Below are 496,088 nucleotides of genomic sequence, written 5' to 3'. Positions count from 1 at the left end.
ACTAAAAAAACTTAGCTTACTTATAAAGCAAAGGATAAGAGGTAGCATATAACTTTGGTGGGGTTTGTGGCCTTGTAGTATATAAATCCCAAAAGATATGAAAGCAAAGGACTTTTTCCTTAACTTGTTTTTTCTTTTTCTAATGATTCTGTATTCTTTACCTTGTACATGATGTATTGACATACACATTTGTGGGAGGGCAAGGGGAGAACACAGAATCCAAGGAAAAAGGGTGAACAAGTGCAGCAGTGGAGCGCACTGAACATTGATGAAAGTGAACAATGCAGCTGGTGGGTAGAGATGGTAAGGAGAGAATGGGAAAGAATGAGGGAACAAATGACACTGTGTGAAAGGAAGTGTACTTATCACCTGATGTATGTAAATGTAACCCCTCTGTATAGCATCTCTAAAACAACAATAAAGGAAAATTTAAAAAGTAAAAAGAAAAAGCCAGAAGTGTGGCTCAAGTGGTAGAGTGCTAGCCTTGAGAAAAAGAATCTCAGGGACAGTGCCTGGCCCTGAGTTCAAGCTCCAGGACCTGAAAAAAAAGAAGAAATAACATAAAAATTGACAATAAAAGAGAAATGTACTCATTACCTCACTTAGGAAATGGTAACCACTCTGTACATCACCTTTATAGTAATGCATAAAAAAGAATATCTGTCCATCTAAATATTTGGTGATGAGAGCCATGACCACTGTGTGGGTTGCAGACTTAGCTGATGTCCTATTAACTGTACCTAGGCCAGGACACTAGTTTGATCTTAGTCCAGTCTAACCCACTAGAAAGCTTGGACTCTATTTTAGCACATTGGAAATTAATTCCAGCTTGGGCTCCATGTTCAATATTCCTTTCTTCAGTATATGCTTATACAAGTAAATTGCTGCAGTCTCATCTGGGGATGAAACATGGGGAGATAGTACCATGTGAACTCGCCATAATGCTAGAAGAGATTCTTCCATTTGAGGTTTTGGGCTTCTTCAGGCCCTCACATGTCAGGTTATAAGACTGGGCAAAAGACCATGAGGTTTTATTGGAAAGAAATGACCATCCTCTTTATTACCTAGCCTTGATTTCTTGTGGTTTTTTAGTTTGAGTGATGTCCTTCTTGGCTTCCCACTTATCTTTATCCCTAGAGATCCTATTGTCCCTATATTCTATTAATTATGTCTGTTGCCTCCTCCTTCAATGTCCCTCTCACTTTGGTATTTATTATGATAATTGTACTGACAGGTAAGTGTTACCAAGTGGCTTCTTTAGGTTGGGGACAGGATAGTGAGATGGTAGGAAGGAAGGAAGATCCTATATCTTCATCCTCAATGCTATCAATGAGTCTAGTTCTGGAATGGGAACTCTACTATCAGCTCTGGCCTACAGAAGGACTCATCATTGAACTTCTGAGTAATGCTGCTATATGTTATTGCTTTTGTAAATACTATAGTCTCTGGGGACTCCCACATAACATATACCTCTGGTGTATTTTCTGGTTTTGTATGATATATACCTCACCTTCCAGTCTTTTAATATTCTTTTCCATTATCTGCCACAGCAATTTTGTATACCTATTTCACATAATGTGGCTCATTGCCTGGGATTATTGCCAGGGTATTATATCATGGATCCCAGGAGAGCATTCCCAAAGCAATAAACTCTCCATTTTTCAACCTTGTTTTCCCTCCCTGATTCAGTCCCCTTGGAATACAGTCCCATGCATACTCTCTGTACTCCTGCTGCTGTGGACTGGTGAGGGTTTGCAGCTCCTTCCCCAATCAGCCCATAGAGTCAGGCCCTGCTTTTCTTATTTCTCTACAGGCTGCTTGTTTATTCAGTAATTATGTGATCGTTCACTGGGACTTAGGCATCTGGCTTCAGGATTTGTTGAGATTTCAATCTCCTGTATAGTTTCAGTTGGTGTTTTCAATTTTAGCTTCATTAAGATGATGTGATGGTTGGCTAGTAGTGTGTTGACTGGCAGGGTAGGTTTAGTTGATTTTAATGCTCAAAACACTTCATGTGAGGCTCTTCTCCAGGTGGTAAACCACAGCTTGTGTTTGTGGTAAGTTCTAATGAAGCCCAGTCACCACAATTGTTCCAATCTTTTTAGATGGGTATAAGATCTAATGTATATCCACATGTCTAGGAACACCTTCCTGGTGTTTCAGTCCTCGGATTCCCCTCCCCTAACCAGGATTGCTGGGCAGTGGCTCAGGACTCCTTTCCTCTTTCCTCCCCTCCCTTCCCCTTCCCCACCTCCCCTCCCCTCCCCTCCCCTCCCCTCCCCTCCCCTCCCCTCCCCTCCCCTCCCCTCCCCTCCCCTCCCCTCCCCTCCCCTCCCCTCCCCTCCTCTCCTCTCCCCTCCCCTCCCCTCCTTCCTCCCTTTCTCCTCCCTCCCTCCCTTCTTTCTTCTTTCTTTCTTTCTTTTTTAAAATTTTTATTGTCAAACTGAGGTACAGAGAGGTTACAGTTTCATATGTTAGGCAGTGGATACATATCTTGTACTGTTTGTTACTTCCTCCCTCATTCCCCCCTCTCCCCTCCCTCATTCCCTTTCCCCCCCACGAGTTGTTCAGTTCATTTACAACAAACAGTTTTGCAAGTATTGCTTTTGTAGTCGTTTGTCTTTTTTACCCTGTGTCTCTCGATTTTGGTATTCCCTTTCAGTTTCCTAGTTCTAATACCAGTATACACGGTTTCCAATGTACTCAGATAAGATACAGAGAGTGCAGGTACACCACAGTCTTTCCTTCCTTCCTTCCTTCCTTCCTTCCTTCCTTCCTTCCTTCCTTCCTTCCTTCCTTCCTTCCTTCCTTCCTTCCTCCCTCCCTCCCTCCCTCCCTCCCTCCCTCCCTCTCTCTCTCTCTCTCTCTCTCTCTTTCTTTCTTTCTTTCTTTCTTTCTTTCTTTCTTTCTTTCTTTCTTTCTTTCTTTCTTATCTTTCTTTTTTGTCAGTCATGGGGCTTGCACTCAGGGTCTGGGCACTGTCCCTGAATTTGTTTGTTTGTTTGTTTTCTCAAAGTTAGCTCTCTACCACTTCGAGCCACAGCACCACTTCTGGATTTCTGGTGGTTAATTGGAGATAAAGCTACCCAGCTAGCTTTGAACCATGATCCACAGATCTCAGCTTTCTGAGTTAGATAGGATTATAGATGTGAGCCACCGGTTTTGCTTTTCTTCTGCTGTGTTTTCTTTTCTGTAAATTCCTGAGTCTCCCCCAACTTATTATAGTTTCTCCTTTGTTCCAATTATTTTCCTCCTCAGAGTCTGGTCACTTTTGCGTCATCAGATTATTCTCAATTACAGAGCAAAAGTGGCAGTTGCTTTCATTATGCCACCTTGCTCCCAAGTTTCTCCTGTTTATCTCTGGTTGAGCTTTCTTAGACTAGTGGTAACAATCGAAGATTAGTAAAAACTATTCTATGATCTAAATTTCTGAAAGGAGAGGGGAGAAATTGAACTGGGATGAGATTTCAGTGTAGGCTTCACCTAACCCTATGGAGATCTCAGAATATAGAAAGCAGTGATTCATGGGGGTTGTCCCAAGTCGGAGGAAGAGGATTTAACTTTTAAACCTCTAGTAAGAGGCCATTCGCTTGGTAATGCAGTTGTCTCCAGCCAGGAACTGGTGGCTGTAGTAACTTATTTTTGAAGGGGATCAGGAAGGGGTATCACAGAATTCAGTGCAGTCACCAGTTGAAATAGCCTGGTTATCTGCCTTGGTTACTGAAATATATGAAATTGTCTTTTTTAAAAAATGCTGGTGATTAAAGCTACAGTCTTACTTATACATGCCAGACAAGTATTCTACTACGGAGCCACACCTCTCGCCATATGTTTATTGTCTTAAGTAAAGAATAACTAGTGGGGCTGGGGATATAGCCTAGCGGCAAGAGTGCCTGCCTCGGATACACGAGGCCCTAGGTTCGATTCCCCAGCACCACATATACAGAAAACGGCCAGAAGCGGCGCTGTGGCTCAAGTGGCAGAGTGCTAGCCTTGAGCAAAAGGAAGCCAGGGAACAGTGTTCAGGCCCTGAGTCCAAGGCCCAGGACTGGCAAAAAAAAAAAAAAAAAAAAAAAAAAAAAAAAAAAAAAGAATAACTAGTAAACCTGAAGTCTAAATGATCTTTAAGTTTAAGTGTTGAATGACTAAGGAAGTGAGAAAAGCAGGGGCTAAGCCTGTGGTTTTGAGTAAGTCTTCACTTTTGAACTTCTTTCCTTCTTTGTGCAATGGAGTAGCAATACCTGGCCTGCTTGCCTTCTGTCGATTTTGAGGTTCTCAGTTACCACTAAATGATGTATTTGGAAGTGACCTTTGATTATAAAACTTTAGCCAGCCCAACACTGTTTCCTTTGTACATCAGTGTCTGTTAACAAGTGATAGATGGAGGGATTCCATTTTCCACAATGAAGTTCCCCACACTTAAAATTGTTATTTCACTTCAGGTCTTTTCAGTATGCTCAACCCTTCAGAGAGATGGTATATAAAATTGCCATCACTCATTCACATCTTAGGATACATAGAGAAGCCTCACATAGAGATCTGAAAGAGCGGTCCCCAGAAAGAGGTAGACAAGACTGTTAAAAGTAAGCTGCCAGGTTGGTGCTGGTGGCTCACCCCTGTAATCCTAGCTACTCTGGAGGCTGAGATCTGAGGATTACGGTTCAAAGCCAGACCGGGCAGGAATACTCTTATCTCCAATTAATTATCAGAAAACCGGAAGTGGTGCTGTGGCTCAAATGGTATAGCACTAGCCTTGAGCTGAAGATCTCAGGGACAGCACCCAGACCCAGAGTTCAAGCCCCAAAACAAAACAAAAAAAGTAAGCTGCCCAGACCTGGCTTTCCTAGCAAGAGTTGTGCAGTGTTGCTCCCTGGTCTGCTCTGATGGGCACTTTGGTATTCTACAGCAGTAAAGGAGCTTGCTTGTTTTTGTAGTTAGTCCCAAATCAGTAATGTTTTGTGGAAGTTTACTGAAGTCCCTAGAAACCCAAGATTCTTCAGTGGGGTCCAAATCCCAGCATTTTCAGAAGTGTGTGCAAGGAACTGCGCAGGGATTTACACTGTCTCTTTGGTCAAGATTGAGTGGGTAAAGAGAACTGATAAATCAGTTTTGAGATTTCTCATTCATCATTTCTAGTGTTTTAGATGAGAGCTACTGCACACTACTCAGTCACTCCTCAACTCCTGGCAGGAGGTAATAATGACACCTATTTTAGGCAGAGTGGGTAATGATAAAAATTCTCTGTATCCACAAAGTGTCTTGTTCACAAAGATATTCTCCATTCACCAAGCTCAACTTGATGCAGCCTGTGTTATCTGGAATCAAGCAAGAAGAAAAAAGGATGAGACTAGACATGCAACACATTTCTTGGGGAAGACAGTGAGCAAAGGCACAGACCATGATGCCAGTCTGACACGGTGAGAATGAGTAAGGGAAGGAGACAGGAGAAGAGTTCCTTGACTGCAGCACAGTTCCCAGGCATGTTTAGCCATGCTAGTGAGACTCTTCATGTCAGTGTCATAGTGGAGACATCCTTGCCTAAATAACCTGTCATGCTTAATCATTGGCTGGGTTTGTTGCTCATTTTCATACTATGCAGCAGGAGTTCTGAGCTGTCCATTTTCACGGTTGCTCCTCTCTGTCCCTTGCAATGCATAAATCTACCTCTGTACACAGGTTTAGGAAGCCATGTGTTCATAGTTCCCATTGGTCTTTCTTCCAAGGGGGAAAATGACAAGTGGTTAGTGAGGTAAGTGAGAGGGCCCATCACTGCATTTGAGGAAGGGCCAACAGTGGCACTCATCTCCTTCCTCCATTTCTTTCAGCCCCAGCCATCATCTTGGCAGGTTGTGGTAACTTGCTAGTTGGATGACAAACTTTTATTTTGAGGATTCTTAGCCCTTGGCAACCACATTCTTCTCAGACTAGTGTTATTTTACATTTCTGTTAACAATTAAAATGATGATGGAGAACATGAGGAAGCAGTATCCCTCATCCCGTTCCAGGATTCTGACTAAATTGTCAGGCCACTGTCCACAGCTCATTTTCTTGACCCATTCATCCATGAAGGATCACATGGGCTGATTCTATATGTTGGCTATGACAAATAGTGCAGCAATGATATGGTTGCGTAAGTGGGTTTACTGGATCCTGATTTGTAATCTTTTGTATGAATGCCAAAGAGTAGTATTGCTGTATTTATGTTTAGCACTTGGGATGCTGATGTAGAAAGGTTGCAAAAGTGAGGCTACATGCTGAGACTCTGTCTCAAAAAAAATTTTTTTTTTTTTTTTTACAGAACTGGCAAGTCTCAAAAGCTTCATAAGGAAGCCAAGTATATGTTAGTTCCCCTCTGTGCGAATGAATGTCATTGGTCCAATGTGAAGGAAAGTATGATCGCTCTTGCATCCTTTAAGTCTTAATGACGGTGTTAATAACACAGACACACGCATACACATACACATTACATTCAAGTGAACCTTTTTGATTTAGTATCTTAGCTTATAGGACTCCATTCACAGTTCCTACATGGCCTGTTCTACTATGACAGCTCCTACTCTGCATGGAATAAGGAATCATTACATTTTCTAAGTGTAAAAATTTTAATTTCAAGGACTGGTTAGATTCATGGACCCAGAGCCTCTTGTGAGTGAGATTATAGTGAAGGCTCTATTTTCTAGCCTTCACTTAAGGTAATAACATAAGGAACATGATGATGTTTTGGGTTTCAATTTAACTCAGATTCTCTATCCAATATTTCTTTAAAACTCTGGGAATTTCCTATCCCTATAATATAACAAGAGGAGTAAATGGCCTTGATCCTTTAAAGGCCTGGGAAAACTGTAGTATATACCCATTGTGCTGTCCTAGATTTGGCCACCTCATCTTTTGTAGGCAGTGTTTCTAGATCTGTTTTGACTGGTAACTTAACCAGGGTAAGTGATTGTGCCCAATTTTACTTTCCTGCTTCTGTTCCTCTCTCTCCCTTCCTTCCCTCCCTCCCTCCCTTCCTTTCCCTTTCCCTTCTCCCCCCCCACTCTCCCTCCTTCCTTCCTTTCCCTTTCTCTTCCCCTCCCTCCCACTCTCCCTCCTTCTTTCCTTTCTCTTTCCCTTCCCCCTCCCTTCCTTCCCATTTTCCCTTCTTAATGTCCCTTCCTCCCTCCTGTGCCCCCACTTTTTCTTCTTGCTTATGCATGTTAAGCAGCACTCTTTTTTTTTTTGAGAAGTCTTTAAAAGTAGCACTCTTTTAAAAATACACTTTGATACAGTCATGGAATTTAAGAAACATTATGTATTCAACCAGAGACTAATTTGTAGTGTGCTTTTCTTTCATTCCAGCCATGAGAAAAATACTGCAGCAGTCATAATTAAGAGTGTCCACCCATAAATTATTAAGTAGCATTCTTGATGGCTGCCCATCTAATTTTCCTCAGGAATGCTATGCTGTATTAACTATCTGCAAACTGTGTGTCAGGCTTCCTTGTCTGCTCAACTTCTCCAGCTCTTATTCCTTTAGGCTTCACCATCACTGTGAATATTAAAGATACCAGATCAGATTGCCTTTTCTATTGTGAGCTCAGGCCTTCAGAGAAGAGCCACTGCTAAACTTAGTGATTCCAGGTGGATGGGAAGTCCTTGAGCCAATGTTGTCTGAGGACTGTGTCTTGCTAGAATAAGCCTGCCTTAGTGCCCCTGCTGTGCTCAGTCATTGATTGAGAGCAGCCAGCAGAAGCCTGGCACAAATGTGGTGGCAAATCCAGAGGAGTAGCAGCTGGGCCATCAGTCAGTTATTCTCCCTGCAGCAGGGGGCCAGAGAAGTGTGTTTTCTGCCAGGAAAAGGCCAAGGAGTAGAGAGGCCAGCTCATAACATGGTAACAAGAAGGAACAGTTGTAACAGAACTTCGAAGTCTAGTTTCTGGTCTTCCCTTCCCCAAACTATTTCTGAAAATTTCACTTATGAACTTTCATTTATTTGTCTATTTGTTCAATATTTTAAACTACTGAGATATAATTCACAAAATATAATACTTAGAGTATACAACATAGTGGCTTTACTTTATCATTTGTGCCCATCCTGGGGCTTGAACTCAGGCCTGGGCATTGTCTCTGAGTTTCTTTTGCTCAAGGATAGTGCTCTTCCACGTGAGCCACAGCTCCACTTTCAGCTTTTTTTTTTTTTTTTCTGTTGTTGTTGTTATAGTTGATTGGAGATAAGATTCTCACTGATTTTCCTGACGGGGCTGGCTTTGAACTGTAATCCTCAGATCTCAGCTTCCTGAGTAGTCAGGATTACAAGCATAAGGCACTGGCACCTGGCAATCCTTTATTCCTTTTAACAGTTAAACAATATTCTATTCTGTGGATATCCCACATTGGTCTACTCATTCATCAGTTCATGGCATTTGGGTTGTTTCTACTTTTTAGCTATTGAAGTAGTCAGTCACTATATTTGGAGATCACTAGCACACAGATGCCTGAAAATACGGAATACACAAAACCTTATTTATACTATATTTTCCCCACACATGGATGCCTATGGAAAAGTTTAGTTTATAAAATAAGCCTCTAAGAGATTAATTACAGTAGCAAATAATAAAATAGAATAATTATAAATATATACTGTAACAAATGCTATATGAAGATAGTCTCTCTCTGTTTCTCCCTCTCAGCATGCTTTTTAAATTTCTTTATGAAGTTGAGAACAGTCACATTTTCCTTAAAGGAAGCACTTAACAGCTTGTTTTTGGCATCCAAATTGCTACTATCACTTATGCTTTGGGGTGACTATTATATAAAATATGGGTTTCTTGAATTTAAAAAATGGTCAAGTGATCTGAATAGACACTCCTTAAAAGAAGAAATACAAATAGTCAATAAATATATGCAAAATAGTCAATATCACTTAGTTATCGGGGATATGAAAATGAAAACTGCAATGAGTTACCATCATATCTCAGAATGGCCACTATAAAAAAAAATAACAAAGGAGAGGGCTGGGGATATAGCCTAGTGGCAAGAGTGCCTGCCTCGGATACATGAGGCCCTAGGTTCGATTCCCCAGCACCACATATACAGAAAACGGCCAGAAGTGGCGCTGTGGCTCAAGTGGCAGAGTGCTAGCCTTGAGCGGGAAGAAGCCAGGGACAGTGCTCAGGCCCTGAGTCCAAGGCCCAGGACTGGCCAAAAAAAAAAAAAAAAAAAAAAAAAATAACAAAGGAGAGACTGGAGAAAAAGGAACTCCTTCAAGCCCTAGGACCGGCACACATGCAGGCAGAAACACACACACACACACACACACACATACACACACACACACACACACTAAAAAAAGAAAAAGAAAAAGGAACTCTTATACACTGTTGGTGAGTATGTAAATTAGTATAGCAACATAGAGAGGGGTCTGAAGTTTCCTCAAAAACAAAAAACAAAAACCCAAAACTAAAATAGAATTGGCATCTAAGCCAGCTGACTGGGTATATATCTAAAGGAAATGAAATCAGCCCAAGAACTTGATACTTGCATGCCCTTGATTTTTGGGGCAACATTCAAAGTAGTTAAGACTTGGAATCAGCCTAGATGTCCATCTGCAGTTGAATGGATTCAGAAAGTGAATATAGTAGTGTTACTTAGTTATAAAGTAGAATGAATCCTGTCATTTTCAGGAAGTAGATGGAAATGGAGGATATTATATTAATTGACATAAGTCAGACACAGAAAAACAAATGTCATATGTAATTTTTTTTTCATATGGAAACTAAAAAACATGAACCTAAAAGTAGAGTAGTGATCACTGGGGATTAAGAAGCATACAGTGGGATGAGGAAAGGGGGAAAAAGTGGCTGCATATTATCAGTGCACAATGTATGCCTGTATGGAAATTTTATGCTGAATTCTATTGAATTGACACCAAATATATGTTAATAAAATGATAAAACTGTATGGGTTATTTAAACACTTGAAACATTACAATATCACAAACATCTGATAACCAAAAGGCTATTTATTAAGTGGATAAAGGGTATGTAGCATATACTGAGTGGATACACTGGATAAAGGGATGACTCCGACTTAGGACAGAGTAGGTCAGAATGAGATTTCATCAGGCTCCTTAGAGTAGTGAGTGCTTTAAAAGTCATGAACCAGTTTTTTTCTGGAATTTTCCACTTAATATCTTTGGACCATAGTTAATACCCAGTAACTGGTTAGCTCTTTTGTGAGCATTCATATGCAAATTTTGTAATATGCTTTCAGTCCTCTTGGATCCACTCTTTTGAGTGGATTGCTGAATCTCATAGTCAGTCTATGTTGAACTGTTTGGAAGAATTGCCAAACTGTTTTCCAAAACATGTACCCAATAGTTTTATAGGTATTTTAAAAGATAAAAAATTGAAGATAATTCCTCATCCCAACAAATTTTCAAGATACAGTAGATGAGGGATAAGATTAATATACATATTTTAAAATTGCAATATAACTTGTACTAAAGGCTGAACTGCAACAGCTCTAAATCGCAGTGGATCTATACTTCTCTACATTACAGGTGGCTTCCCACTGACCAGAACTGGAAGGAAATACAATAGGGAACAATGAGTGTGCATTTTGTACTTAGGTACCTGCCCCTCAAAACCTCCATTTCCACATTCTTTTCCAATAAAACCAGAATGAGAAATGAGGGAGGGTAAGGGGAGAAACAGAAATGGAGGGACAAAGGGTGAACAAATGCAGCAGTTGTACTCTCACAAGACACTGTGTTGAAAATGAACTATACAACTTGTGGGTGAGGATGGGAGGAAAAAACCAGGATAGAGCAAGGGATATGGGGTGACATTGTCCAAAAAGAAATGTAGTATTGCCTGGGGATATGGCCTAGTGGCAAGAGCACTTGCCTTGTATACATGAAGTCCTGGGTTCAATTCCCCAGCACCACATATATAGAAAACAGACACAAGTGGCACTGTGGCTCAAGTGGCAGAGTGCTAGCCTTGAGCAAAAAGAAGCCAGAGACAGTGCTCAGGCCCTGAGTCCAAGGCCCAGGACTGGCAAAAAAAAAAAAAAAAAAAAAAGAAATGTAGTATTTACCTGACTTATGTAACTGTAACCTCTCTGTAATCACCTTTATAATAACAAAAATTAAAAAAAATCCTGAACAACTAAAGGATTTTTTTTCCCCATTGAGACTTTAAAGACTTAAAGTTATTATGAGTTACACCTCTATGACTTAGAATGATAATTCTGACAGGCAGGCGAGGTAAGCTTGTGATTTTTTTTTTTTTTTTTTTTAGTCAGGCTTCAACTCTGTGCCTGGGCGTTGTCCCTAAGCTCTTCAGCTCAAAGCTAGTACTCTACCACTTGAGCCACAGTGCCACTTCTGTTTTTCTGGTGGTTAATTGGAGATCAGAATATCATGGACTTTCCTGCCCCTGCTGGCTTTGAACTGTGATCCTCAGATGTCAGCCACCTAAGTAGCTAGGATTACAGGCGTGAGCCACCGGCGCCTGGAAGCTTATGATTTTTGATTGGAACAACAATACAAATTTGGGGAATAACTCTTTCTCTATTCCCCCGCCCCCCCAAAAAAAACACCCTCCAGAATGAGACAAGGAAATGATAATTTCTTGAAACTCTAGAAAGCCTGCTAAACATTAGGATATCTTCTGCACAGAATGGTTACTACTTTTTAAAAATACATTTTTAGATAAGAATCTGATATAGTAGAATCTATGTTTTAGATATATTTATTGATTTTTTTCATAGAGTAAACATATATTTAGGTCGGGCTGCTTTTGTTCTTTGATCTGATTTACCTTGTGATATATGATAACTCATTGGAGTTAATGGTTAATTGTAATCAGGAGCAGAGAGAAAGCTGAGGAAATGAACACTGAACTAGGCACTCTGGGCCACAAAAAGAAATATCTTGGTCTTTCCCACCTCGTTTATGCCAAAATGATATTGCAGCATTGGAGTTCTGCCTCTCTTTCTTCAGTGGTATTTTTAAATAGATGGAGTCAAACAGTTTTCATTTTCTACTATTTATCTTTAAGAGACCACAGACATACTAAAAAGGAAGTTATCACTGAATTACTTTGAGATACCTCTTAAGTAAAACTGGCATCACCTTTGGTCTATGTCACTTTGATTTTTCACCCTCTGGATTCTGTATCTCCTCTCTTTTTTTCCTTCTTGAAGAAATCAGCATTTCTAGCAACTCTGAAAGACAGTATACCACACACCCTCACCTGAAATGTTCACCCAATTTGTCCTTCATAAAGAGATTTGTTTTGAGCTTTACATGCACTCCTTTCTGAGCATCCTCATCTCGCAAGGCCAACATGTTGTGAATTTTAAGTAAGAAAATATAGGAAGTGGGAGAGAAGAACCTTTCTGTTTGTGCATTAAGGAATATGTTCTGTTCCCATTTTTGAAGGAGGAGAAACTTGATAATGGACTGACTTCATTCACTTGTTAAATTCTCATCTCTTAGCATATATATATATATATATATATATATATATATATATATATATACACACACACACAAATTGCATGGTGAATCTGTCTTTATTTTCTCCATGACTAAACACTGCATTTTCCAGCACTTAACAAGTCATTGTTCTGAAAAATTGGTTTCAGACCCTGCTTCCTAATGAGGCAATGACTTAGTTGGTAATATTCCCCCCATCCCCATCGGCTTCTAAATAGCAGACATGAAAAAGTCACAAAAGATTGGTAGGAAATAAAATTGTGCCATTGCCCCTTTCCAGTAGTTTCTGTATCTAAGTAATAAAAGGGTGATGGAAAAGCCAGGTTTTTAATTGGAATTTTATCAATCAACAGGTACTGATTTGTTACTGTATGAACAGCTCTGATTATTGTTGAGGACACAGGAAAGGAGGTTGCTGAAATCTGATTTTATGCAAGATGTGGATCTTATTATTTGTATTTTAGGTTCCTGTCATATCCTCTTTTATTGGAGGGTTTTCCAAAATTTGTGATTTACCCTCCCTTACCATTTTATTTCCTGTTTTCTTCCCCTTGCAGCACTCTCTTTAAATCTGTATTTTTATGCCTCACTTTCATTTTCTTTATTGCTTTTGCTCATTTTTGCCCCATCTCCCTCATTCCAAACCTTAAGCTTTTGTCTTGCAGAGCCTGATTCAATTTTCTATTCTTTTGAATGCTTCTCCAATTATTATATCATTTGATCATCACTTTGTTTTATCAAATGATCATTTACTTATCATTATATTGTATTTAAATGACTGTATGTTAAACAATTAGATTCTTATTTACAAGTTATTTTATATTTTTCTTTCTTTGTTTTCTTGTGCCAGTGCTGGGACTTGAACTTAAGGCCTTGCTCTCTCGGCTTTTCTTATTGTTGTTCAAGACTAGTGCTTTTCTACTTTCTTTAGAGTTGAGAAAATATCTTAAATTCTCACAGTAGTGAGCATCTATTTATCTAATCAACAATATTCAATATTCAATATTACTATACTAATACACAGTTCATATAATAAGAGAAAGGTTCTGCCAAATGGATCATACTTTCTAATGTGGAGACAGACAGTGAATAGGCCAAATGATTAAATGATCTAATACCAGATAGTGATAGTGATTAACAAAGTCCTCCTACAAGTAAATTCTTATGAAATCGTTGTGGGGAGAACAAATGTAGACAAATTAGAAAATAATCAGGCACAAGTTACTTGTGCATTTTTACAGTGGATCTATAGTATACTCATGGGTGTTTAAATTTGCCATGCTTCAGCTTCCTCATCTTTAAACTGTCTGTCACATTACTTTTCCCCAGATATCAATGCCACTACTGGAATGTTGCATCAGATAATTATTGGCTTTAGGCAGCACTGATACTTGAAGATAATCATCATAATCATCATTCCCATAGTCCCTTATGTGTAATACATAATCGCATTAAAAACAATACTTTATTCCTTCTACACTCCAGAGATCATATGCACCTACTTATGTAATTCACTGGTCTGTCAACTGTAAAATCAAGCCTCTGATACTTATTTTCAGTTTCTAATTCATATTGGGTACAAAGGACCCTAGAATTAGTATATACACTACCCCATATCACAGGTGGAGAAATCAAGGTCCAAAATTTACCTGTGCCATGTAAAAAATATAACTTATTGGCAGAATTTGGGACAGAATCTAGATTTTTTGATTCTATCCCAAGTACAATTCATTAATTCAACTCATCTACTCTGCAATGACTCTTAGAGGTTGATAAGGACAATTGTTAACACCTGTTTTATTCACTAATACGAAACAATTTCCCCATCACAGAATAAGCTCTGAAAGCCTAGCTTGTTCAAGGCTTTGTCCTTCTTCTATACTGTACCTGCCTCACATGTGAACACACTTACTATTGGCTGATGGAGATATTACTGAATAATCTGTGTCTTACTTTTGTAATATTCCTAGGAACTGATGTGTGAAATGAGTGTCAGTAAACAGAATGTAACTTTATTCTTGATTCCCATTCAGAGAAGATAGATGACAATTTCTAATTTGCTTTAATAGGTAATAGTTCCTGGCATTAGACTTTTTTCCTCCTAGCTCATGGACTTTGTAAAGCACTTTGCAGTACATAAACCAACACTATGGTATACTAAGGGAATTACTATTTAAACTCAGTCTGATAATTAACTTTCTATAATGTTGAAGAATAGTTTGTACCATCACTTTCCTAAACTTTTTATATATCTAATTACCACTCTTGAATTTCACCTGCTGACTTTTCTAAAAGCAGAGCTCATACTTGGTATGTAGATAATCTGAGAAACAAAGTTTCAAGTTTGGGGTAGCCCAAGAGTGAGGAAGAAGGAAAAAACATAAGCCAAATCACAAAAAATCTCTAGTATTGGTATAAAAGGCTAGGAAGTTAGAGCAGTAAACTGAGGCTCACTGCATATCAGTATGAGGACGCTGTATTTAATTTGGTATTCTTGTATGGAAACTCAGTCATGAGAAACAGAGAAACCACCACTTAAGAGGCCAAATTGTGAGTTTTTATTGGAGAACTGGAGGACTGCTGGCAGCCTCTTGTCTTAAAGACCAGCAGCCCTGAATGCAGCTAGCACAAAGCTTATATAGGCCAAGACCACACAAGGTGTGCGGAATTAAACCTAATAAAAATGTTATACATAAGCAAAGCAAGCCAGATGAGGACACTTAAACCTAATAGAAATGTTAAATAAAAGCCAGCCATCTAGGGAAACAGGGGAAATCAAGGGTCTAGGGGAGGCATAGGCCCAGTCTCTTTACTTCAGTATGCCTTGAAAGGATTTTAGCAGAGTTTGAAATTTTCTCCTTGACATGATCCCAACTGGTCTTTCTTGTCTCATTCTTTAGCCCCAGGTGAACTGAAAGGATGAGCTAGTCACAGTGTATTATTCTATTGCCTCTGAGTCTTCACGCCCCTGTATTTATGGTGAACTCTAATTTATTCATTTTTAAAAGTTTTGTTATCACACATTTATTCATCAATGAGCAAACCATTTGAATACCTATCAATGTATAAGATATAGTATTACAATGTGTAGGGTATGGTGTACACAAGTTGAAATGCTAACAGTAAGAAAAAAAACCTTCCCAAACATAATTTTGATCATGGTTAAATATACATATATAATTTGTTATGGCTTGACTATGAAATGTCCATGGCAGGCTCCTATGTTGGAAGGTCTGGTTCCCACCTGGTGGTACTATCCTAGGAGGTGGTGAAAATCTTAGGAGGTGGGCCTAGCTGGAGGAAGTAGGTCTCTGAGGCGTGCCTTTGAAGGTCATATCTCCTCCCTGGCTCTTTCCTTCCTGTGGTTTTCTATCCGCCTCATGTTCTGCCTCACAGAAGGCCCACAGACAATGGAGCAAGGCAGCTGTGAATTTAAACTTCTGAATCATAAACCAAAATAAAACGCTCCCCCCCTTTAAATTGTCCTTTCAGATATTTGTTACAGCGATGAAAAGCTGACTAATACAAAGTGTTGGAACCAAGAAGTTGGATTGTTCTTATGACTACTTGACCATGAGATTCCTCAGCCTTTTGAGCTGGTTTGTGAGAGGGATTCAGGAAAGTCTGGAAAGGCAAGCCAACAAAACCCCAAGCAAGTGGAGAATGATATAAGTGAGTTTAATGGGTATGTTAGTCAGACTGTTTGTTGTGATGACAAAACATCTGACCTGAATGACAAGAGAGGAATGATTTATTGTGGCTTACAGTTAGAGAAGTTTCAGTTCATAGTCTTAACTATTAATTCTAGCCCGTGATGTGGCAGAATTTCATGGCAACAGGAACATGTTTTAGAGGTCACTCACCTCATGGCAGACAGGAAAAAGAGCATGGAAGGGACCAGGGACTAGGAATGACCTTTTAAGTCATGCCCTCAGTTAGCTACTTCCTCCAGCTCCATCTTGCATCCTAAAGTTCTCACCACCTCCCAAAATAGTACTGTCAGCTGGAAACTAAGCATTCTACACATGGTCTAGTGGGGAGGGAGGACTCTACTAGAAGCCATTAATACTACAATATGACAAAGAATTTGTCCATGCCCCGAGACTTTGAATCACACTGAATTTAAATGTCACGATCTAATTAACCTGGGGAAGGAAATCTCAAGGCAGTATACCATCCAGGATGAAGCATGGATATTTCTAGCTCCTTTTCAAATCAAGTTTATATTGAGACCTGTGATACAAAGTAGAAAAGAGGTTTGAGAAACTTCCAGCTTTCCCAGCAAAGAAACACTTTCCTTGGAAAGTGTGCCTATTGGAAAGATTAGGGCCATTAAAAAGAAATCAAGTTTTGTAACCTGCAAGCCATAATTGTGCTTACACTTTGATACTACTCTACCATGGAGGTAGAGCTATGGCATTTAATGGTGGCCTTATTGTGTTTTGATCTTGCTTTTGGTCTGATTCATCCTTGCTAAAGTCTTCCTTCTCTTGGAATTTGCATTGTGCCACTCTGTTTTGAGGTATGTAACTTTCTTTTTGATTTTTACAAGGACTTATAGTTTGCTTTAGTCTCAGAGCAGACTTTGGATGCCGAGTTTGAAACAGTGTTAGAAGTGTTAAGACTTTAAAAGCTCTTGGAGATGTACTGAATGCATTTTGCACTATGAGATTACCATGAATCTTTGGGGGCCAAGGATGGAATGTTATAGATTGAATATGAAATGCCCCTGACAGGCTAATGTGTGGAAGTCTTGATTCTCGGTTGTTAGTGCTCTTATGGGAGGTAGTAGAAACTTTAGGAGGTGGGCCTGGCTGGAGAAACCTTTTTTCTTTCTCTGCATTCTGACCATCATGAAGTGACACTCCTATCTCCATGATGCTCTGACTTACTACAGGCCCACAGGATGGAAGAAGCTGATCATGAACCTGAAACTTCGGAAACTATGATCCATAGTAAAATTCCCCACTAAGTTGTTCTCATGGTTATCCTAGCAATAAAAAGCTGGCTAACATAAAATGATTACTACTTAATGTGTGAAATGTAATTCAGAGGGAATTCTCAATTTCTTTAGTAAATAGTTTGTCTAGATATCTTCTAAGGGATCTGAGTGAATTACATAACAAATCTATAGCATATTTTATATAAAACATTGAGCTCTAGTTCATGCTTGAGGTTACATCTATTATTTTTTTAAATATGTTTATATTATATTTACATACTTGTACAAAGGAGTTGCCAGTCAACAAAACAGTTTATGAGTACAATACATCTTGATCAATGTCACCCCTTTCATAATTCTCCCCCATCCCTCACAACCCTACCCCTTCCCTAATTTTTCTTAGTTTTTTAATATATGCATTGAATTTTATGACTTGTTTTCTCTCCCCTTCCTCTCTTCATTTGTCTATTCCCCTTTCCTTTACTCCACCTCACATTTTGAGTACTCATTTCCTATTGTTTGTTTTGTTGGACTGTGACTTAGCCTTTCTAAGGAATTACACCATTTGAGTTCTTCCCCAAATCTACCATATTTCACTTAATACATTTGTGTTCACTTGCATATCACCCTGAAGTGTTTACTTACATATTTATAAATTAAATCTAGCTTTCACATGTGAGAAAACAAGCATCCTAACATTTGTCTCTCTGGTCCTGGCTTACTTCACTTAACATGATTTCATTGCAAATAATGTGATATCATTCTTTCTACATATATTATTTATACCCAAAATCTTTCTTGATTCTTTTTTATTCAGATAGAGAGAGTTTATTGGTGGGGAGAGCATACTGCCAGACCACACTAGATGGAGGCATGTGGAGAGAGGAAGGGAAGGGAAGGACAAAAAAAGGAAAAAGGAATAATTTCTGGTGGGATTGGAGTTAATGTAGGGAGAGGGCATGGCAGAAGTGTGACCATGGAAGACGCACAAGCAGAGGGAGGGAGGGAAAGAGAGAGAGAGAGAGAGAAAGAGAGAGAGAGAGAGAGAGAGAGAGAGAGAGAGAGAGAGAGAGAGCAGGACAAGTGTGAACATACAGAACTTCTGGCCATTTAGCATTGCATTAGCAGAAAGTGTAAGGTGTTTTTAGTTCTTTAATGAAAAGGACATCTAGAGAGCATAGGAGACTGTCCCAGCTTGGAAGGGAACAAGAAATGCAGGGAGTCTGATGAGCGTAAAGAGATTCCGGAGGAAGGTGCCCCTATCCACCTGTGCCCTTTTTAGAGTCAGGATTGGATTCCTGACTCAGGTGTCCCTGACACAGGAAGAATGGCCAAGGAGGTATATGAACCCTCTTGTGTGGTGCCACATCTAGAGAGCCAGAGCCAGAGAGCTTACAGAGGAAGCCTTCATCAGAGGGAGAGGGTGGTGGGAGACCCATGTGGTGGATGCAAGGCCAGCATGGTAAAGGCAAGAAGTCGGAGGTGGGGTTCCTTCAGCTTTCTGTAGTTTGGTCTGAGGAGGGCGGTCAAGGAGGCATATGGACTGTCAGGAAGAGAAGAGGTGAGGATCCTAACTCTGTCACTCCTGGGTTTTCAGCACCATTGTGGAATGTTTAGCCAAAAGGAAACTGCCACAGGATTCAGGCAGAAAAGAGTTTCTTGGGGGAGAGCATACTCTGGCCCACATGCGAAGGAGGCATGTGGAGAAAGGAAGGGAAGAGAAAAGAAGGTGGGGGGAAGGGAAGAAGGGTTTTCTTTTTTGTCAGTCATGGGGTTTGAACTCTTTGGCTCAATGCCCAGTTGAGCCACAGTGTCACTTCCTGTTTTCTGGTGGTTTATTGGAGACAAGAGTCTCATGGACTTTCCTTCCCGGGGTGGCTTTGAACCACAATCCTCAGATCTCAGCATCCTGAGTAGCTAGGATTACAGACATGAACCACTGGTGCCGGGCATGAAGAGTTTTCTTGACTGTTATAACCAAACTGAACACCTATCCTTCACCTTCATGGTGTTAACCTGTCATACCACCAATTACTAGAAATTCGAACTGCTTGCTGAACTGTTTATACTTGTTTGCAGATAGTAATTCCCTTGAGTTGAACTGTGACATGTTCACCTCTATATCCCCTACCTGGGGACATAATGGAGTGGATATTTGACACATGACTAAAAGAAGGAATGAGAAAATAAATGCACAGATGGAATGATATAATCATTCTGTACTTTCAAAACAGTATCTGAAAATGAATAAAGGAGAGAGACGTATAACATGGTTCCTATGGCAATCCAGGTAGAACAGGATGAGGCTTAAACTAAGTAGTAGAGTATAAATGAGACAAAGAAAAATATCAGAGAAAAATCTAGCAACAGGCTGAATATAGAGTGACAAAGAAATGCAAATCAAGGGGCTGGGGATATTGCCTAGTGGCAAGAGTGCCTGCCTCGGATACACGAGGCCCTAGGTTCGATTCCCCAGCACCATATATACAGAAAACGGCCAGAAGCGGCGCTGTGGCTCAAGTGGCAGAGTGCTAGCCTTGAGCGGGAAGAAGCCAGGGACAGTGCTCAGGCCCTGAGTCCAAGGCCCAGGACTGGCCAAAAAAAAAAAAATCATAAAAAAAAGAAATGCAAATCAAAACAACATAGATTCCAGTGGATCTCAGTGAAGTAAGTAAAACCTGGAGTGAAATAAGCCAAACCCAAAGAAAAGCACGTTGCATGGTTTCCCTCATTTGTAAGAACTAGAATATGTCTATGACATTCTCAACAGGGAATCTCAACAACCAAATTGCTTAATACATATGTCTATGTATAATGAAGTGTCCCAACATGAACTCCAAGATGTGGAAACAAGAGCTTCTTATTATATTCTGCATGTTTCTGAGTTACTTAAGAAAATCAATTTTCTATTTAAATTTTAATCCATATAAGATCTCATAGAACCAAGAAATGAATGGTTCAAGCCTGAGTTCAGGTAGTTGGAGCCATATTCATTTCCATGAGATTGCTCTCATGTCATGGCAGTGGCAACTCCTGCAGGAGGACAGTTGCTGTGACTAGTGATGTCACCTTCCTTCCCTGCATCTTGGGCCAGGCCTGTGTTGAGACTACTAGCTCCATATAACCAGCAAAAAAACCAGAAGTGGAGACATGGCTCAAGTGGTAGAGTGCCAGCCAAGAAAAAGCTGAGTGAGAGCATGAGGCTCTGAGTTCAAGCCCCAGTACCGGTACCACCCCCTACTCCCCACCCCACCCCCCCCAAAAAAAAACCAAAGCTGAGGAAGTTTGTTTTGGCATTGGTTGTCACTGCAGAACTCCTCATCCATCCTTAGCCAGCCTTCCCCACGTTGACACTTCTCCTAGTGTCTGATTTTGGCAGGATAATTCCCTCAATATCTGGGCTACTTGGAAAGAATAAGATAATACTATTCCAATTTAGGTGTTATTGTTGGACTATAGCATAATTTACTTTTTTCCTTTCTGTGTTTTTCCTTATTTTTGGTTTGGCTTATTTGAAACAGGGTCTTACTAAGTAGGCCAGGCTGGCCTGGAATTTGTTATGTAGCTCAGACTGTCTGTGAGCTTGTCTTAGTTTCCTGAAGATTAGGGTTATAGATGTGCATCATCACATGTAGTCATATTCCTGGTTTAATAGGGCTCAACTTCTTTGTAATGTCTGAGAATGTTAGAAAATTGCTTGATCCAGTGGTATTGAGCCTAAAGGCAGGGAGTGGTTTTCTACAATATCAGATTCAGTGTCATCACTTTGATTTGAAACTTCTCTATTACTATCTCAAAATAAAATTCAGAGATAAGTTACTTAGACATATAATTAAGAATCAATATAACTATAACAAAAGGAAATAAAATGATTGTATGTAAAATTGTATTTATTTCAGGCCTACTTACACAATAAGACATATTAGTCAGATATTTGGGGTTATATGTTAGAATCATTATAACTGTGACAGCTCTAATGCTACCACTGTGAACTGGATACATTTATAATTTCTATTGACCATCAAATACAACTAGGGCCGTTTCTGTCAATGATATTTTTCTAAAGGGGTGAATAGTTCTTAGTATAGTTCCAAACAAAATAAAGTACAATCTTCCTTTCTTAGTTTAGTTCCTAAAAAAGACATCAATTTTACCTATACAAAAAAGTAGCACATGTGCATATGCAAAAAGGAGTTTTGTTCTAGGCTTGGGTAATTTGAAACAAGCTTTCCTCTATGTGTTAATAGGCTGGATGCTGGGTAGAGAAAAGGCAAGTGAGATAACTCTATGTGTGTTGGGCTCTTCTCTATGGAAGGGCATTAACTGTCCCTCACTGCCACCCCCTGGATGCTAAGAGGTTCTTTCCAAATTATCTGGAGAATGAAAACTCCCACTATGATTTCTAAAAGGCATTCTACACAGAAGAGGGTGGTTTTGCTTCCTTTGAGCATTACAGAACTAAACATTGTAAGCCTGTTTATCTCTACCAGGAGTTAGAACCCAAACCTTGTTTGACTACGAACCTGCTTTTTAAACAAAGAATCAAAATTGAACATGCAAAATTAAATATACAGATGACATTTGTTTGTAGTGAGAAACAAAATTGTAATAAAATATAAAAAATATTAAAAGTGGATAAATACAGTAAGCATCATAAATACCTGGTATTATTTTTTAAAAATTTTCCAGTCCTAGGGCTTGAACTCAGGTCTTGGGCTCTATCCCTGAGCCTCTCTGTGCTCAAGGGTTGTGCTCTACCACTTGAGCCACAATGCCACTTCCGGCTTTTTCTGAGTAGTTTATTGGGGATAAGAGTCTTACAGACTTTCCTGCCTGGGGTGGCTTTGAACCACTATCCTTCAGATCTCAACCTCCTGAGTAGCTAGGATTATAGATGTGAGTCACAGGTGCCCAGCTTTATTTTTAAATTAACTACCTGATTACCTTTGTAATCTGTATACTGTACACTATCATCTCTTCACATGACAACGAATATTATTTTCTATAGTTAAGAAAAATAAATTAGACCAGCCATACAACAGAAAAGGCCTCATCTATGCAGAACTCAAAAAGTTAAATTCCTCCAAAACAAATATTCAAAGAACCAACAGCCCCCTCAACAAATGGGCTAAAGACCTAAAAAGAGATTTCTCTGAAGAGGAAATGAGAATGGCCAAGAGACACATGAAAAAGCGCTCTTCATCACTGGCCATAAAAGAAATGCAAATCAAAAAAACACTGAGATTCCACCTCACCTCAGTAAAAATGTCCATTATCAGGAAAACTAATAATAACAAATGCTGGAGAGGATGTGGCTGAAAGGGAACCCTACTACATTGTTGGTGCGAATGCAAACTTGTTCAACCACTCTGGAAAGCAGTGTGGAGGTTCCTCAGAAGGCTAAACGTAGAGCTCCCCTATGACTCAGCAGCCCCACTTTTGGGCATCTACCCAAAAGATTACAAGCAACATCATACAAAAGCCACCAGCACAACAATGTTCATTGCAACACAATTTGTCATTGCTAAAAAATGGAACCAACCCAGATGCCCCTCAGCTGATGAGTGGATCCGAAAATGTGATACATATACACAATGGAATTCTATCAGAAAGAATGATACTTCCCCATTCATTAGCAAATGGAAGGACTTGGAAAAAAATCATACTAAGTGAAGTGACCCAGGCCCAAAGAAACATAAACCCTATGGTTTCTCTCATAGGGAATAATTAACACATATCTAGGACAGACTTAGCAGAAGAACACAACAGCTCAATATATATGCCCATATGAACCCATAAGATAATGCTAAGCGAAATGAACTCCATGTTATGGAAATAAGTGGTGTATCATTGCTGTAGTTAATTTCAACATACCATGTGAAACTGTAACTTTTGTTCTCTTGTATTCCCTTCCTGTGTTTTTACTCCAGCTATTACTGTAACTGATCTTAGTACCCCGAATGTATTGAAATTAGGCAAAGGAAATGGAATACCAAAAATGAGAGAAAAAGGATAAAAAGACAAACCAATTGCTATTAACTAACTCTGCAACTCATGGGCGGGGAGGGAAGTGGGGAGGGGGGGAAATGGGGGAAAAATGAGGGAGGAGGTAACAGGTTGGATAAGTAATGTACTTGCCTTACATATGAAACTGTGACCACTCTGTACTTCTGTTTCCTTGTTTTTGTTTTTGTTGCCAGTCCTGGGGCATGGACTCAGGGCCTGAGCACTGTCCCTGGCTTCTTTTTGCTCAAGGCTAGCACTCTACCTCTTGAGCCACAGTGCCACTTCCAGCTTTTTTTTTTCTCTCTATATATGTGGTGCTGAGGAATTGAACCCAGGGCTTCATGTATATGAGGTGAGCACTTTATCACTAGGCCATATTCCCAGGCCTCCCTCTGTACTTCTGTACTTCACTTTGGCAATAAAGAAAAAAAAAGAAGGAAACTGTCCTGGGAAAACTGAAAACTAGACTATTCTCTCACCATCCACACAAATCAATAAAGCAAATTCCTTTAACAGAAAAGAAAAGACAAGAAATTAGCCAGGTGCTGATGGCTCACACCTGTAGTCCTAGCTACTCAGGAGGCTAAGGTCTAAGAACCTCGGTAATGGGATTCTACTTAGTATTATTCCCACATGCTAGTTGTGCTTATGGCTCTGGGCCTTTTCATTTTCGTTCCCTCTACTTGGAACTCTCTTCACACAGATATATCCATATAACTTGCTTACTTCTTTCAGGTCTGTGTTCAAGTGTCATTTTCCATATGGGTCATTCTCTGACTACCTTATTTAGAATTTCTGGCACTCCTTATCTCCCTTCCTGGTTTATTTATTTATTTTTAACAATTTATTTATTAATTAAAATTTTTTTGACAAGGTGTTGTGCAAAAGGGGTACAGTTACATAGTAGGGTAGTGTGTACATTTCTTGTGATATCTTACACCCTGTTTTTCTTTCCCTTCCCTAGGTCAGATAGACATATATACAATACACAATGTACCAAGAACATATACAGTAGCCACATGGCCTATGCCAAAGAAAATTCGCCTAGGGCTTTAAATGTATTGTCAACAATAGACAATATGTCGACAATAGTCTTATATGAACACACATACATAGCTTTTGAGCTATTGTGATACACTGAGAGGTCAATTTTTGACCTTTATATGTTGAGTAGTTGTTTGGTTTTAGTTACATAATGTAAGGTTGCTGACCCAAACCTGTGGGAAATACCATTTGACAAGAAGCTTTTGGTTTCACAGACCTGGTCTCTACTGTCTCCCCCTCCTCCCACCTTAACAGTCATATATCAGGGAGATATGCCCCTTTGTTTTCTGTGTTCTAGGCTTGTCTCGCTCAACATTATTTGCTCAAGTTCTGACCATTTCCCTGCGAATACCAATATTTCACCATTTCTAATTGCTATGTAGTATTCCATTGTGTATAGGTACTATAGTTTTTGGATCCATTCATCTGTGGAAGGGCATCTGGGTTGTTTCCATATTTTGGCTATTGTGAATTGTGCAGCGATAAACATGGAAGTGCTGATGTCTTTTTGATATCTTGGGACCTGTTGTTCAGGATAGATGCCTAGGAGTGGTATGGCTGGGTCATAGGGTAGGTCTATGTTGAGCTTTTTGAGGAACCTCCATACTGTTCTCCAAAGTGGTTGTACTAATTTGCACTCCCACCAACAATGGAGATGGGTTCCTCTTTCCCCGCACCCCCTCCAGCATTTGTTGTTGCCTGAGTTCAGAGTATAGGCCATTCTAACTGGAGTGAGGTGTTTTTATTTGCATTTCCTTTACTGCCAGGGATGTTGAACATTTCCTCAAGTGATTCTTTGCCATTTTTATCTCTTCTCTTGTGAAGTCTCTCTTTAGTTCCTTTGCCCATTTCCTAATTGGTTTACTGGGCTTGGAGGGGCTTAGTTTTTTGAGTTCTCTGCAGATGACAGATATTAGGCCTTTGTCTGTTGCTGTGCTGGTAAAGATCCTTTCCCATATGGTTGGCTGTCTTTCTAGTTTGGTGGCTATGTCCTTAGCTGTACAGAAACCTTTTAATTTGTAGTAGTCCCATTTGTCGAGTCTCTCCCCTATCTGTTGTGCCCCTGGGACTATATTCAGGAAGTTCCTTCCTGTGCCTATAAGTTCTAGCGTCTTTCCTACTCTGTCCTTCAGTAGTTTCAAGGATTCAGGTCTGATGTTGAGGTCCTTGATCCATTTTTTTTTTTTTTTTTGGCCAGTCCTGGGTCTTGGACTCAGGGCCTGAGCACTGTCCCTGGCTTCTTCCCGCTCAAGGCTAGCACTCTGCTACTTGAGCCACAGCGCCGCTTCTGGCCATTTTTCTGTGGTGCTGGGGAATCGAACCTAGGGCCTCGTGTATCCGAGGCAGGCACTCTTGCCACTAGGCTATATCCCCAGCCCCCTTGATCCATTTTGAGTTGATCTTGGTGCATGGTGATAGGCTTGGGTCTACTTTGAGTTTTCTGCATATGGCTGCCCAGTTCTCCCAGCACCAGTAGTTGAAGAGGCTATGTTTTTTCCATTGTATATCTTTAGCTCCTTTCTGGAATATCAGCTGACTGTAAAAGTCCAGTTTTATTTCTGGATCTTTAATTCTAATCCATTGGTCTTCAGGTCTGTTTTTATGCCAATACCATGCTGTTTTTGTTATGATAGCTCTATAGTAGAGCTTGAAGTCTGGTATTGTGATACCTCCTGCACTGCTTTTTTTGCCTAGAATTGCTTTGGCTATTCTAGGTCTTCTGCTGTTCCATATGAACTTATGGATTGCTTTCTCTATTTCAGTGAAGAATGTAGCTGGGATTTTGATGGGGATTGCATTGAATTGAATTTGTATAACATTTTGGGCTGAAAGAGGCTTTACGAGCCCCCTTGAGTAGGAAGTTACCCAAGCCCTTCTCCCTCTGGGACACGAGGACAAACCCCCCATCCTGCCATCTATTGTCATCTGGACTTTGCAGTTATCTGAACTATGCAGCCTGCAAGCAGTCACCCAACCCCACCTTGAGGGGAACAAACAAAAGGCGCCAGCCCGTCCAAAAGGTCACTTGCACATTCCAAGAATCCTCGCACACATACAACTTGTCACGTATCCCTTACCAGCCCAAATTAGGATTCCTTAAAATGATTGGTAAACGCATGTGACTCAGTGTAAAATGATTGGCTGCCTGCGTGCAGACCACGATGTGTTACTTTAAATCTATTGGTTACAAATGCGTGGGCTTTACCCTAACGGATAGTAGAGTCCTATATAAGGTCACCCTCAGAAAAGCTCGGGGCTCTCAGTTGTTGACTGGTTTACGGTCATGCTGTGAGCCCGAGCTTGCTCGAATAAACCCTTTGCTTTTGCATGAAAACGTCTCTTGGTGTCCTCCATTCCGTGGATGCGCTTCTCGACCCTTTCAGGGCAATATGGCCATTTTCACTATATTGATTCTGCCTACCCATGAGCATGGGAGGTCTTTCCATCTCCTTGTGTCTTCTTTGATTTCCCTTATTAGCTTTTTATAGTTCTCATTAAATAGGTCCATCACGTCCTTGGATAAGTTGATCCCTAGGTACTTTATTCTTTTTGTGGCTAATGTAAATGGAATTGTTTCCAGAATTTCCTTTTCTGTTTGTATATTACTGGTGTACAGAAAAGCTGCTGACTTTTGTGGATTGATTTTGTATCCTGCTACTTTGCCAAATTGGTTTATTAGGTGTAGGAGTTTGGGGACTGAGTTTTTTGGGTCCTTCAGATATAAGATCATGTCGTCTGCGAATAGGGATTACTTGATTTCTTCCTTGCCAATGTGGATCCCTTTGATGTCGTCCTCTTGCCTTATTGCTATGGCTAGGGATTCCAGCACTATGTTGAAAAGAATTGGGGAGAGTGGGCATCCTTGTCTTGTTCCTGAGTTTAGGGGCAATGATTTAAGTTTCTCTCCATTTAATATGATATTAGCAGTTGGTCTATTGTATATGGATTTTATTGTTTTGAGGAATGTTCCATCTATTCCTGTTCTCTCCAAAGCTTTTAATAGGTATGGATGTTGTATTTTGTCAAAGGCCTTTGGGGCATTGACTGAGATAACAATGTAATTCTTAATTCTAGATCTGTTTATGTGGTGAATTACGTTGATTGATTTATGGATGTTGAACCATCCTTGTGACTGAGGGATGAAGCCTACTTGGTCATGTTGTACGATTTTCTTGATCAGTTTCTGGATCCTGTTAGCTAATATTTTATTGAGGAGCTTTGCATCTGTGTTAATTAGTGATATTGGTCTGTAGTTCTCTTTTTTTGTTTGGTCTTTGCCTGGTTTGAAAATGAGTATGATATTAGCTTCGTAGAATGAGTTTGGGATTTCTCCCTCTGTTTCTATTTCGCGGAAGAGTTTGAGGAGTATTGGTATTAGCTCATCACTAATGGTTTTGTAGAATTCATTGGTGAATCCATCTGGGCCTGGGCTTTTCTTTGTTGGGAGGTTCTTGATTACCTCCTGTATCTCACTGTAAGTTATTGGTTTATTTAGTTGATTTATTTCTTCTTGGTTCAGTTTGGGGAGTTTGTACTTCTCTAAGAATTGATCCATTTCTGTAAAATTATTGTTTTTTGCTGAGTAGAGGTTTTGGAAATAGCTCCTTATGATTGTTTGAATATCGTGTGTACTTGTTGTAATTTTTCCGGTGGAGTCCTTGATTTTACGTATATGAGTCTCTTCTCTTCTTTTTTTTGTAAGTTTTGTGAGGGGTCTGTCAATTTTGTTTATTTTCTCAAAGAACCAGCTTTTAGTCTTATTTATTTGTTGAATGGTCTTTCTATTTTCAATCAGATTTATCTCTTCTTTAATCTTTGTGATCTCTCCCCTCCTAGTCGTTTTAAATTCTGTCATTTCTTGTTTCTCCAGTTGTTTTAGTTTCATCGTGAGGTCATTCACCTGCTCTGCTTCCATTCTTTTAATGTGAGTGCTGAGGGTAATGATCTTGCCCCTCAGTACTGCCTTAGCTGTGTCCCATAGGTTTCTTTGTGATGTGTTTTCATTGTCATTGTGGCTTATGAATTCGTTGATTTCATCTTTAATTTGGTCTGTGGCCCAAGTGGCGGATAACAGTGTGGGGTTTAGCCTCCAAGAGTGTGTATAGCCTCTGTGGTATCCTTTGTTGTTGAGGGTTACCTTTAATTCACTGTGATCAGATATAATACATGGGATGACGTCAATACTTTTGTATTTGCTGAGGTTCTTTGTGTGGGCTATGATGTGGTCTATTTTGGAATATGATCCATGGGCTGCTGAAAAGAAGGTGTATTGGGTCTCTGTAGGGTGGAAGGTTCTGTATAGGTCTGTCAGATCCATTTGGAAAATGGTGTTACTTAGGTCCTCAGCTCCCTTGCTAATCCTCTGGGTGTTGGATCTGTCTCTTGGAGAGAGTGGGGTATTAAGGTCACCCACTATGATTGTGTTTGGGTCTATCTTGTTCTGTAGTTCTGTGAGAATTTGCTTGACTTATGTAGGGCCTCTTTTGTTCGGTGAGTATACATTTATCACCGTGATTTCTTGATTTTGGATTTTTCCTTGTATTAATATGTAGTGTCCTTCTTTGTCTTTTTGAGTTGATTTTAATGAAAAGTCCAGCTTGTCTGAGATCAGGATGGCTACACCTGCCGTTTTGGTAAGTGCATTTGCTTGGTAGATCTTGCTCCATCCTTTCATTTGGAGCCTGCTTTTGTCCCTTGCTGTAAGGTGGGTCTCTTGTAGACAGCAGATGTCAACTTTTTGTTTGCGAATCCATTCTGCCAGTCTGCTCCTCTTTATCCGAGAGTTTAACCCATTTATATTTAAAGAGATCAAGGATAAGGGTGTTTTTTCTCCTTCCATTTTCTTGTTGGGCTGTTTTTTCCTCTTTTTTTTTTTCTTCTTTTCTTTAGTGAGCTGTTCTTTCTGTTGGACTTTGGCTATTGTATTTTCTTTCTGATTCTGTCTGTGTTTCTTTTACGATCTCTGTTGGGTGGGGCTCCCCTCTTAGAATTCGCTGTAGGGCTGGTTTTTTTATTCACATACTCCTTTAGCTCCTCTTTGGTGTGGAAAGATCTGATTTTCCCTTAGAATGTGAAGTCCAATTTCGCTGGACATTTGATCTGAGGTTGCATATTGTTAGCCTTAAGTACTTGGATGGTGTTCTTCCACTCACTTCATGCTTGGTAAGTTTGTGTGGATAAGTCAGCTGTTATTCGAATCCTCTTCCCATTGTAGAAAATTTCTTTCTTCGCTTTGGCTGAATTCAGAATTTGCTCTTTAATCTTGAGGTCTCAAGTCTTAAATATTATGTGCCTTGGGGTGGCTTTTCTGGAGTCTGGCCTGCCAGGTGTCCTATAGGCTTCGGTTACCTGGATTTGGTCCCCTGTGAGATTGGGGAAGTTTTCTGCAATAACTTTATTGAGAACATGATTAAGCTCTCTGCTCTGGTATTCGGCTCCTTCTTCTATTCCAATTATGCGCAGATTATATCTCTTGTCTTTGTCCATTAGTTCCTGGATTAGTCTGCCCTGAAGTCAAGCTTGTCTGACATCAGGATGGCTGGCTACTCCTGTCGTTTTGGTAGGTGTGTTTGCTTGGAAGATCTTGCTCCATCCTTTTATTCGGAGCCTGTTTTTATCCCTTGCTGTGAGGTGGGTCTCTTGTAGACAACAGATGGCAACTTTTTGTTTGTGGATCCACTCTGCCAGTCTGCTCCTCTTTATCGGAGAGTTTAAACCATTTATATTTAAAGAGATCAAGGATAAGGGTGTTTTTTCCCCTTCCATTTTCCTGTTAGGCTGTTTTTCCTCTCTCTCTTTTTTTTTTTCCCTGTCTTTAATGAGCTGCTCTTTCTGTTGGGCTCTGGCTATTATAGTTTCTTTCTGTTTCTGTCTGTGTGTCCTGTACGATTTCTGTTGGTGGGGTTCCCCTCTTAGAATTCGCTGTAAGGCTGGTTTTTTATTCACATACTCCTTTAGATCCTCTTTGCTATGGAAAGATCTGGTTTTTCCCTCGAATATGAATTGTAGCTTCGCTGGATATCTTATTCTGGGTTGGCAATTGTTGGCCTGTAGGACTTGGATGGTGTTCTTCCACTCTCTTCGTGTGTGGTAGGATTGTGTGGAGAGGTCTGCTGTTATTCGGATCCTTTTCCCGTTGTAATAAATCTCTTTCTTTGCTTTGGCTGCATTCAAAATTTGCTCTTTATTCTTGAGATCTGAAGTCTTGATTATTATGTGCCTGGGTGAGGAATTTCTAGGTTCTGGTCTGCCAGGCTTCCTATAGGCTTTGGTTACCTAGATGGGGTCCCTTGTGAGATTGGGGAAGTTTTCTGCAATCACTTTATTGAGAATATTTTGAAGCCCTCTGCTCTAGTATTCGGCTCCTTCTTCTATTCCAATTATGTGCAGATTATATCTCTTGTCTTTGTCCACTAGCTCCTGGATTAGTCTGGCCTGGAGCTTTACTGTTTCTTGGAGTGTGGTAATTTTCTGGTCCTTATCGGCTGCATCATCATCCAAGAGAGAGATTCTGGCTTCAATATGGTCAATTCTTTGTGCTGTGGATTAAAGTGCGGAGTTTATGTATGTCAGGGAGCTATTTATGGTTGCCAGATCAGCTCTGATCATGGAAATTTCTTCCTTTAAAGAGTTGTATTTTAAATCTATTTTTTCATGCATTTCGCTTCTCAGGATGTTAAGGTCTTCTTTAACAAAGGTTTTCACTGTCTCCATTTTTGCTTCCATTTCTTTCTTGATTTCCTGAAGGTCCTTTGAGACTTCCATTCTGAACTCCTGGGATTGTTCTCTGAATTCGTTCCTGAGGCTTTCCATCATTTCTGCTATCATAGCCTGAGTTGTTTTTTTTATTCTCCATCTCCTCTTCGGTCGTACTGCTTTTTGGAGCTGGTGAGTTGGCTTGCCCTTTGATGTAATTTGTAATATTTCTTTGTGATTTGCACATCTGGAGATCTGTAGGTAGCTTCCTTTGGTTGGCTTTGTGCTGGTTCCCTCTGGTCCATCACTGGGAGACTTGTTTGTGTCCTGACTCTGGGTTTGAGTTTGGCTGTTGAACCTTACTGCCCAATGGGTGAGCGTGACCGTCTTGGTTGTTGCTTAGGTGGTTACCCTCCCTGCACTTGGGGGTCAGTAGGTTCTGTGTCTTTCTCTGCAGGATAGTGGCTTGCTGCTGTGTTGTGCTGACCCTAGCATGCCCCTGGTGGGGTTTTGCGGGTTGCTGATTCAGCGTGGCATGGAGGCTTTTCTTTTCTTTGGTTCTTTTTTCCACTCGGTACCTTGGTCAGAGGAACTCACCTCTCAGATTGAGATTTGCCGCTGAGAGGCGGCTCGCCCCCTGAGCGGGCGCTGTCACTGGGAGACTCTGCCCTCCTGTGTGGTGTGCGCCTATCAGAGCTGTTGCTGCCATTGGGGGGGGCCCTGCCCACCTGTGTGGAGCGCGCCTATCAGAGCAGACGCTGCCGCTGGGGGGCCTTGCGAAGTGCGCCTATCAGAGTGGGTGTTGCAGCTTGGCAGCTTGTGTGTTCCTGCAGAGGTTTGGGCACGAGATCCTCCTGCTAGGGGGCTAGCACGCTGGCCCACACTGGCCCTCCAGGGGGCATGTGCGTGTGCACTCTAGTGCTTCCTTTGGGGATGTGTTGCCCTGAGTTGTTGGAGAGTGCGTTTGCTGTGGGGGGCGGTATGCGTGGGCCCCAGCAGAATCAAGTGTCCGGGCGCGGGTTGGTGCCCACAGACTCTGCACCTCTGCTGTGAGAGGGGCATGTGTTCGGGCCTAGGTGTCCCTGCTGGGCTGGTGTTGCACGCCAGCAAGCCTGTGACTGTTGTTCAAAAAGTATGCGAGGGCCAGGTGCCTCAGGTGGGGCTTCCAATGCCTACCAGTCCCTGGGCCCCTGCTGGGGAGGGGGCGTGGCCAGTGCGGCCAGGTTCTGGCTCCTCTGTTGGGGCTTTGGGGGGGGATGCCTTAGAGCTGCTCCTTTGTTCCCTCGGGGTAGGGAAAGGGAGGGAGAGAGCTCTAGCTTCTTTGTAGGTTTTGGGTCTCTGAGAGCTTGTCTCCCGTTTTGGGGGGGCAATGGGGAACTTACTGGTCCTGGATTTTGTGTGTGTCCCGCGCTGCTGTTGGCCCTTCGGGGATGGGGTGCTGGGGTGTGGCGATCGGTCGTTTGGTGGTGGCGGCCTGGCTCTCCCTTTCTGCACCGCCTGGTTCCCCCGCCGCTCACGTCCGATCCCGGCCCTGAAGTCCTGGGACCTCCGGTCCTTTGCCGCCGTCTGTCTCCTGGTTTATTTTTTACATATAATTTGTAATTTATTGTCTGTTTTGCTCTATTCGAATGGAAGTTCTATGAGGATAGGGATTTTTATGTCTTATTACTGAATCTGTGTACTTAAAATATAGCATACCTCCATAAATGTTTACTGAATGAATGAATATGTATGATTTGTCTAATGGACAAGATTTGTCTAATGGACTTAACAATATGACAATGGAAGAGACAACTGGTTTGGCTTTTTTTGTAGGAGATCCCCATATACCAACTGTCATTCAGTTTCTCTAAGAAAAGGTTATCTAATCTCTTGTCTGAGATGTGTAGGAAGCCTATACATTAGTTTGTAGCTATGCAGTGGGAGAAACTAAGGTTATTATATTTAGTTTTCAGAGTTTCATTTTATCTCCATTTTTAGTCCTATTCCTTAATAACAGCCCTCTACTCTTTAGGCCAGTTGTCTTTTAGAGTTGATCTTTTCTGATTTAATTTCAACAGATTCATTACCTTCTGATTTCCTGGGAAGAGGAACCAATTTAAAATATTCCAGGTATATGTTGGGATCTTGGTACTTATTTGTTGCTTCCAGCTCACCCATGTCTTCTATCTGGCACTTAAGTATTTTTTATTCTTCCAGAGTTTTTGGGGATAATTTAGCATTGATTATACTAGCATCTTCCTTTGTAAGTCTTAAGTTCGACCTTTCTCTCTTCTATTAAGTCATTTATCTTTTCTCCATTCTCTTATTGACTTTATATGAAGTTTCTGTTTCTTTTCTTCATTGTTTTGGAGAGAGTTTTGAAAGGAAAAGAAGGCCATCTGGATACTGAAAATTCTAGAGAACATTTTTGTCCAGATGTTTACTATCTCCTTGGGGATAGTATTAAAATGTACAAATAGGGATGGCAAATGCAAAATGTTATCAGATAAAGCTTTACTCTGTACTAAAGATGACTATTATGAAAATGACTCCTGAACACTCAGATGTTGAGTGGGATTGGAGGAAAAGCTGAGAAGTACTCCTGCACCCCACAGTTAAGGTAATTCCTACATTTTGGATTCATGATTGCCATTCTATGTCTATGTCTTAAAGAATAACCAGGCACATGGGTGAAAATAAAGGCAAAATCATGTTCATCAGGTTACTGTGATCAAAATTAGAGAAACCTTAGCAAAAGAGAATAATATAGCCATGTGCTGGTGGCTCACACTTATAAACCTAGCTACCTAGGAGTCTGAGATCTGAGGATTGCAGTTCAAAACCAGCTTGGGCAGGAAAGTCCGTGAGACTCTTATGTCCAATTAACCACCAGAATACTGAAAGTGGTTCTGTGGCTCAAAGCACTAGCCCTGAGCAAAAGAGCTCAAAGATAATGTCTAGGCCTGAGTCCAAGCCCCTTGACCTACCCTCAAAAAAGAAAGAAAATAATTTGGTACATTGAGATATATTAGATAATTATTAAATTACGTGTGTGTGTGTGTGTGTGTGTGTGTGTGTGTGTGTGTGTGTGTGTGTCAGTATCAGTTCCAGGGCTAAACTCAGGGCCTGGACACTGTCTTAGCATTTTCATTCAAAGGTTGGCACTGCACCACTTGAACCATGATTCTGGATTTTTTTGGTTGTTATTAGAGATAAGAATTTCATGGGCTTTCCTGTCTAGGCTGGCTTCAAACTGTGATCCTCAGATACCAGCCTTCTGAGTAGCTAGGATTACTTACAGGTGTGAGCTACTAGACACCTGGTTCTAAAGGTACTTTTGAAAAGTAAAACTTAGAGATTTTAAAAGATGTTAATGACATGGAAAAATGCTTACAATATGTTAAATAATGAAACAATATCATACATTTTTGTAAGAAAACTATAAAAACACAAAGTTAGGATCACTTTATTTTAAACATTCAAAAGGATTCTTAACGTACACAAAATGAGTATGATATACATAAGAAATCATATTATGGTTTAACTTTCTTCAAAACAAAGCACCTGTTTTAGCCCTTAGATAGCCATTTCTTCTATGGATAAAAGGGGAATAAAGCAGTTACTTCTTTTCAAGGAAACCAATTACCTTTCCTTGCAACTGTTTGGTAAATTTATAAGCCTTTCTCTCCAGCTTTCTAAAATAATCTTTGTATACACTTTAAAAGAACAGCATTTTCAAATACTATGCCAGGTGTTTTTAAAAAAGAATTATTCTCAACCAAGTTTGGAAAACCACCTAAGTATTCACTCTACAAAAAAAAATCAGTATTCATTTCATATGCAGATCCTGTTTGTGGGGCATTTTTAAAACAGGCAAATGGCATGTACTCTAATATTAGCTTATTGGCTTAGCAAAGATTTCAGTTTTTTTTAATAATTAAATTTTGTTGACAATGTGTTGTGCAAAAGAGGTACAGTTATATAATAAGGCAGTGAGTACATTTCTTATGATATCTTACACCATCATTGTTCTTTCCCTTCCCTAGATCAGGTAGACATATATACAATACCCAGAAAGATGTCAGTTTTTATGCCTAAACTATTCTGTAAAATGGACATTGGACCAGGCACTGGTGGCTCATGCCTGTAATCCTAGCTACTTGGGAGACTGAGATCTGAGGATGACAGTTCAAAGCCAATCCAAGCAAGAAAGTCCATGAGACTCTTATCTCCATATTAATCCCCCAAAAGCTGAACTTGGAGCTGTGGCTCAAAATGGTAAGCATCAACTTTAAGTGAAAAAGCTAAGGAACAGTGCCCAGGCCCTAAGTTCAAGCCCTAGCGCCAACCACTCTCCCCCTCCCCAACTCCATTAGATATGGAGAGAATGCTTTTGCTATTCTCGCTCCAGAGAAACTTCTAAAACTTCACAAACTGAAACTTACTACACAATTATGTAATTACTTATTTCCATATTTCATGTCCCAGAGATTTTTTTTTTTTCTTTTTCAGGCAGGAGAGAAAGTTTATTACCGAACTGCTGGCCTGTGGCCAAGATGATCCATGGCCTGAGAGAAGGGAGGGAGGGAGGGAGAAAGGGAGAGAGGGAGAGAGGGAGAGAGAGAGAGAGAGAGAGAGAGAGAGAGAGAGAGAGCGACCCCCATCCACCACTGCCTTATATCTAGGGCAGGGGCAAGGGGTGTGGCCAGATGGATTAGGATGTGACCTCAGGGAAAGGGGAGGTAACTGCCTCCAGGTCTGCAGGTTACCCAGGTAACTGGGTGGAGACTTAATGAGGTGGGGGCATCTACATGGAGCCCTCAGGGAGAGGACCTTACATTCCAGCCTTTTAATAGTTAAGAAAAAGGGGCGAAGACTCTCTCTGGCTGCTTCCTGCTGGCAAGGGGCAGTGGCATTAGGGGTAAAAGGCAGAAATGTGGCCCCTCCTGGAGAAGGCGAGCAGCAGGGTCCCTTGGTGGTAGATGCCAGTCCTTGAATGAAGCCTGGAAGAAGTCTCATGAGGCAGGGGCTGGACAAAAAAAATTTTTAAGGCAAAAGGAAGGGTTTAGGGCACAAAATTAAAAATTGGGTGACTTGGCTAGTTCTTATACTCAGGTATGGACATTAGATGGACAAGCTGCTATCTCCTGATCCCCCGGCTCTTATTAATTTTGATAGGGTGAGACAAAGTGACTCCATTTAGGATGTGACATAATTCTCCTCTTACTCCTTTCCATGATCCTTGTTCCCTGAACTGGCTGAGTCCCAGGGGTATAAGTGCTTGTTGCTGGGATGGCTTGCCCCTATTGGCATTCATGGGGTTTGAACTCAGGGCCTGGGCACTGTCCCTGAACACTTCTGCTTGAGGCTAGTACTCTACCACTTGAGCTCCACTTCCAGCATTTGTCTGGTAAGAGGTAAGTCTCTTCAGCCATGCTTCCAGCCTGGCTCTTCACTGATTAATTGGGAGATGGAGTTTGAGAGAGATTTTCAGCCCTGGCTGGCTTCGAACTGCAATCCAAGGAGTCTTTGCCACAAAAGCCCTTTTTGATTTTCAATTAAAACAACAAGGAGACCAAGGGGACTAGAGCTTACCTGTACCTTGTCAAGAATTGACCAAATACTTGCCAGAATTCTGCAATGACAAAACTCAGTAGATGTGATGAGTTTTAGCACAGATATATAGCTAGATGGACATATAAAGAATGGCATACTGGTTTTACATCGGTGTTTAAGTCACAGCCAACAATTGTACACCAATTTAACAATCTTTGTCTTATATGAATTTAAGACATACCCATACTATCTTCTTCCTACACTGTTTCTTCAATTCCCTTTTCTGAGACTTCACTAACAAATGACATTTACACAGACATACACACATGGAACACACATACACACTGTGCACATAGGTTTTACAGCATGCAAAAATGAATTTCAGCAGTAGACTCTTTTGGAATTCCAATAGTAAATGACTTTTTTTTTTGCCCAATATTTTAGAACCACGTGGTTGGTTAGAAAAACAATTTTTCTAGCAAACAACAATTTTCAGATTATAAAATGGAGAAACCATATTTTGATAAACTCTAGTGGGATGCCATGTTGAGGGGGGTGGCAGGAGGACACAAACACACTAATAGAGAACACGTGGCATGGCATAATGGCGCCTGAGCTGATGCCTGTTAAACCCAATATCCACCATTTGGTCAATGCTAGAGAAAATTTTTAGATATCTTTGCTGACAAAGCACATTGGTGGTCAAGCCTCAGTTTCGGAGTTCTGTGAAAAGAGGCAGCTTTGTGAGCAAGGCACACAACGATGGTACGACTTGGGAATTTTATAAAGTAAGCAAGTAAGCAGGAAGATGAGAGAGTGAGAGAGAAAAAAGAAGAGAAAGAGAGGAAAAGAGAAAGAAAGAGAGCCTGAATATAAGTGACTTCTAACCATTTACCATTGCAGTGGCAAAAACTGTATCTGTGCGAGTATTTCGAGCAGGCCTCATTGCACTGTGAAGAGGCGTGCTAGCAGTTTCCCGGCTCGGGTGTGACTGTGATGCAAAACCCAAAAAGCACAGAAGGGAGGTGCCTGGTGAGTAGACGAGAGCTTACCGGGCAGAAGCGATGGAGCGGCAGAGAACAGGAGTAGCAGCAGTTTCACTCACCAGGGTAGACAAGCGGTGTGGAGGTGGAGGTGGATGTGGAGGCCAGCAATGGTATTAGTGAAAAGTGCCGCGTGGTGACTTGCAGCAGTTTGGTTCGTGGAAAAAGGGCTGTCAGGACTGGGGATACTCAACAGAAGGGAATTCCACCTGTCCTAACTCTTAAGCCCTATCCGAGTCACAGCACCATATATGTTAGGTTTTTAAAGTAGGTAGCTGGTAAAGGAGAACGCCATGTGGTATTCAGGCAGGAGAGAAAGTTTATTACCAAACTGCTGGCCTGTGGCCAAGGTGATCCATGTCCAGAGAGAAGGGAGAGAGAGCCCAGATATTTTTTTTTTAATGCTAGGGATTGAACCAGGGTCTTGCACAGGCTAATAAACACATGCTTTATTGCCAAATGACACCTCCAGCCCTCTCATACATATATAGCAAGCATCTTATAATACAAGTGCATTATGTGAGACATATGATCTTTAGGAGCTTATAATTAAGTAAGCAATTCAAAGTAGTTCAGTATGTACTATGTATGACATGGGCAAATGGAAAGAGATCACTGTGGGCACAGATATCACAGGGGCTAGCTTCTGCTTGGGTAATTTAACTTTTTGGAGCTATTATTTTGTTTTTATAAACTTAAATTTTATTGTTATAGCTATGCTTTATGTGTATGTATGTGTCTGTGTGTGTCCCCGGGCTTGAATTTAGGGCCTGGGAACTGTTCCTGAGCTTTTTGTTTTCATTCAAGGCTAGCACTCTACCACTTGACCCTTAGCTCCATTTCTGGCTTTTTGCTGGTTGATTGGAGATGAGAGTCTCATGACTTTGCCTAGGCTGGCTTTGAACCATGATCCTCAGATCTCAACAACTTGAGTAGGTAGGATTACAGACTTGAGCCACCAGTGCCTGGCAGACCCAGGGAAATTTAGACACATTTTAGAACCCAGTGTGACCCAATGAAAATTTCTGTGTTTGCTTGTTGCTCTCCTTCTGCTTTCAGATCTTACAGCTTTTGTGCATATTTTATTCTCCATTCATTTCTACATCAACTACCTTTAGGTTCTGGAAGGTGCTTCCTACCAGATGCTGTATGGAGGGTGGGGCACTAGGTGAGCCCAGCAGTCCATGACGCTTGACCCCTTGGCTATTATAAAGTAGTGCAACAAACAGACAAATGAGTATCAAGAATAGCTCATTGAGGACTCCCAATTCATTCAGATATACACTTACTACACATTTTTTCCTTCATTTTTTCCTTTTCTTTCAGCCTGGTTCACTCAATTTCCCCTATCTTAGTATATGGTTGGCAGATTCTATCAGTTTTCCATTAATTTGAGTATATTCAATTCAGGCAATCTTAAAGTTTAACCTAATTTCTGATCCAAACCACTTCCATCTCCCATGTTGTATGTGTAGCTGTGCCCTTCCTCTGAAGGGAGATCCTTAAGAATTCTTGTTATCTGTGAGATGGGCTCATTCCTGTTATTCAGGAGGCTGAGATCTGAGAAGTGCAGATAGAAGCCAGCTCAGGCAGAAAAGTCTGTGAGACTCTTATCTCCAATTAGCTAGCAAAAGGCCAGAAATGAAGTTGTTGCTCAAAAGGTAGAGTGCCAGGGTTGAGTGAAAAAAGCTAAGGGACTTGAGTTTAAGCCCCAAATATTTATATTTGTCTATCATCCTCTCTCTCTCTCTCTCTAAGTGAATTGTAAGAATCAGGTGGGAATGGTATCTTTAACTCAATGAATAAAAGTATTTCTAAAGGAAAGAGTGATCGCTTACTTCTTCACATGGTGTTCATGGTTGAGTGAGGTGACGTGAAGAATTGGACCCTGTGTTGGACACAGAATTTGCCTTGGAATAGGATGATAAATGAATGAGAGAAAGCAAAAAAGGATGCATGAGCCAGTTTTTATAGATATTAGAATGTGAAGGTGAACAGAGTAATCAAATAGTATTGGCTTGGGATGTGGCTTCATGGTAATTTTGTTTTTATTTTTGCTAGATGTTTCTTCCTAATTTTAGGATAAGCAATACTAGGGTTTTAAAATATGCCATTGGAATAATCCAATAACAAGTAAAAAAGACTAATGATAGAGAATAAAGGTATAACAATGAAGGTGTAACTTGGAGAAGCAAGAAGGGAAAGCTACAGCATTTAAGGAAATGGATGAGTCAAGTAAGAAAAGATATCTTCTGCACTTTAACAGTAATGAATAAAGAGAATATGTGTTCACAATAATGATCTCTGATTTTGATGCAAGTGGAAATATTCACCTCTTTACAGGATGATAGTCACTTTATATCTTTGCTAGATTTCACCTGGCTTACCAAATTTACACTTCCTCAAATGCATGAGAAAATTCCATGTCCACCTAGTTTTCCTCTGTTGAATTCTTTATTCTTTCAACAATTTATGGCCCATGTGTAAATAAATGAGTCAGCTTATATAGGGTCTACTCAGTCATCAAATTGAAAGTACAAAAATATATGTATATATAGTATAAAACATACATGCATAAAATGTAAAAGTATTATATGTAGAAAACATACTCATATATGTAAATATATACAAACATATGTAAATATGTATCCATATTTACTCTGAAATATATGTACATATATTCTTTATTTTTATTTATCAATATCTATTATGTCTATCATCTGTTCTATCTATCTATCTATCTATCTATCTATCTATCTATCTATCTATCTATCTATCTACCTAAATCAGGTTTTGCTACACTTCCCAGACTATTCTTGAACTCCTTCGGTACACACTACCATGCCTAGCTTACAACAAATAATTATAGGATTATTATTGCTATTGTCGGTCTTGGGGTTTGAACTCAGGGTCTGGGCTCTGTCCCTGAGCTCTTTTGCTTAAGGCTAACGCTCTACCACTTTAAGACACAGCGTCACTTCTGGTTTTTGAGTGATTAATTGGAGATAAGAGTATCATGGGGGCCCTGGTCTGGCTTCGAACAGCAACCCTCAGGTAATAGCCCCCTGAGTAGCTAGGATTACAGGCATGCATCACTGGCGTGCGGCTATTTTTTTTTTTTAAGCTAATGTGAATGGAGGTTCTAAAGATCTGAGTATTAGTCCTATTTCTACTACTAAATAGCCATATGACCTTGGATAAGTTATTTAACTTTTTTGTTTTGTTTTATTTTTTGCCAGTCCTAGGGCCTGAGCACTGTCCCTGGCTTCTTTTTGCTCAAGGCTAGCACTCTAACTCTTAAGCCACAGTTTCACTTCTGGCCATTTTCTATATATGTGGTGCTGAGGAATTGAACCCAGGGCTTCATGAATACAAGGCGAGCACTTTACCACTAGGCCATATTCCCTGTCCCTATTTAACTTTTTTTGAAGAAGCAGTTTCTTGACCAAACATGACAAGTTCTAGATCGATGAAATTAGTGGATGTGAAAGTGCTCACCCACTCTAATATAGTTATATGACTGTTCAGTGTTATTGTTAATGTTGCAGTTTGTGTCTTAGTGAATATCACAACAGCTTTGGGAACTTGGTCAAGATGTTTTGCACATGTTCTAGGTAGTTGAGGACCACATTAAAGTCACTGATAAGCTCTTTTCCTGGCCACACTGTTTTCCTGAGAGCCAATTCCCAGGCTTCAAAGTCATTGCAGTCTGTTCTGACCTTTTCTCTCCTAGAACTGATGCTAATGTTTCTGCCTTTTCATTTCTGCTTTCCCTGGAGGCCTCTTAAGTTGGAGAACTCATTTAATTTCCCCTCTCTTGCTGGGAGTGTTTTCAAGTGCTGTTTTTCCTTTAAGATGTGTGAGAGATGGCTTGCTCATTCCTAGATATTCTTTCTCTTGTCAGAATTTGAACACACTACTTGACAGCCCATCTCTGCAGTTTTCTTTCCTTCTCTTGGTTTGTAACCATTGTTGCTCCTGTCAGGAGCTCTTTGTTAGAGCCAATAAATACTGGATGCTGTAGATCTTCCAAAGTGTACTCTTTATATATGAACCCCTCTGTTTCAGTTCAAATACTCTTCAAGAAATCAAAACTTAGCAGTTCCCAGTTCCCTCTCTTTCCATTTCTAATTGTATACCCTTGGCTGAAACAAAGGGTCTGGGTCCATACACAGAATTATAATAAAAATGTGTTTTGGATATATCAAGTTCATTTGCCAATACTAGAGTCATCAGATAAACTTTCATCCCAATGTTCTGTTTACTTGCAGTGGACTGCTAGAGGATTCACTTAATCTATGAATCTGTTTATCTGTACAATGGGCATAATAATTTTTTAAATCCATATTTGTAATACAATAAAATGAGTTTTGTAATCTGTTAAGGCCTAAATATATGAAAGCTATCTTTGTCATTATAGTTGTGGCATCTTTTCCAGGAAGTTACTATTAATGTTATCAGTAATTGGGCTCTGGGATTAAAAGAGGCTACTGGATCACAGAAAATGGTATTTAGCATATTGGAGAGTTGGCAGAGTAAGAGTTGAGGTAAGATACATGAGGTTCCAAAGAATAGAGGACTGGAACCTATCTCTAGGTTCTATCTTTAATTCCAAGATCAGGAACCCTATCCTCAGCCATCTCTCTTGTCTTTAGCACTGTCAGTCACTTTTTCAGTGCCTTTAGCACTAGCTGATTAGATGAGGGAAAGCTATCCTATTTATCTTTGGAATTTCACTATTTTTCCTTCTTTACCAAATTACAAGTGCTTCAAGGTCTAGGACTCTGTGTACAAATGTTTCTTATCCCATAGACAGACAGTCATTTGCAGCAAGCAGGCACTGGAAATGTGTAGTGTTTATGCACAGGAAATCTGGGCCTGGTTTTCTTCTTAAAGGTTAGGGAGAAAAGAATAGGCTATTATTCTTCAAAAACCACTTCTTAAAAACAAAATCATCAAAGTTAAAGAGTGCTAGAAAGCCTTATAAAAACTGTAATCTTTGCCAACTAGACAATCCAGTCTGCTCTGTAGAGTAAGTTTTAACTGTTTTCCCACCCTCATATGATTATTTGTCTGTTTATAGTGCTATAGACCAAATGTGAATGCCTAAACAAATGTTCTACCACTGAGCTACCCTGAGTTTAACATTTCATATTTTGGTTTTAGGATTAGGGATGCCCAACCTGTATCTCCTGGTTCACTAATTTTTAAATATTATTCATGAACTTCAAAGACTTGTAGATGGAGGGTATTGGCTATCTTTTATTTCTCTCTATCTTCCATAATTTAAATAGAGTGGTTTCTCAAAATTTGTTACATTGATTGTCAGTGTTCCAATTATCTACTGCTACTTAACAGGTTATTACAAAACTCTATTAGTGGCCTAAAGCAACTACAACCCCCTGGTATAAATATTGCAATGATCAAGGAAGAAGTTGAATTATCTCTGCAGATACTGCCTCATGAGTCACAGCATCTCTTGTCTACTGGTTTCTGGTCATAGACTGGCTCAGATTCAAGGAGAGGGAATATAGTCCCTATCTTTACCTGGGAAGAATGTACAAGAATTTAGGGCCATATCTTTACATTACCATATTTAATATTTAGTGCTATGACCAAATAAATATACTCAATCTACTACCTAGCCTAGTAGTATAGTAGTATGAATATATTACTTTTCGTGTGTGTGTGTGTGTGTGTGTATTTGTGTGTATTTCTTGGTTTGTCCTTTGCTTTGTTCCCGTAGACTCTCTGGCTGTGTTTTCCCATCATCACCAATAGCTCTGTAATTTTTCCACATGGTCAAACCTGTTAGGTAATCTGTCAGTAACACTTATTTATTCCCCTGTAAATGTTCCTCCTGGATTCCTCTGCTCTCCAGTAGTTGTTTACTAGGCCCGTCGCACAGCTGTTGTCTTAGGATTTCCCTTTGTCATCATTATGAAAATTTCCTTCATCTCTTCCTGGATTAAATCTCTTGATTCCTGGATTATAGGCCTTCTTTTCTGGTTTATGCTGCATTTGGGTGAAATGCAGCCTCCACTTACTTCTTTCTTGGGAAAAGATACAGTGGAGGTAAGCCACTAGAGATAGGGCATATCAAGACTTTTTTTTTCTACTTACTTGCTTTTGTCTGTGTGAAAAATTTCAGGTTGCAAACAAATATCCCCTCTGGGGGCTGGGAATATGGCCTAGTGGCAAGAGTGCTTGCCTCCTACACATGAAGCCCTGGGTTTGATTCCCCAGCACCACATATATGGAAAACAGCCAGAAGGGGCGCTGTGGCTCAGGTGGCAGAGTGCTAGCCTTGAGTGGGAAGAAGCCAGGGATGATGCTCAGGCCCTCAGTCCAAGGCCCAGGACTGGCCAAAAAAAACCCCCAAAACAACAAATATCCCCTCTGAATTTCAAAGGCACTGTTCCTTTGCCATCTGTCTTGCAATATGCCAACAAGAAGGCAAAGGTCATTTGATTCTGATCCTTTGCATGTACTCTGCTTTTTCTCTCTGGAAATGTTTATGATTTTATCTTTATTCCTGGTGTTTGGGCTTTAGATCTGGATCTTCTTTTCCTTCTTGTTCTAGGCATTAATTATTTGCATAAAGTATTTTTATGTGAATTTAGAGAAATTATAAAAAGAAACTTTCTTAGGCAGAGGGCAGATCAGTGGGAGGAAGATGCTGTTTATGGGTAGATTAGAAAAAACTCCCCTTCTTTGAGGTTGTTGGACCAAAGTACAGGGCAAGGACAGCAGAGCTTGGCCTGATTTCCACTCTCATGTCTCCTTTCCTGGCTGGATGTAGAGAAGTGCACACAGAACAAGGATTTAGCACTGGGCAAGTGGGCCTTGCTGATCGGCAGGCTCTCTGCATTCAACGTCTACAATTTTTCTTTGTTAATCTTTTAGTAATTCCCTTATATTTGTCAGACGTGGCATCTACTAATTGAATTACCTATTTTCTTGTTCCGCCTCCTGTTTTATTTCCTTTTTTAAAATTTTATTTATTTATTTATTTATTTATTTGGCCAGTCCTGGGCCTTGGACTCTGAATGATCCTATGAGCTGGAATGACAGGTACACACTACTGTGTTCACTTTTCATTGGTTGAGATGGGGGAGCGTCCTCATGAACTGTTTTGCCTGAAATGGCCTTATACTTAAGTACTCTCAGTCTTAGCCTCTTAAGTAGTTAGGAAACAGGTAGGAGCCACTATGCCTGGCTTGGTTCTTTTGTTCTTGTACATGTTTTATGTGAATAATGTTATAACTTCTTTTCAATTATTATTATTTTCTTTTTTGTCAGTCCTGGAGCTTGAACTCTGGGCCTAGGCTCCTTTTGCTCAAGTGTAGCATTCCACCACTTTGAGCCACAGTGCCACTTCCAGATTTTTCTGTGATTAATTGGAGATAAGTCTCATGGACTTTCCTGCTTGGGCTGTCTTGGAATCATGACCCTCAGATCCCTGCCTCTTGAGTACCTAGGATTATAAGCACCAGCCACCAGAGCCCGGCTTACTTTTTTTCTTTATGTACCAGTCTGAGGCCTGAACTCAGGGTCTGAGCACTGTCCAGAGCTTTTGTGCTCAGGCTAGTTAGCTCTATCACTTGAGCCACAGTTCCACTCCTACCTTTTTGGTGTTTGATTGGAGATAAGAATCTTATGAACTTTCCTGTCTAAATTGGACTTCAAACCATGAACCTGAGATCTCAGCCTCTTGAGTAGCTAAGATTACAGGCATCAGCTACTGGTGTCTGGCTTAATATTACTTTTACTTGGGGCTGAGAATATGGCCTAGTGGCAAGAGTGCTTGCCTCATATATATGAAGCCCTGGGTTTGATTCCCCAATACCACATATATAGAAATGGTCAGAAGTGGCACTGTAGTTCAAGTGGCAGAGTGCTAGCCTTGAGCAAAAAGAAGCCAGGGACAGTGCTCAGGCCCTGAGTCCAAGCCCAGAACTGGCAAATATATGTGTGCGTGTGTGTGTGTGTGTGTGTGTGTGTGTGTGTGTGTGTGTGTGTGTATGTATATCTATCTTAATGTTTTTGCATAATTCCACTGGCTTGGTTCTCTATTACAATGTTGAGTAAATGTAGTGTAATCAAAAATCATTGCCTTGTTCTTGCTCTTCATGGGAAATCATTAAATCTTATCAGTTATAGATTTTTCAAAGGTTTGATTAGTTCAGGGAATTTCATTTCTATAGCTGGTTTCCTGAGATGCTGAGGGTTTTGTTGTTGTTGTTGTTGATTTGTTTTCCAGTGCTGGGGATTGAATTCAGGCCCTTGCACATGCTAGGCAAACACATTTCCACTAGGCTATGTACTCCATTCTCCTGAGAGTTTTTAACTTTTTATTTCTGTAATTCAGATACACGCACACACATTTAGCTAAGATAATTAATCATCTAAAGTTGATTAAGAAAAAGCAACTGACCAAAGAAGATATTCTGAGATACCTTTCATTTTGATCTAATTTTACTTCAATGGAGTAGGTTTCCTTTTAATAAAATGATATGATATAAAATATTAGGGAGGAGGATAGGATCAGGAGGAAAGGGGAGAAGGCCAAGAAAAGAGAAAGGATGGGTGAATATGATGAAGGTAGGTAACATGCATGTATAAAAATGTTACAGTGGTCAGGTGCTGGTGGCTCATGCCTGGAATCCTAGCTACTTAGGAGGCTGAGATCTGAGGATCACGGTTGGAAACCAGCCTGGGTAGGAAAATCTGTGAGACTCATCTCCAGTTAACCACTAGAAAAGCAGAAGTGGTGTTGCTGTGGCTCAAAGTGGTAGAGCTCTAACCTTGAGCAAAAGAGCTCAGGGACAGTGCCCAGTCCCCCAGTTCAAATCTCACAACAGACAAAAGAAAACAAGAAAATAAGGAAAATATTACAATGAACTCCTTTATTTTGCTATAATTGTTATGCACTAATTTTTAAAAACAGAAGAAAAATAGAAAGTAATATGATTCATACATCAGGACTAGGCATAGATGTGGGAAAAAGTCTGTTGAGTGAAGTGAAGGTCTGAAGGAAAGGAACAACCATCAGGTAGAGGGATGATGAGAAAGGTTATCCTCAGCTTCTGGAGTTCTTTCTAGGCGTATCAATTTTTAAAAAATTATTATTCAGTGCTGGTCCTGGGGCTTGAACTCAGGGACTGGGTCTATCCCTGAGCTTTTGTTCAAGGCTAGCACTCTACCCCTTGAGCCACAGCTCCATTTCTGGCTTTTTTTGTGATTAATTAGATAAGAGACTTATGGATCTATCTATCTATCTATCTATCTATCTATCTATCTATCTATCTATCTATCTATCTATCTATCTATCTATCTATCTATAGATCTATCTATCTATCTATCTATCTATCTATCTATCTATCTATCTATCTATCTATCTATATAGAGAGAGAGTTGTTGCCAGTCCTCGGGTGTGGACTCAGGGCTTGAGTACTGTTCCTGGCTTCTTTTTGCTCAAGGCTAGCACTCTACCTCTTGAACCACAGCACTACTTCTGGCTTTTTTCTACATATGTGGTGCTGAGGAATTGAACCCAGTGCTTCATGTATACAAGGCGAGCACTTTACCACTAGGCCACATTCCCAGCCCCATGTATCAAATTTTGTCAACCCCTTTTCTGCATCATATATATATTTCAAACCAACTAATATGTTAATAAAATGAATTATATTTCTTGGTTAGTTAAATTAAATTGATTTATTTATGGTGCCAGTCCTGGGGCTTGAATTTATGGTTTGAACATGGTCCCTGAGCTTCTTTGCTCAATGTTAGTGCTCCACCACTTGAGCTATAGCTCTACCTCCAGCTCTTTGGAGTTAATTCAAGAAAAGAGTTTTATGTGCTTTCCTGAGATGGCTTCAAACTGAAATCCTTAGATCTCTGTCTCCTGAGTAGCTAGGATTTCAGGTATGAGCCACTGGTGCCTATCTGGTTTAAAAATTTTTTTTTAATTTTTTTTTTTTTTTTTGGCCAGTCCTGGGGCTTGGACTCAGGGCCTGAGCACTGTCCCTGGCTTCTTTTTGCTCAAGGCTAGCACTCTGCCACTTGAGACATAGCGCCACTTCTGGCCATTTTCTGTATATGTGGTGCTGGGGAATCAAACCCAGGGCCTCATGTATATGAGGCAAGTACTCTTGCCACTAGGCCATATCCCCAGCCCTGGTTTAAAATTTTTTATTTTTAATTTTTTAAACAAAATTTATATATTAAAAAATAGCTAAGTGCAGGTGGCTCACACCTGTAATCCTTGCTACACTAAGCGGCTAAGATCTGAGGATTGTGGTTCAAAGCCAGTCTAGGCAGGAAAGTCTATGAGATTATTATTCTCCAGTTAATCATCAAAAAAGCTGGAAGTAGCCAAGCCCTGGTGACTCATATCTGTAATCCTAGTTCCTCAGGAGGCTGAGATCTGGGGATGGCAGTTCAAAGCCAGCCCAGGCAGGAAAGTCCATAAGATGCTTACCTCCAATAAACTGCAAAGATGAAGCTGAAAGTGGTGCTGTGGCTCAAGTGGTAGGACATCAGCCTTGAACAAGAAAGTTCAGGGACAGTGGGCAGGCCCTAGGTTCAAGCCCCAGGATTGGCACACATTCACAAAAATTACCCATGCTATCTATTTTTAATTTTTTTGAGTGTTAAAACTCATCTTGCATTCTAGAGTATACTTTGTTGATCATAATACATTGCTGCTTTATATATTGTTAGATTAAATATTCTAATAACACATTAAGAATTTTTGTGGTGTTTTTGAGGTATGCTTTTCTTGTAATATGTTCATCAGTCAGTTTCAGCATTATGTTGACTTTTTAATTAGGAAGCATTCCTTCCACTTTTTTTTTTGTAAGAGTTTGTACACATTTGATATCAAGCTGCATACTCTTGGCTCATCCCTATAATTCTAGCTACTCAAGAGCTGAAATCTGAAAATCATGGTTTGATGAAAGCTCAGGCAGACAAATCTTCAAGACTCTTACCTTCAGTCCACCAGAAAGAATTCTGAATTGGTAATAGGGCTCAAAAAGTAGAGTGCCAGCTATGAGCAAAAAAGCCTAGTGAATCTGTAAAACCTCAAGTTTAAGTTCTAGTACTACGAGACAAGCACTCTTGCCAGTAGGCCATATTCCCAAGTTCTAGTACTACACACAAATTGACATAAATTCTTAAATATTTGATAGATTCCCCAGCAAAACAATCCCTTCTAATCTACTCAATGACCCATTCATATTCAGCAGTGTGTTGTTCAGTTCCATGAGTTCTGAATATTTTCTGTGGCTTCTTTTGCTCTGTGTGTGTATGCATGTGTATGTGTATGTGTGTGCCAGTATGGAGTGCACTCTCATTTGGCATTTTTTGGTTGCAACTGGCACTTTATCACTTGAGACATGCCTACAGTTCTTTTTATGATCTGTTAGGATACATGGGCAATTTCAGTTTTCATATTTTTGCTGAGATATGATTTATGTCCTAGGTCTGATCTATATGCGGAAAGATCCTTAGACTTCAGAGAAGAATGTATATTGTACAGATGTGGAGGAAATATTCTGTAGATGTATGTTAGGTCCAATTGGTTTATGGTGTCAACTAAACCTGAGGGTTTTTTTTTTGTTGTTGTTGTTGTTGAGTTATTGCCAAGATGACTCTTACTGATGAGAGCTGGACACTGATTCTCTCAACTATCATTGTGTGTATGTGTGTGTGTGTGTGTGTGTGTGTGTGTGTGTGTTGTGTGTTTAAAGTTCAATAGTGTTTAACAAAACTGAGTGTCCCAACATTTGTACATGTTAGGAATTATTATGTCTTCTTGATGGAATGTTCCCTTTATGAATATGAAGCGATCTTGTCTCTTCTTATTTTGACTTGAAAACTACTTTGTCAGATGTGAGTATAGCTACTCATCTCTGCTTTCAGAGTCTGTTTGCTTCAAAGACTCTCCCACTCCCCCCAGTTTTTCATCCTAAATGAGTGTTTGTTTTTTCAGATGGAAGTATTTCTTGTTGACAGCAGATAGATGGGTATTGCCTTTTGATTAAACCTTTGATTATATGTCTTTTGATTAAAGAATTGAGTCCATTGATATTTCAAATTTTAGATTTTCTTTTTTTTTTTGGCCAGTCCTGGGCCTTGGACTCAGGGCCTGAGCACTGTCCCTGGCTTCCTTTTTGCTCAAAACTAGCACTCTGCCACTTGAGCCACAGCGCCACTTCTGGCTGTTTTCTGTATATGTGGTGCTGGGGAATCGAACCCAGGGCCTCATGTATGCGAGGCAAGCTCTCTCGCCACTTGGCCATATCCCCAGCCCCAAATTTTAGATTTTCATTTCTTTCTCTTCCTCCTGTATTTAGAAACTTATCTAGACGAATGTATTTTCTCCACTTTTTAAAATGTTTATATTGGTTTGCTGTGTGTAGGATGTCCGGATATCTTCTATAGTGCTGGTAGAGTGGTAACAAGTTGTTTTAGGTTTTGGTTTCACATGGAATATATATATATATTTTTTTGGCCAGTCCTGGGCCTTGGACTCAGGGCCTGAGCACTGTCCCTGGCTTCCTTTTGCTCAAGGCTAGCACTCTGCCACTTGAGCCACAGCGCCACTTCTGGCCGTTTTCTGTATATGTGGTGCTGGGGAATCGAACCTAGGGCCTCGTGTATCCGAGGCAGGCACTCTTGCCACTAGGCTATATCCCCAGCCCCATCACATGGAATATTTTTTATTTGCTCTTCAGGGATGTATGAAAGCTTTATTGGGTAGGGTGTTCAGTGTTTGGAATATGTAATTCCAAGCCCTCCTTTTTTGTAAGATTTCAGTTGAGAAATCCATTATTAGTCTCATAGATTTATCCTTGTAAATGACCAGTATCTTCTCTCTTGTAGCATTAAGTGTTTTTTGTTTTGTTTTATTTCCTGTACTTATTCTTTGAACTAAAATATGACATGGAGTCATTCTTTTCTGCTTTGGTTTATTGGGTATTCTAAAAGGCTCCTGTACTTAAATGGTTTTCTCTTTTTCTGATTTTGGAACTTTTCTACTGTTATTCTGCTGGATACATTTTATATCTCTTTAACTATCTTCTCTTTGCTTTCACCAATATCTATAAGGTATAATTTTCTTTTAAATCCTTCATATTTTTAAAATTAATTTTCTGAATCTTAACCTACTTTAAAAACTGTATCTTGTCTATCTTCAAGGCCTAAAGTTTTGTTTTCCATATTATGTACTTTACTTTTCAATCTCTGAGATTCCCATTTTGTTTTCTTACAGAATTTCATCTTTTTATTGAGATTCCTTTAATGTCTTCCATTGAGTTTTTACTTCATTATGGGTGTCTTCTTTGATCTCTTTTAGCTGTTTAGCTGACTTCTCATTGAACTCATTTAGCTGTTTCTTTGTATTTGCTTGGAATTCATTTAACTTTTTATTTGTGCTCACATTAAATTTCTTATTTATTTGTTTATGTACTCTGAGTTAATTTCTTGAATATTCTTATCAATATTCATTTGAGCTCAGTATGTGGGGTTTTGTGTAGTTGATTTCTGGAGGTGTGTATTTTCCTGTTTGTTTTTTTTCATATACCTTGAATGTCTATTCTGGGATTAATTCATTTGAAGACTTTTTGTGGTTTGGGCTTTCTGTTTCCTGAAGTCTTTCCCTTGGGTTATTTTCTGTAGTCTCTATTTTCTGGAAATTAGCTGGGTTGGTGAGCCATTTCTTGCCACTGGTGTGGTGGTATATCTCAGTTGTAATACCTTCTCCAATAAAATAAAATAAAATAATATAAAATAAATAAAATATAATAAAATAATCCCAATGAAATATTTACAAGCAATGAGATACTATTTATAGCTTTGTCTACACAATTGGTTATGCTATAGGTACTGGGGGTTTTGCTTTTGTGTAGTAATGTAGGAATAGAACTTGATTCAGAAATCCTAGTCTCAGGTGTTTATCCAAAAGATTCCAAATGAGGATATAGTAAAGCCACCAGTGCAGTCATGTTCATTGCAACATTATTCACCATAGACAAAGTATGAATCTGCTTAGATAACCCTCAATTGACAAATGGATCAAGAATATACACACTCACACACGCACACATACACTCATATGTACATACATACATATAAATTTTACTCATACATTAGAAAGTGGATCAAGAAAAATTTACATATATGTACATATACATATATATGCATATATGTATATATAGTAGTTTTATTCATCTATTAGAAAATAGATCAGGAAAATTTGATATTTCATCTATCTATCTATCTATCTATCTATTTTATCTATCTATTGTGGAATTTTACTCACCCACTAGAAAAAACAAAATCAGATCATTTGCAAAGAAATGGAAGCACCTGAAAAAAAATTATGTTAAGTGAAGTAAGTCAGGCTGAGAGAGACAAAGGTTACACGTTTTCTCTCATATGAAGAAACTAGAATTATTTTATAAACATATAAGTAAATACTTTGCTTAGTTGTATATGCAAGCATACACAACTGTATTAACTGAAATACAGTAGAGTCAAGTGAAAACTCAAACAGTGTAATTCCTTAGAAAGACTAAATCAAAGGTCAAAAATAACCACCAGGAAATGGGTACTTGAGAGGGATGGGATAGGATCAAGGGGAGATGGGTAGATGAATATTGAGAAGGAGAGGAGAATGAAGTAAAAATTTCAGTGAATATCCTATAAAAATTAAGTGAAGGAATGGGTGGGTTGAGAGGGATAGGTGAGAATGTTGAAAGAACGACACTGATCAAGACTCATTTCTTCATAAACTGCTTTGTTGAATGGCAACTCTTTTGTACAACTACTTAAATAAAATAAGAATATTTTAAAAAGAGTAGAGTTCAATTCCAACAGTTTAATGAAGATCTAGGTAAAAATGCTAGGTTCTACCCTAAAAAAAAAAAAAAAGAGTAGAGTGGTGAGGGAAGAGATATGGAGTAAGGAAGGTAGTGAGAAGGGGAACACAATACGAGGGCTTCAGGTGTCTAATAAACTCAGTGTAGATATAGTTCAGTTGTGAAGAGAATTGAAGATGAGTAGAAAGGTAAGAGTAATAGGGTAAGGACATGGGTAGATGGTGTAGATCACTAGTAAGGCAGTGAGAAAAACAAAAAAGGAAAAGGATCAAGCAAAATAAAAGAAAAAAAAACCCCAAACAAAACAACAACAAAAAACTCAAGTCCCTTAACAGTTTTTGGTCCTAGGTGGGAATAAAGATTGTTGTCACAGGGCTTTATCATCCACATGGATCTGTCCTTCCAATATTAGATCCCATTCTGGATCTTGAACAAGTGTAGCTCTTCTAGTAGAAGAGAGAGAGGACACTTTGCCTCTCTTGGAAATCCATTCTTTACCCTTGTAAGGTCCTGTGGTATGTCCTGGCAGGGCCCCCAGGATAAAGTAGAGTAATGGGAACTTGAAAGCTGTGGTTTGGGGGAGGAGAGTAACTTCCTTGCCCCATGTTAGGAACAGGTTGTGAGGGGCCTGCCCACATAGCTACTACCTTTCATGGATGTGGGTAGCTCTCTCTGCCATCATCAAAATTCCCTTCTGATCTGCCCACTTCGATCTGCTGGATCAGTGTGTACAGAGATCCCCGGTGAAAGAGATTATGAAACAATCACCAGAGCTTGTTTTTGCCTGCTCCAGTGGGGGCATGGGAATTCACCCAGCTGCTCGGTGCCTCCTTTCCCCACTGCAGAGTTAGGTGCTAGCCACTTAGCTGTTTTCCTCCGGTGGAGCCACTGTTCCTTGTTCTTTTTGTGATGAGCCCTGAGGCAATGGCTGCCAGGTGTCTGCTGCTTCTCACTGAGCCAAGGGGCACAGCCAGAGTTCTGTGCTGCATTTTTCTCAAGCTGGACTTGCAGATCTCTACGTAGTTGAGTTGTTCTGCTGATGTATGAAGTGTGTGGGCCATACCAGGAAGATAAAAAAGAAAAAAGAATGTAAAAAAACAAATAAAAGGACCCACAGAGGATCTAGAACTTTGGTCTAGCCACAGTAGCGACAACAGCACAGATGGTGTTACCCTCTGTCCAGCTCGGTTTGAGCAAGGATTTAAAAAAAAAGTCTTTCCTCATGTTTTAGAGATTTAGGATTCATCATCATCATCATCATTGTTATTATTATTAGTAGTAGTACTGGGGCTTGAACTCAGGGCCTCAGGTTCTTGCTTAGCTTTTTCATTCAAGGCTGGCTCTCTGACACTTGAGCCACACTTCCACTTGTGGCTTTTTTTTTCTAATTAGTTGGGAATAATAGTCTCAAAGATTTATCTGCTGAGGCTGACTTCAAACCTTAATCCTCAGATCTCAGCTTCCCAAGTAGCTAGGATTACAGTCTTGGCAAGATTCTTTTCTTTCAAGATTATTTTGTATTCCACTTGTCTCTGCCTATATTTCTGGTGTCTTCTCCTAAGCTGGTCTTTCTCTACTTAAACCCTGTACTTTCTGGAGACATTGTGAGGTAGCTGTCAGCAATCTGCCATTTTTCCCAATGTACCTCAGGTATCTCTTTTGTATGTAGATTTATTCTTTTTCAGCTATATACCGCAAAATGGCATGGTGGAGACATAAGGTAGATCTAATTTTAGCGTTTCAGGAATCTTGCATGTTTATTTCCATGGTGGTTGCACTCATTCAGTTTACATTCCCACCAACAATGTATGAGAGTTCCCTTTTCCATCTTCACCAGCATTTGTCATTGTTTATTTTCTTGATGACTGTGATTCTGAATGGAGTAAGACATAGTTTTAGCATAGTTTTGCATTTCGTGGATTTCTAATTTAGTTGCACTATTATCAGGTCTATGGCTTTGATATGCTTTGTTCCCTCAAAGGCTCATGTACTAGAATGGTGTAAATTAGTGTATCTTTCAATTAGGAGGACCTCTACAAGGTGACTAGGTCATGCAATTAGGTCATATAGATCTGGTTAATCCTCATAGAAGCATGTTATAAGGTTAAGGCTATTCTATCTGCTTGGCTCCTTCCTGTATATCTGCTATGTTGTCCTACAGTCACCAGAGGCTGAACAAATGAGACTATTGTGGACTTCTGGCTTCACAAACTGTAGCTGAATAAGCACTTTTATTTATAATGTACCCATCTTTGTGTATTTGGTTATATAGCAAAAGAAAACTGATAGATATGGCAGAAACATGCTTAATAAGATTTCAATTTTTAAAAATTTTGTTTTGATTTGTTTTATAGCTGGCATATGGTTTGTCTTATTGAACATTCAATGTGGATCTGGAAATAATGTGTATCCTACAGTTGTTGTGTTTAATGTTCCATAAATACCAAATAAGTTAGGGTTGTTGATTCTATGATTCAGCTATTCTGAATCATTGGATTTTTAACAATACAGTTTTATTTGTGTTAGTTACCAATATAGAGGTATTAAAATCTCCATGATTATGGATTTATTTATTCTTTTTTCTACTCAATTTTTGCTTCATACATTTTCAAGCTGTTATTAGGTACTTAAACATTCATAATTGTTCTGACTTGGTGGAATTACTCTTTTGGAATGAACTATCATTCTTCAGTTTTAGCAATGCTCTATTTTGGTTGTCAGTAGTTTACCCATTTCAGTTAAAAAAAATAACTAGTGCTTAAATGATATTTCTTTTTCTTTAAAAAAATCATATTTGAAAATGCTAAAATCAAAGGGGTTACAGTTACATAAGTTAGGCAAAGGGTACATGGTATTTATTTTCAATCCTCCTATTTTCTCTGTGTGTGTGTACGTGTACGTGTGTGTGTGTGTGTGGGTGTGTGTGTGTGTGTGTGGGTGTGGGTGTGTGTATCACTGGTTGGCAATTTTCTAGATTTTGGGGTTTCTTTTCCTGTCCCAGTATTTGCCTGAGCCAAGATTCACCTACTTTAGGCTTTTTGTTGATTTGAGGATTGCAAGCACATGTCACAGTATTCCCTTCTGGGCAGATGGCATCTTCTGGATTTTTTTTTTTTTTTTGCCTCTAGTGGCCTAGAACCCAGATCTTCCAAATCTCGCCTTCTATATAACATGGGATGACAGCTGCACACCATTGCATCTGGCTATGGGTTAAAAAGGGGTGTGGTGAACTTTTCTGTCCAGGCTGGCTAGAATTGTAATTCTCCCATTCTCAGCCTCCCAAGTAGATGGGATAAGTCATGAGCTGTTGGAAACAGGCTTATATGTGTTTTTGTAGAAATATGTCTTTTAAAGGCAATATATATTTAGTCTGGTTAAAAATCTATTCCTTTTAATTGTACTGTTTTGCTAATCTTTACCTAAAGTTCTAATTGTGGTTGGACTTATGTCTTTAATTTTTATTTTCTATTTTTCTGAAATATTTTTGTTCCTTGGTCCCTTATCTCCTATCTTTAAAAAGTACATTTGAGTATTCTGTTTAATCATTCTTAGCTCTATCTGTGTATATTTTCCATGGTTGCCTTAAGTATTGTAACATGTGTTTTCAACTTTCTCCTATCAGAATAAATATTGAATTACTTCACATAAAATATGAGAACCACAGGGGGTAGCTCATGTGTCTAATTTTAGCTACTCAGGAAGCTGAGATCTGAGCATCACAGTTTGAAGCCATCCCAGGCAGAAAAGTTCATGAGACTCTTATCTCCAATTAACTACCTGAAAACCAGAAGTGGCAGAGTACTACCCTTGAGTGAAAGAGCTCTGAGACAGCACCAAGGCCCCAAGTTCAAGCCCTGTGACTGACAAAAAAATTATGTGTGTGTGTATATGAGAACTATGCAAGCATTATTTCAATTATCTCCTTTTTTCTATAATTTCATATCTATGCACATTAGAAACATAATATAATTTTGTAATATTTGTTTGAAATAATCATATATCTATTAAAGAAGTTTTGGTTTTTTTTTTTTTTTTTGGAGAGCAATCTGGTTTATTCAGGAAGGGCTTACAGTAATATAGTGATGATGATGAGGATTGAGCAGGAGCTGGCGATAGGCTGGCGAGCTTGTCCATCCAAGAGCAGCTCCCAAGGACCTCCCTCATGGGCTAACGTCACTTCCCATAGTACCGCCCTCTGGGCAAAGCCCGAGAAAAGGGAGCACACGTGCTCGCTGGCGCAAGGTGGGGGATGGTCTCAAAGCTACCCCTTCTGGGTCCGGACCCAGAAAGAGATAGGTGTGGCTTACTTCCACACTGTCCCAGGGCAAGGGGAAGGGACGCTCTCATCGCCCTTTTCCCCTCAAGGCCAAGCTGAATCCCCAACATCTGCCCCCTTTTTTAAAAATATTTTTTCCTTTTGAACAGCAGGAGGCACCTTACTTGAGGGCGCGCCCTGTCTTAGGTTGCCCCCCATCCCATGGGGGGGTCTTACCCGTCTTCGGCTAACACACTAGCACTTCAGGCCAACCTGCCTGCCAGGCCAATCAGCCCGATGAGAGGACTCGAGGAGAGTGGGATTGGCACTTGAAAGAAAGCCCTGTTAATTTTCTCTCATGCCAGCAGACCTCAGTGAGCAGCGGTCCTAATGGGCGTGTGACCAACCTCATGGGGTTCCTAAATGGCTAAAGGCCAAAGGCCACTTGTTGTCTGGACAGCTCTGGCTTTTCGCTTACAATATAAGAGACCAATTTGTCTAGCACAGGGCAATGCAAACATAATGCAAATGGGAGCATTAAGCAGACATGAGTATAAGCAATCGTAACACAAGGCAAATGCAACATGAGCAACTGTAACACATGAGCAATTATAACACAGGCATAATGCAATGGAGGGTCTCTTATCTGGCTCAGTCCATAGGAGACAGAGGAGTCCTGGTCCATTTTGGTGTCACTCAATGCAGTGCAGATGGCTCTCCCTTCCCTCGATGGTGAGGTAGATGCAGGTTCAGGTCCTGGCGATTTGGCAGCCAGGGTGCTGGTAACGTAATGATTGAAGTTAGTAAACACTTTATAGTAAACATTGCAGCAAGGTACCAATCCCTTGCTTATTGTAACCATTTATCATAAACATTAAGGTGTCCAAACCCTTTAGCTCCTATTTCCCTCCAATGGGGGCCCCTAAGATAAGCAGCAAGGGGAGGGCAAAGGAAGGAACAACAATGTGCAAAATTTCCCTTTAGTTCTTGTGCAACGCTGTGGGCCACGCTGCCACAGCAAATATTACTCCAAAAGGCACCAGACAAGGTCCAGGGAAGAAACAGGGCCAACACTGGGTCCACCACTGGTACAGGCAGGCTTTCCCATTTCTCCATGGAAAAATCCACCACGATCTTTGTTTTCCTGAAGAGAAAACAAGGAGAGACATCCCTCAAGGGCAGGTGCCCTTGGGTGGTCCTTCAGATGAACAATATTTTAAGTCTCTAGCTGGTATCCAGATTGGATTCGGTTCCCCAGATGGGAAAATGCATGTGAAGCCCCTTTCTGCACTGATAAGTGGGTCCAGGCCTCGCCATGCTCCTGTAAGGGGGTCCTTCCAATGGACTTCCACCTTTAAGTAAGTTGTTTGGCTTGACCAATGTCTCTGGAAAGCCGACAGAGGTTGGTCCTTATAGAAATTTAAAATATTCAGTGTAAACATCGCTGTCCTCAGCTGGTCATGGGGGCTTTCCCTCCCTTTTTGTTTTAATAGTTGATCCTTTAGGGTCTTATTATGCCTCTCAATTATGGCCTGACCCTTTGGGTTGTATGGTATTTCAGTGGTATGTTTAATATTCCATGTTTGGAAAAAGGCCTGTAAAGGCTTGTTGATGAAAGAAGGTCCATTATCTGTCTTTACCTGTAAGGGGAGCCCTAGGATAGCAAAACATTGTAGGAAGTGGCTCTCAGCAAGCCAGGCCCTTTCACCTGAATGGGCAGTCGCCCAGCACGCGTGTGAGTGAGTGTCTATGGACATAAATATATATTTCAACCTTCCAAAAGGAGCGTAGTGGGTTACATCAGTTTGTCAGATAACATTAGGCTTTAGGCCTCTGGGGTTGACCCCAGGAGATTGCAGAGGATGGACATTGGCAAGACAAGAGGCCTGGTAGACAAAAGTACAGGAGGGGTCCATTGTAGCCTGGAAAATGAGGTCACCCACCTTGAGGTGCCATAATGGCAATCTACCTTTCCCATGAAACCCTCCAGGGCACTGGACACCCGTTCATTATTCCTTATGACCCATTCAAAATCTGACAGCCGGTAGGGAATGGTTAGCACATCGGGATCTCACCCATAATGTCTCAGGGAAGTATCCCTGCCCTTGATTACCAAGTCAGCTAGCTGGTCTAGCTGGGAATAAACCCTGGGAGCTCCTCCCACTGATGCGTGCACCCATTGGAGAGGCTTGCCTGACTGGGTGATAGCGGCTGAGGAAAGCTCAGACCTGGGGAGGATCCAAAGGCAAAGTGGGCACTCAGGCTTGTAGCAGGCCAACCGTGCCATATTTAGCGCCATTTGGATTTTCTGGAAGGCTGTTTGAAGTGATGGAGTTATTGTAATAACATCAGTGGGCGCTTTGCCCTTCAAAGAGTCATGGAGCAGAAGCAGCTCCTCTGTAGGCAAGTGAAGCAAGGGTCTTAACCAGTTAATCTCCCCCAACAGTCTTTGCATCTCCACCAGAGTATAAGATGACTGGAAGGATAACTGGGGTTTAAGGGGGCACACAGAGTCTAGTTTAAGTTCTGCCCCCAAGATCTTTCTGAACCTTGTCACTGGCTATATGCAGTCCTCCTCTTTGTAGGAGTGTTTGTAGCTTGCTATAGGCAGCATCTAGCACTTGGACATCTGCTGCTCCAATAATGATGTCATCCATATAGACATATAAAATAATATCTGACTGGCTTCTAAGAGGTTGAAGAACTTGTGACACACAATGTTGGCAGTAGGCAGGACTATTAGCCATGCCCTGAGGTAAGACCCCAGTCAAACCTCTGGTCTGGCCCCTGGTAGTTAACCGAGGGCATGGAGAAAGCAAACTTTTCACAGTCCTAGGGGTCAAGGGGAATGGAAAAGAAACAGTCCTTGATGTCAATTATAATGAAATTCCGATCCTGAGGAATGGAGGGGATCCATGGCAGCCCTCGTAAAGGGGTGCCGGCGGGGATTATCCACTCATTAATTTTTCTTAGGTCCTGTACCAACCTCCATTTACCTGAGGCCTTTTGTACAACAAATACAGGGCTGTTCCAAGGGCTCAGCGAAGGTCTAATATGCCCTAGGGACAGTTGTTCTAATATTATTTTCTTTAATCTTTCTAGCTTGTTTGAGGGAAGTGGCCACTGTTCCACCCACATCGGGGGACCCTGAAGCCATCGAATGGCAGGGATGGTAGGAACAGTGGCCCTTAGAATTGGGGGTGAGGCCGTGTAGAAGAAACAGGAGCTTACTGCCCCGAGGCCTCGGAAGTAGGCAGTCTCTGATAGTCACTAGGGCCATCTGACAGTCCCTGGCCTGTGATGATCGAGGCCTCAACTTTTCCCAAGATATCCCGTCCTAGCAGGTTATCTGGTAAGCCTGTCATTATCAGGGGATGCACTATTCCCTTACCACCTTTCAAGTCATCCCAGGGAAGCCAGTCCCTGGTTGTCTCACTCTCAGCTATGCCTCCCACTCCTGAGGTCTGGGGTTCAGGGATTAAGTCCCACCATGGAGGCACCCCCTCCTTTTTTAATATAGTCCAATCTGCTCCTGTATCAATTAAGAATCAGAACCTCTTTCCAGATATAATAATTTCTGTCTTTGGCCTCATTTTCGGGACTATTGGGACTGCCCAGAGGGCCTCAGGCTGGTCATTAGGCCCGTCACTGGGCTGATTACTGGACTGATCGCCTCCTTTGGGTGACGGGGCTGGAGGGTGCCCCACTACTAGTGTAAAGCCCTCCCCTTAGCATCAAATCTGGACTTACAATCCTTTCACCAATGAAATCCCTTTTTGCAGCGGGGGCAAGGTTTTGTGGGTAGCTCCTTGGTCCAGCCTGAGGGCTGTCCTCTCGAGGCGTCATATCTTACAAGACCAGAAGGACACTCCCTCTTGAAGTGGCCCTGGCCACCACATTAGTAACAGCGCTCCCTGCTTACCTCACCGGTGGGGGCAGGGCCAGGCTCCTCAGTAAGCAGAGTGGTCAGCTGCTTGGCCTGGCGGGTTCATGCACTGATGCCCCAACAAGCGTAAATCCAGCTGTCCACAGATCCCTCATTTACTCCTGCACAAACCAATCTGCATTCTGATGTCATCCCTTCCCACACCAGGGTCCTTAGAAATTGATTTACCTGGGACCCAGGAAAGTGTCGGTGGGGATTGTCTCTCACTCGGCCAACGAAGGCAGCAAGACTCTCATTGGTCCCTTGGGTAGCTTTTACTGCCGGGGTCTCTAGGGACCCCTCTCCCAAGCCATGCCATTCAGCCAGTCCCACAGCCTGTAACTGCTCCTGGTAGGGGGCAGGGAAAGCAGCCCGTTGGGGGCGGGTGGATCCAAACAGCATGCCAAAGGTTATGGGGGTTGGCGGATCAGTGGCCTGATTTCTCTCCGCCTGAGCATAGCACTCATATCTGAAAAGGGAACACCACTCCTCATACACTGTTCTATCAAGCAGTAACAGGGCCAGGCTTCTCACTCCTAAGTCATAGAAAACTGGTGGGCCACGCCCTCGAGTAGGCTCTCCCCCCAGCGGGTGTTTGGTCCCCCTCCCTCGAGGACTATTCTCCTGAATTCTCTGAAATCTTGTATCTCCTGGGGCCACCACGAGGCTGAGATGGCTACCAGATTGAGATTTGCGGATTTGTCTGCGCTCGGTGAATGTGTGCTGCTGCAGCCACTGGGCTGCTGCTACCGCTTAGCGGGGCTCCTTAGATCTGCATAGAGCCAAGCCGAGCATCCGGTGGGGGAGGGGTAGCAAGACAGCAGGGGCCGCTGTGCACATTGTTCTCCCCCCACGTGTCTCAGGGCCGCAGCACCTAGTCCGGGGTCCTGGAGATCGGGCTCACGCTCGTCCCTGGGCCCCTCGGAGTGGGGCATCACCCTCTCCAGATCAAAATTCCCCCCTGCTGCCCTCTCCTGAGTCCAGGGACTCTCCCCTGGATCCGAGGAAAAGCAGGCTTTAAGGGTCTTAATAGCTTGGAAGGTTGCGAGGGGGAGCTCCTCTCCCAACTCCACTTCCTTACCTTCCAATTCTCGCCCTAATTTATCCCAAGTTTCCCAGGAGAGTGGATTGGCTCCTGCGAACCACGGGACCCTATGGGTCAACTCCTCCCAAATTCGTATAGCACAGGGTTCCGAAATACTCATCCCCGCGTTTTGGAGGGTAAACCTCAGGATTTTAAGGGGCGAATTATTCCACCTACTCTGATTCTGTCCCATCCTCTATGCTGACCTGATGAGAGAACCACGTGTCCCGGAGACTCTACTCCAATTCCCTTAGGGCTGGCTGGTAGCTGCCGGACTCGCTCCCGCGGGCTCTGGGCCCCACATTGGGCACCAATTGCCGGGCTAGATTCACCTCCCCTGGTGTGGGGATGCTAAGCTTACTCCCTTATCAGTGCTCCCCTTTTCACCCTCTCCCCTGGGCGCCCGACCTGTGGACGGCCAAGGTGGAGCGAAGGGACACGGGCAAGCCTAAGGTGCACATGGCCAAATGAGATCCTCTTTTCCTCCCTCCTTACCCCACCAAGGAAGCCAGGCGCACATGGATCTCGGAGACGCTTCGGAGAGCAATCTGGGTTTTTTTGTTTGTTTGTTTGTTTGGTCAGTTGTGGGGCTTGAACTCTGGGCCTGGGCGCTGTCCCTGAGCTCTTCAGCTCAAGGTTAGTGCTCTACCACTTGAGCTACAGTGCCACTTCCTGTTGAAAGAAATTAAGAGAAGGAAATAAATGTAGTATTCTACATTTATGACATAGTTGCCACTTCTGGTCCTTTTTATTCCCATAGATTTTTTTTTTTCTTTTGGGGCAAAGTACTTGGGTTTGAACTTAGGGCCTTGTGCCTGCTTGGCAAGCACTTTACCACTTTAGAGACAGCCTTAGCTTTGTTGCTTTCTTATTAGGTCTCTCTTTTCATGCCTAAGATGTTCTGGATTGTGATCTTCCTACTTTATGCCTCCTGCATTACCTGGGATCACAGGCATGCCTAACTATGCCCAGTTGTTTGCTTGTTTTTGGCTGAGATGGTGTCTAACTTATTTTATTGTTTTTGAACTGCAATCTTTCCATTCTTTACCTTCTGAGAGGTTAGAATTACAGGGTGATCCACTGTACCTAGATTTTTTTTTTTTTTGAGACAAGGTCTTGTTGGAGGCCTTGATTTTATAATCCTCTCAGTTCACAAGTTCTGAGTTTATATGCATGAACTACCATTCCTGCCTATTTCCTAGATCCAGTATTTTTTTTCAGTCTAAATAATTTCACTTTTCATTACTTTGTTTGTTTGTTTTTCCAGTCCTGGGACTTGAACACAGGGCCTGAGTACTATCCCTGACCTTTTTGCTCAAGGTCAGCATTCTACCACTTGAGCCATAGCACCACCTCTGTTTATTTGGTGCTTACGTGGAGATAAGAGTCTCATAGACTTTCTTGCCTGGGGTCACTTTGAACCATGATCATCAGACCTCAGCCTTCTAATCTAGGATTACTGGTGTGAGCCATCTGTGACCAGTTCACTTTGCATTACTTATAATGTGGTTGCAATTTTCTGTTTTCACTCAGATGAAATGTTTTCACTTGCCTTCCTTTTTTAAGCATACAGAAATCTGAGCTGAATGATTTTTATTTTTGCCAGTTTTGGGGCTTAAACTCGGGGCCTGGGCACTGTCCCTGAGCTGCTTTTGCTCAAGTGGCCACAATGCCACTCCTGGATTTTCCTGGCTTTTTCTGTCATGTGGTACTGAGGAATTAAACCCAGGGCTTCATGCATGCTAGGCAAGTACTCTACCACTAAGCCACATCCCCAGCCTGATTTTTATTTTTATTTTAGCTCCAAAGATACTATTTCCTTGACTTCTAGCCTTAAAATTTTCCAATTAGTGGTAGTTATCTTTCATTTATTTTGTTGTTCTTCAGTCTGTATATATTATGCCATTTTTTCTTTGGCACTTTTCTAAATTTTTGTCTGGTGCTCCACAGTTTAGCTATAATGTGCCTCGGTATTTTTTTTTTTTATTGCATTTTCTTTGCTTCCTGGACTTTTTTCAACCAAACTTAGGGAATTTTCAACCACTGTTTGTTCAAATCTTATCCCATCAGTTACCTCTCTGTTTGGGATTTATATTAGACTATTTAATATTGAACCACAGTCATCAAATTTTGGTCTGTTTTTCTCTAGTAGCCCTTCTCTTTTGTGCTGGTAGTAAGGCTTGAACTGAGGTGCTTGTGTTCTTGCTTAGCCTTTTCCCCTCAAGGGTAGGACTTGAGCCAAACGTGGCTGGTTAATTGGAGACAAGAGTCTTATGGATTTGGGCTGGTTTTGAACCACCTTGGTCCTCAGATCTCAGCTTCTTGAGTAGCTTGTATTACAGCGATGAGCCACTGGAGCCTGGCTCTCTAGGCCTTTTTGTCTGTATTTCAGATTGGATAGATTACTACCAGTTAGTTTTCAAGTCCATTAAATATTTGCCATTATGCTTTTTTACTTCTAGGTTTTTATTTTTATACTTTTAATTTCTTTGCTGTGAGTTTATATCACTTCATTTATTATGCTTATTTGCGAATGTATTTAATAGTGAAAATTCATGTTTACTAATTTTGAACAAAGTGTTACCTGGAGATTTATTTCTATCACTCTTCCCTGACTACATTCTGTTCCTTCTGTCTAATAATGTGATTGTATACAGAATATTTTAAGTGATGACTCGTAGACTCTGTATTCAGTTATCTTCATCCAAAAGGAGTTGTTTCTTTTTCTTTAAATCACTTAACTTGGCTGGACTCACACTCCAAACTCTCTCCCCTGAGTTAAGAAAGCCATGAAAATCTCTAAGGCAGTTCTATTTTTTTTCTATTTTTATGATTCTATATATTTTAAATTATCTTTAAGTAGTTGTACAAAGGGGTACCATTCAATAAATTAGTAAATAATTCCAATGCATCTTGGCTGATATCACCCCCTTCAGCATTGGCCCCCATCACTCCCCTTAGTTTTCTTAGTTTCATAGGGTATGCATTGGATATTATGACTATACTTCCCCTTTTCTTTCTTCATATCCCTACCTTCCCCCAGACACCTTTTAAGTAAAAGTAACCATATTCCAGGTTGTATGCCAGTGCACACAAATATATTAAGGTGAAGTATGATATTTGCAGGAGAGAATTCAGATAGTGTAATTCCTTAGAAAAATCAACTCATAGTTCCTATCATTTAAAGGTTAGCTTCCCCCCAGTTTCTAATACGTTTTTAAAATTTAGAAATCTTCTGTCCTGATTTTATAATTTTTATTTGTGGGATGAATATTTTTATCAAAGTATTCCACTGGTATCAGACAGGAACATCAACTATAGCTTTTTATAGTTATAGTGCTCCAATTCCTGTAACATTTTGTTGTTGTATATAGGGAGTGGTACTGAATCAGCTTGCTTCTTGTTGGAATCTCTTAGAATTGTTACAATTTACCTTCCTCTTCTGTGTTGCCTATTACCTTTCTTCCTGTGCTGTCTATTACCTTTCTTCCTGTGCCTTCTCTTGTCATGTATTCAAGGTTTCACCAAACATGGAATCTGTGTTTTTATTTTTTTAACATATTGTTATTCATTAATTCAATTCATTCATTTATTTGTTTATTTACTTATTTTTGTGTGCTGGTTCTGAGGCTTGGACTCAGGGTCTGGGTGCTGTTCTTGGGCTTTTGTTTAAGGCTAAAGCTCTACCACTAGAGGCACAGTTTCACTTCTGGCTTTTTGGTAGGTTATTGGGGATTAGTCTTATAGACCTTCTTGCCTGGTCTGGCTTCAGGTGGGGATCTTAAGATCTCAGCCTACTGAGTTGCTAGGATTAAAGGTATTATCTACCAGTGCCAGGCTTCTTGACTTATTCTTTTTTTTTTTTTGGCCGGTCCTGGGGCTTAGACTCAGGGCCTGAGCACTGTCCCTGACTTCTTTTTGCTCAAGGCTAGTACTCTGCCACTTGAGCCACAGCTCAACTTCTGGCCATTTTCTGCATATGTGGTGCTGGGGAATTGAACCCAGGGCCTCATGTATACGAGACAAGCACTCTTGCCACTGGGCCATATCCCCAGCCCCTTGACTTATTCTTAACTGTGCTAAGTTATAAATTCTTTGTGTAGGATAGTGCCTCTTTCATATTCTTTTTCCACCATGACGTTATAGTGAAGTAGAGTGGGGGTTCGCTACAACAAAACAGGGTCCCCCCCAAGGGAGGGGATTCCTGGTTCCCCCAAGAGTCCACCACACAGTCTCCAGCTACAAGATGACAAAAAGACAGATTTATTGAGGAATTAAAAAGTGAACAAAAAGTGAACCCGACCGGCCTTGGTTGCAGCCCAGACTCGGGAGCCGAAACTGCTGACCACAAGTGCAGGATCAGGGCCCAGACTCGGGAGCTGGGACCACCCGCACGTGTGTAGCCCAGACTCAGGAGCTGGAATCTGGAATCGCGCGTACGTGTGGCCTTCCAACCTGGTTATAAGGCAAACATCCCAGCCAAACTTGCCACACGCAGGTGACCAATGAAGATACAACACTTACAGAGCATGCTAGGCCGCACGAAGGTGGCCAATAGAATTACAGTCTGTCTCATAATATCTATTTGAACTAACCTATCATTCTAGTTAGAATTGACACATGGATTTGGCGGGGTTCACGTGATGCAGGAGGATACACCTACTCACAGGTTCTCTTGAAGCTCCCAGGCCTCAGGTGATCAAGCTACATAACTTATCATAATAAAGGGGAACTTCCCTGACTAGGGTGGGGGAGGGCTTAGTGGAGATGGAGTTGGCTTCTGCTCTAATCTGAGCTGTAGTCAACCTGAAGTTCCTCCACAGCTAATGATGGCACTGGCCAGATCTGACCTCCCTATTACAATAGAGGCTACGTTAACTAAAAGCATTTTAAAATCTGATACTTTTGGAACTCAGGACAGTTTCTGGCTGAATTGGCTCTGTGTTGTTGAAGAATTTAACTTCAATATTACTGTCTTCTTTTTGGCCAGTTTTCTTACAGGACTCTAGTAGCTAGTGTTTATTCTTTCTCAGTGATGTATATAGCACCTACTGGGGAAATATGAAAACTTGTTCAAGGCAAGGACTAAAGGATGGATACTTCTCTTAGTTTCAGGAGAAGTACCATTTCCAAGCCTTTAACAATGGCACTGGGGTCACAGCAGCCATAAGTTCAGCAGGAAGAAAATCCAGAGATGACGGTGGAGGACATGGGAGGCTCCATTTTAATTAGCATTTAAAGCACAGCCTCCTTGCTTCCCTGTTACAACAAAGGGATCTTTTTCCTTCCAGGAGTAGTATTAGGAAGCAGGAATTGGAATCATATATTGGTCATGCTTGAAGCAGCTCTTATCTACTGTTTCATCAGGGATCTTTGACAACAATCCTCAGTTCTAGCTTAACCATTTTCTAGTTGTATAACCTCAGCAAACTCACATTGTAGCATAATAAATGCCACTGTGTCTTTTATAAACGGGAGGTAAGAATGTTTTCCTTGAACTGTCTCAGAGGGTTGAGGCTTAAAAGGGCAGCCTGGAAGTGAAAGGGCATTATGAAAATAAATGATCAATATTAAGGCTTAGAGTAGTTTGTCTTATGAAGTGGGATACGTGAAATGGGGGAATATCTTGACTATAATGTGTATAAAACAGGATTTAGGACAGTGTGGTATTAATTACTGCCTACTTCTCTGTTGACCACTGCCACATTTCCTCTCCTTTCCTCAGCCCTCATTGGCCCACATGTGGAGTCCACAATTTGCCTGCCAGAAACACCCCTCCTCTCTACTGCTCTACCATCTACGCTGTGTAGTCTTGTCACAGGGCTGACAGTCAGCTCCATGCTTCATTCTAATCTTTCTAGACCTAATTAAACATCTCTGGCCACATTGTCTGAGCACTACATAAACTTCACTTGGTGGTGGTGAGCATTAAGAAGTGTGTGTATGTGTGTGTGTGAGAGAGAGAGAGAGAGAATGAGAGAGACAGTACCGATTAACTCCTTTGTCTTAGAAAGATCATGTCCACTATTACTTAAAGAAGGAGACATTTTGAGGTCTAGACCCATGTTCACATTGAACAGTTGCCTATCTCCATTGCGAACTTCAAGATGAAAAAGGGCACATTGCAGATTTAACCATGTCCATATGGGCTCAGGTATCCAGAAACAATCTGGTGGTTTAAGAAGCAGCAATCAAGTGAGAAACTGAGTGGAAAGGTTCACCAGGAAGGGATGTTGAAAGGTGAGGATAAAACCAAATTGTAAAGGAGCTTGAAGCTAGGGGTAAAAAGTTGAACTTTATTAGCAAGACAATAGTCTTCTTGTGGGTTGTAGGACTTCACCTCTGGAGGAAGTTAAGGGGATTCGACTATGATCAAGGTATCCTACCTTGCACATTGCCACCTTGTAACATCTTACCTCATCTTTCCCCAGCTTTGTTCAGTACAGCTAGTCATAATGCATTAGCACATTATTTTTCAATTGCCAGCCTGGACCACAGTGCTTCCCACATAGCTGGGATGACAGGTGTGCACCACTGTACCTATCTTTTTATTGGTTGAGGTAGGGACCCTCTGAACATTTTTTCCAAGTTAACCTCAAACCACAATCTTCCTGATCTGTGCATTCTGTGTAGCTAAAATCTTTTACTTTATATAGCAGTAGCTCCTCTTAAATGTTTAGTAATATACTACATGGTGAAGCATCAAAAACTCAAATGTTGGGTGCCGGTGGCTCACATCTATAAGCCTAGGTACTAAAGAGGTTGAGATCTGAGAATTTCAGTTCAAAGCAAGCCTAGGTAGGAAAGAATGTAAGACTCTTTATCTCCAATTAACCACCCCAAAAGCCAGAAGTAGAACTGTGGCTCAAGTGGTAATATGCTAGTCTTAAGCAAAAAGAAGCTGGGGGATAGTGTTCAGGCCCTAAGTTCAAGCCCCAGGACCAGCACAAAAACAAAACAAAAAAAAATAATTCAGAAAGCTGGACTCTGATCCTGAATCTGCTATGAACCAACTGAGTATATAGAGAAGTGATTTCCCTTCTTGGGACTTAATTTGCTTATCAGTAAAGCAAGTAGGAAAAGGGACAGCTAGTTTCAGTTACCCCTAAAGTTCCTCTTACCTTGTATGTGCTTTGCTTATTACAATTTGCATCATGTGTTCAGAGGATTATTTTGTTGAGCTGTTTCTCTAGGATGTTCTGAAGATGAATGACTTAAAAAAGAAACCCAAGACCATTGACCTAATTTAGTTTCTAATAGGTTGACCTTTGCAATTTGGGGCATTTTAAAAAAAGGAAAATGACTTGTCCAGTAGCTGGAAGGTGCCCAATATCCAGATTTCTCTCTGTCCATTTTTCTTCCTTCTGAAAGGGGGTTCTGTACTTTTATATTGTTGTGAGAGATTAGAGAAAATAAAAGGGATACTAAAACATGGAGTGGTTGGGGAAGACCAAAGGCAGAACCTGAGCTAGGTTCTGGCATTGAGAAGAGATTTAACTAGACAGAAAGAGTCAGTCATAGCAGGTAAAAGAGGATGGTGAGAAAGATCCATGCATCAGAGTCAGAACTGGCTGATGAGAGCAGGAAGCAGAGGAAAGTGAGGCATGGAACTATAAATCAGGCAAAGTGGGAAGTCATACTTGGAGCTTTAGGATTTGGATTCTCAAAGTCTGTCTGGGAACTGGGAGTATAGCATCACCTAGGAACATGATAGAAATGCAGAATCTCAGACCTATCCAGCTCTGCTAAATCAGAATCTATATTTTAATAAGCTCCACAGGTAGTTTGTGTTCACCTAGAAGTCTGACATTGCTGTAGTTTGGGACAATGGTTCTCAGTGATACTGATATATAAGCCCTATCCCAACCTCCTAAGTCAGAATATTGAGTGGTGGACTTGAGCAGTGGAAACCTTAAGCTTGGAGTGATAGTCAGGTTTGGGAACCATTCCTTTCAGAGCTATAAAGTAACAAGGAAAGTGTTAGTGCAAGGAATGAAAGAGAAAGATTAAACAAAGGTCAACCAGTAATATGAAGCATGTACTTGGGAAACAGAAATAAGGGATCAACGAAATACACAAAAGAAAGAAAAAAGAAAACAACTCCGTCGCATCATCTTGATGGTAGGAAAAAAAAATCAGGCCACAAGTTGCTGTGGGGAGTTGGTTGTTAGAGGATAATAGTAAGTTAGAGTGGCACTGGACATTTGTACTTATATCTGTGGAGACAATGCCAGCCAAGCATTAGGTAGTGTCCCACTGTTGGACAAGATAAACACTCATTACCTTACTTATGTAACTGTAACCCCTCTGTACATCACCTTTCCAAGAAAATATTATTTAAGTAACAGAAGGCAGGGCTGGGAGTATGAATTTACAATTCATTATCATAGAGGTGAGAGCTGGAATCATAGAAATGTTACCAGGTAATAGATCAAAGACTTTGTTGTACATAAATTAGAATTGGAAGGATTTTTAGAAAACTTTAGGGCAAGAGTGTTGACCTCAGTGATAGAGCAAGGACTGTCCTTTCAGTTTGGGCTTGAGCAACCTTCCACCTAGAATCAGAGGACTGCCTGGGCTACCTTGCAAAGAGCGCCACGGAGTTCATTACCAGAAGGGCCTGGCCTGTGTGACGTTCCCCTGCCAACCCTGTGACTCATCCACACACTTCCACAGTGATATTTTGGAGTACAATTATGTGTAGCAGAATCTCTTTTCCATGGCTGACAATGTTGCCCATCTGTGAAGTCATTAAGCTCTTGTGCTCTCAAAGCAAGGAGGAGGTAAACAGTGAGAGGAAATTGGGAACCTGCTGGAAAGATGGGAGCCTGGGATTCACACTCTGCCCCAGGGCTTCAGGAGCCCTAGCATCCTTCTCTGAGAGGGAGCGTGGGAGATGAGCATTAACCCGTGGTTCACCTTTGCAGGAGGGTGCAAACCAGAGTGAAAATGCACACAGAGATGAAAGAAGTAGGTTTAGAGTCAGAAAACTCATAGTCAGATCTAAGCTCTGACATGCGCTAGAAATTGCCATGCCCAATTTCTTCATCAATGGGGAATTTTATCTACTGCATAGGACTGTAGTAAGCAAAGGTATGTAGCAGTGTTTTGTAAACTATATAGTACAATATAAATATAATTGTGTGTGTGTATGTGTGTGTGTGTGTGTGTGTGTGTGTATGTGTACGGTACCCTGCTTGTTTAAGGACCTCATACATTTGCTTGGATTTCTTGCTTCTGGCTGATGCTGTACCATTTGAGTAACACCTCCATTCCAGCATTTTGCTAGTTGATTGGAGATGTAGACTCTGTGGACTTTTCTGCCCCGGCTGGTTTCAAATAGATCCTCAGGTCTAGCCTTCTGAGTAGCTATGATTATAGACATGAATTACTGGGGAACTACATAAAATGTTATTTTAAAAAGGGAGACCAGGGCTGGGAATGTGGCTTAGTGGTAGTGTTTGCCTAGCATGCATGAAGTCCTGGGTTCAATTCCTCAGCAACACATAAACAGAAAAATCCAGAAGTGTCACTGTGGCTCAAGTGATAGAGTGCTAGCCATGAATAAAAAGAAGCCAGGGATAGTGCTCAGGCCTTGAGTTCAAGCCCCAGGACTGGCAAAAAAAAAAAAAAAAAAAAAAAAGACACCAGAAGGTCCAATGTGCAGACAGACAAGGAAGAAGAGGGCAGGATGGAATTGGAAGATTTATCCTTATGATAGTTTGGTGGTGGTGGTGGTGGTGTTCTCTTCTTAATACATTAAAAAAATATCTACAACATCAAACAACCTAGAAATGTGTCCATTTTGTCTGTTGTCACAAAGAATTCACTTAAGGTCTCTATTTCTCCCCTTACAGCTAGAGACTCTCTAATCACTCCTAAAGGCTTTTATGCACTTACATGTACACATGTGCATCCCAGTCTTTGGAAAAATTGTGAAGGAAGTAGAGTTGCTTATAGTGGCCCTAGATACGCCCTTTAAAACATTCTTTCAAAACAGGACTGTAGGCATTCCACTTCCTGGAACAAGGTGCTCAGATCCTCTTCTTCAGTTTCCTCTGCCTGAAAAGTAAAGGGCTTGTTGTGAGGTTTCCTGGAATATTTGTGTATCAGGGCAGAACTAAAGCTTTAAGCTGTAATGATAAATTTTTTGGCACCAGGGAACTCCATGGAAAAGTGTAAAATTTTATCTTTCTGGTATCTTTGCAGCCACAATTAACAGGCTCCCATAAGCTTTGGGCTGTGCTTGTATAGACCACATTCCAGCCCTCAAAGATGTATAGAAATGTGAAATTGATCCAATTGCATTACTTTGTAGGAATTTTGTGAGGCTCAAGAACCAAAGAGAATAAGCTACTGTTTGTCACATGGTAGGAATAATTGCAACACAGGGGCATTAACATTCCTTGTGTTCCATTAACATTCCAGAACATGCTGGCCAGAACCATAGAAAGCTATAACAAAAGAAACTGTATAAGAGATTTTGAATTTTTATTGCATTTGTGGAGTGCAAATGTCTTCAAACTTTAGCATTTGTGACAATGCAGGTTGCCAGGCCCTACCTCTAAAAAATTCCAATACATTATGTCTATGTTTAATTGGAGAATTTGCATTTCTGACAAGTTCTGAGCTTTTGCTGTTGTGGTAGTGACACTCTGCCAATCTCTTATGCTTTTCATACGTGTGTGACCTTGTGAGGTGGCAGGTAATATCCCCAATGAAGACACAAACTCAGAAAGTCTGTGACCACTGAGTTCACACAATGAGTGAAGAGCAGTCAGGATTGCCAGCCTCTTACTTTCTTATTTTCTTCAATTCCACTGTATCATTACAGAATTCTAGGATGTCACCTGTGTGGACAAAGTGAGAACCTCAGTCTTCTGCCATTTCTTGAAGGAGTCTTTTTCCTTAAATGGTTATCTTGTCTTTAGTCTGTATTGAACTATATAATTAGAGTATTTTAGTGATTTACGAAGACATAGTTGACAAATAAAAGGGAATGGAGGGGAAGAAACTTCCAAGAAGAAAGATCTGTGATGGAAAGAACCCAGTTAGGCAGAAGGAACTGAAAAAAGAAGCCTAGAAGGGAAGTGTGGGTGTCAGGGGTGAGTGAGGGTGAGGGTAGGGGAGGGGAGAGGGCTTGCAAGCTTTGGGTAGAAAGAAAGTTAAGAATCCTAGAAGATCTTCAAAATCATTCAAGCATTTAGCTTTATGGGTCAACCTTTTATATATTGGTTATTTTGCTATGTCATTAAAAGCCTAGTATGTTGTAAAGTTAGTATGTTTGCAAAATCCTTCCCATTCACTCTGGTATTTTTTGTTATTTGCCCTTAAAGTAGTGCCAGAGTTTGAAAATTTATGGAGCTCTTGAAATGATTCCTTTCAGCTCCATGTGTTTTTTGTATTTATCAAAGTGGAACACTAACAAATATTTATCCGGTTTATAGACATGTTGATGATAAAGACTACCATGTGTATCTCCCTGTCATGGTGATTATTTTGCTCAATACATGATTGACTGAGATATCTTTAGTGTATTATAAACACATATTAAAAATAGAAATCTAAAAAAATGATAAAACTGAAAAATAGAACGTTCTATGTTTCTGCATGCAATACAGTGCCAACCTGGCCATTAGAACATTAAACAGATAATCTGTAATGAGTTATCTAAGCTTGCATAATAGTTCTTTTTTTTTTTTTTTTTTTTTTTTTCTCAAATTTTTATTTTCAAACTGACGTACAGAGAGGTTACAGTATCATACGTTGGGCGTTGGATATATTTCTTGTACTGTTTGTTGCCTTGTCCCTCATGCCCCCCTCCCTCCCCCCCTTCCCTCCCCCCCGCCCAGTTGTTCAGTTCACTTACACCAATCAGTTTTGCAAGTATTGCTTTTGTAGTTATTTCTCTTTTTTTACCCCGTGTCTCTCGAATTTGGTATTCCCTTTGAATTTCCTACTTCCAATACCAGTAAACACGGTTTCCAATATACTCAGATAAGATTACAGAGATAGTGTAGGTACAACCATAGGAAGGTGATACAAAACATCATCAATAATAGAAACTACACATTCACATAGGACGTTGAAAGTAGTTATAACTGTGATATATCACTTGTTTCCATATCATGGAGTTCATTTCACTTAGCATCATCTTATGTGTTCCTAAGGGTATAGCTATTGGGCCTTGTGATGCTCTGCTATGGCTTGCCTAAACCTGTACTAATTATTCCCAATAAGGGAGGCCATAGAGTCCATGTTTCTTTGGGTCTGGCTCACTTCACTTAGTATAACTTTTTCCAAGTCCTTCCATTTCCTTACAAATGGAACAATGTCATTCTTTCTGATAGAGGCATAAAATTCCATTGTGTAAATGTACCACATTTTCCTGATCCATTCATCTATGGAGGGGCATCTGGGTTGGTTCCAGCTTCTCGCTATGACAAATTGTGCTGCGATGAACATTGTTGTGCTGGTGGCATTACTGTGATTTTGTTTGTGGTCTTTTGGATAGATACCCAACAGTGGGGCTGCTGGGTCATAGGGGAGTTCTATATTGAGCCTTCTGAGGAATCTCCATACTGCTTGCCAGAGTGGCTGAACCAGTTTACATTCCCACCAACAATGAAGTAGGGTTCCCTTTTGGCCACATCCCCTCCAACAATTGTTATTATTAGTTTTCTTGATATATGACATTCTTGCTGGGGTGAGATGGAATCTCAATGTTGTTTTGATTTGCATTTCCTTTATGGCCAGTGATGTAGAGCATTTTTTCATATGTCTATTGGCCATTCTCATTTCCTCATCAGAGAAGTTTCTTTGTAAGTCTTTAGCCCACTTGATGAGGGGGCTGTTGGTTCTTTGCAGTTTTGTTTTGGAAGAAGGTAATTTTTTTAGTTCTGCATATATTTTAGAGATGAGGCCTTTGTCTGTTGAATGTCCGGTAAAGATTTTCTCCCAGTCTGTGGGCTTTCTGTTTATCTTGAGAGCTATGTCCTTTGCCGTGCAGAAGCTCTGGAGTTTGATGCAATCCCATTTGTCCAACCTTTCTTTGATTTGTAGCCTTTCAGGGTCTTTGTTAAGGAAGTTCTGTCCTGTGCCAAGGAGCCCAAGTGTTTCTCCTACTCCTTCCTTTAGTGTCTTCAGGGTGCCTGTTTTGATTTCAAGGTCTTTAATCCATTTGGAATTGATTTTGGTGCAGGGTGATATATAAGGATCTAGTTTTAGTTTGTTGCATGTGTTGAGCCAGTTTTGCCAGCACCACTTGTTAAAGAGGCTATCTTTCTTCCATACTATTGTTTTAGCTCCTTTATCAAAGATTAAGTAGGCATAGTTCTGTGGGTTTAATTCTGGGTCTTCAATTCTGTTCCATTGGTCTTCAGGCCTGTTCCGGTGCCAATACCAAGCTGTTTTTATTACTATAGCTTTATAATACAGCTTGAAGTTGGGTATTGTAATTCCTCCAGCACTGTTCTTTCTGCTTAGGAGTGTTTTTGCTATTCTAGGTCTTTTATTGTTCCATATGAATTTCTGGATTGCTTCCTCTATTTCATTAAAGAATGGTGTTGGGATATTAATGGGTATTGCATTGAATTTGTAGATAGCCTTTGGCAATATTGCCATTTTGATTATATTAATCCTCCCAATCCAGGAGCATGGGAGGTTTTTCCATTTTCTTAGTTCTGACTTAATTTCATTTTTCAAGCTTTTAAAGTTCTCTTCAAAGAGGTCTTTCACTTCTTTGGTTAAGGTTATTCCTAGGTATTTTATGTTTTTGGGGGCTATTGCAAAAGGAGTTGCTTTCCTGATTTCAGCCTCGGTCTTCGGGTTGTTAGCATAGAGAAAGGCCGTTGATTTTTGAAGGTTTATTTTATATCCTGCGACTTTGCCAAAGTTTTGTATCAGCTCTAGTAGCTTGGGGGTAGAGTCTATGGGATTCTTTAGGTATAGGATCATGTCATCTGCGAAGAGAGAAAGTTTAACTTCATCTTTTCCTATTTGGATCCCCTTTATATTCTCTTCTTGCCTAATTGCTCTGGCTAGGAATTCTAGTACTATGTTGAAGAGCAGGGGAGAGAGTGGACATCCCTGCCTTGTTCCTGATTTTAAAGGGAATGGCTTTAGTTTTTCACCATTTAGAGTTATGCTTGCTGTTGGTTTGTCATAAACTGCCTTGATTATATTCAGGAATGTTCCCTGGAATCCCAGTTTTTCCAGGGCTTTTAGCATAAATGGGTGCTGGATTTTATCGAACGCTTTTTCCGCATCCAGCGATAAAACCATGTGGTTCTTTACCTTGCTCCGGTTGATGTGGTGGATTACATTAATTGACTTGCGTATATTAAACCAGCTTTGCATCCCTGGGATGAATCCAGTTTGATCGTGGTGTATGATTTTTTTGATGACTTGTTGAAGTCGATTGGCCAGAATTTTGTTGAGAATTTTTGCATCTATGTTCATCAGGGAGATTGGTCTGTAGTCCTCTTTCCGTGATGAGTCCCTGCCTGGTTTTGGGATGAGGGTTATACTGGCTTCATAAAATGAGTCTGGCAGTGAACGTTCTCTTTCAATTTCATTGAAGAGTTTGAGAAATATTGGAGTGAGTTCTGTTTTGAAGGCCTTGTAGAATTCTGCTGTGAATCCATCTGGACCTGGGCTTTTCTTGGATGGGAGATCATTTATTGCTGTTTCTATTTCAATACTGGATATGGGTCTGTTTAGAAGGTTTAAGTCTTCATAGTTGAGTTTGGGGGTATCAATTTTTTCTAGGAAATCATCCATTTCTTCCAAGTTCTCGAATTTGTTGGCATAAAGGTTTGCAAAATAGTCCCTTATTATTTTCTGAATTTCGGTTATTTCTGTGGTGATGCTACCTGTTTCATCTCTTATCTTGTTTATTTGAGTGTGCTGCCTTCGTTCTTTGGTCAGGTTTGCCAGGGGTCTGTCTATCTTGTTGATTTTTTCAAAGAACCAACTCTTTGTTTTGTTGATTCTTTCGATGGTTTTTTTCGTCTCTAATTGATTTAATTCTGATTTGATTTTAATTATTTGCTTCCGTCTATTGACTTGGGGTTTGGCTTGCTGTTCTCTCTCCAGAAAATTAAGGTGCTTCCTTAAATTACTGAGTTGCTGTTTCTCCAGTTTGTTGATGTATGTACTCAGAGATATAAATTTTCCTCTAAGTACTGCCTTTGCTGTGTCCCAAAGGAGCTGGTACTTTGTGCCCTCAACTTGGTTGAAGTCCATAAACATTTGAATTTCTGTTTTAATTTCTTCAATGATCCACTGATTGTTCAGCAGTGTGTTCTTTAGTCTCCATGAATTGTGGGATTTTCTGTGGTGGCTGAATGAGTTGAGCTCTAATTTTATTCCATTGTGGTCTGAAAGAATGCAGGGAATGATTTTGATACTTCTGAATTTGTACAGATTTTCTTTGTGCCCTAAGATGTGATCTATTTTGGAGAATGTTCCGTGTGCTGCCGAAAAGAATGTGTATTCTGTCCTTGCTGGGTGGAATATTCTGTAGATGTCGATTAAGTCTAGTTGGTCTATGCAATTGTTTAGTTCTGTGGTTTCTTTGTTCAGTTTTTGGCGTGTTGATCTGTCCAGAGGTGATAGTGGAGTGTTAAAGTCCCCCACTATCATTGTGTTTGGGTCTATGAATGTTTTTAGAGCCAGTAGTGTTTGTTTGATGAAGTTGGGTGCTCCTGCATTTGGCGTGTAGATATTTAGGATGGTTATTTCTTCCTGTTGGAGAGATCCTTTTACTAGTATGTAGTAACCTTCTTTGTCTCTTCTTACCTTTTTTTAATTTGAAGTCAATTTTGTCTGATACTAGGATTGCAACTCCAGCCTGCTTATGGGGGCCATTTGCTTGATAGATTTGTTTCCAGCCTTTCACTTTTAGAAGATGTTTACTTTTGCTGGATAGATGTGTCTCTTGGAGGCAGCAGAAAGATGTATCTTGATTTTTGATCCAACTTATGAGCCTATGTCGTTTGATTGGAGAATTAAGTCCATTAATGTTGACAGTTAGGATTGAGAGGTGATCGTTTGTTCCTTTCATTATCACTGTCTTGTTTGAAGCTGTGTCTTCCCATTTCTTGATCTAGTGTTTACTAATTAGGGTTCATTTCTCTGTCTGTGTTGGGATCCTGATTATTTTCCCTGTATAGTACATCTTTAAGGATTTTGTGTAAAGCTGGTTTGGTGGAGATATATTGTTTCAGTTTTTCCTTATTGTGGAAGACTTTTATTTGACCTTCGGCTATGAAGGAGAGTTTGGCGGGGTACAGAATTCTTGGTTGGTAGTTATTTTTATTTAGAGTTTGGTATACTTCATTCCAGGCTCTCCTTGCTTTCATGGTCTCTGCTGAGAAGTCTGGGGTAATTCTGATTGCTTTTCCTTTATATGTGATTGTTTTCTTTGCCCTAACAGCTTTGAGTATTTTTTCCTTGCACTCTGCAGAAGCTGTTTTGATCACAATGTGTCGATGGGAAGTCCTATTCTGGTCTGGTCGATTTGGGGTTCTAAATGCTTCTTGTATCTGTATAGGCCTTTCCTTCTGGATATTTGGGAAGTTCTCAGCTAATATTCTGTTAAATAGGTTGCCTATCCCATTAACCTCTTTCTCCAAGTTTTCCTCAATACCTATTATCCTTAAATTGGGCTTCCTGATTGTGTCTTGAATCTCCTGTAGCGATCTGTTTTGTTGCTTGGACTGGATTTGTATTGATTTTTGATCTTTCTCCATAGAATCTAAGGAATCTTCAGCTCCTGAGATTCGATCCTCTGCTTCAGTTAGTCGGGACTGTAGGCTAACTACTTGATTTCGAATCTCTTTTCCTTCTGACTGGTCTTTCCTGATGTTTTCCATGTCATTTCTTAGGTCCTGTATGGACTTCTTTACTTCATTAACTTCATTACTTTGGTTTTGAGTGTTGTCTCTCAAATCTTTAAGTTGGGTAGCTATCTTTTCATTTGACTCTTGAAGCTCACTTATCTTTCTATTTGTGGATGCCATGAAATTCTCCATTAATTTTTGCTTTGCCTCCTCACGCTCTAACATAATTGACTGAAGAGATTCAAACTTTTCATTTATCATGTTTATCAGTAAACTTTGTAGAGCATTTTGGGGGTTTTCTTCTATGTTTTTGATTGACTGCTCTGCTTCCTGCTTGTTTTGGGTGGGGGATAAGACTTCATTATTTGCCATCTTTCTTGTGTTTCTTCTGCCCATTTGAATTGGGAATGCCAACCTACCAGCACCTGTGAGCACTGTTTAAGACCCAAAGCAGCCCTTACCAAGCACTGTTGTGTAAATCTTACAATTTCACAATTATAAACAGATAACTTGTATACCTGTCTATAAAGTTAGATTTGGTGTTCTAAAGAATACAATTTCAATATAACATCTGATCCTGGGCCCTGTATTCAGTAGTTACTTATTTACTGTTACAACCTTATACGCAATTCTTGTTTTTATATTAAGTTCTTTTAGGACTGGCTTTCTCTGTGAACCCCTTTGATTCACTCGTATTAAGCTGTGATATCCTCTATCCAATAACCAGAAGTCAATGGAACCTGGAGGTCCAGGCAGTAAGTCCGGAGGGTAAGTTGGAGGTAGTAAAGAGAATAGAGTAAACTGTATTGGGGGGGTGGTGGTGGTGATTTTGGTTTAGTTTCAGTGACGTGGAAATGTGGAGAAGAGTAGAATCAGTAGAAAGAACATTCATAAAATGACAGACACTGGAGAGTTAGCAGAAAAGGGTGTAGGTGTTATTTATAGGAAAGTAATTTTTATAGGAAGAGGACGCAATGAGAGAAATGAAGTAAAAATACTGGAAGACAGATACACAAAACAGAGAAAAATTATTTAACAAGGAAGTATAAGTAAATAAAAAGGAAAATAACCGAAAAGGAACAAACCTAGCAAATAAACAAACACACAAAAAAACTTGATACAACAAACCAGTAAAAATGGAAAACAAACAAACAAACCAAAAAAAAACAAAAAAAAAAAAACAAAAGAAAAAACAGCCAATGATGTTTCAGGTGTGAAAAAATTAAAAAGAAAATTTAAAAGAAAAGTTAAAAAAAAATGTTTGAAAAGAAAAAGAAACCAGTCTCTCGTTTCCCTGCAATGGACTGCAGTCTATTTTCCTGATTGGCTGATTTGACTTGATTTCATTTGGCAAGGGGTGGTTCTGTTCTGACTTTCTCCCCTGTTGGTGCAATCGTGGGTCTCTGAGGTTCGCACAGCTTGCAGGCAGGCCTTGGGCGTCCTCTGTCGATGGGGACGTGGGCAGTCACAGGAACTGTGGCTCCTCTGTCTGCTGTTGGGCCGCTGCCTTTGATGCCTGGTCTTGACTAGACTGTGAACTCAGCAGAGCATGGCGCCTCTAGCCTGTTTTGCTCCACTAAGAGTTGCTTGCCTGAGGGAGGCGGCCTCCTTGGCATAGGTAGCTATGGAATGCAGCTCCGTTTTGGGCTGGGAATTAGTTTCCTCTGTGACGGGACCGTTTAGCTGTCCCCGGAACTGTTTGTTCCTCCTTCTGTTGTTTCCGTGCCCCTGGTAGCTGCTCCCAGCTTTTGCTTTAAGTTTAGAAGTTCCGGCGGGCAGGGCGGGGCTTCTCTGGCTAGGCCCCGGACTCGCCTCCCACCAGGGCAGGGGGCGTTCTTCTGGGCGGAGCTGGTTCTCACTGATTCCGCCCCTCCTGCCCTTTTCAAAGATGGCTTTTTTGACCTCGCTTTCCCCAGGCCCGCTTCAGTTTCAGTCTGGTCTGACCCTATGCCAGTGGCAAAGATGGCGCTTTGCTCTGGCGGTGGGGACAGGGATGCCTTCCAGAAGCTGGACTGTGGGCACAAGCGAAAATAATTTTTTTTTTTTTTTTTTTTTTTTGCGGGGTACTCACGCGGTCTCTGCGATGTCAGGTCCTCCGTGCTCGGCTGCCGTCTGGAGTATTTCTCGCTTTAGCTGCGCGGAGTGCTGGGGGCTGTGCCCGGCACTGTGCCGGAGCCGGCGCTGGCGCCGCGGCGGGACGCCGCCTGGAGCTCAAAACTGTGTTTTCAGACCAGCAAAGTCGATTTTTCCTTCCTGTAGAGAATCCCTGTACTGTTAGAAGTTACTTTGGCTGTCTTTCTCGGAGAAACAGTTTCTATGCGGTGAGAAAACTACCATATCAGAGGGAGCTCTGCAGGGCACAGCCGCTCCTCCGCCGTCTTCCTACTTATGCATAATAGTTCTTTAGATAAGTGTTTTGACTCCACAGTATTTCTTCTCTAAGAGTTCACAAGTTGGACTTAAAAAATTGCCCCTTTTCTGCGCTTGTTCTAATAATCCAGGAAAGTAAAATCTGGCTATTTTATTAAATTTCAAATTGCAATCCAATTCCAGTTTGTATCATCCAATTTTTTTAACCATAGTCATAAAGCTGAGAGAGGTCACTGCATTTTCATATTGCATTTTTATCAAGTAGAAAGAAAATATTCCTAAATTGGCTAAGCACTCTCTATTTTGCGAATCAAAGGGGATTAAAGGAATATGGCACATTTGATTTGTTTTAGGATTATAGACAATGCACCATTATGCCTGGCTGTACTGTTGCTTATTCGTAAGGGTTCTGTTAGCAAGATTCAGGAAATGCAGAATATTTTTCTTTTTAGAGAAGGGGGCCTCATTATGTTACCAGGCTAGCCTCCCAAGTGGCTGGGATAATAGTTATGTACCACTGTGCCCAGCTTTGAAGATTCCTCATAGTTTAATGACTTCCTATATGACTTCTCCTCATGAATATGGATTTAAAAGTTTATGTTAGTATCAAGGATTTATGACTTAAATTCTTTCTTAAGTAGTAAAAAAAAAAAAAGCAAACAGATCCACATCTATGGTAGGCACCAGGTCTAAGAATTGGTGCCATTTAAATGGCAGTTTTGTGAATTGAATATTTAAACAACTACTCTGAAAAGCAAAAAAGCAAGCAAAATGTTTGAACTATGACATAGCTGACGTTTATTGACTTTCTAACTTCTGGTTCTTGTAAAATCACTCGTATGTTTGATCAGATGCAGATCCATGTTATAATCCCAACACAGTGTGGGACCATAATAGTTTTATTCCTAGTAGCTAGTTTTGCTTTTAAACTGGAAATGGCTTTGCTGTAGTACTGACTAAATCCAATGATATTCATACTGCATGTCTACATCCACATTTAGCTTGTGCCATAGGGCTGCACTTAATGTGAATGTGGGAAATAGCCATTTTACTATTATCTCTGCTATGGCTTTTCTGATTTGGGGTTATCAGTATTAAGTGTGGAACCTTAAATACTAAAGCATGTACTAAAAACGTAAATTAAGCAAAATACAAAGACTAAAAATAACAAACTAGTGTGCTCCATTTTCCTATATTAGATGACACAATGCTATTGACTAAAAGGTGAGCCATTACATTATATGTTATCTTGGGTGTGGAGTTCTAAAATTCTAAAGTAAGGGTATAAAAGTATGAACTAAGATCAAACTAAGGAAGGGCGGACTTCTGTCTGTACCATTTAAATAGTTTTCTTCCCTCTTTCCCTTTTTCCCTTCTTCTTTCCCTCCCTCCTTCCCCTTCTTTAGACTTGAATAAGTTATGTGAATTAATAATTAATCAATTAATGTACTGGGTATTGAATTTAAGGCCTTGAGCTTGAAATGCAGGCATGACACTACTTGAGCCATGCCTCCAGACCTTTTTGAACTTATTTTTAAGGTAGACTCTGATTTTATTCCTGGGCTGCAGTCTTCCTACTGGTGCTTCTCATGTCACTGGGGTTGACAAGTATGCACCATTGTGCCAGATGTTATGCTTCTTGTAGATGGGATACCAAGTGCAGGTCACTGTGTCAAGTCATGGATTGAGATAGAATCTCATGAACTTTTTTCTTTAGGCTATCTTCAAATCCTAATTCTCAGTTCATACCTCCCAAGTTGTTAGGATAACAGACTTCCACCACCATGCTCAGCTGTACAACATTATTTTCATCTTCACAATGAATCAGTAAGGTGGGTAACATTGTCACTGTTTTAAAGGTAGGGAAATAGAGCTAAGAGGGAGAGTGACTTCCCCAAAACAATACAATACAATCCTGGCAAGGCCTGGATTTGGGCCCAAATTAACCCAGCTAGACTCTCCAATATAGCCTATTAGAATTTTAAGAACCCAATTTATTTCATAGATTGAAAACTTAAGACCTGCTTCCTTTGTCCCATCAGCATGGATAATGGGGTGTGCACTATATGTATTAGAGTGTGCCAGGATTTTTCAACCAGGGAAGTGGAGATTTGGTGCAACAGAGAGTGATGAATAAGACTTAAGAAGTGGGTCAAGGGGGATGGGAAGGATCCAGTTAAAGGAATTGGAATTACTCTGCCTGATGTGAAGCACAGATCCTGCTCTTCAAGTGAACAGTTACTTGGGGAAGGAAAAAGACCAGCTGGACTCTACTTGTAATGAGGCCAAAGCAAGAAGAAAGGAGCTTAAATTTTGTTGGCTGAGGTATAAGTGAATTGTAATGGCAAAGTCTGGATGGCGATGGGCTGAGGGAAGTAGATGAGGGAGGGTGACTAGTTAGCACCAGGAGGTAGGAGACCTCATTAGACGGGGGGCTGTTTTCTGCAGTGCTGTTTTCCATGCCCACTCCCACAATAGCATTGCCTTTCATAATAACTATGGTTAATTAGTAACATCTTGACCCATCAGACCTTCCTGTACTCTACAAATATTTCTACCCTTTCATCTCTCTTGTTCACTGGAATTAGAGCTATTTTTATGAAGCACAACTCTGGTATTTCTCTACTCAGAAATACCCCAAAGCAACCCAAACAACTGTTTTCGGTGTAATCTATGGACTTTCAGAGGTAAGATTGTCAATTGTAACAAAAATAGGAGCTCAATTAAGTTTGGACTTCAAATATACAACAGATAATTGTTTTTAATCTATGTTCCATGCAATATTTAAGCATCTGTATTTGATCTGATAACCTGTCAGAGGGCAAGATCCTTTTAAGGGATCTTTGAGGTCTAAATTATCTTCATAGTAACATCCAGACTCATTGGCCTGTTAGGCTGTGTTGCCATCTGCATTGATGGTGCAGTCCATAATGTTTTAAACTGCTAGTTTTTGCATGAATCAAGTCAATGGCACGGTAGAGTACTGCTGGACACGGCAGTATTCCACATCATGCACACACACTAAAACAACAGAAGAGAACCGAAACCATTTTTACTCAGAATCTCCTGGGTGAATGAGTACAGATTGCTAATTTTATTAAATCTCATTTCTTGTGTATCTGTCTTTTTAATATTTTAGTGACACACTGGGACAAATGCATGAGATTTCTGCTCTCATAATGGTTGTTCCACTGTGTGATGGTTTGAGGTAGGAAGCTGATGGGATCATTTTCATGGAATCCAATTTTCCTAACAAACTATGGTTATTCAGAAGGCATTTTCTGTAAAATGAAGTGAGCTAGCTACTTCAAAGAAAAAAACTTGACAATATTTGTGCCAATTATAAAACTTGAGCTTTCAAGTGAAAAAAATTAGAGTTTGAAAAACTTCTACCACCGAATGCTTGACAGCTTTCTAATATTAAAGACTTTCTGATGATATTGGTGATGATAAAAGTATGTTTTTTTTAATGTTGTATGATGATATGTGTTAACATTTAGAAAATCTGAGTGACTTGATGAACCAACATTTTTCAATTGACCAATGTGAGACATTACCAAATCATGCATGGATAAAAGATCCATTCAGCAGGGTGCTGGTAACTCATGCCTGTAATCCTAGCTACTCAGAGGGCTGAGGGCTGAGGATTGTGTTCCAAGTTCGGCAAGAAAGTCCATGAGACTCTTATCTGGAATTAACTACCAAGAAAACCAGAAGTGACACTATGGTTCAAGTGGTAGAGCACTAGCCTTGAGCAAAAATAGCTCAGAGACGGTGCTGAGGCCCTGAGTGCTATGCACCAGGACTGGTACAAAAAAACCAAAACCCTTGCATGCACACACACACACACACACACACACACACAATCATTCAAACAATACAGATTGATAGATATACCATTATAAAAGGTTGCACTGATAGTTTAAAATTTCACATTTAGGGCTGGGGATATAGCCTAGTGGCAAGAGTGCCTGCCTCGGATACATGAGGCCCTAGGTTCGATTCCCCAGCACCACATATACAGAAAACGGCCAGAAGCGGCGCTGTGGCTCAAGTGGCAGAGTGCTAGCCTTGAGCGGGAAGAAGCCAGGGACAGTGCTCAGGCACTGAGTCCAAGGCCCAGGACTGGCCAAAAAAAAATAAAAAAAAAAATTCACATTTAACTGATCTTTAAAAGCTGGGTTTGGTGTTATAACAATGAGTAATATTCACAGTTACCAGAAAAGGCTGTTAGAACGGTCTTCCCTTTGCACCTATCTGTGTGAAGCTAGATATTCATCATATACTTCAATCCAAACAACCTAGTAGTACTGATTGAATGCAGAAGAAGATAGGAGAATCTGTCTTCTTTTCAGCCAGACAGTAAGGAGGTTGCAGAAAATATAAATTTACCATTCTTGCTATTTTGTTCTGAGAATTACTTTTCATAAAATAGACTATGTTAACATGTAATATACTTTTTGCTATTTAAAAGTGAATTATAAAAGCTTTGTTCAATTTTCTCAATTTGAATATGGTAAACACCAATAGACAAATTCTACAGAGTGAAAGCTCTTTGGTGTCTACTACAATTGTTAAAGCAGTCTAAAGGGGTTCTATTTATATATTTTATTTATTGCCAAAGTGATATACAGAGGGGTTACAGTTTCATACATAAGGCAGTGAGTAAGTACATTTCTTATCAAACTTGTTACCTCCTTCCTCATTTTCTCCCCCCTTCCCCTTCCCAATTCCCCCTCCTCCTCCATTAGTTATACAGTTGAATTATGGCATATAGTTTTGCAAGTATTGCTGTTGCATTGATTCACCTTTTACCTTTGTCTCTCCATTTTGATGTACTGAAATCAGTAACAGTGACATCAGGGGTAAAACCCTGGGTAAAAAGACAAAAGAAAGTGGCATAATTTCACATGGTACATTGAAAATAACCATGACAATGGTAAACCACTTATTTCCATAACTTGGAGTTCATTTCACTTAGCATCATCTTATGTGTTCATATGGACATAGCTATTAAGCTACTGTGATCTTCTGCTAGGACTATCCTAGACATGTACTAATTATTACCAATGAGGGAAACCATATAGCCTATGTTTCTTCGGGTCTGGCTCACTTCACTTACTATGATTTTTTTTCCAAGTCCTTCTATTTCCTTACAAATGGCGCAATGTCATTCTTTCTGATTCCATTGCGTATATATACCACATTTTATTGATCCATTCATATACTTAGGGGCATCTGGGTTAGTTCAATATTTTAGCAATGGCAAATTGTGCTGTGATGAACATAGCTATGCTGGTGGATTTAGTGTGGTCCTGCTTGTAATCTTTTGGGTAGATGCCCAAAAGCTGGGCTGCTGGGTCATAGGGTAGCTCAATGTTTAGCCTTTTGAGGACCCTCCATACTGCTTTCCAGAGTGGTTGAACAAGTTTACACTTCCACAAACAGTGTAGTAGGGTTTGCTTTTGGCCACATCCAGGCCAATATCTGTTATTATTAGTTTTCTTGGCCATTCTTACTGGGGTGAGTTGGAATCTCAATTTTTTTTTGATTTGCATTTCTTTTATGGCTAGAGATGTTGAGCACTTCTTAATGCGCCTCTTGGCCATTTTCATTTCCTCTTCAGAAGTCTCTTTTTAGGTCTTTAGCCCATTTATTAAGGGTGTAGTTGTTTTTTGAGGATTTGTTTTGGAGGAACTTAATTTTTGAATTCTATGTATATTTTAGCTATGAGGCCCTTGTCTGTTGTGTGGCCTGTGAAGATCTTCTCCCAATCTGAGGGCTTTCTATTTATCTTACAAGCTATGTCCTTTGCCATGCAGAATCTCTGCAGTTTGATACAATCCCATTAGTCCAACCTTTCTTTGATTTGCTGTGTTTCTGGGCCTTTATTAAGAAAGTTTCAACCTCTGCTTTTATCTCCAGGCCTTTTATCCATTTGGAATTGATTCTGGTGCAGGGTGATATATAAGGATTTAGCTTTGGTTTATTACAGGTGTTTAGCCAGTTTTGCCAGCATCCTTTGTTGAAGAGGCTATCTTTCTTTCACTCTATTTTTTAGCTCCTTTGTCAAAGACTAGGTATCCATAGGTCTGCTGGTTCATTTCTGGATGTTCAGTTCTATTCCATTGGCCTTCAAGCCTATTCTTGTGCCAATACCAAGCTGTTTTTTTTTTTTATTACTATAGCTTTGTAATAGAGTTTAAAGTTTTGTATTGATATTCCTCCAACACTGTTCTTCCTGCTTAGGATTGTTTTTGCTATTTGGGATCTTTTCTTGTCCCATATGTATTTTTGGACTGCTTCCTCTATTTCATTAAGGAATGGTGTTGGGATATTGATGGGTATGGCACTGAATTTGTAGATAGCCTTTGGTAGTGTTGCCATTTTCACGATGCTAATTCTCCCAATCCAGGAGCATAGGAGGTTTTTTCCATATCCTTAGTTCTGCTTTAATTTCCCTTCTCATCTTTTTAAAGTTTTCATCATAGTGGTCTTTCACTTCTTTGGTTAAAATTATTCCTAAGTGTTTTATGTTTTTTTGAGGCTATTGCAAAAGGAGTTGCTTTCCTGATTTCAGCCTCACTCTTTGCATTGTTGGCATACAGAAAAGCTGTTGATTTTTGAGGATTTATTTTATATCCTGCTACTTTGCCAAAGTTTTGGATCAGCTCAAGTAACTTGGGAGTAGAGTCTATGGGGTTCATTAAATACAAGATAAAGTGTTCTGAAAGAAAAAAAATCATAACTCAGATTGTAGGATAATACTCAGACTGGGAAGCCACATATTAGGGACTTTCCCCTCTCCTGCCAAGTCTGCCTTTACAACTGTATTCATCATCACTATCCTATGTCCCAGCCTAGCTGCTTATTTACTGATTTCTGCATGTGCTCAATAGCATTTATATACCATTCCTCTACTTAGAACACATGGCTTCAGCTCCTTCATCTTTTCTGGTGGCTCTTGGGTCAGAGTTATCATCTCAGTCCCAGGGTCAGGGGAGACATTTGTGATTCATTCAGACCAAACTGCTCAGTGTGTTTATGAATATATTCTGCACATAATCTCCAGGATCTGTTTGTTTTTCTTAATTAGAATTCCTGGTGAGAGAAGGACCAAATTATCTGTTTTATATTTTTACCATCCCTGGCTAAGTGTACTGCCATAAACTTTATGGGATTTTGGTAAATATTAGCTGACAACTTCTAGGGATATCTGTGAGCTTTTATGACTCCCTGCAAGTTAATCAGAATAGTTAGTGCCTGCTGTGAGCATAACATGTAGCAGTTGGAGTAGAGAGTAAAGGGGGATGATTCTTGCTTAAGGACCTGAACTGTGGTTGGAGAGACAGGGTTTATAGCCAATAAGCAACCAACCAAGGCACAAGAAACTACATCACTGAAGGAACAACTAAGTGCCTCTAGCACTTGAGGGGAGGGGTGGTGAGAATGGTGGCACATTTGCTTGTTGGTGGATGAAGCAATCACAGAAGGCTTCTTGGAGGAGGTAGGGACATCACAGAGCTCGTTATATAGGGAGGTTTGGCAGAGGTCAGAAGGCAGAGATTTCAGTTCAGGGAATAAACAGGAGCTAAGGCAGCATCAGAAATGAGCACAGCATGTTCACATCCTAATGAGGAGATTGCTGACCACACTGCAGGTGAATGGTGTGAAGGGAAAGGTTGAAAGCTAGTCAGAGGGGTTTAGGTTGGATAAGGAAGGAAAGGACAATTATTTTTTAGTGACATGGTGTTTTCTGCATTCAAGATGGATAATTTGTGAGAGAAAGACTAGAGATGGGACATTAGTTCCTGATTCAGGGGCATGAAGTTGCTGAAGCCCTGGAATGGGAACCAGCTGTTTTTATGAAAAGCACAGATAACCACATATAAAATACCCACTCTTTGCCTTTAAATGAGAGTATTTTGTATTACAAGGGTATGCCCACAATTGGAGTGTTGGCAACGGAATTGGTCTTTGCATATGTGGCCAATTTAGAAGTGAAATGTCTTACTCTAACTTTTCTTCATGTCTCATTGTCTCAACTACTAAGTAATTGTGTGTGGTTTTGGATAAGTTACTTAACTCCTGAGTATAATCATTTTGTCATTTTTAAATTGAGAGTACTCATAGCACTTACCTCATAGACTTATTAAGGGAATAAATGAATTAACACCTGTAAAGTGCCTATGTTAGAATTTGACATAGAAAATATTACCTAAGACTCATTTATGTAGTAATTATCAATATTTTGAATATTACATCCAGATCTGTATAGAATCAAGGCCGCGTTGAACAAACAAAAAAACTAGATGCATTGCAAAGGTGGGATTGTTTATAAAGATGGAAAGTAAAAAACTTTATTTTCATAAGCTTATTGTTTGTTTATAACCCAGATACCCAAAGTCACAATGTATGTCACTTCTCATCTAAAGCACCTCCCACTAACTCCTACTGAAAAGATTTAGTCTTTGATCCATTTATCCATCGTCCATCCATCCCTTTTCCATGTTCATTTTCCTATAGCCCATTCTGATATTGCCTCAAACACACACATCTCTGCTTCTTTCTAAACATATCCCACTATGCTCTCCATTTTCTCTTGCACCTTCATTATTACTTCTGAAGTGCATTTGTCTTTATTGTTGTCTTATTAAAGTAGTGTTGTTTTTTTCTTGGTTGTTTTTGTGTTCCAGTCCTGGGGCTTGAACTCAGAAACTGGTTGCTGTCCCCAAGCTGTTCACTTAAGGCTAGCACTCTACCATTTAAGTCATAGTTCCATTTTGTATTTTGGTGGTCTAGTGAAGAGTCTCAGGGACTTTGCTGCCTGGGCTGGTTTCGAACCACAATCCTTAGATCTCAGCTTCCTGAGTAGCTAGGATTATAGGCATAAGCTACTGGTGCCCATCATGTTTTGTTTTTAATTATGCTTTTTAGAGAAGTTCTACGTTTTTAGAAAAATCGTAGAGTTCCCGTATTTCCCTTCTCCAACAGCTTTATCTGTTATTACACTTTGTATTAGCATGGCAGAATTGCTAGCATTAATGAACTAGTATTGGTTATTAACTGAGGTTTACCTTCATGCTTGTTTTTGTGTTGAATGGCTTTTGGTAAATGCATAGTCATTACATCTGTCATTACAGTGTCAAACAGTACAATTCTAGTGCCCTAAAATATCCTTGTATTCCACTTTTTCCCTTCTGCCTCTGCATTAGTGTGAGCAAGTGTGTGTGACTTGTAGAGTTTGAATTCAGGACCTGGGTCAGTGAGCATTTTGCTCAAGGCTAGCAGCACTCTGCCACTTTGAGCCGTAGTTCTACTTCGAGTTTTCTAGAGGTTAATTGGAATAAGACACCCATGGGCTTTCCTGCCCATACTGTCTTTGAACTGTGATCCTAGGATCTCAGCCTCTTGAGTAGCTAGGATTAAAGATGTGAGCCACCAGCTCTGCATTAGTGCCCCCCCCCCCCTTTTTTTTTCTAATCCTGGGTCTTGGACTCAGGGCCTGAGCACTGTCCCTGGCTTCTTTTTGCTCAAGGCTAGCACGCTGCCACTTGAGCCACAGCACCACTTCTGGCCGTTTTCTATGTATGCTTTACTGAGGAATCGAACCCAGAGCTTCATGTATACGAGGCAAGCACTCTTGCCACTAGGCCATATTCCCAGCCCCTCTGCCTTTAAGAATCAGTTAAAATGCCTTCTCTTCTGTAAAACCTTCCCAGGGTCCGTCAACATTTGCATAATCTCTCGCGCTTGCATAATATGCTCCCCATAGTTGTTCTAGCTCCTGTGTTCTGCATGGTAGAACACTAGGTATAACACTCCGCTAGGTTGTCTGTCCTTGAGTAAGGGATTGACACAGATTTGTCCCGACAACACCTAGCTTAGACAATTGTCTTTAATATGTGTCTTGTGAATGCTGGCTGAGCAGAAGTGACTTCTGAACCAATAATAAGACAAGATTTTTGTGGAAAGGGTAAGGCTGTATGTATACTTGGGATTCGAAAAGTGATGGATTCTTGTGACTTTAGTGTGTACTTCATGGTAAGATAGTTCTTTTGAAGGAAACTAAGAAGTAGCCAGGTACAGGCGAGGTGGCCCAGATCTGCTTTACATTACTAGTAGGCCACTTGGCGATTTTCCAGCTTCTTTGAAAAAGAAAGAAGTGAAAAAAGGTCAAGAGCTTGGTTGTTTGCATCCTTCCAGGCCAGACACCCTTCTCAGGAAGAGCCCTGGAGAGCCTTCTGTCTGGGCCCTGCTCACTCTTCCCAGGTGTTCTCCAACAATTGAGGATCCCCAGGGTGTCTTCCCATAAACACTTATTTTCTCAATTCACGCTGAGCGTTTTCAAACGTCCTAAAAAACGCTGTAGGAGCAAACAGATCTGAACAAAGGCAAATAAATCGAATCCCGTGAAGTAACAAAGCAGGCGCCCTTCTTCAACAGCCAGCACAAAGCTAAATGAAAAATATCAGTCATCCACTAGATACTATATTTCCCCCTCTAGACAGGAGCTGCCCTTTGCAAACCTCCCCCACCCCATTTAGGAGAAGCTAAGGCATAAAATAAACCACTCAGCTCCGGACCCGAGTCCACAGCACGGGCTTTTTCTTTAAGTAATACTATTTGTATGAAGGACTGACCTCCACACATTAGTAGAGGTGGCGATGAGAGCCGAGGGCCGGAGGTGGCCAGCGCTGCCGCCCCCTCGCCGCCCCAGGGCGCCCCCGTGGGTGCCGGACCCCGATGGGTCGGGGGGGGGCACCCCGGAAGCTGTGTTAGAGCCCAGGGTAGTTACCGGGACAGCGAGTGCTCAGTACCTAGTAGGGCTCTTCGGCTTCCCGCTGGCTGCCACAGCTGGAGGGGCCAGGGGAGGATTAAGAAGATGCGGGCCTGGCTCGGGCGCACTGACGGGTCCAGGCAGAGCCGGCCTGGGGTGGCCCGCTAGCACCTGTGCTGCTTGGGGGCGTGGCGTCCTCCAGGTGTGCCCCAAGGAAGGACCCGGTCTGGAGCTTGGGGTGGAGTAGCGGTTAATCCGCACGCCACTGCCGCCCCAGCCCGCACGGAGGCCTCTGGCCTGTCACGGGGAACGCGGGGAGAGCGCGCTGCGGCGCCGAGGGGGTTAAGCAGGCGGCCCGCGGCCGAAGCGCGCTGAGCCCCCGGGAGCCCGCGCGCGGGTCGGTGGAGCCAGGCCGCGGCGGCGGCGCCAGGTCCCGCGCGGCGGCCACAGTGAGCGCGTGGGCCGGGCGGTGCGCGGCCGGCGGCCGACAGCTGGGGTGCGGCGCGGCCCGTGGGAGGCTCGGGCGGGCGGGGGGAGCGCGGGGGACGGCGGCGGCGGGCGCGCAGCGTCGCCAGGGCGAAGCCGGCGTGCGGCGCGGCGCGGCGCGGCGCGGCGGGCGCGGAGCGAGCGAGCAAGCGGGCGGGCAGGCGAGCGCCTCCGTCCCCGGATGTGAGCTCGGGCGGCCCGCGGTCCCGAGCCAGCAACGGCGGCGGCAGCGGGCACCCGGCACCTCGGCGGGCGGGCGGACGGGCGGGCGGCATGGGGGGCGCCCCGAGCGGCCCCGGGGGCCGGGCCGGCATCACCGCCGCGTCCCTCCGCTAGAGGAGGGACCAAGCCAATTCTCTTTTGCAGAAAAAAAAGATTTAAAAAATAAAAATAAATTACATGTATATATTATTAAGATAATATATACATCCGATTTTATTTTTTTAAAAAGTTTATTTTGCTCCATTTTTGAAAAAGAGGGAGCGTGGGTGGCAGGCGGTTTTTATAAATTATGCTTATTTTCTGTTATTTGTCCCTGTCCTTCCCCACCCCCTGCTGAAGCGAAAATAAGGGCAGGGACCTGGGCTCCTACCTATCTGTAAACCCCTTACCCACCCCACCCCGGCCCTCACGCCCGGTACAGTGCCCTGCACACAGTAAGCGCTCAATAAATGTTCCTGGATGATGATGATGATGATGATGAAAAAAATGCAGCATCAACGGCAGCATCAAGCGGACCACGCGAACGGTGAGCAGCCAGAGCCTGGGCAACCCGCTGCAGAATCTCCTCCTGGCCGTGGTCCTCTCCCTCCGGTCCCGCCTCGCCCCTTCCCCCACCCGGGGGCGCTGGGTGGGCTGAGGGGGGCGGGGGGGGGGAGAGAGGATGCTCGGCGCTGGGTGTCATCCGCGCGAAGAGGGGAGGCGCGCGGCAGCCGCTCGCTTCTCCCCTTCAGGCCCTGAATGTCAGAGTTGATTCTGCATTTGTGGGGTGGGGGCGGCCGTGGGGTGCGTGGAGTGCGAGGGGCGGCGTGGTGAGGTGATCCGGGTTCAGCGTCCTCGGGCTCAACTTTCCTCCTTGGCCCCCGGGGGGATGGCAGGGGGAGGGGTGTCGGTCTCCGGCCGAGCCCCTCGTCAGCCTCCTGGCGCCCGTCCCTCCTCCCCGGCTCCTCGGGTGACTGGGAGGAAGGTCCTTGGGGGCGGCCGGGGAAGGCTCGGACTACAGGGCTTCCCCGTGCGCGCCGGTGGGGGAAGCGCACACCCTTCCTCTACCCCTTCTCCCGCGGGGGAGGCCGGGTCCTGGAATCCGGGGGGGAAGAGGATGGAGTAAAGCGTGTATTCCCGCTCCCCGAGCCTCGGGTGCTCACGTCGGTAACCTAGCAATGCCCGGGGAGTTGCTGCCGCTGTGGGGCTCCGCTCCCCTCCTCGGCCCCGGCCGCGGGCACCACGTGCAGTTTCCATGCTGGAGGGGGCTGGGTCGAGGGAGGCTGGTGGAGCTTCTCTGGCCAGGCCCCCTCATGGGAAGGCGTTGGCACCCCCAACCCCAGCAGGCTCGAAGCCTTTCCGGGTGAGCGCTCCCTAAGGGAGCCGAGCGGGGCTCTTCCCTGGCTCTGGTTGTCTGCTGCCCCGCCTGGCTTTGCTCAGTTCCCAGGCTTGCTGGCCAGGAGACCTGGGCTTGCTTTGACTCTTTACTTCTCAATCATTGGCGTCGTGAAAACAAAAACAAAAACCCCATCCCTCTGTCTCTCTGCCACCTCTCTCACTTTGAGTTCTGCTTCAGCTGGAGACCGAGGTCCAATGTGAGCAGGTGCCTGGGCAACTGGCCTGGGGATGGCCTGACTCAAATAAGGGGGCCCTCACACCCAACAGACCGCTTTGAATTTCTGCCTTGCGTGCATGCCCCTGGGTGCCAGCCTATCCTGAGGTGATACTTGCTTAGGCCTTGAGGGCCCTTGTTGTAATGCAGCCTGTCGATTCTAGGTGTAGAGGTGCAGGCTGACTGGATGCTGGCTGTCCTGATACTGCTGCAATTTAAAATGCAAAAAAGCCTTAAAGATGTTTTCTGTTTTCTGGAGCTTGTGGAGGAAATGAGTCCCAAGCATCATGAATTTTCATATGCAGGAAGTGTCAGTGCATAATCTAGATATTTGTTAGGGGGCTTTTGGTATTGCCTGATAGTAGTGGAGGATTTTTTTTTCTATGCTGTAAAATAAATGCATTTGTGGCTGTGGAAAGATGTTGGAGTAACACCCTGAAAATGATTAAGACTATTGAATTATTGGCACTGCCTTTTTGTGTGTGATGATGGTGATTATTTTAGAGAAAAGCTGTTATACATATCTATTAAGTCATAAGCGGTATGTGGGATTTTAAAGTCAGGAAGACATAAAATAAAGGTGGGAATGACCTCAGTTTGTCACAGTACTAAAAGAGTCCTTTCAAAGATCCGGATATGGAAGAGAACTAAATGGGCTGGGTATGGTGCAGCAGTGATCCTGTAAGACTGACACTTGGAGTGGAACTCGGTGGACTTTTCTTGCTGCTTGATTATCTGACCAAACCTTGCTGCTAAAAAGTAGGATATGAGGTCCAAAATGGAAACACAGGAATTGTTTCCTTTGGTGGGAGACACTTTTGCTTTTTTTTTTCTTCTAGATACATTGGGTTCCTGGTTTTGTTTGTTTTAAAATCATTCTTTTTCTCCTTCTCTCCAGAGGTAAACTATGCAAGAGGCACCAGACTCCCTCTTTCTGGTGAAGGACCAACTTCTCAACCGAATAGCTCCAAGCAAACTGTCCTGTCTTGGCAAGCTGCAATCGATGCTGCTAGGCAGGCCAAGGCTGCCCAGACTATGAGCACCTCTGCACCCCCACCTGTAGGATCTCTCTCCCAAAGAAAACGTCAGCAATACGCCAAGAGCAAAAAACAGGGTAACTCGACCAACAGCAGACCTGCCCGCGCCCTTTTCTGTTTATCACTGAATAACCCCATCCGAAGAGCCTGCATTAGTATAGTGGAATGGAAGTATCCTTTTTATCCCAGAAGTCTTTCTCATTTCCTCTTTCACCATCTGTTCTTTTAAAGGATTTGCTTTCTGAAATGACACAAAGCTGTAGCAGTCTGAAATGTGAGCTATAGAAATATGTAAGGAGTTTCATGGTGTATGAAGCTTGTTAGATACTAGATGCCTAGTTTTCAACCTTTTTTTTTTCTGAGAGTGGTATGTATTGAACCTGTTGACAATGAAATATGCTGATATGAAAAGTAAAAAAGACTGAGACTGCTCTAAGACTGTACTGCATGGTAGTGACCTTCAGTGGAATCTTCTCATTCTAATGTTTACATCTACAACTAAGGCTGAGGTTGCTTCTAGCTTTTATATTTGGTGATTCCAGTTGCTCAGGTAGCTGCCCATGTGAACATTTGCTGCATAGGGAGCAATTTTTTTTTTTAGCTGTCCAATAGTATGGCTTCTTGGAATTTCCTTTTGATAAGTTCCAAAAAAACCCTTTGAAACATGAGCATAAGGAAGCCTATTCAGGGAAGGCTTGTGTGTGCCTCTTCGTGAGCCTTAGTGAGTTATAGAGCAGCCCTCTCACTGGAGGAATTTGCAGTTGCTGCTTTATAAAAAAATTCTGCTTATGTCCTTGGACTGAAGTTACATTTCTGGATGTCTCCTTTGTATTTTAAAAACTGAACTAAATGCTCCAGGATGGTTGTCATGTCCCAGGATTTGGAAAACTAGTGTGCTTCTCGGCCTGCTTATTTATCCCTTTCCCCAAAGCTGGAGGCCTCTGGAAAAGGTTGACTGAGGCTAGCTTTTTGAGTAAATGCCTTTCTAATTAATCAGATGATTTCCTTGGTCTGGGTAAAATAAAATGTTTTCTCTCCCTAGAAGGGTGTTTAGGGGCCGACAGGGTCCTTAGAGCCATTGTTACCCACAGACAAGAGTGTGAGAACAGAGCTTCCTCCCTGCATGTATGGAGAGGACTTGCTGTAGGATGTCGACAGCCAGCTAGAACTCTAATAGTGTAAGTACCCAATGAACTACTTCCACACCCTCTGTCTCAGCTGGTTATTTTCTCTGCTCATAGTCAGGAGTTAAACTTAGGCAACTGTCTAGAAAGATTTTTGGAGAGAGCAGCTGCATGGTAGATATGTTTTCCCGTGCCTTTTCTTTTTAGAACAGATGCTATGGTGTCTCTGGCATAGTTGGGGTTTATGTGTACATTTTTCTCCTTAAGTTCTTCTCTAGTCTGAGGACAACAATTGTGCCAGGAAGGAGCTTGCTAAATTAGGGTGTACCTCAGTGGTCTCACTAGAGTCATGGGCAGCGACTGCACTTGCCAGAAAGATGTCCTCCTTCTTTGGTTGGCCTGGTGTGATTCTGAGTAAGCAGAAACTTCTCAGTGGGGTTATTAATTTTATAGGTGGAGTGAGATGGGAGGCCTGATGCTGTTTTTGTTTGTGTACAGTAATTTGTACATAGCAATTTATGCATAAAGAGTACATTTCTAGATCCTGTTTCTAGCTTCCTCTCTTGAGTTGCCAGACACTAGTGTATAGAAATTGGGGTATCTGACTGTCCAGGCAGAAGCCTGCTTATAAGCAGGACAGTTTTGAGAATACATAGATATTAAATGATGCGTGGTCTATTTATTTTTTTTCAATGGCAGTGACCTTCTATTTCAGGGAGTAAGTTATAGAAATCCTTTTCAAACAGCTATGTCTGGCCCAGCGAAGACTGGGAGAGGAGAGTCTCTTGTTTATATAGCCAGGCAGAGCAGTGTCCTAGACACTGGCTAGTGAGAGATGTCCCCCCTTCTCCAAGAGAATTGTTAAAGTTAGACCTGCCAGTTTCTTGTGGCAGTGGGAAGGTGGCCTCTAGTGTCTGGAGATGGAAAGTAGAACAAAATAATAATAAAAATACACTATATATTTACCCTTCTAGAGCAGTGCTAGTATTTTCTCATACTTGCAGGTTTATCATGTATATCATCAGGGAAATTGCAAAGGAAGGATGATGATATGGATGAGGGGAGAGACTAAGTGTATTTTTATAAATTACTTTGGGGCAATTGACTTTTAAATTTTGGTGAGGATCTGCTGAGGTGAGAAATAACAAGAAAATTATGTTGTCTTCTTAAGGGAGACTGTCTGAAAGTTGGATCCTTGGATAAAATATTTTGTTACATTAGGTGAATTAAGAGAATCAAAATAATAAACTCATCAAAGTTAGGAATGAAATAATGTTATTTCTGTCTTTATTTAACAAATTATGAGTTAAAAGGGGCAGAGGCTTTAGGAAGTCTAAAAGTATCTCCAGTGAGGTTTGGGCTCTTTGTTTCTTGTATCAGCTTTGGAGTTCCCAAAGGGTATCAAGATGAATGAAGAACAGTCTGTTCATATCCTTGAATCTTAGTACCTTGAGAGATTTAGTTAAAGCATGGCCTTGCCTCTGTGGGTGAGTGTATAGGAGCACTGTTGTATAATCAAGCCTAAGAACTGCTGATTAGGTTGGTGTTCATAAAATTCTGTGTATGGGAAGGCTGAAAACCAAAAGAAGAAAAGCAGTCGTCTTGGCATATGTCAAATTTTGTATTGCCAGTTTTGACAATGTCACTTATTAACACCAGAATGTTTAAGCAAGTGTCTGTTGAAGGCTGATCTCAAAGTGATTCCTTCAGACCGCCCTCGAGATTTGAAACTCTTAATGTCCACTTTGAAAGTATTCTGGTGCTGATATCTTATGGCTTTTTAATTTAATTTGTTTATAAATTGAATACAGCAACAGCACATTATAAACTAAGCTCCAGTCTAGCTCTAATTTGAAACAGTGATAGCTATTGATTACTCTAGCAAAAGAGGGGGTTGAAGCCTGGCTTGCTTATCACAGTGTCTGAGGTATTGTATCATGCCATGACAGAGTAAAAAAAAAATGAATAAGGTACTAGTAGCTTTGTCTGCTCAAATACAGATGGCAAATTTACACTGACCCAGCCAGGAATAGCTACTGAGAAAACGGCTCTAACACATGGAATCAAGGATCTGCAGAAGAGATTTACCTCATGATGGCCACGTCTCTATAACAGCTGGAAATTTAGTAAGGCTGTAGGTACTTTGTAAATTCAAGAAGTAGAAACCTGGTTCACACACTGCTCTAACTGGTTGTTCAGCACTTTTAGGTTTTAATATACAATGTGCAGAAGAATGAGTGCAATGTGATCCTCTGGTTCTTGGAACAGAAGAAAGGATATGGAAAGGTCATTTGATAGGACAAAGTACTGTGAGATGACCAGCTATGATTACTTCTGCTGAAAATCTAGTAGATGCAATAGTCAGTTAAAACACCATTTGTGAATGTCATTGTCATTTGAAAAGCAACTCAGAGGCGGTATGAGTGAGAGTGTGATTAGAGGCATGGTTTATGTTTATATAATATATGTACCTTAACGGAATTTTTTTCAGACCATTTGACATATTTATATTATTGGCTATTTTTGCCAATTGTGTGGCCTTAGCTATTTACATCCCATTCCCTGAAGATGATTCTAATTCAACAAATCATAACTTGGTAAGTGTCTTAGAGTTCTTGCTTGTCCTGGTGTATGGTGATCACTTGATTCTGTACTTATACTGGCAGCTGTCTTTGAGGGTGGCTGAAGTTTATCGTCATGCAGCTTTATAGCTCTGTTATTTATTTATTTTGACCCACACTTACATTTACACTGAAGGAAAGTGTTTAAAATCATAGATCTTGTATAAATAGATGCGGAATTTTTTTCTGAATAATTATTTATTGTCAAAGTGATGTACAGAGGGGTTACAGTTTCATACATAAGGCAGTGGGGACACTTCTTGTACAATTTGTTACCTCCTCCCTCATGTGGAACTATTTAATGGAAGAGATTTATAGCAGATTTTAAGGTAACTTTTCTTTCTACATAAGCTTTTGTTATTTATTATTCATTTCCTGATAATATTAGCTTGCTTTAAAAAATAGTGCTATTTGGGAGTGCTGAGTACTTTGGTCAATTTTTCTGGTAAGTAAAGAATTATAGGTTTTATACATGAGCTATGAATTTTTATTGCATAGAGCATAACAAAACTAATAAGCTGTACATAATTTGAAGAATCAAACAGTATAGTATTAGAGTTTCTACACCAGGTCCTATGAAATGCCCCAAGATAAGTGAGTCTATAATTAAATATATCAGGATACTTCCGTGTACTTGCTGTCCTCTTAAAGATTTATAGTGAGCATTAGCTAAGTAAAAGCTCTGGGAAGTTTTGCAGTTAAAAAACAGGCTTCATTTTGTCTAACTCAGTTCCTAGAAGCAGTTGGTTATGGATTCTTTAAGGTGTTTTTCCTCCCTGAAGACTTTAATATCATGAAGCCAGTGTTCCATAGAACTTCTTGGGAAAAGTTCATGCAAGTTTTGTTGCTCTTTATTATTATTATTATTATTATTATTATTAAAGGTACTAAAGAGCACTAGACTGAGACTTGTAACTTGTCCCACTCAATTGACAGCTATCTGTATTTGGGGGCCTTTCTCATACACACACATCCTTTCTACATTGTCATTCATCTACATGACAATTAAGGGAGTGGGGTAAGAAGATCACTAGAATTTAAAAATATTTATTTTTACTTCTGACAGTCATAGTATTAATTGGCTGATTCAGAAGCTATTCCAGGATTTTTCTAGGGCTGAAACATCTTACTAGCAAGGGTCATTGTTATTGGAGGCATGCAGAATGGTAAATGAAATGCTGGATAGCTGGAAACTTTCTCTTGTAGTTATTTTCATTTGGTTTTGGTTTCTCATGTTAAAGCTGAGAAGGGCTAGATGTTCTTTATTGAGTAAGTGTTATAAAGGCAAACACGTTAGACTCTTCCCAGATATGGAGAGTTTTTCTGGTTTCTGAAGAGAGTGAAATTATGCTCTTGTGAATTTACCTTTCATTGTTTATGTACAAGATTTCTCATTACATTTTAAATATTGTGCATATTTCAGGAATAATATGATGTCGCTTGTGTTTGTATTTTGTTAGCATGATTTCTAGAGAATTTGTAAAAGCTTTTAGTTTTCGCTGCTGAAAATATGACTGTAAATGTAAGCTAGACACCTACAAACTGTTAATATATATTTATACTATGTTTACAATTGTGGATGTTTAATGGCTTTCAATTTGGTAGTAGACATGTGATGTTAGATGATGGTTGAAAGGAAAGGCAGAAGTAGTGAAAATCCTCCCATCAATGGAGATGGATCATTCTAGTCTAGGCCACAGATGGTGTTAGCCTTGTTACCAAATTTAACCATGAGGATGGTGACCCAGTTTGTTGCTTTTTTGCAGATCAAGAGAACATGATTAAACAAACTTAGAAAATAAATACCTTTCAGAAAGTCAGATTAATTTAGATCAATGGAATAATTAATGTAGATGCATCTGTAAGCCAATTAATATTCTGAATTTTCCCCCAGCATAATTCAAGGTACTGATACTTTTGGAGCATTTGGATCCCTCAGCTAAGAAGTGAGAAAATAAAATACAGGAAATAGTGGATCAATCTCTCTTCTTCCCCTTGCAGCTTCTTGAAGTGGATCCTTTTCTGTTAATTCTTAAACACTGGATTTATTCTGAAGTGAGATAGGCAGTGTGTTAGTTTGGCAGGCGGTTCTAAAAACCAGTGTATATTTTTTTGACCTCTTTACTGAGTATTCCAAAATTCGTGGCATTAAAGTTCCTGTCTTGCTTTTACTTGGATGGTCACATACTAGATGAATTTGTGTACTGCCTGATTCTCTCAATACTTCCTTTTCTAGGGAGGGAAGGGAGGATCTTTGTGGATATGCCCCAGACTCTGAGCGAAGTCCCATGCCATGTCTGTCCTCCCATCAGGGATTCCAGGGTTTTTGTTTGTTTGTTTTGTTTTGTTTTACATTTGACCCAGTTTTTACTAAAGTGATTGCTCTATTTTGGGGATTGGTTTAGAGGCAGCTGAACAAAGCTTATTTTTCTTCTATAGTAAATACCTTTCATTTAATGTGAATGACAAAACAAAGGGCAGGCTGACACGAGTTATACCGTTGTGTGTATCAGGGAGCCCGTGGTTTTCTTTGCCTGATAGCTCACTGGGAAATGTGTCTGACAAGCTCTTAGGGTGGAATTCAGGCCCAGCTCTTTGGCCAGTGTTCCCGGCTGTTTCAGGTCATTTGAAGTGAAATTAAGACTTTTGTTGGATATGGAACGTGGCCTTCCCAAGGGGTTTAATGTGTGTTTGGTCTGGGTAGTGTGTTACTAAGCCATCTTTGGTAATTTGGTGACTACCTTAAGGGCAGCAAGTTTTCCCAGAGTTAGATTGTTTTAAAAATATAAAATCTTAAGTTTCTCTGCAGCATTCATTTGTGGACTTGTGGGGACTAGTGGAGGCTGAAGCCATGGAAACGGCTCGCTCTGTTCCCACAGCAGTAGCCCTCCTCGCTCAGTCAGCCACTGCGTTTCCTCAGTTCTCCTTGCAGAAAGAGCGGATCATTTATTTTGCTGTTGACATCGAGGTGGGAGCTCTTCTGTGTCAGGTGTCAGATGATTATAATTTATGCTTCCCTGTGATGAAAAACACCTCATGCACGGATCTTCATTTTCTCCTAAGCAAACTGTACAGTGGGACAATTTTTAGTCTAGGCAACCTGCCTCCGGTACTCTCCCTCCCTAGCCTGCCTCCCTTTTCTGTGGCACTGAACTGCCTCAAACTAGATATGTCCAAAATGGGGATCTCCATCTGCCAAGTCAGAGCTTGCTTGCTATCTGCTGATAATTGTACCTCCCCCCCTAAGCCTGCAGGCAGCGACTGACGGACAGGGCCTCTCTGTGGCCTAACATCACTACCCCTCATCTAACAAGGGTCTGGTTCATATCAGGTGCTCAGTAAATGCTTGTTAAACTAAACAGAAAGCTTTTTTCCCCCCAACTCTTTGACTCCTTTCCTGCCCTCCCTGCCCCCTTTAAAAAAAAATCTTGTTGAGGCCTGTATGTTTGTATTTTTAGCTTGTTGACTTTGGCCTCTGTAACAATCCTATCCATCTTCCCCTTTCTCTCCATTTACACCAGTGTCAGATGACTTGCTGGAGTGATCTTGAAGGTTTCAGTAGCTCTTCATTGCCCACTGAGGAGTGGGAAGGCCCCACAGTGAGGTTGCAGCTTGGTCTAGTCTGACTATTTTTTGCTTTATCCTTCATGTCTCTTGTTCATAGTTTTCCTTTTCGACCTGGCATCCAAAGTTCCTAAATACCCCTTCTTTTATTTGTCTTCCTCCTGGCTTTTCTTGCACTTCATGTGAATGTCTTATCCCTACTACTCCTTCTCCAGAAGCCATTATCCTGACAGATGCTTAAGAATAATTTCATTATTTTTTCTGTGATGGAACAAACCGGTTTCATTTTTGGTCATACTGGGGTTTGAACTCAGGGCTTTACATTTGCTAAGAGGCCTTGTACCATACCTCCAGCCATTTTCGTTCCCATTATTTTTCAAGTAGGATATTGTGTTGTTTCCCCCTCCCATGGTGATTCTCCTACTTACACTTTCTGAGTAGCTGGGATGACAAGTAAACATCACTATGTCCAGCATTTTGATTAATATGAAATATTACAAACTTTTCCCCAGTGCTGGCCTTGAGTAGTGATTGGCTTGATCCCAGACTCTGAAAGCAGCTAGTTTTACAGGTATGAGTTCTCATACCCAGCTCCAAAGGAACATCTTGTGCAGCACCTTGTGTATAAAATGCTCTCTACCTGTATATAAGTAACACATATGTAAGTAGCTGCACATCTTTATTTTATTACTCATCATTAGAATAAATTCAGAGGGAACCATTTCTGATTCCTTGACCTCTCTGGCACAGTAGTACATGTTTAGTAAGTAAGTATTGATAACTGCCAAAGGAACAAGCCTCTTGAGAGAAGCATATCTCCCTTTCCTTCCTCAAGCCATCATTGAGGATCTTCTTGGGTGATAGGTCCCTGTGGCCCCTTGGAGGTCCATGTACATAGGTTGGTGGAAGTTTTTCATGTTCTTGAAAAGCTTAGTGTCTGTAACTCTGTCCACCTCTTCCTGAAGGGGCCCTTAGAGCTGGGTTCAGCCAAGAGATCTTGTGCATTTTGGGCTCTGGTTCTAGGACTCAGAGTAGCAGAGACAGTGGGCATCTCTAGGAAGCTGTGCTGGGCTGTGCATGCTTGTCGATGAGACTGGGTATGTTGCAGTGGCAGGGAATGCTGTGGGACAGGCTGGTATGATTGCTTTCACTCTGCCGTGGACGAGAGCCTTGGCTACTATGTTATCTGGGCTTACATGGCAATCTTATTGGATCTTCATGGTCATATAGGTTAGATTCTTGTCAATTTTCAGAGTGGAGTGAATTGTAATAGGGCACCTGAAACACAAATTTGTAACCCGGATCATTGGGCTTTGCTGAAAAGAAACTCGTACCTTTCGTACGAGTTCAGCCCTTCATCTTGTGAGAAAAGCCATCTTTTCTATTTAAGTGGGCTGCTTAAACATTTTTGCTTTGGCCTGATGGCTTAGTTTTTGCTGATGTTCCTCCTAAGACAGTATCAGCAAGTAAGGAAAGTAGAAGAGGGTATGCTTAATTAAGACACACCTTAGATTGTTCAAAAAAGTAGCAGAGGGTGTGAGTAATTAAGATATCCTCCCCTTTTCAAACTAGTCAATCATGAGCAGATTGTGAACTTGAGCTCAGCCAATTCCAGCAGAGGGGCAGGGCCTGCTGTGTTAGGGATAAAAAGGGAGCAGCACACCCATTTTGTGTGCTTGCTTGTCAGATTTTTGGCTGATGGCACACACCCTACTGCAGAAGGAAACTTTGCCTTGCCAAATTCCTTTCAAGTTGGAGTCCTTATTTGGAGGTGGCATCCCAGGTCAATTTCTAACCATCTATAGTATATCTTTGTTTTATTGTTTCTATTTGTTGCACTTTTTTTCTTTTTTCTTTCTGGCAGTACTATACTGTGGTTTGAACTCAGGATCTTAACACCTGCTCAACAGGTGCCACTTGAGATACCTCTCCAGCCCTTTTTGCTCTGTTACAGTTGAGACAGGGTCTCACTTCTTACCTGGGCCAACCTGGACTGAGAATCTCCTATTAACATTTCCTCCTGTAGCTGGGATGATAGTATGCACTGCCATAGTCAGTTTTTTTCTGTTGAGATGGAGGCGGGGGTGTCTTTTTTTTCACAGGCTGTCTTTGAACTGTAATCCTCCCCATATAAGCCTAGATAGAGTTGCTATCATGTAGTTTATAAATGTAAACTACCTTGCTCAGCGCAGTTGTACTTTATTCTGTATGTGTAGCTTCTAGTTATGCTTTAAGGAAGCTCACATTCTGCCTCCTTTGTCCAGCTTTCTCAGACCTTTGACTGTCCCCTGCCTTCTACCCCTCTCTGCTTAAGTACATACTTGATTTCTCACTAGCCTCCCATAAACATGGAAACGTCTCTTATTTATAGTTACCATTCTTTTTCACCTTGTTTCTGTCACTCTCATGGGAAGTGGCTTGAGTGGTGGTGGTTGTGCATATGGGCAACTGAGGTCTGAAAACCAGCCATTTTGGCTGATTAGTTGAGTGACTTCGTTTTTTTGTTTTTGTTTTATTTTTTCCAGTCCTGGAGCTTGGACTCAGGGCCTGAGCACTGTCCCTGGCTTCTTTTTGCTCAAGGCTAGCACTCTGCTGCTTGAGCCACAGCACCACTTCTGGCTTTTTCTATGTGGTGCTGAGGAATCAAACCCAGGGCTTCATGTATATGAGACGAGCACTTTACCACTAGGCCATATTCCCAGCCCAGTTGAGTGACTTTGGGTAAAACTATAATGTGAGTTCCTAGAGGCTGAGACTAGAGTCTGATTCAAGTCTCTGTCCTTGTGAACTTAACTCTGCACCTGGCTCACAGTAGGCTCATCAGGAAATGCATGTTGAATAAGTGACTAGGTAAATGAATGATCACACAGAGTCCCATGGTATATCCTTATAGATCATTAGTTAATTTTCAACAATTGGCTAATGATTAATGCTTATCCAGAGAGGCTGACTTATTGTCCTGTATTAATGAGATGGCAGGAGACACCTTCAGAGTTCACTCTTAATTTCAGGATTGTCTCTTTGTTTCTAAGCAAATATAACTCTTTGTACTGACATAGGAGAGAAGAAAGAGAAGCGCTTCATAGTATTTTTTGACTCTCTATTATAAGCTGTTTTTTGTTTAGTAGTGAATATTGGGAGTAATTCTGGATGGAAGTGTCAGTTTCTTTTCTTTACTTTTTCTTTTTGTCAGTCATGGGGCTTGAACTAAGGGTTTTTGGGTCTTATTTCTGAGCTTTTGTGTTCAAGGCTAGTGTTCTACCACTTTGAGACACAGCTTTACTTCTGTGTTTTCTCCTGGTTAATTCTCATGGACTTTCCTGACTGGGCGCTGGCTTTGAACCATGATCCTCAGATGTCAACCTCCTGAGTGGCTAGGATTACAGCCTGACCCACCAGTTCCTGGCTGGAAGAGTCATTTTGGAAGGAGAGCCACAAAGTAACAAAAATGGACTTGTGTCATAAAATTTTACCTGAAATTAGGGTCTAGTAACAATGTGAACCAGTTTATCACTTTTGTTATTTACCTCATTTGGACAAAGACTAGATTATTGAATAGGCATGATGATTCTTCAGAAATACAATTCAACTCTCAAAAATTCAGATTTACTGCTATTAAAGTTCTTTAAAGCAGGGTCTGGGAATATGGCCTAGTGGCAAGAGTGCTTGCCTCCTACACATGAAGCTCTGGGTTCGATTCCCCAGCACCACATATATGGAAAACGGCCAGAAGGGGCTCTGTGGCTCAGGTGGCAGAGTGCTAGCCTTGAGCGGGAAGAAGCCAGGGACAGTGCTCAGGCCCTGAGTCTAAGGCCCAAGACTGGCCAAAAAAAAAAAAAAGTTCTTTAAAGCAGTTCTAGTAGTGTTTTTGCTGTCTCTCCTCCCTCTCCTCCAATAACACTTCCAAGAGGATTGTAGTTCTAGACCACTGTGGGCAAATAAGTTCATGAGATTCAGAAAAAGCTGGTCTGGTGGTCAGATAAACCTTAGCATGTGGTACTTGCCTATCATCCCAGCTGCAGTGGAAAATCCTAAGGATTGAGATTCAGGCTGGACTAGGCAAAAAGCAAGATTCTATTTTAAAAATAACTAGAGAAAAAAGGGCTAGAGATGTGGCAAAGGCGGTAAAGTACCTGCCCAGGGAGTGCAGAGCCCTTAGTTCAAACCTCAGTACAAGCAAAAATACTCCTCAGACCCAACACAACCCTCAAGACAAGTTCCATTGTTGAATAGGCACACATTAATGAGGGAGTTCATTTCCAGCTATACCTTTGACAAATAGGAATTCCTTACCTGGAGCCCTTTGGATTATAAGTTGCAGAAAAGCACTCAGACTGGCTTATCTGAAAGAAAAAAAGGTGTATGCATATATGTGGCAGCAGGGTATACCCTCACCACACCCTGGCCCTGACTTCTTCAGACTCTTAAAGCAGTTATTTCTGTTAAACTTTTGCATGAATGGCAATTTTAGGAATCCCAGGACATCTGTTAAAATGATTGAACGAATGATTATGTGGGTTAAACTAGAGAAAATGGTGGGGCTGACTGAAGGGAATGGAAGGCAGGTGCAGATTGCTCCAGGTGGTATGGTAGGACTCAGGTGAGCTGAGGCTGGCCCTGCATGAACTGAGCTCATAAGGCAGCAGAGAAAGAGGGAACCTGGGATACACAGGGCTGGGTGAGAGGCTCATACTCTTTAGCCTCCCTCTGCCTGCTGCAGTCAGTGCTTCAGGGCCCACTCTGCCTCATGTTCCTGTGTCTGTGGGAAGTATAGCACACCTAGACTTGAAGGTATTTTTGTAGGGCTGTAAGGACACATACTTATATGTAAGAAAATTGAGGCTCTTTACTCAACGAATATTTACTGATACTTTGTGTGCTGAGCTTACCAGTCCCGGCTCCCTGACCTCTGTGCCCTCTGGATGTGGCTCCCTGACCTCTAGTCCTTTTGGATGGGGCTTCTCATGTTTATGATGCCTTTTTATTTTTTTATTTTTATTTTTTTTTATTATTATTTTTTTTGGCCAGTCCTGGGCCTTGGACTCAGGGCCTGAGCACTGTCCCTGGCTTCTTCCCGCTCAAGGCTAGCACTCTGCCACTTGAGCCACAGCGCAGCTTCTGGCCGTTTTCTGTATATGTGGTGCTGGGGAATCGAACCTAGGGCCTCGTGTATCCGAGGCAGGCACTCTTGCCACTAGGCTATATCCCCAGCCCCATGATGCCTTTTTATTAAAAAAAAATGAATGTGGGGTTTGAAAACAATCTTCTTACAGTTTGCATTCTTACTGTAAATAACCATCCAAATTTTATACAGATAGTATATGAATAGATGCTTTTAAATCATTAAACAATAATAAACACCTCCCCCTTTTCTCTACCCAATGCATTCTAGTTAACTGCTAATTGTGAGACTTCAGAATTGTTTCTCTCTCTCTCTCTCTCTCGATACATACATAATTATGCATTTAAGAATACAGTGTATTTTAAGTTTCTAAAATGGATAACTCATTTATTTATTTGCCAGTCTTAGGGCTTGCACTCAGGGCTTGGGTGCTGTCTCTGAGCTTTTGTCCTCAAGGCTACTGCTCTATCACTTCATCTATCCCTCCCTCCATTTCTTCTGTGTGTGTGTGTGTGTCCAATTGTAGATGTCTTACAAACTTTTCTGCTCAAGCTGGCTTTAAGCCACAGTCCTTAGATCTCAGCCTTCTGAGTAGCAAGCAAGGATTATAGGCATGAGCTATCACCACCTGGCTCCACTGGTTTGTGTGTGTGTGTGTGTGTGTGTGTGTGTGTGTGTGTGTGTGTGTGAGAGAGAGAGAGAGAGAGAGAGAGAGAGAGAGAGAGCGTGTCTGTGTCCTGGGGCTTGAACTCAGGGCCTGGGCACTGTCCTTGACCTGTTTTTTTTCTCTCCTTCAAGGCTAGCATTTTACCAATTGAGCCACTGTTCCACTTCTAGTGGAGCTAAGAGACTCGTGGACTTTTCTGCCCAGGCTGGATTAGAACTGTGATCCTCAGATCTCAGCCATCTGACTAGCTAAGATTACAGACATGAGCCAGTGGCACTGGGCTCCATGTTAGTGTGCCCTCTCCCCTCCCCCCCCCCCCGCCAGTTGTAGGGTTTCAAATCAGGGCCTGGGTGCTATCCCTGAGCTCTCTTTTGCTCAAAGCTAGTGTTCTACTACTTTAAGCCACTTCTGGTTTTCTGGTGGTTAATTAGAGATGGGAGTCTCCAGAATTTTCTGCCTGGGCTGGCTTTGAACTGCAATCCTCAGATTTCAGCCTCCTGAGTAGTGAGGATGACGGGCATGAGCCACCAGTGCCGGCTTCCACAGTAGTTTGAGAAAAATTATTCCTTTCTGTCCTTGTTAGAGAAGAAATATATCCAACTTGGTAATTTCTGTAATCCCATGTTCTTTTAATGTTAACAAATTTATTTTTCATACACAGTGATAATTTACCATAAGTATAGTATTTGCATAGGGTTTATGTCCCTTCAATTCACAGAAACTCTGAGGTGGGTTAGGAAATGGAGTTTGAAGAAAAATGGGACAGTGGGAATAGAAACAAAAGTAGTCCTGCCAAAGTACTTGAAGTCAGTAGATTGCTAGCACTTCTGGGCACTTTGTTGGCCTTTAGCATTTCTAGCAGTGGCAACAAAAGAAAGCACATCCTGACTTACATGGCTTTTATCCTCTTCACCAAGGGAGGCATCCACATGTATTCACAAAGCACTTTCTAGGAACCGTGTCTAAGGAAGACTGTACAGCATGCGACTTTGTACAGCAGAAGGTACAATGTCGAGGCACTGTGAGCCATGGCTCTGTTGTACTTTTGTAAGAGTCAGAAATGCTGTGCAAACACATATTCTCTGTATTCACTTTTTGTAGAGCATAGCAACATTAAATAGTACTATGAATGAAAGTATTTCTGTATTCTAAGAAAATGTTGCTTTTTATTATATGAATTAATAAAGGACTAAAGCTGAGGAGACTGAGATAGATATCACTTAGATTCACCAAGTACTTCTTTGGGCATTCATTATGTGTAAAATGTAGTCTCTTAGTGCATTCCTTGTCTGTGTTAGTTTGGTTCACAAGTCTGAATACAAACAGTATGGATCAATGCAAAGAACCTACCCTTTCCCCCCATTTTCTTGGAGGAGATGTAGTTTTATTACTGTAATCTCAGGAAGTGGCCAGTATCGTTAGAAGACATCCTTGAATAGTCTTAAGTAAATAACAATGGAGTATAATAATTTCTTATTTAGATTGTACAGAAACAACCTAAGTTAGGACATTAAATGGTAGGCTTTTATACCAGTAATTAGCCCCTTAGTCTTTTATTCACTCAAAAATGATAACGTACATATTAATTTCTCTCAAGGCTTAACTAACTCTAAATTATTAAATATATATATATATATATATCAGTGGTGTCGCTAAGGCTCTTTTCAGAATTTTCATCTGTTGGAGGTGAAATCAGAATTCAAAGTTGGAATGCCAGAAGTGAAGACAGCTAGCAAGAATTTGTTGAAAGAGAAATGCTGAATAAGTCTTTTTCTAGGAAGCTCCATGGGTTGATTCTAGGATGGTTGGGGTCAGAAAAAGCTTTTTTATTTTTTTAAATTATATTTTTATTATCTTTAAGTAGTTGTACAAAGGAGTTGCTATTTAACAAAGTACTTTATGAACACAATGCATCTTGATTAATGTCACCCCTTACAAAACATTCACCCATCCCTCTCCAAGAGAAAGCTTTGATATATGTGCACTAAGCTAATATTTGTATTAACTATGGGTGGAATGAATAGAAGGCTCCATGTCCTAGTGTTGATTTGCCTGTGATGAACCACAAATGCTATATGGGATTAGGATTTGCAGAGATCTTCTGACTATTCTGAGATCTATTCAAAGATCTTCTGACTATTCTGACCTGGCAGTGTGACTTGCTTAAGGTCTCACAGTGAGAAAGGAATCAAGTGCGATCTTAGGTCGAGGCATTTGTCCCTTCTTCAATCCAGTGACAATCTGAAGCCAGGTATTTCCCATGTGACCAGGTGATAAGATCTGAGAACACCAGGGCCATTCATGTTGAAAGATTGTGTCTTCAAAGCAAAAAAAAGTATTGTTACTTCCTTTCTGCATATCAACCTTCTGAAATCATTTAGTGTTTGGTGAAAATTGTCAGGAACTGGCTTGTGGCTAGAATAGGGTAAGAAAGAGTCAAAAGAGCAAAAGAGCTATGTTAGGGCTGGGAATATGGCCTAGCGTTAGAGTGCATCCTCATATACACACGAAGCCCTGGGTTTGATTCCTCAGCACCACATATACAGTATAGGCCAGAATGGCACTGTGGTTCAAGTGGTAGAGTGCTAGCCTTGAGCAAAAAGAAGCCAGGGACAGTGCTCAGGCCCTGAGTTCAAGACCCAGGACTGGCAAGAAAAAAAAAGAGCTGCTTTACAGATACAATGGGTCTTTCCTTAGTTCTGTCTTCCTGTGGCCTGCTTGTTCTGTATTTTTAACCATAACTGGAGGTACATTGGTAATTGCCTTTGGTACTAGCTCACAGCTGACATTTATTGAGCTAGGTGGACTTTCCATCTAATCTCATTTAATCATTGCATTAAACCCACAAGGGAGATACTGTCAAGGTCTTCATTTTTGCTGGTGAGAAACCAAGGTTTGGAGTGGCTAGTTTCCTTGCACAAGGCAGGGTGAAAACCTGTACAGGGGTTTCTGATTTCATTGCTCACACTCAACCACTTGGCTGAGGAGGAAGTTGATGTTTATACCACTCACTGTTGGTGCCTAAATGCTGAGCAGAGATGAGGCTCATTGGCAGAGTATGGGAGATAGCCAGCAGAGATGACAGCAGAACTTCATGGAGCTGGGTAGGCTTCCCATTTCTGATTTTAGTTGGTGTTTGGAGACATGCATTGACACTTCCATCCCACTTTATTCCCACCACCTAGAGGCATGTCCAGGGTTGATGAAGGAACAGGAGCTTGTGGTTGAAGAGAATCAGGCCAGAAGTTAAAAAAAATTTTTTTGTTGTTGGTCATGGGGCTTGAATTCTGGGCCTGGACGCTGTCCCTGAGCTCTTCATCTCAAGGCTAGTGCTCTACCACTTGAGCCACAGCACCACTTCCAAGCCAGAAGTTTTAAACAACCCTATAACCTTATGGCTAACCTTCACTGTCATAAAATTAAAATAGGAAAGATTAGAGGAGTTGGCACTAAGCAGATTTTATTGGATTTTAATTCCTTGAAGAGTGTTGATTGGTGAGTGACGAGTCCAGGGAACCAGCAATTCCTGTTAGTTTTGCTTAGGAGGTTGTAGCAAGCTGCTAAGGTTTTCGGGTGCTTGAGTGAGGCCTGAGCTCAGTCCCTAGCTTGCCTTTCACAGGCATGTGACAGGTGTAAGCTGCTTTTCCTTTCCTGCTTCTGTCCTTTTTTTTTGTTTGGTGATCCCATTTAATAGAACAAATTGAGAAAAATAAGAATGCCATTTAGCTGAAGAAATTGTGAGTCACTTGCAAATCATTTTGGGATGGAAGAATCTTTGGTTATGTCTTAATATAAAAAAGTATACAGACTTCTCTTTTTGAATCTTTTGTATGTTTGAAGATGCAATTGTACAGTCTCCTACTTTCTACACAGGATAGATTCTTTGTTTCAGCCAACTCTCAGAGGAAGGACAACGAGTATAACACCATCTCCCTGGACAAAGAACATTGGGATACTCTGTTTTGTTGATTTGTATATCTCTTCATATGTTTCCTCATCAATTTCTATGGTAGTCACAGTTTCTTCCACATCTCCCAGTATCATATTTAAATGTTGATCATGAGCATGTAATCTGCCTTGAAGCTCTCTGTTATTCCTCATCTTCACATAAATATGCTCATCCAGGCTGAGCTTGATGAGATCTAGGGGCTCCTCTACAGTATTGGTAGTTTGTTGCTGGTCCACGTCATCCACCATGTTTCAAACCCTGTACCCTTGCTTCTGTCCTTTTCATGTGAAAGAGGAAATGAAGTGGCTGCAGGAATTAGCTCAGGTAGCCTCTGGAAAACAGTGCTGTGAGCCCCACAGCTGGCCTATAGGTACGAGTTGCTAGCCTCCACTTTTCAGATGAAGAAACTGAGGCTGGGGAGGATTGGCACTCTTGCTGTGGGCCATTCATTCAGTGAAGGGGCAATAACTGTATTAGAAACATTTCCTGGGTTAGTGTTTGCTTTCCAAACTCACGCTACAGAAGCTGTCTTCATCAGGTTGATCCAATCCATCTGTCCCAGTAGCCAGGCCTGAAACAATAATGGCCAGAATGGGTGTTGGATGGGTTGGGGGAAAATGGAGGCATATGATAGAAGGGGTGACATTGATCAAGATGCATTGTACTTATAACCTGACTTAGGGAATTGAAACCCTCTTGTACAACTACTTAAAAAAATCCTGGCACTGGAGGCTCCTGCCTGTAATCCTAGCTACTCAGGAGGCTGAAATCTGAGGATCATAATTTGAACTCAGCCTTGACAGGAAAGTCCATGGGAATCTTATCTCTAACCACCAAAAAAGCTGGAAGTAGAGCTGTGGCTCAAGTGGTAGAGCCTTAGACTTGAGCACAAAAGCTCAGGGACAGTGTCCAGGCCTTAAGTACAAGCCCCAGGACTAACATACACACACACACACACACACACACACACACACACACACACAATATGAATGTTGGGTCACCCTGGTGAAGAAGTGAGAGGTAGTACCTGCTGGTCAAAGGTGGGTCCAAACCTGGACCCGTGTCACTTCCCTATTTCCCTAGGGATACAAGGAAAGAAAGCAACTAGCTTAGTGGTTAGTAGAGATAGTAAGAAAAGCTGGTAAGAGTGAAGCCTGTGGCTTTGTAGCGATGCAGGACTACAAAACAAAACTCCAAACCTGCACTCTACTCTAAATTGTGATAGTGCCTGTAAGTACTGTTTCAGTCAACTTGTAATCTACTGGATTATAGTGGTCTCTTGCTGCCAGTGGCCTTGCTGCCAGTAATTGGCCAAGTCTTCACTGAAATATTGCTCAGAAGTGGGAAAAACACAAGAGCCAAGGTATGTATGAAAGAGATGTCAGGGAGTTCTGACCCAACAGCTGTGCGACTCCTAGAATCAGAATAATGTTGATAAATCACTCTCACCCATGGGGCCACTCAAAGTCTACACAGTGCTGGCATCTTATTGGTGGATTTCATTTTCACAATGATCTTGTGAGTATTGCTTGAATTTCATAGGTGAGGCAGTCAAAGCTTGGTGTTGTTAAATGATATGCCTATCATCAAGCAGCAGAGCCAGGATAAGGAGGACATCGTATGTTTTCTGCCACTCTGTTGTCCTGCATCACAAAGTGGCCCCAAATGTCATTTAGCTGGGAAACCTAGGTTTACAGATGAGATGCTTCGGCTAGAGCAGGGGCTTCCCAGAACTCAGGTGATTTGTCTTTACGTGGCACCTAACTGGCCTCACCTGTAAGACATGAGTGATAATACTAACTTTTGCCTTGTGTCGTGGAGAGAATTAAAAGCAATGTTGTACAATGGAATTTTACACAGCCATTAGAATAATATTATGTCATTTTTCAGGGAAATAGATGGACCTAGAACATATCATGTTAAATGAGCTAAGCCAATGTCAGAGAGACAAACGATGCCTGTTTTCTCCCATATGTAGAAACTAGATCTAAAACACCCTGGTACATCATAGATTATACAGGTCTATAGGCATTCACACACAGTGAGACCAAAGGAAGACACTCTTAGGGAAGGAGCAGAAAGGCACAATACCTATGTGCATCTGGTCCTATAAAATAATATTTATCAAAATGAACTCAAATGGAAACAAGAGGTTTTTTTCTTTTTTGTGATTTTTGTTTTCTTTCCTTTTTTGCTTTGTATCTGTGTCTTTGGAGTATAAGAGGAGGCACAGAAAAGGAGGGACAAAGGGTAAACAAATGCAGCAACTGTACTCATTGGACACCATGTTGAAAATGAACGAGACAACTTGTGGGTGGGATGGGAGCAAAGGGAGATAGTGAGGGAAAGGGTGGCATTGTCCAAAAGGAAATGTACTCTGCCTGACTGTAACCCTTCTGTTTAAGATTTTTTAATTAAAAAAATAAGAGCAATATTATATGGGAACATTAGTGACTCTACCTTTAACTTCCTTGTGCATGGAACCTCATTTTCTCAGGCTGTTAGGGCCAACCCCTTCCTTCCTTGAGACAGCAGGGACTTTGGAGGAAGACAGACCTAGGTTCGCATCTACTTTTGCTGCTCTCTAACTTTGTGACTGAACAGATTATCTTTCTTTTCTTGGCCTTGATTTTCTTCTCTTGATAAAGGTAGAAGTCAAGAATCCTTTTCTCACTTTTAGCATGGAGTCTTTGTGAAGAATCAATAGAATAATGTCCCAGTGAGCCTTAGTTTACCAAAAGATGTTAATTTATGGGTCAGGAGTAGTCCCAGGAAGGAGTTTTATTCTTAATTTTCTTCAGAAGTGCAGGGGGCTTGCAGTATCTAAGCATGGGGAAGCTCTTTCTGTTTTCCCTTTGAAGTGTTCTAGGGCTTTTAAAAAAAGTGCATTAGAGGCCACAGGATGTCTTAAATCTTTGTAATCTTCCATGAGTGTTTCCTTTCTTTGGCCCCATAACTTGTTCATTTTTCTTTATTGTATGTAGCTCCTTCCCTTTTCTTCAGCAAGGGGCTATTCTTGTTCCTAGTTCAGTGCTGGTAGGGCAGTGAGTGGCGCTGCTGCCTTATGCTCTTGCTTAGGGGCTAAGTCAGCATCTCAGCAGAGAGGAGTCTAGTGACTGATAGCAGAATGATGCACAGTGGTGGGGCTCAGAGGTTGGTATTCCTGTCCCAATAATGTTTCCACTAGGGTCTTTTCCCCTCTGCCATAAACTAGTCCGGCTTGTGTGTTGTGGCTTCAGTTTGTAGGGACCAGGCTGAACATTCTACATGTATTTTCTTGTTCATCTTAAGAAAAAAAAACATACAGTACTTCATAGCATCCCCAATTTGCAGATGAAATAAATGACACTGAGAGGAGTTACCTGAATGATGTTTTGCTTAGGGAATTAACCAACAAGATCATGAATGTAATCACTCCACTGGTCCAACACTGTGCCAGCATTGGATATGAGGAATGCCCTGGAAAGAACACTGGAACAAACTTGGGAGTCTGGTGACCTGGCTTTGAGTTCTGCTCAGTAACTTCACTCCACATGACCCCTTCTTTCCTCAGTCGTCAGAAAGTAGAGTGTATAAACACCAGTGGGATGTGTGTGGAAGTGGTTTATAATCTGCACAGAAACACACATGGAAGACATTATGCTTCCCATTTTCTGTGGAGAAATGATGTGTATAAGAGGACTCAGGCCTCACTTTTCCTGCCAGGCCCTCTAGAAAGCAGTCAGGCTTCTGAGTGCCAGTTCTGCTCTTGTCTCTCCCCATGATGCCAGGGACACACCTGATCTCCATACAGAATGGCTATATCCTGTGCAGCTACAGCAGTAGTCTGGGGGCAGGGAAGGCTGAGAGTGTGTGTGTGTGGGAGAAGTAGGGCCTTGGAGGAATGGAATGACAATACCCATTAGCTCTAGTAGGAGCGGCTTCAGGGTCTCTTTGAAGTCTTGACAGTTCCTTGTGGAATTCACCATGCTTGCGAAATACAAACCACAAATGATTTTGCCTAGTAATGCATTGGCTCGTGACCCAGGCAGGCCTTTAGGCAAGCCAATGACATTTCTTGGTTTTAAGTGTGAACAGAGCATAGTTCCTCAATCTGTCTTCATTTTGTCTGTGATGAAAAACTGAAGTAATGTATTTGGTGAGGGCTGAAACATGAGCTGGGCTTTGGTGGCTCATGCCTGTAATTCTAGCTACTCAGGAGGCTGAGATCTGAGGATCACAGTTCAAAGCCAGCCTGGGCAGGCAAGTTCCTGAGACTTATCTCTAACCACCAGAAAACTGGAAGTGATGCCGTGGCTCAAAAGTGAGAGTGCTAGCCTTGAGTGAAAAAGATCAGGTATAGTGCCCAGGCCCTAAGTTAAAACCTCACAACTGATAAAACAAAACAAAACACAAGAATCCAAAAGTGAAGGATGGGTGGGGATCCAGTCTTCTTTTTATCTCAGTTCCTCCATAGCTCAGCAAGTGATTGACTAGTCACTGAAGCTTCACAGTGTTTGTTTGAGATACTCTGAGGTTGCTGTAATTGTTTTGATTGTATTCTTGGCTGGTGTGTGTGTGTGCACGCTCGCAAGGGCACGCGTGACAGTCCTGGGGCTTGAACTCAGAGCCTGGGTCCTATCACTGAGCTTCTTTTTGCTCAAGGCTAGAGCTCTACCACTTGAGCAGCAGTCCACTTCTAGCATTTTTTTTTTAGTAGTTTATTGGAGATAAGAGTTTCATGGACTTTCCTGCCTGCATGCCTTTGAACTATGATCCTCAGATCTCAGCCTCCTGAGTAGCTAGGATTATAGGCGTGAGCCACCAGTACCTGGCTTGACTATATTCTTAATAGGATTCTGATAGTCTTTCTTTCCCATTTGAGAACAGAATGCTGGAAGAAAAGACTGGGGTTGCTTGATGAAAACATCCTAATTCCATGACAGAAACTTACTGCTTCTGCAAAGGAGTGATTCCAGGGGCTAGACCCTCATGACAGTGCTCTTGGCTTGAGAATTGCTTTCAGGGCCAATTTCTACTTTCAGTTTTGCTTTACTTCTGGCAAAGCAGATTCAGGGTCATCAGTGACCTTACTTTCTACTCTCTCTTTTTGGGAGGAAGCCTTATCAGAAAATAAAATCTGTCTTGAAAGAACCAAGTCTTCTTGTTTTGAGGCTATTGAGTAGTATGTGTCCTGGGTTTTGAAGAAGGTCTTTATCAGCATTTTGAAAATTTTCTGATTAATGGCAATATTATCAGAATTACCTGTCTGGCTTCCCATGCTTATTACTTGGAAAGAGATACTTACACAACTCTAGCGTGTTTGTTAAATAAACAGTTTTATTGTTTTTGTAGTCGCACTTGTCTAAGTCTTGTCTGCTCTTTTTCCTGTGTCCAGAATCCTTGCATCTAGGCTTCTCTCTTTAAACTTTGGCCCCAGGAAGGTAGAGAGTGTGAGATCGTTTCTTCCTGATCCATACTGGTTTTTAGTGCCTTTCCTCACTGTCATGTTCCTCAAGGTCAGCGGGCTCAGTGCTAGAGCTCTGCAGAGAGGTGGTCCAAGTGGGCCCTTGCCAGGGTTGAGCTTTGGGGGAGCTCCTCACTTGTACCTTTCACAGCTGTGCTTTGGGGCATTTACTGAAATAGAATAACTTCAGTTTCCAGCAGGGCTCCTAGGGCATGACTCAGAAGAATGTGTATGTTTCTGCCTTTCTTTTTTTTCTTGCCCTTTAAAAAATGCACTTTTTGATACCAGAAAAGTTAGACAATTTAATCTTAGTTGTAGCAGAGAAAGCCTTCTCTGCTCTTAAAAGGATCCTTTGTTTATAAATGAGACATCTTTGATCTAAGTTGGTGTTCTGCCACCCTGCACAGACCATCACTCCTGGCACCTGGCATTGGGACCTAGGAGCAAAAGGGACTAGAATGAACTGAGTTATTGATGATGGCATGTCCATACTTTTCTTTTTAGAAGCAGACTTACTGAGATATTCATGTACCATACAAGTTACCAGTTTAAATTATACAAATCAGAGGCTGGTATGCAGCTCAGTAGCAAACATTTTCCTAAAAAGCGTAATGCTCCAATTATTTGATCCCCACTACCAAAAGAGAAGAGATCAAAAGATAAATAATCTTACACAATTCAAGAGTGTTTACCATATTCACGGAACTGAGCAACTGTCACCAAACTGAACTAGCACATGCTTATTACCTCCAAATGAAACGCCAGTGGCCATCACCACTCTCCATGCCACTTCCTTTGCCCCAGCTCTGGGTAATCACGGTTTGTTTTCTGCCTTTTTACCTTTGTCTATTCTGGATATTTTGTGTAAATAGACATACACAATGTGTAATTCTTATGTCTGATTTGGTACACTATTTTCAGTATATCATGCATCAGTACTTTATTTCTTTTTATGTCCAAATAATTTTCTATTGTATCAGTATGTCACATTATTAACTCTTCAATATTTATTTGATGGGCATTTGAGTTGTTTGCTACCCCCTCCCTCCTTCCCTCCTTCCCTCCTTTCCTACTTCCCTCCTTCCTTCCCTCTCTCCCTCCCTCCTTCTCTTCCTCCCTTCCCCCCCCCCCCCACCTCTCTCTGAGATACATGGCTGTGTTGCCCAGGTTAGTCTTAAACTCCTGGCCTCCTGGGTATCTGTAACTACAGATGTGTGTATCCACATGTATCCACTTTTGGCTACTTTGAACAATGTTGTTAACATTTATGCACAAATTTTGTTAAATATACATCTTCAGTTCTTTTGGTATATTCCAAAAGAGTGGTATTGCTAGGTAAGTGGTATTGCTGGGAGTTGAATTGCTAGGTAATATAATAAGTTTAACATTTCAAGATTCTGACAAATTATTTTCAAAGTCTGTCCTGTTCTGTATTCCCATCAGCAGTGTGTGCAGGTTCAAATTATATCCCATCTATGCTAACACTTGTTGCTGTCTTGTTTTTTGATTATAGCCATCCTAGTCACTGAGAAGTGGTACTTGTTTGTGGTTTAGACTTGCAATTCCTTGATGTGTATAGTGAGCATCTTTTCATGTATTTATTATTTGTTTGCCAGGTTTGGAGAAATGTCTGTTTTAGATCTTTCACTTGTTTTTTCTTGTGTTAGGATCAAACCCAAGGCCTCCCTCATGCTAGGCAAGTACACTGTCACTGAGGCACATACACAACATTTTGGTTCATTTAAAAATTGCAGTTGCTTTTTTTTTTTTTTGCCAGTCCTGGGGCTTGGACTTAGGGCCTGAGCACTGTCCCTGGCTTCCTTTTGCTCAAGGCTAGCACTCTACCACTTGCACCATAATGCCACTTATAACTTTTTCTGTTTATGTAGTGCTGAGGAATTGAACCCAGGGCTTCTTGCATGCTAGGCAAGCACTCTACTGCTAAACCACATTCCCAGCCCCCAGCACTGGCTTTTTATCTTGAGTTGTAAGAGTTCTTTATACATTCTGGATACCAGTCCCGTATTGAATTACGATTTGCAAACATGTTCTCTCTCTTCTGTGAGTTATCTCCTCACTTTCTTGATATCTTTCAAACTTAAAAACTTAAGTTTAGATGAAGTGCCATATCCATTCTTACTTTAGAATTGTGCAGGTAGATAGTGTGCCTTCCACATTGCCTCTTTCACTGTCTGAAAAAAGAGGTCTATAGACGAAAGCCCAGAAGGTTCCCAAGTTCAGGAACTTCTGTCCCTGTGGAGTTGGGGTATACCACCCTCCTGGCACATGGACCCTATTTACCAACCTGGAAGCTTCCAGACTCTACAGTTTAGGAAATTTCAGTAGATACTTTATCGTGTAGGACATGATGAATCATCAACTCAATCTCTAGTCCTGCCTCCCTCCCAGAAGTGGGGCAGTGGGGGGTGGGTGGGGTGGCTGGAAGTTCTAAGCTTCTAATCATGCTCAGTGTTTCTGGTGACTACACACATAAAGAGCCCACCAAGAATCACATCATTAAAATGGAAGACATTGATCACTCAGAATCATCCAAGGGTTTTAGTTCTGTGTTAGAAACTGAGAGCAGAGACCAAATACATATTCTTGACTAGGTTACAATGTGCAATGGAGTAGTATTCACTCTAAAAAAGGAAAGGAAATGATGAACCTTGAGGGCATTGTGCTAACTGAAATAAACCATTGGCTGGAAGGTAGATATGATTCCACTGATAGGAGATATATCTGAAGTAGAGAAGTTCATAGAGACAAAGTAGAATAGTGGTTCCCAGAGGCCTTGGAGAGGGGAAAATGGGGAGTTGTTTAATGGGTAAAGAGTTTCAGTTTTGCAAGATGAAAAAATTTTGGAAATTAGACACGCGACTTGTGACTCTCCTGTTTTGCAGTAGGTAAGATGACAAAATTTTATATAATGTATTTGTTGCCATAAATATATTAAAAAAAATCCAGGCACCAGTGGCACATGCCTGTAATCCTAGTGAGTCAGGAGGCTGAGACCTGAGGATGGTGGTTTGAAGCCAGCCTGGGCAGAAAGTCTGTGAGACTCCTATCTCCAGTAAACTACTCAGAAAAAAACTGGAAGTGGTCCTGTGGCTCAAGTGGTAGAGTGTTAACGTTTTGCACAAAGAGGTTCAGGGACCGTGCCCAGATGCTGAGTTTAAGACCCAGGAATGGCAAAAAAAATTTAAAAAAGAAATAAAAGATTGTTTCAACTACCTTGTCAGAGTGACAAGAGGTACTATGACTTAGGGAAGGTCCTTGCTCAAGGTCATAGATTACAATACTCAGGACTGGAATTCCAGCCTCAGTACTTTCATGTTGGGGTATGCTTAGTTCTACTCCACATTCAGAATGCAGGAGGGTTGGGTTATATATTTACGGAAAGAGAATTGGTAGGCTCTGAACTTATGCCTTATTGAAGTACAGGCTGAACCCTGCGTTGCTTATGGATAAGACAGACTGACCCTAAAATATTTCCTTACATTATTTTTCAAGTTTCTTATTTTGGGGGGATAGTTCTTGTTGTATTGCCCAGGCTTATCTAGAAATCCTTCACTTAGGCAATTCTCTTATCTTATTCTTCTGAGTGGTTGGGACTAATTTGCTTTTTAAATAGAGTAGGGTCATTTCAGACATTTGACCCTTTCTTTCTGGGGATGAACCATTTGAGAGAATAGCATCGGGCCACAATGCCCAAAATGATAGTCACTGGTCACATATAGCTAAAACAACTTGAAGTGATTAAAGTAAATGAAATTTATCATTCAGTCCCATAGCCATAAAGCTCTATTTACATGGTCTCCTCTTTACATAGGGCTCCCAAGTTAGTATATATGTGGTATGTTTCCAGTTACTATCATAGCAGTATGTTTTCTTAAGACAGTACTAGTGCTATACCAGTACTGGTATTCTGTTCACCTTTGGCCTGGGTTAGTGTCCCAGACTCAAAGCTGTGATTTTCTATCTGTATGTTCCCTGCCTGCCAGCTGCACAGGTTTTTTGCTTGTGTCTGGGCTTCTTGGCAAGGCCACTACTTACATTAGATGGTTTGTTGGCCTTGCTGGTAGAGATACTTTGTATGTATGCTTTCTGGGCTTGGTTACCAGTACAAGAAGAATGCCTTTTCTTCTTTTCCCAATAGATGTAGCTTGCAGAAACAGAGTGGGAGATGCGTGATTGAGGATGTTCTCCCACCTTAGTGATGCCTATACCAAGCCAGAAAATTATATACCCTAGATGAGCCCTAGGGAATATGTCAGAGAGAAGGGCCACAGCATGTCAGTGAGGATAAGATGTGTGAAAATCTAGTTCTTGTGGCATCTTCTCATGAGCACATGAGAAATGCCATGTTGTGTTCCTTCCTTACACAAAGACCAGTGCTTCTGATTCCCAAAAAGCAAAAACAACATCTAAAAGATGTTGCCTGGACTTAGATATTAATTTATTTAGCCCACATTAGGCAATAGGTCCTACCCTCAAGGTTTTCTTTGCCATTCTCATAATTAGAAAGTATTAAGAAATCTTTCAGTTACAGCAAGATCACCAGAGTTCTCATTTCTCTCACCAGCTTATCTTCAGGATCTCTTTTCTGCAGGGAGGTCTGTCCTTGACTTTAAAAAAAGCTTCTGGAAACAGAGGCGTGTTGTTTTTGAGAAGGTCATTGTCCTTCATTGGTCTCAGCCTTCAGGGCAAGGACATTGTGGCCTCTGTTGCTACTCAGGGACTGGCACTGAGTTTTTCTGATTTTGTTTTGTTTATGGGTGCTAGTGTTGGGGCTCGAACTCAGGGCCTGAGCACTCTCCCTGGCTTCATTTTGCTCAAGGCTAGCCACAGCACCACTTCTGGCCTTTTCTATACATGTGGTGCTGAGGAATTGAACCCAGGGCTTCATGTATACAAGGCAAGCACTTTACTACTAGTCCATATTCCCATTGCGGGCACTGAGTTTTTATTGAATAAATATCAATGAAATTTCCCTTTTCCAGGAATACTCACCTTTTGATAAGTTTCTGAGGTATGGAATCCTTCTATGTGACAATCTGGAATTGATTTAAAAAAAAACCACTGGATTTTTTTTCTGTTTATCACATTTTGCCTTTGAACTTCGTAAGAGCAGCAGAACTTTCACATTTGTGCTGAGAATGTAAGGGTTACTTAAAAAAAAAAAATTGGGCTGTGGTTGATGGAGCCCAACAGGACATCCTGGGAAGGATTCCCAGAGCAAAGAGGGGACAAGCACAGAATTGTGGAAGGAATTCTGTGCCATAAACACAGAATATCTTGCATAATAGTGGAACTTTTCTGCTTTCTCTTCTAGAGGTAGAGAACAGTTCTTTCCAAAGACAAGCTTAAGGACTACTATACCAGCACACAAAACTGCGAGATAAATAAATGTACCAGTTTAGCACTAGAAAATGCAATTTATAAAAGATCTGTGTGACAACCTTAAAACCAGAGTGAAAACATCCCAGGCACAGCTGGTGCACTTTTAGTTATTAGGAAGAGTATTCTGGGGATGAGATTCTGGAGTAGAGATGTGACCTAGGTCAGAGCTCCAGTGCACCTAGACTCTTGAAGTCTTTTTTTTGAGGTTCATTTAAATTAATTCCTTGTTCAACTTTTACTAGGACTGAAGTTTCTGTAGTTGGAACTAACTTTTGAGGCTGATTACTTGGATCATTGCCTTTGTTTGCTTCTTCACATAGCCTGTGGATATCTGGCCTGTTCAGCCAAGGAAAATGGAAATGGTTTTAAATACTTGAGCCATGAATTTCAGTGGTATATTAATTTGCTGCTATTCCTTGATTTTCATATTCTTGGAGAGGCAATGAAATGGCAAGGAGTAGGCCTCCAGGGCCTTTTGAAGGTACTGTATAGCTTAGAGTTGGAGGGAGAGGCTAAAGAGAGCAGAATTGTGCCCTCTGGCTGGTGTTTCCTACCCCTACTTCCTTCTTCCTTCCCTCTCTTCCTCCCCTCCTCCCTCCACATTTCCCTCCACCATCTCCTTCTGTATTTAAGCTTCCAGTTAAGATTGCATTTGGGAAAAATTTCTGACAACTTCTTTTGTTGGCGGCAGAGGATTGGTCTAGGTCTAATCAGCAAAGACTCTGGGCTGAACATTTGGGGCTGAGCTCTTACTCTCTTTCTCCTTAGGAGTAGCCTTCTAGTAGTTTGTCTGCTAAGATCTCACTTTTGCCTGAAATTCATACTTCTTTGAGGCAGCAGAAATAAGAAATTTGGTATTGTAAATGAGCACAATCTTTATAAATAAGTGATTTTGGTATATTATTGATATCTTGACAAATAGTATTATCTTTTTTTAATGAGAGAAGGAGTTAGATATTCTTCCAAAATTGTTTTCCCAAGGAGGAGGAGATGTAGGGATGGAGAGGATCTAGGAGGCAGACCGATGGCTATACAGGATAAGAGGAGCACAGCAAGAATAAGCTAGACCTAGTGATGAAATGAAAAATACAAAGTGTACAGGTTTTTATTATTTTCTTATTTGAATGTATGTCTATCTCTGCAAAGCCCAAAGATGACCTCTGTAATTAGTATGTATTGATAGGTTTTTCTCTGCAAAGACCTAAAGCTGTATGTAATTCTTATATATTTGGAGCTCTGAGAATGTATCAAGGATTGGCCTTGTTCACTAGATCTTAGCTAAGGAGTCAGAAGTCAGTCCCTGACCATAAAGAGCTCATAGTTCAATGGGGACTGAGCTTAGTGAGCTTATATATTAAGATTCCATGGTCACAAATAATGAGTACAAACACAGCACTGACTGGATTAAAGAAAAAGAGGAATTTATTGGCCCACATAACTGACCAGTCCAGTGATAAATCCTGGAGTCAGCTCAGGAGCTCAAATGACGACGTCATCAGGATCTGGTTTCTCTCTCCCCATTCTGGCTCCACTTCCTGGTGCTGACTCCATTTTCAGACATGACCTCCCCCTTGTAATTTCAAGAGGCTGCCAACAGTTTGTAGGCCTTCATCCTTATACCTCCTTTCTACTTGCTTTATCCAGTTGGCTCAGGTTGAGTCACATACACCTACTGAATCAGGCACATGCCTGTGGATGCATGAAGCACTGACTTGAAGGCCAGGTGATGAGCTTCACCCTTGAATCGAGGGTGAAGTCAGCTAGGAGTGAAGGTTACAGTGTCGTGCTGAACTCTGGCCTGACTTACTATTGGAACAGGGGGAACTTACAGCTGTATTTCTACCTCATGTCCTCTTGAGCTAGAGTCTCCCTTAATATGAATGCAACAGCTTGTTACTGTGCAGTTTTGCTTTGTAGTTTTTGCCAGTCCAGGGGCTTGAATTTAGTGCCCAGGCACTGTCCCTGAACTTCTTTTGCTCAAGGCTAGCACTCTACCACCACTTCCTAGCCTAGCACCACTTCCAGCATTTCTGAGGTTTTATATAGCAGAATGGTGAACAATACAGACTTTAAGCACTTGGGAGTATGACCCTCCCCTCATCTTGACTTCATCACTGAGTCTCCTGCACCTTGTCTATGAAGTAGGAACCACCTCACAAAGTTGTGAGCAATAAATGGAGTGGATGAGTAAAACACACCACTTGAAATGTAGTGACAGCCAATAAGCCCAAACTATGGTTAATATTTCCTTGTCATATGAGCAAGGTATATTTCTAGATAATCTCTTTAGAGTCTTGTTTCAGGGTTAACATTTTATAAATGTATGAAAAATTTTCCTCTATTTCTCATCTCATACCGAAAGTTTGAGAGTGGTGCTTTCTTTGATCATGAGAGATGTTAGAAGGTCACGAAATTATATTGACCTCACAAAATTTATAGCACTTTGTACTTCACAGAGGACTTTTGTATTTGTAACATGCTCATTTGTCCTTAGAACAGCTAGTGATGAAACAAAGCAGGAACTATAATTCCCATCTTATAGGCAAGGTAATTTACCCAAGAATACAGAGGCTGGGAAGATCTAGGGCAAGGCTTACTGCTGTGAATTTCCTTGAGTATTCCAGATTCATTGTACATACTCCAGTATGGTTTGTCTTTGTGGTGTAGTTCATTGAATTTGTTAGATGCTCACCGTAGTTTCTGAAGGATTTAAATGGAATGCCATATTATGTAGCTTTTCAAAATAAGCTCTATATTCATATAGTGAAAAATAAGATTTTCTTTTTTACGTCTAGCTTTGTTCATTGGCTTTATTCATCAGGATTTTACTTGTAAACCTCTCCTACCATTAAAGCAAATTACTTCAGTTTGTGTTGTATGAAATAATAGAAGTCAAGTTTACAACATTTCAAAGTTTTATTTGGTGATTTCCTAATTAGAATGTGAAAAGCTTGCCTAGTAGAGTTTCAAGTCATTTTTCCTGGTAAAAGTAAAGATTTCTCAGGGAAACTAGATTGCAGTGAAAAGATAGATAGGTCTTCAATTCTTGGTCTGTTCACACATGGCTCATTTCTTCTTGTCCACTCCCCTCTTTAAAGTATTGCACACTTGAGGTACTTGATAATATGGAATAATAATGCATTTGTTACTTGAGAAAAATGGGGTATTCCTAGCACTCTAATAAATTATGTAGAAATGATTAATATCTCTCTATAGGTCTTTGGATAGGCCTCTATTTCAAGACTTGAAAAATGTAGACCAGATTATTCAAAAGCATGGTGTACAATAAGTGGCTTGCCTTCTTGTTTATGTGCAAATGAAATGATTATTTAGGGTAGATTTATTCATCATTAGGCAGTTTTAGGGTGAGTGACATTTAGTTGATTGAGGATTGAAACTAAAACCAGATTCCTTAGATCGCTGTACACTGTGGGTACTCGGAAAGGCACAGGCTTTGATCTAGACATTCAGCCTACAGATACACAGATCTCTCTGTGAAGACATTTCTTGTAGGAAACCAAATGCAGATGAATTATGAGTAGTTTTGAAGTATGTCATGTACACTATGAGGTCCATGACATACATAAATCTGAGAGTTACTGCTTAATAAAGTTTTACAGGTATGTACATATGTCATCGCCATCTGGATGTGGAAAATCCCTATCACTTTAGGGGCTCCTTCATGTTCTTATCTCTCAGCCTCCCACCCAGAAAATCACTTTTTATTTCTGTCTATGTGGTTTCCTTATTCATGAGCTTCATTATACGTAAAATTGTACTGTTTATATTGTTGTGTATCTGACTTCTTTTGATCAATATAACGGCAAAAACAGTTTTCTGAAGTCATGGTTAACTTATGAACTCAATGGAATTGAAAAGATTTTTGAGAAATCTTGATCAAAAATGATGGGAAGCGTGGCTGGGGATATGGCCTAGTGGCAAGAGAGCTTGCCTCGTATACATGAGGCCCTAGGTTCGATTCCCCAGCACCACATATACAGAAAATGGCCATAAATGGCGCTGTGGCTCAAGTGGCAGAGTGCTAGCCTTGAGCAAAAAGGAAGCCAGGGACAGTGCTCAGGCCCTGAGTCCAAGGCCCAGGACTGGCCAAAAAACAAACAAACAAAAAAAAATGATGGGAAGCATACATTCTGAGATAAGAGATGCCCTGAAAATGAAATGCAACAGTCCTGAAAGAAAGCAAACATCTCCTGAGAAAGGACTTTGGTGGACTTGGAAGTTTTGAGGATCTTTTCTTTACTAGACTGTGGTTTTTGCAGCCACTTCTCCACCTGAATAGTTCTGGCTGCTTGTGTGTAACATCATGTGTGGTGATAACATTTGAATAGGTGTGTAAAGACGTCGATGAGTATTTTCACTACTATTCTGTTATCAACTATTTCTTTCTCAGGACAGTTCCCTTACATGCACTGTGATTGTGAGAAAACACAGGAAGAGACCTTTGTACTTTGTGTTTTTCTTATTTTTAAATTTTGTCTCTTCCCTTGTTATTTGTTCTGTAGGATAGATGTTGTAGATAAATTTTTGAGGTAAGGTATTTTCAGCCTATGATAGGTTGGCTAGGGATACAGCCACATCACAAGTTGAAGAAATCTGTACTCAAGCCTTCTCTTTTCTTTAGGATTGTCTGTGTGTGTGTGTGTGTGTGTGTGTGTGTGTGTGTGTGTGTACTTTAATATACAGCAAACCCTGTGTATCCAGAGCATATGTTTCCAAAGAGACCACCTTTGAGAAACCACCTTTGAGAAAAAACAATCATGCATGTTCAGGATAACTAGAGTTCAATACTGAACTGCAGATGCTTGATTCTTTCTTCCTGTAATGCATAACTTCTGTTACAGACAGCAAATTTCATTTTTTTTTTTACTTTATCACTTCAATCAAACACATTTACTTTGGGAGGCAGATTTTCATAAAATTAAGAGCAAGGATATATCTGTGGATCACAAAATAACTTAAGTACTACTGGTGATAATGCAGGACTGAGAGCTTCCACACATCAGCTGAGCTGTGTACATAGTGCCACATGAGAATTTAAAATGTTTATTTCTGGAAATTTCTTTTGGTTCGAAAATTATTTATTATTATTGACTATGCTTGGTCAATAAATCCATTAAGAAGGTTGAGCTTCTGATACCCTAAAGAATAATGTACTTTGTGTTGTAATTGAGAAGATGAGGTTGATATTACAGATATAATCTAGATCTGATTTTTAAAGAGGGGTATAGAACAGATACTAGAAACAACTTTGTATCTTAGGTAGACTTTAGTTATTTGGAAATAGTAAAAATAGTTTTTAAACTACCTAATGGGAAATGAAGTGTTTGCTGCGACCAGTGCATTTAGGATTCTGAGAAGCATCAGAGCAGATAATTTAGTCTAAAAGAAACACCGTTAAATTATTTGGTCTGACTTGACCTGCTGGTTTAGTCCATTCCTTCCTCTGTTTACACTGTCTGGAATACCTCTTCCACAGAGGTACCTTCTTGTCAGTAATGAATTCTTCCCAATGTATCCACTGGGTTGGATTTTGGGGTTGCTTTTCCATTTGGTTTCTATATCTCACCCACCCCACGTCTTCTTCACCCACCTCTTCTTATTAGGTAGCTCCTCTGTTTTTGTTTTTTAAAGAGTATTCTCAGGACCAGATCCAAGACTATGTAGTCTTGAGCAAGTTAGTATTTTTGAACTTTCTCTTTCTTCTTTTTCATTCCCTAAAAGAAAACTTCTGTTTTGCAAAAATGCTGTGTGGAAATAATATTTGCCTCATTCTGTGGCAGAAGCTGATGGTAGCTAATAACATGGCTCTGTTCTTTACAGCAAGATTCCCCTTGGTCTTTAGTAGTCATAGATAGCATGTGCTCTTCTAAAAGATTATAGCATTACAAAGTAGGGTCCTTCGCTTGTTTGCAGCCAAGAGACAGTGATTGTCATTAGGCCTAAGAGTGTCTACTTGTGCCTATTGAATCGTTGCAAAAGTATGTTTTATATTGTTTATCCTAATACAAGTAGCAGAGACTCTTCCCTTTATAGCAAAACTTGTTAACACATAGAAAGTAGTTAAGGCTGCAAGTGGGGTGGGATATCTTACTCCATTCTAAGTGGAGATCTGGGAATAAAGAGGGAAGTGGGGGGTGGGGAGGATGTGGAGTGACACTTTATCACCACAATCAATGTTTCCATCACGAATGTGATGGCTTTATTCCTGGCACTGTCTTCAACACTTATGGTCCAGTTTTAGTGTCAATATTTTATACTCTCCCACTGAAGAATAAATTGAGGCTCTTAGGAGGCTGTATGTGAGATAGATGTGTTCAATTTTAGAGGAGCATACAGTGGGCATTTCAGAGTTGAGGAAAGAAAAATGTGCTGCTCTGCAGTGGCACTAGAATTTTATTACATATCTTGCCTTTTCTGTTTTTTTTTTTTTCTGTATAAGGGTTTGAGTTCAGGGGTTACTGCTTGCAAGGTGAGCGATCCACCACTTGAGACACATCTTCAGCCTCTTTTTGTTGTGGTTATTTTTGAGATGGAGTTTTGCTTTTTGTTTGCCCTGGCTGACTTGGACTACAATCCTCCTAATTACCCTTGCCATCATAGCCAGCTTACATGGCCATGTCCAGCTTTTTCTGTTGATATAGGATCTTACAAACTTTTTTGTTTTGGAGGGGCCAGGCTGGTCTCAAACTGTAGTCCTCCTGATCTCAGCCTCCCATGTAGCTGGAATGCCAGGCATACGTCTAGGACCAGCTCTTGCTTAAGAAAGAGTCTTGTGAATTTTTTCCTCAGGCTGGCCTTGAACCACAATTTTCCCAGTCTTTGCCTTCTCAGTACCCAGGATCATAGACATGAACCACTGTGCCTGGATATCCTTTGATTTTTAAGTGGCCTGTTGGCTAGAATTAGAATTTTTTGGTTAATATGATAGTTAAAATTAACCTTCTCATCTGTTGTCTTTATTTTCTGTTTTTCAGAACTCTTTAAGTTTGTTGTACTTTATCTTCTTATTAAATTTGAGGTAGATAGTTTTATAGCTAGGTGGAGTAGCGAGGGGTATGCTCAACAGAATCCAGCCACCTTATAGTCCAGTCACTTCTCTGCTGCTGTCCTGCTGTGGGGTAGTTGAATCTATCACAGCATTGCAATGGAAGTGCAGGTTCTTAGCAGGAAGCTTGGGAGTCAGGCCCACTGGCCTTTTGTTCTCTGAGATTCTTGACTGGGCATGTGCAGGGTCATGAGGATGTTTTTGTTCTGGTGTGTTGGCAACCTCTGCCTAGGCTGTTATCAAGAACGATTGAGATTTTAACTGAGACTTTTGCACTGAAACTCAGTCTCTTGACTAGATCAAGCTTCCTTTGATGTTTTAGCCATGCCCCCTCTGAGATATCTCTCTAGAACTGTGGATATCTGTGTTTCCCATCATGTTTCCTTTTTTGTCTGGGCTTCAAAGGAGTTGAGCTGAATTTATGACTTAATTATAGTTGCTGGATTGGTCAAGATATTAGATATGTAGTTTTAACATTTTTATGTGAAGTTTTTCCCCTATTTTTATTTTGATAATCTTTTTTGCTTATCTGACTTTTATAATATATAATCTTAAATCATTTTGAAAAGTAGGTCAGGTCTGCATTTTAAAATGGCTCCTGTGGGAGGAGAGCCATCAGACCAAAGGAAACAGATTTGGTCAAAAAAGTTTGGGATGGGTTTCTGTGTTTGAACTCTTTTTTTTTTTTAACATTATTTCCCATCAGATGGTCTGTACACTCCATTTTTCTGTCTTCTCATGTAAAGTAGGTATCAGGAGGAAATTTTGTCTTTATAAAAAATATTTTCCTGCTGGGCACTGGTAGCTCATGTCTATAATTCTAGATACTCAGGAGGCTGAGATCTGAGGATCACGGTTCAAAGCCAGCCTGGGCAGGAAAGTCTGCTAGACTCTTATCCCCAATTAACCACAAAAAGCTGGAAGTAGAGCTGTGGCTCAAGTAATAGAGTGCTAGCCTTGAGCACAAAAACTTGGGGACTGTGCCCAAGTCAGAGTTCAAGCCCCAGGACTGGTCATTAAAAAAAATATATATATATATATTTTCCTGGTTCGCTAGTTCCAGTGGTGACCTTCAGTTCTGATATGTAGGGAGACCCTATGAAGGCTGGAAGTTGCCCTACACCACAACCTCTGCTCTTCTTTATGTCAGGCCTGAGGCAGCTTCCCTGAGGTCCTAGGTTGCTTCCTTCAGGGCTGTTGAGTGGCTTTTGAGCATGTGCACCTGCTGGGTCAAACTTCTGGAAGACATGAGGATACGATTTGGGACATAGTTAATAAGAGACTATGGCTTCCTTTCAGCCTGGTTTTTTAGAAGTAGCTTTTATATACCTACTAAACAATTATTTAGTGTCTACTGTATGCTGAACACTGATGTGGTTACTCTATTTTTAGGCTCTTAATGATGATATCAGCATAATTAATTACAAATATGGTAGGTTGGTCATATAGACAGTAAATTTCAGGGGAATAGTATTGAGAAGATTCATAGTAGTGGATGCATGCAGCTCCAGCAGAACTAAGGCCATTATCGAAACAGATACCCATTACTCAGGGGCCATAGAGGAGAGCAGAAAGCCCATTTCTAGGAAGTTCTTTGGTTCTTTGCATGTGAGAGCTTCTGGGAAACTTCATACTGATTTCAAGTACTTAGGCTTACAACAAAGGTACCTTGGATCCCTTGGACCCTTGGTGCATCCACAGAGATTGCCTGCATTATTTCTAGAAGTTATTTGGCGGGGGTGGGGGGGTGGGGGGGTGGGGTTGAGGGGGGGAGGGTGCTGTGCAAGTGAGCCTTGCTTACCCTTCTCCTCCCCACTGTGGCTATTGCTTTCTGAAATTCATCTGATTGCTTTTCTTTCTAAATTGCTGGCTTAAGCTTTATCTTATCTAATTTTATCTCTTCCAGCCTTGTATATCCAGAGCATCATTAGGGCTTGTACTCATTCTGTCCCTTGTGCTTCTCCCGTGCTCCTCGCACATCCTCAGGGGATAGGCACTGAATTTACATACCTTCTGCAGTTTATGTTACTGGAAGCATGGCTGGAAATACTTTTCATCCCAGAATCTCACTTTTTGGGGTCATCCTCTTTTCCATTGACACATTTTGCCACTTCTAGGACCTGTTTCTCTTCCTCCTTCCCTACACTCTTCAAGTACTATGGGTCTTTTCCCCCACGGGCTTTCCCACCCCCATTCTGCCCTTTGGTACTTGTTTTTCTTACCTTCTGTCCTATTTACATATTCACTACTTCTTCTACTCCAAGCATCTGTTCATCTAAATCATGAACTACAGTTGATATAGTTAAAAATGTACTATGTTTATCTTAATATCAGTATGTCACATACTGATATGTTAAGTAAGAGGCTTGACTGTCAGAACTGAACCCAGCTGTTGGAAAATGTCCACTCTGTCTAGCTCTGTCTAACTCCCTCCATTATATTTATTATTCACCTTAGTAACACTACTAAGGTCAGTCTATCTGTCTCTTTGTTCTGTGTGTGTGTGTGTGTGTGTGTGTGTGTGTGTCTGTGTCTGTGTGTGGGTGTATCTTTGATTTTCTCTCTGATACAAATTGCTTGAATAGGTTGGTGCCTTTTCCTCTCTCTATTTCCATATTTGTGGGCATACAGAGATGAGTGGGGAGGAACTAAAGTGTCCAGTGAAGCTAGAATTGCATCTCTCCATTGTTACTGTCTTCCCTGCTAGTTCCTCTAATAGGGTGGCTCTTAAATAGTTTGGAACTTGCAACCTGGCACTCTCCCCTGAGTACCTTGCTGATGCAAAAGAGGGAAGGTAAAAGTAATGAGAACTTTGATTGGCTGATGGGTCCCAAGTGGTCCCCTTCCAGTCCACCTCTAAGGCATCTGGAATGGAGTGACAGCAAGTAGAGGATGTACCACTAGAATAGATTACATGGCATTTGCTCGCCACTTCTGCTTTAAGGCTAATAAAAATCTATTTTTGGCTTGAAATTCTAGCTTCTTAGCCTGTGGATGAATATTTACTGAGGAGAAAAGGCTCGCATGCCGCACCATCAGTTAGAGCTCTGAATTGGACCCATCTTCTCAGATGTTTTCTGATGAGTGGACTTAGCACATGGTGTTACTTTAGAGGTTACAAAAGACAAATGAGGATGTTCTTCATCCCAGACTAGTAGGAAGTAAACTAATTACTTGAAATCTTATTTTATCAGCCATAAAAGTTAGATAAAAGCTGAATTATATTAGAAAATCTTAATATATCCTGGACCACAAGTTTCTATTCCTTTTCTGGAAGAGAAAAGCTGCATCTTTGACTTAATTTCATCCAGTATAGGTTTTTTGTTGTTGTTGTTGTTTGTTTTTTTGGCTTGGCTATCAGAGGAATATTAAGTTTCTAAGATCTTGAGTTTTAGCACAATGATAGTTAACCTTCCTAAGCTCTGCTTCCTCAAATATCTATGGGAAATAAAAGTTCCTTGTTAGTAGTGAGGATCATTGAGCATGTGTCAGTGTGTGTAATGTTTGCAATATTAGTGGGACAAACCCTATGCTAAGCCTGCTGTAAAGACCTGGGTGTTTCTTTGATTCTTATTTGTTGCCTTTGTTTTATTTGTTCCGATGTATGAAATAGCACATGCTCCTGGGGCTTCTGCAGATACTGCTGCTTTAGGGACTAAATTAAAGTGTGTGTATATTCATGTACATATGTATATGTTTAGACTATATAGATTTAATGGAAAATTTGAGAAGACTCATGATTCTGGGAAGGACTGAAGTTTTGAATTTCCTCTTTTCTTACTTTGAAAAGGTTTGAAATCTTTAAGTCATGTAATTAATAATGGGAGATTGAGTCGAAGATTTTTCTTGTAGTCTGGTCATTTTCTAATCTGAACTTGGCATGAGTTGAAGCAAATCTATGTTTTCTTGACCATTCACTGTTTTTTTTCAAACTGAGAAGATAAGTTCTATTTCTAATGAAATAATTGCCAACAATCCTATTAACATATGGTACTGATTTTTTCGCAGAAGCATTGTTGAAATGCACTGGAACTACCAGATTAAAAGACATGAAAATGGACAACCTGTGTATTCCTGATGAGACCTCAGAGCAGTGGACCCAGTGCCTGAGACACTGTTTAGAGGGGGTCTGAGATGCTGTTTAGAGGGGGGTCGGTGGACCTTGGCCCTAGGCCAACCCCAGCCTAATGATGATTTTTGTTTGGCCCTAAAACTAAGAATAGAATCTCATATTTTAAAATTTTCAAACAAAAATTAAATAAAAATATAATAACATTTCCCAGATTTGTAAAAATAAAACAAAAACATTCACTGACTTGTAAAAACATCACATTTCTTCATTCGTAGGTAGTTCTAATTGGGACATGGCCATGACCCCTTATTTACATATCATCTGAGACTTGTGTTCCCCAACTCTGGTTGGCTTGAGTAGTTAGTTGCCTAACATATGTACACTCTGGCCCTTTAGAGAGAATTTGCCAGTCGAGAGACTAGAGGCTAAGGAACATTTGTTCTAATAAGTATTATAGATACCTGATTTCTTTTTGATGTTCAGCTTGTAACTTGTTTTTTTTTTGTCCTTTTACTTTTATTTCTCATTAAAAAGAATATCAAACATGATTCATGAATCTCAGTACTTAGACCACCTTCTCTAATATTTTTCAGACTAAAGCTAAAAATAGCTTACACAAATTAAAAAAAAATCCAGTAGGACTAAGATATAAAGTGAAAACTCATGTCCTTTTTTTTTCTTCTGTCCCAATTCCTCTACCCAAGGATAACACTCAGTAATTTCATAGTTAACACTCCAAAAAATGTCTGTAGTTGTATCAAAATATATATGCACATGATTTTTGAAAACTCTTCTCACAATGAGCTGAATTTACTGGTAAAATACTAAACTAAAATTAGTTAATCATAAGAAAAAAATTCAAATGTATACAGCATAAGACTGAAAGGCATAATGAACCCCAACTTGTGCCTCAACTTGTGGCTAATCTTGTGTCTTTTTTGGAGTCCACATTGTGCTGCAGGAAATCCCAGGTAAACATTTCAGGACATAGCTCTAGAAAAGATAACATTTTTCTTTTAAAAAACATAACCACAGCCCACTAACACGTGTGAAAACTAATAATTCCTTAGTGTGAATTCCAACACTGATTATTATTTCACTGTCTTCTTTTTTCTGTCTTTTAAGTAATCTCTTTTGTTCTCTGTTGGAATTAGGATCCATATAAGGTGCCTTATGGGATTGTTACTGGTCACTGACCTTGAGGTCTATTTTAATTCATTAGTTCCATTTACTGCTCTCTTATCTCCTGGCAGCTTACGTTTTGAGGCCATGAGATTATTTGTTAGGTTTGAATTTTCTGTGGCTTGTGAGTTGGATCTTGAGACTCAAACATACTCAGGATTTGTTTTCTTTTAATATTATCATTATTTTTAGCTAGATGATTTCATACACAGTATTAACTCTTCTGGCAGAAGGCACTTACTATGGAACTGTGTTTTTGTGATGGTAACATTCATTTATGTTTAATGTGCAAATTAAGTCATTATAATTTGATACTAATATGGTGCTGTTAATTCAACTACTTCTTTGCCATTTATTGGCTGAAATGTTTGATATTTTTCCCCTGGTTCCAATTTTGAAGAATTTTAAGTTGGCTTAGCATCCTTTAACAGTGACTCATTTTGTTGTTGTAATTTTTTAAGTGTTAAAGATTTACACATATTTAAAAGTATTCCCTTGAAGTTAAGCATATTCAAAATGTCCCCTTTCTGGCTTGGGTAAATTTTCTCAAGCTTTTTCCCATGTCTTTGACATGAATCTGGTAGTTGATAGCTTTCTTTCCGTATTGTGTAATGAGATGTTCTGGATTTATCTTTTACATTTCTTGCCACAAATCTGGATCAGCAATTTCTCCAAGGAGTTAGTCTTTTAATGGGTAAGAGTATTCTAAAACTACATTTTTGAGCCCAGTGTGGTGGTGCACACTTATAATCTAGGCATTTGGGAAGCTGAGGCAGGAGGATTGTGAATTTGAAGCCAAACTGGACTATGTAAATAATTCCAGGCCGGCATAGGCTACTTACTATGTAGGGTCTCATGATTACCCTCAAAAACCAAAGCAAGCCAAGCTAAACCAAACCATAACTAAACAAAACAAGACAAATTCTGCATCCTTGGCTCAGGTACATTTCAATAGAAAAAAAGAGAACATAGAAAAATACATACAAGTATGCCAGAAGCTCAGAAGTATCCTAGTTGGGTCCCTTTCTGACTACCATCCTCTCCCACTTCTTCCCAACAGAATTATTTGAATTTTATGGTAATCACTTTCTTCCTTTTTAAAAAAAGAATTCTGTATATATCAATAAGCAGTCTAGCTTATTTTGTCTGTTTTAAATTTTATACTAATAGATAATGCTTCACACATTCACCATTATAAGATTTATTTATATTTTCATTTTCCTTTCAAGGGATGAATAGACTACATTGTTTCCATCCAGCTGTTGATAAGCAATTTAGTTGTCTTTAGTTTTGAACTATTAAAAATAGCAAGATTAGTCTCTTACCTGTCTTCTGGTGAGGATGTGTTTTTGTTGGGTTAGAAACTGTGCATGTTTTCTTGCAGGGATGTATGAGCCAATATTCACACTCACACTGGCAAAATGGTGACAGTTCCTGATGCTTACATCCTTGTTAGGATGTTAAAGCCTGCAGGTGTCAGGCTTTAATATTTTTGCTCATCTATCAACTCAGAATGATATCTTATTGTATCTGTTGCATTTCCTCATAATTATCACTGAGGTTAAACACATTAAAAATGTATTCAGCTGGCTATTTGATTTCTTCCTTAATGTTTTCTGTTTCATCAATTCTTAACTTGTGTTTTTCTTATTGACTCATAGGCATGTTTATCTGCATTGAATACAGTTTCTCATTGGCTATATGTGTTATATCTTTTACTTGGTAGCTTACTTTTTATTTCCTTAGTTATCTTTGGACTCACACAGACTCTTATGCTTTTAATAACTTATGAAATCTCCTACTTTATTTAGGCCATGGTATATAAAGACATAGACATAGTAATTACATACTATATATTATCAACATTACATATTAAATATTACTTAGGTTCTTATCATTTTACATATAATATTATTGTTTTTGTGTGTGTGTGTGTGTGTGTGTGTGTGTGTGTGTGTGTGTGTGTATGAGTACTGGGGCTTACGCTCAGGATGTAGGTATTGTCCCTTAGCTTTTTTGCTCAAGACTGGCACTCTACTACTTGAGCCACAGCTTCATTGTCTTATTTTTGGAGGTTAATTTAATATAAGAGTCTCATAGACATTCATGCCTGGGTGGGCTTCAAATGGTGGCTCTCAGCTCTGTCTCTTGAGTAGTTAGGCTACAGTTATAAGCCACCAGCACCAGGCTTTCATACTATGTTTTCAGAGCCTTACAGATTTGCTTTTCTATGCCTATCCAGTTAGAAAACTGAGTCCTGAGGGTATTAGAATAAAGAAAGAGCAGAAAACGACCTCAACAGACCAGATCAACTTAACTGGAAGTTTGAAGAGGCATTCCCTGGTGACTTGAGGAGAGTCAGGAGACAGGAAGCATACTGGGGCAAGGGTGAAGGGACTTAAGTAGGGCCCTGGGTGAAGGTGGCTGGAGGGTACAAAAAGTTTCCAGATGGGCTTTGCAAGTCTGTGGTTTCAGCCTGAAGTAATTTATACAGGCCTGGTTCCAAGAGCCTATTGTGCAAACTCACTGAGCAGGTCCTGGGTCAGCCAGATGTGGCCTGCTTTGGGGAATGCAGGTGCCAGTTACCTGAAGGATGGGAGAGTAGACTTCACCTTGTTGAGATTGTAGATTCCCATCACATCCCTTTTGAAAAGTCTACATAGAAGTAATAGTATCCCATTGTTCTACTATACAGCTGACTTTTAAATGTAGTTTTATTTTGGAGGTCTTTTCATATCAACTCATCTACCGATCTGCTTTATTCTTTTGCATGACAGCTTGGTATTTCACTGATAGACTAAGGTTGTCTCTAGTCCTACTAAAATGGTACTGCTAAAACCCTTTGTATATAATTAATAATCTTGGCATGATTTTGTGAGTATATTTATGAAGCAAGTTATAGACAAAAGAGTTTCTGAGTCAGGAAATCTAGTTAATAGATATTACTATTTGTCCTCAGTTTAAATTGTGTAAAATAGCAGTTTATATAGTTTAAATCAGAAGTCCAATTGACCATGTCCAGAAGAATTATCAGGATATGAAGTGAGTTTTAGACTTCCCTGAATTAATGATACTTGGATTGTTTATAAAAGTTTCACACCTGAAATTATTCTCTCTGTTTCAAAGAATACACTTGCTAATTTAGCCCAATACATTTCATGGGAGATTCTGCATTTGCATACAATGAACATAAAGAACAGATAAGCAGTAATTAATCATGTGCTGAAATTTGTAGAGCCTCTTCTAATGATCATGGATGTTCTCTCTCTTTTTCTCTCTCTCACACATATAATTTTTAGTACTGAGGTTTGGACTTGGAACCTTGTGATTGACTAATTGTACTATCTAGGCCTCCTGTAAAACTGGAATTACAAAAATTAACTACTGTACCCAGTTTATTTGTTGGGGTGGGTATCTCATTAACTTTTTACCTTGGCTGGCTAAGTATGGCCATTCTCTCAGTCTCTGCCTTGAGTAGCTGAGGTTACAGGAATGGTCCACTGTGACCAGCCTGGATGTTCTTTGTGACAACTAATTTCGGCATTGGTAGGTTTCTGTGGACTCATCCTCCTGAAGCCTGGACACTGCTAACCTTTGGGATCTTGATTTTGTTTAAAATGAAATACTTGCTCCTCACTTGTTTCAGTAATTTTTTGCATTTATCTGTTTTTATTGAAACATTTCTTCATCTCCTGGCTCTGTTTTAGGGAATAGTAGAGGATATGATAATGGTGATAAATGTGGATGATCAATAGTAGGATTTTCTCCTTGTCTTTGGGTAGATAATTAGGGTATAGAAAATCTGTGTGCCATATTTGTACAGTATAATAGGTTATTTTTGACTGGGTATTGCTCCCTTCAGAACATCACTTAAATCAAAGCAGCTAAACGAGTCACAAAACACCACATATTATATAAAATCCATTAATAGGAAGATCCTGAATGTGGAAATCTCATAGAGGAAGAAAATAGATAAGTACTTGTTTAGGGCTGAAGGATGTGGTGATGAGAGTAATGCCCAAAAGGTACAAAGTTTCTTTTTGAGATGATAAAAATATTCTAAAATTGGCAATTGAACATATCTGTGAATACATTAAAAGCCATTGCTTTGTACATAAATGAATGGAATGTGAATTGTATTTCAGTGTAATGTTAATAAGTCAGAAAACAGACAGGCATTGTAGCACACATACTTGGGAACTGAGATGGGAAGAATCGTGATTCTAGGTGCCTCTGGCAATCCAAGAGACCTCATCTCAATATATAACTGGGCATGGTGACATGCATCCGTCATCCTAGCTATGTGGGAATTCTGAGTAGAAAAATTGTGGTCCAGGATGGCCTGGAAAAAAAAAATCAGGACCTTATCTGAAAAATAATGAAAGTGAAAAGGGTGGAGGCATGGCTCAAGTGGTAGAGTGCCTTCCTAGCAAGTGCCAGGCTTGGAGTTCCAGCCTTAGTCCTGAAAGAAAAAAGATGAGAACAACCACCCAAAACACCAAAAAATACAGTTGTTTTTTTCATCTGGCTCAGTGATGTTTTCTCTGAATTCCTCAGTTATTTTAAAGAGTGAATGATGTATTTTCTCAGGTCCTCAAACATGTCAGATGTCAGTGTGATAGTAGCCAGTTTTCTCACCAGCAGGTAAAGGAATAACCTTCTATGATTCTCTTCTTTCTTTCTTTCTTTCTTTCTTTCTTTCTTTCTTTCTTTCTTTCTTTCTTTCTTTCTTTCTTTCTTCCTTCCTTCCTTCCTTCCTTCCTTCCTTCCTTCCTTCCTTCCTTCCTTCCTTCCTTTCTTTCTTTCTTTCTTTCTTTCTTTCTTTCTTTCTTTCTTTCTTTCTTTCTTTCTTTCTTTCTTTCTCTTTCTTTCTTTCTTTCTTTCTTTCTTTCTTTCTTTCTTTCTTTCTTTCTTTCTTTCTTTCTTTCTTTCTTTTTTTTTTTTTTGTGTGTATGCCTGCACTGGGACTTGAACTTAGAGCCTTGTGCTCCCACTTGGCTTTTCCTCTCATGGTGGGTATTCTATCACTTTAGATAACAGTCTTACAGATGTGTCTGCCTGATCTGGCTCCAAACCTCCATCCTTGATCTTATCCCCCTGAGTAGCTAGGATTAAATCAGGTGTGAGCTACTAGCATCCAGCTGAGATTCTCTTCTTTACTATGTCAGTGCCATTCAGGGGCTTTTAATAACCTCATTTGAGAGCAAAAAAAAATTTGCTCAAACCAAACATACAAAAAAAATCTTGTGAATAAATCATTTCCCTCAACACTTTTAACTTAAAGCTTTATAATTGTACTTTCATCTCCTGACACTCTCAGCATCCCCTATTTCTGTTGGGATGAGGAGAAAGGGCACAAAGAACTCCTGTTTACAGTTGAGACAGTATTTGTTATTCTGAAAATGGGCAGGATTCAGGGCTCTGTGTATGGGTATGTGTAGATTATATGGTACAGATTATTTGAAATTTTCTCCTTTGGGCATACTGGGGTTTGAATTCAGGGCCTTGCGTCTGCTAGGCAAATGCTCTATCACTTGAGCCAAATTTCAAGCCCTTTTTGCTTTTATATGTGCCTGGCCCAAATTTTAGTTCTTAATGTCTAGCAATACTTATATAAGATGCTCTGACAGCACTCAGAAATGTAGGGCCCAACTAAGACAAACATGAATAATAATTCTGTCCTAATAATAGCTAACAATACTTACTTGCTTATTATGTTCCATGGCTGTACTTTTCTTTCTTTCTTTTTGTTTTTTTTTTTGATGGTACTGGTGATTTGACATCTGGACCTAGTATTCTGCTATTTGAGTCACACTTCCAGCCCTGTTTTTTTGCTGATTATTTTGGGGATAGAATCAAGCAACTTTTTCTGCCACAGTTGGCCTTGAACCATAATGTTTGAGATTTCAGCCTCCTCAGTAGTTAGCATTACACATGTGAATACTCGAACCCAGTTTGGCCTGTTCATTAAAAAAATAATTTTATTGTTATTATTAAGTTATTGTACATAGGAGTTTCATAAGTCAGGTAATGAGTACATTTCTTTTTGTATAATGTTACTCTCTTCCCTAGTTCCCCCCTCTTATTCCTGCTTAAGAGTTACATGGTTCATTTTCCATGTAGTGCATACTGAATTGCATGGTTGCATTTATTAACCCTTCTTTTCTCCCTTTCTGTGCATTCCCCCTTGCTGCCACTAAAAGCTCTCCCCAAAGCATAAACAAATACCACCACCACCAACAACAACAATTAAAAAAAAACGTTTCCATTTCCTGAAATTTGTTTGGTATTTTAGTATTTTAGATGTTCAAAGAAGTTATACCTTTGGGTTCTTCCCCTAAAGTTATCCTCCGTTGGTCTGACTGTGGATGACTATCATGTCCAGTTCTTGTCAGTTATGCTTTAGGTCTTGATTCCACATCTGAGAAACAACATGAACCATTTCTCTCTCTGAGCTTAGTTTACCTCACTTAGCTTGATTTGTTCTAGGTCCCTCCATTTCCCTGAAAATGACATAATCTTATTCTTTCTAATGGATGAGCAAAATTCCATTGTGGACACACACACACACACACACACACACACACACAACACACACACACTTCACATTTTATTGATTCACTCATCTATTGTAGGCATTTGGGTTGTTTCTGTAACCTGGCTATTGTGACTAGTACAGCAGTGAAAATGGATTTGCAAGTGTCTTTACCAAATCCTGACTGGTAATGTTCTGGATAGATGCCCTAGGGCGATATGGCTGAGTCAGAGGGAAGTTCTATGCTCACTTTTTTGAGGAACCATCAAACGGCCTTCCAGAGTGGTTATACTAGTTTACACTCACCAACAATACAATAGAGCTCCTTTCCCCCCACATATTCACAACCATTTGTTGTTCAAATTCTTGATGTTGGCCAATCTAACTGGGGTGAGATAAAATATCAAAGTTGTTTTGATTTGCATTTTCTTTATGGCCTGGGAAGTTGAACATTTTCTCATGTTTTTTTGCCTTTTTTTTTTTTTTTTGTCGGTCATGGGGCTTGAACTCTGGACCTGGGCACTGTCCTTGTGCTCTTCAGCTCACCACTTGAGCCACAGTGCTACTTCTGATTTTCTGGTGGTTAATTGGAGATAAGAGTCTCATGGACTTTCCTGCCCTAGCTGGCTTTGAACCATGATCCTCAGATCTTAGTCTCCTGAGTAGCTAGGATTACAGGCATGAGCCACTAGAGCCCAGCTCTTTGCCATTCTTCAACTCTTCTTCTGAGAAGTCTCTCTTAAGCTCCTTTGCCCATTTATTGGTTAGTCAATTAGTTTTGGGGGGGGTGTTAATTTTTGAGCTTCTTGTATATTTTGGATATTAGTAGGCCTGTACATTTTAAAGTTGTTAAAAGAACAGGGAGAAAAACCTGTGGCAGAGGTACTATTGTTCTTGATTAGTTCTCAACTGATGTTGTAGAAGCAGGTGAGAAAACTGACATTCAGAGAGATTAGATACATTTCCCAAGATAACCTGGCTAGTAAGTGATAGATTTATACCCCAGTCTAACCCCAGAGTCTGAACTTCTTGTGTGGGAGAGGTGCTATGAAATTGATATCATTATTAAATAATAAAAATAATAATACAAGCTGGGAATGTGGCTTAGCAGCAGAGTGCTTGCCTCATTATACATGAAGCCCTGGGTTCAATTCCTCAGCACCACATATATAGAAAAAGGCCAGAAATGGTGCTGTGGCTCAAGTGGCAGAGTGCTAGCCTTGAGCAAAAAGAAGCCAGGGACAGTGCTCAGACCCTGAGTTCAAGCTCCAGGACTGGCAAAAAAAAAAAAGTAAATGTAAAAATAATAATACACAAATAATAAAAATTAAAAGACAAGGACAAGAAAATAAAAAAAAAACACTGTTAGTTTTAACACACAGGCACTGTCTTCTTCAATATTTCTATGTATCTCCTCTAGTCCATGTTTTTATGCCTCCTGATTTATTTTTGTATCTGTTCAACTTCTGTCAGCCCATCAGTGAAGGCCGTTACTAATTCATTAAAGGACCTTGGAATGGAGGACACACAGTCATAATCAGAGTGTTTTATGAACTGGGGCCTGGGGGGCTGGGAGACAGGACACAAATGTGACAAGCTCATACCATGGTCTAGCCCAGGAAAGCTCTTCTTGTCCCTAAGTGTCCCTTTCTTTATTCCTCTAACTGCTAGACTATGTATCCTGTGGAACAACTGAAAATAACCTGCTGTCCACATGGTTATAGAAACAATGCAGGATTACTAGTAATTTCTTTGGGACTTTGTTTTTTTTTTTTTTTTGCCAGTCCTGGGCCTTGGACTCAGGGCCTGAGCACTGTCCCTGGCTTCTTTGATTGCTCAAGGCTAGCACTCTGCCACTTGAGCCACAGCGCCACTTCTGGTCATTTTCTATATATGTGGTGCTGGGGAATCGAACCCAGGGCTTCATGTATATGAGGCAAGCACTCTTGCCACTAGGCCATATTCCCAGCTCTTTGGGATTTTGTAGATGGGTGCAGTGGGTGGTAGGGAGTGAGGGGTAGTTGAGGGCAAAATAGCCTTTCTGAGACAGTCCACGGAATTAGGGCTGACTTTCAGCCAGTAAATCTGGCAAAGTTCCATATGCTATGAAAAGGTCACTAGAACTCCCAGTCCTGGAGGTTCTGGGCAGGCCCAATGGGACTTGGCCCAGGGAGTCATTTGTCATTTGCATGATAGTTAGTGGTGTCTCTTGCATATTGTTTCTGGTGTTTGTGATGGGGGGTGGTGGTGGTTAGAATTTTTCTCTGGATTAATATCAGAAGAAGGCATGTGTGTACAAATACATATGCAACTCATGCGTGTATATGGAGATGTTTGTATAATTAATGGGGGCTTGCAGATAGTGAAACATCTAGGTGAAAGGCTCAGACTCTGTGATTCTATAATTTGGGTTCTAATCTAGGTGTGCTTCTTGCTTGCACTTGACCTGGCAAATTGCTTAGTCCTTCATCCATAGGAGGTGGAGCCCATGAGCACCTCCCTCCTAGGCTTACAGAGTGCTGGGATGCCACACATAGAGTATCTAGCACAGTACCTGGTACAGTGCAAGTACTCCTTGGAGATTACTTAATATTTTACACTTCTGGAGGGAGAAAATGCGGAAGATGGCAAATGGTTGATTCTTCCTGTTTTTGTCACAAAGGAAGCCATACAATGAAGCCTTAGGCAAGTCACTTTGACTTTTTGGGAATTAGTTTCCTCCACAGTGAGACAATAAATGGTTTGAAGTGATCTTTTAGATTCTGTCCATGCTTGTAGTTCATGACTGTGTCCTTTTAAAGAGTCTCATTGAATTCTCAGACTATGTCCTCCTTTGATCACCACCACAATGTTGACAGGCAGTGATTATGCCTGCCATTTTCCCAGATAAGGCAGCAGCTAACAGACATTTAATGACTTGCTCTCACAAAGCCTCAGAGCCATGATAGAGCATATTCTAGAGAAGGAAGGCCATAGTCCTTCTCAAGCCAGCATGTATGCTATGGAGGTGCCTTAATTAGTCCCCTCTCCCCATGTAGAAATTGAACCCAAATGACATTCTTTTTTTTTTTTTTTTTGGCCAGTCCTGGGCCTTGGACTCAGGGCCTGAGCACTGTCCCTGGCTTCTTCCCGCTCAAGGCAAGCACTCTGCCACTTGAGCCACAGCGCCGCTTCTGGCCGTTTTCTTTATATGTGGTGCTGGGGAATCGAACCTAGGGCCTCGTGTATCCGAGGCAGGCACTCTTGCCACTAGGCTATATCCCCAGCCCTCAAATGACATTCTTGGAAGAGCTGAGTGAAAGTTTCAGATAAGATGACTCCCAGGAGACCTTTGAGCTAGACCTGCCATAGTAGAATAGTAATTTCCAGGCTTTTGATAGCTTGAAAGGTCATGGTATTCTTCATTATTTGTAAATGAAGACATAAATAACTTGGGGTCCATAGAAAAACATAAAGGCATATGAAGACTGGCCCCCACACTTAAAAATTGTACTTGTTTAATGTAGTCAGTCAGAGGTAGGCATTTTCTTCTAATAGCAAGAAGGATCCAGAGCACAGATGATATAGCTTTGAGCAGGGGCCTTGGAGGGGACTCTGGTAATATGGAAAGCTCAGATTGTTTCTGTTGTCCTAAGGTAACTCCCCTTTTGCGTATCCTCTGTGGTGTACAACTTCCACTTTACACACCTTTCTTCTCAAGCAATCCTCTTGGTTTTACAGGGAAAATAGGCAGCCGTGGTATGAACCAGTGCCCTTGGAATGGAAAAATAGATGCAAACTAGGCTTCTGCATGTGGAGGGCAAAGAGTATGTGAGGATCATGGGTAGGAGAAGGAATGATTCTTTCTCAGAGGGCTAATATGGGTTACAGCGTTGCAGGAATTGGGAATTACATAGTAGACCTCTTTGGCTGGGCCCTCCAGCTTCTGGGTTTCTTCAGAACTGCTCACTGGCTGCATGAAGACTGTGGCTCAGCAGGGCAGCAGCACTCTGCTTAACCATGAAAGGCAGGAGTAGGCAACTCTGTCCTAGTGTTGGAAGGTTTGGGCCCCTGGGGGACTGGCAGCTGGATTTGGAATCTGGATGATTCCTGGAACACAGCAGAGTAGCCCTAGGACTTCCATCTCAGTGAGTCCGAATTTAGAATAGGGTTTCCCAAACAAAACTGTGGCCATACCTTCATGTATAGATACTGAGTAGTCAGATGTTCAGAGACAGGGTTCTGATCACTCTCCACCCTTAGTTTTGTTATTTTTGGGTAGCTTTTGGCTAAGACTTTTGGTGACCAAATGGTCACAATCATAATTTAGGTTTTGAAAAGTCTTTAAAGCAGGGATTGGCTAGCAGGGATGAGATACCACTTCCAGAGAGACCTTGGTACATTTATCATGGGATATTTCTTGTGCATTTATTTTTGTCTCTTCCTGCTCTAGTCCATCTCCATTTCTTTGCTGGCAGTTCTGGCAGTTACTGGACTCCTCTCACCAGCCTGGCTTCTGTAATATGATTATTGCTACTAGCAAGAATAGTCCTCATCCTTCCTTTTACTTTTCACAAATTAGGGAAAATATTGAGTGACTTCTCTGGGTTGCTTTCTAAATAAATGCCAAAATCAATGACAAAAGTAGGCATCCTAAGTCTTAGTCCAAGGTCTTAGTCTGTCATTATTGTATACTGAGTGCAAAGGAGTGAGGTTCCTGGCTCCATGTACTTAACTTTCTCTGCCTATCAATTCATTTCCCCTCGCCACTGATTTACCTAGTAACTACTTACGGAGGGCAGCTATCAGCCAGGCCTTCTTCTGGATGTTACAAATACTGTCAGCAAGACAAACATGGCTATGATTTTCTTGGTACCTCGGTCTGGTAGGAGAGAGGGGAAAAAAACAATGATGGTGTTTCTGGGCACAGTGACTCACACCTGTAATCATAGCTGCTTGGGAGGCTGAGATGGATAAAATCACAGTTTGAGGCCACTTCAGGAAGAATGTTCTCAACCAATAAAAAGCTGGCCACAGTGTTGCATCTCAGCTATGCAGAAAGTGTAAATAGGAGGATTGAAATCCAGGCCAACCAGTGCAAAAAGTCAGACCCTATTAAAAACAAAAACAAAAAAGGGCCAAAGGTGTCGCTTAAAAGGTAGAGTTACGCGGCTGGAAATATGGCCTAGTGGCAAGAGTGCCCTGGGTTCAATTCCCCAGCACCACATGTACAGAAAACGCCCAGAAGTGGCGCTGTGGCTCAAGTGGCAGAGTGCTAGCCTTGAGCAAAAGGATAAAAACAAACAAACAAAAGGTAGAGTTACCTGCCTGGCAAGTGTCAAAGACTGTTCAAATACCAGCACCACACACAAACTGATAGTGTCATTTGGTTCCCTTTCATTTCTGCATCCTGTGAATGTGCAAGGGCCCAGAGGGGAGATGCTCCATGCCCTCATATTGGGCTTAGTGTAAGTCCCCCTTTTTTTGGGGGGGGAAGTTAAACGTCAAGTAGGCACTTCAGTTAGGATTCCTTCTACTTATATGTGATACTATGTAATTGGTAGGTGGCGACCCAAATTTTCATTTTTCTGTCCTGGAGGAGTTTTAGGAAGAGAGAGATAGGAAAGTTTCTCCATGGAGGCATATTTTGAAGCAGCTCTTAAGTATGCGACAGTGGTGCCTTGGTGATAGTGCCTCTCTGGCTTCCCTGACCCACTGATAGAGCCTGGACTTCTCCTTTTTCTGAAATTTGAATGCTGATTTACTTTCATAACGCTGGAAATGACAAGGCAGTGAGGTCTGCATATACCCCCTTTCCAATAGAATTTCTCCAAAGTTGTATAGAATGTGCATTGCTGCTTGGCGTTGCGGGACAGCCTTTCTCAAGCGAGCCAAGAAGGTCAGTTCCATAAGAGAGGAGTATGAGGCCAAGGAGGATCATCCCTGATTCACAGCTGGATGGGTAGAAGGGAGTCTGGATTCATTAAACAATGAAATGTTTCTTTTTCATTACATCAAGGGATAGAGGTGATTTGCAAATTCCTCTGTGGCTTTAATTTCCTCTGTCGCTTGACTTTTTTTTCTGCCCCTTTTTGTCTTTGCTCTCCCTTTTTTGAACCTTTATCTCTTAAATAGTCACTTGGCAGAATGGTTTGAAAGACTTAGTTAAGACTTCCACTAAGTTAAGACTTAGTTAAGACCTTATGGCTGAGTTGATGTACAAAGTAACAGAAGAATAAAACATACCTTGGTTCTGGGTCTTCACTGACTCTATCCTTCTAGAAAGCTGATTTTCCAGATTGCTGAAGCTGACTTTTATTCCTTACAAACAACAAAGTTTTCCTTTATTTTAAAATCTCTTTTAGAAAAAAAAAATCTCTGAAAGGGAGTACACATTTAACTGCTTTTAGATACAGCCAACTTGGACCTAGCCTGACATTGTCTCCGTCATGCAGGTCACTATTACACACATCAAAGGTTCTGCTGTGCTAGATAGGAAATGCCTTTGGTTGTTGACCTGAAATCTTGGATGTTGGCTGACTTTTTGCATGTGATTCTGTGTTATCTGATCTCTGTCCTCTCCCTAGCTACAGACTCATTTTGCTGGTAATTTTTCCTCCTCAAAAACAAGAAAGCAATTTATTTTGAAACCTAAGAACAAATTCTGCTATGGAGTGGGTTCTCATTATAGGTGCTGCAGTAGTGCTTTGCATGAATGTTCCCAGTTAATGCCCACACAGCCCTGTGCAGCGGGCAGCATCCTTCTTGTTAGAGGAAGGAATTGAGCAGCAGAGGTGACCACACACCCCTCTTGCCTAAAATGTTGGAAATAGATTCAACAGGTATCCACTGAGAGTATATAGTGGATTTCTTTGCTATCATTAGTTAAAAATAACTGCTGGTGGAAGATGTTGAGCAGTAAGAGTAGAAGACTGAATAATAAAATATTGTTCCATAGTGTGGTTATTTACATGGTCTCACAAATTGTTGTGTTGTTTCAGAATACTTAGAGGGCTTTAAAAATGATAGAACCACTGTAAATTAAATGAAAATGCAAATGTTGTCTTCTCACTGCTTCTGTGGGAGTTGAGCTGTATAGATCAGAGGACAGCTCAAGCTCAGTACAGTAATTTTTTATTTGTCACATACTGATGTCGCAATACTTTGTGCTCATTTATGTAGTCTAATGGTCTTAAATTTGAATGTGCTTTCATCTAAATCCATTTGCATTGGTCTTATCAGACAGAAATGATACATGCTTTTGAACTGATGTGTAAATATGCCCTTGAGATCATGTGTAGAAACTCAACCCAACTCCAGGCCATTATTCAGAAGACTTGGATTCTGGTTTTGTCTCTATTAGTAGATTTGCTGTAGGAACCAAGCATAATCGGTTACTTTTCTGATCCTCACGCTTCTTGTCTATAAAATGAAGAGATAAGAGAATCTGATAGGATTTTTCATCTATGGAGATTCTGGATTACATCTCAAATGGATTTCTGTCAGAAATACAATGCAGGTCTTTAGTGCTTACTACAAAGAAAGCGGCAGTGTCTGAATGTCAGCTTCTAACCTAAAGGATTCTTTGCAAGTTGCTCCTTTTTTTTTTTTTTGGTGCTGGTCCTAGGGCTGGAAGTCAGGGCCTGGACACTGACCCTGAGTGTTTTTACTCAAGGCTAGCACTGCACCACTTGAGACACAGCTTTACTTCTAGTTTTTTGGTGGTTAATTGAAGATAAGAGTCTTATAGACTTTTCTGCCTGGGCTGGCTTTGAACCACAATCCTCAGAGCTCAGCCTTCTGAGTAACTAACATTATAGGCATGGCTACTATACTTGCCCTATTTTTTAAAAAATTGCCGATTAAAAAAACTCATACATTAAGTTTTTTTTTCAAGCATTCTTCTTGTAAATAAGGGTGAAGGTGATATTTAGATCATTCCTGGTGAATTTATCATAAAATCTAAGTCAGTAGATTTTCTCTAAATGTAATCTTTGTGGTGTGTGTGTGTGTATGTGTGTGTGTGTGTGTGTGTGTGTGTGTATGTGTGGTGATACTGGAGCTTGAACTCAGAGCCTGGGTGCTATCCTTTTAGCTTTTTCACGCAAGGTTGTTGTTCTACAACTTGAGCCATACCTCATATCTGGCTCTTTGCTGATTAATTGGAAATAAGAGTCTTGTGACTTTTCTGCCTGGGCTAGTTTCAAACCACCATCCTCAGATCTCAGTTTCCTGAGTAGTTAGGATTTCAGGTGTGAGCCATTGTTGCTGGCCACTCTACAAATGCATTTTTTCAATATCTATTCACCTTGGCTCTTAAATTTTGTGTAACTTAGCACCATAGGAAAGTCCTTATTCCTTCAAATACTTCAAGATTTTTTTTTTCCTGAGCACTCCTGTATATCTACTGTCAAAAACGGGATAAAGCCTTGAAGGTAGAGGAGATTTTAGTGAGCTTCATGACACCTGACCTCTGTGCTCAGACTTGTACTGGCCTGGGCAGGCAGGAGCAGTGTGGGTGGCTGGGCCTCAAGGTCCCCATTGCCCCTGGGATCTGTGATCCTGGACCAGTGAAATATAGAACCTTGAACAGGCAATGTAGAGGCCAGGTCCAGTTCTCCTCTTTTATATTCATGAAGTTCAAAGGCAGTGGGCAGCAGTGCTGGTTCCTGGGCATGGTTGGCAGGCTTGAGCAGCATCAATTTCCCTCTTCACCCAGCTTTCTGGTTCCTCTGTTTTCCTTAGCCCCACCCAGCACCCCTGGAGACTACAGAATCCTCCCACTGTGCATTTCTGGGCTCCCAATGAGCTACTCTACAGTGAGTCAGGCAGCCATGTAATCTGCTCACTGCCGGTTTCTTCTTTGAATAGATGCTTATTTCATGGATTGTTTTGAAGATTCTCCATGGATATGCATCATGATTTCAGAATGTTAGATCATTTCTTATTTGTTCTTATAAGATTGATTGTTTCTCAGTTTCCTTTACAAGTTGTCATTTTCAATTTTTTAAAGTGTATCCCTCCTGTTGCCTTCATTTTATGGATTCTTGTTTGAGGAAAGCCACATGAAAAGACCCCAGGCCCATAGGAGCCTAGCTTACCTGAGAGGCTCTGAGAAAGAATGCTTGAGAAAGTTATGGAAAATTTAATAAGAAAAAAGAGACCAGGTGTATTTTTTTTTACTTAAATGAGCAATTGCATCGTTAACTTGGGGATGGAAATATGTTCTGCAATTTGTTTAGTCAGCTCCCTCTGAAATAAATAAAATTACAGTGATGATATCATTCCTGTTTAGAATGTTTGAAAAGGTATGAAGGCAAAGTGATTAAGGCCTAATTGTTTGCCAGATTTTCTTTAAGTTACATTTTGGGGGCATTTCTATGCCAAAAAACATCTTAAACTGATGAACATATAGTTCTCCTCACTTACTTTGGCTGGTTTTTAATTAGATGACTGTTTTCATAGTTGAGGAAATACATTTAGGTTGGGCCTACTCCCCATGGTGCCAGATTTTAATCCAAGAAAAAACTGTTCTCCTTCAGTCTAGTGCTGATGTACACTTAAATAGCACAGGTGCTAGTGCTTTTCCTTGGCCAAGGGCGCATGGTAACTTTCCACAATACTGATTGGTTATAGAGTTAGGCAGGTTTAAGGTTAAGTGCCCTGGCTTACCCTCTACATGGAGGGACGTGACTCTTCAGCTTCCTGTAGAAACAGTCTTCACAGGAAGTTGTCCAGGTTCCTGAGCCTGTGTTCTCCAGGTCAGACTGATCTACACAGAGTGGGTTCAGAAGCATAGGCTGTAGCCAGCACAGCCTGACCTTGAGCTTCACCTTGTTAGTAGCTGGCTCACATGTTTTTGTGCTTGCTCCTAGGAGGTGCTTGTAAATGATCTAAGAGGTGTGTACTTTATGGTAGATGCTCAGAAGAATAAGCCATACTTTTTTTTCTTTTGTTTTGTGTGTGTGCTTGAACTCAGGGCCTGGGTGCTGTTCCGTAGCTCTTTTTTGCTCAAAGACTACTGCTGTACTACTTGAGCCACTGCTCAACTTCTGACTTTTTTTGTACTTAATTGGAGATAAGAGTTTCATGGATTTTCCTGCTCAGGCTGGCTTTGAACTACAATCCTCAGAGCTCAGCCTCCTTAGTAGTTAGGATTACAAGAGTGAGCCCTTGGCCATGGGTCCTGAGCTTCATATATATCTTAAAAGCATACTTTGAGGTTTACAGAACGATATAATTCCATGACTGTTGACCACCTGCTTAGGAACTTGCATGGGTTTTCTTTTTACCCACAGTGTAAAGGCTGGACTTCTCTAACATTTCCTTACCAGGAAAGGCTTGCCTTTTCTTCCAGAACCACTTTTGTATGTATGCTGGGCTCTTGGTTCACTGTGCAGTAGCTAATAGGAAGGCTTTTCATAGGCTTCCATGGTGAAGGAAAGAATTTCCCTGGCACCCTTCTGTCTTATCAGAATAATGTGCCTTCGGAGGCTACAGTTTTGAGTTCTGGGTATTGTTTTCAGTCCCCTTTTCCCTGAGGGTACAGAAGTGGAATGTGGGATCCTGGCTGACAAGGACTCTCATCTGAGATGTCCTGGCTTTTGCCTGCTGTGTGGATAAGGTTATCTCAGTACCTGGGTTTACTCTTCCATGTGGGAGTGGATTCACTTGTGTGGTCATCTCAGATAGCAGACCCAAGGGTACTTATGGTCTCTGCCAGTGTCCTTCAGGGTATGTAGAGTTCTGCTCTAAAGGTTTTACTTTATTTTTTTTTTTTAAGTATATGAGCTTACCTTCCTGGTTTTCTTTTCTCTGATGTAGAACTTAGATAAGAATGCCAAGGATTTTGTTGGTGTTCTTTCATTTCTCAGAATTGTCCTAGGAGTAAAGGCTCTGTCAGATTCTCATGTTTACGTCCAGGGCTGGCCTAGACCATGATTCTTCTATTTATGCTTCCTATGTAACTAGGATGACAGGCATATATCACTATGCCAGCTTTTTGTTGATTGAGATGATGTCTCATAATCTTTTTTTTACTCCATTTGGCCTTGAACTGATCTTCCTGATCTCTGCCTCTCAAGCTAGGCATAAGCCACCATACTGAACCTGTTTCTGTTCTTGATATACATAGATAATTTCTTAATTTATCGTTTGTATTTTCTCTGCCTCTCTGTCTCTGTCTCTAGCTTTCTGTTTCTCTCTTTTGCACTTGTGCTAGGACTGCTGTTGCTCCTGACTCCTTCTTTTTCTTAATATGATTATTTTGCTTGGCCTGAATAAAGGTTTTAGCACATTTCTTTCTAGTCTGTACTTGGAACTGCCACAATACAGTTTAAAATGACTTAGTATATTTGTGATTTTTTTTTTCTTGGATGAGAGTGGAAGAAGATTTGAGACACTATCTCTCTATCTGGGTGTAGCCCAGGCTAGCCTTAAACTCTAGGTCCTTCTGCTTTCACTTCCTGACTTCTGGGATTGTATGTATATTTCCTACATTATGCAGTTTTGTAAATCTTATGCTTTCCTCAAACTGCAGACTTTCTTAAATCAGAAACTCCTTTTTATTTGTGTGTGCCCCACTGTACCCAGTAAACCCATGCCAAAAAAGAAACATCTAGCCAACATAACTCCACCCCCTAGGACAGAAGGAATGAGTAACCTTTGTACATAAGCAGCATTGTCATTATGTTAAAAACTCTCAGCCCCACTGAAAATTACCTGCATATAAAAATCAATCAACCTTTATGTACATTAAAGCAGGGCTATTCAGTGCCACCATAAAGCAATGACCTTGATTTAATTTACTAATCATTTTTGTTGGTGAATATTGTTTCATTGTAATATTTTCATACATGCATATGAAGCATTTTGATCAAATCAACCCCTTCTATTGCTTTTTATCTTCCTTCCCCTGTTAAACAATTTAAAGCAGATTTTGTTATTTTAATATATATTTATAAAGTACTTAGACTTTCCTTGCTGTATCATCCTCTTCTTTTCACTCCTTGTCCCCTCTGGTTCCCATTCCCCATGAGACCCCATTTTATACCCCTGTCATTTACCCCTTTTGGTCTAGAGTCCATATAAGAGAAAAAAAAAAAAACCCTGTGATATTTGCCTTTCTCAGACTGGGTCATTTTGGTTAAAAAAATTAAAGTTTAATAATGTTTTACTTGTTTTAGTTGACACACTGATTCATAGTGGCCTTACTTCCAATTAGTGGAGCTATTTCAGTGAAGTTTTTCATAGAATCCTGATTTCTGTGGCAAACTAATTAGACAAAGTTTGTGTTCACACAGTCCAAGTTCTCAGCGATTAAGCTTTATAAAACATCGTTTACACTGTTGCTGTCACAGCCAGTCTTTGGCCTTCACCACCTGGCCACACAGCCTCTAGGGATGTTGCTCTTTCTTCTTCCTCCTGCATTTGAAGAGCATGTGTTGCTGCTACTGCTGCTGCGGCTGCTGAGGCTGCCATAATACAGGCAGCAATGAACATCTTTAGACTTTATTTAGAGCCAAGACCCCAAGGAGTGACCACATTGAAGATGTGTGTGTATGTGTGTGTGTGTGTGTGTGTGTGTGTGTATGTTTCCCACAGTCACACTTCGTAATTAGAAAAAAGAACTATTATAGTAATATAAGTTTGTAATGAGAACCATTTGTTTCCCAAGGCAATTGGAATGGTCTAACATTAGAGTTCTGATCCAACTATATTACTAGTCGCATGTATGTGACTCCCAGATCCTGCAATTTTTAGCTTCCTGTGCAGTCAACGTATTTGATTCTGTATCAATCATTACATTAGAAGAGAGGGTTCAAATGGGACTGGGAGACCAAGTAAAATTTTTTCTGAGGACTATGATGTCTTTGCAGTAGAAGCTTTCCCATACTGCTATGTTTTCTGGAGATGTGGGCTCAAGAGGAAATTTTATGGCACAAAACACAGTTGTGTCAGTACTTTAAAAAACTATGCTAAGTTATATGTGTATTGTAAAACTTGAATTTGGATTACTGCAACCTAGGAAAAAGATATGTCAGCTAAATAAGAAAAATATTTATAAAAATATCATTTACAAAATTGTGATTAAGTAAACTTGCTTTTACAATAACCAGATTCACAGTTAATAACAACCACATGCAATTCCTACAAATCAAGCGGCATCTGTCCTCACACCCCCCAACAGGTGGGGATCTCTTCCTGCTCTCTGTCTTGTCATCAAGCAACTTACCTACCAGCACCCCCTGATGAGTGTAAGAGACTTCCTACATCCTGCCACCTCCTTTCGACCAATGGATCAAATGTGTACTTAGATTTCCTTGCTGTTTTCTAGGTATTTTTCAAATGTACTCACTTGCCTTCTTTGTTTGCTTTTTCTTAGCAAGAGTAAGGATCAGGTTGTTCTTTGTTCCTTCTCCCACCACATAGTGTGTGTGTGTGTGTGTGTGTGTGTGTGTGTGTGTGTGTGTGTGTATGCATGCACACATGCACCTGTGGTGAACAGGTTAAAACACCATAGTGACTGACATTTCATCCCCTTGTAGACACCTGGGAACTGGCATGTGGTCTTGTACCCAGTAAAGCAACCATTAAATATTTTGTTGATTAATGACTTCTAAAGCTGGTTAAGGTTATATGATCCCCTGTTCAGTTGAACTCCACAACTGTTTACATTCCAGTGGAAAAGGGTTCTGTTGTGTGGGGAGACATTAAATCCCCCCGCTTCTCATGCAACCAGCTAATCTTACACAGCAACCCCCTTTTCAAATTTGCTGTGATTATTGGCAAGTATACAGTATTACATGAGATTTACAGGGGATGTACTAAAATGTAGTAAAGATGAAAATGATAATGACTTGAGAGTTAAACTGTGTTTTCCTGAAGCTTGTATGCTACTCTCCTACGTTGTGTATCTGACATTGTTCACTGAGGGCTCTAGGCACAGATGACTGATCTGGAAACTTGAAAAGATTTGATCAAGCAATTATTGTCAGGCTTTCCAGGTGAATCAGTGCTGGGGATTTCCAGCTATGTTTTTCATAGCCTCATGTTTTATAGAACCATAGAAAATACTGATCTAGTGTACAAGCATCTCAGTCACAATGATAGAACAAGATGCAGGACAGAGCTTTGTTAACTGAGCCCAATTGGAAAGCAGCTGTGGAAGGTGGACCCTCTTTCCCTTTTCTCTAACACTTGTGGGTGCTTTTTCAGTGTTTCTGTGACTGATTTCCAATGGAATATAGAAATAAGTTGACAGAAGGCAAGTATAAAAGAAGGATTTAGGATTTTTCTAAACTGAAAGCCAACAGCCCTTTCATTTAATGTTATATTGACTTGTCTGGTTTTTTTCTCCTTCAAATCATTCTCAGTGATGTTCTATGTCTCATTCCTTTTTATTATCAGTTGTTCTTGACCTTCTAGAAAGGAAGGATTTTTAAAGCTGTGTTTGCTTCTCAACAGAGTGTCTCCCTGTTTCTCAGCCAGGTTCTTTTTTGTTCCTATTGAGAGGCCCTTGTTGGGTCTTGGGACTTGAACTCTGGGCCTGCGTGCCATCCCTGAACTTCTTTTGCTCAAGGGGAGTGCTCTACTGTTGGAGCCACAGCACCACTTCCAGATTTTTTTTTTTTTTTGAGTAGCTTACGGGAGATAAGAATCTCATGGACTTTCCTGCCTGGGCTGGCTTTGAACTGTGTTCCTCAGATCTCAGCCTCCTTAGAAGCTAGGATTACAGGTATGAAGCCCTGGTGACTGGCAGGCCCTTTTTATATAATTTTTAAAAATAAAAAATTAACAGAAGATTTTTTGTGAATGTTAACATATTGACAAATTATATATGTGTGTATATATATGTATATGGATATATATGTGTACATATCTGCAGTTAGCATGTAGAACAGTTCTGTCATCTCCTAAAATTCATCCTTCCCCTTTATGATTGTACCTCTCCTTAACTCAGAACCTTTGGCAATAACCGATGCATTCTGACACTATAGTTGTGTCTTTTTTAGAATATCATATAAGTGGAATCATTCAGGGTAATGCCTTTGAGAGTCATTCATGTTCAATAGCATACATCAAAGTAGTTTTTTTTATCATTCAGTAGTATTGCTTTTATGGATATACCACATTTTCTTCATTCACTTATTGAAGGAAATTTAGTTTTTTTCCCCCAATCTTTGGTGATCATGAAGTTCTATAAACACAGACTTCTGTGTAAATACAAAATTTTGTCTAGTATAAATACCTAGGATTAGAATTACTGGATCAAATATTAGATGTATGTTTAATATGATAAGAAACTACCAAACTGTTTTTTGGTATATCATCTTGCATTCCCACCAGAAAGGTATGAGGACTACTATTGCTTTGTGGCATTGTCAATGTCTTTTATTTTGTGTCATTGTCTGTCTTTTATTCTTGCCTTCCTAGTAGGTATGTAGTGGGTATCTCATTTGAGGTTTAAGTTTTAATTTCTCTAATGAGCAATGATTATTTCATGTTTACTGGCCACCTGGTGACTTTTTAGTGTCTGTGTTGTTTTTTTAAAATTGGTTTGTTTGGTTTCTTACTGCAGTGTTTGGAGAGTTCCTCAAATATTCTGTATCCAAATCTTTGATCAAATATGAGATTGGTGAATATTTTCTCGTAGTCTAAGGCTTGTCTTTTTATTCTTTGAATATCTTTTGCAGAGCAAAAGTTTCCAATGTTTTCCTTTGTGGGTATGCTTTTTATGTCATATCTGAAAATACTTTACCCAACTACAGGCCATGAAGATTTTTTCCAATTTTTTTCCTATAGGTTTTATAGTTTTACACTAAGATATATGATTCATTTTGAATTAATTTTTGTGAAGTGTGAGGTTATTGTTTAAGTGTTTTTTTTCTACTTATGAGGTATCCCATGGTTTTAACAGTAGTTGTGTACTTAGATGTAAAGCATGTATCCCTTTCTGCTTGAATTGTTATTGCATATTGTATATGCATGTATGTATAATAGTGTAATTGTATATATATTAATCAACTGACCACACTGGACTCTTACTTCTTGGCTCTTCTTTTCCCTGATCTGTGTGTCTGTACCTTCACTGCTACCATATGGCTTTTGTTTCTGTAGCTTTAGTGTAAATTGTAAAATTGAAAGGTTTGAGTTCTTCAGCTTTATTCTTCTAAAAATTGTTTTGTTCTTTATGAGGCAAAAATCCCTTTGCCTTTTCACAAAACTTAGATTCAGCATGCTGATTTCTTCAAACAACAAAAAGCCTGCTGTAATTTTGACTGGATTTAATTTTGACTGGATCAATTGACATCTGAACTTTATTGACTTTTTAAATTCATGAATATAGTATGCTTCTCTACTTTAATTTCCTTAGATTCATATCATCACATGTGTTTAGATTGTCTACATTTGTTATTGACAAGAGACTTAGTTCTGTCATATTATTTATATTCTCTCTGTTTTCTCTTTTTTATTGCACCATTACCCTTTTCCTGCTGTCTTTTGGATTACATGAAATTTTTAGCATTTTATTTAAATTTATCTATTGTTCCTGAACATTGCAAGAAAGCATTTAATCTTTCATTATTACATATGATGTTAGGTGTGAATTTTTCATAATGAGTTTTATTAGGTTAAGGAAGATGCCTCCTGGCTTGTTGAGTGGTTTTGTCATGAGCAGTTGTTGGATTTTATCAAATGACTTTTCTGCCTCTGTGGAAATGGTCATGTGATAGCCCTTATTCCATTCATGTGATATATTTTTTTCATGTGATATATTAAATCTACTTTTATTCTCCAAATATAACCTTGAATTCTTGGTATGAATCTCACTTGATCATAATAAAAACTTTTATATCTTTGTAATTGAGTTTACTAACTTTTTTTTGTTGATTTTTTTTTTTTTGTGTGTATGCTGGTCCTGGGGCTTGAACTCAGAGTCTGGATGTGATTTCTAAGCTTTGTTGTTCAAAGCTAGTGCTCTACTTCTTGAGCCACAGCTCCATTTCCAACTTTTTGGTGATTAATTGGGGATTAGATCTCATGGACTTTTCTGCCCAGGGTGGCTTTGAATCACAATCCTCAGATCTCAGCTTCTTGAGTATCTAGTATTACAGATGGGAGCTCTGGTGCCAGGCCTTGTTGGTGATTTTTTTTTAAAAAAAAGTCTATATATGTAAGAGATGCTTGAATATAATTTTTTTTTTCCTTGTGATATTGTTGGTTTTGTAATCAGGGTGCTACAATATTCTTTCTGCTTCTGCTTTGTACTCAGGAAAAACTAATGTCAATTATTCTCTAGACATTTGGGAAATTCATCAGTTAAGCCATATGGGCTTAGAATTATCTTTATGAAATTTTTAAAATTAATAAATTAGCCTATTTTAGTTTTTTCTATTACCTACTTATTTCTTTTGTTTTACTAGTATTTTTTAAAAAGAACTCTAGTTCATCTTGATTGTCTCATTTGGTAGCAAGATTTCTTTAACAATACAGTCTTCTAGAAATGAATTGTCTTAGTTTTTGTTACTCCGAGCTTTATATTTAACTTCCATTTAAAAAGGATGTTTATTGCTGAAATTGAATTCTGAATTGGCATTTATCTTTGTTTAGCACTTTATAAAATTATTCTACTTTCTGACTCCATAGTTTCTTCTGGAAAATCCCAAAGCATTTGAATCATTGTTTCCTATAAGTTATTTGTTGTCTTCCTCTGGGTGTTGTCAAGGTTTTTCTTTAATTTTTGGCAATTTTGTTGTAATGCATTGTGTATGGATTTCTTAGAGATTATTTTACTGACAGTTTACTGTGCTCTTTGAAATGGTAAATTTTGGTCTTTTGCCAAATATGAGTTTTCAGCCAGTATTTTTAAAGTATTTTTGCTACACACTACTCTTTCTTCTCTTCTTTCAAGACATAGTGTTAGCATTTTCCTGTTTGTTCATTAGATTCTGTTTCTTTTTGAAAAATATAATCCTTTTTCTCTTCATGCTTTACCTCGCATAATTGCTCTTAATCTTAACTTATTATTTTTTACTTCTATTCTGTTATTAAATTCATTCAATGTCATTTAATATTTCTCTTATAGTTTTCAGTTCAAAATGACCACATGATGATATATTATTTTGGGGGGAGAGGAGCTGAGTGGAGTATGTCACAATAGTTGAAGTTATTTAATAATTATAATACCTATGTCATCATGGGGTTAGTATCTGTTAATTATCTTTTCCTTACAGTTGAGGGCTTTCTCCTCCTGGTTTTTCATATACTGGCATGAAGTCACAAAGGAAAATTCCCAACTGGGTTGCATGTGATAGGTCACAGCCAAAAATACTATCAGATTTACTTCAGACTGTGATAAAGTACTTATGAAACGTAACTAGTTTCATGTTTAGACTTGGGTTCCATTCCAAAAATACTTTATTATGAATATGCAAATACTCTAAAAATTGAAAATTTTGGAAACGCTTCTGTTCCCAAGCATTACAATAAGGGTTATCCAGCTTGTATTATGTTATTATATATCTTGTGCCGACTAGTTTCTTTTTCTGAGTAGGAAATTGAACTGGTTGAAAATTCTGACTAGAATTGTGTGGGCTGTGTTTCCATTATCAATTCAGTTTTCAAAGCCTTTTCTATGTCATTTGGGTCTGTTCTTAATGTGTGGAATGTGTTATCCAGTTTGAGACCTGGGCAAAGAATTATCCCTACATAGGAAATCTTAAAGCTGTCTAACTCACATCTTCAATGAGTAGCCTGAGTGTGGGCCTAAAAGATAACATGCCATTTTGTGGTATAACTATCTTGAGCTTCCCTTTCTCTGCAGACTTTTGGATAACTTTTGATTACCTGAAACTCATTTCTTTCCTTTTTTTTTTGCCATTAAAAAAATTAAAGCCAGGACGTTAATTTCCTGTTCTGCTGTGTTACTTTGACTATGTTTTTGACTATGTTCAGGGTCAAGTAGGAGATGGCCAGAGATAAAAATCAATCCATGTGTTTGGGATCAGAATTCCTTTTGGAGGACAGTTCTTTGCTCTGAATTTTAACGTACCTGCTCAGCTGGTACTGTTACTCTTTGGTACTGTGAGATTGCTTGGGCTCTGGTGGGAAAGATCAGAGAAAAGCAAAAAACACGTAGAGAATCCCTTTGAACATTAGGAGTTTTTGGTTTGTTTTTGCTTTTGTTCCTCAGGTTGGGAAGTGAAGAGAATTTAATTGTTGTTGCTTGTACTTAGTGAACATTTCTGGGTTCTATGCTGCCTATAAATCCACATGGGCAAAAAAAAAAAATCCACATGGGCAATGCTGGGGAAGGGAAGTGGGGGTGTAACTGAGCACTGTTTAGAGGTATTCTGAGTTCTAGTCTCTATTCCTGTCTTCTTGTTACATTTACACTTACAGTCCTTAGATACTTGATATTTTCAGTCCTGTCTTTTGTTGGAAGTTAATGAAAGATATGATATAGGGGTATTCTTACTCTATCTTGCTTGGGACCAGAGTCTCCATATTAGTTTAAAAACCATTGTTTAGAACACAAACCTTGCGTAGGTGGGGTTTACTAAGCCTGTTTTTATGAGTTTCTAGGATGTGATCATAAAACATGTGTGGTGGCATTCTCATTGCCTATGATAAAATCATCTTGCCTTTTATTTAAAGAAGAGGTGTATTGCAAACTTTTTTTCTGTAAAGGGACAAATAGTATTTTAGCTTTTGGCCATGAAGTCTTATTCACAACTTCTTAACTCTGCTGTTACACTGTAAAAGTGGCCAAAACAAATAACAACTATTAAGAATGTCTGTGTCCTAATAAAATCTAGTGGCTGACACTGAAATTTTATTTTTTTAATTTATTTATTTGCTTCTTCTTTGAGAAAAGCAATACTCTGTTACGAGGTCTAATATCCATTACCTCCCACTAGGTCCACCTGTGATCACTTTAGACCAAGTCCCTGCATGAACTTATGTGGAGAAAAGCCATAGTGTTGATCCTGGTTAGGGACCTTGGGAAAAGGAAGTGTTCCTCCTTATTGAAGACTGAGGAGCACGGTGGAGAACAAGCCTGGCCCTGAGACCATCTATGATGTTTGTTGACCTGGAGCTACATGGGAGAGTAAACATTTTTCTTCCTTTTGGTCTTTATTTTTTCTGTAGTATATTGCTAGATTATACTTTTTTTTTTTAGTGCTAGCCATATGAGTTAGTGCTTTTTTTTTTTTTTTAAGCCAGTGATAAATGTTTAGGGAGGTATGGGTCTTCATGAAGTGGTAGCAGACCTTATTTGAAATTTACTTTGTAAATTGTAAACTATTTCTTAATGACTTAATGTTAGTATCAACATTCTCATTTCTTTGATTGTTTAGAATAAAAAAACTCTTTCACATTGCTTGTCTTGATTATGTGGTTAATTTAATGTTCTTTTAAATGTGATTTTTAAAAAAAGGAAAATACAAAGTCATACAAGAGGAATGAAGTCACTGTTTGCTTCTTTATGATACTTTTGTACAAATCCTGTACAAATAATTCCAGTTTACTGCAGTGAGTCATATATGTCTCTCCCTCCAAGGAAACTAGAGTTTGATAACCTTAGATTCTCAACTCATGTTACCTTTCCTCAAGTGTTATGAAATGTGTTGGGCAGTTGAAATGGACGTCAGTGCTGAGGGGTGATTTGGGAATTTAAATTTCATTACCGTAAATTTGCTCACCCCCAATTCTCTTTGAGCCCCTGTTGAGAAATGCAGGGCAGAGTAAATTAATAGTATAACAAACCACTTTTCTATGTGTTCAGACAGTATTATGAATGTTAAGTCCATAGTCTTTGATCTGTAGCTTGAAACCTAGAAATCTCTGAGTTGAAGTTTCTATTAAGCAGTTTGGTGAGAAACCCTTAGCTGAACTGCTATAAGACTACATTTAAATTTTTTATTTATTTATTTATTTTTGTAAGTTGTGGGGCTTTACCTCGCAGTGTGAGCTCTGTCCCTGAACTCTTTTGCTCAAGGCTAGTGCTCTACCACTTGGAGCCATAGCACCACTTCTGGTTTTTGAGTGGAGATACGAATCTCATGGGGACTTTCTAGCCCTCTCTGGCTTTGAACCACAATCCTCAGATCTCAGCTTCCTGAATAGCTAGGATTACAGGTGTGAGCCACTGGTGCCTGGCAAGACTGTTTATTATTTTTTATTTGTTTGTTTGTTTTAAACTTGAAATCTGTTTCCCCTTCCTCCACCCTGAACCAGGACTTGAACTCAGGGTCTCTTGCTCTCATTCTACTTTCTTACAGCTGGTGCTCTACTATTTGAGCTATACCTCCAGGCTGGCATTTTGCTTGTTAGTTGGAGATAGAGTCTCAGATTTTTCTGCCCTGGCTGGCCTTAAACCTGATCTTCTAGGTCTCAGCCTGCTGAGTAGCTAGGACTGCAGAGGTGAGCTGTTGGCATCTAGTGAAAGCTGTATTTTCTTTTTTCTTAATTGTTATATTGAGGTATAATTTATATGCCATGAAATCCACCTGTTTGAAGTATATGCAGTAAAGTTTTTAGTAAATTTGTAGCCATGTATAACTATTACACAACAGTTTTCAACATGTTTGCCACTCCCAAAGTTCCCTCGAGCCTGTATGACTTGTTTAACCACAGAGGAAATCATTCTTTGGTTTTGAGACTGAAGACTCTTCATAAAATAATGTTTAACTCAAGATGCAGTGAAAACTTGTGTTTAGACAAACACTATCCATTTAATTTAGTTACCACACTTTTCATTTATGTGTGTTCTTTCTTAGACTGTGACTTCCCCTGCCCCCAAGTATTCTTGCTAATGATTGTTGTCATTCTTTAAAACTTCTAATCTATTTGACATTGTGGTTTTAATATGCATTTCCCTAGTGACTAATGAAATTGAGTGTCTTTTTTTTTTTTGGCCAGTCGTGGGCCTTGGACTCAGGGCCTGAGCACTGTCCCTGGCTTCTTCCCGCTCAAGGCTAGCACTCTGCCACTTGAGCCACAGCGCCGCTTCTGGCCGTTTTCTGTATATGTGGTGCTGGGGAATCGAACCTAGGGCCTCGTGTATCCGAGGCAGGCACTCTTGCCACTAGGCTATATCCCCAGCCCTGAAATTGAGTGTATTTTTTTTTCTTTTTTTTTTTCTCAAATTTTTATTATCAAACTGACGTACAGAGAGGTTACAGTATCATACGTTGGGCATTGGATACATTTCTTGTACTGTTTGTTGCCTTGTCCCTCATGCCCCCGAGTGTATTTTTATATCACCACTTTATTTCCCTCTTTTGTGAGATGTCTATCTAGTTTCAAGCCCATTTTTCTCCTGTACTGTGTCTTTCATACTCATTTTCTGATATTCTTTCTATCTGTAGGCCAGCCTTTTGTTGAGTATATATGACAGATAAACCTTTTTCTAGTTTGTAGTTTCTCTTTTTGATCTTTGTGCTATCTTTTGATGAACTGAAGTTACTTTAATGTAGCTAATTTATCTTTTCCTTTAGATATTTTTCTTTATTTGACATTATTTTTTAAAGGAAGGGCCATTATATAGCCCACCTAGTCCTTGAACTTGCTCTGTAGCACAGGCTGGACTGTTTCAGCCTCCCAGGTGCTGGGATTATAGGTCTGTGCCACCATGCCTGGATTAATTGAACTATATCCTGTGTGCTAGATACATTCCTAAATATAAATGTTTACTTACTTAATCTCCACCATAACATTAGGCACATCATTTACTTATCCCCATTTTATAGATGAAGAAATTGAAGCACAAAATAGCTGAGTGTCTTGCCAAGATCACCTTTAAATGTCTAGTGTGTGGTTTACTACATGATACTGTCTTGTTTTCCCCTAATTTAAAAAAAGTTACCTTTGAGTAGTTATACAAAGGGATTTGAGTTCAACATGTCAGTTTATGGGTATATTGTGCCCTGACTGGTGCCACCTTTTTATTCATTCTCTCCCACTTCCTCTAGTTCCATTTTCACATTTATGTGTGAAATAGTAGGACTGCATGCTGTTTTAATTGTATTTAGAGAGGTTGATCTAGAATGCCTACATTCTCTATCTGGAGATTCCCTAAACATTATATGAGACTCGACCAAATCAAATGTGTAATATCTCTCTTCTCTGCCCTTTGACCCTCTCTTTGTGAAAGGTATTGTTTGTACTACAGTAGCCAAAGTTCTAATAACACCATTACTCTGTATCATAATCTTTTCCAACCAGGTTGTCCACAGTGAAGCATGTTTAGGCATTGTAAAAGTTTATAAATGCTCTTTCTGAGAATTTCTAGACAATGAAAATTGCCTAGAATTTCCCTAAGGAAAACTTGATCTTTTGAGATTATCAGACTGTGACAAGATTTTACCATGGTCTACAGAAATATAAGATCTGCCAGTGTTTCTCCTTCATCTCTTACTAATAGCTTTTTTTCCCCACTCTGCTCTAACCCTAATAGCTTCTTTGCTCTCCTTTAAAATGCCAAGTATGATTTAACTACTGACTTTCTTCTTTTTCTTCAGCCTAGAATGTGCTTCTTCAAGAGTATGTTTGGTTCACTCCTAATGACCCAGTGTCTGCTCAGATGTTTTCTCAGAGAGATCTTCCCTGACCAGCCTCTGTCCCACATTCCTCCCCTGCCCTCACTCTGCAATTCCATATGATCTCTAACGCTTACTGTCTGCTCCCCAACATTCATTGTCTGTTCCCCATGTCTAACTCCCTACCAGGAGGACAAGGAGTTTTCTTTGTTACTGCTGTCATCAGTGCCTAGGGCAGTGCCTAACCTGTGGGAATCCCTGGGTAGCTGTTTATCAGGTGAATAAAACTATTTGCGGAAAGGAAGTGGACAGAGAGATTGCCTCAGGTGCGTGTTTGTGTCCCATTGTAGCCCACTGCCCCCTTCCTTTTCTCAGAGCTCCTGCAGCATCTGGCCTATCTTTCTGTTGGAGCATACATACCATTTAGGCAGCTCTTTTCATGAGTATTTCCTTCATTACATGCTAAGAATCTTGAGGCAAAAGGTCTGCTTAAATTTTCCCTTCTGTCATCCCCTGCTGTCTTCCTTCAGGTGTTAGAAATGAGCCTTGCACACTGCTTTGCTCATGATAGACTCTCTAGCTATCTGCTAACAAGAGATGTGGTAGCATTGTCTTCCCCAAGGAGGAGAGTAGCAAATTAGACAGTAGCATAATTTCATGTTCAGACTTAGAGCTGAAGTATCATTTCCATGATAAATACTTTGATGTGCTTTTCTTGAATCTTGTGTAATAAAGCTCCAATGGCTATAATCTGAGTGAGAAATGGGACTGCTTTGTTTCCTGTTCACATAATTTCCCTAATGCCTAGTATGGTGGTGGATGTGATACTCACACCCAGTACATTGTTTACACTAATAATTCATTGCTGAAATTGACTTTGGTTTATGTAAAGTGAATTATTGTCCAAAATTTATAGTTTATAATTATAAGACATTTACAGTATCTATACAGGATCTGAAAGAATCTTTGTTACTTGCCTGACTTACTGTGGTACAACAAATGGACAACGGAGAGGCATGAACCTGTCCCCTAGTTGGGGTTTTTAGAAGAGACGTTCTGTTTCTTCTGATTAATTTATTGCTTTTTCTTCTTTTAAAGATGTCCTCGTGACCTTAAAATAACCCACATACCTTCCAAAATAGAGCCATATCCATACTCCTTTATCGCTACAGTTAATCTTCAAGTTTTAGACTACAGAGGGACAAGAACTTCCACTCTAGGATTGATATTATGTGAGACCAGGGACACAATCCCATATTTAAAAAAGATAAGACCACGTGTCCATAGTTCAGAGTGTCCTCACTAATAAACAATTAATTGCAACCAAGAACAGCTTAATGGATGAATCTGTGTAGTTAGAGAGATGTCTGGTTTGCACTTCCTAGGAGGAGATATGGGAAGGGCTTTGGCAGAAAAGAAAGGGCCAGGACTTTGGCTAGTCCTGTATGACAAGTCTGTGCCAGTAGTTTCTAGACAATGAAGAGCTCTGGTTAATGGATTCCTTTCTTGCTGACAGGACCATGGCAGGACAGAGCACTGGGTTAGTAGTCAGCATACTTCACTTTGTGACTAAGTCATCATTAAACTTACTTGAGCTTCACAGCCTTCCTTTTGCAGAGGAGGATCAAATGATGTGATGTGATTTTCTGGGGGTGTAAGTTTTATGGAAGTAAAATGATAAGGTAGCATTGCATACTTGTTTGGGGAGACTCAAGCTTGCTCAGCCTGCGATGTGACTGCATCTGTGCTCAGAAGGTGGTTAGAAGCATCATTTTGCTATGACGATCAGTGGTCTTTAAAAGAATTACTGACCTCCACCAAGAACTTAATGCTTTGGAATCAATATAGTATATATCTCATTTCTAGGCAATGTTTTCCAATATTCACCTCTCTTGAAATCTCCAATACCTTCTTCCCATTCTCACTCTTGGCCTTACTTTCCATTTCCCTGGGAAAATTGAACTCACCAGCAGAGAACAGATTCAGACTCCCATTGCTACATTTCCCACCTGGTTATTACATTTCTGTCCACAGTGCTGCTGCCTCGCTGTTACATTGGATGGGCCACCAATAGCCTTAGCTACAGACAGCCTCTTCACTTGGGTACCAGTGTGGCAGTCTTGTCTGCCAAAGTACTTAGTGATGCAGTTCTCTTGCCTTGTGCTTGCTTTGTCAGTTTATTCTTCTGTGCCAAATCAATTCAGTTAGTACACAAACATGCTATTATTGTAGCTCCCATTTATGCAACAAATCAGTGATCACTTTTCAGCCATTAAATACTACCTCATTTCTTTCCTCTATGACTAAGCTCTTCCAATTATATTTTGTATTCACTATTTCCTTTCTCTTCCCCTTTGAACTTGTTTTCATCAGACTCTTACTCCTACCACTCTTCTAAAACTTCTCTCATTAAGGTTACTATTGCCAGATGAATACCCACAGCTCACACCTGTAATTCTAGCTACTCAGGAGGCTGGGATCAGAGGACTGTGGTTCAAAGCCAGCCCAGGCAGAAAAGCCCATGAGACTCTTACCTCCAATTAATCACAGAAAAAAACTGGAAGTGGAGCTGTGGCTCAAATGGTACAGTGCTAGCCTTAAGCAAAAGGAGCTCAGGGATAGCACCCACGTCCAGAGTTCAAGCTCTAGGGCTGGCAAATGAATGAATGAGTGAGTGAATGAATGAATAAATAAATAAGATTACTAGTGCCAAGTGCTCATGGCTCATACAATCACAATGTTGAAATCTGAGGATTGCAGTTTGAAGCTATCCTAGGCAGGAAAGTCTGTGAGACTCTTTAGTTAACTGGCAAAAAGCAAAAAATGGATCAGTAGCTCAAGTGAAAAATGTGCAGGGATGGCATCCAGGACCTGAGTTCAAGTCCCAGTGCTGGCACACACACAAAAAAAAGATTACTATTGATTTTCCCTTTGCTAACACAGGGGACAGTTTTCATCCCTCACTGTGCTTGTTTTCTTAGCTGTATTAAGCACATATTTGCCTGCCTCAACTTTTCTTACTCCAGTGGTGTTTCAGTCCATTGTCTTTGTCTTAGAAAAAATCTCTTAATCCATTTGATAAAGTGATATGAATTGTTTCTCTATAGCTTTGTTAGATACCAGATATCTTGATTTGTAATAGTAGTAGCAGTAGTAGTAGTAGCAGTAGCAGCAGCAGCAGCAGCAGCAGCAGCAGTAGCAGTGTTTATCTCTGTGTGTTTCTGTTTGTGTGCAAGTCCTAGGTCTTTGAACTCTTAGGGCCTGGGTTCTGAACATGAGCAGTTCTTTTGCTCAAGGCTTGCACTCTACCACTTGAGCCGTACTTCCACTTCCAGCTTTTTTGGTGTTTAATTGAAGATAACAACTTAATGGACTTTGCTGCTCTGGCTGTCTTTGAACCATAATCCTCAGATCTCATCCTCTTGAGTAGCGAGGATTATAGGTCTGAATCTTTGGCTCCCAGCCTAAGTGTATTCTTCAGATTTATTGGGAAGGTTGTCTGGAGAATCAGGAAGATATTTGGCTTTAGAGACAGATACCTCTGAGTTTAACTTCTTGCTCTGTCATTAAATAGCTGCAGAACTTCAGTTAAAACATAGCAATCATAGGCTTCAATTTTCTCATTATAGCATGAAATATTTATTTCACAGGTTGTTTTGGAGAAATTAAATGCAGAATATATGGAATGAATCCAACATATAGTATATAATAGATATTTTATAACAGTTATGACTGTATATAGCTACATACATGATCTTTAGGATCACTTGTATTTTGAAAAAAATTAAAATTCATAGTTATTCCTTTAAAATGTCAGTAATTGGTCTTGGGTCATAGAACATAATTGTCTAATGTAACATTGTTTCTGTGTTGAAAACTAGATTTGATTTATATTTCAACTTACAAATCATTAGAATTTATTCTACTACAAAGTTCAAGGACTGCCTTTCAGTAAAATTAGTCCAACTGGAGTCCTTGGGAATGGAGTCCATGGGAGGAATTGAATCTTCTAATTAATAAGAGCTCATTTTGTATGAAAGGTTCTTTGCGAAATGCCAAAAATGAATACTGAATGTAACTCCAAAGTATAGAATAAGCACTCAGAAAAATTTGTCTTGATCCAGAGACTCTCCTAAACTCATATTGATCACCTCAGGGTGTAGTTATAGGAAATATAGGCAATGCTCCCAAATACAAACTCACAGAAGCTAAATATACCTTAAAAGAGCTTGTTGGCGTTGAACCCCAAATGGCATCAGTAGTCACATTCATAATTGTTTATTGATTGTATCTATTTAGGGGATAAGGATTGCAAATGGCCACAGTTCCAAGAAAGTTGAGCAAAGTTATTGAAACATATATGTATAACATACAAACATATATGTCCATACATGTACATGTACTTACAATACAAAACAAAATAGTTAGAATGAGCTACAATCTAACATAACACTCTTCAATTTGTTGTGAGTACAGAATGAACATAATATTATAATTTCAGAGTAGGAGTGATCAGCAAAATCTGAAACTAGTTAGGGAAGGCTTCCTGGAAAAGGCAATATTAGGGCTGGACATAGGAAGCTGAATCAGATCAGGCTTGTTGTATGGCTCATAAGAATGTCCCAGTCAGGGACAAGTGCATGGCTTTTGGGTCAGTCCATGTTCTCTGAATGACTGGGACAATTCCAGTGATTGCCTCACAGCTTCCTGGTGAATACAACTTATCATCCCCAAGTCATGTCCTTGTCTGCCACTTGTGATTGTGGGTGCTTTATGTACTTCCGGTCAAGGTCAGTTGGGCAGGATGTTCTTAAATTTAGGAGATTAGGACCAAGTGGGTGGTGGGGAAAAGTCTGAACGATTAATTTCCAGACTTTGTGACTATTAGGAGATGAATTGATGAGTCTACTTTGGCTGTGGATTTCTCTGGTGCTTTGAAATGACTTGATAGATGATTGTGGAAGAGCATAAAAAGGAAACCTTACTGTTCAGTCAGAGAGGAACCTGGTACCATTTGCAATTCTTTCCCTCCAGACAGGTGGCAGGGAGAAGAGCAGCAGGGTAGCTGGATGGGAAGGGTTGTTATCTATTCATTCACTTGCTCACTCCCTGCATTACTTACTCAGAAACCAAAGGTCTTCCTTGTTGGTTGAAATAGCCATGCATGTTCAGCCAAGAGCTTACAGACTCACACAGGCTTTTCTTTAGTCATGAAGTCCTCTCTGTTACCAGAGAGGCTGAGATGGAGGATGGGAGAGTTGGAAGGGAAGGGCTATGATTGCCCTGTTCCCAGGGTGACAGCCACACTTCTCCCGAGGAACCACAGCTGCAGATGTGTGTTTAAATTAACCATGAGCCCTAAACAGGAAAATAGCATTATCTTTTTTAGACCTCCCCAATTTGTCTTTCTGAACAAGACAAGGAGCTGTATTGTAAAGGTCTAATTACAAAAAAGTATAGGACCAGTATGAGGATAATCACAACTGCCTCAGGCTTTTCTGCTTTGATAGGACGTGCAAGACCATAACTGGCTTCTAAGTTTGCTTGGCAAATATTCTCTAAAGAAGTAAATGGTGGAGAACTTCTGACCCTGAGTGATTAGAACTCATAAAGTTCATTGAAAGTGCTCTTGACATCACTCTGATTTCACAAATGAGAAAATTAGCTGCCTGCTTACTGGTGACAGCTGAGTTTCTACTACATGAAATGACCTGTTGGTCATTTCAACTGTTGTGTTCAAAGATACCTAAAACTTGCTACATCCAAAGTGGAGTCCAGAGGATAGGTGAAAGAAAGAAAGAACAACAGAGGGGATTAATCTGACCTAAGTATAATGTGCCCATATATGGAAATAACATGGCAAAACTTCCTCAAAACTTCCTCGCACAATTAATATCTACTAATTAAAAAATGTAATCCAGCCAAGTGCTGGTGGCTCAGGCCTGTAATCTTAGCTACTCAAGAGGCTGAGATCTGAGGATCACAGTTCAAAGCCAGACTGGGCAGGAAAGTCCGTGAATCCTTATTTCCAATTAACCACCACAAAACTAGAAGTGGTGCTGTGGCTCAAAGTGGTAGAGCACTAGCCATTGAGCAATAGAACTCAGGGACAGCACCCAGGCCCTGAGTCCAAGCCCCCTGACGGAACAAAAAAAGTGCAATTCAGTTTCTCCCCCAAGTTTTCCTATCCCCAGCTTCCCCATCTCAGTAATGGCAACCTTTTCTCCTAGGTGCTCACACCTAGACATTTGAGTGTCTTAGATTTCCTCTTATCCCTAATCTTATTCATTAACTGCTACTGCCCTCTCCTCTCTACCTGTGGGTTATTTGGAGGATCTCCACTTCTCTTCGTCTCATTCCCACCTTTCTCATCTACATTACCACCTTTTGTGCCTCCAGTTTCCTCTCTGTACAGTGGGTAGAATGACCTTTCTAAAACAAGGCTGAGCATGTCACTTCTAAGCAACTCTTTATGGGGTTTTCCTAGGAAGAAAACTCAGGTTTCAGATGAGCTGGCAGGAGGCTATGTCTGACCTCTGTCTCCCATGCTGCACCTTTCTCCACTCTCTCCTCTGCCCTGACACCATTTTAATTTCTTTAAAATAATTATTTATTGCCACAGAGCTTTCAAACATATTTTGTCCATCTGGAAACTCCTTTTTATCAATTAGTTCTTAGCTTAAATGTGGCCTCTTTCAGGCCTCCACTGGTTTCTGTATCTACAAACATCCTATATTTCTTTGCTTTTTCTTAATAGCATTACTTATAATTATTTACTCATTAATTTGGTTATCTTCTGTACTGATTGCTATCAGAAGAGGGCCTATGTTTATTTTGCTCACCCATGTGAATCACCTTTATCTCCAGCTCCTTGGTTATTACTCTGCTTTCTCCCATTTCAGTGTAGCCACATTTGTCTCACTGTTGTTCCTCAGCTCTGTCAGGCTTTCTCTGCCCCAGGGCCTTTGTCCTTGTGGGGCCTTCTCTCCAGAGTTTATTTCCTAAACCTGTATGACTGGTTTTCTTTCTTTTTACTCTTTACTCAGTTATCTTTAAAATTAAGCCATTTTTGTTTGGCCCCTCTGCCTGAAATTGTCCCTGTTCCCTAACACTTTGTTCTACCCTTTTGTCCTTATACCCCCTTTTTGTCCTTATCTACATTTGACTTCTTAATCTTATTTACTGTCTGTCTTCTCCCCTAGAATAATGCTCTGTGAGGACAGGGAGGCTCTCCTGTCCTTCTACGGCGGTATATCTGGTTTCTTGAATAGTTGTGAGCACCTGGGCATTCTGTTGATGTCCAAGTCAATGACTATGTATACGATGCAGCCCTGGTGACTGATATGTGATGGTTTTGCCTTACACTTTTTATTGTGGAGAAATGTGCATAAAATTTACCATGTTAGCCCTTTTTAAGTGTGCAATTTAGTTGCATTAAGTATGTTTCCATTGCTGTGTAACTGTCACCACCATCTGCTCTGTATAAACTTCCTTGGAAGAGCCAGGGGATAAAAGCAGGTAAACAAGTGAGTGCCTTTTGGCAAAGCAGATTTATATGCTGGGTCTCTTCACCTGGGTGCTCAGTGTTTTTTCCATTGTGTTGTGCTGTGGAGGACTAGGTAAAGAGATCTCAAGCACCATTTCAGGAGGCTTCTAACAGACGGCAGAGATGCCCAGTGTTTACATGCATATTTATGTGGTCTGTGTTCTAAGGGCTGATGCCTCATACCGGCATCATGTACACACACATTGCCTCTACATCTGAGAATGGTTGGTTCTTCATCACACTTCAGCTCTCCAGATGATTTGAGAGGGAACTTTTCATTGTCCTTAGACTTTACTAGATCCACGTCATCTACCTCCCTTGGTGCTCTCTTTAGCCCCTTAGGATGGCATTGGTAGCAAGGAAGTATTTATATTAACTTCTAAAGTAAACCAGATTACACTGAATTCAAATGCTAAGTGCAGTCAGAATCATTAAGTAAGCCAGGGGCTAGTGGCTCATGCCTGTAATCCTAGCTACTCAGGAGGTTGAGATCTGAGGATTGTGGTTCAAAGCCAGTCTGGACAGGAAAGTCCCGGAGACTCTGATCTCCAATTAACCACCAGAGAACTGGAAGTGGCACTCTCAGTGCCCAGGCCCAGAGTTCAAGCCCCATGACTGACCCCACCCCTCAAAAAAATCATTAAGTATGAAATTCTCCCAGATGTATGGCAGGGATGAGGAGGAAGTATCATGCCGGAGATGCACCTTCTTGTGTATTCCACTGTGTTAGGCTTTCCCTCCAGTGACTGTAATACCTCTATTACCCTCAACAACCCAGCAGACCTGAATGTCCTTGTGCTCACTGCCCTTTGTGTGTCCTCACTTGCATGCCATAAGATGCAAAAGCATGCTCAGTCGTAGGTTTGTGATTGGTACACATGGGATGATAAGAAACAAGCCCAGAGAGTTCAAAGCAAAGCTTGAGATCGCGTATGAAGCCATCTATGAAGCCCACAGGGAGAGAGCCCTGCTCCCATGCAGATGCCAGGCTCTTCCTTTACTCTATCACACACCCGGCTTTGGCTTCCTTGGTGACATTGCAGTGGCATCTTCTCATCATGACTCTTTTCATCAAGTCTTGAGACAGAAGCACAGGGCATTTTGGCATTTTTCTCTGTTGAATTGTATAGTATTATATATATTAGATATCTGTGAGATGTGCTTGACATGTTGGTCCTGGGTGTTCAGAGATGATTGAGGGCAAGTAAAGCCCTGAAGGATCTGATGGTATGGTGCTGTTGGCTGAGTTTTCCACACTGAGTCCTATCTCAGATCACACCTGTCATACCTGGCTTTGCTGTGCTCACAAAACAGTGGTGTCTCCAAGGAGACAGAACCTTGCTGTGTAGAGCCAGGAACACAGGCAAAGGTCAGGGGAGAGTTCACAGAAATACCTAGAAGGCTACAAGTGTGGAGAGGCAGCTATACATAGGCACATGGTTTCATTGGGTAGGTGATGGGAGGCAGGATGTAGGACTATGGTTTATAGCAGCTTCTGTTTGTATTATCAGTGGTAGATAGAAACTGGATATCATGAGATTATGTTCATTGTTGTTATCTTGAATCATTTATGGTTTGACTTGCTTTCTGCCTTGACTGGAGGTATGAGAACCTGGCAGGGAAGAATCTCCACACGTGAGGCCATCATGCAGGGCCTACAGACATGGTCATTGCCATTGCTGACAAGGAAGGCATTTGTTCCCACCTAGACTAATAGGATTGCCCAGACCAATGGGCAAATAGCATTATTCACTTAGACATTATTTGTTACTTCATGATAATAAGTCAGCTTTGGAAAAATAATTGTGATACTTGGTTTAATGTATTTTGGTAGATACTTTACTCATCACATCCATTAGAAAAAAAAAAAACACCAAAAACTAACAGTCAGTTCTCTTTCTCCAAAAGGGTGCCTGACACTTGAGACTAGCTCATGTGGTAGGACCTGGCTCTGATTGTTATTAGTAGGATAACTGTAACCCTCACAGCAGAGCTTCTTAAGAAAATATTCAAAATGTCTCTTTGGAAATAGGGAAAACATTCTTTAACTGACCATGTTTTTTTTTTCTTCTGTTCTTAAGCTTAAGCTTATAAGTGATAATAAAAATATTTTTCCAGGCTATCTTTTTCAGGTTGGGAGGAAGATTTTATGATTTGTGAGAATCTTCTCACGAGGAAATGTGACAAATCATCAGTGCTGGTGGTCCTACTGTATTTTGGGTTTATGGTCCTCCTGAATAACAGACCAGACATGTGACCCACATAGGGAGCGTGCCACAGTCTGTCAGTTAGGAAATGCTACTCTCAGTTTCTGTCACAGTCGCCTAGGAGTTGGGAGATGCTGTTGGAAATTTGCTATGTTATGAACATAATAGGACCTCCAAAGTTTGAACAGGTCAGGTTGTTTTCCTAAAATAAAATGATGGCCTATGAAATCTATCTCTTGAAATTTTAAATAGGTTTAAATAAAATTCATTCTATGGATGAGAGGATTCTTAGTGAAATCCTCCGTGTTCAGAATTACTAAAAGCCATCGAGACAGAAAGGCTGTAATGTTTTCCCGTAAGAACATGAGACTTTTCATCTTCCATCAGACTAATGGTTCCTCCAGTCCAGCACTCTGCCATTGAGGATGGCATTAAGGTAGTCACTGGGGGAGGACCTGATGACCCCTCTTGCTAGTCCTGTAAAAACTTAGGAGTGTGCTGCAAATATGTGTAACTTTCCTTAATAAGCAATTATGGAACCATTATTCATACTGTTCTTGAATTAGTTTAAATTGCTTTTGCAGTGCTTCTTATTTTTGGCTTTACATCTGGTAGAATATGGCAGCCTGCCTGAGCAGCAGCCAGTGAGAATTCACCCCGTGTCACCAGCAAAGGGCCACAGTCCTTTTCCATTCAGTTTTCACACTGATTCAGTCTTGACTTGTAGGTAGAACTGATAAATGCTTACATTGTTCTCCTGCATGCCTTTTTTTTCTCTTTCTAAAGGCACATTGCTTTTATTCATGTTGTCAGTACAGTTCCAGAATAAGAATGACAGTTCTCTATCATCTTGTGGGAGGGGTTCTCAGAGCTGTGGGAGCCTCTTATTGGCAGCTCCCACCTTAGCATGGTGAGTCTTGGGGTAGATTGCTGTCCCTACTGCTCCTTTATCATGAGGTCTGGAAGCCTCACTGGATTGCCCAAAGGCTCACGTTTCTTACTAGTTGAGGTAGAGGCAGTAGGTGCCTTTCTGTAGAATTGTACTCACTGAGATGCTGTATGTTCAAGTTGATTGATGTGAATAGAAGCTAGGGTGTAAGTAGATACTGATATCAGTTCTAGGCTCAGACAGTGATGGGGCACACTGCTATGAGCACTGGTTAGTGCCGCTTGGCCTTCTCAGATACAGGGGCAAGGTAGCCACAGACAGATTTACATTCATACTTGACCAACTTGGCAACCCAGCCCCAAAGTGACAGTTTTCTTCCAATTGAAAAAAAATTAGAGGACTCTCATGGAGATGTCTTGAGTGCTTGGCTCAGGACATAGTCTGCTCAGTTATTTTCACAGTGGCTGGAGAATATAATTCTTTGGCCCTGCAATGGCCAGAGAATGGAATCTCTTCTCCCCAAACCATGTAAGAAAATGATTCCTCACAGAGTAGAAAGCCCCTCCTGCCCACATGCACCAGAAGCAGGGCAGAGTGCATGCAGTATGTAGTTACAACAGTGACTGCCAGAAGTGATGCAAAAAATGTCAGCTTTCCAAGTATATCGTATACATGCTTCCTCTTCATTTCCTTTAGTTAAGTAATACAGCTTCTTTTTGGTTCCAAAAGCACTCCTTTAAAACATTAACTTGAGGTGGAGTAATTCATATCTGTAATCCCAGCTATATGGGAGACAGATTGGAAGGTCATGGTATAAGGCCAGCCCTGGCAGAAAATTGTTAGTAAGATGCCATTGCAGCAAAAACAGCTTAGTGTGGTTGTGCATGTCTATCATCCCAGCAGTATAGGATAAGCATAAGTAGCAGTATTATATCCTAGGTGGCCTGGAAAAAAACTGAGACACTATCTCAAAAGTAACTAAAGGTAAAATGTGTTAGTGGTATGTCTCAGTTATTAGAGCACTTACCTAGCAACATGAAACTTTGTGTTCAGACCCCAGGACCATCCCAACAAACAAACAAAACAAAAACTCTATTTAGGTAATTCTGCCTATACTATTCTTTTTAAATAAATAAATACATACATACATACATATATATACATGTATATATGTGTTATAAAGGTGATGAACAGGGTGGTTACACATAAGTACAGTAATGAGTACATTTCTTTTTAAGCAGTTACCCACTCCCTCATTTTCTCCCACTTACCCCTACCTACAAGTTATAAAGTTAATTTCCAATATAGTGTCTAGTGAGTATCATTGTTGCATTAGTTCATCTTTTGTCCTGCTGTTTCTGTGATTCCCATTCCCTTCCACAGATTAGATTAGCTTATATACAAGACAAAGGGTACAGAATACTAAAACAGACAGAAAAATATAAACAACTGCATATAGGACATAATAAGAACCTCTTTTTTCCAATTCTTGAAGTTCATTTTGATACACTTCATTATATATGGTCCTATGCTCTTAGTGATTGGGCAATTGTGGTTCCCTGCTAGGAATATCATAGATGTATTCTAATTATTACAAATGAAGGAAACCATGCAACCTACATTTCTTTGGCCTGGCTTGCTTCGCTTAATATAATTTTTTCCAGGTCTTTCCATTTCCTTATGAATGGGGCAAGTCATTCTTTCTGATAGAAGCATAGAATTCCATTGTGTACATGTACCACATCTTCTTGATCCATTCATCTACTGAGGGGCTTCTAGGTTGGTTCCATATCTTAACTATGGTAAATAATGCTGCAACGAACATGGCTATGCTGGTAGCTTTAGTATGGCCTTGTTTGTGGTCATTTGGGTAAATGCCCAGAAGTGGGGTTGCTGGATTATAGGGCAGCTCTATATTTAGTCTTTTGAGAATCCTCCATACTGCTTTCCAGAGTAGTTGGACAAGTTTACACTCCCACCAACAGTGTAGTAGTGTTCCTTTTTGGCCACATCCCTGCCAGGATCTGTTATTAGTTTTCTTGATAATGGTCATTCTTACTGGGGTAAGGTGGAATCTCAATGTTGTTTTGATTTGCATTTCTTTTATTGCCAGAGATGTTCATCACTTCTTCTTTTCTTTTCTTAAAATTTATTTATGTTATTTATTTATTTATGTTATTTATTTATGTTATTTATTTATTTTTTGCCAGTCCTGGGCCTTGGACTCAGGGCCTGAGCACTGTCCCTGGCTTCTCTTTGCTCAAGGCTAGCACTCTGCCACTTGAGTCACAGCGCCACTTCTGACCATTTTCTGTATATATGGTGCTGGGGAATCGAACCCAGGGCTTCAAGTATACGAGGCAAGCGCTCTTGCCACTAGGCCATATCCCCAGCCCTGTTCAGCACTTCTTGTGTCTATTGGCCATTCTTATTTCCTTTTCAGAGAGGTCTCTAAGTCTTTAGCCCAATTACTGATGGTGCAGTTGTTTCTTTGATGATTTGTTTTGGGGGAACTTAATTTTTTCCTCTGAATTTTTTCATTTGCTTTTGGAGTTTGGTCAGAGACACCTAGGGAGTTTACCTCTGGCAGTGCTGCCATCTTTTAGGAAGTTGGGTCTTCACTATTCTTTAAGCATTTGATTTGACTTATGTATGACCTTTATTTGTTTTGAAAAAAGATCCATTTTCATGTGTTTTTGCTGTCCAATCAGAAATTACTTATAAAGAAGCTTTCCTGTATGTAAAACATCCCATAGTTCTGTGGAGGATGGAAAGGAATTTAAAAAGCCCCTTTCTTAAGTGTATAGATGCTGTGGTCTGAGGTAGACTATGGGATGTGAGACACTCCAGGAAGCCTAGGATGGAGCTGACGCCACCCAAGCAGGCTGATGAAGTGGTGAGAGCTGAGCTAAACCTGATAGAGGAATGCAGTTTTATCATCATGGCCATAGCAAGAAAAATGGGTTGGAAGAAAGGAATGGCCAAACAGAGGTGAGGGAGAGGGAACTGATTCACTCAGTTTCAAAGTTTTGTTTTTGTGTGTCAGAGCTGGAACTCTCACTTGGCTTTGATAGCTGGCACTCTACCACTTGAGGCATACCTCCAATCCAACTCAGTCTTTTTTGATTTTATGAAATGTGTTTTTTTCTTACTGCTTCCTTTTTTATTGTAAAGCTGATATACAGAGGGGTTACAGCTAGAGAACTCTGGTAATGAATACATTTCTTTTTGAACAGTGTCACCCTCTCCTTCATTTCCTCCTAGTCTTTCCCCTCCAATTCAGTCTTGATGCTCACTTTATGCCAGGCTCTGTACTTGACACTGTTACTTGCTCTGGCAGGGGAAGAACATCACTGTTGGGACCTGAAGGATCCTTTTTCCCCTATCTCCTGGGGAAATGCCTGAACCGCAGAAACTATGAAAGAGCACTCGGCCTTGTCTTCCGCCAGCAGAAGGCAAAGGCGTACCCTCATGGGTTACGCTAAGTTGAGGAAAGGTTGCCGATGCCTCCCTCATCCCCTCACGTGTCAGGAGCAGCGGGAAAGACATCAGGGAGATGCCTTGATGGTTGAATGGGCCTCACAGGATTTAATTGGGAGGGGGTTTATATAGCGGTAATGGCGGGAAAGGAGGGTGACTGGCCAAAGGGCCAGTCATAGGCTAAAGACCGTGTCCATCAGGTGATGTCATGAAACTTCCTTTGTGGGCTGGACAACCCCTATCATGGTGGCACACAGGTGTTTGCCTCCCCCAGGGGCGGGGTCTTCTCTTCCAGTTGAGGCCAGAAGGTGGGAGGGGCTAGCTTTTTACACTGTCCCAGGGCTGGGGGAAGGGCAGCTTCTTGGGAGCTCTTGTTGCCCTTCCCCCATTAAGGCCAAAACTTAGTCCCCAACACATCACAAAGAGTCCTAAGTGCCCGTCCAGAAGTCTGCATGAATCTGATAGCACAAAGAAGAAAGCCTTCTATGTTCCATTCTGTTGGTGGAGGTGGGATGGTGAAATGATGATTGTTTTCTGTGTTTCAAGAGTGTGAGGTTCACCAGGAGGAAGTGCAATAGAGCTAGCTCATGGAGAACCTCAAATGGAAGAGTCAAGAGTATTATGCTGTGATTGTTTAGCCATTTCTCCAAGGAAGACACTGTGGGTGTGTGACTCAGGCAGTTTACCCAAGGCCTAATGCTTAGTTTACTATCCTGTTCTCATCCTCTTGAGCTTCCTAGTACTTCTTCAACAAGGGTCTCTGTGGTTTAATTTTGTGCTGGCCTTTCAGATTACCTAGTATGTCCAGGGGATGCTGTACTCCCAGCCTGAGCTGTGCTTAGATTGTATCCAGCTGGAATGAAGGAGAGAGTGAGAGCACAAGTGAGGCATGGTTGAGAACATGTTTGCAGTATAGAAGATGAGCTGCTAAGAGTCTAGTCTAGGATTGGTGTACTGACAGTGTGGAGACACATTGTCTGACTGCCTGAGGCTAGGTCTGACCTACAGGTCAGATGTGCAAGGTTAAGGGAATAGGAGGCAAGGTTAGCTTTTAGCCCTTTACCCTGGGGATGGGTTCATTACTGCTTTCTATGAGCCAAGAATGCAAGTAACCTCCTGTGTATAGGACTGATGTTCCCAACTGCAACAGAGAAGGCTGTCTTAATGTTTTTACTCTTCAACAGTAAGCTAAAGCTGACATTGGCAGGCTCATTCAATAAATGTAAAATAACTAGAAAAGGCATCTTGAGGAATTCTAGAATCAAACAGATGGACTGAGAAATCATGTTAAAAACGAAATCACAACTTGAACTTGAGTTAATCATAGTCTTGTTAATTAGTTTTGAAAAATCTCAAGTACTTTTCTATTTTGGTTTCTTTTACTTAGAAGACCTTGTTATTATAGGGAACCCTTGTAAAAATGCCTTGTAAATGACATATGCACCAAAACATCTTATAATTTAAGAAATTCTTCCCTAGTTTTGGAAGTAGTGTTTTTTTTTTTTACAAAGATTTATTAGAAGATTTATTTCATCTTGTTTTAGTGGCATAGAAATTTAATTAATTAATAAGTGTTAATTAATAACACTTGATTTACCTAGTGCTTTTCAAGAGCACCTTTCTTATAAACCAAGGTTATCCTGAACTTAAGAATCATGTATAGCTACTGAGCAGTCATGTATTTAGCAATCAGGACTGAGTGGGGGTGAGGGGTGGGAAAGACAAGTGCTTAGACTGGTCAAGTCTGTTACCTTAATACTGTTACCTTAATGTACTGTTTGCTCTCTGGAAAAGATTCAGGCAAAGTCTTTGTTGCAGGGACTTGTGTCTCTGCAAGGTTAGGGTTATGCTCCCTAGACCTCAGATACCATGCTGGGGCATCTTGAAACAGACTGGAAAGAATCTGGGTGAAGCTCATAGGAAATTAGTAGAAGGACTTACTCCATTCAAGTGGACAGCTGGTTACTTCTTCAAGTGTTACTTGTAAAAAAACCATCCCCAGGTGGATACAAAGAGCACTGGGCTTATGTTGCCCTCATGGTGCTGCCCTGTAGCAGGTCACCAAAACTCGAGACTGCAAGCCTGGCTCAAGTCGTAGAGCATCTATCTAGCAGGTACAAGGCAAAGTTCGGTTCTCATCACTGAGATAAACAACTCAGCAAGCAAACAACGAAGCCTCCCAAACAACCATGGTTTTTTTTTTATTTTTATGAAAGAGTAATTTGGTATTATTGAGATAACAATGCTCTAAAAATAAAGATGATAACTGAAGTTATTAAGAGGTTGTAGAGGAATACATGATACCATAAACGCAATGCCTATTAAGTTAGCAAAGTGAAAAATCAAGTGTTCCCTTTGTTGATTTGCTGTCAATGATGGACATGCATCTAATATTGTGCAAATACTCTTGTTCCACACATAGCAAGCACTGCTAGGGCGTGACTGCATTGAGTGCTTAGTATCTGATGAGGTGCCTTCAAAAGTCTAACACAGATAAGAGAAAGTGCTTGAAGTCTTCCATGAACCCCTCTCTTGTGTTGCACATAGTAGGAGTAGTAGGAACTTGTTTGGTAGAAGAAGTAAATTTACATATGAATCTTGTTTACTTGACTCGAGAAGATATTCACTGATCCTCATTTGAACTGTGACTTTCTCTTCTGCAAGAACAGCTTTGTGCTAACGCATCCTCCTAACCTCACTGACCTTTTTGGTATTAGGGGCTGTGAAGGTAAAAACCATGTCTGTTTTGCTCAGCATTTATTTCTAGTGTCTAGAGGGAGGGTCCATAGTTCACATTTGCTAAATGAATAAATACACAAGATCTAAGATTCATGTATTCTGTTTTCTTGTTAGAGTAGCAGTTTATTTTAAAGTTTGGCATCATACCTTTATCCTACATATACCTTCATTTTACATATATTCAACTTAGTGACTGGCACAGAGTGGTCATTTGTTCAGGAGATGAGGATTTACAAATAAATGAATGAAAGTGCATTGACTAGAGCCAGTCAACCTAGAGATCCAGACCAGAATTAGGCTTGTGATCGAATGTTGGCCTATCAGGATCCCTCTCTCCAAATGGGATACTAATCACTGCTCTGTTTACTTTGATAATGGCTTATGCAACTCATAAGGAAGATGTGAAATGTTTAGTATGAGTTAAGCCTTATACACATGTGAGTGCTTTTTTTTGCCAGCAAAATATGATGGAATCCTGTTATATTGGACATGTAACTGCACACAAATCTTCCTTGAAGTGTCCATTTGAGAACTGCTCCTTTACTCTACCTAAATAAATACTTGCACAACAATAGTATTAATTAGGATACTCCCTTGTACAGAAAAATTGGCAACCACAGAGACCTGTAAGAGTTTAACATAGGAGGTAGCCCAGGAACAACTACTGCTGCCTTTGTAGACTGTACTTGTTTTACCCCTCCGGGGTTCAGGCACCTGGCATTTATTTTGTGTCTCATTTCCCCAAGTAGATAGCCAGTTCTGGGAGAAGAAAGAATTTTGTCTTAACAGTTCTTCTGTAATTTCTTCAGAGATTTTTCCAGTATGAGACAGAGCAGGTATTTGCTAAATACTTAATGGCTTTCTAGACCTTAAGGGCTGCAAAAATTCTGAATTATGGTTCAACATTTTCATCTTAAATATAAGAAAATTAAGACAACCCCCTTCCAGAACTGCCCCTCCACCCCAAACCGGCTCAAGTTCCCAGGCTGGTCAGAAGCAGAGCTGGAATTCAAAACCTTGCTTGCTGTCTTCTCACCTATTTCTGTTCTCTGCTAGTAAGCTCAGGAGCAGCTGCTAGAAGATTCACTGGTTTGGCACTTCTAGTGGAGAAGCCAGTTGGAGGTTGGTTCGTTTTGCTTGTATGTCTAGGTTTGTGGCCACCACTTGGAATCAGGATTGCATCTGGATATCTTGAAGCAGCTGTCTCCAGTGGAGCTTTCCGACTGCTCTTGTAGCATATGCTAATTTTTGTGTCAGCACACATCTGAGGGCCTCCTGGTGATCATCATCTGTGCTGTGTGCACAGGCTCTGCACCCCTACTTAACATTCTAGTCTTGGTGGGAATGTGCCTTCCTGAGTTTCCCCGTGAATATCCTAATGCTTCTCTTGCTCTGCCTTGCCTTTCAAGCACAGTGGAAAGGGCCTTCCTTTCTATTGAGCATTTTGCCTCACACCCAGGATTGTGTAAATGTCTTCCCTCTCTCCCTCTGTGGCTCTCTTGCCAAGCAGTCTTTTCATGTGCCATCAGGCATTCCATGTTTATGATCTTAGCCTGGCCATTCTGGAAGATTCAGCATATGTGTCACCCTTGCCTTTAGGGATCTGAATGTAGGGAGAAAAGAGCCATAACTACCAACTTACTGGTGACTCAACTGCTGGTGACTCAAGAGAGGGTAAAAAAGAAGCTCTGGAAACTGGGAGAAAGAATGCTTCCTCACTGTGATTGGGAGTGGAAAGGGCTTCTTTCATAGAAGAGACATTTGACCAGGTGGAAAAACTCACACCTGTAATTTCAGCTACTAGGAAGATGAAGATAGGCTAGCCCAGGAAAGAAGTTAGTGAGACCTTTTCTCAACCAACAAGCTGGCATAATGACATATGCTCATAGTCACAGCTATATGAGAGGCAATGATCAGAGGATTGCAATTCAAGGCCAGCCCCCCCCCCAACAAAAACATGGAAGATACTATTGAACAAATAAACAAAACAAAAGTAATCAAACCTGTTCCAGGCAGAATCACAAGTATCTGGGAAGGGTAAAGGCTGGATTCCTAGGTCAGAGTAGCCAAGAAATAATCCTGGGATCAAGGAGCTCAGCAGGGACAAGTGAATTCTCCTTTCCAGCATCATCTCTCCTCTATCTTCTTTCTTCCTTCTTCAAACAGGAAGGTGCAAGCAACTTGGCAAGCTTGACGACCTTTCCTTTGAGAGAGGGCTCTTGAGCCAGGACTGCTTAGGAGTCTTCTAGTGGGTCTGAGGTGATATGGGAATTCTGTAAAATGGTGCATGTTTTGTTACCGTTTGAAAGGTACACACAGTTGAGCCTTGAATGAAGAGGTTGGCATGTGGATCAATTTTAAACTTATTTATAAACCTTCAAATCATACAAAGTTTATTGGGGAAGCTTTCATTCAGTTTACAACCTTTGGCTATTCTCAGGTACAGTTCACTAGTCTCTGTAGTTTGCGTGCCTCCCACGGGCACTGTGGTGTTCATTCCTGCCCAGAACCTGTTCTTGAAAGCTTACTTGTGTTTCTTGTTCAGGGAATAAAATTGCATTGATGTGGATATATAACTATGTGTGCACTGACATACACTAGAGTCGATTTTTATTCGATCCACTTGCCTATGGTAGGATGCTGAAGTTAATTCTGTATAGAACAGACATTTCCAATATCAAGCTCCCTCCCTGGTCACTACCTGACTTCTATTATTTAGTGTAGAGATAACATTTGGTACTTCCTGCGAGAAAGTTGATAGTTGGGGCTGTTTGGCTAACACCTACCAAATGCATCTTAAGCTGTCTTTTCTCCACAGAACTTCCTAACCCCCACAATCCTCAGGTTCTATGTCTGGACCCAAGTACACATGTCCCTCTAGGGGTGTGGGTGAGAGGTTCTTTTTTTTTTTTTTTGCCAGTCCTGGAGCTTGGACTCGGCTTGAAAACTGTTCCTGGCTTCTTTTTGCTCAAGGCCAGCACTCTGCCACTTGAGCCATAGCACCACTTCTGGCAGTTTTCTATATATGTGCTACTGGGTACTTGAACCCAGGGCTTCATGTATACGAGGCAAGCACTCTTGCCACTAGGCCATATTCCCAGCTGGAGAGGTTCTTGAAAGCCCTACCTGGCTCCTCCTGGACTGAAGAATAGATGGTGCTGGATATACCTTGCTCACCTCAGGCAGCCAAAGGACTCCTATAGTTGCAAGGCCACCTCTTGGGACTTTCCTCAGGGCATTCTTCTTGGTGAGTCTGCACCGTTTATTGGATGTGAGTTGTGCAGCAGAAAGCAGGGGTATAAGAAGCTGCCTTAGAATTTTGTTAAGGTGCTGGCCCATCAGAAAGCTGCAGGGTGCTGGTCTGGCTGGGCCATTTGTTTCTTCATCTGCCTTAGTCTGCTTTATAATATAACATAGTGGATGAGATCAAGGAAGAAAAAAAGGTCACCTCATAGTGTCTTAAAGTTCTTTTTAGAAAACTTCAGAAGGTTTCTTCTCTGAGGGAACTCCCTTTTGATTGCTTCTCATGTGCTTCTCATGATTTTAGTTGTGTTGGGGTTTTGCTTTTCAGCTAAACTTGAAGCTCCTTGAAGTTGAAAACACTCTCTTCTTGAGGAAAGGGGGAAGAATTCAGTCATAAGATTCAAAGCAATGCATAGCCTAAAAAAGTAAGAAAATTGAGAGAAAGGGTAATTTTAGGAGGGATGGGGAGAATCATGAAAGAGGCATACAAGATATATTGTATTTACAAACTGTTGAATGATAACTCCTTTGTACAGCTAAAGATGATAAAGGTATTATTAAACAACAACAAAAACATTCTCTTCAATATTCTTGGGAGATTGAGATATTTGTTTGATCAGTGGATTGCTGTGGCTATTGTTTAGGATGTATTTGCTTAATGAAAGGTTTAAAAGAGTGTGTGTGTAAAGCACACTGCCTTTCTGCTTGCCATGTGGCAAAAATGACTCTATTAGAGGCACTCATTTCTGGTTTGGAAATCCAGAGTGGTAGGAGGGTAGGGAGTGATGTTGGGGAAAAATGTCTCAATAGACACATTTCATGTCTTTTTTTCTATGCTTCCAGCTCTTTTTCTGCTTTTTCAAAGAAAGGTATGTGTTAATTTGAGTTGCCTAATTCATTTTTAATGTGGGTCAGAGCTGCCATTTTCACACACCTTTGTCTAATCACACTTAGACTTCTGCTGAGATGCTTGCTTCATAAATTAAGTTTAATTAATAGAAATAGGAAAGTGAAACATGAGACTGATGACTGGTGAGCTAAGACCTTGAACCTGCCCAAGGGAGACCCTGGGCCAACCTCCCTCCAGAGCCTCTGGTCTCAGACAGAGTCCCTCTTAGGGAACAAGAATTCTGGGAGTTAGGCTAGGGCATTCATCAACATTGTATAGCTAAGGTTGGCTTCTTAGGAGGTGTGGTTGGCCCACTTACAGTCCTGATGCCAGAAGAATTGTCATAGTCTTCAAATTTTTTTTGAGGGGGGGAAAAACAGACTCTGGGTTGAGGCCAGGTTTAAATCTTAAAACAAATTGACTTATTTTCATCACAGCATTACCAAAGCCTGATTTGTAACTCTACCTCCCTAACATGCTTTTATTGGTGTCACATGAATTGAGAGCCTCATTCAAGCAGGAGTAGGAGAGTGAAGACCTTGTCCTTATCCAGTGGAACTCTGTTTCTTTCTGGGCTGGCTTAGGCTGAGCCTTCACCTAACACCGCTTTAGAACCAATTGCTAAATGGCTCTGTTCTGCCAAGGAGATGGCCTCCTGGAGGAAGTGACAGCTCTCTAGCCAAGCAGGCTGGGATATACCTTATTCCAGTACTTTTACATCCCCCTGTTTGACCTTGACAACAATGAGGGAGGCACACTAACAGTTTGACCCTTGGTCTGTAGTGGAAACTGAAGCTGGAATAGGTGGATGGTAAGAAGCCTGCATGAGGCTTTGAGCCTGGCACACCACCGGGCCATGTTAGAGCACCCAAGTAGAGTCCCTGCTTCTGGGAATTCTTCTTCCTCTGAGCTTTTGTTCTCTTTTATGTTTGGCCTAAGTAGATGTAGCTATGGTTTAGGAATAAAGTAGACACAAAACTGTGTGTGAGATCTGTGTGTAATGATCTAGAAAGCTCTCTCCCCAGGACAGCATTGCAAAAGGGAACTCTCCTTGTCAATATGAGGGAAAAGGCCTCAGATCTTTGTAGGCTAGGAGTCAGTCTCATGGCATGTATATATGCATGTACTAAATCACACAAAGGAAAGCAGAGAAGACTTTGCCACTGAGTTTTCCCTCTCTAGACTTGGTGTATGTGTGTGTGTGGTTCTCTTTGAAAGACAAACATCTAGGGGCTAGGAATATAGCCTAGTGGCAAGAGTGCGTGACTTGTATACATGAAGCCCTAGGTTCGATTCCCCAGCACCACATATATAGAAAACATCCAGAGGTGGCACTGTGGCTCAAGTGTCAGAGTACTAGCCTTGAGCAAAAAGAAGCCAGGGACAGTGCTCAGGCCCTGAGTCCAAGGCCCAGGACTGGCAAAAACAAACAAAGAAACAAAAGACAAACATCTAGTGGATGCACTCTGTTTCTCAATAGCCTCCTCTATTCTCTGGTTTTCTTCATTCTTCCTGAGGCAAAAAATTCCTCATTTAAGTTTTGTGATATCCTACATTGTCTCCAGAGGTAATAAGGAGTATTATAAAAAATACCAGAGCAAATTAATCTACTTAAGGATTAAAAAAAAATTTGGTACTGGGGTTTGAACTCACAGCTTTAAGGCACACTCTGTACACTTCAGCCACACATCCACATACCCCATCCCTTTTACAATTAAGCTGTTTTTGTTTTGTATAGGGTCCTGTGTTTTTGCCTGGGCTGGTCTTAAACAGTGATCCTTCTGATCTCTGCCTCCTGAGTAGCTGGGATTACAGGTGTGAGCTATCACATCTCTTGTTGTAGTTCACAAAAATATTTACAAAGACTAGAGGTTATCTGATAGTATTATAAAATTTACAGTAATAATAATCTACTTTTTTTTGTAGAGAGCCCTGTAAGTTAGATAAACTGATATTAGATATTACCATCTTACATGTGATGAAATTAAAATCTAGAGAAGATACTTGCCTATAATTGTCAGCTTGTGAGCAACTGAACTAGGTCTTTAATTCAAAATAAGACAGTTGTTGTCTTTAACTTTATAAAGCTTATAATCTAAGAAGAAATTCACTAAATACATTATGCTTGCATTATTTGTGGATTTATCATATGTGGTTTTGACTAAGCACTGTTCAAAAAAATTAAAACATTTTTAAAGATCAAAAGAAAGTAAAACAATTAAATTTCTGAACATACACAGCACAGCTCAGTTGATGTAGAGTAACTTCCAGCCACAGCTGTGTTATCATCACTTGTGTTCAAATCAAGTGAGCTGCTGAGTATTTCCTTGCCCTTAATTGCATGAGAATTTGCCCTCTAAAAAGTTAGTGGTGTCCATAAAGCAAGATAAAAGTGGATGTGCAGAATTGAAGTGATAATGTGAAAATCTGAGATTCATTGAAAGGTGTGATGTGTCAGTCAGAAGCTGGGTGGCATTTTAAGAAAAAAACATAAATAGATATATCTATATCTATTATAGTACCGAACTGTGTGATTCCTGAACATTTGTGTTTTTCCCTTAGCAGAGATCTCCTTTGTACCCTATGCCTATGGATGCCAAAGGTCTATTATACAGGGACAAATATAAAACACTGAAGGGAATATGATGAGGGTACTACCACAGTCTGAGGAGTGAGGGTAAACTTCCCGCTAAATAAAGAGATCTGGAGTTGGGCGCTCGTGGCTCACACCTATAATCCTAGCTACTCAGGAGGCTGAGATCTTAGGATCATGGTTCAAAGCCAGCCCAGGCAGGAAAGTCCATGAGACTTTTATCTCCAAATAGCCACCAGAAAACTGGAAGCGATGCTGTGGCTCAAGTGGTAGAACACTAGCCTTGGGCTGAAGAGCTCAGGGATAGTGCCCAGGCCCAAAGTTCAAGCCCCACAACTGACAAAAACAAACAACCAAAACCAAAACAAAACCATCCAAACAAAGAGATCTGGAAGCTGTGTTGGCTTTCTGTCATAGGAAAGTCGTGAGGACTGCACAGGGCATGACATGTTTGGGGCACTCACTGGAGTGCCATGTAGCAGTATGAGGGAGCAGGCTGAGGACTACTGGCTTCTATCAGTAGGGCCAGAGAAGGTGCTTTGGTTTGGTCCTGAGGGCTGTTGGAAGTCACTAAAATCTTTTAAGCAGAGAAGTGAGCATTATGTTAGAAAGACTGCTTTGATCGTTGTGTGGAAATATGTGGGAGAGGGACAAGCATGAAACAGACATTCTGCATCTTTGTGGGTAGTTTGTGAAGAGATGCTGGTGTGGTAGACTGTCCAGTTGCAATGAGGGGAGAAACACAGAGAAGACACTCTTAGGATTTTGGCCTGGAGAATAGTAGGACCATTTTGTGGATTAGGGAACATAGAGGAAGGGTCATTTTGGCGGAAGGAAGACAGATTGTGAATTTTGTTTAAGAAATACTAATGTGAGATACCTGTAAAATATCCAGGTGGAGACACTGAGCAGCATCTTGGAGAAGTGGAGGTGCAAATCTCAGATCATAGGTACAAAGCGAAAAATTGAAATAGAGGACATGAATGAGGCCACCAGTTCTGTGTTCTTCATTTTAACTATACTTCTTGAAGGATTTTGTTTTTAAAATTAAAGCCCAGGTTAGGCACCAGAGTTTTCAGGGAGGTATAACCACACTAGAGTTAGTTTAATATTAGCTGTTCTTCAGGCCCCAGAGAATGCAAAAGGAATGTAAAAGGAACATGTGGTGGGTACATAGAATAGCAAATAAATTTAATATATCTCAATGTCAGAAACAATAAGTAATGGTTGGTTGAAAGAATGGTAGGATATAATGGTGTAGTGATACGTTAGGCTGTGCATATCCTACTAAGTTATTGTGTACCAATTAGCTAAGAAATGTAATAAATAGTTATGAGGCAAATTCATAATGTTTTCACATTTTGGATTAGTTCTTAGGCTAAATCCCCACAGGCATTTGTTCATTTGCAGGATGCACATTGTGTGTGTGTGTTTAAATGATTTTTTCTGTTAGAAAGGGAACTGATTAGGTTAAGAGACACCCTGGACTTGAGAGATTGGTGGTTTCTCCTACCATTACCCTCCTAGGGTTACTCTCCATGGACTTTTCAAGGTCTTCTCCGTGAGGCACACTGAGGACAAAGGACAAGCCCTTATTCTCTGACTCATTCATCAGTGCTCATTGAGCACCCTCTGTTGCCCTCTTTCTTCCTTGCCACTAGAACAGAAGCATGACTCAGGCCTCTCCCTGACTCTAGCCTGGGGCTGGTGGACTAATAGATGGGTAGATAATTGCACCCAAGGATGCGCTCTGCTTAATTTGAAGTTGGGGGGAATTCAAATAAGTACCTCACTGAGACTGTGGCAAGGAATTGAATTTGAGAAGGTGACTAATGGCTTTGTGCTCCTTATTCCAGTGTTCTATAGAATCTGCAACTCTGGAGAGGTTGACTCCACCTGTGAGCAGCAGAGGCTCAAGTGTGACCAGCTTCTTTGTCAACCTTTCAGTTTTTAAGGCACCACTAGCGAGGAGTCATTCTGAAAGTTGGGATTTATTTGAGTTGAAACATCAATAATTGTAATAGATTCTGATCTCCTTTGTGGTAAAAAAAGGAGCAGATCTCTTCAAGTTAGAAAAATGAGAGAAAGGCTTTTACTTAATATTTTGTCTTGGTCACATGTTTTAGAGGGCATTTTTAGTTTTTTGGTCATGCGTATTTTTACCCAAGCACATTTTTACCCATATACATTTCCATTTTGCATAGTGCCACTGCTATCATTATGAAAACTTATGAATCATAACAGATGTATTCTTTAATTCTTCAGATCTGTAGGGATTTCCCTCATGGCAGAAATCAGTGTCTCTCTCCTTCCAATTTAATTAAAATTTTAATGAATATTTTATCAAATGAAGTTTATGTCTTATGTTTTATTATTAATGTTGTTTATGAGGCCATTTCCTCATTAGCATAATTTATAAGCTAAGATCATGGGAAGGATGATGTTGGAACAGTGGTTGGTGAGCAAACAGCTGTACATCTTTCCAAATGTGTGTATGAAGACAGGTAGCAAGGAGGCTTGCAGGGGAAAGCTGGGATGCTCCAGTGTGTTTTGCCTGGGGTGACAAATCAGGTGTACACATTCTGTGAATGTTAAGTGGTCCCGTGTGCCTTCCTGCAGCATTTGGATGGATGGCAGCTGTGGGAAGGCATAGACAGCCCGGTTGTGGAGGCAGAGCAGAGTAGGAGTCAGCCTTGTTCTAGCTTGTGTGACTATAGCCAGCCCTTTGCTTAGGGTTAAGACAATTTTGATCTTCTTACAGCCCAAATGTCTCTTGGTCTACTGATGACTCTGAGAAATAGCTTGTAATCTTCTCCTCTCTGTGTTTGACTAAATCATGTAGACCTCTCCCATACTTTGGTATCTCCTTCCAAGGGACCTTCTTCCCTCCTACTCACCCACTCCTACTCTCATTATTATCTTATGGCATGGATGGGTAACTTCCTAGCTCCTAAACCTTTAACTTGGCATCCTGCTCCACAGCTTGTGCTTCTCTCTTAGATCCTAAACATTCTTCCCACTTGGTTCTGTTTGGTTCTCTTCATTGCCTCTGTCCAGGAAGTTCCCAGACCTAGATGGATTCATTCAGCTGGTTATTCTGCTTGTCTTGCTGTTCAGCCTTAGCTCAAGCCACTGCCTCCTGGGCCATGGCCATTCTGCCTCGTTGCCTTGTGCTGTTCCTCTAATGAGCAGAGCCCCTTTCTATCTCAGAGACATTTCTCAGACTGTTCCCTCTCTATAAGTTGTTTTTTCTGCAGTTTATCTACCATGATATGAGGTTTACGAGTATAATTTCCTTCCCAGTGTTGCCTTTGCTGTCTGCTGAAATCAAGTCTCACTCCTGCTGAGTGCTCTCTTAGCAACTTGTCCTCTCTCATACTTGGGTCATCACTTATTGTTTATGTGTTTATCTTCCAAGAACTGGCTTAGGTTTTGTAGGGCAGATCTAATTTCGAACCTTCTGCTTCTTCATCCCCATGCAGTGTCCTAGAAATTCTATTACCTTGGCATCTAAATGCTGTCTCTTGACTGCCTCTTATTATCAGAAACAGCTTAAAAATCTTTTGTCAGCAGGAGTGTCCTGATTTTTAGTTCACAAAATAACTGTGGTAATCATGGTCATAATTCTTGTCATTTGGTATACAGTACAGAATATGAGTGAAGGGCATGGGCTTTGGACCAAATGACTTGAGTACACAGTCCTGATCTTACCATTTAGAATTGGGTGGTGTTGGGTCAGGCACTGCTTAGATCATCAGTTTCCTCAACTAGAATGTGATCATTTTACTCACCTCCTGGTATAGATGAGAGGACTGAATGACCTGATGGAGCACATAGAACTATCCATTCAAAGCACATACTGAGCATCTAGGAAATACTGGCTGCTTTTAGTATGGGTTGTTCTCTACTTCCAGAGAGTATGTAGTGTGGTCTATGCAAGCTTTCAGTAAACATTTGTAGATTCGAATATACATTTTGAGGAGATAGAGAACCCAATACCTCAGAACCATTTCTTCCTGTTCAATAGCAACTGACTTCCCACATTATTTAGACCTATGACCTCAGCATCACTCCACCCCACTCTCCTTCCCTCATATAAACCAAGGGGCTCCTGGTGTGTTTTCTCTATTTTGTCTACTTGAATTAATCCAATTATTTCATTGAAGTCAACATCCTGTTCATTCCCACTTTAATACTAACATGGCCAATATCCTTCAGGATATATTTCTCCAACTTTGTTGACCTGTATGTATTTCTCTGGGTTATCCAGTGCTGTGTTGATTTGCCCTAGGATTTTGCTTTGTAAATGTAAGATTATATAAATTATTGAAGCCAGATGTGACATTTCTTTCCTGGGAACCATACAAAGCATAGAGGAACTCAGTACTCCTTAGGCATTCAGGAAAAGATTATTGGTTGAAGGAAATAAAACAACCAGTTGATCTAGTTTTGTTTTCAGTTTAGTAATATTTATATAAGAGGCCATACTTTGAGTGCTAGTTAAATTTTGTGTTGCTCAACATGTTCTGTCACAAGTTTGGGGCAAAACTGGATTGTAGGCCTTCTATATCCTGGTCTTTTCTCTTTTTCCCCTGATTTTCTAGGAATACTTATCAATCTTATATTAGTGGCCATTATTTCATTCACTGTTGAACAAGAGCTCCTGAGCACCTACCTATTTCATGACAGGCACTTCGTCCAAGTACCAAGAAACTTCAGTGAACCAAGCTTGCAGGCTGGTTCTTATGGAACTGCAATCTGCTGTTCTGATGGGAAGAGACAGACAATTGCCAGATATAGACACAGACAGAGACACAGAGACCCACAGACACATATACCATACATGAAGCTTAAATTTTAGTTGGGAAAGAGAGTGAGGGATGAGGAGGGGAAGGTGATGTCGTTGCATGCTGGGTGGCCAGGGAAGGCCTTGGTGACTAGGTGATACAAATAGGAGTTGGAATGAATGAGGGAACAAATGATATGGATGTTGAAGGAATGCGTCTTTGAGACATAAGAAGCTTAAAGAGATGGGAATATATGTATGTTCTCCTTGGAAAAAAATAGCAAGGAGGTATATTTGATTGGAATGGAGTTAGGGCACAGAGAATGGGAAAAGGTAGGGGCCAAGCATGAAGGACTGTAAGTTTTGATTAGAATAAGGTAGAGAGCCATTTGGGATTGTTACCTCAGTTCTATCATGAACGTAAGGAAAGTGAACTAAGAAATTCATTGCAGGATTAAGGAGGTTATTTCTTCCTCTTTCTTCTCCTTCTTCCTTCTTCTTCCTTTTTTTTTTTGCCAGTCCTGGAGCTTGAACTTAGGGCCTGAGCACTGTCCCTTCTTTTTGTTGAAGGTTAGCACTCTACCACTTGAGCCACAGCGCCACTTCTGGCTTTTTCTGTTTATGTGGTGCTGAGGAATCGAACCCAGGGCTTTATGCATGCTAGGCAAGCACTCTGCAGCTAAGCCACTTTTCCAGACCCAATATACTTCTATTTTAACAGAAGAGCATTTGCCTAATTACTTTATGGGTAGCATCAATTCTGTTTGAGTCTCCTGCTCATTCAGCACATATTTATTGAACAGATGCTATGAATATTCTGAACTGTGGTACCCCAGCACCCAGCTCTCTAACTCTTTCACTTCTTAATTCTTGCTCAGTCTGTAAGCAGGATTAGCAGCTTTCTAGTAGCTTTTAGACAAGAATGAATGTGTTTATACCTTCTTTGTAGTCTGAGAGAGCTAAAACAGATACATGATAAATGAAGGAATTGAGCCCAGTGGGATACAAAGTCATCTGAACTACATTTTATAGTTACTATTTTGAATGTTATCTCTACTTGCAGAAGGATTAGGACAAGAGATTTTTAACCTATTGCTAAAAAATCCAAAATTTATAAGACAGATAAAGGGAGATATAAGTGAGATAAAGGGAATGATTGTAGGGTGAGAAACAACACTGTTCATTCTCCAGATTTCAACTAGTATTTCTTGCTTCTGAACAGCTTGGCGACCTTCCCCCATGAATTATTTTAGGCCCAAATGGTAAACAAAAGGAATATATCACAAGTAGAATTGACTTCCTTAGATGCTTCTTGCTTCTCTCTCCTCCCAGAAGTTGGGTGAAGTTGTCAATACTTTGGAAATGTGTATTCCAGGGCCAGCAATATTCGTGTTGCTCCCAGTGGTACTCAAACATTTGATAGTGATGAGAATGTTAGATTGTAGCTCTGATTATAGGTTTATTTTGGTACCAGGAAGATCCTATAGCATTAAAGACTGTGCAAGGATGGGGAAGGAGAGGAAAAGTGGTTACTATTCTTCACCACAGCAGTATTAGAAGAGTGATGCTCAAAGGCCTCTCAGGGAGCTATAATTTTTTTCTTCTAAGTCTGTTCTCTTTCCAGATTCCCAAGCAGCAAGGTGGGCAGAGGAGACCCCTTATTCTGTCTGCAATGGCCAGTCAGTTTTGTGTTCTCTTTCAGCACCGTAATCCAGCCAGCTTTGTGAGAGTTCCCGTCAGAACAGTGGTGGTATATACTTCAGAGAGCTAAGCATTTTTTAGGTGTAAAAAGAGGAAGAGGCAACTGGACACTTACAAGAAAGAAGAACAGAAATTTAGTTGAATGATAGAACCCACCAAGCCTGGAAAAGTCTATCTCATTAGAGGTTTATGGAAAAAACATTTGAGCTTGTGGAGTGTGTGTGTGTGTGTGTGTGTGTGTGTGTGTGTGTGTGTGTGTGTGTGTGAAGGCAAAAACAATGGGAGATCCTCTTGAACAGAGAAGTCCTTACCCATATGTGTGACATACCAGTGACAACTGAGAAACAACTTTAGACACGTAAAGACTGTGAAAGCGCTTGAAGTAACCTCGCTGGTCTTGCAGATGGCAGTCTCAAGCCTTATTTAGGGATGGGAGTAAAGTTGTTTAAACAGTCTGGACTTTCTGAAACTCAAGTCAGGGTGAGAAGTTAGGTCCTATGTTCCTAAGGTTATGCTTTTTCCATTTGTTGACTTCATTCCCAGCATGTTTATTAAGCACTTTTGAGGTAACAGGCATGGAGATATTTAGTGGACAGGCCCCATACAGAGTTTCCACTCTCTTGGGAGGAGACAGGCAAATAAGTAAACAGAATGTAGTTTCAGAGAACCCTTACTTTATGGAGGAAATAAAGTAGATGATGGGACGGCTCCTAGTAATGAGGTCAGGGAAGGCCACAACAGTTTCTGGACAGTGTTTTCTAGACAGAAGCAAAATACAAAAGTTTGTGGAAGAAAGAAGTGTGTTGGCTTTGAGGAAGGCAAGTTCTTTGAATGCAGAAGAGAGTGACAGGCTCCTTGAATCATTTTTGCTTCTGACATTACATTATAGTTTTATAGTTCCTCAGAGCCACTGTGGGACCCTGTTGTCTCCCTCTGGCCAAGGTGCGAAGGTGTTAAAATTTTTTTTATATTTATCAAATTATAAAGCCTAAAGACATGGATGTTGTTTCCCTGTCATTTTCTGCCCTTAGCATCCAAATATGAGAATTAGATCTTCTTGAATTCCTCTATTGATCTGGAATTATATAGAGCAGGAGTCTACTCCCTTGCCCTCTTGTTTTCCTGTTGATATCTTTGGTCAGGTTTCAATTTGTATTTTATTCTGTGTCATCTGGTCATTGTTTGTCTATGTTGGTTTAGCTAATTGTTTAACCATTAAAATGGTGCATTAGTTCAACAGCTATTATAGACAGCTGTTTAATGGGGAGTTTAACCTTTCAGTCTTAGTCCACCTCCAGGTTGGTAGTTAGGTTTGTGACAGCCACCTGAGGCAGCTCATCATGACTGTTGTGTTTCCCTTTGGAGAATGCAAAAGGTGTGGCCAGAAGAAGATCCTATGGGGAGCTATTTGTAGGCTTTTTGCTACTAAGAGTTAAGGAATAGAGGGAATGTGACACCTTCTCTTTTATTCTACCTCTACAGGGTAAGGGTGAGACCCTTGAGCACAGTGAAGCTCCCAAGGAGTAAGAGGAGCTATGTCTTACACTCCCTCTTTAGCTGTCCTCAGGAGCCATTGAACATCTGAGATTGCTTTTGAAATTGACCACTGACTCAAGGCCATACCTGCAGTAGTTGTGGGCTTCTGTCTGCCTGTCTTATTCACTCTCTCCAGTATTAACCTAGCTGCTAGTGATGTTGCCTGAGCTGAGTCAATCTGTTTAGAATACAGTTGCAGTTGAGCAAGGGAGATAGAAGATTGCAAAAAAGAATATTCAAGTGTTTTCATGGCTTCTTTTTTTATGGAGTCTAGTTCTGATGAGGATGTATACTCATTTAGTGAGAAAGGCATTTTGTGACCTTAATCCTAAGGTAATTCAAATGGACAGGCTGGGTAAAAGAGAGTGCTATGGAGTGTATGGTAAAATACCTCAACAAATGGAGGTGTCTGTGGTCAACAACTAAGGCTAACATCAGTGTAGACCTTGTGTACATTTCTTGTGTTTCTATCTATAGAATTCTGTCATCATTCAAGAAACAAGCTATTTGCTGCTTTAAATAGGGGAAAAAGATAGAAAATGAGCTTGATATTCATGAGTATGGAGAGCCTAGTAGCATGTGTACTACTGCTAATTGACATTGAATATCTTGGGGTATGAAGGTCACCATATACATCCATGATTATTTCATGAGAATATGCTTAAGTATGAAGTTATTACAATAAGCAGTATATAGAATTTTATAGGTTTTGATGAGTCACAAAGTATTTGCTTTGTTTTGATTTTTAAAAGAGATAAGAACTTAGAAACATTGATTTAAAAATAACTGAATGGTTAAGAGCCTATAATTAGACTGGGGATGGTAGTTTAAGCCCATACCCCTAGCTACTAGGAAGGTTGAGAATCCCAGGGAAAAAGTTATCAGGACCCCATCTTAACAAATAATCCAGGTATGATGCCAGCTAAGTAAGAGATTGTATATAGGAAGATCATGGTTGAGGCTGGCCCTGGGGAAAACACACTAGCCTCTACTTGAAAAATAACTAAAGGAAAAAGGCTAGGGTACAGCTTATATGGTAGAACACCTGTATAGAAAATGTGATGCCCATTTACCCAAATGATCATAAACCAGGCAACACTAAAGCCACCGCACAACCATGTTCATTTCAGCACTAAGATATCGAACCAACCCAGTTGACCTTCAGTAGATGAATGGATCAAGACAATGTGGTGTATATACACAATGGAATTCTGTGCTTCCATCAGAAAGAATGACATTGCCCCATTCGTTAGGAAATGGAAAGACTTTGAAAAAATTATACTAAGTGAAGTAAGCCAGACCCAAAGAAACATACACTGCATGGTTTCCTTCATTTGTAATAAGTAGAATGTGCCTATAAATCTACAAATAAACACAATGGATGGTAAAAGAGAAATAATTACTCTTGGACATGATAAACAGGACTCTAAACATTCACACAGTGAGAACAAAGGAGGTTAGTCTTAGGAGAAGATCACAAGTGCTCAATAGCCATGTGCATATGACCATATAAAATGATGCTTATCAAAATGAACTCCAAGAAATGGAAGCAAGAGGTATTTTATTGTACTGTTTGGGTTTCTTTTGGTTCAGTCCCTTTTGTCTCTGTATTTGATTTCTATATCCTTTGTCTTGTATATAAGTCTCTCTGATTTGTGAAGGGGAAGGGGAAGCACAGAAATGGTGGGACAAAGGTTGAACCAATTCAGCAGTGATACTCACTAGACACGGTGTTGCAAATGAACTATACAGCTTGGGGCTGGGGAGGGGAGACAGGAGGGGAAAAACTGGAAGAGAATGAGGGAGTGGGTGACACTGTTCAAAAGGAAATGTACCTGACTTATGTAACTGTAACCCCTCTGCATATCCCCTTTACAATACAATTAAAAATGAAAAGAAAAAGTGATGCCCCAAGTTCAATCATCAGTACTGAAAAAAAATAAAAGCCCAGACTTTGAAGTCAGATATCCCTGGTTTGAAGCCTTGCTACAGCAAAATCAGTTGCAGAACACATGCAAGTAACATTGTATTTCCAAATCTCAGTTTTCTAATTTTTTTAAGATGGGAAAATACCCTAAATGAAATGTGAGCATTAATTGAATGGCATAATGTAAGCAAAATATACTTTCTGTTTGGAAGTTCTTATTAGTTTGTACTCACTCTGGTCTGTCTTACCAGAAGAGGATGTGATCTTCACCGATCTCCACCTACTCCTGCTTTACCTACCACTTCTGTAGCAGTCACTGTAGGAATAAGGAAATCCTCTGCCATCTTGGTGCTTATAATCAGGGTTGAGATGTCTGCCTAATTCTGAAAGCCTGCCTCCAGACATTTACATATTCAGACAAACTAATCAGGCTGAAATTTTTCATGCTTATTTGCAGCTAGATGAACCAATCCTTTTAGTTGCTTTAGAATTACTCAGGCATGGAAGAAATAGGCTTTTCAGCCTTGAGAAACTATGTAGATACTGAAGTACAGACAGACACTAGAGCCAGCTTGGTAAAAGCAGAATAAGGGGGCCTAGGTTTGGTCAGGGTTTCTGTCCTGGACAAAACTAGTGATTGCACCTAAGACCCAGGGTAATCTGAAGCTTGGTACATGGCCAGCATTAGTCACAAATTTCTTATTTTATCCTTTGAGGAGTCCTGAATTCCTCATCCTTTCTTTCTCCTTCCAGTTTTCCTTTTGATGGAACATAGCTTCTGTTCATTCTGTTTATATTGTCCCTGAATCAAAAGCCTAGAGGCATTTAGTAGTTGCTTTGCGATAAAATGCTACTGACAACACGATTTGGGTGGTCATTAAGAGCTGTAGGACTCAAGGCCTTGAGCTGAGTTTTGAAAATCAGATTCTTTGATTTCTACTTTAATCACCCTTCACAACCCATGAGATAGAAACACACAGGAAGCTAAAGTACCAAGGCTAATGTGCCCAAAGACATACAAGTAATAAATGGCAGAACTGGGATTTGACTCTTTGCAAAAAATGGCTCAATTTTTGTAATCATTAACAATAATATCATGTATCAACCTGTTTACCAGAATGTTTGGTACCTTTTTATGCCAGGGGATGAGGCATCATTCATTCACCAGTTACATAACACTTATGTGGAGAGATGCAATAAGAAAAAGATGTGATCTCTGTTCTCCAGAGATTTTCATGTATCTGATGTGTGTGTGTATACATATGTGTGTGTAGATAGATCCCATGTCCAAAATTTTCTAAAGCACTTCATTTTGAGTGACCAAAATAGACAATCCTTATGTATAACACACACACACACACACACACACACACACACACACACATTCTGTGTACACCTCTCCCCCATCTCTCACTCCATTTGCCTTTATTGGCAGATCTAACCTGTTGGTTTATCAACTCTGTAGTTTATGGTACTCTCTTTAAGTTTGATGTGAAGGAAGAATCTTCCTCATGCACATATTCTTGTCCCTCCTATTAAGGTTATGATTTCCTCTTGTTATAGAGAAACTCTCATTCTTACTTAGGTCCTGATACTGTGTGCAGGCTTAACCTGCTCCCTGCCCAAGAATCATTACTGTGCAAAAAAGAGGGTTATGTTTCTCCTCTGTGTACTATCAGCAAACATTTGATTAAGCTCTGCTTTCTGTCTTAGGTATTAAGGTTCTTAATTTTGAGATCTGGAATATTTTAATGCTAAATATGCTCCTTTAATCTACATCCATTTCTGTGAGCTCATCCACTTTACCAAAATCTGCTTTCTGAGGTGCACTCCTTGCCTTAGTAGCAAGGGAGAAGGCAGGAGATTCATTAAAAACAAACCCCAGGATTTTCAGAATCCTGGGATTTTAGAAGCTGTGGGATTCTAAAATTAGTTGGAAGATTTTTGAAGAGGGAAAGAGCCCTGCCAACTTGAGTCACCCCTGAGAATACTGTTCTAGTGCAGATTTTCATGAGTCCATAAAGGAAACTTTATCAATTGTGTTGTTAGCAGTGATGGGTGGTGGTAGTGGGAGTATCAGTGGATACTATTTATTATGGGCTAAGTAATGGGACTTTCATATTTATTTAATCCTTACAATGACCTTCCTGCTATAGGTATGTATCTCAGCTCCATAAAAGACAGGAATCTGGGTCATAAAGGAGTCTTTAGTGTCCCATAAATAGGGATTGGAGATTCTAGGATTTCAACCTGTTATCTGAGACCAATGGACTTGTTCTTTTAAACGTTACTCCCTCCTTCAGGTTTTAAAGAACATATTTAAAGTTGTGCAGCCAGGTGCTGGTGCCTTATGCCTGTAAGTGGCTACTCAGGAGGCTGAGATCTGAGGATCACAGTTTCAAGCCATCCCAAGTAGACTTGGGGCAGACTCTTCTCTACAATTAACCATCAGAAAGCTGGAAGTAATGCTATGTATAGCTCAAGTGGTACAGTGCCAGCCTTAAGCAAAAAAGGCTAAGGGATGGTGCTCAAGCACCAAGTTCAAGCCCCAGTAGTGGCACACACACACAAAAATAATAACCGTGTAGCTGCCACCACTAAATCAAAAAGTTTCTGCCTGTGAGTGTTTGCTGTCTTAAACATATTATGTAAAAAAAAATATATATATATATATATAACCTCATATAATGTCATCTACTAGAATATACTTGTTTTTTGTTTTGTTTTGTTTTGTTTTACTAGAGCTGATGACTTTTACCCTGGTATAATCCTGGAGTTTATCTTTGGTGGATTATTTATTAACCCTGGTGCAGGAGCCATGACTCTTGACTTCTGGGTCTTACAGTTTTAAGACCTGTCATTAGGCAGTTTGGTGATTTGGGGAAGTTCCCTTCTCATCCATCACTAATTGTCATGATTTCTGTATTAGCCAATTTTTTTTCTATACCAAAGTTGCCTTTGGCTGGATTATTTTAAACAGAAAGTTTTGTTTAGCTCACAGTTGTGGAGGTTCAAAAGTGTAGAACTGTTGAAACCTCAGTTCTAGTGAGAGCTACAAGCGTAAGAAGATCACAGGGAGAGATGTGAAGGCAGACTGGAAGGGGCTAGTTTTGTTTTCCTTCTATAACAACCCACTTTTACTGGAACTAAATTACTCCACGAGATCAGCATTAATTCATTCAAGGACAGTATCCTCAATGATCTAGTGATTTACCTCTAGACTCTACCTCTTAAAGGTTCCACTGCTTGCTACTACCATTTTGGGAGTTAAGCTTCCAACAAACAAAATTTTGTAGGACATGCTCAAACCATATCCAAACCTGTCTTACTTAGATTCCTTTCTTTTGACAACTGACCAAACTTGGCATGTAAGATAGATAGAAAGAACCTGTTTCCCATCTCTTGATTCCTTCAGTTCCCTGCATTTATAGAAGATCTTATTTTTTTTTTCTTTTGAGAAAGGTTCTGGCTATGGAACTCAGACTAGCCTTGAATTCCTAATTTTCTGCCTCTGCCTTTCAAGCGTTGGATTTACACATGTGTGTCATGACATCTATCTCCACTTCTAGAACCCTTACTTGATGATGTAACTGATGCAATGTTGACAAGCTCTTTTTTTTTTGCCATAGCTTATTTATTATTCTGAACATTAACTGAAGGAGAAAGAAAATACAGCACCTCTGATGTACAGATTGTGTGTCTTACAGAGATACATTGTGGGATCACAACAACACTAAAAATTCAAATTAGTCAATCTACATATAATATCAGGTACCTTGTTTACCTGACAATAATCTCTAGAGTGTTGAGGCCCCTCTATGTCAAATGATCCATAGAGAATTAAACAAATCATGAGTCCATAATTCTAGTTTTTAATGAATACTTATGTGGCTCTTCACATGAACCTTCTGATTTATAATGACAATGAATAAATCTTACAGAGATGTATAGTCAACTAAGAACATTAATCAAATAGGACTAATTTGGGGGCTAGAAATCTAGCTCAGTGGTAGAACACTTGCCTAGAGTGTGTGAGGCTGCAGGTTGAATCTCTAGGATCCCTCTCCCCCTGAAAAAATCATTAATTTCAAATGGAGTCACTTGCTTTTTTTTTTTTTTTTTTTTTTTTTTTTTTTTTTTTTTAGTGCTAGTCCTGGAGCTTGAACTTGGGACTTGGACACTGTCCCTGAGCTTCATTTGGTTGACAAGCTCTTTCTTCCTGCCTGACCATATTGTTCCTCTTCAATATTGGATGTAGCTTAATTATACAATATTGTATTATATGTATGTGCCCCTGGAACTAAAGAGGTTAGGAGTGTTGGTTAGGAAGCATAGATGCATAGGAACCATCTGGAGCCTTCTGAAGGAACAAATACACTTTTCACTTGGAGAATTCTTCTAGATATTCCCATGAAAGTCTCTAGAAATAACATTCATTCTTACCCTGAAAGACAGTAGTACAGAATGGTCAAAAACAAAGGCTTGGAAGCCATATGGCAGGTGTTTGAACTCTAGCTCTGATATTAATGGTGCAATTATGGGAAAGTTCTATGACCTCAGCTTCCTTATCTATAAAACAAAACATAATAAGAAATCTATCGCTTGAGTCTATTTGAAGAATTAGGAGACTTCTTATGTTTAAGGTATTTAGAATAGTTCCTAGAACCTAGTGTTTATAGATGATGATCTACTGTCATATATTTAGAATAGTTCCTAGAACCTAGTGTTTATAGATGATGATCTACTGTCGTATATTTTATAAAGTTCAAATTCCCACTCAAGCAGGCATTGTGGCTTAGGCCTATAATCCTAATTACTCATGAAGCAGAAATTATGAGGATTGCGGTTGAAGTATAAAAAATTAGACCCCATCTCAACCAATAAAAAAGTTGGGTGTGTGCGCTATCACTGTATCTCATCTGAGTACCCTGGATACTGTATATACTGGTATTAGAACTAGGGAAGTGAAAGGGAATATCAAAATCGAGAGACAAAGGATAAAAAGACAGACGACTCCAAAAGCAATACTTCCAAAACCATTTGGTGTAAACCAACTGAACAACTCATGGGGGGAGGAAGAGGGGGGAATGAGGGAGGAGGTAACAAATAGTACAAGAAATGTACTCTTGGCCTAAGGTATGAAACTGTTAAAAAAAAAAAAAAGTTGGGTGCAGTGGCGCATGCCTGCTTTTTATCCCTGGTATATGGGGATTGCAAGTAGAGGAATCCCAGTCCAGATTGATCCAGGCAGAAAGCAAGACCCTAATTGAAAAATAATGTAAAAAAAGGTGGAGGCATGGCTTAAGTGGTATACTACCTGCCTAGTAAATTCAAAGCCCCGAATTCAAAACCCTAGTGCCACCACCACCACCACCACCACCACCACCACCAATATACCACTTTTTTGTGTGGGTCCTGAGGCTTGAACACTGTCCCTGAGCTTTTGTAGGTTACCCCTCTACCACTTGAGCCACAGCTCTAATGCTAGCTTTTTATGGTTAATTAGAGATAAGAGTCCCATGGACCTTCTTGCTTGGGCTTGGCTTTGAACTGTGATCCTCAGACCTTAACCTCCTGAGTAGCTAGGATTACAGGCGTGAGCCACTGGTGCCTGGCCCATTCAATACTCTTAATGACAGAGGGTGAAGAAATTGAGCTTTCTAGATGATGCTGTAGTTGATGATCCCAGTTCAGTCAGCAGCAGTAAAATTGGCAAGTTGACAATAGGAGGGATCCCATGGACATGACAGGCTCCCTGAAACAATGACACCAGTTTACTCTACATTAAAATCCCCATGGCTGGGTACTGGTGGCTCACACCTGTAACACAAGCTACCAAGGAGGCTGAGATCAGAGAATCACAGTTATAACCTAGCCCAAGCTAGCTTCCTGAGACTTCTTATCTCCAAGTTGCCACCTAAAAACCAGTAGTGGAGCTTTGGCTCAAAGTGGTAGAACACTAGTTTTGAGCAAAAAAAGCAGCACCCAGGCTCTGAGTTCAAGCCCCATAACTGACAAGAAAAAGTCTCCAGAAACTCTGTTTTGGGGTTCATTTTCAGACCATTTGAATCAGAATTTTGCAGGGCAGGGAAAGATGACAGATCAAAGAAAATGTTGCTTTTTTTCCTTATCAAAAAAAAAAAACCCTTAAGAATTTCTGATTTATGCATTGGTGTTTGAAAACTTCTAGATTGGATGACTTAGCAGCTAGTTGGTTATATTAAATGGAGTTTGGAAGGACTAAGTTGAGGGTCTGACATTTTATTTAAAGATCTACACTTACATTTTCATTAGGTAATATAGAAGAGGATATATAAGCAGATTACTCTGAAAGCGATTTTTAACATCTACAGGCACCTAAAACCTGGGGCTGTCAGTTTGGCTATATTTCTTATTGAGGCCAGTTTTTATGGCTGACAGGTTCCCTTTCCTTTGGGTACAGTGATGATGGAGACCCTTAACTAGGTGAGGAGTGGGAAGTAAGGCTAGTGGGAAATAGATAACTTCTGCATCTGGCTTTGTATTCAAGGCAATAGATTCCCACACCTGAAGGTCCAAAGAGAAATGGGAGCTGCATATACAGGACAGAAGACAGGAGACTAGTGCACATGCATTTGGATGACTACCCAGCACATGGGCAGACAAGCTCAATAGAGAGACATCCAAGCTCCAGGAGCAAGGAAAATCCAGGGCTGTGGACTAAATGCAAAGAGGGGGCTGACATGTTGAGGAGGAAGAAGATTACAAATGACAGATTTTCTGAATAACTTCTTACCACTATTCTGCACTTCTCCCCGAAGCTAAAATGTCCTTTAAAGTTTCTAGGTGAAAAGATCATGAAAGTGACTGGGTGGGTCACTGGCAGCCCTTAGACAAGCTGGGTTGACATTGCTGTCCTTGATCTAAAATGGGCACAGATAAAACTACATTACTGAGCTTCCATAGAGATGGATTAGCTTGTGGATCAAAGTACCCTGATAACTCTTAAGTGCCATTCACATACCCAGAAGTACTGCTTATGATGTTAACATATCATGTCCCTTGGAACTGGCATGAGAGAACACATTTTGCCCCTTTACCAAGGAGTATATGCCCAAATCTAAAGATAAGAGTTTAGAAAGGATCTCCGAATAGCTGCCACAGAACCCATCATCCTAGGTTCTAAAATCTTTTGCAGGACAAAGCAGTGTGCTAGCTCCTGAGTGTTGCAGTTGCTGATGGTTTGTCTTTAGTGGTTTTTCACTATGCTTATTGCAACATGTTGGTAATGTCTACTTCCCAGAGCTTTCATTGTGATTGATTGCTTTCTTTTCTATAGGAGAAAGCAAGCTATACATATATTCAAGAAGGATTTCATGAATGGCATAACCCTGGATTTAGTGGATTTAATTATATTTACACACACACACACACACACACACACACACACCCAGGCATGATGGTGCATGCCTGTAATCCCAACACTCATGTGGCTGAAGCAGGAGGATCAAGAGTTCCACGCCAGCTGAGACTATATAGCAATTCCAGGCTAGCCAGGGCTGGGCTATATATGGAAACTCTCTCAAAACCACTATCTATAAAAATGTAAAAGAAAGGGCTGGGAATATGGCCTAGTGACAAGAGTGCTTGCCATGTATACATGAAGCCCTGGGTTTGATTGCTCAGCACCACATAAACAGAAAAGGCCAGAAGTGGTGCTGTGGATCAAGTAGCAGAGTAGCCTTGAGCAAAAGGAAGCCAGGGACAGTGCTCAGGCCCTGAGTTCAAGGCCCAGGACTGGCAAAAAAAATGTAAAAGAAACATAATAACCTTATTCACAGGATTTTGAAATTATACTATGAGAAATAAACAGCATCCTATATACCACAAGCAGTAGGGAGAACCATGTCTACAGAATGGGAGATCCTTCCAGACATTTGCAGTTGCCATGTGCCATAAGACCATGTGGAGGGCTTTCTACACTTGATCTTAGCCAAAAGGCCGAGAAGCAATGTGTGGAAGGCTTTCTGATGGGTCCAGTACTCTGCCATGTTCTCAGGGAAACAAATGGAGCCCTATTTTCTAGTCCTATTTTTCTAGCCCTTGTGCCCATCAAAGTACTATTATCTTTACAAGAATAGTCATGTGTCCAAATGAATGACAGACACTGAGATTCTAGCGAGTTATCCAGAGAGAGACTGAATTTAGAGTAGTCTAATTAATACACACTAACTGGCTAGCCAAAATATGAATAATTCTAGTAATGTCCTAGGTAGAGCATTGTACATTTTATGCAGTATTTTATGTATACTCTCTATAGGGGGGTCTGTATATATACAGAAGAGACCATGAATTCTGATGCCTTCAGGAGTCAGATGACTCATAAAAATTAGGAAATCAGTTAAGAATTACCACAACTAGATGGTGGAAATATGGCAAATCAAAATGTTTATGACCCACCTTGAAACAATCCAAAATTTGCAACAGAAGCATAATTCAGTACTTCTGATTTTCAAAAGATTTCTATAGATAAGATACTTTATGAAGCAGCATCCTTATGAAGCAGGTCTATTTCCCCTTTCCAAAGATTAGAAAACTTGTCATGATCAAATAAAGAGAGAGCCTGAGGCCTTGAGACTGCTGTACTGATTTTCAGAGCTTTGAGTTGCTCCCTAGAGGATATGGCTCTCAGGACTAAGCCCTTTGGGAAGAAGGTATTGTGCTTTCCTGAAGTGCCCTCCCCCCCCCCCCCAGCTGCCCAATCATACACTGAGCACAGCTCAGGGGAGATGGGCCTTTGAGCCTGTTTATTTCTACTCTTACCTAGTTTCTTAAATGGACCCAAGAGGCAAAGGCTGGGCAACACCCACAGGTCTGGGGTGGGAGTCGGGGAAAGCTGTCAGCTGTGTCAATAGACAGGTCAATATGAACCCAGTTGATAGGTTAAAAGTACTGAAATCAGCTCTGCAGTCACATTTCATTGGCTGAGATGGGATTTCTCAGCTGTCTCTCCTTTTCATATATATTGCCATCCCAGTCATTTTTCATTTAAAGAAAAAGGAAAGGGAGAAAGATGTAGAGATCTAGATGAGGTTGCTTGAACCCAAAGTGAAGAAAACGCTGCCTTGGGGTTGGTTTTCCTTGGAGGAGGAAGGCAGTGTCAGTTACAATTAATGTGAGCAGCCTCTCCAGCTTTGGAGATGTGACCTCTAGTTACAGCAAATGTGACAGCACGAATTACCTTCAATTATGGTGAACTACTTTCAATTGCATTATTGCCCATTCACCTTCGTGGAAATTGGCTGTTTTGATGGCCTTGGCCATGGAAGAAAAAGATAGGAGGGGATGACTTAGAAATGACAGACGCCCAGATTTTGGGTATGGGGCAGAACAGCAGGCCTTAGATTGTGGCCTTCTTGTGCTATTATAGTTCTGGTTTGGGGTCTGATTCCTATGAGTGCTTGAAAGAGGAATTTGAATTAACTCCCTGCTTTATTGAGATATAATTTATTTATAATTAAATGTATACCTTTAAGTATACAGAATAATGAGTTTTGATAGATATATTCACCTCTATAACCACTAATTAAGATATAGAACATTTCTATCACTTTAAGGTTCCCTTGTGTCCTATTTAGCCAGTCACCCAATTTCTGACCCCAGGCAAACACTGATTTACTTTTCACTTTTATAGATTGGATTTGCCCTCCCCAGAGTCTTGAATAAATGAAATGATACAGAATGTACTCTTGTGTTTGTAACAGAAGTCTGTCCTTATTGCTGGGTGATATTTCATTGTATAGATAAAGCACAAGTTATTTATTTTCTTACCTACTGTTGGATATTTGGGTCCAAGAATAGGAAACATTGTTTTGGCTATGAAAACATAAAATTTCATGTTTTGGTTATTATATATAAAGCTGTATGAACATTTTTATACAAATCTTTGTGTGGACATACACTTTTGTTATTCCTGGGGAAAATAACAAAGTCTGTAACTTTTAAATTATGTGGAGTGGAAGATAGCTCCACCGTGCTCCCTGATTATACACCTATATGTGATACTGTACGGTAAAAGGGACTTGTATATGGAACTAAACTTGTTAATTGACTATGCTGGGCTGAGTTGTCTCAGTGTTATTACGTAGATCCTTGAAATCAGAAAAGGAGAGCATAAGGGCCAATCAGAGATGCAAAGAATGAGAAGTATTAGACCCACCACTGGTGGCTTTGAGGAGAACAGAGCAGGTAAAACAGATAATACTGACAGTCTCTTGAAGATGAGAATAACTCCTCAATTATACAATCATTTGTAATTTAATTCTGCGAGCAATCTGAATGGGCCTACAAGCAGATTTCACTCAATGCTTCTGGATCTGAGCCCAGGCTGTAATTTTAGTCCATATGTGATCCATTTTGAAGTAGATTTATATAAGGTAGATGCGAAGTAAGAGCTGAAGTTCACCTTTTTTCTTAAAACCTGATCAAGTTCTTGTACCATTTTTGAAAGCACTGTTCTTTATTTAAAATCTTTTCCCCTTTGACAAGTAACATTATATATAGATTTATTTATACTCTTTTTATATTGAGCTGTATCTTTCCTTATGCCAATACCACAGTTTTGTTACTGTAGCTTTATAGTATATCTGAAAACTAGGTTGTGTATGCTCTTCAGCTTTATACTAGTTCCTTTGTATTTCCATGTAAATTTAAGAATAATCTCGAGAATCTGTTGTTATTGTTGAGACAGTCTCACTACACAGACCAGGCTATGTAGATTTGGGATTTCATGCTTCAGCCTGCAGAGTGCTAGGATTACAGCCATGTACCACTGCACTAACTAAACTTGTCTATTTTTACAAAAATCCAGTTGGGAAATTGATAGGGATTGTATTGAATGTTTAGATCAATGTAGAGAAAATTGACATCTTAATATTGAATCTTTTGAACTATCAACATGTTTTCTTCTTATCAGCTATTTAGAGATGACTTATTTCTTTTCAAAATGTTATAGATTTTAGTTGTTGGTCCATTAAGTATTTTGCCAAATGCCTTCCTAGTATTTTATGATTATTTAATGCTGGTTGTAAATTCTATTTTAATTTTCAATTGCCACTATAGAAATAAAATAAGTTTTGTGTATTGCTTCTCTAGTCTGTGAACTTTTTATATTTCATTTATTGCTGGTCACTTTTTGGAGTATATTCTTTTGAATTTTACACATACATATCATGTCATCTATGAGTAATGATTGATAACTTTACTTCATTAACAATCTAGTAGGCTTTTTTAAAGTAAATTCCTTTTATCAGCATTTTTTTATTGTGAAGGTAATGTACAGAGGAGATGGCTTTTATTTTTATTATTACTTTTTTTCTTTTGGTGATACTGATATTGGGTTCTCTTAGGTGGTGTTTAGTAAGTATCATGCTAACTTGTCATAGTTGTCCTTTGTTAAACTAAAGAAATTTCTTTCATAAAAGGGTATTGAATTCTGTTTATTTCCCCCCTGCATCTATTGGAATGACCATAGAGTTCTTATTTTTCAGTCCACTAGGAGGGTAAATAACATGAATTTAGTTTTAAACTACAAAACAGATTTTTAAAAAAGATTTAAAAATGATTTTCCTTCTGTATAAAGCTTTGTTTGGCTTACCTTGTTATATACTCTTGCATTCAGTGTGCTAATATTTGTTAAGGATTTTTATGTCTTGTGTATGTTATTGATTTGTAGTCTTTGGTTTACTGGCCTAACTAAATGAGTTGGGAAAATACATCTTTTTCCTCTGGAAAACTTTGTATATAATTGATATTATTGTTTCTTTAAGTCATTGGCAGAATTCACCAATGGAACTGAATCTGAAGTTTTCTTTGTAGAAACATCTTAGTGAAGAATTCAATTTGTTGAATGGATATATTTAACAAACATAGTTAAATATTTGTTTCCAGCTGAACTTTGGTAGCTAGTGTATGTGGAGGAATTTTTTCATGTCATCTAAATTGTCAAAATTACTGACGTGAAAGTATTCATAATATTTCTTAACTGTATTTTTGAAGCCTGTGGGCTCTATAGTAATGTTGTTTCATGCATTTCTGATACTGTTTCTTTTTATGTTGATTAGATTTGAAATTTTACTTGATGTTAAAAAAAATCTACATTTTAGTCTGAATTTTTGTACTATTTTTCTACTTTCAATTTAATTTATTTTCACTCTTCCTCTTATTTCTGTCTTTCTACTCATTTGGGGCTTAATTTGATAAACTTTCTTAGAATAGATACTTAACATAATTGTTTCTTTGCTAATTTTAATATTCTTTTCTAGTACCATAATATCACCGGTAAATTTCCTTTCAAGTATTTTTAGCTGTTCTAGTTTTTTTTTTAATTTGTCATATGTAATTTTCATTAAGTGGAGAATATTTTCTTGTTTGTCTTCTTTGGATTATTTCTTCTGTTAAATGTGCTTTTAAATTTCTACATATAGAGGTTTTCAGATACATTATTAGTTGTTTCTAACTGTAGATGGGCATTTTTATTTTCAGTTCTGTTCATTTTTGTCTTGTGTATTTTGAAGCTTTGCTATGGTATGAGCACAAATTTGGCTTATAAATCCTTAAAAAAAAGACCAACTTATAATCAAATACTCTAGAAGGGGTACCATAAGGTTTATTTAAGATCATGGTTTTGGAAAATGCAAATCCAAAGACTTCATTGCTAATGGCATCACAGTGGTGACAGGAAGAGATCACATGGCAAAACAGGAAGTCATAGTGACTGAGGTCCCTTAAGAACCATGCTAGTTCATTCCTGGGGCACACCTCCAGTGACCTAAATAAGGTGAGGCTCCACTTCTTTGTTGTTATTATTATTGTCATTGTTGTTGTTATTAAGTAGTTGTACAAAGAAGATACAATTCCATAGGTCAGGATTTGAGTACAATGCTTCTTGTTCATTGTCACTCCTTCTATCATTACCCCAATTTTCCCCTCTCCCATTTACACCCTCAAGTTATATAGTTCACTTTGTACATCCTGTACATTGAATATAATTATTGCATTTGCTCTCCCTTTCTCCTTCCATTCATATGCCCCTACCATTGCCTATCCTCAAAAAATCACATTTCTACTTTCAGGCTTTACCTCTTAAAGATCTTGCCACTTCTTAACATTGCTACACTGGGGGCCAAACTTCTCACACGCAAACTCTTTGGAGATATAAACTCAAATCATGGCAATTTACTTTGTCTTTGAGTTGATGACTTTATCATAAAAAACTGTCTTTTTCTCCATTGATGTTCTTTGTTCTGAAATTTATTTTGTTTAGTATTGAGATAGTCCATTCTAAGAATTAGCTTGGGTCTTATTATTCAATTCAGTTTTGTTTTTTTTGTTGTTGGTGGTGGTGGTGGTTGTGGGGCTTGAACTCAGGGTCTGGGTGCTGTCCCTGAGCTTTTTCACTCAAGGCTCGTGCTCTACCTCTTTGAGCAACAGTACTACTTCTGGTTTTCCTGATGGCTAATTGGAGATGAGTCTTAGGGACTTTCCTGCCCAGGCTGGCTTTGAACTGGAACCTTAGATCTCAACCTCTTGAGTATCTAGAATTACAGGTATGAGCCAGCTTCAATTCAGTTTTGTTTCTAATTGAAGTGTTTGAGTTACTTATATTTGTTTTTGATTTTTAGTCTATCATCTTGGTATTTATTTTCTATTTTTCTGTCTTTGGCTTTTAAATTTTTTTTTGCCATTTTTTAACATTTCCTTTTATCTTTATTATATTAGCTTAAGATTTTTTTTTGTCAGTCCTGGAGTTTTGACTCAGGGCCTGAGCGCTGTCCCTGGCTTCTTTTTGCTCAAGGCTAGCACTCTACCACTTGAGCCACGGTACCACTTCTGGCTTTTTTTGTTTATGTGGTGTTGTGGAAAGGAACCCAGGGCTTCATGCATGCTAGGCAAGCACCCTACCGCTAAGCCACATTTCCCAGCCCTAGCTTACCAATTTTATATGAATGTTTTCTGTGTTTCCTGTCTTCTATATTTAACAAATCTTTGCCATTTTAAGGGTTCTTTATGTCTTTGTATAAATCACAGTTTTCACTTCATATAAGGTCTTTATATTTTTTAATAATGGATCTTTTTCCTTTTTAAAAATTATGTTCATATAGTTGTGTAAAGGGGTTTCAGTTTAATAATGTATTTCCGCTGACAATCCTCATAACTTGTAACTTGCTGGTAGTCTTCATTTTCTATCATTTTGAAAAATATTTTCACTAGATAGGAATATTGGATTGACAGTGTCCCTTATAGAAAGATAAAGATAGCATTCCATTGTCTTCTGCCTTGTATATGTAAGATTTTGTTTGATATTATGAATATAATTTCTTCCCTTAATTTTAAGATTCTTCTACTTCTGTCAGTTTTTTTTTGGGGGGGTGGGATATTGTGAGGATTTCTTTATTTATCCCTGTCTGGATTTATTGAGCTTTTTGGATATTTGATTTATAAATTGGTAAAGTTTAAATTTTTTGCTCTTTCTGACACTTTCTACAGTACTTGAGTAACACACACACATGTATTTTTCCTAGGTAAATGTGATTACAAGTTTTATGACAATTATGTTTACTTTAAAATATACCTTTGATTATGTTGGATAATGCTTTTTGCCACATTTACATGTTCACTAATCTCTTCATCTGTAGTGTCTAGTTCAGAAGCTAGCATATTTTTTCTATACAGAGCCAGATAATAATTAGTCTTTGCTTCATCGACCATATGGCCAGTTAAAGATACTCAAGTCTTTCATCAATCACAAAAGCATCCATAGACAATGCATGCAAGACAGGATTGTGCTAATAAAACTATATTTATGAGGCTGTGACCTGGATTAGGACTGTGGGCCAGAGTTGATTGGTTATTTGGTCTAATCGTCTGTTAATCCCATCAAGTTACTATGTTTTCTGGATGCCTTCATTTCTAGAAATTCCATTTGGCTTTTAAAAATATTTTTTTCCTTTTTTGCTGTGTATATGCTTTTCTTTAAATTTTTAAATAAAATTAGAGGAGCTGATTTTAGATCCTTCTTATTATTCCATCATTTCTGAATCTGCTTCTATTTATTATTCTGCTTTTTTAAACTTCATGTGAATCCTATTTCTGTCTTTCATGGATTTTCTAAGAACTTTTGCTTGAGTACTGGGCACTGTAAACTGCGGAAGCCAGGCACTGTTGGCCTATAATCCTAGATACTCGGGAGGCTAAGATCTGAGGATGGTGGTTTAAAGTCAGCCTGGGCAGGAAAGTCTGTGAAACACTTATCTACAATTAACCAGCAAAAATCCAGAAATGGAGCTATCGCTCAAGTGGTAGAGTACTAGCCTTGAGCAAAAAAGATCAAAGACAGCATCCAAGCCCTGAGTTAAAGTGTGCACTTACACACACACACACACACATGCACGCGCACACCTGCATATACTCTTGCACACTCTTACAGTTCAGTGTCTGGATCATCTTCCTTTAAACAGTAGGCTTTGCTGTGGTTGGTAGCTAGGTTACTTGTCATTCTAGTGACCCTTTCAAAAACTGTGGATTTACAGTGGCTTTTTGGAGCCTCTATTGAAAAGCCAAAGGTTCAATAACTTCCTGACTCAGGTTGTTGAGGTATCACAAGATTCCCAGCCCTCTGTGAACCTGGGAACCATTCAGCTCACAGCTAGCTTTCAGTTTGCTTTTTGTTCATTCTCAAGGAGTTTTACCTTTGTAGCTCTGTATTCAGTGACTAAAAGGTTCTCTTCTTCAGATTTCTGAGTTCTTTGCCTTGAAGTGACTAGCTACCTCAAATTCTTGTATCCTGATCTGGATTCATGGAGAGACTGTCCCCCCTGCCTCCCATTCCAGCATAGACCTTCAGGTAGTCATGGAGCTTCCTTGGTTTGAGAGAAGGATTAGATCTCCTCTCTCAGGAATTAGCCTTCACTAACTATCGTTAAGTATCCAAAAATTTGTCTTAAATTTCCCCAGTACTTTAAATGTTTAAAGCAGGAGAATAAATTTGATTCTTTTTAAATTTCTCATGGCCAGAATTAGAAGTCAGTCACCACCTTTCCTAGCAGAGCATAAGCAGGCTGAGAAATGCAGCTCTGTAGGATTAAAAGATAAATTTCAGGTTTGAGTTTTATAAAGCAACTGTTAATAGGTTATTTAGCTAAGGAGATACCTTGCTTATGCCCAAGAATTCTTCTGCCTTCATGATGTTGCTTTATTGCCTTGATGTGTATAATCCTAAATGAGTACATTTAAGCTTGTAAATTAAATTGTCCCATATTCATCAATTAAGGTTTTTTTTCTGTGCTTTGCATTTGGTTCTGACAAGTGAGTTTAATTTATCCTTTGACCTTAGTGAAAATGGTCCTGTTCAAAATTTCTCTCCTCCAAAATACCTTATTTTATTGTCTCTCTTGCATCTTTTCTCCTCCTCCCTGTATTCCTACTTCTCAGTGATAGCCGGCCTTTAGTTGAGTAGAGTGGACCTGCATAAGGAACCAGATATTTACATTCTGGGGTCATATCTCACTCTCTGAGACTTAGGTATGATATCTGAGTCCTCTGCATCGGTTTCATTGTTCTTATTTGTCATTTATGTTCTGTATTGGTCATTTATGTTTGTGTGTATGGATTTAAATAAGACAGCATATGAGAACTCTTTGAGAACCTTTAACACATCTTGTGAATGTTTCTGAGGTCACTGTGAATTCCCTCTTTGAGACTTAATCCCACAGCTGAAGTGTCTTTTGGTTTGACCCCCAAACTCCTGCAAAAAGCCCCCAGCCTCTATGTGGACTTTAAAGATGTCACTTTTAAACAGTGTTCCCTTATACTGTACTATACCTGCCTTTTCTTTCTTTTCTGGCTGGCTTCTGAACCTCAACAGTTAAAATTTAGCATGAGCTATTTCTAACCTTAACAGGATTTGAATAATGAAGTATATTAAGGCTACTAAGAAGTTTAACTCTAGAGAAGACAGAACTGGCAGATAGTGAGGGATGGATAATAGACAGAGGCCAGAGCTAGAACACTTGAGGAAAACATCATCAAGAGTGAGATCTAGATCTTGTAGAGGGCTGTGGTATACTGGTAGAGAGGTAATTTTGGTGACGTGCAGATGGTAGAAAAGTCACTTTGGTTCTGTGCTTGTATAACTTGCTAGAAACCTCTTCTTTGGAATTTGTCAGCAATCCTCTTAAGTACCAAGAAAAACTGCTCATTGGAAGCTGTCTCATGGAAGAACCTCCATTTTGAAACATCCTAAGTAGGGGACAGAGATGCTGGAGAAAGAACTGGTCATTGGGTGCTGCTGTCTACCCTATACTACAAGAGGGAGATACTGGAGAAGCCATGTGCTCTCTAGGATTGCTGAAGGAGCATTGCTTGAGTCAGGAAATCAAACTCTCTACTTCCTGCCATTTCTCTCCAGCATCCTCTATCAGTAAAGCTTAATATTTTGATAACAGAATATTTAAGAGACCCATAGAACATGTGAAAATGGTGCATTTGTAGCTGAGAGGTAATCAATCTGTAAACTGATGCTGTTGACCCATTTGGCTACTCAGGTCCTATGTATATGCTTTTGAACTTCTATACAATAGCGTAACTATTTCTACTCAATAAGATAGAGCTAACTATGTTACAGGTGAAGAAGTTCTCACCATTTTCTCAAATGAGGAGATACACAGTCCCAGAGTCATTGTATTCTTATATTAATTGCCTTTCAAATTCAGATGTGGTCTTAAAATTTTTCTGTTACCTAAATTCTTGTTTTGTTTTCTCAAGGCTAGCACTCTGCCACTTGAGCCACAGTGCCACTTCTGACCTTTTCTATATATGTGGTGCTGAGGAATCGAACCCAGGGCTCATGTATATGAGGCAAGCACTCTTGCCACTAGGCCATATTCCCAGCCCCTGTTACCTAAATTCTAAACTATACTTCAATAAGTTAACTGAGTTAATTTCCAAATTTTGCATATAAGGTCAAAATAAGGAGAAAATAGGAAATGATTAATATACACATAAAATACATATTTAAAAGTTAAAAAAATATGCAAGTTGCTACAGTCTTCATCTTTAAAATTAGTAATGAATTCATAATTGACATCTATGGTTTCTTTTTTCCATTATTTATTTTATGTTTCCTCTGGTCTCAATTCCATCATCAGCTGATTGATTGGGTTACTGGTAGAGTAACCCAAATCATCTTTCCTGAAGGGTTCTAGTACTCACTTTTATTTCCTGGGTATGCATCTCTATCTGTTTTTCTGCTTCTGTCTATCTGTCTGTTTCTTTGTCTTTATCTGTCTCTGTCTGTCTCTCCCTTCCCTTTCTCTCTCAATATGTTGCTCAGACTAACTCTAAACTTCCAGGCTTAAGCAATTCCTTTACTTTAGCCTCCTGGGTAGCTGGTATATGCTACCACCTGGCTCCTACCTGGTTTTCATTGCTATAGTTTTTTTTTTTTAACCTTTACTCTAGGACAGGGAAGTACTTAGAAAATCCCCAGCGAGTCATCTGAGTGCCAGATTGTGCCTCTATTATGTAGAAGCAACCCACTTTTTGTGTACTAATCAGAGCAATCACTATAGCCAGTATATTAACCCCTTCCTTCCTACCTCTGTGTTGGTTCAGTGGTCCATAGGACCAAAATGTCTAGGTGGCAATTTCATATTTAAATGGAACTGTTGCTGTGTGCCCTGGTAGAAACAATTCCTCCTTCCCTTGGAGACAGATTTTCAGACCAGCAGAATAAAGTTGCTGAGGCATGAATAAAATATTCTATGAGTGGGTGATTGGGTATTTAGTGAGAAGGCCCACTTTCATTTCTAGCTTTTGAGTTCTAAACCATGTATTCCAGATGTGGGATACCCTGTGCCTTATTTTGGTTTCCGATTCAAAGCATATGTCGCATCCTATAAAATAATTTCATCCCCTAATTTTTTCCCCCAACCTGTTCTATAACCTCAGTCATAAGGAAACCATTCCACTTTTCAGTTAGGTCACCTGTTCTGATGGCGGAACATTGCCTAGTAGTTCATTTGATTGTTTTGAGATGAAGTTTTGCTATATTGCTTAGGCTGGCCTTAAATTTTAGATCCTTCCACTTCAGCCTCCCAGGTAGATGGGATTACAGGCATGTACTACCATGTTTAGCTGACTTTCTTCCTCCTTCTCGCCCTCCTCCCTCTTCTCCCTCTCCTTTTTCCCCTCCCCCTCCTCTTCCTCTTCCTTTTCTCTTCCTCCTCTTCCTTCTGTTATATATTTAAGTAGTTATACAAAGGGGTTTTGATACAACATGTTATGAGTACAATGCATCTTTAAAAAAGTTTAAGTAGTTATACAAAGAAGTTTCAATTCAAGAAGTCGGATTATGAGTACAATGAATTTTTTTTTTCGGTTCCTGAGGCTTGAACTCTGAATCTGGGTGCTAAGCTTCTTTTTGCTCAAAGTTAGTTCTCAACCACTTGAGACACAACACCACTTCTGGCTTTTTTGACTAGTTTATTGGGGATAAGAGTCTCATGGACTTTCCTGCCTGAATTGGCAGATCTCAGCCTCCTGAGTAGCTAGGATAATAGGCATGAGCCCCCAGCACCCAGTTAGCAATGGATCTTGATTAACGTCACTTCTTCCATAATTCTCCTCCCATTTGTCCCAACCCCACTCATCCCTTCAAATTACCTGGTTTGATTCTACTTTTTAACACTGGAGTAATATCAGGTTTTCTGCAATTTCTATATTTCTATTATAGCTGGCCTGTTGTCTCACACTTATCTAGTCTATTTCCTTCTGTGGTGTGAATGTAATGTTTGGTAACTGCTTTACTCTTTCTGGACCACTGAGTCTCCACCTGAGGATGGAGATTCCTTGACGCTTCTTGTGAACTCTGCCCCTTCTAATGTGTTCATGCTCTAGTTGCCTTACAGGGTGATTGTGAGATCATCTGGGACAGGGTAGGTAAATGGATTGTTACGGTTTAGGGCTGTGGCATGGAAGGCTTTGAGGTGTTATGATCTCTCATCATAATCATTAATGAGCAAGGCTTGACTTTGATCCCGTTGAGTTGAAAGTTGTATCATCCAGTATTATGCCAAGGACCCTTAGGGCCAGTGCTCATTTGTGTGGAGATGGGGAAGAGGTGACATTGTAGAGAAGGTGCCAGAAAAGGAGTGTGGTAGTGTTTGACATTTCTAGTGTGCATCTTCTTACTCCACTCTCTGTTCTTCCTAGTTAGAGGCACTCGTGCACATATGCACATTTCCTCTCCCTTCCAATCAGAAGGGAGATGAAACTGCTCTGCAGCCAACCAGGCTTAAGGAGGAGACAACCATTCTTCTGGCTCCTTCTTTCTCCTGCCATTTCTTGGCCTAACACTTGCTTGGCAGCTGTAGCAGACCTCTGGACAAAGAAATATACCAGGATGCTTTTATTTTGTTTCTCTGTCCTTTCTTCCCCCTCCCCCCAACTCTGTTGTTTCCCTTTCCTTTACCTCCTTTCCTTCTCATTGTCCTAAAAATATTCTACCATATAATTGGTTATCCAATCAGGCATGCAAAGAAGCAGTGTGCCAGAGCCTATAGAAATGAAGCAGGAGTACTGAAACTCAGAATCATGCCAGCTTTGCCTTTCCCTATTTTAAAGTGTCCCTTGGGGTCTGAGTTTGGAGGATTCTAGAAAGGAAGATATGTAGGGTTGTTTCCATGGAGACAGCACTGGACACAGATTTAATGTCTACCTGGTGGGCTGAGAGGAAAGAATAGAGTTGTGGTCATAGGGTTTTGTTACTGAATGTTACTGAATATGGATAGGACAATTGGACTTGCTGTATCTAAATGTCTGGGCCTTTCTTCCTTTCCCCTGACTCTCCTAGTATATCTGACTAGAATTTACTGTCTCTTCTTTTCTTCTTGTTTAAATTCTGTCTATCCCTCAAGCCTGCTGCTTATATGAAACTGTCAGGACTAACCATGCAGAGGGACTGTTGCCTCACAAGTCTGTCTGTGACAGAAACAGCTCCTCCCACACTTGAGGACAGTGCTTGTGTTCACAGCCTTTACGGTGCTCTCTTCTCTCCATCATCTCCCTCATTCTTCCAAACCCCCTTTGATATTAGTGGGGTAATAGCAATGAAGGGAGGTAAGAAGAGGTAGTTTAATATTGGGGCTAGACTGCAAGTGTTAGAGTGCCTTTTTTAGTCCTAATTTCCCCTATCTGTAAAATCCTGAAGGTAAATTTTCCAGTGTCCTAAACATTAGGGTTTAGGGTTAATTAGTTAAATGACACATTTCCTGCAAGCATTCTGGAGTACTTAGCATAATGGCTGGCCCATAGTGTCCAGTGTTAGGTGCTGTTATAATTGCCACCCCCCACTTCTGTCAAGGAGGAGAAAATCAAGGGTATGTAGGTGACTTAGTTGTGTTGGCAGTCCCTGCATGTCCAGCAAGGACTGTAGATGATCAGCTAACAACATCATCTGGAGTTGCTAGATTCTGTGCTGGAACAGGGATTCTGGTAGTCAGAAATGTGCACAGCTTGGGGGAGCACGTGAATCCCATCTAAGAGATTAATGGCAGGATGGAGGAGTCTGTTATGTGGGTCCCTAGACTAAATAGCTTCCCTATGAGGAGAATGTCTTCTGTCCCCATCTGGAAGCCGTGTCAATCTTTGTTGGCTGTGCCTCTGACCTAGGTAACCCTGAATACCTTTTGTGTCCTCTGAGTCACAAGGAAGGATCTCCTCAGTGCATGGAGGGTTTGTTCCCATTTGGACCTGGCCAACTTTCAGATCTGTTGTTCTCCAACTTTATAGATCGAAGGCTCCTGGCATCTTTTTTTTTTTTTTTGCCTCAGTTGTACTTTCAGAGATTGGTAGAGAAGCAAAGGCATGAGTGGGCTTAAAGGCGCTGAGGTTGCCCAGGTGCTGCTAATCCTGCAGTCAGTTTGTAGCTGTCCTCAGATGGCCCACACTGGCAGAGCTTTGCAGGAACCCTCCAGCTTGTGGATAGCCTGGATTCCTGCTGATGCTGAAAGACTTCCTTGACAGCCACATGTGCTGCCGTTGCTACTGCCTAGAGTCAGGCAAGAGTTCTGACAACACCTTGCTGTCTCTCTGCTGCTTGGAAACCTCTAGCATCTGCTTGGACACATGATAAAACTTAATGAGCATGGCGTTTGAGGCTCCTGAGATGCTCTGGCTCCCATCTGTTTTTCTCAGGTTTCCTCTATCAGTCCTCACTACAGACTGCTGCAGTACAGTCAGAACCCCCTCTCTTGATTTCCAGAGGGGTCATTCATTATAGCTGTCCTTTCCTTGATACACAATATTGCTCTCTGGGCTTCACCCCATTTCTGCTCAGATATTTTCCCCATAGAGAACCTACTTTCCTTGGTCAGAAGGGAGTCTCTGTCTCTCTAACCTATGGCATGTGGATTATGTTTGTTTCAGCCTGGTACTTTTTGATTCTGTAAGGTAGGATTCTTGGGTCATTCAAATGCTGGCTTTGCTATTGAACAGATGGAAATTCAAATTTTGGGCTGGCCATTCACAAGCTCTGTGATTTTGAGCAATTCACATCACCTCTTGGACTCTTTACAGTTTTAGGAACTGACATGTTTGTGTTTCTTTGTAGCTGTTAGCTCCCACTATACTCTCTCTTTTGTGTTCAGGTATCTTTCACCAGGCTGTGTAACTCCCCTAATTCAGAAAAATACTGTATTTCTGTAATGACAGCTCCAATGGGTATCGTAACCACCGTGGTGAAGCAGGCCACACTGTGGCTCTGATTTCTAAGTCCTCCCTACCCACAGTCCCAAAGCCTTGCTGGGGCTTTACATGGACTGAACCTCAGTAGAAAGAGGTTGAGTTGGATTCACAGTTGCCTCATGCCTTATCTTTCGTGGCCCTCAGGAAATTAATATTCAGAATGGAATTAGTTGTGCAAGATCTCCATGTTCTTTCCTTTTATTCTCTATGAAGTTCATAGATGCTGTTAATTTCGTTGAGTTGACCTGGGCAAATAACTCTGAAGTGTTTGTAATGTACCTGGGTCTGTGAGGTGCTGGGAGTGAAAAACCAACATTGCTGGATGGACATTTAAAATTTTTGGCTTACCAGTTCTAGGGCTTGAACTCAGAGCCTGGTGCCTTCTAGTAGATCATTGGAGATAAAAGTCCCATGGACTTTCCTGTCTGGGCTTGCTTTGAACTATAATTCTCACATCTCAACCTCCTAAAGCCAAGTGCATGCTCAAAAGTCAATTTGGAATAAGACTGAGATGAAGTGAATCAAGTAGTCAGTGCAAGCAACTTGAACATACTGTATGAAAAGAACAGGTTTTATGTGTAAGTTAAACTTCCTAAGACAGAATATGGAAAATAATGAGTATGACAGAATAATATAATTAATTTCACACAAAAAACCCTTTGCTCATCAAGTTATCAAGTCAGAGAAAATATTTGAAAAACATATTTTTTCTGATGAAAGATTTATATATAGGACATATAAGATATTCATATAATTCAGTAATAAAATGAAAATACTAAATTTTAACAAGGCATAAAAAAGTTAACAGATATTTTTAATAAAAGATACAAATGATCAGCTGGGCACAGTGCTCATACATGTAATCTCAGCCACTTGGGAAACAGATATAAGCAGGACTGTGGTTCTAGGCCATCCCAGACAAAATTAGTGAGATTTCCACATCTCAACAAATAAGCCAGGCATGGTGGTGTGCATTTGTGATCATTGAGGTTGGCCCAGACAAAGAATGAGACCTTACTTGAAAAATAACGTAAAAGTGCAAAAGGTCTATAAGCATTGCTGAACTGGTAGAACTTGGCTAGCAAGTACAGGGCCATCAGTTCAAACCTCAGTAGTGTAAGAAAGATACAAATAGTCAAGAGGATGATGAAACGATATATAACGGCTGTGTTTGTAGCTTAATGGTTGTGTGTTTACCTAGTATATGTGAGGCTCTGGATTTGATCCCCAGCACTAACACACACACACACATACACACACACACACACTATTAAACATTATAGAACACTGCAAATGAAAACCAGAATGATATACCATTACCTACCCATCAGAGTATCTAAAAACAAAAAAAAGTTGATAATGGCAAATGGAGGCAAGGATATAGAGCAATTAAGGGCTCCTAACATATATTACTGGTGGGAATTGAAAAATTTGAAAATAATTAGACAGTTTCTTACAAGACTTATGAACTAAAAATTATGGGACTTGGTGTTTACCTAAAAGAGATAAAAACCTATGCCCACCAAAAGATTTACTCAAATACCATAATAATTATTTTCTTATGAATTTTTAAATTGTTATTATAAAGGTGATGTACATAGAGGTTACAGTTACAAAAGTGAGATAAAGAGAACATTTCTTTTTGAACAATGTCACCCCTTCCCTTGCTTTCTGTTTTATACTCCTGCCCCTGTGCCCCCCCTTACCCTCCTGAAGACAGATAAATGAACAAAAAAGACTCAAAGAAAACAAAAACATCAATAAAGAAAAAAACCTATTTCCACTTCCTGGAGTTCATTTTGATAAATATTATTTTATATGATCATATGCACATAAATATCCTCCTTTGGTCTCACTGTGTGTGAATTACTAGAGACTTGTGTAATGTATCATGTTCCACTCTATTTTTTTTTTACTCATCCAGTACATTTACTTGTAGAATTATAGGCACATTCTAGTTACAACAAATGAGAGAAACCATTCAACCTGTGTATCTGAGTCAGGATTACCTTGCTTAATATGATTTTTTTCTAAGTCTTTCTGTTTCCTTACAAATGGTACATCATTCTTTCTGATGGATAAGTAGAATTCTGTGTGTGTTTATGCCATATTTTTTCCTTTGGAAATTCTTTAATATTTTGCTGAAAAGTACCCTCGTACAATTTTTTGTTCTACAAGATAATAGAGGGTAAATATTTTCTTTTTCAAATACATAAGCACTTATATATGAAACACCGCAAAAGATTACTGAAATGTTGATCTTCGTGTCTATTGGCACATGCTATCTATGCCTTTGTAGTAGATGACTCCTCAATTTACTCAGAGGAATACAAATTATCACAAGTAGGAGCAGGGTTTATGAAACAATAAAGAAAAATATCACCAGTAGCCCAATCAGCACAGATCAGAATGTTCACTTAGCTTTGGGCAGGCACTATAATCAACATTTTTTTTAAAATTCCATCTCTAAAATGATTTTTATTTTTTTCCCCTTTATTACATTGGGCTATACCACATTTCCTTGATCTATTTGTCCACTGAGGAGCATTTGGATTGATTCTATATCTTGGCTGTGGTAAATAGTGATGCAGTAAGCATGGTTGTGCTGGTGTCTTTAGTGTGGCCTTGTTTGTGGTCTATTGGAAAAATGCACAGGAGTTGGATTGCTAGGCCACAGGTAGCTCTACATTTAGTCTTTTGAGGAACCACCATATTGCTTTCCAGAGTGGTTGAACAAGTTTACATCCCTACCAGCAGTATAGTAGAGTTCCTTTTGACCCTGTCAATTTTTTTTTTTTTTTTTTTGCCAGTCCCGGAGCTTGGACTCAGGGCCTGAGCACTGTCCCTGTCTTCTTTTTGCTCAAAGCTAGTGCTCTACTTCTTGAGCCACAGCACCACTTCTGGCTTTTTCTGTGTATATGGTGCTGAGGAATCAAACCCACGGCTTCATGCATGCTAGGCAAGCACTCTACCAGCCACATTCCCAGCCAACCACATCATTTTTGACCATGCCATATTATTGTTGGTTTTCTTTTTTTTTTTTTGGCCAGTCCTGGGGCTTGGACTCAGGGCCTGAGCACTGTCCCTGGCTTCTTCCCGCTCAAGGCTAGCACTCCGCCACTTGAGCCACAGCGCCGCTTCTGGCCGTTTTCTGTATATGTGGTGCTGGGGAATCGAACCTAGGGCCTCGTGTATCCGAGGCAGGCACTCTTGCCACTAGGCTATATCCCCAGCCCTTGTTGGTTTTCTTGATAATGCTGGGGAGACATGGAATCTCAATGTTGTTTTGATTTGCATTTCGTTTATGTGTAGGGATGTTGAACATTTCTTGCTCATGTGTAGGTCTATTGGTCATTTTTACTTTTTCTTATGAGAAATCTCTCTTTAAGTCATTAGTCCATTTATTAATTTGGTTGTTGTTTTTTTGAGGGTTAATTTTGGGGGATTTAGGTTTTTTTGAGCTGTAAGTATATTTTGGATATTAGGGCCTTGTCTGATGCATAGTTGATAAAAATTCTTCTTCCATTCTATGGGCTTTCTATTTATCTTGTTAGCTATGTCTTTTGCCATGCAGAAACTTTTTAAGTTTGATGCAGTCTCACTTGTCCAGTCTTTCTTTGATTTGTTGTAATTCTGTATCTTTACTTAGGAAGTTTCAACCTGTGCCTAGGAGCCCTAGTGTTTCCCCTAGTCCTTCCTGTAAAATGTTTATGGTATCTGGCCTTACATTGAGATAAAATACTATAAGAACTTATTCATGATAGAAAAAATAGAAAAAAACTAAGATGTTCATTAACAGAAAAGTAAATAAGCAAACCTTGGTATATGAACATTGCTCAGCAATAAAATGGCACCAACTCCATATACATGTACTGCTATTTCTCTGAGTGAAAGAAGCATTTTGCATAAATAATCTCTAAACTCAATAAACTATACCTAAAATTTATGCACTTCTCCATGTGTGTATTTACTTTAACAAACCTGTGAATTAAACTTTAGATAGTGGGGGTATGAGGGACAAGGTAACAAACTGTACAAGAAATGTATCCAGTGCCTAACGTATGAAACTGTAACCTTTCTGTACATCAGTTTGATAATAAAAATTTGAAAAAAAACACCTTTAGATAGTGATGTGCAGGCATACATGGTAAGAGGTGAGGTGTAGACAAATTTGTACTCCAAAGTTTATCTAAAACTGAAATGTGTTGATAGATATATTGACGGATGATAAGGCATGGACAGCAAGATTTTCATCATAGAGTTGGTGTGGATATATGGGCCTAATGTGTAAAAAATCCTTTCATCTTTTCTTTGTGTTTGAAATATTTATAATAAATGTTGGAATGAACATATTCAAATGATATATACACATCACAATAACATAAATGGGATATAATTGTGATTTATTAGCCTTTGTTACACAAAGCTGTTTTGCTTATCATCTTCAAAATTCCATTGTAATCCCACCACAGGATCCTCTGCAATATAGCCGATTTATCACATGTGGACTCTGGCCTCATTTGACTCATTTGTATCGTCTGAAACCTTTGAGTTAATCTTTACACCACAGCTATGGTTCTTTCTCCCCCTTTGAATGTGATGGTCCACCAATGCAGAGTGTTCAGGGAGCCTTTGGAGTTAGTGACTTCACTATGAATCTATAGAACAAAGAACTATCAAGTAGGGAGGGGATTGGGAAAAGGTGATGGGGGAAGATGCAGAGTTTAGCAGTCAGTGACCAAAACAAATTTCTGGACTTTCAACAGAGATTTAAATAAAAGATGAACTAAGTCATTTTTTCTCCCTTCTGATGAAAGTCACTTACCTACAGGCCAGTGGTCTATGTCTTGTGCAAGAGCTGGAATAGAGTTCATTTTAACTTTGAGGGCCTTAGCCAAACACGTCAGCTACATTGTTCTAGTTAGCAGTATCAGGCAAGCTTTTGAGTTGGAAGAGGAAATTATAAACCATTGTGGAGAATTGTGGAGTGAACTGAGGACAGAGATTAGATCAACACCATTCCTTTTTTATTTTCTTGGAATGAAGTCAGAGCAAAATTGTTCTCATTTTTATTTTCAGTGAATCTAATATTTTAACTGATCTATGCAATAATAAATACAGGAAAGGAAAAGTGGCTAGTTAGCTCTTGCGTGGTTATAAAAACAGCAGAAGAAAGCAAAACTAAGCCTGTGGCTAGTAAATTGTGCCTGCCATTCCCCTTTAGCCACCTGAGCCTTACACAAGTATTTCTTGAGTATCTTTCTCCCTGCTGGCCCAAAGCCAGTTGTAATCACTGCCTGGAAGGTGTGTTGTGGTATTTACCTCCCAGCTGTGATACTTCACTTGGGAAGTACAGTACTCAGCAGAGGCATGCTGCTGTATCCAACAAGCCCTGAACATGATTTTGATTGTACAGTACAGTCTTCAGTCCATGAACTGCAGCCTTGATGGAATCAGTAATTGGAGATATAGCTTCTGTGAAGGACAGTGAGTTCCTCAAACTATAGAATTGTGTCAGGACATCATAGGAACAAGTGCCCTGTTGATAGATCTGTTCTAAGCAACCTGAAACTTCTGATGCAGCAAAAATCAAATGGGAAAGAGATAAGTGAAAGCACATCACTGGCTATGCCTTTATAAAGGGAAGGATAAAGAGATGGGAATGTTAGAGACCACTTCACTAAAGACATCTGAAAGGAGCCTGTGGCTCTGCTTCAGTCATCCTGATCACTGTTGGCCTGTGGTTGCTGGTGTGACCTGCATGGTAGCCAGTCTCTTTGGATGAGCTCCTAGAAGGAATTTCAGTCTACCTATCCTGTGGGGTCCATTTGGTTCATAGAAGTTCATAGACTCCTGCCAGACCACAGAAAGACTTGATGCCTGGCCAATCAAGTGTGGGGGTGGTGGTGGTGGTTGGGGAGAGACATTTCAGGACTGGAGCCAAAGATGAGATGGTAGTTTCTCGTTCTTGCAAATACGTCTATTTTCATTATTCTCCTGAATCTTTGTTACTGGAATCCAGGAAAGGGAGCCTTCCTTCTTCTTTTCTCTGCTCCAAGATTAACAAAATGATAGTTTCATGGCCCATCTCAAGCCATACTGTCCTCAACTAGCCTGTGGGAGAAAGGGCTGGTTGATTGTAGGAGGCTGGGAGATTTTGATTTCTTAGAGAATGAGTTATTTAGTACTTCCTGTTTTCAGCAGGAAGGCATGTTTTCTCTAATACCTGGGTAACAACAAGCACCCAGTTTCCCTGCAGAATGAAGCACTGTCATGCCCTATACATACATAAGTGCAGGTATCAGATGTAGAGCCTGCCCCTTTGTGGCTTGCTTTGGTTTTCTATCTGTGGACATGGTAATTGTGAAAGCCTGAGGGTAACTTCTTATAGGATGTATTCATAGTATGTCCATTAGAATTTCCCAATCTCACAAACCTAACAAGTCAACATACACTATTCTGGGTCTGCTGTACCCTGACATCAGTGCTGACAGACCAAATTACAGTACTTCCTTAATTCTAAAGGATAAATGCCATGGCACTGAAAGTATTTTTCAGGAACTATTATTTTAACTCATTTTCACAGTGGCTATAGTTTTTTTTTATATATATAGTCTTGTAGGAACTTTGGTTGAATACAAAGTAAAAATGGAATGCTTCTTTGGGAATAAAAAAGAAATGAGTCCTTCGAAGTCTTGAAAAACACATTCCCTAAGTAGCAGTTTTTTTAGGCCTGAAGTTCTGAATTGTGGTGTGTCCCTCCAAACAAAACTAAGTGTGTGTGTTCCAAAGCTTTGGTGGTCATGGGAATTTCTGTGCCTATAGTATGTATAAGAGGGAGAGGAGAAAAGATGGTCAGGATATGGTAGTAAAAACATTTGTGTTTGCAAAGACTTTTGCTAGTATATCACACACAGACTAGCAATTAAGAAAAAATATTTCTGCCAGGCATCTTAGAGAAGGAATAGGGACATTCTCCTTTTTCTGGTAGAGAAGGGAAAGCCACAAGCACCAGTGGTCCAGAGCAGGCTCAGGAGGCCTTTCCTGCAAAGAATCAAGTAATATATAGTTTATATTTTGTGGGCCATGAAGTTTCTGCCACAGTACTCAATTTTGCTGCCGTGGGACAAAAGCAGTCATTGACAGTAAACAAACAGGAATGAGTGAGTAAAGCTTTATGAAAAGTGGCCTGGTAGACCACAGGCCATTACTTTACCATACCTGGTATAGTGCGAATACAGATTTTGAGTAGCCACTGATGGTTTTACGTAACTTTTGGAGGTTATCTCTGCTTGACAGAGAGGGGGTCCTCATACCAGCCCAGATTTTTCTCCAGTTGGCTATTGACTAGGCTAGGAGGGTAGGCTGGTCTTGCATTTCCTCTTAAGAACGTGATCATGATTATGGAAATTTATGTAGATTCCTGAGAAAGCACCTCATTTCCTTTCTTCACTATTTCACACACAGCAGATGCTCAGGAACTCTGTATCCAAGAGAGAATAAAATACAGAATGAAAGGATTCTTGACAATTTAAATGACGGGGAGGTTGGGGTCAGGAGTTAGCAGTCTGACACCAGGGTGATTTTCTGGAGGAACTCTATCCAGCTATGAGTTTTCAGCAGAGGCTGACCTTTTTTCCCCCATGTATGATTCTGTGTAGGTCTTTCCTTTTTGAATGGTTTTCTCTCTTTCTCACTCTTACCCATGCGTATTCTCTCCTTCCTTTCATTTTTCTTCCCACAGCACAGAGTTGCTGTCACTGTACACAGGTGAACATTTCTCTCCACCCTGGTGACAGAGGGCAGCAACTGGCGATAGAGCATGCAGCTTTGGAAGTTTGCCAACCTCAAGCCCAAGTATATAAATGGTGATATTTATTCTACCAGTGAATTTAAAAATATGATAGAAGCAATACAATATTTACTTAAATAAATGTTGTACTGCTAAATGACAACACATACATACTTCATTGCTCAGTTTCTACAGACAAATTCCTGGCAAACATGGTCAACTGCTAGCATTCAGGAGAAAACAGAGGATAGAGTAAGCCTCGGTTAGTACCTGGGGCTCTTTTTTGTACCTTTTTTTTTTTTTTTTTTTTTTTTGCCAGTCCTGGGGTTTGGACTCAGGGCCTGAGCACTGTCCCTGGCTTCTTTTTACTCAAGGCTAGCACTCTACCACTTGAGCCACAGCACCACTTCTGGCAAGGGAAGGAGGATGTTGTTCAAAAAGAAATGTACTCTTTACCTGAGTTATGTAACTGTAACCCCTCTGTACATCACCTTTACAACAGGAATAAATAATTATTTTTAAAAAAGGAAAATATTCTCTATCAGTACTTCTTAGGAAGACTTTAGCCAAATTTTCATGAAAGCAACACTTGTTTATTTTGCATGTCTATATCATAACTTGAGGCAGTATTCAATTAAGTACTTGTAGTAAATAAACTTGGGAACAAATCTAACCAACTTTTGGTAAGCATAAAATCCAACTGTTGGAATCAAAATGTATAGGCCTTCTAGAAATGAAGTGAGGAGCCTCAGAATGTTCCATGTGTCTTGGGCATCAGTCACTGACTTTTACCCAGAAGGAAAGAATCATGATTCCACTGACAGGCTGGGTAAAGGGAATCCATTTAGAGCATTTCTACTGGGTTAGGTCACTAGTATATTAATAACTATCACTATGGGCTGACTCTGGTTGCATTATGCTACCCAGTTTAAGACACCCTGGCAGACAGGAAGTCATAAGTAAATTTCAGTTTGCATCATCCTGGTTTAATGGATATTTGCTTGTTTAAAAGTCAATTTCAAGCTACAGGCCCCACAGAGGTACTTCTCAGAACCCTGCCATTCACTGGGTAATGTGGGTTTTCTATCTCATATCATTGTCTCCCTCTGTACTTCTGTGATTCTGTACTTCTGTGAGAAGATGGCAGGATTGGATGTTCTATATTTGGGTTAAGTTTGGCATTTTAACAGACTTACAGGTCAAAACAGGTAGTAATTTCTAGATATCAGAGGTCAGCTTAAGGAAAGTCTAGATTTCTTCATTCCATTTTATCATAACTGACTAGAATATTTTATAAATAATAAACCTAGATTTTGGAAAATAGCATTTATTTAGCTCATATGCTTTTAGGGAGTCTTTGTGTTCAGACATTTCAAAAGTTACCCTAATACTGAAAGTACGCCTGAACACAAGATTTATAAGGGAGAGACCAGGGACAGTGAACTGTACCGACAAACAGTAGATGACAGCTTTGAAATACAGAGCTCAGAAATAAAGTAGCTTTACAATTCCCTTAGAAGGTACATTTACAAAGTATGGAGCTCAAGTGTAATGATTTCAGTTGACCATGGAGTATTAATGAATTTTGAATTGAGGCAATTGTGATTAAGCCTGTTGCCTTTTCCAGCACTAATCATTATTAAAATGATGATTGATCTCAGTGATTATGAAACCATTACAAAGACATCTGCCTATGCTCGAATTGGCAGGATGGATGTGGTTTTGAGCTTTCGGTTAGCCAAACAGAAATTTAATGGTCGTGATTGCAAGAGGTTTATTTATAATCTTCCCTGTGTTTTCTTAGTTTTCAATATTGTTTTCTGCCCTAGGGCACAAATGTGTGATGGGCTGTGCTTGGGTGCCCTCTTTGGCCTTGGCATTGTGGCACTGTAAAGTGAAACTGAGTAGTATGATGTCCTGCCCTTCCAGAACTTACCAAATCTTAGTTGATGAGGGGGTGTCTGTATTTATCCCGTAGTTATTGGGGACCCTTCTATATAGTATTCTCAGTGCCACAAGCTCAGTGACAGCGGCCACTTACTGGGTGTTCCATCATCAGGAGTAATTCTCAATTCCACAAAGTTGGTACTTTTGTCCCTAAACTTCTTGGAGAATTTCAGTGCTTTGGCTAGAGTCACACAGAGCTGGCAAGGGATCAGAAGTGAAAGGACCTCCTGTTTTTATTTCCACTCCCTATCTGGACTTGGGCAGGATGTGAAGAAGATAAGGCTGCCAAGCACCTTCCCTTCTCTTTGCTTCCACCTCTGAGGTGTTTGATGCTTCTTTCCTACTTCCAAGTGCTGGTGCTCTTCGTTCCTTGTCTGGACTACAGTCTGTCTGTTGGAAGACAATACATGATATATGGTGTGGTTTCCAGTTTGGGCACTGTGGGCAGCGATTTAAAGCTTTTCAGTCTTGTTCTTCTTCCTGCTCCTTTCTGCCTTCTGTCTTCAGTGCTCCAATGCAAGAACTTATGAGCTCCCCTCTTGGTTGTATCCTCTCTCTTCAGGGAAGCTAGTGAGGTGACTGCTGGTAGAACCTCACTTCCCACCATGGCCTGAGACTCTCCTTACCTGGTGATTCAATTGTCCCTCTCTATAGAAACCAAGCATAGTAGCATCTTTCTGACTGGGTTTATTTTTTTGAGTGTGTGTCTTTGAACACAGTTAGTGGTTCTTTAAATCTTTTTTAGCCCTTCCAGAAGTTTGTGTGGACATATGTGTAGGGAAGGGAGGAGATATTCATGAGTGAGCAAAAGAACTGACAATTATCCCCCCGTGTTCGCTAGTGACTCCAGACTCTCCAATTCTAGAGTTGTGTGATGTAGTGTTTGTTTGTTTGTTTGCTTATTGGCCAATAGTAATAAACACATTTTATACTGAAATTCACAAGCATGCACATATCTGTCATCTGATACTTGAACTTGATAAAAAATATATACATATATATGCTTTTAGTATACTCTGATATTTCCTATACATTCTATTTCCATCTATTTTCTTTCATTTTCCCACAGCTTCTGCTGGCTACAAACTACTAAATTAATTTCATATGTATTCCACTGAAAATGGTCTTCTGTGCACTGTTATAGTGTAAAATCCAAATTTTTTTTGCTTTCTGCATTTGGTGCTCAGTTCTGATTGGCAGCTGATTCTTTTGTCTATGCTAATACTTTGGGGAAATATTTTTTCTCTGTGCCAAAAAACAACCTCATTCAAGGGAGAACTTTAGTCTCTTGTCTGATTTCCTTCTTTTACATTATCTGTTAAAAATCTTAGATACATATTAATAAAGATAAGTCTTCACAGGATACCATTTTGTAATGGCCTTATTTCTGTTCTATTTTACTTTCTTTACCTTGCAAATTTATTTTTTTCTACTTTATTCTTCTGTTCTAAATAAAGTTTCAGTTGTCTTTAAAATACAAGCTGCTTAATGTGAAAAATCTCAGACAAATCTGAAGTACCTAAAATGGAGTTAAGTCTTCCTAGCGCTGCTTCTCGAGCTGCGTGACTCTCTGGAAATAGAATCATTTTAGAAAGCCTGTGTGACCGGGACTCTGGGGCTGGTGGCAGAGCTCTGTCTCCAGCAATGGAAGATGTGTCAGGGGATGGGTAGTGGTAAGGTTTGACTAGCGAGACCAGGTCAACCATGTGACTCTGGCTTCTTAGATATTTCCATTTCAACATGGGTCTGCCATGGTTCAGGCCTATGTTACTTTTTTTTTTTCTTTCTATAAAGTGATGCAGGTAGCTGGTGCCTGTTTTTAAAGCCTCCCACTGTCTCTTTGAGAGTTAATTTTACTTTTTTAGTGCTGGTCCAGGGGCTTAAATTAAACTCAGGGCTTGGGTACTGTCCTTGAGCTTTTTTGCTCAAGGCTAGTGCTCTACCACTTGAGCCACAGCTCCACTTCCACTTCCGCTTTTTGTTGGTTAATTGGAGATAAGAATCTCAAGTGCTTTCCTGCCCAGGCATGATTCAAACCATAATCCTCAAATCTCAGCCTTCTGAGTAGCTAGGATTACAGGCATGAGCCACCTGAACTCAGCTTTAATTTTACCTTTGAATGCCAAAACAAATGTTGAATTACAGACATGAATTACTCATCTTCAGAGTATGTATGTCAAACGCTTTTCTTAGTTGCAGGCTCTGCTTTAAGTATTTTTAAATTTTGATATGTAAATTTACCCATAAAGATGTGTTATATGTTCTGCTGCTTTCAGCACATTCACAGGGGGAAATGTGTACATGCCTTAGTGTTGTTTACCTCCAAGAGGAGTTTCTGTGGTGAGACACGAGCAGTCTGTTCTACACTGCTCCCTAGCCACAGGCGCCTTTCCTTCAGAATGCCAAGTGTAGATGATCTGAAGCCTGAAGAGCTGAGCACAGACTTGTGTTGGACAGTCCAGGAGGGGTGGGAGCAGATTGAAATGGTGTTCCTATCTCCCTGGAGCCAGACCTAAGCCAGAATAATACTTCCTTTAGAAAGATGTGTGCACTTGCCTGGGTTTACACAGCTGGGATTGGTCAGCTATGAATTGAGCATAGTGTCCTTGAATTAACTCAGTGAGTACTTAGCAGTTCTCTGTGATGCTCTGGGGTTGTGGCCAGTAAAGTACAAGAAATACTGCATAGACATAACAATCATATCCCATGTACCATGAGGTTTTGCCATGGAATTTGCCATACACAAATCCTTGCTTGGTTCATGTGTCACCCCATTTATTTATTTATTTTTATTTTTTGGTGCTGGTGCTGGGGTTTGAACATAGGGCATGGCCATTGTCCCTTAACTGTTTTGCTCAAGGCTGGCATTCTACCATTTGAGTTGCTTCATTGGAGATAAGAGTCTCATAGACTTTTCTGCCCTGGCTGGCTTCAAACCTTGATCATGATATCTCAGCCTCCTGAGTAGCTTCAGGTATGAGTCACCAGTGTCCAGCTATTGCTTCATTTGTAGGTAATAAATCTGGGCAGGTTTTTGTTTTTATTCTAATTTCATGAAGAAAGCTTCAGTGAAGAGGGATAAGGTTACTTGCCTGAGTTCACAGAGCTTAATATGTGGCAGAACCAGGTCCTGATCTCAAGCTTTGTCTCCATCATCCAAGATGAAAGTGCTGCCTAATATGGTGACTGTCTCAGGGGAAGAGCTTAGCAGTCTGCCTATCAGGACAGATACATTCTTATCTGTATAAGCCTATATAAGATCTGGAATGGAACCAGAGTGGACCCATGTTTTTCCTCACCAGTTGGACATAGTCAAGTCCTCAAAGCAGGAGCCTTGATTACTGTCTCTGCCTTTCAGTTTTAGTTTAGATTTTTAACTGATTCTGTTGACTGTACCAGAAATAACTTAGTGTCTCTGACCTTCCTATATGAAACACATAACCTTCTCCTTGCCTTCCATATTCCAGAGCTTGGAGGATCAATGAGTTCAGAGCTGGGAAGGTACCACCTTAAGCTCTAGGCAGCTAAGCCTGGAGTGCAAGTGGTCTGGTTATGGGGATATGAATGAGCATTCGGAGATGAAAGGAGATTTTGTTTCTAATTCAGACATCAAAAAGTATAACAATTCACCAGTCTGAAAAAGGTTTTCCTTAGCTTTGTTAATGAACAAAAGGAATGACTATGACGAAAGGGTTGACATCGGTCAGGATGAATTGTGTTCATTAATGGCTTTATTGAATGACAACTCCTTTGTACAACCAAAGGTAATAAAATACATTTTTAAAGAAAAGGAATAACTACTCTCTTGTCAAAACAAAGACATTCAGTTTTGAGATTATGGGTTCTTGCCATTTTGAAATGTTTACTGGATTCTTTTCAGGACAAGAAGTAGGCATATTGTAGGGTTTAGTTCATGTCATGAAAACCAATCCCTGTTAGGACTTCCTTTTTCTAAAAAGATAGATATTTTTGCAGTTGTCACCTGGGCCCCATGGATTCCCAGGGAAACATGGCAAGACTAATCAGCCTTACATAGGCCCCATTGCTATCCAATGAGACCTGAGCTGTTGGGATGCAAGGTAAAGGCCTGACATGGTTTAGAATGAAAGCATGATTCTGTGATTTCAGCTAGAAGATAATACATGGTATGCTGGTGTTGGGTGTTTTAACTCCCTTAAGTAGTATAACCAGGTTGGTGGTTCATCCTTAGCAATGTAGCCTTGAGACCATGACTTTGATTTCCTGATTTTGAGGATGCTGATGTCTTGGTATTTAGTGAAGATGAATGTTAAGTTCTTTACTTGGTACTGTTCCTAAGTGGATGAAATGGTTCCTGCCATCAAGCACTTACAGTCTACATGTAATACAAGACTATCTTAGTAAGTTTATTTCTCAACTAGACCAAGAGCTCCCCAAAATGGGGACAGTACTCTTTCCTGATGTCTTTAATGACTTCATATATATAGCTGGTTCTTCAGTGATAGTTGATATGGTTGCCTTTCATAATTAAGTGCCAGAACATGTGGCATAACTTTTAACACTTGGATGACAAATATTTCAACTTAGATGCAAACCCCACTCCAGAGTGATGTCTAATAGAGCAATTGTGTGACTCTTCAGCAAGGCATGGTGGGGGCAGGAGGGAAGTGCTGTGCCACTCAGTCTCTATGTCTGTGAGGACAGAGGTAACAGACACTGGTGATCATTGGTCTACCCTATTCAGTGATTAAAACTTTCAAAGAGTAAGTGAAATAGACCTTGGAGGGAATGGGATTTCTTGGGCTTCCCTTAAATGGTGAAGGAGGATTTAGATAAATAGAGTGCCTTCAGTCTATGTGGAAGACAGCAGTCACAAAGTCCTGTTTTTGCAGGACTTTATGGGAGTGGATGAACTGGAGTTGTAAGGACATGTAGAAAAGGGTACAAATCAGGCACGCGAGGGGTCCTGTCCACTTGCATTGCAACAGCTGCCAATTGGCTGTTGGTTAGTGGAGCGAAGTTAGATTATGGAAGTCATGTGGAAGGATTTGATGGGATCCAGTCTCTTGCTTTGCAGAAAACTTTTCTGAAAGAACCGGGCATGTTTAGTTGCTTTCTCTACCTTCTTCACAGCAGCTATGATTGTCATTCTGCTGTGTTTTGAAGTTTTTATGGACACAAGGACATCAATAGTGTCTTCACCGTTTTTTAATCCCTCATGTTAAGGTCATATCTTGTATGGGGTAGATGCCTAGTGATTGTTGCTGAATTAAATTAAAAGTGATTTTAACTGGCAGAGTTGGCAGTGTCTGAGAGGTGAAGCTGGGTGAGGAAGTGAGAGACTGCCAATTATGGGATGTACCCCTGCCAAGGAACCCAGAGTCCCTGTACCCAGGATAAGCATGGCAAGTTCATAGCAATATTTTTTTTTCAAGAGTGCACAAAAACCAGTTTAAACTGGTGCTGGTGAAAGAGACTGGGTAAGCTTGAAAAAGTGAATTTACAAAATTGAACCTATATGAATTCCCAGTGATTTGCAGAGCCCATAGATCCTAGGTAGTAGGGACCTTCATTGAATCTATAAAAGGAATCTTCTCTTGCCAGGCACTTGTGGCTCATGTCTGGTAGCTCATCCTAGCTATTCAGGAAGCTGAGATCTTATGATCAGTGTTTGAAGTCAGCCCATACAAGAAAGTCTGTGACTCTTAATCTCCAATTAATCACCCCCAACCCCTCACAAATTAGAAGTGGAGCCATATCTCAAGTGGTAGAACTCTAACCTTGATCAAAAAGTTCAAAGACAGGGCCCATGTCCTGATTTCAAGCCCCAGGATGGACACACACACACACACACACACACACACACACACACACACACACAGAGCAACAAAGGAATCTCTTTTCAAACAATTACTCAAGATTCTCCTGAATTCTTCAGTAATTTAATAAGTGATCCAACAGGTCCTGTGTGTTTTTCTAGGATTTTTCATGTACAATTAACCAAAACCAGGTTAGTTTATTAGCTTTTGAAAGTGAAAAACCTAAGGCAGGGAAGAGAATTCCTGACTTCAGGTTCAGATTGATCCAGGGGCTCATATAATAACAATCATCAGATGCTTCTTTTTTTTTCATTTTTTTGTCTGATCAACTCCTGTAGGCCCTAGACTGAGAGTAGGGATAGAATAATTCCTAGAGACCGTGTTTACTGGTATTGGAAGTAGGAAATTCAAAGGGAATACCAAATTTGAGAGACACAGGGTAAAAAAAAGAGAAATAACTACAAAAAAAAAAAGAATAATTCCTAGAGGAATGCTAAAGTACTGTCACCCTAGGAATTTGGTGGAGTGGCAAGGGCCATAGTGTCCCATTCAAGATAATTGCTGTGTTTTCACAAAGCAGCAGTTTTCTTTGCTCTTCAGGTAAGCAAGGAGAGTTCCCTGTCAGCTGCTTCTGCTCCCACTCCCACTCTCAGGCATGAAGGTGACCTCTGCCCACTGACGAGATAGCTTGCTGGCCTCCTTCATTTGTTATTCTGGGCACATTTTGGATAGCATCCTGGGCAGGATCCTTTTCCACTGGGTAGTCATGGGGGTCCTGGCCTGTTGTGGGATCTCTGGAGATCCCTCTTCAGAGTTCCAGATGCTTCTGTGAGAACTGCATCCTCACACAAGGAAGAAAAATTCCTTTGCACCTCCCATGGACCTGTCTCACCTCCTCATTCAGGGCAAGCTTTTGATGGAAGTGTGTTACAGTCTGCATAGCTTCCTCCTGTTTTACAGATGGGACAGCTGAGAATCCAGAGGGCTAAATGACTCAAACAGGGTGACACTAGAATTGGACTGTAGAGACATAAATGCCATGTAAAATTTGTACCTTTAAACCGAAGAGAGGAAAAAAAGGCAAACCAAATGGTTTAGCCATTTTTTTTCCATGTAAATGTAGAATTAAACTATACTTTGGAGGCCCTATGAGCACATACTTCATTAAAAGCTGCAGGGGAGCAAATTGCCTCTGCTGACAATCAAGATGCTCTGAGCCCAGGCCTGCCTTCTTTCTGGTTGCCCTTCAGCGGTCATCTACCAGTTTACTGGAGGTTGAATTGACTTTGGGAAACCATGTAATCTTAGCCCTGTGGTGCCCCAGACCTTTTGAAATGTGTAAGACAATGAGAGAGGGGCTGTCAACAAGCCCAGCCTGTGTGTGCAAGATGACCTGAGATGACCCAGCCACTTAGAGAAACCATGGCTACTACTTCTGTTAGTTCTTACTGCCTCAAGTGGCTGTCTTCTTTGGGTTGTAGGTGATATTGGGGGGAGGGGGAGTAAAGGGGTGGGGAGAAGGGCTTCTGATCCTTTCAGAACCTCCCCTTGAAGCCTGTGTTCAGGTTTTACTTAACATAAGGTCAAGTGAAATACAGTTTTCCACCTGAACAAGAGCTGGTTCCCTTCATTTTTTACATAGGAAATGAAGGCCAGATGTTGTCACATGGCACCTGAGGCCCTTCATGCTATCTGCCCCTGTGGCCTCAGCCTGTCTTCCCACCTGTCCTCATAGGTGTTATATGTCTGCTTCTGCAGGCTGCCTTTCCCTGAGGCCGCACTACCCCAGATCTCAACATGTGGAGTAGACTGGGTAGGTTGAGTGGAGGCAAGCTTTCCTGGAACTGGGCAAAACCATTGTGGCCCTGGAGTTGTGGAGACTTATTAGTAGGAAAGAACATTTAATAATGCTTAGTCAAAACCTCTCATTTTGTCCAGATATTGATTCATTTATAAATACGGAGTGTCCAAGTTTTGTAACAGGTCTGGGAACACAATGATACGTGAAGTAGAAATGATCTGTGGCCTTACAGAAAAGATCAGTTATTGAGGAAGTCAATATTAAAGAGATAATTTTTACAAAATGATTTAAAGGATCTTATATATATATTATAATGTTATATATAATATACATATATACGGTGTATAATGTGTTTTACCAGATGCGACATTGAGAATGGCCATATAAAGCTCATTACCATATCTGTTACCTCACATACTTAGTTTTTCTGTGTGTGTGGTAAGAAGATTTAAAATTTACTCTGTAAATTACTGTATAAAACATTGTATTATACAGTATATACACACACTGTTGTATATATACTGAATTCATTCCTTATGTCTGACTGAAATTTCGTATCTTTTGATCAACCTCCTTCCAACCCTCCTCATTCCCCTGCTCCCAGTCCTTGGTAGCCATTGTTCTACTCTCTGCTTTTTTTACTTTTTTCAATTGCCACATATAAGCAAGATTATGAGTATCTGATTTTTGTGCCTGGGTTATTTTACTGAGCATAGTGTCCTCTGGACTTATGCATGACAGGATTTCACTCCTTTCTATTTATTTATTTATTTTTATTTTTATCTTTTTGTCATTCATGGGGCTTGCACTTAGGGCCTTTGTGCTGTCCCTGAACTCAGGGCTAAAGCGTTACCACTTTTGGTGGTTAATCAGAGATAAGTTTCACAGTCATTCCTGCCCAGGCTGACTTTGCACCACAATCCTCAGATCTCAGTCTCCTGAGTAGCTAGGATTCTAGGTATGAACCACCAGTGCCTAGCAGTTTTTATTTTATTTTATCTAAAAATTTTGTGCTGGCCTTTGGGCTTGAACTTGGGGCCTGGGCAGTGTCCTGAGCTGTTTTGCTCAAGGTTAGTGCTTTACCTCTAACTTTTTGGTGGTTAATTGGAAATATGAGTCTCATGGACTTTTCTACCCAGATTGGCCATGAACTGAGATGCTCATATCTCAGCCCTCCTGAGTAGCTAGGTCAGGCATGAACCACCAGTGCCTGGCCCTCCTTCCTTTTTAAAGTTGAAAAGCATTTCCTTGTGAGTATTTTCCACATTTTCTTTTCCCACTCACTCACTGTGGACACCTACATTGCTCCCACAGCTGGGCAATTGGCTGTGATGATTGGTTCTGTGGTGAACATGGGAGTGTGTAAGTCTTCAGCTTACTGATTTGATTTCCTTTGGCTATTTCTCATGTATGGACTTGCTGTGTCATATGTGTTTCTTTCTTTGTGGTATATCCATACTAGTCTGCATATTTAACACCAATTTACATATCACCAACAGTGCACAAGAGTTCTGTTTGCTGTACATCTTTGCAGATACTTATCTCTTGTCCTTTTGACGATAGCATCTTAATAAGGTGCTGTATCATTTGCATTTCCCTCATAATGATTTGAGTATTTTTTATGACAATTGTCTATTTGTATGTTCTCTTTTGTGAAATGTCTGTTCAAATTCTTTGCACATTTAAAAAGTTTTTTTCTTACTATTGAGTTACATTCTTAGATATTTGGGGTATAAGCTTCTTTTTTATCAGATATATGGTTTGCAAATACTTTCTCCCATTCTGCAAGTTATCTTTTTATTTTATTGATTATTTTCTTTACTGTGCACAGCTTTTTAGTTTGATGCAATCTCATTTGCCATGTCCAAAGTCTTTGCCCAGATTAATGTCAAGAAGATTTACCCAGTGTTTTCTTTTGGCACATTTACAGAATCCAGAACTTACTTATTTAACTCATTATTCCATTTTACCTGGTTTTTGTGTAGCAGGAGATAAAGGGGCTAATCTCATTCTGTTGCATTTGGATATCGAGTTTTACCAACACCATTTATTGAAGAGACTGTCTTTTCTCTGTTGTTAGCACCTTTGTCCAAGATCAATTGGCAGTAAATATGTCATTTTATTTCTAGACTTACAATTAAAGAGGAGAGGTCATTTTTTAAAATGCAAAGTTTTATGGTGAATTAAGGATATAAGGTATAATGGGCATCTGTAGCAAATAGGAGCCAGCTTTGTTTCAGACATTAAAAAAAAGATCGTACTGAAGAAGTATCACTTCAGCTTGGCCTTGAAGGATGAGTAGAGTTTAGACTGATGAAAAAGCAGACTGAGGAGACATTCTGGAGGAAGAGAACTGGATGTGGAATTCCACTGTGGCCAAGAGTTACAGTACGAATCCACGGCTAAGCCAGCACCAGCAGAAGACAAGTATTATGGCTACAACCGTGTGTTCTTTCCACCCTACTGTATGGGACTTGTTTTCAGCAGTGTATCATAGAGCTGTGTGTTCACTTTGAACAGGAGGCTTACGTACCTTAGGGGAGGAGCACTGGGTTAGTGCAAGGGCAGTAAGAAATCACTGGCATATGTCGGAGAGAGCAGATTGGCTTATGGCCTGGAGTGAAGGGTTCTTATGGAAGAAAAGTAGGAGTGTTAGATAAGAAAGCTAGGAAAGGGTGGAAGGACAATGACTTTATGGCTGCAGAATGGGGCGAGGGAGAGATCCAGGTAGGATGACAGCAGCTTTTAGCTATGTAATTTGACTGTTTATTTCATACTTTTACAAAGAGTTAGAGTAACCTAGGAAGATATCTTGTTTTGGGGTTGTTTTTTTTTTTTTACATATATGCTAGGACCTCAGAACCTCATGTCTTTATAGTTCTTTTTATATTTTGATTATATTTTGATTCTTTTCCTTCACTGTTTCCTAGAAGCACCAATGGGTGCGTTATGTATGCTGGACATGACACTAGATACTGGAGTTGAAAAGACAATTAGATGACCCCTGCTAATAGGGAGCCGCAAACTGCCAGGCACAAAAAGAGGTGGGGAGGGACAGCTGTTGGCAAAATATAAGCCACGAAAACTTTTTAAAACCCTTGGGGCCATGTAGGTAAATGAGCAAAACTAAGAGCTGTCATCTAGCTGCCTCAATGCCTTGTTGATTTCTTGACAGCAGGTAGACACTCTGTGAATTTAGGAATCAGGCTTTCTTGGGAAAGAATCGGGTATTCAGAATGGATGGATGGGCAGACAGAAGGTGAATAGAAAGATCCCTGGGAATAGGAAAGGACCAAGTATAATAAAGGGCATCTGACATCTCTCAGCCCCTTCTTGGTGACAGTTCTTATGGCCTTTGCAAGTATAGCTGGTTTAAAGACTGTGAATTGGTTTAGGAAATATTGGTTTAGACACCATCATATTGTGCAATTTCACTGTCTAAGATTATAAATTTAGTTTAAAAATTAGATCTGAGCCTTTATTCCTTTAGTTTCATGGGTGACTTGTGCCATGGGGTCATATCTGGTAGTGGTTTTCTAAAGAGAAGTTTGACTGGCCCTGTCCACTTGACTTCCTGCCAGTAAGAAGATACTGCTGCTGAAAGGAGGCTGAGTGGCACAGGGCAGCTCTCATTGGTAAATGGAGGGGATTGAGACAATGCAGTCTTTCAGTTTAGCTGGCCAAGAGCCCCTTTTTGATGTAACTCTTGTCTGGGATTCATGTCTGCTCTTTCAGGTTCTTGCTTGCCCCTTAGTTGGTCATCCCTACTTCATTCTTGCTGTGGCTACTTCCTTGGTACTCTCTCAGTGCCTGTTCTCTGAACTCATTTGCACCATGTCCAGTTAGAAGCTGGGCTTTCTTATTGGCTTCCTTTTCAAATTAACTCCACTTTCTTTTATCGAATAAGAAATCCTCTTGGAGCAAATAATTTTCCTATTCTTCCTGATTGTTGTTGTTTTATCTTTTATTTTATTTTCATTTATCTTTCCTTCTTGTTCTCTCTCTCTCTGTTGTTGTTGTTATTGTGCTATTATTGGGGCTTGAACTCAGGGCCTAGGCACTGTCCCTGAGCTTTTATTACTCCACAGCTCCACTTCCAGCTATTTTTGGTAGTTAGTTGGAGATAAGAGTCACATGGGCTTTCCTGCCCAAATTGGCTTCAAACTACAATGCTCAGATCTCAGCCTCCTAAGTAGCTAGGATTATAGGCATGTGCTATTGGCATTTGGCTTGTGTTTTCTTAACACTAAATTTGTCCAATGTACCTTTGTTTCCTACAAGTTCTTTGTAATGGCAGAACCAAAGACTAGGAAGACACTGGCCTCTAAGTAGACTGGTTGTAATTTTTAGTTGGCATTTTGGTAGAAACTCTGAATTGCAAGGTGATATTTCTTACAATTAATTCTATCAGGTAATTTCCTAAGGATTTTGGAAAGAGGAGCTGAAGTCTTTAAAAAGGAAGGGGAGGAGAATAATAGGGTTGTATTAAACACTTAAAGGGTACAGTTGTACTAATGTCCCTTGCTTAAATGTGGCAAAATTACTTATAAATAAAAGCCAAAGAGGAAAAACAAGCTGTGTTCGGTAGGTGTACTGTTTGTTCTCTGCCTTGTTTTTTTCGCTCTGAAGTATGGTGCTGTCTTGACGTAGGGAAGTAACTGCTATGAATATTGATGGCAGCAAAGTCTTTTTCTCTGTCTGGCCTAGTAAATAAAGCAGAAAGGATTTAAAAAAAAAAAAAAGGTAACCGGGAATTATAGAATCAGTGTGCTGTTTTTAGATTATCTTGTTCTCCTAGAACTCTTAAGTCTTGAAAACATACTGGTGATGTACATTTGGTGGTCAGGGGCTGATGTGAGTAGAGCAGGTTGGCATTTTTAGGGATTTTTGCCACTGGTTAAAGTGGCAGAGTTCTTTTTTCCTTTGCACATTCAGAATTCATCAGAGTCTTCTTGGATTTGTCCCTTCCATCTAGTAGCAAATCAGGCCTTGCTCTTCAGTGCATTTGTAGTAGTGCAATGTGGATTGTATAGGATGCTTCCTCTGGAAAGATCCACTATGGGAGTGCCAGGAAATGGATGATAAAGAACCTGGGCTGCAAAGGAGACAGACTTGTGTATAGGTCTGCTTATGGCATGATGAGCTTTGTGTACCATCTCAGGAACCTCTCCCTGTGATGCCCAGCCCAGAGGCATGGTTGTATGAAGATAACAGGTGAGAGCTGGAATGTACAGATCAGGATAAACCTGGCTGAGAATGTAACCCTTCTGCAGGATCCAGAGGCATGGATATCAAAGTGGGGGATGTGTCAGGCTCCCCTGTCCTCTTCCCCCCTCCCATAGGTTGTAGGGCTTGAACTCAGGGCCTGGGTGCTGTCCTTGAGCTTTTTCACTCATGGCTAGTTCTCTACAACTTTGAGCCACAGTTTCACTTCTGGTTTTCTGGTGGCTAATTGGAAATAAGAGTCTCAGTGGGCATTCCTGCCAGGGGTGGCTTCAAACCATGATCCTCAGATCTCAGCCTCCTGAGTAGCTAGGATTACAGGCATGAGCCACCAGCACCCAGTGAGATAGGCTTTTTACATTGTAAGTAGTGTACGGATTGTGGCTAACTTGCACTAAAAAAAAAAAAGAGTTTATAAAAAATTTATTAATAATTTATTTTTTGGTTCTACTTTTATGATTATATTTAAGTAGTTATACAAAGGGGTTACTATTCAACAAACCAGTTTATAAGTACAATGTATTTTTAACATTTATTTTTATTAAGTAGTTGTACAAAAGGGTTACTATTTCAACAAATCAGTTTATAAGAACAATGCATCTTAATTGATATGACTCCTTTTATTTTCCTCTCCCATTCCTCCTAACCCAACCTCTCTCCTAAACTTTCCTAGTAAAAAAATTTTATTAGACTGTTGTAATAGTGACCCAAGATTCAAAGGGAGCTTTGGAAGGCAAGGTGGTAGCTCTAGGCCAGGGAAGGAAAGGCTGATAACTGACTCTTATGTAAACAGCAGGAAGCTGAAAATATGGATGATATTCTAGATGCACAGCCATGTTTAGATGTTTCCCCTGGTGACCAAGAGAGAAGATATTGGTGGCAAGCTATGGGGAAGTTCTGCCTAGGCAGCCACAGACACAGGGGCAGAGTACTCTGGCAGAAAACAGTTTGAGCCTAGGGGTGCCTTAGGCAAAATTTACATTTAAATGTAAAAGAGTACCAGGGTGACTGCAAGTGAATACGTATATGGTTAAAATATTTTAGGGAGTCGAGCCTGTGGGAATCATCCTGAAATAAATATTTTAAAAGACAATTCTAAAAATAAAATGTTTCTTTTCAGAAGCATTTTCTAAACCATAAATTTGTATTTATAAAAATGAATCTACAGTAGTGGTCACATATAACACAGCAAAATCTCTTATAATTACTTTAAAAAAGTAAAATGAGGGAGAAGAGGGTAAGATTTGGGGCCTTACCAGAGGGCCAAAGGTAGGAAATAGCTCCTGTCAGCTACCCCTCCTGAATTTCAGACATTTTCTGCATGCACATTTGAAGCTCCCACATCCCCTACCAGACCGAGCACACAGATGTTTTTCCTAATCCTGATACACGCACACACACACACACACACGCACGCACGCGTGCACACACACACTCATATTCCCTGTTTGGCCATGTTGCTCTTGAATTAAGAGTATGTAAAGAAAACATTTATAAAAGAAGAAAGTGTTTAAACTTGCTGCTTCAGGTGTTTTCCTCGGCTTGTAGAGTTGTGTGGGTTAGAACTGGACAGGTTCTTGGAGCCTTCAGCACTGCTGATGTCTGTGACGGTCAGTCGGTCAGTCGGGAATGGTCACAAGGACTGAGCAGATTTCCTGGGAAACTGCATGGTGGCTTCAGCAGTGTCAGGCAGGGGGAGGTGGCCTGCCAGTAATCACCAAGTGTTGGCCTTCTCCCTTGTGTTCTGTGAATGAGTCCTCTTAAATCCAGAGGAGCAAAGGGAGTTGCTGAAGGTGATCTGGCTCCTTAGTTCAAAGCTAACTTTGACTTGAAAAGTAGAAGTAAACTCAAGACATCACATCTATTTTTTTGTTCCTGAGGAGATTCTGTTGTACAATATCCTTGTGCCTTTCTGGACCTCGTCTGGCAATCTAGGAAGGAAAACATGCTGTGTTTTGCAAATGTGTGCAAATAACCAACATGCCTGTTATGACCTAGACAGACTCACCACACACACATCAGAACAGGTGGTAAATTGCAGTCATGCAGCCTGGAACAAAGTGGATTCTACTTAGTTGCTTATAAGAAATTCAGTGTTAAAATTAAAATGCTTTCCTGGCCCAGGTGCAATGTAATTGCTCTACTTCTCATAAGACTTTAGAGGAAAATGTTCGAATCTCTCAGATGTTGACGCTAATCACTGTTTCTCCTCCTCTCCCCTTTTTGGTGTGTTTCTTTGTTTCTCTTCACAGGAAAAAGTAGAATATGCCTTCCTGATTATTTTTACAGTCGAGACATTTTTGAAGATTATAGCATATGGATTGTTGCTGCATCCTAATGCTTATGTCAGGAATGGATGGAATTTGCTGGATTTTGTTATAGTGATAGTAGGGTAAGTCTCTCCTCTTTGGGGGGAAGTGTTTATCTGGAAGACAGGAGGTAGAGGGGCTACTAAAAGAGGGGATGCTAAAAGGGGGTGTTTTTAGAGAAAGCAGTCAGTATTTCATGCCAGCTCCACCAGGAATTATTTTTGGTTTCTTTCCTTTTAAAAAATTATTTCAAGTAGCTGTACAAAGAGGTTTTAATTGAACATAAATTAACTCATGAGTACAGTAATGTATCTTGATCAATGTCAGTCCTTCCATCATTCTACCAAACCCACCCATCCCCTCAAATTATTATTTTTACATATGTACATTGAAGATTGTGACTGTATTTGCTTACGCTTCCTTTCTCCAGGAACTCTGTTAAGGCTGGCAATGCTGCAGTTAATGTCTAGGCAGGACTGGTATGAAATTCTCCCATGGTTGTTACTATGATTGGGCAAGTTAGTAACATGTTGTAGATGGGAATCTAAGCTCCTAGAATGAGAATGGTTCACCTTACAGGGTCTTGAATCTCTGTTACTAGACCAGCCCTGCTGGTAGTTAGAGTCAAATGAGTATACCACTTAGTGTTTAGTCCCTAGTAAGTTAAGTATATATAATAAAGCCTTCATAGTATTGATATATTCTGCTGTTTAACATCTCTGGAACAGAGCTATAACTTTTTTTAATGTTACTGTGTGGGAGAAACACTGGCATGCTACTATATCACTTTAAATAACAAACCAAGTATCTGAATAATGTCACTTATCTAGTGTACAATAAATAAAATGTAAAATGCAAGCAGAGTGTCAATTGCTCACACTTGTAATCCTAACTAATCAGGAGGCTGAGATCTGAGCATCACTGTTAGGACAAACCCAGACAAACAAATCCAAGAGACTCTTATCTTCAATTACCAGCGAAAAGTCAGACCTAGAGGCATGGCTCAAGTGGTAGAATAACAGCCTCAATTGAAAAAGCTAAGTTAGAGGCCCTGAGTTCAAGCCCCAATACACACACACAACACACACACACACACACACACACACACACACACACACACACACAGTAGAGAAGCAAGTGTTCTTTCAAGATTAGGTCACAAGAAGAAGATAAGTTTTAGTTAAAGAGAATGAGAGAATGTTAAAGTGAAAAAAGTGGCCTGTTTTTCCTACTCCTTCTAAACCTGGACATGTTTCCAGCTAGAGGAAATGGAATCAGTATTAAGGAAGTACTGAATCTTTGGACAAATACTCACAGAGGAATATAAGATATATCTCTTCCTTGAGCCTTACTTACCCTAACTGTTGTATAGGTTGCTTTTAAAATTATGTTTGTTTCTGGAGAAATTTTAAAACTGCCTCCCTTTCCATCTCCATGACTGTAATCAACTGCCTTTTGCAGTTGAGCAAGTTAATTTTTCTTCAGGATGACTTTTTTAAAATCAAGGATCCTCTGGCTTCATTACAGACCAAATCTATTGCAAATTGAGACAGTTGGATCAGGCTAATTGGTCTAAATTTCGATCCATTAGCCATAGTTTGCCAGCCTCTGTAAAAGTGTATTTTATAACATAGCCACACTCATAAGTTTACTTGACTTAGTTGGGTAGTAGCCAAAATATTTGCTATCTGGCCCTTTACTGAAAAAGTTTGCCAACAACCCCTGCTTTATGGTAAAGGCTACCTGAAACCTTGCTAACAGTATTTGAGAAGAAACCTGAAAAGAGGACACTGTGCAAGTAACTTAACTACCTGCCAGAGTAAAATTCAACACTCTTCAAAGAAAGATAACCAAATCTAAGTACTTAAAATAACATTTAAAAATGTCTAGCATGCAGTCAAATGATAATAAACAATAAAGAAGCATATCCTATAATAAGGAGGAAATTCTGTCAATAGAGTCAGGCACAGATGATAAGTTAGCAAACAAGGGCTTAATGAGGGTTTGAAAATCCATTATAAATATATTTTTATATATGGAAGGACAATATAAAAGAACAAGAACTGAAAATATCTGAAAGGAAAAATTCCCTGGATTGTCTTATTACCATATTAGACACTAGCAAAGAAAAAAATGGGGAATCTGGAAGATAGGCTAGCAATAACATTTAGAAGAATAATTAAGAAAAAAAATGAACCCCACCTCGTTGGGCTACAAGGAATTATCAAGTGTTCTAACATATGTGTGTTTAGAGTCTCAGAAGGAGATAAGGACAAGGAGAGATAAAAGAAAGACATTTGAAGAAGTGGCTCCAGATTTTTTTCCAAATCAGATGAAATAATGTAAACTCACAATGTGAAAATGTTTTAACAAAGCTTGAGCAAAACAAATTGAAGAAAGCCATGTCAAGTGCCACATCAATATCATAATGAAATTTTAATCCAAAGATAAAGAGATCTTATAACAGAGAATGACATTCTAGACTTCTTCACAACAGTGCAAGGCAGGAGACAATAGACTTTTAAGTTCTGAGGGAAATTTTCAACCTCAAACTCATACTCAGTGAAAACTTTTTTAGAGAAACAAAAGCTGAGAATTCATGACTGAAAATTTCTGAACTTCAGGAAATGTTAAAGACACTGAAGAAAAGTGGCAGCAGATAGAAATTTGGATCTACACAAAGAATTTAAAAAGTGGGTATTAATAGGGGCTAGGGATATGGCCTAGTGGCAAGAGTGCTTGCCTTGTATACATGAAGCCCTGGGTTCAATTCCCCAGCACCACATATACAAAAAATGGCCAGAAGTGGCGCTATGGCTTAAGTGGCAGAGTGCTAGCCTTGGGCAAAAAGAAGCCAGGGACAGTGCTCAGGCCCTGAGTTCAAGCCCCAGGAATGGCCAAAAAAAAAAAAAAGTTGGTATTTATAAAAGCTCTTTTCCTCATCTTGAGATCACTTTAAAAGTAATTGATTGTTTAAAATAGAAAAAAAATATCCATGTATTGTGGGCCTTTCTACCATCCACAGAAAGTATAATATACAACAACAATAGTAAAAAAGATAGAACAGGGAAATAATTACACATACTAAGACAGGGGAAATGCCCACTGTACGCATACCTGAGAAGGGAATTTCTTCTTGACATGTATAAAGAATTCTTACAGTTCAACAGCAAGAAGACAGCCTATTATATCAATGGGCAAAAGATTTGTAAAACTCTTCATTTAAAAAATGGTCAGGATTTGTTTATGAGGGACTTAATTTTTTGAGTTCTAAGTATATTTTTGATATGAGGCCCTTGTCTGTTATATGACTAGTGAAGATCTTCTCCCAGTCTACAGGCTTTCTATTGATCTTGCTAGCTATGTCTTTTGCCATGCAAAAGCTCTGCAGTTTAATGCAATCCCATTTGTCCCACCTTTTTTTGATTTGTTTTGTTTCTGGGTCTTTCTTTATTAAGAAAGTTTCAACCTATGCCAAGAAGCCCAAGTGTTTCTCCTATTACTTCTGGTAATGTTTTCAGGGTAACTGCTTTTACCTCGAGGTCTTTGATCTACTTGGAATTTATTCTGATGCAGAATGATATACAAGGATCTAACTTTAGTTTTCTACAGGTGTTTTGAGTCCCCCAAAAACAAATCCTAAAAGAAACAAATTCCCCATTAATAAGTGGGCTAAAGACTTAAAGAGAGGCTTCTCTGAAGAGGAATAAGACTGGCCAATAGACACATGAAGAAATGCTCAATCTTTGGCCATAAAAGAAATGCAAATCAAAACAACATTGCTGGGCATAAGTAGCTCATGCCTGTAATCCTAACTACTCAGGAGGCTGAGGGTTGTGGTTCAAAGCCTGTTGGAGCAAGAAAAGTCTGTGAGACTCTTACCTACAATTAACTACCAGAAAACTGGAAGTGGTGCTGTGGCTCAGGTGGTAGAGCACTACCCTTGAGCAAAAGTGTGCAGGGACAGCTCCCAGGCAAAGAGTTCAAGACCCATGACTGACAAACAAAACCAAAACATTGAGATTCCATCTCACCCAAGTTAGAATGGCCATTATCAAGAAAACTAATAAAAACAGATGCTAGCAGAGATGTGGCCAAAAGGGAACGCTGATACACTGTTGGTGGGAATGTAAATGTGTTAAATCACTCTGGAAAGCAGGATGGAGTTTCCTCAAAAGACTAAACACAGAGCTCCCCTGTGGCCCAGCAACCACACTTTTGGGCATTTACCCAGAGGATCACAAACAAGGCTATACTAAAGCTATCAGCACAACCATGTTCACTGCAGCACTACTTACCATAGCTAAGATATGGAACCAACCCAGTACCCATCGGTAAATGAATGGATCAAGAAAATGTGGTATATATACACAGTGGAATTCTATGCTTCTATCAGAAAGAATGACATTGCCCTATTTGCAGAAATGGACTTGGAAAACAATCACATTAAGCCAAGTGAGCCAGACCCAAAGAAACATAGATTCCATGGTTCCCTTCATTGGTAATAACTAGTATATATCTAGGATAGTCTTAGCAGAACATCACAATAGCTCAATAGCTATGTTCATATAATCATATAAGATGATGCTAAGTGAAATGAACTACAACATGTGGAAACAAGAGGATATTCTTTGTTGTTGTTTTTAATGTACCATATGAAGTTATTTTTTTCTTTCATTTTGCTTTCCTATGGTTTAGCCTCTGTTGTCACTGTATTTGATTTTGGTACCCTGGGTATTGTATCTACATTTATCTGAATTAGGGAAGTGAGGGGGGAACATCAAAATAATGAGACAAAGGATAAAGAGTGAACCAACAGCAATATTCACAGACAATATGTTGGAAATAACTGTACAAGTCAGGGTGGGAGGGTTTGGGGGGAGGGAAGGTGGGAGAAATATGAGGGAGGGGGTAACAAGTATGACAAGAAATGTTCTCACTACCTTACGTATGTAATTATAACCCCTCTGTACATTACCTTGACAACAAAATTAAATTAAAAAAAGAAGGGGGGGGGAATCAAATTAAAAGATGGTCAGTAAGCCCCTGAAAAGAGGTATGCCAATCAAAACCACAATGACAGCATAACGTGTCCACTTGGATTACTAAGTGTAAAAACACCCAAAATATCAAATGTCCACCAACATGTGGAGAATTTCCATAGACCACATCTGGAAATGGAAAGTGATATCATCACTATGGAAAGTTTCTCATCTGCCCACCACTGGTGGTTCATACCTGTAATCCTAGCTACTCGAGAGGCTGAAATCTGAGGCTAATCTTAGTTCAAAGCCAACAAGACAGACAGAACTGGAGCTGTGGCTCAAGTGGTAGAGTGCCAGCCTTGAGCAAAAACGCTGAAGGCTAGTGCCCAGGCTCTGAGTTCAAGTTTTCCCACTATTACAGTGTTAAACACACCAAATGATCATACCAGTTTTCCTTTTGGCATTGATCCAAGGTAAGGAAAACGTGTCTACAGTGAGATATTATTTGTAATAGAGGAAAACACTAAACATTATTCAAATATCTTATGGCAGGTTAATGGACAAACTGTTTGGGTATACATATATAACTTAATGTTTTCAACAATAAAAAGAATAAATTTAACAACTTTGATGAATTCTCAAGTAAAAGTAGACAAGTAAAAGACTAGAAGCAAAAAGGAGAATATGTATCTGAGTCTATATACGTTCTAGAAGAGGAAAATACATAGAAAATAGCCAGTCAGTGGCTGGATGTATAAGATTGGGCCTGGAGGAAAGGAGCATGAGAAATTCAAGAGACTGGAAATACTCTGTCTGAAAGCTTGTATTTGTTACTTTAATCCATAGATTTGTAAAAATGCAGCTTATTTTGCATTCTAAGTAGGTTCATTATATTATACATATATACAATATATAATTATACATAATATATAGTGTAACATATTATAAACAGCAGTAAAGTTGGTTTTAAAAATAAAAATAATCTTAAAAAGTAATTTAAAATGAACTTGACTCTGCCTCTTTTTCTCATTAAGTATGAAAAAATTTAAACCTCAAGTCATTCTTTTATCTAAAACATGCACTAAATTATAGTCAAAACAAGAACAGAAGTTAAAAAAATGATATCGTCATTTGATTTGGATTCCTACTAACTAAAGTTTCCAACTACAGTCTGTATCCCAGTCCAATAGATTTTCAACTCCAAGTCCACGGTGACCTATTACTTTGTCAAGGCTCTCACTAACAGACATTAAGACAGTAATGGATATTTTAAAATATTAACTCTTAATAATGTAGCCACAGGAGGACACAGTGGGCTGAAGTCACTCCTTGAATGAAAAGTTTGATCTGAGTCAACTTTAATCGTACTCTTCTGATCTTTCAATAAAGAAACATTTCCAGCATTCCAGCTCATTACTTAAGCTTTTGTGAAGAACATGATGTCCTGGTTGTGGTGCTCCTGACCTTTTTCAATGTGGGAAGCTCATTGCCTTTCTCCTCTTCCTTCCTGGCTCTTCATAGCAATCTAGGATCTATCATTGCTTTGTCTCCTCTCTGTCTGTCTCTGTCCATGTTTCTCTTTCTCTCCTATTCCCTCTCCTTCTCCCCCTCTCTCCTTTCTAAGTGATAGTGGAGGGATAGAATCATAGGCTATGAGGATGGGAAGAACAAGGCTCTGGGTCCTTTAATTCAGTTTCCTTACTTTACAGAGTAGGAATCTGAGGTCTCGAGAAGAGGGACTTGCCTAATGTCTCAGAGCTCTTAAGAATGAAACCAGCTCTGGGCAGTTCCAGGCCCTGCAGTCTGGGAACCATGGACAGCTTCTCCCTGACCCAGGACAGAAACACTGTTCACCTGTTTTTAAGGACATTGCTGGAGAATAGGGGATGAAAGGCCTTCAAGTACACAATGCAAGCACTGGTACTTGAAAGCCATCTTAAGTCACCACCTGTGTAAATTACTTTCCTAACCCTTGGGGATGAAAATTCCTGTGGCTTCCACATTTTGGAAAAGCTTGAGGTTTTCCTCCTTTCTCTTGGTTTGTTCTTGTGAAGCCATAAACTTGTTTTGGAGGAGAGACTTTTAACATTAGCCTGGCTGCAAAGGTTTACAATAATTTAAAATGCTATGCTAATGACAGCCTATCATAAATTTGATCTTTTTCCCCAATCCTAAGGAGAAAATGAACATCAGAAGCATTGGAGAGGTAGAAACCTGGCTTGTTTTTCCTCCTGGGTTCATGATAATTGCTATACTGTTATTAAAACAAAGAACTGGTCTATAAATGCCCCCAGAATAACACGGCACACTGAATCAGAACTGCAATCAGACCACCCTGTGTTTTATAGGCTTAGTGTCTTGGTGATCCAGAGGCCTGACAGTGGGGGCAGAATTTCTGCTTTGGCTGCTAATTAAACTTTAGAAACCTTTTCTTTGTTGCTGGGCCAGTCACTTCCACAATCTGATTGGCCAGAGTTGATGCTATTTGCAGTGGGCAAATTTATACTTATTCTGAAAAACGAGCAACAAAGAATAAATATTTATTTGAAAGAGCAAAAAGTAACTGTCAAATGAGCAGACTGCCTGAAAATAGCTATATCCAGAAAAACTTCTGAGAGTTGGAAAACACTTAACCATGGCTGCCAGATACAATATTATTCACATTTCGGAAGAGAAAATGGTGATATTAATACCTTCCTTTAGGTAACTGCTTTTAGACTTTGCATACCACAACTTGTTAGCATCTGTGATTTACATCATTCCCCAAATAGCCTTAAGAGGATGCAGGTGAGGGGTATGTGTGTCAGAGACTGTACTGGAAGTGGTATAACACATTAAGGTGTGAGAATTGGAAGTCATTCATTGATTTATTCATCAAGCTGGGCATAGTGTTTCACACTTGTAACCCTAGCTATTTGGGAGGTAGAGACTGGAAAGACTGTACTTAGCTTTCCTGGGTGAAAAGTTAGCCAAGATTCGTCTCATGGTTACACGTATGTGGTATACAGTTACATTGTAGGAACAGGTAGGCAGATGGATATCTGAGGATGGCCTGGGCGAAAAGCATGGACTCTTATCTGAAAATAATCTAAACCCAAGGCACTAGGCGCATGGCTCAGGTGGTAAAGCACCTGCCTAGCAAATGCAATGCCCTGAATTCAAACCCAGTACCACAAAAGAAAAACCAATTCAGGCACTTCATATGTGGCAGAAACTAGGCATTAGGCCAGAACAGACTAAATGAACAAAGACTAAAACTTCCTGTCTCTAAAGAACCCACATTCCAATGGGGCCAATGATGCATGGATCCTAATGTTATTTCTGCCACTCGTTATGTGGGCTCAGCAGATTTCTTATTCCCATTAAATTTGCTTCCATCTGTGTAAAATGGAAATGATCATTCCTGCTGCACAACACGTTTGTGAGGACCAGTGTTTGGGAAGTGCTTAGCATATAGTGAGTGCCCTGGAGCAGTAACCACCAAGATCACTGTTGTCATTTCTTTTTTTTTTTTTTTTTTTTTTGCCAGTCCTGGGCCTTGGACTCAGGGCCTGAGCACTGTCCCTGGCTTCCTTTTGCTCAAGGCTAGCACTCTGCCACTTGAGCCACAGCGCCACCTCTGGCCATTTTCTGTATATGTGGTGCTGGGGCAAGCGCTCTTGCCACTAGGCCATATCCCCAGCCCCACTGTTGTCATTTCAGTCTGGAGTACATTCACTTGTTACCACTGGATCTCCAGTGAATCCCCACTTCTGCCTGGTTGACCTTGCTCCTGCTTGCTCCATTGGCATAGGAGCAAATAAGATGAGTTCCTGTTCCACCTGGGTACCAATGGCTCACCCCTCTAATCTTAGCTACTTGGGAGGCTAAGAACAGGTGGATCATGGTTGGAGGCCAGCTCAGGCAGAGAAGTTTGTGAGATACCCTTCTCAAGCCATAGCTATGTGTTTTGTTATCTCAACAATAAAGCTGGGCATGGTGGGCCATGACTGTGTTCTTAACTATGATGGGGAGCAAAACATAGGACTGTGGTCCAAGCATGTGCTTGAGAAGGAAGTGAAACAAACCATAGCACAAAGAAACAGACAGAAAACACCTCCAACAACAAAACGTCAAAACAAAACTAAATCATGGCAAAAAAAAAATGGGGTGCTTTCAGTAGTAGAGTGGCTCTCTGCCTAGCAAATATGAGGCCCTGAGTTTAAACCTCATGTACAACCAGGAGAAAAAAAGAAAAAATAAGTAAAAATTATTCTGTATCTCAAGTGCTGGTGATAGAGGGGTTAGGTTTGGGTTTTGTAGTCCTAAGTACTTGTCTTTACTTTGCCTTACTTTTATTTAGGTGGCAGCCACTCAGAATTAGCCCTTGTTTAAAAATAACTACTTTTATCATCCTGTTTTGCTTCCCTGGGTGACAGACTCTAACATTTCTCTCTCTCCTCCTTCTTCTTCTTTCAGATTGTTTAGTGTAATTTTGGAACAATTAACCAAAGAAACAGAAGGCGGAAACCACTCCAGCGGCAAATCAGGAGGCTTTGATGTCAAAGCGCTCCGTGCCTTCCGAGTGTTACGACCACTTCGACTAGTATCAGGAGTGCCCAGTAAGCTCTTTTTGTTACCTATAAGCAGGGGTACACTGATTTTTTTCTTCTTGGTGGGTCTCAGGATTGAGAAACAGTGCTCTGAAGTGAGTTACCCACCAGGGTCCTGGCAGATAACTGTGTAGGCCTTCATAGTTCACAAAAGCTGCTAGCTTCACTGTCATTTTGGGTGTCTGTGACAGTTCTGAACAGGACAGGACAGGTGGTGTTGATTGTCATTTTGCTTTTGCAGAAGAGAGTATTCCTTCTTGCAATGAAGTTGGGTGGTGGCTGTAGATCTTGGGTCTGAGGTCTCCTGACTCCAGTCTAGTTCTCTCTGCAGGTGCATTGCCATCTTCTCCCTGCCCTCAAGCTTGCCCCTCTGAAAATGGTGGATGATGTAGATGAGGGTGTTAGAGGGCTCAACACACAATGTTCTTTTCAGGTGGGAAGTCGAATATGGCTGGACTCTTGGAACCTTTGGCTAGCTCCCCACTACTGTGGGGTGGGGATTAAGCCTATCCCACTGAGGGCAGGGAGAGATGAGCACTCAGCTTCCATACATTATCCAGGGCACAGTAGGTTCCTTGAAGGTGGTTATGAGAAGTTAATGAGGTCATGAAGGAGACCTCAAGCAGGATGTCTGGAATACAGAGGACACTCTGAGGGAGTGAGAGAGAAAGTGGACACTCACTGGGCCCTACAATACTAGTACCCGTCAATGCCAGGGCCTGCTTAGCTTTCAGCTCAAAACTCTAGACTGGTACAGATGTTCTACCTGAGATGGAGCAGATGTCCTGTCTGTGCTCCAGCCAGGAGCTGTAATCCTCTTGGACTTCCTGTGAGGCATGGGTTTGCCTCATTAGTCCCTGGAAGGACTCCCCAGGTTAGGGACTTCAGAAGGTGGAAGTCTTAGCACCTTTCCTAGGGCTTGTATTTCTGGTGTGGCTGCCTGCTAAGAGCTGGAGCAAGGAAACAGGATTGTGGCTTGTGCCTCTTTTCCACAATTCATAAAGCCATCGGAAGAGTACCTATTTTATTTTTCCTTTCCAAAAGTTCTTTGTGAAATTGTATTAAGCCTGTTGGCACTCAGAAAATACCAAAAATATCAAAAATCCTCTGAAAAAACCCCCCACTATTTCCAAATTTAACATTTTTAAATGTAGGAAGTGGTGTTTTATGTGTACTTATTTTTCCAGATGGTTCATTTATTTTCATTGAAAAAGATCAGCACAAGTCAAAAACCACAGAACTGTCTGGAAGCAATTGGGAAAAATAGAAATACCTTGGAAATGACTGGCTGTATTAAATGTAACATAATTAAATGAGAAGTTCAGTGAGCAAATACGTTCCTTCAGATTTTGTTGTTATAGCTTAATCAAATTTCACAGTAACTACAACAGCCTTTTTCCCCCTAAAGAACAAATGGTAGGATAGCCTGTCTGTGGCACATGTGGTATTCAGGTTCTCAGGGTTAAGGCTCTAGTGTGCCAGAAAATCCCAAGCCAATGAAAATGAAAAGGTTCGGGAATGTTTGACTTTTATACTTACCTGAATTGTCTACTCCTTTCTAAGAGGATTTCAGATGTTCTGCAAGATATAATTTTATATGTATGTGTGCGTACTAATAGGTAGTGATTAAATGAAAGGCAACTATAATTCAAAAGGTAGTAAGTTCAAACATTTGTGGAATTCTTGAGTACTCATGCCCAGTTAGCCAAAAATCCAAACCTACCAAGATAGAAAAGAACCCTGAAGATCCTCTGGTTTGTTTGCATTGTCTTCTTTTAGATGAGGAAACTAAGGCTTGTGAAGAGTTAGTGACTTTTCAAGCTCTTTCAGCTAGGAAGCAGCTATTCAAGCTCAGACCCAGGTCTCTGTCCCCTCATTCTCGGCCTAGTGTTTTTTTCCATTCCCTCCTGTGTCTCTTTGATTTGAGTTCCATGACACCTACCAAACATAGTGATTTATGTTCAAAGTAGCTGAATGTAATCAGAGTATACATGTTCATGTTGAGATATATCTTTATTATCTCATAAAGTTGACCAATCTGAAATACAATAGTCACATTAAACATAAAAGTTCATGAGGCATTCCCATATTACCATAGAATTTAAGAACTCAGTGCTGGATGATTTTGGATGGCCTTTCTACTTCTCTCCCCACCGCCCCCCCCCAATCAAAATAACAACAGAAAATAATGTTCAAGGACATTAGAGTCACTGCCTCCTTCCATATATTCCTTTTAGTGGGTAAAGATACTGAGCATCATCTTATTGGTCATTTGTTTTCCCCAAAAGAAACCATTTAAACATTTAAAGACAGTACCTGACATTTCAGTTTAAAGAGGCTCTGGGAAGACAGATCTTGCTATGTCTAAAATCCTCTCATCAGTCTGTCCACCCTGACTTCTCCCCTGCCTCTTCCCATAAACTGATTTTTATAGCAAACTTTTCTCTTTTTATGCTGTTCCTGGGCCTTGAACTCAGGGCCTAGGTGCTATTCCTGAGCCTCTTTGTGCTCAAGGCTAGCACTCTACCACTTGAGCCACAGCGCCACTTCCAGCTTTTTCTGAGTAGTTTATTGGAGATAAGAGTCTGACAGACTTTCCTACCTCGGCTGGCTTTGAACCACAATCCTCAGATTTCAGCATCCTGAGTAGCTAGGATTACAGGTATGAGCCACCAGTGACTAGCTAAACTTTTCTTACTATTGCTGATTAGTTTGCTTCTCTTTGCATGGTTTATCCAACTTCTAATTTGTTCAGGTTCAAGAATCTCATCTTCTTATTTCTTTTTATAATATATATAGGATAAAGGAAGAAATACTAGACAAGGGGTCGTTTGGAAGGGAGAAACAATGAGACAATGGGGAAAGGGAGGAAGAAGGAAAAGAAAGAGAGATACCAGACAGATGCTGAGGTCATGGAGTGGTAGGAAAAACACAAGGGTTAGTTAGGATGATAATTAACCACTAAGCCAGGAAGCCCAGATTCTAGTGTAGGCTCTGGCTTCCTGCCTGCCCTCCCTCTTAATCCTAACCTTGAGTGTTGGCCTACTATCCTGCTTCTCTGTCTTTGGTATTTGTACCTTCACCATAGCGCTGAGTACTATTGCTTATCTTTTAAGCCATCACCTTATATTAGGCCAAGCATCCAAACTCAAAATGTCTAAAGTCTCTCTCACCTTTCTGCCCTCCCAATCTACCTCCTTTATTGTAGGAGAGCTCCATTTGAAATATCTGTTTTTATTCAGAGTACTAGTATTTGCCTCTAACCCTAGATCAGATCATTGGTATTCTCTATAGGTACCTTCTTGTCATTTCAACAAGTTTTTGGAGCTCTACTCTCATTCTGACCTACCTCATGAGCCCCAGCATCTTAAACTACTTTACCCATCTTGCCTCCTGCTGGCCTGTCTTTCTAAGTGCTACTTAGAAGTCTTTGAAAGTCAGTCTTTCGCTAATCTAAATTCAAAACTCAGAACGAGGAAGTGGAGCTGTGGCTCTAGTGGTAGAGCTCAAGGACAGCACTCAGACCCTGAATTCAAGCCCCAGGACACTCTCGCACTCTCTCTCTCTCTCTCTCTCTCTCTCTCTCTCTCTCTCTCTCTCTCTCTCTCTCTCTCTCTCACACACACACACACACACACACACCTCTAAAACAGACTGATGTGGTTGCAGTCCACCTCTCTTTTCTGATATTCCTTTCCATTGAATGATCACCAATCAAGATTTACCCCTGAGCTCTCATTGTACCTACCTACTTCCATGCCCTTGGTACTCAATTCCTGTTCCATGCTTACCTGGAAACTTCTCAGCCTTTAGCTCAGCCAGAGGGAAGCTGCTTCAGAGTCATCTTTCCTCAGTCTACTCAGAGGTGATGGCCTTCATTTCTCATATTACTCATACAGGATCTCTGTACCTCTTGAGAATAATTTGTGCTAAATTCTATGTTTCCTTCTGTGATATAACCTATTTGAGAGAGGCATTTTGTGTAATACATCTTTTTATTGCTCAAATCATATACTTTTCACATGGTGGACATTTGGAAGGTTTTGTTGAATGAAGGGAAACAACGAATGAATGAAGCTGGGTCCTGGTGTCTCATGTCTGTAATCCTAGCTACTCAAGATTCTGAGATCTGAGGATTGTGGTTCAAAGCCAGCCAAGTCAGAAGTCTGTGAGACTCCTTTCTCCAATTGATCATCAAAAGCTAGAAGTGAAGCTGTGGTTCAACTGGTAGAGTACTAGCCTTGAGCAAAAAAGCTCAAAGAGAGCACCAAGGCTCTGAGTTCAAGTCATGGGACCTATACAGAAAACAAACCAACAACAAATATATAAATGAATGAATGAATGACTCTAACATTGACTGTTCCTCTGGAGGTTTTAGTTTTTTTCCATCTGTTTAGTTGATTAGATGATATTCCAGGTCCTGTTTTAGCTCATTTCACAACCAGGCTCATTATTAATTAAATGTTTTGAAATATCTCTGAGTTTTATTACTATATGTCATAAATAGAGCAAGCATCATTAGGAATTATATATATGCTTCATTTGAAGTGTCATCTTGGCTCACAAACCTATTTTTCTCTTCCCTAGGTTTACAAGTTGTTCTGAACTCCATTATAAAAGCCATGGTTCCCCTCCTTCACATAGCCCTTTTGGTATTATTTGTAATCATAATCTATGCTATTATAGGATTGGAACTTTTTATTGGAAAAATGCACAAAACATGTTTTTTTGCTGACTCAGGTGAGTAATGAAACTGGCAACTGACTAATTTTTTTTAAAAATTGGTTTTCCCAAAAAACAACTTTTGTGGTTTGGGGAAAATCTTAAAAAAAACAAAACAAAACATGTTGGGATGGATGGGGAGCTAAATGTATCAGCTAGTCTCCTGAGCTATTTCTAAGTGTAAATTATGTTCAGTATAAATGGGAGTTTATTTGACTTTTGCATCCTTATTTCCTACGGAATGTGTCCTAGCAGACTAGATGAGGGTCTACCATAAGATAAACCAACAACATGGTATTACATTCACTAAGGAAAGGTTCTCTAAAGGTAAGAATAGCACAAAGAGCCATGGATTGGTCATGACTAGAGGAAATGATGAATTCACTGAGGGAGTTTTGAAGTGAAGCTTGAGGGTAGCTAGGATTCTGAGATGGCATGGGTGGGAGGTTATGTTTTGGGCTTGGGCAAGTGTCCTAAGCTTCCATTAATGTTTCTGTCTGGAGTAATACAACCTGCTTCCTGTGCTTACAGATATTGTAGCTGAAGAGGACCCAGCTCCATGTGCGTTCTCAGGGAATGGACGCCAGTGTACTGCCAATGGCACAGAATGTAGGAGTGGCTGGGTTGGCCCAAATGGAGGCATTACTAACTTTGATAACTTTGCCTTTGCCATGCTCACTGTGTTTCAGTGCATCACCATGGAGGGCTGGACAGATGTGCTCTACTGGGTAAGCAGCTAAAGGAGAACATTTATGGCTTGTTCTTCCCTTAAAGTTTCCTTAGCAAGAGCATTCAAGGGTCATCGGAGAAACAGACTTGGAAGTCAGTTCTTTGGGAAGGGAAGCAGACTGTTCACACCAAGAGAACTCCATCATCCTGCTTCCTCGGGCAAAAGTGTCAGTTCTGGAAGACTACTCTGTATATTGTTGGTTCCTGGCCTTTTAGTCCTCTACTTCCCAGTTTCTGGTTGGAAAACTGTTGCTGTCTGGCTACCCTTTGGAAAGTTCAGAAGGCTAGGGATGTCCTAATTAAATTCTAAGATCCAGAGTGCCATTATTTTCCAGGTGAAGAGGCCCCTGGATTTCCATAGGCAAGCACTGACTATCTGTACATAAAGATGGCTTATTCTCTAGATTCTACAGAAAAATATAGAACATACTTTGGCTCCCTTTCCTATTTCCCCTAGCTCAGCACAACCTTAGCCCATCATGTGCCTTTTTTCCATTTATAATTAGCTCAGCACAGGCCCGTAGCTCCCTTCCTTTTTTCTGTGCAGTTGTAGAATTCCAGAAGAGAGGGTAGAAAAGGCACATGGAATTTCTAGGGTTGTTTCCAACAGTTGGACATCCTCGTAGTGATGAGGGTCTGATCCTCTTGTTCCTGACAAAGCCAGAGGGTTTTCTGTAAATAACATAAAGTAGTAAGAACACATCCTTTGGCATGTTTGTTTATAAGGAAAAAAATGTTAAGCCCATAGAAGTTTAGAAATTGTTTTCCATAGTACAGAAGCTACTAGGAAAAAATAGCCACCATGTAGAATTTCAGTCTAAATTCAGTCCCAAATGGAGTTAGCTAGGATTCCAAAATGAGTTACTTAGAAGAAATGAGTAACAAAGTATTTCTTACATGGGCAGCTTCTAGATAGAAGGCCTGTAAATTGAGAAATAGCTTCTGATGGCCTTTAAATTATAAACATTACAGGGTTTCATGTTATTTAATAACTATAGAGAACCTATATATGATAGTTACATATAGGCTTTCCCTCTCTTATCCAATGAACACTATGTTTGCGAGATTAAAGAAAAGTCCAATACAGTCAGCCCTCCATGTCTGCAGTTATGGGTTCTACATCTCCCGGTTTCAACTGTAGACTGGAAGTATTCAAGAAAAAAATCACTCCTGTGCTGTGCATATACAGACTTTTCTCCTGTTATTCCTAAATGATACAGCATGATGACTATTTGTCATATTATGGAGTTTAATCATGTAGAGACTGAAGTAAATGAAAGGTCCTCTGAAAAAAAGGAATCAATTCTAAATAGGCAAAAATGTATATGAAAGGATTTATAGGTCATATGCAAATACTGTGCCATTTTATGTAATAGGTTTGAGCTCCTGCAGATTTTGGCATCCCAGGGGTGTGGGGTTCTGGACAAATTCCTGCAGCAGATACTGAGGAATGACTGTGTATTCAATGTTAGACAAAGAAGGAATGTTTCTATCTTTAGTGCCTGAAGTGTTATAAGCATCATCAACTTGTTATACCTTGTTTGTCCTTTCTCTCTTTTTTCTGACTGTTGTGGGAATTGAGTGTCTGAGTGTGTGTTTGTGTGTATGTGTGTGTGCATGAGTAATCACATCACATTTATTTTCCTAAAACAACACCTTTCCATGGGAAGGAAGGAGACATTACATTGGATGGGCTAAGACTGGCACAGGGGCTCTCAGGTTAGATGGGTATATTTTCATGTTTATCTCCTAATACAACTCCTACTCACTGAAGTCTTAATCTGAGTCTTCCTTTGAAGTTTCTGATACATAGAAAAAAACCAAACATCCAAATAGCTCCATCTCTGATTCTTCCTCACAAACAGCAGAGAAAGCAACACTTTGATTTTTAAAAAAAATAAAACTCTGTGACTCAGCTTTGTTTTGTTTTCTATTGTCATGGTGAATTGACAACTGCTGATCTAACATGCCTTGACTAATGGACAATTTTATACTTTATGTTGTATTTCTGCACATTGATTCTTTCACAGCAGTTGTCCTGTTGTCAAACAGTAAAGCTCTGGGAGTATGTGATTAAAGCAGAGAAAACTCCATGCACCCAGAAACAAAAGTTTCCACTTGCTTTCTTGAGATCTTTAAAATATCATCTAGGATGACACAATTATTATTTTTATTGTTAACATGACAACCCCATGGTTAATTTGACAGTATAATTGCATTGTATGAATTACATGGCATCTTTATTCTGATGAAGTAATTTATAAACAGTCTGTGTCCCTTTGTAGATGATCTAGAATCTTAGAGACAGTGGATGTAGAGAGGCCACTGAACATCTACAGGCTCTTCCAGCAAGTGGTTGTGATCCTTGATTTAGAGCAGAGGGGTCTGTATTTTTTTTCATAAGGGGCCAAATGGTAAAAAAAATACTTGTCCTTGCAGGCCTATGGTCTCTGTCCCAGCTATTGGACTCTATCATTGGAACTAAGAGCCAGCTATATACAAATGAATGGGTGTGGATATATTCCAACTGGACTTCATTTATGGATCCTGACATTTGAATTTCATATGACTTTCATTTGTCATGAAATATTCTTTGAATTTTTCCTAATCATTCAAAATATGCAAGCCCATTTTAGAATGGGGGGTCATAAGCTAAATTTGGCCAATAGTCATGATTTAAGAATCTATCCTAGTACTCATTCCTTGGCATTCTCTCACTTGTCAGTAGTTCATGAACCCCTCTAGAACACTAGGGGGCAGCTAAGTGATGTCTTCTGGAGTGTTCTCTAAGATCTTACTTTCTGAAACACATCAGAATTATTTTTAATTACTTGTTGATTGCATTTATTAACTCATCGTACAGATAGGCAGGAGCCAAAAAACCAGGTCCTCCTAATTTTTTATGGGCCACAGTCAGCTGGAGGTCACTCAGCTGTGTCCCAGAACAGAACATCCTTGTGTAGCACGCAGTCTGGCACAGAGCAGTTACTCAGCAAATACAAGTGACTTACCATCCTTCAAGTATACCAAGCTCATTGCCTCATCAGTGTAATGGCCCATATCCCAATATCTATTTTTATCTACAAGTAGGGAGTAAAGGGACTATATTGGGAGATAAATAGGATTCAGTTTTAAATATTGCGGTCAAATTTCTCAGTTCTTTGGGCATTTGTATATGATGGACAAAGTTTTTGTGGGAGATTGTTATACATCCAGTTGAGTTTATATTCAGTCAGTGTTCCCATTTATACTATAATTCTCTGCTAAATGGCTGGTAAATGGCTGGCAAGGTCTTGACAAGGGAAGTTCCATATTCAGAAAGGTATACCTAGAAGCCAGGCACCAGTAGCTCATGCCTGTACTCCTAGCTGCTCAGGAGCCTGAGATCTTAGGATTATGGTTCAAAGCCAGCCTGGGAAGAAAAGTCCATTAGACTCTTAACTCCAATTAACCACTTAAAACAATGCCTGAAGTAGATCTGTGGTTTAAATGGTGTCATGCTAGTCTTGAGCACAAAAGCTCAGGAACAATGCCCAGGCCCTGAGTTTAAGTCCCAGGACTGGCAGGAAAAAAAGAAAAGAAAAGAAAAAGAAAGAAAGGCACACCTAGAATAAAACTATTTGGATATGTGTGGGGAGTGAAATCTTTAATTTCTCATAAATAACGCCATTGTAAAGCTCTTGTATAAAATGAGCTCCATAAACCCAATTAAAGTGGTATTTGACTCACACATATTGTAAGGTGCAGTGAAGGGAAAGGACATCAAGGCTACATAAGGCTGATTGTATGACCTTGGGCAGGTCATTGAATCTCTCTGGGCTTTTATTTTCTTGCAGCAGAGTCCAATCTATTTTTTCCTTTACCTTAAAAGAAATGTTTTTTTTTTCCCTTCAATTCAGAGGAAATATTTTTAAATGTCGGAAATTAATTTAATATGCAACTGTTGTTTTAGGAGAGAGCTATCAATTTAAGTCTTTTATGGCCTCTTGTTTGGGCTCTAAGTTCTTTCCTGAATGATGCACACACCTGTGGACAATAGACTGTCAGACCCTAGCAGGAAGTACTCATGGGCAAATGAGTCTCCTCTGTTCAGGCACCTGGGAATCTCCTCTCTACATCATCAGCCCAGGGCTTGCCTATTTTATATCTCATGTCCCAGAAAGCTACAAACAGTGCACTGAGTTTCTATTTGTATTTTCAACACTTAGGAATAACAAAAGGCCTTAAGTTGGTGTTCAGTTTGAAACACATATGTGCATTTCAGCATTTAAAATGAGAGGGAACTGAAGTTAAGTAGAAAATTATTTGTTGAGTCCCAGATGACACTGCATGATGATTCTGATATATTTTTAAAAATTAATCTAAATTGCTTTTGCTCATGCTGATTTCCCCTTTGCTGATGAAGACCTTGCAGGCAAACCTCCAAGCTTTTGTATCTTAATATACCTATTTGGGGGGAACAGCCTGACAGTTCTGACCTTTTTGTAAACATGTATATAAGGTCTAGGAAATACTTATCTCTGAAAAGGGTCTTGGTTGACAAGGTTTAGGTGGGAGAAAAGCCTTTAGAGCTTAATTTTTTTTTCTTTTGCCTGCCTTCTGACCAAGTTAGAATGTCTCATAGATTTTGCTTAGCTTAGCTTCCTCCCAGTGCTCAGCTGTCATTCCAGGTGATATTTCTGATTTGAGCAAATGTTAATCTGCTGAGCACCTACTCCCCAAAAATTAAAAAAAAAACATTTTAATTTCTTAAAAGAACAATTCCCCTAGTGCAAGTGGAGCAAACAACGGTTACTAGAGCCAAATTCTGGAACACCAGACTGAGGCCTGAAGGAGCAGATGGCCTGGTCAGCTGACTCAGCTAGCAGTGTAGAGCAGTGAGGTTTCATAATGGGAGCCCTGCACTTGTGTATCTTCCCCTCACTGAGAGCCACTCTCTGCCTTACCACACGTGTCTCTGTTCCAAGATAGGCCCAAAGAGGTCTCTGTCACCGTGTTGACTTGAGACAAGGCTCTGGCCATCATGCCAGGCAGCCTATTCTTCTCCACACATGTTTGTTTGTTTGTTTGTTTCTTTCTTTCTCCTTTCTTCCTTCCTTCCTTTCTTTCTTTTTTTTTTTTCAGTAAATTTGGTGACATAGTTGCTTTGGAACTTCCTGCTGAAATTAGTTTATCCAGCTTAATTAGATCAACAATCGCAGCCACAGCCCTGGCTCATTCATTACTCTAATTGCCAGTGTAAGATGTGCAGACTGATATGAGTTCTATTAAGCACATCAGTTTTCATGTAGCCAAACAGGTGTTTCATAAGGGATTTAATGCTCTCTCTCTAGACTTCAGCAACAGATGTTAGGTAATTTAAAAAAAAAAGAGTTCTCTTTTCCTGTTTGGCTTCTGCATGAGGCAAACATTGTCAAATGCATGAGCCTCACTCTGTAAAGCTAAAACCTGGAGCCAGATACTATGCAGAAAGGCACATGCTTAAAACCCTAAGGGCTTATAGCTGCAAGTCATGAGCAATGGTTCTGCTCAGATTATTTATTGAGCAAAGATTCTGCATGTTCCAGCAGGGTCATGCCTAGGCTCATCTGTTCTATTGCCTGACTGGTTCTTAACACTTCCTTCCTGGGAGAGATGTTTGCCCAGTTTTTCACTGACCTTTACTGCTAGAACGTTCTATCCAGCTGTGATTCTTAAAGCACCTGTCTGCTTCAGCATAAAAGCCACTCATTATCAAATTTTCCTTCAGAAGTTCTGACAAGGAGGTCACACCTGAATGTGAAGCTTGAGCTTCTAATCACTTCTAATTCCAGTCGTTTTACAGCAGGAGCAAGAGGGACATGGGGTGGGGTGGTGAGAATGAAATAAGATCTAGGTTAAAGCCAGCATCCTTCTCAGGGTGCCAGTGAGAAAAATCCCATTCCCAAAAAGACTTGTGCATATGTATCAGCTAGTTGACCTCTGAAGTATTTTTTTCATGTTTTCAGTATGTCAATTGATTTTTAATTTGTTTATTGTTATTATAAGGGCGATGTACAGAGGGGCCTTGTTACATTTCTTCTTGAACAGTGTTACCCCTTCCTTCACACTCTCCCAGTTTTTCCCTCCTGTCACCACCCACAAGTTTTATAGTTCATTTTCAACATAGTGTCTAGTGAGTATCACTACTCCTTTAGTTGTGCTTTATTCACTGATAATAATTCAACTTTTAGTGAGTTAGGTTTCCTTGAATAAGTTGGCTTACAATAGAACATTGTCATTTCAGAAGACTTTATTTTGAAGAGTTTATAGAGTCAAATATTACAGGTTTGTCTCTACAGTTAGGACTTTATACATCACAAACTTAAATTTTTTTGTTATTACCTTTAAGTAGATGCCCAAAGGGTTTCAATTCAACAGGTCAATTTATGAGCATAATGCATCTTGATCAATGTCACCCTTTCACAACTTTTAAAAGGAAAGAATACTAACAACTAGGCAGCACAATAAATGTATTCTAGCTAAGCATTATGTTTGCCTCTATATGACATCTGAAAATAGCTCATCAGGACAATTTCCTGAGACAAAGAGCCAAATTCCAGTTCATTTCTCTACTCGGATCCATGATTTATATTATTTGACCTGAAAATTTCAATGCCTCTTCTTTTGTGTATGCTGGTAGGTATGTTTGTATGTCTGTATATGTGTTGGGAATATGTAACAAGTATATCTTGGCTTCTATTGTCTCTGATTTCACTCTAAGTAAATGTTTAATTAAATGTATAGAATGCTGTCTCTAATGTGTCCCTCTCTTCTTACTAGATTCTCCTATTAACCCACTCCTCTGAGGCCATCTCATTTCTTGCAGATGAATGATGCTATGGGATTTGAATTGCCCTGGGTGTATTTTGTCAGTCTCGTCATCTTTGGGTCATTTTTCGTACTAAATCTTGTACTTGGTGTATTGAGCGGGTAAGCGACACCTCTTTCATCTTGAAAGCAGAGTCCTAAGGACAGTTGCCAAGACCACACAGGTTTTACTAGTGGGGGCTGCAGGGTGGGTGCCAAACATGTTATGTCTGCTTTGAGATGCTTTTTTTGTGTGTGTGCTGAGGCATCCCAAATCAAGCTGTTTCCTGGAACCTTACCAGCCATCATGAAAGAAAGCTATAGAATAATTATTGAACAGAAATTAATCTGCATTGTTGCTTGGAATTTGAATCGTTTCCATGGCTTGCCCTTTTGTCTGTCTTAAAATGAGATACATTTATAATTGCTTTTTTGGTCTGGATCCAAATACAATGCACATTAATTGGTGCAAATCTGTAGTTAAATGAACTGGGCTGGGATGACTTTTGGTAGACCCCTTTTGTCGATTTCAGCAGCAGAACTTGTCCTTATTTGAAAAAAAAATTGGAAGGATGTCAGCCCATTCCCTATCTTGGAAATTCTAACCTTTAGCCTAAGTCCTGAGTAGTCTGGCAGCTGCAACTGGGGCTCTGCTCTTTAGTAAATGGATAACTGATGATTGATTTCCTTACATTTTACAGGTAAATGATGCGATAGGATGGGAATGGCCATGGGTGTATTTTGTTAGTCTGATCATCCTTGGCTCATTTTTCGTCCTTAACCTGGTTCTTGGTGTCCTTAGTGGGTAAGCAGTTGGACCCCTGTTGCACATTCTCCTGTTGCCGTGTGTGAAGCAGCTCTGTGTGTCTCCCAGCTGCTCCCTGATGGCTTCTCTGCATGCGTTTGGACTCTGATGTCCCCTCAGTGTGTTGCTCTTGGATTGAACTATGATTCTTTCTGCCTGTATCTGTCTGTGAGATTCTGTTTCTGATGCTTGCCAAACACTGTTACTTAATGAAAATGTTTTCCTCAAGCATTTAGTAGAGGTGGATTACAAATGAGTAAAAGGCTTTCCAGCATTTGTTTCCCCCAGGGAGGGACTTCTATCTCTTGTGGATCTTTTCATTAATACATAACCTGGCCCCTTTTTAGTCACTTTCAGGCCATTATAAATAGTTCCAGTATTGTTTCAGCTTTTGTTGTGGAGGAGAAATAAGTCTAGATTAGCATATAAACATGTAGCAGCTTCCAAACTTTATTTCCTGAGATTATAACCCTTTATTATCTTGGTTTTTCGGTTGTCATAACTGTGTGATTTCCCCCTTTACTCATGCCTTGACAATCTTACCTTAATGTAGAATGGTGATTAGGTTTTACAAATATATGTTTTATGGCCTTATCATGGTCCTCATCCTGTAGTCATGATTGGTGAGGTTCATTTTGTTTAACCCCTTATCTCTAGACTGAATCTTCCATAGAGAGTTCAGTGGAGACTGAGTCAGACCTGTATTGTAGGGCTGTGCCCCGCTGGGGTGGGAGGTGCAAGCCAGAGCGCCTGTGGGCAAGCAAGCATCTCACCATCCCTGAGGCACCCCAGGACGGTTCTCAGAGAAGGAATTCCAGGGCTGTGTAGGCTCCCTCAGGAGCAGTTTAGCTGTAGCCAATGTGACCAGAAAGTGGAAGTGGGCACCTAAAAGTCCAAGAAGTGCTTTTGTCCCCCTTAGGAGCCTCTGTTCCTGTACTGAACTCAGAAATTCTTAGGAAAATGGTGATGGACTTGATTCCAAGCTAGTTTATCTCCTCACTCAGCTCATCTTGCTTTCTGACACTGTGTTCTAGGGAAGTGATGTCTTTGTCTATTCCAGGTTAGTGAAGATAACTTTATTGAATTTTTTGAAATACTGCCTTTTGTAGAATGAAAGCAAAGACTTATTCCTCATCCTGGTTTCTTTTCTTCACCTTTTCTTCAACACACCCTACCTGTTCTCAGGAAATATGCACTGCAAAGTCCCAGATTGAGAGTGAGCAATTCCACACCATGGAAACACAGACCTGTTATGTCTGTCTCCAGAAATGGCCTAGGAGTAGTGCTTCTCACCCCCCATTGAGAGGACTGAGGGCCAGGGCTGAGCTGGGGCTGCTCTGCCCTCTCTCCTGCCTGAGCCTTCTACTAACATCTTTCAAAGGCTTTTCTCCTAATGAGCCTCTGTGGCGTCAGGTCAGGGTCAGGTAGTGAGAGTGGCATTTAGCCTAAAGAAACACTGCCACAGGAACTGTCCATACAAGGTTAACAGCAATTGTGTTGTGAATTCCTTGGCGCCTCATGTCTCCTAGGCCCAACCAAATTGACGGAGGCCATGGAAACCACTAATTTTAACAGTGCCAGTGACATGCCTTATCTTTAGCTACTTGAAGCAAGAACTGTTGCCCCAGCATGATGAAGCAGAAGTACGAGCCAAATCATGAGGTACTTTAAAAAAGAAGGGAAAAAGATAATGGGGACTTACTGTAATGAGGGGGGCTTCAGGGTACAACCTTAGTCTCCCACCTCACTCCAGCAATTCCCTGTGCTTCTCGGCTGGGCTACATCCCTCGTACTTCCCTGCTTATGTGTGGGGTTTTTCTTTTGCTGTTCAAATCAATTAAAAAAAATTTAATTTAAGATTCTTCACAATCTTTTTGGGGTAACACTAGAAGTATACTATAGAAGGACATAAATGTCAAAAGGAAGATGACTTCTGTTGCATAACTCCTAAGTGACTGTCAGAGTAACACGATCATAATCCCTAAAGCACTAAATAAAAAAAACTCTGCCTCCCATCTTAGGCACTTCAAAGAGGGAGGATTTAAAAAAATGCACACATCCTCATGAAACAACTAGTTTACTGAAAAAGATCTTGGGGAAAATAACAAGTTTATGAAAGACATTATGAAATGAAATTATGAAGGAGAGTGCAAATGCTACATGAATGTTAAAAAGAAACCCTAGTGGTTTTTAGCTGTCAATTCACACTCTGCCCAGACTGCTAGAGGCTATGCATGGTCTCTGCTCCCCTGGAAACCACTTCGGTAGAAAATGCTGAGGCATGCTTTGGGTGAAATAAATAGAACAGCCTGCAAAGCAGAGAGCCTCTCTGCCATGTTGACTGTTAGGTCAGCAGTTGCTGAGTTTCTGATTAGTGCTTGGCTCTAGGCCAGAGGCCTGGGGTACTAAAATGTCTTAAGACATCAACAGCGGCCTTGAGCTTCATTAGGCCTTCCTCATCTAGTAGGTGAGACCTTGTGTAAGCAGTGAAGTATGACAATGCAGGAGCAGAGCTGTAGGCTGGGGCCTTTGCATCTTGAAACAGGAGAGGTATAGATGTCTAGCAGGGAAGTCATCAAGGCATGTTTCTACTTCCTCCAATACTTCCTTGAACTCTGCCTAGCCATACCCCTCTTTCCTATTTGTATCTTTTGTAATTAAAGCAAATTTATTTGAATCCTAAGATTCTTAATGAGTTTTTTAGAGAGCACTAGAAGCCTTGCAAAACCAGAAGGACATAAATGCCAAAAGGAAGGGAATTTCTGTAGTATAGCTCCTAAGGGACTATCAGAGTAACACACATTTATTCCTCCAAAGTGCCAGTTAAAAGGCTTCCATCTTAGTCAACACCACATTATTACCTTCTAATGAAGAAACAAATGTTAGATGATACTGTGTGACCATAGCCTGTTCACCATATTTTTTTTTGTTCACCATATTTTTAAAAGACTTGTTTATGCTCTTTGGCTCCTTTCCTATTTGTGTGGCCATGCCATCCTATTGGTTCTTGTTCTGACTTTACGTAGTTGCTTTGGTGTTTATTTTTAAAGCATTTTAAGACTAATGCTCTGGGGAAAAAATATTTGGTTTGGCAACAGACACTTTTTACCTCAAGGTGAGTATGAAGTTTATGGATCTTGTGTCCCATTGTGACCAAGGAGTTAGAAAGTATGTCTCTTTTAATTCTAAACCCAGACAGGTTAGCATGCCCCAGCTTCTTGCACTGACTTTTAGAAGCATGGTGATTTTTCACTTTTCAAACTCTTCATTTGAAAAATAAATAAACAAATAAACAAAAAAACCCAAACTGTTCATTTGAGGTTCAAGATTTTCATCTGTCCACAGGCATGGAAGAGAACGTAGAGCCTATGTAGTGTGTGGCCCCTCTGAAGGGATGGATAGGTCTTAGGGGACAGTGGTGGTAATGGGTGGTACTCTGCGGAGAAAAAACTCTGTTTGCTTCTTCACTTTAGGGCCCATCTGCCACTCACCACACCTGTGGTACTGGTGTCTGGATTGCCCAGGTGGAGGACGCCCCAGCCTTTTGAGATGTGGCGTAGTCCTAAGTTCTGTCCTGCCAGTGCCTGGGACTCGCTCAGTCACCCTGAGCCAGTCTTCGTCCCTGAACCAGGAAGAAAGAATCTTGTCTTGCTGTTGGCTTCACAGAGAGATTTTAAATCAATCATTGTAGACTTACTTTAAGAAAGATCTAAGCATTTTACTCTTTTATGCATCTTTAGTTCACAGATCTCCCTCTCCCCTCCTCCTTGGGCAAAATAGTAACATTTGAGGGGTTCTTTGGAGATTCTAAAGTGTAGCATTTTCTAAGAAATGAACAAGAGGCACATGCTTTAAGCACACATTAGTTCTGTACTGTGTGCCATCCAAGAAATGGGGCAATATAGTAGTTCTTTGTCAGCTATACAGTATGGTGCAGATCTAAAGGATTGTTATTCTTAATTTTTTTTTTCAGAAATGGAGGGTAGTAGCATTTCTAAGACATGGTGGTCTAACACCCCAGCTTAAAGTCCAGTAACCATGATGTGAGTGCTCTACCTTTTACCACTTGTGAGGTTTGGGGAGAATCCTTACCTCCTTGAGTTTTACTTTGTTCATGGGTACATCTGTAAATTGAGCTAGTAATGCCAACTGTATAGAGTAGTGAGGCTTCAGTGAAGAGAACAATATGGAAGTTTTGGTCTTTTGCTTATATAATGACTTCAACAAGAGAAGGTATGGGATTTGATACAAGAAAATGATCTAATCACTTCTGTCCTTTTAAGCCAATTTGTAATAATTGGTCAAGATAAGTCTGCATTAGAGAGAAGTCAAAGATTTGCAGGTTTTGGGGTTTTTTTTGACACTACTGAGGAAGAAATCAAAGTTTTCAAATGTATTATTTTATAGGTAGGTGAGTATGTGTGTGTGTGTGTGTTGATGTATATAGTATAAATGATACAAGCCAGTGTTTATAAAGAATATCACTATATAAATCACTTCCTACATGTGCTTTTTAGAATAGATTAAAATCATTTATAGTTTCGCTAACATTTGAAATGCTTTCTGAATCAGAACTGGTATATTGCTAGGCAATAAATGCTCTTAATAAGCATCTTTTATAACATAAAACATTGCAAACCAGTATAGAGCAAGTAGAGAGGGAAGGTGGTGATAATGTTGATGGGACTGAAAACTGTATTATATCAGTATTTTACAGAATGGAAATCATGTTTGGATCATGATCATTTATTCCCTGGTCCATTTATATTCATACTGTAATGGAACAGGCAATTGCTGATTTCTTCTTGACTAATGGCTTGAGAGGCAAAACACACTAGTACATTGTGGTTGTATCATTTGTGAATATTTTCTAAGTGGACATATTACCCTCTTGGAATAAACAGTCTTATAAATTTTTCATGACTTGAATTAGATTTTTCTCTCATTCAGCATTCTACCAGCATTTACTAACTGAAGATAAACATAAATGCATCCATATGCTTATTTAGACACATCTGCATCTTAGAAAGTCATCAAATTGACAGGGATATTGTTGAGGTCATGAGGTGACTGGGTTATCAGTGTGACTTGCTACTGCTGTATGACAGACTAGAAATATACTGAGCTACTTACAATTCCATAAATGGCACATGGTTAATAAGGGGTTCGTACAAACCTAGTTTAAAAGTGAGGGGTCAGTGGAGGACTCTTTGTAGAGTTCTCATGATGTTTTTCCTGGGTGTAATTAATAGTGATCAGGCCAGGTGCTGGTGGCTCACACCTGTAATCCTAGCTATTCAGGAGGCTGATATCTGAGGATCATGGTTCAAACCCAGCCCAGGAAGGAAAGACTCTGAGACTCTTATCTCCAATTAACCACCAGAAAACCGGAAGTGATGCTGTGGCCCAAGTGGTAGAGTGCTAGCATTGAGCTGAATTGCTCAGGGACAGTGCCCAGGCCCAGAGTTCAAGCCCCACAACTGACAAAAAAAAAAAAAAATAGTGATCAGAGTAGCGGAAGACCAAAGATACCCTTAATGATCATTTGTTAGCAAAGTATTTCCCCATAGCTAGTTAGATTTTTTTTATTTGCTTGACTTAGATTTCTGTATGAAAGACTTGTCCACATAGTTGGGTATCTTCTTTTGTACGGAACATTGAAGCTATGTTATGAATGGGGTTGAAATGGAGGTCAGGGTGCTGGAAAGAGCCAGAGTCCTTTAGTAACCTCATCTGCTGTCTTTGGTGGAAAAAGAAAGAAAGCAACCATTTGGATTTAGATGGAAGAATGCTAAATTTTCTTTTTCTAGTAAAGAACCAAGCTAAACATTTCTATATACTTTTGAACACTGCGCTTTCTTGTTACAAAGTTAAAAGGCTATCTGGGGTAGCTGTCAGTGGGATGCTGGTGCTGTCGGTACCATAGTACCAAAGAGCACAGGCTGAGCCACACCTGACATTAACAAGTGAGTGGTAACCTCTCTGCAGCTGGCTTGCAGCTACTGTTTCCATAGAAATGGCTGTGGGGATCAGTGGAAACGAGGTAAGTGAAAGTTTTCACTGATCCCTGTTTCCGTTAAGCTGACGTCTGTCTCCCTGGTAACAGCAGTGGACAGCAGCCAGGCACTAAGCAACATTCTCAGTAGACCACTCTCACTTGTCAGCTATGTCTGTCATCTGTTCCTGGACCACATTCTTTTTGATAACATACTGTAGCAAAGAGCTCTGAGGACCTAGGAGGCACCTTTGGCCACATGTGCCCTGCTGGCATCCATTTGCCCATGGCAAGCCCTGTACGAAGTAGATTGCAATCTTCCCTCCATCTGGGCTCAGGCTTGTTGATCAGCAGTTTACAAGAAGGTAAAGGTTGGTGAGGGCAAAAATGCTGCAGAGCAGATTGTTGAGTCTGTTGATCTCAAATCCTAGGGGAAAAGAATTCATTACTGTGCTTTCATGCACATACCCAGCTCTTTAGGAAGCTGTTGATAGCCTAACAGTCGAAATTAAAACCATAATTTTCCTGTGTTCCTTATTCAGCTGGTGGCATTAACAATTGCCATTACTTCTACAATGGAAAGGATGTTTATGAGTTTAATAATTTGACTTCTTATGAGAAACATATTGATGATTATCTCTAAGATGCTACTGTCAACCTTATCTGTTTGTTTTTTTTTCTTTCTGTGCAGTGTTCTTTTACAGGGTGCTAAGATTGTTTGCAGAAGTCAAATATTGGTATTGCAAGACAATTTGGAATATCAAGACTACTATGTCTATTGTATATGAAACTGTTCTTTATTACAGTCCAGCAGTTATCTCCCTACTGGATTTTCATATTAGTATCTCCGAAAATGTATGCACCCAAGGCATAAATGGTGCAGACCTGCAATCCCAGTACTGAAGAGACTAGGGCAGGAGGCTCACAAGTTCAAGACCAGTTTGGGTTACATAGCAAGCCCCTGTCTTCAAAATACTGTAGTATGTGACTATATTACATCCTAGATGTGTGGAAGGATCACAATTCTGGGCCAGAATCAAGCAGAAATATCTGTGAGACTCCATCACCAGTGGAGGAACCTGAGTGTGGTGGTGTGTCCCTCTCATCCCAGTTATGATGAGAAGCCTAAAATAGGTGGATCAGGTGCTGCACAACTCAGCAGTAGATCACCTGCCTCAAATGCATGAGTTCAAACCCTAATAAATGTCAAAAAGGGAGGAGGGTTTTTATGAAGCTGAAGGTTTTATCTAATATGGAAGGCAAAATTATGATTGAAAATTTTTATGGATGCTTTGAAAGAAAGGTTAATGGTGCTGTGAGAGTGCCCAGAAGCATAACTGGAGGGATATGAGAAGCATCCTGGGGCAGTAGAGTGTGACTAGCTCTTATTGCAGGCAGTGTGTGAGAATGGTCTGAGGCAGTGTTTCATACCATGACCCTACAGTAGGAAGGAACAGAAGATATTAGAGGGACTAAAACCCAGGAGGGAAAAAACCTGGGAAATAAAGAATAGGGAAAATGAAAGAATGGCCAGCAGAGCCATGTTTTCAAATCACTACTTTAAGAATTGAAGAAAAAGATGGACATAATAGAAGAATTGATCAGAAATCTTAGAAATCTTAGAAACAATACTGTCTGAAAAACATGTTTGGATACTTTAGGAAAAGGATTAATGAAAATTTCCTGAAATATAAGGCAACAAGAAAGCAATCTGATAATGTGAAATTGTTATCCTAGAAGAAGAAAGTGATGGCAAAAGGGAAAAAAAAAAACTAAAGACATCATAGCTGAAAACATTGAAAATTTTATGAAAACTTTTTCACAAATCCAAGAAGCTCAACAAATGTCAAACAATATTAATATAAACACAAAGATAGTAAATCCTAGTCACATCAAACCCAAATTGCTGAAAGTAAAACAAAGAGAATAATTTTTTTTTTAAATTATGGAGTAAAGACACATTACGTAAGGTGTCATTGACTTATTCTTAAAAATAGTTTGAGAAAGCCATACGACAATGAGTGATATCTTTGAGGAGCTACAAACGGCATAGAGATATAGCTTAGAGGTAGAATGCTGGCCTTGTATGTACAAGACCCTGGGTTCGATCCTCGGGAGCAGAAAGAGATAGACAGAAACAGACAGACATGAAACAGTGAAGCATTTTGTATTCATACCAAGAAGATGCACATCGGTGCAAGGAGCATTGCTAAAAGTAAGGATGGGTAGGGGATAGGGACATGGCTTTCATAATCATGAAAAGGGCTGTCCATCAAGAAGACACAGGGATCCTAAATATGTTTGTACCTAATAACAGCTTTAATATGTTTGAAGCCAAAGCTGTCACAATTAAGTGGAGAAGCTAATGAACATACAGATGAAAAACTTTATCATTCCTTCTCAATAAATGATAGGGGCTAGGAATATGGCCTAGTGGCAAGAGTGCTTGCTTCATATACATGAAGCCCTGGGTTTGATTCCTTAGCACCACACATACAGAAAAGGCCAGAAGTGGTGTTGTGGCTCAAGTGGTAGAGTGCTAGCCTTGAGTATAAAGAAGCCAGAGACAGTGCTCAGGCCCCGAGTTCAAGCCCCAGGAGTGGCAATAAATAAATAAAGATAAATGATAGAACAAGGGGAGAAAAAGTAGCATGTATGGACAATATCTAAATTATTTAGAAATATGTTAATAATGACTAAATGAGCCTACTTGATATCTGCAGAATACCATATGTTTAACTGCAAAATAAATACTGTTCTCCAGAATACATGGAACATTCATCAACATTGATTATATTATAGGTACAAGTCTCACTAAAGCTCTAAAGAGGTTTTACAAAGTACACTTTTCTAACTTGTATAGATTTAAAATAGAAATCAGTAACAACCTGTCTAGAAAAATCTCCTAGATACTCATGCAATAATACATTTCTAACTTGCAACTGAAATTATCAGAAAAAAAATAGAAAACTTTTTTTGAGACAGTCTCACTATGTAGCATAGGATGATCTAAAATTTATGATTCAGATGTACACCCAAGATGTCCAGCTTAAAAATGGAAAACATTTTAAACAATAATAGAAAGATAAGAGTTTTTCCCTTTATGTATTGCTTAGAGGGAAATTTATAGCTATGTTAATAAGGAAAAATGGTTTAAATTCATTGAGCTGCATTTCTACCTACCAGTCTAACAACAACAACAAAAGGAACACTCACAGGATGAGTAGAAAAAGAGAATAACTAAAATCTAGCAGGGTACCTTTGCTCACTCTTGTAATCCTAGTAACTCGAGAGGCTGAGATCTGAGGATTCTGATTTGAAGCCAGCCCAGACAGGAAAGTCTTTGAGGCTATTTTCCCCAATTAACCGAAGAGTCAGAAGTAGAACTGTGGCTTAGTAGTAGAGACCAGCCTTGAGTGAGAAAACTCAGGGACAGCACCCAGGCCTTAAGTTTGAGCCCCAGACTGCTGTGCATCCACACGCGCGCACACGCGCACACACACGCACACATACAATTATAAATTATGAATACAGAGCCAAAAATGGGCTCTCCAAAGTGCTTAATAAAACTGACAGTGAATTTTAAACTAAAAAGCAAAAGAGTGGGCAGTAGCAATGAAAGAAGACACATTAACACTGTAATGACAAACATTAAGATAGTAACAAGCAAATAAAGCAAATCATTCTGTGACAATAAATTCAATAACAGGAAAAATGAGCAAATTCTTTAAAAACATTTACCAAGAGGAAATAAAAAAAGAGATAAGCCCTATATTTGTTTTTTAAATGATACTAAAAATGACAACCCTTTTCTAAAACCTAGAGTTCTAGATTGAATTCTGTCATTTTAGAAAGGACTGTCATTCCTAGAACATTTGTTTGTATTTTCAGTGGAGGATAGAAAATAATCTAACTCAAAAGACCAGAATAATCTCAATACCTTCTTCTGGGGAACAGGATTCCATTAAGTATCTTGTTCTGTTGGTTTAATAGTCACTAAAAGCTTTAGTTTGTATTTATCATGGAACGTTTTTATTTCTTCCTCAACTAGGAAGGATACTTTTGCTGAATACACTAATCTAGGTTGACTACTGTTACCTTTCAAAGTTTGGATTATGTCCTTCTATACCCTTATTGCATTTTTGGTGTAGGTTACGAGTTCTGCTGTTAATCTAATGGGCTTTCCATTGTTTATGACTTGTCTCTTTTACTTTGATATTCTTTCTTTATACTGTATACTTAATGTTTATAACACACCTAGGGTGTTTCTTCTCTGATCTTGACTTATTTGGTGTTCTGTAAGCCTCCTCTACCTGGATGACCCTGTCTTTCTTGAGGCTGGGAAAGTTTTCTGCTATTATTATACTGAATAGGTTCTCTATGCATTTCTTTTTTTTATTGTAAGGGTGATGTACAGAGTGGTTACAGTTATGTAAGTAAGGTAATGAATACATTTCTTGTCAAACATTGTTAACCCCTCTCTCATTTTCTCTCATTTTCCCTCCCCTTACAAGTCCCCTTACCCCCAAGTTGTAACGTTTATTTCCAACATAATGTCTTGTGAGTATCACTGTTACATTGGTTCACCCTTTGTCTCACCATTTTGTTATTCCCCTTCCCTTCTTCTCCAAATCAGATAAAGATATATACAAGACACAGGGTACCAAAGTCAAAAACAGTGACAACAGGGGATAAACCAAAGGGGGAAAAAGGAAAAAAATAAATCACTTCAGATAGCACATTAAAAAAAAAACACCTCTTGTTTCCATATCTTGGTGTTCATTTCAATTAGCATCATTGTATATGGTCATATGTACAAAGTCTCTATGCATTTCTTTTGTATTTCTTCTTTTGTACTCATCGTTTGTGTGTTTGGTCTTTTGGTGGTCATGTACATTCCATTCATATTTCTTGGTGTTTGTTCAATGTCTTTAGCTGATTGATTTAATTTTTCTGTTTTACCTTCAGTCCCCAATACACTGTTTTCAGCCCATTTTGTTCTGTTAGCTAAGCTTTCAATTAAGTTACTTTTTTGGATTTTGTTTATTTTGTCGGTTGTGGGGCTTGAACTCCAGGCCTGGGCACTATCTCTGAGCTCTTTTGCTCAAAGCTAGAGCACTACCACTTGAGCTACAACACCACTTTTGGTTTTCTGGTACTTAATTGGAAATAAGAGTCTCATGGACTTTCCTGCCCTGGCTGACTTCAGACTGTGATCCTCTGATCTCAGCTTCTTGAGTAATTAGTATTACAGGCATGAGCCACTAGCTCCTAGCTCACTTAAGTTTTTTATTTGGACTATTAAGCTCTTCATTTCCAAGATTTCAATTTGACTTTTTCAAGATCTCTATATCTTCATGATATTCATTTTCATATTCTGAATTTTCTTCTTTATTTTATTCAGCTGTTTGTTTTAATTCTATGAGTTCAGTTAATTGCTTGTTTGTATCCTCTGAATTTTTTGTTCTTTTTTATTGTCAAGGTGATGTACAGAGGGGTTACAATTACATATGTAAGGTAGAGTACATTTCTTGTCAAACTTGTTACCTCCTCCCTCATTTTTCTCTCACCTTCCCGCCTCCCCAATTCTTCCCCTCCCAAATTGTACAGTTAATTTCCAACAAACTATTTTGTGAGTATCACTGTTACATTGGTTTGCCTTTTATCCTTTGTCTCACCATTTTGATGTTCCCCTTCACTTCCCTAATTCAGATAAATGTATATACAATACCCAGGGTACCAAAATCAAATACAGTGACAACATGGGCTAAACCCTAAGAAAGATAAATGAAGAAAAAAAAAAGAGAAATAATTTCACATAGTACATTAAAAATAACAACAACAATGATAAACCATTTGCTTCCATATCTTGGAGTTCATTTCACTTAGCATCATCTCATGTGATCATATGTACATAGCTTTGGAGCTATTGTGATCATCTGTTAGGACTATATTAATTATTACCAATGAGGGAAGCCATAGAGTCTATGTTTCTTTGAGTCTGGCTTACTTTCCTTAATATGATTTTCCAAGTCTTTCCATTTCCTCATGAATAGGGCAATGACATTCTTTCTGAGAGAAGCATAGAATTCCACTATATATATACCACAATTTCTTGATCCATTCATCTATTGAGGGGCATCTGGGTTGGTACCATATCTTAGCTATGGTAAAGAATGCTGCAGTGAACCTAGTTGTGCTGGTGGCTTTAGTATGGCCTTGTTTGTGATTCTTTGGGTAAATGCCCAAAAGTGGGGCTGCTGGGTCATAGGGGAGCTCTATGTTTAGTCTTTTGAGGAACCTCCATACAGCTTTCCAGAGTGGTTGGGCAAGTTTACAGTCCCACTAGCAGTGTAGCAGTGTTCCCTTCTGGCCACATCCCTGCCAGCATCTGTTGTTGTTAGTTTTCTTTTTTTTTTTTTTTTTTTTTTTGGCCAGTCGTGGGCCTTGGACTCAGGGCCCGAGCACCGTCCCTGGCTTCTTCCCACTCAAGGCTAGCACTCTGGCCACTTGAGCCACAGCGCCGCTTCTGGCTGTTTTCTGTATATGTGGTGCTGGGGAATCGAACCTAGGGCCTCGTGTATCCGAGGCAGGCACTCTTGCCACTAGGTTATATCCCCAGCCCGTTGTTAGTTTTCTTGATAAAGGCCATTCTTACTGGGGCGAGGTAGAATCTCAATGTTGTTTTGATTTGCATTTCTTTTATAGCCAGTGATGTTGAGCACTTCTTGTGCCTATTGGCCATTCCTATTTCTTCTTCAGAGAAGTCTCTCTTTAAGTCTTTAGCCCACTATTGATGGGGCAGTTATTTCTTTGATGATTTGTTTCAGGGGAATTTAATTTTTTCCTTTTGAATTTTTTTGGTTGCTTATGCAATGCCTTCTTTATTTTATTGATCATTCTTGTCTTCAATTTTATTTTATTTTATTTTTTTTGACATCCTGGGCCTTGAACTCAGGGGGCCTGAACACAGTCCCTGACTTCTTTTTGCTCAAGGCTAGCACTCTACCACTTGAGCCACAGCACCACTTCTGGCCATTTTCTATATATGTGGTGCTGAGGAATCAAACCCAGGCCTTCATGTATACGAGGTGAGCACTCTTGCCACTAGGCCATATTCCCAGTCCTTGTCTTTAATTTTTGAATCATTGTTTGAAATTTCTGGGGATTTGTGGGAAGACTTACTTTCATCAACACACTTAAGTCCTTTATTGCTGAATCGTTGTCTTTTGAAGGTGACATGTTGCCTTGTTCATTCATAAATTTAGTGACTTTGTGGGCTGGAATTTACATATCTGGGGCCATGTTTTGGGTGGAGATTTTAATTTTATATATACTTTTAGTTGGTGATTTCTCAGAGATTACTTAAGGCTGAGATAGGGTATATTTTCCTCTTATTACACTGGGGAGGAATGGCTCAGCTGTTAAAACAAAATAATTTCAGTGTTCTAGATACTATGTACAGAAATCGTCTCAACTTGAAGTTTGACCAAAAAATCTGTATATGGGACAATCACTAATGGAGACCATATACCACTACTGCTCTAATAACTTTCAATGAATATAGAAGCAAATATGTATCTTCATGATAGCTCTCCATGTTAGTAATAGGAAAGAGATAGGATAGGGATAACACTAATAAATGGTACAAGCTATGTAGTTATATTGGGATGGGAGGGGTGGGAACTAAACTTGATAGCAGAGGTTAATGAGAAAGTGGAGTCGGGTAAGTAGAAAAGATTTAGTTCATGTTATGTGGGAATAGGGAGTGGGAAAGAGAAAAGAAGAAAAAATGAGCAGATAATCACACACAAGAAAAATGTTATGTCAACCTAGTTACCAACTAAGAATATAGGTAATGAGTAAGGATTAGAGATGGGAATAGGGCCAATGAAAAATAGGAGCAAGAGAACAGTTCTACTTTTTGATAGAAGAAAGTATAAAAAGGAAGGGCTATAGAAAATGGAAGAAAAAATAAATCAACAAAGATTTATATGAAAGAAAACATGAATTTTAATTGTTCTTGTATGTGAATATACACATATTTTATACACATAATTACACACACCTGTGTGTGTTTGTGTGTGTACATACACTTTTCTGCAAGGTACAAAATGCTATGAGAATCATATAATTTGAGTCTGGGTAGTGGAGCTCTGACCTTCCCAGCATTCAACATGTAGAACCAGGGGGCCAGGCCCTGGACAGTGAATACTTGGCAAACCTCCTGCTCAAAATGTTGCTACTGTTTTCTGATGATAAGACTCTCTCCTGGCCAGAGAAGATGGAGCCCACCTTCAGAATCCCAGCTGCCTCTAGCAGCACCTCTTCTGAACTATTGAGCCTTAGCTGCTCTCCATAGATTACTTCAGCTGCTGCCACAAGCAATTACCACACCAGTGCCTCTGCTTCATGACTCAACAAGACATCCCAAGCCTCATCACTGCCAGACATCCCTGGTGTCTTAGCTGCCTGTAATGGTGCCTCTGCCAGGCAGTTTGAGCCAGAGCCACACTCCTCCAGGGACAGCTACGATGACTGCCATACCTATACCTCTTCCATGTGACTTGGCAGGGAGTCCAAAGCCTCCATCACCTGGCATTGCCAGAGGTCTCAAACTCTCTGCAAGGCCCTGTCAGACACTGACCCCTCTCATCAGCCACTTCCTGTGACTAACTTATACCCAAGTTCAATGGCAAAGGTCATGTGACTCCTGACTCATGATTATTCTTATTCCCAATCCCCCAGAGCAACTCAGTCTTCAACTGTAGGCACAGGCTCAAGAGGTGTCTCTCATAGTAGGCCCCTTACTGTGCCCTCTGAGACAAGGGGAGCTACAGAATGCCTTTCTTTACCAAGGCACTGGAGTAGTCACTGTGTCACAAATCCTTTTACTGGGATTAAGGTTTGCAGGTTGTTTGGACTTTTCCAAAAGCTAGAACTGGCAGTCTGTCACTAGGACTGCTTTACCTTTAATGGAGTCTTTAGCTCTCCTCATCCAAATGGGGGACCAGGGATAGACTTGGAACTCATTGCTGCTACGTTTGCTTCTCAATAGTTTTCTGCCTCCCCACCACCTCCTTCATGGTTCTTGGTTTCCTCCTCTTCCTCCTCTTTCTCCTCTTCCTTCTCCTCCTCCTCCTCCTCCTCCTCCTCCTCCTCCTCTTCCTCCCTTTCTCTCTTTCTTTCCCTCTCTCTTTCTCTCTCTCTTATCTCCTTCCCTCCCTCTCTCATTCTCTCTCTCTCTTTCTTTCTTCCTTTCTTTCCTTTCCTTCCTCCCTTCCTCCCTCCCTCCCTTCCTTCCTTCCTTCCTTCCTTCCTTCCTTCCTTCCTTCCTTCCTTCCTTCCATTTTTCCTTCCTTCCTTCTCTCTTTCTTCAGAATCAAGCTTATTGTATGGAGTGAAAATGGAAAATGGTACTAATCAGCCATTTTCCCCTGCCTTCAAGATTATGTTTTAAATACTGTTCAAATAGAGTTAAAGGAAGCTTTGCTTCTGGTTGAGATGAGGTATCTCAGCTGTATTTACCTTCTGTGTAAGACAACAACAAAACCAGAAAGTTTCAAGACACTGGACAGGAGGCAATGAAAGAGTTTCCCCTGATCTATAGGAAATAAAGGTGGTAAGCCTCATTATTAGCTTGCGAGTTCCTAGGCCATGGTAAAAGGAAGAAAAGCCAAGGCAGAGGGCTGTGGATTCTCTAAGAGGAGAGGAAGAAGTCAAGAATCTGCCGACACCAAGAGGTTAGTGTTTATAAGACAGAGTGCTGAAGAGCACAAAATGTGGGCAAGAGTACAGAGCTACAGACATGAGCATTGCATAGAAGAAAGCCTAGAGAACAGTAGAAGAGCTCCCTGCATTACTCACCAGGTAAGTATTTTAATTGATTATTGAGAGTATGGTGTTCTACATTTACTTAGGACCAGGAATATTGCCTGTTCCTGCCAGTCATAAGCCAGTATTACCTGTCTCCAGCTAGACTGGAAAAATTCATAAATCTTGGTCCATTGGGTAGAATAGTTTTGCCTCAGAAGTGAAGAATAGCCCTAGACTGCCACAGTACTTGAAACCTACCAGATCATTAAAGCAAAATCTTCAATATTCAATTGATCCAAGTGCTTGTAACTCTTATTCTAGAATAAAGCACAAGAATATTTATAGGAATGAAAAAATATCTATGACTAAACACAATACAACTTGTGCCTGGCATCCAATCAGGTTTAGGAGGCATGCAAAGCAGGAAAACATGACCCACAGTGAGAAGATTTAATCATTAATTGACACCAATGCACAACCCCACAGCTGTTAAAATTAATAGAAAAAGACATGAAAGTCATCACAACTATATTCTATATGTTCAGACATTAAGTAGAGACAAGGGAGAGGCAAAAGTAACATTAAAAAAATTAATGTTCCTGGGCATTGGTAGTTCATGCCTATAATCTTAACTACTCAGAAGGCTGAGATCTGAGGATCACAGTTCAAAGCCAGCCTGTGTAAGAAAGCCCATAAAACTCAACTTCAGTTAACCACCAAAAATCCAAAAGTACAGCAATGGCTCAAGTGGTAGAGCACTAGCCTTGAGCAAAAAAACAAAAACAAAACAAAAACAACTCAGGGGCAGCACAATCAATCAAACAATAAATGAAAATAAACCAATGTCCTAGTGAAAATGTTCAAGACCTCTTATACTAAGACTTTGCTGAAGAAAATTAAATACTTCCTTTAAATTGAAGAATACTTTACTTTCAAGAATTGGAAATCACAGTTATTAAAACATTAGAAGAACCCAGGCAGTATAAAGAGAAGGTGCTTTTCTTTGTAATGAGAAGAAAGGAAAAATATGATGTATATATGTTTGGTCTAGGGCTGGGAGTAATTCTTGGTGTGACTCCTAGTTTCTCTGAAGTGGCAGAATTGATGTCTGAGGTCCAAATCGTCATTATAGAGGTAGGCACTGAGTGGACCAGAGAAATAAGGGTGATGATGAGTAGTTTTGAGGTTCTATTTGAAGCTGGTGATAGATGATGAATCTATACTCAACTCACCTGTCCCATTATATGACTCTCTATAGCTGCACTTGCCTGTTTGTATCTAGGAATAATAAAGACAGTGTGAAAGCTTTTTATTAGCTATGTGTAGAAAATGAGAGTTTTGCCAGCTGTGTGTTTTGTTAGCTGTGTATAGAAAAAGATGGAAAGAATTTCAGGGTATCAGGAAGATACCTTTAAATGATGGATCATGAAACCTAAGTTGAATTAAGAGGAAAGGAGAGTCCTAGAAAACTGAGGGGAAAAAGAGGTGTCAAAATGTTTTTAGAGCCAGGTAGGATGACAAAGTCCTCTAATCTCAGCATTTAAGAGGCAGAGGTAGGAGGATGTTAGTTTGAGGCCAGCTTGACCTACATTATGAGTTTTTTTGTTTGTTTGTTTGTTTTTTGCCAGTCCTGGGCCTTGGACTCAGGGCCTGAGCACTGTCCCTGGCTTCTTTTTGCTCAAGGCTAGCACTCTGCCACTTGAGCCACAGCGCCACTCCTGGCCGTTTTCTGTATATGTGGTGCTGGGGAATTGAACACAGGGCTTCATGTATAGGAGGCAAGCACTCTTGCCACTAGGCCATATTCCCAGAGGTTTTTTTTTTTTTTTTTTTTTTTTTTTTTTTTTAATGAGGAATGTTGAACAAATTAGTTGGAATAAGAGGAAGTTGAGGTAGCAGAAGAGAAGGCTTGAGTTCCTGGGTGATTGGGGGGGGGTAAAATTTATGGTGTATCAGTGGAATTAGGTGGCCGAAAAAGTAGCACTAAATAGAAGGTCATTGGAAGGTCATGTCTCCAGGGATTGGAAAATCAAGGGTTGGCAAGGTCAAGCAAAGACAATTGAAGAGGACCAGGAAGCCCTGAGGTGGGTAAGTTCTGAAAGGGTGTACGAAGCAGGAGGATTTGGGATTCCTTGAAGAGCTTGGAGGTTCCCGAGAGCTTTTGCTCTGTAGCAGCTTTCCAAGAGGGCACGGGAAGGGCTGAAGAGTAAAGGGAAGGCTGAGTCAGAAACAAGCAAGTTGAGAGAAATACAGATATGAAGGTGTGCGTAGTACTGAAGGAGTGAGTGAAACCATCAGCAGGAAGCAGAAGCTTTGTGGTGGTGCAGCCTTCAAACACTTGGTCAGCAGTAATGTTGTCTAGCAGCTGTGGTCTGGCTACAGTCAGCTGAGGGGTGTGGGAAGTGCTAGCGACTTGAGTCTCAACACATAGCCTGGTGCGTTGGTGACATTCGGATTATTTCAGCAGTGCAGGCTCAGTATCCTCTTGGCTGGGTAAAGAATGCTTGCAGCTTTGATCTGTGGACTGGCCCACCATGGGCTTCTTTGGCTGAAGGAATTGCTAGCTGGTGTGGTTATATGTGTGTCTGTTTTGTTGTGGTCAGAAGTTCTGGCTTCATTTCTGGTCCCATACTCCTGCACTTCTCCATGCCAAGGATTTTCTCATCCCTGAAACTGGATAGCTGTATTAGCTCTGTGATTTTTCTCACAAAGCTGTTCTGAAAACCAAGAAGAGAAATGCATGAGATGGGACTTGCTTCACTAACATCTCCAAATGTGAAGGGCATTCAGCATGAGCCTAGCTATGGTCACCCCCTCGGGGCTTGTTCCTGTGAATTGGAAACGCCTTTTTATTTGTAGTCTGAACATTCATTTGCTTCAATTTCTCTCCAGGGCCCCACATCTTTCTGGGACCTAGAGAAGCACTTGGAGCATTAGCCTGATTTCTTCAAGTCTGATTGTCATAAGACTTTGGTATGGATTCAAGGATAAAACATTAATCCACTGTAAACTCCATCATTCCTTTGAATTTTTGCTTTAAAATAAATCTTGGTTTAAGTTATTTGCTGGCATCTTCAGAGCCTCCAAGCATTTGAAACTTTTCAGCATTTGAATATTGGGAATTTGGGCTACTTTCAAAGTATTCTAATGCAGGGGCTGGTGAAACCCACCTATCCACATCGGTGCCATCACTAGGAGCCCACCTGTCCTTGAGTCAGTGGCGGTTACTGGTCAACAATCAATGTGACCTCAGAGATGGGTGGCTGAATTCCAGTGCCCTGTGTGGGTTCCCCCTGCCCCTCTTTGGCCATTGAGCACATACATTTTAGTATCATATCTGTACCTAGCATACTTAGGAATATGATGGAGCATTTGCCGATCAGAAGACTTCCCCAAAGACGTCAAGACTCCAATAGAGCATTGAAGGATAGACTTGCCTATTGGAACTAATGTGTGTGACTGTGTTCCAGGGTGCTCCAAGCTGGTGGCCCATAGTGAAACATTATTAGTCATAGGTAGCTGGGAATACCCACTGAAGGAGCAAGGTCTTTCCTTTAAGCTGTTAGCACTGTCCTACGGTTTGAAGTCAGGTGATTGTGGAGAGCTGCACCTAGAAGGTCCAGCTGTGTCTTCAAGTGGGAAGGGGTGAGGCAAGCCCAGGGGCAGAGGGGATTATGATTAGAGCCTGAGGCAGAGGTAGAAATGCAGTTTGGGACTTAGACCTAAGGGTAGTTGTTACTACAGTCTCTTAGATAAGGGCTGAGATCTGTGTTGTTGTTGTTGTTTTGGTCAAATATGGTGTATTGACTGCCTTAGGAAATTTTTATTTGTTGCATATAATCCTTGTTAATATCATGATTGGGATTATTTAGTTAATTTCATTCAGCTTTCTCCATTCAGTTTTCTCCACTGTTTTAGTGAAGTAAGGGTTCTTTGCCTGTTTATGGATGAGAGGAAGTCTGATATATAGTAAGAAGTAAAGCTAATGATTAGATGTAGATCAGTTTGTCTCCAGAGCCTGGCTTCTTTGCTCCTCAGCTAGAAGTTCTTTCTGTGTCTGGTGAGGGAGAGCCCCAGGGGATCCTGTCTACTCAGTCAAATCTTTCGGATATACCTGGAGCTGCTCTAATCTTCATGCTCTGCTAAGTTTCTTCACTTCCTGAAACTAATTACCGAGAGCAGAGTGGAACAGTAGTCTATAAAGGGTCTGAGAACTAGGATTCTTTTTTTTTTTTTCCTCTCTGGGACATAATTTTAATCCACAAATCTTAACAGCTCTTTAGATTTTAGAAATGTTTTCTTTACATGTTGAGTAATATTCTTATTGACCAGCCCAAGAAATCTTGAACCTATATTCAGATTTTCTTACATGAATGTATGATTGTTGATTATTCTGTTCAATATACAACTCTTCCTGTGTGTTAGTCATTCAGCAGTGTTTAATTTTTTTTAATTTAACTTTATTGGCAAGGTGATATACAGAGGGGTTACAGTTATATACATAAGGTAGTAAGTGCATTTCTTATCATACTTAAAACTAGGTTTTTTTCACAAGTTTGCTCATGAATAAGTCTTCATGAATCATGTGATCCCTTCTGGTCCTCTTATTGGAGGATAGGTCAGGGAGTTCCCAGAGCCTCCTGCTATAGAGTTCTTGTCCAGTTCTTTTTCAACTATTCCTGAGCTGCTGCCTACCCACCTTGCCTTTGACTGAGAACTCCTGAAAGGGAAAACCTGGGCCTCTAACTGTAGCTCACTAGGTGATGCTTATTGGTGTGTGTGTGTGTGTGTGTGTGTGTGTGTGTGTGTATTTTCAGTCAGGGCCTAGGTGCTGTCTCTGAGCAATTTTGCTCAAGGCTCCGAGGCTGCCTGGCTGCCTGGCTAGCTGGGCTGACTTTGAACCATGGTCCTCAGATCTCAGCCTCAGGATTATAGGTGTGAGCCACTAGTACCCAGGTATGTGTACATATTTTATATTTACACTAGATTCCTGCTTTCTTTCATTTTTTGGTAAATATTTTAATTGTGATTATAAAAGTGATATAAAGAGGGGCTACAGTTACACAAATTAGGTAAAGAGTACATTACTTTTTGGACTATATCACCCCTTCCCTCATGCTCTCCCAGTTTCTCCCTCTTGTCCCCACCCACAAGTTGTATAGTTCATTTTCAGCATAGTGTCTATGAAGTACTACTTTTGTATTTGTTCACCCTTTGTCCCTCCATTTCTGTGCACCCCCTTCCTCTCCCAAAGACTGATAAATGAACAAGTGAGAAAAAAGATAAAACAACAACAACAAAGAAAAAACTCTTGTTTCCATTTCCTGGAGTTCCTTTTGATAAGTATTTTATATGATCAGAAGCACATAGGCATCGTGCCTTTGTGTTCCTCCCCTATTTCTTCCTTTTTAAAATGTTACTATGGAGCTTCAAGTAATAGAAAGTTGTGTGGGCACTTGTGGTTTAATATATCCAGTGTAAACCACAAATATCCAGATTTGTCATCAGATCATCATTAACATAAAATCCATGAGTATTCATTATTTATCTGGTTGTTGAATACTTACCAGTGATCAAGTTTTGTGATTAGGAAAAATATGTGAAGATAAAACAGAGCTTTTAGTATGATGTTTGAAAGAGAATATTAAATAGCCAGCTGCATAGTTTTGAGATAAGATCTATAAATACAGAATATAAAATCCCTATTCTAATTTAGAGGTTTGTAATAGTCAGAGGAACGTTCTTACATCCTGTCCTAGTCCAGGGTATGGTATGTGGAAGAGCCGTTAAGGAAGAGATAGGGAATAGTAGTACCCCTGTGCCCCGGAGTCCAAGAAGAGCACTTTGGCTCAGAGAAGTAAGTGATCTTCCCTTGACTGCCAAGGAAAACAAAGTCAGGACGGAGGTAGGAGACATGGAACAAGACAGCTAGTTCACACCTTCCCTCCAGGGTGGACTACAAGTTAAGTTCCTGAGGGTTTCTCTGTGCAAAGTGGCTCAGCTTTCAGTTCCTGGATTCCCCTCATGGCAGGTAACACAACCTAATCATTAAAAAATCAGGAAACACCTACTTTGAAAATGGTTCATCTTTTCCAAAATGTAAATGACTTTCTATTTAAAGCATCTTCACGACTTTTGTGTCAGTAAAGACATGAAAGGGGGAAGGAGGATCATTTTGAGAAACACACCACACGAAAGTCCTAACAAATAGATGAGCCAGGTGGCACTGACTGCCTTAATTTACTAAAGGATTCACCCTGGGCTTAATGAATTCCCAAAGAATAGCCATGACATGGTTTGATGATTACAATATGACTGTTAAACATTTTTCTCAAACTATTTGCTGTGTGCACACGGACACTCCATTTTTTTCTAGTCCCTTTGACCTGCCAGAGTTTTCCATCCTTTTCTTTTTTTTTTTTTTTTTTTGGCCGTCCTGGGCCTTGGACTCAGGGCCGGAGCACCGTCCCTGGCTTCTTCCCGCTCAAGGCTAGCATTCTGCCACTTGAGCCACAGCACCACTTCTGGCCGTTTTCTGTATATGTGGTGCTGGGGAATCGAATCTAGGGCCTCGTGTATCCGAGGCAGGCATTCTTGCCACTAGGCTATATCCCCAGCCCTCCATCCTTTTCTTGATGGTCTGTGTCTTACAGTGGCTTTTGAAGATACTATTGCTGGTCCCCTTCTGCCCTCTTCCAACATCATCTGCAAGCAGGTCTTGTGGATCCAGTGCTGTGGTCCCAAGATTTCACCCCCATCTGGCCTGTTTACCTTAAACAAATTCCTTAGGCAATCATTGTCTTTTCATGGTGGATGGAGGAATATGACAAAGATAACCATTTTGATGAACTTTGAACTAAGTCAGTACTACTAAATTAAAAGTAGGTTTTTACTGTGAAACATCACACATTTCTGCTGATTTTTTGAACAAAGCACATAGTTTTCTTGAACAAAACCTGAACCCATGTACTTTCCACAAAATTAGATTTAAACATAAGAATATTCGCTGAACACACTACATTTAAACATTCTGTTCCATTTCCTTTGATTCTGTGTAGGAGAAAGAATTTAGATCTGAAGGTTGGGCTTCACTGCTAAAAGTCAGGGGGTTACTTCTTTAATTTTCCCTGATCTTTGCCTTTGTAAATGCTACTTTTGTTTCTTGGTGAGCTTTCAAGGTCGTGATTTTACCATGAGTCCTCTTCCTCCTCTTCATTCTCCTTCTCCTCGTCTTCCTTCTTCTACTTCTTCTTCCTCTTCTTCTTCCTTAGCTTTTTGTTGGTTGAGACAGGTCCAAGCTGGCCTTTGAAGTACAATCCTCTTACAGGTGTGAGCCACTGCACCTCACTTACTAGAAATCTAATCTCGATGACTCTGTTTTCCCTGTTTATTGGTGTGTGTGTGTGTGTGTGTGTGTGTGTATGTGTGTGTGTGTGTGTGTGTTTGTGTATCAAAGTCATGAACTTGTCTAGATTTCATTTGTGTGAGTTGAACTAAGACAAAAACCTGCATCTAAATAAAGATGATTTTAGAGGCTATTGGGTGCTGGATAGGATTGGGCTGGAGCTCTCACTTTTGAAGGGCTCCTGCAAGTGTCTGCTTTAGTTCCAGAGGCCGTGGCTTGTTCTCTTACTTGCATCTTTTCCATCTAACGATGTTTGTGAGAGTCATGTGAGGATGGGGTGGGGTAGTCAAAATCCCTTTGCAGAAGCCTTTGGGCTTCTTCAGTGTTGATCCCACCAAATTTCCTGTCTACCAGGTCTATGAGGGTGCAAGACTGTTGCTGTGGGAAAGGAGCAAACAGAAGGATGAGACCAGTTCACAGCGTGTAGGCTTCCTGTTCTCTTATGAGATATAGAGAAGGCCAGGAAGATGAAAGTGCAGGGAAGTATTGAAATACTAGCTTGGGTAGGCAGAGGGGAAGTCTGTGGTTCCTGAGGAGTCATACTAAAAGGTCTTAGAATATTCTTCCATATAAGTTCCTGTTAGGAATTACTCCACTTCTACCCAGGCCCCTCTGTCTGTACCCCTGGCTTCTCTCTAGGAAGGTTGTTACTTCCAGAGACCAACTCATTTTATATTGAGGGGACCTGGACTGTTAGAAATGCCTTATTGAAATCTGTTGTTATTAAACTTTTGTTGGCCCTGGGGCCTACAGCACGTCTGACTCCTCTTTCAAATGGCAGTCTCTCAGTGGCCCTGGGAAGGAAGGCCCATACTAGCTGAGAAGATGATGCTAGTGTATCAGACCTAGGAAACTGGCATGCAGAAGTTAGAGCTGACAGTGACCACACAGTATGGTAGTTGAGTCAGCACTGACAAGCCTCATAGCTGCTTCTCTAAATCAAGATGTAAGAAAACCTGGGACTTGATGAAAAATGTTAAAATCAAATTTTCATTGGTGTTAAGTTTGATCCATCACCAGGATTTACCGAATGCCTTCTACCATTTTCTCTTTTCTTTGATCTCCTTGTCACACATGGCATCTATAAATCCAAGCAGATTGTGGCACCCTCCTGTCAGACTTCTACAGTTCCCTGTTGCCAACAAGAGAGAAACTCAAGTTCCTTAGTTTGGTATTTAAGGCCCTTCACAAACTGACTCTCCGCTGTTTGTGATCCTTATATCCTTCCATATGTTTTCCCCCTGCAGTTGTCTCTTGTGTGCCCTTGTTGAGGTATTTAAGCAGCTAGATGGGCAGAACCTCAATTTCCTTATATTGGAGGTAATAGCAGTCCATCCTTTATCAGAGAGGATGGGCAAAGGCTGTTAAGGAGTTAATGTACAGGCTGCTGCCTGGGGTAGAGGGGAGAGGCACACATATATCCAAGTCTCACTGCTCAGTAATGGGCTGCTCTGAGGACTCAGGCCAACAGAACCTGGTTAGATTTGGTAGCCAAAGATTGCCAAAACAAAAACATAGAACTTGAGCTGGACTTCAAAGAGAATGCAGCCCAGGCAAAGTCTCAGAGGCTTGAGAAACTCAGATGAGTGGCCAGAGTATACAATAAACATTTATGATAAGTAAAGCTAGACTAGCATCTGGGAGAAGGCCAGGCCTGTAGGCCTTTGGTATTGATTTTTGAGACTGAGAAAATGATCCAAGAGGCACATTTCTTTTTTGCTCTTGTTCTACCTACTTGAACTCAGGGCCTGGGCACTGTCTCTGAGCTCTTTTGCTCAAGGCTGGCTCTCACGAGCCACAGCTCCACTTCTGGCTTTTTCCCTTATTGATTGAAGATGAGTCTCACCAACTTTCCTACCCAGGCTGTTTTTGAATAAAGATCCTCAGATCTCAGGCTCCCAAGTAGAAAGGATTATAGGTATGAGCCACCAGTGTCTGGCAGGTCCTGTGTCTTTATGGAATGTTATATTATGTTTTTGTCCCTGAGTACTTCCTTATTTTCTTTTAATTAATTAATTGCCAAAGGGATATACAGAGGGGTTACAGTTTCATATGTAAGGCAATGAGTACATTTCTTATCAAACTTGTTACTTCCCCTCTCATTTTTCTCCCACATTCCCCCCTCCCTAATTCCCTCCACCACCAACCCCAAGTTGTACGGTTGGTTTATAGCATATTGTCTTGTAAGTATTGCTCTTGCATTGGTTCACCTTTTACCCTTTGCCACTCCATTTTGATGTTCCCCTTCCCTTACCTAGTTCCAATAAATGTATATACAATACCCAGGGTACCAAAATCAGTTACAGTGACATCTAGGGTAAAACCATGGGGAAGAAAGACAACAGAGAAAGGCATAATTTAACATGGTATATTGAAAATAACAACAATGATAAACTGCCCATTTCCATATTTGGAGTTCATTTCATTTAGCATCATCTTATATGTTCATATGTACATAGCTATTGAGCTATTGTGATCTTCTAGGCCTATCCTAGACATGTACTAATTATTACCAATGAGCAAAACTGTAGTCTATGTTTCTTTGGGTATGGCTCACTTCACCTAGTATGATTATTTTCCAAGTCTTTCCATTTCCACATGAATGGGTCAATGTCATTCTTTGTGATAGAAGCATAGAATTCCATTGTGCATATATACCACATTTTTTGGATCCATTTGTCTACAAGGAACATCTGGGTTGGTTCCATATTTTAGTGATGGCAAATTGTGCTGCAATTAACACAGTTGTGCTGGTAGCCTTAGTGTGGTCTTGCTGTAATTCTTTGGGTAAATACCTAAAAGTGGGGTTGCTGGGTCATAGGGGAGTTCTATGTTTAGCCTTTTGAGGAACTTTCCACACTGCTTTCCACAGTGGTTGGACAAGTTTACACTTATACTTCCTTATTTTCTCCATCCAGTCTTAGAATCAGCCATTTCTCTGAAGATCTTTGCCTTTAATAAGAAATACTGCTTGGGCTGGGAATATGGCCTAGTGGCAAGAGTGCTTGCCTCATATACATGAGGCCCTGGGTTCGATTCCTCAGCACCACATATACAGAAAACGGCCAGAAGTGGCACTGTGGCTCAAGTGACAGAGTGCTAGCCTTGAGCAAAAAAAGAAGCCAGGGACAGTGCTCAGGCCCTGAGTTCACGGCCTAGGACTGGCCAAAAAAAAAAAAAAAAGAAAAGAAAAGAAAAAAAAGAAATACTTCTTGTTTATTAGGTAGTTTGTTTTTGTGCTGGTATAGGATTTGAATCCAGGGTCTTATACTCACTTACTTGCCTTGCTCCCTTGGCTGGCATTCTTACTACTTAAGTCATGCCTCCTGTCTGGAATTTTGCTTGTTAATTGGAGATGGAATCTCACAGACTTTTTTGCCTAGGTTGGCTTTAAACTTTGATCTTTCCTTACAAGTGTAACAAGTTTCCAGTTTGGATTCTTTTTTTTAAAAAATTTAAATTGTTATTTTAAAGGTGATGTACAGAGGGGTTATAGTTACATAAGTCAAGTAAAGAGTACATTTCTTTTTGGACAATGTCACCCCTTCCCTCACTTCATCCCAGTTTTTCCCTCCCATCCCTACCCACAAGTTGTATAGTTCATTTTCAATATGCTGCATTTGTTGAGTCTTTGTCCCTCCATTTCTCGGCCTCCCCTTTACTCCCAAAGACTTATCTATAAACAAACCAAACAAAAGAAAGCAAAAGCAGCAAAAAAAAGGAAAATAATTCTTGTTTTCATTTCCTGAAGTTTATTTTGATGGGTATTGTTTTGTATGGTCAGATGCACATAGGCATTGTGCCTTTCTGTTCTTTTAAAAATAGTTTTTGTTTTAAAAACCTAACAAAGCATAGTCTTACTATGTAGCATATGCTGCCCTTGAACTCACAATTCTCCTACCTTAGCTCCCACGTGCTGAGATTATGAAGAACATTATAAAAGACCAAGACGTGGACACAAATGTGTTCTGCATGTGTTCAGCAGGCAGAAGTAGGACATGTACATTGCTACACACCTAGCTATACTTACACTAATACATATACTCATATCAGTATCTTTTAAAAAATCAGGGGCTGGGGATATGGCCTAGTGGCAAGAGTGCTTGCCTCGTACACATGAGGCCCTGGGTTCAATTCCCCAGCACCACATATATAGAAAATGGCCAGAAGTGGCGCTGTGACTCAAGTGGCAGAGTGCTAGCCTTGAGCAAAAAGAAGCCAGGGACAGTGCTCAGGCCCTGAGTCCAAGCCCCAGGACTGGCCAAAAAAAAAAAAAATCAGACATTGGACATTAGAGCAAACCTTTTAGAGATCCTGGGTTCTTGGCTATTTCTTTTTAATTCCAGTCTGTCCTCTAGAAGGGTCAATCTAATCTTTCTTCATTCCATGTTTCTCTGTTTTTCCACAGTGAGAACTCTGGTTCCCAACATCAACACATTTATTGATTTGTTAAGTCCTCTCATACAGCCAAAATGAATTATTGAGTTGTCTCATCCATATCTCTACCAAAAAAGAAAGGACAAAGAAAACCTGAAAGAACTTAGGGTGTCTTTATAGTCCATCCTTTGCTCCAAAAGTGCTGAAGACTGACACTACACAGAATCTTCCCAAGTTCTTACATTACTTGTGTCTTTCTCCTCTGGTATTCTTGTGATGTCCATCAAAATACAATCAGAAGCTGAGCACTGGGGGCTGATGGTGTAATCCTAGCTATTCAGGAGGCTGAGATCTAAGAATCACAGTTCAAAGCCAATACTGACAGTAAAGCCCATGAGACTCTTATCTCCAATTAACCATCAAAAAAGATATGCCCAAATATAGAATAGTGGCCAAGAAGCTCCAGTACCAGTACAACACACACACGCATGCACACACACACACATACATATGATCAGTTGCATTGATTTCAATTTACTTTCAGTTAAGAGGCATTTTCACTCCATATCATCCTTGAGTTAATTTCTTTTTAAATCTTTAATGTGAAGAACATTTAGTTCCAAAAGTCCTAACCTTACCAAAAGCTATTACTGAGGGGTAACATTCTATCCTTTATTGCTTGTTTTCTGTTTTATTTTTTCAAATATATCTTAAAAAAACATGTGTTTTACTATTTTCTCTCTTTCATATGCAAAGGGAAGCCCTGCATGCACTTCCTTTCGAATACTTTTCTGTTTTATTTTGGTCGCATACCACAAGCAGTTTCCTAACATGTAAGAAATAGTTTTTGGATTTTTGTTTTCCACTTGTGAAAGTCTGGTTGTTTCTGCCAATAGCATTGTTAAACTTTTGCAATAATGACCATTATTTGATCCCTTTGTAATAAGCCCCCTCCAAGAGATGGCAACATATTATAAAAAAATGGAGTCATTATTTTTATCATCATCCACTAAGGTCATTAGCAGAAACAATGAGCATGAGGTGGGAGTTCCCACAGAACAGGCTTTCTGTGTGAGGATGAGCAGTGATGCAGGACTGACATGAGGGTGCCCTAGGGTCCTGGCATCTTTTTGGTACGCCTTCCAATGCTGATGGGATTGTGGCATCTTAGAGCCTACTTCAAACTATTCACAAACATTTCCTTTTTAGTTTGAGGAAGCTCTTCAATCACCTTTTAAATTTCTTTCTTATGCCAAGATTCAAACAACAACAACAGAAATATTCAAGACTTGCACTTTAGAGACTCTACCTTCTTGCCTCTTCCTCTGTCCTATCCTGTGGTCAGCAGGAAATTTATGCCATATATAAATCTCAGTCTTGCTACCTGCCTGCTAGGTACTAAGCCCTTTCAAATGGTCTGAAATAGGTCAGAGTGTCTGTAGCTGAAACAAAGCTCTAGAAAAAGAGTTGTATGGGAATAATACTTCTTGGTAAATAATATAATTGAAGGTCCACTTCTTCCTTACAATGCATGTAGGAAAACAGATTATATAATGAATTTTCTTGTAGACACTTGGAATGCCATTTTTCCTGTCGCTGCTCAGGGATGTGATTTGGATTGAATGTGATTTTTTTCCAAGTTAGAGTAATTTGGTGAATTTACTCAGGGCTGAGGTATGCGTTTCTCCTATCTTTGAAGCCAAGACCATTCTCAAGGCCTGGATTATGAGAGCAGCAAGACACTGCCTGCCAAGTCCCTTCTTTCTTGAGAGAAGAAGGTTTTCTGGAGGAAGAAGAGCCTTTGGGCTAGGAGTTCTGTGCCCATGTCTGGGTCCTGAACACCCTCTAACTCCCAAGACTGTCAGTGAGTTCCATCCACAGCCTTGCCTCTTCCAGCACTTCCAGAAGACAGGACAGAGACAGAGCAGCACTACTGAGGCCAAAGATGGTTCTTGGGATGCAAAAAGTAGGCTGGCATAGAACCTGTCAATGCAATCCTTTCTTGTTGTGGGCCTTTGCAAGGATTCCATTTTCTTACCTGAAGTAAGGTTTTCCTGGCTGTTCAAATATCTCTTCAGTCCCTTGAAAGCCTATAGTTAAGAGAGGAGGAGCATGCAGAGGAGATGGGGGTCTGGCTTGATGAATGCAGGTCATTTTCCTTTTCACCAGTTTAATAAGTTAGAGGTCCTTAGAGGGAAGTGTGTTCACTTTGGCTTGGAAGGCAGGCAGCAGGAAACAGTGGTACCTGCATCAGCGTCTTGGGGTATGTGTGAAGACGCCTCCTAGCCTGTAACCTCACTTGCTTCCTAGCAGCTTTGAATTGTACTTCCAAAATCCATAACCCAAATATTTTGGCTCCTATAGCAATTCGCAGTTGAATATACAGGAGGTTCCTTGTAATTGTCTACTGGACTCAAATTTTCCTGAACAAGTATAGGGGTTTGTGTATATGTGTAGATATAGGGTTGTAGATATGGACGGTAAACAGTGGGGAACATTTGTGTTTCTGCCAAAGCCTTTCCAGGGCAGGTGTTCCCATAAGTGGGCAACAGATGGCACTGCCTCTTTGCCTCCTAGAGGGAATACCTTCTGGGAAGCATCATGGCCAGAAGCAAGGGTTAAGGAAAACAGCAGCATTTCACCTGCTCTCTATTTCCTGCCCTGCCTGGGAAGGGATACCTGGGCTCTATCATCCATCTAGCATGGGTCTACACAGACCCTTTACATTGCTCTAGCCTGAAGCTGCAGGTGCTGGGGAGGGGATCCTCATGTGGAAATTGGGAAGGAGAACTCCCCTGACAGAGCTCTTGGGTTGGCAAAGAGGTCAGTACCTAATGCAAAGTTTTATCCTGAAGTATTGAAGCCTTGAAATTGGGTGGGTGACTTCAGCTTGAGCCACTTGGGTCCCTTCTCTTGGAAGTACAATGCTGGATACTAGAGGAGGTGTGGAAGAATGAGGGCCATCTCTGAGTTTGGGGCCCTAGTGGGGAGTGTCAGAGGCCTACCATGACAGCACTTGGTGCTCCTGGCCTGGGATCATTTCTATCCTGAAGGGAGCTCACTTCCTAACCAAAGATGCATGTGTGCTGGTGTGGTCTCTGTAGCTTTGGCACCCACAGTCTTGCTTAGGGAGATACCGTCTTCTGTCCTGTACACGTGTGTGGCTCCGTTGCTGTGCTCATGTGGCTCTACTCAGTACTATGTGTCCTGCCACCAAGGCCATTGTGCAACAGGGCTGATGGCTCCCGAAGCAGGTCTCCAGGATTTCCTGACAGGTGTTTGTTCTCTTTGCCTCCTCCAGAGAATTCTCAAAGGAAAGAGAGAAAGCAAAAGCCCGGGGAGATTTCCAGAAGCTCCGAGAGAAACAGCAACTGGAAGAGGATCTTAAGGGCTACTTGGACTGGATCACCCAGGCAGAGGACATCGATCCAGAGAATGAGGAGGAGGGAGGAGAGGAAGGAAAAAGAAATAGTAGGTGTTGTTCTTCCTGCTCCTGACCAGACAGCTCTGGCCTGCACTTGACATCACCATGGCTGGTGTCCCCTCCCTGACCAGGGAGGCTGTGAGAGGCTGCCTGCTCCCAGCCACCCTGCCCTGTGACATCCCAAACAGAACAAGTGTATTTGTACCATCTCCAGATTTTACCCAGAGTTTAGAGTTCAGGCTTACATGTAGTAAGGTGACTCTGTAGCTGAAAAACCACACTATGAGTGTTAGAAATTGCGTATGCCTGTTTCTGTGTGGGTATAGGGGACATTCCAGGAGAGAACATTGTAGTTTCCTGTCCTTCAGAGTAAATAGCACTACTGGACCAGAATTGGAAGAACATGGTCCTCTTCCACTTTTGTTCTACCTGAGGTGGCTCCCACTTGTGCCTTCCATATGCAGCCAAATGCTTGGCCTATCCAGGGCAGTAGACCGCCACTTCATTGTACCAGGCAGTTGTTAAGAGGCCTGTGAGTCAGCTCTGGTTGCTTTGTGCCCCATCTACCCGCCTCCTCATGCTGTGACACTAGGCCTTTAACATGTTTCTGCAGGGTATTAAGCCTGATAGTCAACCATTGGAATTAATTGGCATTACTGAGCTCAGTGTCTCTCTTACCATACATTTTTCCCCCACAAACATGCTCTTAGTCTTCTGGAGCCCATTTGTGCCTCTGCTAATGGTAGAAGTTGAAATCCAGCAGTGTCTTTGACTATCATGTTTGTAGTTGGTTTCCAATATAGAATATATCCACTGAAAGGCCTGAGAAGCTGAGTTTGGCCCTACCTTGTAAAATATGCTAAGAGAGTCCTTACCAAGAAGAATGTTTTAGGTGTCATGGTTTGCTCCTTTCTTAAGAAGGTCAAGCCTGCTCCCAAGGAGCCAGAGCCCCAGGGCACATGAAGAGGTAGTGTGAACTGCAGGAACTGGGAGGGGCATCTAGGACTGGGTGTGGGTACTTGACCTGGCTCTTGAAGGGTGGAATAGACCTGAGGTATGACAGTTCACTGTCAGGCAGAACCTCTGACCCAAGGGGAAAGCATGAGGTGAGCAGAAGCCAGGCTGAGAGAGGATGGGATAGGCCCTTTGTTGGGCTGGAGCACAGAGGGTGTGAAGGTGAGTGAGCTGAAGTGAGTAGGAGAGGGAGATTTATGTGTCTACTGTAGGCAGTATGAAAGCCCAGGCTGAAGAGACCCATCTTAACTAGGCTGCGGACTCTATGAGTCTGTGCTGTCATGTTATCCTGGCTCCCTGTGACTGAGTCATGCCTGTGTGCTGCTGGGGTGAGGGCTGGCAAAGTGCATTCCTCTCTCCTTTCCCCACTCCCTACTTCCCGCATCTTTCCAGGATCATGAAGAGGCCGCTTGCATTTCTTGCCTACAAGATCACAGTTGGTAAAATGGACATTTCTCTTAGCTCTTGATAAATGATTAGATGTAAGGAGAGCATGGGCCCTCGCTCTCCTTAGGTAACCAAGCCATCCTCAACCTCAAGACCTTTGCAGGGCTTGTGCGCCTGCAGTATTACCAACAGCAAGACACTTAGGTGAGGCTTGGAGATGTCTCCCAGCCTTCATTTGCAGACTGCAGCTTGGAGGCCCACAGGCCATCTGCTTTATCCCTCCCATACCTGGCATGTTGCATACTACATGCAAATGAAAGGTTTATCTTTCGAAGGAGGGCAGAGTGCCTTTCTTTGCTGTTTTAGATGTGTCCCCTAGGGAACTGAGCATGGTCCTCCTTCAGGCCAATGGTCTATCAGCTCCACCTCCAGAAGTAAGCACAGATACAAATTCTTTTGTGTTACTAATGTCGGTTGTGGTAGAGCTATTTTTATGGTCCATTGGACTTGAGAATATATCTTCTGGGTGGTCCTAAGAGTTCATTATTTTATCTACACTCACTCTCTTCTGTGTCCAGCCACAGTTGGTAAAGAATCTAGCCATAGGGTGACCAAATCAATATCGCTCTCCTTCAGAGAAGTTGCCATGGAGTGAAGACAGAAGGCAGTTGCTTAGTGTAACACAGACTGCAGAAGGACCATCAGACTACTTTTGGACCTAGAAGGGCCCAAGGACTCTGGCTGGGAGGTGTATAATTATTGGGCTCTGAGGGATGGGTGTGCTTTAGCTGTAGATGGTAAGGTGGGTGGGGTTCAAGCTGAGGAAATAGCAGAGAAGGTGCAGAAAGTGACAAATGTTCACAGCCCTCAAATGCATAGTAATAGCATTGAGAAAAGAAACAAAGCCTCTTTAAAAGTCATAGATCTTCAGAATTAGCTTTGTAACTGGGGCTCCCGAGTCTATAAAGCTACACCGTATCTTTGGAACATCAGCATTTATGGCTTCTGCTGTACACAATGACGTGTGACTAAAAATGATTTAACTAGCTTAATGTTTGATCCAAAATAGTAAATATTTCTGTGGTGTGCCCTTGTTCTTGCATAAGTTGTATGTACCAGGTGTTGGGATTTTCTGTGGAGTGCCGCTCATCATGCTTCCCAAGTTTTAAGAATGCTGGAGCCTCAATAATTGGGGTGTTAAATAAAGACAGAGAACCTAGGCTATGGGAACCACAATGAGATTAAACTGATGAAGAGAGCCCCAAATCCCCTTCTGACAAGGAGAAGGGGGCCTCCCTGAACGTAGATGCACCAGACTTCCTAGAGAAGCTGCTTGGTGGGATTTCTCTGGGGCCTCCCATGACTGTCAGCCAGAAAACCACAGGAGAGGGGTTGAACTAGGTCCACATAACCCTGATTGCCAGATATTTGTGACCCTGCCATCTGCACATGCCAGGCCCAGGCCCATCTCTGACTGGCAAGCCACTGAAGTGAAGGTGTTCACATGCTCTCATCAGGGCATGAGGGTCCTCCCAGGTGTGTGTGATCCACTCCTCATGTCTGTCTCACTCTCCAGCCCTGGCACTGGATCATCTCTGGAGGTAAAGGAGACAAAGTTTATCCATACTTGCTGAGGATGCTGATGCCACTCACTAGTTGTCCTTTCATCTAGATTTCTTCAAGCATTAGAAGTAGAAACAAAAAAAGTACTACCTCAGAAAAAGTACTCCTAATACTTTTTAACTCTTTAGAACAACATGAAGCCTTGTAAATACACAGAAGAAATGTTTTTTCTTAAAGAAAGAAAGAAACGGACTCAACACTATTTCTTCTCCCTTTCAAAATATAAAGAACAAAATACAGGCAAGCGAAAAAGATGTGGCTCCTGGTGGTTGGTGGCTGTCCAATTTGGATGAGCAAAGAGGCAAGGAGTAATAGCACTGATTCCTCCTGGAGCATGGACCAGGAGTGGTCCTGTTTTAAAGCTACCTGAAGCTTCTTCCTGCCGGTGGGGCTGTGTACTCCTGCAGCCATAGTTTGTAGTCGTGCTTACAGTTGCTGTGTTCTTCAGACTCCAAGAAAACTTGGCCTAAGCTGAGTATATTTGAAAATTCTCCTAGACCTCTGATCAACCTCCGGGTGAGAATCTTTGCTCCATGTTTTTCTTCCGTTGTTAAGTATTGATGGAAACCCTTTCCACCCAGTCAGTTCTGAGCTACAGTAGCACAGCTTTCTGGCTCTTACAGTCCATCTCTAATGTTTTAGTGTACGCTGTCAGGGAACAGATGTCAAATCAAGCACTTGAAGAAGCACTCACATTATCCTTTCCCTCTGATCTGCTAAATGTCACTTGCTGCATCTGTGGTGCCCAATTCTGATTGTACATTACAGTCACCTCAGGAACTGATTCCTTTCTTGATGCCACACTTCACCTCTGAGACTCTGTGCCATTCTAGGATAAGAGTCAAGGATGAATTTTTTTTTTTAGGTCCCTGGAGTGAGTTTTGAATATTATCCGTGGCCGAATATCCCACTGGCCCAAGCATTCACTTGAGGGGCGGGAGTAGGGGAGGGCAAGGCAGTCATGTTTCTAGCTGAGCTGTCTGGTGACTAGAGCACTACTTTGTACATCTTGGACTATTTCACATATCAGTTCTGTAAATTTACTGTTAGAAAGCTAGTGCTACACAATCATTTGAATGGCCAAAATTCCCTTGGAAGTTAGCTCCTAAGCATTTGGGGGATTTTTTTTTCAAGGATAATTTATTTAACTTTTTGCTGAGTTTCAAGTTTGTTTTTTTTCTTTTAAGAAACTCTGCCAAGTCTCACAGTGATTTTTTAGACATATGCAGCTGCTTGTGAGTTAACAATGGAGTTTTTCTAGGGCTATTAAAATCTAGAAGCCTAAAATTCTATTTTAAACTCTTCTCATTGTCAGTGATTAGTCTTTTTTAAAAAATATTTTTCAAGCTTTAATAAAGCATATACCAATTCCAAGTGCCAAGCATATTGAGTCCTTTTTTAAAAAGCATTAAAAATAATGAAATAATTTTAAAGGGATCTCAAATCCCCAAAAATCCAGGGAGAGGGATGGCTATTAATAATCAGTAATCCCTTTGAGTAGTGATATTTGACACCCATAGGAAGAAGGGACTACCTGGAATCCCAGCGGCCCACACACGCAGCATCTGTCTTCTGCTTCCTCATTGGTCTTAGAGGTTGTAGGCATGGCCTTGTTTGCTTCTGTTGACCGCTTTGGTCCCAGAACTAGGCACACCAGGTTGCCTAGCTGCTTGCCTTTTGCCCCTCCTGCCTGCTTGCCTTTTCCTTCATTGTTTGCCTCAAGAGTAGGCTGAAAACCAGGCAGGCAGAGCTATTTAGAATAGCACTTGGTTGTTTTTATTTTAAAATTCTTGATTTATAACACTACTTTTAGCATGGTATTGGTGACTCATGCCTAATCCTAGCTACTAGGAGTCTGAGATCTAAGGATTGCAGTTCGAAGCTGACCTGGGCAGGAAAGTCTGTGAGACTCTTCTCTCCAATTAACCACCAAGAAAGCTGGAAGTGGAGCTGTGGCTGAAGTGGAAGAGTGCTAGCCTTGAACTCAAAAGCTCAGGGACAGTACCAGGCCCCGAGTTCAAGCCTCCAGGGCTGTCCAAAACATAAAACAAAACAAAACCCTACTTTTATCACAAACTACTCCAGAGGGGAGGGGAAGTCCCCCTTTGCAAATAGTCAGCTAAAAACTGTAAAGAAAAACAAAACTAACAAATCCCAGGAGTTTGAGTGGCCTGTGGTAAACATATATACAGTTACTTGCCCTCACCAGAGAGGCTGCTGGCCCTGTTGGCAGCAGGAAGGCTGGCTGGGGAGGCCTAGCCTTGGCATCCACAGCCTGACAGGATATGGCCACTGCTGCCTAGTAGGGGAACTATGATCTGCCCTAGGACACCCTCTCGGGGAGGGGGGGGGGTAATTTAAAGCAGTTGCTCTTCTCAAAGGTACTGCACCTTCTGTGTCATCACCTTCAGCTTCCATGGACCGTGGAGATGAGGAAGAGCATACCATACCTCCACTCAGGTTTGTGGTATTCCAAGTCAAGGTTACTTTTATTTATTTGTTCTATATTTTAATCACAAAAATACTGTAATCACTGTATAGAATTCATATAGGATCATTGCATATAAAGTAATCAATTAAACCCTTTCTTCCTTCTCCTTGGAAGGAACTAGACTGAGCTCTGGGCTGCTCTTAGGCATTGTTGTCTGCACATAAGAACACAAGATTTGGGGCTTACACAGCGTGCCAACCTGTATTCCCACCATACGCTGTTCTGCACAGGGCTTTTTCCCTGAACTTGTGCCAGGGACACCTTTTCATGTATTCAAAGCAAATTTTGGGCTATTTTCAAGTTGCCATTATAAAAACTGCTGTGTTTGTGCATAGCTCAAGTGGCAGAGCCTAGCAAGCATGAGGCTCTGAATTCAAGACCCAGTATCACCACCAAAAACAAACCAAAAACCTACTGTGATAGATTGTATAGTCTATAACACTTGACCTCTACTTTATAGCAGTGACCAGAGTAATTATTTTGTGCTTAGTCAGGTAATGGTCTGATTAATCTTCCTCAACCATAAAATCTTGATCTCTATGGGTAGGTAGAGGGTGGGTGTTTGCTCTTTCCTGTGGCTGGCCTCAAGCACACCATTTGCACACAATGAGACTCAACGACTTGTTGGATGAAAGGATATGGAATGATAGTATTTGTCAGGTGCTTTCTATGCACCAAGGGCCAAAGGTACATGAATATTCTTATTCCTCACAAATTAGAACCCAAGTTCTATCACAACCTGCCCATTAATCACCATTAACCCCCACGAGTGCATGATCCTGTGTCATCACACTCATATCCTTGTTTGGTGGGGCAGATTAGGAGAGAGGGTTTTGCAGCATTGAGAGTGTGCCTGTTTTGTATTATGTCCATGAATAGTGTGAGCCTCTGTCCCCATGCTCTTGCCAGCTCCAGCATGTACCCTGGTAATTACTCTTGCCATTCTGCCTCCCTTTCCTGGAGCATGTGACTTCTACTCTAGACATTAGCTAGTTTGACATGTTTGTGGAATCCCAGAGTTGCAAGAAGGTAGAGATACTAGAATTATTTTTTCTTGTGACCTGATGGCCATAGATTTGCAGTAGTAGTAATGATTATAATTATGGTTAGCCATGCCTTGCCAAAGCCAAGCAGGCTTCTTGTATTCTCTTATTTTCCATTTTCCTCTTGTTATAACACCCTTATAAAGTTATTCATGTTCTAAGATATAAACAATATATGAAAACACATATAAAACCATATGTATATATTTAGTATGTATATAACATACTAAATTACATTATGCATGGGTGTTAGATTCCATGAACAATCAACTGACAGTTTACAAAATGATTTTCAGGAAGGTGAAACATGTCTTGACTTAGGGGGTAGAATCTAAAAGGAGAGGAGTGGACGAATGGAGAGAGGAATGGTGGGTAAATACAGTTATAATAATGTACACACCTGAAGATGGAACTAGGAAACTTGAGATAGGTATGGTTGGGCCAGATGTGGAAAGAGGATGATATAAGGAATAACAATTGATCAAGATGCACTATGCACATAAATAGACATGTATAAATGTTTGAAGATAATAATTAATATAAAAATTGCATGTTATAAAATTATATATTATTTTACTAACTGCCTGCTATACTTCTATAAGATTTTATGCTCACCTATATTCTTGAGATATATGTTCTTTGGTCACCTTTTACAAAGAAAGCAATTTCATTTAAAACAAAAGAGGAAAGAAATCAAGGTATACTCAAGTCCAAATATTATTAACACCATATAAGAACACTAGGCTTAGTAAAATTAGGTACTATGTCTATGCTCGTCCATCTCATGCAGGGAGGGAATTAGACCTGGTCTGTCAGGAACCACCCACTTTCTTCTTCCTACCCATCCTATACCAGGTAACAGCACTGGTTAGAGTCCCCTGGCTGGTGCCCTGAAGTGTTCTTTCTCTAACAGACACCTTAGTTTGGAAGTCAAACACAGAAAATCTTGTCCAGAGCTGGTTGGTTAGTTGTAGATCTAAAATAGGCTCTTTGGGGGACTGAGCTCATGGCTTCATTATATATGACAAGCTCTTTACCACTGAACTAACACCACCTCTGCCCCTGCCCTTAGCACTATTTTACTTTATTTTGAGACAGGATTTCACTAAGTTTCCCAAACTGGCCCTTGAATCTATAAGCCTTCTGAATCAGTCTCCAGAGTAGTTGGGATTACAGGCATGAGCCATCATACCTTGCCTAGAACAGATTCTTCAAGACAGGTATTTGTGTTGTAGCTATAACAAGTGGCCTCATTCCTGTGGGTCCTGAACTGTAACACAGGAGGAGGATGTTTTCAGGTGTGTATCAGAGGTCAGGGTCCTGTGTAGGACAGCCTTTGGACTTGCGCTAGGAAGGTCTGCACCTGGCCCTGCAGGCCTGACTGCCCCCTTGTTTGAATTGCTCTTGCTGCCCTCTACTGTATGGTAATGAAATTGCCTGTGTTCAACCTGAAGGAGTCACATTGGCTGACTTGCTAAAAGAGGATAAGAAGAAAAGGAAGTTTTGCGGCTTTCGTCAACGCAGGGCTAAAGATCACGGTAAATTATTGAGACTGAACTTTCTCTTCACAAGGCTCTCTGCCCAACATCTCTGATTCCTTGCCCTTGCACATAGGCATTGTGTGAAATGCATGTGCTGTGTGCTGTGTTTGAAAGATGCCTATGTTTTAATTGCTTGGGTTTTTTTTTTTTTTGACATTTGACCATGCCATTTTGTTCTTGTCTAAAAGTGTGTGTTCTTACCAACATGGCTTTGAAGTTTCCTCATTGTTTGAATTGTACCTTGTAAAGAAGCAGCTGAACCAACTTAGAAAAATTCATTTGATTCTGCATGCATATTCTTAGACTGGAAGACCAACTTTTAAAATATGTTTCCTCAAATGATGTTTTTAAATTTAAACTGTTTAAAATTCCAATAATATTATTTGATTGATTTTTTTTCCAGTGCATGTGTTTCAAATGACTATTGAGTCTTCTAGTCTCTGTCTCCTTTGTTCAGGACCATGCTGAAACTAGAGTGAAGTTAAAAATAGGCTTGTGGGATGCAAAGATTTTTGGACACTTGCTTTGAAGTGAGAAAAGGCTCCTGTAAGAAACAGTTCAATTTCAAGTTATGTCCTAAATCAGTGTGTACCAGATCCTCATTACCACCCCTGGGCCAAGCAGTCAGAACTGTTACCAGGCAGGCTCCCTGTTCATCTCTGCCCAGATCACTGCTGTGGTTGGACAGAAGGACAGAGCTTTGTCTAGTTACATGATGGCAACCTAGGGCTGCCATCAAGATGGGCCTTGGTTAGGAACAGAAAAAACATTTGAGAAGATTTAGACTGAAGAGGCACAAAGTTAGCTACTAGGAAACATGTTGCACTATTTTTTTTTCTGCAGTGATTAGTGCCACCTGAGAGAATGCTGAGCTCAGAGGTTAAAGGGTGGTCTGACTGAGAGCTGTGTTGGTACCCAGAAGGCCTAAAGAAGGAAGGGCCTGGCAAGACTTTCTGATGGTCTGATGGAAGGCACTTCTCATGCTATAGCCCTGATGGGAGGATGATAGGGAGCCTGATTGGATGATGACTTAGGAGTCAGCATCCATCATGACTTAGGGGCAGTGACTGGGCTGATGGGAGCTTTAGTGTTTGCAGAAGGGTGTACATAGGAGGCTGCCTTGGGTGTCATTTCTGAAGGCCTCTGCAAGTAATATATGCTTCAACTAAGCAGGAGATGCTTGCCGGGCTTAGCTCTACCTCCATTCGTGTGGAGGTCCTGGGCCTGTCCGCCCCTTCCGTGTGGTCCTCTGTCGCCCTCAACGCATCCCCTGGCCAGTAGGGATTAACTGTGGGAACAAAGGCCACGTGCAGCCTCGGTCAGTGTGTGGTTGTGGGACGCCCTGCCCCCTTCTCCATACTTCCCGAGGAAGACACAGGTGAGTGGTGTCCTGGAGAACCCTCAAGGGGTGTTCTGGTTTAATAAGGGGGAGGGCAAATACACTTATACCAGCAGTGATACGTGAAGGAGAGGGACTGGCCAGGTGCCAATGATAGGCTAACGAGCGTATCCATCACGGTGATGTCACAGAACTTCCCGCAGAGGCGGAGACCTCTTGGCTCAGCCGGCGCCATCCTGACACACATGCTCTGTGCTCTCCACGGCTTCTCTTCCGGTTTAACCCAGAAGGAGGTAGAGTAGCTAGAGCCACCCCAGGTCTTAAAGGCATAGCCGTCCCCTACATCTCCCTCTCTTTTGTTTTTTAAATAAGCAGGGGATGCTGTAAACATATGGCATATGTAGGCATAAGGCAAATGTTGACATAAGATACATATGGGGCCTCTTCCACAAAAGGAAGGGGTAGGTGAAGTGGCCATCCATTTGGCTCAGTCCAGAGAAGTTGTAGTCCTTAGCCAGTTTCCACGCCACTCAGGATAAATGCAGACATCATTCCTCTTTTGGCGGTGAGGTAGAAGTGGGTTTAAGTTCTGGCTACTCTGGTACTTCACAGTAGCTGATAACTTAACACATGTAGTTAGTAAAATATTTTTTTCATAAACATTGAGGCAAAGTACTATCCTTTCTTTCTTTTCTTTTTCTTTTTTTTTTTTTTTGCCAGTCCTGGGGCTTGGACTCAGGGCCTGAGCACTGTCCCTGGCTTCTTTTTACTCAAGGCTAGCACTCTGCCACTTGAGCCACAGCGCCACTTCTGGCCATTTTCTGTATATGTGGTGCTGGGGAATCGAACCCAGGGCCTCATGTATGTGAGGCAGGCACTCTTGCCACTAGGCCATATCCCCAGCCCCCCCTCTTTTGTTTTTTAAAATTATGACACAGGAGGGTACCAGGCTGGGAGTATGGGCGAAGGTCATTTCTTCTGGAACTACTTCCTGCTGAAAGGGGGCGAAGTAGTCAAGGGCCCCTGATTTGCCATATGGCCTGGTACCATCCAGTGTGGCTGGCAAAAGTTCTTATCGTTACCACGAGAATGGTCAATAGGGCCAATATAGTATCATGGTCTCCTCTGGCCACCCTGTAGCTTGGCATAGCAGTGTAAAAAGATGATGGCCTTGAACCGCAAGTTCCCAGGTGGTGACCTCAGTGAGAGATGTTATTCTGTTAAAAGAGACTTTTGAAAAGATCAAGCAAAAGACTGAGAAGTTCTCAGAGCTAGTTAACATGAATGACATAAAACATACCCTGGCATAAGCCAGAAAAGTTCCATTTGGAGCATAAACCCAATTGTAAAATGAACAGGTATTATTTCTCTTGATTTCCCGGCTCTGATTAGTTGTGAAAGGGCGAGACAAGGCAACTTTGTTGAGGATGTGACACCATTTTCCTCTCACTCCTCTCCATATCCCTGTTTTCCTGGACTGGCTGAGTCCCAGGAGTTCCGGCGCTTGTTGCTGGGATGGCATGCTCCCATCCGCATTTACGGGGTTTGAACTCAGGGCCTGAGCACTGTCCCTGAGTACTTCTGCTCATGGCTAGTGCTCTACCACTTGAGCCACGGTGCCGCTTTCAGCATTTTGCTGGTTCTCTTGAGCCAACTTTCAGTCTGGCTCTTTGCTGGTTAATTGGGAGATGGAGTTTTAGAGAGATTTTCTTTTGTCCGTGCTGGCTTTGAACTGTATTCCGAGGAGTTTTAGTCAAAAGCCCTTTTTATATTCAATTAGCAACGAGGAAAGCAATAGAAATATCCCATCTGTAATTGGTTGAGAACTGACCAAAAACCACTTGTCAAGGTTTTTGTTGTAACACTTAGAGAACATGAGATCTATGTGCCATCAATCTGAATCATACCATTTGATCTTACCGGCAGGTGGAAAAGAGCACAGATAAATGACAATCGAGGGCAAAGGGTTAAAACAGTGTGGAAGTCTCTGCTTTAGCAATGGCTGTGTCTTCCCTCCCAAATTGGCAGGCCTTATGCCATGTGTGATGGAGTCAGGCAGGAGAGATCTGGGCAAGGCTGCAGTGGCATCTCTTGGAACCCCCTGGATAGGCTGTCACCTCCTGCTGGATTGCCTGTAAAATTCTGCACAGACTGGTTAAAGACATGAAAATCCCCCAGCATTTTCTGGTTGGTTGCTCTGAGTATTCCCTGGCTTTTGTAGGCTGATGCCCTTTTGGTTTAAGCAGGGTGATGACTTTAAGAGATTTTTCTAGTCACTCCAACAGCTATGGTACCTTTGACTTGGCAAAATGTTGGCACTCCATCTAGGAATGTAATTTAAGCTTTTGTCCCAGCCTTATTTGCATCCGAAAGACTCTGAACTCAAATGACAGTTTTTTTTCTTAATGCAGGAATCACAATTACAAATTTAGAAACACTTATCTATTTAGCTTTCCAATAAATTAGTGAGAGCCATTAGCTTGCATTGCCATATTTTTTCTACATACAGGGTGAATGAGAATTTACTTTTATCTTTACCAGTTAATTATACATACTTTAAACACTTGCCTGCTTATATGTAACTTAAGATAGGAGTCTCACACAGAATTTAGTATCCGAATCATTAGACTGATATCTGACAATTGTGACAAAAGTACCTTCAACGGTGTTTACCAGAATTTAAACACAAGGGATTTGGCCTCAGCACCTTGCCTTTTCAATATCTCCACATTGTAAGAGTAGCACAGGAAACAAATCACATCAGACAAGCAAATGTTTTTAACCATCAAGAAAAACTCCTCCAATTTCTAGTATCTTTGAATTGGTAATTTTAGGAAATCCAACCATTGCAGCATCAGAACAATTTGTTTGCCTTATTAATATCACCAAATACTCCATTTTAGTTGGAAACCTGGGACTTTCTCTTGTTTTGACTCCACCTGTAAGCTGTAAATTTAACACAGAGCAAACGACAGGAAAGCCTGCAGGGCCCCAGTGGGGGGCTTTCTCACAGACCATCGGCCGGCAGCAGGCAGACCGCTAGTCCCACCCAGCTGCTGTGAAGTCGGCAGAGGTCTGCCAGCCACTGAATCCCCACCCAGCCTCAAGGAATTTGGCACCTGAGGCTGTTGTTAGAATCCATTTTATCTGTTAACCAAGATTAGAATTTAGCCCACAACATCAGAGCTTAACGAATCTCCAACTAGCGAACATTGACAAAAACCGAGAACCCTTTTGTCTCCTTTAAAGCAGATTAGCCAGCCTTAGATGGTAGGTAGGTGAGCCTGGTAACTTCCCAGGCCTCAGAGACAGGGGGGGAGGGAGCCAGCGCAAAGGCAGTTTCAGCCCCAAAAATCCCGTGCTCCAGGGCACCATTGCCACCTCTGCGCCCGCCATGTCCCAAACATTGCTGGGGCTATGACCCCTGCGGCACCTGCTGCGGAACTTGCGCAACCCACACCGGGCCCAAGCACACAGCCGCCGCTGCTCGTGAATCGGGACCTAGAAGTCCCCGGCGGGGGGCCCTAGCCCAGATGGCAGTAACCGCCTCATGCACGCCCTCTGCGCTCCTCTTCCCTCCTCCGCGCCCCTCTGCTGTGCAGCCGCCATGGCGGGTTTCCCGCAGGACATGCAAAGCCACGCGGTCTGCCCCACCCGGTGCCGGGAGACGCGCAAAGCTGCGCACCCAGGGCTCACATGCGCACCCATCCCCGAGGGCCACAGAAATCCCCCGTCCCTTGGCCCGAATGTCCCAAAAGTCCAATCCAGTCCCTTGGAACACAGATCGATTCTGCCCCACCACCTTAGCTGCCCGATGGAGGAACCAGCACGCTCCGGAGAATCCACTCCCGTTTCCCGAGGGCTACCGATAGCTCCGGACTTTGTTTCCTGTGGGCTTCCCGCCCCGCCCTACGTCTGGGCCGCCATTTGCGGGGCTTAGCTCTACCTCTGTCCACGTGGAGGTCCTGGGCCTGTCCGCCCCTTCCGTGTGGTCCTCTATCGCCCTCAACGCATCCCCTGGCCAGTAGGGATTAACTGCGGGAGCGAAGGCCACATGCAGCCTTGGTCAGCATGTGGTCGCGGGACACCCTGCCCCCTTCCCCATACTTCCTGAGGAAGACATGGCTAGTGGTGTCCCGGAGAACCCTCAAGAGGTGTTCTGGTTTAATAAGGGGGAGGGCAAATACACTTATACCAGCAGTGATACGTGAAGGAGAGGGACTGGCCAGGTGCCAATGATAGGCTAACGAGTGTGTCCATCATGGTGATATCACGGAACTTCCCGCAGAGGCGGAAACCTCTTGGCTCCGCCTCTGGCCCAGCCAGCGCCATCCTGACACACGTGCTCTCCACAGCTTCTCTTCGGTTTAACCTGGAAGGCGGTGGGAGTGGCTAGAGCCACCCCAGGTCTTAAAGGCATAGCCGTCCCCTACAGATGCTGTCACAGAATAAGAAAAAAATGTCTATGATAGCCCTTGTTAGCAAAAGTGAAGTGAGTGTTTTCTGTCTGCAGAAGAGAGAAAGCTCCATCTTAGGTCCCCTTCCCAAATAAGGGTATGCATTCTATGACTTGATGAAGACACTTATGGATCTTCATAAGTTTTTTTGAGCTGTGTAGGGAGCAGAAGTGGCCAAGTATTTTCAACAAATTAACTTCACTTTACATGGGGAATGGTCTCATATTGCCTGGATTTTCTAGGGATTGATGCCAAGGAAGGACCCTGACTCTGTTGGCATCAGTGGGCAGGGGCCCCTGTGTCAAAGCTGTGCTGCTCTTAGTCACACACAAAGAGTTGTCAGTCGGGGCACAATGATTGCTTTAGACACGGAAACGTTGGTCTGGCCTTGACCTACATTCTCCAAGAAGAATCTGGCTGCCTTATAACAATGAGAATCCTTCCCCCTGTGCAGGCTAAGTATGTCAGCTCTAGAATTGTGTAAATGCCTTTGGGAAATGCTTGGGCCTTTTGGGTTTAGCATAGTGGTTCTGTTCATGTTTGTCATGAAAATAAGATGGAAACACAAGATTTTGGTATCAGATATCCTGGCCCCCGCCCAGGAAGGTAGTCCTAGTTATTCCACTACTCAATTATTCAACTTAAAACTCTCCCCCTCCTTTGAAGCTCGTGGACCATGAAAGAAATGCTAAAAGAAACCCCATGCATGAGAGATTTGTTCTGAGGAGAACAGACGAGAGTGTGAGGCCCAGAGACTCAGGTTGTCTGTAGTGATGCTGTGATTTTAGAAGGCAGCAGGCTCAGTTTGGCATATCATGAGCCTTCTCTTTGGGCTTCTGTGGCTCTGAGGACCAAGGTCTCCTGGGCTGGCTACAGCCTGGACATCCCTTCATTCTCTGACATGTTCTGTTCCTTGGGGCAGTTAGCCTGAAGAGAACAAGGGATCAGTCCTGCAGGGCAGATTGCAGCACTCCTGACTACCTTCCTGAGAGTGATGGGCAGTGGCTACCATGCATTTCTTAGCCCCTTGCCTACTTGTGGAGCTTGAAGAATATAAAGGAGTCTTGTCAGTTGCTGGTAGTAAAACCAGACAATTCCTTTTCTTGCCATTATAACAGGTGAGAGGTTAATGAGATGATGCTTAGAGATGATGCTATTCCACAGCAGCTTTTACAGAGCAGGTAACTAAGCACAGGTAGAACAAACATTGTCTCCATGTTACCTAATAACATGCAGCAAGCTTTCCTGATGTCTCTTCTAGTCTTTGACCTCATTAGCCTCCATCACTCAAGGAAGTGGTGTGCCTGTTAATGGTAAACATCCTTTTGAGCCTACTTGCTTGAAGGTATACAGATTCATGTACATGTGTGTCTGTGCGTGTGCACACATGCGCACCTCTGATTCCAGGTAGATTGTCCTGACAGTGAAAATGAGTGAAGAAATCACTGCTCCTTGGTGAAAGTGCTGGTTGTGGTGCTGGATTACATTGCACATCCAGGTGCACTGCCAGATTGTAAAGAGAAACATGTGACTAACAGTCATGCCTCAAAGGCCTTGGGAACTCATCCTTAGCCCAGGATCTCCCTACCCATAGCAGCACTAAGGAGTCTCAGCACACCTACATTACAAGCCCGAGGGCCTTCCCTGGAGCTCTCCTTTGAGATTCCAGGGCCTAGAATAGATGGCAGTGCACAGCCCGTGAGCTACTCCAAATTGTTAGTGGACAAATTGCAATTCAAGTTAGCATCCCATGACAGATGAGGGGCTTGTCCTAATGCCTGATTTCTCTTCAATGCACTGAAAATAGTTTTTAAATGTATATAAGGAAAGAAACTGCCATAACAAAGCCCCCATCTTCCAGAATGTGTCAGGGAGAGGATTTAGAACTTCTCCCCATACAGATGGCTGTGAAGTATTTCTGCAGGAGGGACTGGAACCTGAAAGTAACATAGGGGATATGAGGGGTTAACCTGCAAGACACTTGTCAACAGTTAACACCAAGTCCCTCCTAGAGGGGACAGACCCTGCATGGAGCAACCAAGATACCATGGCAGTGGAGAAGGGCTTTTGGTCTAGATAATTACCTGTGGGTTTATTTAGGTGGATTTTTGTGACTTTTTTTTTTTACTTTCTTCTTTATGAAGTTCTAGTCGCCACCAGTGCAGGTTGATCTTTGTACTGTCTCCAGTTTGCTGGTTGGAGCTGCTGGATGTGGTCTGTTTATTTGCTATGTCCTAGGGGTTAACAAAGGTCAGCAAAAACATGTAGACAGTTAATAGATTTGGTTGGCTTTGGACCTCTGATTTGTGGAGCTTTAGGTATCTATCAGCAACACCTATACCAATATATTTATGTGTATACCAAAAACATGGGGATGCCACACTGAGAAATAAGCACCCACTGGGAATCAGTAGAGCTTTCTCTTCTGTGAGCTTTGTATCCCAAGGCAAGCCGGCCAGCTCTCATCTGTAAAATCTGAGTTTGTTAATGTGCTTTCTCTTCTAGCACTACCAGTTTATGATGCTTGTGTCCAGATTTTTTTTTTTTTTTTTTTTTTGCCAGTCCTGGGTCTTGGACTCAGGGCCTGAGCACTGTCCCTGGCTTGTTTTTGCTCAAGGCTAGCACTCTGCCACTTGAGCCACAGCGCCACTTCTGGCCTTTTTCTGTGTATGTGGTGCTGGTAAATTGAACCCAGGGCTTCATGTATACGAGGCAAGCACTCTTGCCACTAGGCCATATTCCCAGCCCTGTGTCCAGATTTTTAAAAATACATATGAAGTTCAACTGTGGTTAAGTGAAGCAAGACTTATATCAGTTGATTAACAATAAAAAAATGAATGTCTAACACAGTTGAAGGGTAAAATATCTTAATGTTCAAACAAGGTCTTTGGTTCTACTCACTGGGCCTGCTGGAAAAGTAACTGCTCTTTCTCCTATGTTGAGGGATGTGGGGGAATCACAGGTCATAAGGCTGCCGGGATCACTGTTGGAGCGGGCAACAATCTCGGGCTTCCACCCAGATGAGTGTCTGTCTCCAGAACTAAATGAGGTGGCCCAATTCTAGCAAGTCACTGTCCTTGTCCTCTCCCCAGCCCTGGCAACATTCTGGAAAAGATTTATTTATTATGTGCCAGTGGCTCAGTAGGTGTCAAGTAATTGATGGGAAAGTCACTGCCCCTACAACAGGCCAATTTATACAGTGACTCAGTTTAAGAAAAAAAAAATACAAATGAAGAGTGATGGCCAAAGCTGATTCAGATGTATGGAATCCTGTTCACACTATACACTACTGTTCCATGATTGTAGCGGTCAGGGAAAAGCGACCCTTGACTGGGTCACTTTGCTTGCAAAGAGCTCCAGGTGGGTTTTTCTGAGCTCATTGTCAAAGCTCACACTGGTGTGCCTCACTGATCACCCAGTGCTGGGACCTTGCACTCTGTACCTCATCCCTATTCAGTCCTCCCTACAGCTCATGAGGTAGGGAGGTGCTCCTCACTTATAGAGGAAGTGTAGGCTTGACGAAGTTGAGTCAGAATGAGGGAGGAGCTGACAGTGTTTTTAAAAAGATGCTCATTACCTTGCTTAGGTAACTCTACCCCTTGTTAATCACCTTTACAATGAAGTTGTTGTGTTTTTTTTAAGAAAGAAATATGGGGTCAAACCTGGCCAACCTGGCACTTTTCCACAACACCTGGGAATGGAGTCAGCTGAGAGATCAGGAATGTCCTCCTCTCCTTGGAGCAGTCCAGACTTAGGGCCACACAACCCTCAGCCTCACTCAGTCACTGTCAGAAGAATTGGCTTTTCTTTGTTATCTTTCTCCCCTTCATTTTATTCACAAGTAATTGGCACAGATCCAGAAGTACCAAATGATGTGTCCCCTCCCTTCCATAGACAATGTCATTTATCTGTTTCCATCAGAGTGTTTGGAAAGTGACACTTTAGGAACAAAATACAACCACAGTACTGACATTCGTATGAGCTACAACCCTGAACAGTAAAAGCCACAAAGATCTGGTCTATTCCAAAGCTCCCTATTAAAAATAAAAAAGGAATTCTTTTTCTGTGTGATTAATATTAGGTATTAGAGATACTTAACAGTTAGAGATAGAGGTGGTAATGGAATTGGCATCCCCATTTTGTCCATAGGAAACAAGCCTGGAAAGAGGCAGAATTCTCCCAGAGAGAGTACAGAACCAGAGCTTGTGCTGCCTCCAACTCTGGCTACCTTAGTCACTGCACAAAGAGACCACTCCTGTGGGGATTTGTGGAGGGTCCCCCACTGTGATTTTCTTTGTCCATTCTCTGCAGGAAAGGGGAACACTGTGAGAAGGACCTACAACAATCAGTTTTGTTGACTTCCACAATCTAGGTTTCCTGCTGAAGTCAGAGCATTGAAACGCCCAGAAAACGAAGTTACATAGTAGGGGTGGAGGGAAGATAGGGGAAGAAGTAATAAGAGAGAGTGAATGTGTGTCTTGATAGAGTTTTTTTGTTAGGATTGGATAGTGGATTTTTTTTCTTTCCCTGTCCCTTCCCCACCCCCTACTCCCCAGGGAGTAATGGAAAAGGGTTTGTAGTTAGTTGCTTCAAATTTAAGCAAAAGGCTGTTCTTTGAGTACCAGCAGTATGATAGGAGCCTACACTCCTATTCATATGGCCATGGCTTCTGAAACCTGCATCTAGACAAGGCTGTTAATGTCCCCACTGAGGCAGGACTTGGTTCTTTGTGTGCTCACAAAAGGAAAGGGATCAAGGATCTCCTGTACTCTAAAGAACTTTTGCTTCTCAGACCTCTGAGGGTGGGTTCCAACACTGTTGTCATTGTCCATGTTCTTCTGGCTACCACCTGAGCCAATTGGCATGCATCCTCAGAGAGGACAGCTAGCCCTGGCTGTCTCCCTTGCCAGTCTGGGCTGGGCCTCAGTGTTTGTCACAGAATTTCAGGCACCACTACCATTTTTGCAGACTGGAGATATCTTTACTAAGAGGGGTTACTTGCCCACAGAGGGTTGCTTTCCTGCTGCTACTATAAGATCTCTAATGAACTGCCACTGCAACGCACAATTGTACCAGGAAAACCATGTTTGGGTGGTTCTTCTGTATTTCTGATCTTGTGTGACTGCTTCTCACCCTGAAACAAGCTCAGTCATCTCTTATACACATCAGTGAAATGGGTGTTCTCACAGGTAATGAAAACCTGTGGAGTGTTTCTCCCCTTTCCTCCAGGTGAGTGAGAAAAGACGCCTATGAGCCAAATGGTGGTTCTAGAGGGTCCCTGGGCCTCCAGATGCTGGTGGGTACATCTGTACACTTCCCCACACATTTGCTCAGAATCTTGCCATGGAAAAGGAAGCCCCACTGAGGCCCAGAGACCTCAGTGACATTGAAAACATAGCCAACCTTTCCTAGCACAATTCCTTCCCTTTCCCTTTCTTTAGCTATAAGACAACTTCCTTGGTACTCTAACACTGTCTTCTTTGGAAAGAACTTTGTGCATGGCAACTTCAAACTTGGCAGAACATCAGATGTTGATGACTTAGCTAAAAATGAACAGAGTTCCTGGCTTTAAAAAAAAAATTGTGTGCATGGTAGCTCCATGTATTCCCTTCTCTGTCCTTAATAGCTCTTCTCCTTCAGTGTGGTGCAGCTAATTTGCTTCTGAGATATTAGATTTAGTCATATACTCCCTGGCAACCCTACAGTACCAGCAGCAGTGTACCTGTAGCTGGGGTGTCTGGATGGTTTCCTAGTGTGATCTAGAGGTAGGGGAACAGGCCTGGGCCAGGCCCCTCACACAGTAGCATTCAATGAGGCCCAGAAGCTTCCTTTCTTAGGAAGACTCTGCCCACTAGGAGGTGGACTTCACTCTCTCAGCAGCTTCTAGAAGCAAAGGCTTGCCTGCAATGGGGAAGCTTGACTGTTTGGCACTGCCTGGGTGAGGCATGCCTCTGAGGATGCTTTCTGCCCTCTTCTCTAGCTCCTGAGGGTCTGGCCCATTCCCTGTCCATCCAGTGTCCTCCAGCATGTTCTCTAAAGCCTTGTCTTCTTCCCACAGCTAGCATGCCTACCAGTGAGACAGAATCTGTGAACACCGAGAATGTAAGTGGTGAAGGCGAGGCACAGGGCTGCTGTGGAAGTCTCTGGTGAGTATGTGGAGGCCACTCCCCCCCCCCACCCCCAGTACTTATGTTGTCCTAGAGAAGCTAAGAGTGAGAAGTCACTCCATGTCACAGTGGAGCCCCAGGACTCTGGCCTTAGGTGCAGGGGGCAGGTGGGCCCCTGCCTCCTATACCAGATCCCAGTGTTTCACAAGCCTCTTACTGAGAAGGGAGTTACTCAGGGGCCACTTAACCCAGGCTCCCACTGTGTTCATTAGGTGCTGGTGGAAAAGAAGAGGTGCGGCTAAGACTGGGCCCTCAGGGTGTCGGCGGTGGGGGTAAAAGCCAAATTCTCCTTCCAGTCTGGTTTGGTATTTGTGCTTTGGAGGAGGAGCTTGAATGGCAGAGTTGCTTTCCTTTACCCGTTGGACCTCCCCAACCCCATGTCTTGTGGCTGGATGCAGAGGTGCTGTCTTCTTCTGCTCATGGCAACCTTATTTTGGAGCCCTGCACCGCTCTGTCCTAACCATGAAGGACGCCATCCCATTAACACCACTGGCTTTTTTTTAGATGATTTGGGCTGCCTCGTGGGGAGCTGGGGGAAGGCGTGGCAGGCGTGTGCTGAGAACCACTTGCTTTGGGAAGCCCTGTGCTGTTTGGTTTGCTTTCTGCCAGTATCCTTCGTCTTATCCTTATAAATTACAAGTGTCATTTTTAAGAGAGCGCAATTGTTGATAGAGTTTTATTAAAATGATGTGTTATGACAGAGTATACAACAGTTTATGAAGTGATTTTTGCCTCTTCTGCTCTGTCTATCCTGCAACATCATGAAGTAAGCAGAGAATGAGTCTGTCTTCGCCCCATTTTACAGATGAGAACACAGAGGCTCAAAGGCATGCTGTTTGCTATAACTTGCTAATGACTAGGAGAGCCAGGATCCCTGGTCAAATGCTCCTTTTCTAACAGTAACAGCAATGCTGCTGTTGATGAATTGGGTGGCTGGGTTGCACGCAGGAGAGGCCCTGCTGGCTACAGTTTGGGGTGGCAAGAGAAGAACCCCTAGCATTGGTGCTGTTGCCAGGGTGCTCTGGGAATGTAGCTGAGAATCTTCTCTTGCCTAGGCCCTCAGCCTGGCAAGGGCAGCACCTCGGTGTCTGCTCTTCCCTGAACCCTAGTGGCCTGCTGCGGCCGCTGGGGTGCTGAGCCCAGGCTCCTGTGCATGGCTCTCACCACAGCTCTGCAGAAGTGACAGGCAGCTTTGCTCAAGCCTCCAAATCAGAATCGTAACTTTTTTTTTCTTTTCTTCCAGTCAAGCCATCTCAAAATCAAAACTCAGGTTGGTATCTTCTATTTTTTTTTTCAGCTTACATGTGGGATTTTATGTTTTAAATTATATCTTCTACATAGAACTGTTTCTCTAGACTTCAGTTTTACTTGATGGATTATAACATTGATACTGAGTATAGTCAGTCCATCAGGTGCTATAATCCTGCCTTAGGGAGGCAACAGTAGGATCAGCTGCTTCAATCCAACAGGACAGAATAATGAACAATAATTTGCCTCCTGATCAACCTTTCAGTCATTTCTATAACATACATCTTGTCACGCCCCAAAAATGAAGTTTTCTGCAGAAGAGGGTTCTGATAATATGCAGTGCAGATTACATCTTCAGCTGGTAAAGCTTATTGAGCCATGTGCCTTGTTTGGTGTACTTTTTGATACATTTGATTTTTCAATTAGAAACATTTCCCTGCTAAATACAGACAATGGTACTAAATACAAATTTAAAAGCTAAGAATTTTAAAGGGAAAGAAAATCTTGTGACCTTGGTTTAGGCAAAGTTTTCTTAAGATACATTGCCCAATTCATGATGCATGACACAAAAATTTGATAAACTGGTCACCATCAATATGAACAATTTTGTTTTTATTTAATTATAAAATAAAAGATAAGCTATAGACATGGATAAAATATTTTCAGACTATATGGTATCATATATATATATGTGTGTGTGTGAGTATAAGGATAATAACAATAAATTGTCAGTAACAGAACAAAGTACAAGAGGTTTTAACAGGATTGTCACCAAAAGGAAGACATGGGTGTAAGTAAGCATGTGAAATAACCATCCTTCATTATGAAAATGCAAAATCACATAATTAGACACCACTGTATATCTATCAACGTAGATCAGATTTGAGTATCTGACAATGACAAGTTCTGATAAGGCTGCTGGTTAATGGGTGTTTTTATGCAGAGCTAGTGGACATGTTAAACGACACAGCTATTTTGAAAAACCAATTTAGTTGTTCCTATAAATTTTAAACGTTAGTTACCATATGGCCTAGCAATCCCATCCTTAGGTATTTATGTAAGCGAAAAGAAGATATATGCCCCACACTAAAAATGTTACATAAATGTTTACAGCAGGTTTGTTTTTTTCATATGTACTCAAAATGGGAAGCAACCCAAATGTCCATCAAATGATGAATGGGTAGAACAACTGTAGTTTCTCCATATGGTGGAGTACTACTTAGCAACAAGAAGAAAACTGCTTACATGAGTAACAACATGGATAAATTTCAAAAGTATTACAGTATTTCAGAGCAAATAAATAGAGAGAAAACAGACCAGTAGTCACCAGCTGAAGATGAAGGTGGACTGACTGCAAACAGCTGTGAAGGAAGTTTTTTGAGATAGAAATGCTCTGTATTCTGGAGTCTTCAGCTCCCATTTCCTTCATGGGAATTAGGAGATACTTCTCTCCTTTTGTAGTTTTTCCTTTTTAGCATGGTCATACTAAAACAAATCTTTGCTAAATCAGAAAGAAAGGAGGGAGGGAGACAGGAAAAAATGGAAGGAAAGAAGGAAATGTTCTGTTTATATATCTACAAAGAGTAAACTAGATCATATGTAAATTATGTCTCAAACCTAATTTTAAAGAAATTATATGTTTGCAGTTACCAAAAGCCATAGAAATGCCTGTGGAATCTAGTCTTTGCCTCAACATTGACATCCCATGTTCCCTACTTTGTAGCTATGGTAGACTGTTCTCTATTTTCAAAGCTTCACTTTTTAGTTTATTCTCCCTTCAGTGGCCATGCAATCTTTTTTTTTTTTTGCCAGTCCTGGGCCTTGGACTCAGGGCCTGAGCACTGTTCTTGGCTTCTTTTTGCTCAAAGCTAACACTCTACCACTTGAGCCACAGCACCACTTCTGCTTTTTCTATATATGTGGTGCTGAGGAATTGAACCCAGGGCTTCATGTTTGCAAGGCAAGCATTCTGCTGCTAAGCTACATTCTCAGCTCTGGCCATGTAATCTCTAGATGAATTGTCCTTCTAACTGCCTCCAGGAAACTTTTATTTTATTTAGTTCCAGCCCAAATTGCTGCTTTTCAGAAAAACCTTCCTTGACTTTTCAAAAAGCATTTGTGTTAGGGCTAGAGGCATTGCTCAGTGGTAGAACATTTACACTTCAAGTATGAAGTCCTGAGTTCAAACCCCAGTACCACCAAAAAGCATTTGTATCCTCTTCTTCCTTGTCTTTGCACTTAGAATCTGGGGCTAGCACTTTGTCATATTACTTATGACAATCTCATATGCTTTTGGGGGCCAGGGACCCTACTAGCACACCTTCTTCATCTCTTTGTACCTAGCACCAGGCACATAGTCAGTGTTCAGGAATGCTGCTTTCCTGCAAGAACAGGCTTGACTAAACTGGCCACTCAAAGCTCAGTGAGGGGCAAGCTGAGGGTCCTGGAAGTTTGAAAGAGAAAGGCACTAAGGTCTTCTGCATGTGGAAGATACTTGTGCCCGTCACTACAGTGCAAGAGAGACCAAGGCAGGGTCTTTCCAGATCACCTTGCTTGCAGGTGCTGAGTTAAGCATTCCTAGAGTCTTAGAGACCTTGGCCAGTCCTTGGCAGAGCTTTCCTTGCTGGTCCTCATGCTCCTGGCTGCTCTTCCAGTGTACAGCAAGAACAAACACAGAACACACCATGATGGATCCAAGTCTTAGGAAGGAGGTACTACAGCCTTTTCTTTGCTCACTTCCTGGGTTACATTTCTTCTTTTTAAAAAAAAATGTTATTATAAAGGTGATATACAGTGTAAGTGAACTGAACACCAGGGGGGAGGAGGGAAAGGGGGGGAGGGAGGGGGGCCTGAGGGACAAGGCAACAAACAGTACAAGAAATGTATCCAATGCCCAACGTATGATACTGTAACCTCTCTGTACGTCAGTTTGATAATAAAAATTTGAGAAAAAAAAAAAGGTGATATACAGAAGGGTTACAATTACAGGAGTCAGCTCTCCCTCATTCTCTCCCAGTTTTTTCCTTCTGGCTTTCCTTCCCCTAAAATTGTGTAGTTCATTTCCAACATAATGTCTAGTAGGTTTGTTTCACTGTTAAATTGGCTTACCCTTTGCCCCACCATTTCTATGATTCTCCTTCCCTTCCCCAAATCAGACAAACTTATAAGACAAAGGGAACAGAAATCAAAAAACAGTGACAGAAGCTAATAACCAAAGCTAAAAGGAAAGAAAAAAAAGAAGAAAAGAACGACAAACAATATAAAAAACACCCTCTTACTTCCATTTCTTGGAGTTCATTTCAATAAGCATCCTTTTATATGATCTTATGCACATAGCTATTGAGCCCTTAAGATCCTCTCCTAAGAATATCATTCTTTGTTCTCACTTTGTGAATGTTTAGATTGCTGTTAAATTAATCATGCCTAGATATTCTTTTTCTTTTTTTTTTTAACTACACAGCTGAGACAGCCAGGACTGCAACATGGATGCAGCCTGAATTTTCCTCTTGAGTTGAAGCCCTGGAGGAAGTTTCCCCATAGCTCTGTCACTGAGGCAGCGAGGTTGAGAGAGGAAGGACTTAACGATGGGGCTGGCTCTTTACTGAGAGCCAGGATGGTGAGCAGCAGTTCAGAGAGCACTTCACTAGCAAGTGTTTTCCACAAGGACAGGCTGAGGGAGAGAATATTTTTCCTCATTACAAACAGGAGGGGCTAGGGATATGACCTAGTGGTAAAGTGCTCACTTTGGTGAAGTGGTAAAGTGCTCATGTATACACCTTGTATACATGAAACCCTGGGTTTGACTCCTCAACACCACATATATAGAAAAATCCAGAAGTGGCACTGTGGCTCAAGTGGCAGAGTGCTAGCCTTGAGCAAAAAGGAAGCCAAGGACAGTGCTCAGGCCCTGAGTCCAGGCCCCAGGACTGGCAAAAGAAAACAAAACAAAACAAAAATAAACAGGAACTACAAGTGGGTGGAGGACATGCTTTGTGTCTGTTTGCCTGTGTTAGTTTTATTTTTATGAAATATTAGATCTTTCCCTAAAGGTATATTTTGAGCATCACATCACTCATTAGAAAGGGCACCTGATGACTCAACTGCCAAGCTCCAAAAGAACGTCAAAGGTCTGAGAAAGAACCAAAAGACCTTCTTAAAAGAAAAGTATAGTTTGGAAGCACTTTTCTTTTTTTTTTTCGGGTATACTTCCTTTTTTTTTTTTTTAAATTTTTATTGTCAAACTGATGTACAGAGAGGTTACAGTTTCATACATTGGGCATTGGATACATTTCTTGTACTGTTTGTTACCTCCTCCCTCATTCCTCCCTCCCTCCCTCCCCCTTTCCCTTTCCCCCCATGAGTTGTTCAGTTCATTTACACCAAACAGTTTTGCAAGTATTGCTTTTGTAGTCGTTTGTCTTTTTACCCTGTCTCTTGATTTTGGTATTCCCTTTCAGTTTCCTAGTTCTAATACCAGTATACACGGTTTCCAATGTACTCAGATAAGATAGAGAGATAGTGCAACCACAGGAAGGGGGTACAAGATGATCATCAATAATAGAAGCCACAGTTTCACATGGCATGTTGAAAGTAATAACAACAGTGATATAACAATCGTTTCCATAACATGGAGTTCTTATGTGTTCATAAGGTTATAGCTGTTGGGCTCTTGTTATCCTCTGCTTTGACTAGCCTAAACCTGTGCTAATTATTCCCTATAAAGGAGACCATAGAGTATATGTTTCTTTGGGTCTGGCTCATTTCACTTAGTATAATTTTTTCCAAGTCCTTCCATTTCCTTACAAATGGGGCAATGTCATTCTTTCTGATAGAGGCATAAAATTCCATTGTGTATATGTACCACATCTTCCTGATCTTCTACTGAGGGGCATCTGGGTTGGTTCCATATTCTAGCTATGACAAACTGTGCTGTGATGAACATTGTTGTGCTGGTGACTTTCATGTGTTCTTGTTTGTGGTCTTTTGGGTAGATGCCCAAAAGTGGGGCTGCTGGGTCATAGGGGAGCTCTATGTTTAGCCTTCTGAGCAATCTCCACACTGCTTTCCAGAGTGGCTGAACCAGTTTACATTCCCAGCAACAATGAAGTAGGGTTCCCTTTTGGCCACATCCCCTCCAACATTTGTTATTGTTAGTTTTCTTGATATAGGACATTCTTACTGGGGTGAGATTGAATCTCAATGTTGTTTTCTTGTTTTTTTTGCCAGTCCTGGGCCTTGAACTCAGGGCCTGAGCACTGTCCCTGGCTTCCTTTTGCTCAAGGCTAGCACTCTGCCACTTGAGCCACAGCGCCACTTCTGGCTGTTTTCTATATATGTGGTGCTGGGGAATCGAACCCAGGGCTTCATGTATACGAGGCAAGCTCTCTTGCCACTAGGCTATATTCCCAGCCCTCAATGTTGTTTTGATTTGCATTTCTTTTATGGCCAGTGATGTAGAGAAGTCTCTTTTAAGTCTTCAGCCCACTTGTTGAGGGGTCTATTGGTTCTTTGCAGTTTTGTTTTGGAGGAATGTAATTTTTTTAGTTCTGCATATATTTTATATAGGAGGCCTTTGTCCGTTGTATGGCCGGTAAAGATCTTTTCCCAATCTGTGGGTTTTCTGTTTATTTTGCGAGCTATGTCCTTTGCCATGCAGAAGCTCTGCAGTTTGATGCAGTCCCATTTGTCCATCCTTTCTTTGATTTGTAGCATTTCTGGGTTTTTGTTAAGGAAGTTCTGTCCTGTGCCAAGGAGCCCAAGTGTTTCTCCTACTCCTTCCTTTAGTGTTTTCAGGGTATCTGTTTTAATTTTGAGGTCTTTGATCCATTTGGAATTGATATTGGTGCAGGGTGATATATAAGGATCTAGTTTTAGTTTGTCGCATATGTTGAACCTGTTTTGCCAGCACCATTTGCTAAAGAGGTTGTCTTTCTTCCAGACTATTTTTTTAGCTCCTTTATCAAAGATTAAGTTGGCATAGGTCTGTGGGTTCATTTCTGGGTCTTCAATTCTGTTCCATTGGTCTTCAGGCCTGTTCTGGTGCCAATACCAAGCTGTTTTTATTACTATAGCTTTATAATACAGCTTGAAGTTTGGTATTTTAATTCCTCCAGCACTGTTCTTTCTGCTTAGGATTGTTTTTGCTATTCTGGGTCTTTTATTGTTCCATATGAATTTCTGGATTGGGAAGCACTTTTCTGTTGAATGAACTCTGTATGATGATTGAACTGCTCCTTAAGATATGTATATGCTAAGTGCCTCTCTACACCAATACCACAAAGCCTCATACCATAGAGTGGTATATAAACTATACATGTGTGCAGGTGGTTTTTACATCTGCACATTAATCTATAAATATCTAGATTTTTCTAGATGGCAGATTCTGAAGTTATTCATAGTCATAGCAAGGAAACATCTGGCACAATCAAGTCAAGATTATATTTTTAAAGCTGTATGTTAAGAGTGACATAACTTATATTATTATATTATTAAGTCTTTTTATTTCTCTGCCATTTATTCACCTTTCCTTCCTTCCTGACCCCAGTCCAAATCTCTGTTGTTCAGTACAGTTTATCGGACTTTAAGATTCTGTATCTGTCATCCAGGGAGCAATGTTTGCTTATCTTTCAGCCGACGCTGGCGTCGCTGGAACCGATTCAGTCGCAGAAGATGTAGGGCTGCTGTGAAGTCTGTCACATTTTACTGGCTAGTTATTGTCCTGGTGTTTCTCAACACTTTAACCATCTCCTCTGAGCACTACAATCAGCCGGACTGGTTGACGCAAATTCAAGGTACACTTGGAAGCTATTCTCTTTTTTATTCTGAGTTGGTTCCTTGCAGCTGACTGCTGCTTAGTATAATCTGATGGATGTGTAATGAAGTACTGAAACACCTAGTGAGGACTACTTGAAAGATGGTAAAGCCATCCAAATACAGGCCAGCCTTGGAGCAGGGGCACAGCCTGTGTAGTGCGATAAATGGGTTATTGTCTTGACCTTCAGGTAACCTAGGATCTGGAGTGTAGGAGTTGGAAGAACGTTTTTCCTGACCCAATGGGGAGCCTTGTTTTTAACACATGGTATTGGCTCCCCTTCTTGGAATGCTCAGAAATGGAGTGTGTGGAGAGACAGTCTATCATGGGGTTGACAGTTCTGAGTTCACCAAAAGTCCTTCTTACATTTGTTTTCTCTGTCTCTGGAGTTTACATGGCAGTATTTCCTATTGTTTGAAATGACGTTGATGGATCACCACTTCTGCTCTCAGGGTGCCATAAGCTCAAACAGATAGGTTAAGTTTGTATAGATTTTAAAAATACATAATATAATGGTCTAAATGCAGAATCACATGTTTTTAGTGCTGAGAAGTTCCAGAGATTGTGTGGAACCATTCATTTTTAGTCAGCAAGGCCCGGTGAAATCAAGAAATACCTCCTAACTCTCTTATCTGTGTAGTAGCTATACCAGTTCCAGCACATGGCAAACTAACAGATCATCAATATCAATGCCACACTTCTATCATGGATGCCATAACAAAGATTAGAACAGGGATTGCTGTGTCTCCTGTGGAGGCCAGTGGAAGCCAGGTACCAGGAGAAGCAGAGCCCGAGTGTCTCTACCTTGAGATCCTGAGTATGTGTACCCTTTGTCTTTCCAGATATTGCTAACAAAGTCCTCTTGGCTCTGTTTACCTGTGAGATGCTGGTGAAAATGTACAGTCTGGGTCTCCAGGCATATTTTGTCTCTCTTTTCAACCGGTTTGATTGCTTTGTGGTGTGTGGTGGGATCACTGAGACCATCCTGGTGGAGCTGGAAATCATGTCTCCGCTGGGGATCTCTGTGTTCCGGTGTGTACGCCTCCTAAGAATCTTCAAAGTGACCAGGTAAGGAAATGTGTTTTGTGCCACAACTGTTTTCTGAGCAGGAGGTGGTGGTCAGGCCCAACCCCAGCCAGGTGGCATTCCTGGTTCACACCCTCATCTTGACTTGCAGGCACTGGACTTCCCTGAGCAACTTGGTGGCATCCTTGTTAAACTCCATGAAGTCCATCGCTTCCCTGTTGCTTCTGCTTTTCCTCTTCATTATCATCTTTTCCTTACTTGGGATGCAGCTGTTTGGTGGCAAGTTTAATTTTGATGAAACACAAACTAAGCGAAGCACCTTCGACAACTTTCCTCAAGCTCTTCTGACAGTATTTCAGGTGAGACTTCCCTGTCCCTCCTTTCTTGTTCCCAGTGCACCATGAGTAGTAGCTGGAACTTCTGCCTTCTTGTCTGCTCATAGCTCAGGAATACATGTTTATTCATAATCTTTATTCTAATAATACTCTCTTAAGGGGCTGGGAATATGGCCTACTGGTAGAGTGCTTGCCTCATGTACATGAAGCCCTGGGTTTGATTCCTCAGCACTACATATACAGAAAAAAAACAAACTCTGTTAAACTTTGTATAAATTGTTTTGTGTCATCTTTGGCTGTCTTTGCAATATGACTTAACATTTTCTTTTAAGACTACTGCATAAAAAATAATGTACAAAAAATCTTTTTGTTTGATTTTTGTGAGATATCTATAAAATATCTGCTTCTTGTTTGTGGCTAATTTATTTAAGTACCAGCAACTTTGTAGTCCTAGTTATAAAAGATGCACATGAAGAAATGAGTTTGGAAGACCAAATACTTTGGTGTGTGGAAATGTTGCTAGCCTCTGCCCTTCTCTGTCCTCCTTCTGTGATGAAATAAGGATGAAGACTGTGGGGATTGCTATGCTGTGGGTGTTTCTGTGGGGGCTGGGTAGGAGAGTTGCTCTGTCACTCAAGGCATAGTGAGCCTGCCACCTTCTTGTCTACAAGCTGAGGTGGGCTGAGTATTCTCCCCTGGCTCTCAGCTGAGCCCCTTCCTTGGATGGAGCCTGAAAATTTTGTTTGGAATGCTCATCTGTTTTCTCCACTTTTCTCATGTGGCATCAGTAATCATTGGAGCCTAGCTGGCAAGGTAGGGAGGCATTGTGGGAAGAGGAGACTCTTAGGTCCCACCGTGGCTGTTTCTGTGCCCAGATGAGCAGTTTATCCTTTTCTGGAAAATACACACACACACACACACACACACACACACACACACACACACACACACACACAGACAGACACTAATGGGAATGGTCTATGAGATTCTCACATAGTCATTTGAGATATATGGAGATATATATTATAGTAACTGATAATAGAATAGTAATATGGTATAATAATATGGTTTAATCTTTTAATTATTCTGGCATTTTGACTGCTGGTGAGTCATTGTTTTTTCTAACTTCTTTCAGCAAAACCTGTGGACTTTTTGTTGTAATACATGCATGTGGCAAAAATTTAAGTGTTACAAAAGGACACAGACCCTAATTTCTTCATCTAGGAGGCAACTACTACTAAGCTATTTCCTGTGTAGTCTTAGATATGTTACTTGCTCATGAATATAAGCCAGTCTATAGACGAATTTACATAGATAGTGGCTCACTCTACACAGTATTACATCTTTTTTTTGTTTGTTTACTTTTGGTGGTACTAGAGTTTGGACTTCTGGCCTTAAACTTGCTAAACAAGCACTCTACCATTAAGTCATGAGTGAGGGGAGAGGGGGTTGGTGCTGTTCCAGAGCTTCTTTTTCTCGAGGCTAGCACTCTACCACTTGAGCCACTGCTCTACAGCTCCAGCTTTGTGGGTGGGGGAAGGGATAATTTATTGGAGATAAGAGTCTTCAAACTGTGATCCTCAGTTCTCAGCCCCCTAAGTAGCCAGCATTTTTGGAACCCTGTTTTTTTTTTTTTTTTTTTTTTTTTTTTTTTTTTTTGGCCAGTCCTGGGCCTTGGACTCAGGGCCTGAGCACTGTCCCTGGCTTCTTCCCGCTCAAGGCTAGCACTCTGCCACTTGAGCCACAGCGCCGCTTCTGGCAGTTTTCTGTATATGTGGTGCTGGGGAATCGAACCTAGGGCCTCGTGTATCCGAGGCAGGCACTCTTGCCACTAGGCTATATCCCCAGCCCCTGGAACCCTGTTTTAATACATCCTTTGCCCTAGTTATTTTTGAGCTAGTGTCTTGCTTCCTGTCTGGGCATGTACCTGTACCATGAGCTTAGTTTTTGCTTTCTTCTATAGTTGGAATTGCAGGCACATGCCACCATTCTGAATTTTTCTGTTGAGATCAAGTCTCACGGCCTTTTCTGGAACTTCAGGCCTCCTGATCTCAGCCTCCTGAGTGACTAGGATGACAGGCATGAGCCACTAGTGTTGTTTTTGTTTTTATTTACTTAAAGTGTCCTCAGAATCCTTCCTGCCTGGTCCGTAAAAGGTCACCTCCTCCTTTTAAATGATACATACATTCAGTGGTGTGGATCACCATCCTGCAAATGAGAATTTAGTGGTGTTCAGTCTTGGCTCCAAGTGGTGTGAACACATAGGATGTATGTGACGTGTGTGAGGCAGATGTGGAGGAACAATTCCCCCACGTGTAAATGCTGGTGTAAAGGGTATAAACAGATTCTTAATCTTTGGTACCCTTGTTGAAATGCTCTGCTTACAGTTGTGATCATTTGCTCTCTGGCAGCAATGAGGAGGCTCCTTTGCCTCACTCCTTTCCCCTCATTGGGTGCCCATACTGGACAGTTGTCACCATCTGATAGGCAAATGGTATCTCATTGTAGTTTTCTCAAGAGTGAATCTGAATGTGTCTTCCTAGGAGCCATTTATAGTTCTTTTTTGTGAATAATTTTATCATTTCTAATTGTTTGCCCATTTTGTTATTTGATTATGATCCATAATGGTTTGAATTACTAAATAGCTAGTCCAGGTAGAAGATAATGGAGCCCTCTTCCTGAAAAGTTGCATTTTTGTTCAAGTATCTGTCCTTATTCTATTTCAGGATGGGCTGAATTACCAAATATTATCAATAGAAAAGATTAAATTTGAAACTTTAGGTGGTTGATAGTATTTGCTCTTGAGATAGTTTGTAAACTCAATACGAGACTTTTAGAATTCTTTAATGTCCAAAAACTCTTATGGATATAATTATTAACCCAGTGGATTAACCATATGTAATACTATGCAGCAATTTAAAAGAATTAGATGAACCTACTAACAGAGAATCTCGAGGAAATATTTTGACAGGGGTCAGGGTAAGAATCTAATTGCAGAAAAAATTCGTATAATACAATATACTCTAAGTCTAGAAAATCAGAGATGACACCAACAGCTTGCCTTTTCTGGGCATATGTACATGAATTTTAATCCATACACAGGAGAGAGAGAGAGAGAGAGAGAGAGATCATCTTTTCTCTGAGGAGGGGATAAAAACTGAGCTGGGTGTTAGCAAAGGGTAGATAAGTATTATATATAAAGGTTTTTTTTTCACTAGAAGAAATACTTCATCTCTGTAATTAAAAATAATATTTTGAAAAATTTATGAAGAAACAGATTGATTTATGTTCTAATTATATTTGGATTTATATTCTAATATAAAAGGCAGCTTCAACCAGGTTGAAGCAGCCACCACAGAGCTGTGAGAGAGCCCCCATTCCTTAGATTCTGACAGGTGAAGACTGGAATGCTGTGATGTACGATGGCATCATGGCTTATGGAGGCCCCTCCTCTTCAGGAATGATTGTCTGCATCTACTTCATCATCCTCTTCATTTGTGGCAACTGTATCCTTTAGGCCCAGCAGGCCTTGTTTTGTTTTCTCTGAATTTCCCTGTGGTGACAGTGGGGTAGCAATGGCAATGTGTGTTAGGGAGGGGGGAGTGTATAAATGCCTCTCTTCCAATGGCTCACTGTCTGCTTTCCTTCAGCATTGCTGGGTGGGGGGCAGTATAGTGTGAGCAGATCTCCAGTGAGCTTTAAGGAACACCATTTGGCTAAGCAAGTCAAAGCAGAGCGTATGCTGATGCTGGTGGCTATCCAGCTCAGCGGCATGTCTCTTGCACATGCCCAATGGTTGAGCCTGGTAGAAAGGGAAAGCCTAGTGCTTCCGTGTTATCCTTAAGAGGACAACATCCATATCAGTTTAAGACCCATTTTCAGTGGACTGGCCTATGCTTCCCTTTGCTGACCTGAATATCTTTGGTTATCAAGTGTCCATTGACTAACTTCAAATCATGATGTAGAACTTTTCTCTGACTTGTTTTACACCTCTTCCCCAGATGCACTCCGTTATCCTAGAGATTGGAAATTGGCCCTCAGGTCTGTTTATTTACCTTGGTCAGATGTTCATAGTCCTAGAACCTTTGGTTATATCTGTCTTATTTTGGGCCAGGTCCTACATGTACAAGACCTGACATACAGATACCCTTAAACATGCTGTGATGAATAAGCCCATATGAATATTGCCTCTTGGTCTTCATCCTTCCAGTATAAATAGTCCTCATCTGGGTGAGATCCCCACTGTAATGCTTTGGTAATAAAATCTCCATTTGGTTTCAGCCAGAATAAACTATTTCATGTAAATATCAAGTTTGTTTGAGTGGATACAATGATGTTTTAATGAGTATGATCACAGCATCCCTTTGATTTGCCTCAATTTGCAGAAGGGCAGGTGTACATCTGGAAGCCTAGGCACATGTTCTGGTCCTAGTAGTTCAACTTATGGGAAAGTGTGGCATTGGGAGAGATGGGGAGACACGATGCATAAACTGATATGCTGAATTGAAACCCCTTTGTATGAGTACTTAATGATTATTTTAAAATGTAAAATAAAACAATTAAAGCTCCCTTCTCCTTCTGCCTCCCCCCCCCCCAAACAAGTCCTCATCTGAATTCCCCTAAAGAGTCCCTTCAGCTGATTTCCCTTCATCTTCTTGGCACACTAATGAAATTTCTTCAGCATGGGAACCTTTGTGTTTTTTTTTAATTTTTATTGTCAAACTGATGTACAGAGAGGTTACAGTTTCATATGTTAGGCTTTGGATACATTTCTTGTACTGTTTGTTACCTCCTCCCTCATTCCTCCCTCCCCCCTCCCCCTTTCCCTTTCCCCCCCATGAGTTGTTCAGTTCATTTACACCAAACAGTTTTGCAAGTATTGCTTTTGTAGTCATTTGTCTTTTTACCCTGTGTCTCTCAATTTTGGTATTCCCTTTCAGTTTCCTAGTTCTAATACCAGCTCTACATCACTGGCCATAAAAGAAATGCAAATCAAAACAACATTGAGATTCCAGCATGGGAACCTTTGTACAAACCTGCCCAATTGTTTTCTGCGAGGGTGTTTATGCTGCAAGGTTTCTATGAAAACTGCATCTCAGCCTGGAGATGCTCTACGTGTCCCTGGACTCCACTTTATTACAGCTGCTGGATTCCAGGGAGCAATCTCTGTCTAGTTCCTTCCTGGACCTCTGAGCCCCTATTAAATTTTATTCACACTTGTTGCTGTGGGCAGAGTCTGTGTGTGGGTAATCCTCCATCCCTCTACCTAGACAACAGCATCTCCTCCCTCTCCTCTTTCCTTCTCTTTTCCCCTTCTCTTCCTCCTCCTACCTCCCATTCTTCACTCTGTCCCCCCTTCCTCTGTCTCCCTTTCCTCCTCATCCCCCTCTTCCTTGTCCTCCTTCTCAGGATTGAATCCAGGACTTGGTGCTTAAAAGCCAGGCACTGTGTTTCTTGAGCAATGCCCATGTCTTTTTTTTTTTTTTTTGGTATTTTGTTTTTTCAGATAGAAGAGTTTCTATATCTTTGAGGTTGACTTCAACCTCACAATCCTCTTTTCTCTGCCTCCTGAATAACCGGGATTACCAATATGTACCACTATACCTGGTGGCTTAGACAACAGCTTCTCAAATTTGGTATCTTATTGTTTAAAAAATATTTTTTATTTAAGTTTATGAATACAATGTGTCTTCATCAATGTTATCCCTTTCAGCATTTCCACTTACCCTCCAAACCCATCCCCATTCTTCACTTTTCTTAATTTTGTAGGATGTGCATTGACTTTTTTACTATATTCCCCTGCCTTCCCTCTCTTCATTCTCTTTTCATTATAGGGCAGGGCTTATGCATAGTTGGTCTTTGGTAAATATTTGTTAAATGAATGAGCAATATTTTCTTTTTTTGCTGTCCTCATGATTGGCTCTTTAGACCACAGCAGTATACCAGATTGCAGAGTATTTCCCACAACATCTCTTTGGTTTTTTTTATTTATTTATTTATTTATTTATTTATTTATTTATTTATTTATTTATTGCAACACATATATGAGATACTGAAAAGTTGTTTATGTTCTATGTCCCCAGCTAGAGTAGATGTTCCATTTTCTCATGTTTCCTCCCATGTCTTCACTAACCAGAAGAGAAGCTGGCCTGGTGAAGGTGCTTAGTAGACCTTTGAATTAATTCGAGTATATTGCTATTTCTGAGGTATAGACAATGTCTCTAAATACAGATGATGGATTTCACTTTTGGAAACTGTCTGTTAGGAATATATATGACCTTCCTATGGTTTATTATTTCACATTTGTCCTTCACAGCCCAAAAGAGTCATTGCAATGCTGGAGAAGCAATTATGTCTTCATTGAGAGACATTCTCAGAACAGCAGTTCCCAGCACTGAGCCTTATCTAAGCCACCATCACACCATGTCCATCAGAGACATGCTCAAGCTCTCTCTAGCCCAGGACATGGCTTCCTTGGGCTCTTTGCAGCTCCAGAATATGCTGTTATATCAAAGGTATTGTGAAAGTCTTAATGTAATCCACTCACATTTCCTTGCTTTTTGAAGCCTTGAATAGAAGAAGCATGATAGCCCTTCACATGATTCCTGTAGGGTTATGTGGAGTTACGTGTTCAGCACCACTCAAGATTTTGGATTACACGAGACGTGGGGCAGTGGTCTCGTGCTCTTACCTCAGGCAGAGAAGCATTCATCGAACACAGACTTTTTATTTATTGTTCTCTGAATAAGAAACGGGCATCTTCTGATTTGATCATCTTATTCAGGATACTTAAAAATAAAAAGACTTCAAGAAAACCATACATAAATTTCACAGTAAATGATAACACAGTGTTCAACAAAAATGTACTCATTACCTTATGTATGTAACTGTAACCCCTCTATACGTCACCTTGACAATAAAATTAAATTTTAAAAATGACAACAACAAAAAACTCTGATAACTTGATTACCTAATTTTTCACTATTTGAAAATGTCAGGTTCAACCACAAAAATCAAAGATCTAGCCACAGTGGAACTTTTAGAAAACAAACAGCCCCCTCTGGAAGGAGGTAGTATGTTACCAGCATTCAGTGTTTATGGAGTAAAGAAATGAATGAAATATCTAAAGACCCTGGAAATTTTTTCAGAGGAGAAAATTTACTATTAGAATAATGTGTGGCCTTTGAATGAGTCTGGTTTGAAAAGTACTACTCTTACTATGTGTAGTATGGTCTATATTTCCAAAGAATCAAAAACAAATCTATGATGTATATGTTATAGATCATTTTGTGCAGTGTGCATTAACTATAGATACATTGGTTGATGGAAACAACAGGAAATGTTGACATTTGCAGGTTTTCCTGGATTTCAGTGAGTCTTGATATTAGCTCTTTTCAGATGACTCTAAAAGGCTTTTGCTTATTTGTTTCTCTGTTGAGAAGCATGTCGCTGATTTTACTAAGTGACCACACTAGGGACCTGCACCCAGCCTTCCAGAACAAGGGGTGGGTGTGGAACATGGCATTGTCATTGCTGACCATGCATTCAGTCATGTGTTGTGTCCTTAAAATCTTGAAATCAGATATTCTACTAAATGTCTTCTTGGCCATTGCTGTTGACAATTTGGCGGATGCTGAAAGTTTGAATACTGCTCAGAAGGAAGAAGCTGAAGAAAAGGAAAGAAAAAAGATTGCCAGGTAACTCCATTTTCATCTGAGTCCTTGACTCTGAAGAGTAGGAAACCCAGGTACCTGAAAGCCCTGATTGCTTCTTTGCAGTGATTAGGGGTGACCGTGTGTTGTTGCAGGCCAAAGAGGAGAGGATGTTGAAAAGAAGCCAGGCCTTTGGCTTTTATCCTCAGAGCTGAGAATGGGAGTCACACATTCCCATGCTTAAAGAATCACTCCAGTTAATTTTGGCATCATAAAATAAATGATGCATTCAATGCTGATTAGCTCTTGGATGGGAATTTTAATAAGATGATCTGTATAATGAATCCATTGCATTAGATGAACAGGAAGCTCTGAGTTTGGGTTGTGCTGTGCTCTTGCTGTTAGTGTTGTTTCCAATTAAATTTTGTCCTTCATTGGGGCATTGTTGATTCAGAATCCTGATTAACACTTTTATATGTGGCAATATGGTTATTTAGTTTCTGGTATTCTTTTCTCTATAGAAAAGAGAGTCTTGAAAATAAAAAGAATAACAAACCAGAAGTCAACCAGGTAGCCAACAGTGACAACAAGGTATGTTCTAAAATAACGTCTCTCCCCTTTGTTTCAGTGTGATTCTGTGGGATGACATAAATGTACCACTTGGGCTGTGAAATGTCTCATATGTAATATTTTGGTGTGAAAGTAGACTATGTCATATAGATGCTGAGTTCTCAAGGACTTTTGGTTGAAATTAGGCAGGGAGCTAGCAGTTAAGCAACACTTCACCATAGAACCAAGATAATTAATATGTAACAGGTTGACTTCTAGCTTTTCCTGTGTTGGGCAGGGATGACCCTGGTCATGATCCTGTTAGCATCTTCTGAGTGGGTATTAAAACTGAGATTTTTAAATAGACATCTGTTCCCAGTGGTAATCCCAGGATCTATTGGTCTGGGAGACTTTAGGGCCATACTGTCAGACTTTATCACACTTATGACAGCTGTGGAAGTTTCAATCATTTGGTCATTGAATTGATAAATTCTGAGTAGTGATTGTGGGTGGGTCAGACACTCAAGATTCAGGAATGAAAAAGACTGACAGGGTCTCTGCCTCCATGGAATTCACAATCTTGCCTGGAGTCAAGAATCCAAATGTGGTTATCATAGAGTGTGTGTAACTACACTGGGACATCAGAAGGACCTCCGACCAAATTGGTATCATGTTTCTCATCTAGGATCAAGCCTCTGTCTGAAGCAGAATCCCCCTGTACTCACACACAGACACACACTCAGGAGAGAATACCTCATCCTGTGCCGACCAGCTGGTTGCCCCCTTCCCTTCGGCCCTCTAAAGTACATTGAAGCCAGTGTCTTCCCTCCTCCTGAGATATCTCTGTCATCCTAGGTTACAATTGATGACTACCGAGAAGAAGATGAAGACAAAGATCCTTACCCACCTTGTGATGTGCCAGGTATGGTGGCGAAGGCCAAAAACAAGCTCTTGGTCATGAGATTAGATATGGCTTTGCTGTGGCTTGCTGGCTGGCCTATCTGGGTTTACTCTGATCTGGTTTGGCCACCAAGATAATGGGATCAACTTCCCATGGTCAGAGGTAGCATATATGCTTACCTCCACCCAGAGGGGTGCTGGATCAGGATTGGTCCAACTTTTGCTGTTAGCATTCACCTGACATGTTTGCATTTCCTTGATGCCTCTACTGGATTATAAAGGCCGGACTTGGATAGTTCTTGGGCTGCCTACCTGTAACTTGAAATCCCACGTGGAGCTTTTCAGCCTGAATCTGGGGAAACAGCCAGGTGCTGGAAATATGACAGTGAGAATGCCACCATCATGATCACCTTTACCTGTGGTTTGATGGTAGCCTAGAAAGAACTTCTTCCCACAGCCAAACACACTTGACCCAGAGGGATATGGCCCCACCCCACATCTACTCAGTCCATATTCTGAAGGAGCAGGGGGGTTCTGGTTATGTAAGCCGTAAATGCTCTTCCCATTTAACCCTCATTTAAAATTGGTAAAATTGGGAACGGTTATTAAAACCCATACATGCCTATAAAAAGTGTTTTATTTAAAGTAGGTGAAGAGGAAGAGGAGGAAGAAGAGGATGAACCTGAGGTTCCTGCTGGTCCTCGTCCTCGCAGAATCTCGGAGTTGAACATGAAGGAGAAAATTGCTCCCATCCCTGAAGGAAGCGCTTTCTTCATTCTTAGCAAGACCAACCCGTAAATACATCCTTTCTAGTCCCACCACTACCCCCTCTCTGCAGTGATTCTATAGATTGTTTGAGGATGGCTGGGTGGAATAAGGGGAATACAACTGTCCCAGAAGCCCCAAATTCCATGCCGACCCCTCTCTGCTTCTTTGTTGCCTTCGCCATTCATTCTTCTCCTGTGAGGTTGTGACCGGGTCTTGGAAGGAGTGCTATTCTAGATTTTTCTTCCCCTTCTAACCCCTGCATGGGAACAGCAATGGGGCAAATATCTGTGGTCATTAAGATTTTCTGGTTGAGGGTTACCACTATGCTCTTCCATGCAATGGCCTAGAACCTTTTCTTTTCTTTTCTTTTTGGCCAGTCCTGGGGCTTGGTCTCAGGGCCTGAGCACTGTCCCTGGCTTCTTTTTTTTGCTCAAGGCTAGCTAGCACTCTGCCACTTGAGCCACAGCGCCACTTCTGGCCGATTTCTATATACGTGGTGCTGAGGAATTGAACCCAGAGCTTCATGTATACGAGGCAAGCACTCTTGCCACTAGGCCATATCCCCAGCCCCTAGAACCCTTTCTTAATTAGTGGATATATTCTAAGATGCTTTGTGGGATGAGAATTTTGTGCCCAAGTTCTGCCCAATATCTTCATCCTCATATCCCATTTAGGAGATCTTTTTCCTTACTTTTATGACCATGAAAAAAATATGTCCTGGTGATATTTATAAGTTGTAAGTATTTGATTCAGCTCTAGGATACTCTGCTTAAAATAGCAATCCTCATACTAAAATGATAAGGTGCTCACCAGGAACATGGTAGTGACTCACACATACTGTAGGCGGAAAACATTTATTTACTAGTCCTAGTCCTTTGTAGGTTTTAATCATCTGGGATTAAGTGAACTGCCAAGGGGAATAGGTAGCTCCTGGAAAGTTTTCTACAATTGCAGGAGGAGTTCTTATAGCTGTCATAAAGGAAGACTGCATAATTCACAGGTCCTGGGGAGACACAGGTGGAAAGCAAAACTAGAATCCTTGAAAAGTAAAGATTTTATGATTGGTTTTACAGCTCACCACTACTAGGATGTCCTTTAAAAAAAAAAAAAAAAAAGGAAGGAGGGCCAGGTACCTGTAATCCTAGCTCCTCAGGAGGCTGAGATCTGAAGATCCTGGTTTGGAGCTATCCTAGGCAAGAAAGTCAGTGAGACTCTTATCTTTAATTCATCACCAAAAAGCCAGAAGTGGAGCTATGGCTCAAGTGGTAGAGCACTAACCTTGAGCACAAAACCTCAGGGACAGTACCTAGGCTCAGGACTGGCACAAAAAAAGGAGAAGGAGGAGGAGGAGGAGGAAGAGGAGGAGGAGGAGGAGGAGGAGGAAGAAGAGATTACGCTGATGTTTACTGACACCTTCAGCTCTTTATGTTTCCTGTGTTAAGGAATGGATTGGTCTGATTTTTTTCCTCCCAGAAGTCAAGAGCACTCCTATGCTTTGCTGCTTTAGAAGGTCTTCTGCAGCTACAGGCTCAGTTGCTAAGAATTTACAAGCCTTCTTTGGGGGAGGGGTGGGTAGTTGAGGGTGGGTAGTTGAGGGTGGGTAGTTGAACACCCCGAAAGAGAAGATTCTATTAATGAAAAAAAGTCTTTCAGGGGAAAACCTATCTTAACGTCTTTAGCAAACACATATTTAGGGTAAAGACAGTCAGTTGTCAGTTTTTTTTAACAGCCTGATAGCTGGCCATTGTAAGAGCCTTAATGAAAGCCCAGATTCTGGGGTCCTAGACACAGCAATCCTCCCTGGCCTCATGGGGCTTCAGGACTCAGAAGAAACTACATCGTGTAATGCAATGAGATCCTTACATGCTAGCAAATGATGATGTGGCTTTACTTTCTAAGTATTTCTGGTCGTGGGTCAATTCTAAAATTAAAAAATAGGACTTTTGTCAGCCATGGCTCACACCTATAATCCTAGCTACCCAGGAGGCTGAGATCTGAGGATCCTGGCTTGAAGCAGCCTGAGAAAGAAAGTCCATGAGAGGCTGGGAATGTGGTTTAGTGGTTAGAGTGCTTGCCTAGCATGCATTAAGCCCTGGGTTGGATTCCTCAGTACCACATAATCAGAAAAAGTCAGAAGTGGCACTGTGACTCAAAAGATAGAGTGCTAACTTTGAGCAAAGAGAGGCTCAGGGTCAGTGCTCAGGCCCTGAGTTCAAGTCTCAGGGCCGGCAAAAAAAAAAAAGAAAGTCCATTAGAGACTCTTATCTTGAATTAACCACCAAAAAAACAGAAGTGGAGCTGTGGCTCAAGTGGTAGAGCAGTAGCCTTGGGCCACCAGCTGAGGGATAGGACCTGGGCTCTGAGTTCAAACCCCAGAACCAGTCCATACACACACACACACACACACACACACACACACACACACACACTTTTATGATAAAAATCTCTAGGTGGCAGATTTCATCAGCCCTCACTAAAAGTCCTATTTTAATACAGTCTCCCTGTAGTACACAAAAGGAATTCGTTTCATTCTTTGTGTTAAAATTTTCAGATAAATATGACCAAGTTTAATTGAGCAAAGAATGAGTCACAAATCAAGCAGCCCTGGAAATCAGAAGAGGTTCAGAGGGATACACTCTGTGATGTGGGCAGCAGCATTTATGGACAGTTAAGGGAAGGGAGAACAAGAGACAGCTTGACTGGCTGTGGCACCACCTGTGCCTTATTCGAACATCGTCTGACTAGTTGGCAGCCTGTGATTGGCTGAGACATAGCTGCTGTAATTGGTATGCTTGTTGGGGAGTTATCCTCCTAAGTTAGGCCTTTAATTAGCTTTGGAACCAAGGTAAGTTATAGTTTGTTCATTATGTAGGGGGATTCAAAACATGGAATCGTTGTTAGGTACAACTCAGTTTAACTTGAGAGTTTTCTTTCTAAGGCAGGGAGGATGTGCTGTCAGGCTTCATGTTGTAGAAAACTTCAAAATCAAATAGACCTGCATTGGAAATCAGCCTCTGTGTCACTTAAAGTTCCCTCATCCATGGAAGCCTCAAATTCCCACTTGTAAGGATTGGATGAAATGATCTCTGGAGTGCCCAGCACAGAGCTGGTCCTTTCTTGACCCCTCCACAGCCATATAGGGCCAGCTGGTTGTAGACTTTGTGGGGTGAAAAGTGGATCATTCTTTTCTGCCTGGGTGTGGGGCATAGGTGGTCCAGCAGAGACAACAATCTTCTTCTAATCTGTTTGGGGCCTCATACTTAAACAAAAACAAAAAAACCAGCCTGTTTGGGCCCTTGTCTGAGCCTGTGTCTGTGTGTTGACCTTCCCCACAGGATCCGTGTGGGCTGCCACAAGCTCATCAACCACCACATCTTCACCAACCTCATTCTCGTCTTCATCATGCTGAGCAGTGCCGCCCTTGCTGCTGAGGACCCCATCCGCAGTCACTCCTTCCGGAACACTGTAAGAACTATGAGAGACGAGAGATGGGTGGGACTCCCCCTGGGGTCAGCACTGTCCTCTCTCAGGCAGAGGATGTCCTGGAGAGGCTCCAGGAGGCCTAAGAGATTAAAGATAGCAGTCACCTGTAGTTCTGTTTTCCAGTTTGTGAGTGCCAAAGCTTTTGCTTTATTAGACAAACCTGAATGGCATTATTTATCTTGACCTTTATTTACAGTCCTCTACACTTGTAATGCATCCAGGGACTTTGTTTTTCCTCCTCTGTTCTCCTTGCTGCTGACATTTTGGGCCCTATTTCTCCGTCCTCATCAGATATACAGCCACACCTTCGAGATTTTGCCCTAGGAGGAACAAACAGCAAGGAGAAGGTGAAATTGAGTCCAGGCATGCCACAAGGCCACACGTTCTTCCTTGGGAAGAACTCTCTCACATGGACTTTACACAAAGATGCTGTGCTCCATTTCTGAGGAGAATATAAGTTAGGGAGATGATGGGATGTAAGTTGAGGGTTCCATGGAAAGGAGGATGTTGAGGTTTTGGAGTGGGAGAATGTGTTTGTGCTAAGAAAACAGAGGAGTAAGCTTTCTGCTGTTCCTCAGCTTCGTAACGGTGGTACCCACAGATGCCTTGTTGGAAAGAAACTTGTGCTGAAATTAGTTCTTATTCTTACAGCTCCATCTTAGTCGTTTAGCCAACTCATTACTGAGGAAACTCCAAGGGCCAGACAGCTTCAGAGAATTCTTGGCCTGATAACCATCAGGCCTGGTCACTGTAATCATTGATACATCTCCAGGAGAAAGGAGGCAAGCAAGCGTTGGAGATATCAGATTCTTAGATGTTTTAGAATTAAGACAATTCAGCATAGCAGTGAGCCTAGTTTTCTGTCGTAACAAGATGGCTTCATACTGTTTTTCCCCACTGAATGCATGGCTAAATAGTTTATGGCCGCGATAAGACATGAACTCTGATGTAAAGGTGAAAAACACTTTTCCTGAGGTATGTGTTAGTGTCTGTGTAACAATAAAGGCATTGAGCTTGTCTTAATCAGTTAGAGATCCAGACACTGGGAAGGCACAAAAGCCTCTGTAACACTGACATACTGACGAACAGTTTACATTTGGAGCTTCTTGTTTCTTTTTTATTATTATAATCTCTTCTCCACAAATTTGTTTCTTGCTGCTTTCCCCCAAACTGTTATTGTTCTTTCTAATAAATGTACATGCATATGTGTGTTGCTCTTAAAGCATTACAGTGTTTCTTTTAGCAGTAGCCGGATTTTTAATGGAAAAGAAAGCTAAGGGAAACTATGGAGAAGAGAAGTTAAATCTAAGTGTTTGATTGGACCCTGGGTACCAATCAGGCTTGGCAGCAACGATTCTGGCTGTTTTTGACATTAATATCTACTGTGTTCTAGAAGAGGATGAAGAGAAAGTGGCAGGGCTTGATAATATATGGAAAATGCCTTCCATTGCTTGGCCAGGAAACACAATTAGACAGAAATGTTAAATTCAGAAACAGAAACATTTTGGAAGGAGAGTAACCCTGGACAGAGCACTTGCGTGAAGAGAGCAGGCCCTGAGGCAGAGGTCCCCAGCCTACTGGGAAGGAGCAGTAGCAGGCTCCCCTGCCGTGTCTCCATGTGCGAAACAACCTGGCTGACTCCAGGGCCCTTTGACTTGCCCAGCAATACTGTGATTGGTTCAGTGACCTGAGCAGGTGCCCCCACCTAGCTCCAGTATCTGCATCTCCTAAATGAAAAGACCAGGTGATCTCCACCATCATTCTAACACTGATAACTGTGTCCATGAAAACCATGAGAGTGCAGGGGTGTGCAGTTCCCTCCCTGTGAGTGTCCTTGCTTGGGGTGGTTAGACTTTTTGCTGCTAGCCCACTTGTTCTGCCTCTTAGCCCCATAGTTCTGAAGTAGTACAGAGACTCCAGAGTGGACTCTGTGGGCTACTAGAAGGCATTTTCAGAAATGCTGAGAGAGCTTTAAAAGCCAAGGCAGTCTGTTATTTGAGTGGGTTAAAAAAGTCAAACTGGAAGACTGTAGAACTAGGTACAGTGCAATGGCTAGAGGAAGAGATTGATGGCTAATAAGTTGGAATTCTGAAGGGACATGTCAAAATTTCTGGCCCTATCCGATACCACTAAAATCTTTTTGTTAAATATGATATCAGAGAACACAGGGCAATGCTAGGCAAGTCCTCTACCACTGAGCTTATTTCTCTTCCTCTATCAGTCTGAAATTCAGCTAGATGGCAATGTACTTTACTCAGTTGGGGCACAATGGAAAACCCAAAATATGTGTGATTGTAATGTATCAAGGCCCACAAGTCATTGGTAGAAGTAGCCCACTGATGAAGGGTTGTTAATGTAGCACTTCCGGAAATCAGCCCCTGTTGATCTGGGACACAAGCCTAGGAGGCCAGTTAGTTGGCTTGAGTGGCTAAAAGAGGCCAGGGTCCCCAGTGGTCCTTGCTGGTTACAAAGAAGTTGTGATTGGACAGAGATAAGCCTCCATGAGCATTTCCGTCCTACCTCTGGAGTGTCAGAGTTTTCCTGAAAAATGGGTCTCAAACCACAGGTGGGGGTTCTGCCTGTGGCCATGTAGTTGTTACAGCTTGTTCTTGATATCTTGTTCTCATTTCCACATGTTGTACCTTGCAGATACTGGGTTACTTTGACTATGCTTTCACAGCCATCTTTACTGTTGAAATCCTGTTAAAGGTAATGGCGTTTTTCATTGATCCTCATTACGCTAAAGCAGCTGTAGCAATAATAGTTGCCATTTTTTGCTTACTTTCCAGATGCTAGGTTATGCAGATTATGTCTTCACTGGTACTTTTGCATTTGAGATCATTTTGAAGGTAACAGGAAACCAGCTGTGTGTTTAAGACCCTACTCCTGTGTGAGACACAGGAGAGAGGCGTGTAGTGCTTTTGGCTTTTTTTTTCTTCTTTGATTAAGCTAAGTTTTTTGTAAACAAAGAATTTTTTTTCCTGCGACCATTCCATCTTGTTTTTGCTTTCTTTTTCACTTTTGAGTGCATGTAGGAGCTACTTTAACTTCACAATAGTTGAAATTATATTTTGCTCCTTTTTGGAAAAAAAATCTTCTGAAGTTTGTCCACTGATAACAGATATACTATGTGTGAACTTTCTTTTACCCTTCCCTGGCATAAAGTCAGAGGAAAAACATTTGTCCTATGAAGGGAATGTCTCTCTTCTTGTTTCTCTGACTGCATTATGTTTTCAGTGGCTTAAAATAGTAGCATACTATTTTCTTGCAACTGGATTTGCAAGAGAACTTGGGTCCATTTTGTTGAGATACTTTGTCTCTGTTTTAGTGGATGGGCTTGCATTTGCACAAACAAAAGGAGCGCCCTTTCAGACAGGGTGGCCTAAATGTGTTGCCCATGCATGAGCTCACAGTTGCCAGTGCTGCGTGCGGTTTGTATATTGAATGTGAAGGCTGCCCCATTGGGGAGCTCCTTCTTAAGTGCTCAGAGGTCTGGATTCTAGGAGCAGAGTCTCCAGGAATAGGTCTTTGTGGTTCTAGAGGAACAAGGCCCATGGAAACTGTCAAAGCAGCCATCTCCTAGAGGGAAGAAGCTGAGAAGTGAAGACTTTAAATCACAATTGTCTTTAAGCCATTTTAAGGTTTCTGTATATGCATCCCAAGAAAAGCAACAACTTTATGTTGGAACTTGGGCTCTTCACAAAATCTTCAGTGAATGAAACCTCAGTTAACATGGTCAGTGAGTGGGTTCTTTCTTTGTTATTGCTATTTTAAAAAAATTGGCTCAAAACAAACCAGTCAACATCTGTTTAAATCTGTATTTATTTTCCTGCCTAAGTATAAGCCAGTGAATTTAGTTACTAGTCAGAGTTTTGCAAGGGGCCGGGGGTCAGATGATAACTGGGGTGGCTTGGGGTGGCTAAAAAGCCATGCTGCAGAGCACATGGCCCAACGTTGTCTCTGGCATCTACTCTAGCCTTGCCTTCTTGTTTGATCATTCACTGTCTGTCCCAGATTAATGGGGAAGTGTTCTACTTAGTACATAAGCCTGGCTCATTGAGGTTGTATTTTACTTTCTACCTTTTAAATTGTTAAGTTACCCTTGAGCTTTGGAAAAAATGAGATCCTGGATTATTTTAGAGGGAGAAAAATGGTTGTTACTTTTCCATTTCTGTGGATTTGCCTCAGTGACTTAAATCTTCTAAGTCATTCTTCATTTTGAAGGTATTTTAGGAAATGGAAAAAATAAGCTAAAATAAGAAGGATCCACAAAATGGAGAACCGAGGTTCACCTAGAATTACTTACTATCTGATATGGTGGCTCAGGGTGACTTTGGGGAGATTCGGAAAGATATTTGCTCATTTGTTTAAATTTTGGGAAATTACCTTTTTTTTTAGGCTAAAAAGGTTTAATGTTGGCCATTTTCTCAGAGTCAGGGTAGCATTTCCCAACTGTGCCTTTTCTCAACTGTACTTGCCTTTTGTTTCCCCCTTCAAAATTGTGAAATTACTGTGTGTTTCTGTTTTGACTCAGGGGAACAGTGAAACACCTAGAATATGTGCTCCAGCTACCCAGGGCAGAGAGAATGACTGTCCTGAGATGTCACATGACAGCTCTCCCTACACCTAACATGTGCTAGAATAGCCAGACTTGGAGAAACTGAAATGGGTAGATAGTAAAAAGATCTAGGAGCAATCATAAGGGTCCTTCTTGGAAAATGCACGTTTCTACATAAATAGAGCCTGTGAGTGCTAGACTGCTGTGCTTTTCTTGCCACTGCTAGGAGAGCAGGATTGGAACTATGTAGACTATAACTGGGGCCTCAAAGAGGCCAGACCAGCGTTTTATGGGAAAGCGACGCCATCTGTCAGTGTTGACCTGATCACAAATGTGGTCATGTGCAGTCTGTCCTGAGACAAGTTCTTTAGTCAGGCCAGTGATGTGTTCATATTTGAGGTGTGTCATTGTGATAATCAAGTCTAAATTGGTCTCCTTAAATATGTGTCTGAAATAGCTTCTCCTTTTATGTTTTTATTTTGAGTAAGTTATTTATTAGCCCTTTTATTATACATTTCTGATTTTCTTATGTGCAATTTGTTATTGTTTCTTCTCTGCCAGTATTGGGCTTGAAATCTGGACCTTGTGCTCTCACTTGGCTTTTTTAAGCTCACAGCTGGCACTCTACCACTTGAGCCACACTTCCACTTCTGGCTTTTTGCTGATAAATTGAGGATAAGAGTCTCTTAAGATTTGTCTGGGCTGGCTTTGAACAATGATTCTCATATCTCAGCCTCCTGATTATGTAGGATTATAGGCATGAGCTATCAGTGCCCAGCTTGCACTTGTTAATAAAGGGATACTTTCCTCAAAATTTTGTGAAGAGCCCAGGTTTCTTTGCCTCTGGGAGAAAAAACAGCAAATAACCTTTGATTCTGTTTCTAGATGACAACTTTTGGAGCATTCCTGCACAAGGGAGCTTTCTGCAGGAACTACTTCAATTTGCTGGATATGCTGGTTGTTGGTGTGTCTCTGGTGTCATTTGGGATTCAGTAAGTATAATGTGGTGTGTGTGTGTGTGTGTGCATGCACACACGTGCACATGCATATGCACACCTGCAAGCACAGATCCATTCACACATGTCTAGGAATAGCGACAGAAACATTTATGTAAGAAATTTTGATGTTATTCGTATTTATTTGGCCAGGATTGCTTACTTTGCAACCATGCTAGAAAGCAATGGGCAATTCACATTTTCCTGTGCTTCCTTTGTACTCATTAATAGGTTACTCTCATTGAAACTGGTTTCTAGTCAAGGCTGAATTAACTAGGAGGGAGAAAGCGGGGTTCTAGTCCCAGTTCCTCCAAGGTCTGTTTCCAGGCTGAAGGGCATCTTCTCTCAGATCCTAGCTCCCTTTCTATCCAGTGAGAGCCGCAGCGGGGTGACCTCTCAGGGCCCCTGTCTCCTGAACAATGAAGACTTCCCTGAATTTCCAAAGGCAGCAGATACTACAGCCTTTCCTTTTGGCCTTTGGCACTTTTCAGCTAGGAGGGAACTGAGGTTAAAAATTAGGACCTGAATTGTTTCTTCATGGCATTTGGAGATGTCTGCCAAGGAGTAGCCATTGCAGAGCCTTGCCTGTGTGCCATTTGCCAGAGCTGGGGGCAGAGGCTCCATTGGGAATATAAGGTGTGGCCTCACTTTCCTGTTGGCCTCTGAACCCCTCTTCTAGAATTGACCATCGGTACTGCATGTGTGCACACATGTACACAAGCATCCCTCCAACTAAATGTAACTGGGGAGGACTAAGGACTCATGCCTGGAACTGCTTTTGTGGCCATCCTCCTTATCTCTCCCTCATGCCCAGAACAAGGAGCCCTGTAGCCTCAGCTGAGGACAAGTCCCATAAAATCCCAGGCTCTTAGAACAAATAATGCTGAGTGAGACGAGCCAAGAACAGAGAGACAAACGGCATATGGTCTCCCTAATGTGCGGGTATTAGAATTAAAATGCAAAGAGATAGAGGAAAGTAAACAGGTCTCAAGATACAAAAACACAGTACAAAGCAAAGAGGACACAGAATGAGTAGAAAGTGTGTGAGAATAGTAACAATAATAACAACAACAAAATAGCAGAGGGAACCATCCCTACATTGGACACTAAGGGAACCAAGCATCTCATGGGTAGGATTGGGAAAGAAGGAATGAAGGAAGAGGGAACGGTTGTTGCTAAACAAGAGAAACGTAAAGTACATATCACCCAAAATGAAGAAAGTATCTGTATGGTTAAAGATCATAGACTTCATAAGCTTAGTAGAATAGAACAATTTTCATCATTGTGAATGTCAAAATGTATAGTGTGAAATCTATGTAATAACTTAACCTCCCCCAAAAGAAAAGAAATGTAATATATATATATATATATATATATATATATATATATATATATATATATATGCCTTACATATGAAACTGTAATCCCCCTGTACTTCACTTTTACAATAAAGAAGGGGGAAAAAATCCCAGCCTCTACCTGCCTTTTTCAGCTGCAGCTCTAACCCACTTCCTCCTATGCAGGGTCTCCATCATACCCAACTATGTAGGGTGCTGCACATGAACTATATTCTTTCCTGTGGCTTTATATGCACTGCTCCCATGGTCTGGAGAGCCCTCCCCTCTGTCAGCTAACTCCTGCTCCTCCTTTGGGACTCGCTGTCACCCTTCTGGTCAGCCTTCACAGACTCTGCTGAGGTTTTGCTCCCCAGTGGAGCACACTGAGTTTACCTTTTTGTCCTAAATACCTCTCGGGACTGTGATGACCCATGTCTTCCACCAGACTTAACTTCCTGAAGTCCAGAGAAGCTCATCACCAAAACACCGCAGGAGGTTTCCAAACTTGAACACAAACGGAAACCTAAAGGCTAAGAACAACCTAGTGTTTATGTTAAGTGAAAAGGAAAAGGCAAGTTTTTACATTGCATTTCTACCAAGGCTAGTTATGAACCTAAGGTTGGGCCTCCTTGGGTGTCTGTGGGCTCAGCTCAGGAGGTACTGTGTGTAGCATGCACTGGAAAGAGAAGATTGTACTGATATCCTAGAGCAGCATCCACTCAGTTCCCCCTGGATATCATGCAAATTAAAGAGATGTGATCAAGTGAAGTAACATCTGAGTATTCCTATCCATCCAAAATGTCTGTCACTCACTTTCTTCCTTAGATCCAGTGCCATCTCCGTTGTGAAGATTCTGAGGGTCTTAAGGGTCCTGAGGCCCCTCAGAGCAATCAACAGAGCCAAAGGACTTAAGGTATTGATTCTTGTCCTTCTGACAGGGCTGGTTTGAGTTAAGCTTGGCTGTTATTACTGCACTGGGGCTGTGCGGGGCCCTGATGAATTTCCAAATGGGGTTTTATCCACCAATTAAGCCACCTCTGCCAATTCCTAAGGGCCTTCAAATTTTTATTTTTATTATTTTTTCAGTATGGTTAATATTTGTCTCAGTACTATTTCTTTGTGTTTATTTTTGACTATAAATCTCTACTCAAGCAGGTCATAGACAAACCTAGAGGGTGTGTATTTTCTAAGTCCTATATGGTATTGGGATGGGGCTGGGAGCCTATGTACTAGGCTCTGCTTTCCACATAGCATTAAAATTTTTTTAATTACTTGAGAAGAAACCAAATAGAAGCTCAACTATGAAGTGCTCTTTGCAGTAGCACCAGAAAACAAAGCACAAAGGCCTGCAATGTTGGAAGATGATATGAAAGTGTGCAGAAAAACAGAAGCCCGGGGCTGGTGTCAACTCTCCTTTCTAACTAAGTCACCAAGGAAAGTGACACCCTATTGTCTCCCTGCTTTCTCTCCCCAGCATGTTGTTCAATGTGTCTTCGTGGCCATCCGGACCATTGGCAACATCATGATTGTTACTACCCTGCTCCAGTTCATGTTTGCCTGCATTGGGGTCCAGTTGTTTAAGGTAGGGGTGCGTTCACACAAGGCCTGACTTGGTTTCTGTGAAGAAGAGCCTGTGCTTGACAATGGATCTGTTTTGTACCCAGGGCAAATTCTATCGCTGCACAGATGAAGCCAAAAGTAACCCAGAGGAATGCAGGTGGGTGTCCTGAGAGCAGAGTGCAGAGTCTGGAAAAATAAGTTGAAAGCTTGAAGGAATCATTCATACTAGCAAGTCAGAAGTTTAAGTCATGGAATAAAAGGCACCTGTGTGCTTATCTCATTGCTGGATAGACAGATGTTTGGGTTTTTTTTCTAGTTTGTTTTCTAAAAGGAGGTGAAATTCACTGAAGATAAAACCAACTGTTTTCAGTGTACAGTTCAGTGGCATTTAGTGAAGTCATGTGCATCTATAAAGCACCTCTATCTGATTTCAAAACTTTTACCATTCCAAAAGAATGGTCAGATGTTTCTCTAGTGGGTATAGATTTTATAAAAGAGGGAGAACACCCTAAAATAACAATGAAGTAGCTTTATAAGGTATTAACAGGTTGACGTTCCTCTTCCAGAAGTCTTTCTAGACTTCCTCGCTCCTGTTCCTCTCACCCACACTTCGGTCAGATTTCTACTCAGAGGCTGGACAGAGGAGAGGCAGTGTAGGCAATATTCATGCCTTTTTTTCTAGTCCTGGGGCTTGAACTCAGGGCCTGGGCACTGTCCCTGAGCCTCTTTGTGCTCAAGGCTAGTGCTCTACCTCTTGGTTTGGTTTTGTTTTTTGGCCTGTCCTGAGGCTTGGACTCAGGGCCTGAGCACTGTCCCTGGCTTCTTTGTTTTTTGCCAACTTGAGCCACAGCACCACTTCTGGCCTTTTGCATATATGTGGTGCTGAGGAATCGAACCCAGGGCTTCATGTATACAAGGCAAGCACTCTTGCCACTAGGCCATATTCCCAGCCCCTACCTTTTTCCCTCTAAGATATCCAGTGAATATGAAAGCAAGCACAGAAACGTCATCTGGAGCTTAAGGTTGTGTAGAACCTGTGACCCTGTCCTAAGATTTAATGACCAAAGTCTAGTTGCTAGTCCCCCATACATGGTTGGAGGTTTCCTTGAGCAAAAGATGTGGTCATAGAGCACATGGTAAAAATTGACTGTGGCTATGCAGCTCCAGAGGAACCTTTCACCTGGGTTTTGGGGGACAGAGCGCCCCCTCTAGTTAAGCCGTGCAGTAGCAGTGTGGAGATGCTGTCTCTCCCCTCAGTCTCTTCTTCCTCACCTGTGAAGTAACAATCACAGACTTTATCTCTTGGGTTCCTTCCAGAAGTCAAGTGCTGTGAGAAATGTCATATGACAGTTCTAGACTTCTTTTGGAAATAAAATTGGGAATGTTATTAGTGTGGAAGGAGATTTGATGAAAACTAAGATTACGCCTGGGCTAATTTCCCCAAGCTCATAAAATTCCTTATGGCCATAGTTTTAATTCTCCACCATATACTTTGAGCCTGTTTTATGTGAGAACCATGAATAGTTTGGAAGCTTTCATTTGTTAGCAGACATGCTGGGTGTCTATTAGCTGCTCTGGAGAATACACTTTTCAGTAATCACTATTCAACAGTCACTTGAACTGCAGAGCAAATTTAATGTGAAGAGAGCAAAGTTTCTATGTGAGCAGCTCTGTCCCTGTCCTGCTCAAGTATGCAACTTGGCTGAAGTTGAGTAGGACATTCTGAAGGTGTGACTGGGCTGTGGTACTATTGTAATGCTCCTGCTACCTGCCACATGTACACCCAGGATGACTGGTACTTCTTTTCTTCCTAGGGGGCTTTTCATCCTCTACAAGGATGGGGATGTTGATAGCCCTGTGGTCCGTGAGAGGATCTGGCAAAACAGTGATTTCAACTTTGACAACGTCCTTTCTGCCATGATGGCACTCTTCACAGTTTCCACCTTTGAGGGCTGGCCTGCGTGAGTACAGAGAACACACAGTCTTCCACTGAGGTACCTGCTACTCCTCAGGGAGACTAGGCTGAGTCCTCTCTCAGTGAGTGAGCATCATTTTTCTTCTTCACAGTTGCAGGCTTGTTCTGTGACTAACTTTGGGCCACTTATCACCATTTCTTAGCCCATCCATAGGCAGATGAGTGGCTACTCTGGCCCACTAATAGCATGCTCAGGTTTGAAGCAGGGCTGGTATATGACCTTAGAAGCTCCTCTGAATGGGACTAGAGAGTCATAAGAGGCATTCTCCCATTGGGAGCCATTTCAGTAAAGCTGCCTTTCTGCTATTTCTAATAATGTGTCTCTCTAGTGTCCTAAACCATTCATTCTGATATTTACGAGCACTACTACCTATCAGGTGTGGATGGTTGCCATGTGTCAGTTCTTCAATGAAGGCACTTATAGGTTCATTCATAAAGCATAGTTGTGATGCCAGCTCCAAGAAACATGCTAAGCCCTATGGAAGAAAGAAAATTCTCAGGACACCATCACTCCCTGCAAACCTCAAGTCCAGTGAGCATGTCAGGTAGCCAAACTAGAAAGGAGCCTTGATGTCTCCTTGATGGCAGAGAATGGCTAGGATGTTGGTGAGTAAAGTATGCCGAGTAGAAAGAAAGTAGAAGGCAAAAGAGTCTTTTATTCCATTCTCACTCCTCGTCAGATGCCCTGTTCCTAGAAGAACTATAGAAGATCCTCACAGGTGAAATGCTCAGTGTGCCTGTGAAAGTCAGTTATTTCCAGAAGCTTTTGTGAGGCAAAAGGGATGGTTGAGTATGTCTTACTCATTGGGAAAATGACCCTAGGAGAAGAGGCCTAGAGTAAGACCTTCACTCTGAAAAGGCTTTGATATAGTGTTAAGGTTTTAGAAACTGTTTTAGAAAGCCATTGGGAGGCTGAGGAGAAGTGAATCCATCTGAGATTTTGGTTTGGAGGGCCTGAGCTAAGCTCTCAGCTCTGCTTCTGCAGAATGTGAGCTTGGCACTTAGATCCCTCTTTGAGCACACACAGAACATGGCCATCAGTACAGATATGAAGGTGGAATGAAAGGATGTGAGTCTGGACTCATAGGGAGTGCCCCCCAATGGGTTAAATCTACATCAGAATCTACATTGAAATTGGGAATGTTACAGTAATTTCCTCTTTTTATCAATAATTCTGCTTGACATATATTTACTTTTAAGAGATATTTCAGCTTAAGGAACTTCTCTTAAAGACAGTTGTCTTTGTCAGGATAGTTTTCAGTTCCAATATGTTATAGGCATTGTTCTTCCTCTCCTTTTTTCTGTGAATAAAAAGGAGTATTGTTGAAAACTCATGAAATTTTTATTTTTAGTCCTCAAAACAATCTCTCAATGGTCATATCCCAGGTTCCCCTACTACTAGGTGCCAGCTGTCTGGGCCTGATGCTGAGGAGGGGGACCTGGCTGTGTTCAGAGGCCTTGGTGGGCACCCCATGAGGTCCAGAGTTCAGAGGAGCTTTGGAGCTTAGAGAACAGTGGGCTGGGCCTCATGGACTGATTCTGGTTGAAGGTCCTCACTCTGTTTTTCTGCTCTCCAGGTTGCTGTATAAAGCCATCGACTCAAACGGAGAGAATGTTGGCCCAGTCTACAACTACCGTGTGGAGATCTCCATCTTCTTTATCATCTACATCATCATTGTTGCTTTCTTCATGATGAACATTTTTGTGGGCTTTGTCATCGTTACATTTCAGGAGCAGGGAGAAAAAGAGTATAAGAACTGTGAACTGGATAAAAATCAGGTTAAAGTCACACACTGTTTGTGCTTCTTCCCTTGAGAAAGAGCAGATCTCCTTTCAACTGTTTTCTCTCCACACAGAGAAGGGCTTCCACGTGGGTAGTTCAGGACCCCAAGCAGAGCACCTGCTCAGTGACATGGAGTCTCCCCCTGGAGAGTTAGGTCCCCAGAGATTGTGAAGGTCTAGAGTTGTAGCTCAGTGGTGGAGTACTTACCTAACATGTCCTTGATTCAATCCCCAGCTTCACACAGAATAGACTGAGATTGTGAAACTCATCCCCAGGCCTATTGGTAAGAAATCAGGGAATGTGTTGGCCAGTTTATTTGGTCATGATCCATTAGTGATGACTCAGAATCTAGTGGAGTTTTATGATCTGGGGACAGAAAACATACATTTGAATTTCCACGATTCCTACTGAAGACTCTTTAGTGTCTGTGTGTAGGGCAGATTTTCATCATCTTGAAACTCTTGGTGTTATAGGCTTGATAGTGATTGTTTATGTTTCCAGGGCTGTGGGATGCTAAGCAACCATCTCTGCCCCCTATTCACTAGATGCTAGTGACAGCCTTATATTTCCCCACATTTCCATATGTCTTCTGGGGAGCATGGTATTCCCTGGTCAAGAGTTGCTGACTTAGGAGGAAGAACCTTCTAATAGAACAGGGAAAGCCAGAAGCGTTGAACTGGAGACTTGCCTTATTCTTTCTCTATCTAGAACCTTGTTTTAGCCAGTCTGCTAGAAGTACAGGCTTTTTGGCTGTGAGGATGTGGTAATGCCAGAAATCCAGGAGTTCTCTGGCCCTGCTCCTCCTGCATCTGTTCTATGATATCAGGTCCATCCTTACTCTTATTCCATTATCTCTAAATTAAGAGCACTTAATGTTTCTTGAAAGATCCTTTGAACTCTAGAAGAGTGGCTGAGATTTAGAGTCTGGTCTAAGAACTTCTCTCAGTGCTCTATCAGTAGTATCTCTGGTTTGATCATGACATAATAAGCAAGAATGATCTGGCCACTAGGGCTTCTGGAGGTGAGCTGGCCTAAAGAAACATATGGTCCAGAGTAGAGCTGTTTCATGGGAATCATGAGGATGCACTGGTGGTTTAGTTTGTAGGAGGACTTCCCTTAGAGATGTAAGGATATCCTTGCTGATCCACCAGTGACAGTCCAAGGGAGACTTAGCCCAGCCCTTTCCCCACTCAAGGAAGACAAGATTGATGGTAGGGCCAGCACTATAGTGTGTCAGCTGCCGAGGTTCCCCAAAGTCTCAAATCAGGGCCATAATCAGGGCAGGTAAAGTTAGAGTGGCACCAAGTCTTACACACTGGGAACCTGTCTTACCCTGATGTATTCAGAGCCAAAGGAAGAGTGGGACAGGACTAGGGAATCAAGAATGAGCTGAACGCTCTCAGGAATGAATGTTTCCTCTGGGCTTGCTCCAGAGGACTGACCTTTCTCCATCTCCAGCATGAGTAGGAAGGACCGAACTCCAGTTAAGACCCAATGTTAACTCAGCCTTAGTCAAACCATTATTATCCTCTCTTGGGGATTCTCAAATGAGCCTGTCAAGCCCCTGAGCCTCTATCTCCCAGAGAGACACATCGACAGTTTACCATAAGGCATCAATGGCTCACTCATTCTGCCTTCAGAGGCATCTTATGTGGGACCATCTGAGCAGTCAGGTGGCTGCCAGTCCCAGGGAGTTAGCCTAGACCCTCTGGTCCTTGAAGAATGTATGCCTGTTGGCAGTTGGCTTCCTCTCCTGGGGCAGACACATAGGCAAGTCCCACTGGTAGAAAGGAAAGGCAGTGAGAAGGCCTGGGCCAAGTCCTCACTCCTCCACATGTATGTTAAATACTGTAGGACTTCAGCAAAAAAACTCTGGATGCAGTTTTTGTTTGTGTTGTGCAGCACTAAAGATTGAAACTCAGGGCCTTGCACTTTCTATGTCCCAATCTTTTTACCATTAATTTATATTTCTGATAGGATGTCATGATTTTTGCCCAGGATGGCCTTAGATCACAATCTTTCTATCTGTCTCCTGAGTAGCTGATATTATAGATACTTGCTACCACACCCATCTGGCTTATTTTTCAGATGGGTTTTCAATAACTTTTCCTCCTTTGCCTTCTATCTGCATCTCCAAGCTAGCTAGAATTACAGATGTGAGGCATCATGCCCAGCCCCTTGGGTATAGTTTTAGTAAGCAAAAATAATGTCAAAACTATTAAATTTCCTGGTGATTGACCAGAGGAGCAGGGATGGTGATGTGTGCTAGACCTTCAGTGTCTCGGTGGCACATGGCAAGAAGGGAGGCTGCTCGTATCATTTTCACATCGTTCTTGGTCCCCTTCCAGGAGGCTGGAGTGCTCTCCAGCAGGGAAGATGACTGCTGTGTGTTCCTTCCCTAGAAGCACTCAGAACCCCATGTTTTCCCTTTTCTGCTGTTGCAGCGTCAGTGTGTGGAGTACGCCTTGAAAGCTCGTCCCTTGAGGAGATACATCCCCAAAAACCCCTACCAGTACAAATTCTGGTACGTGGTGAACTCTTCGCCTTTCGAATACATGATGTTTGTCCTCATCATGCTCAACACACTCTGCTTGGCCATGCAGGTAAAAATGGAGACAGCTGTGGGAACCAAGTCTGGGCATTCTGCGCAGCCCTGTACCCGAGATTCTGAGTGTAGAGTGATCCCTCTCACATGAGGATGGGTTTGATTTTCTGATGAGTTCGGGCAATAGCATGGCCAGAGCCCCATTCTGGCTGACTGTTGTCATGGTAGATATTTCAGATCACTCCTTTGTTTGAGATAGTCTGTATAACAGATGGTATATAAAAATCCAATGGAGCCTGCCTGTGGCATTCAGTTCCCTGTGGGGCTTCTGTGAACAGGCAATCATTGAGGACCCAGGCTTAGGAGTCCACAAGTAGGCACTTCAGTCCTTGGTTATACTCTTTACCAGCTGGGTAGAAAAATTACCAGTTCTGTGAAAGGTATGTAAATTTTCTGAGCTTCACTTTACTGGTAAATGGAGAAATCTGTGACTCTTTCCTCAGATAGAAAAGTTTACGTTGGCCTGTTTGTGAACACCCAATGTGCAAAAGTAAAACCCAAGTTACATTCCTTGCCCTCAAAGTAGTCCCTGTATGGAAGTAAAATATTGAGTTTAACCTGAATTACTATTGCTTCTTGTCGGTGTTGGAGCAAGGAGTGTATCTCACTTGAATCAGCCAAATCAGATTGCAGAACAGTATCAACAGTGAATGTTTTCAGAGATTTTGTTGTTTAGTAGATATGGCAGTAGGCCAGAAAGCAAAAGCCGAGGTCTAGATCCAGATTTTGCTTGCACCGAAAGAATTTGAGCAAATCAGACCAGCCTTCAATGCCATCTGGAAAACAGGTCTACAGACGGTCAAAGAAAAATTTTCTGGCATTTTTTGCTAAAGAATTCTTTATGAATGAAAAGGAGAACATGCTGATGAAGGAGAACTTATAATGTCAAATATCACTGTTAACAAAACATAGACTTAGCATAAAATCCTGCTCAAATCCTACCTTTATTGATGAAGATTTTGGTGGTATCTATATCACGCCTTAGTCAAGGGCCTGAGTTAAGCCCTGAAAGAAGAAAGGATAGATCTTTCTTATCCTGAGCCGAGAGAATAGACCTTTTTGGGGGCTGGGAATATGGCCTAGTGGCAAGAGTGCTTGCTTTGTATACATGAAGCCCTAGGTTCGATTCCTCAGCACCACATATATAGAAAATGGCCAGAAGTGGTGCTGTGGCTCGAGTGGCAGGGTGCTAGCCTTGAGCAAAAAGGAAGCCAGGGACAGTGCTCAGACCCTGAGTTCAAGGCCCAGGACTGGCAAAAAAAAAAAAAAAAAGAGAGAGAGAGAGAGAATAGACCTTTTTGTTTTCCCTTTTTCCCTCCATCATTCAATCATCCTCATCTTGTCACAGACCCCCTGTACTTTGTGGGAATTTGCCATGTGACCCTGCGATTCTTATCAAATCATGGGGAGAAGATCCGGAAGCATGGAGGGTGCCCTCAGGGATGTATAAGGGAATGAGACCACAGGGAGGCTGAGAACTGCACCTCTTTCTTTATCTACAGCACTATGAGCAGTCCAAAATGTTCAACGATGCCATGGATATTCTGAACATGGTCTTCACTGGGGTGTTCACTGTTGAGATGGTTTTGAAAGTCATTGCATTTAAGCCTAAGGTGAGTTGTTGAATCCACTTTGAAAAGGCTGAATCACCCCCAGAAAAGCACCCCGCTTCCTGTTAACTTTGTGCTAACTGAATTATGCTAGCTTATTCTGGCTGAGAATGTTAAATCTGATCATCTGTGCACACATAGGAAAATAAGTCTGAAAAAGTAAAACCCCTATGAAAATAACTCTGAGATAAAGAAGAAAAGGAGAGAATTGGGAATTTTCAGGTTAAAGATTGTTCCGAAACTTGGTTTTCTTTTACTAGAATAGCATACATTGTGCTATCTCAGGGAAACTGCCTCATGGTCTGAGCATGGAGAGAAATGTTTGAACATGACTATCAGAAAGATTTTGACCTTGATTTTACTTTCAGATATCTAACATGAAGTCTAGTTTTATTTGTTCTTGGTGCACAGCATCCTTTTCACCTTTTATGGAAAGTTCTAGTCCCAAGTACAAGCCTTTCGCTTGAGTTTAAGAAAGCAAGATGTGAGATGTATTAAACTGTATTAGATGACTCGGCATATTGCATCTCCTTCAGGGGGAGTGGACTTGAGTCATGCTTGCCAAAGGCTGTGGTGTAACTTGTAGCTTGTGTCAAATAGCACAGTTTTAGAACTGCACTAGATTCAGGTCTTCATTCCACCATTAACTAGCTTAACCAAGTTTACTTCCTGTGCCTCCATTTCCTCACTGAGTATGTGAGGTTACTCATAGACCTATTTTGTAGAGCTGTGTTGGGAAGTAAAGAATTATTGTATCTAGTGCTTTAAAAACAAAGTGCCTGGCATGTAGTACTGTAGTGTTTGCTATTAGCTTCCATTGTACTACCACCATCACCAGGCAATGATGTTCCCTTACTTTAGAACCCTAGACAGAAGAGTTGAGAGCTGGGCTGAGCTGAGCTGAGCTGTGGGGTATTTGGATATCACTCTCCTTCTGAATTTCAGAGTTAAGGCATGACAGAGTCTAGGGCCCCATTCATTGTTCTCACTATGTGAAGCATCAAACAAGACAAACTAAAGAAAAGCAGATTAAGAAATGGATGGTCTCACATATGCCACAGGGAGGTGAAATTCTAATTCCAAATTATTCCTTTCTTTAATTTCAATTAATTTCTGTACAATCCTTATCAGATCTTTGTAGACCAAAAAGAAAGGACATTTATAAGTGAATAATTGGGTGATTGCAGTGGGGTCAAATTTGGCACCTTATGCATGGCCAGATATTACTTACTGTGACTTGTCCATATCTAAATACATGAACATCTCCTTTTCCAAATTCATCCTAATTTCCTTTGAGATTTTGGTTTACTTCCCTCTCACATTTACTTCTTTGAACAATATTTGTCTGAACTGATGGAAAAGGTTGCAGAATTAGAGCAGGGAAAGTTCTTGATATGTGCACATGGAACATACTCATGGAACATTTCCCAGACACCCTGTGCCATGTTTTCTTTGCCTGGTGATAAAGCCGTGTGTGTGTGTGTGTGTGTGTGTGTGTGTGTGTGTGTGTGTGTGTGTGTGTGCGCGCGCGCGCGCGTGTGCATGCGCGCACGTGCACATGTGCTAGTCCTGGGGCTTGAACTCAGGGTCTGAGCACTGTCTCTGAGATTTTGTGCTGGAGGCTAGTACTCTACCACTTTAGTCACAGCTCTACTTCTAGCTTTTGGGAGCTAATTGGAGACAATAGTCTCACAGACTTTCCTGCCTGGGCCAGGTTCAAACCCTGATCCTCAGATCGCAACTTCCTGAGTTGTTAGGATTACAGGCTTGAGCCACCAGAACCCGCCTAAGTTTTGAGATTTTTAAAAGCTTGTCCAGCTGAAGAGAAATTACACTCAATTACAGTATATGAATATGTAAGAGTGTGAACTTCTAAAATGCATATATGTGTGCCTATATGCCCATGCATGTGAGTGTAGGAAGGAGCTTGTATACACAATGTGTATACACTTGTGTGTATGTGTGTGTGTGTGTGTGTGTTCATATATGTGCTCTCTAGGAAGCCAATGTACTAGCTTGTAGCACCTTGCTTGTCCCAGTAAATGCTCATGCCTGGGAGGCGGGTTTGGTAGCATGTGAACAGTTGGGTGATTCCAAGAAGGAAATGAGTAACTAATTTATAATCAGTACTGATAGATAGGAATTCTAAAATGGGTCATTTCCACCAGAAATTATATTGCTTTGTGTTTTTACTCAAGATATTTGCATAAACTGAGATGACCTCAAATTACAATTGTGAGAACTCTTGCAATAACAGCAGCTTCTCTACACTTACAGAGCACTGTGGCTGCACTGTTTGTCAGGAGAGACTGAAGCAAAGCAAAGCTCCTCTTGAAATCCTTCCTGATGTTTAAGACTTAGTTTTTTTTTCTTCAATGCTCACAAGCCATGCCCAGGGAAAGGTTGGGTTTTATTTGTTTTGTATTCAGTTTTTTACAATGGAGCCAGTGAGGTCCCCTGCACCTACACAGTGGGTGATTAGTGATTTCAGAGCTTTGGGAATGAATGTTCCAAGGAGATAGTTCCAAGGAGATAGATTCGCAGGAGAGTTTGTCTCTTGTGTGGGAGCTCTGTGCCAGAGTCTTGGGGACCCACTTCTGTATTATGTGGACACACTCTAGAAGATCTTCTCAGCATTTCTGTCAGGAGATGGGAGTTGTTAGGTAAAGCAAATGCAGAACAAGTGAAGTTAGACAAAGTTCTTACAGGGAGGGCAGAGGCATCTCAGGAGGTAAGGGTTAAAACAATGAGAGGATTCAAATCTTGAGAGATTCTTATCTGTAAGGGCATCTGACTGAGTAAGAGAGCATGTTTAGAAGGAAATGGTCCACAGCCATGTGGGGTCAGCATCCCCAAGCAGGAAGAGGTTAAGGTGGGAACACAAAGCTGGGAGCTTCCATGATAGGCAGGCAGTCTCTTCATGGGAAAAGCTTATTTTGATCCTGGGTTAGACAAGAGTGAAAGATGATGATAAATTGAAGGCCAAAAGCATGAGGAAAGGCAAGCAAGTATTTTAGTGTACTGTGTTGAGACCTCAAGGAGGAAGCCACCTGTTGGGCATCAACCTGGAACCTGGTGCTCTCCATGTTGTGTTTTGGACTTGAAGTTGACCTCAGAGCTATAGTTTTGAAAGGCAGGCCATTACTTAGGTAAGAAAACAAACCTTGGCCTTTGCCTCCAGTGCTACCCAGGAAAGCCTCAGAAATTCTCCAATTAATTTGCATGCTCCCAGAAAGAAGATTCAAAGAGAAGGGTCTTTCCCAAAATATTGGCTTCCAGCAGCAGAAACAAAACTCTCTTCTATGGAATCAGAGAGCCTCATCTGTCTGTTCCCTCTGTGTATTTTCAGATATTTCCCGATGTTTTCTGGTGTCTTGTCCCACCCCTGACCACCTGCTGTGGCTGTGTCTGTTCCCTAGTCTTAGTCCTCAAAGCCTTCTGATCTTACATCTACCCTGAAAGTAGCTAATTTATACTCCTAGCTATCTTGGGCTTGGAGAAAATAAAAACAAATTGGGTTTAGAGTCTCTACCCCACCCTAGCCCCCAGGCAGCACTCCCTGCTCCAGGTTCCCTATTAAGTACATGGCTTCTAAATTCCAGCAATGTCCTAGAGCACATTCATGGAAAGACAATTCAGTTCTTCAGTGATCACATCTTTGTAGAAGATTTATTTTCAATGACAAATAATGCTTGAAAGCAAATATCCCGGCCCTTAGAACGTTACACTGATTTCTTGGTGAGCATGGTCCTCTCATCCTATCTCTTTAGTGTCAGGGTCACCCAGAGCTCCCTTGGGTTCTCTTCTCTTCATTAAGATACATGTGCTCAGGGCGATGGTGGCCAGTCTCACCCAGACCTACCTGCCCTCCCTTGTAGGCTACTCTAATGGCCTGCTTTCTACTTTTTTTTTTGTCAGTTCTTGGGCTTTGACTCAGGGCCTAAGCACTGTCCCTGGCTTCTTTTTTTGTCACGGTGCCACTTACAGCTCTTTCTGTTTATGTGGTGCTGAAGAATCGAACCCAGGGCTTCATGCATACAAGACAAGCACTCTACTGCTAAGCCACATTCCCAGCCTCCTGCCTGTTTTTTTTTAAAGCACTCTCCTGCTCACAGCACTTCGTTTTATCTTTCACTTACTCCCTTTGTAAGCAAAAAGTTAACTGTCACTCGCCCACCCCCCCCCCCCCCCCCCGGGACATTTTAGCCACCTATTGATTGAGGTGGCAGAAAGTGGTAATTTTTTGTTGTTGTTGTTGGTTTGTTTTGGTGCTGGTCCTAGGGTTTGAATTCAGGGCCTGCGCCCTGTCCCTAAGCTTTATTGCTCAAGTGTAGTATTATATCACTTGAGCCACAGGTCTTCTTCAGGCTTTTTTGGTGTTTAAGTGGAGATAAGGGTCTTATGGACTTCCCTGCCTAGAGTAGCTTTGAACCCACTATCTTCAGATCTCAGCCTCCTGAGTAGCTAGGATTTACAGGCATAAGTCACTGGTGCCTAGCCAAAAAAAAAAAAAAAAAAAAAAGTATTTTTTAAGTCTAATTTTCAAAATCCTCCACAAAACATTGGTTCACGTACATTTTGGCCTCACTTTCTGCCATTTCTTTTCTCTCATTCCATCCCAGAATATGAAGTTGCTAGACTTTTCTGTTCTCACAAGCCTGTCTGAAAATCGCTATTTTGCCTTTTTATGCTCTAAGGTCCACTGAAAATATTGCCCCTCTATGTCACTGTCCCTACCCATCTTGCCAAGGCCGCTTATTCATTCACATGTGCATTTGCAAGGAGCTCATCCTGTGCTATTCTTATTCACACTGCTCTTTGTCTCTCACCATTTTCTGAGACACAGCCACTGTTATGGGCATAGGTTGTCTTTGAGTCCACAGGGCCTCACGTGAAGTCTGCTGCACGTGAGTACTCTGTAAAGACTGGTGGAGTGGAATAAGGAAGAAATGGATGAGCTTCTAAGTGCAGCTTGCTCTAAGATGGTATTTGCTTTTCTATCACAGGATATATCTGGTAGAGCAGAGTTACTAGAGTAGGTTTTGTTTTCCTTAGGCCCCTACTTCGTCTTTTGAAAGGGTTGTGTTAGAAAGTTGTCATTTTATACTACAGATTATAATGTAGGTCAAATACTGTCCAAACATCCCTGCCAGAAATTGCCAGTGATCTGGCTGCTATGGTAAACGACAAAAGGCAAGTTCTTTGTATAGATCTGCATTCTTCAGATCTGCTGATGAGAGTGAATTCAGGCAGTAAAAGGAACCTAGATGTGAGCTGCTTTTGTGTATCCCATTTACATCCTTCTATACACATTGCCCTTTACCATGGCCAAACCTCTGCTCTGTCCTGGCTTAGAGGTACTGCCAAAACCCAGGTTCTTAAAGCCTGAGGTTATAAGAGCCTACTGTTGGATATAAGGCAGTCATTGAGTCAGAACAAAGCTCCTAGGAATAATGGAGTTTTCTGGCTCTAATTCTCTAAGGTCTGGCTCTAATTCTTTAAGGTCTAGTTCATGATTTATAATTTCCAGAGTTAGGATATTTCTGGATAATAAATGTTACTGCATGTGGCTGACTCGCTTGGTTTTTTTAGGCAGATGAAACTGGTTCTACCTGAGAGGCTTTGGCCTCTCTCAGCTCAGTTTTGGGAGGTCCTTTCATCATCTGAGAGGACAGGACATGGAGATAGGCTCTGTATTAGGAGCCTATGTCTTTTCTTCAGCCAATGCCATTGTGGCTTTAAAGGGTGGGGGAACTGAGTCATGCTCACTCAGCAGTGATTTTATTAAACAGGAGGCTGCTAAACAGGGAAGCAGTATGTGGGAAGAAGAGGAGGGCTGGCATTTCTGCCTCCCCTGTGTCCCTGTCACAGCCACCTGGCCAGACCCTTTGATTCCAGCCACCTGCATGAAGTGAAGTTTCCTGTTGCTTAGATTAGGGGTGTCAGCCCTTGATCCATGAAATATGAGAATTTGGGCACCATTTTGTGACTGTGAGGGATTTTCTAGAGAAAGAGTCAATGATATTTATAAAAATTTCTAGGACCCCAAAGAATTATTAGATCTTTGCATCATGTTAATGGAAAGGGATTTTATCTAACACGATGCACCAGAATTGGCTCCATGCATTAGCTAGTGGGCTGATGAGAATGACACAACAGTGGAAACCTTGATCATTTTAGGTGGTAGATTAATTGGGAGCGGGGGTGGGGGGGGCGGAGGGACGGGCGGGGAGCTGGTGTCCAATGCACAGTGAGTTTGGCTTCTGGTAAATCCATCAAGCAAAAGGAGAAATACCAAGCATGTGATACCAGCATGGGCAGAGATAGATTGTATCCTCAGCAGAAGAGTTGGTCTCCATGCTCTGGGAGAACTCTACCCATACCAAGCGTTTGATTAGGCATAAATTCCTCCCTGTGGGAAGGGGAAGATTAGCATGCTGTTTAGCCTCTATGAGTTGCTCTAAATAAGACTCTCCTCTTTAGTGCAGTCTACAGCATTGTTAGCAGTGCAAAGAACTGCTTGTCACCCATCATGTATGACAGTAGAAATTATTCCAGAGGACCTAGCATGCTCACAGCCTTGGGCATCAGGGCCAACAACACTGGAGGTGCAGTGTGATTTAGCTGACTTGTTGTAGAGGACTTCCTTTATATCCTGGTGCCAGTTCTTTACCTTACCTCTAATCTCTTGAGGATCTCAAGTCTAGACCTAAAGGTGCCTGTCTTCTTCCCTCAGTTTTGCCAGCCAAGTATCATGAATGCATGAGAAGACAAGCTAAAGAGGTATTAGTTATATTTTGAAGTAGACCTTCCCGTTAGACTTCTAAACACAGAGGATCAGACTTAGTGCAAGATAACTTGTTTTATTGGCTGGTTGGACTGCTGAGAGAAGATTTCAGGGAGTGACAATCAGTGAGGGTCAAGTGTGGGAAAGGCAATATTACTTTGAGGGTGAGAGGCTCAGAGTGAGTCAGAAGTCACAGAAGCTGGGTGGGGAAATCTTACCTTGTTTAGCAAGAAATTAAGACAGTAACTGAGCAGAATGTAACAGCTTTCTTATTAATGGGTGAAGAGTGGGGTGAGAGGGATAAGTAGAAAAAAAATTTCTCTATTCCAATGAGGACAATCAACACATCCACATTTTCTGTAGTGTCACAAAAGGCTGTGGCTGGGAGCTGGGGATATGGCCTAGTGGCAAGAGTGCTTGCCTTGTATACGTGAGGCCCTGGGTTCAATTCCCCAGCACCAGATATACAGAAAATGGCCAGAAGTGGCGCTGTGGCTCAAGTGGCAGAGTGCTAGCCTTGAGCAAACGAAGCCAGGGACAGTGCTCAGGCCCTGAGTCCAAGCCCCAGGACTGGCCAAAAAAAAAAGGCTGTGGCTGCACAGCAGTTTCCTCTGGGCCTGCATTTATTTGATCACAGTTCCTGGGGCCAGATATTTCAAAGTGCCTGCTGTTCTGGTTTTCTTAATACTGTAATCAATGTACCCAGTTGTAAAAATGCTGGACTCTTCTTTATATAACATTAGACTTGAACTTTTACTTCTAAAACATATGCTGATTTTTAAGAAGACACAATTGATTTATAGACAGTCATTGACCTAGACAATCCAGTTGTGGCAACCACAAGCTTCCTGGCTCTGTGTGAAGAATTTACCCACTGCCTCTGACAGGTTGTTTCTCAGAGGTGTCAGGAAACAAAAAAAACACTAGTTTGGCACCTACTGTGTGATGTACAATGTGTGGCACATATTTATGGATTGTAATTCACATCTGAAGATATCAAGACTAGGAAATCAAGAGCCAATAGAAGCTGAGTAACCAGTAGGGTGCCAGTCAGTGTCAAAAAGACCCTGTATGTCAAACACTACTGCATGCATGAATCTGGGTCAGTTGTCAGGGTAGGTGGCAATGAGGACAGAATAAGCAGTGCAGCCCTCCTTGAAAGATGTGAGAGAGAGGTAGTCAATATGATGCCATGTGTGCAGTGGAGAGGGACTGGCCAGGCCCCATGAAGGAGCTGGCATTTATCTGACCTGGAAGGAGGAAAGTAATCATGGCACAGAGAGCTGTGGTGAGGAGGTGAGGCTTGCAGAGGCACAGGAGGCATGGAGGAGCTTTGTGGTATTTATGAGGAGTAGAGTCATCTTAGCCTAGAGAATGGAGAAGTCAGAGAAGAGCAACAGTCAAGGTGGAAGGAAGGGCTGGCAGCTTGGGGCTTCTCTCAAGACTGAGGGAGTTGCTGAATCTTCTCTCCATCATGAGTGCTTGGGTCCTCGTAGAACCTGCCTCAACTACAATGAGCCCTCCATCCTCATAACTAAGTATTTCTCTGCCACAAGGCTATGTCTTGGGTCTTTGTGCCTCTCTCTTGCTATAGACTGTGACTATTAGGTAAAATCTGCCTGTGTCCTTTAGACTAAACACTCTTAAGACTGGGAGTTGTTTTGGTCATCCTGTAACAGGGTGCAGCCTTTCTAATACTGGACTGTTGAAAATGCAGGGGGGGGCATGGGTTTTTTTGAAGGGGCACAGAAATGCAGTGTGATATGCCTTACGGCTATGGCTCTTGAAGAGAGAGAAGAGAAGCAAGTAGTGGTCAGAAATTATTGGAAGGATCAGAAGAGCCTCGCTGTTCTGCTAGTTGTCATGGTTTGAGATGAACATGCTAGGTGGCAGTCAAGGTTGCTTTCTCTGCTCAGAGTTTGTGTTTTGTATGTGGTGTGCACGCGTGCACATGTGCGTGTGAGTGTGTGTGCATGCCCTCCCTTTCTCACATATCCCTTTCTCACTTGTACAGTGCCCAGCCACCCCACCCCCTCCATGCCCCTTTCCACCAGTGGACAGTATTGTTGCCTCCCTCTTGGCTTTCCCACTCCACCTGGTTGCCTTGGGTGCTGTGGGGACTCAGGTGTGTCCCTCTACAATCCGTGTGATGATTCATTCATACGTGCTCATAAACATCTGCCCCGCCTGCTCTGTTCAGGGGTATTTTAGTGACGCCTGGAACACGTTTGACTCCCTCATCGTAATCGGCAGCATTATAGACGTGGCCCTCAGCGAAGCAGACGTGAGTATGCACCCGGCGTGGCCTGTGTCCTTTCGCCTCTGTCTGCACATTCTGCTTTCTGCCCTGCAGTGGCATCACTTGGACAAGTCACAGATCCCAGTCACACTTGATCTGAAAGCAGGCATTTCCTGATGAAGCTGTGGGAAAGACCTTTTAGAGTAGAGCTTTAGCCCAAGGCTTTGAAGACACCAGTAGCCTTTGCAGAGCTGACTTTCTGGCAGGATTGACCCCTGCCACTAGTAGGCAAGGCAAGATAGCATCTCTGTAATTGCTTTTATTTACTGTGTCAGAAGCCATCTGTATGACATGTTTGTCTTAGTGCAATTTTTCAAGTAACCAGGAGGCGTAATGCTAGAATGTTCTGCTTTGATAACACTGTCCTTTTCTTCTTTTTTCCTATTGCGCATCCTCTCCTCTGTGGCTTCTGAATGTTTGCCCTAACAGCACTATTTCACTGATGCATGGAACACTTTTGATGCCTTAATTGTTGTTGGTAGCGTCGTTGATATTGCTATAACTGAAGTGAATGTAAGTAGCAAACTTTGTGTCCTATAATGTCATTGGTTCTGATAGAAGAGACCAGAATTCCCACCCACAACTCTCCATACACATTAGGAATCCAGACACTAGTCTTTTTGAAAAAGGAAGGTCCATTTATACTCTTCCCTCCTTCACCCAAGCTCCACCCTTCCTTTCCTTGAGGAAGTTAAGAAAGTAAACATAGGATTACTACTTTGGAACTAAAACAATTTGAAGTTTTAAAAGATCATTTTAAGTTTTAATGGCTAGCAGACCCCTCGTTTGATTAGTGTTTAAGTGTTGTCACACGCTAGCTGTGTGATGGTGGCAGGTTACCTAACTAACCGCTTTGTGCCTTTGTTTCCAAGCAGTAGAATGGAGTTAATAATAACTGCCCTTGTGCCCACATGGTCTGTGAAGGCTCAGGACCCACAGCCATACCTGAGCATGCATTGACTGCGGCTACAGCTCCCCAAAGGATGACAATCGTGGGGCCAAGGGGAGGCAGGCCTAATGTGTAACAGGGAAAGGCACCATTCCTTTGCCTTTACACGTTAGTAAAGCAGACTAGGGAGCAGGTGCATAGCAGTGTGATAAGGGGTAAGGAGCCCCCTGAGAACTCAGAATTAAGAGACAGGCACCTCTTTCAAAATTAGGAGGCTTGAGAAGGAGAGTACCACCTCCCAGCTGGCTCCCTTTGTCTGACCTAGGCCTGGACTGAAGGCCTGGGGCAGACAGCATGGTCTCTGTTCACTGGCCTGGCACCAGTTCATCAGCGAGTCTTGGTGAATGTCCAGTGTGTGTGCCCCTCGAGGATATGAGTGGAGACACGTGGGGAGGGACTGTGGTACAGTGTTGGCTTCTGCTTCATGTTGCCAGTCTAGTTGTGCCTCTACCCACATGCCCTACAGAGCTGCACAGGTAGTTACATCCATCCTGGTGCCCAGGCAGCCTGTTTCAGATGTGGACAGTGAAATCCCTTCCTGCTTTTGGAAGGAAAGGGGGCTGATTCTCACTGTGTACAGTGGGACAGCGGCCGACCTGGCAATCATGAGACCTGTTGTTCTAGCCCTACTTCAAACCTGACTTGATGACCCAGGCCTTACTTCCCTATGGGTCTGATGGAGTGAGTATTACTTTCTGTCCCTACTATGCAGATGTGCAAGGGGAATAAAATGATGTGAAATACTGGATAAAAATCTAGTGATGGAGAGATGTAATAGTACTATTGAAAGTGCAGGTTTTCCATGCAGAGTGACCGATTATGACATTATCATTTTCACCAAGGTATGATTTAAGCCTTATCATGCCTAAGTTCATGCTACGACAAGTACTAAAATGGTATTTTCCTAAGCCTAGGTACATGAATCCTTAACCCTAGACTTGTGTAAATTCTACTTTATATGAGATTCCATAAGGCAATTATAAAATTGCCATTCATGATATTAAACTGACGTTTGGGTTTAGAATCATCTGGCACTACTGAGAATTCAGCAGGGCCCTAATTGGATGGCTTTGTATTCTCTACAAAATATATGGACAGACACATACTTAATAATTTCACAGTGTAACGTTTCTATGGCATACATTGAGAAATACTTGCAGAAAAGTTCTGGAACAGACGGCTGGATGGGTCAGAGAGAGCCTATGATGGAAGTGAAAGTTCTATAAGTTCTCATCCCTTCAAGTCTCCCTAGAGCATACAGCACTTTAAGATGCTTTATCTGTACTGCAGTGGAAGGGTGTAAACACTTAGCTTCTGGGTACCAGGATGTAGCCATGGCTTGTTCACCAAGCAGACACCCAGCTTTCTCATGCTACCCCATCTGCTGGCTGATGGGGCGGCACAATGTGCTCAGGGTCAGCACACAGCTTCCTGGCTGCCTCATGTATGCTAGTGGCTGGCCTTGCTCCCTCTGTCTTCTGTGCCTCTGTGATCTGGCTGCCCCTTGTCTGTCAGTGTCTCAATGGTGTCCTCCTTCCCCAAGCATCAGAAAGGACAAGGGATCCACTTGAACTTCTAGTTAGCATTTGATATCAGTGTCTGTACAAGGCAGGCTTTCACGAGTCCCCATTGCTAGCATTCAGCTCGCCTTTCAGAAGCGCACTGGCGAGCATTCCCATACTCTGCTTTCAGTTAGCGACCTTTCTGTGCTCACCAAATGCTTCTTGGCCATGTGCATTGGCAGTTCCCTGCCCTGGGCCAGCTTATGAGAGCTCAGTGCAGAGAGAATGCTCAAGGCCTGCTTCTCATCTATTTCTTCTTTCAGCATGCTCTTTGCTGGACTTCTAGCCCTGGGCTAGACTCAGGGCAGATTACAGCTCCAAAACACTAGATATTTTGAACCTCTGATGGTATATATGCCTAAGAACGGGAACATTGATTACTAGCCCTTTCCTCAACACATGTGGAGTTCCTGGGGTGGGGGATGTGGGGAATAGTGCATGTCACATACCTGGCGGTCTTGTTCCCCGAGCTCCTGGGGCCACTGAGCACAAAAGGACCTGTGGTCTTTTGCTGGCTGGATTTAGTTGCCATATGTCATCTTTTTTTTTTTTTTTTTGCAATGTTTAACCTACTATACTCTCTTTCCCAGAGTGTTGATCTTTTCTTTTCTGTTACCTAATTGATTTTCATGTTGGTTTTATTTTTAGAAAATTGTAGCGGCAAGTATATATAAATATATATACGGTGAAGTCATTAAAGCAAATGAACTTCTAGAGACTGTATACTTGGTTTGGGCTTTCCCACCTCTGATTTTTCCACTGTGTTTCACAGGACTTGCTAAGGATCAGTCATGGTCATCTAAATTGTTTTCCTTCCCCACACATTGTTGTCTCTGGCCAGGCCCTAAACTCCGGCCTTCTTGGTCAGTCACATTGGCTCTGTGACTTGCCAACATAGGCTTCAAGGATGAAGTGTCTGTCCTGGAAATGAGATATTAGGTCTGCATTTGTATTCTTTACAAGAACATTTTGGATGGCCTTTGCATTGTCCTGCTTGCATGCTCACCCACTCCTCTCCATCCTGCTGTCCCCTCCACACGCACCCCCAACTCCCTGCTTATTCATGGCTGGATGGCTCTCGTGGACTTGCCTCCTTCACATTTGGTCAGAGCATCACCAAGCCGCTCAAATATTGCATCACTAGTAGGCTTTTGCTCCCTCTCTGTTGCCTACCTGTTCCTTGGTTGACAAAATTACCCAGCAACATATTTTTCTGACCCAGAGATGGTTGTCAGTGACATTTAGTTAGTGATTGTTTAGATCAGTATTATTGGCTGAAAGAACACATACTTGTCTAGAAACCATGTCAGCCTTGCTATTCCTTATCAAAGAATATAAACAAGGCAATGGGAACTCAGCCCCAGGCCCTAGGAATTGCCCTGAACTGTCAGGGACCCAGCTTCAACCAAGTCTCTACAGCCTTACCCCACTTCTTTTCGGAATGTGTGGCTGTAGTTCATCTCCTACTTCCACATTTTAGTTCTTTCCCAGAAATAGGCTGGGGATTATGACCATTCAGGGCTGGAAGAAACTTTTGAGGTGTGTTCTGAAGCCTGAATTGACAGTAGAATTCCCCCTTTTGAAAACTGATCACCCAGCCCTTCGAGGCCTTTCCTGGGAAACTGTCTGAAGAGCAAGTCCTTCCCCAACCTCATGTCCTCAAGGAATGACCTTCCAGTGATCCCATAGCATCAGCTCACTTGAGTTCTCCACCAGCTGCCTTTGTCCCTACCCCCTCTGTCACTTAAGGGGATGGAGTTTCACCTCTTTACATCCAGGTACTGCCTAGGACCAACATTCTCAGCACTGGAGTCACAGGAGAATCACTTGGAAGCTTTTAAAATTCCAGAAGAAGTCATTGCTCACTTGAAACAGCTGAGTGGGCTTTTCTTTTCTTTTCTTTTCTTTTTGCTGGTAAAAAGTTTTAAACTCAGGACCTCATGCTCACTCAGCTTGCTTGCTTATGGCTGGTGCCCTACCACTTGAACCATGTTGATTCCTCTTGCCCAGCTTTTTGTTGGTTAATTGGAGGTGGAATCTTACAGATTTTTTTTTGTCTCAGATGATCTTGAATCAAGATCCTCCAGTTCTCAGCAGCCACCATCACCCAGCCTGAATGGGGTTTCCTAGTGACCCTACTATGTAATTGATGTAGACAGCCAGCTGAATACTTAGCTCAGCTTTACCATGGGCTTAAGACTGACATTTTCATCAGTTCTGAGAGCACAGGAAAATCACCCTGGAGCTTTTACAATTCCAGAAGTACAGGCATACTCTAGAATGAGCTGGCTGTCCTTTTCATCAGACTGACATTTGTAATTTCACCAAAACCATCCTCAGATTCCTTCCAGTTTGGCAGATATTTTGGCAACTTATACTGTCCCCTAGTGCCACCAGCCACATTGTCCCTTGAAGCAGTCCTCCCTGCCCACTGGTGTGTGGTGAGGGGTGGGGGTGTTGCAGGCCACCTTGGGGTTGCATGATGCCTGGTGTGCTGTTCTTTCTTTCTTCTCTTGTATGTTGTACTGCCTTGTCCCTCCACAAATGCTGTCCCCTCCTCCTCTCTGTTTTATGAGAGTTTGAATTTTAATAGTTCATGATTGATCCTATTTCAACAATATTGGTAAAAAAAAAAAAAAAAAAAGATAAACACTACCAGTTTGCACCTACCTGAAGGAATGGAGTCATCAGTGGTCTGAACAAGCAGGAGGCAGTGGCCAGAAAGCGTGCCTTATCAGCCAGCAGACCTCCCATGCTCTGTGGCTTCCACACACATTAGGGGCATTTCAATAATGTGACTATAGAGTGCTTTACCTTCTGCGCTCTCTGGTCTCCTGAACATAGGCAAGCAGAGGCACGCATGCTGGCACATTCACACACATGCACGCACACAGCAAAAGAGTGAAATCTTCCTCTGCATGGCCCTTAGAGAGAATAATGTACAGACAATGAGAGCGTTAGGAAACTTTGTTTCTTAATGTCTTCGGTTTAAAAAAACCTTATCTCTCTCTTTAAGAATGTTTCTTTTGAAATGATATCAAACAAGAGAAAAACAAGAAACAGCAGCCCTGGACTTGATAAGCCATTCTAAGCATCAGGTGGAACAGGGAGTCCTTTCTGACCTTCAGGACCTATTTTGGGGTTCACAGTCACATTGCCAAATCATAATCTCTGATGTACACAACCTCCTATTTTCTAGGAGCTTTATAGAATTTTGTGTTTGGTCTTAGAGGCAGTTTCAGAATTAAGCCCTTCTTCCCCAGGGGAGAAGGCCGTCATGGCAATGTGCACATCCACTCTGTAGTTGGACAGTGGTGCTATGCTTAAAGTCTTTTTGAAAGCCTTCTACCAGATAGGCCTCTTTCTTCCCTGTCAGTTTCGAGGTAGACCAGTTGCTGCAGTGGGTTAGCACTGCAGCACACAGGGTACCAGTCTCAGTTTGGGTTCAGTTTCCCATTACTGTTTAGTTTTAGAGATGTTTCCTGCTATTGGTAAGAGTGTCTCTCCAATATCTTTGACATTTTTATTTTTTGTGCTTATCCTAGGGCTTAAACTCACCACCTTGAGCTTTTATGCTCAAGGTTAGCATTCTACCACCTGAGCCACAGCTCCACTTTGAGCCTTTTTTTTTCGAGGGGGGGGGCGGCTGTTAAGTGAAGATAAGAGTCTCACAGACTTTCTTGCCCCAAATGGCTTCAAACTGCAATCCTCAGGTCTCAGCCTCCTGAGTAGCAAGGATTATAGGCATGAGTCACTGACACCCAACAATCTGTACATTAAAAAAAACAAACCACAGTACCTAGTAGTACCATACTGGGCACAGAGTGGAATGAGGCAAGGCCCCTTCACCTTCAGGGGGAAGATGAGTACCAATCATCAGAGTCTGCATCCTGGGGCCCAGACAACATGGGCTCTGCTAGACCTGCATGGGTAGAGCTGCTGAGGCACCAGGCAAGCTGGTCCCATGTGTTTCTTCCAAAGTCCTGCACACCTGAGATTTTTCTGGCCTGGAAGCTGTGGAGTAAACAAAGGAACCACAAATATGGCATCCGTTAGCCTTACAGCTGGAGTGGTGCAGTTTCTCTGGGCTAGGAGGCCTGCTGTAGAGCCATCAGCTTCTCCAACTAAGCTCAGAGAAGCAGAGGTGATCAGACATCACATCCATTACTGGATGTGAACAAGACATGTGTCCATGTCAATGGCTGCCTTCCATGAAATCTATCTCCAGTCAGAGCTCCTGGAATCTCTCAGAGAGGGAGCAGATGTGATTCACTAATCACACACTTTTTAATGGGGGTGGGGAGGTATTCTCCTGAACCACTGCTTCCTTCCTACCTCATTAATACATTTTTAATCTTTGATTTCTTAAAGCCAACTGAAAGTGAAAATGTCCCTGTCCCAACTGCTACACCTGGGGTAAGATCAGTGACTAGTCCCCAGGGGCTGGGCTTTTTCCTTGAGTTTATTTGACCATGTCAAGTTTTCCACTGGTTTTTTCTGTATTCTCCATGATTGTCCTTCCAGAACAGTGTCTGCAGTGGTTTGCATTCATCATCAATGTCCAGTACTCTTGACCAGCCCAGCGTTCTCCTCTAACACAGTAGAACACGTGGACATGCATGTGTTGTGTGGACATAGTTTTCCAAATCCTGTGTTGTTAGCATGTAACTTTTCCTTTCATATCATGCTTTTTAAGGTGAAAAGGCCCTAGAAACACATCTTCAGTTCTTACCTCTGTCACCTTTGCATCTGTTGCTGTTTTTCTGAAAGTGTTGCATGTTCTACTTTCCATTGGGTTTGACTTCTCCATGATAACCCTTCAGAACTCTGAAGAGAGCAATAGAATCTCCATCACCTTTTTCCGTCTTTTCCGAGTGATGCGATTGGTGAAGCTTCTCAGCAGGGGGGAAGGCATCCGGACATTGCTGTGGACATTCATTAAGTCCTTTCAGGTAAGAGCTGTGATTAGGATCTATTTGTCTTTGAAGATCATGTGTAAGTCAGTTGTCCCCTCTCCTGGAACACCCAGGACAAGACCACCATGTGGACCTAAGGTAGTAGAGGATATGGAATGCTAGGGAGACAGCAATAAGGTCCTGTAGCTCAGAGATCTGCAACAATTCCCAGATGGAAAAGAGATGTGAGTCTCTGCCTCAGTGCCTCTGGATGCAGGGGAGGTTGTGTGTAAAAGAAGGAATATTCCCACAGACTCTCTGGAAACCAATATCATCTCTTGAGGGTGGCTTCTCTTTCTCCAGCTACAACAGTTCTGATAGCTAGTCTAGTTACACACAAGACATGCTACCTGGCCACAGCACCATCACCAGTCTATGGATTACTCAGTTCCTGGCAGGATCAGAGTTCAGGACATTCAAGCATAAGCCGGGCTTCATTTTTCAACTGTGATTCCTCAGGCTGGTGCAGCCTAGTTCTAGTCTATTCTTGTACATAACCAAATGTACTTCTAATACTGTACCCCAGATATTCTAGTCTTAGGGACAAAATCTATTGAGTATAAGGAGTAAGATTATTATTAAAAGGTACACCTGCTGGGCATCGATAGCTCATGTCTATATAACTAGTTACTCAGGAGGCTGGATCTGAGGATCATGGTTCAAAGCTAGCTGGGCAGGAAAGTCTGTGAGACTTTTATCTCCATTTAACCACCAAAAAGCTAGAAGTGGAGCTGTGGCTCAAGTAGTTTTGTGTCATCCTTGAGCAAAAAAAGCTCAGGGATAGCACCTAGACTCCAAGTTCAAGCCCTAGGACTGGGGAAAATAAAAAGGTTCACTCATGTGGAGGTTTGTAGCTATGCACAAACATTGGGATGTGAGCCATGTACCTTCTTTATTACTTGACTGTGTTTCATTGAAATATCATAAATGTTTATGTGAATAAATGAAGTTACCCAAAGATAAAGTCCCAACTTACCGTTCACCACCTCTGGGTGTTAACATCCCAGTAAGAATTTATTCAAAATGAGTAGGATTTTAACAGGTAAAGGGGAGGAGAAGGGAAATCACAGTCCTTCTGGGGTTGGAGGTCTGGTGAGTGCAGCTCTGTGAGAGGCAGGATAGAGCAGGCCTCTGAGCCTATGACCCTTAGTCTAGGTGAGCCATGAAATCCCTCAACACTATAATTATTCATGAGAAATACCAAAACTTGTAATGAGCTGCTGGAAGAATAGAATCCTGCAATAATCTTATACTTTTTAAAGAAGTTATTAAATTTATTTTACAATGCTAGGGTTTGAACTCAGGGCTTTATGGTTGTTTGGCAAGTGCTCTGCCACTTGAGCTACACCTCCAGCCGTTCTGTTTTAGATAGTCTGTGTTTTACATATGCCAGCCTTGGACCCAACTTTCCTCAGACAAAAATCCTCCTACTGGGCTAGGAATATGGCCTAGTGGCAGAGTGCTTGCCTTGCATACATGAAGCCCTGGGTTCAATTTCTCAGAACCACATATAAAGAAAAAGCCAGAAGTAATGCTTTGGCTCAAGTGGTAGAGTGCTAGTGTTAAGCAAAAAGAAGACAGGGACAGTACTCAGGCCCTGAGTTCAAGCCCCATGACTGGCCACCCAGAAGATCCTACTTGTGCATCCCTGTACAGGTGGGATTGCAGACATAAACAATCACACCTGGCTCGTTTGAGAACTTTGAGAGGTTTGAGAAAAATTTTCCCATCCTGGCCTCAGAACAGTCTTGCCAATCTCCATCTCCTAAGTAGCTGGATTACAGACATGAACTATCTAGCAAAAATTTTAAAAATATTTGGTAAATATGGAAGTTATAACAGAGTTCACACTGAGAAACTGTGCCAATGAAATTCTTTATGTCTTATTATTTTTAAATTGGCCTGTATTAATTGCACAAGAGAATTTTGTTGTGGTATTTCCATATATGCACATAATGTATTTTGGTACTAGTCACCCTAGTACTTTTTATTACTTTTTATTATCCCTCTCACTCCCCCTTTTTACCATCTTTAATGGATTTCACTACCCATGCATATAATGGTAGAAATATATGCTTCTGCCAAGAAAAGTATTTTTAATACTTGGTAATCTAGGAAGAAAACCCAGAGAAGTGTGGCAGAGATTTTAGCCTTGTGGGACTCTGTTAAACAACTCAGCTGTGGGGATGGAGCTGTGGCCCCATGCTGGCCATCATAGATCCACAGCAGAGTGGACTGTAAGTCTGCTAGCCACTGCTTCTGATGAGATTTCTTTTTTTTTTTTTTTTTTTTTTTTTGCCAGTCCTGGGGCTTGGACTCAGGGCCTGAGCACTGTCCCTGGCTTCTTTTTGCTCAAGGCTAGCACTCTGCCACTTGAGCCACAGTGCCATTTCTGGCCATTTTCTGTATATGTGGTGCTGGGGAATCGAACCCAGGGCCTCATGTATATGAGGCAGGCACTCTTGCCACTAGGCCATATTCCCAGCCCCTGATGAGATTTCTTGGATAGAGGAGAAAGGAAAGCATTAAGTGTGAGTGCTTGGAGTGAAGCTAACAACGCTAACTCTACATGGACTTGTTTATCACAAGTTATGAGGGAGGAAAGCTATGGAGGAACAATGGATAAAAGGATTAGGGTCTGGTCAGACACACGTATTTGTACTCCTAAAGGAAGCTCAGACTTAGTAGGAACCTAGACAGCTCCTTGTCTTCCCTGGCCTGGCCCTTAACTTTATAGTTTTTCAGGTAATCTTTTTTTTTTTTTTTTTTTTTGCCAGTCCTAGGCTTGGACTCAGGGCCTGAGCACTGTCCCTGGCTTCTTTTTGCTCAAGGCTAGCACTCTCCCACTTGAGCCACAGCACCATTTATGGCCATTTTCTATATATGTGGTGCTGGGGAATCAAACCCAGGGCTTCATGTATATGAGGCAAACACTCTTGCCACTAGGCCATATTCCCAGCACTCAGGTAATCATTTTAAAAGATGTTTTGCATCCTACAGTAACAGCTCCAGCTCAGTCATTCCACTCATAAGACTTCACCAGAAGGAAACATTTTAGCAGAGGCAAGATTATTTTATATAATGACACTTTTCTGCAAGGTGGCCTGCAACTCACTCAGACATGCCTACAAGAACAAGTGGATACAACCAAAATGTTCAGGTTTTAGAATGGTTTTACCAATTATAATTTCACAAAAGAATTCCAATCATAAACTCAAAATCCACTGACTGTGTGGAAGATGTTTAGGGCTAGCAAATTGTTAATGTCCATGGAAAGCACATCCTGCCTGCAACATAGAAATACTAGGGACTTCCCAGTTCTTATTTCGGAGTCTGGCTCCGAGGCTTCCTCCTGCTGTCTGGTGTTTAGAGCCCTGGCTGGCGCAAGGATATCATGGAAATCAGGACAGTGGCAGTTGGAATTGTGGCAATCAAAGGGGTGGAAAGCGAATACTATCTTGCAATGAACACGGAAGGAAAACTGCAACGAAGATTGCAACTTCAAAGAATTAATCCTGGAAAACCATTACAATACATATGCATCTGCTAAATGGACACACAGTGGAGGAGGAATGTTCATTGCCTTAAACCAAAAGGGCGTTCCTGTAAGGGGGAAGAAAACGAAGAAAGAACAAAAGCAGCCCACTTTCTTCCTATGGTGATAGCCTAGTCATGTGTGGTGTATAAGAAACCAGTTTCAGCAGGGAGATTTCTTTAAGTGGACTGTTTTCTTCTTCTTTTCCTTTCCTTTCTTCCTTTTTTCTTTTAAGTAACCAAGAAAGGCTGGAAAACTACTGAAAAACTGATCAAGCTGGACTTGCGCATTTTTATTTTAAGAGACTGCATGAAAGAAAGATTTGAAAAGTATACACAAAAATCAGATTTAGTAACTAAAAGTTGTAAAAAGTTGTAAAACTGGTTGTACAATCGTGGTGTTAGTAATAGTAATGTTTTTTTCTTAAATTAATTTACCCTTCAGAGTATGTTAGATTTGATTATCTGATGATTATTTAACTATTCCTATATGCTTATCAAATGGCTGCTATATATATAATAATAGTAAATAATAATAATGCAGATGATGTTATATAAGATATGTCAGACCTAAAGGCTGCTGGAATGAGCTGTCATATAATCAAGCCAATACTAACTAGGAGATGAGCAGCATTTGTGATACTTTCCAGTGAAAAATCACAATCCAATCAGAAAATAAGGAATCTTCTGAAAAATTCAATTATGGAATTGGATCAAATGAGTAGTTGCAGAAAAATTATAGGCTTGGAACATGCATGTACTTATTAACAAGGGAAAAAAATCCCAATGCTGCTCAGATTGAAAAGGTATTGCAAAGGGAGGTTTTTTTTAAAAAAAATCTTGTATAGAAAATAGCAATAACAATGATAATACTGTACTTCATCTCACTTTCCATAAAATAACATTTTATAATTCCCAAAAGCAAAATTCAGAAATCTTTTAAGTTTTTTTTCAAGTAACATAATCTGTCTTTTGTATAATTCATGTTTGGGACTTGAGCTTTTAATAATGTTCTTCCCACAAATAATCATGCTTTTTCCCCCTCCTGTGCTATAGCATTAAACTCTATTTTAAGTTGTATTTGAAAAAAAAAAAAAGAAATACTAGGCATGCAGGTGGTAGGTATGGAGGACTAAAGCAGTTGTACTGGGCTGGGATTGAAGAAGTTCTTCCTCACCCCCCATGTCCCTTTGCTATAACATGGAAAAGAAAAGAAGTGTGTGTCCCATGTGGGTCTTTCCACATGGAAAGCTGCTAAGCAGTGGCCAGGGAAGGTGTCCAGTGCCAACTCAAGTGCCTCTTCTCTTGCAGGCACTCCCATATGTTGCCCTCCTAATCGCCATGCTCTTCTTTATATATGCAGTCATCGGCATGCAGGTGAGTGTCACCTGCCTTTCCCTCAGGGACCCTTTGGCTGGTTAGCTCTCAATCTGTATCAAGATGTATCTTAGCTAGGTAAAATAGAGAGAAGGGTTTGGTTTAAAGAGATGGCAATGAGACAGTTGTGGCCCTTTAGGTTAGAAAGATAGAGTTCCTGAGAATAGGGAAAGACCAGGCCCAGAAGAATGCAGTGATGTTAAGAATCTGCAAGAAAATCTGTGTCATCTTCACATTTCTGCCCCACCTGTGTCTTGGGAGAATTTACCTTTGGAGAAAACCCATAGTTGATTTTAGTTATAGTGTGCCATAGGAGAACTGATAGAAAAAGAAATGCCACACTAGAGGAAGCCCTAATTGTCAATGTGGGTGTTGTATTTTCTGCACTGATGTTACTCAGGAGGCACTTAGTAATGCAAAACAGTTGATATTTCAAAGACTTACTCTTTGTTACAAGTAGGACTCTCACTTGAAACAGTGTTTACAGATGCTAGGTTAAGACTGAAGTGGACCTACTTTGGTACCTTCAGTGGCTTACTTTTGCAAGAGAGTCATGAAACCAGGCTCTTCTGTGACCCTGGCGAACAGGCTGAGTGGCTGCAGCATGCTCCTCCAGTCTTCCTGGGGCTGTAGAGGGATTTGACCTCATTAACAGCTGGGTCCTAATGCCATGTGGGCAGCTGAGTTGAGGACAGAGAGCCTCTGTGAGTAGAGGGAATTAGAGGGTAGCATATGTCTCTAGAGCTCTGTTTCTCCTTACAAATTCTCCACTGATGAGGGAAAGATAAGAGAGGAAGGTGAAGTAATTCCAGGAGCAGAGAGATGGTGGTGTTTATTTTCTATCCTGAGAGCACAGAAGTACTTGCAGGACTCTGGGAATAGTATTAGGAGTTATAAAACAAGATTCATCATACTTGAGCCCTTGTAATTGAGCTATGTGCCGAAAAGGGTCTTATATGACAACAATATTCTCATATTTTTTTAAAAAGTATCTCAGGGAGATGAAAACCACATTGCAGACCCCACTCCAGATTTTCCCAGCAGACTTTTGTCAGGCATGAGGCATAAGGCATCAGGCTCTTTTCTCATGTCCATTGCCTCAGAGGTAAAGCCCACTCTGCGATGAGGTTCACGAGCTCTACCTTTGTCTCCAGCCCCATTGCTCTTCTGTCTGATCACCAGTCATCCGTTCATCCTCCAGGATATATGTGCTCTGTCAGCTCTGCTTCTCCCCTCCACCTCGATTACTCTTTGCACTCTTCACTCTGTTGACCCTCAACTTCCTAGCTTTGGGTAGATAAACCTGTGCCCTCCTTCCCAGCTGGATCTGAACCATTCCACCACTCATTGTGCAAGGTTGCCACTGTTTTATTACCTTTGTAGCTTTTCTTTAGAGCAGAGAACTCCTTGATGTAAGAATGCACCTGTCTAGAGCACCGTGTGTCATGTGTTTAACATACTTCCTGACAACTGGCTATACCCAGATCTTTGTTGAATGAACGAGGTGCCAGGTATCCTGAAATCCCCATTTAGTGCTGATCCAACCATAATTTATTCTAAATTCACATAAGAATTTTACTTTCAAAAAAAATGAATGTGTTAGTTAACCTTCATTACTATAGTGAAATACTAGACACAATTATAAAGAAAAAAGGTTTTCTTTAGCTCACAGTTCTGGAGTGTCCAGTTCTAATCTGTCAAGGCAGTCCATCGTGGCAGAAGCTTATGGTGGAACACAATTGCTGACCTCATGACCAGGAAGCAAAAAGAGAAAGGACCAGCATCCCAAAAATCCCCTTTGTGGGCACAACCTTCTCCACTGCCCCTTGCCCCCAGTAACCCAAGGACCTCCCTTTAGGCTCTGCCTCTTATAGTTTCCACCACCTCTCAACAGTGCTGCCCTAAGAATCAAGCCTTTAAACACATGAGCCTTTGAGATCCAAACTATGGCAATGATGAAATCTCTTCTTATTTTATTTTTTCTAATAACTTTTCTACCTAGATGTTTGGAAAAGTTGCCATGAGAGATAACAACCAGATCAATAGGAACAACAACTTCCAGACGTTTCCCCAGGCAGTGTTGCTGCTCTTCAGGTGACTGAATTTGGGCCCCTGGACAGGCAGTGCTAGTCCACTCTGAATTCAGAGTGACAGAGGATGTTTATTACCAAAGCAGTATGCCTTCCCCAGTCAGCACCATAGGCTATTGTGTTTATTTGCTTTGTATTCTTAAGCAGAGACCTAGCATTTCAACAACACTGTTCAATTGTGACTGACTTAAGATTTGTTCATGTGGGGACTTAGTAAAGCTACCTAGACCACCAAGAAAATTTTAGGATAAATGCTTATATGTGAGAAAGGGCACCAAAACACAACTAGAAGGACAGAAATTAAGCAGAAACATGGAGACCTTTAGTGCAGCCAATAGGGGATAACCTAAGATGCACAGTTTAAAAATTTTTTTAGGTGTTATGCAAAAGGGGTACAGTTACATAATAGGGCAGTGAGTATATTTCTTGTGATATCTTACACAAGTGAGGTGGTCTCCAACTCCTTGCTTTCAACAAACTTAATCAAGAGTAGTCAGTAAACAATTATAATATGAATGTTTGAAGTAGAGAAGATAGAAAAAAACCCATATATGCGAAAGAACTGACGTACTTGCATGAAATGATTCTTATAAGCCAGGGTCTCTCAAAGTACTTACTTAGGTTTGGTTCTAATTAAGAAGTTCCTTCACTGGGGACATAGCTCAAGTAGTAGTATTCCTGCCTAGCAAACTGAATTGAAACCTTAGCGCAACCAAAGTAATCATGAAAATAACACACCTTCCTCCCCAAAATTCCTAATCGTCTATCCCCCTTTCTCTCATTAAAATCATTTCCTTTGTTAATCTTAAAAGATGTGCAACAGGTGAGGCCTGGCAGGAGATCATGCTGGCCTGCCTCCCAGGAAAGCTCTGTGATCCTGAGTCAGATTACAGCCCTGGAGAGGAATATACATGTGGGAGCAACTTTGCCATTGTTTATTTCATCAGCTTTTACATGCTCTGTGCATTTCTGGTAAGCAGTCACAGTAGTGCCTGTCCTCTGTTTACAGGGATTCGGTCAGTGATGTATCTTTTCAAATTGCTGTGGGATGGTTGGCACCCTGGCCCCCACTGGGAAGTCTGGATGGTATTTCATCACACATACCTACCACCTTGGCTGTGAATAGGAATTGAGTACTCACTGATAGGCTAAGAGCACTGCCAGTCATCCCAACTGCTTAGGGCTTCTGGTTCCTTTCTAAAATTTAGCTGGCAGCAATAAATTATAAGACCGTAGTATGCTTCAGAGCACCAGCCAATGTACCCACCAGCCCCCTCTTGGGAGTATACCGAGCCATTTTGGAAAGCTAGAAACCTGCCCTTTTCTTAAACATTATCACCAAAAGGAGAATATTTATGATCCTTTTGGGGTACTAAAAGACATTGGTTCAAAAAGCTCATGCCCATGTTACAAGGCAGACAGTCAAGTCTAAGCAGTCTATCCTCCCATTGCTAAAACTGCTTCCTTCTGATTTCCTTTTTCAGATCATCAATCTGTTTGTGGCTGTCATCATGGACAATTTTGATTATCTGACCCGGGACTGGTCTATTCTGGGGCCCCACCATTTAGATGAATTCAAACGAATATGGTCAGAATATGATCCTGAGGCAAAGTAGGTGGAAAAAGAATCCAGATGGACTCTTCTGTGGGCTGTTTTAGAATGTCGGCTGTGACTTTTGTGGAAGGAGAGGTGGACAAAAAGCTCCCCTTAACTTCATGCTGTGCTTTGCTTTCAGGGGAAGAATAAAACACCTCGATGTGGTCACTTTGCTCCGACGGATCCAGCCTCCTCTGGGATTTGGGAAATTGTGCCCACATAGAGTAGCATGCAAGGTTTGTATGGTAACCTCAGTGCAGGAGCTCACCGTTTAGTGCAACAGACACTCACTGAATAACACTCAGCTAGACCTTCTGTGAGATGCTGAGAACTCAGAAATAAATGATATGTGGCTTCTGCCCTTGAGGTTCCCTCAACTGTTAGGGAACCTGTCAGGAACAAGAAGAGGAAGAAGAATCCTGTAATTATTCATTGGATGTGTGGTGGGATATTTGAATCCAGAGGAGGTGTCACAGGGGCTAGGGATATAGCTCAGTGATAGGTGCTTACTTAGCACAAGGTCCTAGACTTGACCTCCAGCACTGTAAAATACAAACAAACAAAAGCAGGTGTGGGAGTTGGTCAGAGGCAGAAAGTGCTTTACAGTGGGGGAGCTCAGAACCCAGACAGAAGCAGGAGAATGGACCTTTTAAAAACAAGCCAATAGCAGAGTATCAGGTCACCACTTGACTAGAACATAGGAAGAAGTGGCAGTGGGGCCCAGACACAAGCTGAGTCTAGTTGTGACCTGTGCCCCACTAAATCCTGTGGGAAACTGGGAGATGAGGGAAGAAGAAATGCGGGTCTCAGGTTTCCATCTGAGAGAACTGAATCCATTTGTGTGGAGTAGGAGACTTGAGGAGGGGACCAACCAGGAGAGCCTGAATGAGGCCAGTGGGAGTGAGAAGAGAGAGGAGCAGGCAACTTGAAGGTCTACTGAGTAAGTAGAACAGGAAGACCACGTGGCTGAGCGAGGAGAAGGAAGAGTGACAGGAGCACCCATATCCTTGCTTGGGCAGTGGTAGACATGGTGACGTGTCCTATGCCATGGCTTCTTCTAGGGCTCTTTTCCTGAGACATCAGGGTGAGGCTTCATCCAAGATATATCTAGTTCTCCCATTCTGCTTTTGTCATTTCTCTATGGAACCATGCTCTCTAAAACCCTAGTTGAGAAATGGTTGTAAGTTCAATGGAAGGTTGACTAGAGATGGCATGAGGGATAGACAGAATAAATTAGAGAGGAATGTGGCTGTCATCAAGCATTTGCCTTCCCCTAAGGAACTTTTCTTTCTGCTTACAGAGATTAGTTGCCATGAACATGCCTCTCAATAGTGATGGGACAGTCATGTTTAATGCAACCTTATTTGCTTTGGTCCGAACGGCTCTCAAGATCAAGACTGAAGGTGAGTATTCCCCAGAGGACGGACAGGAAGTAGAGGGAGGGGGACACACTGCCTCCATCTGGAGTTTGCCTCAGCGAATGGGAGACCCTGGGGAAAGTGATGAATGAAATGAGAATATCTGTATACCAGGCCACTGGTCACCCCATCCTCCCTTCTGTCCATAGTTTTTATTCACTTCATTTCAGGAAGTATCAAATGGATTCATCCCACTGCTTACTACATAGCTGGGGATATAGGGAAGGTATTGGGGCAGAGACAGAGCCATCGCAAATGGACTCATTCCTCTTGTTTCTTCCTAGTCTGATCTTCAGTGTGAGGGAGTTCACTCTTAGCAATAGTTTCTTTCTCCATGAGAAGTAACTAAATAAAAGGAAGCTAGGGACATTTCTGAAGCATGGGGTCATGTCTGCAGAATACAGTCAGTACTTGGGAAGCGCTAAAAGAATCACCTTTTCCCAGCTGGACCCTTGGTCTTTATGCCACATTCAGCCCTGCTCAAACCTGTGAAAACAGGCATTGGAATGTGGCCTCTGGGGTTGGCCATGTCAGAGGTGGATTGAAAAGCAGATTGCAGCAAGCTGAGGAACAAGGTGGAGGTGAGGAAGTGGTGTCATTGAAGGGAGCCCTTTGGAGGATAGGAGAGAGGAGGCAGCAAGGGACACTGTGTGTTTCACCAACTTGCTTGATAGCTTGCTGGCTATTTAGCAAAGCCAATCTCTTCCAGCCTAACATGTTCCTTTTGTGGCTTTCTCATCTGGAACCTGGCCATAGTCCAGCCTGACTTAAGGGGTCCAGAAGACAGGATACTCGTACATGCTGAGGTCTTAGTGGACAAAACATAAGCCTAAGTGGGAAAAGGCCAAGGTTATACAGCACAGATGAGTACATGCAGTAGAAACTGATCATGCTTGGGTGGAATTTGGATGTAATCTTGAGATAGAGACAGGGCTGGAACAGCCAGTGGAGGAGGAAGAGAGACCTTCTGGGATAGGAGCAGTGGGAAGCAATGGAGGTCTTGAATTCTAGGGTAAAACATCGGTGCTCCCATGGTGCAGGGACTTTCTGTTGGATAATCTTTGTGACTGACCCTGAATGCAGGAAGAACTTTGACACTGTGCATGGAGAGCTCCATCATGCCTAGGCCAGGCTGGGCCAGGGCATCATGATGAGAACAAAGAGAGGGAGAGGGAAATGGGAAGCAAGGCTGTTGCCCCTTTTGCTTTTTGGATTCAGGGAACCTGGAACAAGCTAATGAGGAACTTCGTGCTGTGATAAAGAAAATCTGGAAGAAAACCAGCATGAAACTACTTGACCAAGTTGTCCCTCCAGCTGGTGGTCAGTGTTATTTATTTCCTTAGTAGCTTTTGGCCAAGTCATTGGTTTTAGAGATGACATCTCCAGAAATCCCAGGAAGTGTTGGCAGGATGCTTTATAAATCAGAATGTTAGAGCCCTTTGATCGTTCAGTGTAATTATTTAAGGACAATATAAAGACCTTTGGGACTCAGGAGAGGCATCAGAAGGGAGGAATCCAAGCCCCAGATGCCGGAGCAAGGCTTTTCTTGTTAATGAAGGAATTTATGGTAGAGAACAAGATTGCTATTGCAAAATGAAAAGCCTGTAAAAATTTGGTCAGAAAGAAACATTCCAAACTACTTTCCAATTATCCTTTAATATTCTGTTGAAATATTCTCATGAAAAATAGGTAGTTTTCAGGAAACAATATTTTCAAAATTCAACTTTGCCACCATAATTACCAAAAGTGTCCTTTTAAGGAAAATTTAGAGACAGAACTAATAAGCATGCTTATTTCCTTTTGCTATTGGTCACAAATTAACTGACTAAACTTTTAAAATATATATAATATATAACACATATATTATATATATTTATATACTGTTTTCCATTTTTGTTTAAATACACATGCATTTAGAAGTCAAGGTGGTTATTTTTGGACTGTTTTGTTTTCAGGTTTTAAAGGTGCAGGATCTTCTTACCCAGGGACATTCTGCCAGCATTTAGCCACCCCTGGCCTGGCACATGATAAAAAATGTGGTGTGTCTGTGCCCAGAGGGGCTTTTAAAGTGTCTCTGTGGCTTTGGAGGATGGTCTGGCCTGGTTCTAGGAACTGACTCCAGACCCTGGGCCAAGATGGTAGCAAGGCATCTCACCCTGAGGTGGTGATGACCCCTGGTTCTTGGAGGACAGAGAAAACAGTATGTTGGCCAGCTGTGTTCCTCAGACAAAGGAAAAAACAGCATATGGGTTTTGTCATTGAAGGAAGCCACCCATATCTGGGATGGCCACCACCAGCTCAAAGCTGGGAAAATGGCCCAGAAGGAAATGATAAAGGGAAATAAAGTCCTAGTGAGAGAACCCCGGCTCCCCACAGGAGAACAGATGCTGCACATTTAAAACTCCTCTTTGATTTTTGTCCTTTTCCTTTCAGCTGCACATCCAAGTGCTCGCATGGCTTAGATAACTTGCTTTTTAAAATTGTTGTAACAATGTGCTTAAGCTTTTTCTGCAGCCTCCATTCCTTTCAACACTCAGTCTTTCAGAATATTCTGAAGCAATTCTGTTTTAGGGTGGTGGCATGGAATCAGAGTTATCTCTTGCCAAATGAATTCCCCTACAGTGTTTCTTGAAATACAGATGCATGCTTCAGAATAGTAGGCTCTACCTGTCTTTGTAAACCTTTCTTGTGAGCACAAGGTCCCCTGCGCTACTTTCATTCAACCTTACACCTCTTTTGAAATGTCACCTTCCTTATTACTGGTCTACCTCCACATTAATTCTCATCCTCATGAGATGCACTTTTAGAGCGTTGTCATTTGCATTCTTGTGAAACTTTCTTCTCATCTGGGGAAAAAAAAAATCCAGAACTTGGCTCATCATCCAAAGTGTATTCCTTTGAAGAGCTGATCAACTTTTTGCTCTACTAAACTGCTCATAAAGGTTAAGTATCCTTACCCTTTTTCAGTCCAGTAGTTTGGCCTGGCTTTTCCTTTATATCCCTATATGGACATAGGGGAGACAGAAAGCTCCAGAAATTCCACACAGTTTTTGTTCATGTGCCTAGCATAGTGCCCTTCCAGGCGGAATTTCATGTAAGTACTGCTGCCACCAGAAGGCAGGTTTCAGCAGGCAATTTGAGGTAGGAGTTTGCTATCTACATTCACCATTGGTGTCTTTGTTTTTCCTTTTTGTCCTCCAGTAGACCAGCAGTCCCCAGCCTTCCTAGCATCAGGAAATACTCATGAAATGATCACATCCTTCGGGTGTACATTGTGACCCATTGGGGCAAACTCATGGGTATCTCCGGAAAGTAAGGGCATCAGTGTCCCAACAGTGAGACTCAGAGAGTAGAAGAATGAGCCAGCAGGTCTGGGGTACTCCTGGAGACCCTTGTGGCCTGGGGACAGATAAGGGGAGGAGGCTTGTCTCAGGAATCCTGACTGGTAGGATACGATGTGGGGCATCACTGGTCATCATGAGCCTGGTGAAAAGAAGTGTGAACTGGAAGCTTTCTTTTCTACTTTTGGTGAGCCTCTGACTCAGAGACATCTTGATCACTCCTTGGTCATCAGTGCAAGCTGTCTCTTCTTAGAATGTGGACCCAGGTTCTCACCTGAACTCTTCATTCTCTGCTGCCACTACATGGGCCCTCCTTTCTATTTAGAAGCTTCCTCACCTCTTCAAAGACACTTCTGCTTTTAGGCCTTCATTTCTTGAGCTGAATCTTTGACACCTTGAACCTGAAGGAGCCACCTAGCTGGCCCCATCTCTCAAGCCCTGAGCCCAGATGGCCTCACCACAGTTATTCCTTCTCTTCTTTCCTTTTCTGTTTTGCTAGAACGGAGTTCTTATTACTGAGAATTCTTTTCTGGTCTCACTTTCTCACTTAACTCAGCATTTCAGTGGAGGCATCCAAGTAGCCCTTGAGTCCTTCCCTAACTCTGCTCTATAGCAGAAGGTTTCCAGAAGCATCCTGGTATGGAATAAGGGGTGAGGTGTGCTTCAGTGCTTTTCCTGGGGCTCACAGAGAAGATTTGAGAGCCTGGAGTACAGAGGACACCTGTGGCATGCCAGGTACAGCATATCCATGGATTCCCTGTAAACACTAGTCGGGCAGCACCAGCTCGCTCACTGGGGACAGTCCAAGAAGGCTAGACCTGTAATATGAGAAGGGCACTCCAAAGAAGCAGGTGGCCAGAGTGGCCGGAGCTAGGATGTCTATGTGAAGGCGGCAAGGAGGAGGGGAAGATCCTGGACATACTGCTTCTGGTTCAGTTCATAGCCCAGCTGACTTAGGTTAATCATATAACTTTTCATGCAGAGTTCCTCTGATTCTGTAACTAATCATCTAAATCCAGATTGGCCGAGGCTGGAGAGCAGAGCAGGAGTAAGCTGTCTCAACCTCAGCGGGCTCTGCTTCTTCACTTGACTATGCACGGTACATAATTAGACAGTTTAGGCAAGCCTGAGTCTGATTAGGGCCCATGCTTTTATATGTAACATAGGTTTAGGTATAGAAGGCATTTAATATTTCTCAAGGATAGACCACCCCAAGACAGCCTCCTCACTAAGTAACACTAAGCAGTTCCTAATGGTGAGGGCTGGAGAGGCCACCCAAAATTGCCCAGTGGTCTCTAGATGGGAAAGATAAATCAGTAATGCCTTTCCTGTGGACACTAAACAGAGCACACCCAGGATGTAATAGTGAATACAGTGGGTCCCGTTGACCCCCTGGTCTGTCAGGCTTTAAGATCTACTTCAGTAGATGCTGCTGTCAGTGTAAAAATAGTATTAACTCTGCTGGCTTGTAGTCATGCAGTGCTTGGTCCTGAAGATAACCTAAGTAGAAGATTGGGTGCTTTCCCTGTCTTCTCTCACTCCATCCTTACAGCTCTTGAAGTGACTGGTCCTCAGTTTGCCAATGAGAACATAAGCTTAGACAGGCTGAGCTTCTTGCTCTCTCTCAATCTGTTGTGACTCTTGCAAGGGAAGCTTGGCCAACAGCCTGTGGATTTGCAGATGTTCCAGCCTGAAGTTTGGAAGCCCCCAGCCCCCAACATGGCCCCACACAAGGCAGGCTGCCAAGATGGCCTTAAGCTGTCCATCTAGTAGACCCCAGCATCCTGAAGATCTGGTGGCAGCACTCTTGAGAGACCTGCGGTGACATACATGTTTAGCTGGTTTACCATAAGATAGCCAGAGCCTCTGTTCTGCCTCATGCATCACCTTAAAGCTTGTCAGCAGAGTTCTGATTCCCCAGTGAGCCATGTTGTTTCCAAACAAAGCAGAAACAAGCCCAGCTCAACTTGGGGCTAGCTGGAGCTGTCAATTGCAATGCAGAAAACCAGCAGTTCTGAATTACAGAGCAAAACGTGGTCTCTGGAGCTTATTGACAGAGAATTGGGGAAGCAGCGCGTGGAAAAAAATCTAGATCTGCAGTCACTTTTCTGAACCTTCCTCTCCTTCTGAGCTTGTGTCACCTTTTTAGATCTCTATCTTGAGACATAGGGATTTGGATGGTTAATTGCATTTGATGTTTGTGGTAATTATACATGCAAATCTCTATGCACATGAGTGAAAACCTGACCTGCAAAGTCATTTTGTTTTGTAATTTTTATTTTAAATGAATAACCAAGATGACATTTCATATCATTACTAATATACTACTCTATTAAACTCTCATAATTAAATATAATATTTTATGTAACTTTGAACATCAGTCCATGTAACTGACTAATTTTAAGCCTTGACTGCTTTGCAAAGCCTTGCTTTTTGCTAGACCAAATGCCCCCTGTTGTAGGGTAAGAGGAGATCAGTGCCCTGCGCACTGTCCTGCCCCTCCCCCCCAGCCCCCAGCCAGAAGCATATGTTTAGGCTTTTGATCCAAATGTGCTGATTCGGGAGAGCTGTGTCTGGTCTCTCCGTTTAGATGATGAGGTAACCGTGGGGAAGTTCTATGCCACTTTCCTGATACAGGACTACTTTAGGAAATTCAAGAAACGGAAAGAACAAGGATTGGTGGGAAAGTACCCTGCGAAGAACACCACAATTGCCCTACAGGTGAATTGTCCTCTTGTTTTGTTTTGTTTTGTTTTATCACTAACAATGTTACAAGCTTATTTGAAATACTAGAGAGCTGCCTATTCATGGTTGAGCAGTACCACAAGGATTTTGTTTAAACTGAGATACTGCGTACTCTCCCAAACGTGGACTAGCCATTACTGGGCCACAAGGTAAGTGCTGCCCCCCACCCTTTGCCTTCTCCATTGTGCCTTGTACCTGCCAACAGCTGGTCAGTGTTCAGGGCCCCTGGGATGGCCATGACAGGAAAGGAACAAGTGCTGCCCTCACACCCAGTCTCCTCCAAAGGCAGTGTTCCCTAGGCAGGTCCGTCTTCCCCACAGCCCTGGCTCAGGGTTCTGCTGCCCAGTGAACAGCTTTCCATCTGAACGCAAGTGCTTTGTTTTGTTTCTGTTTGTTTCTTACCCCACTGCTTGTTGGTTTTTGGTCCATTTCAGTAACATCCATCACTTCCTAGTGTGTACTGTGTATGTGGGTGTGTATATGTGTACATGAATGTGGTGTGACTATCTTTGTATGCTGTCTCCTGATGGTCACGGTGGCTTGCTATGAGATATGTTGTGAGATATGCAATATGTTCTCTCATATCTAGGCCAGGCTCTGGCCTACCTCCCCTCCTCTAACGTGGGTGCTTCCTGCTTCATTCTCCACGGCCCTGCAGTATGGATGTGACTTATAGGAACCTCGAGTCCAATCAGGGCCCATACATGCAAGGGCTATAGAATTGTAGGTCAGCCCAAAGCTCTGAGTGGGAAGCAGGTATGTAGAAAGGAAAGAAGACACCACAGAGGTTTGCAGTAAGAGGCACTAGGAATGATGATTTGTGTCTGGTGATGGAGAAGAAGGCAGAGCAGAGAGATGAGACTGGGAAAGACATTCAGAGCAGGACTGGAAAGCTACAGGTCAGTAGGCTATCAAAAAGAAAGCCTGTCAGCTCTGTTATCTGGATATCTCAAGTTCATCATGAATAAGATAATGAAATGTCTCCTTCCTTTTTTTGTAAGTTCACACTAAAATTACTTGTATGTCCCTGTTATCACATGTCTTAAATGTGGCTTCATGTAGGTGTTGAGAAGGTTTAATGTGAAGGTTTTTCCCAGAGACAAACACCCAGAGACAAATGTTCTGTGTTCAAAGTAATGGTAACTATGAATGTGAAGCTTGTCCGTGATCTCACTGCAAGAAAGAAAATGAACATGAGTGATAGTGAATGGGGAAAATGGGCTCATGTGTGTATGGCAGGTTAGTAAATGACCTTGCATGGCAGGGAGTGGCTGATTTATGATGAAATCTCTGTCTGTCTGGACAGCCATAAGGGCTGGGGAGAAAAGCATGCTGGTGGGACAGGTGGATACCAAATCCTATCAAGTCAATCTTTGATCTTTCTTTCTCTGATCATATATCCTTTTGGTAGCTCTGAGGTCACAAAGTCAGTCAGATGGCTCACTGCCATCACAGAGCATAGGGATATGGTGGAAGCTCATTTACCTCCTATTGATCTGGTTTTCAAAACTGACAGACCTCCTTTTGGGTTGCAGCTCACAAGTGAAAGAAACTGAAAAGATATACTTACCGATTTGAACAGGTCCCTGCTTCATACTTTGTTGGCCATATTGGCTGCCAGGAAAGGGAAAGTTGAACATGCTTCTAAAAGCGTTTCCCTCAGGTAGCCATCTGCCTAAAAGGAAAGGCTGGCCACGTTTCTCAGTCCCATGGGTACCCTCTGCCGAGAAGGAATTGCTTGCTGGCTTAGGAGCCTAATTGGTAAAGTTAGAACTTGACTTTCTGGAGGGGAAATGTGTGTTTCATTTTATAGCTTATGTCATGATATAATCAGCTTAGCTCTGTGTTATGAGACACTTCTGTTTCCTGTGGAGGGCATTTTTGACAACCTCTTGGATACAGGGTTATTTATGCCTTTTCTGAGCCTCTAAAACTTCTCAGTGAGACAGTAACTTCAGTGCTTGTTTTGGTGACTGGATAGTCTTTGGTGTTGTAAAACATGCATAAACAATCCATGACTGAGTAACCCCCACATTTCATGTATGGAGTTTATTGAGCCTCAAGCTGAAGACTCAGATGGTGCTAACAGTACACTACAGGTCATCGGCTAAAGACTGACCAGTATCTTGTGTTAAGATAATGTTGAGGATTCCTTTCTACCAAACATTTTTCGTTTTATTGTTTATAGAAACAGTTTAATTTTCTTAGTAAAAGTTAAATATTTATAGTCATGCCAACACATTTTCACATGGTTCCATTGGGAGTTGAGACTAGGCCTTTAATTTATATTGAGTGCACAGCCTAGAAAATTAAGTTGTGTTCATTATCTTGACATAAATTCTGAAAGTGCATTTGATTCTGAAGCAAGCATTAAAAATAGAAAAAAATTCTCTCCTTGAAGGATAATTCTAATTAAATATTTTGGGCTTCTTCTACTATAGAAATAGCTTTCAATGCAATTTATTACTCCATTTTTAATAAGCACATAAAGAGGCTTCCCTTTCTTCATAATGACATATTATGTGATGATGTTGCAGGTAGGGAAACAGAGTCAGCATGAAACAAATGTACTGACCATGATTAGAACAGGAAGCTGCTGTTCATCAGGACATGGCCTGTTGAATAGGGAGTGATTTGCTTCTTCCCATGACAGGGTGCAGCCTGGCTCGCAGGCTGGTGGCTAGTGGAGAGTGGAGTATGGCATCTCAGTGTGAGCAGAAGTGAAGACACAGGCATGTGCAGGACTGCGGCGAGTGCGGTCTGTCTGAATTGCCTTCAGAATGAGCCCCTGGGCTCTGCACTCCACAGCAGGGCTCTGGAGAGCACACAGATGCACTGTGGTTTGGACCCTCAGGGCTCTGTCTCCCTGTGTTCAGACCAACTGCAGTGTGGCCTTCTCTGCTGAGGGGAATGGCTTGAGGCACGCTTGCCTCCATGTGGAGAGGAGCTCGGCACTGGTGTCCTCTGGCTTCTGTGGTCTGAATGAGTGTGCATTTTCCATCCATCCAATCACCATTGCCATCATTAAAACCAGCCTTCTCTTTGGCACCTCTGTGGAGGAAGTCAGAGAAAAGCTTTACTGGGCCTTTTGGTTTTCACTCATTCATCTTCTACATGCCATATTCCCTTTAGTTTAACTCAGCATTTGCTCTTCATCCGTTGTTGCTACATCCTTATGACCTACCAGTTTCCACAAGGAGCAAACAAGAAAGGAACACGGCCATGCAGCCATGGAAACTCTCAGTCCCCTTCTCAGCAGATCACCATGCATGGGGACTATCCCTTTATACTTCTAGATGGGGACATCTGTGCAAGTTACAGACCACAGATCACCATGCATGGGGACTGTCCTGTTATACTTCTAGATGGGGGATGTCTGTGCAAGTTACAGACCCTAACAAGTCCAGTGCCCCAAAAGTGGGAAAAGTTTGTTCATTTCTCTTTCTTTCAACCTTCAAGCATTTTCTTTGTTCTACGAGCAACTAAGGAAACTCTGGTCCCCTGGCATCCCAATGGGAACCCCCCCCCCGCCCATCCTAATGATAAGAAAGCTCTAGAAGGAAAGTGATTTTTTAAAACCTATTTGGAAGTTGCGTTTAAGGAGAAGACTTATTTCTAGCTATACAGAATTAGGATCTTAGGTTAAATAGTTTTAAAGCCGGTGGCCCAGCTTCTGGATGTGGATGCAGGTGCTGTAGGGAGCTGTGGGCAGTAGACCACCAGCCAGTAGCTGTAATCAGGCAATAGCTGATGTGGCTTTCTCAGGAAGTCTCGAAGCATAAAGACAATGGGAAATGGGATCCTCCCAGGACTCATTCTAGAGGATCCCATTAGCCTAAAAAGTAGGGAGATTCGTTTTGTTCTTTTTTAATTTTATTTTTTAAAAGCATGATTCTACCTAAAGCCATGAGAGGGCTCTTTTTACATGTTTTCCTTTTTCAATCTAAGAGGAGAACAAATGCTAAGAGATGAGATTTCACTGGCTGATTCGTTTGTTTCAGATGCTTGAACGGATGCTTTAGGATTCTCTGCCTGAGCTACGGCACCAAGCTGGTTAGTCGGAAGGCGTTTGTGGCTAAGGCCTTGAAAGGGCAAACTCTCACGTGGGCTTAATTCTACTGACACAGCATTTCAGGAGAAATGCGGGCAAGAGCAAATCAAGGCCCCGGGGAGACCCCTTCCAAGCAAGGCACCCCTCCAGAGGCGGAAGCGGGGCCATGGCTCATCCGCAGAGCCACGGCTACTTGGATGCTGCTCGCGGTGGCTCCTTTTCATGAAAGGGGACTTAGGAGCTTTAAATTTTCCCTTCTAAGCAGAGACTCAGAGAAAGGGAAAGAGTGAGAAATGAAATGAACACAACTTCTTGATGCTGGCCAGTTTAAAATATAAAAAAGGAATAAAAAGATAAAGCAGACCTGCCTAAGGTGGTCAGCTGACTGTTCCCAGTCCCGCATCCCTAGTTTGCCCGAGCTCCCAAAGACCGGCCAGCCCCTTGGCGCTGAGCTGACAGAGTTCCTTTTCTATGCCAGTACGTCATGACCTCCTGAACACTCGGCCCTGCTCTCTGCAGTGACCCAGGCCAGAATGCAGTGAGAAGTGGACAGGCCAGGAAGCTCAGACACACCCATTGCAACTAACACATACACCCGCATGCCAAAACCAATCCAGGCAACACCTCAGGTTCCATCTTAACGCGCCCCACGGAAAATGCCACCACACCCAAACCGCATCTAACATCATTTGTCTTTAATCCGTGCTCAGAGCCAGTCTGGGGATGCCTCTGTGGAAGCAGTGTGGTCTGGTTTCAAGAACACTGGGAGTCAGGGAACCTGGGTTCTAGCCCCAGCTCCAGCATTTGCTTGCTGTGTGACCTTGGGCAAGACACTTAACCTCTCTGTGCCTCAGTTTCCCCATCTGTAAAATGGGGGTAATAATGTCGACCTACCTCACAGGGCTGTTGTGAGGAATAGCTAAGTGATTGTAAAGCACTTTGAACGTATAATTGCTTATTAATTAAGACTACAACAATAATAATATCATATGCCTGTTTACTACCAGAACTTTAAGAAATTCTTGTTTTCATTTGATCTCTTTTCTGTTCTGTACTGTAGTTATCTATTGAGAAAGAGAATTCTGTCCTTCTTAGGAAACCTAAGTAATGCATAGAGATGCACAAGGAGGTAATTGAACAGGTTGCATTTTCATATAGTTAAGAGCAGCAATTCTTTGCCCAAGAGGCTGATTGATAAGGGAATCCAATCTCAAATTCTCAGCCAGTTCCAAGCTGGGGTTGAGGAGTCTGCACCTCTGATGCTGAGTGCAATAGGCCTAAAGTGGCCAAAGAGGATTTAAAAAATTAATATCCAGAAATAACCTTAGTGTCATGGGGAAAAAACCCTGAAAATCTGAAATCTCTAAACTGTGTAGAAAAGAAGGGCTTGTGATTCCCTTTCACTTGCCTGACTATATGTAGACTGGAGGGGTGTGTGTGTGTGTGTGTGTGTGTGTGTGTGTGTGTGTGTGTGTGTGTGTGTACGTGTACACAGGACTTGAGAATGAGGAAGTGGAGAAACAAGGAGGAGAGAACCACAGGCTTTAGACAGCCCTGTGCCTGGCTGCAGCTGATGCTTCTCTAAGCATTTTGGGATGGCACAAGCCCTGAAGGCCAGGCAGAGAGTGAGAGTTGGAAGCCCCAGTGGGCAACAAGCTTCCTTCAGGCCCATCCTAGGCAAGACTGGCAGAGTGCTGCCAACCTTGAGGCCTTCTATTGAGATATCTTTGTGCCTGTGACAGTTGTCCCTTGGCCATAGTGGTTTGGTCTTCCCAAGCTTGCACAGTCCTCCTGGCCTCTCTCTGGCGCTGAACCCCACTGAGGCTCTGTTCACATAAGTCTAAGAGCTCACCACACAGTTTGTGGGTTTTCCTGGAAGGGTCTGAGGGCCCAAAAGCAAAATTGAAAGCTGGCCAGCACATTCCAGTATAGCCGGGTGCTCGGAACATGTGGAAGCCGTCTGTCCCTGGTACTGACCCTGTATCTACAGCTACTTATTGCTCAAGCAGCTCCAGTCTCCCACACCCTGCCCAGAAGTAGCCTAGCCCCTCTTGGGAGCTGTATGCTCTGACCCACCATGTCTGTGGTACATTACAGCAGAAAACTCTATTGAAGGGCCTGGTATGGTGGCATCATTCAGGAGGTGGAGACGGGAGGATTATAGTCTGGGCAAAGTTAGCACAAGACCCTATCTAGAAAACAAACTAAAAGCAAAAGAGTTCAGGGCATGACTGAAATAGTAGAGTTCTTGCCCAGCAAGCACAAGGCATTTAGTTCAATCCCTAGTACCACAAGGAAAGGGAGAGAAGATTATAAAAGAACTCATTGAGAATTGCCATCTCCAAAGGGAAAGCCGGTACTCTTCTCTCTCTCTCTTTGCCCCACCTCTATATGAAGGCCAGCACATGCTCACTCCCATCAGTGCCAGCCTTGTGAGAGCCAGTGTGAGCAACTTTCTTATCTACATTTGACAGAAAAGCCCCCCACCAGTTCCACTAAGTAGGAGTGCTCGGGCCTCTCCTCACAGGCTTTCCACATCAAATATGGGAAATGGCCACTTTCTGATATGACTTAGGGCATCATTTTAAAGACACCCATGAGAAACTTGGGCCTGGCTAGGATGCTGAGGAACTGCAGCCCCTGCTTGGTAGTTGAGGCCACTTTGTGAAAGATAGCTGTCAATGATGAGCACTGCTCCATGTACAAAGAGAGCAGAAACTCAGCTACCAGGCTGAAGACATTCTGTTATTTCTCTTAAAATACTAGGAGAGTTTAGATTCTAATGTAGAGGAAGATACAGGGGATCAGTCAAATTCCTTATTTTGAATCTTCATAGACTCAGCGAAGTTGATACCCAGCACCAGAACGAATGGTGCTAAACTCATAAGCTCCTGGGTAAAAGAGGTAAAGCAGTCTAGCATCCATCACAGGGAGGCAGAGGTAAGATTGAGCAGTGTGGCCTTCTCAAGGAGTATCCAGTACTACAGTATGAGCCAATTCGAAATTAATCTACAGGCTTATTGGGACTGAATTTTATATGATTTCTCAAAGAGGGAGATTATCTCACCCCAAGAGCCATAATTGTTATGTTCTCAAATCTCTAAAAAAAAAAAAAAAGAGTTAATGAAAAGAAGTGAAAGCAAGTTAGAGAATAGTAAAAAATCTTCAGTGTAGTAGCATATTACTTCAGTATCCCTAGTAACCTAGCATGTACCTGGTATCCTCCCTAGCTCAGATACACTGTTGTTCAAGTGTATCTCCAGGAAGGACCTTGACAAATAAAACTGCACTGTTCAAGGTGGGTGTGTGCCTAGGTGAATTTGTTTTCCTTGGAAATTCTTAGACCTGGGAGAGATGGCTATCTAAGGCATAGGGAGGGAACGCAATTAAGCACCAGAGGCTAGCTCGGAGAAGCCGTGTGAAGGATAGTGGCAGAGTCCCAGGGCCACTGGCTGGGGGAAAAGTCTTAACACCTGAGGTCAAGGCTTTGTTGCCTGTTAGAAGATGAATTGGTTAAAAGTTACCAAACATTTTGGTCTTAGTACCAATTTTTTTTTACAAGAAAGTGATCCTAGTCTGTCAGTATTTATTGGCTTAGAAATTGAAACTAAGAAAAATTTAAACACAAGATTATGCAAGCATAACAGTCGAGGTGGTGATATCATCATAGCATACGGCCTTCGAAACACTTATGCACTTGTAAGAGAATGAAAATGTACAACACAAAGAGTGTTTAGTGTTATGCAAATTTCAGTGACCTCATGATTTTCAGAAAATATCTTGGGTTGCCCCACCTTGAGAACCATTGCTGGGGAATATCCTAAAATCCCCCCTGCAGACTGAGGGTGCTGAAGCCCTCTTATGATCATTCATGCTCAAGAGGCGCTGTGTGATGGCCCTGTCCCCACCTGGAACAGCTTTCCTCCTCCTCTAACCAGTCACCTAGACACGCAGCTACCTGTGCCCCAGCTGTCATGTTACATTCAGGCTGAGGACCACATGGCAAGACCCACATCTTACACAACCTGTGCTCATCTGAAGGACTGATCACCTGAGTTAGTACATAAGGGAACGTGTGTTTAAAAACACTCTTCTGGAGCACACAACCTGAGACCAAGATGTGTGCAAGCTGAGGACCAGTTGCAGGAACTACATAGAACATTTGCCATTTCCATACTGATAGAGTGGTGTAAGAACAGGGCTAAGTTAGTCAAGAGAAGGAAATGTTTGAGTGTATGATTGAGCTTCAATTCCTGCATTCCTCAGGTAGATGCCATGACTGTTTGGGTGGTAGTCCAAGGTGGAGTTTGGGAGAGGTGTGGGTGCAGAGCATCACGGGAAGAGCAGGTGTCACCTTGGTTCATCCTTCCTCAACATCTAGCAGAATACCAGTATGTGGGCTCTCAGTGACAGGAATGTGATGCCATGGGAGTGGAAGTGATGACGCACAGCTTCTTATGAATCTACATTTTATATAGTGCTTTCTTCCTTTCCAGGGAACCAGCAAAAGCTTTCTGGTTCTTGTATATGAACAACCAAGAATCAAGGGAGTGCAGCTAGGATTGTGACTAAGTGGTCCAGTGCTGGAGTAAAGCATGCTCAAGGCCCTGGGTTTAATCTCAGCAACACACACACACACACACACACACACACACACACACACACACACACACACACACACAAAACCAGGCAGACCCGAAAAAGATCTCAGATCCTTTGCAGGGTAAGTCATAGATTACTTTAGGTACATTTGTTGTTGTTGTTGCCTTTGGCTTGTGAGGGTGGCAAATGGGACTTACACAGCCAAGTGTTATAGCTGACCTTTTAAGGGAGAATAGGAATCACTGAAGATGAGTAACGGGTGTCGTGACCATGATTCTAACCCTTTAATATAATACACAGGGACTGTACACAATGGACACAAAGGCCACACCATGATATTTTCCCTGGAGGAAAACAGTGACAAAAATAAGGGGTGTGCCCATATATCAGAGGAGGCGGAAGACAGCTTGTAGATGAGCGAGTTTATTCAATAAGAATTTAATCTCCAGTTCTCTCTTCTAATACAGCTATTTTAAAACCATCCCCTCTAATTGAGTGTGGACCAAACAAGGGTTAGCCAGGACCTGTCATTAGCAAGGTGACTGTGTGCAGAGGCAGCCTTGGCTGAGTGAAGCCTGAGATGGGAAGCAGGCTGTGTCAGGGAAGGGCTCTCTGTCCAGAGTCTCCAAGTGTGGCAGCTGCATCCTGAAGATGAATGGCCTCCAGCAGTCCCGGCTGGAGATTTGCCTCTCTTTTCTCCACTGCTACAGTGTAGGTCTGGGGCATGTTTCGTGTGTGTATGTGTGTGTGTGTGTGTGTGTGTGTGTGTGTGTGTGTGTGTGTGTTTGATCTGGTGGGTGGCCAATGTGTCTGGTGGAGCTAGTTTAGGAAAACAGGCAGTAAGAGCTTTTCAAATATATCCAGATGAAAGAAGCTAAACCCTTAATGTGGGCAAGGGAAAGGAAGGTAAACGAATGTTAATATTTAATGTCAAAATATTATACTATTATGCCGTTTCTTCAGAAATGTTTAGAGGGATTTTATAGACCTTTTTGGTAACCATTGAGTAGAATAAATATCTATAAAATTCCAATTAAATGGTGTCTAAAATTTAAAGCAGCAGTCTACAGGCAAAGCGCCAACATTTCTTTTTTTAAGAAAAAATATTTATGATAACATCTAGCATTTTAAAATCAACCAGAAACTAGGCTTGATTCTGTTTAATATTTTGTAAGATTGGACATCTTAAAACAAGTCAATAATGTTTATATTTTATAGCAATTCTGTGTTTATTCAAAACCATAGTTCTACTGTGATGTTAATGGAATGATTTTATATGGTTTTGTGTTGATTTAAGTGCTAATGACCACATTTCAAATTAAAATAATATTTTACTGACAGAGGTAGACACAGACATGAAATGTGATAGAAGAGATCATTTTACTGATTGTAAAGTGTTTATTTCCAAAAAATAATGTTGTTCTTCATAGGGTTGTGGAAGAATAGCTTTCCAAGAGTTTACGATAGTCATCCATACTTTGGGAATTGGAACTTGTGCCTATGGAATTTTGGAGCAGCCTAAGCTACCTTTTAGCTTAATAAGTGTGCTAGAAAAATTTCATTATCATGTTTTGTGATATGTAATAAATTCAGGGTGCTGTGCTTAAGCTTCATTTCAATTCTAGTTGGGAACATCCGTGTTCATCCCCTGCCCTCAGGTCACATGTGAAAGAGTAAAGTCAGTCCCTGACTCTTACAGTTGTGCAGTGTTCTGTGTGGAATAAGAAAACTAGAATCATGACTCCTAACTCTATTCTTTCATGTTTGGAAAGAGTTATGTTTTTTCCCCTCTTTTGGTGTCTCTTTAATAAATATGTTGTCATTATTTGTCTGGGGAAGTGGCACTTTGGGCCACCTCTCAACCTTCTCCGTGATTTATGTTGCAAACGATTTCTCTGTCCCCTGTCTGTTGCTGTACTCTCTCGTCGACTGAATCCTACTCTTGTGTATCAGTGAAGATGTGCTGGAGACAGTTTTTGTTTTTATTACTCAATTATATGTGTATTTCAGTGAAATGTCAACCCATCAACAGAGGATGATGTTAAAAATTATCCAAATAAATAGTTTTCTATTCCTTTTAATCTGATCTAGTCCCATCAGTTGACTGACAGTAAGATTGCCTGTGGTTAAAACTCGGAAGTGTTCTGTTCCCTCCTGCCTTGTAACAGGCATTACTGTTCACAGTTCCCTTGGGGGAACATTGTGCCCATATTTATTTTTGTAGAAACAGCAGCAAATGTCTTAAGCCTTGTCTCTTCTTGTTTGATCCCCAGAATTGTACCTGTTGTTTCTTCTCAGTTGACCCCAAACCAGGCAATGTGATCTTTGCCTAGCCTATCATCCCTATCACCCTAGAAAACAGAATGAAGGCTAGCCAATCCCACTAGGTATGGCCTTTCTTCGCATGTCTGCAACTGTTCAGTGTAAGAGCTCTGCCAACATAACATCGTTTTCATTATGTTTCCATCGAGTGGCAGACAGGTCTGCCTCAGAGCCAGATGATTCCCTAGGCTCAAGTATGCTAGACCCAAGAATTCTGAAGGAGAGAATGGATGTGTGAGTGTGAAAGTGTGTGTGTGTGTGTGTGTGTGTGTGTGTGTGTGTGTGTTATCAGGGAGGCAGAAGGGCAAAAGCAGCTTCTCTGAATATACCAAGAATTATTCTGGGCCTGACCTGGGACATGCCTGTCTCTCTCCTACAAGACCCCAGCACTCCTAGCTGGGAACCATAAAGCTTTGACTAGGTCACTCCAGTCCCATAATTCATGAAATGAAAGGACCTACTGCTCTGTATTCACAGAGGGGTCCGATCAAACCCAGCTAAGTGTGCCCACCATTTTTAACAGCATCATCTCATAGACTGTGTGCTCTGTGGACAAGGCCATTTCTATAAAGGCTCTTCCTATATCTCCTTTAGGAATTAATATCACCATCACTGGCATCTGCAGAGGAGAGTTTAGAGCATCCCCCACCGGGGCGGCCCTGCTGGATCTTTCATGGCTTCAGCTACTACCCTTCCCTTCCCTTCCCTGAACCAGTGCCAGGCATACATCTCACGCAAGTTTCAGGTGTGGTAATCACTTCATCTGTCCTTGTCACAGCCCTGCATTGTATTGAGAAGAAAGTGGTCTCCTCCCCTGAGGACCCAGACCTCAGCCTGTTCTCCTGCCAAGCTGCACTGAGGTTAGAGCCTAAGCTGGAGATGGAGCTTTGCCAGCCAGGGTCTTAGCTCCTCTGCCAGCTTTCAGCAGCTGCTGAGCCGTGGGCAACTGATGGTGGAGGAGATGCTGCCTGTATACACAGGACTACTGAGGCCAGAGAAGACATGCCTCTTTCAGATGCACATCTTACAGAGAAGGATACAGCAGCTACAGGGCCCCCTATAAATCTTTTGTTGGTGGTGGTAGTTATGGGGCTTGAACAGAGCACTGTGCCTGAGCTTTTGTGCTCAAAGCTAGCACTCTGCCATTTTGAGCCTCAGCTCCACTTCCAGTTTTCTACTGGTTAATTGGAGCTAAGAGTCTCACAGACTTTCCTGCCCAGACTGGCTTTGAACTAGATCCTCAGATCTCAGCCTCCTGAGTAGCTAGGATAACAGTCGAGAGCTCCTATAAATCTAATTCTTTTTTTCCCCCAAATTGATTGTCAAAACAATTTTTTCCAGTTAGAGACTGTACCTTCCCCATGTGCTTACTTTCCCCTCCTTCACTGCTTACAAATGTTTCCCTAACACAGCTGTGAACAATGGGAGGGCTGCCCCAGGTCCTGTCCTATTAGATGGGACAAGTTCAAGGAAGCCTAGCTGTGAAAGCTAGGGCAAAATCAAGACTTCCCCAGTGCATCTTGCACTGAGCCATTCCCAGCTTGGGTGGTCTCAAGGAACATGACCCCTCTGTTGGGAAGTACTCACCCTGTTCAGGCTGCAGGCCAGGGTACCAAGATGACTGTGGCAGCCCACTCCCCCTGCACAGCAGGGTGTGTGTGTGCTTGTTGATCCATTTCCTCCTGGCCTGAGTGTGCTCCTGTGTGTGTGTGTGTGTGTGTGTGTGTGTGTGTGTGTGTGTGTGTTGTCACTCATTCCTTCCGTAGCTTTTCAGTGGCACCAATGGTCCTGATGATCACTTGGTACTTGTTTGTCTGGCCCCTGTTCCTAGACTGTCTCATCCTAGATACTGCTAAGGGTCCCACATAAACTCCCTTTAGACTAGCCAGGCTACGCACCCTGCCAAGCTTGGGGTTCAGGAGGTAAATTCTGCAAGTGGTCCTTTCCAAAAGGCCACCATTCTAGCCTTGGCAGAGCCCAGTACCTGTACAAAGGGTATTTGTAGAGGAAGTTACTGAGTTGTAGGTCTTAAGTATTTCATTCTAGAACTATGATGACCTCTTAACCACACCCCAGTTAGACTTGCCTTTAGTTGCACTCCATCAGTTCCTTGATAACCTGCGGAGAAGGCTACTCAGTTCACTGCTGAATCGGGCAGGAGCAAAGCCAATCCCCAGGCTGGACCCAAGGCCCATGTTATCTAACCTGTTCTGCCATTTTTATTGATCTAGGCAGGATTAAGGACATTGCACGACATTGGGCCAGAAATCCGGCGTGCTATATCCTGTGATTTGCAAGATGATGAGCCAGAAGAAACAAAACAAGAAGAAGATGTATTCAAAGTAATTATTCCACGCCTAGCTACACACTGGCCACCTCGAAGTAGTGGGACAGGGCTCTAGTTGGGGCAGTTATAATCCATAGAAGACTCCAGAGAATGCAGACAAGCCACAGGGTCTAGAAGAGCTTTCACATTGTGCCCTATCCAGACCCTCTCTAGTCACTAGCACCTCTTTTGAGATAGGCCAGCTCCTTCCCTGAACTTCTCTCTGCTCCTGATCTTCAGCTTCTGAGGAGCTTAAGATACTGGTCAGTGTGGAGGGACAACCTGGGTCCTTCTAGCAGCTGCCTACACTGCCCTCCTTCTCTGGACCAGTTCCTTGATCTGCCAGTCAACCCTCAGCCCCAAGCCTAGAGTGTATCTACTGCCCCACCTAGGGGCTGCCCGTCATCCCAACTGGGCATAAATCACCTTGGCTTAGAGCAACTGGAAGAATACACTTGAGTAACAGCAGAGAGTTTGCTCCCTAGCCCAAGAATCACTAACCTTCCTTGTTTCAGAGGGGCCAGAAGCCACGTGATACATTTACCTGACCACTGAGACATTCAGATTACTTCCCAGGGATCCTACGGAGCTTACCTAGAATTTACCTAGAATCATGTAGAAAAAAAAATTACCTAACATAGCTAGACTGCATCAAATACTTGTTAAATTACCTGGTGTTGTCTCCCATTATTTTGCAGAGAAATGGTGCCCTGCTTGGAAACCATGTCAATCATGTTAATAGTGATAGGAGAGATTCCCTTCAGCAGACCAATACCACCCACCGTCCCCTGCATGTCCAAAGGCCTTCAATTCCACCTGCAAGTGATACTGAGAAACCGCTGTTTCCTCCAGCAGGAAATTCGGTGTGTCATAACCATCATAACCATAATTCCATAGGAAAGCAAGTTCCCACCTCAACAAATGCCAATCTCAATAATGCCAATATGTCCAAAGCTGCCCATGGAAACCGGCCCAGCATTGGAAATCTTGAGCATGTGTCTGAAAATGGGCATCATTCCTCCCATAAGCATGACCAGGAGTTTCAAAGAAGGTCCAGTATTAAAAGGTAACCTTTAAAATGTCTTTATACTGGTAATATAGTGTCTGCCTATGTCAGATCTGCCCTGGGGAGCAAGGCGAGTCTCTCTCTGTGTGCCCTGGCATGTGGAGAAGGTTGTAAACATTTGCACTAGAACCTTTGAGTCCACCTGCCATCCAATACCCTGCTGGATGGAGGGTCTCTCAAGACAGCAGCCACAAAATCCACCCTTCTCAGTTATTCCAGTATAATGTGGGCCAGGAGTTAGTGACTTCTGTTTGTAAAGGACTAGAAAGCAAGTATTTTAGGTTTTGAGAACCACATATTATCTCTTGCATCCAGTCTACCCTACCGTTGCAGGGCAAAAGTAAGGAGAAACCATATTTAAGTGAACTGGTCCTCATATGTATCCCTATAAAGCTGTATGCACAGATGATGAAACTTGAACTTCATGTATTCACATAAGATGAAATTATTTTCTTCTTTTGATGATTTTTTTCAGTCCTTTATAAATATAAAAACTCTCCATACTACACAGGGCATACAAAAGCAGGTAGCAGCCCCTATTTTCCTAGCCCTATTCACATAGGTAACCTGTTATCTGCGCTTTAAATGCTGTTGAAAAATCTTTGACTTGTATCTTCTCCCTCCCATCTTAATGCCTTTCCTGGATAGAACCCGCTATTATGAAGCTTACATTAGGTATGTGATGATTGCCTCTGTTATTATGTTCTGTCCTGTTACCAACTTGCCTCTCTGATTGCTGAGAATATAACTATTTTTTGGAGCCAGGTAGTTTGATTGGTTTTCACACTTCATGGCTGTGTCCTCCGGGGTCAGAGGTCATTGCTTCTTTCTAACAAAAGAGCCCTCTCCATCCATATCTTTGCAGACTCTTTTGCCATCCTAGAACTGGTGGGCATGTCTCAGGCCCACTGTTGGCAGCCTGGCTGTGGAGCTGGGCAGCTCAGGATGCTTTGGAAGGTCCAGGATTTTTGTTCCTGCTTCAGAAGAGCATGGCCCTGTGGTCCCCAACATGTGTGTAGTGTATTCCATTGCCTGTGTTATACCAGAGGTCAAATTGTGGGCAGAAATGATTTTTTGTTTGAAACAAGGCTGAGTACATCTTTTGGCTTTATTCCTGAGAAGGCCAGGAGCCCCTGAGGTATGCTGAGGAAGCAGGCTCCTCCTTTGGAAAGAAGGCTGATGGCACTGGGCCCGCTGGCTCGCCTGAGGCCCAAGTCCAGGGAACTTGTTTCAGGGAGATAATGTGCCAGTCCTGGGACAAGACGGCTTTTGGCCTCCAGGAGCTATTTCCCATGAGTACCTCCTGTGGTGCAGTATCCAGAGCTCCTTGGCCAGCCAGCTTTGATCATGGAAGAGGCTCTCTGTTCCAGATTCTGAGGTCACCTTGGATGGAGCTGGGGCAAAGGTGTGATTGGTGAGAGGAAAGCAGAGTCTTTTCCCAGAACTGCTGACTACTGTGTGTAGTGTTCCAGGTCCTTCTTGCTGTTCTCCAAATTAGATTTGTGCTTTAGGCCCCAAGGCTTCTGGACAAAATGGCTTGGCCAAGCATTGCTCAGGATACTTACAGACACCCCCAGCATTATTGCCAGGGGCCTGCACGAGTCTCATGGTGTTGAGGGAGAGGCAGAATCCCCTTGGAGGGCTGTGCGCCATCCCCACCCCGCAGGCTCTCAGTTCTCTCTCCTAACCACAGGTCTGACTCAGGAGATGAGCAGCTCCCAACCATCTGCCGGGAAGATCCAGAGATACATGGCTACTTCAGGGACCCACGCTGCTTGGGGGAGCAGGAATATTTCAGTAGTGAGGAGTACTGTGAAGATGACAGCTCTCCTACCTGGAGCAGGTGAGGGAATCAAGAGCTGAAGCCTCCCCTCGATCCCTCAGTCTGCTCAGGGAGCCAGGGTTTCCTCTGGAAAGCAAATTAGGAGCCCAAGCTCCAGGCCAGGGGCAATGGAGGCTGTGTTCTCATATCTGCTGCCTTATTAAGTGCCTCTGAGACCCTTTGTTGTGCCAAGTTGCAAGACCACCCCCAAGAAGACCACCAAGATTCAGACACTCCGAAATGCAAAAGCAAGGCAAGGGTTTATTGAACGAGCTGCCAACTCGGGCCTCGTCCTACCCACCGACACAGCGGAGGTTAGGAGGAAGCCCCGAGCTGTGATTACACAGGGCTTATAAAGGCAAAGAACAAGGTTACAACCATCAGCTGTGCAAGCAAGATTAGAACACAGGTACAAATCTGATTGGCTCGGGGTTCGATTCTAAAATGGGGTTCACGTGGTGGGGCCTGACTTCAAGGTCTGGCACCTCATTTCCCCCTTTTTCTTTTTGGTACCTTGGGAGCCAATCATGGCTCCATTCTGTCCATTTCAATGGCTTGCATGTCTAGGGGATGATATAGAGGTAAGGCATGGGCCAGTAGGACCCAATGTAGTAACCAAAGGGCCTGTCACCATTTCTTACAAGAATATTCTCTGTACCTCTGTTCTGCATGTCTCTAGTTTATCCTGCCTCATCTTCCCAAAAACAACTCTGGTCCCTTGATTTTAAAGGGGGGCTGATGGGTGAAGACCATCCATCTTCTGTAATTTCTTCAGGCTGACTCAGGGGCGTAGACCTTACCTAGCCAGGAACCTATAACCTTAGTCTCAGTCTAACTTTCTTTTCTTGAGACGAAGGCAAAGCGGCTGAGTTGGGTGCTTGGAGACCTCCCATGTTCCATCACGGTAGTTGTCATCCAGGGCAAAGGGGTCAGCTGGCCTGGCGTGGAAGCAATGAACCCAAGTGGCGATGCCGTCTAGGGTCCCTTCCACCGTGGTTAATCTGTTGATTGGGGGCATTGGCAAGCTGACAGGCCTTTAACAGATCTCAATAAGGACACAACACAATCTCAGGTCTACAAGCTTTCTTTCCTAAACAGATGTATCAGCTTAAAATTCTTACTGCCAGTCAGGGCTTTGAGTAAATGCGGGGGGTGAGATTTTAATCTATCCTCTCATTTGACAAACTTACCCTTACTAACCACTATCACAGATGACAGGCAAATTCCTGCCCAGTAGACAGACATGGGCATTGGAAAGGCATGCTTATGAACCATTCTTCTAGGACTTCCCGGCTTTAACTTTTGAAAGGCCAACAGTAGTGACTCTAGGATCTGACACCATCTCTGCCATCCAAGCAGTGGCTTACTGCCTCTGGATGCTCCATCACTTTTGTCCCAGGAGGAGTGACTTTCGACTTGGACTCAGGGCCTGAGTGCTGTCCCTCAGCTCTCCAGCTCAAGACTAGCACCGTACCACTTTTGAGCTCCACACCACTCCGTTCCCAGCACTCTGCTGGCTGATTAGAGACAAGTCTCTCACAGGGACCTTTCTTTGCCCGGGCTGGCTTCGAACCGCAGATTCAGATCAGTGAGTCTTATAAGAGGCCACTTTACTCCAATTAGAAGCAACAAGGTGGTCCACACAGAAGTAGTTTTTAAGCATGCTGTCTTACCTGGAACTTATTAAGGGTCAGTAGTAGATCTCGACAAACTTGTAGGAATCACCTGTGCTTCTCTGTGGGCCTGCTGGAAACTGTTACAAAAAACCTACAAAGAAGCTGGAATGGCAATTAAACATTTTGGTAGCCATAATTCTCCTTTTCTCACTTTGCAATAATTATTTAGGACAATTTTACTTCCAAATTTCTTCCAAAAGGCTACAAAAACAAAACAATTAATAATTCTCCTTTTCTCACTTTGCAATAATTATTTAGGACAATTTTACTTCCAAATTTCTTCCAAAAGGCTACAAAAATAAAACAATTAATACAAAAGGAGGAAAACGCACAGGCCTAAGAAAAGCTACGAGTTGGAGCTCTCCCAAGCTAGCCCACAACCTCCTACAAGGGTGCAGAAGGAATGGACCCGAGTTGGCCCACAACCTCCTGCAAGAAGGAGTGGACCCGAGTTGGCCCACAACCTCCTGCAAGGGTGCAGAAGGAGTGGACCCGAGTACAAGGTGGGCGGGTTGAGTCTCGTTTAGGAGGCCCTCCTGGTCAGTTCCGGCCAAAAACCAAACTGACTCGCGCCCTACAAGTATAAGCAAAAGCAAAACAGACAGACAAATTACAGGACAAGACAAATGAACAGTGCTGTTTTCTTACCTTCGGAGTCTGGGATCTCGGGGTCTCTGGGGCTATCCCGGACGAGCCCCCAAATGTTGTGCCAAGTTGCAAGACCACCCCCAAGAAGACCACCAAGATTCAGACACTCCGAAATGCAAAAGCAAGGCAAGGGTTTATTGAACGAGCTGCCAACTCGGGCCTCGTCCTACCCACCGACACAGCGGAGGTTAGGAGGAAGCCCCGAGCTGTGATTACACAGGGCTTATAAAGGCAAAGAACAAGGTTACAACCATCAGCTGTGCAAGCAAGATTAGAACACAGGTACAAATCTGATTGGCTCGGGGTTCGATTCTAAAATGGGGTTCACGTGGTGGGGCCTGACTTCAAGGTCTGGCACCTCACCTTCAGTAAGAGTTCTCTGAACTTGTGGATTGGGCCTTCTGGGCCTTCTTTGTGTGTGTGTGGTGTGGGGGAAAGAGGTGGTTGTTAGTCATGGGGCTTGAACTCAGGGGCTGGGCGCTGTCTCTGAGCTTTTTCACTCAAGGCTAGCTAACACTCTACCACTTTGAGCCATATGACCACTTCTGGTTTTCTGGTGGTTAATTGGAGGTAAGAGTCTCATAGACTTTCCTGCCCAGGTTGGCATTGAAGCAGATCCTCAGATCTCAGGTTCCTGAGTAGCTAGGATGACAGTCATGAGCCACCAGCACCAGGCCTTTAAAAAACAAAAATCAGATCCCCATCTTCTGAGACATGAGAGGGTTTTTGTTATTGTTGTTGTTTAAACTAGGGAGATAAAACCTGAGTTCAGCTGGGGTCAAAATGCACAGGCCCTGCCCCCTGCTCCCATCAAGGTACTTCTGCTGAGAATGAGAGGCCAAGAGGTCAACAGAATCATATATCACCACTTCACCATAACCTGAGGCCCCCTCACCCCCAAGTGACCCCAATGACCCCCCCCCCAGGAGTGAACTAAATTCACTTCCACTTAGGTGGTCCTTCCCTCTACCTCTCTCAAACACCTGAATTTCACAACTACAGATTGGTAGCTAAATGGACCACAGGGGCTTGCTACACAATGTCCATGTCCACTGCTAAGAGTCCCTTCACTATCCCTGTGAGCCTCATTTAACTCTCCATTTTCCCCCTACAATTGAAATGTGCCCCTGCCACCAGAAATAAAAAGAGAAACCCACCCAGGGGCCCACTGCTTGTTCCTCGCTAGCCTGGGTCCTTTCTGCTTTTCAGCCTGCATTTAGTAGGTGTGATGATGGTATTTCCCGTGCTCTTTGGGAGCAGGACCTGTGTCCCTGTGAGCAGCCTGGCAGAGGGCAGACTCTCAGGCAGGAGCCTCCAAAAGATGTCGTTCAAGCTGACAGGCTTCACATACCCTGTGATTGCATCTGCCCTGGGCCTGAAGCTGACCCAGAAATGACCAGCACAGCACTCACCATAGGCCTCTATCCTTGAGCATTCTTATGCTCTACATCTAGAATCCTCCTTGAAATACATCTGTCTTGTTCTCCACTAATCCTACTGAATGCATGGGGGGCTGGGGGGCTCCCTGGGAGTTTGCAGACTTGTTACCCATAATCTCACATGTACCTTCTCTTTGGCCCTCTCTGACCACCAGGCAAAACTACAGCTACTACAACAGGTACCAAGGTAGCACCATGGACTTTGAAAGGCCCCGAGGCTACCATCACCCCCAAGGCTACTTGGATGACGATGACTTTCCCATTGGCTATGACTCACGGAGATCTCCAAGACGACGCCTACTACCTCCCACCCCAACATGTAAGGCTAGATTTCTTTCTTGTTTGGGGTGAAGCCTTCCAGATAACATGCCTATCTCCCCACCCCACAGAGGCATATGGTAGATTAATTTGTCATGCCATGTGAACTCTTCAAGACCATTCCCCTAGATGGGCAGTGCATCACTTTCCTTTCCCTGATAGCCTGGTGCCCTGTAATGGAGTAAAATCCATTTCAGCACTGTTATTGGCTCTCTAAGAGCATAAATAGAGTCACTTTGTGGCCCTAAAATTTCCCCATACACTCATCTGAGAAGGGGCTTTTTGTGGGTATAGTAGTTACCTTTGATCCTGGGTGTATCCGGAAAGATAGGAAAGACATAGTGTACTTTTTTTTTTTTTTTTTTTGGCCAGTCCTGGGCCTTGAACTCAGGGCCTGAGTACTATCCCTGGCTTCTTTTTGCTCAAGGCTAGCACTCTGTCACTTGAGCTACAGCGCCACTTCTGGCCGTTTTCTATATATGTGGTGCTAAGGAATTGAACCCAGGGCTTCATGTATACAAGGCAAGCACTCTTGACACTAGGCCTTGTTCCCAGCCCCTCATAGTGTACTTTTGTTGTTGTTCTTCCATGATGAAGAAATCAAGCCTCTGAGGAGAAGGATGAGCTCAGGTCTAAGCCAGGTGTGCCCCCCAGGCCTGTCTTACAAACCCCTGCCTCTCCGGAGCCCTTGAGGAGCTTAGTTTCCAACTCTCATTTATCCCCAATGGGGCTTATCCTTCCATCCTGCTTTCCTCCCTTTCTTTCATCTTTGCCTCAGGTATTTCAGGATCCTGAGCTTATAGGACAGATTTTGGCCCTGGAGGGTACTTCTAGGATAGGCACTCTCCTGGGACCAGAGGCTCTTTCCTGCTGGGGGGTAGGGGGTGGGGCTCTCCTGCCTTCCTCCAAGTTATAACTAACACTGTCAGATCCTGGTCATATTAAGCAAGGAACTCAGGGCAGGGATAGACAGCTACAGCTGTAGTTCCTGCCAGTTGCTCCTGGCTGGGTAGTTAAATTCTGCATTCGTGGACATTTTGGTGATGATTAAAGAACATTCATTTCTGATGTCTCTGGAGAATGAAGCTTAATTTTGAGCAGGGCTCTAATCTGCACCCAAAAACAGCCCAAGGTAGAGTGGCTGCTGAATCTGCCCACCATCCACACAATAGAAAGTGGGGTCCCTGGGGCCCTGTGACTGACTCCAGCTGTCCTGGCCTGCAGGGTTGTGGAATCAGACCCCATTTCCATAGTTAATATTTAATTGGTCAGCCTTAAATGCTTACTACTGAATGGAGCCATTCCATTTCCCATAAATATTAGATAAAAGAGGTGCAGATTAAGACCAGGGAGGCCCCCTGCCTTTGTAGTCCCCACCCCCTTTCTGCCACCATCCTCAACCCAGCCAGTACTAGATCCTGGCTGGGTAAAAACAGTCACCTGCTTCATCTGGAAGGGGATTAGCTTTGCTATGGGGCAGCTCAGAGCACATGCAGGAGAATACTTAACTGTGGTCTAAATGTCCTCAGCCACAGTGGACAACTGCATCTTCCAGAGACCACTGGAAGAGATTGCCAGATGAGGGGGCCTGGAGACTGTTCAAGATAAATAAATAGAAAAAAAACCACTATGCTTGTGGGAGGCAGTGTTGTTTCCTGGCTCTGAACCCCTGGTTGGCCCCCAGATCTTAGTTCCTAGACCTGACACTGGCAAGGAAAGCGTGTGCTCTGTAGCAAGCTGGGTGGCCCCTGGGAGGAGATGTTTTGAGAAAGGCAGCTGTCTGTTTCACATGGGCACCACCTGGGAGGTGTGCTGGGCATGGCCAGCCTAGGGCACAATCTGGATCCTTGTTCACAGCTTCGTGTGCAGCTCCAGGAGGCTCTCAGGGGCAGGCCCTGGTAGTCCCCAGGGCAGGAACTCTGATATTCCCCAGGCTTAGGGAGTTTTTTGGTGCTAGGTAATGTACTGTGAACTTAGACAGCAGAGAACAAGGAAGAAAAAGTTGAAATAAAATAGCTGCCGCCTTGTAAAGTGCAGGTAGGATGCGCTGAAGCCAACCCTTGTAAGGGTAAAGGGGAACTTTCAGGAGGAAAAGCCTCTGGCTCTGACAAAGGGCCCCAGAACTCAGACTGATGCCCTGAGCTTCTGTCCTGTGAAGCTGATAGTTGTGTATTCTCTTGTCATCCTCACTCTGTGAGGACGGCTGTCAGCAGAAGGTATGTGCTTTCAGCTGCTCTTTGCTTCTTCAGTGCTAGGAGGCTTTGTGTAAGCAAAGAAAAAGAGCAGAAAGGCAAACTCAACAATCCAACAGGTTTTATTTGGGAAGAAAACATGGGAAGGGCAACCAAGTCTCCTTCAGTCCAACTGAAGAGGAAATGGTGTCTCAAAAAGTGAATTCATAGAGAAGGGAAAGAAAAACAGGGCGTAAGCTATCACAAGAAATGTACACACTGCCCTACTATGTAACTGTACCCTTTTTGCACAACACCTTGTCAAAAAAATTTGTGTTCAATTAATAAATTAATTAAATTTTAAAAAGTGAATTAAGACAGGGCAGATAGAAGTGGGGTGAGATAGAGGCAGAATACAAGAGCAATCTTACCTTGAGTAGAGAGTTTCAGGGTTTCAACAGCATCTGTGTCTGCCAGGGGCATCAGCATCAGACGTGGCCTTAGTCGCATGCTGTCTTCTAAGACCATCAGGTGTATTTGCTCAGAGGAAAGGGGAGGGGAGCAAGGACAGTTAGTTCTGAGATATGACTGTCAGGGGGAAAGGTGATTGCTTTCATTTTTTTATTTCCTATCACTTGGTCTTTCCCAGCAGAAGAGTTTACTTGTTGTCTGGTTGGGCTGTGAAGACAAGAAGAATCCTTCCCTTTAAAACATACTCACAGAGCACCAGAAACACTTGTTATGTGTAAGGAAAAAAAAAGATATAGTTAGGAAATGTGAGATTGTAGAGCAACCCTTGTCCTTGTTCCCTGTGATATGTCTATGGATTCAGACTCCGATCAGTGTCCTCTAGGCTGTCTGAAAACAGGCAAACATTTAAAAGTAATTAATTTGCACTTAAAAAAGAGAATATGTCCTAGTGGCAAGAGTGCTTGCCTTGTATACATGAGGCCCTGGGTTCGATTCCTCAGCACCATATATACAGAAAATGGCCAGAAGTGGCGCTGTGGCTCAAGCGGCAGAGTGCTAGCCTTGAGCAAAAAAGAAGCCAGGGACAGTACTCAGGCCCTGAGTTCACCGCCTAGGACTGGCCAAAAGAAAAAAAAAAGCTCTCAGTGGGGCACCAGTGACTCACACCAGCTACTTAGGAGGCCAAGAATGGGAGGTTAGTAGTTCAAGACCAGTGTGGGCATACATTAAAACTCTTTCAACCAATAGGTGGGAATAGTGGCACACCTCAGTTCCAGGCCAGCCCAAACAGAAGTCCACAGGATTATATCTCAGTGGAAGAGACTAGGAAGTGAAATCAAAGTCCAGGTATAAGCCTAGGCAGAAATCAAGACCCTCTCTTAAAATAGTCAATGCAAAAAAAAAAAGGGGGCCTGGAGGCATGGTTAGTGCTAGAGCCCTGCCTAAGCAAGCACAATGCCTGGAGTACAGATAGTAGTAGTGTCAAAAACAGAAATCTTTCGGGTAAGATGCTTCCTTTGTCCTTTCCCCACCTCATACTTTCCCTGAGTTGAGGGTCCTCACTACATAATTCCTTCTGTCATTCCATCTTTTGGATATACTGACTCCTAAGATGGTGCCCGGGGGCTTGCTCAGCATGCACAACGTGTGCTTTCACTTCTCAGCCCTTGCTCAGCATGCTCGATGTTCTTTCACTTCTCAGCCCATCGGAGATCCTCTTTCAATTTCGAGTGCCTGCGCAGACAGAGCAGCCAGGAGGAGGTCCCACTGTCACCTGCGCTCCCCCACCGTGCTGCTCTGCCTCTGCACCTGATGCAGCAGCAGGTAAGCTGCCCTGCCTCTGCCTCTGCCCAGGCCCTGCCAGGTGTGGGCCCTACCCCTTGGCTGCTGGCACCTAGAGGGAAGGAGGGAACTTTCACCTCCAGTTTGGTCCAGGTCTTGGAACAGCCCTCCTAATTATATCTTCCAGCCCTCAGTTCTCAGGAGCTCCACAGGAGAAGTAGTGACCAGCTTCTAAACCCTTTTCTCCCCATGCCCTTTCCAGAGGTGAGGACAGGTCTTTAATATGATGCAAGCCGCAGACTCCTAATGATTGCTGCTGTGCTTTCTTTGTTCTGGGAAGAGAAGTCGTTCATCCCGCCACTCTGCTCACAGGCTCTGTGTATGGGCCTCGTGGTCTTCAGAATGAGTCAGAGGAGCCATCTGCCCATGAGAGGGGTGGCTGGGTGCGAGGCAGCCGGTGACCCAGAGCCCACTCACCCAGGGCTCTGCCTCAGGATAAGAAGATGGCTTATTTTCTGTTCTTAAAAATTTTTTTATTAGGGGCTGGGGATATGGCCTAGTGGCAAGAGTGCTCGCCTCGTATACAGAAGGTCCTAGGTTCAATTCCCCAGCACCACATATACAGAAAATGGCCAGAAGTGGCGCTGTGGCTCAAGTGGCAGAGTGCTAGCCTTGAGCAAAAAGAAGCCAGGGACAGTGCTCAGGCCCTGAGTCCAAAGCCCTGGACTGGCCTAAAAAAAAATTTTTTTTTATTATTTTTAAGTACTTACACCAAGGAGATGCCATTTAACACAGTTTACGAATACAGTGCTTACCATGCACCTCTTTCAACACTCTCACGCATCCCTCCCAACCTACTGCTTACTTTCACTTTTGGAAATTCTTGACAGCATCCTCCCCCCTCCTTCATTTGTCCAGCCCTCGTCCCATGTCCCCTCCCCACCCCTTTCAGGTGCCCATTTCCTGGTGTTCATCTGCTTTTGCCTTGCTAAGAAATTACACTATTTGAGATCTCTCTTGAATCTACCATATTTCAGTTAATATATTAGATGATATGCAAGTGTTTACAAATATATTAACTGAAATTTGCTTCTTTTTCTTTCTGAAACTATCTAATCAGAAATGCTGTCTGTGTTTGCTGGGTCTGGCGCATGGTGAAGGAGAACGCCATGCATCAGCACACGGCCAGTCGAGTGGCAAGCCAAGTCTCTGCAAGGTTCCTAGAAACATAAAGACTCAGTGGCTGTGTCAGATTTTCTATTCAGATCTCTCTTCCAGTTTGTTATTTCTCTGCTGAAGGGGGTGGAGGAGAGAGAGGGAGAGAGAGAGAGAGAGAGAGAGAGAGAGAGAGAGAGAGAGAGAGAGAGAGAGAGAACACTAGGGTTTAAAACTTATGTCCTCAAGCTCTCCACTCAGCTTTTTCACTCATGGCTGGCATTCTCTTACTTGAACCACATCGGAAGTTCTGGCCTTTTCTGGTTAACCGGACATGAGTCTCACAGATTTGTCTGCCAGGGATAGCTTTGAACCTCTATCCTCAGATCTCAGCCTCCTGAGTGGCTAGGATCACAGGCCTGAATCACTGTACCTGACTCTGCCCAGGCTAACAGAGGCCATGAGTTAAGCAGGCATAAAGGTCTTTTTTTTAAAAATCAGTCATGGGGCTTGAACTCTGGGCCTGGGCACTGTCCCTTAGCTCTTCAGCCTTACAGCGCCACTTCCAGTTTTCTGGTAGTTAATTGGAGATAAGAGTCTAACAGACTTTCTGCCTGGGCTGGCTTTGAACCTCAATCCTCAGATCTCAGCCTCCGAAGTGGGTAGGATTACAGGTGTGAGCCACTAGTGCCCAGCAGGCATAGAGGTCTTTATGGGGCACATGCACCCACTCCCCAGTCCCAGATGCCTCCCCACCCCTGCCCTGGGATGATCATCACTTTGTATTTGGCTGTGGATATGAGCTGTTGGCACAGACAGACCTCGACCTCCTCTCTGCGGAGTGGGTATCCTGAGGTGTATCTGCCGTAGTGGAAGTGTGGGAAGCAGGGCTCATGCAAATACAGGATATCCCACACTAAAGTGAAGAGATCCAGATGTTTCCCTGCATGAACTGGAATCCTCTGTTTCCCCTGAACGTCCTTTCTTATTGAAACCCAGAATTTCCTGGGTGGTATATTCATACACCAGCTTGCTCACTTTCCTGACCTTCCATCATTTTGAAGCAACTGTAGGATTTAGTCCATGAAAATTCCATGCACACAGTTCTAGGAAATGCATTTTGGCTTTGGGGGTGGGGGGTGGGGAAAGGAAACTATTGGGAAACCAAAGCTGCCGTGCAGTTCACTGAAGTTTCTCCAGTGTGTTTGCATCCTTTTGAAGTAGTGCTGTGGATTGCTCCTGAATAGCAGCCCCATACTGTTTGGGCTCTTTAAAGAGGCCTGAGTCCTAGACCTCTGAGGACCACGTTCTGTCCACTCTCCCCTTTCTCTTTAGATCATGGCAGTTGCAGGCCTTGATTCCAGTAAAGCCCAGAAGTACTCACCAAGCCACTCAACCCGGTCATGGGTCACCCCTCCAGCGACCCCTCCATACCAGGACTGGACCCCGTGCTACACACCCTTGATTCAGGTGGAGCGGTCAGAGTCACTGGACCAAGTCAATGGCAGCCTTCCATCCCTGCACCGCAGCTCCTGGTACACAGATGAGCCAGACATCTCCTATCGGACTTTCACTCCAGCCAGCCTGACTGTCCCCAGCAGCTTCAGAAACAAAAACAGTGACAAGCAGAGGAGCGCAGACAGCCTGGTGGAGGCAGTGAGTATGGCTCTTGGCCACAAGAGGACAAGGGGACCCATGGGCGACATGGTGGAACAATGGAGGGCCAGCCATATGCAGAGAACATTGTGGTCATGGGGGTGAGCCCTGCAGCCAGACTACCTTAGGCGGATGCTTCTTAGCAGCAGAAGTAGTACTTAGGGACTAAGTGAAAAATGCCCACCACACCTAGTCTAAATCAATGAACTGCACTGGCATTCTGTGTTCAGCAGCTGGCATTACCTATGTGTGCCACGGTTCCTTGATGGTTTTCACCTCTGCTGGACCATGTAGAGCTTTTTGGTCCATGACATTTTTCAAAGCTGAGGCCCTTTACAGTCAGTGTCAGGTCTGAAGTCAAGTAGTACAGTTGGGCTGAGTCCCTAAAGTACATGGCAGGGAGTGCTTAAGTCCCCTCCCCGAAGCCTTCTATTGTGTCATTAATTCTCTTTCCTGTATAGGTCCTGATATCAGAAGGCTTGGGACGCTACGCAAGGGACCCAAAATTTGTGTCAGCTACAAAACACGAAATTGCCGATGCCTGTGACTTAACCATCGATGAGATGGAGAGTGCTGCTAGCACGCTGCTCAATGGGAATGTGTGTCCTCGAGCCAATGGGGATGTGGGCCCTGGGGCACATGGGCAGGACTATGAGCTCCAAGACTTTGGTCCTGGCTACAGTGATGAGGAGCCAGACCCCAGGCAAGAAGAGGAGGACTTGGCAGATGAAATGATCTGTATCACCACCTTGTAGCCTCAGAGGGAGGGCTAGGGAAAAGTGCCTCGTGGTTAGGAAAAGTTTAGGCACTAGTTGGGAGGAAACACTCAATTTGATTTCTGTACAAGTGAGGTCATGCCTCCAGGAAGCCATAAACCTGGTAGGAACAGGTTCCCAGGGTCCCAGCAGAGCACACAGTGTGCTGTGTGCTCAGGCCCAGCTGCAGGAGACAGCAGGCCCAGCCACCTCCAGAGGGTAGGTGAGGAAGGGCAGCCCAGCCCTGCCCGAAGGTCCAGATGGACTTCCAAGGAGTCCACCTCCGTGTCTCCCTACACCCAGGGCACCTGTCAGCACAGTGGGGAAGGTGAAAGGTGATGACGATGACCACACCTGTGTCATTACCTCAGTTATCAGTACAGCATATCAGATACTCACCAGGCCCAGCATATCTGTTTTTAAACTCCTCCCCCTGAAACACTGCTTCCTGGTTCCTGTTCAGCTATTCTGAAATATAGTGTGTATCGGAACCTAGCTACCAGTGGTCATCTCCAGTGGGGAGCAGGACTTGACAGGTTTTCTGTTATGTGATGCCAGTTTACACAAGAGAACATCACTTGGATGGTCAGTTCTGACTGTCATGCTAAGGGCAGCTGTAAACTGGAATAATAATGCACTTGCAACCAGGTAAACTTAGATACGCTAGTTTGTTTAAAATATAGATTTACTGTACATGACTTGTAATATACTACACTTTGTATTTGTAAAGAGATGGTCTATATTTTGTAATTATTGTACTGTATTTGAACTGCAGCAATATCCATGGGTCCTAACAATTGTAGTTTCCCACCCAAATCTAGAAATGATTAGTATTTTTACTTGGGCTATACAGAAGTAGAAGAAATAGAGCCGATTCTCACTTATTTAGTGAAAATTCTTGGGGAGGGGTGTTAAATTTTGAGTTCGACAGAACTTGACACTACAGAAATTTTTCTAAAATATTTTGAGTCACTATAAACCTATCTTTACACAAGATATATAAGATGACTATTTTCAGTCTTTTCTTTGGGCAAAAGTTCTATGATTTTTTTTTTTATATTGTACCTTCTGTTCACTATGGGTTGCAACTGTCTAGGTTTGCTTTTACTTTAGAAGTTATAGAGTGGGTCCAGTTGGCCTACTCTCTACCCCAGGCATCCATGAGTCTGGTTTTTCTCAGTTGTCTACCCAGGCTGTTTGTGCATATCTGTTGTGAAAATAATCACATAGGTAAATGAAGCACGTCCACGCTCATCCCAGAGACTGGCCCTGTTGCCTGTTTTAAGGACTATGGGATGTTGGGGTAGGGGTGGAGGGAGCACCATGGTGACCCATAGGGTTAGAATGTCAGGGTCTGTTGACATTGTCCTGTTGCCTTTTACTAAAAGTCGCTGTGCCGCCTGTGTTCCTTATGATAGCTGTTATATGCAACTGAATGAGGGCTGAAGCTTTCAGGAGAGTGCAGTCACTCCAACTGTGTGCTTCCCACTGGGGATCGTTAAGATTGTCAAGGCTTCCTTTCCTGTTAACAGAACCCTGCTGATGTCATCAAATTACCTAGGCAGGGACTCTCTGCAATGAAAAAAGACAGGTCATAATCTGGGTTCCAATTTTTTTACTACATAGACAACCTGTCAATTTTTTTTTGTAAATAATACTTTGTTATGAAGACCTCTCAGACCTCTTCGTAAGACATTCTTACTCCAGATCCAGGCAAAAACTCTTCAAGGTTTGTAAATGACTACTTCCTGACATAAAGCCTTTTTTTTTAATTAAAATGTTCTTCAGAATAAGAGTGTGTAATAATTTCATTGTATCCAGGAGCTCAACTCGCAGAGCTGGCTTTGCCCGTGAGAGCTTCCGGGGGGCAGGTGTTCTCGCCGCAGCTTTGGAATCAGGTAGCTTTTTTGTTATCCAGCTCCTTCAAGGTAACTTAATTCAGCTGCAGAGAGCACTGCTTCTCCTAAAGGGCTAATCCACCATCAACATTACCTTGGACTCTGTGGCTTAACATCAGGCCAAACCCACCATCCCCACAGTGTGTGTTGTGGGACAGACACTGATCTTTTCTAAAGTCATTCCTGAATCACTGGCGGGTTTACAGGCTGTGCCACCCCTCGGTATCTGTCTGCTTTGAGTCTAATTCAACTTCTCACCTTATATTAAATTTCTCTTTGTAAGAAAAATTTGGAGTTGTAGAGCATGATTTTTTTTCCTTTGCTTTAGGAAGAGTTTTTAAAATGGAATTTCTCTACTTTTTTGGTTTCCCTTCCCTACCCCCAAAAATGATTGTATCCATAGAAATAGTACATCTGGTTTCTTTAATCTTGTGTTTATAATATACCTTGAGGTAGACATGGCTACTATGACTTAACTACCAATCAACAGTGAGAACCTAACTAGGAATCACTTCTGTTCAAAGTGTGGTCAGTTTCCATCCAGACAGTGGAACCCTGCTTAGCCAGGGCTTCCTTCCCAAACCTGTTGAATCACAGACTATGCTGAAGGCTAGGATGAGCAGGTCTTAAGGTTATGGTAGTCCTGCTCTTAAAAGAAGCCAAAAAACTGTTCCTTCTCACAGTCTAAAGTGTCTTTGCCAATTGCATTTCTTTACAGGCTTTTCTTGTTAAGACTGGCTGATTGCTTATAGAAACTAGTTTGCCACAGGGCTCATGTCACATGTTAGAGCCTCAACTCCCTATCTGGTCTCTCCACTCAAAAACTAACTCCACCCCTGCTGTTGTTTGTTGGAAGGCTATGTTATTTGGTCTCTCTCTTCTGGTACTGAGCGGGCAGGTGAAGGGGCCTAAAGACATCCTGGAGGGGCCAGCCAGGGCTAATGTGCAGGGCATGTATTTTTTCCCCTAATTTTTTTTTTTCTTTTTGGCCAGTCCTGGGGCTTGGACTCAGGGCCTGAGCACTGTCCCTGGCTTCTTTTTGCTCAAGGCTAGCACTCTGCCACTTGAGCCACAGTGCCACTTCTGGCTGTTTTCTGTATATGTGGTGCTGGGGAATCGAACCCAGGGCTTCATGTATGTGAGGCTAGCACTCTTGCCGCTAGGCCATATTCCCAGCCCATCCCTAATTTTTTTAAGAGGTTAAAAAGGCAAAACAACCTTTCTATTAGATCTGTCAAGTTGGTTTATCAGTGGAAATATGAAAAAAAAAAACTTTTGGGCTAGAGAGAAGAATGTATTTGAATTTATGGAAATGACTCGGCAGCTTTCTCCTGGGTGGTACCTCACCCCCCCCCCTTCTAGGACTCACCCTTTCTGGTCATGCTGGCTGTCCCTCCCCATGGCCTGTCCTTTATTCTATTAGGTACACCTTCTGAGGACACAGCCAAGCACACACAGGCTTTTTCAATGCTGCGGGTGAAGTCAGAACTCCCAGCACATTTGGCACCTTCTGACCTTTCCAACCAGTTTTTGCAAAGCGGTTTCATTTTGACAAGTTTTGCCAAGGTGCCAAGCTAGCTGAGTCTACCTGATTCCCTATGAGACTAACACGAATGGAGCCTGTTATGCACGCTACTTTATAGAGCAAATGAGCACCTTCTCTCAGCCCATGGCCTCTCGCCTGGATGACAGGCTCCCCATTCAGCAGTGGAACTTCCAGTGGAACTTCCTGTGTGCATTTGGCACTGTGAGGGACCCACATTTAAGTCTGTCATTCAGCCTGCAGCTGGAAATGGGAGGAACCATGCTGGCCCATCAGGGATCACATACAGACCTCTTCATAGTTTGGGGTTCTGTGTCAGAACCCTGCTTGAGTTGACACATGACACTTGTTTCTTCTGAACCTCATTTCCTTGTGTGGCTGTCTTTGATTATGCAGAACAGGCCTCAGCACACAAAAATGAGGGAGGGGCCTGGTTGCAAGTAAACAGCACGCTGGACAGGTTATTATACTTTACTTAAATTACAGCTGCTGGTCTGAATCAGCCATTGTCTCAGAGTCTGATACTGAGGGCATAGAGATGGTAGAACTGTCACCTGCCCCACCTATAGCCATCCTCAGTCCTTTTACACATGTCTCACCTTTTATTTACTCCTTCCTAGAATCTGCACCCCCCTTCTGGAGTGGGGGGGGAAGGGGGGCATGAGGTCTTCAGGGCAGTGTGGCTGGCACCCAAGTCCTCCACTATTCCTGCACCATTATGGGTATCTCCCAAGCCTAACAGACGGGCAGCTGCAGCCAGGTGCCATGGGCCAGATGGAGAACCTGCTCTAGGAGAATCTCTTGGCAGACCTACAATTTTGGTTTTTAACCATCTCTTGGAACAGGAACAAACAAGATACAGGTAATTCAAGACCTAAAGTTTTTAAAGAAGTGTAATAGTTTTCTATTACACTTTATCAGTATACTTATAAGTGTAATAAACTATTTCTGGAAGGTTTTTCTCAGAAATTTCAGTTGTGGCCATGGACCCTCCAAGTTTCCTCAACCCATTCCACATTTGAGGCCTGGAGTCCTTGCTGGTTTTCCCCTCCTCTTTCTGAGTCCAGCACTGTGTTCAGGTTTCCATGTGTCAATTCGTTTTTCTTCTCTGCTATAGATGGTGGGGTTTGAACATCTTCAGAAAGCCCGACCCAAAATTCATTTCACTTTTAATCTCTTGGTGTGTCCATTTAAAAATAAGTTCCTGGATTATTATATTACCAAACTCTTAAGAAAGTTACATATCAAAGAGTGTGTGTAAATGTTATTTGTATGATTTTCCCCCATGAAAACTCAAATCTTCATAGATAAACTTTTGCTTTCAGTTGTACTTCCCTGCTTTCCATCAGGCCCAGTACCATCCAGTCTGTTCCTGTGGATGTCTAAAGAATAGGAATTCACTTGACCTGCCTGCTGGGCATTTCCAGCTGCTGGGCTGCTTCCCAGGGCCTCTGGGAAAGGTCATGTGGGGCTTGATGCCTCTGTGTGGAGAGGGGGCCTGTTATGTGGGGTTGGCTCTAGGATTTGGTGTTTTACAATATTAACTCCTGAAATCTTTGCTAGTGAGGCCCTACTTGAACAGGCTCAAGAGGCTTCTCTTAGAGGCTCTTAAGAACTAGAATCCCTCAGTCACCTGACAGAGCCCCTGCACCAGCCTCACTTTGAGACAGTGAGTGGAGAGATGATGAGAGGAAAAGAAAGCCCAGATTTCCTCCACCTGAGGCAATGTGCAGCCCAAGCCACGCTTACTCTTGCATGGCTCTTGGCCTGAGCTAAATAAAGCTTGCAGCTTGAGATGAGGATGCCCCTTCTGTGAGGAACCTTGTGAGTCTCAAAGACTAATAGTTCAGGGGCTGTCTTAAATTCAGGGACCCTGAATTGGAGGCCAGGTGGACATGAGACAAGGAAATGGCAGGGGTTAACCCTCTTCTACTGGCCTCCCTTCCCTTTGCTGTCCCCTCAGGAGGTGAAAAGGAGGGGCCCACAGAGGAAATGCTCAGCAAAGTGTTGACTGGTCAGTACTAGTCCCATTTCCTAAAACATTACCCAGATAGCCCTGAGTGGATGCTCCAGACAGTTTGAAGCAATGGCATTTGGAGTTATGGCTGTGCTGGGCAGTCAGTCCTCTTGGCTTCTTTAATCATTGTCAGGCAGTGGCTGCCTTAGCGCTGGGTGGCTAGGGTCTTGGGCTTGTAGACAGGGACATCCTTATCCAAGAGTGCAGGCTGTCCCTTAATAATGTCAGCTGCTTTCTCTGCAATCATGATTGTGGGAGCATTCAGGTTGCCACTGATAACACTGGGCATGATGGAGGCATCGATGACCCTGAGGTTTTCCACCCCAAGGACCCTGGTCTGTGGATCCACCACGGCAGTGGGATCAGAAGGCTGGCCCATCTTACAGGTGCATGAGGGATGGTAGGCACTGTCAACTTTTGCCCGCACAAAGGCATCAATCTCTTTATCTGACTGGACATGGCTTCCTGGCTGGATCTCTTCTCCCCGGAAGGGAGCAAGGGCTTCCTGCGCAAAAATTTCTCTGCTCAGCTTTATACACTGACGAAAGTCTTCAACATCAGTTTCTGTGGAGGAAAAGAGATGAGTGAGGCCCTCCTCTTAACATGCTAGCCTACTAGGAGATTCACGGCATGGAGAGGCTCTGCAAGTTTCTGGAGGCTAAAGTTCAGGGACATGGTACTTGCCACCTGCCCATCAGTGGTTGGATGACCACAAAGATGGTCTGACTCCTCTAGAACACAGGATAAGAACCCAAGCTCTGCCACCATGGGAATGTGAGTGCCCCATTCCATCAGGGGGCAAGACCTGCCCAACGAAGAAGTCTCCTTTTTGCTCCCTGCAAAGGAGGAGGCCCGGAAATATAACCTGCTTCCAAACTAGATCATGCTGGAATAAGCACGAGGAAGATGTCAGGGGGCATGCACAGGCTTGGCACTGACACCGTCTACAGACAGCTCTGAAAGCTGAGCCTCTGTCTGCTTTTCAAAGTGAGTTTCCAAGTTCTATGACTCGGTGCTGGGAATATAGCCTAGTGGCAAGAGTGCTTGCCTCATATACATGAAGCCCTGGGTTCGATTCCCCAGCACCACATATACAGAAAATGGCCAGAAGTGGCGCCGTGGCTCAAGTGGCAGAGTGCTAGCCTTGAACAAAAAGTAGCTAGGGGACAGTGCTCAAGCCCTGAGTTCAAAGCCCAGGACTGGCAAAAAAAAAAAAAAAAAGATTATCTTTGACCAAGAAAGAAAAGACAATTTTTTTTTTTAAAAAAGCTTGCCCCAAGTTGTATGACTCAAGACAAAGGTTAATATGTCAGGAAATATAGCCTAAAGCCATTCCTTCATTCAGGTCCTGGTCCAGGCCCAGGCCCAGAGGAGATGAAGGTGGCCATGGAATTACCTGTGGACAGGTAATTGGGTTGGATCACAGGGTGGTCCTGGGGGTTTGTACTTCTCAGTTTGAGCCAGCCCACACTTGTGGCCCGCATGGGACCCACGTGTACCTAAAAAGATCCAAAGAAAACAGTGTCATCCACAGTGACCTCTGTTAACTCCCACTCTCTAGCTTAGGCCCTGGATTTCCTAAGCAGTTGGACTCTGTATCCCTTTAGGAGCAGACACAGTTTAGCATGTGCCTGTGTGTTACCCCATTTCCATAAGTGATTAAAAACCATGTCAACAAATGGCTCCTTACACCAAGCTTTATACTCCAGTACCTAAAACTTTCAAGGTGACAATTCTAGGCAGAACCAGCCCTGTCTATCTGTTTATATAGGACCTAACTCAGCCATGACACAAAGACTTGCCAGGTTCCCCTTCTCCCCTTTCAGACACTGGGCTACTGGAGGGCAGGGGACTGAAGGCCCTGCCACAATGGGGAGGACACCCACACAAGACAGAAAGGCAGCATCCCCAGAAGAGGCCTCTTGCTCACCTGGTAAGCCTCCTGCTGGGTAGGGACCCGCCCATGGTCAATCACTTGGGATGGCAGGAAATGGAACTGGATGTCTGGGTGGGGGACCCCCGGCCGGCTGCGAATGAACCCACCTGTTTCCAGATGGTTTGTGGCTCCTTCTCCTGAAGGTCAGAAGAGGCAGTCAGGGTATATAGCAGGTAGGCTAGCTACTTCTGGTGGCCATCCTTAACTTTAGGCAGCTCCTTTCTTCTTTCTGGCCCTGATTCTGAGACCTAGCACCAAGCCCTGCCCTTGGCTGTCCTCTTGCCCCCTGGTGGTCTCACCAAGTGCTGTAGCTTTAAATATCACCCATGTGCCAAATGGGGAACACCAGCTTTGCCAACTCTCTATTCCTATTGGCCTTCCCACTGCTAAACTCAAGGGACAGTAATGTGAGAACTGTAAAAATTCTGCTCCTGGTGGGTTAGGGGGCCTTCAAGGGACAGTCCCCTGGCAGAGGTAGAACTGACACCCAGTTGTTGAAGACCAGATGCTGATTCTGCAGCTAGCACCAAGGTTGCCTCAAGTCTTCTCTCCTGGTTCATGGATCAGGCTAAAGCTATCCCCTATCTACCTATGAGAAGAACAGTATTCAACCCCTGAGGTACCACAGATAACCCCTTGGTGTGCTACTGCTTCCCGTCCTCACACCAGTCAAGTAGGACCTTTGTGTCCTTACTTTGTGGATAGTCAGACAGTTGCTTAAGATTCAGCTTTGCCATTGCCCCTAATATCAGGAACAAGACAAGGATGCCCACTCTCCCTGTTTCTATTCAACATTGTGCTGGAATCCCTAGCCATAGCAATAAGGCAAGAAGAAGGCATCAAAGGGATCCGCATTGGAAAAGAAGAAATCAAACTATTGCTATTTGCAGATGGCATGATCTTATACCTGAAGGACCCAAAAACTCAGTCTCCCCAAACTCCTAGAACTAATAAACCATTTTGGCAAAGTAGCAGGTTACAAAATCAATCCACAAATATCAGCAGTTTTTCTGTACACCAACAATGTACAAGCAGAAAAGGAAATTATGGGAACAATACCATTTGCAATAGCTAAAAAAAGAATAAAATACCTAGGTATTAACCTAACCAAAGATGTGAATGACCTATTTAATGAGAACTATAAAAATTTAAAAAGAAATCAAAGAGGACACCAGGAGATGGAAAGACCTCCCCTGCTCATGGGTAGGCAGAATCAATATAGTGAAAATGGCCATATTGCCCAAAATGTTATACAAATTCAATGCAATCCCCATCAAAGTCCCAGTTACAGTCTTCGCTGAAATAGAGAAAAAAACACATAAATTCATATGGAACAACAAGAGACCTAGAATAGCCAAAGCAATTCTAGGCAAAAGAAGCAGCACAGGAGGTATCACAATACCAGATTTCAAGCTCTATTATAGAGCCATCATAACAAAAACAGCCTGGTACTGGCATAAAAATAGACCTGAAGATCAATGGAATAGGATAGAAGACCCGGAAATAAATCCGCATACTTACAGTCAGCTGGTATTTGACAAAGGAGCTAAAAGACATACAATGGAAAAAACATAGCCTCAACTCTTGGTACTGGGAAAACTGGGAAGCCACATGTAGAAAACTCAAAGTGGACCCTAGCCTGTCACCAAGATCAACTCAAAATGGATTAAAGACCTCAACATCAGACCTGAAACCCTGAAACTACTGAAGGACAGAGTAGTAGAGACACTAGAACTTATAGGCATAGGCAGGAACTTCCTGAACAGAGTCCCAGGGGCACAACAGATAGGGGAGAGACTCAACAAATGGGACTATTACAAAATAAAAAGTTTCTGCACAGCTAAAGACATAGCCACTAAACTAGAAAGACAGACAACTACATGGGAAAAGATCTTCACCTGCACAGCAACAGACAAAGGCCTAATATCCGTCATCTACAGAGAACTCAAGAAACTAAACCCCCTCCAAACCCAGTAAACCAATTATTAAATGGGCAAAGGAGCTAAAGAGAGACTTCACAGGAGAAGAAATAAAAAGGGCAAAGAAACATATGAGGAAATGTCAACATCCCTGGCAGTAAAGGAAATGCAAATAAAAACAACCCTGGATACCACCTCACTCCAGTTAGAATGGCCTATACTCTGAACTCAGGCAACAACAAATGCTGGAGGGGATGCAGAGAAAGAACAACCATTCTCCATTGTTAGTGGGAGTGTAAACTAGCACAGCCACTCTGGAGAACAGTATGGAGGTTCCTCAAAAAGCTCAGCATAGACATACCCTATGACCCAGCCATACCACTCGTAGGCATCTATCCTGAACAACAGGATCCAGGATACCATAAAGACATCTGCACATCCATGTTTATCGCGGCACAATTCACAATAGCCAAAGTATGGAAACAACCCAGATGCCCCACTACAGATGAATGGGTCCAAAAAATGTGGTACCTATACACAATGGAATACTACATAGCGATTAGAAATAAAATAATGGCATTCACAGGGAAATGGTCAGATCTTGAACAAATAATGTTGAGTGAGACAAGCCTAGAACACAGAGAACAAAGGCGCATAGTCTCCTTGATATATGATTGTTGGGGGAGGGGAGATCAGTAGAGATCATGTCTGTAAAATTACAAACATCTTTTCAAATGGTATTTCCACATGTTTGGGTCAGCAACTTTTCATTATGTATCTAAAACCAAACAATTACTAAATAAACATAAAAAGGTCTAGTAGACCTTTCAGAGGATAAAAAAAGATTCAGCTTTGCATCAAGCTCCCTGAGGCCAAAGCCTTTGCTCAGTTCCTCAGGAAGGCCACAATGCCCACCGACCATTTCCTCCAAGACCCCAGAGGCACATGCCCACCTGTGAACCTCCACAACCACTCCAGGCCAATGCAGGCCTTCTGCAGGGGCTTCTGAGACGAGTGCAGGGTGATGGGGCGGGTGCATGCCTGCTGAACATAGATCTCCAGGTGGTCTTGCAGGTTTTGGCCAACTCCTGACATGAGAAGGAGTTGTTAGGAATAAATGACACCCCCCCCACACACACACGCCCAGGGAAGGTGCCACAGTTCCACTTCCTTAGCTGGCTTCTGAATGCCCTCTGTCCCCTCAGCTGCTGAACCACTTCCTGCTTATTCTCTGGGGCTCAGCTTAAAGGTTACCACCATTCCTGCACTTGTAGTCTGGTCAGGTCTTCTCTCAAATGCTGCCAAAGCCTTTGTCGGACCCTCCTAGAATGCCACCCAGGAGCCCTTGGCCAGCTCCATTCAGGAGTACCCTCCAGAAGGCAGTCTATGCCCACTGTAGGCATCACTTGGTGAGGGCATGGCTATTAGCCAGTCAGGTGGTAGCCCCGCCCCGGGCCTTGAGAAGAAGGAAGAAGCCCTGGCATGTTGTTGAGACCCTGTGGAATCCCATCTACACTCAAGGGACCACTTGCCAAGTCAGAGTCATGAACTAGCAATTCCATAGGCTGCTCATGGTAAAGCCTACACAGGACAGCCAGCCCTCTGAGCATGTAAGAGCCAGACAGAGCCTCAAGGGCATCTTAGATTATGAGATGAAGTTCAGATCTTCACATGGAGAACAGGCTTCGGAGCCCTGAGTTGGCCTCATTCTTGCTTGGGGTAGATAGAAAGTTATGGGAGTGGAACCTGGTGGTCACTGAGGTGCCTTTGTGATGTGCCTCATCCCTCTCCTGCTATAGGATGCTTTCCTCCACATGAGAGAGGCTGCTGGGCAGCCCGGGGTCCAGAGTATCTACTGAAGTCAGAAGACCCGCGAGCTCATGGGAAGGATGACAGTTCCAAGGATTATTGCTTCTTGTCCCTTCGTGATAATTCTAAAAGCCATTGTGTCTATACAGCATTGAAACTAGTATGGTCACAGTGAGGGACGGACTCACCAGGCAGGTGGCACACCACAGGGATGCCCAATTTCTTGAGGTCATCTCCATTTCCAACTCCTGAGAGCATTAGCAGCTGTGGAGAGTTGATGGCACCCCCACTCAGAATCACTTCCTTGCTGGCATAAACCTGAAAGAAGTAGAGGGCCACTGCTCACACTTTCTGAAGGGCCACTTCCCCTGAGCTCATGGTCCAGCACTCAGCTCCAGCCAGCACCATGAGAACATGGCCTTGGGCTGCTGTACCCTCATGGTAGGTCAGCAACACTGCTGCCACCAGTGAGAGCCTGCTCATAGGCTCAAGAGAAAGACAGATAAACCTTGCTATGCTGCCATCTGAAAGCAACCTGCATATGCAATCCTGGTGCATGAAAATCAGGTATGGGACAGCAGCCAGATAATAATGGGGGGATGGCTACACATTCAATGCAGTCCTCATCAAAAGTTCTTGGAAAAAAAATCCTAAAATTCATATGGAAGCCCAAGAACCCTAAATAGCCAAAGCAATCCTGAGCAAAAGGAGCAATGCTTTCAGATTATACTATGGATCCATAGTGACAAACACAAAAACAAATGTGTGGACCAATAGAACAAAATTAGAAGACCCAGAAATAAATCTCTGTAGCCAGAGCTACCTGGCAGAGAAGCCAAACACATACTGGAGACAAAATGGTGTGGGAAAGCTGGATATTCACATGTAGAAGACTGAAGCTAGATCCCTGATCCCTCACCCTCCAAAGAAACTACTGGAGAAAAACACATGGGAAGGTATAGGCATAGGTAATGATTTTCTGAATGGGACTCAGTAGCTTAGGAAATAAGGAAAATTGACAAAATGAGTTATATCAAACTAAAAAGCTCTGGTACAGCAAAAGACAGTCACCAGAGTAAAGAGACTATCAATAAGATATGAGAAAGTCTTTGCCAGCTATTCATCCAATAGAAGATTAACATCTCAAATATATAAAGAACTCAATCAAATACTAAAGAACAAATAATCCAATCAATAAATGGGCAAATTACTGAACAAACAGTTCTCAAATGAAGTATAAACAGCCAATAAAGACATGAAAATATGTTTCCTATCTTTAGTCATAAAGGAAATGCAAATAAAAACCATACTCTGATTCCAACTCACCCCAGATAACTAGAATCATCATCTAAACAAAGAACAACAAATGCTCTTGAGGATGGATAAAATGACAGTGGGAATATAAATTTCCACTATGGAAATCAGTATGAAAGTTCTTAAAAAAAACTAAAAACAGAACCATCATGTGGTCCAGCTATGTCACTCATAAGTATATATTGAAAGGAATACAAGTCTGTGTACAGCAAAAGTACTTGTACATCCATGTTTAAAGCAGTCTATTCACAAGTTGAGATATAAAATCAGCCTATGTGTCCCTAAATGGATGAATGCAGAAACTATGGAATATATACATGATAGAATAGTGACCAGCCATAAAGAATGAAATGCCATTTGTAGAAAAATGGATATTAGAGATAACATTAAGTGAAATAAATCAGACTCAGAAAGACAAATACCATGTTTTCTTTCATATGGCAGAACCTAGATTTAAAAACATGACTACGACTAAAGTTTATCATATGCATGAATAAAAATACCACAGTGAATCCCACTATTTTGTACAATTAATGTGCTAATAGCTGGATGCTAGTGGCTCATGCCAATAACATGTAACCCAGCTCCTCAGGAGGCTGAGATCTGAGGATGTGGTTCAAACCAACCTAGGTAGGGAAGTTCCTAAGATGTAATTTACCACCCCAAAAATCAGCAGTGGAGCTGTGGTTCAAGCGGTAGAGCACCAGCCTTGTGCTAAGGATGAGTGCCTAGGCCGTATTGGCATACATAGATGCATGCATGCACACACATGCACATGCACACACACACACACACACACACACAATGTGCTAATAAAAAATGAGTAGGGAAAAAAAGGGATGGTAGGTCTCCAAAAAAAACCAATGATGTCAGACACTCAGGCTTAAAGGCAGCTGAGCCAGATCTACACATGTGAGTGCAAAGCTACCTCTGATGCCCCCACCCCCACCCCCGCGGAGAAGTGAACCATACAGAAAGCCAATGATCACATTCAAGGGTCTTAAAAACTCCAGAACTCCAGGGTAAACCTGTCACCTGGCAAGCCAGTGCAGTCAACTGTGTAGAGGGTCCTAGGGGGGCTGCCCTGTGGTGAGTGTGGTAAGCAGAGCTTCATGAGGCACTCACTCCAGGGTGCCATGGGGCTTGGTTGGTGGTAGGGCTGGGAGATTCCTTCACTGCCTCCTGTGGACCCCAGGGATAATCTCTTGCCACTGCAGCTGTTCACTCAGTACAGGGCCAGGGGCTGACGGCTGGGGAGGAGGACCTGACCTCAGGGGTCACTGCCTATCCGGACTGCCCTCTGACCTGCTGGCCGGCCCCGCTGGGGTTCACTCACCCTGTGGCTCTGGCCGTTCTTGACATACTCCACGCCCACTGCCCGGGTGCCTTCAAACAGCACCCTGCTCACAAGAGTGTGGACCTCAGCTCTGAGGTTGGGGCGGCTCAGTGCTGGGTGCAGGTAGGCACAGGCCGTGCTCCAACGCTTGCCTGCAGGATAGAAGATCGGGTGTAGCCTTTCCCCCGGTAGCCTGGACAGGAGAAAGGAACTAGAGAAGGAGCAAATTTGCCCTGCCTCTAACTGCAAGGCCTGCCTTCAAAGCCCCTGCCTTCTAGAAGCCCCCCTCCACCCCAGATCCCCAGGTGGAAAACCGCCCTCTACCCTGCCAGGATGGCAGAGTGGGGGCAGGCAGAAGGGGCGAGAACCCCAAGGACACAGGCGGGCCCTAGTCAGTCCTGCCCTGCCAGAGCCGGGGTGATGAGCAAGGTGGGGGGAGGGGCTGCCTGCTACCTTCGTGAACCGTCATGTCCATCCAGCCGAAGCCCTCCTGCTGGAAGCCGTTCATGTCCTCGGTGAAGGGATAGCCGGCCTGCTGGGCGGCCTGCAGGAAGGCCTGGTGCAGCGGGTGCTGGGTCCTGGCGCGGGAGACGTGCAGCGGGCCCTGGCCGCCGCGGTAGCGGCCGGCGCCCAGCTCGTGGGCCTGCGCCTTGCGAAAGTAGGGCAGGCAGTGCGCATAGTCCCAGCCCCGGGCGCCCTGGCGGTGCCAGCGCTCGTAGTCCTCGGCGTGGCCGCGAATGTAGACCATGGCGTTGAGGGACGAGGAGCCGCCCCAGACCCGGCCCCGCGGCCAGTACAGCACGCGGCCGCCCAGGCCCGGCTGCGGCTCCGTGTGGTAGAACCAGTTGTACCGGTCGTCGCACAGGTTGGCCACGAGGGCGGCGGGCATGTGGATCTTCCACAGCAGCCGCTTGCTGCCCGCCAGCACGTCCTTGGGCCCGGCCTCCAGCAGCAGCACGCGGTGGTCCGGGTCCTCGGTCAGCCGGCTGGCCAGCACGCAGCCCGCCGAGCCCGCGCCCACCACCACGTAGCTGAACTCGGCCCCGGCGCCCGCGCCGGCCGCGCCTCGGCTACCTGAGGGTGGGCGCGGGCCCAGTCCGGCCCCGGCTCCACGCGGGCCCCACGCGCACCTCCAGCCTCCCTGGATGCGCCACATGTTTCGGGTCCAAGCACGGCTCTCCACGCGGGGCGAGGACGGCTCCTTGCACCTGCGACAGGCAAACCGGGCCATAAGAAGCGGCACCTGCACACGCCTGGGCGGCCCAGCACCGGAGGAGCCCAAACCAATGCAGGCCACCGAGGGCCTGCCCAGCCTGGATGGGGCAGCCGGGCCCCCCAGGGCGTCACCATAGCCAGCACCCTTCCCGTGAGAGGGTGGCCGAGGAGGTGCCCCCACAGGGCATCTGCACCAACCTGGGGGCTGGAGAAAGCTGGGAAGGGGCGGGAGAAGGGAAGGGAAGGGGAGGGAGAAGAAGCGGGGGGGGGGGGGGGGGGAACGGGAGGCTGGGAAGGACATTTGCTCTGCACTGGAGTGTTTACACTTGACTCTCAGATCACGTGGTCTGACGGAGTTAGGTGAGAAGCCTAGACTGTGGAGCTCATAGCATTAGACCTGGGAGGGCTGAGCGCTCCCGGCAGTGGCCAGGGACCAAGCCCCACTCTTCCCAGATCTCTCTGTGGAGCGGTGAAGCTGGGAAATACTAATGGCTTGTTTTGCGTCTTCCAACAACGTTCCAATCAAGCACTGGGTGAATGCTATCAAAATCTTCATTGAAGGTGAACACATGTGTGCGAGCACTGCCTGGCCTACTTCTGCAAAGCACATGGAAACAACAGCCAGGAATTCAGAGATAAATACTGGAACAGTAAGCCAGGCATGGTAACTTACACCTGTAATCCTAGCTATTCAGAAATCAAGAGATAGAGAGGATTGAGGTTTGAGGCCAGCCCAAGCAAAAAGTTTATATAAGATCCTATCTCAACTAATGGCTGAGCTTGGTTATGGCATACCTGTCATCCCAGCTGTGCAGAAAGTGTAAGTAAAAAGATATTGATCCAGACCAGCCTAGGCATAAATACAAGACCTTATGTGAAAAATAAAGCCAAAAGGGCTGCAGGTTTGACTGAAGTGGTAGAGCACCTACCCAACAAGCATGAGATCCTGAGTCCAACCCACTCCTACCATGGAAAAAAAAAACCACCATACCCACTGTTAGAAAAAAAAGCTTGATTAAAAGTATTCATGCACTACTTCAGTCCCTCACTAAGCTATGATACATAATTTTTAAAAGAAAAAGAGGCAAAAAGACAGCTCCCTCTGACCTTGTCCACTTGCCCAAATAATTAACATACTTTGGAAACTGGACAAGAATAGTGTGTGTGTGTGTGTGCACACGCGCACACACACAGGGGCTTGAACCCTGAGCTTGTTTTGCTCCAGGCTAGTACTCTAATCACTTGACAGTGCTACTTCCAGCTTTTTCTGAGTACTTTATTGGAGATAAAGGTCTCAGACTTTTCTGTCTAGGCAGGCTTTGAACCACGATCCTTAGATTTCAGCCTCCTGAGTACCTAGGATTATAGGTGTGAGCCACCAGCACCTGGCTTCAAGAATATCTTAACAAAAGATACTTAACCTAAAGTGGGGAGCGGTGGATGGTATTTGGCAAAATGACTCCTTTGATCACAAAAGTGTTTGCAAAGACAAAGAATAGTCTTAAGAATATACACCTGTCTTTAAACAAGTAGATGGTAAGACCCATCCTTTAAGCCAGGTGCCAGTGGTGCCTGTAATGCTAGCTATTCAGGAGGCTGATATCTAAGGATCATGGTTCAGAGCCAGCCTGGACAGGAAGTATGAATAAATGGAGAGCTCTCCATTTTTGTGGACTATCCTGGACTCGATATTATCAGATGTCAGTTCTTTGCAATTTAACAAATTCAATGTGATCCAAATTAAAACCCCAGCAAGTGATCTTACAGGCATCTACAAACTGGCCCAATACTTATATACAGATGCATAAGACTTAGGATAGCCAACACAATATTCAAAGAGAAAAATTAAGTAAAAAGACAGACTACCAGAATTTAAAACTTACTATAAAGCTCCAGTAACCAAGATAATTTGGTATTGGTAGATGAACAGACAGATATGCCAATGTAACAGAACAGAAAGCCCAGAAATAATAAACACAAATAAACATAGTCAGTAATTGACAAAGGAGTAAAGAAAACACAAAGCAGCAAAAATGGTCTTTTCAGCAAAGGGTGCTAGAACCACTACACACACACACACACACACACACACACACACAACACAAACTACACACACACTAGCACACACCCAGAAAAAGACATTATACTCTTCACAAAAATTCAAAATAGACTACAAACTTAAATATGAAAAACATAGCTGTAAAACTCTCAGAATACAGGCAAGAAAATCTCAATATCCTTAGGTTAGACAATGGCTTTTTAGCTAGGACCCCAAAGGTACAATCTACAAAAGAAAAAAACTTGCAGACTTCATTAAAATACTTAAGCCAAGTGCTGGCATGGTAACCCTAGCTACTGAGGGTGAGATATTGTCACAGTTCAAAGCCACCCCAGGCTAGAAAGTCCATGAGGTTCTTATCTCTAATTAAGCACCAAAAAAAAAAAAAAAAAAAAAAAAGGCCAGAAGTGAGTTTGGGTTCAAGTGGCAGAGCTCTAGCCGGGAACAAAACAACGCAGGACAGGGATAAAGCCTTGCTTGCAAGCCCCAGGACCAGCACAAAGAAATAACTAACACTTAAAAAAAAAAAACCAACTAAGACACTGCTTGGGATTAAATATTTGTAGAAGATATATGTGATAAAATAGCTAACCAAAGCATACAGATAAATATAATCTTAAATCACAGTAACAAACCCACTTACAAAACATGCCGAAGACTATAATAAACACCTCCCCAAAGAAGATAACACAAATGCAAGATAAACATGAACAGAAGCTCTACAACAAGTCATCAGGGAAATACAAATGTAGAAAACAATGAAGTATCACCATAAACCCATTAGAATGACAAACTCCCAAACTCTGATAACACCAAATGTTGGCAAAGATGTTGAGTAACAAGAACTCTCATTCATGTGAAGGGAATACGGAAAAAGAAGAACTAAAAAAAAAAAAAAAAAAAAGAAGGGCTGGGTTTCACATGGCATGTTGAAAGTAACTATAACAGTGATATACCACTTGTTCTTATAACTTGAAGTCATTTCGCTTATCATCATCTTATGTGTTCCACATGGTTTTACTGATGATAGATAGCACTGTAACTGATTTTAATACTCTGTATAGTGTATATATGTGTATTGGAATTAGGAAAGGGAACACCAAAATCGAGAGACAAAGGATAGAAAGACAAATCAATGCAACAGAAATACTTATAAAATTTTATGGTGTAAACCAACTGTACAGCTTATGGGTGGAGAGGGGAGGCAGGGGAAAATGAGGGAGGAGGTAACAAATTGGGTAAGAAATGCACTCACAGTATTATGGATGAAACTGTAACTCCTCTGTACTTCACTTTGACAATAAAATAAAATTTTTTTTTAAACTCTCATTCATTCAGGGATCGTAAATTCAGTTTGGTGATTTCTTACAAAAGTAAACATACTGCTACCATACAGTCCCAGCGACTGTAATCCTCAGTATCAAAGGAGTTGAAAACTTTATATAAAGAGGCAAAAGACTCAAGATAGTCAATACAGGATTCAAAGAGAAAAATTAGGTTAATAAACTGACACTAGCAGAACTTGAAACTTACTAAAACAGTTGGTATTGGTGTAAAGCCCCTGTATGTGGAAGTTTACCACAGCTTGATTGATCATTGTCAACAATTAGAAGCAACCAAATGTCCTTCAGTAGATGAATAAAGTGTAGTATGTCCAATCAATGAGATATTATCCAGCAATAAAAACAAATGAGCTATGAAAGGACATGAAAGAAACATAAACATAAATTAATAAGAACAGGAAGGCAACTTGAAATGATTAAGCAAAGGAAGAGCCAAGGATTTCTAGATTTTTATTATTGCTAGGATGTGGGCTATGCCTACATGTGGGCTTATCTGCCTAATTTGAATTGCCCTTCTGGTACACAGAGCAGGAATACCGGGGCTTTTTGAATTGACTTCTCCAGGTATATTATGAAATATAATGGTAGTAATGTGCAAGTCATTACATATTTGTACCAACTCAAAGAATGTACACCACCAAGAGGAAACCACAATGTAAGCTATGGGTTCTGAGCAATATGTTGTATCAATGGAGCTCCATCATTTTTAACACATGTGTCACTCATGGGAGGAATAACAGAGGTCTGTGGGGCACAAGCTATATAGAAAAGTCTCTGTATCTTCCTCTCAATTTTGCTCTGAAACTAAATTTATTCTTAAAAAATTTTGAATCTTGGTGGGACGCTGGTGGCTCACTCTTGTAATCCTAGCTACTCAGGAGCATGAGATCTGAGGTTTTCAGTCAGAAGCCAGCCCAGGCAGTAAAGTCTGTGAGACTCTTATCTCCAATTAACTACCAAAAAAGCCAGAAATGACGCTGTGGCCCAAGTGGAAGAGTGCTAACCTTGAACACAAAACCTCAGGGGCAACAGGGCCTGAGTTCAAGCCCCAAGAATAGTATACACATACACAATGTTTATCTTTTAGGCAATGTACAGTAGCTCCTGTCTAAGTTGTACTTACTCAGGAGGTAAAGATCCAGAGCACTGTGGTTCGAATCTCAACCAATAAAAAGCTGTGTGTGCTGTGTGTCTTTCATCCCAGCTCTTAAGGAATTATAAGTAGGAATAGAGTCCAGGTCATCCTAAGCGTAAGTGCAGGACTTCTCCACAAATAACTAATGCAGAAGAGCTCTGAGGTGTAGTTCAAGAGAATATCTCTGTAGCAAGTAAAAGGCCCTGAGTTAAAAAATCTGGTACTGGAAAAAAAATAATGGAAGTGGAGGTGTGGTTCAAGTGGGAGACCACTAACCTTGAGCAACAAAAGCTAAGCAAGAGGATGAGGCCCTCAGTTCAAACCCCATTACTGGCAATTAATTAGCTTTAAATTTAAAAAATGCAATAGAGAATCTGACTGTTTTTGTCTCTGACCATGGATGCCTTTTTAGCCTCACATTTCTTCTCCTTTTTTTTCTTGCCCCATACTTGGGGAAATCAGTTAAGAAAGCCCTTTTCTACCTTGTGCATCAGTGGGGAAGTTCAAATCATGCAAATCAGTCCACCTGGAAACAGCCTACAATGGAGCTACAATTAAAAATAGGACCATTTGGCTGGTCCTTTGTTCAAACCATCCTAGGGCAGCTAGGGTGGCTGCCTTGCTCCTCCCACAAAGCTCCACCTGTGAGCAATAAACCTCATCAGGTGTGTGTGTGTGTGTGTGTGTGTGTGTGTGTGTGTGTGTGTGTGTGTGTCATAAGAAAGAGCAATACTTAAAGCACATCAGAAATAGGATACACTTAGAAGCAGATCTAACAAACTACTTGTATGACCTATACACAGAAAACTCCAAGACACAGAAATAAAAGATGGCCTAAATAAATTAGCTACCATGGAAAACAAGACTCAATATTGTTTTAATATTGATTCTCCAAATTTGATTTATATATTAAATACAATGCCAATAATATCCTGGAAGCAAAAGGTTGGAAAATGGTTCCAAAGGTTGGCAGAAATACAAAGCACAGAGAAAAAATTATATTACAGTAATGAGGAAAATCCCATACAAACAAGGAAGGAGCCACGGCATCACACATTGATATAGCTCAATCCTAAGAATATAGTGAAAATGTTTTTAAAAAACACAGGAGGTGGGGCTGAGGATGTGGCTTAGCCATACAGTGCTTGCCTTGAATGCATGAAGCCCTGGGTTCAATTCCTCAGCACCACGTAAACAGAAAAAGCTGGAAGTGGCGCTGTGGCTCAAGTGGCAGAGTGCTAGCCTTGAGCAAAAAGAAGCCAGGGACAGTGCTCAGGCCCTGAGTCCAAGCCCCAGGACGGCAAAAAACAACAACAACAACAAAAAAAAAACAACTTGCAGGAGGTGGTAGGCTGAATTAATTTTAAAGCATGCAATTTCTATGTGCACAAAACATCAGGATCCTCCAAAATATATAAAGCAAACACAGCCAAATCTCAAGAAACAAATAGATAGTTCTGCCATAATAAGTAAAGACTTTAATAATCAAATTTCAATAATGACAGAGATTAATAAGTAAGCAGAATAAGTAATTAGAATTTATTAGTAAGTAGAAGACAACACTATAAACCAACTAGACATAGCCGATAGTGATATATATGTATATATATCCAACAGTAATATATCACTATCTATGTATAAATTATATATAGCTATATCTATATTTATATCTTTATCTATATAAGTCTGTCTCCACATCTATAGCTCTGTCTATCTACCTACTTATCTATCTATCTAAAGCTCAACCCAACAATAGAATATACAATTTTCCTTCGGTGTGTGTGGAATAACGTGTTATATGTTAGGCTACAAAACAAATCTTAATAAATTTCAAAAAGTCTGAAATTGGACAAAGAATCTTTTCAGATCATAGTGAAATAAAACAAAACAACAGAAGGAAACAGGAAAACTCAACAAAAGATGCAAATTAAACATCATTTTGAAACAACTAATGGGTCAAAGAGGAAATCACAAAGGAAATTAGAAATACCATGAGATGGAAATGATAAATTTCATAAAAACACCAAAAGCAAAATCTATGGAGTTCAATATTCACTGTGTGGAAAATGAACTAAGTAGCTTGTGGCCAGGGATGAGAAGGTGAAACCAGGGAGAGTAAAGGAAGGGGTGACATTGTCCAAAAAATGTATTCATTACCTGACTTATGAAATGGTAACCCTTTCTATATATCTTAGTGTTACCAATAAATTTAAAAAAAAAAAAACCTGTGGGTACAAAGACAGCAGTACAGAGCAGGAAACTTACAGCCACAATCTATGCACCACAGGAGAAAATACCTTCAAGACCTGACTTTATACTCTGAAAGAACTAGAACAAATAAGCCAAGAGCTAGCAGAAGGAAGGAACTAAATAAAGATTACAGCACAGATAAAAGAAAAACAAAGAGAGAATTGATGAAGATAAAAGTTGGCTCTCACAGCAAAAGTGATCAAGCTTTACAGTGGTATGCAACAGTGGCTCATTGAGAGCTTTTCCTCTATATTCAGGAGCAGGACAAGGCTGCTTACCTTTGCCATTTCTAGGCACTATGCAACTATGTAATATTACAAGTTCTTGCCAGAACAACTAAGCAAAAAGAAAAAAAACTAGAGAGTAATAACATTATCTCTGTTTGCAGATAGCAAGATCCTATATATGGAAACCAAAAACTCTACACGAAGAAAAACAAAAGAGCAAATGGAGCAGAGCTGTAACATACAGAATTGACATATGAAATTAGATGCATCCAGGCTCTGGTGGCTCACAACTATAATCCTAGCTACTCAGAAGGTTGAGATAGATCTGAGAATCAAGGTTCAAAGTCAGCCCAGGTGAACAAATCCTTGAGACTCATCTCTCTGATTAATTAGCAAAAAGCCAGAAGTGGAGATGTGGCTTAAGTGGTACAGAACCCTCAGCCTTGAGCTAAAAAGGGGACAGCACCCTGGCCCTGAGTTCAAGCCTCAGCACCAGCACAAGAAAAAAAAATTCCATTTTTCTATAATAATGAGAAACAAATTCAAAAAGAAATGGAGATAGCTCCATTACAAAAAGATTAAAAAGAATAATGTAAGTTGGGCACCGGTGGCTCAGGCCTATAATCCTAGCTACTCAGGAGGCTGAGATCTGAGAATCACAGTTCAAAGCCAGCTCAGGTAGGAAAGTCCATGAGACTCTTATTTTTATTTAACCACCACCACCACAACAACAAAAAAAATAGAAGTGGCACTGTGGCTCAAGTGGCAAAGCACTAGCCTTGAGCTGAAGAGCTCAGGGGCAGCGCCCAGGCCCTGAGTCCAAGCCCCAGGAGTGGCACACACACAGAAAAATCACTTTCAAGAGTTAAATAACAACCCACAAAACAGGGGGAAAAAATTACAAATCATGTATGTATGTGCCAAGGTTTTAATATCCAGTAACTGTGAAGAATTAAACTCAGTAACAAGAACCAGCCATCTCAAACAGAAAAGGACTTAAACAGAAATTCCTCCTAAGGAGATGTGTAAATAATAAAGTACACAGAAAGCGGCTTAGCATTACCAGTCACTAGTGATATGCAAAGCAAACCCATCACAGGCTGTCACTCCCCACCCATCATTACAGCTATAACACGAACAAAATGGAAAGTAACAGTGCTAGCAAGATGGTGGAGAAACTGGAATCCTATTCACTGCTAGTGGTAATATAAAATGCAGCAGCCACTGTGCAAAAACAGTTAGCAGTTACTCAAAAAGTTAAACATGGAGTTGCCATAAGACTCTACAATTCCTCTCCTGGGCTAGACAAAACAAGATAGAAAGCAGATTGGAAACAGATACAGCCATACCCTGTTTGCAGCCATGCTACTCACAATAGCCAAAAGGGAAACAAGCACAACTGGATGACCAATAAACTGATACACAAAATGGAGTATATACATACAAGGACTACTAACTACTATTTGATCATAAAAAGGAACAAAATTCTGATGTATGTTATAACACATATGAACCTTGAAAGTACTATGCTCAGTGATATAAGCCAGACACCAAACAACTATAATGTGATTCCATATACAACAGGTACCCAGAATAGAAAAATTCATGAAGACTGAAAGTGGATGAGGGAAGCTCTTTATAACACTTATTTCCAGGAGTTGGGAAGAGGAGCAGGGAGATAGCATTAATGGGAGCAGTGTTTCTGTTTGGAGAAGTTTTGAAAATAGAAGGTATGGTATAAAGCATACACCATTGTAAATATATTCAATGCCACTGAAACGTACACTTAAAATGAGTTAAAGTTTTATGTATATGTTACTATAAAAAAACTAAATCACCGGGGCTGAGGATATGGCCTAGAGGCAAGAGTGCTTGCCTTGTATACATGAAGCCCTGGGTTCAATTCCCCAGCACCACATATACAGAAAATGACCAGAAGTGGCACTGTGGCTCAAGTGGCAGAGTGCTAGCCTTGAGCAAAAAGAAGCCAGGGACAGTGCTCAGGCCCTGAGTCCAAGGCCCAGGACTGGCAAAAACACAAAACAAAAAACTAAATCACCAAGCTGAACACAGTGGTTCATGCCTGTAATCCTAGCGACCTGGGATGTGTAGATAAGAGGATCTTAGTCTGTGGCCAGCCTAGGCAAAAAAGTGCTAAGAACTCCATCTAAAAAACTAACTATAGTGAACCAATCTTGAATTTGTACTATAGCAAAGTAGTAGGATATAAAATCAACCCACAAAAATCAGTAGATTTTCTTTAAACCAACAACAGCCAGACAAGAAGGAAATCAGGAAGATAATTCTGTTTTTTATGGTTTCAAAAAACATACAAACAGGGGCTGGGGATATGGCCTAGTGGCAAGAGTGCCTGCCTCATATACATGAGGCCCTGGGTTGGATTCCCCAGCACCACATATACAGAAGATGGCCAGAAGTGGCGCTGTGGCTCAAGTGGCAGAGTGCTAGCCTTGAGCAAAAAGAAGCCAGGGACAGTGATCAGGCCCTGAGTCCAAGCCCCAGGACTGGCCAAAAAAAAAAACAAAAACAAAAAAACAAACAAAAAACAAACATACAAACAAAAAACCTAGGAATAAATTTCATCAAGGCAATGAAGGACTTCTAACATGAAAACTGTAGAAACTTTTCAAAAAAGAGACTGAAGAAGACACTAGGAAGTGGAAGGACCCCCCATGTTCATAGATTGGCAGAATATCATAAAGATGGCCATACTGCCAAAGGCAACCTACAAATTCAATGAAATACCCATCAAACTACCAATGTCATTCTTCACAGATATAGAGAAAATAATCTAAACATTCATATGGAACTACAAACTTCCCAAGTAGCTAAAGCAATCCTTAACAACAACAATAAAAGTAATGCTGGAAGTATCACAATTCCAAACTTCAAATTTTACTACAGAGACATAGTAATAAAACAGCTTGGTACTGGCACAAAATCAAACCTAAAGACCAATGGAACAGACTAGAAGACCCAGAAATAAATCCATATTCCTGCAGCCATCTATTATTTGACAAGATAGCCAAAAAAAAAAAAAAGGTCACTTCAACAAACAGTGTTAAAAAATGGACATCTATATACAGAAGAATTAAACTGGATCTTCATCTGTCACCTGGTACTATCAATTCAAATGGATCAGAGACCTCAATGTAAGACCTAAAACCTTGAAATTACTACAGGAAAGAGTAGGTGAAACATTATAACTTATTGGCATAGGCAGGAACTTCCTGTGTAGAATTCAGGGGCTCAGCAAATATGAGAAGGACTTGACAAGTGGGATTCCATCAAAGTAAAAAATTTCTGCACACTAAGCTAAAATGGCAAGTTGGAGTGGGAGATCTTTGCCAACTATACATCTGATAGGAGCTTAATATCTAGAATATACAAGGATTTCTAAAACTAATCCCTCCCAAAAAACAATCAGTAAACAGGCAAAGGAGTAAATATAAACTTTTCAGAAGAAGCAAAAACAACCAATAAACACATGAAGAAATGGTCAACATCTCTGGCCATAAAGGAAATATAAATTAAAACAACATTGAGATTTCATAGCCATTCATTTATTCATTCACTTAATAAGCACTAAACAACAACAGATACTAGCAGAGATGGTGGGGGGAAGGAACCCTATTATACTGTTGGTGAGAATGTAAACTAATGCAACCACTTTGGAATACAGTTTAGAGATTCCTCAAAAAGCTAAATATAGACCTACCCTATGATCCAGCAATACCACTCTTGGGCATTTGTCCAGAATATTACTAGTCAGGATACAGTAAAGACACTCACACATCTATGTAAATTATGAAAACAACCCAGTTGTCCTACAACAGATGAATAGATTAAAAAAATGTAATTCAATTTTGAATACTGTTAAATGACCAACTCAATTGATTTTTTTTTTTTTTGCCAGTCCTGGGGCTTGGACTCAGGGCCTGAGCACTGTCCCTGGCTTCTTTTTGCTCAAGGCTAGCCCTCTACCACTTGAGCCACAGTGCCACTTGTGGCCATTTTCTGTATATGGTGCTGGGGAATCAAACCCAGGGCTTTGTGTATACAAGGCAAGCACTCTTACCACTAGGCCATATTCCCAGCCCCTGACCAACTCAATTGAAAAGAACATTTCAACAAGAATAGAGCTAGACGTGGTGCCACACACACGATTTCCCAAGGAGATCCTAGATGGGGTTCCCAACTGAGATTGGGCCCTGTATGAACAAGGAAAGTGTCTAATCAGGGAGTGCCACTGCACCCTGTACCCTAACTAACATAACAGCAGAAGCAGCCACACTTGCTGGGCCTCCTAAGGCACTAGTCATCATTACTGTTATCACCATCAGTCCAATGATACAGGGAAGAAGTACAAGAGAAAACATTGTGTCTCATTTCAGGTCAGAGGCTGGACCCATCTCACTACAGGTCCAACCAACAAAGCCAACTTGGTGGAGCCAAAAGGTCATGGTCTGCATGGGGAGAGGGGGTGAGGTTCCAAATGTACACACAGCAGGGCTCAGAAGGCTAAGGAGGAGGTAAAGGTTGAACTGCTCTCCTGTATCCTGGCAGAGCCTTCCTGGTGACTCTACCCCTTTATCACACAGCACTGTAGAGGAGTGAGGAATGAACAAGTGGATCCCCAGGGTAGGTAGGGTCTGAGTCATTGAGATTTGCCTGAGCTGAGAGATGGTGACAGTCCAGCAAGTGACAACGGGCAGCTGCTCTTCCTCCCAGAGGAACCTCCATGCCACCCCAACTCAGGGTACCCAACCCCCTAGTATATTGAAATGAGCTTCCTCATGGCCCCCAGTCTCTATAGTAAGACTATAGATGGCCTGGTCCCTGCCTCCACCAGTCACCTTTCTTCCTATTGTGAGTTACTCTCTGGGCTCCAGGTGAAGGGACTGCTTCCCTTCCTCCTCAGGGGCCTTTGTACATGCTGTTCCCTCTTCCAGGCCTGTGTCCTGACTTCCACCTACCTGATCAACTCCTTTCTTTCCTGCAGGCCCCACTCAAGGCTTGAATTCCTCAGGAGAGTCCTTCTCCACCCTGGCCATATGCATCCTGGGACTTCTCTGTGGACTACTTACTAGGACCTCAACAAACTAACAGTGAGACCTATTTTCCCAGCCAAGAGTCTGGGGCTTTTTTCCTCATTTTGTGTCAATCCTGCCTGGTGGCTGTGTTCTCTAATGCTGGCTGCTCTGTAATGCCAGGGATGGTCCTGCACAAAACCAAGAGCAAATTGTCCCCCTGGCAATCTGAGATGTGAATGCTAAGCCCATACCTCTTTGCCAGGACAGTAAGCACCAGGTAGGAGGGATGCCAGGAATGTTCTAGATCCCCACCTGAACATATACACAAATCAAAGCCATTATGATATGCATGTTTCTGTACCTCAGTTCAGGCTTTAAAGTGATTTTTTTAAGGCATGGTGTTGCACACCTGCAATTGTAGCAATTAGGAGATAAAAGTAAAAGAAGCAGGAGATCCAGGCTAGACTGAGCTACACAGAAAGATACTGTCTAAATACAAACATACATACAAATGTTCAAAGTTAAAACAATTTAAAGGCATTTTCTTTAAAAGTCAAGTTTCTTTTAGCTGTGCACCAGTGGTTCACACCTCTAATCCCAGCTACTGAGGAGGCTGAGATCTGAGATCAGAACTCCATGAGATTCTTACCTCCAATTAAGTGCTAGATTAGAGGTGTGGCTCAAGTGGTAGAGAGCCAGCTGTGAATGGAAAAACCCAAGTGAGATGATGGTGAAGCCTTGAGTTCAAGCCTCAGTATTACCACAATGTGTCTTGTCCTAGAAATCTCACTTTCCACATGGTGACGTACAACAAACAACTGCATTGGAGGAAGCAGGAACTGTGGCTCAAGTGGTAGAATGCTAGTCTCGAGGGAAAAAAAAAAAAAAAAAAAAGCTCAGAGACAGCAACCAGGGCCCAAGTTCAAGCCACAGGAATCAAACACAAACACAAACACAAACACACACACGTGGGGGCGTAGAGGAGACACTCTATTATGACCAGCTGCATTGGAAATTCTCTTCTTCCGCTGAAACAGCTAATGCTCTCTCTCTCGCTGATTATTTGATGGCAGCATGGACAAGACCAGGTGCCCTGTGGACCCAGTGGGTGAAGCCACTGAGGGTGAAATGAAGTGAGATGGGGGTTGTCAAGAAAACCCTGAGCTGGGAGCCCTCATGGCTGAACTTCTGTCCTCAGCTCTGCTGGGCCTTACCCTCTGACCGAGAGCAGAGGTGTTTGGTAAGTATGATGTGGGTTCTAGCCTTCGAGGGTACAGCTGATGTCATGACTCCCAGATCCCAAGCCACTCTTCCACTTCCCCTTGGATGCCCCTATGGCACCTACTTGGGTCCAAGGTGACAGCATTCTACATTCCAGGATCTGCTGTCTGTCACACTCCCTCTAGCTGGTCTCCACCCAAAGCAGAGCTCAAAGTGGAAAACTATGGAGGAGTGGGAGGGCAGGGGGAGTATGTGCTACCCAGCCAGCGGCACAGTTCCTTGGTTACTTGGCATGTTGGTCCCTTGAAGGCATGTCTCTGGATTGGATCTGATCATCAGAGGTGGACGTAAAGGCAGGATGCAGCAGAGGTAACTGTTGGGTCGGGGAGGCTCAGTTCCCCCCTAGAGGCAAGCACCTGACAGCGTGACATGAGAGTGTCTCAGGCTGCTGCTGAGGACACAGAATGCCTGGAATGTTGGCACTGCACTGGGCTTGGCTGGGTGGGTTGTGCAGCAGAAAGCACATAGGTGAGAATGGACCAGGGCCACTGGCTGGAGCTGGGCAAGGGTAAGTCCTCATACTCTGACTCTGATGCAGCAACAGGGCAGTGAGAGAAAGACGAGCCCCTCAACCCTCTCCAAGAAAGTGGAGGTCCCCCTTCTAACAGATGCAATGCAGGTATCAGAGGCCACAACAGGATGGGCAGCCTCGTGGCCATGATTTACCAAACTCATCCATCCATCAGGGCCCATCCATGGGGCTGCCCTTCTACCCCAGTTTATTCCATTATGGAGGGCAACTAATAAGTGTGACATTCCCAGGGCCAGGCACCCCCCTTCCCAACACCCATAGTGATTCCCAATGCTATTGTCCCCCACTGCACACCACCTCACAGCCAAGTCTCCACATCATTGGGGTAACCTCAGTGTGAGAGGACCCTGGAACCAGCAGAAGTTGGAAAGATGTGGATGAGGTTCAGTTGGACTTCATCAAATCAATGTCACACACAGGAGATAGCCAAAAACCAAGGGCTTTTCCTTGCAGCCATGGCAGGTGTCTGGACCACCACCTTAGAAATACCTTGCCAAGAAGTTCGAACTGACTCTAAGTACATTTCTAGATCCATCTTCCAATGCACAGGGAATGCAGAGGACAGAGGAACATATGAAAGGTCACTGTCAACAGAATCTAGGCAGAGAAAACATCACATACTCCTTTAACAATAAGCCCAAGGATCTGAAAGTAGGACAGGAGGAGGGAAACATTGTGAGATTGTGAGAGAAACACAAGATGCACCTGCTTTTCATAGCTAGAAGCTCTTAACTGATCCTGGGGTCTAGGCGAGGGGAGATTGGAAGATGTGAAATCATTGTGAGATGTGATAAGGGTCCTGTAGTGAGCTCATTTAGTAGCACTCTTTCAGAAATACATACTAAAAAGTTGGCAGAAAGCATAAGCTATTGAGGACTTGGTTTAAAATCATCCCAAGGGGGTGAGGCAGACAATCTATGCAATGAAGTCTCTATCTCAATTTTGACGTCACCTCAATTTCCTAGGGCTAAATTTACCTGGTATTGAAAAGAGGGTTTCTGCAGTTGTTAGTTTGGAATCTCAAATACCCAAAGAAAGGAGGGAAGGGACCTGAGTGCCAGTGGCTCATGCCTATTATCCTAGCTACTCAGGAAGCTGAGATCTGAGGATCACAGTTCAAAACTAACCAAGGCAGGAAAGTCCCAGAAACTCTTATCTCCAACTAACCACCAGACAACCAGAAGTTGTGCTGTGGCTCAAAGTGGTAGAGCACTAGCCTTGAGCATAAGAGCTCAGGGACAGAGCCCAGACCCTGAATTCAAGCCCCATTACCAACAGGAAAAAAGGAAAGAAAGGAGGGGAGGGAAATACTTGAGATGGAGGAGGCAGAGGCCTGGTTCCTGGCTAAGGGCTAAACCTTCCTTTCAGGAGCTTGGGGCCTTCTGCTAATACTTTTGTGCCGCTCTCTCTTTCAAATGCACCTTTAACGAGTTTTCTAAATCTCCGCAACAAAACACTTATCTCACAGCCTGCAGTGACAAGATATGTGCAGTCTGGGAGGTGAGAGCAGAGTGGCCCTGGCCCACTCACTGTCTGCGATTGTCTGTGAATGGTAAGTACAGAATGGAAAGCAATGTTGAGAAACCTTAACCTGCTGTGTCTAGTAGTAAAACAGGGCCCTTTTGTTTTGTATAGCCTCACTTAATTATTACAAAGGATGTCTCTTGCATATTCAGATCAGCCCATGAGACATTAAAATTTCAAAAGCAAATGAATGGATCTCTAGTACTGCACCACAGAGAGACAGAGAATATTATGGACCAGATAATAATCCACCAGAGACCCCAAACCTGTCAATCATCAAACAGGACAGGTGGCCTGCCAAAGTGCCTGAGCTTCCTGGCCGCCATTTCCAGTAGCAACTCTAGTACTCCTGACAAACATGGCATTACAAGCATAGCTGCTCTGTAAAACCCCATGCAATTCACAAGTCCACATTCACTTGTTCACTGCCCTGTCAGGCAAGCCAACCATCCAGCAAAGGGCAGCAACTCCAGCAAGGGAGTCCAGGATGGGAGCTGAGTGTCTACCCTGCAGCCATGGCCAGCCAGCCAACTTTCACACACATACCCACTGCTGATTCCCCTCCACACTTCTGCCACTAAATGGCAGAGGTCCTAAAAGCATCAAGAAAGTACTGAGGGAAAAGAGATTCTGTGATAGACGAGGGGAACTCTACTGGATTTTTCTAAATCCACTGTGAGCCTCCCCGCCCACTGCCAACCTTGGAATAAAGATGAAATGAATTTCTAAGTAATCCAAGGAAACACAACAGGGTAGCAGTCAGCAGAGATGTTTACCATGGGAAGAGAAAGGAAGGTGCAAGGAAGGAGGGAGAATAATAGAGGAAGTGGGAGAGTGGACACCATGCTGGTCTTCACCTCAGAGTATTGATGTCCTCTGACTGGGCTCTACATTCCAGTTCAGACTTGGTCACTTGTATGTATGTTTACCTAACAACTACTCCGTTATCCTATTCTGATACTATCACTGAGACCCACAAGTCCTCAGTTGGCCTTATAGTCAGAGTGTCTGGACATGGTGTCTGCTCTTTATGGTCCTTCTATAGGTATCCTTCCAGGTCACAGATTTACAAAACAACAACTCCCCAACAATAACAACAAGTGAACTGAACACCTCATGGAGGGAAAGGGAAAGGGGGAGGAGGAAGGGGGGGGGTATGAGGGACGAGGTAACAAACAGTACAAGTAATGTATCCAATGCCTAACGTATGAAACTGTAACCTCTCTGTACATCAGTTTGATAATAAAAATTTGAAAACAAACAAGTACTTTCAATTCCTGACCTAATTACTCATCCAGGGGCACTATACCTCCTTAAAAGCACAGTAAAGAAGGCCAGACATTGGTGGCTCATGCCTATAATCCTATCTTCTTAGACAGCTAAAATCTGATAATCTCAGTTCAAAGCCAGCCTGGACAGAAAAGTCCAAGAGAGACTTCTCTCCAATTAACTATCAAAAAACTGGAAGTGGATCTGTGGCTCAAGTAGTAGTTAGCCTTGAGCATAAAAGCTGGACAGTGCCCAGGCCCAAGTTCAAGCCCCAAGGCAAGTACAAAAAGAAAACAAGGGCTGGGGATATAGCCTAGTGGCAAGAGTGCCTGCCTCAGATACACGAGGCCCTAGGTTCGATTCCCCAGCACCACATATACAGAAAACGGCCAGAAGCGGCGCTGTGGCTCAAGTGGCAGAGTGCTAGCCTTGAGCGGGAAGAAGCCAGGGACAGTGCTCAGGCCCTGAGTCCAAGGCCCAGGACTGGCCAAAAAACAAAACAAAACAAAACAAAACAAAAACAGGAAGTCTATCAAGTCCACAGAATGGCCTGAATTTCCCTCTTCACACTTATCTCAATTCTATTACTAACAGGTTAATTCAGTTATCATTGATTGAAACAGATATCATTGTCCTTGCTTTACCACAAAATCTCAGGTGTTCTGTCTTACTCACCATCACCCTGTTTATAGACAGCGCTCTGAGAGAAAATGCATCCTCATTTCCTATTATCTCGTGTGTGTTCTGGACTTTCTTTGAAACTCGAATGTCATAACAAACATAATTGTCCCACATCAAGAGACAGTGCACAGAGACCACAAACATGGAGAGGACACACCAGTTGTAACCTCATAGGGTTTTGTCCCGGGAATTGGCTGGCAGAGCATTAACAACTAAGTTTCCAATGTGACTTGTGTCTGTCTGCTTTCCTGAGTCAGCCCATCTAAGACATAGCAATATATGCAGCTCTGTGGATGGAGATAGTGCAATGTAGACCTGAAAGTGGCTTAACACAGGCATTGCACTCAACTCTGCTGAGGAGTCCAAGTAGCTGGAAGGGAACAGTGGGGAGGGGGAAGGGGGCATACCAACAGCCAAATGCCAAGGCCTACTCTCCCAGTTCAGCTTCAGGAGTCCTGGCAGGCAGCTGGTATTTGCCAGACCAGCTCCCTCTTCATGAGACAATGAGTCCACTGTTCACTGGCCAGGGCCTCAATTAATATTTGCAAGAGAACAAAGTGGAAAATTCCACCTTTGTGGGTGGAGGCTGGACCCAGGACAGTCAACAACCCTCACTGCCTTGTTGTCTCAGGGATGGCTCCAGCAAGGCCACAAAGGTCTAAGTCATAGTGACATAATCTGGGGGCTGTCCTAACTCTTGGGTCCAATGGAATTTTTCCCATTTGGATATTAGGGTTATTAAAAAAAAAAACTATCCTGCTTTTCCTGCCCTAATAATATTTTTGTGTGTAGATTCAAAAAAGACCACCAATACCTGGACTTGAACCTTGAACGCTTGCTCAGCTTTCTTACGCATAGTTGGCACTCTACCAATATGGGCCACATTCCCAGTCTGATATGTTGCTGAATAATGGAGATAGAGTCTCCAGGACTTTCCTGCCTGGACTGGCTTCAAATCTCAATCCTTTGATCTCAGCCTCCTGAGTAGCTAGAAGTACAGGCATGACTGGAGGTACAGAACGTTACACAGTAATTTTGAGCCCTTCAACTTCCTTTCCTAACTTCTGCCATGAGTCTCCTAATAGCCTGCTAGTGAGGCAGAGCTGATGTTAGCAACATACTATAGGAATGGGGAAACTGAGAGACCAAGAGTCTTGACCAAAGGCCAAGAAATGACAAGTAAGTCTAGGGCCAGGCAGTCTAGTGACTGACTGGGAATCACAGAGCCTGTTTTTGGGGGAGGAGGTGTCTTGGTGAGGGGCCACCAGTCCTAGATAGAAAGGTCTTTCAGGCTTTGGCCCAGGCCATGACCTTTGCCTGCCTGTAGAAGAGGAAAAAGTTCAGAGCAGCTCTACTAGGTGGGTAGGCTTTTACATAGGCTTGGAGGAAGGTAGTTGTTATGTTATTCCTTTATTCAGACCTTTAATGAGCACCTTCTAACGTCACCTCCACCAAGTGTTTAACAAATCTAGCCTTGGCAGAATATGACTAAAGGGGTCTCCAAAGGTCACTTCCTTCAGACTCCAGTCCTCTCATTGGCACACTCTGGTTTACACAGGGCACTACCCTGTTTTACAGAAAAACAACCAGAGACTCTGAGAAGAACTATGGGGAGGAAGCCGGGCCCTGCTGAACCCAGGTGGCCCTGGCTCCGGTTTTCAGCCCACAGTTACTGAGCTAAGGGATCCAAGCAAGCTGGGTCCCTTGCAAAAGGCCACAGATCAACAAGAGCCTCTTTTTTTTCTTTTCTTTTCTTTTTGCCAGCCCTGGGGCTTGAACTCAGGGCCTGAACACTGTCCCTGAGCTTCTTTTACTTAAGGCTAGCACTCTACCACCACTTCTGGCTTTTTCTGTTTATGTAGTACTGAAGAATGGAACCCAGGGCTTCATGCATGCTAGGCAAGCACTCCAGCATTAAGCCACATTCCCAGCCCAACAAAGACCTCTTTTAGAGTGTGAACCAGTGTGAAAGCCTCAGAGGACACATCCTGTTCTCTCATGCAGAGCTCTTCTCATTGTCTCCTTTCTCTGCCCACTCCACAGCCAGCCCTGAGCAAGCCTCAAGCATATGTCCATCCAGAAGTCCCCAAGCATTGATAATATCATCTCTATGCCTATCACTGCTGGCCCCAGGGTAGGGGCGAAGGGACTTGCTCTGCCTGTTCAGTTGCCTTACACCCCTGCCAAGGAGAGCAGCCTCCTCCTTCCACATGCTCAGCTACTCCTATCCCACTCTCCGTCCACTCTCCCTCTCTCCTTTTCTGTCCCTTCCCATTCCCTAGAGAAAGAACTTAGCCACCTCCTTTCTCAAAACAAAACTACCCTCTACCCCTTCTATTTCTGAGCCTACTTCCTCTTGCTACACTAACTAGCAGTTCTTCTGCCAGACCAAGTTACGCCTGGACTCTGTATGCATGTGACCTGCCCCTCCTGCCTCAAGCTTGCGTTTCCTGCTCTAACTACCTCCCTAGTCCTGCTACCCCACACTTTCCTCCTCCAAAGCACTAGAGATGACTCCCAGATTTGTCCTCAGGCACAGGACAGTTCACGTCCCAAACTCTCTGCACTTAGCTGGAGCTTACCACTGCAGGGCCTGCTCTGCCAGCACAGCTCTGAGCTTAGCTTGGGGCAGGCTCTCACTACTCACTGGCTGCACAAATGCTGGTGACTAGGTATGCCTCTCTGTTTTCTGAGAGGTTAGCCTCTAGCTGCTTGACCACACTGCACACACAGACAGGTGGCCTTTAACAAACTGAAGATTGCCCACCATCTAAATGCCTGAGTAAGTTTCTTGACAACATGGGACAAAGTTCATGGTTTCAAGTTGCTTCCACCACAGCAGGGTGGATACAGGTGGCCTTGAACATGCCTCTCACTGCACTTACCTTCAGTTCTAGAGTGCCCAATTGCTACTCACCTTTGCACCCCGCTGCTTGGCAAGTGCTTACTGTATAGAAATGCCACTACTGGAGCTCAAAGTGATCTTAGGAAACACAGTGCACACAGTAACTCAGAAAGACTGACCTAGAGTAGCCCAGCCCCAGGGAGGGCTAAAGCCACAACCTCACAAGAGTAAACTTGTTAATGGTTCCTTCATCTCACATGTGTGCATGCCCACTGGCCTAGAAGCTGAGGGCTGTATGTGGGCCAGAACCGGAGCTTTCACTCAGCCTCATAGGTGAGCTAGGCCTGGCTCACAGTAGGGCCTCAGTAAACCTAGCTGCTTAACCCAGCACCAGCTTCCACTGCTGAGAGGCCATCTTGAAATTGCATATCCTGCTTGAGGGCTAAATACAGCCTACAAGGTGAGACCCTGAATTGGTGTTGCTTGCAAATGAGGGACTGAAGCAGCGAAGTGCCAGGCTCTGTGACTCCACTGTAAGATCAACTGATTGACTGCCAACTGTTCCTCAAGCCACTATCTCAAAGGGAGGTCCCTGGGCCACTCTCACCAGATTGGTGGGCCTGGCCTTTAAGTCTCAATCTCATTTAAGTACCAACCCCCAGAGCCACAGCTCTAAGCCCACAGTGCTGAGGCTTCCACTTTGAGATCCCCAGATGTTATAATCAAACCCCGTTTAGTGGAAACACACATTTACCAGCAAACAAATCTAAGGGGGCAGGAGCAGAGATTCCTATCGCTCTTGCTCTTTGACCACACAGGTTCCTGTTGACTAGCACCCTAGAAGTTGAGGGGGCCGAGACCTGTGTCTCACCCCTTTTCTTTCCTGGGCCCAGCCGCCATGGAAAGAAAGGGGTCCCCAAGTCCTCTTAACCCCCCAGACCCTCCTGGCTGGAGGATCTCTGATCTCTGAACTCTGTGCTGGACACCAATTCCGAATGGGCTGGGGTTGGGAAGCGTTCTCCACTACTCACCCTTGGCCGCTGGGCCCCAATGCCCGCCCCGTGGGCCACCTCGGAGCGGGAGCGCAGCGAGGGGAGGGCGGCAGCGGCCGGGTCCCTACCCCACCACACTTCAACTGACCGCACACGCGCGCTCCCTTGCAGGAAGGTCGGCCGGGTCCCTGCGCCGGGCTGGCAGGCCGGGCGCGGCCGGGCGGGGCGCTCGGCCCGGGCGCGGGTGCAGGCGCCGCACCTGGCCCACCACTCACAGGTGCGCACCGCCAGCCCCGCGCCGTGCAGCCCCGCGCCGTGTGGCCGCGCTGAGACCCCGCCCACTCCGCGAGCCCCTGGACTTTACCACCGGGGAGGGAGCCAGTGACCCGCCCCTACCCGGGCCGGGGAGGAGCTGTGGGAGGCGGAGCCCCGGGGGGAGGGCCCGGGACGCAGGGATAAGAGCCTAGAGGGCTTGCTGGCTGGAGCTGGCGTGGTGACAGCCGGTGAAGTGAATGAGTGAACGAGTGAGTGGCCAGGTCATGTCACTTGTGCTGCTGAGCCTGGTCGCACTGTGCAGAGGCGCCATGCCCCGGGAACCGGTAAGCATTGCACCCCGAGCCCTCTTCGCCCTTTCCCTAGTTCTTAGATCCTGCCTGCGCCCCACAGGCCAGCTTTTGCTTCATCGCGCCTCGAGGGACAGATCCCTGAAGACTCATCATGGCTAGCACCCCTTGGGCAATCCCAATGGACCACAGGCCTCCATCAGCCTGCTCTGCTCATGCCACCCGTGGTTGTTGACTCAGTAGTAGTCTGTGTTCACCTGGCTTCCGTTTCTTCATCGGTAGAAGGAAGGGAAGCATCTAACTCTCACGAGTATCCTCAGGAGGGCAGGTCCTGCAGAGCAGCAGCAAAGAACCTCATGGTTCAAGGCTGGTTTGACCACCTGTTGAGGCTACCTGCTTGCTTTTCTTTCTCTTGGATCATGTTAACTCTAAAAGTTAGGTTTCCTTGGGGCTGGGGATATAGCTTTCTTCCCTAGTTCCTTGAATGATCGAATCAATGTTTTGGGTCACTAGAGAGGATAAAAGCTCATCTTCAAAAGAGCCTTCAAAACCAATCCCTGCCTCTCAGGTAGTGTAGAGCAACACAGCATGGCAGGTCTTTGTTGATAGTCACAGAAAACCATGTACCATTCAAGGTGTCCTGGTATCTTCCCCAACTGTCTTTTCTCTCTTTGTTCTGAGATCCCGGATGCCTTTCCACTAAAGGAAGAATTCCTTGCCTTTGTGGCAGTTGCTGGAAGGCAAGCTTGAACTATGAGTTTGAGCTGTTGATTGGCTTCTTCCTAAAACTTATCTCATTAGTCCTTCAACAGAAACTTAGCTTCCGGTGTGATATCTTATTTGTTTAAGAAGAATATCTGATGAGATCCCTCCTGTACAATTTCACAGAGACAAAGATGATGATGATTTTATCCAAACCCAAATTACTTGCACCATCAAAATTCTTGGGCTAGAGTCATATCTCAAGTGGTAGACACCTGACTATCAAATGAGAGACAGGCCCTGAGTTTAATCCCCAGTATTGGAGAAAAAATGTTTTACCTTCTGTCTTACCAGATGTTTAGAAATGTGGAGGCTTAAAGGGAAGGGATGCTAGAACTCATGGATTTATCAATTGAGTATTGTTACTGGAGCTTGCTGCTACCTAGAATTTAAATATTTTAAGTATGTTATTCCCAAACCAAAATACTAGTGTGTGTGTGTGTGTGTGTGTGTGTGTGTGTGTGTGTGTGTGTGTGTGTATCCTAGGGCTTGAACTTAGGGCCGGAATGCTGTCTCTGAGCTTCTTTTGCTTAAGGCTAGTACTCTACCACTTGAGCCACAGCATCATTTCTAGCTTTCTCTGGGTAGTTTATTGGAGCTAAGAGTATCATGGCCTTTCCTGCTCAGGCTGGCTTTGAACCTTGATCCTCAGATTTTAGCCTCTGGAGTAGCTAGGATTACAGGCATGAGCCTCCAGCACCTGGCTAATTATTTGTTTTTAATATAAAGACATGAGCAATTTACTTCAGAGAATGTAATACTAGCCTTTCTTGTACATCAATGATAAATATTTGCTTTTTTAAAAATACAGCATGATGAAATCACAGTTGATTATGGTTGTCTAAATAGCTCGAGTGACCCCTGTAAAAAAAAGAGAAACATCGGGCTGGGGATATAGCCTAGTGGCAAGAGTGCCTGCCTCGGATACACGAGGCCCTAGGTTCGATTCCCCAGCACCACATATACAGAAAACGGCCAGAAGCGGCGCTGTGGCTCAAGTGGCAGAGTGCTAGCCTTGAGCGGGAAGAAGCCAAGGACAGTGCTCAGGCCCTGAGTCCAAGGCCCAGGACTGGCCAAAAAAAAAAAAAAAGAGAAACATGTTAAAAGTCTAGGGAAGGAACCATTGACTGCCTTCATTGCTTTTTAAAAAATACTTGGACAATCAGTCTTTAGACTGGAAAACTCAATCAAAACTCCAGATTGTTCTGAAAACCTGTAGTCAAGCATTGGAGAGGGAGTGGCAAGCAGGGCTCAGAATGGTCCTAAATCATGCCCTGCTTTTGGCAGGGAAGGCTCATACCCATAGATGAGTGAAAAACACCTTTGGTCTTCAACTGAAGCACTGGAAGATCCAGATATACTAATGTCTGATCTATGGTCCATCATAGCCTGCAATGGAGTGTAAAACTGACCTGAAAACTGGAGTAACTAAATATAAGTTTTAGTGTTAAAATTATAACAGCTTCTAAACTCTGGTGATGACTCCATGATAGAAGGCTGCACCTCCACCCGTGAGACTAGTTTCTTATAGTTTGACATTTAAAAATGTAGGGAGCACTTGTTCACCTCTATACCTGGGTAGCAACCATGGTAACAGACAGTAAAAAATGATCATAGTCATAGACTATAGAAATAACCTTAATAGTAGTAGAAATGCCATGGTAACTGTTGGGTTGGTTTACTTATGATTGAGTACTGGATTGTTTTAGCCCCTCAAGCTTGCTTAGTGGTAATGGGAAAACATGGTCGTAATTGTTAAAATAAAGTTGGTAGTAGGTCAGCCTGACCGCAATATTCTGCTTCTGTAAACAGCTTGCTTAACCCATTTGTGACTTGCTCTACCCCCTGCACTAACCACCTGCATCAGTGCTACATGACCACCTGTTGTCAATTCCTGATATCGAGGCCAGTTCCCGATATCAAAGCCAAAATAGCTAACTGAAAAGATAGATAGCCAATAGAAATAGGACAAGACTTGCTTGATAAATGTCATCCAATCAAGAATCTGCCAAGTTGGAAATACCCTGCCCCTGTTGTAATCACAATAAAAACCCTGCCTATCTGAGGGTCGGGGCTCTCAATCCAGATCCGCTGTGTCAGTGATGGTTGGGAGTCCAGGCTTGAGCTTTCAATAAAGACACTCATGCATTTGCATCGGTATCGGCTCCTTGGTGGTCTTTGGGGACCGGAAATCTGGCATAACAGGAGCAGCCTAGTTTTCTCCAAGTTGTGAAGTAGAACCAGGTCATCTTTTTGAAAGATAACTTACATATGCATCCAATGAAAAAGGATGGTGTTTTGCCTAACTTGATAACAGAATACTTGTGGTTTGTTGGCTTCAAAGTGACACTTGGTTTTTTTCTCTCCTGCAGACTATTCAGTGTGGCTCTGAAGCTGGTAGGTACGCCAGGAAATGAGTATTGGACATTATTATATTGAATCACATTTGGACATTAAGAGAGCCTAAACCTAGGAAGTGGGTCCTCAGAGACCAAGCACAGGATAAATGATTACTTTTTTTTAGTTGCTGAGGTTGAAGGTCTCAAGAACTCTGGAGGAAGAAAGAAGTGCTGGAGATGTGCTGGAGATGGGCTGGGACACAAGCAGGGCAGATCTTACCATGCATGGTGAAAAGCAATGCTTGCCACTCTGTAGACAGAAGGAGAGTCAGTGCAGGGGAGAGTGGTCCCTATGGTGGGGATCAGGAAGCAAATGTTCTATTGAAGAATTGGTGTTTGAGAAGGTGGTGTTTAAAGAATGGGTTTCTGCCCCAAAAATCGATATGGGGAAGGTGAGCTGTAGGAGAGATAGCAGCAAGCAAAGGCTGGGAGGTGGGGGAGTGTGGGGTGGGAGTAGTTAGTGTGACCAGCTGGCTGGAGGCACAGGGGAGGCAGGACTGCCCCCGCCCCCACACACACCGTCTACATACCCATGCAGCTAGAGTGATCCCAAATGCGCTGTTGGAGCAAATGGAGGTTGGAGCTAGCTTAGCTGTGTTCAGCCAGCACCCAGAAAGGCTTGGTTTACCTTAGCTGGAAGACATGATGAATTGTAAACAGAGCGAGGTCAGGGTGGACCAGGAGACTGGGCCAGGAAGAGGAGTATCATAAGGAATCTTACCTTTGCCTAGGGCCATCTCCAGAGTGGATGGTTCAACACACTCTGACCCCAGGAGACTTGAGGGACCTCCGAGTGGAACCTGTTAGAACCAGTGCTGAAGCAAAAGACAATTCCATTTTGATGAACATAAGCTGGACACTCCGGGCAGATGGTAAGTTTGCATCAATCAAATATAAGGCCTAAAGTATCTACTAAACCAGAAATGTGCAGGCTATTGGACCCATTAATTTTACTCCTAGACATATCCAACCAAGGTCCCAACATGCTTGTATTCAAAACCATTCTAGGGTGTTCATAGTAGGACTTTTCTTAACAACTGAAGCACCCAAATGCCCAACAGTGGAATGTAGTCATGAAGAGAAACACAATAGAATGATCTGTAAGTGCATATAATATGGGCCTCACAAACATAAGCAGCCAGATCCCATAGAGTTCATACTACAGTTACTCTTGTATACATACCACAGTTGTGTATGCTGCATAATATGAAGGTTAGCATCTGGGATGGTGGTTACTTTGGGCTAGGAATGACTGAAAAGAATCACAAGGGGAGCTTATGGGGTGGGGAATTCTTCACCTGTACTAGTCACACAAGTATGCAAATTTACCAAGTAATATGCTGATGATCTGCGTGTTGTTTTTTTCAGTGCATTATTCTTTGTGGAAGAAGACAGGGAGGAAGTGGAGCTGTGGCTCAAGTGGTACAGCACTAGCCTTGAGCTGAAGAGCTCAGGGAAAGTGCCCAGGCCCAGAGTTCAAGCCCCATGACCAATAAAACAAAACAAAATAAACAACAGAAAAAGAAGACAGGGAAAGAGCAGAGATAATTCCCCCAGTTAGGAAAAACACTGGCTTAAGTGAGTTATTCTTCCACTTCCCAACTGAAATCATGAAAACTGTGGCATCTGCTCTAGATTATGCTGCAAGGCACATACAAAGCAACTTATGGGTTCTTACAATGAGTCTAATGCCCGCCTTTGTGTTTAGCCCATGTCTTTCCATGGGCTAAATTCAGTTAAATGTGATGTAGTCAAAAATCAAATCTGAGCTTAGGAGCTACAGAAGGGTTCCCCTGGAACTCTGTGAGCCTTGCTCACCCCATCTGCACACTGGGTCCCACAGTTGCCTACCTCTTAGTGATGCTGTGTTTATTATCAACTGAGATAGCATGGGAAGCGTCTAACATCATGCCTGCCACATAGTAACCACTGCATAACAAAGCTGCCCACTCACGTGTCTCTGCAGCCAGCATCCGTCTGTTGAAGGCCACCAAGATCTGTATAACAGGCAAAAGCAATGTGCAGTCATATCACTGTGTGAGGTGTAATTACACAGAGGCCTTCCAGGGTCAGACCAGACCCTCTGGCGGCAAGGTAAGCACTTGGAGGCACGTGGTTGTGACTGAAAACTGGGCTTTCTGTTTGGGGAGCAATGATGTGCCCATGTTCAAATTCTGTTTTTAACCACTTCACTTCTATGACTTTCCTTCACATTTCTGGCTCAGTTGATACTTCAGGGTACACCAGAAAAGCAAGAGGGCTGAATTTATTATCCTAGCTCTAATATTTCATCTCTCTCTCTCTCTCTCTCTCTCTCTCTCTCTCTCTCTCTCTCATTCCGTGAGTTACAGTTGTGTGGGGCCCATTCGCTAAGCAGATATTGGCTATAGGCCTAAGTCCCAGCAGCAGTATAAGGGTCAAAATTACAAATGAAAAGGACAATAGGGATTGATGACTCATATCCGGAGTCCTAGCTAATCAGGAGGCTGAGATCTGGAGGATCTCAGTCTGAGGCCAGCCAGGACAGAAAAGTTGTTAGACTCCATCTCCAAAGTAATCAACAAAAAAGCAGGGCTAGAAGTGTGGCTGAAGTGGTAGAGTGCCAGCACAGCAAGCATATGACCCTGATTTCAAAACTTAGTACCAGGAAAAAAAAAAAAGGGACCCTCCCCTCCCCCAGAGACCCTATTCATGCCCCATGCAGCCTGTGGGAACAAGGCACCTTGCTTTGTCTTGCAGTGGACATTCTCCTACATAGGTTTTCCTGTGGAGTTGAGCACTCTCTACTTCATCGGTGCCCATAATATCCCCAATGCAAATATGAATGAAGATGGCCCATCTCTATCTGTCAACTTCACCTCTCCAGGTAAATTTCCTTAGTTCTTCAGTTAGTTTTTGTCTTACTGGGACATTTGCTTTGGGGTATATTAGTTGGTCCAGTGAGCCCAGGGAAGCCTGGACAAGGCTTTGGATTAACAAGGTCTGTTTCCTCATCTGTAATATACACACAATAGTAACTACTCCTAATTCAAAGAGTAATTGGGTAAAATGCAAAGCAAGTACCATGCCTGGGTGTTAGGCAGGATACTGAGCCTGGTACTGTGGCTCCCTATCAACCTTGTATTTGCGATAGCCCATTACTACAGGTGCAGAAACTAAGGTGGTAAGTGACTCACCCTGTGCTGTATACATCAGGAAAAGCAAAATTGACCTTTAAGCTTTGTTTCTCACAGCAGTGCACTGGGCTCTTCAAGTCACTTTCATTGACAGCTTTCTTGGTAAAACTGAATCTCACTTTATATATAAATATATATATTTTAATTTTGGAATGCGGACTGGGAATGTATCTTAGTGGTAGAGTGCTTGCCTAGCATGCATGAAGCCCATTCCTCAGTACCACATACACAGAAAAGGCTGGATGTGGCACTGTGGCTCAAGTGGTAGAGTGCTAGCCCTGGGCACAGAGAGGCTCAGGGACAGTGCTCAGGCTCTGAGTTCAAGCCCCAGGACTGGCAAAAAAAAATTTTGGAATGCTATTAAATTGACCTAAAAGTTGCAAAGGTAATATGAAGAGTTTTCTCTCCTGCCTAATTTTTTTTTCTGATTGCCACATTGACGAATGTAAAAGCATTGGTACATTTCTATTAAGAAAACTCCAGACTTTATTTGAATTTCTCCTGCATTTCTAGTAATGTCTTCTTTATTGCAGTTATATTTAGGTCTGTGTTTTACCTTCCTCTCCGTTGGTCTGTTTCTTGACAACCTTCCTGAAGATTGCTTCAATTTGTCTGATCTTTGTTTTATGCTTAGCTTGGGGGATATGGGTTTGGGGGCCTTATGTTTTGTCAAAAGTGTGACATCACTGTGAGGTCCATTTTTGGACCTACTAGGCTACGGGGAGGAATAGGCAATAGACTGGAAGGGGCAGGATCCATATATATTACCAATCCTTGCTTTTAAAGGATTGTGAGTTTATGAGAATCTTCTCTCAGGAGTAACTAACAGTGTTTTTGTTGTTGTTGTTCTTATTTTTGTTTGATAGTATTGAGGTATGAAAGCAAGACTTGCTTTCTAGACTGGTGCTGTACCGCTTGAGTCATGTCATGAGCCCATCAATACTGTTTTTTTTTTTATATAAAGGTTGTATTTAAATTAGACTCTGGCTACAACTCCTTGGGCAGGTGATTTTCTGTTCAAAAGTATAGAAGTAGTAGCTTGTTTAGATTTTCTCTCTCACTCACATCTAGAATATTTTGGTAGTTTGTTTTAGGTGGTATTTATATCTGTGGTGTGTGTGTGTGTGTGTGTGTGTGCGTGTGTGTGTGTGTGTGTGTGTGTTATGTATGTGCATATTCTTGTTGGAAAGGCGCATACAATAGAGATACTTTCTTTCTAAAGTGTAAAAACTTCCATTCAAATTTCCAGGCTGCCTAGACCACATAATGAAATACAAACAAAAGTGCATTGATGCAGGTAAGTAGATGCAGCATTGTGCTTAGTTATTTGAAGATACTTCTAATGTAAGCCAGCTCCACCCAGCTTGGCACAGATAAAGAACTAAAGCCTAGAGCTGGAAGGTATGAGCTAAGCTGCCCAATGAAGACAGAAACTCCTAGGGTTCTTGCCCTTCGTTTAGCATTTTGCCCACTGGGACCAGCAGCTCTCCAGGGAAGGACTCACATGAAACCACCTCCACTTTTTTGGCTAAACTAACATGCTAGCCTAAACTACATGTAACAGTGGCATAAATAGAAGGCTGGTTCTGATTGGACTGGAATCACTTGTTTTCTAACACCATGACCTTTGGTGGTAAAGACCTGAAAATCTTGTGTGATTAGCAGTCATTCAAGGTAGGAATGGTTTGTCAGTGACATAGAAGCAAGTTCCCAACCTGTGCCCTAAAAGGGGATCACCTTTTCCATGCTAGACTATTAAGTCTCCCCCTTGAACTGTGAAATAACCCGTTTATGATAATCACTCTTTAGTGCCTGATTTCCAGAGATTTGTTTACACGCCTCAGCCATTGTAGTCTTGGGGTACTATTAAGGCTAGTGGTCATTTAGATACCCTTCACCCCAAAAAGCATCTCTGTTAGACTGAGCTGTGTGCCCTGTCATTGCCAGGCAGATCTAGAGCAGGAGACCTTCCTCTCGTGCCTCCCTTTCTCAAGGGGCATCTATCTGTTGGAGTATGAATGAATTTGGGGTCAGTCCTATCATGAACTCCTAAAGTCAGCTGTGAACCAGAGCCTGCTGAAATTGTCTCCTAGGTGAGGTAGTTAATTCATGTTGTTATATACATCATGTTCCTGGAAACAAGCCTAATCCTTATTTGCAAGTCACATCAGTGAAACAACTGGCTTTTTTTTTTTTTTTTGCAGCATACCTGTCAGGGAATTCTCTAAGCTGTGGGGCGTTTGCTTCTTTGAATTCAGTAAAGCTGGCAGAAGGCTGTGATAAAAGTTCCCGGACCACAGAATGGCCTTGTGGTTGCATTTCTGCTCTTGAAGCTTCATATTCTTAGGCATGTCTCCGCCTATGCTGGGAAGAAGAAACTACTGGCCCTAGTCCTTAACTCAAAATATAGTCTGAGAATAGTAGTAGTAGAACAAGATCTGTGCTCTCTACCCTCCTTAGCTCAAGGAAGCTATTTTTGCCAAAGCAGTATGGATGTGGGAGTCCCTAAACTTCTCTTGGACAGCTGATATTTTGAGACTGTAGGCACAATACTTAAACAGTACACGTTGTAATAGAATCCCTATCTCTTAGATGTGTGCCCCCAAATTAGATTTTGTCTTTTTAAGCTTTTGGGAGGGCCAGGGACAAAATAAAGGGACTAGTTAACTAGTTAATCTGTGTGGTTCTTTCTCAACTCATAGGAAGTCTGTGGGAACCAAACATCACTGCTTGTAAGAAGAATGAGAAGATGGTTGAAGTGAATTTTACAAACAGTCCCCTTGGAGACAGATACATGATTCTTATCCAATCTAACACCAGTGTTATATTGGAGGTACTTTCCCCTTTCATTCCCTATTATTACCCTCATCTTCAACCTTCAGTTTCCTTACCTTGTTGAAGGACAATACTGACAGTTTGGGATTCTCTGAATAGGCTATTTTCTGAGAGAGCACAGAACTATCTATTGTCCCATTATGCTAGGCTGTGTGTGTGTGTGTGTGTGTGTGTGTGTGTGTGTGTGTGTGTGTGTGTGCGCGCGCGCATGCGTGCTGCTCCTGGAGCTTGAACTCGGGGCCTGGCTCTATCCCTGAGCTTCTACACTTATGGATACTGCTTTACCACTTTAAACCACAGCTCCACTGCTGGCTCTTTTCATTTTCTTTTTTCTTTTGGTGGTTAATTGGAGATAAGAGTCTCAAACCTCATGGACTCTTCTGCCTGGGCTGGCTTCAAACCGTTATCCTCAGATTTCAGCCTCCTGAGTAGGTAGGAATACAGGTATGAGCCACCAGTGCCCAGATCTTTTGATTGGTTTAACAGAAAGAAAGAAGTTCTTGTGGAAATATTAGTATATTTCATTATAAATTCAACCTAATCAAAGGTAGATATATCAGAATAGGAAGTCTCATGAAATGAAAATCAGGCAGGAGTGGCTTCTTCGTGGACTCATATCTCCTTGTTCATATGATTCTAATTCTTGACTTTTACCTACATCAGAGCAAACTAACTCGGACTTCTGTCGTCATTCCGGTGAATGGGGAAAGTGAAGGTGCTGTGGTTCAGGTGAGCTTAATGAAGTGTATGGGAAGAGAGATTGATTGGTCTTTCCATTAGGTGCTTCAGTTGCATCCTTTTTTCTATATGCACACATACCAGGCTCTGAACTGAGCCTGGGATTTTTGCTTATATGTTCAGTCATGGATGGTGCTTTACCACTTGTGCCATGCCTCTACTTCCTAGATGCTTTGCTTTAAGGATGTTGGTTCTCTCCTCTGCAGCAGCCCTGCAGCAAGCCATTTTAACAAGAACTTGTTGCTGTCTCTACAGTGGTGAGATCAGGAAATTGACCTTGAACCCATGGTCCTCTTGTATTATTGTCTGCTGCTTAAAAAAATTCATATTCCTTCTATATACTGAACAATAAGTTCTGGGCTGCAAAAGAGGATTTATTTTTTGTACCTGCTGATAAGATTTTGCTTACAAGTTAAACAAAAACATACACAATGTTAGGATGGCTGTTGACTTTCCAAGGTTCTCTTATTTCCATCTTTTTTGTCATGAACTTTCAGATCTATTCTAAAGCAGAAACGTTTTATTTCCTCAATTCTCATTTTTTTCTCTTGTCTCTCTCTCTCTCTCTCTCTCTCTCTCTCTCTCTCTCTCTCTCTGTAAGAAAACTGGTAGAGCTTTATTGAGTAAGTAAGCAAGCAAGCACACAAGCAGAAAAAAAAAAGCAGACAGTCCGGCCGAAAGGTGGGGCACACTAATAGAGAGTGTAGGTGCTCCTGAAGGGAGGGAGGGAGAGAGAGAGGGGGGGAACCTCAAGTCTCATTTTTAACTGCAAAACGAAGTTGCAGAGTATTTGAAGCTGGGTGGTTTGGGTTCTAGACCGATGTGTGAACTCTGGAGGGCAAACTGCCTGTCATTTGGGAGCCTCAGCTGAGCAAGGTGGAAATAAGTTGGACCAGTAAATATTCTGTCTTTTTAGTTTACAAGAGGATACAGGGGGTTACAGTGAGTCACAGCCATATCCAACAGTAAAAAGCTTGGGGCCTTTGTTTGTTTTTGTCAGTTGTAAGGTTTGAACTCAGGGCTTGGGTGCTATCCCTGAGCTTTATTTTACTCAAGGTAAGTGCTCTACCACTTTGAGCTACAGCTCCCCTCCCAGCTTTTGAGTGGTTAACTGGAGATAAGAGTCTCCTGGGGACTTTCCTGCCTGGGCTGGCTTCAAACTGTGATCCTCAGATATCAGCCTTCTGAGTAGCTAGGATTGTAGGCATGAGCCACCAGCATGGGGTGTGTAAAGAGGTTTTGTTCTTCATTCCTTGGAACAAGAGGATTTTTGCAGACTTGCCAGGCTAGCAGACCCTCTTTCAGGAAGCCAGACTTGTCCTGCCTGCCATAAAGCACCAGAAGCCTTAGTGATCTTTTGTCTTCAGGAAATATTTGTATGTTTGCTAGGATACAGCCCAGGCCTCCCAGAGAAGGAAGCCAGCATGTAGTAGCTTGCACAAAGTTTAGGTTTAGAACTCTAGCCTTCAGGTGTTTCAGTCTTGGGTCATAGTATTCAACAGGGGCTTTGTTATATGTTACCAAGGACAAAATGTCTATGCCAAAGCTAGAGGAAAATCTAGGAGCAGTTGCAAGGAAGTAGGAGTACTGTTGAGCCTTTGCTCTAAAGTGTGGGGAGAACTCTCTAGGCCTTTTTTTTTTTTTCCAGTTGACTCCATATTTCCATACCTGTGGCAATGATTGTATTCGACGGAAAGGAATTGTTGTGCTTTGCCCACACACAGATGTCCCCTCCCCTCCAGATAACAGTAAGTACCCAGTAGCTATCACGGGACAATCAGATGTTCATGATATGCAGAGCCCATTCAATATGTGTCTCTGGGGAACACATCTTGTCACAAGGTGACAGAAAGATAATAGTGCCCTGTAAGAATAAAGGCTTTATTTATAAAACCATGCACAATCCTTTTCAAGGAAGGAGATACAGGAAGAAAAAAAATAGTGCAAAATGGATGCTGAAAGTGCCACAGGCTCTGCTGAAAAAGTCTTGACGTACAAAGGACTTTATGTGAAAGAAGGTGAATTTCCCTGGGCTCTGAGTGACATGGACAGGCTGTGTGTTCCTATGACTTGATGTGGTTGTGCAGCCAACATTTGGATAACAAATTAGGAATACTGGCACCAGGAGACGCCCCACTGGTGCCTGAGCAGTATGTTCTGGAAAATGACTCTTTGGATTAAGAAAGATGTCAGTTCTTTTATTAGCAATGGGCAAATAAAATGTTTCCAGAACTAGACCATGGGTGGAGTCAAAAGATAGAAGGTGTTATTGTTAAGAATCTTAGACAAAAAAAAAAAGAATCTTAGACAAATGAACTAAAGACAAATGGGCTTTCTAATGATGCTTACTTCTATACAGGCACAGTGCCTGTGTGTATCATATCTGTGTGTAGCCAGTATTCCTCAAAGAAAAAGCTCCTGACAACTCTGGTTGCAACAGTGAAAATGCATGTGTGTGTTAAGGAGTAAGAAACCCAAGGGGTTTTAGAGGATGTCTCGCCACTCCCTGGGTCCCCTGTCCCCACTGAGAATCAAATGAGAGATAGATACTGGAAAAACACCATCAGCAGACTCCCTCAAGAGTTCCTAATCTTTTAAAAGAGATCTCAACTTATGTTAAGTAAAAATCTTGGTTTTGGGGCAGAAGATAAATGTGGTTGTGTTTGCTGAAGCTGCATAAGCTGTTTTCTCCAGGCAGAAGTGTGCTAGGAGGCTGGCTGCCTCTCCTCCTCTCGCTGCTGGTGGCCACGTGGGTGCTGGCTGCCGGTATCTACCTGACCTGGAAGCACGGTAAGGATCATCATTCTTTCTGGAGACTCTTGGCCATTACTCAGAGGCAGTCTTATGCTGGCATCTCCCAGGGTTAAGGCAGCATTTTTTTTTTTTTTTTTTTTTTTTTTATTATCAATTGAACATAAATTTTTTTTTTTTTACAAGGTGCTGTGCAAAGAGGGTGCAGTTACATAGTAGGGCATTGTGTACATTTCTTGTGATATCTTACAACCTGTTTTCCCATCCCTTGTCTAGGTCAGGTAGACCCATATGCAGTATACAATGTATCAAGCACATATACAGTGTTCACAGACTTGGTCTCTACTGTCTCTCCATCTCCCTTTGTTAACAGTCATATATCAGGGAGATCATGCCCCTTTGTTTTCTGTGTTCTAGGCTTGTCTCACTCAACATTATTTGTTCGAGTTCTGACCATTTCCCTGCAAATAACAATATTTCACCATTCCTAATCGCTATGTAGTATTCCATTGTGTATAAGTACCATATTTTTTGGATCCATTCATCTGTGGAGGGGCATCTGGGTTGTTTCCAAATTTTGGCTATTGTGAATTGTGCTGCGATAAACATGGAAGTACAAATGTCCTTTTGATATCTTGGGTTTTGAAGGCAGCATTTTTTTTTAAGTTTTATTTTTTGTTATAATAAAGATCATGTACAGAGGGGTTATATAAGTCGGGTAATGAGTATGTTTCTTTTTGGACAGTGTCACCCTTCTCTTGCTCTCTTCCAGTTTTTCCCTTCCATCTCCACCCACAAGTTGTAAAATTCATCAACATAGTGTCTAGTGAGTACCACTGCTGCATTTGGTCACCCTTTGTCCCTCCATTAGGGCAGCATGTATTCATTCAATGGCTTGGAGCGCTAGTGGAGAGCCTGGTGTGCTCTCTACTAGTTTAGGAGAGTGAGGACCTGCACTCCTGCTGACTATAGACCATATTTCGTTTTCACCGCTAGCTTCTCTAAGCACTAAAACAGCATACTGTATTTCACTTTATGTGAGTTCCTGCTTTTAAAAATTTGTTCTTTTAATTCATTTGAACTCTTATGCTCTCTAAGGTTCTTACCAACATTAAGTCTTCGAATACAGACTAGACGTCAGGGAATTCATGTAGACCTACAGCTAGTGAAAGATTCTGCTTTTCCCTTATCCCATGTATAGAAAATGGAATAAAAAAAATTTTTTTGAGCTGCATGGGATGTTGTAGATTCATCCCGTGTTCTTTCTAAGCTAAGAAAGTCATGTACCTTAGTAGCAAAGTGCTTGCTTAGTAAGTGCAATATCCTTGGTTTGAGCCCCAGTAGCAAAAAAGAAGAGACAACAAAAGCAAAAAATTTTAAGTAAAGGCTGGCACCAGTGGCATTTGCTTGTAATCCTAGCTACTCAGGAGGCTGGGATCTGAGGATTGTGTTTCAAGGCCAGTCCAGACAGAAAAGTTTGTGAGATTGTTCTCTCAGTTCACCAGCAAAATACCAAAAGTAGTGATGAGGTACAACTGTAGAATACCAGCGTTGAACAAAAAAGCTAAGTAAGAGCATAAGGCCAGTAGCTCATGCCTATAATCCTTGCTACTCAGGAGGCTGAGATCTGCTGTTTAAAGCCAGCCTGGGAAGGAAAGTCATGAGACTCTCATCTCTAATTAACCACAAGAAAACCAGAAGTGGCACTGTGACTCAAAGTGATAAAGTGCTAGCCTTGAGCTAAATAGCTCAAGGACAGTACCCAGGCCGAGTTCAAGCCCCACGCCCAACCAAAAAAAAAAAAAAAGCATGAGGCCCTGAGTGAGTTGTCTCAGTATTGGCATGCACTTGCCATGCAAGTACTCACACACTCTGTCTCTCTTTCTCACACAAAGCCATGTGTTCCAGGTTGATGATAGAACTACAAATTCTACCATCTACAGGTAGAGAATAGTATAGACAAATTATAGTTGTCCCAAATCAAACATGATATGCAAAGGTCAAGTGTGCATTTAGGCAGCATCTAAAAACTACACCAACCTACTCCTGGCACAGTAGCTAAAATATCAAGTTTCTATGAATTTATTTAGAAAGATAAAAGCTTGATGGAGAGGGCTGATTTAGTGACTTAATATGTCTCTCCCACACATTTAAGCTTAAGCATCCATGTGTTTCAAGTGGTGAGCTCAAAAGGACTAAGGGATATTTTTTCCTTCTACAATCACTAGGACCCTGTGATGCTTAGCTGATAGCCACTTGCCAGGGATCATTTGTTGATGATAGGTTAACTAGGGTGAATGCCTGCTGTTTGTTATTCAACTAACAAATTCTTCTCCTTTTCCTCTTCCTACAGAAAGGATCAAGATGATGTCTTTTCCCACTACCACCTCACTACTTCCTCTTGCTAAGGTTCTAGTAGTTTACCCATCTGACATATGTTTCCATCACACAGTCTGTTACTTCACTGAATTTCTTCAAAACCACTGTAGAAGTGAGGTCATCCTTGAAAAGTGGCAGAAAAAGAAAATAGCAGAGATGGGTCCCCTGCAGTGGCTTACCACTCAGAAGCAAGCATCAGATAAAGTGATCTTCCTCCTTTCCAATGTCAACACCGTCTGTGATCGGACTTGTGCCCAGAATGCGGGCGCCCCCAGGGAGAACTCTCAGGACCTGTTTCCTCTTGCCTTTAACCTTTTTTGCAGTGATCTAAGTAGCCAGACTCATCTGCACAAATATATGGTAGTCTACTTCAGAGGGACTCATATCAAAGACAATTACGATGCTCTCCATGTCTGCCCCAAATACCATCTCATGAAGGATGCCAATGCTTTCTGCACAGAACTGCTTCACGGTTCACCTCATGTATCAGTGGGGAAATGGTCACAAGCCTGCTATAGCAGGTGTTCCCCCTTGTAGCCCACCCAGAAAGAAAGGACCTCAAATCTTTTCTACTTCCCCAATTCCAGTAACAAAAGCTTTATGATACACTGAAGTTTGCTGCACAGGTTGCTTGTAGAAATGGTACAAACACAACAACTTTAGAACTGGAATAGGGAGAATAATAAATTGAGCACACATGCCTTAGGCTAGCCACTAACAAATGTTATGCTTATTGTCATGAACATTACTAACTACTGGCACATTAACTGAAATGAAACATATAGAGAACTACAAAACTAAATCAATCTTGTATCAAAAGTTTAAAATAGTTACAATTAGAAACTATAATCATTCTGGAATAAAGCATCCTCCAACCAAAACTCATCTTCTATAGCCTATGTACTGTAGGGTTCAGTTCTGTAACATTCTATGTCAATTTAGGAATATAGCAATACTCAGTAACGCAGCGGCTTCCTAGGGGAAACTCCTTTACACGTACACATCTGTTTCTAAGATTATAAAAGTAGAGAATAGCAAGCTGGCCCTATCTTGGCTGAACAGATGACCTAGTATATTATAACCACTACACACTACATTGTTTGATATTTGCATAGGATCTTGCTTGCCAAAGTCTTAGGTGACTTTTTTTTCAATTTAGAGGTGCTAAAGATCTTAAGAGTTGTACATGATACTGTGCAACTCCAGTAGTACTGTCACTGAACTGCATCTCTAGACTGTGAGAATTTTTATTTATTTTTAAAATTTAGTTATGCTGGGTGCCAATGGCTCATGTCTGTATCTCTAGCTACTCAGAAATAAATTGAGATTCAAGGTTTGAAACCAGCCCAGGCAAAAAAACTCCATGAGACTTATGTCATTAAACACCAAAAAAGCCAAAAGTGAAGTCAAGTGGTGGACTGCTAGCCTTAAGCAAAAAAGCTAAAGAACAGCAACCAGGCCCTGAGTTGAAGCCCCAGGACCATCACACACACAGATTTTATTTGTGCTGGTCCTAGGGCTTGAACACAAGGCTTCATAATCTTGCTTAGCTTCTCTGCGTAAGGCTGGGGCTCTACCATTTGAGCCATACAACTCTAGTTCTGGCTGTTTGCTGCTTAACTGGAGAGAACAGTCTCTTAGATTTGTCTGCTCGGGCTGGCTTTGAACTGTAATCTTGAGCTCTCAAACAATCCCATTTACCTGAAAACCTTGTTAACTTTCGCCCAAAGTTACCTATTAGAGGTCACTGTCAAAAGTTTCCAGAGTTCCTGGGCACTGTGTAACTTTTCATGTTCAAATGAAATCTAATCCTTGTTATTTAGCCCTCTTGAAATAATGCAGTTTGCTACTTGAACCATCCCACTAGTGGATTACTTTTGAGGTAGGGTTGGTGACAGGTAAAGGTTGTCTCAGTCAGTGTGCTTTCCCCATTGCTGGGATGACAGGTGCATGTGATGACAGACATGTGCAACTGTACCCAGCCATTGGTTGAGTTTTGGTCCAGAGCTTTTGCCTCAGTTGGTCTTAAATTGTGATTCCCCTGATGACCCGATTCCCATCTCCCCAGTTGCTCAGAGTACAAGCTTGAGCTACTACTGCACCTGGCTTGTGTTTATAAGTGAGCTATTATAATGGTTTACTAAATGAAACTGCCAGTTATGGAACAGAGATAGATAATAAGGTATTTTAGAGTCTTCTACTTCTTTCTTAAAAATATATTTTTCTTAATACAGAAGTCACATAATGTATTGGCATATGTATCTTTTTGTAAATGCTTATCTCATACAGTATAATACTCAATTTGCTCTGGAATTTGGACTGGTTTCAGATGGATGACTGTTAAAATGTACATATTTGTAGATTAAAGGGTCACTTTACTTTCTAATACACATCTTATATATAAAATAAAAACTCAAGAAGTGTGTGTGTGTGTGTGTGTGTGTGTGTGTGATATTCCTACTTTCTTACAAACAGCAGATGAAAAAGAAGTAAGCCAAGAGAAGGAAGCAGACTTCATAGAAAATAGCTGCAAAGCCTGTGGCAGCACTGAAGATGGTAATGGTTGTGTAGAAGTAATTGTTAGCAATGAAAATACATCATGTACCTTTCCTAGCAGTGGCAATCTTTTGGGGTCTCCTAAAATAAAGGCACATCTCTGCACTGTAATGGTAGTGATTGTGGATATTCATCTAGCATGGAAGGGAGTGAAACAGGCTCTCGAGAAGGTTCGGGTGTTGCCAGCACCGAAGGCATTTGTAATCATGATGAACATGGTGATGATTCCCGTGTTCATCACTGTGAAAACAAAGATGATGGTGATAGTTGTGTTGAATGCTGGGCAAATTCCAAAGAAAATAACACAAAAGGCAAAAATAAAAAGAAGAAAAAGAAAAGCAAAATTTTGAAATGTAACCAACATATCCAAAAGCTTGGAGGCTGTATTACAGATCCAGGTAATCGAGAGACCTCAGGAAATACCATGCATACAGTGTTCCACCGTGACAAGACCAAAGATGCACATCCTGAAAGCTGTTGTAGTACTGAAAAGGATGGGCAGCTACTGCCTTGGTTTGCAGAACCTACAGAAACATCACTTGGTCCTGATTCTGGAAAAGGTGCTAAGATCTTAGTTGAACTCCTTGATGAATCTGAATGTACTTCAGATGAGGAAATCTTTATCTCACAAGATGAAATACAGTCATTTATGACTAATAACCAATCTTTCTACAGCAATAGAAAACAATACCGACAGCGTCTGAAGGAGAAATTTAATAAATATTGCCGCTTAAATGACCACAAGAGGCCCATTTGTAATGGCTTGTTGACAACAGCTGGAGCAAATTAAATAAAATAATAAAATAGCTGTCTTTCCATGAAACACTCAAGATGACTACCGTGCCATCTCTTTCAAAAACTCTTAATTTAGTGACTTATGGCAAAATTTCACCTTAAAATCAATGTGATTCTTTCTTGTTTTGGGAGATGGTGGAGGTAACCTCACTGGTTTGTTCTTTCTTCAGGCTTGTGTCTTTAGTTGCACAGCGATGCAGGCCTGCCATATGATTTAAGCCATCTCTTTTCATTAAATGTTTCTCTTCCTGTGAGACTTACTAAAGCAACTTAGTGGCAAAGTAATATACTTACATTTTTGTACAGAAATGACAATGAGCTGAATAAGTTTTTACAAATTAGACATCCACTTGCAAAATGTTTGGATGTAGTGTTAAAGCACAATGTGCAAAATTTAAAATATTTATTAATACACAAAAAATAAAAAGTAAAAACTCAAGCAAACATAAAGTAGGAACTCAGCATAGTAGGTTCAAAAACAGACACTTTAGAATTGCAAAGACAAGATGTTTAATGTGACAAGGCTCAGTTATTTGTCATGAGAGCTTTCATAGTGCTTATAAAAGTTCTGGAAATAGAAGACAGCTATGACTATGTCAAAACTTGGACCAGTAATTAACTTCCTCTGAATCAACACCAACCCATTATATGAATAACTATTATAAACAGAAATACATTACGGTTTTGAAAATGAGTAGCCTGTAATAAATTATGTTAAAACAGCACAGAAACATTCTGTCAAACTGAATGCACACATTCCAAATAATGGTATCAAGTTATGATTATTTTGTTTTACTAGTGGACTCTTTTTGTTCCTAACCTACTTAGCAGTTACTCTGGTTAGTTTTACTTATATAAATTGGTTAATACCAGCATTTCTCCAGCCACAGACTTAGTTTTCTATATACCTTTTATTATATAGGAATTCAGTCGAGAGATACAAAGAAGCCACATTTTCAGAGGTCAAATTGGGAGTCTTTTATTAAAAATCTGGCAACTGTAGGTGGACTTCAGTCCCAAAGACCTGAAGCCTAGAATGTAACTTGCACAAAGCTTTTAAAGGCAAAAACCTCGAGTTTGGGGTGGGTTCCAAACGCAATCAGAGTGTTAAAAAGCAAACTATACAGGGGAATGATCAGGGGTGAGCACTCTGGAGCAAAACTTCCCTAGGGCTAACATGAGGCACCTGCAATTCAGAGAATGGCCTGTCTCACCTCTAGGCTTTTCAGAGCAGAGTGAAAAGCCCCCATTACCCAGCAAGGTACCCTCATTTCACTTTCTTATCTCCGTTTTTCACCTGTTCCTATGTTTGTCTTTCTCCCAGTCACTCCTCCTGAAAGGGTCTTGAACACAGAGATGGCAGAAACAGATACCTAGCAACAAGGGTCAGCATTCTCCCTTTCTTCTTGGCTCTCAGCCTCAGGCTGTGCTCTGATCAGCTCAGATCTCCATATAATGCCTGCCTGCTCTTTCAACCCTTGCCAGGGACTTTGAAGGCTTCCCCGGGGCGTGGACTAGTTATTTCAATGTTGCTTTAGACTGCTCTTACATTAAAAGCCAACCAATCATACCAACCCTAAGGAACTCCAAAAGCTTTCAGTAGATTCTCAGGTAAAGAAAAACTGGTGACTTGATGAAGTATTTTATTACAACTATACAAGCAAACACCTCAAAATTATACCTAAACTGTTTCTATTTGACTTTAGGAAGGAAGCAAACTTTTCTTTTCACGTATGTTGTTTGGGTCAAATCGTTTTCTTTCCTTAAACCCAGCTACGTTGTCAAGTAATAAAAGCCAGTCACAGCTTTTAAAGTTTGCTTTGAAAAATCTAAGACATGAAGAGTCTTAAGTCTCTTTTTAAGTCAACCAAAACCTGAAAAACAAACCCTAAAATAACCACAATGTTTTTGTTTCCAATTCTATCTGGAATTCCAAGAGGACACATGAACCACCAAGTCGTACCTTCCCTTGCATCTAGCTTTAAGTTAACTTAAAGACCATCAGCATTCAGACACCATTTTACATCACCGAGGTGGGCATGGGGGTGGGGGGAGGCAGCTATGAAACACTGAAAAGGAGACAGCAAGAATTTATAACTGAAGAGTAAGTTCATGTATGTTCTAAAATGTCTTGGCTGTGAAAGAAAATTATAATTTCAAACCAGGCCAGGTGCTGGTGGCTCATGTCTGTAATCCTGACTACTCAGGAGGCTGAGATCTGAGGATTGCGGTTTGAAGCCAGCCCAGGCAGGAAAGTCCATGAGACTCTTATCTCCAATAAATTACTCAAAGCCAGAAGTGGTGCTGTGGCTGAACTGGTAGAGCACTAGCCTTGAGCGAAAGAAGCTCCGTGACAGAGCCCAGGTCCAGAGTTCAAGCCCAGTATAGGTGGAAAAAAAAATCAAACCACTTATATACTGAACATAAAGTTGAAAATCATTTATTTTCCATAAAAAGAAAGGACCTAGGTCAATAAATTAAAAAATATATTTCCTCTAAGTCTTTTAAAACAGACTTGGTTTTCATCTCCAACAGTGACTCTTCTTCCCCATTTTACCACACGAAAGCTGCTCGCTCTCGCAACATGCGGACGCCAAAGCGCTGCCATTCTCGCTGATAAATCCAAAGTTCTTGTGTTGTATCCAAACAGGCTAACACTGCCCCTCCTTTCCATGCAATCAACCGGGGATCCATGTCCTAGACCAAGGATAAAGCTATTTCAGACATATTTTATCATTTACTTTAGCTGGGGATGGGGGCAGATCCCTGTCAGGGTTGGTTTCCACCTACACAGATAATACGACAAAGGCTTAGGGTATATATCTCAGTGGTAGAGTACCTGCCGAGCATGGTCAAGGCACTGGGTTCAATCTCTAGCACCACTACTGACAAGAGAGCTGGCCCCACAAAGAACAGATAATTCTGTTTCAATTGATCGAAGAAATTCTTAAGTTTTTTTTTTTTTTCCCCTAGTCCTGGGGCTTGAACTCAGGACCTGAGCACTTCCCTGAGCTTTGTTTGCTCAAGGCACTCTACCACTTGAGCCACAGTGCTACTGGCTTTTTCTGTTTATGTGGTACCAAGGAATCAAACCCAAGGCTTCATGCATGCTAGGTAAGCACTTTACCTCTAAGCCACATTCCCAGCCTCAAATTCTTAAGTCTTTATTACTGAAGATGCTACTCTTCCATAAACAAACAAAAAAGCCCCGTAGGCAGAAATATATGTAACTTACTAAAATTTATGGGTGGGATAAAAGTATCCCCACAATCCCTCTGTTAGGATGAAAATGAAATGAGAACATTACTAGAAATGATAGTAAGTTTTAATGATGTATAGAAGTGATCTGTTTCTAAAATCCTCAGTTTCTATTTCTTTTTAGGATAGTTTAAACCAAGAAGATCCTTAAATATCTCTAGTACAGGGCCCAGCAAAAGCTTCTTACTAAGACAGAGATGAAAATGCAGCAAGTTTTGACTGTCAAGGTATGTGTGAGACAATCAGTTGTCTCTTGATCCACACAGTTCTTTCACAAGGGGGGAAATCAGATACAGCAGGGGCCAGAACAGGAATCCAATCCGCTCACCAGAGCTCCTTGTGCCACATCTATGACCTTCTGGGAAGTAAAACTTCCGCTTTCCCAAACCCTTATGAACTTTCAGCCATGAGCCCATACCTCACTAGACTTTACCTGTCCACGTGCATTATAATTAGAAGTAATCAATGTTACTTTAACTCACACTCAGTCAAAATTACACCTTCAAAAACGCACCTTGGGCCTTGTAATCACATCCACATTTTCAATAATTCTCCTGAAGGAAGGTGGCATTTTGTTGAGAATTCTATGCTGCAGAAATTCTTGAGCTTTGTGAAACATTAAGCCACCTCCCACCACCAGGATGGAGCTGTACATCTTCTTCTTGGTGTCATCAGATGCTGGAAGGACAGTGACATATTTTCTAATTACCCACCACCACTACTCCAGGACAAGCCACCAACATCTCTTACTTGGACAACTGCACTATGACACTGCATCCAGAACCACCTCATAAAACAGAAGTGTGAGCACACTGCTACCCCACTATCTAAACCTTACTACTTACAGGATTAGAATCACTCTTTAAGGAGTTCACAAGGTCCAGTGAGGTATGGGCTTCTTCTCTAGGCTTATCTACACTTGATTCTTCCTCATCCTGGATTATCACCCATATGTGACTGCTACCCTCCATCCAGCCCTTACATCTCCCACGTGGCTCATCTTCAAGAAAGCTTTTTATCCTCTGGATCTCTGCCAGAGTAGGGAAAAATGTCTTATTAAATTTCTCCATCAGAAGGCTCAAGTTCAACTTTATGTGAAATCCTAATTTCACATTACTACTAATAGTAGTAATTTGTGGTAACTTGATCTTCCCTAGGCTTTAATACTTGATGAGGCCAGGAACTAATTCTACTATATTACTATATTCCCAGAACCAGCCAAATCATGCATGAAGTGGGTGCTAGACAGATTTTGAACAGGTATGTTACACTCGTGCACTAATATACTCTAGGCTGACCCATTAAACTGCAGCTCACTTTGTTGCTAACTCCTGTTTTCCCCAAATGTACTTACAACAGCAGTCTATGCTATGGAGGATGGCTTTATCCAGGCCCAGGGCTTTCCCTTCAAACAGTGAGATAGCAGTTTTCCTGGACATCAGTGCAGTGAGGGCTTCTTCAGAATCATTGCCAGCTATTAGACAATCTCCTTGGGAGGACCCCAAGTCCACCTCCTGGGAATGAAGTCTTTCAGGTAGATCAGCAGACTGGCCACGAAGATCTCCTTCAAACCCAATAGGTTTGGATGCAGACTTCCGGTCAGCAGTAGCTTTTGCAGACTATAAGTTAAAGGGACAATTAAACAGATGGAGTGACTTTATCACAAGACTGTTAGTGCTGTCTAGTTTGCTACAGCCCCTCCCACTATAAAATGAGAGCCATTATAATATATCCACAACTGTAGCACCAACTCTCTGAGAGCGTTGGCATGCAGGCATGGACATGGCCTGACCACTCCAAAGGAACATCTGGAAGACAGGGTGGTCTCAAAACCTTACTACCACGAGCAGGATTTTAAAGCTGAAATATCAACAGACATCCTTCCCCATAAATTGGGCTTTTTTTTGGGGGGGGGGGAAGTTCTGGGGCTTGAATTTAGCGAATGGGTGCTGTCCCTGAGCTTCTTTGGGTGCTCTACCACTTGAGCCACAGTGCTACCTCTTCCCTTTTCCGAGTAGTTTATTGGAGCTTGTAAGTATTTCACAGACTTTCTTGCCCGGGGTGGCTTTGAACTGGGATCCTCAGATTGCAGCCTCCTGAGTAGTAGCTAGGATTACAGGTGTGAGCCACCAGCACCCAGCTAAATTGAGCTTAAAAAAGCAACAAAAAACAAAAAACGATTTTACATTTTGAACCGGGAGCTAAGATGTCCAAATTGGACTAGAACTCATGAATATGCCTCCAAACTGCCCCAAACCATACAACAGTGCTGGGACTCTAGGCATACAACACTGGGGCCAGCTCTAAATTGACTTTAGATTTTATTCATCTTTGTGTTGATACTCATGCTTGAAGTCATAGCACTGCATTGTTGCTAGGCTGGTTTTCTCATGGCTGCCACTTTACCAATACAGCCAGCTTTTTGCTGCTTATTTTGGAAATGGAATCTTGCAAAATTTTTGCCCAGGCTAACTTTAAACCACATCTGATCATGCAAGGATTACAGACAAGAGCCAATGGACCCAGCTTAAACTGAGTTTCTGTGTGTGTGTGTGTCCTGGGGCTTGAACTCAGGGCTTTGGTACTGTGTCTGAGCTTTTGTGCTCAAGGCTAGTGCTCTACCACTTGAGCCACAGCTCGACTTCCAGCAGTTTTTATTGGAGATAAAAATTTCACAAACTTTCCTTCCCATGCTGGCCTCTAACTGTGATCCTCAGATATCATCCTCGTTGAGTCACTAGGATGGCAGGTGTGAGTTGCTAGGATTACAGATGAGCTACTGGTGCCTGGCCTTAAACTGAAAAATGGATTACTTCAGTGGGATTCAGGTACCAGAAGCTCTTATGGAATTCTGGATCCAATCTACTACCTCCTTCTAGCGTCTGGCATGGGAACAAACACTGCAAAAGGTTTAAAGTCCTGTTTTACTTTCTACTATGAACAGATGACCTAATCCCAGTAGTAAGATATGTGGTATAGGGGGCACAAATTAAAGCTATTTACTTAATGTCACTTATCTCTCACACTACAAATTAAAAAGACATTTTACTGAGAAATACTCAGTAGTAGATAATGTAAGTAATAATATATGTCAAAAAGAAATTGTTTCCATCAAGTTACTATTGAATGTATGAAATGAATGTATGGAATTCAGAAAACTGAATTAATGTCAAAATAAAGACAAAATCTACTTTGCAAGCATTGAGGTCACTCTGCCAGATGATTGCAGTGGTAGATGATCTATGAATTCTAGGCTAACTTCTATTTCAGGGTTGAAGCCTATCTCCTCTCCCACCAGAAGTGCTACACACCTGTTCTTGCTTGCTCTGCGTAGCCAACAGGTAATGTTCATCATGAGGATCCTCAGGATCACCTTGGGATCTGTGCTGCAAAGTTGTCATTTTTTGCCCAACAATTCCAAAAGTTGCTGGATAAAATAACGCCATTGGAGCCTGAGCATGGAAGGGAAAGAGTGACTGGAAAACATCCAGCCTCCTGTAAAACAACTTATCCATTAAATTTCGTTCTTCTGGAAATAAAACTGGCAGATCAGATACTCTAAGTCTGAGTGGGATTATCTCATGGGCGCACGACAGGAGAGAAAACTCACCATCTTACATGAATGGACAACAGCATATACAAGAAAAAGGTCAAAGGAAGTATAAAGTACCTCATAATCTACTTTATTATTTCCTATTCGGAAGAGAGCCCATCTCACTAGTAAATCATCATTATGACTAATTAGAAAGATAGAAGAATTCAATGTTTATCCTACAAAATAAAGAAAAGGGAAGGGATGGGTAGGGGAGGAATGGGTGAGAATGTTGAAAGGGGTGCTAATAACCAAGATGCATTGTAATTATAAACTCCTTTATTAAATGCAACTCCGTTATATAACTACTTAAATATAGTACAGGGGGAGGGAGAGAGAGAGAGGGGGAGAGAGAGAGGGAAGGAGAGGAAGGAAGAAAGGAAGTCAGTCTTCAAAATCTGTACTGTAATAATGGTTAAGGATGTTGGTTTGGCAAACAACCTACAACCAGGTGACCTTCTGATCCTATGTTTCTAGCAAGTGCTTATTCTCAGTCTGAACCTGGAAACATACACCTACTACATTACCTGGAGTTTTTCATCACCTAATCGAAACTGGTATAGCAAGGCAGGAGAATCTGGATGTCGAATCTGAAATTCATGGTCCTGAAGTCCAGAGATGTCCTGATTCCAGGAAAAGATGCTGTCAGTGAATCAGTAAGAATGCATTTAAATTCCTCAAATTATGAATAAGCTTCTCCAGCATCTAAATCTCACACCAAAGTTACCCTACAACTGAATAAGTCTGACTTTGCTTCCCTAAGATTCCTGAAATCATTACCATCTCTATTTTTCTTCTTCATTACTGACTGATATGCATTGATAAAAATGACTAAAACCAATAAGTTTCTGCATTAGCTGGGAAATTTATAGTCTGACTTTTTAATTTTTTGCTTTCCTTTTTAGTTTTTGTTGTTTTGGCAGTGTTTGGGATCAAATCCAGGGTCCTGCACATGACGGGCATGTGTTTTACCACTGAGCAACATCTCTAGCTTTTTGAAATTTACAGTCCTTAACTATACTCTACTCCCAAGGCCATATCCCTAGTCCTTTCTGCTTTTATTTTTCAAATAGGATCTTATTTTTTGCATGGAGCAGCCTGAATCACAAGCTTCCTTTTTACACTTCCTGTAGAGCTGGGATGTCAAGCAAGCACCACCATGTCCAGCTTTTTATTGGTTGAAATGGAGTCTTTTGAACTTTTTGCCAGGGCTAGCCTCAAACCATGATCCTCCTGGTCTTAGACTCTCAAGTAGCCAGGATTACAGCAGTAATCTACCATGCCTGGCATAAAATTGTAAGTATCTTAAGGGGCTGGGAATATGGCCTAGTGGCAAGAGTGCTTGTCTCGTATACATGAAGCCTTGGGTTCGATTCCCCAGTACATATACAGAAAATGGCCAGAAGTGGCGCTGTGTCTCCAGTGGCACAGTGCTAGAGCAAAAAGATGCCAGGAACAGTGCTCAAGCCCTGAGTACAAGCCCAGGACTGGCAAAAAAAAAAAAAAAAAAAAAAAAGAAATTTCCAGGAACCAAAATTAATTATAATATTGATTTTCTTCTTACCTGATCTAAATGACAAAAGGTTTCTTTTAGATGCTGCAGAAGAAGGCAATCCATTTTGTTTGTTAATTGGCATTCTCGATAGGGGAACCCAGCTCGCTGCATGAGCCAGTAAAAGCATCTTGACACATCAGATCCCCCATATGCCAGACATAACCTAAAATTGATAAAACAGGAGATGGTTATTGCTCAGTTAAGAAGGTACAAACCATTAGGCATGGTTAAACACAGCATGTCAAGGAAGTTTGCTATTAGAACTGAAGGAAAGGACAGAATGGACAGATGGGAGAAAAGGAGCTCTAGCCAAAACTATTGGAAGGGCCCGGCGCTGGTAGCTCACATCTGTAGCTACTCAGGAGACTGAGATCTGAGGATTGTGGTTCAAAGCCAGCTGGGGCAAAAAGTTGTTTATTGTTTTGAACTCCGGCGGGCCTGAGCCCTGTCCCTGGCTTCTTTTTGCTCAAGGCTAGCACTCTGCCACTTGAGCCACTTCTGGCTGTTTTCTACATATGTGGTGCTAAGGAATCGAACCCAGGGCTTCATGTATATGAGGCAAGCACTCTTGCCACTAGGCCATATTCCCAGCCCCTGGGGCAAAAAAGTCTGTGAGACTCTTACCTCCAATTAAACCACCAGAAAACTGGAAGTGGCACTATGGCTCAAAATCATAGAGCACTAACTAAATAACCTTTAAGAAACTCAGGGACAGCACTCAAGCCCTGAGTTCAAGCTAAGGCCAACCAAAAGCAACAACAAAAAATAGTGGTAGAGGTCTGGGGATATAGCCTAGTGGCAAGAGTGCCTGCCTCGGATACACGAGGCCCTAGGTTCGATTCCCCAGCACCACATATACAGAAAACGGCCAGAAGCGGCGCTGTGGCTCAAGTGGCAGAGTGCTAGCCTTGAGCGGGAAGAAGCCAGGGACAGTGCTCAGGCCCTGAGTCCAAGGCCCAAGACTGGCGAAAAAAAAATAAATAAATAAATAAAAAATAGTGGTAGAGCACATAGAAGCTATGCTATTTGTCAGAAATATGAGATATAGAGCATATACTATTAACTAGCTCAGTCCATGTCACTGTGTTTATCATATGACTGTCAGCACTAACTACTACTACTAACTGCTAACTACTAGCAGGCATGATAATGTGAGACAGGTTAGAGCAAACTATTCACTAAATGCAGATTTCTCCAACTTGAGAAGGCAAATGTATATTATCTTAGTGATAGGAAATATGGGTCCAACAACTTCTCCATACTTTGAGAACCAGTGGCACTGTAATCCAAACAGATGAGCCAAAAAAAAAAAAATCAGTGGGCTTTAGAATGCATTCTAGGTAGTTGGGCTAAGGAGGGTGAAAGAGGATGGGTATTGTCCAAATAAACTGTCTGCAAGTATAAGAATACAACATTGAAACTGTATTAGGAAGGGGAGAGGGAAGTAAAGACTGATGGAGGAGGGGACGGAATGGAATACACTGTAAACGTGTGTAGAAATACCAAAATGAAATCCTGCCCCCCCCCCCCCGTATAGCTAATGCAATTTTTTTCTTTGTCTCAGCAAAGCAAAATTTACTTCTGCAGAAAGATGTCCATTAGCCAAAAAATCTGGCAAGCAAGCACATAGAAGAGGCAGTACGCATAGGTATTCATTCCCAAGGCACCAGGCCTTCTTCTTTTCTCAACTTGGTTGAGCTTAGGTTCACAATCTGCTCCCAAATGGCTAGTTTAAATAAAGTAGAATATTATAAGATTAACAGTCTACAAGTAACCTCAGCCCACACCATCTGCTATTTCTTGAACCGCCCAGGACATGTCATTAATTCCATCTTGAAAAGAAACCAGTTTGGGGCTGGGGATATGGCCTAGTGGCAAGAGTGCTTGCCTTGTATACATGAGGCCCTGGGTTCGATTCCCCAGCACCACATATACAGAAAACGGCCAGAAGTGGCGCTGTGGCTCAAGTGGCAGAGTGCTGGCCTTGAGCAAAAAGAAGCCAGAGACAGTGCTCAGACCCTGAGTTCAAGGCCCAGGACTGGCCAGAAAAGAAAAGAAACCAGTTTAAGACAAAAACCTTGCATTTTAAAAATCCTTTCTCATCCCAAGGCAGTCCCTCTTTTCTTTAAGAGCCTAGCCACAGGTCAAAGCAGGAACTTTTAATCAACACATTTTGTTAGAAAAGGTAGTTTTTCTCACAGTTCCCCCCTCTTCTTATTTTCTATTCTTATGTTCAAACTCTTTTAACATTAGTCTTCATATGTGTTATTCCCACAATACCCAATTACAAACACTGTCCCCACTCATGACAACGAGGGACATTAGAGCTGAGTTCAACACTCAGCCATTATCTCTGAATTTTTAGTTGATGGTCCTGTCCAGGGCCTTGTTGAGGATGAAAAGTACAACCTTTGCCCCCACAATTAGGAGATATACCCCACTTTTCCTGCTAGAATAATATTAGGAGCTATTCAATTTTCCTATGCCATCTTGTTACAAGGATTAAATTGTCCCTGTCTTTAGTTTCATCAAGATCTTCTCTCTTCATTGAATCCTGATGGCACTGCACTATGTAAACCTAGAGGTCAAGATGAAGAGGGCTTTGGTTTCTGAAATACCAGGGTGAAAGGGATAGGGTGAATAGGAACAGATTCTGTTTCATTTGACCAGAAAAGCCTCAAGTGAAAGTCCCCCACACTACCCAGTCATCGGCTCTAGCAATGGTGATAACAGAGGCATCCCCTTCTCCTCAAAAGACCAGCTTTCACTGTAGCTGTATACATTTCCCAGGGGCTTCTCCCACCCTGGCACAGGATGATGTTAAGAGTTATGGGACAGTGACTTCAACAGAGGCAGCTTCACTGACCGTGGGAAACAGTAGTCACACTGTCCTTCAGGACTTGTTGCCCCAAGCCATCTTGTCTTGGGAGTGTGCTATTATGCATGCCATGCTGGCAGGATCTGTGGCACATCCCAGAGGGGAGAGGACAATCTGAGGTTTTGATCTACCTGTCACACATGCATAAAAATTGGTTTTATAGTGTAAGCAGAATATTTTTTCCATTCCAATCAGGCGTTTGCTTCAGCATACCCATTTTCAACAGCTATCACCTGTCTTAAATTTTTTACCCCCAATACAAGTACCTCAAAATGCCTGCCTTGAGGCCAAACTAGGACATCTAAGGGCCCCCTAATAGTAGGCTCCATTAATTCTCAGCAGAATTTCCATACCAGACAGGAAATGCCAGTAGGAGAAATTCCTAGCTCATTATACCTAAACGTGGACATACCCTCAGTCATGGAATGAGGATCTGTAACTGTGACCAAAGGGTCACATTGTAGTTGACCATTCCACAACACTCTTAACCATAACAGGGCAGATAATCACCCTCTGGGACTTTAAACTTAAACCCCTCTATCTCTCAGTCATCCAAGGGAACTAGAATCAGCAACAAAGGCTGGGAACGTGGTTTAGTGGTAGAGTGCATGCCTAGTATGCATGAAGCCCAGGGTTTGATTCCTCAGTGCCATATAAACAGAAAAGGCTGGAAGTGGAAGTGCGGCTCAAGTGGTAGAGTGCTAGTGTTAAGCAAAAGCAGCTCAGAGACAGTGCCTAGGCCCTGTGTTCAAGCCCCAGGACTGGCAATCAATCAATCAATAAAGAGTCAGCAACAACCTTTTCCAGTCTTTTAAAAATCTTTTGGAATCTCCAAGACTGAGTGACAGAGACCACTGTCTTACCTCAGGGGCTACCCAGGTTACCCAGGAGCAACAAGTTTCTGTAGTGCTTACTACCCTTTCAGTGGTGAGTAGCACTTTATGAGGTCTCTCCTAGATCAGCTTGAGTTTTCTTCCAAGTCTTGATCAGGATGCAATCTCTAGACTCATATTGCTATTTGGGGAACTCAAGGTATGGAGTTTGGACCAGCAGTCCTTGTTGCCTTGAGGCATGATAGGGCTAAGGAGATACTGCACATACCATGTCAGAGGAACTGATCTTTGGTTTTCAAAGAGGGGAGACCAAAATTCCAGCACAAATAAGGGAGACCTTCCATTTGAAACCTGGAGGGAAACCAAGGAGGGAGAAACTCCTTGAAGTGGGCCCTTTTAAGTCCTGCTTTTCAAGTTAAGCAGCCCTGTGCCACCTCCTTTACTTGAGTATAAATCCCTGGGCACACACGTTCTGAGAATACCACAAATATCTTGTGCTCCCCAATGGCTCTGCCCATATCCCCTAGTGGAGCCTCTTCCTGAGAGGTGAAGGCGGGAACTAGCCATGTGGCCTGTCTTGGCAGCTTCAGCCAAAATTCACCCTGTCCTATACACACAATCTCCCCTACTGGAGATCTCTTGTTCACCCGTCTTATAGTCAAAACTCCCCTACTGGAGAGTTCTCACACAGCCCATGATTGATGTCCCTATACTTTTGAGAGAATCCCCTCACTGATGCCCTGAGACATAAATTATCACAATTTCCTCAGGAGCATAAGATTTGTTTTTCCTCTAATTAATTCCCTCTCAGCACACATTTCACAAAGATACATATCACACTGAATGTATATTTATAGTCCACATACATTGTTCCCTTTTTCCTTTTAACACCTTTAAAATCTGGTTGAGTGCAAATAACTCACACATTTGTGTAGACCACTTAATAGGCAACCTCCCCAATTTAACCTTTTTTTTTTTTTTAATGGGTTATGGGGCTTGAACTCTGGGCCTGGGCCCTGTCCCTGAGCTCTTCAGTTTAGCTCAAGGCCAGTGCTCTACCACTTAAGACATGGTGCCACTTCCGGTTTTCTGGTGGTTAATTGGAGATAAGTGTCTTTCTGACTTTTATGCCTGAGCTAGCTTTGAACCATGAACCTCAGATCTCAGCCTCTTGAGTAGCTAGGATTACAGGCGTGAGCCATGGGTGGCACCCCCCAATTTAATTCTTAATTTAACCACATTCACCAATGAATACCCATTAGACCACTTTCCGGCTATTACCCCTGAGGAGCTGTCTAAAGGAACCTACCCTGAAAGGAATTCTTCTGAGACAATTTGGCCCCATCAGACAAAAGTCTGAAAACAATCTGTTTGTCATCTTAAATCCATGGTGGTTTCTTTGTTCCCAGAGACAGATAAAAGAAAAAGCTTTTTTAAAGAAGGAAGGGGCAAAACAGGAGCATGGACTAAGGGCTCTCAATTATCTAGACTTCCCTTGGCTTCCAACATAAAAAGATCAGGTTCCCCTCCCAAAAGTTTGGCATAAAGGACTTTAGTTCTGAGGGCTTAGGATTTTATCTAGAGTTTGCAATATCCAATTAACCCTAAAGCCCTTCTGTAGTTCTCTGAGTCTGTGGTAGGGGCATGCCAGTGATCCCCTCCTTAAGCAACCTGGTGTTCCTTAATTCCTGGGGGGTCACATACTTTGCTGTGAGGGTGTGAATAGTTCTTCTGTAGTAGACAACTTTGAAAAACACAATGGAGGCATACACTTCCTCTGGGAAAGTATACAACAAAATATGGACCTTTTAGGAGCTACTCGTGTGAATTCATATTAGAAAGGCCCATAAGGGTGAAATCATTGGTTTTAGCTTTCTACAATTTGTTCATCCAGTCTTGTAGTTTCCTGTGCAGACTTCTGAATATATAATTTCTTCCTTTTGGAGGGTGAAGGGTGGTTATTGGGGTCTGAACTCAGGGCTTTGCACTAACTAATCAGAAGCTCTAACACTTGAGCCATGCCTCCATCCCTTTTTTGCTTTACCTATTTTAAGGGAAATTCTGTAATATTTTGCCTCAGACTGAACTCTTTCTACCTATGACCTCCAAAAAGAGATGGGATCACAGGTGAGCATTATCATGTCCAACTTATTGATTGAGGTACCAGTTTTTGTCCAGGCTAGCCTCAAATTGCAATCCTCTGGATTTCAGCCTCCTGAAGGGCTGGGATCACTGAAGGTACCACCACACCCAGCCTAAATATATAATTTCTTATAAACAGTAATCTGCAACGATCTGAAGAGACTGTGATGGAAGGCTAGATTATCAAGGAGCACCATTTCCCAAATGTCTTCTTTACCGAGTGTTCCGATGCGACACACCATCCTCTACACAGCACACACTTGTCTTCTGGTCCCCAACATCTACAATACACGTGCTGCTTAGGCCACTTCCAAAGGTGGCACACACAGACTCCTGATGGACAACAATCCCTAAAAGCAACAGGCAGATGAACAATTAGCTATAGAGCAGTAAAGATCCTGAAACCACTCCATCAGCTAAAGTTAAAAGTGGAAAAACCTCCAGGTCAGTGTCTAAGTAGCACAGACCTTTCAGAATTTAAATAACTAAGTCAGTGAGTTACATTAACTTTATCACTTAAAGGTTATCTCACTGGATTACCAGACATACCTGAAAAACCCATCTTCATTAGTATCATATTCACTAGTTCTTTCACATGCTGTTTATTGTAGATATCAGGAATTAACAAAATACATCTATAATACTGAAAAGAAGAAAGGAGAAAAACAAATGAAACTTTTAACACAGGTCTAGTCAAATCCAATCTCATCACATTTGTCTTTAGAAAGGCTTCCTCCACAGAAGTTGTGGCTTAAAGCCCAGAGTAAAAGCTCAAATCTCGGGGGCTGGGAATATGGCCTAGTGGCAAGAGTGCTTGCCTTGTATACATGAAGACCTGGGTTCGATTCCCCAGCACCACATATATAGAAAATGGCCAGAAGTGGCGCTGTGGCTCAAGTGGCAGAGTGCTAGCCTTGAGTAAAATGAAGCCAGGGACAGTGCTCAGGCCCTGAGGCAAGCTCCAGGGATGGCAAAAAAAAAAAAAAAAAAATTACCTTGGATAAAAGCTCAAATCTCTTCACTATGCTTTTAGTTTCATTAGGAAACAAAAAGCTACAGTTTTTTTTTCCTCCTATGTCAAATTATGTCTAACATGTAAAATGAAGAACAAGACAACTAATGTGCCTGAGTAAGGTATAGAGAGAAGGCATAAACATGGACAAGCTTGCTGATTTCTGAATGGTAGCCAGACACTAAAAAGAAGACTAAAGGAGGGAGAAAGCAGTGGAAAAGAATTAAGTGAAAAGATATCTTAAGCCTTCGAAGGCCAAGAAGGCTTCAAGGACAGAGCATTCCAAACAACTCAGCAATGTGTACTTCCTGAAGACAATCCAAGTAACTGGGAATTTTGGCTCACCTTTAAATCTTTCAGTGGGATTTCCAAGTATTTTTGCATTGCATGAGACCATATTACTTCAATATCAGCCAGGACAGCTGTAAGGGAGCCCCCGGGGCCTGGATGAATATTTAACTGACCTCTTCTGATAGGCCAGTGGATGTTATAGCAGTCCAGTGGATTAACATACAAAGCCTAGAAAAGGAGGGGAGGCACAAAAGTACATTTAAAAAGCTCTTGTCTGAGGGTTTTCTCTATTTACATCCAGAATTTCATTCAGAATATTTTCTGCACATTCTATATGTTGAGTTCGAAGTATCTTACAGGAATTTATGTGGTCCTAGAGTCAGTTTGAGTCATTTTTAGGAGGAAGATCAAGCTTTTCTTCTTCCATTCCATTGTAAAAAAGTTTCCTACCTCTTCTCCTACTAAAAACTCAGGGTGATGAGATGTGTTTGTCCACTTATTTCCTGAGCAGTGGTCTAAAATTGCAGGTCGCATCTGCTTGTTATAGGAGCGTGCCTGAAGAGAAAAAAGTCAGAAAATGAGTTGAATTTATATCTGGTAGTAGAAAGGCAAAATGAGTCTCCGCAGGCCAGATAGAATGGCAAATCTTAATCATAAATCAAAGGTATTTGGCAAAATGTTGGCTGACCACAGAGATCCTTATGTCCTTTTCCACAATCCTGATTTTTTGGCCATGTTTTTAACATAGAAATTGTAATTCACAGCCAGTCTAAAGCTAAAAGCTGTATTTATTTATTTATTTATTTATTGCCAGTCCTGGGGCTTGAACTCAGGGCCTGAGCACTATCCCTGGCTTCTTTTTGCTCAAGGCTAGCACTCTACCACTTGAGCCACAGCACCACTTTTGGCCTTTTCTATATATGTGGTGCTGAGGAATCGAACCCAGGGCTTCATGTATACGAGGCAAGTACTCTTGCCACTAGGCCATATTCCCAGCCAAGCTGTATTTAAATTTAATACAAAATCTACTTATAACCTAGACACGTGTCTTTTATTGGCTTGTCACATTAAGTTACAGGAAGAATATAGCTTCTCATCAAGATCCGAGAACTAAATACTGATAACTTGTAAATATTCATCAACTTGTTTCAAAAAACACTTTATGAATTATTAGAATTATTATTAGAATTATTAGAATTATGAATTATTTACGCACTTGTGATGACAGTTTGAGAGTTGTATTCATGCTATAAGGGAGTTTTCTTTCTTAAAAAACCTTATCTTACATTTGCATGATATAGGGAAAACATGAAAACATAACAGAGTTAACATCCAACAGTGGCCCCTAAAACTGTAATGGGGTAGAAACACTCAGATCACCTAATGGCATAACCTACACAATGCATTATTCCTTTAGTGGTGTAAACCTCCTAGCCTAACAGTCACGTAAAGGCAAAGCATGTACACTAACAACTATGTTACTAGTTTATTTATTTTCCTATTCTGTACTTTTTATCATTAGAGTACATTCTCCTACTTATAAAAAAAAAAAGTTAACCAAGAAGCAGCTGGAGGGAGGTTAGGTTGTTCAGGAAAGAACAGGAAGAAGACATGTTATCGGAGAAGATGGCAGCTTCAGGTGGGATTTGTCTCTGAAGGCCTTCTCTGTTTTATATGGTACTGAGGAATTGAACCCAGGGCTTCATGCATGCTAGGCAAGTTAGGGAAGCACTTTACCACTAAGCCACATTCCCAGCCCCAAAAAAAGTATTTTAAGATTAAGCTTATAAAAAAACTTTTGGGAACTGGAAGCATGGTACAGCAGGTTGTGACATTCATGAGTGAAAAGCTGAGTGAAGGCATAAGGCACTGAGCTCTAGTATTAGCAAAAATATACATAAAAATAAAATAAACATGCTAGGCACTTGCAGTTCACACTTATAATCCTAGCTAATTGGGAGGCTGAGATCTGAGATCATGGTTCAAAGCTAGCCTAGGCAAGAAAGTCCATGAGACTCTAATCTCCAATTAACAACCAAGAAAAAGCCAGGAGCAGGGCTGTGGCTCAAGTGGTAGAGTGCTAGTCTTGAGCAAAATAGCTCAGGGACGGCACCGAGGCCCTGAGTTTAAGCTCTAGTTCAAAATAAGCTTTTTTATACAGATGAACAACATGTCTTAAGCTAAATGTTATTACAAGAGCTTAAACAATTTATTCTATAAACAGTAAATCAAAATTAACTTACTAGTGAAGACTTCATTTTTAATAAATTTAGCACAGCCTTATAGTAGTAGACAGTAGTGTTTCAAGCCATCAAAGTCACTCATTGATGCCCCTGGGTAACACCCAGTGATGAAACTCTATTCCTTGCAAGTGCCCTATATAGGTATGTTATTTATTTATTTATTTATTTAGGTTGGTTGGTTGGTTGGTTGTGGCGTTTGAACTCTGGGCCTGGGTGCCGTCCCTGAGCTCTTCAGCTCAAGGCTAACCTTTTACTACTTTGAGCCACAGCGCTACTCCCAGTTTTCTAGTGGTTAACTGGAGGTAAGAGTGTCATGGACTTTTCTGCCCAGGCTGGCTTTGTACCGTGATCCTCAGATCTCAGCCTCCTGAGCAGTAAGGATTACAGGTATCAGCCACCAGTGCCGGGCTGGTGTGCTATTTTTATCTTATGCTTAGCACTATGTTTTTATGGTTCCTTTAATGCTTACATATATAGACATACCGTGGGGTTACAACTGCCTACCGCATTCAGTATAGCTACACTCTAAATAGGCTTATGGCTTAGCAGCAAAAGTCCTCATTGTGTATTAGTCTATCCCATCTAATCTAAATTTGTATAACTACACCCTACAACATTGCACAACATTGACCAACAACGTTTAGTGACATATAACTGTGATATAAAAGAGTTGCAAAAAGAATACAAAGAAAATGTTGACTGAACTTGTTCAGGGGACACAGGAATCCGTCTTGTACCATTTGACATCTTTTTAGACCATATTGCTTGATCCACCATTTTAAGGCCATTTTGTCTTTGTTCATTACTTTCAGGTTTCTGGAAGAAGAAAATGAAAGATGTTTAGCATAAAGGATTTAATGAAAAGAGAAAACAACATGGCATATTACTAATTTAATCAATCAATAGGAATGTTCTCTTGGCAATAAAAAGCATTTCCTTAATACTTGTAATACACAGTAATTTTAAGAATTCCTTAGTGGGTATGATGGAGCATTGCCCACCTGGCAAGCTCCAGCACTTAGGGAAGTTAAGGCAAGAGAATCCTGAGTTTGATTCCCATGTACACTGTGTTTTAAAGCAAGGAACTAGCCTTGAGCCTTCACTCCAGCCTTCATTCTGGCTTACATTTAGTCCGTCCCTTAGGAGCCAGTTGTCCTTGTACAGGGGCTGCCCTTGTTGTTTGTGTCTTCGTGCAATGACATGAGGAATACTGACAGGAAGTGTGTCTGTGGCTCGTCCAATTCTTAAAGTTGTAGAACCTGGATGTATAACAACGATGAAGTTGCTCTGGATTTGCTGAAAATATGGAAACAAAAGGATGTTCCATGTTATTCAGTCCCTATTCACAATACCAGCTAAGATACCCATCAACAGATGAACAGATAAAGAAAATGTGGTATGTTTATACAATGGAGTATCATTCAGCCATAAAGAATGAAGTCAGATTATTCCCAGGAAAATGGAAGGAATTACAGATCAAGACAGATTCAGACAAATATAGTTTTCTCTTATACGTGGAATCTATATTTTTAAAAAATGAAATGGGGATTATTGGGGATGAGGAATAGGACCAGTAAAAGAAGACCAGACGCAAATGAGGATAAGGAGAGGTAAATCAAAGTACATTATATACATACCTAAAAATGTAATAATGAAACCCATTTTTTTTAGAACAACTAAAAAAAGATAGTACTTAGAAAAGAGAACAAACAAATGTAAATAGTATATACAGGCAACAAATTACATTAATTTAGCTGTAAGGACCATTGGGCTCAAAAGTAGTAAAATAATTTTCTTAGTGAAGTTCTTTAAAAGATACCCAATTGTTGTTCTACATCTAAATGGAAACTCATTTTGCATCTGTGTCCTCCAATAGTACACAGCTCAACAAATACTTACAAAAATGTATAAAACCAAGTGTCCAATGCAAACTAATGTAATTATTGACCATGTATATATATCACTTGTGGGTAACAGGGTGAAGTCTCTATCATCAAAAAATTAAAGACAGTTAACAATGGTACAAGTATGGAGAATACTTTATCTTGGGTTCCATAAATGAGACTTACCTAAGAACATTTGTAGTTGAAGCGGAGGGGGGGTGGGGGGGGGGGAGAAGAGGGAGACCCTAAGCTTTCAATATAGATTTTCTGACTCAGCAGCTCTAAAGAGAAAGCCTATGAATTGGCAATTTAATATGATTACTTAAGCTTAGTAGGATAATTACTTGAAAGGATAGGTTATTAGTTCACATGGCTGGAAACTAAGGCGTTATGTGTTAACCTTTACAATGTGTTGTACAGCTGTGTTTTGGTCAATGTTCTTTGACATGGTAATTATTTTAGCTCCGTTGTTCTCATGAGACGGAACATATACCATAACTTAGGAAAAGTTCTGCTCCATATACTTGAGAGCTCCCAAGTTTCAGTAGGGGGTGGAAAAGGGATTTTGACAAAGCCTTTGACACCAGGGATGTTGAAAACTACAATTCTATCTTGACTCCTTAGCACCTAGACTGTTTACCCTGTCCTGAGGCTACAGCTGTGGATTCTTCAGCATTTCTGTGGTGAGTGCTGTGGCTCATCCTTGTAATCCTACTTGGGAAGGTGAGATTGAAGAGTACTGCATTTGTAGGCCATCACAAACAATAAAGTCCACGAGACTCTAGCTCAGTGGAAGCAACTGAGCATGGGCATAGTGGAGCCTGCCTGTCATTCCTGCTACAGCCAGAAACTTAAAATAGGTAGACTGCAACATAGGTATGCACCAGGCAGGAAGTGAGCCCCTACCTCAAAAACAACCAGTGAAAAATAAATATGGTGCAGAGTATCTGCCTGGCAAGCTCCAGACTACCAGATTTGAACTCCTGAGTTCAAACCTCATAGTGACAAAACATCTAAAACCAAGAATATCTCTGTGGCTTGCAAATATTACAAAGTCCAGACCTCTAGCCTCACTCTAGAGCCACTTCTCTTGCAGTTTCTTTAATCCAGTATTTCTCTTGATTTCTCAACTCTTTGGCTTTCAAACCTTCACAGAGGCAATTCTCTTTTCCCTTAATGTTTTTCTTCCTGCTACATCTTAATTCTTTCAGGTATGAA

General features: G+C 41.8%; 5 protein-coding genes and 1 long non-coding RNA gene across 13 annotated transcripts; 2 read left to right on the top strand and 4 right to left on the bottom strand.

Annotated features, from left to right (window-relative positions):
* Positions 1-86,467: 86,467 nt before the first annotated feature.
* Positions 86,468-103,844, bottom strand: LOC125358586. The gene is made up of 3 exons (XR_007212336.1): positions 102,611-103,844; positions 95,016-95,022; positions 86,468-86,478 (listed from the first exon to the last, which is right to left on the bottom strand). It is a non-coding gene; the product is annotated as an uncharacterized LOC125358586 (long non-coding RNA).
* Positions 92,678-422,607, top strand: Cacna1d (calcium voltage-gated channel subunit alpha1 D). Of its 5 annotated transcripts, none has more exons than XM_048355818.1 (47): positions 92,678-93,136; positions 95,100-95,409; positions 98,854-98,959; positions 246,646-246,785; positions 256,146-256,288; positions 260,867-261,019; positions 261,533-261,729; positions 269,260-269,363; positions 300,258-300,427; positions 320,334-320,421; positions 320,655-320,714; positions 321,686-321,712; positions 328,321-328,481; positions 329,344-329,569; positions 329,679-329,886; positions 333,248-333,368; positions 337,445-337,559; positions 338,036-338,105; positions 338,919-338,985; positions 339,613-339,757; positions 343,067-343,196; positions 345,864-345,923; positions 348,658-348,764; positions 350,930-351,017; positions 351,579-351,686; positions 351,769-351,821; positions 353,479-353,625; positions 355,217-355,418; positions 357,867-358,025; positions 359,530-359,640; positions 368,625-368,708; positions 376,058-376,186; positions 381,035-381,100; positions 383,103-383,194; positions 384,003-384,162; positions 384,675-384,802; positions 384,927-385,023; positions 386,088-386,190; positions 387,424-387,525; positions 392,137-392,267; positions 405,498-405,608; positions 406,291-406,658; positions 408,352-408,501; positions 412,399-412,562; positions 416,405-416,526; positions 418,975-419,295; positions 419,757-422,607. In XM_048355818.1, exons 1-47 carry the CDS (start codon positions 93,070-93,072, stop codon positions 420,048-420,050), a joined length of 6,465 nt encoding a protein of 2,154 aa, XP_048211775.1. In that variant the 5' UTR covers positions 92,678-93,069; the 3' UTR covers positions 420,051-422,607. The 5 variants fall into 5 exon arrangements, with proteins under 5 accessions (XP_048211775.1, XP_048211774.1, XP_048211778.1 ...); XM_048355817.1 differs by having other exon boundaries at positions 339,610-339,757; XM_048355819.1 differs by lacking the exon at positions 92,678-93,136 and adding an exon at positions 93,859-93,952 and having other exon boundaries at positions 339,610-339,757.
* Positions 112,076-112,533, bottom strand: LOC125358584 (U6 snRNA-associated Sm-like protein LSm3). The gene has a single exon (XM_048355828.1). It carries the CDS (start codon positions 112,531-112,533, stop codon positions 112,225-112,227), a length of 309 nt encoding a protein of 102 aa, XP_048211785.1. The 3' UTR covers positions 112,076-112,224.
* A 1,752-nt stretch (positions 422,608-424,359) lies between the features above and the next one.
* Chdh (choline dehydrogenase) lies at positions 424,360-456,609 on the bottom strand. The gene is made up of 8 exons (XM_048355823.1): positions 456,269-456,609; positions 434,276-435,030; positions 433,823-433,974; positions 431,361-431,490; positions 430,317-430,451; positions 427,439-427,581; positions 426,905-427,007; positions 424,360-426,072 (listed from the first exon to the last, which is right to left on the bottom strand). Exons 2-8 carry the CDS (start codon positions 434,976-434,978, stop codon positions 425,654-425,656), a joined length of 1,785 nt encoding a protein of 594 aa, XP_048211780.1. The 5' UTR covers positions 434,979-435,030; positions 456,269-456,609; the 3' UTR covers positions 424,360-425,653.
* Positions 455,104-472,743, top strand: Il17rb (interleukin 17 receptor B). 4 transcript variants are annotated; one of them, XM_048355826.1, is made up of 11 exons: positions 455,104-455,697; positions 459,927-459,951; positions 460,685-460,825; positions 461,920-462,047; positions 462,693-462,819; positions 464,379-464,426; positions 465,832-465,962; positions 466,628-466,693; positions 468,351-468,450; positions 469,397-469,492; positions 471,807-472,741. In XM_048355826.1, the coding sequence occupies exons 3-11, from the start codon at positions 460,702-460,704 to the stop codon at positions 472,367-472,369; spliced, it is 1,383 nt and encodes a 460-aa protein (XP_048211783.1). In that variant the 5' UTR covers positions 455,104-455,697; positions 459,927-459,951; positions 460,685-460,701; the 3' UTR covers positions 472,370-472,741. The 4 variants fall into 4 exon arrangements, with proteins under 4 accessions (XP_048211783.1, XP_048211784.1, XP_048211782.1 ...); XM_048355827.1 differs by lacking the exon at positions 455,104-455,697 and adding an exon at positions 455,721-455,770; XM_048355825.1 differs by lacking the exon at positions 455,104-455,697 and adding an exon at positions 456,709-456,828 and having other exon boundaries at positions 471,906-472,743.
* Positions 472,744-477,607: 4,864 nt separating this feature from the next.
* On the bottom strand, positions 477,608-494,319 carry Actr8 (actin related protein 8; the record flags this gene model as incomplete). The annotated part of the gene is made up of 12 exons (XM_048354771.1): positions 477,608-477,880; positions 478,956-479,119; positions 479,796-480,060; positions 481,753-481,893; positions 482,561-482,656; positions 483,598-483,751; positions 489,659-489,791; positions 489,991-490,084; positions 490,799-490,972; positions 491,195-491,299; positions 493,693-493,803; positions 494,113-494,319. Coding segments are annotated over 12 exons (1,788 nt in total), but the record flags the coding sequence as incomplete, so codon positions are not given.
* Between the last annotated feature and the right edge of the window lie 1,769 nt (positions 494,320-496,088).

Source organism: Perognathus longimembris, chromosome 10 (assembly GCF_023159225.1).
Source record: "Perognathus longimembris pacificus isolate PPM17 chromosome 10, ASM2315922v1, whole genome shotgun sequence".
Taxonomy (NCBI): Eukaryota; Metazoa; Chordata; class Mammalia; order Rodentia; family Heteromyidae; genus Perognathus; species Perognathus longimembris.
This window is presented reverse-complemented; position numbering and strand designations above follow the sequence as displayed.

Coding starts and splice junctions, on each gene's coding strand:
- Cacna1d (XM_048355817.1), top strand. CDS start 93,070: ATGATGATGATGATGATGATGAAAAAAATGCAGCATCAACGGCAGCAT. Junction 320,715..321,685: donor TCAGGGTGTCGGCGGTGGGG/GTAAAAGCCAAA, acceptor CTTTTCTTCCAG/TCAAGCCATCTCAAAATCAA. Junction 387,526..392,136: donor AGTTGTCCCTCCAGCTGGTG/GTCAGTGTTATT, acceptor CTCTCCGTTTAG/ATGATGAGGTAACCGTGGGG.
- LOC125358584 (XM_048355828.1), bottom strand. CDS start 112,533: ATGGTGGATGACGTGGACCAGCAACAAACTACCAATACTGTAGAGGAG.
- Chdh (XM_048355823.1), bottom strand. CDS start 434,978: ATGTGGCGCATCCAGGGAGGCTGGAGGTGCGCGTGGGGCCCGCGTGGA. Junction 427,582..430,316: donor GTGGTTGTGGAGGTTCACAG/GTGGGCATGTGC, acceptor TCTGACCTTCAG/GAGAAGGAGCCACAAACCAT. Junction 427,008..427,438: donor CCCAGCAGGAGGCTTACCAG/GTGAGCAAGAGG, acceptor GGATCTTTTTAG/GTACACGTGGGTCCCATGCG.
- Il17rb (XM_048355824.1), top strand. CDS start 456,742: ATGAGTGAACGAGTGAGTGGCCAGGTCATGTCACTTGTGCTGCTGAGC. Junction 462,048..462,692: donor CCAGACCCTCTGGCGGCAAG/GTAAGCACTTGG, acceptor TTTGTCTTGCAG/TGGACATTCTCCTACATAGG. Junction 466,694..468,350: donor GTGAAGGTGCTGTGGTTCAG/GTGAGCTTAATG, acceptor TTTTTTTTCCAG/TTGACTCCATATTTCCATAC.